The 576716-nt window shown below is 41.2% G+C and overlaps 1 protein-coding gene and 181 non-coding genes across 182 annotated transcripts; 1 reads left to right on the top strand and 181 right to left on the bottom strand.

The window, feature by feature from the left end:
- Positions 1 to 159568: 159568 nt before the first annotated feature.
- On the bottom strand, positions 159569 to 159641 carry TRNAV-AAC (transfer RNA valine (anticodon AAC)). The gene has a single exon. It is a non-coding gene; the product is annotated as a tRNA-Val (tRNA).
- A 9468-nt stretch (positions 159642 to 169109) lies between these two features.
- TRNAL-AAG (transfer RNA leucine (anticodon AAG)) lies at positions 169110 to 169182 on the bottom strand. Its single transcript has one exon. It is a non-coding gene; the product is annotated as a tRNA-Leu (tRNA).
- A 1262-nt stretch (positions 169183 to 170444) lies between these two features.
- On the bottom strand, positions 170445 to 170518 carry TRNAE-CUC (transfer RNA glutamic acid (anticodon CUC)). Its single transcript has one exon. It is a non-coding gene; the product is annotated as a tRNA-Glu (tRNA).
- Positions 170519 to 207529: 37011 nt separating this feature from the next.
- TRNAV-CAC (transfer RNA valine (anticodon CAC)) lies at positions 207530 to 207602 on the bottom strand. The gene has a single exon. It is a non-coding gene; the product is annotated as a tRNA-Val (tRNA).
- Positions 207603 to 208435: 833 nt separating this feature from the next.
- On the bottom strand, positions 208436 to 208508 carry TRNAV-AAC (transfer RNA valine (anticodon AAC)). The gene has a single exon. It is a non-coding gene; the product is annotated as a tRNA-Val (tRNA).
- Positions 208509 to 209439: 931 nt separating this feature from the next.
- TRNAV-CAC (transfer RNA valine (anticodon CAC)) lies at positions 209440 to 209512 on the bottom strand. The gene has a single exon. It is a non-coding gene; the product is annotated as a tRNA-Val (tRNA).
- Positions 209513 to 210825: 1313 nt separating this feature from the next.
- Positions 210826 to 210898, bottom strand: TRNAV-AAC (transfer RNA valine (anticodon AAC)). Its single transcript has one exon. It is a non-coding gene; the product is annotated as a tRNA-Val (tRNA).
- An 878-nt stretch (positions 210899 to 211776) lies between these two features.
- TRNAV-UAC (transfer RNA valine (anticodon UAC)) lies at positions 211777 to 211849 on the bottom strand. Its single transcript has one exon. It is a non-coding gene; the product is annotated as a tRNA-Val (tRNA).
- Positions 211850 to 213652: 1803 nt separating this feature from the next.
- On the bottom strand, positions 213653 to 213724 carry TRNAV-CAC (transfer RNA valine (anticodon CAC)). Its single transcript has one exon. It is a non-coding gene; the product is annotated as a tRNA-Val (tRNA).
- Positions 213725 to 215037: 1313 nt separating this feature from the next.
- TRNAV-AAC (transfer RNA valine (anticodon AAC)) lies at positions 215038 to 215110 on the bottom strand. Its single transcript has one exon. It is a non-coding gene; the product is annotated as a tRNA-Val (tRNA).
- Positions 215111 to 215988: 878 nt separating this feature from the next.
- On the bottom strand, positions 215989 to 216061 carry TRNAV-UAC (transfer RNA valine (anticodon UAC)). Its single transcript has one exon. It is a non-coding gene; the product is annotated as a tRNA-Val (tRNA).
- Positions 216062 to 217864: 1803 nt separating this feature from the next.
- On the bottom strand, positions 217865 to 217936 carry TRNAV-CAC (transfer RNA valine (anticodon CAC)). Its single transcript has one exon. It is a non-coding gene; the product is annotated as a tRNA-Val (tRNA).
- Positions 217937 to 218770: 834 nt separating this feature from the next.
- Positions 218771 to 218843, bottom strand: TRNAV-AAC (transfer RNA valine (anticodon AAC)). Its single transcript has one exon. It is a non-coding gene; the product is annotated as a tRNA-Val (tRNA).
- Positions 218844 to 220154: 1311 nt separating this feature from the next.
- TRNAV-UAC (transfer RNA valine (anticodon CAC)) lies at positions 220155 to 220227 on the bottom strand. The gene has a single exon. It is a non-coding gene; the product is annotated as a tRNA-Val (tRNA).
- An 834-nt stretch (positions 220228 to 221061) lies between these two features.
- TRNAV-AAC (transfer RNA valine (anticodon AAC)) lies at positions 221062 to 221134 on the bottom strand. The gene has a single exon. It is a non-coding gene; the product is annotated as a tRNA-Val (tRNA).
- A 1311-nt stretch (positions 221135 to 222445) lies between these two features.
- On the bottom strand, positions 222446 to 222518 carry TRNAV-UAC (transfer RNA valine (anticodon UAC)). Its single transcript has one exon. It is a non-coding gene; the product is annotated as a tRNA-Val (tRNA).
- Positions 222519 to 223352: 834 nt separating this feature from the next.
- TRNAV-AAC (transfer RNA valine (anticodon AAC)) lies at positions 223353 to 223425 on the bottom strand. Its single transcript has one exon. It is a non-coding gene; the product is annotated as a tRNA-Val (tRNA).
- An 8009-nt stretch (positions 223426 to 231434) lies between these two features.
- TRNAV-CAC (transfer RNA valine (anticodon CAC)) lies at positions 231435 to 231507 on the bottom strand. The gene has a single exon. It is a non-coding gene; the product is annotated as a tRNA-Val (tRNA).
- Positions 231508 to 233200: 1693 nt separating this feature from the next.
- Positions 233201 to 233273, bottom strand: TRNAV-AAC (transfer RNA valine (anticodon AAC)). The gene has a single exon. It is a non-coding gene; the product is annotated as a tRNA-Val (tRNA).
- Positions 233274 to 233685: 412 nt separating this feature from the next.
- On the bottom strand, positions 233686 to 233758 carry TRNAV-UAC (transfer RNA valine (anticodon UAC)). Its single transcript has one exon. It is a non-coding gene; the product is annotated as a tRNA-Val (tRNA).
- Positions 233759 to 234539: 781 nt separating this feature from the next.
- On the bottom strand, positions 234540 to 234612 carry TRNAV-CAC (transfer RNA valine (anticodon CAC)). The gene has a single exon. It is a non-coding gene; the product is annotated as a tRNA-Val (tRNA).
- An 836-nt stretch (positions 234613 to 235448) lies between these two features.
- Positions 235449 to 235521, bottom strand: TRNAV-AAC (transfer RNA valine (anticodon AAC)). The gene has a single exon. It is a non-coding gene; the product is annotated as a tRNA-Val (tRNA).
- A 410-nt stretch (positions 235522 to 235931) lies between these two features.
- TRNAV-UAC (transfer RNA valine (anticodon UAC)) lies at positions 235932 to 236004 on the bottom strand. The gene has a single exon. It is a non-coding gene; the product is annotated as a tRNA-Val (tRNA).
- Positions 236005 to 236838: 834 nt separating this feature from the next.
- On the bottom strand, positions 236839 to 236911 carry TRNAV-AAC (transfer RNA valine (anticodon AAC)). Its single transcript has one exon. It is a non-coding gene; the product is annotated as a tRNA-Val (tRNA).
- Positions 236912 to 237323: 412 nt separating this feature from the next.
- Positions 237324 to 237396, bottom strand: TRNAV-UAC (transfer RNA valine (anticodon UAC)). Its single transcript has one exon. It is a non-coding gene; the product is annotated as a tRNA-Val (tRNA).
- A 790-nt stretch (positions 237397 to 238186) lies between these two features.
- TRNAV-CAC (transfer RNA valine (anticodon CAC)) lies at positions 238187 to 238259 on the bottom strand. Its single transcript has one exon. It is a non-coding gene; the product is annotated as a tRNA-Val (tRNA).
- An 833-nt stretch (positions 238260 to 239092) lies between these two features.
- On the bottom strand, positions 239093 to 239165 carry TRNAV-AAC (transfer RNA valine (anticodon AAC)). Its single transcript has one exon. It is a non-coding gene; the product is annotated as a tRNA-Val (tRNA).
- A 412-nt stretch (positions 239166 to 239577) lies between these two features.
- Positions 239578 to 239650, bottom strand: TRNAV-UAC (transfer RNA valine (anticodon UAC)). The gene has a single exon. It is a non-coding gene; the product is annotated as a tRNA-Val (tRNA).
- An 861-nt stretch (positions 239651 to 240511) lies between these two features.
- On the bottom strand, positions 240512 to 240585 carry TRNAV-CAC (transfer RNA valine (anticodon CAC)). The gene has a single exon. It is a non-coding gene; the product is annotated as a tRNA-Val (tRNA).
- Positions 240586 to 241425: 840 nt separating this feature from the next.
- On the bottom strand, positions 241426 to 241498 carry TRNAV-AAC (transfer RNA valine (anticodon AAC)). Its single transcript has one exon. It is a non-coding gene; the product is annotated as a tRNA-Val (tRNA).
- A 6258-nt stretch (positions 241499 to 247756) lies between these two features.
- TRNAV-AAC (transfer RNA valine (anticodon AAC)) lies at positions 247757 to 247829 on the bottom strand. The gene has a single exon. It is a non-coding gene; the product is annotated as a tRNA-Val (tRNA).
- Positions 247830 to 248241: 412 nt separating this feature from the next.
- Positions 248242 to 248314, bottom strand: TRNAV-UAC (transfer RNA valine (anticodon UAC)). Its single transcript has one exon. It is a non-coding gene; the product is annotated as a tRNA-Val (tRNA).
- Positions 248315 to 249576: 1262 nt separating this feature from the next.
- Positions 249577 to 249650, bottom strand: TRNAV-CAC (transfer RNA valine (anticodon CAC)). Its single transcript has one exon. It is a non-coding gene; the product is annotated as a tRNA-Val (tRNA).
- Positions 249651 to 250936: 1286 nt separating this feature from the next.
- TRNAV-AAC (transfer RNA valine (anticodon AAC)) lies at positions 250937 to 251009 on the bottom strand. Its single transcript has one exon. It is a non-coding gene; the product is annotated as a tRNA-Val (tRNA).
- Positions 251010 to 251421: 412 nt separating this feature from the next.
- TRNAV-UAC (transfer RNA valine (anticodon UAC)) lies at positions 251422 to 251493 on the bottom strand. Its single transcript has one exon. It is a non-coding gene; the product is annotated as a tRNA-Val (tRNA).
- A 781-nt stretch (positions 251494 to 252274) lies between these two features.
- Positions 252275 to 252347, bottom strand: TRNAV-CAC (transfer RNA valine (anticodon CAC)). The gene has a single exon. It is a non-coding gene; the product is annotated as a tRNA-Val (tRNA).
- Positions 252348 to 253685: 1338 nt separating this feature from the next.
- TRNAV-AAC (transfer RNA valine (anticodon AAC)) lies at positions 253686 to 253758 on the bottom strand. The gene has a single exon. It is a non-coding gene; the product is annotated as a tRNA-Val (tRNA).
- Positions 253759 to 261612: 7854 nt separating this feature from the next.
- TRNAV-AAC (transfer RNA valine (anticodon UAC)) lies at positions 261613 to 261685 on the bottom strand. The gene has a single exon. It is a non-coding gene; the product is annotated as a tRNA-Val (tRNA).
- A 410-nt stretch (positions 261686 to 262095) lies between these two features.
- Positions 262096 to 262167, bottom strand: TRNAV-UAC (transfer RNA valine (anticodon CAC)). Its single transcript has one exon. It is a non-coding gene; the product is annotated as a tRNA-Val (tRNA).
- Positions 262168 to 263028: 861 nt separating this feature from the next.
- TRNAV-CAC (transfer RNA valine (anticodon UAC)) lies at positions 263029 to 263102 on the bottom strand. Its single transcript has one exon. It is a non-coding gene; the product is annotated as a tRNA-Val (tRNA).
- Positions 263103 to 263935: 833 nt separating this feature from the next.
- On the bottom strand, positions 263936 to 264008 carry TRNAV-AAC (transfer RNA valine (anticodon AAC)). Its single transcript has one exon. It is a non-coding gene; the product is annotated as a tRNA-Val (tRNA).
- Positions 264009 to 264419: 411 nt separating this feature from the next.
- On the bottom strand, positions 264420 to 264492 carry TRNAV-UAC (transfer RNA valine (anticodon AAC)). The gene has a single exon. It is a non-coding gene; the product is annotated as a tRNA-Val (tRNA).
- A 781-nt stretch (positions 264493 to 265273) lies between these two features.
- Positions 265274 to 265346, bottom strand: TRNAV-CAC (transfer RNA valine (anticodon CAC)). The gene has a single exon. It is a non-coding gene; the product is annotated as a tRNA-Val (tRNA).
- An 834-nt stretch (positions 265347 to 266180) lies between these two features.
- TRNAV-AAC (transfer RNA valine (anticodon AAC)) lies at positions 266181 to 266253 on the bottom strand. Its single transcript has one exon. It is a non-coding gene; the product is annotated as a tRNA-Val (tRNA).
- Positions 266254 to 266664: 411 nt separating this feature from the next.
- TRNAV-UAC (transfer RNA valine (anticodon UAC)) lies at positions 266665 to 266736 on the bottom strand. Its single transcript has one exon. It is a non-coding gene; the product is annotated as a tRNA-Val (tRNA).
- A 3104-nt stretch (positions 266737 to 269840) lies between these two features.
- On the bottom strand, positions 269841 to 269913 carry TRNAV-CAC (transfer RNA valine (anticodon CAC)). Its single transcript has one exon. It is a non-coding gene; the product is annotated as a tRNA-Val (tRNA).
- Positions 269914 to 270748: 835 nt separating this feature from the next.
- Positions 270749 to 270821, bottom strand: TRNAV-AAC (transfer RNA valine (anticodon AAC)). Its single transcript has one exon. It is a non-coding gene; the product is annotated as a tRNA-Val (tRNA).
- A 1346-nt stretch (positions 270822 to 272167) lies between these two features.
- TRNAV-CAC (transfer RNA valine (anticodon CAC)) lies at positions 272168 to 272240 on the bottom strand. The gene has a single exon. It is a non-coding gene; the product is annotated as a tRNA-Val (tRNA).
- Positions 272241 to 285127: 12887 nt separating this feature from the next.
- TRNAV-AAC (transfer RNA valine (anticodon AAC)) lies at positions 285128 to 285200 on the bottom strand. The gene has a single exon. It is a non-coding gene; the product is annotated as a tRNA-Val (tRNA).
- A 412-nt stretch (positions 285201 to 285612) lies between these two features.
- Positions 285613 to 285685, bottom strand: TRNAV-UAC (transfer RNA valine (anticodon AAC)). The gene has a single exon. It is a non-coding gene; the product is annotated as a tRNA-Val (tRNA).
- Positions 285686 to 286467: 782 nt separating this feature from the next.
- TRNAV-CAC (transfer RNA valine (anticodon CAC)) lies at positions 286468 to 286540 on the bottom strand. Its single transcript has one exon. It is a non-coding gene; the product is annotated as a tRNA-Val (tRNA).
- Positions 286541 to 288068: 1528 nt separating this feature from the next.
- On the bottom strand, positions 288069 to 288141 carry TRNAV-CAC (transfer RNA valine (anticodon CAC)). Its single transcript has one exon. It is a non-coding gene; the product is annotated as a tRNA-Val (tRNA).
- An 834-nt stretch (positions 288142 to 288975) lies between these two features.
- TRNAV-AAC (transfer RNA valine (anticodon AAC)) lies at positions 288976 to 289048 on the bottom strand. The gene has a single exon. It is a non-coding gene; the product is annotated as a tRNA-Val (tRNA).
- Positions 289049 to 289460: 412 nt separating this feature from the next.
- Positions 289461 to 289533, bottom strand: TRNAV-UAC (transfer RNA valine (anticodon UAC)). Its single transcript has one exon. It is a non-coding gene; the product is annotated as a tRNA-Val (tRNA).
- An 862-nt stretch (positions 289534 to 290395) lies between these two features.
- Positions 290396 to 290468, bottom strand: TRNAV-UAC (transfer RNA valine (anticodon UAC)). Its single transcript has one exon. It is a non-coding gene; the product is annotated as a tRNA-Val (tRNA).
- A 4097-nt stretch (positions 290469 to 294565) lies between these two features.
- Positions 294566 to 294638, bottom strand: TRNAV-AAC (transfer RNA valine (anticodon AAC)). The gene has a single exon. It is a non-coding gene; the product is annotated as a tRNA-Val (tRNA).
- A 411-nt stretch (positions 294639 to 295049) lies between these two features.
- Positions 295050 to 295122, bottom strand: TRNAV-UAC (transfer RNA valine (anticodon UAC)). The gene has a single exon. It is a non-coding gene; the product is annotated as a tRNA-Val (tRNA).
- Positions 295123 to 295985: 863 nt separating this feature from the next.
- On the bottom strand, positions 295986 to 296058 carry TRNAV-CAC (transfer RNA valine (anticodon CAC)). The gene has a single exon. It is a non-coding gene; the product is annotated as a tRNA-Val (tRNA).
- Positions 296059 to 296881: 823 nt separating this feature from the next.
- Positions 296882 to 296954, bottom strand: TRNAV-AAC (transfer RNA valine (anticodon AAC)). The gene has a single exon. It is a non-coding gene; the product is annotated as a tRNA-Val (tRNA).
- Positions 296955 to 297365: 411 nt separating this feature from the next.
- TRNAV-UAC (transfer RNA valine (anticodon UAC)) lies at positions 297366 to 297438 on the bottom strand. The gene has a single exon. It is a non-coding gene; the product is annotated as a tRNA-Val (tRNA).
- Positions 297439 to 298219: 781 nt separating this feature from the next.
- On the bottom strand, positions 298220 to 298292 carry TRNAV-CAC (transfer RNA valine (anticodon CAC)). The gene has a single exon. It is a non-coding gene; the product is annotated as a tRNA-Val (tRNA).
- Positions 298293 to 299114: 822 nt separating this feature from the next.
- TRNAV-AAC (transfer RNA valine (anticodon AAC)) lies at positions 299115 to 299187 on the bottom strand. Its single transcript has one exon. It is a non-coding gene; the product is annotated as a tRNA-Val (tRNA).
- A 411-nt stretch (positions 299188 to 299598) lies between these two features.
- On the bottom strand, positions 299599 to 299671 carry TRNAV-UAC (transfer RNA valine (anticodon UAC)). The gene has a single exon. It is a non-coding gene; the product is annotated as a tRNA-Val (tRNA).
- Positions 299672 to 300452: 781 nt separating this feature from the next.
- Positions 300453 to 300525, bottom strand: TRNAV-CAC (transfer RNA valine (anticodon CAC)). The gene has a single exon. It is a non-coding gene; the product is annotated as a tRNA-Val (tRNA).
- Positions 300526 to 301347: 822 nt separating this feature from the next.
- On the bottom strand, positions 301348 to 301420 carry TRNAV-AAC (transfer RNA valine (anticodon AAC)). Its single transcript has one exon. It is a non-coding gene; the product is annotated as a tRNA-Val (tRNA).
- A 411-nt stretch (positions 301421 to 301831) lies between these two features.
- On the bottom strand, positions 301832 to 301904 carry TRNAV-UAC (transfer RNA valine (anticodon UAC)). The gene has a single exon. It is a non-coding gene; the product is annotated as a tRNA-Val (tRNA).
- A 781-nt stretch (positions 301905 to 302685) lies between these two features.
- TRNAV-CAC (transfer RNA valine (anticodon CAC)) lies at positions 302686 to 302758 on the bottom strand. The gene has a single exon. It is a non-coding gene; the product is annotated as a tRNA-Val (tRNA).
- Positions 302759 to 303580: 822 nt separating this feature from the next.
- Positions 303581 to 303653, bottom strand: TRNAV-AAC (transfer RNA valine (anticodon AAC)). The gene has a single exon. It is a non-coding gene; the product is annotated as a tRNA-Val (tRNA).
- Positions 303654 to 304064: 411 nt separating this feature from the next.
- TRNAV-UAC (transfer RNA valine (anticodon UAC)) lies at positions 304065 to 304137 on the bottom strand. Its single transcript has one exon. It is a non-coding gene; the product is annotated as a tRNA-Val (tRNA).
- A 781-nt stretch (positions 304138 to 304918) lies between these two features.
- On the bottom strand, positions 304919 to 304991 carry TRNAV-CAC (transfer RNA valine (anticodon CAC)). Its single transcript has one exon. It is a non-coding gene; the product is annotated as a tRNA-Val (tRNA).
- An 824-nt stretch (positions 304992 to 305815) lies between these two features.
- Positions 305816 to 305888, bottom strand: TRNAV-AAC (transfer RNA valine (anticodon AAC)). The gene has a single exon. It is a non-coding gene; the product is annotated as a tRNA-Val (tRNA).
- A 412-nt stretch (positions 305889 to 306300) lies between these two features.
- On the bottom strand, positions 306301 to 306373 carry TRNAV-UAC (transfer RNA valine (anticodon UAC)). Its single transcript has one exon. It is a non-coding gene; the product is annotated as a tRNA-Val (tRNA).
- Positions 306374 to 307235: 862 nt separating this feature from the next.
- On the bottom strand, positions 307236 to 307308 carry TRNAV-CAC (transfer RNA valine (anticodon CAC)). The gene has a single exon. It is a non-coding gene; the product is annotated as a tRNA-Val (tRNA).
- Positions 307309 to 308630: 1322 nt separating this feature from the next.
- Positions 308631 to 308703, bottom strand: TRNAV-AAC (transfer RNA valine (anticodon AAC)). Its single transcript has one exon. It is a non-coding gene; the product is annotated as a tRNA-Val (tRNA).
- Positions 308704 to 309114: 411 nt separating this feature from the next.
- TRNAV-UAC (transfer RNA valine (anticodon CAC)) lies at positions 309115 to 309187 on the bottom strand. Its single transcript has one exon. It is a non-coding gene; the product is annotated as a tRNA-Val (tRNA).
- An 850-nt stretch (positions 309188 to 310037) lies between these two features.
- Positions 310038 to 310110, bottom strand: TRNAV-CAC (transfer RNA valine (anticodon CAC)). The gene has a single exon. It is a non-coding gene; the product is annotated as a tRNA-Val (tRNA).
- A 1320-nt stretch (positions 310111 to 311430) lies between these two features.
- On the bottom strand, positions 311431 to 311503 carry TRNAV-UAC (transfer RNA valine (anticodon UAC)). The gene has a single exon. It is a non-coding gene; the product is annotated as a tRNA-Val (tRNA).
- Positions 311504 to 312365: 862 nt separating this feature from the next.
- On the bottom strand, positions 312366 to 312438 carry TRNAV-CAC (transfer RNA valine (anticodon CAC)). The gene has a single exon. It is a non-coding gene; the product is annotated as a tRNA-Val (tRNA).
- Positions 312439 to 313269: 831 nt separating this feature from the next.
- Positions 313270 to 313342, bottom strand: TRNAV-UAC (transfer RNA valine (anticodon UAC)). Its single transcript has one exon. It is a non-coding gene; the product is annotated as a tRNA-Val (tRNA).
- Positions 313343 to 314204: 862 nt separating this feature from the next.
- Positions 314205 to 314277, bottom strand: TRNAV-CAC (transfer RNA valine (anticodon CAC)). Its single transcript has one exon. It is a non-coding gene; the product is annotated as a tRNA-Val (tRNA).
- An 834-nt stretch (positions 314278 to 315111) lies between these two features.
- On the bottom strand, positions 315112 to 315184 carry TRNAV-AAC (transfer RNA valine (anticodon AAC)). Its single transcript has one exon. It is a non-coding gene; the product is annotated as a tRNA-Val (tRNA).
- Positions 315185 to 316047: 863 nt separating this feature from the next.
- On the bottom strand, positions 316048 to 316120 carry TRNAV-CAC (transfer RNA valine (anticodon CAC)). The gene has a single exon. It is a non-coding gene; the product is annotated as a tRNA-Val (tRNA).
- Positions 316121 to 316955: 835 nt separating this feature from the next.
- TRNAV-AAC (transfer RNA valine (anticodon AAC)) lies at positions 316956 to 317028 on the bottom strand. Its single transcript has one exon. It is a non-coding gene; the product is annotated as a tRNA-Val (tRNA).
- A 1348-nt stretch (positions 317029 to 318376) lies between these two features.
- TRNAV-CAC (transfer RNA valine (anticodon CAC)) lies at positions 318377 to 318449 on the bottom strand. The gene has a single exon. It is a non-coding gene; the product is annotated as a tRNA-Val (tRNA).
- Positions 318450 to 319284: 835 nt separating this feature from the next.
- TRNAV-AAC (transfer RNA valine (anticodon AAC)) lies at positions 319285 to 319357 on the bottom strand. The gene has a single exon. It is a non-coding gene; the product is annotated as a tRNA-Val (tRNA).
- A 411-nt stretch (positions 319358 to 319768) lies between these two features.
- On the bottom strand, positions 319769 to 319841 carry TRNAV-UAC (transfer RNA valine (anticodon UAC)). Its single transcript has one exon. It is a non-coding gene; the product is annotated as a tRNA-Val (tRNA).
- A 1350-nt stretch (positions 319842 to 321191) lies between these two features.
- TRNAV-CAC (transfer RNA valine (anticodon CAC)) lies at positions 321192 to 321264 on the bottom strand. The gene has a single exon. It is a non-coding gene; the product is annotated as a tRNA-Val (tRNA).
- Positions 321265 to 322100: 836 nt separating this feature from the next.
- On the bottom strand, positions 322101 to 322173 carry TRNAV-AAC (transfer RNA valine (anticodon AAC)). The gene has a single exon. It is a non-coding gene; the product is annotated as a tRNA-Val (tRNA).
- Positions 322174 to 322585: 412 nt separating this feature from the next.
- On the bottom strand, positions 322586 to 322658 carry TRNAV-UAC (transfer RNA valine (anticodon UAC)). Its single transcript has one exon. It is a non-coding gene; the product is annotated as a tRNA-Val (tRNA).
- Positions 322659 to 323512: 854 nt separating this feature from the next.
- On the bottom strand, positions 323513 to 323585 carry TRNAV-CAC (transfer RNA valine (anticodon UAC)). Its single transcript has one exon. It is a non-coding gene; the product is annotated as a tRNA-Val (tRNA).
- An 834-nt stretch (positions 323586 to 324419) lies between these two features.
- On the bottom strand, positions 324420 to 324492 carry TRNAV-AAC (transfer RNA valine (anticodon AAC)). Its single transcript has one exon. It is a non-coding gene; the product is annotated as a tRNA-Val (tRNA).
- A 412-nt stretch (positions 324493 to 324904) lies between these two features.
- TRNAV-UAC (transfer RNA valine (anticodon CAC)) lies at positions 324905 to 324977 on the bottom strand. The gene has a single exon. It is a non-coding gene; the product is annotated as a tRNA-Val (tRNA).
- Positions 324978 to 325812: 835 nt separating this feature from the next.
- Positions 325813 to 325885, bottom strand: TRNAV-AAC (transfer RNA valine (anticodon AAC)). The gene has a single exon. It is a non-coding gene; the product is annotated as a tRNA-Val (tRNA).
- Positions 325886 to 326297: 412 nt separating this feature from the next.
- TRNAV-UAC (transfer RNA valine (anticodon UAC)) lies at positions 326298 to 326370 on the bottom strand. Its single transcript has one exon. It is a non-coding gene; the product is annotated as a tRNA-Val (tRNA).
- A 1359-nt stretch (positions 326371 to 327729) lies between these two features.
- Positions 327730 to 327802, bottom strand: TRNAV-CAC (transfer RNA valine (anticodon CAC)). Its single transcript has one exon. It is a non-coding gene; the product is annotated as a tRNA-Val (tRNA).
- An 836-nt stretch (positions 327803 to 328638) lies between these two features.
- TRNAV-UAC (transfer RNA valine (anticodon UAC)) lies at positions 328639 to 328711 on the bottom strand. Its single transcript has one exon. It is a non-coding gene; the product is annotated as a tRNA-Val (tRNA).
- Positions 328712 to 333731: 5020 nt separating this feature from the next.
- Positions 333732 to 333804, bottom strand: TRNAV-CAC (transfer RNA valine (anticodon CAC)). Its single transcript has one exon. It is a non-coding gene; the product is annotated as a tRNA-Val (tRNA).
- An 834-nt stretch (positions 333805 to 334638) lies between these two features.
- On the bottom strand, positions 334639 to 334711 carry TRNAV-AAC (transfer RNA valine (anticodon AAC)). Its single transcript has one exon. It is a non-coding gene; the product is annotated as a tRNA-Val (tRNA).
- Positions 334712 to 335121: 410 nt separating this feature from the next.
- TRNAV-UAC (transfer RNA valine (anticodon UAC)) lies at positions 335122 to 335194 on the bottom strand. Its single transcript has one exon. It is a non-coding gene; the product is annotated as a tRNA-Val (tRNA).
- Positions 335195 to 336022: 828 nt separating this feature from the next.
- TRNAV-CAC (transfer RNA valine (anticodon CAC)) lies at positions 336023 to 336095 on the bottom strand. Its single transcript has one exon. It is a non-coding gene; the product is annotated as a tRNA-Val (tRNA).
- Positions 336096 to 339254: 3159 nt separating this feature from the next.
- TRNAV-AAC (transfer RNA valine (anticodon AAC)) lies at positions 339255 to 339327 on the bottom strand. Its single transcript has one exon. It is a non-coding gene; the product is annotated as a tRNA-Val (tRNA).
- Positions 339328 to 339738: 411 nt separating this feature from the next.
- TRNAA-UGC (transfer RNA alanine (anticodon UGC)) lies at positions 339739 to 339811 on the bottom strand. Its single transcript has one exon. It is a non-coding gene; the product is annotated as a tRNA-Ala (tRNA).
- Positions 339812 to 342617: 2806 nt separating this feature from the next.
- On the bottom strand, positions 342618 to 342690 carry TRNAV-CAC (transfer RNA valine (anticodon CAC)). Its single transcript has one exon. It is a non-coding gene; the product is annotated as a tRNA-Val (tRNA).
- Positions 342691 to 343524: 834 nt separating this feature from the next.
- TRNAV-AAC (transfer RNA valine (anticodon AAC)) lies at positions 343525 to 343597 on the bottom strand. The gene has a single exon. It is a non-coding gene; the product is annotated as a tRNA-Val (tRNA).
- A 412-nt stretch (positions 343598 to 344009) lies between these two features.
- Positions 344010 to 344082, bottom strand: TRNAV-UAC (transfer RNA valine (anticodon UAC)). The gene has a single exon. It is a non-coding gene; the product is annotated as a tRNA-Val (tRNA).
- A 956-nt stretch (positions 344083 to 345038) lies between these two features.
- Positions 345039 to 345111, bottom strand: TRNAV-CAC (transfer RNA valine (anticodon CAC)). Its single transcript has one exon. It is a non-coding gene; the product is annotated as a tRNA-Val (tRNA).
- Positions 345112 to 346227: 1116 nt separating this feature from the next.
- Positions 346228 to 346300, bottom strand: TRNAV-AAC (transfer RNA valine (anticodon AAC)). The gene has a single exon. It is a non-coding gene; the product is annotated as a tRNA-Val (tRNA).
- Positions 346301 to 346712: 412 nt separating this feature from the next.
- TRNAV-UAC (transfer RNA valine (anticodon UAC)) lies at positions 346713 to 346785 on the bottom strand. Its single transcript has one exon. It is a non-coding gene; the product is annotated as a tRNA-Val (tRNA).
- Positions 346786 to 347647: 862 nt separating this feature from the next.
- Positions 347648 to 347720, bottom strand: TRNAV-CAC (transfer RNA valine (anticodon CAC)). Its single transcript has one exon. It is a non-coding gene; the product is annotated as a tRNA-Val (tRNA).
- Positions 347721 to 359644: 11924 nt separating this feature from the next.
- Positions 359645 to 359717, bottom strand: TRNAV-AAC (transfer RNA valine (anticodon AAC)). The gene has a single exon. It is a non-coding gene; the product is annotated as a tRNA-Val (tRNA).
- A 1347-nt stretch (positions 359718 to 361064) lies between these two features.
- Positions 361065 to 361137, bottom strand: TRNAV-CAC (transfer RNA glycine (anticodon CCC)). The gene has a single exon. It is a non-coding gene; the product is annotated as a tRNA-Val (tRNA).
- Positions 361138 to 361965: 828 nt separating this feature from the next.
- Positions 361966 to 362038, bottom strand: TRNAV-CAC (transfer RNA valine (anticodon CAC)). Its single transcript has one exon. It is a non-coding gene; the product is annotated as a tRNA-Val (tRNA).
- A 1362-nt stretch (positions 362039 to 363400) lies between these two features.
- TRNAV-CAC (transfer RNA valine (anticodon CAC)) lies at positions 363401 to 363473 on the bottom strand. Its single transcript has one exon. It is a non-coding gene; the product is annotated as a tRNA-Val (tRNA).
- A 1109-nt stretch (positions 363474 to 364582) lies between these two features.
- TRNAV-UAC (transfer RNA valine (anticodon UAC)) lies at positions 364583 to 364655 on the bottom strand. Its single transcript has one exon. It is a non-coding gene; the product is annotated as a tRNA-Val (tRNA).
- Positions 364656 to 365517: 862 nt separating this feature from the next.
- Positions 365518 to 365590, bottom strand: TRNAV-CAC (transfer RNA valine (anticodon UAC)). Its single transcript has one exon. It is a non-coding gene; the product is annotated as a tRNA-Val (tRNA).
- A 3436-nt stretch (positions 365591 to 369026) lies between these two features.
- TRNAV-AAC (transfer RNA valine (anticodon AAC)) lies at positions 369027 to 369099 on the bottom strand. The gene has a single exon. It is a non-coding gene; the product is annotated as a tRNA-Val (tRNA).
- A 412-nt stretch (positions 369100 to 369511) lies between these two features.
- On the bottom strand, positions 369512 to 369584 carry TRNAV-UAC (transfer RNA valine (anticodon UAC)). Its single transcript has one exon. It is a non-coding gene; the product is annotated as a tRNA-Val (tRNA).
- Positions 369585 to 370868: 1284 nt separating this feature from the next.
- Positions 370869 to 370941, bottom strand: TRNAV-CAC (transfer RNA glycine (anticodon CCC)). Its single transcript has one exon. It is a non-coding gene; the product is annotated as a tRNA-Val (tRNA).
- Positions 370942 to 371775: 834 nt separating this feature from the next.
- TRNAV-AAC (transfer RNA valine (anticodon AAC)) lies at positions 371776 to 371848 on the bottom strand. Its single transcript has one exon. It is a non-coding gene; the product is annotated as a tRNA-Val (tRNA).
- A 411-nt stretch (positions 371849 to 372259) lies between these two features.
- Positions 372260 to 372332, bottom strand: TRNAV-UAC (transfer RNA valine (anticodon CAC)). The gene has a single exon. It is a non-coding gene; the product is annotated as a tRNA-Val (tRNA).
- Positions 372333 to 373113: 781 nt separating this feature from the next.
- Positions 373114 to 373186, bottom strand: TRNAV-CAC (transfer RNA valine (anticodon CAC)). Its single transcript has one exon. It is a non-coding gene; the product is annotated as a tRNA-Val (tRNA).
- Positions 373187 to 374022: 836 nt separating this feature from the next.
- Positions 374023 to 374095, bottom strand: TRNAV-AAC (transfer RNA valine (anticodon AAC)). Its single transcript has one exon. It is a non-coding gene; the product is annotated as a tRNA-Val (tRNA).
- Positions 374096 to 374506: 411 nt separating this feature from the next.
- On the bottom strand, positions 374507 to 374579 carry TRNAV-UAC (transfer RNA valine (anticodon UAC)). The gene has a single exon. It is a non-coding gene; the product is annotated as a tRNA-Val (tRNA).
- An 862-nt stretch (positions 374580 to 375441) lies between these two features.
- On the bottom strand, positions 375442 to 375514 carry TRNAV-CAC (transfer RNA valine (anticodon CAC)). The gene has a single exon. It is a non-coding gene; the product is annotated as a tRNA-Val (tRNA).
- A 3436-nt stretch (positions 375515 to 378950) lies between these two features.
- TRNAV-AAC (transfer RNA valine (anticodon AAC)) lies at positions 378951 to 379023 on the bottom strand. The gene has a single exon. It is a non-coding gene; the product is annotated as a tRNA-Val (tRNA).
- A 412-nt stretch (positions 379024 to 379435) lies between these two features.
- Positions 379436 to 379508, bottom strand: TRNAV-UAC (transfer RNA valine (anticodon UAC)). The gene has a single exon. It is a non-coding gene; the product is annotated as a tRNA-Val (tRNA).
- Positions 379509 to 380795: 1287 nt separating this feature from the next.
- TRNAV-CAC (transfer RNA valine (anticodon CAC)) lies at positions 380796 to 380868 on the bottom strand. Its single transcript has one exon. It is a non-coding gene; the product is annotated as a tRNA-Val (tRNA).
- An 834-nt stretch (positions 380869 to 381702) lies between these two features.
- TRNAV-AAC (transfer RNA valine (anticodon AAC)) lies at positions 381703 to 381775 on the bottom strand. The gene has a single exon. It is a non-coding gene; the product is annotated as a tRNA-Val (tRNA).
- A 411-nt stretch (positions 381776 to 382186) lies between these two features.
- TRNAV-UAC (transfer RNA valine (anticodon UAC)) lies at positions 382187 to 382259 on the bottom strand. The gene has a single exon. It is a non-coding gene; the product is annotated as a tRNA-Val (tRNA).
- Positions 382260 to 383040: 781 nt separating this feature from the next.
- Positions 383041 to 383113, bottom strand: TRNAV-CAC (transfer RNA valine (anticodon CAC)). The gene has a single exon. It is a non-coding gene; the product is annotated as a tRNA-Val (tRNA).
- An 836-nt stretch (positions 383114 to 383949) lies between these two features.
- Positions 383950 to 384022, bottom strand: TRNAV-AAC (transfer RNA valine (anticodon AAC)). Its single transcript has one exon. It is a non-coding gene; the product is annotated as a tRNA-Val (tRNA).
- Positions 384023 to 384433: 411 nt separating this feature from the next.
- Positions 384434 to 384509, bottom strand: TRNAV-UAC (transfer RNA valine (anticodon UAC)). The gene has a single exon. It is a non-coding gene; the product is annotated as a tRNA-Val (tRNA).
- An 859-nt stretch (positions 384510 to 385368) lies between these two features.
- TRNAV-CAC (transfer RNA valine (anticodon CAC)) lies at positions 385369 to 385441 on the bottom strand. The gene has a single exon. It is a non-coding gene; the product is annotated as a tRNA-Val (tRNA).
- Positions 385442 to 388877: 3436 nt separating this feature from the next.
- Positions 388878 to 388950, bottom strand: TRNAV-AAC (transfer RNA valine (anticodon AAC)). The gene has a single exon. It is a non-coding gene; the product is annotated as a tRNA-Val (tRNA).
- Positions 388951 to 389362: 412 nt separating this feature from the next.
- On the bottom strand, positions 389363 to 389435 carry TRNAV-UAC (transfer RNA valine (anticodon UAC)). Its single transcript has one exon. It is a non-coding gene; the product is annotated as a tRNA-Val (tRNA).
- Positions 389436 to 390698: 1263 nt separating this feature from the next.
- TRNAV-CAC (transfer RNA valine (anticodon CAC)) lies at positions 390699 to 390771 on the bottom strand. The gene has a single exon. It is a non-coding gene; the product is annotated as a tRNA-Val (tRNA).
- An 834-nt stretch (positions 390772 to 391605) lies between these two features.
- TRNAV-AAC (transfer RNA valine (anticodon AAC)) lies at positions 391606 to 391678 on the bottom strand. Its single transcript has one exon. It is a non-coding gene; the product is annotated as a tRNA-Val (tRNA).
- Positions 391679 to 392089: 411 nt separating this feature from the next.
- TRNAV-UAC (transfer RNA valine (anticodon UAC)) lies at positions 392090 to 392162 on the bottom strand. Its single transcript has one exon. It is a non-coding gene; the product is annotated as a tRNA-Val (tRNA).
- A 781-nt stretch (positions 392163 to 392943) lies between these two features.
- Positions 392944 to 393016, bottom strand: TRNAV-CAC (transfer RNA valine (anticodon CAC)). The gene has a single exon. It is a non-coding gene; the product is annotated as a tRNA-Val (tRNA).
- Positions 393017 to 393853: 837 nt separating this feature from the next.
- Positions 393854 to 393926, bottom strand: TRNAV-AAC (transfer RNA valine (anticodon AAC)). Its single transcript has one exon. It is a non-coding gene; the product is annotated as a tRNA-Val (tRNA).
- A 411-nt stretch (positions 393927 to 394337) lies between these two features.
- On the bottom strand, positions 394338 to 394410 carry TRNAV-UAC (transfer RNA valine (anticodon UAC)). The gene has a single exon. It is a non-coding gene; the product is annotated as a tRNA-Val (tRNA).
- Positions 394411 to 395191: 781 nt separating this feature from the next.
- Positions 395192 to 395264, bottom strand: TRNAV-CAC (transfer RNA valine (anticodon CAC)). Its single transcript has one exon. It is a non-coding gene; the product is annotated as a tRNA-Val (tRNA).
- Positions 395265 to 396100: 836 nt separating this feature from the next.
- Positions 396101 to 396173, bottom strand: TRNAV-AAC (transfer RNA valine (anticodon AAC)). The gene has a single exon. It is a non-coding gene; the product is annotated as a tRNA-Val (tRNA).
- A 412-nt stretch (positions 396174 to 396585) lies between these two features.
- On the bottom strand, positions 396586 to 396658 carry TRNAV-UAC (transfer RNA valine (anticodon UAC)). The gene has a single exon. It is a non-coding gene; the product is annotated as a tRNA-Val (tRNA).
- Positions 396659 to 397439: 781 nt separating this feature from the next.
- TRNAV-CAC (transfer RNA valine (anticodon CAC)) lies at positions 397440 to 397512 on the bottom strand. Its single transcript has one exon. It is a non-coding gene; the product is annotated as a tRNA-Val (tRNA).
- Positions 397513 to 398346: 834 nt separating this feature from the next.
- On the bottom strand, positions 398347 to 398419 carry TRNAV-AAC (transfer RNA valine (anticodon AAC)). The gene has a single exon. It is a non-coding gene; the product is annotated as a tRNA-Val (tRNA).
- Positions 398420 to 398830: 411 nt separating this feature from the next.
- Positions 398831 to 398903, bottom strand: TRNAV-UAC (transfer RNA valine (anticodon UAC)). Its single transcript has one exon. It is a non-coding gene; the product is annotated as a tRNA-Val (tRNA).
- A 781-nt stretch (positions 398904 to 399684) lies between these two features.
- Positions 399685 to 399757, bottom strand: TRNAV-CAC (transfer RNA valine (anticodon CAC)). The gene has a single exon. It is a non-coding gene; the product is annotated as a tRNA-Val (tRNA).
- An 823-nt stretch (positions 399758 to 400580) lies between these two features.
- TRNAV-AAC (transfer RNA valine (anticodon AAC)) lies at positions 400581 to 400653 on the bottom strand. The gene has a single exon. It is a non-coding gene; the product is annotated as a tRNA-Val (tRNA).
- A 411-nt stretch (positions 400654 to 401064) lies between these two features.
- TRNAV-UAC (transfer RNA valine (anticodon CAC)) lies at positions 401065 to 401137 on the bottom strand. The gene has a single exon. It is a non-coding gene; the product is annotated as a tRNA-Val (tRNA).
- A 781-nt stretch (positions 401138 to 401918) lies between these two features.
- On the bottom strand, positions 401919 to 401991 carry TRNAV-CAC (transfer RNA valine (anticodon CAC)). The gene has a single exon. It is a non-coding gene; the product is annotated as a tRNA-Val (tRNA).
- An 836-nt stretch (positions 401992 to 402827) lies between these two features.
- TRNAV-AAC (transfer RNA valine (anticodon AAC)) lies at positions 402828 to 402900 on the bottom strand. Its single transcript has one exon. It is a non-coding gene; the product is annotated as a tRNA-Val (tRNA).
- A 411-nt stretch (positions 402901 to 403311) lies between these two features.
- TRNAV-UAC (transfer RNA valine (anticodon CAC)) lies at positions 403312 to 403384 on the bottom strand. Its single transcript has one exon. It is a non-coding gene; the product is annotated as a tRNA-Val (tRNA).
- Positions 403385 to 404165: 781 nt separating this feature from the next.
- On the bottom strand, positions 404166 to 404238 carry TRNAV-CAC (transfer RNA valine (anticodon CAC)). The gene has a single exon. It is a non-coding gene; the product is annotated as a tRNA-Val (tRNA).
- Positions 404239 to 405073: 835 nt separating this feature from the next.
- TRNAV-AAC (transfer RNA valine (anticodon AAC)) lies at positions 405074 to 405147 on the bottom strand. The gene has a single exon. It is a non-coding gene; the product is annotated as a tRNA-Val (tRNA).
- A 1808-nt stretch (positions 405148 to 406955) lies between these two features.
- On the bottom strand, positions 406956 to 407028 carry TRNAV-AAC (transfer RNA valine (anticodon AAC)). The gene has a single exon. It is a non-coding gene; the product is annotated as a tRNA-Val (tRNA).
- Positions 407029 to 408375: 1347 nt separating this feature from the next.
- Positions 408376 to 408448, bottom strand: TRNAV-CAC (transfer RNA valine (anticodon CAC)). Its single transcript has one exon. It is a non-coding gene; the product is annotated as a tRNA-Val (tRNA).
- A 2052-nt stretch (positions 408449 to 410500) lies between these two features.
- On the top strand, positions 410501 to 419477 carry LOC137499040 (uncharacterized). Its single transcript, XM_068227088.1, has 2 exons — positions 410501 to 410651; positions 417462 to 419477. The coding sequence occupies exon 2, from the start codon at positions 417466 to 417468 to the stop codon at positions 418744 to 418746; it is 1281 nt and encodes a 426-aa protein (XP_068083189.1). The 5' UTR covers positions 410501 to 410651; positions 417462 to 417465; the 3' UTR covers positions 418747 to 419477.
- A 2557-nt stretch (positions 419478 to 422034) lies between these two features.
- On the bottom strand, positions 422035 to 422107 carry TRNAV-AAC (transfer RNA valine (anticodon AAC)). Its single transcript has one exon. It is a non-coding gene; the product is annotated as a tRNA-Val (tRNA).
- A 411-nt stretch (positions 422108 to 422518) lies between these two features.
- TRNAV-UAC (transfer RNA valine (anticodon UAC)) lies at positions 422519 to 422591 on the bottom strand. Its single transcript has one exon. It is a non-coding gene; the product is annotated as a tRNA-Val (tRNA).
- A 781-nt stretch (positions 422592 to 423372) lies between these two features.
- TRNAV-CAC (transfer RNA valine (anticodon CAC)) lies at positions 423373 to 423445 on the bottom strand. The gene has a single exon. It is a non-coding gene; the product is annotated as a tRNA-Val (tRNA).
- An 836-nt stretch (positions 423446 to 424281) lies between these two features.
- TRNAV-AAC (transfer RNA valine (anticodon AAC)) lies at positions 424282 to 424354 on the bottom strand. Its single transcript has one exon. It is a non-coding gene; the product is annotated as a tRNA-Val (tRNA).
- A 411-nt stretch (positions 424355 to 424765) lies between these two features.
- TRNAV-UAC (transfer RNA valine (anticodon UAC)) lies at positions 424766 to 424838 on the bottom strand. The gene has a single exon. It is a non-coding gene; the product is annotated as a tRNA-Val (tRNA).
- An 837-nt stretch (positions 424839 to 425675) lies between these two features.
- On the bottom strand, positions 425676 to 425748 carry TRNAV-AAC (transfer RNA valine (anticodon AAC)). The gene has a single exon. It is a non-coding gene; the product is annotated as a tRNA-Val (tRNA).
- A 412-nt stretch (positions 425749 to 426160) lies between these two features.
- On the bottom strand, positions 426161 to 426233 carry TRNAV-UAC (transfer RNA valine (anticodon UAC)). Its single transcript has one exon. It is a non-coding gene; the product is annotated as a tRNA-Val (tRNA).
- Positions 426234 to 427012: 779 nt separating this feature from the next.
- On the bottom strand, positions 427013 to 427085 carry TRNAV-CAC (transfer RNA valine (anticodon CAC)). Its single transcript has one exon. It is a non-coding gene; the product is annotated as a tRNA-Val (tRNA).
- An 835-nt stretch (positions 427086 to 427920) lies between these two features.
- TRNAV-AAC (transfer RNA valine (anticodon AAC)) lies at positions 427921 to 427993 on the bottom strand. The gene has a single exon. It is a non-coding gene; the product is annotated as a tRNA-Val (tRNA).
- Positions 427994 to 428404: 411 nt separating this feature from the next.
- TRNAV-UAC (transfer RNA valine (anticodon UAC)) lies at positions 428405 to 428477 on the bottom strand. The gene has a single exon. It is a non-coding gene; the product is annotated as a tRNA-Val (tRNA).
- An 826-nt stretch (positions 428478 to 429303) lies between these two features.
- TRNAV-AAC (transfer RNA valine (anticodon AAC)) lies at positions 429304 to 429376 on the bottom strand. The gene has a single exon. It is a non-coding gene; the product is annotated as a tRNA-Val (tRNA).
- A 413-nt stretch (positions 429377 to 429789) lies between these two features.
- TRNAV-UAC (transfer RNA valine (anticodon UAC)) lies at positions 429790 to 429861 on the bottom strand. The gene has a single exon. It is a non-coding gene; the product is annotated as a tRNA-Val (tRNA).
- A 1341-nt stretch (positions 429862 to 431202) lies between these two features.
- TRNAV-CAC (transfer RNA valine (anticodon CAC)) lies at positions 431203 to 431274 on the bottom strand. The gene has a single exon. It is a non-coding gene; the product is annotated as a tRNA-Val (tRNA).
- Positions 431275 to 432592: 1318 nt separating this feature from the next.
- Positions 432593 to 432665, bottom strand: TRNAV-AAC (transfer RNA valine (anticodon AAC)). The gene has a single exon. It is a non-coding gene; the product is annotated as a tRNA-Val (tRNA).
- Positions 432666 to 433136: 471 nt separating this feature from the next.
- TRNAV-CAC (transfer RNA valine (anticodon CAC)) lies at positions 433137 to 433209 on the bottom strand. The gene has a single exon. It is a non-coding gene; the product is annotated as a tRNA-Val (tRNA).
- A 1225-nt stretch (positions 433210 to 434434) lies between these two features.
- On the bottom strand, positions 434435 to 434507 carry TRNAV-CAC (transfer RNA valine (anticodon CAC)). Its single transcript has one exon. It is a non-coding gene; the product is annotated as a tRNA-Val (tRNA).
- Positions 434508 to 434909: 402 nt separating this feature from the next.
- On the bottom strand, positions 434910 to 434982 carry TRNAV-UAC (transfer RNA valine (anticodon UAC)). Its single transcript has one exon. It is a non-coding gene; the product is annotated as a tRNA-Val (tRNA).
- Positions 434983 to 435844: 862 nt separating this feature from the next.
- TRNAV-CAC (transfer RNA valine (anticodon CAC)) lies at positions 435845 to 435917 on the bottom strand. The gene has a single exon. It is a non-coding gene; the product is annotated as a tRNA-Val (tRNA).
- Positions 435918 to 436754: 837 nt separating this feature from the next.
- Positions 436755 to 436827, bottom strand: TRNAV-AAC (transfer RNA valine (anticodon AAC)). The gene has a single exon. It is a non-coding gene; the product is annotated as a tRNA-Val (tRNA).
- Positions 436828 to 438138: 1311 nt separating this feature from the next.
- TRNAV-CAC (transfer RNA valine (anticodon CAC)) lies at positions 438139 to 438211 on the bottom strand. Its single transcript has one exon. It is a non-coding gene; the product is annotated as a tRNA-Val (tRNA).
- Positions 438212 to 445903: 7692 nt separating this feature from the next.
- TRNAV-AAC (transfer RNA valine (anticodon AAC)) lies at positions 445904 to 445976 on the bottom strand. Its single transcript has one exon. It is a non-coding gene; the product is annotated as a tRNA-Val (tRNA).
- A 1312-nt stretch (positions 445977 to 447288) lies between these two features.
- Positions 447289 to 447361, bottom strand: TRNAV-CAC (transfer RNA valine (anticodon AAC)). Its single transcript has one exon. It is a non-coding gene; the product is annotated as a tRNA-Val (tRNA).
- An 11785-nt stretch (positions 447362 to 459146) lies between these two features.
- TRNAV-CAC (transfer RNA valine (anticodon CAC)) lies at positions 459147 to 459219 on the bottom strand. The gene has a single exon. It is a non-coding gene; the product is annotated as a tRNA-Val (tRNA).
- Positions 459220 to 460209: 990 nt separating this feature from the next.
- TRNAV-AAC (transfer RNA valine (anticodon AAC)) lies at positions 460210 to 460282 on the bottom strand. Its single transcript has one exon. It is a non-coding gene; the product is annotated as a tRNA-Val (tRNA).
- Positions 460283 to 576716: the final 116434 nt, after the last annotated feature.

The following is a 576716-nucleotide window of genomic DNA, read 5'->3' as shown; positions in this document are numbered from 1 at the left end:
CGCGGCGATTCTGTTATAGTACCTTATTGCATCACCCGATGGGCCGATGACCTACATGGTAGGCAACTTGAACAAAACTCATCAACATCAATCAACAACCTACGACGTCGTACTGATGTCAGTCTCTTGTTTCTGGACACAATGGTCCTTCTGCTTTAGAACGAGGTGTTGAACAAAGTCGTCACATGCACCTCCAGCAAATATTTCGATTTTAAAACTTCCACGTTTTAGCATCACTCATCGACCAAACTACGGTTGAGAAAATATAAACCTATTCACATGGAAATGTACCTATTTGGAAGAATCTTAGGCCTGTTACACCATGTACTTCTTCAACCACTTGCTGGTTTCTCTCCTTTTTTGTTGTTTTCTGTATAGACGGCTTCATAAAATGAGAGAGATTGTCCCTTTCATACTACAGCAGTGTCGTCAATCAGTTTAATCTGACAAAGGCCTGACGGAATATGTACCGTACGCACATGAACGTTTATCGAGCATACTTCCATATGATGGTCATCAGAAAAAGAGATCTAGATGTTCGCGTTGTTGTTGATTTATCTTACATCGTTACTTTACGTCGCACCGACAGATACATATTCTGGCATTTGTCTGGTGTGAAAATGTGAAATCACGGAAAACCATTTTCAAGGCTTCCGACAGTAGGGTTCGGGCCCATTATATCTCGAATGCAAGCTCACAGCGTGCACAGTTCACCAGTAACGATGTGGAGTCGATTCTCCGTCACGACGTCGAAATGTCAAGAGACACGATTCTCGCTTCTCATAAAGATATTTAGCACTAAATATATAGAAAGAAACAAGAAAGAAGAACGTAACTTTCCTTACCTACTAGTTTGCTCATGGACTTTGGAATATCTTCTGGTTCTGTAGTGGTCTCCTCTGTAACACAGAACATTTTCTGTCACAATGAAAACAAAAATGATTTACACAGCGTATCCGTTATACGGTAGAGCAAATCAAGGTAAGAGAATGCTGGCTGTAAAGCAATACTAATATTAATATCTTTTTAGAGTGTTACGTAGGGTGCAGATTTAAAACTATTTTTGCTATTCGTTTTACGTCTCACCGACACAGATAGGCCTTCTGACGACGTGGGATAGGAGGCCTAGGAATGAGAAGTAAGCTGCCGTGTCCTTAATTGAGGTACAGCCCGAACATTTGTCTGGTATGAAAATGGGAATCAACGGAATACCCTCTTCAGCGCTGTCGACAGTGGGGTTCGAACCCACTACCTCCCGGATGCAAACTCACATCTGCGCGCTCCGAACCGCACAGCCAACTTTGCCGATAGAGTGAAAACTAATAATGAAGTGGCAACATCGCCCAGTGCCTAAACGAGGCTGTGTTTTAAACAGTCTGGGGAAATTAAACGCGGAGTTGCACATTGAGAGTCTTCTGCGGAATTTATCTGCTATACACAACGGACATGTGAGGTACTGGAGTCGCTGCTTGGCCGAGCACGTACCAAAATATTACCGTGCGACGTGCTGATCACGAGTATTGCCCTCTCCGCATTTTCACCATAATTTTGACTGGCTGCGTACATTCGAAACGCATCTGATAGGATTATTTATACTTTTGTTGCTTGTCCTTTTCAGAAGTGTGCAATGCCACTTCGACGTGCTCTACCATATAACGCACAACCTATGTACACATAAGCAGTTCTTCCACCAATTTCAACGACACACGATGGAACACAATAATTTATCCTCGAAAATGTTACCCAATGAAAGGACTATGTTAGAAAATATTACACCATTGGATGAGGTCTGGTAAGAAAAATGAATGAAAGTTGCCTGGAACAAAGTGAAATCACAGGCTCAGCAACAGCACCGTAATCATCACATAAGGAATTGTTGAACATTTTGTACTGGAAGAACTGATGACAAATTTTGTACAATATCCCTCTGCAGTTCAAATCTCCCAGAAGTCGTAAACATACTGAGGACGAAAGAATAAATAGAATAGAGCCGTGTTTCGGTCACTGACGTAGATTGCGTTGTGAGCGATACGTATATTAAAAATAAATTACTTTTTCTGTACTGGTTAGAAATATTGTTGCGGTCATTTTACTTGTTAATATTGATCAGATATACACATTTGGATGAAAAATTGGATATACAATGAGCCTGTGATGGCAAAAGTAGCATACATAAAGGGCACCACTGCGTCCAGTAACAGCGTAACAAAATTCTCGGACCGTGTTATTAATCTCAGGGTAAACCTTTGTCTAGATCCGCTTAAATGTGAGTTCCGAAGAGAGTTGCGACTGCATATAAATCGCTACTCAATGTATCGGATGAACGAACGTCTCCATTCCCTCGCACCTAACTCATCGCTTAAATCGCCATAGGTCACACTATCTCTACTTAACGTTACACAATTATACTGTATCAACCTATAAATTAATACTTCACACATGTTCAGCCTTAACCAACTAGTTTATTATCATTATATTACGCATAGGAAAGAGAAAAATAACATTGAGTTTTTGTTCCTTATTTTTGAAATAAAATAAAGACCATTAATTGATTTTATGTACAACTGCACTCATTAATAACGTTCATTTTCCGTCCTGATATCAGCTAACTTTCTATTCCCAATCATTAATTGATGTCTGCAATCATCCTTTCAATCAATACATGTTCAAAAAATATTATTAGGTTGAAATTCAATAAAATCATTGCTGAAAATGACACATATTTTCCGTCTTTTAGTTTTAAGCTTTGAATCAGATCCACTAAATTGTCATTGCTGATTCTCTTAATTACCATCGAATGTCTTGCTAATCTTACCATCACCTACAGCCATACAATATCTTGCCACCTACTATCCTAACTGCACTACTTTTAATCATCTGAATATCAACATATAATCTTCTGAAATTCATATCTAAAACTCATTTCTAACTATTCTAATTCTTAACTAATTGTCGCTTCGATATAATATTCCAAATTTAACGCTCAATGAAATGCCATTTTCTTTGAAAATTAAGTTACTCCTTTCAAAACTATAGGACAGCTCCATTACAATTTCAGATGTCAATATTATTCACCACAGCAATATGTATCATCTGGTATCTTGTGCAAAATCTCCATATAATATTTAGTAAGGTTATTCTCTAATAACGCAACCACATTTAAGTTATATATAGCAAGAATTACTTGACATATACGCTTGTGTTAGCAAAGCGTACCTTATATTGCTGTACCCCCTCGATGTGAATCCTAGCTATGAATATTCTTCATAAAAATATACGATACAGAAACTAAATATACGTATTCTGCGTTCTTCATTTTGTAACATCTGTATCTAATTCCATATCAACTATCTTCAAAGCTTATTTATTTCTTCATTACAATCTACGGTACATATCATTCAATTCATACATCCCAACTTCTTAACGTAGGTAACCCTTTTCTTAAATCTCATAACCTCTTCTTGTATTCAATATTTCCCACCACGCATTGTATCAATAATCGCTTCATGGGATCACATATCATCCCTCAGAATAACAGTTAACCATCTAGTATAGTGAGATACTTCTTCACGTTCTATATCGACAAGGAATGATTCATATTAGTTGCATTGCCCTTCTATATCATACCGTTACGATGACCAACAAACATGTTTCGTTTCCTAACCCATTTAAGATATCCACTACTCACATATGCTTTCAATTTGCTGTGTTAATCTCTACTCATTCCTGCTATAAATCAAGAAGTCTCCATAGCTTTCACATCACATACAATATATACGTTCACTTCTTCCAATCGAGATATATCGATTCTCATACAACTTAACCTTGAAAGCTATATTCTGAAATTGCCCCTCACTGAATCATTTGAGAACTTAAATACACCACTAAAACAATAATTTCATGATGAACTTATTTGCTAATTTAATTAAAAACAATAATTTAGTAAACTTAACTCGTCAGTCTCTGGCTCACGCCGATTCTGTAGCCCTGTAAGCTACAACTGCTGTCCTCGGCTGGCTGGAACCCACGGAACAGTTGATCTCTACTTCTACATCAGTTTGGTTGATCGGCCAGTGACACACTCATCTACAGGTCGGTCCAGTGCGGATTTAGCAGCACATATTAATATTCTTCTCTCTTGCGCTAGTCTTAAAAGAATAAAGTTTTGATTTGTAGATGTTCATATCAGCTCCTCGAGTAGTTTAAAATAGTTCTCAATGTTCTTCTTGTATGTTTGCTAATTAATCTGACTGTTTTCAAATATATAATACTGGGATTGGTATAGTTCCAGTCTCAATTTTGCCTTAATTTTTGTTTGAATTCAAATAATAATTTCGTTTTGTGACCTCTTCGTGTCTCTTAACTCTTTCTTCTTGAAATAATTCTCGTCTTATTTGACGATCTCTAATTCAATAGCATTGGATGTTACGGTCCTTGTCTGACCACTCGCCTCGATTATGTAAAAATAATCTTCTTATTTTCAGCTTAACTACTGTTTTTTCGTATAGATTATATAATATTCAGCTATATCTTCCTCCCTCAAGAGTTATTGTCAGTATCTTTTACGGATTCTTGCTAATTGCTTTACTAATCTATGCAGGTGACGTCTTCGTTTACCATCCAGTATAACGGCAATTTAGTTGTGTAATAATATATGAAATTTTATCCTGTTTCTTTTAAACACTCCACTTAGCATTTCAATGTTCTTTTATTCCACAGCCTTCGTGAATATATTCTCTTTATCCGATTTCGGCCCCCCAGTGAACTTCTGAATCATAGTTCGTTTTACATAATTCCGTTTGCGTTGGCTATGCATCTACTTTGACGCCATTTTGTAACGTGCCAGAAAATGCAATGCGTGAAACAGCAAAACAGTAAGAGATTTACGTCAATATAACGGATGAAATTTAAGTCTATATTTCTACCACTTCGTGCCGTGGAAGCTTCGATGGGCAGATAATCTAGAGTGAAGTGTGCTCTTGCAAAACTTACAGCGTGTACGTTCAGTATCCCACTAGTATGATGTTATTTGCCTCCAGAATAGCGGAACACTCCCCTAGGCACTCGGCTGCGTAAATTAGTGAAGCTCTAAATAAAACTTTTGATCGTCGACATTGGTGATGTCGGAAAATTTGCATTTCTGACAAGCCTCTATATTCCCTCAAATGAGTTTCTGATCATTCTGAAGCCGTTAATATCCCACATGTCGCGGCAGTTTGAGAGAGACTGAACATTTTCGAATTTTTACGCAACACAATTTTCTCAAATATTTTGTATTTCCAAGTATACTCATAAAACACAATGACATGAATTATACGTCGTGCCACCTGCACTAAGTGTTAATTCGCGGTAAAGCTGCTATAGAACCTTATTGCATCACCCGATGGGCCGATGACATAGATAGTAGGACCCTCTAACAAAAAGTATCATCATCAAGCATCACCTAACGACGTCGTACTGAGGTCAGTCTCTTGCTTCTGGATACAATGGTCCTTCCTTTTTAGAACGAGATGTTGAACAAAGTCGTGACACGTATTTCTAGCAATTGTTTCGATATTAAAATTCCACGTTTTTGCATCACTCATCGACCAAACTACGGTTGTGAAATTATAAGCTTATTCTACATGAGAATGTACTTATTTGGAAGAATCTTTGGCCCGTTAGACCATGAACTTTTTCATCTACTTGGTGGTTTCCCTCCCTCCCGTACGACTGACGGTAAAAATGTATATTTTTGTGGTTTCCGGTATAGACGGCTACCTCAAAGGATGATTGAATGTAACTTTCAATCTACAGCAGTATCGTAAATCAGTTTTACCTGATATAGGCCTGACGAAATATTGACAGTAACAACATGAACAAATATCGACCATACTTTAATTTTATGATCGTCTGACAATGATATCTAGATATTCACGTTGTTATTGATATTTTTTCAAGTTGTTCTATGTCGCACCGCCAGATAGATATTACGGCATATGTCTGGTGTGAAAATGGGAATTCACGGAATACCATTTTCAGAGATGCCGACAGTTGGGTACGAGCTCACTACCTCTTGAATGTAAGCTCACACATCGAGTGTGAAACCGCACGACCAACTCGTTCGGTAAGTGAGGGACTGATAGAGAGAAATGTGAACTGAGAACTTCTGAGGAGAGTTAGAGAGTTGCAACCCCTTCTTGCATTTGTTTAGGTGCTACCAAGCCAACGTGAGGAAAGCGTGCACAGTTGACCAGTAAGGATGTGGAATCGAATCTCCATCACGACGTCGAAATTTTAAAAACATGATTTTCGCTTGTCATAGAGATATTTAGCACAGAATAAACAATGAAAGAAGAACGTTACTGTCCTTACCTACTGGTTTGCTCGGCGATTTTGGAATATGTTCTTGTTCTGTAGTGGTCTCGTCTGTAACACAGAACATTATCTGTCACAATGAAAACAAAATTGAATTGTGCAGGATATTCATTATACGGCAGAACATTTCAAGGTAAGAGAATGCTGGCTGTAAAGCAATACTAACATTAATATTCTCTTAGATTGTTACGTGGTGTGCAGATTGAAAACAAATAATGAAGTGGCAACAGTTCCTAAACGAAGCCGTGTTTTAAACAGTCTGGGGAAACTAAACGCGCCCTTGCACTGTGTGAGTGGTCTGCGGAATTCCTCTACTATACACAACGGACAAATAAGTGTACTGGATCCACTGCTTGGCGGAATATGCACCAAACCGTTACTGTGCCACACGCTGATCACGAGGGTTGCCATCTCGGCACTTTCACCATAATTTTGACTGGCAGTATACATTCGAAGCACACCTCATATGATTTTTAAGATTTTTATTGCATGTCCTTTTCAGAAGTGTTGAATGCTCCTTCGACGTTCCCTACCATATAACGCACAACCTATGTACACATAGGTAAACATTGTGAGGAAGAAGGAATAAATAGAACAGAGCCGTGCTGAGGACACTGACGTAGAATTCGTACTGAGACATAAGTATTTAAAATAAATTATTTTTCGGTATTGGTTAGAAATGTTGTTGTGGATATTTTTCTTCTTAATTCTCATCAAATTTACAAATCTGTAAGAAAAAGTAGATATACATTGAGTCAGTGATGTCAAAAGTAGCATACATAGGTATATAGTAACAGATTTCCATCAATATTACTGGTGAAAGTTAAGTCTATATTTGTACCCCTTGGAGCTGTGGAAGTTTCGAAGGCAGATAATCTAGAGTGAAATGTGTTCTTACAAAACTTACAGTGCAAGTTCATTTTGGCTTTGATGTCGAAATATCTAACTAGTATGATGTTATGAGCCGCGATAAGCGCGTAACTCTCTTCTAGGCACTCGGCCACGTAACTGGGAGAAGCTCTTGATAAACCATTTGATCGTCGACCTTGGTGGTGTTGGACCTTTTGGATTTCTGACAAGCTTCAATATTCTCTAGAATGAGTTTTCAATCATTTTGAAGCCGTTAAAACCCATTATGTCGCGACGATTTGAGATATGTCGAAATTTTCGAAATTCTTTGCAACAAAATTTTCTCAACTATTTCCTGTTTCCAAGTATACTTACAAAACTCGTTGACATGAATCATTCGTCGTGCTAAATACACTAACTCTTAGCTCGTGGTAATGCTTTTATAGCACCTTATTGCATCACATGATGGGCCGATGACCTAGATAGTAGGCCCCTTTAAACAAAAAGAATCTTCATTATCAGCCATCACCCAAAGACGTCGTACTGAGGTCAGCCTCTTGTTTCTGGATACAATGGTTCTTCAGTTTTAAAACGAGGTGTTGAACAAGGTCGTCACATGTATTTCTAGCAGTTATATCGATTTTAAACTTCCACGTTTTTGTATCACACATCGACCAAACTACGGTTGTGAAAATATATTCCGCATGATAACTTAGAAACGTAGGCCTATTAGACCATGCTATTCTTCATCCACTTGGTGTTTTCTCTACCGTACGATTGACGGTATAACATTCAATTTTTTTTGTTTTCTGTATAGACGACTACCTAAAAGGAGAGCGAATGTCCCTTTCAATCTACAGCAGTGACGTCAATCAGTCTTATCTGATACAGGCCTGACGGAATATGCGCAGTGATGTCCCCTTCAAATTTGGCTATCTTTAGAATATTTACGACGAGCCGACATTAAAAGTTCTATTGTTCACCGGGAGCTGTACTATTCATCATTTGCAAAGCTGTGTGTGGGCACCGAACTGGTTTTTTCTATCATTCAGAAGGGCGAGGTATTGATCCGTGTTCGACTGAGTGCTGGGTAGATCACATGACGAGCCTGTGTTTCCAGCGTGCCACGCGCGGACGACCTGTGCTGCGAGCAATCTTCGAGATCAGTCACAGCCAATTATAAGAGACCCCGTGAACCAATGATCGTCCTTAAAAAGTACACGCCTCCCGAGCCAAGACTATAAAATGCCAGGTTCGAAGTAAATCGATCTCTACTCCGCTGCTGATATCTACTATCTCTGCTGTCACTCTGCTGTTACTCTGTTGCTGCTACTTTTCATCGTAACCACGTGGAAAGAGAACACTGCCGTGCAAGCAGACATCCGCTCTGCTAAAATTAGTGAAAGTTTATTACCAACTCTTATGGAGTGAATCTCAACATTGGAGATCCAAGTTAAGTTTATTTCTCCACGAGAACATTTAGTAATCCAGCGTGTGTGAACATATTTTAATATTTGTCGTCTAAGTTACAGCCTATACTTCTGGAACGTGACGGAATTCATCCCAGTGAATCGCTGTGTACATCAAGATGGATTATTCCTCTACAATGTGCATCTTAATTTCATCGCGGGACGTCTACTGCCGTGTCTCCATGACTTTCTAAGTATGTGAGGCGCATCTGCTCAGAGAGGGAGACTGACCGGGGAAATGCCGGAATGACTGACTGCAACCTGGAGTCGAACCTCATCTAAAACTTGAGTACCATTTAAATGTTTATTTTCTTTCTCATCTTTGTAAAGCTAGAGGATCTTTCTTCTCTAAATCGTAGCTATATTAGTTCTTGTTGTAGATATAATTATTTCATTTTCCATTTCTTGAGGTGTCATTGTAGTCGAGTTACATGTGTGTGACTGAAATTTGAAACCTATTAGATTAGCTGTGTAGTCTGTCTTTGAGTGAGTTCCCATACATAGGAGTAAGACGTATCTAAAAATCACTGACCACGCGATAAACTTCATATGTTTGCCTGTGATATTGGAATTAATCTGGATTGGAGTTACGGGTAAAATTTGTGAGATAGGATCGAACTTAGTGTCACTTTAAGATCACTTGTATTCTTTAGGATCGAGTCATCTAATTTCACGACATTTCATGAGGACTGGCAGATCTAATAATCACTTGAATAATAATAAAATCAAGTAAAGGTCAGGTTGAAAGATGGAATTAAACCGTCGTGAGCTATAAATTATCTTAGATTCCTTATATGTGAGATTTAATGTGCTCAGTTCATGATGTGCCTGGAATATGGCTGTCCTGCGGAATGTTAATTGAGTAATTTATTAATTGGAGAATTTATTATTGGTGAATGACTTGTTGTGTCTTTGGGACCACAATGTGACTTATTATAAGCGGAGCACACGTTGAATATATTTCATGAATAGGGAGTAATAATAATGCTATTAAGGCTCACGAACGCGATATTTGCGACTTGTAACCCATGTGTTCGTGATGATTATGGAACCTTATTGGAATCTTCAAATAAATTTCAGAAATTTAGATGAATCTCCATCGTTGTTTGAGGAATATTTCAATCCAAGTGATATCACGAATTTCGATCACTAGCCACTATTGAAGAAAGAGCATTTCCATACACGAATTCATCCTCCGGAATCTATTGATGTGACCATGGTAAAAATAATGAATAAATTTATAAGGGCAGGATTCGGTGTAAATAGTGTATATAAAAAGTACGTGTTACCTTGTGTGGATGTGGTGTGTGTGTGTTGTAATTATGAATATTTTCCATGTGTTCGATTGTTTAATATGATTTGATTTGGTCGTGCATCTATGGCAACGGCACAGATTGTGTACAACGTTGTTTGCCACCATGAGGACTTATTTAGCTCACCTTAAGGAAAAATTTGATAAGATTAGTGTCGAGTAAGACTAGACTAGGATTTAATTTGCAATTTCAAAAGATTTAGGTGAAAGATCGTCTCGTTATTTTTCCGCAAAGGCAAGCGATTTGTAAATTAATCTTCAATTAACTCACAGGTGGATGAGAAAATTTTCAATACATTTATATTCAAATTCCAAAATATTTTCAAACTGACTTGAACTTTGAATGCTATGCAAATATAAAAATTAAATGTTCACAAATGGCATAATCAACTTGAATTCAAGTGATAATGAGTAATAATAATAATAATAATAATAATAATAATAATAATAATAATAATAATAATAATAATAATAATAATAATAATAATAATAATTAGTTGGAAGGATAATTATTTAGAGAAATGTGAATTATAATTGCCATGAGAATTATTTAGTGAGATACACTAGTTGGTAAATACGATCGTGTGATGATAAAGTGAAATGCTACCCAGACAAGCTTACGGATTATTAATAATAACACTAATAATAATAATTGATTAATTATAAGATTTTGGAATTGATTTTGATTTTCCATCAAAGCTTCTACCGGTGTTATTGATGAATGTTATGCACTTTAAACACTGAAATTCATCAGAATTCAATATTGACCACGTGTTGAGATGACTATAAATTCATGGAACCTTAGGTTAATTTTTCTGTGGAATAATACGAGGGATAGCTGCCTACTAATTTTGTGCAAATATTTATTGAAGTCTCTGAACTCTTGCAGTTAAGTACTTTAATTTTTAAAAGCAGTAAGGCCTAATTGGTTTTGTTAATTTTCATTCCAGAACAGTAAAGCTGGAGGACGAGGATTACCTTGGTTATAAAGCGCTACATGAAGATCAGACATAATGAAAATTCATTGTAATAAATCCAGCAAGGATATTTTTGTGTTTTTGAACGCTTGTGGTAATAAATGTAAGAGTGTTGTTTTTAAAATTTATTTTATTTTGCTTGGTCGTCACCTCTTTTCCCTTAAATGCCTCTAAAAACGGAAAGCTAGGAACGAACGGTCCACCTCGGGATCTCCCGCTCACTGGCTGGGCTTAGCTCGGCAATAATCGGGGGCAGTACGAACTTAGAAATTTATCGAGGACCGGGTGAGTTGGCCGTGCTGTCAGAGTCGTGCAGCTGGGAGCTTGCATCCGGGAGATAATGGGATCGAATCCCACTGTCGGGAAACCTGAAGATGACATTTCGTGGTTTTCCATTTTCACACCAAGCAAATGATGGGGCTGTACCTTAATGAAGGCCACGACCAATACCTTCCACTCCCAGGCCTACTCTATCGAATCGTCGCCATAAGGTCTATCTGTGTCTGTGGGACGTAAAGCAAAAGATAAAAATATACTTTCATCGACGATGCTTCCATTTGATGATCACAGACAATGAGATCCAAATATTCACGCTGTTGTTGATTTTTTCAAGTTGCTTTTCGTCGCACCAGTAGATATACATTATGGAATTTGTCTGGTGTGAAAAGGGGAAAACTCGCAAAAATGTTTTCAGGTTTGCCCTCGGTGTGGTTCGAGCCCACTATATCTCGAATGCAAGCACACAGCTGCACGAGTGTAACCTCAAGACCAAATCATTTGGTACGTGAAGGACTGATAGAGAGAAATGTGAACCGAGAATTTCTGGGGAGAGTTGCAAAGTTGCTACGACTTCTCGCATTTTTAGATGCTACCAAGCCAAGGTGATGAAAGTGTGCACAGTTCACCAGTAACGATGTGGTTCGATTCTCCATCACGACATCGAAATGTTAAGAAACACGATTGCCGCTTCTCAAAGGAATATTTAGCACAGTATATATAGAAAAAAGTAGAAAGTAGAACGTTACTTTCCTTACCTGCTGGCTTGCTCGTGGACATTGGAATACCTTCTGGTTCTCTATTGGTCTCGTCTGTAACACAGAACATTTTCTGTAATAATGAAAACACAATTGAATTACACAGGGTATCAATTATACGGCAGAGAAGGTCAAGGTAAGAGAATGCTGACTGTAAAGCGATACTAACAATAATCTTCTTTTAGATTGTTAGGTGGAGTGCGGATTGAAAAACTAAAGAAATGGCAACATCGCGCAGTGCCTAAACGTGGCCGTGCTTTAAACAGTCCGGAGAAAGTAATCGCGCCCTTGCACTGCGTGAGTCATCTGCGGAATGCTGTGCACAACGGGCAAATGAGGGTACTGGGGTCACTGCATGGCCGCTCACGTACCAAACCATTAATGTGCTACGCGCTGATCACGAGGGTTGACATCTCCGCAATTTCACCATAACTATGACTGGCAATATACATTCGAAACGGACCTCATAGGACTTTTTTTGCGTGTCCTTTTCAGAAGTGTTCAATGCCTCTTCAACGTGCTCTAACATATAACGCACAACCTATGACACATAAGCAGGACTTCCAGCAGTTTCAACGACACACAATGGAACACAATAATTCATCCGGGAAACTGTTATCCAATGAAAAGTCTATGTTTGAAGATATTGTATAGTCAGATGAAGTCTGGCAAGAAATTGAATGACAACAACCTGTCCAAAAGAGAAATCACAGGCTCCACAAGGGCATCGTTATCATCGCATAAGGAATGGTTGAATAATTAACATTGGTAGAACTGATGACAAATTTCGTATAATATCTCTTTGCAATTCAAATCTCCCAGAAGGCGTAAACATACTGCGGACGAACTAATAATTAGAACAGAGCCGTTTTTGTTCATTGACATAGAATGCGTACTGTGCGATAGGTATTTATATAAATTATCCAGTCGGTATGGGTTAGAAAAGTTGTTGTGGACATTTTACTTCTTAATTCTCATCGAATGTGCACATCTGCAAGGAAAAATGATACACAATGAGTGTGCGATGTCAAAAGTAGCATACATAGGAATATAGTAAGAGATTTCCATCAACAACACGGATGAAAGTTAAGTCTATATTTGTACGCCTTGGAGCCGTGGAAGCTTCGATGGGCAGATAATCTAGAGCGAAGTGTGTTTTCGCAAACTTACAGCGTGAACTTGGAGAAGCTCTTGAAAAAACGATTTGAGAGAGTCAGAAAATATCCGATTTCCTCTGAAGCGCAATCTTCTCGAATATTTTCTATTTCCAAGTACACTTATGAAACTCACCGACATGAATCATACGTCGTGTTACCAACACTATATATTACGTAGCTGGCAGCTATGCTGTTGTAGTACCTTATTGCCGATGAGCTATATAGTAGGCCCTTTTAAACAAAGTCGTCATCATCAGGCAACACCCTACGACTTCGTAGTGATGTCAGTCACTTGTTCCTGGATGCAATGGTCCTTCCGCTTTAGATCGAGGTGTTGAACAAAGTCGTCACACGTATTTCTAGCAAATATTTCGATTTTAAAACTTCCACATTTTTCATCACTCATCGACCAAACTACGTTTGTGAGAATTTGAACGTATTCCGTACGAATGTTTACTTAGTTGGAAGAAAGTTAGGCCTGTTAGACCATGTAATTCTTCATACACTTGGTGGTTTTTTTCTCCCGTATGACTGACTGTATTAAAATTCTATTTTGGTGGTTTTCTGTATAGCCGGCTGCCTAAAATGTGAGCGATTGTCCCTTTCACACTCCTGCAGTGTCGTCAGTCAGTTTTATCTGATACAGGCCTGGCGGAATATGCACAGTACGAACATGAACATTATCGAACATACTTCCATTTGATGATCGTCAAAGAGATCTAGATATTCACGTTGTTGTTGATTTATTTTATACGTTACTTACGTCGCACCGATAGATATAAGTTATGGCGTTGGTCTGGTGTGAAAATGAGAAATCAGGAAAAACTATTTTCAGGGCTGCCGACATTGGGGTTCGGGCCCACTATACCTCAAATGCAAGCTCACGGCTGCGCGAGTGTAACCGCACGAACAACTCGTTCGGTAAGTGAAGGACTGATAGAGAGAAATGTGAACTGACAACTTCTGAGGAGAGTAGCAAAGTTGCAACGCCTTCTTGCATTTGTTTATATGTGACCAAGTCAAGGTGATGAAAGCGTGCACAGTTAACCAGTAAGGATGTGGGGTCGATTATCGGTCACGACGTCGAAATGTTAAAAAGGACGATTTTCGCTTCTCATGTGATATCTGGCATTGACTATATAAAAAGAAACAAGAAAGAAGAACGTTACTGTCCTTACCTACTGGTTTGCTCATCGACATTTGGATAACTTCTGGTACTGTAGTGGTCTCCTCTGGAATACAGAAATTTTCTCTCACAGTGAAAAGAAAATTGAATTATACAGGGTATCTATTATACGCCAGAGCAATTCAAGGTAAGAGAGTGCTGGCTGTAAAGCAAAACTAACTATAAACTCCTTTTAGACTCTTACGTGGAGTGCAGATTTATGAAACAAAATGAATAGGCTACATCGTCCAGTTTCTAAATATGGCCGTGCTTCAAACAGTGCGGGAAAAGGAAACGCGCCCTTGCTATCTGTGAGCCATCTACCGAATTCTTCGGCTATGCACAACGGGCAAAGGAGGGTACTGGGTTCGTTGCCTGGGCCAGCACGTACCAAACCATTAACGTGCCAAGCGCTGATCACGTGGGTTGCCGTCTCTGCACTTTCACCATAATTTGCTCTGGCAATATACATTCGAAACGCACCCCATATAATTTGTAAAATTGTTATAGCCTCTCCTGTTCAGAAATGCACAACATCCCTTCGACGTGGTCTACCATACAACGCACAACCTATGACACATAGGCAGTTCTTAAACCCATTTCAAAGATACACAATGGAACACAATAATTCATCCGGGAAAATGTTATCCAATGAAAGGACTATGTTAGAAAATATCGTATATTCGGATGAGATCTGGCAAGAAAAATGAATGAAATATGCCTGGCACAAAGAGAAGTCACAGGCTCCGCAACAGATCACATGAAGTCTGGCAAGAATTATGAATGAAAATTGCCTGTCAAAATGAGAAATCACAGACACACCAACGGCATCATAAATATCACGTAAGGAATTGTTGAAAATTTAGTACTGGAAGAACAGATGACAAATTTTTTACAATATAGTAGTATAATAGGACAGTTCGGCGGCCACCTCCTCCTCCGGCTCTCGGGAGAGGCCTCCACCTCCCGCGGGAAATTTGAATTTTGGCGGGAAATTTGAATTTTGGCGCGAGATTTGAATTTGTAAACAAAGCCACGTGCTGTTTGACAGCTGTCATCGACAACAACGCATCGCTAACCTCACTGCTGCCATCTTGACGGGCCTAAACCGCAGTGGTACCAACTTAACCTAACTAGCGCGAGATTTGAATTGGTAAACAAAGCCACGTGCTTTTTGACAGACAACAACGCATCGCTAACCTCAGTACTGATATCTTGACGGGCCTAAACCTCAGTGGTACCAACTTAACCTCACAAGCGCGAGATTTGAATTGGTAAACAAATCCACGTGTTTTCTGACAGCCACGTGCTTTTTGACAGACAACAACGCAGCGCTAACCTCAGTACTGCCATCCTGACGGGCCTAAACCTCAGTGCTACCAACTTAAACTAACTAGCGCGAGATTTGAATCGGTAAACAAATCCACGTGCTTTTTGACAGCTGTCATCCGCCATCTTTAAACTACAGAGCACCGTGCTGCCCTCTTTATCGCAGTAGCTGCAAATTCGTCACCTGTCATCCGCAGTGGTGCTATCTCAACAGGGCTAAACCTCAGTGCTACCAACTTAACCTCACTAGCGCCAGATTTGAATCGGTAAACAAATCCACGTGCTTTTTTGACAGCTGTCATCCACCATCTTTAATCTATAGAGCACAGTGCTGCCCGCCTTAGCTGCTTACCTTCGAAATGTGGTGGCGATAATTTGAAAAATGCTTTTTGACAGCAGCCATCTTTAATCCAGAGAGCACCGTGCTGCCCTCTTTAGCTAGATACCTTTGAAATGTGGTGGCAGGCAATTCCACGTGACAGCAGCCATCTTTAATCAAGAGAGCACCGTGCTGCCCTCTTTAGATAGATACCTTCGAAATGTGGTGGCGGCAAATTGAATAATTCCACGTGCTCTTGTTTGGAAACAAACTCACGTGCTTTTTTGACAGCTACCATCCGCCATCTTTAATCAAGGGAGCACCGTGCTGCACTCTCTAGTTGAAATGTGGTGGCGGCAATATGAAAAATTCCACGTGCTCTTGTTTGGAAACATACCTACGTGCTTTTTGACAGCTGTCATCCGCCATCTTTAATCAACACGGCACCGTGCTGCTATCATGCGGGCAATTTCGTCAGCTGTCATTCGCCATCTTTAATCTACAGAGCACCGTGCTGCCCTCTCTATAATATGTAGTAATGGGCAATTTGAAAAGTTCTCTTAGCTATCATCCGCCATCTTTAATCAAGAGAGCACCGTGCTGCCATCTTTAGCTAGATACCTTTGAAATGTGGAGGCGGCAAATTGAAAAATTCCACGTGCTCTTGTTTGGTAAACAAACTCACGCGTTTTTTGTCAGCTGTTATCCGCCATCCCACATCGCAAACCTCAGTGCTACACTCTTTAGGTACATACCTTTGAAATATGGTGGCGGATAATTTAAAAAGAAAAATTCTACAGCAGCCATCTCTCGACGCTAATTGCACCAGATGGTGGCTATACATGACTCCTTAAAGGTGCTTATGCAAGATGGCCGCTATACATAGGTCCTTATGAGACGCCCTTGGGATGCTTGGCAAGATGGCGGTTATACAAGGCTCCTTCTGAGACGGCCAAGGGATGCTTGAGCAAGATGGCGGTTGCTCTTATGAGACGGCTTAAGGGTCCTTGCACAAGATGGCTAGAGACGCCCTAAGGATGCTTGCGCAAGATGGCGGCTATACACGACTCCTTATGAGACGCTTTAAGGATGCTTGCGCAAGATGGCTGCCGCTCTTATGAATAAAGCTAGCTTAGAGGCTAACGTGTCGTGCTAGTTCGATTCATTAAATTTGTGGCTTAAGTGCAAAATGTTAAATATCTCGAAAATGGTACACCGTAGTGTGCCATATCATATATGCCCCAAATATTAATTATATAATATGGTCTAACATTGTGCATCTAATACAAGCAGGAGTCATGATGCGACCTAGAAGTTGCGTAATGCAGTATTCCGTCATCGCGTGACATCAGTAATAGCTTCTTATCTATGCATAGCGACAGTGAATAACTCGGGTATTCCGTATGAGTCAATCGGGGATGCACGAGAGTGTTTGAGAGCGGCCGATTATAAAAGGACCAATCACAGCCCTGGAAGTGATATGGCAGAATGAAGGGATTTACAAAACAAATTAAGTCAGTCTTACCAACTTCTAAATTTACAGTGCTGCACTACTCTTTATTTTATTAGGCAATTTGTTATAAAGCTAGACTCCACGGTTTTTATATGAAATAGAAGCCAGTTAAACATTAAAAGAACTACCTGTAGACAGTTGCAATACTTAATTTGAATTAATAAAGTAATTAACACATTTTTATTGAATCAGCGCTTTGCAGAGTAGTGGGTGAGCAGTAACGTCATCACGCCAGTGGAATCCCCTAAGATATGACTAATACCGGGAGCTTGGTGTATATAGTAGCCTCTGGAAATGGAAAGTCACTCTGCTTTTGAAGTGTGAACCGCGCGGGTTGGTGTTTTTGATATTAAGCCAGTGGTATAGGAAAGTAACTTTTTTTAGTGACCAGTTTGAACATATAAGTAGTCAATTTGTGAAGCTGAAACGTTTTCCTTTATGAAAATATGCATTACATGAATGCAAGTGATAGATTGCAGTTACGAGTGTGCATAGTATATTAACAGAGCAATTACCTTTGCTATATAAATAATATCAGGTATCACGTATGTCAAAGTGCGGTGGTGACACGGGATAATATCAATAAAACGATAGTTACTGTCGATATTTCCGTACCCGTGTATGCGTAATTTGCATACGGTTTGTGCAAATACCGTGTCCGGTACGCGTTCGGTTTCGCGAAGAACTTGTACGAACCGTCGTCATCGTATCGGTACAATTAAATGGTGTGTGCGAAGCACTATTACATAATGATGAAGAGAGAAGAAAAGACTTGCAGAGTATTTGATAACGCCATGCAGTTTGGTGCAATAATGGCGTAATTTGCTGGACGCTGTGGCTTGGAATCATGAAGAAACTGAGACGCTACCAGTTAAGTTCATTTTAATTATAGGCATGCTTATATAGAAGGAATTAGGCTAATTCGATCCCAGTGTAATGTAATGTAAATCTAAATGTCAGTCTTGTTGTGACTGAGCTATGTTGTATTTTTATAGATTAGTGTCATGTTTCAGGGAAATGCATGTTTGGAACCCTGATTTTTATATTTTACTTTATTTCCTTTTTATAAGATGGGAAAGAGGGAAATGATTAAGTGTAGATGAGGATATATATGTCTAAAGGTAACTGTGTATTCCATTTTGGTACAAGATGTAGACTCTTTTAGTATGAAGGCTACACAGCCTAAAGTTTGGTCTGGGAATAAAACTTAGCAAGGTATTTTTTCCTGCATGTAGCACGTTTATAGGAGTACATGGCAGTGATGACCAACGTAAAAGTGCACCGTCGAACTAATATCTTCTAGATCCGCAGAGAGAACTAGCTAATTGGTATTGAGTTATGTTTTTACGAGAAAAAGGCAAGATTAGCCTGAAACTGAGATTACAATGTGTGTTATTACAGGGCGGTCGTGCCTGGAAGTGAATATCGGAAAGATATAATGGTGTCAGCTGCATGAAAAGAGAGAGGTTTGATTTGCCTCAAGTGTTCATTATGATTGTGAGAATCGAACTCACGGACCCCAAAGTGTTAGGCCAGATGTGTTGAGTATCATATCTGTAAGCCGTGTTATATTGGAATATGTAGTTAAGGCCATAGGAATGTGTATGGGTGCCAAAGTGTGAGTTCGAGGCCCTGTGTTAATTAAATGAACAGAGAAGTGAATGGCAGCGTAATTTATGTTTTCAAATATATTAAAACTTCTCAGGCAAGATTTACCAAACCAATTAGTTAGAGTCTTTTTGGCGAAGTAAGGTGTTTCATAGCTGGCGCATTAGAAGTGTTCCGTGATTTATATTACAGCGTGCTTAGTGAAAGATCAACAGACGAATAGCTGAGCCTGGAGTTCGGTGTTCTTTTTATATGAAGGAGTCTAGTATCTTATTGTTTATATTTTAGATATTGAATACACAGATGATATTATTTTTTTTTATTGCATGTCATTACAGGTTTTCTCCGAGAGTGTATTTTGTATTAATTTGTGTTACTTGGATTGTTGTTGATTATGTCATGGCCAGCGTTGAAAAGGATTTATTCTTAAATATGAGTCCGAAACTCATTCTATTGGGAGGTAGGCTTTTAAGCCATCCAATTTATAACTGAACGGTCTGTTAAGTAAATTCAGTGTAGATGTAAGCTAAGGTCCCTGAAATATTGATTTGATGATAAGTGATGTACATATAGTTTTATTATGGATCGGATTTAGCATAATTTTATTCTGTCGCGGTATGTCCTGTAATTATAATTTGAATGATATCCGTCAGGATGCGTTAAAAATGAATTTAACTGCGTAAGTCGAAGCGAAGTGTGAATTTCTTCCCCAGGTCGTTGCGTTTATTTTGTAAATGTTTTCATTTTGAAACGGGACATTGCCCGTCCTTTGTAAATTGGTGTAAATTTATGTTAATTATGTGCCAAACCGAACACGCAGCTCTCCGATTGGCGCCGGTAGACTGTATTTCAGACGGGAACGGTACATATTTATCTCTGGCTTCCGTACGTGGGGCGGATTATCATGTTGATTGGGTAAGCTCCATAGCCAGGATAGCGCATTGTTGTCGCCCATTATCATTGTTATGTCCGGATATTATTATTCAGGAACGGAGTAGTATATTATTTAAATTTGTATTGCTAACCCTGAATGTGCGATTTAATGTTAAAGTAGGCAGACGTTATATATTTGTTAAGGCTATTATATGGAAACTGAAACCACAAATAGTGAAAAACGTCGCACCTATTTGGAGCCAACAGAATGATGCTCTTCGCACACATAGCAAGTGGTTATATAGGCTTTTATAGGATTTTGGAATTCGAAATTTTGGGAATGTCAATAATGGATGCCTGAGCTTTAATATTTATAAATTTAGATAGGTAGAGATAATTTCGAATGGGCGAATGATAGATGATGAAGTCTGAGATTCTTATTTGATACCCGGACGGAGTCATATTAAGTGGCAACCTAACGTAGTAGACAGTTGAGTCTAAGGTCCTGTGTTCAATATTACTAGTTGGTATGAGAATACAAGAAGTCAAAATATATTTAGAAAAAATTAGTAATTACTGAATATATTAAATTACGTTGGGAAAATATCGGCATTTATATTTTTTATATGGTAGATATCGTGCATAGAACATGTTAGCCGATGAGAAAGGCATGTCAAATATTGAATGATTCCATTGGAATTCGTGAACAATAAAATGATTTCACGTGAGGCAGATGCTGTTATATCCTTCAGATATAATTGATCGTAGACATAGCCTGAATAATTTGTTAGTATAGCAAATTTTAAATAGCCAGTGCGTTGGTAGTTTTGTTATTTAGATTCAGTTAGGGACACGAGATAGCCTCAATCTCGGATGGAAAGGATAACTATAGCGGCATTGTTATTGAAGGTTGAAGGTGTATGGACCATTGTATCGGGAAATATCATCCTGTAGCTGGAGATAATATGCAAAATATAGTTAGGCATTGTTGTCTAATGCATAGTTTTGAGCCCATATTAGGAAAAGCCTATATTTATTTAAAATATTTGGGGCTATGGATTACATTTTTTTTAAATACTTGAACACGCGGGGATTTTCTATTGATTGCGCGTGATGAAAACATTATTGACATTCGGTAGGTAGTTTCCGCATGGCGTATTGTAAAGCCATATTGTTTGTTTTCCTTGAGTAACGTAAATCGCTGAAACTGATGAAATTAATTTATAAAACCTGGGGAACACACTTAAAGATTTCGAAAGTGATTCTAGGCCGCGTAGTCGTATTTGATTTGGTATTATGGCAGTAACCTTAGCTGACCTGTTGGCTAAGATGGACTTGGCGGAGAAAGAGGCGAAGGAGCGTGAGCATGCAGCGGAAAGACGTGAACAGGAGCGTATGCAGCAGACTACGGAGAAAATGGACTTGGTGTCTGCGGAAGCGGAAAAACGTGAAAGGGAGCGTAATCAGGAAAACCTGGCTAATATCATGGAAACAATTGAGTTAGCAGCGGTTGAAGATGAAAAACGTGAACAGGAGCGTATGCGGCAGATTACGGAGAAAATAGACTTGGTGACTGTGGAAGCGATAAATCGCGAACTTAAAAACATTAATGAACTTTCTGGTAAAATTGTACAGGGGAATGTAAAACTGGAGGAAAAGATTGATACAGTTCAAAAGTGCTGTCAGGAAGGAATGATACGTTTAGAGAAGCGTATGGATGATATAGAGAATAGAAATGAGGAACAGGTAGACCGGATTAGAAAAACCGTTGAGGAGTTAACTGGCAAAATAACAGATGGAGCCGTAAAGACTGAAAAGCAATTGGAGGAAATGACAAATAGCTTAGAGGAGGCGCGAACTGAGATAGGCAGGAATCGAAGCGCGATCGACCACTTAAGCGAGGCTACAGAAGAAAGATTTTCCAATATTACGGAGGAAATTAGTGCCCAGATAGCCGAAGTACAACGGAAGAATGCGGATCAGTTGGAAGCGAAGTTAGGTGAAAAACAACGGGAAACTGAGTCGAAGATGAGGACGATGGAAAAGGAATTGAGAAAAGAGGTTGTAGGTCAAATTTCAGGCAAGGGTGAAGAGATCAAGAAGATGATTTTGGTAGATAGAGAGAATGCTAGAGTCAATATACAAGAAGTAGGTGCAAATATTGAGGCATGGGCTGAATATTCGCAGAAGAATACGAATAAGTTGATATCTGTGGAAAAGGAAGTACAGTATTTGAAGGATAAAATAGAATTACTTGATCTAAGAACAAATAAGGAGATGGATAAACTGAAGTGTTCAATGCAGAATGATAGTATTGAAAGAGAAGCGAGTCAAGCTAGTGAACCAGCTCTACTTAGCGATCTGTTAAATTTACCAAGACCGGAAGAAAAATCATCTACGCCAAGAGAGACGAATGGAGGCCAAATTTACAACATATTTCATACATCTTCAGAAGATAAACCCCGTAAATTTAGTGGGCTAGATGATAGAACTCCAAGGGCATTTCTTCGAGAGATAGAAGATTATGACAGATGCGAAGGTACCAGCTGATAGAAGATTACGTACAGTTAGCAAATTCTTATCTGATTCGGCTTTAGAATGGATGATGGCATTCCAATATACATTCAGTACGTATGAGGAATTTAAGGTAGCATTCTTAAAGAAGTTCTGGGATGTATATATACAGCAGTCATTACGTATGGAGCTTTATTCAAGAAAATATCCTACTACTATTCCAACAAGGCTTGCTAATTATTTTATTTCCCTAATTATCAAATTCAGAGATTTGGACACACCACCTTCCGAGTCCGAGATGATCGTAGCGATATCTAAACAATTACCGTTGGAAGTGCAGAGAACTCTAATAGCAGCAAATGTTAGAACAGCGACTGAGGCGGAAATGACTTTACGTCAGTTGGATTTAACTTCTACACAAAATCAACCAAGGATCAGACATTCGGAGGCTTTACATACGATTGATTTAACGGAAGATAGAAGTCCACCACCTAAGATTAGGAAGGGAGGTAGAGTGCAAAGTTCAGAAACGCAGACGATATCACAGCAAGCTAGACCAGTTGAAAATGAGCAATCACGGAGAGGTGAATGGAATTTCAATAATTATCCAGATGATAGGAGAGGACAAGGATATACCCACGATAGGAATGATAACGGAGGAAATAATTATTCATATGGAAGGAATGGACGAACATTTAGATATCGGCATAGAGGTTATGCAGGTCAGCGGCGACCTTATAATAGATGGGAAAATAGAAGGAATATGGATTTTCGGAATGATTTGAGACAAAGATCTGATTATCAAAAAAGGAATGCTGAGTCACAGAGGTACGTGACGGATTTGAGAAGTAAACGACAGGACGGAGATCAATGGCAACAGGCCATATAGGGAAACACGAGTGGCCAAAACCATGGTGCAGAGAGCAATGCTTACCGCGAATTCCGGGAAGCAGAACAAAATAAAGGATTGAATCCACATGCAGCAGATTACGATATGAGGAATACTGGAGCCATTAGAAAAATGACTAAATTATAGCAATTGATGAAGTACAAGAAGATGATGACTTAGGAGATGACGAAGATGATGATGACCCAGTAGAAGAAGAGGTGGATCAAGAAGACGAAGAAGAAGCTACCGAGGATGTAAACATGGCAAATATAGAAGACACAGACCCATTACCAGCAGAAATTTGTCATCAATGTGACGGAAATGAACGCAAGTTTCAAGCTCTTTTGGAAATATATTTTGAAGCTCGGAAAGAGAAGGAGAGATTGCTAGCTGAACGTGAACTATTATTATCCGGGAGAATAACTGAAGTGGAGCCATAGTAGTGAATCATAAAAATAAAAATAAAAACGTTTTCACATATTTTTTTACGGGGTATGGGGAGAATGTGCCATATCATATATGCCCCAAATATTAATTATATAATATGGTCTAACATTGTGCATCTAATACAAGCAGGAGTCATGATGCGACCTAGAAGTTGCGTAATGCAGTATTCCGTCATCGCGTGACATCAGTAATAGCTTCTTATCTATGCATAGCGACAGTGAATAACTCGGGTATTCCGTATGAGTCAATCGGGGATGCACGAGAGTGTTTGAGAGCGGCCGATTATAAAAGGACCAATCACAGCCCTGGAAGTGATATGGCAGAATGAAGGGATTTACAAAACAAATTAAGTCAGTCTTACCAACTTCTAAATTTACAGTGCTGCACTACTCTTTATTTTATTAGGCAATTTGTTATAAAGCTAGACTCCACGGTTTTTATATGAAATAGAAGCCAGTTAAACATTAAAAGAACTACCTGTAGACAGTTGCAATACTTAATTTGAATTAATAAAGTAATTAACACATTTTTATTGAATCAGCGCTTTGCAGAGTAGTGGGTGAGCAGTAACGTCATCACGCCAGTGGAATCCCCTAAGATATGACTAATACCGGGAGCTTGGTGTATATAGTAGCCTCTGGAAATGGAAAGTCACTCTGCTTTTGAAGTGTGAACCGCGCGGGTTGGTGTTTTTGATATTAAGCCAGTGGTATAGGAAAGTAACTTTTTTTAGTGACCAGTTTGAACATATAAGTAGTCAATTTGTGAAGCTGAAACGTTTTCCTTTATGAAAATATGCATTACATGAATGCAAGTGATAGATTGCAGTTACGAGTGTGCATAGTATATTAACAGAGCAATTACCTTTGCTATATAAATAATATCAGGTATCACGTATGTCAAAGTGCGGTGGTGACACGGGATAATATCAATAAAACGATAGTTACTGTCGATATTTCCGTACCCGTGTATGCGTAATTTGCATACTGTTTGTGCAAATACCATGTCCGGTACGCGTTCGGTTTCGCGAAGAACTTGTACGAACCGTCGTCATCGTATCGGTACAATTAAATGGTGTGTGCGAAGCACTATTACATAATGATGAAGAGAGAAGAAAAGACTTGCAGAGTATTTGATAACGCCATGCAGTTTGGTGCAATAATGGCGTAATTTGCTGGACGCTGTGGCCTGGAATCATGAAGAAACTGAGACGCTACCAGTTAAGTTCATTTTAATTATAGGCATGCATAGATAGAAGGAATTAGGCTAATTCGATCCCAGTGTAATGTAATGTAAATCTAAATGTCAGTCTTGTTGTGAATGAGCTATGTTGTATTTTTATAGATTAGTGTCATGTTTCAGGGAAATGCATGTTTGGAACCCTGATTTTTATATTTTACTTTATTTCCTTTTTATAAGTTGGGAAAGAGGGAAATGATTAGGTGTAGATGAGGATATATATGTCTAAAGGTAACTGTGTATTCCATTTTGGTACAAGATGTAGACTCTTTTAGTATGAAGGCTACACAGCCTAAAGTTTGGTCTGGGAATAAAACTTAGCAAGGTATTTTTTCCTGCATGTAGCACGTTTATAGGAGTACATGGCAGTGATGACCAACGTAAAAGTGCACCGTCGAACTAATATCTTCTAGATCCGCAGAGAGAACTAGCTAATTGGTATTGAGTTATGTTTTTACGAGAAAAAGGCAAGATTAGCCTGAAACTGAGATTACAATGTGTGTTATTACAGGACGGTCGTGCCTGGAAGTGAATATCGGAAAGATATAATGGTGTCAGCTGCATGAAAAGAGAGAGGTTTGATTTGCCTCAAGTGTTCATTATGATTGTGAGAATCGAACTCACGGACCCCAAAGTGTTAGGCCAGATGTGTTGAGTATCATATCTGTAAGCCGTGTTATATTGGAATATGTAGTTAAGGCCATAGGAATATGTATGGGTGCCAAAGTGTGAGTTCGAGGCCCTGTGTTAATTAAATGAACAGAGAAGTGAATGGCAGCGTAATTTATGTTTTCAAATATATTAAAATTTCTCAGGCAACATTTACCAAACCAATTAGTTAGAGTCTTTTCTGGCGAAGTAAGGTGTTTCATAGCTGGCGTATTAGAAGTGTTCCGTGATTTATATTACAGCGTGCTTAGTGAAAGATCAACAGACGAATAGCTGAGCCTGGAGTTCGGTGTTCTTTTTATATGAAGGAGTCTAGTATCTTATTGTTTATATTTTAGATATTGAATACACAGATGATATTATTTTTTTATTGCATGTCATTACAGGTTTTCTCCGAGAGTGTATTTTGTATTAATTTGTGTTACTTGGATTGTTGTTGATTATGTCATGGCCAGCGTTGAAAAGGATTTATTCTTAAATATGAGTCCGAAACTCATTCTATTGGGAGGTAGGCTTTTAAGCCATCCAATTTATAACTGAACGGTCTGTTAAGTAAATTCAGTGTAGATGTAAGCTAAGGTCCCTGAAATATTGATTTGATGATAAGTGATGTACATATAGTTTTATTATGGATCGGATTTAGCATAATTTTATTCTGTCGCGGTATGTCCTGTAATTATAATTTGAATGATATCCGTCAGGATGCGTTAAAAATGAATTTAACTGCGTAAGTCGAAGCGAAGTGTGAATTTCTTCCCCAGGTCGTTGCGTTTATTTTGTAAATGTTTTCATTTTGAAACGGGACATTGCCCGTCGTTTGTAGATTGGTGTAAATTTATGTTAATTATGTGCCCGGCACATATTAATTTTTTGGCATTTATTTGAGCCATATTTTAATTATTTTCAAATTTTTTTGTTTATCTCGAATTTCAATAATGTTTATTAGTCAATAAATCCATCTTACCCCTTTATTTTGTATTTTATTTCGGAAATATGGTACTGTTTCCCGTTCATATACCCATGGTATTTATTTTATCCTGAGATTTTTAATTTATTTTAGCCCGATGAATTTTTTTAAGAACCGAACACGCAGCTCTCCGATTGGCGCCGGTAGACTGTATTTCAGGCGGGAACGGTACAGTAGAGCAAAACGGACAAAAGGTTTCTGCCTAATACGTAGGTTCGCAGTATGAGGAACATGATAGCATAAGAAAAACATAGTCTAATGATGGGATCAACGGTTCGGTTCCTACTTAGGCCCTTTGGCATTTGCTCTGTTTTAGCTTGTATTGAAGCGAGTCTTCGTAACATGATCAGGTCTAGCTATGGTAGAGAGTATAACGTACCGTGCTGGTTCAATTTATTACATTTGGGGCTTAAATGCAAAATGTTAAATATCTCGAAAACGGTGCATCGTAAAGCAAAACGGACCAAAATTTTCCGCCTAATACGTTGGTTCGCAGTATCAGGAACAAGAAAAACATAGTCTAATGATGAGATCAACGGTTCGATTCCTACTTAAGCCCTTTGGCATTGGCAGCTATCTAATTCTACAAGATGGTGGCTGCTCTTATGAGATACAAGATGGCTTGAGACGTCCTAGGGATGCTTACGCAAGATGGCGGACACAAAATTGTGAGTATACATAGCTCCTTGTGAGACAGCCTAGGGGTGCTCGCACAAGATGGCGGCTACTCTTATGAAGAAAGCTAGCTTAGAGGCTACTGCGCAAGATAACGGCTGCTGTTATGCATGCAGTGGAGGGCAATTTGAAATTCTATGTGATTAATCAACAGAGCACCCTGCTGCCCTCTTTAGCTGAAATGTGGTGGCGGATAATTTGAAAAATTCTTTTGACAGCTGTCATCTTTAAACAATGGCGACTATACATAGGCTGTTAAGGCCTTATCATTCTCCTCCTCCTCCTCCTCCTCCTCCTCCTTCTCTACCTCCTCCTCCTCCTCCTCCTCCTCCTCCGCCTCTTATGTCAAGGCATAGCTTTATATCGAACAAGTTTAAACCTGCATCGCGAAGGCAAACGCGTGCAGCGATAACATTATTGAGCATGTTTAGACTTGCGGAACATAAGAAGAGTAGAATCAAACGCTGTACTCGATACAGCATGTGACCAGAACATTGATTGATGTGTTCAGAACACGAAATAAGTGATCAAGACTAGAATCGAACACTGTACTGAATACATCATGTGTTTAGAACATGTCAGGGGATACCCTTGTTCTATGAAGATCAGATTGAAACATAACAAGACTAGAATCGAACACTGTAATCGATGTTGTTAACTTCAACATGTGATCAGAACATTGATTGATGTGTTCATAACACAAAATAAGTGATCAATACTAGAATCGAACATTGTACTCAATACAACATGTGTTTAGAACATGTTAGGGGGTACCCTTGTTCTAAGAAGATCAGAATGAAACATAACAAAACTAGAATCGAACACTGTACTTGATACACCATGTGATCAGAACATTGTTTGATGTGTTCATAACACAAAATAAGTGATCAAGACTAGAATCGAACACTGTACTCAATACAACACGTGTTTAGAACATGTTAGGGGGTACCCTTGTTCCAAGAAGATCAGAATGAAACATAACAAGACAAGAATCGAACACTGTAATCGATGTTGTTAACTTCAACATATGATCAGAACATTGTTTGATGTGTTCAGAGCAAAAGCACAATTTTAATTATTTGCTTAGTGTAAAATCAAAAACTATGGAAACACACTGTGCACATATTGCGTAGCTAACTCGCTCAGTAAACGATATTGCAAAACTACAACTTCAATGATTTGCCTAGTGTGAAAATCAAAAACACACTGTACACATACTGCACAGCTAACTCGCTCGGTAAACGATATAGCAAAAGTACAACTTCAAATGATTTACCTTCCACCATTCGTCTTGTGTGAAAATCAGTCGAACAAGTTATCGCATAAACATGTAACATGAAATAACAGTCAATCTTTTGGCATGGGTTACAAGCATGTAGCTTATGCGGGAAGAAAAATTAAACAGAACGCTACTGCTATAAGAAATACTCTGCTTACTTTTAAGTCCCTAGCTGTTGAACAAGTTATTACATAAATATGTAACATGAAATATCAGTTCGGAAACATATTGTTTCAATCTGTTGACATGGGTCACAAGCATGTAGCTTGTGCAGGCGAGGGGTACTGTGCAAAATGCTGAGCCGAAAAAAGTAATTGTGATAGGGTATGGAACCCAGGGGTTACGTCTTATCAGAAGGGCAAAAAGATGAAAGGACTCTTCCCCCTCCTTACCGCACATTCCTTGTAGGGCTAATTGGCTAAAGGGCTAATGGGCAAAAGGGCTAATGGGCTAAAGGGCTAATAGGCAAAAGGGCTAAAGGGCTAAAGGAACAACAACCTCATCGATCGCTATCAGCAAGAACGCTTGTACTTTGTTAAGTGTAGAAAATTTCTCTTTATTGGTAAATGGTTTTATGTTCAGAACAAGGAATGGAACCTAGTGATTACGTCTTACCTAATAAAATCCGCGAGGAGCGATGAGTTACGTTTCTCTAACTAGTGTTTGGAACACTGAACTTTTCAAGGTGATAGCAGAGAGGTTAGCAATGTTCTATTGTTGGATTTTAAATTCCGCGTTACAACATGCATAAGGTGGCAGCCTTGAGGTTTACCGCCGTAAAGATGGCAAGAGTGAGGTTAGCGATGTTCTGTTGTTGGCTTTTAAATTCCGCGCTACAACATGCATAAGGTGGCAGCCTTGAGGTTTAGCACCGTGAAGATGGTAACAGCGAGGTTAGCGACGCTCTATTGTCCTTCAAAGTGAGGTTAGGGTGCGTCAAGAAGACAGCTGTCAAATAAAGCACGTGGCTTTGTTTACCAAACAAGAGCACGTGCCTGTGACGTCACGGTCACGTAATCATTCCTTAGCTCTACGTCGTTAAGAGCAGCATTAGGATTAGCTATGTTAAAAAAATCTTGGGAACAGAGCAGCAGTAAAAATAGCCATGTTTAAAAGCGTGTACACATCACGTATCGATTTTTTCATGCATCGACTGTCGCACTAAGCTTCTTCCGCTAGATTGTGCTGCTATCTTGGCATAACTTATACGCATGAACTTAAAGTACAAAGAATAGCCATGTTTCAAAGCGTGTACACATTACCTATCGATTTTTCATGCATCAACTATCGCACTAAACTTCTTCCGCTAGATTGTGCTGCTATCTCAACATAACCTATACGCATGAACTTAAAGTACAAAGAATAGCCATGTTCCAAAGCGTGTACACATCACCTATCGATTTTGCATGCATCAACTATCGTACTAAACTTCTTCCGCTAGATTGTGCTGCTATCGTAGCATAACCTATACACATGAACTTAAAGTACAAAGAATGGCCATGTTTCAAAGCGTGTACACATTACTTAAAGATTTTGCATCATCGACTATCATACTAAACTTCTTTCGCTAGATTGTGCTGCTATCTTAGCATAACCTATACGCATAAAATTAAAGTACAAAGAATAGCCATGTTTCAAAGCATGTACACATCACCTATCGATATTGTATGCATCGACTCTCATACTAAACTTATTCCGCTAGATTGTGCTGCTATCTTAGCATAACCTATGTGCATGAACTTAAAGTACAAAGAATAGCCATGTTTCTAAGCGTGTACACATCACCTATCGATTTTGCATGCATCAGATATCGTACTAAACGTCTTCTGCTAGATTGCACTCCTATCTTAGCATAACCTATACGCACGAACTTAAAGCACAAATAATAACGATGTTTAACAGCGTGTACACATCACCTATTGATTTTGCATGCATCGACTATTTTTTTTACCGCCAGAGTGTACAACGATCGCATATGTGTATTGCTAACGTATGAGTATAAAGTTAAAGCACAAAGAATAGCTAAGTTCCAAAGCGCGTACACATCACCTATTGATTTTGCATGCATCGACTATTGTACTAAACTTCTCCCGCTAGAGTGTACAACGATCGCAATTGTGTGCTACTACTTATCTACGTGAACATAAAGCACAAAGGATAGCGTGTACACATCACGTATCGATGATGCATGCGTCGACTATCGTACTAGGCTTCTTCCGCTAGAGCATGTAGCAATCGCATTTGTGTATTCCTAACCAATGTACACGAACTTAAAGCGCAAAGGATAGCCATGTTTAAAAGCGTGTACACATCACTTATCGATGATGTATACATCGACTATCGTACTAAATTCTTCCACAACTGCGTGTGACCATCGCTTGTGTGTGCTGCAATCTAAACATAACCTATGTGCACGAACTTAAAGCACAAAGAATAGCCAAGTTCAAAGCGTGTGCACATCACCTATCGATTTTGCATGCATCGACATTCGTACTAAACTTCTTCCACTAGAGCGTGCAACAATCTTATAAGTATGCTCCTAACTTAGCATAACCTATATGAAAGAACTTAAAGCACAAAGAATAGCGATGTATAAAAATCTTGTGAAAATAGCAGCAGTAGCAAGAATAGCAATTTTTAAAAGCGTGTACGCAATGCATATTGATTATACATGCATCAACTAGAGTACTAAACTTCTCCCGCTAGATTGTGCTGCTATCCTAGCATAACCTATGTAAGCGAACTTAAAGCATAAAGAATAGCAATGATTAAAAATCTTGTGAACATACCAGCAGTAAAAATAGCTAGGTTTAAAAGCGTATACACATCACCTATCGATGATGCATGTATCGACTATCGTACTAAATTTATTCCGCTAGAGTGTACAACGTTCGCATGTGTTTGTGCTGCTATCTTATCATAGCTTATGTGCACGAACTTAAAGCATAAAGAATAGTTATGTTTAAAAATCTTGTGAACACGGCAGCGGTAAGAATAGCAAGCTTTAAAAGCGTGTACACATCACCTTTTGATAATGCATGCATCTTCTAATCGAGCATGTGACTATCGCTTGTATCTACTGCTATCTTAACATAACCTATGTACACGAACTTAAAGCATAAAGAATAACTATGTGTAAAAAAACCTTGTAAACATAGCAGAGTGTTAACTTCGTAGGTGTAGGCATTGAACATTGCATGCTGACGCAGCATACCACGTGACCGTGACGTCACAGGCACGTGCTCTTGTTTGGTAAACAAAGCCACGTGCTTTTTTGACAGCTGTCTTCTTGACGCACCCTAACCTCACTTTGAAGGACAATAGAGCGTCGCTAACCTCACTGTTACCATCTTCACGGTGCTAAACCTCAAGGCTGCCACCTTATGCATGTTGAAGCGCGGAATTTAAAATCCAACAACAGAACATCGCTAACCTCACTCTTGCCATCTTTACGGCGGTAAACCTCAAGGCTGCCACCTTAAGCATGTTGTAATGCGGAATTTAAAATCCAACAATAGAACATTGCTAACCTCTCTGCTATCATCTTGTAAAGTTCAGTGCTCCAAACACTAGTTAGAAAAACGTAACTCATCGCACCTCGGGGATTTTATTAGGTAAGACGTAATCACTAGGTTCCATTCCTTGTTCTGAACATAAAACCATTTACCAATAAAAATAAATTTTCTACACTTAACAAAGTACAAGCGTTCTTGCTGATAGCGATCGATGAGGTTGTTGCTCCTTTAGCCCTTTAGCCCTTTTGCCCATTAGCCCTTTAGCCCATTAGCCCTTTTGCCCATTAGCCCTTTAGCCAATTAGCCCTACAAGGAATGTGCGGTAAGGAGGAGGAAGAGTCCTTTCATCCTTTTGGCCCTTCTGATAAGACGTAACCCCTGGGTTCCATACCCTATCACGATTATTTTTTTCGGCTCAGCATTTTGCATAGTAGCCCTCGCCTGCACAAGCTACATGCTTGTAACCCATGTCCACAGATTGAAACAATATGTTTCCGAACTGATATTTCATGTTACATATTTATGTAATAACTTGCTCAACAGCTAGGGACTTAAAGGTAAGCAGAGTATTTCTTATAGCACTAGCGTTCTGTTTAATTTTTCTTCCCGCATAAGTTACATGCTTGTAACCCATGCCAAAAGATTGACTGATGTTTCATGTTACATGTTTATGCGATAACTTGTTCGACTGATTTTCGCACAAGACGAATGGTGGAAGGTAAATCATTTGAAGTTGTACTTTTGCTATATCGTTTACCGAGCGAGTTAGCTGTGCAGTATGTGTACAGTGTGTTTTTGATTTTTACACTAGGCAAATCATTGAAGTTGTAGTTTTGCAATATCGTTTACTGAGCGAGTTAGCTACGCAATATGTGCACAGTGTGTTTCCATAGTTTTTGATTTTACACTAAGCAAAAAATTAAAATTGTGCTTTTGCTCTGAACATATCAAACAATGTTCTGATCATATGTTGAAGTTAGCAACATCGATTACAGTGTTCGATTCTAGTCTTGATCACTTATTTTGTGTTCTGAGTACATCAATCAATGTTCTGATCACATGTTGAAGTTAACAACATCGATTACAGTGTTCGATTCTAGTCTTGTTATGTTTCAATCTGATCTTCTTAGAACAAGGCTATCCCCTGACATGTTCTAAACACATGATGTATTCAGTACAGTGTTCGATTCTAGTCTTGATCACTTATTTCGTGTTCTGAACACATTAATCAATGTTCTGGTCACATGTTGTATCGAGTACAGCGTTTGATTCTACTCTTCTTATGTTCCGCAAGTCTAAACATGCACAATAATCTTATCGCTGCACGCGTTTGCCTTCGCGATGCAGGTTTAAACTTGTTCGATATAAAGCTATGCCTTGACATAAGAGGCGGAGGAGGAGGAGGAGGAGGAGGTAGAGGAGGAGGAGGAGGAGAATGATAAGGCCTTAACAGCCTATGTATAGTTGCCATTGTTTAAAGATGACAGCTGTCAAAAGAATTTCTCAAATTATCCGCCACCACATTTCAGCTAAAGAGGGCAGCAGGGTGCTCTGTTGATTAATCGCATAGAATTTCAAATTACCGTCCACTGCATGCATAACAGCAGCCGTTATCTTGCGCAGTAGCCTCTAAGCTAGCTTTCTTCATAAGAGTAGCCGCCATCTTGTGCGAGCACCCCTAGGCTGTCTCATAAGGAGCTATGTATAGTCACCATTTTCTGTCCGCCATCTTGCGTAAACATCCCTAGGACGTCTCAAGCCATCTTGTATCTCATAAGAGCAGCCACCATCTTGTAGAATTAGATAGCTGCCAATGCCAAAGGGCTTAAGTAGGAATCGAAACGTTGATCTCATCATTAGACTATGTTTTTCTTGTTTCTGGTACTGCGAACCAACGTATTAGGCGGAGAATTTTGGTCCGTTTTGCTCTACGATGCGCCGTTTTCGAGATATTTAACATTTTGCATTTAAGCCCCAAATGTAATGAATCGAACCAGCACGGTACGTTATACTCTCTACCATAGCTAGACCTGATCATGTTACGAAGACTCGCTTCAATACAAGCTAAAACAGAGCAAATGCCAAAGGGCCTAAGTAGGAACCGAACCGTTGATCCCATCATTAGACTATGATTTTCTTGTTCCTCATACTGCGAACCTAGGTATTAGGCAGAAAAATTTTGTCCGTTTTGCTCTACGGTGTACCGTTTTCGAGATATTTAACATTTTGCACTTAAGCCACAAATTTAATGAATCGAACTAGCACGACACGTTAGCCTCTAAGCTAGCTTTATTCATAAGAGCGACAGCCATCTTGCGCAAGCATCCTTAAAGCGTCTCATAAGGAGTCGTGTATAGCCGCCATCTTGCGCAAGCATCCTTAGGGTGTCTCTAGCCATCTTATGCAAGGACCCTTAAGCCGCCTCATAAGAGCAACCGCTATCTTGCGCAAGCATCCCTAGGGAGTCTCATAAGGAGCCTTGTATAACCGCCATCTTTCGCAAGCATCCCAAGGGAGTCTCATAAGAACCTATGTATAGCGGCCATCTTGCATAAGCACCTTTAAGGAGTCATGTATAGCCACCATCTGGTGCAATTAGCGTCGAGAGATGGCTGCTGTAGAATTTTTCTTTTTAAATTATCCGCCACCATATTTCAAAGGTATGTACCTAAAGAGTGTAGCACTGAGGTGTGCAATGTAAGGTGACGGATGACAGCTGACAAAAAGCGCGTGAGTTTGTTTACCAAACAAGAGCACGTGGAATTTTTCAATTTGCCGCCACCACATTTCAAAGGTATCTACCTAAAGATGGCAGCACGGTGCTCTCTTGATTAAAGATGGCGGATGATAGCTAACAGAACTTTTAATTGCCCACTACTACATGTCATAAAGAGGGCAGCACGGTGCTCTGTAGATTAAAGATGGCGGGTGACAGCTGTCGAAAAGCACGTAGGTATGTTTCCAAACAAGAGCACGTGAAATTTTTAAAATTGCCGCCACCACATTTCAACTAGAGAGTGCAGCACGGTGCTCTCTTGATTAAAGATGGCGGATGGTAGCTGTCAAAAAAGCACGTGAGTTTGTTTCCAAACAAGAGCACGTGGAATTTTTCAATTAACGTCACCACATTTCGAAGGTATCTATCTAAAGAGGGCAGCACGGTGCTCTCTTGATTAAAGATGGTTGCTGTCACATGGAATTACAAGCCACCACATTTTAAAGGTATCTAGCTAAAGAGGGCAGCACGGTGCTCTTTGGATTAAAGATGGCTTCTGTCAAAAAGCATTTTTCAAATTATCCGTCACCACATTTCAAAGGTAAGCAGCTAAAGAGGGCAGCACTGTGCTCTATAGATTAAAGATGGTGGATGACAGCTGTCAAAAAGGCACGTGGATTTGTTTACGATTCAAATCTGGCGCTAGTGAGGTTAAGTTGGTAGCACTGAGGTTTAGGCCCGTTAAGATAGCAGCACTGCGGATGACAGGTGACGAATTTGCAGCTACTGCGATAAAGAGGACAGCATGGTGCTCTGTAGTTTAAAGATGGCGGATTACAACTTTCAAAAAGCACGTGGATTCGTTTGCCGATTCATATCTCGCGCTAGTTAGGTTAAGTTGGTAGTACTGAGGTTTAGGCCCGTCAAGATGGCAGTACTGAGGTTAGCGATGCGTTGTTGTCTGTCAAAAAGCACGTGGCTGTCAAAAAGCACGTGGCTTTGTTTACCAATTCAAATCTCGCGCTAGTTAGGTTAAGTTGGTACCACTGAGGTTTAGGCCCGTCAAGGTGGCAGCAGAGAGGTTACCGATGCGTTGTTGTCGATGACAGCTGTCAAAAAGCACGTGGCTTTGTTTACAAATTCAAATCTCGCGCAAAAATTCAAATTTCCCGCCAAAATTGAAATTTCCCGCCAAAATTCAAATTTTTTGCGGGAGGTGGTATCTTCTCCCGAGAGTCGGAGGAGGATGTGGCCGCCAAACTGTCCTATTATACTACTCAATATCTCTCTGCAATTCCGATCTCGCAAGCGACGTAAACATACTGAGGACGAAATAATAATTAAAACAGAGCCGGACTGTGGTCACTGACGTAGAATGTGTACTGAGCGATTAGTATTTTGAAAATAAATTATCTTGTTATCGGTTAGAAATGTTGTTGTGAATATTTTTGTTCTTAATTCTCATCAAATGTACACATCCACATGAAAGGGTGGATAAAAATGATCTGTGATATCAAAAGTAGCATACATTCAAATATAGTAAGAGATTTCCATCAATATCACGGGTGAAAATTAAGTCTATATTTGTACCAATTGGGGACGTGGGAGCTTCGATGGGCAGACAATCTAGAGTGAAATGTGTTTTTTGCACGGTCAGTTTGGCTGTGTTATCGAAATATCTATCTAGTATGATGTTATGAGCCTCCAGAAGCGCGGAACTCTCCTCTAGGCACTCGGCCACGTAACTTGGAGGAACTTTTGATAAATGTTTTGATCGTCGACATTAGTGGTGTTGGACATTATGGTTTTCTGACGAGCCTCTGTATTCTCTCCAACGAGTTTTCGATCTTTTTTGAAGCCGTTAATATCCGCTGTGTCGCAACGATTTGAGAGAGTTCGAAAATTTTCGAATTTCTTCGCAACACAATTTTCTCAAATATTTCCTGTTTCAAAGTACACTTATGGAACTCGTTGACATTAATCATACGTCGTGCCACATACACCACCTGTTAGCTCGAGGTAATGCTGTTATAGTACCTTATTGAATCAGCCGATGGGCCGATGACTTACACGGTAGGCCCCTTTAAACGAAAGGTATCATCATCATCAAGCATCACCCAAAGACGTCGTACTGAGGTCAGCCTCGTGTTTCTGGATGCAATGGTTCTTCCGTTTTAGAACGAGGTGTTGATCAAAGTCGTCATACGTTTTCCTAGGAATTATATTGATTTTAAACATCCACGTTTTTGCATCACCCATCGACCTAACTACGGTTGTGAAAATATAAGCGTATTCTACATGAAAATGTACTTATATGGAAGAAAATTAGATCTGTTAGACCATGGACTTCTTCATTCTTTGGGTGTTTTCTCTCCCGTACGACTGACGGTGAAACTTCTATTTTTTTTTTGTTATTCTGTATAGACGGCTACCTAAAAGGAGAGCGAATGTCCCTTTCAATCTACAGCAGTGTCGTCAGTCAGTTCTATCTGGTACAGGCCTGACGGAATATGCTCAGTACCAACATGAACATTTATCATGCACCGGGCGAGTTGACCGTGCGGTTAGAGTCGTGCAGCTGTGAGCTTGCAACCGGGAGATAGTGGATTCGTATGCCACTGTTTGCAGCCCTGAAGATGGTTTTCTCTCGAATGAGTTTTCGATCATTTTGAAGCCGATAATATCCTATATGTCGCGACGATTTGAGAGAGTCAGAAAATTTTCGAATAACGTCGCAACACAATTTCCTGAAATATTTTCTATTCCATGTACACTTATTAAACTCACTGAATTGAATCATACGCCGTGCTGCCTACACTAAAGGTTAGCTCGCGGCTGTGCTGTTATAATACCTTATTGCATCACCCGATGGGCGGATGACTTAGATGGTAGGCCCCTTTAAACAAATAGCAACATCAAGCATCACCTAACGACGTCGTACTGATGTCAGACAATGAGATCTAGCTGTATACGTTGTTGCTGATTTTCTTTCAAGTTGCTTTAATTCGCAACGACAGATGGATTTTATGGCATATTAACGTGCCACGCGCTGATCACGAGGGTTGCCATCTCCGCAGTTTGTTTCTGGATACAATGGTCCTTCGGCTTTAGAACGTGTTGACCAAACTCGTCACACGTATTTCTAGCAATTATTTCGATTTTAAAACATCCATGTTTTTGCATCACTCATCGACCAAACTGCGGTTGTGAAAATATAAACGCAATCTACATGAAAATCTAATTTGGAAAAAAACCTATGCCCGTCAGACCATGTACTTCTTCATCCACTTAGTGGTTTCTTTCCCGTACGACTGACGGTATTAAAATACTATATTTGTGGTTTTCTGTTTAGACGGCTTCCTAAAAGGAGAGCGATTGTCCCTTTTACACTCTAGCAGTGTCGTCAGTCAGTTTCATCTAGTACAGGCCTGACGGAATGTGCACAGTACGAACGAACGTTTATCGACCATACTTCCATTTGATGATCTTCAGAACAATGAGATCAAGATATATACATTGTTCTTGATTTTCTTTCAAGTTGCTTTACGTCGCAACGACAGATTGGTGTGCTAATGGAAAATCACGGAATACCGTTTCCATGGCTGGTGACGGTGGGTTCGAGCCTACTATATCTGCAATGCAAGCTCACAGCTGCACGACTGTAACCGCACGACCAATTCGTTCGGTAAGAAAAGGACTGATAGAGAGAAATGTGGACTGTCAACTTCTGAGGAGAGTTGGAATGTTGCAACGCCTTCTTAGATTCTTAGATGATACCAAGTCGAGGTGATGAAAGCGAGTACAGTTCACCAATAAGGATGTGGGATCAGTTCTCCGTCACGTCGTCGAAATGATAAGAAACACGTTTTTCGCTCCTCATAGAGTTATTTAGCGCTGGAAATATAGAAAAAAAGAAAGACGGACCTTACTTTCCTTACCTACTGGTTTGCTCGTCGACATTGGAACATCTTCTGGTTCTGTAGTGGTGTCCTCTGTAACATAGAACTTTTCTGTCACATTGAAAACAAAAATGAATTATACAGAATGTCCATTATACGGCAGAGCAAGTCAACGTGAAAGAATGCTGGATGTAAAGCAATACTAACATTAATCATCTTTTAGACTGTTACGTGGAGTGCAGACTAAAAAGTAATGAAGCGTCAACATCGCCCAGTGTCTAAATGCGGCCATGTTTTGAACAGTCCGAGGAATGTAATCGCGCCCTTGCAATGTATGCGTCATCTGCGGAATTTATCTGCTATGCACAACGAGCAAATTAGGATACTGGTGACGCTGTTGCGTAGAGCACGTACCAAAATATTAACGCGCCACGCGCTGATCACGAGGGTTGCCATCTCCACACTTTCACCATAATTTTGACTGGCAATATACATTCGACACGCACCTCATAGAATTTATAAATTTTTATAGTGTGACCTTTTCCTAAGTGCTCAACATTCCCTCGACGTGCTCCACCATACAACGCACAACCTATGTACACATAAGCAGTACTTCCATCCATTTCAACGACACACGATGGAACACAATAATTCATCCGGGAAAAAGGTTTTCCATTGAAAGGACTATGTTAGAGAATTTTGGATATTCAGATGAGGTCTGGCAGGTTAATGAATGAAAAGTACCTGTCACAAAGAGAAGTCACTGGCTCAGTAACACATCACATGAAGTCTGTTAAGAAATGTGAATGAAAAGTGCCTGGCAAAGAGTGAAATCACAGGCACAGCAACAGTATCATAATCATCACATAAGGAATTGTTGAAAATTTAGTATTGGAAGAACAGATGACAAATTTTGTACAATACCTCTCTGCAGTTCAAATCTCGCAAGGGACGTAAACAAACTGAGGACGAAAGAATAAGTAGAACAGAGCCGTGCTGAGATCACTGACGTAGAATGTGTACTGAGCGATAGGTATTTTGAAAATAAATTATCCAGTCCTTATTGGGTAGAAATGTGGTTGTGGATATTTTACTTCCTAATTCTCATCAAATGTAGACGTCCGCAAGAAAGAGTGGATAAAAATTCCGTTTTAGAACGAGGTACTGAATAAATTCGTCACACGTATTTGTAGCAATTATTTCGATTAAAACTTCCACGTTTCAGCATCACTCATTGACCTAAGTACGGTTGTGAATGTATAATCGTATTCTACATAAAAATGTACTTTTCGAAGAAACTTAGGCCCGTTACAACATGTTCTTCTTTATTCACTTCATGCTTTCTCTCCCGTACGACTGAAGGTAAGATAATCTATTTTTGTGGTTTTCTGTGTAACGGCTACATAAAAGGAGAGCGAATCTCCATTTTCAATCTACAGCAGTGTCGTCATTCAGTTTTATTTGAGACAGGCCTGACGGAACATGCATATTTCGAACATGAACATTTATCCATCATACTTTCATTTGATGATTGTCAGACAATGAGATCTAGATATTCATGTTGTTGTTGTTGTTGTTGTTGTTGATTTTTTCCAGCTGATATACTTCGCAGCGAAAGATACATTTTATTGCATTTGTTTGGTGTGAAAATGGGAAATCACGGAATACAATTTTCAGGGCTGCAGACAGTGGGGTTCGAGCCCACTATCTCTCGAATGCAAGCTCACAGCTGCGCGAGTGTAACCGCACGGGCAAATCGTTCGGTAACTGAAGGACTGATATTAAAAAATTTGAACTAATAAATTTGAGGAGAGTTGCAGTTGCAAAAATTTATTTTTTGTGGTTTCCAGTGTAGAAGGCTACCTAAAAGGAGGAGCAAATGTAACTTTCTATTTACAGCAGTGTCGTCAGTCAGTTTTACCTGATACAGGCCTGACGGAATATGCACAGTACGAACATGAATATTTATCGAGCATACTTCCATTTGATGATCGTCAGGCAATGAGATCTAGATATTCACGTTGTTGTTGATATTTTTCATGTTGCTTTACGCCGGAAGGACAAATATATTTTATGGCATTTGTCTGGTGTGAAAATGGGAAATCGCGGAAAAAAGTTTTCAGTGCTGCAGACGGTGGGGATCGAGCCCACTATCTCTCGAATGCAAGCTCACAGCTGTGCGAGTGCGACCGCGCGACCGAATCGTTCGGCAAGGGAAGGACTGATAGAAAGAAATGTGTACTGAGAACTTCTGAGGAGAGTTGCAAAGTTGCAACGCCATCTATCATTTTTTAGATGCTACCAAGCCAAGGTAGGATGTGGGATCGATTCTCTCTCACGACGTCGAAATGTTAAGAAACGCGGTTCTTCTTCTCATAGAAAAATTTAGCACTGAAAATAAGGAAAAAACCAGAAAGAAGAACGTTACATTCCTTACCTACTGGTTTGCTCGTCGTCATTGGAATATCTTCGGGTTCTGTAGTGGTCTCCTCTGTAATACAGAACATTTTCTGTTACAATGTAAACAAAATTTATTTACACAGGCTATCCATTATACGGAAGAGCAAATCAAGGTAAGAGAAGGCTGGCTGTAAAGCAATACTAACATTAATCTTCTTTTAGACTGTTACGCACCAGGCGAGTTGGCCGTGCGTTTAGGAGATTGCAGCTGTGAGCTCGCATCCGGGAGATAGTGGGTTCGAGTCTTGCTGTCGGCAGCCCTGAAGATGGTTCTCCGTGGTTTCCCATTTTCACACCAGGTAAATGCCACAGCCGCTTCCTTCCGATTTATAGGTCTTTCCTGTCCCATCGTCGGCATAAGAGCTATCTGTGTCGGTGCGACGTAAGCAACTAGCAAAGGAAAAGACTATTACGCGGAGTGCAGATTGAAAAAAAGATAATGAATTGCAGCATGGCCCAGTTTCTAAACGCGGCCGTGCTTGAAACTGTCCGGAGAAATTAATCGCGCCCTTGCACTGTGAGAGTCATCTGCGGAATTCCTCTGCTACGCACAACGGGCAAATGAGGGTACTGGGGTCACTGCTTGGTCGAGCACGTACCAAACCATTAACGTGCCACGCGCTGTTCACGAGGGATGCCACCTCCACACTTTAACAATAATTTTCTCTGCCAATATACAAACGAAAAGCCCCTCATAGGTTTCTTAAAATTTCCATAGCCTCTCCTTTTCAGAAGTGTTAAATTCCCCTTCGACGTGCTCCACCATATAACGCACAACCTGTGTACACATAATCAGGTCTTCCACCAATTTCAACGACACACGATGGAACACAATAATTCATCCGGGAAAATTGTATCCAATAAAATGTCTATGTTAGAAAATATTGTATATTCAGATGAGGTCTGGCAATAAAATTAATAAAAAACTTGCTGGCACAAAGAGATAACGCAGACTGAACAACAGCATCGTAGTCATCTCATAAGGAATTATTGACAAATTTTGTAGAATATCTCTCGGCTACCAAATGTTCCAGAAGGCGTAAACATACTGAGGAAGAAATAATGAATGAAACAGGGCCTTGTTTCGGTCACTGACGTAGAAGTCGTAGTGAGCCATAGGTATTGATATAAATTATCCAGTCGGTATGAGTTAGAACTGTTGTTGTGGCTTTTTACTCCTTAATTATCATCAAATGCACACATATGAGAGAAAAAGTGGATATTCAATGAGTCTGTGATGTCAAAAGTAGCGTGCATAGTGTGACCGTTCGTGGACGCGCGTGGTTCGAAAATAATAGTAAATTTCTTAATATGCTCAGCTAGAATTCAGTGGTTTTCACAGACTCCACTCTAGGGCATGGCCCTCCGATGAGAAAGCGGTCACATCCTCTCAATAATTAATCAGATGATGATCCTACATCTTATTTCAATATACTAGATTCTCACTTAAATTAGGCAGGAAATAAAAAAACCGCAATAAGAAATTGGAAGGACAATAACTTTAATAAAACAATACTAACTTAATATAATTAAAACAAACTGAATAAGCAAACATATTTGAAAGATATTCTTATGCACTCCCTATCATGCTCTGTTAGAAATCAAGTCCTTCTTGAAAATTATCCACCATAAAATTCAAACATTATCATCACTCATAACTCTCCTTGATACTTCATTTAAATGATTATTAAACACATTGGAAAATCAGTAAATTAAGTCTTCATTTCCTCTTAACTTGTTTGTTCATTCATTATATCTCACTTGTTAACCGTATCTTGTCCTCCCTGCTCTACCTATTTCTATTTGTTTCATTTTGTAAACACCTAGTTAACTAACAATAACTTGAATTTCCTAACGGTCTTTCAATAAACATAAAACCGACTCAAATAAATAACAATAATATCATCATCCCATAATTGGGTGATCGCATGCCATCATCCATCCAACAGCTGCACCTGAAAATTAAGCACTAACTACTGACATATTAAATGACCTAATGCCAGAAGGTCTGCGTCGCGTCTGCACCTCTCCATCATGCTGAAAATAATGCTACTGCATGAAATTGCTACCTCAACCAATGCTACAAGTATTAACACACACTTACAGGTGACAATGATCTCAAAAATTCTAACTACCGTTCGAGTAACTTGTCGAAGATCCTACTTACATGTTCGCTTAACTATTCCGCTACTTATGTTATATCAGAACTGAAATCATGACAGTTCATATGCTCAACAGAAATCTCTTCGAAATGCATTCAATCAGCATTAAATACATCGCTCATTTATCTAACACTCAAAATACGCGGCGGATATACCGTTCAGTAACACCATCCTATCATCTTAATACGTAGACTTTCACGACCACTAAATGACATTATGATAATTATTTGGGGATATTAGGTCGTGTAATAATAAATAAATACCAGCTGACGCGTTTCAATCCTGCGACCAGGATCGTCTTCAGAGCAACAACAAAGCAAAAATGGCTACGGTCTCTCCATAGTAACCAGACTCAAGATAGAGAGACCCTGTTAGAAATATAGTTCATTCCAGGGCCTCCAGAGTCACGGAGAAAGATGTTGACGAGTTAACTATGGAGAGTAGCCATGATCTACTCAGTATATAGCCATCACCTTTGTTAAAATTATTCGGGCGTTTAGCAATTTTAACCAAGGTGATGGCTATATACTGAGTAGATCATGGCTACCCTCCATAGTTAATTCGTCAACATCTTTCTCCGTGACTCTGGAGGCCCTGGAATGAACTATATTTCTAACAGGGTCTCTCTATCTTGAGTCTGGTTACTATGGAGAGACCGTAGCCATTTTTGCTTTGTTGTTGCTCTGAAGACGATCCTGGTCGCAGGAGTGAAACGCGTCAGCTGGTATTTATTTATTATTACACGACCTAATATCCCCAAATAATAATCATAATACCATCCTATCATATTGATCATCTCGAAGAATCAACTTACCAACGCAATACACAATTCAATAAATCATTCACTAATTATGTCGTACCAAATTATAACTTCAGATGGCCCTACATACACCTTATGTCATCACAATATACACCGCATAAAAAAAACCAAATATCCTTTCCTAAATAAACAAGCAAAAGCAATTGAAGAGCTTCACTATTATACATACGAACATCACATAGATCGATTGAATGAACACATCACAACACTCCGCGGAATTACTTACATTAAAGGATCACCACATCGATTATATTTCACACACGGATATACTGAAAAACTTACCTGTAACACTCAAGATCACACATTCGCTTCACAATTATTCCATTGATACAGGAACAACACAGGAAAGATCGCGCCTAACCCCAATATTTACAGACGGCGAGCGAAATTCTAACATATGCGCGGTCGGACAATACAACATTAAATTAACACCATTAGCACGTTAGGTTATTCAAGTTATTCCCTTTACATCACCTGTGTGATATTAATATCTACATCTACCATAAGCAACTACAAGTAAAGCAAAAAGGACAAATGTACGTCTACTCATCATTAGAAGATCCAGTCTTCATTCCATCATGTGGGTAGCGGTGGTCAGGTCATTCGTTCATGCTATCTCGTCTATTTCAGCAGAGCTCGGATCCATCAAGGACCCTGCCAGTTTAAGCACACATTTCCTCCTTATTTATTTCTTGATTCATAACTGTGGATAGCATTACTGGCTTCAATCTTGAAACTTGTACAAGAAACAATTAAAAAGAGTTCACACAGATTTATAATCCCACTTTCATGAGTTGATACTCGCCTACACAAATCAATGCTATATGACGCTTATTAAGCTTATTTAATGCTATTTAGCCCTTCGATCTTAGCAAATTCTCTCAGTTTTCATGCACCAGAGCTATGCTCACTATTTTCTTCCTAACTGGTTTCTTCATGCAAGTATTGTCACAAAACAAAATTCTATCTTCATTATTTTTACAATAATAATAAGGTTGCTTTCCATGAACCACAGAGCCACTATATTAACTTCATTACATATGATTTTGACATTTGAGGAACTCGTCACTGCAATCACTCCTTCTTATCCACAGAGATTCACAAAGGAACACACGCTACGATTGTTTATTCTTCTGGACATGTGATACGTCACACCGTACGCCTACAAGATGGTCAACCGTGTATGATTCCAAGTTATTCCACGGCCTCCTTTGACGTCTTCCGGACTAAATATAATGTCTGACCTTTCTTCCTCTCAGCTGTTGATGTAATTATTTATTGATATCTGCTTGTAACTGAACTGTTCTTTATTCGGTCTGCTATATACCACGGGATTCTGAGCTTGAGCTTCCGATTACCATCCACAAGATCTACCGTAGATTTGCGAGTTGTATCGGCTTTCATATATTATGAACACATAAATTAGCTGTACGTCGACAATTTACATTACTTCCATGCTGTCCACATGCATCTGTTTAACTTATGACTTTCAATGACTCCTTGACATACGATTACACGTCATTGAAAGGTCATAATAGGAATATAGCAAGTGATTTCCATCAATCTATATTTGTACCACTTGGAGCCGTGGAAGCTTCGATGTACAGATAATCTAGAGTGAAATGGGTTCTTGCAAAATTTACAGAGTGTATGTTCAGTTTGGATTTGATATCGAAGTATCTCACTAGTATGGTGTTATGAGCTACCAGAAGCGCGGAACTCCCCTTAAGCACTCGGCCACGTAACTTGGAGTAGCTCTTGTTAAATATTTTGATCGTCGACATTGGTGGTGTAGGTCAATTTGGATTTCTGACAAGCCTCAATATTCTATCGAATGAGTTTTCGATCATTTGAAGCCGTTAATATCTCATATGTCGTAACGATTTGAGAGAAGTCGAAAACTTTCGAATTTCTTTGCAAAACATTTTTCACAAATATTTTCTATTTCGAAGTACACATTTGAAACTCATTGACATGAATCATACATCGTGCTACCTACACTAACACTTAGCTCGTGATAATGCTGGTATAGTTTCTTATTGCATCACCCGATGGGATGATGACTTAGATGGTAGGCCCCTTTAAACAAAAACCATGATCATCAAGCAGCACACAACGACGTCGTACTGAGGTCAGTCTCTTGTTTGTGGATACAATGGTCCTTCCGCCATTGACCGAGGTGATGAACAAAGTCGCCAGACGTATTTCTAGCAACAATATCGATTTTAAACTTACACGACAGGGACGAGTTGGCCGTGCGTTTAGGGACGCGCATGTGTGAGCTTGCAACAGGTAGATATTGGGTTCGAACCCCACTGTCGGCAGCCCTGAAGATTGTTTTCCGTGGTTTCCCATTTTCACACCAGGCAAATGCTGGGGATGTTCTTTAATTAAAGCCACGGCCGATAATTTTCCCATTTCCAAGCATTTCCTCCCCCATCGTCGCCATAAGACCTCTCTGTGTCGGTGCGACGTAAATCAAATAACAAAAATATTTATCGAACATACTTCCATTTGATGATCGTCAGACAATGAGATCTAGATACTCACACTGTTTTTGATTTTTTCAAGTTGCTTTACGCCGCACCGACGGACAGATTTTATGGCATTTGTCTGGTGTGAAAATGGGAAATCACGGAAAAACATTTTCAGGGCCCTGACGGTGAGGTTCGGCCCACTATCTCTCGAATGCAAGCTCAGAGCTGAGCGAGTGTAACCGCACGTCCAACTTGTTCGGTAAGTGATGGATTTTTTTTTTTTTTTTTGGCTATTTACTTTGCGTCGCACCGACACAGATATGTCTTTTGGCGACGATGGGATGGGAAGGAAGCGACCGTGGCCTTAATTAAGGTACAGCCCCAGCATTTGCCTGGTGTGAAAATGGGAAACCACGGAAAACCATCTTCAGGGCTGCCGACAGTGGGGTTCGAACCCACTATCTCCCGATTGCTGGATACTGGCCGCACTTAAGCGACTGCAGCTATCGAGCTCGGTAAGTGATGGAGTGGTAGAGAGAAGTGTGAACTGAGAAATTCTGAGGAGAGTTGCAAAGATGCAACCCCATCTTGCATTTTTTTTAATGCTACCAAGCCAGGTGATGAAGGCGTGCACAGTTGACCTGTAAGGATGTGGGATCGATTCTCTGTCACGACGTCGAAATGTTAAGAAACGCAGTTGTCCTTCTGATAGAAATATTTAGCACTGAAAATACGGAAAAAACCAGAAAGTAGAACGTTACTTCCCTTACCTACTGGTTTGCTCGTCGTTATTGGAATATCTTCTGGTTTTTTAGTGGTCTCCTCTGTAATACAAAACATTTTCTGTCACAATGAAAACAAAATTGAATTATACAGGATATCCATTATACGGCAGAGCATGTCAAGGTAAGAGAATTCTGGCTGTAAAGCAATATTAACAATAGTCTTCTTTTAGACTGTTACGTACCGGGCGAGTTGGCCGTGCGGTTAGGAGCGTGCAGTCGTGAGCTCGCACCCGGGAGATAGTGGGTTCGAGCCCCACTGTCGGCAGCCCTGAAGACGGTTATCCGTTGTTTCCCATTTTCACACCAGGCAAATGCTGGGGCTGTACCTTAATTAAGGCCACGGTCGCTTCCTTCCTATTCCTAGGCCTTACCTCACCCATCGTCACCATGAGACCTATCTGTGTCGGGGCGACATAAAGCAACTAGCAAAAAAAAAAAAAAAAAAAACAACTATTACGCGGAATGCAGATTGGAAAAATAATAATGAATTGCAACATCGCCCAGTTTCTAAACGCGGCCGTGCATTAAAGTCCGGAGAAATAAATCGCGCCCTTGCACTGTGTGAGTCATCTGCGGAATTCCTCTGCTACGCACAACGGGCAAACGAGGGAACTGGAGTCACTGCTTGACCGAGCACGTACCAAACCATTTACGTGCCACGCGCTGTTCACGAGGGATGCCACCCCCGCACTTTAATCATAATTTTGTCTGCCAATATACATTCGAAACGCACCTCACAGGATTCTTAAAATTTGAATAGCCTCTCCTTTTCAGATGTGTTCAATGCCCCTTCGACGTGCTCTACCATATAACGCACAACCTGTGTACACATAATCAGGTCTTCCACCAATTTCAACGACACACGCTGGAACACAATAATTCATCCGGGAAAATTGTATCCAATAAAAGGACTATGTTAGAAAATGTTGTATATTCAGATGAGGTCTGGCAATAAAATGAATAAAAACTGCCTGGCACAAAGAGATAACGCAGACTGAACAACAGCATCGTAATCACATAAGGAATTGTTGAAAATTTACCTTGGTTGAACTGTTGACAAATTCTGTAGAATATCTCTCGGCTATTCAAACCTTTCAGAAGGCGTAAATATGTTGAGGACGAAGGAATGAAATAAACAGGGCCTTGTTTCGGTCACTATCGTAGAATGCGTATTGAGCGATAGGTATTAATATAAATTATCCAGTCGGTATGGGCTTGAAATATTTTTGTGGCAACATAAGGAAATGAATGAACTGGATTAAAGCCTATATATATATATATATATATATATATATATATTTATATATTTAACAATAAAACCACGCTTTCAGCCAAATTTGGCAATTTCAGCAATTTGGCTGAAAGCTTGGCTTTATTATTATATATATATATATATATAGTGGCTGTAATCCTGTTCGTTTATTTCTTTTTGTTAATACAATGAGCCACGTAAAATTACGTTCATTAATGTTGTTATGGCATTTTACTTCTTAATTCTCATCAAATGCACACATATGCAAGAAGAAGTGGATATACAATGAGTCTTTGATGTCCAAAGTAGCATACATAGGAATATACCAAGAGATTTCCATCAATATCACGTGAAAATTAAGTCTATATTTGTACCACTTGGAGCCGTGGAAGCTTCGATGTGCAGACAATCTAGAAAGAAATGTGTTCCTAAAAATCTTAGCGTGTCCGTTCAGTCTGTCTTTGATATCGAAGTATCTCACTAGTATGATGTTATGAGCCTTCAGGAGCGCGTAACTCTCTTCTAGGCACTCGGCCACGTAACTTGGAGAAGCTCTTGATAAACCTTTTGATCGTCGACATTGGTGGTGTTGAAATTTTTGGATTTATGACGAGCCTCTATATTCTCTCGAATGAGTTTTCGATAATTTGGAGGCTGTTAATATTCCATATGTCACAACGATTTGAAAGAGTCCGAAAATTTTCGAATTTCTTCGCAACACAATTTTCTCAAATATTTTCTATCCCCAAGTATTCTTATGAAACTCATTGACATGGATCATACGTCGTGCTACCTACACTAACTGTTAGCTCGAGGCAATGCTGTTATAGTACCTTAATGCATCACCCGATGGGTCGATGACCTAGATGGTAGGACCTTTTAACAAAAATATAATTATCAAGCATCTCCCAACGACGTCGTACTGATGTCAGCCTCTTGTTCCTGGATATAATGTCCTTCCGTTTTAGAACGAGGTGTTTAACTAAGTCGACAGACGTACTTTTAGCAATTCTTGAAACTTAAAAGTTCCTCGTTTTTGCATCACTCATCGATCAATTTTATGTTGTGAAAATATAAACGTAATCTACATGAAAATGTACTTATTTGAAAAAATATTACACCCGTTAGGCCATGAACTTCTTCATCCACTTGGTGGTTCTCTCGCGTACGACTGACGATATTAACATTCGTGTTTTTCTCAATAGACCGCTACCTACAATGAGAGCGAATTTCACTTTCACACTCCAGCAGTGTAGTCAGTCAGTTTTATCTGATACAGGAATGACGGAATATGCACAGTACCAGCATGAACATTTATCAGCTAACTTCCATTGATGATTGTCAGACAGTGAGATCTAGGTATTCAAGGTCATGTTGATATTTTTTCAAGTTGCTTTACGTAGCACCGCCAGATAGATACACGTATTATGACATATGTCTGTGTGAAAATTGGTAATCAAGGAAACCCATTTTCACAGCTGCCAACAGTGGGGTTCGAGCCCACTATCCCTTGAATGCAAGCTCGCGGCTGCCCGAGTGTAACCGCACGAACAAGTAGTTCGGTTAGTGAAGGACTGACAGAGTGCAATGTGAACTGAGAACTTCTGAGGAGAGTTGCAAATTTGTAAGTCTTCTTGCAGTTGTGTAGATGCTACCAAGCCAAGGTGATGAAAGCGTGCACAGTTCACCAGTAAGAATGTGAGATCGATTCTCTGTCATGACGTCGAAATGTTAAGAAACATTATTTTCGCTTTTGATAGAAATATTTAGCAATGAAAATAGAAAGAAAGAATACATTAGAACGTTACTTTCCTTACCTACTGGTTTGCTTGTCGACATTGGAATATCTTGTGGTTCTGTAGTGATCTCCTCTGTAACACAGAACATTTTCTGTCACAATGATAACAAAACTGAATTATACAGGGTACCCATTATACGGCAGAACAAGTCAAGGTAAGAGAATGCTGGCTGTAATGCAATACTAACATTAATCATCATATAGATTGTTACGTGGATTGCAGATTTAAAACAAATAATGAAGTGACAACATCGCCCGGCGCCTAAATGCGGACGCGTTTAAGTCAGTGCGGGGAAATTACCGCGCCCTTGGACTGTGTGAGTTATCTGCGGAATTCCTCTGGTGTACACAAGGTACAAATGAGGGTACTGGAGTCACTGCTTGGCAGAACACGTATCAAACCATTAACGTGCCACGAGCTGATCACAAGTGTTGCCTTCTCCGCGCTTTCTCCAAAATTTTGACTTCCAATATACATTCTAAACGCACCTCATAATATATTTTAAAATGTTTGTTGTTTATCTTCTGCAGAAGTGTTCAATGCTCCTTCGACGTGCTCTACCATATAACGCACAACCTATGTCCACATAAGCAGTTCTTACACCCATTTGAACGAAGCACGATGGAACACAATAAGTCATCCAAGAAAATGTTATCCAATGAAAGGACTATGTCTGAAAATATTGGATATTCAGATGCGGTCTGGCAAGAAAAATGAATGTAAAATGCCTGGCACAAAGATAAATATCTGACTCAGCAACAGCATCGTAATTGTCACGTAAGAAATTGTTGAAAATTTAGCATTGGTAGAACTGATGGCAAATTTTCTACAATATCTCTCTGCAATTGAAACCTCCGAGAATACGTATACACACTGAGGACTTAGAATAAATAGAACAGAGAAGCTCTTGATACAATTTGACACAACTTTTAATCGTCTTCATCGGTGGTACTGGACAGTTATCATTTCTGAAAAGCCTCTATTGTACCGGAAACGGCGGTACGGAACTAAGTCCTCGCAATTAAAACTTAAACTTCGCGCTACGCTGCGGATCAGCAGCAGAAGACAGCCAGGGACAGCGACCAATCTGCATGTGTGACGTAGAGCGGATTGACGTCACGGCCTGCCTCCCCGTGACACAGATAGAGCCTACGTCAGCATCGAATTTTCAAAAGGTTCTTCGGTTAATAACATCCGGCAAGAGACAACGAACAGCCTCAAAATTATCGAAAGGACTTCATACAACAACTCGTCCGTGGAACCAATTCTCAGATTACTACGTTATCCCGATCTTCTGGACGTCGTATGTATATTCCAGAACTTCTAGAATTTCCATCGTGGGAGAAATCGTGGTTCCATGGTGCCGAGAGGAGACTGATGGTAGTACGAGGAGAGCAGCCGGATTTCGAGCACATCACCAGCCTCGATGAGGAAAGAACCATTTCCTGCATATCTGCTGTATGAAGGTGATATAATTTTGAACTTTGTTAATAAATTCATAATTTAAAAAATTCAGAATCATTTCAAGACACCCCTCTTCCTCTGTAAGCACTTCTATCAACGGTAGAAACGGTACACGCCCTGCATCTAATTCATGCTCTTCAAAGTACTGTATTTACTGTTACACTATATTCTCTCGAATGAGTATTCGATCATTTTGAAGCCGTTAATATCCCATATGTCACGGCGATATGAGAGAAACAGAAAATTTCGAATTCTTTCGCAACACAATTTTCTCAAATACCTTCTATATCCAAGTATACTTATTAAACTCATTGACGTGAATCATACGTCGTGCCACCTACACTGACTGTTAGCTCGCGGCAATGCTCTTATTAAAAAAAAAGATACCCGCCTCCCTTAATATCGGAAACCACAGATTAGGGAGAGGGTATTGTTTATTGTAACCGTTTCATAACTTTTGATACAAAATTAGAAAGAGTAACCTGAGATAACTAATGAAATTGTGTTAATAAATGGTAAATTCAATGAATATTAATATAAATACAGATGATTAGAAATTGAACAGAGAAAGAATAACCTGAACTGAATGTTGGAGTTACGTTGATAGATGGCGCTTTGAGAGAAAAACCGAAACATCTATGAATAATATCTTTCAGATTATAAACAACACCTCAAAGAATCTCAATATTGTCTTTACAGACTATTGAGAAAAGGGAAAAAATGAAAATTAGTATTCGGCAATACGGCAGACTAATAGAACTACTACGACAAGGTAGTTCCATACTATACCTTAAGCCTACGTACTTAGACTTCAGCGGAGTTATATTGTCTAGGTTACCTTAGGCACAATTCAGTTCCTGGCTGACATGTATCACATCATTTCCTTCCCTCATTTTCCTACAACATATTCCCCTAATGATGTTAAATAATTTTGCAATTCTCCCCGTGTGCATCCATTCTCTGTTCATTAACTTTACAATTGTATACAGCTGATTTTCGTTCTCAATTTTATTTACATCCTCCTCATCTATAAAGTTCTCTCGTATTTGCTTTGTCATTGAACAATCCTTTATAAGGTGTGCCCATCCCATTTCTTCAGAACATGGTAAACATTTATTTTCATCTCTGTTTTGTCTGTATGCTTTATTTTTATGTATCCCCATTAACCACCATATTATACCCCTCATTCCCTTTTATGTTATAATCTCTACATTTATACTCATTCTCCCACTTACATTACAAAATTCTTCTAATGACCGCTTACTTCTACATTGTGCAGCAATACATTGCCTTTCAATATCCTTAACCCTTAGGACTATATTTTTACATATTCTCTTCTCTATACAGTCCCTTTTCCAGTAATATCCCATTCCTATCGTTTCCAAAATGTCCCGTACCTCATCCACACAGTATCCTTGGTTCTGCCAATGCTCTTATAGTGCCTAATTGCATCACCCGCTGGGCCGATAACCTAAATGGTAGGCCCCATTAAGCAAAAAGTATCATCATCAAACATCATCCAGCAACGTCGTACTGAGGTCAACATCTTGATACAAAGGTCCTTCCACTTTAGATCGAGGTGTTGTACAAAGTCGTCACACGTATTTCTAGCAATTATTTCGGTTTTAAAACTTCCCACGTTTTTGCATCACTCATCGACCAAACAACGGTTCAGAAAATATATACGTGTTCCACATGAAACATACTTATTTGGAAGAATTTTAGGCCTCTTAGACCATGTATTTCTTCATCCACTTGGTGGTTTCTCTCCCGTACGATTGACGGTATTAAAATTCTATTTTTGTGGTTTTCTGTATACACGGCTTCCTAAAATGGGAGCGATGGTCCCTTTTACACTCCAGCAGCGTCGTCAATCAGTTTTTACTGATACAGGCCTGACGGAATATGCATAGTGCGAACATGAACATTTATCGAGCATTCTTCGGTTCGGTGAACGTCAGACAACGAGATCTAGATATTCACGCTATTGTTGATTTTTTTTACACGTTACCTTACGTCGCAGCGACACATAGATATTATGGCATTCGTCTGGTGTGAAAATGGGAAATCACAGAAAACCGTTTTCAGGGCTGCCGACAGTGGGGTTGGAACCCCTACCTCTCGAAGGCAAGCTCACAGCTGCGCGAGTGTAACTGCACGACCAACTCGTTCGGTAATTGAAGGCATGATAGAGAGAAATGTGAACTGAGAACTTCTGAGCAGAGTTGCAAAGTTGCAACGCCTTCTTGCATTTGTTTAGATGCTACCAGGCCAAGGTGATAAAAGCGTGCACAGTTCACCAGTAAGGATGTGGGATCGATTCTCCGTCACGACACCAAAATGTTAAGAAACAAGAAGTTCGCATCTTTTTTTTAAGATGGCGTCAGCGAAGGATGTAAGTGAAGATAGCTCCCAGTTCTCTTGCGAAATAATCGGGAATAAGTGTGGTGTCAATAATAAGCAAGTGAAGAATGGTATCCAGTGTGAAAAGTGTTTAATTTGGTACCATTTTGAGTGTATATGTAGTACTGGTTTTGCTAAAAATGAAGATACTTGGACCTGTGTGAGCTCTGGCGAGAGCAATTTGAATAGCGGTAACAAACCTAGGCCTACAACGGTCAACGAATCGCTGGCGTCTCATTCCTTGTAGGATGGAGGTAATGTTAATGTACTTGTAATTCTCTCTTTATTGCAACAGGATTTACAAGCATTAAAAGCGGAGAATGAGATTTTAAAGGAAAAGGTACGTTTACTGGAATCGAAAGTACCGGTACCAGTAAACACTCAGAACACAGGTGGCTCCGTGAATTCTAGCGCGTGGTGTCAAGTTGCTTCAGATTCTAGGAGGAAAAGTGTACAGTTAAATAAGGACAACTTTGTAATTGACACCAGAAATAGATTTTCAGCCCTGAGGGAAGTAAGCGATACGCAAGGACTTATCCATATGGGAAGCAGTCAAATGTATAGCGCAAAATCCGTTACGAGAAGCGGCAAAGTTAGGCCTAAAATCCCACACAGTGCACCGGCGAAAGTGTCGAACATTCTTATATTTGGTGATAGCCAGGCGAGGGGAATTGAGGAGAAAATGAACAATGAAGATATTGCAGCATCGGCCGTTATCTATCCTGGGGCCCCAATCAAGAAGGTATTGGAAAACACGGAACAAGGAGCAAGAAATCTCGGAAGTCGTGATGCAGTACTGATCATCGGCGGGATGAACGACGTAGCTCACGACGCTAAGAATGTCATTTCTCAACTTAAATGTACACTAGGTAAGCTGACTCACACTAACATCTTTGTAGTGAACGTGCCCCACAGGCATGATTTTATTAGAGACTCGTGTGTGAAGATTGAAGTGGACAAAGTTAATACAGATATGGTTAAAATGTGTAAACATTTTCGTAATACACAGGTACGGTAATTGATAGCAGCAGTTTCGAGAGACACTGTTACACAAAGCATGGCCTTCATCCAAACAATTCAGGTAAACGAAAGATAGCAAATATTGTTCTAGATTTTATTAATCTTCAGATATGTACCGGAAAAAAGGCAAATCACTTGAGTTATAATATTGACCAGGAAAACTAGTAGAAAGAGTCAGTGGTACTTCAAGCTGGCTCAGTCAACTAGAATATGAAACTCAGAAAAGTAAGGAATTTCAAGTTACCCAATTGCAACAGTCAAGTTTTAGGGAGAAAGGGGGTCTGAGATGGCTCCTGGTAAACTCTCAGAATGTAGTAAATAAACAATTAAAATTCGGTACATTGATGGAATCTTATGAGACTGATGTAGTGATAAGAGTGGAATCGTTGTTGAGAGAAGGGGTGGGTAATAGAGAAGTATTTCCAGAAAGGTACACAGTCTATCGTAGAGACAAAAAGGGAGGGGGTGTTTATTCTGGTGAAGGAAACTTATAGTTCACATGAATGGTTTACCGATGAAAGGGATGAAATATTAGGGGTAAAATTAGTTTGTGATAATATGAAGGAAGTGGCAATTATAGGAACATACAGGCCTGGTAGAGAGGAAAGAGACATGGAAATATTTGAGAAAATAATAGATTATACTCATAAAAACAATAATAATGATATGGTAATAATTAGGATAGATCTAAACTTGCCTGAAGTTGAATGGAATGGAGCTGCAAACTGGCAAATAAGTTAATATGGGAGGGAGGATTTACACAAGTAGTACAAGAACCGACTCGTCTCAATAACTTACTAGATGTATTCTTGGTTAAACCGTGGGAAATTGTTGGTAAAACTGAGGTAATTGAAGGAATAGGTGACCATAAGGCTGTAACAATGGATGTAGGACTGGTACCAAAAAGGCTTAATAAGAGGGTCACACAAGACAAGAAATTGTATAGGAAAACTAGAGTTGATGAATTTGGGACTTACCTTAAATCACAATTCAGTTGTTGGATAAGTGAAGGGAGTGATGTGGATACACTTTGGGCTAAATTTAAAGGAATCATTTGGGAAGGGGAGAAGAAGTGTAAAATGACCTCATACAAGGGAAATAAGAAAATTAAAAAGAAAATGTAGAATAGTAAACAGGAAAATCAAAGAGGGTAGGGAGAGTAGAGAAACTAGAAAACAGCTAATGAGGGAACTGAATAGAGTGAAAAAGGAAGCAAAAGAGAATTATATGAATGGCATACTTCAAGAGGGTAATGACCACAAAGGGAAATGGGAAAAGCTGTATTCATATATATCACGAATCAAAAAGGAAAAGGAATCCAATTACTTTTCTTAATATACGTAAATGATTTAGGGAATAATATAACATCAAAAGTAAGATTGTATGTAGATGACATAATTGTGTATAGGGAAATAAATAACATTGAGGATTGTTCAGAATTACAAAGGGACCTTGAGAGTATCCAACAATGGGTTGAAGAGAATAATATGAAGCTTAATGGAGGCAAATCAACTGTTAAAACATTTACAAACAGGAGTTTTAAAACTGAATTTGAATATACTTTGGATGAGGTAGTTATCCCAAAAGATGGCAAGTGCAAATACTTAGGTGTGAGATTTGAAAGTAATTTGCACTGGAAAGAACATGTGGATGACATTGGTGGGAAAGCATACAGATCGTTACATGTCATAATGAGGCTACATAAAGAATGCAACAAAGAATTAAAAGAGAAAAGTTACTTAAGTATGGTTCGTCCATTATTGGAATATGCAAGCAGTGTTTGGGATCCTCACCAAGAATACCTAATAAAAGAAATAGATAGTGTGCAGAGGAAAGCAGCAATATTTGTAACAGGGGATTTCAGGAGAAAGAGTAGTGTATCAGAAATCTTAAAGGAACTTGGGTGGGAAACTTTAAGTAAGAGAAGGGAGAAAACTAGACTTATATGATTATATAGAGCTTATACAGGAGAAGAATCATGGGGAGATATCCATGAGAGGCTTCAGTTGGAAAATAATTATATCGGCAGGACTGACGACAAATATAAAATTAGAAGGAATTTTAGCAGAAGCGATTGGGGTAAATTTTCTGGGAAGGGTGTGAAGGAGTGGATCAGTTTACCAGGGATAGTGTTTGATCCTTTTCCAAAATCTGTACAGATATTCAATAATAGAATAAACAGGAACAGAGAAAATAAATGAAATGTTAGAGGGCATTCGACCAGTGCAGGTTAATGTAAATAAAAAATGTGTGGGAATAAATTAATTCCATCCCCTGGTCTAAGGAGTTTGGACAGCCAAAGTAGGGGACTGCCTGTAGGGGTGAAGTACAGTGGGGACTTCAAGGGCCCTGGGACCGCTACGGTAGCTGTGAAGGCCCAAGGGAACTCTGAAAAGTGGTGGCAAAAGGGGCTCTGGTTAAGACGCAGCAGGTCGTTATACTGCTTAGGTTCCAGAATGGGTAAAAAAAGGTAAATAAATACAATGTAAATTTTAATCTTATACCTGTTGTATAGTATCATTTGAAGCAATTCCACATACTGTAAATCAGTTGACTATATTTGTAAGTAGTACAGGAGATATTATAAGTAGAATGTTAAATTTATTAAGGATGAGCTGTGTGTTTAATAGAAAATATTGTTAGCGTAAATTGTTTAATATGGTATTATAGGAAAAATTTCTTCTCTTGTTAATTTAATATTTAGTGCTTGACAATAATGTATTTTAGTGTACCATTTTGCCACCGAGGTAGACACCTCATTTGCAAATAAAGAGATTTTGAATTTGATTTGATATACAGCACTGAAAATATAGAAAGAAACAAGGAAGAAGAACGTTACTTTCCTTACCTACTGGTTCGCTCGTCGTCATTTGATTATCTTCTGGTTCTGTAGTGGTCTCCTCTGTAACATAGAATATTTTCTGTCACAATGAAAACAAAATTGAATTAAACAGGGTATCCATTATACGTCAGAGCAAGTCAAGGTAAAGGAATGCTGGCTGTAAAGCAATACTAACATTAATATTCCTTAGACTGTTACGTGGAGTGCAGATTGAAAACAAATAATGAAGTGGCAACATCGCCCAGCACCTAAACGAGGCCGTGTTTTAGACAGTCTGGGGAAAGCAAACGCGCCATTGCACTGTGTGAGAAATCCGCGGAATTCCTGTGCTATATACAACGTACAAATGAGGGTACTGGAGTCCCGGCTTAGCCGAGTACGCACCAAACAAATACCATGCCAGGTACTGATCGCGAGGGTTGCCATCTCCGAACATTCACAATAACCTTGCCTGGCAATATACATTCGAAACGCACCTTATAGTGTTTTTAGGATTTTTGTTGCGTGTTCTTTTCAGAAGTGTACAGTGCCCCTTCGACGTGCTCTACCATATAACGCACAACCTATGTACAAATAAGCAGTTCTTCCACCAATTTCAACGACGCACAATGGAACACAGTAATTTATCCAGGAAAATGTTATCGAATGAAAGGACTATATTAGAAAAAATATTATTATAAGATGAGATCTGGCGAGAAAAATAAGGAAAAGTGCCTGACACAAAGAGAAATCACAAGCACAGTAACATGTCACATGAGGTCTGGCAAGAAATATGAATGAAAAGTGCCTGGCAAGGTGAGAAATTACAGGCTAAGCAACAGCATCGCATACTTCACATAAGGAATTGTTGAAAATTTAGTATTGAAAGAACTGATGACAAACTTTGTAGAATATATGTCTGCAATTCAAATATATAATATATATATTATCCAGTCGGTACGGGTTAGAAATGTTGTTCTGGTCATTTTACTTTTTAATTCTGATCAAATATAAACATCTGCAAGAAAAAACCGATATACAGTGAGTCTGTGATGTCAAAAGTAACATACATAGGAATATAGTAAGAGACTTCCATGAGTATCACGGGTGAAAGTTAAGTCTATGTTTGTACCACATGGAGCCGTGGAAACAACGATGGGCAGATAACCTAAAGTGAAAAGTGTTCTTGCAAAACTTACAACGTGTACGTTCAGTTTGTCTTTGATATCTAAATTGTTGTATACAAGGAATCGGTATACAGAAACACAACATAAATTTATTGATTCATTAAGTTTTTACACACTGTGGGATGAGTAGAATACTGACATCGGGGCTCGACTTGGTTACAGGAAGCGGGAGGTGAGGCAGTGCCTAGAGGTGAGACCTCACAACCAGAATTCCGTCCACCTGTTCGATACACATGTTTAAGAGGGATAGCCTCCGTGTTCGACTTGCAGTGTAATCTGGCGTTAGACACTGAGGAGTCCTGGGAAGGAGCGGAATGCAGCTTCTTTTATAGCGCTGGCTGACGTCTCAAGCAAGCGCACTGCAGGAACCTCGTAGAGTCGAGAAAGATCAGGGCTGCGGCTTGTTGCGGGGCTATCAGGCGCAGAGCTGAGATAGCGAAGGACACAACGTAAATATCTTACAAGAATTTTGTTATGATTATGAGACTCCAGCAGCGCGGAACTCTCCTCTAGGCACTCGGCCACATAAATTGGACAAGATCTTGATAAACATTTTAGTCGTCGACATTGGTGGTGTTGGACATTATGGATTTCTGACAAGCCTATATATTCTCTCGAATGAGTTTTCGATCATTTCTAGGCCGATAATATCCCATATGTCACTGCGATTTTAGAAAGTCAGAAAATTTGCGAATTTCTTCGCAACAAAATTTTCTCAAGTATTTCCTATTTCCAAGTATACTTATGAAACTCATTGACATGAATCATACGTCGAGCCACCTGCACTAACTGTTAGCTCGCGGCAATGCTGTTATAGTACCTAATTGCATCACCCGATGGGTCGAAGACCTAGGTGGTAAGCCTCTTTAAAGAAAAAGTATCATCATCAAGCATCACCCAACGACGTCGAACTGGGGCCAGCCTCTTGTTTCTGCATACAATAGTCCTTCCGTTTTAGAAGCAGGTGTTGAACAAAGTCGTCACACGTATTTCTAGCAATTGTTTCGATTTTTTAACTTCCACGTTTTTGCATCAATCATCGACCAAACTACGGTTGTGAAAATATAAGCTTATTCTACTTTAAAATGTACATATTTGAAAAAAAAACCTATGCATGTTAGACCATGAACTTCTTCATCCACTTGGTGGTTTCTCTCCCGTACGACTGACTGTAAAGAAAATATTTTTTGTGGTTTCCTGTATAGACGGCTACCTAAAAGAGGAGCGAATGTAACTTTCAAGTTTCAGTAGTGTCGACAGTCAGTTTTAACTGACACAGGCCTGACGGAATATGCACAGTAAGAACATGAATATTTATCGAGCATATTTCCATTTCATGATCGTCAGACAATGAGATCTAGGTATTCATGTCGTCAGGGCTGCCGTCGGTGCGGATCGAGCCCACTATATCTCGAATGCAAGCTCACAGCTGAGCGAGTGTAATCGCTTGGCCAAATCGTTCAGTAGTGAAGGAATAATAGAGAGAAATGTGAACTGCCAACTTCTGAGGAGAGCGGCGAACTTGCATCACCTTATTGCATTTTTTAGGTGCTACAAGCCAAGGTGATGAATGCGTGCACAGTTCACCAGTAAGGATGTGGGATATTTTCTCCGTCACGACGTCGAAATGTTAAGAAAGACGATTTTCGCTTCTCATAGAGATATTTAGCATTTAGAATATAAGAAGAAACAAGAAGGAAGAACATTACTGTCCTTACCTACTGCTTTGATCATCGACATTTGGATAACTTGTGGTCCTGTAGAGGTCTCCTCTGAAACACAGAAATTTTCTCCCACAGTGAAAAAAAAATGATTTATACAGGGTATGTATTATACGGCAGAGTAAGTCAAGGTAAGAGAGTGCTGGCTGTAAAGCGATACTAATTATAAACTTCTTTTAGACTGTTACATGGGGTGCAGATTAAAAAGAAAATGAAGTTGCTACATCGTCCAGTATATAAACGTGGCCATGCTTCAAACGCGCCCTTGCACTCTGTGAGTCATCTGCGGAATTCTTAGGCTATGCACTACGGACAAATGAGGGTACTGGGGTCGCTGCCTGAGCCAGCACAACCAAACCATTAACGTGCCACGCGCTGATCACGAGGGTTGCCGTCTCCGCAATTTCACCATAATTTTCTCTGGCAATATACATTCAAAACGCACCCCAAATGATTTTGAAAATTTTCATAGCCTCTCCTTTTCAGAAGTGCACAACATCCCTTCGACGTGCTCTACCATACAACGCACAACTTATGACACATAAGCAGTTCTTCCACTCATTTCAAAGACACACAATGGAACACAATAATTCATCCGGGAAAATGTTATCCAATGAAAGGACTATGTTAGCAAAATATCGTATATTCATATGAGGTCTGGCAGGAAAAAATAATGAAATATGCCTGGCACAAAGAGAAGTCACAGGCTCCGCAACAAATCACATGAAGTCTGGTAAGAATTATGAATGAAAATTGCCTGGCAAAATGAGAAATCACAGACACACCAACGGCATCGTAAACATCACATAAGGCATTATGGAAAATTTAGCATTGGAAGAACAGATGACAAATTTTGTACAATATCTCTCTGCAATTCAAATCTCGCAAGGGATGTCAACATATTGAGGACGAAAGAACAAATAGAACAGAGCCGTTCTGAGGTCACTGAAGTAGAATGTGTACTGAGCGATTGTGTATATTTTACTTCTTAATTCTCATCAAATATACACATCCGCAAGAAGGAGTGGATATAAAATGAGTCTGTGATATCAAAAGTAGCATACATTCTAATATAGTAAGAGATTTCCATCAATGTCACGGGTGAAAATTAAGTCTATATTTGTACCACTTGGAGCCGTGAAGCTTCGGTGGGCAGACAATCTAGAGTGAAATGTGCTTTTTGAAAACTTACAGCCTGTACATTCAGTTCGGCTTTGATATCGAAATATCTAACCGGTATGATGTTATGGGCCTCCAGAAGCGCGGAACTCCCCTCTAGGCACTCGGCCACGTAACTTGGAGGAACTATCGATAAATGTTTGATCGACATTGGTGCCGTTGGATATTATGGTTTTCTGACGAGCCTCTGTATTCTATCCAATGATTTTTGGATCATTTTTGAAGCCGTCAATATCACGTATGTCGCAACGATTTGAGACAGTTCGAAATTTTTCGAGCTACTTCGCAACACAGTTTGCTCAAATATTTCCTGTTTCTAAGTACACTTATGAAACTCATTGACATAAATCATCCGTCGTGCCATATACACTAACTGTTAGCTCGCGGTAATGCTGTTATAGTGCCTTATTGCATCACCCCGATGGGCCGATGACTTACATGGTATGCCCCTTTAAACAAAAGGTATCATCATCATCTAGCATCACCCAAAGACGTCGTACTGAGGTCAGTCTCGTGTTTCTGGATAAAATGATCCTTGCGTTTTAGAACGAGGTGTTGATCAAAGTCGTCACACGTTTTTCTAGGAATTACATCGATTTTAAACATCCACGTTTTTGCATCACTCATCGACCAAACTACGGTTGCGAAAATATAAGCGTAATCTACAAGAAAATATACTTATATGGAAGAAAATTAGGCCTGTTAGACCATGGACTACTTAATTCACTTGGTGGTTTCCCTCCCGTACTACTGACGGCATTTTTTTTTTTTGTTTCTCTGTATAGACGGCTACCTAACAGCAGAGCGAATGTCCCTTTCAATCTACAGCAGTGTCGTCAGTCAGTTTTATCTGATGCAGGCCAGACGGAATATGCACAGTACCAACATGAACATTTACACGCACCGGGCGAGTTGACCGTGTGTTTAGAGTCGCGCAGCTATGAGCTTGCATCCGGGAGATAGTGGATACGAATCCCACTGTCTCCAGCCCTGAAGATGGTTTTCCGTGGTATCCCATTTTCACACCAGGCAAATGCTGGGGCTGCACCTAAATTAAGGCCACGGCTACTTCCTTCACACTTCTAAGCCTTACTTATCCCATCTTCGCCGTAAGACCTGTCTGTGTCAGCGCGACGTTAATTAAATAAAAAGAAATATTTATCAAACATAATTCCATTTGATAATCGCCAGACAATGAAATCTAGATACTCACGCTGTTGTTGATTTTTTTGAAGTAGAATTACGCCTGTTCGTCGCCATAAGACCTATCTGTGTCGGTGCGACGTAAAGCCCCTAGCAAAAAAAAAAAAAAAAAAAAGAATTACGCCTCGCCGACAGATAGCTTTTACGGTATTTGTCTGTTGATTAAATGGGAAATAAGGGAAAAACATCTTCAGGGCAGCCGACGGTGGGGTTTGAGCCCACTATCACTCGAACGCAAGCTCAGAGCTGTGCGGCTGCAACCGCACGACCAAATTGTCGGTAAGTGAAGGACTGATAGAGAGAAATGTGAACTGAGAACTTCTGAGGACAGTTGCAAGTTGCATCGCCATCTTGCATTTTGTCGATGCTACCAATCCGGTGTGATGAAAGCGTGCACAGTTCACCAGTATGGATGTGGGATCGATTTTCTGTCACGACGTCGAAATGATAAGAAACTCGATTGTCGCTTCTCATAGAAATATTAGCACTGAAAATATAGAAAAGACCAGAAAGAAGATCGTTACCTTCCTTACCTACTGGTTTGCTCGTCGACATTGGAATATCTTCTGGTTCTGTAGTGGTCTCCTCTGTAACACAGAAGATTTTCTATCACAATGAAAACAAAATTGAATTGTACAGGGTACCCATTATACGGCAGAGCATATCAACGTAAGAGAATGCTGGCTGTAAAGCAATACTAACATTAATCATCCTTTAGACTGTTACGTGGAGTGCAGATTGAATAAAGTAATGAAGTGGCAACATCGCCCAGTGGCTAAACGCGGCCGTGGTTTGAACAGTCCGCCCTTGCACTGTGTGAGTCATCTGCGGAAATCCTCTCCGATGCGCAACGGACAAATGAGCGTACAGGGTCTACTGCTTGGCCGAGCACGTACCAATCCATTAACATGCCACGTTCTGTTCACGAGGAATGCCACCTCCGCAATTTCACCATAATTTTCTCTGGCAATATCTATTCGAAACTAACCCCATAGGATTTTAAATATGTTTATATCCTCTCCTTTTCAGGAGTGTTCAATGCCCCTTCGACGTGCTCTACCATATAACCAACAACCTATGTCCACATAAGCAGTTCTTACACCCATTTCAACGAAGCACGATGGAACACAATAAGTCATCCAAGAAAATGTTATCCAATGAAAGGACTATGTCTGAAAATATTGTATATTCAGATCCGGTCTGGCAAGAAAAATGAACGTAAAGTGCCTGGCACAAAGAGAAATCTCAGACTCTGCAACAGCATCGTAATTATCACGTAAGAAATTGTAGAAAATTTAGCATTGGTAGAACTGATGACAAATTTTGTACAATATTTCTCTGCAATTGAAACCACCGAGAATACGTATAGATACTGAGGACTTAAGAATAAATAGAACAGAGAAGCTCTTGATAGAATTTGAACCGAGCTCGATAGCTGCAGTCGCTTAAGTGCGGCCAGTGTCCAGTATTCGGGAGATAGTGGTTCGAACCCCACTGTCGGCAGCCCTGAAGATGGTTCTCCGTGGTTTCCCATTTTCACACCAGGCTGGGGCTGTACCTTATTAAGGCCACTGCCGCTTCCTTCCCACTCCTATCCCTTCCCTGTCCCATCGTCGCCATAAGACCTATCTGTGCCGATGCGACGTAAAGCAACTAAAAAGAAAGATACAATTTGACACAACTTTTAATCGTCGACAACGGTGGTGTTGGATAATTATGATTTCTGGAAAGCCTCTATATTCTCTCGAGTGAGTATTCGATCATTTTGATGCCGTTAATATCCCATATGTCGCGGCGATATGAGAGAAAAAGAAAATTTCGTATCCTTTCGCAGCACAATTTTCTCAAATACTTTCAATGTACAAGTATAGCCTACTTATTAAACTCACTGACGTGAATCATACGTCGTGCCACCTACACTAACTGTTAGCTGGCGGCAATGCTCTTATAGTACCTAATTGCAACACCCGATGGGCCGATGACCTAAATAGTAGGCCCGATTAAGCAAAAAGTATCTTCATCAAACATCATCCAACGACGTCGTACTGAGGTCAACATCTTGTTTCTTGATACAATGGTCCTTCCACTTTAGATCGAGGTGTTGTACAAAGTTGTCACACGTATTTCTAGCAATTATTTCGGTTTTAAAACTTCCACCTTTTTGCATCACTCATCGACCAAACAACGGTTCTGAAAATATATACGAATTCCACACAAAAATTCACTTATTTTTAAGAAACTTAGGTTTTTTAGACAATGTACTTCTTCATCCACTTAGTGGTTTCTCTCCCGTACGACTGGCGGTATTAAAATCCTATTTTTGTGGTTTTCTGTATACACGACTTCCTAAAATGAGAGCGATAGTCCATTTCACATTCCAGCACCGACGTCATTCAATTTTGACTGATACAGGCCTGACGGAATATACATAGTGCGAACATGACCATTTATCGAGCATACTTCCGTCCGGTGATCGTCAGACAAAGAGATCTAGATATTCACGTTGTTGTGGATTTATTTTACACGTTACCTTACGTCGCAGCGACATGTATATTTTATTCGTCTGGTGTGAAAATCGGAAATCACGGAAAACCGTTTTCAGGGCAGCCGATAGTGGAGTTCGAGCCCACTATCTCCCGAAGGCAGCTCACAGTTGCGCGTGTGAAACCGCACGGCGTACTCGTTCGGTAATTGAAGGCATGATAGAGAGAAATGTGAAATGAAAACTTCTGAGGAGACTTGCATTGTTGCAACGCCTTCTTGCATTTGTTTAGATGCTACCAAGCGAAGGTGATGAATGCGTGCACAGTTCACCAGTAAGGATGTTGGATCGATTCTCCGTCACGACGTCCAAATGTTAAGAAACAGGATTTTTGCTTACTATGGAGATATATAGCACTTAAAATATAGAAAGAAACAAGAAAGAAGAACGTTACTTCCCTTACCTACTGGTTTGCTCGTCGTCATTGGAATATCTGCTGATGCTGTAGTGGTTTCCTCTGTAACACAGAACATTTTCTGTCACAATGAAAACAAAATTTAATTATATAGGATATCCATTATACAGCGGAGCAAGTCAAGGTAAGAGAATGCTGGCTGTAATGCAATAATAACAATAGTCTTCTTTTAGATTGTTACGTGGAGTGCAGATTGAAAACAATGAATGAAGTGCCAACATCGCCCAGTGCCTAAACGAGGCCGTGTTTTGAACAGTCTGGGGTACGAAAACGGGCCCTTGTACTGTGTGAGTCATTTGCGAAATTCCTCTGCTATACACAGTGGACAAATGAGGGTACTGGAGTCCCTGCTTAGCTGAGCACGTACCAAATAATTACCATGCCAGGCACTGATCACGAGGGTAGCCATCTCCGATCATTCACTATAATTTTGACTGGCAATATACATTCGAATCGCACATCATAGTGTTTTTAGGATTTTTGTTCCGTGTTCTTTTCAGAAGTGTTCAGTGACCCTTCGACGTGCTCTACCATATAACGCACAACCTATGTACACATAAGTAGTTCTTCCACCGATTTCAACGACACAATGGAACACTGTAATTTATCCGGGAAAATATTATCCAATGAAAGGACTGTATTAGAAAATATTGTATTATAAGGTGAGGTCTGGCAAGAAAAATGAATGAAAAGTGCCTGACACAAAGAGAAATCACAAGCACTGAAACAGATGTCATGAAGTCTCGCAAGAAATAGAATGAAAAGTGCCTGGTATAATGAGAAATTACAGACTCATCAACAGCATCGTATACATCACATAAGGAATTGTTGAAAACTTAAATTTGGAAGAACTGATGACAAACTTTGTACACTATATCTCTGCATTTCAAATATCCCAGGAGACGTAAACATACTGAAGACGTTAGACGTAGAAGGCCTACTGAGAGATATTTATTTATAATATTTATTATCCAGTAGGTACGGGTTAGAAACGTTGTTGTGGTCATTTTAATTCTGATCAAATATACACATCTGCAAGAAAATTGGATATACTGTGTGCCCATTGCATATTCTGACGTATTTCAAAATGGCGTCAAGTTAAGGTATGGACCACACAGGCCGGAATGGTATGGCAGAGAATCCCAAGATATAAGTCTATAGGAGGCCATGACTAAGTTGGAACAGACGATCTTAAAAGGCTGCGAGAAGAACAGTGCAGTATCAATTGAATTGCTTCGAAAAACAAATAAATATTATATGTAGACTGTTTTACTTATTATCATTCGCACAACGATAATAAGCAGTCTGTACTTTCCTTTCAGAACATCACCGTTAGTGCAGTACTCACATAAACAGGTGACTTATCCGTGTACAAAACTCTGCTATAATTCCTCATACAGACTGATTGTCTCAAGATGTAATAAGTGATTTGGGTGTCTTGTGATATTTTAGCATTGTTATTTAAAATATAAATTGATTTCCTCATACAATTAACAACTCAGGTCATTTACAACCCCAATAAAATCATCCCTAGCACCAAAAATCAAACATCTAGGTATTTTTAATAGTTCTGGAACAACATTATTTTTGTAATATATGCAAATATTGAAGAAAAACTTGTGTACTGATGATTTAGAAAAGAAAGTGTTGGATAAAAGGATATCTATAAGCCAAATGCGGAATAACATCCAAACTCCCATATGTGAAACAAAAGACAGCACTACCGCCAAATACTTTAATACACCGCTACCGCCCAGCGTGTCATATATGGCACGGGCCTTTTCTCGGAAGTTACATGTCGAATAAATAAAATTAAAGCTTTTCTTGGATCTTCACATGCACATTATCCAACGCTAAAAGATGCAAGATGATTTTTTTAAAAAAATCTTGGGCGGATCCAGGTTAAGCCAGCACTGACTTATGTGCGATATGTGTAAATATGACTGATTTTAAAACATCGTTGAAAATAATTTTAAGATAACTTGAGTTCTCTATTCTTTCACTCTTGAATAATTTAATTTCTTATTTTGATGTATTTTTTAATTGAATGAGTTATGATTTATAGATGTTAGCTGTAGATTGACTTAGTAATTAAGGTACTTTTGGTGCGGTTTACTTCGAATCTTGCTATGAATGATTGATTATTATGATGATGCGATATGATGGAGACGTTCATCTGTATTTGTCGCGTGCGGTACCCGTCTTCTCTTCGAACTCACGAAAATTTTAACCATTTTTGCGAGGAATAACCCTGAGATAACATCAGCTACCGGGAAATTTTTACTTGGGTCTTACCTGGACGCAGGATGGGCGCAACAGTGAGCCTGTGATGTCAAAAGTAACATACATAGGAATATAGTAAGAGACTTCCATCAATATCACGGGTGAGAGTTAAGTCTATATTTGTACCATTTGGGGCCGTGGAAGCTTCGAAGGGCAGGCAATCTGGAGTGAAATGTGTTCTTGCAAAACTTACAGTGTGTACGGTCAGTTTGAGTTTGATATCAAAATATCTGACTAGTGTGATGTTATGAGCCTCCAGAAGCGCGTAGCTCTCCTCTACGCACTCGGCCACGTAACTTGGAAGAGCTCTTGATAAAACTTTTAGTCGTCGACATTGGTGGTGTTGGACATTATGGATTTTTGACAAGCCTCCATATTCCCTGGAATGAGTTTTCGATCATTTCTATGCCGATAATATCCCATACGTCGCGGCGTTTTGAGAGAGTCCGAAAATTTTCGAATTTCTTAACAACAAAATTTTTCAAATATTTTCTATTTTCAAGTATACTTATGAAATTTATTGACATGAATCAAACGTCGTGCCACCTACACTAACTGTTAACTCGAGGCAATGCTGTTATAGTACCTTGTTACATCACCCAATGGACCGATGTCTAGGTGGTAGGCCCCTTTAAACAAAAATCATGATCATCAAGCATCACACAACGATGTCGTACTGAGGTCAGTCTCTTGTTTGTGGATACAATGGTCCTTCCGCTATAGAACGAGGTGTTGAACAAAGTCGTCACACTTATTCCTAGAAAATATTTCAATTTTAAAACTACATTTTTTCAGCGCTCATCGACAAAACTACGGTTGTGAAAATATAAACGCATTCTACATGAAAATGTACTTATTTTGAAGAAACTTAGGCCTGTTAGACAATGTAATTCTTCGTCCACTTGGTGGATTCTTAACCGTACGACTGACGGTATTAAAATGCTATTCTTGTGGATTTCCGTATAGACGAATTCCTAAATTGAGGGCGATTGTCCCTTTCACACTCCAGCAGTATCGTCATAAAGTTTTACCTGATACATGCCTGATGGAATATGTACAGTACCAACATGAACTTTTTATCGAGAATACTCCCATTTGATGATCGTCAGACAACCAGATCTATATATTCACGTTTTTGTTGATTTATTTTACACGTTCCTTTACGTCGCACCGACAGGTAGATATAATGGCATTTAACTGGTGTGAAAATGGGGAATCAAGGAAAACCATTTTCAGTGGGGTTCGAGCCCACTACCTCTCGAATGCAAGCTCACAGCTGCGCGACTGTAACCACACGACCAATTCGTTCGGTAGAGAGAAATGTAAACTGAGAACTTCTGAGGAGAGTTAAAAAGTTGCAGTTCTTTATATGCTACCATGCCAATGTAATGAAAGCGTGCACAGTTCACCAGTAAGGAAATTGGATCGATTATCGGCCACGAAGTCGAAATGTTAAGAGATATGATTGTCGCTACTCATAAAGATATCTACCACTGAATATTTAGAAAGAAACAAGAACGAAGTACGTTACTGTCCATACCAACTGGTTTGCTCGTCGTCACTGGAATATCTTCTGGTTCTGTAGTGGTCTCCTCTGTAACACAGGACATTTTCTGTCACAATGAAAACAAAATTGAATTATACAGAGTATCCATTATACGGCAGAGCAAGTCAAGGTAAGAGAATGCTGGCTTTAAAGCAATAGTAACATTAATATTATTTTAGATTGTTACGTGGAGTGCAGATTGAAGACGAATAATGAGGTAGTAACATCGCTCAGTGCCTAAACGAGGCCGTGTTTTAGACAGTCTGGAGAAAGCAAACGCGCCATTGCACTGTGCGAGTCATCTGCGGAATTCATCTGCTATACACGACGGACAAATGAGTCACTGCTTGACCGAGCATATACAAAACCATTAATGTGCCACGCGCTGATCACGTGGGTTGCCCTCTCCACATTTTCACCATGATTTTGACTGGCAATATACATTCGAAACGCACCTCATAGGATTTTTGAATTTTTTTTGCGTGTCCTTTTCAGAAGTGTTCAATACCCCTTCGACGTGCTCTATAATGTAACACATAACCGACTGTTCGTGAACAAAAGCAGTTCTTCCACCCATTTAAACGACATACGGTGGAACACAATAATTTATCCGGGAGAATGTTACACAATGAAAGGACTCTGTTAGATAATATGGTATGATCGAATGAGGTCTGGCAAGAAAAATGAATGAAAATTGCCTGGAACAAAGGAAAATCACAGGCTCAGCAACTGATCACTTGATTTCTGGCAAGAAATATGAATGAATAGTGCCTGGCAAAAGAGATATCACAGGCTCAGCAACAGCATCGTAATCATCACATAAGGAATATTTGAAAATACAGTACTGGAAGAACTGATGACAAATTTTGTAAAATATCTCTCCTCAACTCAAACCTCCCAGAAGACATAAACATACTGAGGACGAAAGAATAAATCGAACAGAGCCGTGTTTGGGTCACTAACGTAGAATGCGATCGATAGGTATTTATAAAATAAATTACCTTGTCTGTGTTGGCTAGATATGTTGTTGTCGTACTTTTACTTCTAATTCTGATCAAATGTGCAGATCTGCAGTAAAAAGTGGATATACAATCAGCCTTGATGACAAAAGTAGCATACATAGTGCGCCCCACTTCGTCCAGTAACAGTGTAACAAAATTCTCCTACCGTTCAATTTATCTCAGGCTAATTCTTTGTCTAGCTCTGCATAATATGGGTTCCGAAGGGAGGTGCGACTGCATATAATTCGCTACTCAATGTATCGGATAAATATCTCCATCCCCTCGCCCTAACTCAACGCTTAAAGGGACATAGATCGCTCTATCTCTATTTAACATTACACTATTCTACTGTATCAACCTATAAATTAAAGCTTCACACATGTCTTATCTTAACCAACTAGTTTATTATCATGATATTACGCATAGGAAAGAGAAAAATTAATTTAAGTTTTTTCCTTATCTTTGAATAAAATAAACGACATCCATTTATTTTATGTGCAACTGCACTCATTAATAGCGTTCATTTCCAGTCCTGATATGAGGTAACTTTATATTCTCAATCATTACTTGAAGTCTGTAATCATCCTTTAAATCTTTCCGTATTAAAATAGAAATTAAGTTAAGAATCAACAACATCACTGCATAAATAACACATACGTTTCGTTTTTGAATCTTAAACATTGAATCAGATCCACTAAATTGTTTATTTGTCATTGCTGCTTCTCTTAATTTCCATCGAATGACTTGCTAAGCTTACTATCACCTACTGACATACAAAATCGTGGCACCTACTCTCCTAACTGCACTATGTTTAATCATCTGAATATCAATATAACACCTTCTGCAATTCATGTCTGAAACTCATTTCTAACTACTCTAGTTCTTAATTAATTATCGCTTCAATATAATATTCCAAATTTAACTTTCAATGAAATTTCATTTTTCTTGAAAATTAAGTTACTCCTTTCAAAACAATAGGATAGCTCCATTACAATCTCAGATGCCAATATTATTCATCACAGCAATATATATATCATCGAGTATCTTGTGCACTATCTCCATAGAATATTTAATATTGGTATTCTCTAATAACGCAACCACATTTTAGTTACAGAAGAATTATCTATATTGACTTATATGATTGGGTTAGCTATGCCTACCTTATATTACTATACTCCCTCCATGTGAACACTTTCTATGCATATGTTTCATATATATTGCACGATCCAGAAACTAAATAAACGTATTCTACGTCTATCATTTTATAACATCTGTATCTAATTCCATATCAACTCTCTTCAACACTTTCTTATTTCTTCATTACAACCTACATATCATTCTGTTCATACATCCCAACTTCTTAATGTAACCATTTTCTTAAATCTCATAACCTCTTCTTGTATATAATATTTCTGACGTCTTATCATACTTCATTGAATCTATATTCGCTTCGCTGGATCACATTTCGTCCCTGCGAATAACATTTAACCATCTAGTATACTGAGTTAAATCTTCACGTTCTACATCGAAATGGAATAATTCATATTAGTTACACATCCCTTCTATATCATACTGTTATTATGACCAACAAATATGTTTGGTTTTCAAACCCATTTAAGATATCTACGACTCGCATATGCTTTCAATTTGCTGTGCTAATCTCTGCTCATTCCTGCTATAAATCATGAAGTCTCCATAGCCATCTCACTTCTTCCGATCGAGATATATCGATTATCATACAACTTAACCTTGAAAGCTATAATCTGAAATTACACTTCACTGAATCACTTGACAGCTTAAATACACCTCTAAAAACAATCATTTCATGATGTACTTATTTCCTAATTTAATTAGGAACTATCATTTAGTAAACTTAGCTCGTCATTCTCTGGCTTACGACGATTCTGTAGCCCTCTGAGCTACAATTGCTATCCTCGGCCGGCTGGAACGCATGGATCACCTGGTCTCCAATTCTACATCAGATTGGTTTGTCGGCCGGTGACCCAGTCATCTTCAGGTCGGTCCAGTGCGGATTTAGCAGCACATATCCTTCTCTTTGCGCTAAGCTTACCAGAATACAGTTTAGATATGTACAGGTTCATATTAATTCCTCCAGTAGTTTAAAATGGTCTATCAACGTTCGTCTTGTCTGTTTGCTAATTAATCTGACTATTTTCAAGTATATAATACTGGGATAAGTATAGTTCCAGTATCAGTTCATCCTTAGTTTTCAAGTGAATTCAAATAATAATTTAGTTTTCTGACGTCTTCGTGTCTTTTAATTCTTTTTTCTTGAAATAATTCTCGTCTTCTATTTATTTGACGATCTTTAATTCCAATAGCATTTGATGACATGGTCCTTGTCTGACCACTTGCCTCGCTTATCTATCTTAAACTTCTTATTTTCAGCTTAACTACTGTTCTTTCGTTTTGAACATCTAATATTCCGCTATACCTTCTTCTGGCAACAGTTATTTTCAGTATCTTCTACCGGAATCTTGCTAATTTCTTTACGATGCTACGCAGGTGACGTCTTCGTCTACTATTCGGTTTTACGGCAATTTAGTTGTGCAATAATATATTAAATTTTATCTTGTTTCTTTTAAACAATAGACTACACGTAGCATTTCAATGTTATTTTCTTCCAGAGCCTTCGTGATTATACTCCCGTTATTCGATTTCAGGCCCCTGTGAACTTATGAATCATAGTTCGTTTTATATAATTCCGTCTTGCGTGGGCTATGCATCTACTTTGACGCCATTTTATAATGTTCTAGAAAATGCAATGGGACAATAGGAAAATAGTAAAAGATATACACAATATAACGGATGAAATTTGAGTCTTTATTTCTACCACTTGGTGCCGTGGAAGCTTCGATGGGCAAAAAATCTAGAGTGAAATGTGTTCTGGCAAAACTTAGAGCGTGTACTTTCAGTTTGGATTTGATATCTAAGTATCACACTAGTATGAAGTTATGAGCCTCCAGAAGCATGGGACACTTCGCTAGGCACACAGCCACGTAAATGGAAAAGCTCTTGATAAAACCTTTCATCGTCTACATTGGTGGTGTTGGACATTTGGGATTTCTGAAGAGCCTCTATATTCCCTCGAATGAGTTTTCGATCATTTTGAAGCCATTAATATCCCACATGTCGCGGCGATTTGAGAGAGGCAGAAAATTTGCGAATTTCTTGGCAACAAAATTTTCTCAAGTATTTTCTATTTCCAAGTATACTTATGAAACTCATTGACATGAGTCGTACGTCGTGTCACCTGCACTAACTGTTAGCTCGCGGCAATGCTCTTATAGTACCTAATTGCATCACCCGATGGGCCGACGACCTATGGGGTAGGCCTCTCTAAAGAGAAAGTATCATAATCAAGCATCGCCCAATGACGTCGAACTGGGGTCAGCCTCTTGTTTATGCATACAATGGTCCTTCCGTTTTAGGAGGTGTTGAACAAAGTCGTCACACGTATTTCTAGCAATTGTTTCAATTTTTAAACTTCCACGCTTTTGCATCACTCATCGACCAAACGACGCTTGTGAAAATATAAGCTTATTCTACTTGAAAATATACATATTTGGAAAAACCTATGCGTGTTAGACCATGAACTTTCCCGTACGACTGACGGTAAAAAAATATTTTTTTGGTTTCCTGTATAGACGGCTACCTAAAAGGAGGAGCGAATGTAACTTTCAATTTACAGCAGTATCATCAGTCAGTTTTACCTGATACAGGCCTGACGGAATATGCACAGTACGAACATGAATATTTATCGAGCATACTTATATTTGATGATCGTCAGACAATGAGATCTATATATTCACGTTGTTGTTGATTCTTTCAAGTTACTTTACGCCGCACAGACAAATAGATTTTATGGAGTTTTTCTTGTGTGAAAATTGGAAATCACGGAAAACCATTTTCAGAGCTGCCGACGGTGGGGTTCGAGCCCACTATATCTCGAATGCAAGCTCACAGCTGCGTGAGTGTAACCGCTTGGCCAGATAGTTCGGTAGTGAAGGAATGATAGAGAGAAATGTGAACTGTGAACTTCTGAGGAGAGTTGATAAGTTGCAACACTTTCTTGCAATTTTTAGGTCCTACAAGCCAAGGTGATGAATGCGTGCACAGTTCATCAGTAAGGATGTGGGATATTTTCTCCGTCATGACGTCGAAATGTTTAGAAAGACGATTTTCGCTTCTCATAGAGATATTTAGCATTTAGAATATAAGAAGAAACAAGAAAGAAAAACATTACTGTCCTTACCTACTGCTTTGATCATCGACATTTGGATAACTTCTGGATCTGTATTGGTCTCCTCTGAAACACAGAAATTTTCTCTCACAGTGAAAAGAAAATAGAATTATACAGGGTATCTATTATACACCAGAGCAAGTCAAGGTAGGAGAGTGCTGGCTGTAAAGCAAAACTGAATATAAACTTCTTTCAGACTGCGACGTGGAGTGCAGATTAAAAAAAATAATTGAAGTGGCAACATCGTCCAGTTCCTCAACGTGGCCGTGCTTCAAACAGTGCTCGAAAATTAAACGCGTCCTTGCACTCTGTGAGTCATCTGCGGAATTCTTCGGCTATGCACAACGTAAAATGAGGGTACTGGGATCGCTGCCTTGGCCAGCACGTAACAAACCATTAACGTGCCACGCGCTGATCACGTGGGTTGCCGTCTCCTCACCTTTACCATAATTTTCTCTGACCCCCATATGATTTTTTAATTTTTTATAGCCTCTCCTTTTCAGAAGTGCACAACATCCCTTCGACGTGCTCTACCATACAGCGCACAACCTATGACACATATGCAGTTCTTCCACCCATTTCAAAGACACATAATGGAACACAATAATTCAACCGGGAAAATGTTATCCGATGAAAGGACTATGTTAGATAATATCGTATATTCACAAAGAGAAGTCAAAGTCTGCGCAACAGATCACATGAAATCTGGCAAGAATTTTGAATGAAAATTGCCTGGCAAAATGATAATCACAGACACACTAACAGCATCTGAAACATCACATAAGGAATTGTTGAAAATTTAGTATTGGAAGAACAGATGAGAAATTTTGTACAATGTCTCTCTGCAATTCAAATCTCGCAAGGGACGTAAACATACTGAGGACGAAAGAATAAATAGAACAGAGCCGGGCTGAGGTCACTGACGTAGAATGTGTACTGAGCGATAAGTATTTTGAAAATAAATTATCTTGTTATCGGTTAGAAACGTTGTTGTGACTATTTTACTTCTTAATTCTCATCAAATGTACACATCCGCAAGAAAGAGTGGATATAAAATGAGTCTGTGATGTCAAAAGTAGCATATATTCTAATATTGTAAAAGGTTTCCATCAATATCACGTGTGGCAAATAAGTCTATACTTGTAGCACTTGGAGCCGTGGAAGCTTCGATGGGCAGACAATCTAGAGTAAAATGTGTTTTTGCAAATCTTACAGCGTGTACGTTCAGTTTGGCTTTGATATCAAAATATCTAACTGGTATGATGTTATGGGCCTCCAGAAGCGCGGAACTCTCCTCTAGGCACTCAGCCACTAAAATTGGAGGAACTCTTGATAAAAGTTTTGATCGTCGACATTGGTGGTGTTGGACATTATGGTCTTTTGACGAGCCTCTGTATTCTCTCCAATGAGTTTTAGATCATTTTTGAAGCCGTCAATATCCCGTATGTCACAACGATTTGAGAGAGTTCGAAAATTTTCGAAATTCTTCACAACACAGTTTGCTCAAATATTTCCTATTTCCAAGTACACTTATGAAACTCATTGACATGAATCATAGGTCGTGCCACATACACTAACTGTTAGCTCGTGGTAATGCTGTTATAGTACCTTATTACATCACACGATGGGGCGATGAATTTAAACAAAAGGTATCATCATCATCATCATCAAGCATCACCCTAAGACGTCGTACTGAGGTCAGCCTCGTGTTTCTGGATGCAATGGTCCTTCCCTTTTAGAACGAGGTGTTGATCAAAGTCGTCACACGTTTTTCTAGAAATTACATCGATTTTAAACATCCACGTTTTTGCATCACTCATCGACCAAATTACGGTCGCGAAAATATAAGCGTATTCTGCATGAAAATCTATATATATAAAATAAGAGTTTTGTCTGTACATTGCTCAGAATTTGAAAAGAATGGTATTTCTGTATCGGTCATGTTCATAGTAACAAGGAAATGCACTTTTTACTTTTCCGTAATTTCTGTCTGTCTGTCTGTCTGTCTGTATGTATGTATGTATGTACACGCATCACGAGAAAACGGCTGAAGAGAATTTAATGAAAATCAGTATGTGAAGTCGGAGGATGAGCCACTATAATGTAGGCTATAAATAATTTAACTCACGCTGAGGGAAATGGTAGATTAGGGGAAGGCCTAAAATTTAATTCTCGAATATTTATATTATTAGTGGTCCTATTGATAAATACTGCGACCTGCGACAACGGTGTTTTTCTATTCATCTTGCCCCAAGTATGGGCGATAAATTTAATGCAACCTTTGGTGGTATCTCAGCCCTAATTCTTACCAAGTTCCACACTGGACTGATAAAAGTATAGGTATAACCATCGCGCTGTACTTCCATTCAACTCACCTCATGTTGTGGTACTAGATTAATATGATGTTGCCCGCGCAATATTCCTACTTAATTGATACTAATTAACTATCCGAAATTGGGGATGGATATACAGATCAAGCGCGGTGGTTGCAGGACAATATTAAGTCAATATCTCAGGGTAAAAACATCTATACATATTCAAAAATACTATTTACTTTCCCAAGTTCCGTTGAAGAGGGTGTATATTTCAATAAGTCACTCATTTTTCTCCAAACTCCTACCGTAGAATCAATATGAGCCTCTGAATATCATGATTTCCGAAATACCAGTCTAAACATATCCTTACAACTAATCTTCCTATCTCTACCTTTGAAAATAAACGCTTGAATAATCTTAAAACTAATTTATTAGCATGCCAATACTATAACTAACAAAATAATGACCATCTCTGGTAATAGAGGAAAATAAATTCGAATATCACATATTATCTTTCTTGACAGCTCAAATTAATGAATCAACATAATTAAAATTGGGCAGATATCTTTAATTCATTTGGGCAATTATTATTTTGCTGCGTGACCACATTTCATCATGGGACAATTAGGATTTACTCTTTATTAAAGGAGGGAGTGGTCTTTCTTTCCTTTAGGTCTATTTGCAGTATTCTTTGGGATTGGTTTGGGAATTGCGTCTTTGACTTGTTTATAGCATGAGATAAGTAACTCTTTCCAATCATGGCTTCAAAATGCCATCTTAAGTACCTAAAAGAAATTAATCCTAACCATTAATATTAATTCCAACATCCTTATATATTAAAAATATGTGCCAAAATAAAATCAAATATCTTCATTTACGAGTGCCATCTCCAGGTTCTTCAATCATCATAACCTGCCAGAATCGTACAGATCAATTAAATATTATGTGTATTTTCAATTAAAATGACTCTTTCTACTGCCTACCAATTTTACCATTTTCAGGTTAACGCGTGCTCCAATACTGTATATTCACTATGTGAGACAAATATATTACTAGGCGACTGTATTTCTTTCCCATATACACTTCAAATACATGTAAATTACGCTTAACCTATCTCCATATTTCATTTAAGTTCGACCAATCGACCATCTAACCTCTTTACTACACTTAATATTCACGTATCTAGGCTTTAATTCCACTGCTTGCCTCATTTTAAATCACAACATAACTGTGGCTAAGCATAAATTCGCACCTATTTCCCTCAATCATTTACTTACACAATACCTATTCAACATCTCAAATCTCCAACAACATATTATCATTCATGTTTCTAATTACTGCGATTCCTCCGCATTCAATCAATATCTCTACTCAACTTCTTCATAATGACTACTACGTCGCAGTAAAACACTTCTTTTACCTTAATATATTTTCATAACATCGCAAGCTGCTACTATTTATTCCAACTCATCGTAAATATGGACGATATTGGTCTAGTTATTCAATCTGGTCATTGGGTAGCCTAGGTTTATTATTATTATTACACTGCACTTTCATATCTTAGCCTTGCCTAGCTTAATATACGACGTACTCTTAAACATATTGGTTCAAAAACATCCTTATTCACTTCCCGATACTGCTCACATTAACCTCAGATCAAGCTTATGAGCACGGCAGTATATTACTACACATAAATAATACGTATCTGTGGTTATTTTCTCCGGCATATGCCTTAGAGTTCACATATTGGCACAAACAGGTCATATCTTTGGCACTTCAGCATTCCTACAATTATACTACACTAAATGAAATACTTTATAGTTAAATTTCTTAAAATGTTACTTATCTCAAGCCATTTTAGGTTTGACGTTGCTTTCTTCTTCCTCCTCACGGCATCTCGGAACGTCTAGCCTTTGCACTGGATTACGTCAAGCTGGATCTCTAGGTCGCCAAGCTTGAGCTTACGATGATCTGGTCAGCCTTCCTCCATCGCTTTACGCTCGCTCCATTTCGTACCCAATTTCCATGCAACGAAACGATATTATTAATTTAACAGAATACATCTTAATTCTCCGTATATATAGCTCTTCCAAGGACTTTGTCTAATTGCATTTATATTTCTTATCCTCTCTAGATAAAGCTCAGAATTAATTAAGTTATATTCTTATAAATTGGTTCTTTCTTGGTAAAATCTGTTGCCTGAATAATGTTTTTTGAATCTTATAGATGGGTTATACGGATTATTTGAGGAACTCTGGCCGTTTACTAAGTCAGTTTAGGCCTTATTTACGATTGCCGTATTCCGACACCTCTTCATCGGCACAGTATTTGAAATGTATTATACGTGCTTCCCTGCCGTTAAACGTATTTTTCAGTAGTTTGTTTCTAGATTCTTCCTTCGTATGGACTCTGATATGGTTGTATTGATTATAATAGTTGTTCTTCTGATTAGGTAATTGCAATTCACAGTTCGTTTCTGATGAAATCTTATTGCCAAGGTAGATAATAATAGAACGTTTTTCCAATTTTTTTTACGTACAATGGTTCATTTTTCATAGAGTTTCCTTTCCATCTCGCCAGGCACTGCCTCCTAGTTGCGGTCAACTTGTCACAAAAAGTTATTCCGTGCATTCTTAACGCTTGAATCTGATCTGCGCCATTTTTCTTCCGGTCTATCTTCATGTCAACTGACGTCAATTGTAACGTAATGGTACAATACTGTACAACGAAAGTTGTATAGAATTAAATTTCTGATCATTTATGTCATACATTGTTACCGTACCGGCTTAAATAACACAGATATTCATGAATTTGTATTTTTGTTGCCAAGTCCATATCAACGCCGAGCCACGAGAAAATGGGTGAACAGAATTTAATGAAAGTCGGTATACAGAGTTGGGGAGTAAGAAAGTACAGTCTAAGTTATAAACAATTGTATTCGCCCTGGATAAAATTGTAGTTTAGGGGAAGGCACCTAAAATTTAATTTTTAAATACCTATGTTATTGGTCCTATCGAAAAGTACTACATAACAAAAGTTATAGAGAATACAATTTCGACCATTTATGTTTCATTCAGTTTTACCGTACCGACTATAATAAGGGTGGTATTTCAGAGGCGAAAGGAAACTAAATATGAAGGCCTACAATACTGAAAGCTCATAACATTGATCAACAATAACATTATATTGACCATTGTTTGTTGTGATGTTCTTCGTCTCTTATGCTGCCGCTCAACTCAGATAAATGGGATTACTGCTGCGTAATAACAGCCTGACTGAATATTGGCGGGAAATAGCTGGGGAGATGTAAAACTTTCTCCTTTAACGTGCCATTCCTCTGGTTCACACATTTTCTGATACTGCCGGTACGTAACACACTGGTTCATCATAGTATTCCAGCTGTTCGATCCCTTCTCTGACGCGGTGGTTTGAATGAGCAGTGTGCATACTCAAGGCAGAGGCTCAGTTAGTAGTAGTAGTTGTTGTTGTTGTTGTTTTTGTTGTATGACCCGGTCTAGAATTACAATTTAGGCCTATTCCAAATTCTAGCGCCACAATTCACTAAATAACTCAAAATTCAACCCTGGAAAGAGCCGGTTCTTAAGAAAAGGTCCGTTCTCTTCACTTTTATTAAATTCTACATTCATTTTATTCTAAATTAGCAATGAAGATGGGGTTTCTCCTCTGGCTTGGAGGAAAAATTTACCTCCATGTCAGATAGATGTTTCCGCCACCTGTGCAGTGAACTGAGATTTCCCGACTCATCGGGTACTCCTAGGAAACAGATTAGTAAAAGGGCATATTTTTTGCCCTGGGAGTCTCTACAATTCGACACCCCCACCCGGCTGAAATAAGACGAAGTGTGTTCACGGCCTTCTGCGGCTTGGTCATTCCAGCTTTCGAACTTTGGACTGTTAGATCAGCAGCGTAGTACTGTTCGTTAAAAGTGAAAAAATATGTGGTGTTTCATTTGATCGAATATTTCATATGAAAGCATTGCTCTTAATCGGCCATTCCTACTGACGTCTTTGTAATGACCTATGTTCATTTCAGTTGGGAAATACTAAGACGGTCTTTCTGAGGATGTATAATGAAAACTCCTCAACCTGATTGTGACTAATGGTAGGCAAGAGGGCTTACCATTACAATGAAAATTCCCTAACCCAGTCTTCATGTGAGAAAAGATGTTTGGCGACTTCCCCGTCGGGTTTCTGGGGTAACGTTAAATGCTATGCAATTTAATACAATCTTGCTCACAACGTGTACACTATCTAATCTAGAGTTCGGTATACAATGTAGAATTCCGTAGCGAAGCACGGGTTCATCAGCTAGTGTACTTATATGGAAAAAAATTAGGCCGGATTAACCATGGACTTCTTCATTCACTTGGTGGTTTCTCTCCCGTACTACTGACGGTAAAAATTCTTTTTTTTTTTTTTGTTTCTCTGTATAGACGGCTACCAAAAAAGGAGAGCGAATGTCCCTTTCAATCTACAGCAGTGTCGTCAGTCAGTTTTATCTGATACAGGCCTGACGGAATATGCACAGTACCAACATGAACATTTATCACGCACCGGGCGAGTTGATCGTGCGGTTAGAGTCGCGCAGCTGTGAGCTTGCATCCGGGAGATATCGGAATCGAATCCCACTGTCTGCAGCCCTGAAGATGGTTTTCTGTGGTATCCCATTTTCACACCAAGCAAAAGCTGGGGCTCCGGCCGCTTCCTTCACACTGCTAGGCCTTCCCTATCCCATCTTCGCCGTGAGACCTATCTGTGTCGGTGCGACGTTAATAAAAAAGAAATATATATTTATCGAGCATAACTCCATTTGATGATCGCCAGACAATGAAATCTAGACACTCACGTTATTGTTGATTTTTTTAAGCACCGTAGCTTTACGCCGCGCCTACAGATAGATTTTATGGCATTTGTCTGTTGATAAAATGATAAATAAGAGAAAAACATTTTCAGGGCTGCCGACGGTGGGGTTCTAGGCCACTATATCTCGAACGCAAGCTCACAGCTGCGCAAGTGCAACCGCACGACCAAATCGTTCGGTAAGTGAAGGACTGATAGAGAGAAATGTGAACTGAGATCTTCTGAGGGCAGTTGCAAGTTGCAACGCCATCTTTCATTTTTTCGATGCTACCAAGCCGAGGTGATAGAAGCGTGCACAGTTCACCAGTAAGGATGTGGGATCGATTCTCTGTCACGACGTCGAAAATTACGAAACGCGATTGTCGCTTCTCATAGAAATATTAGCACTGAAAATAGAGAAGAAACCAGAAAGAAGAGCGTTACTTTCCTTACCTACTGGTTTGCTCGTCGACAGTGGAATATCTTCTGGATCTGTAATGGTCTCCTCTGTAACACAGAACATTTTCTGTCACAATTAAGGCAAATTTGAATTTTACAGAGTGTCCATTACACGGTAGAGCAAGTCAAAGTAAAGAGAATACTGGGTGTAAAGCAATACTAACATTATCCTTCACTACTTATGCCTACTAGGCTAATTCCTGGAGGCAAAGTTATCCGGTCACTTAGTGCCGAAGTTGAGGTATTCAAGGGTCGTCATAGCCTGTAAAGAAAAGAAAAAACCGAACCCCATTGCTCAACGGCTCCGAATAGGCATGGCCTACCGAGTGACTTCTGCTCTGCTGATCTCGACTGCCTGCAGATTATGAGGTGTCGTGCGGTCAGCACGGCGAATCCTCTCGGCCGTTATTCGTGTCTTCTTAGACGGAGGTCTCCATCTCACCGTCAGACTGTTCCTCAACTTTAATCACGTAGATTGAGTGGACCTCGTACCAGCTCACAGATACAAGTAAAAACCCTGTCCTGGCCGAAAATCGAACCCGGCTTTCCGAGTAAGAGGCAGGTCGTACACAGCGAGGCCGACTGTCATAGCCTCTAACGTAAGGAGATAGATTTGCTTACCTTTGGTTAGCTTTCTTGCATTCGTTTGAAATTGTATATCGTTGCTCGTATATCAAAGCTATTGGAGAATGTAAATGTACACCAGATTATTCAATAGCCATAGTCTTGCCTATGGACGGTATTAATTGGCCTAAACTTAATCAGAGATAGCTAAGAGATTAATTTTAATTAAAATGATCGTAGATTGGCTGAGATATTCCTTCAGCTCAATATATTCAATTTCTTCGAGACGTTGTGACGGAGAATCGATCCCACGTCCTTACCTGATGTGATTTGTTGCTGAGCCTGTAATTTCTCTTTTGGCCAGGCACTTTTTACTCATAATTCTTGCCAGACTCATGTGGTCTGATGTGGATCCTGTGATTTCTCTTTGTGCCAGGTACTTTTCATTCATTTTTCGTGCCATACCACATTTTCTAACATAGGCCCTTCATTGGATAATATTTTCCTGGATGAATTATTGTGTTCCATCGTGTGTCGTTGAAATGGGTGGAAGAAGGGCTTATGTGTACATAGGTTGTGCGTTTTGTGGTAGAGCACGTCGAAGGAGCATTGAACACTACTGAAAAGGACACGCACCAAAAGATTTAAAAAACTTATGAGGTGCGTTTCGAATGTATATTGCCAATCAAAATTATGGTGAAAGTGCCGAGATGGCAAACCTCGTGAACAGCACGTGGCAAGGTAATGGATTGGTATGCCTCGGCCAAGCAGGGACTCCAGACTTCTGTACTTTCAGCGCTAAATATCTCTATGAGGAGCGAAAATCGTGTCGACGGAAGGACGTGGGTTCGAATCCCCGTCAGGAAGTCGTAAAATTTAAGAAACGAGATTTCCACTTCCGGAGGTGAATATGACCTTAAGGTTCACTCAGCCTACACCAAAAATGAGTACCAGGTTATTTCCTGGGGGCAAAGGCGGCCGGGCGTAAGGCTAACCACTCTACCCCATCACGTGCCGAGATTAACAATGGTGGAAGCCTTTACCTTCCACTCCTCCGAGGGAGTTCGTGGCCTGTACGGAGGTGACTTTGCTTTGCTTTACCTTGTACCTTAGATGGTGAGTGAATGCAGTGGCGTACCCAGAAAACCATTTCAGTGGGTGGGGTATAAGTCCAGGTCAGTAGCGTGGATACAACTTTTCCTTGGAAGGGGTTGTGAAAAGATTTTTTTTAAGTTTTTTATTTCGAATTTGTTTTACGTCGCACCGTATGTCTTATGGCAACGATTGGAAAGGAAAGGGCTAGGAGTGGGAAGGAAGCGGCCGTGGCCTTAATTAAGGTACAGCCCCAGCATTTGCTGGTGTGAAAAAATGGAAACCACGCAAAACCATCTTTAGGGCTGCCGGTAGTAGGGCTCGAACCCACTATCTCCCGGATGCAAGCTCACAGCTGTGCGCCCCTGAGCGCACGGGCAACTCGACCAGTGGATATGAAAAGAGCGCCGGTCATACCGAGTGCGGTGAGGTATCTTCAGTAGATATTGATATTTTTGGTTGTTACAATGTAATTATATCCAACAATCGAAATCGTAGCTTCTGTACTCTTAACATAAACCGGCTGCACTATTGAAACTGTTCGTAAAATTGATAATATCGTTCTTCGTTTGTGAGGAAGTAGAATATTCATTTAATTTGTCTTCTTAAAAGAAAGGAACCACTTTGGTACTACGCCCCGTGATTGATGACTGAATGTTGCGTCCTTATCAAAAGCGCTAAGTCTACGTTTCAAACATCGGGTGAGTTTCTTGTAATCGAAATTTATAAGAGTTATGGTCAATAGTCAGCTGTAGTCTTTCGATGCGGCCTGTTTGGAACGAGTGCTATTACACCTTTTTTCATCCGATCGATGTTCCTTCCCGGTTCAAGAGTATTATTTAAAGCGTCAATGAGTTAATTCTTGATGACCGGCCACATCAGAGCATAGAATTATTTTCCCAATCCATCTATCCCAGGAGATCTATTTGACGCGCTTTTCATGACGGCCTGGTACACTTCTTCTTCTTCTGTTAACAGCATAATAAGTTGTGTGACTGAGAAGCCGTACTCGTCCTCGTCAAGAAAACTGGTCTTGGTGATCCCCGTACAAGTTTTCAAAGGAGCGTACAATGGTGTCTGAAATTTGTGAGTGCCCTTGGATCGTCCTTCCTCTTCAGAGTAAGTTTATGAATGCATTTCTAGGACATGCTCGTATTAGATGATAAACTGAAGGCTTTTCTTCACTATTACATTGATTGTCTCGGGCGCGTATTTTTAGTCATTCTTGGTACCTCCGGTACAATGTCAGCAACTGGGCCCTTACTTGTTTTATTCTGTTATAAATCATTGAGTTGGTAGGGTCTTCTGTATATAGCTGGCGTGAACATTGATAGTAAAAGTCAATTGTATGCCTATACATGCGATGGCGCTGGAAACTGTACGCCTTCATGAATTTTATAACTCGGGGTTTCGCCTGTAACAGCCACCACTCCAATGTGTCTTTATATAGGTTTATTTGTCGTCTCTACCGTTGCCATTCTGTGGAAAATTGTTATTGTAACTCTGTATCCAGTAATATAATTTGATTAATTTCCACGAGCCTCTTCCACGGGCTGGGTCTAGAGCTGGTTGCTATAACTTGCATATGTATGCACAATGATTAGAATATTTCGAAGGATATACATCCACCTCGCGTACTTATCCCTGCAAAATTTTGCTAACATAAATTATATCTAATCGGGAGGCTCCTGTGTTGTAGAAGTAAGAGTATCAGGCAGATTGCGGCCTTTTCAATTCCGAAGTATCAAGTATCTTTCAATTGTAGCCCTTGTAACAAAGCAGCCAAAGCTGGACAACTTTGATAAGAACCAGTTTTGTTTTTCGTTGACATGACGGCATTAAAATCGCCCCCAAGTATCATGATGCCTTGGAACTCCTTGAATAAGAGGAAGGATATCTATTGTAAGAAATTGTCGTCTTTCAGGTCTGGCCTGCAAATCTGAAGGTGCACAGACATTTTAACAATCAGTTGATCTCTAACACGTATGCTGATCCCTCGCGCGTTCAAGAGAAAGTTAGGGTCAGAGTATGGGATGCTGTCCTTAATGAATATAGCGGTACCTCGTTTATTCTCATTTACATTCACAAGAGTTTCTTAGCCAGGAATGGGTTGCAGATCGATTGATGCAACTTCCTGTGGTAGAGCAATATCAATGTCCTGGTCTCGGATGAATTGTTTTAGTAGAAGTTGCTTATTAACAGTTTGTATACAGTTTATATTCAGTGTAATTGTCGTACACGTTAATAACATTGCCGTAATAATAAAAGTGGTTAGTCTATGTTCCATGTTCAGCATCGATCACCTGAACAGCCTGAGGAATGTCTACTTTTTTAATCTTGGGTCCTTAGGGCTTGTGTATGGCTGCGTTGTCTTATGTGTGGCCTATTTTCAGGACCGTACTGTTTTTAGTTTAGACGGGTTCTTCACCGGAAGTGTAGTTTCGATAGAAGGCGAGTTACTGATCTCCCACCCAGTGTTTTGTGACTCTTTCTCTTCGACGTTGTTGTCTACATTCTGTAACCATCCATTCAGAGATGCCTTGCGTTCACCAGTCTCTCCTGTTGGTGAGTATTGTGGTATATCAAGGGGTGACTGGTTACGTGTCCTATCGGAGATATTCTGCATGGAATCTTCACTGGACTGAGTTGACATTTAACTTGTGTGCCTGTCATCTATCTGTGTGTTCTCAATATATTTTCTGTATGAATTTCCGCATCGATGTAAATAATGTCCTGTTGTCTCACATCAGAACTACTGAAGTTGATTATTTTGTTGTGATTCATGTTGTGATTCTTGCTCCCGGGACATGTTTGCCTGCATGAGCGGCCGCAGTGCCTCCGAGATTTGTTTATGTTCGTGCACCTGGGACTTGCTAACCGGCTCTGTGCTGTGTTGTGACTCTCTAGTGTCTGGGGTGTTGAATGCAACTTTCTCTTTCTTGTGGTTTATCTTGTAATGGCGTATTCGGTAACGGAGGGAAATCTGCATTATCTAGTTGTCTCTGCTCTTCGTCTTGGCTAATACTGGATGAAACCACCGATGGAGATAGTGGTTGACTAGCCGTACGAAGTTTTTCCAGTCGTATCATAGGGTATGAGTGCCATGGACATGCACAAGGAGGTGATCGGGGGCATTTACATATCGCGCACATCTTTTCTTATCCGTCGCAGATAACTTGACCTCGAAAGCCTTCTACTGTAATAAAGGATGGAATTTGTTGTTTTAATTCAATATGAATTTGTCTCATTCCTTTAGCAACAGGGAGTTTGTAGTGTTGGGACCAATATTCATCCATTATCCTTTTAACAATACCATACTTGGAGAAATGGGTGCAAATTGTTTTGTTAGGAATTCCTGGAGGAATGTTAAAATGTATGACTCTTGTAGCCTCTGTGCCGGCTTCAGTTATTTCCACTGGAACCCGTTCACCATTAAACAAGAAAACACTACTTTGTCCAGCACAGTTATTTAAAAATCGAACTATTATATTTCGTAAGATTACCTTTATATATACTGAGTTTGTGGTGGCGTCTAGTTGTAGACCTTCAATGTATCTGATACCCGTACTCAACCCTCTACCCTTCCTGCCCTTGAAATGTGGCACCGGCAAAAGAATCCCAGGGTCGCTGAATAGGTACTACCCACAGAGACATATTCGAATAGTATAACTAACCTTAAATTATTAAGCAGGAAGGATAAGACAGAAGATAAATAAAAAAATGTGAATGAGTAAAAACATAGATGTATTAAAATAAAAGAATAAACTTTGGCAAAGTAAAATTTCTACACAAATAAAAATCAATTCGGACTATACATGGATACGTCATTCATTACCACCGTCAACTCATATGTAAGATTGGTTTAATTTACACAATTATTTACTTTAAGTCATTCCCTAATATCACTATCTATTAAGAATTTGTCAACCTAAGTTATCAAATCAGTTTTTTTCCATGTCAATTATGACCATGAAAAACCAACAATCTTGTCCATGAATTCAAAGTTCATCCAAATGCATCTCACTTAATTGAGTTCTTATTACATCTCATTATCATTTACCAACAATTACTTTAATCAACTAATTCCTTTTACTTAATTCATCTCGGTTTTTATTATGTTTGGTTGACACCATATTTTAAAAACATAATGTAGTTAACCATCATTACATCCATTACTTTCGTCAGAGTGACCTTTGAGATAAAAAAATTCAAAATACATTCATCTATACAGGAACCCATTAATCCGTATCCACTTTCCCTTTTATCTATACATCATTGAGAAAATGTGAACATTTGAACTAGAGACAGAATCACTAGATCATTATATTTTCAAAATTATTCACTTATTAAGTTATAAAAATCGTGTTATTATTATTAAATTATTTAAATTATTTGAATAATTTCGATCATGGAATCGTGAAGGTGTTTGAGATTATTAAATCCTTACATTTGTTAAACCATTCATGAAATCCGCAATTTATTAAATTTAAATCATTAAATCATTAGTGATCATTAAGTCTGAGATCATTACATCATTAAAAAGAATTAAATCTGATATCATTAAAATTATTCATTCCTCAAACTTGTTAAATCATTCTTTTATATCGGATTCCTCCTCTCATCTATATACCGTTAACACGGAACGTGACCGAATCGATAATTACCCCTGACACGAATAAATTTAACTTACTATTCTATTTCACATACGCATAATCGGCTGTTTCACTAATACATAAAATAATCACAAACCCTGTAGCAAAGGGACCTAAACTAAATTGAAATTCCACCAAAACTTAATGTACACTGAATCTATGACAATAGGACAGAACCATATTGCCGCAAACACATCAACCACAATGAAATGAATTCACAACATCAAACAAAGGTTGTAACAGCAAACCAGAATTTTTAATTGCCAAATGCAAAGTAAAATACACATCACATATGCAAAATCACAAAATCAATCATATGCATAATTACCAGGGATATCATGTTCTTTGACCTGGCCGGGCTTCGAACTCCGATCACCTGGATCGCAACATTATAGTGACCTATAATGTTCTATCTTACAATGGACCGTCACGAAATATATTTAATATCCTAACTTTAATTTGCTGTTCTTAAATCACTCAATCAGAATTATATAATAAATGACATTTATTCTTTCATTTTATGACCCTAATCAACGCAGTTTGAATCTCCTTTAATATGCATGCCTAGCAGCAACGAACGTCTTATCTCTGAGCACAACTCATTCACTGTTTATATCACTGACACGGCAATCTTTCCGTCACCACAAAATGAATATCTCTCCGTTCTAATTAACTCCATGTGTTTCTCTTAAATCATCTTTCGTATAACTGAGCCTTCCGGGGCGACAATAACAATTATTTATAAGCATTCAACGCTTTCAATACACATTATTCATTCCATACTTCACATGTCTAATTTCGCACTCCTCACAGGATTCGTAACATATTAAGAAACACTTTACTTCACTTTGCCGGCGCTATATTCAAATATTACGCTCCACAATATCACCGGTTCATCTCATGCTACTAGCGTTCGTATCTGAAAGGACTTACTTCGAAGCTAATCTCAACTAAATCTCAGGTGAATTACATGACAGAATACCTATTCCCTCACGGCACATTTTCATCTACTGCTTAAAATATATGTTACTTATTGATGAAACAGACTCTAAAATCTCACTGTAATGTGCATGGCTGATCAACGGTTCGTATCTTCACGATGTCAATTAATTCTCTTTCGACGATCTTAACTTAACTTCATGCAGCATGCCACAACTATCCTAGCCTATCCCCATGACTATAAAACACATACTGATTGCCATCTATGCTACTTAAAATATTTACACACACGGATGTCATATTAGAAGATCACACATTATAAAAGATCATATTCCAACACCCGTTTCTTATTACCATAGAAGATCATATTCCAACACACGTTTCTTATTATTACAGAAGATCATATTCCAACACACGTTTATTATTTTACACAAATCACTCCCCCAAGGCATCAGTACTGGAAGTTATTCCCTATATCTTGATAACCCTTGCTACAATAAAAATATAAAAAATGAACTTTCCATGCAAGAAAATTATTTACAAGTTAAAATACAGCAGATAGTGCATAAGCGAAATATAATGAATCAGGAGGTACTTATCGAGTTCAGCGACGTTCCCCGTTCAGCCGCACAGCATATTTGACATCAGGTAGGTCCCATGATGTGGTTTATTCCATCATAATAGTAGCATTAACATGTGCACAAATGCCTTCATCGACATCCATGTTCTTCACTCTTGTTGGTTTTAACATTTCACAGGGCTTCACTCGCATTATTACACTAAAAATACACAGAAAAATATACATGAATTACATATAAGTACACATCACACTCTTATCACAACTAAATAATACTCCGTCTCTGCAAAACTTCGCGATTCCCGACACGTGGCACTGCAAAGCGTCCCGCGACTTGATAACGTTCCGGTCTTTACTGCCCAACAAAAAGTTGATAACGTGAGACTTTCTTCTCCCAATTTCTTGATTATTTACACTCTCCAGTATCTAATTGAAATAAAATCCATCGGATCCAGTTATACTTTATCAATGGTTAAAATTATTAGGCTGATAAATGCTCAAAATTCTGTTCTACAGCGAACACCATACACCTCCGTCCGAATCGTCCCGAACCACAAAGCAGAGTGCTTCTCCCGGACAGCGCGTGGCTTCCTCCTATACGCTTGCCTCATGGCATGGAGCTCAGGGAATCCCCTCATCAGTTGTGTAATATCCTGTCGTATACAGCTACATTTATAAATTGCAATAATTTATTAGGAAATATCGTCTTAATTTTCCATCTATATAAGAGCCTGAATTTTCTTCTAGATTATCTCCCGACAAAATTATGCCAATATTGGAGGGCTTTCATGTTGGCGTCCATATTTCTTTTCCCATACATCCTCGAGTGTGCTGCGCTCTGATTCGCTACTCAGAAGTCCTACCAACTTAAAATCTGAGCAGCACTGTCACAGTCCTTTCTCTCTCTAGCGTGGAATATTCCATTACTTCCATATTGTGAAATCAAATGAACCTGCCACGTGGACTCTCTGGCTACAAGCTTAAACAAGCGCAATTGCAACACATATCCGGCCTCTCATGTAACTTCACTCCATTCTTCCCGTAACTTTCTATCATTTTCAGTATTCTATGCCAATGATATGAGCCGTTTGGGTTCAATACAATCATAGTAAGAAGTATTCGCACACTTAATAATGAAACAAGAATACTTTACTTAGTACATTTATTGTCATGTACGTTGTATAACATCAATAGGTTAGCTTTCTGTACACTATTTAAATATATATACATTATTAAACATAAAATCGATAGACTTCTCTGTCTTTAACTTAATACATAAATGAAAATACAATGATTTCATAGTCATAAAACGTATTCGTTCAGTCCGATTTTACTGTCATTCCCCACAGATTTTAGTGCGCGTTTAGTATTTTTTTGCCAATCCTTTTGATTTTACAATGGCTTCAAGCCGGCTAGGCATTGAATGAATTACTGTAGCTTGGAGGTGAAGGTGGACTCAGTCTTACCCCATTCTTCCAAAAGAGCCATTTTCAAAGCTGGCTTTGATAACATATTTCTTGCGCTCACTCTCTCGTTAAGCACACACATGTTCAATCGGATTCATATCTGGGGATTGGCGGGATGTTACCATATATTTAGGTGTGTTGTATAAAATCCACAATCGTGCATAAAGGGCCGTATGTTTTGGATCATTATCCTGCATGAATACATTATTACCCAGAAGTACATTTTTTCGGCATTAGATGCTGGATGTTTCTTCAAAATGTCAATATAGTTTTTACGGTCAATCTTTCCATCTATGAATTCTAAGGAACCTGCTCCAGCTGAGATCGGTCATGCACCTTGAAACCATTAAACAACCCCCACCATACTTCATGGAAGGAAGAAGATCTTTTCTTCGAGGTCTGTGTTCGTATTCCTCCTCACCCTTTTGCCATGTTCTTGAAAAACAGTGAGTTTACTTTCATCCGTAAATATAACTCGATCCCAGAATTCTAGGGAAGCATGTTTATAGTCCGTAGCATATTGTAGTCTTTTCTTCTTATTTGCTGGGGTAATTAAAGGTTTTCGCCTGGCATTTCTACAATGATAACCATTCGTATGTAAAAACTATTGAATTGTGAAAGCACAGATTTTAAGTTTTAAATCATGTCATAGTTCAGACCTCAGTTTTGCAGCGCCGATTCTAGGATTTTTTTAACTTTACTAAGGATTAGTATTTTAGTTCGATCGCCTAGTTTGCATGGACGTCCATATCAACGTGCATTTTTGAAAGATTTTCTCTCACCATACCCGTCAATAATTCCCTGAATTGTAGATCTTGGTCTCTTCACAAGTTTAGATATTTCCGAGAGCAATTTACAGGAATTATGAGCCCGGATTATAATTCTTCTCTCTTCTTCTGTTGTTTCTTTCATTTTGCGGCCCATCTCACTGATTTACTGTATCACTTGTTGTTTAGAACGACTGAAGTACTTGATGATGATGATGTTTGTTGTTTAAAGGGGCCTAACATCTAAGGTCATCGGCCTGACTGAAGCACAACTGACTTGGTACAAGACGTGATCTTTACTAATTACCTGCGTTGCAAGGGATGTCCTCAAGGACTTCGATGTGATGATAAACCACCTGTACGAATACTTTTTACGCACCTATATTTCGAACTTATTGGATAGCGCGTTTGTTGAAATAAACATTTCTAAAGTACTATTGTTATTTCCGGTACTTATACATATTCATGTTAGGCGAAATACCTAAATATAGAAAAGTAGTGCAATTTCTAGCATCCAATGGAATATGCGTCAAATACAAACAACAACATTCCTTAATGTTTAAGATGTAGGCTACGTATACTTTTTCCCATGACTGTACATGAATCTCGGCTGCAGATGGACGAGTTTGATTCCGTTGAAAGGTACACTTAAGCGTATTCCTCCTGATTTGTTGCATTGTTTTCCTTACGGGTACTGTTTACATTTTCACTAGTTAAGTACTTTAAGTGTTCAAACGTCAGTAAATGGTACGATACTCCAACACTTCACTGTTATACTTCACATGGAGCGCAGTATAACCAGTCGATCTGCTCCGGCCACTGCTTGGACGGAATGCGATCACCTGGACGAAAACTACCGAAGCGTTTAAAGATAACTGTATGATGCGGTGTCCTTTGTAAGGGATCTCTTTCAGATGTGCCAATGACGTCGGATCATAAAGAAAGTGCTTCACATTAGGCAACTGAGAACAACACGTGATCTGAACGCCAGGCGTTTCATTGCACATATTGAATCACTATAACTTGTGCACGTTGAATATTATATGTGATTATGATTAATTCTTTGTCCCACGTTTCTTAATTATTAATATTTTTGGCTTTACTTCCCAGGAACTACTTTTACGCTATTCCGAGACGCCTATTACCGTTCTTTTCACAACGTGGTGGGTTCGCCGATATGAATTGTATCGCACATGTGGATCTGAACCTGTCTTACGGCCGAGTGATCTTACTGACGCCAACCCTATATGGAGAGATGTATTCACTATTGTATGTTCGATGATGGCTGCTAGTGTAATGTGATGTGTGTCTATGAAAATAATAATATTGGTATACATACAAACATTCAGTCCTCGAGTCCGTGGAAATAACCACACACGATTAAAATCCCCAAACATAACATGAATCAAACCCGGAACCCTCTGACGATTCAGCCTGGGAATCGGACGTGACTATAATGACTATGGTGTGAATTATTGCAGGTCATGTAGGACTGAAATAAATGCATAAAAGTATTTTAGTACTATCAGCCCTTCGGAGACATGACTCAATATCGGCCCGCTGATGTCCTCGATTATGCAGAAGGTGATTTTACCTGTTCTTATATTATAGCATTTCAGTGTCAACGAAAGTGTTAATAAACATTATGGTTCTATACATTGAAATTATGATATGAATTAAATTATTATCTATTAATTTATCATTCAACCTAGTCCACTGAAATTTGTTTGGTTCACCCCATTCAATTCTCTTGTCATAACGAATATTCATATGTTGTTCATTCGTTTATGAATTCATAATAAAATACTAATCAGATATACATATTCTTGTTCAAAGAGGTGCAAGTTTGAAATTAAAAGTCAAAAAATCAAAATTTTGGTCCTATCCGCGTCCATCTGCCCTTAAGAGTTATAAAAGATCACATTCGTCACCTTCTTCGTTACTGGTAACAAGCTTGTGTCGATGAACCTCCGTTTTCACAACTACGTAAAGTTGTTCAGTTATATTTATTGCTTTTGAGGTGGAGGAATAAAGAATTTCACACTGACAAGTGCAAGAAGTGCGATTTTGATGTCTTCCTAAATAACTCTCTCAACAAATACTTTGTCTGAAGGACAACATTAATCAATAACTTACTCTGTGTCTGTCCCCATGTGTTGGCTGCATAGAAATTCCTGGATTAAGATAAATTTTCCCGGTGAGCTTACAGGACTTAACCCGGCACCGGGCGCGTGGTGAAGGAATCCCTCATTCATTGGGTTCGTCATGTCCCACTGCCCATTGGTTTTTCGGACGTGTCTGTCTTTCAAGGTATTCCAAGTTCATTATTTTCCACATCAGTCTGCAACTGTTTCACGTTGGTGAAGATTCTTTACTTTCTTTTGCGGTGCATTGTTGTCATCCTTGCAGTTCAGTGAGATTTCCCCTCACCTTGCGCCTTGTAATGTTGGTATTTCTGGCATTATTAAATACTGACTCTATTTTGAATATATTGAACTAAGGGTGATGAAAATGTGCGGAAACTGTTATAATGGATAGATTAAGAGCAAAAGTAGATGAACAGAGGAGGAGAAGCAGGTGAAGATTTAGATGAAATTATTGACAATTCATAATGTTGAAATGAATTGAAAAAATAGCAAGTGAGTTTTCTGAAATTGAAACGAAACCTGTTGTTTCAGATTCTGGCCAAGTGGTACGAAATAGACCACTATACGCAGGGAAAGATGGATGAACCACGTGAGATGTAGGATCTCAAAATGGCACATACAACTTGGCATAGGAATCTCGTAAGACATCTACCAGTTGTCAGAGAACAAGAACGAAATGTAAATTCGGCAATGGAAGCATGGCATTTATTTTTCCCTGAAGAAAGTATAAAGTAAGTTGTACATTATACCTATCTCAAATTCTCATAAATGCGTGAAAGAGTCACCCGTGAAGGAAATATTCGTGATACTGATTGAAAAGGTAGAGTTCCCTACGTTTGTAAGTAAAATATTGTAAAGCTACAACAATTCTTACGAAAATATATACAGACAGCTTTACTTAACCGATTAAATCTAAAACTGTGCTATAAAGGCGGTTTATCCTCATTTTTTTCAAGGCTGAGGGAAAAATCTCACCATGCGCCCCCTTCCGTTTCTAGTAACCCCGCGCCATGTGTCGGGTTAATAAATGACCACCGTGGTATTGACAACGATTCTAACTTTAATGGAGACTTTTCCAATTTGTATAAGAAAACACTCTAAAGCCATACACATAATTATTACCTGGTTTTGGTGAATGTACAGTAGCAATGCCTACCAGTTGTACCATCTCCGAACCATTGTAGGAGCTAAGGCCTTGCACGAAGTCGACATCAATTTTAAACGTCTTTCCCTGCGGCGAGCTTGTTATTCTTTTGACCTGTAGAGTGAAATATATTCGTAAATTATATATTACCACAACTCCACGTTCTAAGTATTAAAAATAAATTATATGTGGCAAAACAAACAGTACTTAATTGGTAAGTTGTATGTTTTAATGACGTCATTGTAACGTGTATCTAACTGCATATGTTCAAAAGTTGCATCCTCACGTCTCATACGTTGTTCATAACTGTCCTGTAGATTGTGGAGCATGTTCATGAACAAAGGCTGCACAGAGGACACAAACATGACTGCATCTTCGCTCGTAATTCGGAGCATGCTGAAATAATTTGTTGTCCGTAAGATAACACACCTAGGATTGTTTCCGAATTACGAAAGAAGATATACCAGTTGGCATTTATTTTGTGGTAAAAGGTGTTTATGCATACTGCCATAGCTGGAATGTGGAATTAAAAACTTGCGTGGGTAGCAACGAACCGATTAGTCAATAGCATTACCACAAGGTAGCACTCATGATGAACTGGTGTGCCATCTGGTGAGGAATGAACGTACCATTTCCAGTCCTATTATAACGTCTAAATTCAAACCTCATTCTTTGAGAAGCCTTTCTCGTGATCAGTCGAGATTCTCTCCTGAAGACGCAGAGCAATGTTCTCCGCGAAACGTAAACAATATCACCTAATTTTCTCGACACGGGATAAGCCCAAAAGCCTATATTATGTCCATAAGAACGGGCCGTGAAAGCGCTAATGGCAACGAAGATTGTTTTGCTTGTCGCTCCCGAAGCTGACGAAACAAGACACGAGATACCCGCAAGTACGCTTTAGATAGCGTTCGGAGAATATTTAGCAGGGTACATTTTACGCAAAGAAAGGAAAAAACAGAAAAATGTAGTGTCTGGCCAAAAATAACTTTTCTTGTCTTCATTTTCAGAGGGAGCCAATATCCGTCATTTTTGAAACTTTGTCAGTCTGCCTGTCATTATGTTTAAGTTGAATAAACATAAAAAAAGTCCTAATTCGTTTTCCACGAAAATTGCCGGTATTAAAGTAGGGGCTGCAGAATTTCCCCGGAATTGTTCCTATGTGAGCCTGTTCACTAAGATCTTTAAAATTAATTTCCTTACTTTCGCACCTCGTTAAATATAGCACATATCCTTTAATTTTATATATGTATCATTTGAAGGTGCCAGTACTTGCGTTTCTTACCTACTGTGCAGTTATATGATTACTTTCAGTATTTTTCTATGGATTGATTGCATGTGCCACTTATAAATCGCTGTAATTCTTTTGCGCTTTAGCTTCTCATCCGTGGAAATCAAAGTTTACAGTGTTTACCAGTTCTATAAATACCCATACAAACTAATATTCACATGTGCAAAGTCTCAGGCAAAACCTAGTCCTTCATGTACGCCGAACGATGTGAATTACACGCCAGATCATAGTGCTCTTACGTGTTTCTAATCGTAGTGTACTATGCACAACGACGTAATGTACATAAAGAAGAGAAAGGAAAATAACAGTACTTAAATCGATGCTGCCAGGGAAAAGCAGTGCGTCAGAAAATGACTTATACACCTCTACCCTAGATAGATATTAACTTGTTTACTTGTACTTTTAGGACAAAATGAAATACTTGACACATAGTTTAATTCTGACTTATACCACTTAGACCAAAGATCGAAATCCCTCCCTCGGCTCACACCGTGTACTTATCTTACGTTAAACATTTTCTGACTTATACTCGTTTTCCTTGGCAGCCTAGAAATATAACAGAAATGGCGTTTAAACACCACAGTTTGTTTTCAAACTTCCTTTCTCCATCATCTCGTCATGTCGCTCACTTCGATGCTTATTTATTAAGGAGAGTGTTTTAAAAAATACACTAGTGAAAATGAAAATCGTAACAGCTCTAAGGAATGGAGCATTCGTCTTGGTATTGGAGTAATGGAATGATTGACCTCCCGTTCCTTGGGAGGTCTTGTTCTGTTTTAAATAAGTGTTTCTTTGTTGATAATAATCTTCAGTATTCGAGGAACATAATGCATTCAAGTGTCATTAGTTTTGAATTAAAAGAACAAATCATTATGATTTTATGTATGAAATTAATAAAATGACTTTATTGTAGCAAATAACTGTTTCGTACCGAACAACTTGCTGATACACAAACTTATATATTTTGTTCATGCAATAATAAACTCACTTTTGACATTTATTCATGGATGCAGTACTTTTCCATCCATCTCTTGGCACAGGCCAGAGCAAAACATAGCTTCCACTGAAATCCCAGTCCCATTCATGGTTGTGACAATATGGAAGCTGTTGATGTATGATTGGTGCTGAGTAATGATACTCGTGCATCTGATAGTTACGGTGTTCTTGATAGGGTCACTTGTGCTACAATAGCACTTTCTGGCCCAGTGAGGAAAGAAATGACAGACCACATCACTTCGCATCATGTCTAGTACGCCTCATTTTGGCGCTGTCCTTGTTTGTGGCGTTTTCCCTATAACCATTTAGCCTTTGGTGATGTTATTTGAGGATACAACCAACATTCGGGCTGATGAACTGACAAAGAAATAGACAGACATGCACAGACAGACAATAACAAAACTAGTTTTGTTTTGAAATATATTCCAGGAGAAATAGATGCAGGTCCATAGCATGACGTTCCTTTTAACAAATTTGCAACAATATTTATTTTGTAAGAAAGAAAATTAGGCCTAATGAGCCTTTCTTGCTTAAAACAAATGTTTAAGTAAAAATGTTATAGTTCTGAAATAAACTTCTCTGCGAGTCTTCGAAATTTGAATATGTTCTCCTGAAAATTTTCGTTATGTAATCCTTTCTTCCCTTGTACTCTTTACTTATGTTCAGTCATTCACTCGTCATTTATTGTCCTTTCCCCTTTCTTTGCTACTCGAATTAACTGTAAAAGAACTATAATGAATAAACTTCTTGAACTAGCTATATTGAACGTTCTGTAATAGAGAAAACCTGATCATTCTTCCTCCATTCGTTCTCTCTCACAGGAACATCTCGTGGCCGAACAGCACCTGTGAGAACAAGCCTCGTATTTTAAGGGAGTTACATATTTTTAAATAATGCAAAAACTGAATGCGAGTGAGGAGCTTACTATTGCCGGTGTAAGGATTTAAGTACAGTTCTCACCTTTGCTCGGTGTGAAAATTGTGAAACATACCCTCCTACATTCAAGCCTAACAACGTTGTTGTTTGAACTCACATTTACCGAATCAAGGTTACACTTACGTGGCTGGCACTATAGCACTATAGAGCCAACTTGTTGTCTCCTTCAGCTAGATCTTTCTTCCATGTAAAACGATGGGTAACATTTGGCGTTAGTACAGGACTGGATAATTTTATACCATAATGCGAGTGGGAGCTAACCCACAAATTGTTATAAAATGAGTTATTGACATATTTGAGTATTACTGTTATATATTTATTAGCCCAAAATATATGAATTATTAGTATCCACTTCTACTCTCCCACTGAACAAAATGAGATTTTGGAATATCTTTGAATGACAATCTTGCAGTGCGAGAGAGAGAGGTTTGCCAAGCGGTAGCATTACGCCAGCTAGTGGTAGCCAACAGCACACGCGTTGCAGTCACATGTTTTGTTGCAAGCAGCAACTTCAAAGCTAGCTAACCCTTTGTTACCCACACCTACCATATGACAACAGTTACTTTACAGAAACGATATTATACTGAACACCGTGCTATTTTAGCCCATATTAGCCATTTGGATATCTTTTCTTCGAAATAATTGTTTTTCTGAAGTTGGTAACACTGTTAGAGCTCCGTGTCTTCTGTTTAAGTCTCAACAGCTGTTTCAAACATGGAATGTGAATTACTATTAATACTTCGTTTTAAACTGTGAGTAAAAAGATTATTTGAAGCATGAGTCATTAAATGATATTAGAAACATGTCAGTAAAAGACTATAAATTATATTTTTACTATGAATGAAGTCATATCTCTAATGTATTTTACCGTAATTGGTTCCTAAATAATTATTGCCATATGGCAACTACAGTCATTGGAGGTTAGGTAATACACATTTGTTTACTTCTAGATTTTCATACCCTTATCTCATATAATTCAAGTTTCTTGACGAATGTACTGTGTACTGTAAAGTTTTATTATTTCTTTATAAGTACATATAGGTCATTCATATTAAAACTAAGGTTACGAGTTATTTTCTGACGTAGTCACATAACCTAACAAGAGATGTTTTCTTGGCAGGACCCCAACCTCCCACTGTCACATGAATGAGGCAGTAATTCCTGATGGGGAGTTATCAGATGTTGATATTGATGGTGATGACCCTGAAACAGTGGAACAGAATATTGTTCGCAGGAGCGTTACAACTGATGAACCACCAAATTCAGTAGATATGACTGCACTGACTCATAGGCCCAATCTCCTGCAGTTGATAATCTTGCTGTAATAGACATTTCTGGTACCAACTGTTCACCTACACAACTGCAGCAAACATCCAGAGATTCAACATCAATTGACAAAATTAAAGTTTATCCAAAGTGGAGAAAAGTCGATTTTGATTCTCATATTGCTCTTGGAAAGGTATGGTCCCCGGACCTCCACTTGAAGACCTTTCTCCTTTAGATTATTTTCGAAGTTTAACTTCCAGTAACATTGCATTTTTATTGCTGAACAGTCCAATTTATATTCTCATCAAAAGGATTGTGCCACACCTAACATAACATCAGAGGAAATTGAACAATTTTTCGGTATATTATTGTACATGGGTGTTGTATCAATGCCACAGTATCGCATGAACTGGTCATTTGAATGTGAATTTTCTGCTATATCTGATGTAATGAACAGAAATAGGTTTGAATCGATTTGTAGATATTTTCACATAGCTGACAAAGCAAAATCCAAACCTGCCAATGATCCTGAACCTGACAAATTTAAAGTAAAACCTTTGATTAATCATTTGAGAGACAATTTATTGACCATTCCACCTGAAGAAAATCAAGTTATCGATGAACAAATTATTCCTTTCCAGGGAAGGAGCCAATTAACGCAATACATAAGAAATAAACCTCAGAAGTGGGTGTATAAGGTTTTTACAAGGGTAAGTTCGAGTGGCATCGTGCACTTTTTTGAGATATATATAGGTTCAGGTACCTGTGAGGATTTTGGACTGGGTTTATTGGATAATATAGTGATGCAGCTGATTGAATATCTACCGGAGGGACAAAATTTCAAATTGTTTATTGACAATTGGTTCAATGCAGTCCCATTGTTAGTAACTTTGAAGCAGGCAGGAATATTTGGCTTAGGTACAATCAGATCAGATCGAACAATGAAGGGTCCACTAAATGATGAGGAGGTTTTGAAAGCTACAGGGCGTGGTGAATATGACTTCAGAGTCGATACATCTAATGACGTTGTGATTGTTAGATGGTATGACAACAAATGTGTTCAGCTAGCATCAGCATTTTGTGGTTCAGAACCTAGCGGCCATTGTATACGCTGGTCACAGAAAGACAAAAACTCTATCACGGTGAAATGTCCTGCGATTGTCAAAACTCTTAACATTTTTATATCCGGGATAGATTTAGCCAGTATGCTTACGGAGATTTATCGCATCTACCTAAGATCAAGGATATATGCGCATTGTATATTGGGTGCTGAATTCTGCAGTTGTCAATGAATGGCTACTGTACAGAAAGCACCGTTCACAGAAAAACATTACATCAGATGAAATGTCATTTTTGAAATTTCAGACTGTGATTGCGAAATCACTCACAATTGCAGGAAAGTCACAAATGAGGAAAAGAGGTCGACCGAACTAAGAGTTGCAGCCTACTGTGAAAAGAGGGCCAAAAGTAGCTATGCCGATTTCTGATGTGAGGTTTGATGGCTTGTGCCACTGGCCAGTTTATATTTTAAAAAACAGAAGTGTAGGAACTGTAAAGTGGGTTTCACCACGGTGATGTGTAAGAAGTGCAAGGTTGGCTTATGCTTGAAAGGGAATAATGACTGCTTCTTGCCTTTTCACAATCGTTAGTTACAATTCAGAAGAACTAGGACGACATCATATTTAGTATTCAACTGTAAATATAATTTTAATTTTTTTCAATGTTTTACTATAATAATTGATGTGCTTATTGCGATATATTCAAGTGTAATTTTAATTTTAACTTTTTCATTGTGTTCCTATATTTATTGATGTGTTTATTATGATGTGTACCAATTGTGATATAAGAATGTGGAATTTAGTGTGTGCCTATTATTTTGACACCATGCCCCAAAGCTGGGATATGGCTACAATAATTACAATGGGAATTCCTTCGAAATGGTCATACTATCTTATTTGAGAGCCAAGTAACACAATAAGAACAGTGAAAAATTTTTTTGTTAAGAAAAATAATTCAGGATAGAAAGGGCTAAGAAACTGACGTGCACATTTGTGCAGGACATGAAATTTTGCAAACTTTGTGTTATAATGATTATGTCAAAAACGATCAAATCCTGGCTTTGTCTAATTTAAAGAAAACTACTCTTCCGGAAGAAGTTAAGGTTTTGAACGAAAGTATAGGACGAATTTGGAAACACAGAACATCAACAGATTTCAACTCCACCACACCTTATTCACACTTACAAAATTCAGAGTGCTTCTATCCTGTTGACAGAAAGATTGCTGCTGCGAAACACAGGACATGATGTACCTTGAAACCATCATACCGTGTACCGTGCTCTTCAAACAGACACTCAAGGTGCAAACAGAGAGGAGGAGCAGGAGGATACAGACGGCAGAGAGTGAGCACAGTATAGGCTGCTAGAGTAGGTGTGACTTGAACACCGGACATTATTAGTAAACTATTAGTAAGCCAATTTTAAAACAAGTAATTATGAAAACTGGGCTTTTGTAAAAGTAACTCATTTTTTAATTTCAATTTTCAGGTTTGGCGAGAAGTAATGGATATTAGAATACGATTTCATTTTCCTATATTTGTTGGACTGTAAATAATTGTATGATACAAAAATATGACTGTTAATGAGCTCACCTTCACACCATAAGGACAAATGCAAAACTCAAAATATCTCAGTTCCACGTCTGTGTTGGTTAGCTACATAGCTCCCGCTATTAACTAATTGTATTATCATCTAGTACTTGCCGTCGATATCCAGTGACCCGCTATGTTACGTTCAGTGTGCACATACAGAGCGATCATTGGTGTGATACGGCTGACATCATCCCACACTTGAGTAGCGCTGTTAAAAACCGGAGATCCAAGTAGCAGCAGAAGTGACTACGGAAAAAGAACATTTGAAGTAATTACAACCAAATATAAGGTTTATTCAAATGAAACAGAGACAGAGCTGCAAACATAACAAATAATTGACGGGATTGTCAAAGAGGTGACAGCACTGCATGGTTTGGTGTTTTCAGCAACAGTTAACGAGGTCAGTCTGAGATAATCGTCCGCTAAGGAAAAGAAAATTTTAAATCAATATTCGTGTTTAATGGCGACGTCCAAATGAATATAGCGTGATATGATCCAATTCTTGTGCATAGAAGGTGCCTTGAATGGTAAAACTGTTACAAAGTGTACTTGTGTTCTACCCTAAAGAATATATACACGCCGTCAATGTAGCAATGGACAGTCGAGACTGTTTTCGCTGGGGTCTTACGGATCACCCTCCTTTCAGCCATGATCTCTCTCCTTGTGTCAGGTCACTTCCTTGTTATTCTGAAGAAATCACTGCATATTAAACGTTTTTCCACCGATACAGCGTATCTTGATTATGTGGATGAATGGTTGACCCAGCAGCCATCAACTTTCATTGTGGAGAACCATATTCAGCATTGGCGCAGATGCATTAACGGTGGGAGTCATTGTCCGCAGTCTCTCAACCTGTCATCAGTATGCTGCCGGTTTGATACAATGTGTGTTGTCTAATTCATACAGTGTAAGTTTCTAGACACCAGTCCAAGTTTCAACTGAACAATCTTGCAGCTACTGCAACCAAAGTGTTAGGGTGTCGGACGCACCTGTACTAAGTGTTCGTGCGAGTCTGATAACTCTGTTATTGAGGTGGCTCTATTAGTATTATACTGATTGTGGAGAAAGAATATATGTTGTACCAGAAATGCCGTACTTTGCAGCTTGAAGAGCATGAGATGAACTCAAGCGTGTACTGCACCCATCAGATGAGTCTGATTGGCGAATTAAATTAATTATACATAAAAGGAGTGGATAATAATTTCCATATGCGCTATGATAATTATATTATTGGGACATTCAAGAGGCTGAGTGCGTAAGAACAAAGCTTCAGTAGAAACCCACGCTTCTTTTCTTTCTAGAACAAATCGTTATCTTGGAAACACCTGGCGTTGCATCAGCTTTGTAACTACGCAGTAACAGTGGAAAAATGCCGTGAAAGAGTGAGACAGAAAATGACGAGCGGAACTACCAGATTTCCCTTGGTTTGAAATGGACTCGTCCATAAAATTGAACATCGTATGTATGCTCCGATCAGGTCACAGTATTTGAATATTTTTAAATGTAGCGGGACGAAATTGTGTGTAACTTATCTGCAGTCCAGACCAATAATTAAAGAAGATTTTGGTCACAGCAAGATGTCGGTATTTATGGAAATTTTTTTGGAACAAGCTAATAGCTTATTGAAAATAAACTGGAATAATTACGTATTGGATTGCTGGGTAGCTACGCGACTGTGAAGCCCCTGCCATCATGGATTGTGTTAGGCAGTGTACAAGGAGATGTAATCCAGCTGACGCCACCGATCTTACTAGAGAAATTACGAACAATTTCACGAGCACACTACTTTAATGTGTTGGCGAGCAGTTATTGAAATTTTGTGTGGAAGCCACTTCATTTATTAAGCAATTTTATTTGGGAGCTGTTCCAGTGCCGCCAGTGCGGATTTTTAGGTGTCAAAGTTTGTATCATTCCGCCAAGTAGTACGCCAACTTCTTTGAAGCTGCAGCTCTGAAGCCTCAGTCATCATCGGGAGTGTCGTTGTGTTAAGACGTGTTGGGGACACAGCTCCTCAGTTTAAGTAGTGTTCTAACGAACAAAGAGCTTTCACCAATATATTCAGGCAAAGTTAAGTTTATAAATACTAGTTGCTTATGAAAGTGTTTTATAAGAACATCATCGAACTAAACAACAGTTTAAGGTATTTTATGTCAGATTTACGTATTACTGAAGTAAGATTTGGAACTACGCAATAGTTGAGTCCTTTGTACGCGACTTTAGTATGCTAGTCCGTACGAGAAGTTCAACGTTAAAACAGTCAGAGAGACTACAGTAGATTTGGAACATTTTGTTTGCTACTGGCAATAGTTAGTCAGCTGTTAGAACGGTTCTCCAAAGGGGAATATACTTTCTCTCTCTCTACCCGTATTGAGGTCAGGGTCGGAGGCGAAACCCCACACACAGCCGTTTCTTTGCGAAGATACAAGGGGGTGTTGAATCTACAGAGTACTTTCACTGCGCGTGAGATAAACATGGAAGAATGTCTAGGATGATGAATTACATTTCCAATTTTATGCATTCGAGCACTGTATAGGCTGTATATATATACCAGAAGTGTTTCGTATTATAATAATTTTGTATCAGTGTTATTATAGAAAAAGGAAACCATGTGTAAATGTGTAAGTGACAGTGAGAGTTAGTAAGTAAGCGAATCTGGATATTGCAAGAATGAAGATGGAGATAAAATATTCTGTCATGAGTCTGTAAACTACCATGGCCGCTCTCTCTGACGGTGACAGCAGGTTGCTGATAATGTGAGTACTGTCCTCATGTTATTTGTAGAATCTAAAACCTTCCTTTAATATAATCTAGATGTAAGAATGCCCGAGTAGTTAGTGTAGGAGTCCCGGGAACACAGCCAAATAATTTAGGGTATTTTATCACCATGATGTGCTTAGATGGTATCTTTATTTTTATTATTATTATTATTGTTTGTAACGTATGTACGAAACACAATTTTAACCACTTACCTTGTCACAAACATATTTACTTCGAGTTATTTCAAGGGATCGTCGTTTGTAAAATAATAATAATAATTATTATTATTATTGGTAATTAAATATATATATTTTTTGTATGCAGATTAGCATATTGTGGTGCAAAGATGATAATATGGTTAATATTGAAAATCATGATTTATGCGGTCACTACCAAAAATTCACGATTGATGATAGTGATAGTTATTTCTTTCATATAAAATTAAATTCTTTTTTGTGTGCGCAGCAAGTACCGTGTAAAATAATTGGGTGAGCAATATTAATAAATAATTTCTGTTTGTGTAATTAAAGTGTTGTCGAGTAAATATGCACGATGTTGGGTGATGATAAAATGTAAGCGATTTTTGGTAAGGTCCGCATACAGGAGACATGACGTTATTTGTACAGGAAAAATGAGATATATTTATAGTGTAGCAAGTTGACTGAAATGAAAGAGGTCAGCGTGACAGCTGAGAGATATTACTGAAATGAAAGAGGTCAGCGTGACAGCTGAGAGATATTACCGGCAGAATGGAGCCGAAGGGATTTAATATGAGACAGTCAAGGATTATTATGTATGTGTAGGGACCTAATAATGTGCATACGAGTAAACTGGAACACAACATCGTTCGTTGATATATATATAAAAAATTTGGTACATTTGACTACTATTGAAATGTTATGTTATTGCATAGAGAACACCCAATTAATTTAGTATGTATGCTTGCTATAGCTCACTTTCTGGTACTACTTTTCTAGGACACCACGTAGTTATTATTATTGTTATTATTATTATTATTAATAATAATAATAATAATAATAATAATAAGTTATAGCTATTATTTTTTGTTGTTTACTACGATCCTTATTAACATAACGAGATGCATTTCAGATTGTCAGGATATTTTGTTATGTGTGAACCACAAGAACAATTGATCTGGGCTGTGGTCAATGGTTATTTCAGCGAATTAATATTTATTTGGACGCTGAAATAAACCAACAATTATTGAGACACGTCGTATAAATATGTGACAATAGGGTATTCTTTTGGAAGAATTTATGGAAGATGTTGAATCCTCATTGTATATTTTGTATATAATTAGCGTTAATTTACACGATAGGCTATTACTTTTGGCTGTGTTTTTCCTGCTTGGTGTAAATATTAGGATAAGTTAGGAGCTATTTTTATTCACATGGGAGAGTACATTTCTCTGACATTATATAATTAAGATAGGGAAAATGCTCGCGCATAGTGTAAAGCAAAGTTTTAGATTCTAAAGCAACAACAACAAATATACAAGGAAATTATGAGGTTACTGTACTCGAATATTTAATTTAACATTTTCGCATTTGTAGAAGAACATGTTATGTAACACGAATTGCATATGGGAAGTACAGTAACGATTTGATAAATGAATTTATTATTGTTATTATTATTAATTTTGGGATACATGTTTCAGGCAGCTAATGTTATCGTCTTTCCACAGTGAACAAAATTTATATTCTACTAATTGTAACAATGTCATGGTAAAAGAAAAATGGTTGTAAGCAAAGAAATGTAATCAGTTCTGTAAATGAAAGTAAAAGTATTAACCAGTGAAATGAATTGTTGAAATGTGAATGTTCTGAGTCAAAAGACTACACATACACAGTGGTATTGAGTTAGTTTGGACACAAGTGGCTACTTTTCTTTATTTTTAGAAATTATTATTATTATTATTATTATTATTATTATTATTATTATTATTATTAATAGTAATATTATTTTATTATTATTTCAGTATGTTACCAGTATATTTAACAGTTTGATTTGAAGGCCTAAATAATCATGATATCAAGTATTGATGATGGTCAGTTATGTATTAAATAGATTAATTAAATGGTAATTAAATTAATTAAATATTAATATTTGTATTTTTATCGTAACTTCAAAATGTTTGGTAATCAATTTTGTTGGATCCAGAGAAACATTATTAGAATTTCTGAGCATTGGTTTATGGATAGCTGTTACATTTTCAGTTATTATTATTATTATTATTATTATTATTATTATCATCATCATCATCATCATTATTACACTGACTGACAGAGCAAATGCAACACCAAGGAGGAGTGGTTCGAAAGGGATGAAAGTTGGGGAAAAAACGGAGACGGCACGGACGAATAATTGATGTTTATTTCAAACCGATATGCAGGTTACACAATGCGCACGGCATCGACTCAGTAGGATGTAGGACCACCGCGAGCGGCGATGCACGCAGAAACACGTCGAGGTACAGAGTCAATAAGAGTGCGGATGGTGTCCTGAGGGATGGTTCTCCATTCTCTGTCAACCATTTGCCACAGTTGGTCGTCCGTACGAGGCTGGGGCAGAGTTTGCAAACGGCGTCCAATGAGATCCCACACGTGTTCGATTGGTGAGAGATCCGGAGAGTACGCTGGCCACGAAAGCATCCGTACACCTCGTAGAGCCTGTTGGGAGATGCGAGCAGTGTGTGGGCGGGCATTATCCTGCTGAAACAGAGCATTGGGCAGCCCCTGAAGGTACGGGAGTGCCACCGGCCGCAGCACATACTGCACGTAGCGGTGGGCATTTAACGTGCCTTGAATACGCACTAGAGGTGACGTGGAATCATACGCAATAGCGCCCCAAACCATGATGCCGCGTTGTCTAGCGGTAGGGTGCTCCACAGTTACTGCCGGATTTGACCTTTCTCCACGCCGACGCCACACTCGTCTGCGGTGACTAACACTGACAGAACAGAAGCGTGACTCATCGGAGAACACGACGTTCCGCCATTCCCTCATCCAAGTCGCTCTAGCCCGGCACCATGCCATGCCTGTACGTCTATGCTGTGTCGATATTGGAACAGCCAGGGTGTCTTGCACATGCTGAAGAATGGCGGTTGACGTGGCGTGCGGGGCTGCCACCGCTTGGCGGCGGATGCGCCGATCCTCGCGTGCTGACGTCACTCGGGCTGCGCCTGGACCCCTCGCACGTGCCACATGTCCCTGCGCCAACCATCTTCGCCACAGGCGCTGCACCGTGGACACATCCCTATGGGTATCGGCTGCGATTTGACGAAGCGACCAACCTGCCCTTCTCAGCCCGATCACCATACCCCTCGTAAAGTCGTCTGTCTGCTGGAAATGCCTCCGTTGACGGCGGCCTGGCATTCTTAGCTATACACGTGTCCTGTGGCACACGACAACACGTTCTACAATGACTGTCGGCTGAGAAATCACGGTACGAAGTGGGCCATTCGCCAACGCCGTGTCCCATTTATCGTTCGCTACGTGCGCAGCACAGCGGCGCATTTCACATTATGAGCATACCTCAGTGACGTCAGTCTACCCTGCAATTGGCATAAAGTTCTGACCACTCCTTCTTGGTGTTGCACTTGCTCTGTCAGTCAGTGTATTATTATGATTATGATTATGATTATAATTGTTATTATTTTATCTGCCTTTTAATGAAGCTTTCCAATAAAAATATACAAATTTGAGATAGTGTGGAGGCATATTATCAATCTCTCAAGGTAATTAAGTATATATTTTATTAATATAATTATTTTTATTAATTAATCATTATTATGATACATGTGTTTATTTACATATTTTCTAAAATATTTTATTGCAGTCTACATTCAATATTATAGATGACTACTGATGTTTCAACGGTTGATTTGAGTTAGCCACTAAAATTTTTTTTATTCAGATAATATTTATTATTATTATTATTATTATTATTATTATTATTATTATTATTATTATTATTATTATTTTTATTATTGGGGTCCACCAATTTTTTTTATAGGAACACTGTCACTCTGTGAGTATGTACAAACACACTGGTATGTATGAATTTCATGAGCTAATCTGGTAATTAATATTCCATCAAAATTTTATAATTAATTAATTATTTATTTTGGAATTAATTAACGATATGGTCAGGTATTTATTTTGGTAATTATGATTTGGAACAATGTAATAATGTAACGACATGGTATTAATTTAAAATTTATTTCATATTAATGGATATTTAGGGAGTTTATCTTCATTTTCTTTGAGTTTGGTCAATAAATTTTCTTTTTATACACAAAATGAAAAATCAGTCTGTGTCATAATTTATATGTGTAGACTATCCTTTATGTGGTATCCCTATGTATCCTTATTTGACGACGGGGACTGATCGCGCCTGGGATGGAGACCTCGCATCTTCGGTGAGTATATTTTTTCTAGGGGCAGCCCTGGCAACGTTGGATATCAGGTAAACACCGAAGAAGCTCTGCAAGGGTACAGTACGGTACATTCAATTGGATCGGTTACAGAGAGTGAGATGGTTTTGCTACGAATGAAGTTTATGTCTATTTTAAACTGTTGATTTATTAAAGAAAGTCCAGATTATATCACTCAGGACAGTTGGAGATCAGTTATTCAGGATGTGCTTCCGTCCTACTGCGTGCGATGTCCCGCGTCCAACCGCTGCTCCTCCCCTCCTCACCATGGAACACCTCTCGGCACCATGAAACCATGTATGAATCCCTCGAGGGCTGTTCTGGACGGTCTTGAATTTCCAGATGTTCTGGAAGGTCTCGGAGTTCAATTTGTAAGGTTCGCTCGCGTGGAATAATAGAGTAAGTACATGTATAAGTCCCCTGGACTTGTAGAATGGACGGGTAGGGAGGTGTAGTTAACAATAGATATTCACTCTTGCCATGAAGGGATTAAAGAAATTGTGATATTCCGTGTTGAATGTCAATGGAATCACACACGAGACACTTCCTTAAGTGAACTGCACTAGTCTCTGACTTGAGACGAACTCAAATAAGATGTTTGCAGCCGAATATTAATGGAATCAAATTTGCCCACTTCCTAATATAACTTACACTTGTGGAACGAAGCACAAAAGAAACAAATGTAATTAGTGATCTAAATGTTTGGACAATTGAGGACACAAACACTCGTCAAATCCTCCAGGATTTCACGATCACTTTGATTCTATTTACAGTTATTTGGAGAGTTTATTCATTGAAATGAACACTTCTAGGTTCCATAGGCATATTATTTACAATGAGATTAATTACAATCACTCAACTGGGTGTTAGAAGTAAAATGCCTAACGTGTAAAATTAGTTCCGTTCACACGTACATATTTACAGTTATATACGATACTGTTAAAATGCAAGCTTTTGAGCGAAACTACTCCCCTTCATTCGCACGATTGTTTCTAAAGACGTAGAATAATATTCTTAACTCAATTTCTGAATAGGGAAAATTGGTTTCGTTCACACAATATCCTGCGTTCACAAATAATGTGAGACTAATTCACACGAGACTAGCTCTGTCAAGTCAAGAGAGTTACTAGTATTGGTATTAGTATTAGCGTTAGTATTTATTGAACAAAACAGGCCTTCGCCCCATACAGTGTTCAACATCTTAATAAGCATGAGAAAAATGTATAAATTCCCCCTTTTAAAAGCAATGACGGAGTAACCATATAGTATTTAGGAACAAAAGACCTACGGTCAACTAACTGCCGGAGAGCCGTTGGCCTTTGGAGTAAACCAGATCTACCTTTATAAATAATGGTAAGTGTAGTATAGTGGGCCTTGCACGCAATGATCATTGCCCAGTGAAGCCTATAGATGGCTATAGTAGGCTCCCCGTGCAACGATCATCCCGCATATGAGTCTGGTGGTTACCAGATGTTAAATGATGTCAAGTGGCGTGAGGTTTCTCACGTTACTATTATATAACAGGGATGATCAGTAGTGCTAACCGCTGGGTGGAATTTGATGCTAACCAGAGAAATTAAAAGTAAGAAAGGTTGCACATCCTGTTGAGGTTACGCAACTTGTAGCGGTAAACTACATTAATGAAAACTGCCATTGCCTGCCATACTTGACCCTGATCCACATTAACGTTGCCTCAGTTAGGTAGTCTGGTTTTCAATACCACTACCAGCTAACATAGACAGCCTCCTACTTTCTGCTAGGTGTATTATTTTTCTGCTGCCTCAGGTCCGTCCTCAATACAGTTTTAATTATTTCCACTAAAGTGTTTACATGTCCAATTCTTAAATCACTATCACATGCTGACTTCATTTTTCTTTCAGAAAGAAAGTTACTAATATTTTATTTATTCGTGAAAATTCTAAGTATCGATTCACAGTTTATGAACGTAAGAATTGTAGGTTCTGGTATATAAGATTTTTGTCACTTGAAAATGTTCAAAGCATCGCACTCGCTAACTGCACGGCTAGTCCGTAAACAGATAAATATAACAATTTTTTGCAGAGTATCTAAGTCTTCCACTTTATAACTTCGACGCTTCGCAGCACTGGCAATCACCAGCAACCAACAATACAGATTCGACTGTGGGACAAGACTGATTTGTGTGCAATTCTCGCGTTTCTTTTGTACTGAAGACGCGAATGGCATAGCTGTTTCATTCCTCTCAATAACTTTCTTAACTTTCTTAATCCGTGGGGGATTTTAATGAAACTAGGTACTATTGGAGGTTACAAAAAGTGATGTTACTCTCATATTCGTACTCTAATTAATATACGAGTTATTAAGGGTAGAATATATGGAATGTTCTATGAATGACGTAACTTAGCCATGGCGAGTTGGAGCTGGCTCCTACGTCACTCGCCACTTCACCGGTGTAGCCTGCTGCTTGGCGCGCGGCGCATATTTTACTGTTTGAAATAATTTAACCAATTCTAGACCAGCGTTTATGGTAAATCTCCCCCTCCTTAGGGTTAAAAGGAAATTCGACAAGGATTTTTTTTAAATTTTCCCTTTTGAAGTATTTCTTCAAGTTTGCCGAAATATAGATTCCATCGACGCTACAATCCAGCTCAGTAAATCTGTAAGCTCCGTTGTCGAGTATTTCAGCTATCTTGAAGGTTCGTATGTAAAGATGATAGAACATGACATAAATGCGGAGTTTACGACGCGAGACAGCAGGTTTTCTAATTAAAATCAAGTCACCAACTTGTAGAGGTTGTCTAAAAGTACGATTTGTCTTTCGAATCTCCCTTATTTATGCAGCGTGTAGAAGCCTTTCTTCAGTTGTTGTCACAAGAGACTGGTGGGTAATTGCTGCATTTTGAGGTGCTGGCAAAATCTGATAGTACGGTCTATCAAGTATAAGATTCTTATGCACCCTCATAGGGTTGTCTTGGATAGACTCGTGAGTAGTCGAGTTGACTATTCTCTGCATAACGGGGAGAGGCTCGACCCATTTCCAATGCTGTGATCCGCAGTGTAGTTGGCAAAACCGTGCAATTTCCCTCATTACCCGTTCTGCGGGATTTGCTTTCGGGTACCTAGTGGAGTTCATGATAAACTTGATTTCAAGCTCTTCTAAGACCACTTGGAATTCCACTGATGTAAATTGTATCCCATGATCGGTTAAGAGAATTTCCGGTCTTCCCATTTCCTGGATGATGTTCCTTGTGATTCTTCTGAGCATATCTCCAGCATTCGCCTTTTCAACAGGTAACAACATCGTATGCTTAGAAAAGACGTTAACAATGACGACGGTGTGCCAATTGCCACAGGCAGCTTTAGGTAGAGATCCATATTGGTCCAGAGCTAGAATCTCACCTGGTTTATCAGCGATCAAAGATCTTCGGAACTCTCTTAACAGCCTGTTGTTGGGTATGATACGCAGGAAAACATCACAGTTGCTAATGATGTTGCGTACGTCACGTGTCAGGTACTCCCAAATAAACCCTTCCGTAATAAGCAACATCACGTTATTTGTTCCAGCATGTCCGGAGATGGTGTGGCAGTGTTACACAATGTCTGACCTTATCTTCGGAGGAGCATAAATTCTATGTTAGGTCCCTGAATGACCGAAATATTTATGAAACAATTCATGATGTAACAAAATGATCGCTCTATGCGCGATATGCGAGGATAGTCATCATCGTGGACAGGAATCGAAGCCTTGAAAAAGCGAGTAAGTTCATGGGTCATCCTATCTCTTCCTTGCGCTTGAGGAAGATTTTTAATTTTCCTCAACATTTCTCCATCTTTTCCACTCATAACTTCTACTGTATGGGCTGTGATCACATCTACCGGATTGCGGCTTAACGCATCAGCCGAGATGTTTATCCTCCAGGGCCTGTGAACTACAGTAATATTAAATTGTTGTATGAACAGCGCCCAAAGGGTTACTCTCTCGCCGGTTCTGTCAGAGGACATAAAAAATGTAAGAGCCCTGTGATTAGTGTAGATGGTTGCAGGATAACCAAAGACGATCTTCTTCCAATAGAGCAAGGAATGGACAATAGCAAGTGCTTCCAGTTCGTTGATAGTGTAAGACCTTTCATGTGATCTCAGCTTTCGGCTCATGACAGATATAAATGTTCTCACATCGGGTTCTTCAGGATTCACGTGCTGCAAAGCCGCACTGTTCTCAAAAAGCTAGCATCGCTCTCTTACACAAAACGGCCACTCGACCATTCTCCTTGAACGTCCTCTTGGTCGCAATAAATGCCTTTTCGCAGTCCCTCGACGATTTCCATCGATTATTCTTTCTCAACAACTGTTGCAAATGTGCCACCGTCCTAGAAAATTTGGGGCAGTGATGAGCGAAGAACTGTCAGAGTCCTAGAAATTGTCTAATGTGTTTCATCTTAACGGGTTTCGCGAAATCTAAGGTGCATTGAATCTTAGCCGGATTAGGCTTAATCTCTTCTCCACTAATGAGGTGACCCAAACATAGTAATTCAGTTTTGAATAATTGGCTCTTTCGGGCGATTATCTTAAAAATATCTCGCCTTCAATTTACGTAACGTAACCCTTTGTGAATATCTTCGATGCGCTGATCTGTGGACTCAGAAGCGATGAGGATGACGTCTTCATACATCGCAGCGATGGCTTTGATTTCATCCGACGGTTGAGCTTCCAGAGCCCTATTAAGTACCGCTCCTGAATTCTTATTCCGAATGGAATTCTGTTAAAGGCATGGGTGATATTTTCAAACATAAATCCAGTTAACTTCCGGAATTCTGTTAAAGGCATGGGTGATATTTTCAAACATAAATCCAGTGAACTTCCGGCTTTCTTCGTCTAGCAAATTATGAAAATAACATGAAGTCATATCCATGGTTGAAAATAGTTTCATCCCATGAAGTTTCCTTATGACATCCCGAAGTAAAGGAGGGCGGTCATATTCTAAGACTAGCCTGTCATTTAATGCCCGAGCATCAAGGCATATGCATAGGCTGCCATTTTGTTACCTGTCAATTTCAAGGGGATTAATGAATGGAGTGACGTATTTGGAGATTATACCGTCGCTTTCCATTTGTTTAATTATTATCCTAGCTTCATTCGTATATTTTTCAGGAACTGAATGCGGTCGCTTTTTATAGGGAGAATTATCCTTAACATTCAGATGATATATGAAGTCCTTAACCGTTTGCCGTTCCCCTTTTAAATGTGGATGCCGGGCAGTTTTTACGGTGTTTTCTGACAGAGTCCTTTAAATCCCAATAGGCGAAGCAGCATAACTGCCAACATTTAAAAGAAAATAACTAGAAGTCAAACGAATAAATATAGAAATGTAATTTCTTTTGTATTTCGTTCCTAAATGATTAGTGGATATAAATGTGTACACACCCTAATTTTGAATATCCATATTTCGCTCCTGATGGTATTTCAAAAAGCCCCCCGTCCTGCACAGTGGTAGCTCGCACTGCTTACATTTGAATGTTGTTTGTTTGCCTCTCCCAGAACCCCTGGTTTATCGTTAAATACGTCTGGGTAACTCTTGAAAATTTCTCGTGTTGTCTCTGCCACTTCTGAGTCGAACTCTGGGCTTTCAGCCGCAATTGTGAGAAAAGTGAAGTAATCACGTCTTACGTTATAATCATCATGGATGATGGGCAATTCCAGGCCCTCGACGGCTCCTACCTCATATTGAGTATCTTCGATAGACGGAGCATCGCTCATCTTGCCTTCGGTTTCCTCTCCTGGGGTATCAAACCCCTGGTACCTCGCATTTTTATAATTAACTAACTGCAACTCTGCAGAGTTGACGTAAAAGAACCTTATCAAATCGGCAGCGTAATCAATTATTCCTTCATATTCTACAAGAAAATCACATCCCAAAATGACGTTGAACTTCATCTGAGTTAATACCAAAAGTATGTGTTGAAATTGGACACCTTCAATTTCAAACTCCACAAATTCCTGTAATTTGAATTTGATACTTTTATCTGGTGCAACTCCCTATGCTTTCACTTGAGCGACACTATTTTAAGTACATAATCTTTCCCCTTTACGTTCTCTATCATTTTGTCAGAAATTAGGGAAGTCTGTGCTACAGAATCTATCAAACAAATAACATTGATAAGGCTTATTTTAATGCTGATGACCGGAAAACTAAGCTGTATTTTTATTGTGCTGGTATGGAGTATTATAAAATAATATTATGTATCAGCTTGATACCAGGAATACCGGGCGAGTTGGCCGTGCGCGTAGAGGCGCGCGGCTGTGAGCTTGCATCCGGGAGATAGTAGGTTCGAATCCCACTATCGGCAGCCCTGAAGATGGTTTTCCGTGGTTTCCCATTTTCACACCAGGCAAATGCTGGGGCTGTACCTTAATTAAGGCCACGGCCGCTTCCTTCCAACTCCTAGACCTTTCCTATCCCATCGTCGCCATAAGACCTATCTGTGTCGGTGCGACGTAAAGCAAATAGCAAAAAAAAAGATACCAGGAATACATTACGAGGCGAAACGATACGTCTGAAAGAAATCCCATATCAAAGGGTGCAGTATAAGTAAAGCATCAATGACATAATAAAGAGATTGCCTAAAAACAGAAGTGGTGGACAAGTACTTGGACCACCTTGATTATATTATATTTCCTTTCCAACTGTATATAGCAATATGAAATGAAGACTGAAAGAATTTGGACTTGAAGGAAATGCAATCATACCTCTCATTTATACCGGTGGAACTGAATCAAACACGTGGCATACAATATTCTTGGACAATTAATTTACATTCCTGAAACTGCCTTCAAAGGAAATAAGAGCAACACGGACATTTTAAGAAAATCAGAAAAAGAAGTGCCCTCTTCAAAGAAAGGCGGGCAGGAAGAAGAAGAAGGATACAATACGACTGCAGGAGTTTTGGTGATGCATTTCAGGTGCGCTGGAATTACAACAATGTTGTCATTGCTGGTAGGAACAACAAACAGATGGAGATAAGCAGTGCATCAAGGTGGTCCAAGGCACCTCTCCACCCCTTCGGATTTTGGCAATCTATTGCACCTCGTCGACCGTCATACCCCGTGGTGACTTTCTCTATTTGCCACTCGCATGGGTGACAATTAATGCTCATAACGGGGTACATTATCCGTATCGTGCCTTTTCCCAATACTTTATCATAAACTCCGGCTAACAATCCATTATCTAATGTTAGGCGGCCAAATAAATATAATGAATTCCCGCACACTTCAAGTTATCATGCGGATGGGAATGAGACATGAGTGCATCATCCTAACTCTGTGACCTTATATGAATATAAGTATCCAGTCTTGTCCTAACATTTGAATATTTCATCCCATGCGATATAAATACTCCTTCGCCTCCATCGATTTTTTACTTATTTTGTGAAATATCACTTACTTTTCATGTTATGATATCAATTACATATATATTCGCTGCACGATACCTCTCAGCGATAAAAATTGTGGTAAAAAATATATATTCCCCTTTTTTTACGTGGACTAAACTGAAGGTAATGCACAGCCTCACCCCCAAGTTCATTCGCAAACCATCACAGCTCAATTGTAATCCATGACTAGAAAAACCCTAAGTTCATTTACCAATCAACTAGTTCGTATACCTCCAAATAGCTCTACGAATTATGAAATAAATAAATAGTACGAATTCCAATCAAAGTTCTTATCACCTAGTTTATTGAAAAATAAAATGATAGTACTTGGAAAATAGTAAAGAAAAATCATCTACATGCTCGTTTGTATTCACTGGATTCCGATCCCTAAACAAAATATTGTAAATATTTCTTAAAGTATTATCTGAATATCATTAATAATAATATTAATTACCATTTAAATATCTTTCAAATATCAATTATCGATGCTATAACATCTTGTATTACTGTAGAAATAACATCTAAGTATTATTCAAATTTAGGTTAAATATCAAGAATGATGTTTACATATCGTTCAACTGTCCTTTAGAATCATTATACCATATTAAAAAAACCGTAGAAATATTTTCAAAATATTATTTAAATCCCAACTAAGTGTCCTCAATTTTCTCAAATGAATTAAATATCTTTCCTCAAGAATTTCTGACATAGCGTAAGCAACATAAGCGAGTTCCAGAAATCATGGCTTAAAGATTGCCATTCATTATCATACTGTCGTAAATCACCTCAAAAATAAATATTATGTCTATTAAATAAACTTAAATATCCATAATTTTTCTTAAAAGTGTGTAGGAGTAACCTAATACAACATTAATGTGTCAACAAGCAAGTTATTCAACTGATAGTGTCATACCATGATTCAAAAAACAATCATCTATCTGCGAAAGATTTCGAATAAAATCGTAAATGAAGGTCATCTATTCACGGACGGTAGTTTTATAGATCATGAAGACATTTCCTAGTTCCAATCATGTCTTTGACGGGAAATCAACTTGAAGTTAGCCTAGCATGTGAAATATTTCTAGAAAAATACTAAGTTTCTCTCGTAAATACGTTACTTCTAGGATATACTCTCGATGATCGTACACCATAAACAGCCTGTAAGTTTAAAAACCTCATATGGTCGTATTCATATTCCATTTAACCCAACATGACATGCTACCGTATGTATCACGTGACAATAACAACAACATTAACCTAATATCGGCGTTACGCTGCATAAATTCCCCCAATTATTAATATATGCTCGTATTTTCGCCATATACGCAGCTTACGTCTCATAATTCCTCATACATCATCTATACTACCATAAATCCAACCTATATTCTTGTGCACAATATCCTCATTCCATTGTACATATCAACAATCTCATTCAATTACATCATTTACTGCTCTACGAGTGTCACGATGTACGTATATTCCACTAAACACAATATCATAACATGTCATAAGTTTACGATATTAAATAACACAAGTAACTACATTCCTCCTGCAATTAAAGGCATGTATTAATAATTCAGGCTATGTTACTCACGTTTTTATGACGATTAAACATTATGTCATTTCCTTCTGTCTTAGAGTACGATCTCATTTCGTTCAACATTGTATTAAGCTTGATTTGCATTATAAAAACGTATAATCCTGTCACAACGTTGTAATACTGATTTTCAAAGCTTTCCTCAAGTAAACAAACATTCCTATTCCGTTCTGTTCGTGAAGTTGATTTGGGCTCGTTATTTTACCCAGACACAATATTGTATTATATTTGTATTAGTTCTACACGCGCACACAATTAAACATTCCTATACATGGAGTATAAATTTTTGGTTTGTCAAAGACTACCTAGATCCGAGTTCTCAAACGATTACATGGATTATTTTTCAAAGACACTATTCATGGAGTTATAACTCGATGAACCAGATATTAACCTTGCTGTACAAATATTTCAACTTAAACACACACTATTATTCGCACAAATCTAATAATTTAACTACGTAAAATAACTATAAGGAACTCCACTTATCTTGCTTCCGCTATTCCGCTGGGCTGGATTTCATCCTGGGTCTTCTTTGGACAGCATCTCGCGTTCATGTGCTCGTCATTGCTGGTAACTGGACTCGGGCTTCGGGCATGCAGAACGGTTGGCTAGGGTTCCTCCTGATTTTGACCCCATATCCTTGAATTACTCAGCCATGATATCTCCGTCGATTACATGCAATAAAAACATATTGAAGGTCGTCATTAGATATATATTTCAATTATGAACTGAACAATCCCGGGTATATTCTCTATCTTTTTAGCAAACACTAAGAAGGTGTAATATTTTATATAGTAGTCAAAATGTTTTCTGCTTGACGCTGATTTTAAAATGTAAACTGGCGACTTCTCCTGCGAGATCAGATCTTCCTTCCTTACTCTTCTTCCGCGCCAGATATTAATAATTCGTATTTGAAATTTAGTGAAATTTTCTTTACGTTTCGCATATGGTCGTAACTGTATTAATAACAATTCTCTTCTCCAGCTTCAATCCCTTCTCTTTTTGTATATAATCTCGTTCGATACTTCGTTCCGAAATTGACTTCTTTAAGTTTTTTAAGTGACTCGTTTTTTTCAGCTCGGGATAACAATACAATTTTTTTCACGGCCGCATGGATTCGTTAGGTCTGTCCGTCTCAAGATTTATTCACGGCCTACTCGACTTGACATAGGGCCTATCTGCAGTTTTTTCTCGACGTGTTCACGGCCGCATGGACTTCTCAAGTCCGATCGTCACAACTGTATTCCGCGGCTTATTTGATTCTTTATGTATTTTTCTAGTAATATATTCTTTTTTTCATACAATTTTCATCATTCCATCGCGATGCATGGCAACTGTCAGCGATATAACTGCCGTTCATGACGCAAAGTGGGCAATGAAATGGTACACTATTGTGTCATTGATATTTTGATTCGGGATTCATTTCAGACGTATCGTTTCGCCTCCTAATGTTTTCCTGGTATTCCAAAGAAGTAGCGCCTGGTAACCCTTCATACTTATTTCGATTTTGAACGTACTAAATTGCCTCTCTCCATTTTTTTCAAGTTCCGCCCTTTGGGAATCTCTGTCACAGTTTTGGTGTATTTGTAAATTTCCTCCTTGACTGCCCACGTTCGTATGTTGTCCTTCCTTCATACAGACGTCTCCTGAACCTCCTATAACGATACGGTGTTATTCTCTCAAATTCCCTCACTTCTTGAGGTTCGAAGTTCGAGATTCGGTCTAACGTGTGCCTTAAGTTCTACAGGATAAGCTGTAACATATTTTGTCTTGCTTGGTTTCGGTAAAATCTGCGTATGGGCAGTATCATGCCTCCCCGGAACATCATCTACCTGTTCCAGATCTTGCCGCTACCAAGATTTCCTGCACATTCGATGGAAATTGCAATGTCACCACCTGTATTATTTCTGTTCTGATGGGGGAGGATCAATGGATTTCATCTTCTTTTAGAAATCAAAAAATCGGAATAATGTGAAGAATTTGCAACTGTATTATATTTCCGATAATATAATTAGTTTAATTAAATGTTGAGTTTGCGCATTCCAATATCTTTTGATTAGTACCTCTTTAAACACGTAGTAAGTCCTTATATTAAATTTAAACCTCGTTATTGCCCGTCCTTCTCATAAACTGGACGCTATACGTAACTGACGATCGGGACTTCTCTGCAATTTTGCTGGAAATATTCTTCCATATTAAGAAGGAACTCCTTTGACGTATATTCCTCCTTCCCGGAAAATTTCATTGGTTTATCTTCCGATAACCTGATCACTGAAGAAGTTAGGTATTTATTCACTAACTCCTTTGAAATTAGGTGATAATACGTCCTTTTCTATCTAAGTTACTTTGTTGTTAAACAATCCCCTTCTGGATTTGTGTAACAGTTTGTCAGTTGAGTGATACTAGTATTGCTTGCAGCAATGCGATTTTCATAGTTAATATCGAGTTGAGTCATACTAGCATTCATTGCAATGAGAAACTTAATTGCTCCTTGCAGTTCAAGTTTAATATCCTTGACTTGCCCTCGTATTTAATTTTCGACTTCCTTCACTTCCTTTTACTTCTGTTACATCGCGACCTACACGAGTAATTTTAGAATGGGCGCTATCTAACTGAGACTTTGAATGTTTATCAGCTTCTTCTTGCTGAGTTTTCAGTAGGTCGTTACTTAATCTATTGACATTGATTTTGATGGAATTATGGATAATGTCTTAAATGGACGCTATCTCAGCGTGTGCAAGTGACAACTTTTCATGAGACTTCATGAAGTCTGCCTTTAACCTTTCTACATCTTTCAGCATCTGTTGAGAAGTAGGAGAGGCAGCTTTCAAGACCTCCACCACTTGGGTTTTAATATTCTCCCTTATGGCTTCTAAGTCACGTGTAAGTCGTTTTATTAATTTCCGTGAAATTTGATTCCATTTTTTGTGTTGGACTCGGTAAATCGTTTTTCGATTTCGGTACCAGTTTGAGTAATCCTACGTTCTAGATTGACAATAACTTCTGCTAACTTAGAGTCAATCCCGTTTTGGACTTGTGTAACAGTTTGTTAGTTGCGTGGTATTTGTATTGCTTGCAGCAATACAATTATCTAAGCTGAGTCATTCTAGCATTATTGCAGCATTAGATTCCCTGAGCAGAGTGGTTCTATTTCCTAAATTGGCATTAGATTTATTGAGTTGAGCAATGCGACCTTCTAAGTTACCCTTAATGTCCAATGGTTTAAAGTTCAACTAGGAATGTTCACTCAAAATAATTAACACACTAGAAAAATCAAAGTTCAATATTGTCTCTGAATTACTAGCCTAGTATTGTGCCTCATATGAATGTATACTTGTACTTACTTTGAAATTTCTTGAAAACACTAAGTGTTTACTTGAAAGTTCACTCAATTATTGAATATTATTGTATGATTTCTCCAAGTAAATTGAGTCACTTTATGCTATTTGCTTCAAGTGAATGGAACCTTAAAGCCTTGGTCGCCACTTTATTACTCTTGCTCCAAGCCTACGGGGTCGGGTATGAGGTAAATGAGATGGAATGAATGACGCGATATATGACAGTAGCGAGGGAGAGGGTGTAATCCGGTGCCGGCACATACTATACTCCTGTCGAGTAGCATCAAAGGGTTCACTCAAGGCTTAACGTCACCATCCGACGGACGAATCACAATCAACAGCATCATATGCCGTCACTCTATATGAGCACTGTGCAGAGGTTTGGAATTTAATCCAGGCTTTTGGCACGCATTCTAATGATTAGAAATTGTATATCACACCTCCCTTACCCTGGCGGCCAACATTCAGATGGCGAATTTATTCTCGACCAGCGGGTCTTGAACCAGCTAACCGCGGCCTGTATAATAATAATAATAATAATAATAATAATAATAATAATAATAATAATAATAATAATAATAATAATAATAATAATAATAATAATAATAATAATAATAATAATAATAATAATAATAATAATAATAATAATAATAATAATAATAATAATAATAATAATAATAATAATAATAATAATAATAATAATAACTAGTTGCACCGTGCCGCTCCGCAGCATTTCATATAAATTTTGTAGGTCAGTTACCTCGTCTTGTTATGCCTGTCGCAGTCATATTGTTTTGGCGGCGCTTTCCATCACTTTTATGAACATTTAATAGGTACCGATAATGTGGTTTATAACAATTCTTTCCATACAATATTCTCTGTGCTTTGACCATTCGTTTTCAAACGATCTTGCCCGAAATTGTGCTGTGTCTGAATACTGGTAGGTAGACAGAAACCTTTTTCAGGAGTTTGTCCCTCCGCTTTATTAATCGTCATACAGAAAAGTAGTCGACTTGATCCTTCCCGTCTGTACGTACGTCGACTGTTTTGTCTTAGCAGCATGTAAGTTCTGCCATATGCGGTATATATGTAGAAGGTGGCGAACGTCAGAGATCATAGAGATCTAGCAGAGAATAGTATTCTTCCATGATCAGAGGAAGAGTATACCTTCTGGCTTGACAGGTAGTAATCAAACATGGCTGCATGTAATCACATTTCTAAGGATGATAATCACATATATCAGAATATTAATGAAGTGTTAGTCGCCTAGCAACCTGATAATTATATAATATATTGCGGGTTAGGGTAAGCCTTCGCCTGAAGTTATTGGAGTGACCATTTACTTATTTGATTTTGTGTTGGCTGAACTTAGAGACCTATCAATACTTCATGGTTCACCCGCAGGTAATTTCGGAGAGAATAAAACAAAAATGAAGCAAATAGGTGCAACAGAACTGTCAGACGGACTTGCCAGATCTGTTTTTAGTGAACTCTTTCAATATATACTAATATTATAAAGAGGAAAATTTTGTATATTTGTTTGTAACGGATAGGCTCAAAAACTACTGAAACGATTTTAAAAATTACTTCACATATAGAAAGCTACATTGCCAGTGAGTAACATGGGCTTTATTTTATTTTAAAAACAATTCTAGGGAGGGGGGGCATCGGGGGAGATATACAAACATAAAAATCATAGGTTAATATATTCGAAATTGAATTTGTCCTACAAGAACGAGAGAAAGCTCATTTTAAGCCCCTTGACGCAAAAATCAAAACCGGGTAAGCCCTATGGACCCGAAAACCATGTTTTAAGGCCCTAAAACCAACCGTTATGGAGATATGGGCACCACACTCTAGGAATCGCATAAAGAAATGAACTGCCAAAACCAAGGCAACGTCAGCTCCAGTATTCTTACAGCAGCGAGATTATCTACAATATATCACAAAAACCTAACATGTTACAAACATGAAAATCGGTATTTGGAATCCCCTTCAAAACTAAAGGAATACAAAGTCCTGTTTTCTGAAAATCCACCTAAGGGGCGAGGGGGGAGGGGGTGAAAAGAAGTGAGGAAGGAGTTGAATTCTTTATATGAGGATACATATATCACAGAAACTGAAGATGTTACAGGCTTTAAAACTGGTACTTGGAATCTCTTTTAAAAATAAATGACAAACTTTTTTTTTGGAAAATAAAAAAAGCGGGTGAATTTTAAAAGTGATTATCTTCTTCTTCTGCAGTTTTTCCCACACCTGTGCTGTTTCTGGTGAGAACTGTGTCTCACATGTGAATTTGACCCTGTTTTACGGCTGGATGCCTTTCCTCATGCCAACCATATGTGTAGGGATGTAATTACTATTGCGTGTTCCTGTTGTGGTTGGTAATGTGGTGTGTTGAGTGAATATGAAGAGGAGAGTGTTCGGACAAACACAAACAATCTGTCCCCGAGCCAGAAGAGTTAATCACATGCCATTTAATTCCCCGACTCAGCCCGCAATCGAACCCAGAACCCTGTAAACCGAAGGTCTCAACGTTGACCACTCAAGCAAGAAGTGGGGCAGTTTTAAAAATAAGTATATCTACAGTATTATCTCATAAGCTTAACATGTTACAGACGTGAAAGTGGTATTTATAATCTCCCTCAAAACAAAAAACACGTAACTTACTTATTTTTCGGAAAACCAACTTAAGCAGGAGATCGAAAAAAGTCAAGAGATTCAATTCTCTTTATGAGGTTACTTATATCTCAAAAACTAAGATGATACAGAAGTGAAAATTGGTATTTGAAATCTTCTTTAGAAATACAGAAACCCTTTCTTTTTTTCGACTTAAAAGGGGGTTGTTTCTCACATGTAGAGTTCCATGTCGCATGTTCCAGATTTAGCTCAGCCAGTAGCTTGGTCATCTTAGCCCCCAAAAGGCAACGCCAAAAAACATGGTTTACAGAGAGGTTCTGGAGTAAATGATATGCAATTTTACGGCGAGTTTTTATACTTTAGGAATTTTCAGAAGTTCAGTACCGAGGAACAATTGATCATGGAAACTATTTTTTTTTCGCACGAATGCAGGGTCTACCAGGCAAACAGGCAAACAGAACTATACATATGGGAAACGGGAGTGTAAGGTGCTGTGAAATACGTGGATAATGCCGTGTGGGTTTACCAAGTGTAGGATATAAAATGAGGAAACGGCCCCTGTGCTACATGATGCTCATTCTCAGAGAGTGAACCGTCAAAGCAGTCCACATCTGTCAACAAATCACTGCCAATGGTGCTGGAAACGTCCGATTCCAGTCACCTCACCATGTGTGAATTGTGCAATCTCATGTTTCACTACGTTGGGAATGTCCTATCGTGTCCCAAACCATCTCCCATGCAATAGTTCTTTCACTTTGGAGGATGAGGTCACAATCTCACAGAGACTTCCGCACGTGGTACCCACCGTGGTGCAATTTTCCGTAGATCTTCCCGTACAATTCTGTGGATGGTTCGTTCTTCAAGGCCTTTTTCGGCATATAACTCAAGTAGTGTCCATCTTTTGTCCACGTCCATGCACTGGATAACTACGGCACGTGACACAGCAGTCCGGACACTAGCAGGTCTTCCGGACGGTTGCACGTCGCTGCTTGTTTCACGTCCGTCACGGTTCTTCACGGAAAGGCATTACTTCTCTCAGCTTTTACAAGCTCTGTATGACATTATTAGGCATTGCGACCAGTCTGATGTACGCACGCTGTTATTTCCTTGTCACCTCGCTTTTTAAATGAAAAATCACGATCACTGTATTGAAAGGACGGAAGATCAATAATCGGCGAAATACATCGCATACGCATCAAAACCAAAGAGTAATGGTTCCAGGACATAAAAAAGAAAGTAGTTGTGAACCACCTATAACACCAATTTGAAAGCTAGTATTGTCTGGGGAACCGTTAGTTTTATGAAGCACACACAATCGAACTACATTATTTCTTAATTGTTTTAACATTCAAATGAATGTGAAATATTCAACAAAGTCGAGGCCTTTTACGCGAACTTTTTGAAATTATTTTCTGCCGCTTCTACGAAACTTATTTTAACTTGCAGTCGATTCAGTCTATTGCTGAATTGTTTGGATTAATGTTTAACATCCAAGTTCGTTTTACTGTAAGATGACGGGAAAACGATGATAAACCTATCATGCTCATCAGATTATAATAACATCTCCTAATACTTCACCATGCCTTTGCTGGTGGGACCTAGTGTTTACAGTGCACTATGTCTTCTGGTATGGGCTAGAGCAATTTTGTTACTTTCAGTGATCTGTCTCAGCTTTATCCTTGGCTTTGACAAAATGAAAGTGACTGAGGTATGAGTGATGCTAGTAATGCCATTCCTTCTGCAGCCAGTCCCTGCTATGAATGGTGTGAAAATATTGATCATAGGGTCAGTTGGTGCATGCATTTCAGTGGGCTTGGCAGACTGATATGTAATAGCAACTTCTGGCTCGGTGAGGAAAGCAACGGGAAACTACCTCACTCCTCATTTCCCTAGTACGCCTCTTCAGTGATGCCTAGGCCATCTATGACAGCTGATGGTGGAACTGTTGAGGATCCAGCCAGCCTTCGGGCTGAGGACTAAACTTACATACCACACTTCACCTGCATATGTGAGAACTAATATCCTAATATCGTGAGGTTGTGACCCTCTGACCTAGTTGGAGTCACAGACTAGGTCACCAATGTCCAGTGGATAGGACATTACAGTCACTAATTCTTACTACTACTGTAGTTTAGATCCAAACTGTTGTATATTCTTATCAGAAATCAGTCACCCACGTCAAGTAATTATGTGAGTTTAATGATATAATAATATGAATTTATCCATTTGTAGATACACCGTGTAATTCCTACGTTATCAATATTTACTAGCAAATGTACCCGCGCTTCGCTACGTTATTCTACATTGTATACGGACATCGAAGTAAATTACTATACATGCAGTGACTAATACTTTTTAAATTGCATGTCTCTTAGCGTTATCCAGAAACACCAGGGGAGCTTGCCATGCGATGTTTCCAATGTAAAGTGAGAGTTGCGGAGTTGTGATGACAACGGTAGGCTCACTTGCCTACTGCTATTTACAAACGGGTAGGTAAGTTTTCATTATAATGGGAGGCCCTATTACCTACTGCGTGGTCACAATAAATTTGGTGAATTTTCGTTACAATGGCACGCGACCTTTGCTACTTCTAGACAGAATACAGTTGAGGAAGTTTTATTATAATAGCAGGCACCTTCCCTGATGCCAGTCAAAATTAAGTTGTGCTGTTATCATTAAAATGACAGGCCCCTTATTTTAATTACAGTCATGCCGATTTGGTGAGTTTCCATAATAATAACAAGGCCAATATGCCTACTGCCAGTCACGTTTTAGATGGGTTAATTTTGTTTCTAATTTCAGGCATACTAGCCTACTCTAAAACACAACGTGTTAGGGGAGTTTAGAAAAAAATCATGCTCCCTTGACTTCTGCCAGTCAAATCGAGAAGGGAATTATTAATTACAATGATAGTCCCTCCTTACTATTGCTAGTTACAAAGGAGTTGGAAAAGGATCCCATTCCTATTGCCGGTCAAAGTCGATGTGGAGAGTAGTGATTACAATAGCAGACGCCCTCCTGCTGAGAGCCACTATCAATGTAAAATATTAATTATAACGGCAAACACACGCCTTCTACATCGTTACAAATTACTTCAATGAATATATATATTTTTGCATACGACGTATATGCATGTTTACATTATTGCAATCCTTCATTTACATATTAAATTCCTGCTAAACAATACATCATAACGACACACGGATTGTACCATAAGACGCCTCATTTATCGTTCTAAATGGCTGGTCTTAAGATATTTTCTCCTGTATGAACTATTTATGTGTAAAATTGAGTGAGGGACGTTGAATAGGGTGAAATTTCGGTAAGGATTTCCCACAGTAATAATATGACAGCTACAAATGTTGAATTCGGCTCACGTATGGATACTGCGTCTGCCGATGTTCATGTAGAATTAGATGATTCTATCTTTCGTATTAGTGATTCGAACTACGAATTATACAAGTACAAAGAGCAAAATATAGGTGTAATCGAGAATTAGAGACAAATCTAATATATAAGGGATAGAGGTACGACGAAACGTCATAGGACCAAAGTTGTAGATTACACCAAATTGAACTGAGATTGTGCCATCCGTTTTGTGATACGACTTACCGTTTAACCACGAAATACGAAGGTCTGCACCGACATTAAAATTGCCTCAATATTCTTATATGTTCGCCACATGCCATATTATTAGCATGCAGTGGGGTAGCAGTAACAACCAGTGTTAAATTTCTCTGTTACTATTAGATGTGACGAGAAAATGAACAAAATATACCGGATGTTACGTAAAATAAATTTCCGGTGTTTTGTCCTTCATGCGTTTTCACCGTGAGAGAAAGAGCACCGACATATTCGTGGTTATTATATTTTCACGAACTTGTTATTTCCGGGTATATTAGCTCTATCTAAGAAGTATACATTACAATTATTATAGCACACCTAAAGACAATCATTTACGTGTGATACTTTTCTTTTACAATCTGCTTTACGACGCACCGACGCAGATACGTCTTATGGCGATGATGGGGTAAGAAAAGACTAGGAGTGGGAAGAAAGGAGCCGTGGACCTAATTAGGGTACATCCCCAGCATTTGCCTGGTGTGCATATTGTTCATTTTTACTGTAAATTATAATTCTCTACCGGGAGGTACACCTCACCCCCGCTCATTCAAAAGAAGCGCCTTAATGAACTTTATCTATCCAACAAACGTGAAACTGTTATTACATGAAGTTGGGACATTAATCTGAAGGTGTCACTGATGAATAATTGAGAAGTTTATCATTTCTAAGTTTCCTAAACTGATCGGATTTATTTTGTTTTGTTTTGCTGTACATCAAGAAGTTTGGACATTTCTCCATAGATGCCATTACAAAACCGGAGGTCATGCACTCTGGTGCAAGGTAAAAGAAGTTGTTATTGAAAGAAATTTTGTGTTTATGGGTTTTCTCAAGTAAATTAACTTTCATTTATTTTTTATATATTTCGATGTTTGCAAAACTTCTTTCTCATTCCGCCAGTTTTGAATCTGGCCAATAAGAATTTTCTGTAATTATTGTTTAGCCTATCACAGGCTTCTTGTTGCTTTTTCGGTGTATCTTTTGAATTTGCCAATAAAATTGAGCGGGTGTGTCCGGACTATTCCAGAATCCTCTCGAACAATCCCCTCGGGTATATAAGCTGTGGCTTTTCGGGCTACCTTGTCTCATTGATCGTCGTCTTTCTGAGTGTTTGTGTTAAGACAGGAGGCGGGGCGCCTCACTCTTCGGCAAGCAGAACAACAGCCAGGTAATGGCCACCAATATTCTATCTTTCTGGCTGTCTCCGCAAACTTATCCGAGGGGAAAGTTCGAATTTCTAACTATGTAACCAACCTTTTCTAATGTGTAAATTTTCGTTCGGTCAATGTAAAATTCCATAAAGTCTTTAACTGTAAATCGGGGATAGAGAGTGCGTTACCCTCTCGAGTTTCCCTTCAACTTGGTTTGAGGTGACTACGATTTTGTAACTGTTCTTCTTTCCTGTAATGTATTAAATTAACACTCATTCGAGTCACCTCAGTAGCTTGGGATTAGCCCCTGTATCATTGGGCCGAGAGCCCCGTTAGGATTTTATTCTTCATTATCTAGGGGTGCAAGTATACGCCTCCATTCATTTTGTGTTCGGGCCATTAATGTAACCTGTTATTCTTTTTCCACAAAGGTCCAGTAGGTTGGGTAATAGATACCCCTGTGTAAAAGAAACTTAAATTGTAAATTGTGCCTAGAGAGACCAGAGATCGTAAGGTTTTGTGTAATGTTGCCTTAAGTGGGCTGTTGAAATTTGGTCAATGTTGGAAAGCATGTAAGCTCTTTCCTAAGTTTACTGTAATATTGAGAGGTGCCTTTGGAAAACCGTAAATTGTTACTGTTGGAGCCAAGTGTTCGTGAACACTGTGTATTGGGAGACATCATTCTTTATCTGAAATTTGTAAATTTGGAGACTGAAGCTCGATGCTTGTAATCTGAGGCTTGAAGCCCAAAATTGTTACGTTCCCTTTTCTGGGGGTTTCTATTTTACTATCCAAAGTTGTAATTGTTATTTCACTAAGTGAAAGATTATTAAGTTTGTTTTTTGAAAATAAATATAACCTTTCAAAGTTTTAATTCCATTTTTGATATTATAATAAGACCCATTCAACACCAGCAGTTTCTTTCACCTCTTTCTGCTCCACGGATAACCCGGGAACAATTTCATTGCCAATCCATCAATCAGTCACCAATTATCTATAGTTAGGTCTGTCGCCCACGTGGCAGATTACCTATCAGTTCTTTATCTAATCTGTTCTTAAATGGTTGATCAAACATCTCCTTTGATAAATGATTCCTATTCCTAATACCTTTTCTTATAAACGAAAATTTTCCCCAATTTCCCCCCTTGAATTCCAACTTTTATGATTATATGATCTTATTCTTTTTACTTTTAAGAACTCCACTCAAGCTAATGTCATTCCAAGCCATCTCTCCACTGACTATAGCAAATTCGGATATTGTCCATCATTTTAGGCGTTTCTGCATTGATAAAAACCATCAGCTATACCAATTACATGATCATATTAGAAGATCTGTATAATAACCCGCCTTATACTAAGCATATTATAAGACTTTCCAGCATTGAAGTCAGGATTATAAATCAGATCTGAACGCTGTCGGTAGCAGTAGTATAGAGTCCAAAATAACTCATCTCTGATAAAACTTTCTGTCACATTTCATCCATCTCCTTAACCCGTACGTCAATTAGCGTGTGAGTTTCCTAGCCATTACTTGTACTGCTGACAAATTAGACAGTGCATTCTATTTTGAGTGTCCCAGACATGCATTTCCTTTGACTTGCTTCACAATTTCTTTTATAGCTCCCTTTACAGCTTAACATTCTCTCACAGAATGAAGAAAAACATAAACATTGTTAGACTTGCGTCATTAATAGTTACAAATAACAACTTTTACCCAACGCTTAATATCGGCCGGAACGGGCCGGAATGGCACTACGTCACCTCTCAGGGTATTTTTTTCGCACTTCGTTTTTAAGGAGATTGTCAATACAATTTTTTAATATATATTTCACACTGTTTTTTCACAAGTTTTAAAATATCGAAACTTGTGGTATTATGGGCGGAGAGAGGGGAGACGTATGGTTGAAAAGGGAAAAAAATATGTGGGCATGTTTTCCGGCACTTAAGAGTTTAGAAATTAAGCCCTACTTTTGGTCTAATCCACTTGTTGTACCACTCGCTGGACGTGTGAACCTTCAGGGCCGAATGCTCGAAATGTTCGTTTAACACGTTAAAGCGTAATTATCTGGCAAATTGTTAAAGTTACGAAGAAAATGCATCCATTCTCTTTTGTAGGAAATTTAATTATAAGTCTTATATGCCTGCTCATTTTTTGATCTGACACTTTACCCTTTATTTCGATTTTCACCTGCTGGAATGTGCGTCAAAAACACATAGAGGTATTATTCCCTGGAAGAGTGTATGAATTTGCGGGAAAATGTATAGGAGTGTTTCTGATGAAATCTAATTAGACTTGATGGGCTCTATTTTAGTAGACGTAACAGTTCAGGCAGCACAATTTTTCCGACTTGCTCTGTGCATTTTAAAACGTCCTACTCTCCTGATAAGCAAAGCATACAGTGATTTATAGGAAATAAGCTTTAAATGATGAAATCATTGCTGAGATCGCTTGGATGAGTTCCTTGATCGTCCTTAACATACAAACAACAAACTCACAAACTTCCCTCGTTATAACTTTAGTATGGATTAGCAACAAAATATGATTCTATAGTGCTTGTTGGTAGAAATTGGGAGTAGTGATATTTATTTAAATTTTGTAACAAGTAATTCAGTTGGTCTTCAGTAAATTACGCTTTCTAGGTTAAGTAGGCTAGCTAGGTGTACCTTGTTTCGAATTTAGGTTTAGGAAATACTTTAGGTAATAATATAAACTTTAAAAATATTTGTAAATATCTGTAGGTTCGTTGGTTATACTTAACAAAGGCAGATTATCATAAGGAATAGTACCGTAACTTAAGCAGCAACTTCTCCGGTATTTCGTATAGATATCCGTTCAGACTATCGCGAAGGTAATAATTTGCTACATTAAAAAGCGCGATACGCCTGTAAACTTCCATTTAAAAAGAAGTTAAAGAGATTACACGGTATAGTTAACAGTCGTTGTATTGTTATTGATTATTGTCGCTCCTCATATTGAAATATTGCATTGTTGGCTTGAGTCGTGAACAAAGGGTGTAGTGTAGTCAAGTAAATATAAATAAAAATCAGCTGACCTTGTATTCCATTCATTTGTACTTCTGAGTAGGTAGTTAAAGTATCCGTAATTTATATTTCGCTCCCTCGATCTTTCAGTATTTATGAGCGGTTAGCTAATAATAATAAAGTTCATATATCCCAGTAATTGCAGTTCAAGTCCCTGGAGTAGTAGTAGTTTTGATAAAAATATTTGAGAAATTACTGTAGACAACCTCGTATTTTTCAGTAGGCCTAATTAAGGACACTTTTATTCTCCGTCCCGTGGAGTAGGGAAAATAATAGTAATCCACCAGCTGTAATAATCACATAACCACATTTCAGTAGAATTGTAGTGAAGATAAGGTATAATATATTAGATAGTATCTTGCCAGTTATATTCGTGTTTTTCTTCGTGTACGGCAATCCTTTCGATACTTAAGCATTTAACCAAACGCAGTGTAGTGTAGTGTAGATACATTGTAGTATAGATACAGTACATTTAGATAGTGCCGTATCCTGCCTGCTATATTCGTGTGTTATTTTTCGTGTGTATCTATTAGACCGTAATACTAATAATAATTTGTCTAAGCATTTAGCTTCGTTGGTAATCTTTGAGTACAGTAGTTCTTGCAAATTTCATTTCTGTTGTGCTTAGTTTAGTGACATACGGTTCGGTACCGGTATCGTAATTAGGATACGTCTGAATGTAGTTTAAAATTACTGTAGTGTACTGTACAGTAGTATACGAGTAATATCCTATTAGAATTTAGTGTGATTATTTTATTATTGTAAAATATTTGTGTAGTACTGGTGTAGTAGAGGTATCCGTAGAAACTCTTACTAAAATACTGTTGTAGTAATTGGAATAGGCTTAATTGCAGTTTGGAATAGTGTAGTTCTTGTGTAGGCTATTACTTTCGATATTCAGTAATTAACAGCAGTTTTTATCCTGTCAGGGGTTGTAGGATAAAAAAAATAGAGCACGACTAAGTAATATTATAGTGTAGTCGTAAATTAATTACCTTATTGTTGTGTACTATCCCAGACAATATATCCCTCCGTTCATTTATTTTTTGCAAATAAGTTATTTTATTTTTAATTTCATTTTTTCCCCGTAAAGAATGGCTAAGGAGCGCGAGTGTACTTACTGTGGGTGTAGCGAGGCATTGAGGGGTATGAGGGAGGAGTTGGAAAGTTTGAGGGAGATAATTTGGATTCTCACAGAAGACAGGAAGGAAGATAGGACACCCTCAAACAATGTACAGGTTACAGTAGGTGTACAAGAGGGAGGGGAAGGAAAGGGAGGAGTTGTAGAAGACAGGTGGTCTAATGTTCTAAGGGGAAGGAGATTGCAGGCTAAGGGCTCTATTCAGGATCACAATTCAGGACAGGTGTCTGTGCGAAATCGGTACGAGTCACTCCAGGTAGAACAACAGAGGGAAGATGAGGGAGAGGGAACTGTTGGTGAGATGTGTGGAAGTAGGAGGAAGGGAAAAGGTAGGAAAAGAAAACGTAGAGTAGAGGATAGGAAAAGACAGGTGGAACAGGGTCATGGGAAGGAGAAAAGGGAGGAGGAAGTAGCTTCTGCAGCTATCAGGAAAGATAGGTTTGACCAGGAGGGGAGGGCATCAAATGAGGTGGGTAGGGTTGAGGCTCTGGTCATGGGGGATTCCATCGTTAGACACGTGGGGAAAGTGTGTGGAGGAAAGGGTACCAGGGTAGAGTGGTTTTTTTTCTTGCTAGGGGCTTTACGTCGCACCGACACAGATAGGTCTTATGGCGACGATGGGATAGGAAAGGCTTAGGAGTTGGAGGGAAGCGGCCGTGGCCTTAATTAAGGTACAGCCCCAGCATTTGCCTGGTGTGAAAATGGGAAACCACGGAAACCATTTTCAGGGCTGCTGATAGTGGGATTCGAACCTACTATCTCCCGGATGCAAGCTCACAGCTGCGCGCCTCAGGGTAGAGTGTTATCCAGGAATTAGGTTGAGGCAGATGTTGAGGAAAGTAGAAGAGAGGGAGGAGGGGAAGGAGAAGGTGGTAGTGTTTCACGTTGGTACCAACAACGTAAGGCAAGCTGATATAAGTACCAACATAGTTGGAGATGTGTGGGATCTGGTAAATGCAGCACGGGTGAAGTTTAAGAAAGCGGAGATTGTTATTAGTGGAATACTGTGTAGAAGGGATACTGACAGGAGGGTGATTGGGGATTTAAATGAGACTATGGAGTGGGTATGTGGGAAACTGGGAGTGACATTTTTATATCCTAATGGGTGGGTAGGAGATAGGGATCTGCGCTCAGATGGCCTTCATTTAAACCGCAGTGGTACGTATAAGTTAGGAAATTTGTTTGGAAGGGTAATAGGGAGGTACATTCAGGGAAACGGGATGGCCTAGGGAGTGGTGATAAGGGAACACGGAACTGGAAATCAAGTAGGGATGACATAAAATTGTTAGTGTTGAACTGTAGAAGTATTGTAAGGAAAGGAATAGAATTAAGTAATTTAATAGATATATATTTACCAGATATTGTAATAGGAGTTGAATCATGGCTGAGAAATGATATAATGGATGCAGAAATTTTCTCACGACACTGAAGGATAGGAAGGGTGGGAGGGGGAGTGTTCATTCTGGTGAAAGAAGAATTTGTAAGCTACGAAAAAGTTAAAGATGAGACACATGAAATTCTAGGTGTAAGGCTCATTTCTAAAGATAATAGGCAACTTGATATATTTGGAGTGTACAGATCGGGAAAGGGTAGCACTGACGCGGATTCGGAATTATTTGATAGGATAGTCAGCTATGTGGGAAACGACATGGAAAGAAATGTGATTGTAGCGGGAGATCTGAATTTGCCAGATGTCAATTGGGAAGGAAATGCGAACGACAGGAAGCATGACCAACAAATGGCAAATAAGTTAATATGGGAAGGACAGCTGATTCAGAAAGTGATGGAACCAACCAGAGGGAAAAATATCCTGGATGTCGTGCTGATAAAACTAGATGAGCTCTATAGGGAAACTGAAATAATAGATGGTATTAGTGATCATGAAGCTGTTTTTGCGGTAGTTAAAAATAAATGTGATAGAAAGGAAGGTCTTAAAAGTAGGACTGTTAGGCAGTACCATATGGCTGATAAAGCAGGTATGAGGCAGTTTCTAAAAAGTAATTATGATCGGTGGAAAACGGTAAATAAAAATGTAAACAGACTCTTGGATGGGTTTAAAGAAATTGTTGAGGAATGCGAAAACAGGTTTGTACCATGAAGGGTGGTAAGGAATGGTAAAGACCCACCTTATTATAATAGAGAAATAAAGAGACTAAGAAGGAGGTGCAGACTGGAAAGAAATAGAGTTAGAAATGGCTGTGGAAGTAAGGAGAAATTGAAGGAACTTACTAGAAAATTGAATCTAGCAAAGAAGGCAGCTAAGGATAACATGATGTCAAGCATAATTGGCACTCATACGAATTTTAGTGAAAAATGGAAGGGTATGTATAGGTATTTTAAGGCAGAAACAGGTTCCAAGAAGGACATTCCAGGAATAATTAATGAACAAGGGGAGTGTGTATGTGAGGATCTTCAAAAGGCAGAAGTATTCAGTCAGCAGTATGTAAAGAGTGTTGGTTACAAGGAAAATGTCGAGATAGAGGAGGAGACTAAGGCCAAAGAAGTAATAAAATTTACATATGATAACAATGACATTTACAATAAGATACAAAAGTTGAAAACTAGAAAATCGGCTGGAATTGATCAGATTTCTGGGGATATACTAAAGACAATGGGTTGGGATATAGTACCATATCTGAAGTACTTATTTGATTATTGTTTGGTCAGAGGAGCTATACCAGATGAATGGAGAGTTGCTATAGTAGCCCATGTGTATAAAGGAAAGGGTGATAGACATAAAGCTAAAAATTACAGGCCAGTGAGTTTGACATGCAATGTATGTAAGCTTTGGGAAGGCATTCTTTCTGATTATATTAGACATGTTTGCGAAATTAATAACTGGTTCGATAGAAGGCAATTCGGTTTTAGGAAAGGTTATTCCACTGAAGCTCAACTTGTAGGATTCCAGCAAGATATAGCAGATATCTTGGATTCTGGAGGTCAAGTGGACTGTATCGCGATTGACCTGTCTAAAGCATTTGATAGGGTGGATCATGGGAGACTACTGGCAAAAATGAGTGCAATTGGATTAGACAAAAGAGTGACTGAATGGGTTGCTATATTTCTAGAAAATAGATCTCAGAGAATTAGGGTAGGTGAAGCTTTATCTGACCCTGTAATAATTAAGAGGGGAATTCCTCAAGGCAGTATTATCGGACCTTTATGTTTTCTTATATATATAAATGATATGAGTAAAGGAGTGGAATCGGAGGTAAGGATTTTTGCGGATGATGTTATTCTCTATAGAGTGATAAATAAGTTACAAGATTGTGAGCAACTGCAGCGTGACCTCGAAAATGTTGTGAGATGGACAGCAGGCAATGGTATGATGATAAACGGGGTTAAAAGTCAGGTTGTGAGTTTCACAAATAGGAAAAGTCCTCTCAGTTTCAATTACTGCGTTGATGGGGTGAAAGTTCCTTTTGGGGATCATTGTAAGTATCTAGGTGTTAATATAAGGAAAGATCTTCATTGGGGTAATCACATAAATGGGATTGTAAATAAAGGGTACAGATCTCTGCACATGGTTATGAGGGTGTTTAGGGGTTGTAGTAAGGATGTAAAGGAGAGGGCATATAAGTCTCTGGTAAGACCCCAACTAGAGTATGGTTCCAGTGTATGGGACCCTCACCAGGATTACCTGATTCAAGAACTGGAAAAAATCCAAAGAAAAGCAGCTCGATTTGTTCTGGGTGATTTCCGACAAAAGAGAAGCGTTACAAAAATGTTGCAGTGTTTGGGTTGGGAAGAATTGAGAGAAAGAAGAAGAGCTGCTCGACTAAGTGGTATGTTCCGAGATGTCAGAGGAGAGTTGGCGTCGAATGACATTAGTAGACGAATAAGTTTGAATGGCGTCTATAAAAGTAGGAAAGATCACAATATGAAGATAAAGTTGGAATTCAAGAGGACAAACTGGGGCAAATATTCATTTATAGGAAGGGGAGTTAGTGATTGGAATAACTTACCAAGGGAGACGTTCAATAAATTTCCAATTTCTTTGAAATCGTTTAGGAAAAGGCTAGGAAAGCAACAGATAGGGAATCTGCCCTAAATGCAGATCAGTATTGATTGATTGATTGATTGATTGATTGATTGATTGATTGATTTTGAAAAATTGAAATAAGCCAGTGTCGATCTTTATTATGCACTTCTCTCAAACGATATCTTATGGTGCTACAATGTACACAATATTTAACAATAAACTGCACATACTGCATGCAAAGAAAAAGCAAAGTAATCTCCTTACAGGCCATGATGGCCCTTGCCACTTGGTGCGGGAGAGCAGTTAGCTCTACGCCCGACCGACCTTTTGCCTAAGGATTAAACTGTTACTCGTTTCTGGTGTAGGCTGAGTGAACCTCAGGGCCGTGTACACCTCTGGAAGTGAAAATATTGTTTCTTAAATTTTTCGACTTCCTGACGAGTAATCGAACCTACGCGTTTTCTGGCGACCCGCCTCAGCCAGACAGCCCCTACACACATCCACACTAATAATACTAAAGTGTACATAGTTATTAAAACACATGAAAGGAAAATATGCATCCTAGGATGAAGAAAGTTGTCTTAATTTGTGAAAAAAAGAGAAAAGGAATAGGATGAAACTAAGCAACAATTCTTCTTCTTATTCTTTATAAGTTTACCTCCAGGGTCGGTTTTTCCCTCGGACTCAGCTAGAGATCCCACCCCTGCTGCCTCAAGGGCAGTGTCCTGGAGCTTCAGCCTCTGGGTCGGAGATACAACCGGGGAGGATGACCAGTACCTCACCCAAGAGGCCTCACCTGCTATGCTGAACAGGGGCCTTGCGGGTGGATTGGGAAGATTGGAAGGGATAGACAAGGAAGAGGGAAGGAAGCGGCCGTGGCCTTCAGTTAGGTATCATCCCGGTATTTGCCTGGAGAAGTGCGAAACCTTGGAATACCACTTCCAGGATGGCTGAGGTGGGAATCGAACCCACCTCTACTCAGTTGACCTCCTGAGGCTGAGTGAACCCCGTTCCAGCCATCGTACCACTTTTCCAATTTCGTGGCATAGCCAGGAATCGAACAATGGCGTCCGGAGGTGGCAGCTAATCACACTAACCACTACACCACAGAGGCGGATACTTAGGAGTACACGGAATGAAATAACAAAACAGTGGGAAAAGAATCCATTTACACTCACCATAATTCGTCCAAGTATTTCTTCCAACATTTCTACTTAAATACCTATTCGGATGCGGTGTCGAATATCTTCTGCGAATTGAACTAACAACAAAAGATATTGTAGAGTGTGAATCTGTGATTTGGTATTTTGAGGTTTGCGTTAGCTGCAGCTATGATCGGGATATATGAATGTACGGTACAAGAGAAGCTGGAATGAATCTCTGAGATAATAGCGTGTCTGCTTTTATGTTATTTTATGGAGGAGAAGCAAAGCGTAATAGCTATGACGCTGGATTAGTTCAAGATAATTTAGCTCATGGAATGCAAGAGTTATACGATAACATCTTCGAATGTTCATTATAAAATATAAATGCACTTCAGGTCCACCTGGTTCCTCGTCGCTCATATACGAGTACAACCACGATGTTTAAACAGTTTGCATGAAAGACATCACGCGTAGAATGTGTTTTTATAACAAGGAAATGACTCACAAATTTAAAAAATATTATTTATGTAAGTTTATTATCCGAATTTACTAATTCTTTTTAGAATCGTTCACTTATCGAAGTGTTAACTATCAAGGGATTAATCTCAGATGTTATCATTTTATTAATATTGCACAATTAATTACAATATGTACATAATTATTACTTGTATTAAGATTTGATGTCCGCCTCTGTGGTGTAGTGGTTAGCGTGATTAGCTGCCACCCCCGGAGGCCCGGGTTCGATTCCTGGCTCTGCCCCGAAATTAGAAAAGTTGTACGAGGGCTGGAACGGGGTTCCTCAGCCTCGGGAGGTCAACTGAGTAGAGGTGGGTTCGATTCCCATCTCAGCCATCCTAGAAGTGGTTTTCCGTGGTTTCCCACTTCTCCTCCAGGCGAATGCCGGGATGGTACCTAACTTAAGGCCACGGCCGCTTCCTTCCCTCGTCCTTGCCTATCCCTTCCAATCTTCCCATCCCTCCACAAGGCCCCTGTTCAGCATAGCAGGTGAGGCCGCCTGGGCGAGGTACTGGTCATACTCCCCAGTTGTATCCCCCGACCAAGAGTCTGAAGCTCCAGGACACTGCCCTTGAGGCGGTAGAGGTGGGATCTCTCGCTAAGTCCGAGGGAAAAACCGAACCTGGAGGGTAAACAGATGATGATGATGGTGATTAAGATTTTATTCTAATATGTAGTTTTTGTTTTTCCTAATAGCATTTAAAGTACAAAAAAAAATAACCAAAGATCAACGGAACATATAAAATTCAAAGAGTACTAGATAATAAAACGGAATTAATACACGAAAATTACAAGCAAAATTTAAAACTGGGAAGACGTGTAAATAAAATGGAGAAATATAACAAATACACTCTTGTTCTTATAACATGGAACACCTTTAAAGACTAGAGATACGAAGTTCATATTCACAGGAGACGTCCACGATAAACATTTCGGTCACCTAGGTTCAACATGTGGCCTGTTGCCTAGTATGCACTGGGTCCTCTATGGGTACTGATAACTTGTTCCACGCGTGATGGCACTGACGCGTATAAGGCACGAATGGCGCCCTGGGATATAGCCATCCATGCTGCATACACCTGGTTTCACAGTTCTTCTTTGGTGGTTGGCATCGGGTCACAGCGCTGCACGCGTCGTTTCACCATATCCCACATATTTTCGATTGTCGACAAGTCCGGTGATCGGGCGGGCCAGGGTAACGTCTGACATCCTGTGACAACAGGAAAGCACGTGTTCGTGCAGCATCATGTGGTCGCTCATTGTCGTGCTGAAATATGTCGTCTGGGATGTCGTGCAAGAAAGGGTATGGTTACGGGTGGCAGGATGTCATTCGCGTAGAATAAACTGGTCACAGTGCCCTGGACACACATGAGCTGTGATTTGTGGTTGTACCTAACAGCACCCCACACCATAAGGCTTTGATTTGGGGCTGTATGTATTGTAAGAATGCAGCCAATATGATGCCTCTGTCTGCGGCGAACCAAAATGCGGCCATCATTTTCAAACAAGCAGAACCTGAATTCGTCCTAAAACACGATCTGCTACCATTCCTGTCCCCAATGGCGTCGCTCCATACACCATTGCGTCTAGCATGTTTATGCACATTAACCAAAGGTAGGCGGAGAAGTGAACGACGTGTCGGTAACCCAGACCGTAATAAACGGTGACGAACCATCACTCCTGATAGCGTACGATATGTTACACTGTTCCACTGTTGCGTCAGAGCCGAGGAGGGCCCAGATCTGCCCTGCAATGCTATTCGGATGGTGGTCTGAGTGGTGCAACCAGATCCACCACGTCGTGTTCCACGGGCTTCTGTGAGCCATTCTGTACACACCCGTTGTACTCCCGACACACTTCGTCCCACACGAGCAGCAATTTCCCGGCCGGATGCATAAGGTTCCCTAATGCCAACAATTCACCCTCTTTCAAAATAACTCATTTGACGGTACGGTTCTAACGTACGCCTGCGAGGCATGCTGCACGTCTGTTCAAGGCACACTGATCTATTACCTTCGGTTTATAGCGACAGCAAGAGCCGCAGGCACATTTTACCAGTCGGTGGTGGTGCGCCGATATATCGATGGGGACCTTGAACCTGAGGGTCGACATTGTTCAAATGCTAATAATTTCTTCAGAACATACTAATGCACTTGTCCTGTGAATATGAACTTCCTATCCCTAGTCTTTCAAGATGTTGTGGTTTTTATGAACATGAGTGTATATTATAACACTTCAGAGCATTTTGTTGGAAGTAAATTGTGCTATCAGTCGCTATTCTGAGACCAAGTTGACGGATTTCATTCCACGTCAGTCTTGAGAGAAGAAAAACTACATCACCTTGGCGTACCCACAAGTAGTAAAATTTGTTACTGGGACATAAATATATTATTACTAGCAAATGTACCCGTGCTTCGCTACGGTATTACACACAGTAAACGGATATCGAAGAAAATTACTGTATGATTTTTTTAATTGCAAGTGTAGATAAGGAATCTACTTCACGTATAATACGTTTTGAACTACAGTATGTCCGCTGGACTTAGCCTTCAAAACATACCGTTCATCATATCTCCCTTATTAATCCTCCTATCGAAAAAATGCACATGAGAAAACATTATTTTAGAAATGGATTTCCATCAAGGTTGGTCGATTTCCAGTAAGGTTGGTCTTGTATATATTGTGGGAGAGTAAAATCACTCTTTCGGTTCCCTGTAAATCCCCAGTACATTCCGGGAATTTGGAATGGTATCGACCTTAAAACCTACCTGTGGAGAGGTGGATGCTAAATACGAAACCCTTCACTGCATACTGTTGCCCTCAGGCACCTGTATAAATGGATGCAGATTGTGGACAGAGGTAGTTTACGGCACACTTTCAACTGTACAGTCAATTAAACACATGTACAGACGTGCACATTAATGGTGTCCCGACATAAACAATCAACACTGCCCCACTCCAGTACTGAAAGAAGGGGAGAGAGTGAAGGGGTAGTGTCGAAGGCACAATGACTCACCTTCTCGCTTAACGCATTGCTGCATGGACTGCATGCAGACAGCCCGCTACAAGACTTCGTTGTGATCGAAATGGGCACAGTGGCGGATATATTGAAGTACAGCATTAGGTTACCTACTCGTCCGGCCCCGCGGTGTACGGGGCAACGCGTCCGGCCGCCCCGGGTTCGATTCCCGGCCGGGTCAGCGGGTTTTAATTGTAAATGATTAATATCCCTGGCCTGGGGACTGCGTCTTTGTGTCGTCCTTAACGTTCCTCACATTCAACACTCAACACTTCCGCAATTCCAATTACATGCAGGTTCATCTATTGTGCAAGTAGGTGCAAAAGAACTCTATAGGTCGACGCCCCGAACAAATAGCATTTTAACATAAACAATTAAAAAAGTAACCTACTCTGATAATTACAGTATTAAGAGGTAAAGGAGGTTTTTAACCGAAAAGTAGTTAGGAATATTTTGTAGCTGCGTTATATCGGGTCTACCAATCCTTCTTCACCTCGTTGCTGCCATATTTCTATCCGTCTCCAAACTGTCTTAAGACTGCATGGTATTGCTTGTGCTATTGCTTGGGGGACCATGTGAGCCTCCCACATGGCAATAATACGGCCTCGATTAACCTGTGATAGGATAGGAGCCATCTTATTACAATGTTACAGTATAACGCCGGAATACATACACTGTGTATTCAGCACTACCTGTTCACTCCCTTCCCCTCATCTTCAGTACTGGAGTGGCCTTCAACACTATCCCTTTACTCTCTCCCCTCCTTTTCAGTACTGGAGTGGGGCAGTGTTGATTGTTTATGTCGGGACACCATTAATGTGCGTGCGTGTACCAGTGACGCCTAGTTTTATTTTTTACATAACATATGACAATACAGCCCTAAACCAAAGGTACTCCTTCCACTCCGTCAACGTCCACGCGTACCAACCACCGTTTATTTTACGTGGGTCCTCCCCATCGCAAGCCACAGGCTTCAGAAGCATCTCTGTCTCAGCCTCAAAGACATTACCGACCTACGGTCGTGCACGTATACTTGCGCCTTGCAATACGTACCCATGGCCAGTAGGCATTGCAGTATAGCACTGGAATATGAACAAGAGGAGCAGTCGTAGAACAACTTGTTAAAAGAACTATTCTTATATAACGCCAAGTTCAAACGTTTTACGCCACTGTCGACAGCCGTGAAAGCAATTTTCCGTGGTTTTCCATTATCATACCAGTTGAATGCTGGGCTACGCTCACCTCCTTCAAACTCCTATCCTTTTTTCTCCCATTGTCGCCCATCTGTGTTTAAAAGAATAACAGTGATTTTCCAATAGAGTTAATCGGTTTCCGTCCGGGATCGAACCGGGGAACTCCCGCGTGTGAGGTGGATGTGATAACCACTACACCACGAAAACAACCGCGCGTCTGCTCATGTACAGGAAGTATTCAAGCTGTAAAGTAAAGCTACACTCTTGCATTCTTTGATGTTCAGTGTTAAGCAAACGTGTAAACTTTTTTGTTTGTGGAACATCTGTGTTCCATATTAAATTATAGCAAGAAATTTCCGGTGGCCGGGAAATTGATCCAGAGGAGATAGAAGGTCTAGGATCATTAGATATAACAGCAGGCGTAAAGCAACTTGTTTAAGAAACTATTCTTATAGAATTCCAACTCTTCAAAGTGTTTGAGTCCACCTCTGTGGTGTAGTGGTTAGCGTGATTAGCTGCCACCCCCGGAGGTCCGGGTTCGATTCCCGGCTCTGCCACGCAATTTGAAAAGTGAAACGAGGGCTGGAATGGGGTCCACTCAGCCTCGGCAGGTCAACTGAGTAGAGGTGGGTTCGATTCCCACCTCAGCCATCCTAGAAGTGGTTTTCCGTGGTTTCCCCACTTCTCCTCCAGGCAAATGCTGGGATGGTACATAACTTAAGGCCACGGCCGCTTCCTTCCCTCTTCCTTGCCTGTCCTATCAAATCTTTCCATCCCTCAACAAGGCCCCTGTTCCGCATAGCAGGTGAGGCCGCCTGGGCGAGGTTCTGGTCATTCTCCCCAGTTGTATCCCTCGACCCAATGTCTGAAGCTCCAGGATACTGCCCTTGAGGCGGTAGAGGTGGGATCCCTCGCTGAGTCGAGGGAAAAACCAAAACTGGAGGGTAAACAGATTAAGAAGAAGAAGAAAATTGTTTGAACGAAACTGTCGGCAGCCCTGACCATAATTTTCTGCGTTTTCCGAAATTCGCATCGCGCGAATGCTGGCCTGAACCTCTTCAGTGGCACATCCGAGAAACTCTCGTTTAGCTGCAGTGTTCATTTCACGATCGCCCAATAATTTCTCGGGTTCTGTAATCTCTTTGGAAAATGTTTTTCAGCATTATGAACAGATAGCGGGAGATAGCTGTATTGATGAAGCCTCAGGCCTAAAATATGCCATATCTTCTCTACTTTACATATACAATCTCTGACCAGCTGAGGAGGTAAACAGAAATGGCGAACGCGAAAATGAAGGGAAGTTTGTCTGAATGCGGTGTGTATGTGATTTAAGTGTCAGTTTTGGATAAGTATATAATTGTTTCATAAGATGTATGAATTTGAGAGGGAGACCTTTTAATGCAAGCTACGACATAGCGTGAGATCAACAGCGCTTGGAGGGGAGCCGGGAGGAGATAGTCTTGTGGGGAACCATCATTTAAAATAATAAGATCATGTTGTTGAGAGGCTGTGAGGAGATGAGTCCCCTTAGAGGTATCCATAATACTGTTGTTAAGGTCCCCGAGAAAAATAACATGTGACAAATAATCGAATTGGGTATAGAATTGAGATCATTGTGATTCGGAAATAAAAATATCAGGTGGGCAGTAGATATTAATAAATTGTAAGTTCTTGTATGTGATTCCTATTGCAAAAGTATTGGGGATGAAATAAGAGATTTGTAGTATACGATAAGGAAGGGTATGATGGGTGAAGATCGGTACACCTCCACAACCTTGACAATCCTGTCGTTCAATGTGATATCCTGAGATATGAACCGCACCCCTCCCTTACCGATAATATACGACATAATACAATACGCACATCGGGAGATTCAAGGCGTGAACCACGACTAGGAAAGGCAAAGACATAGCCCTGAACTGGAAACGTCCCTCATTAACAATGCACAACAGGGATGAAACTAACTACTAGCAATAACATTAAAATAAATTTAAATGAGGCTTTATTAATATATAATTTCTCAAGGAAAAAGAAAATGAAGCCGCCAATAGAAAAAATAATAAAGGGAAACATACTTGTGTTCATTTGGTTCAGTTGAAGTAGTAACATAAATGCGTGAGCACAGCATTTCTCAAACACCAAAATTAATATTTAATTTACGACGTGCTCTCCGTCTCAATTATAATTTCACTACATACTTAGTCAATCTGAAAACAATCCACACGGATTTGTTTGGTCGTTCTTTCCACGAGACAAATTACATTGTTTTACATACGCGTCCATCAAACTCCATCATCATCTCGACAACAAAAGCTATAGAAAGATAAGATACCCAAGCATCCCGGAGAAGAAACACAGAGCAAATATAATAGAGGAATGCAGGTATCGGGATGGCCGAGAGAGAAAACATCACTGGACCAAGGAACAATATTCAAATCCAAAGAGAAACGCAGGCATACGCATCACCTGAATTTAAGTAAACAAACATGACGGCCTCGTGAGCAAGCAAACGGTCAAACCAGAGACCAAGGCAAAATAATTAACACTGTACCGAAAAAACAAACACAAGGCACGGAAACAAAATCAAAAGAAAAAATTAAACTGATCGATACATCATCTTTTTACTCCCCACACTCACGAACACACACCCAAACATTCAGATATTGCCGGTATCTGCCAACAATGCGAGCAGTAGCTCCATTCAATAAGTTGGTCACAAACTCATGTAGTATCACTCTCATGGTCACAAACAAAGGTCTAACACATGTCAGAGTAACGTGCACGACGCAAATATTTCATCAGCAGGATAATAGGGACCCATTGGTTAAGCATAAGTCCGCCAGCTTACGCACTGCGTACGACACGAATGGATCTCCGCGTCGACACGCAGGGCATACATTCATTTGATGGCAAAATACATTAGAATGCAGTGCACATAAATAGAATTGATCAGAGACCCAGTTACCCACATCTCACCATCACAATAACATCAACAAACACCCGGTCCATTCACGCCGCAGAGCAGAAAGACGCATATCAATCAGCTATGATTAAATGCACAAGAAAAACACGAGATCATCATAGAACCAATATAAATGCAAGGATCACCATACCTGCAATATCAGCCGTCAAATTAAAAAGAAAGATGGCTGTATAGGGTAAGTTTAAATCGACTAAATACCCATCTATAGCTCAAAAAGGCCACTCCGATATGTGTGGAGTCCATTTTATATTCCTCTCTCATAACCACAACAAACATTCGAGTCAAGGAGATAAAGTTACAGACTCGCCGGAAAGAATGACCCTCCGTGTTCACAACTGAGGGTGCTGCCCTCTGTAGTACAACCTTGGAAATAGTTAAGTCAATCAAGCTAAAGCTGATACAAGCTCTTAGCAATACGGGAAACATCGCTTTTTACGAACACGCTATATTAGCATGTCTCAGATACGAAAATTGACATGGGGCGATAACCAGGTCTCTTGTATTGCGAGAATTTGCGGGGAGGTCTCTTGAATAATTAATTGCAATTCCTAGCGTTCCATTGTATGATGTTGACCATATACATTAATGATATGGGATATACAGTCACATTCCCAGTCGCCAATCATCACATGGGCTCCCTCAAGGGGATGTAATAAGTGGGCTAATTCTTGCTCCTTATATGAGTGACCTTGAACAAATTATCTTACAATCACCTAGATTATTAGTATATGCGGATGATATTGTTTTATATTTCTCGCATAATAGTATAGATGCGTGTAAAAACCGTTTATCTAGTGTCATGAGTAAAGTTTTCACCTGGCTCAACCTACATCATTTAAAACTTTCCAATACGAAAAGTGCGGCGATGCTTTTTACACCAAAACGCTCTTGTGACAGCTCCCCTACCACGATTGACGGATATGAAATTCCTTTCACCACCTATCATACCTACCTAGGCATTACAATTGATCATAAACTTAATTGAAAGATCCATATAAATAATTTACGACAAAAAGCTAACGGGTATATCAAAATATTGAAAACAGTTACACGACGTAATTGGGGATCAGATCCTATAACTGCTCTTTCCTTATATCGCGCGACCATAAGGGCATAATTTGATTATAGTGCAACTATAATTGACACTGCACCCATTTCCACTTTACAACACCTTGATACTTTACAGTATCAAGCTATACGTATCTGCTTAGTTGCCCTTCAATCTACACCCATTAACGCATTACTTGTAGAATCGGGCGAACATTCACTTTTAATTCGCGGTCAAATGATAGCCAAAAATTTCATCCTTAAAAAATTCGCCCTTTTGAATTCCCCACTCATTCTAAAACTACAACGTTTGAATGAATATTACAATACAAAACCTCCTACAAATGCGCGAGTGCCAGCACTATATTTTGCATACAAGGAATTACATATCTACCGCACTTCCTTATTAGAAACTTTTTTTTTTTGCTAGTTGCTTTACGTCGCACCGACACAGATAGGTCTTATGGCGACGATGGGAGAGGGAAGGGCTAGGAGTGGGAAGGAAGCGGCCGTGGCCTTAATTAAGTTACAGCCCCAGCATTTGCCTGGTGTGAAAATGGGAAACCACGGAAAACCATTTTCAGGGCTGCCGACAGTGGGGTTTCGAACCTACTATCTCCCGAATACTGGATACTGACCGCACTTAAGCGACTGCAGCTATCGAGCTCGGTTTATTAGGAACCCCTACTTTGCCTATGTATTACTTTTCCTATGATAGTCTTTGTTACAAACCTCACATTATAATACCCAGTGCGGAGAATTTTCCAGGACTTTCTCACTCGACGCAAAATATTACACCCAGGTATAAAAATACAAAGTACATCTTACGGATTGTGGTACTGACATTTACACTGATGGATCCAACACTAAACAGGGAGTAGGAGCTGCACCCTTTGTTTCCAACACCTTTGTTACCGAACGTTATCACTTACCTCAAACTTTCTCCAGCTACTCCGCTGATTATTCGCGATCCGTCAAGCGTTAATTTACATTAAAAACCACCCCTTTTCAAAGGCAACCTTATATACTGATGCATTAAGCGTGTTACAATCACTAACGTCCTGTAAATCATCATTTAATTGGTACTTGCTCAATGTCAAACATCTTATTTATCAACTGGAATAATCTGGAGTTTCCTTAACTTTAGTATGTACCCCTGGACATTTCGGAATCATAGGTAATGAACAAGCGGATTCTGCAGTAAAATACGCGACCCATCTTCAGACAGACCCTATTAATGTAGTCACCCCCCCCCCTCCACGGACTATTATAATCTTCTCAAGGACTCAGCCAACCATGCTTGGCAACAGGAACGATGTAACTCTGCCCGACATAAAGGAAAATGTTATTATCAACTTCAAACTCACATACCTACTAAGTCTTGGTATACACTAGGTTCATACACTAGACGAAACATTACCAACAATAACCCGGTTACGTTTTAATAATGCCCTTACCCCTGAATATAAATATCGCTTTCATCTCACCACACTATCACACTGCATATGTGGAGATCGAGATGGTGACATTAACCACCTACTTTTCCAGAGTCTTGTTTATTCTTCCGCACGGAGAATATTTTTTAGAACGATTAGCACGCATAAACACCCCCTTCCTAACCAGTGTTTCTAGTATATTGCTTGACCCCAACCCTGTAATGATTCAGATAATCAATAGTTTTCTTGATGACTCCCGCCTAACGTTGTAAACATTACAATATTGCATTGGTTTCCTTGTAAGCTATTCTGCTCCTGCTTCCACTTGTATTCTGTTTATATACACGTATCACTTGGATGGGATAACGATATACGACTATCTGATTCAATGACATGGATATGATTTCTGCCCTCGAGAAGTCTGTGTATGAATATCGGTCCTTCGATGTTTTTAGACCAAGTCGACCGTGTTATAATGTGTCTATTTTTTTAAAGTCGTGTTTCTGTGACTGGGCGACACGTCAAGAGTCCATAAACTTCCAGAAGAAGAAGTTTGTATGAAGACAAAATGAGGAACTAGATCAAAGAGGAATCTGTAAGTGACATTAGTATTTCTGATAGTAGCAATAATGAGTCTATTGATTTTTCAGATGATGACCTTCTTAGTAATTCTAGTGAAAGTGAAGAAGATATTACGTCAGAAGCTAAGATGATGATACATTCGTGTGGAAAAAGTGCAAGCCTGGGGATAATGTGAGAATTAATATAATTCCATTTCTGGGAAATCCTGGTGTGAACTGTGAGGTTTGGATTATTACCAGAGGTGAGTACGATTACTGTTTTGGTTCTAAAGGATGAACTTGTAAAATCGACAGTGACACAAAAAAATTGTTGTCCCTACGCTAAAAGTACATTGAAAAACTTGTAAATAATTCTCCGCATGCAAGGGCTCAGTTATAGGGGAAAAACTCTTGCAAAATTTGGCAGTTTATTGCGTTAGTGTTGTTGATGGGAATAATACAAAAGCCTGAAATGAAAATGTATTGCTCACAAGACAGTATTCTCAAAACACATTAAGAAACCTTATCACAGGCCTACTGTAAAAAAGTGTAAATAGAGTGTAAGGTAAGTTCTTATTAACCTTTAATATTATATATATATATATATATATTTACTCACTCCTTGTTTCCTAAAATTGAACAATTTCCTCTGAAAAATCCTCACTTTTATGGCATAGGAGGTCTGCCAAAACCCGCCATTAACGGGGTTAATAAGGGTCACGGGTGATTCCTTCCGAATCCTCGGCTTTTCCTATCCAATCGACACCAGATGATCTTTCTGTGTCGGTTCGAGTAAACCACATTTAAATAAAAGGGAATTCAAGCTGTAGTTTTCAAGTGAGGATAACCTGCTTCCGCCCGGGATCGAGCTGGGGATCGAGACGGACAAACACTACACCACGAAAACAATTGCTTCACTTTCTTCATCATCATCGCCATCTGTTTAACCTCCAGGGTCGGCTTTTCCCTCGGACTCAGCGTGGGATTCCACCTCTACCGCCTCAAGGGCAGTATCCTAGAGATTCAGACACTTGGTCGGGGATAAAACTGGGGAGAATGACAAGTACCTCAGCCAGGCGGCCTCACCTGCTATACTGAACAGGGGCCTTGTGGAGGGATGGGAAGATGGGATAGGCAAGGAAGAGGGAAGGAAGCGGCCGTGGCCTTAAGTTAGGAACCATCCCGGCATTTTCCTGGAGGAGAAGTGGGAAACCACGGAAAAGCACTTCCAGGATGGCTGAAGAGGGAATGGAACCCACCTATACTCAGTTGACCTTCCGAGGCTGAGTAGACCCCGTTCCAGCCCTCGTACCACTCTTCAAATTTCGTGGCAGAGCCGGGAATCAAACCAGGGCCTCTGGGGGTGGCAGCTAATCACACTAACCACTACACCACAAAGGCGGACAGCTTCATTTTTTCAAAGAATGTATGCAATGTGTAAGCAAAGACTGCTTTGTAGCATTCATTGATGTGGAATGTTAAGCACACGTGCAAACTTGTTAGTCTGAGGAAAATCTATTTGTTACACGTTCAAGTAGCGCGCAAAATGTCCTCTACCCTGGAAATTCAACAACCGGAACAAGTAAAGACCAGAGTCATCAGAAGTAACAGCAGCCGTAAAGCGATTTGTTAAAGGAACTAATCTTATAGAACGAGAATTTCAAAGTATTTGAACGCCAAAGTCGGAAGTCCTGATGATAATTTCCCGTGGTTTACTACTTTCTCGCCCACTTCATTCACACTCCTAGCCTTTTCACCTCCCATTGCCGCCATAAGACCTATCTGTGCTGCAGAATATATAATTTAAAATGCGATTTTTCTATTAAAAAAACAGTAGCTGTTGTAGCCCAGGATCGAACCGGGGACCTTTCACGTGTTAGGCGAATGTGATAACCACTACTGCACGGACACAACCGCTCGATTTCTCATTTACAGAATGTATTAGGCTGTAAACTAAAGCAACTTTGTAGCGTTCTTTGATATGCAGTCTATACGTGTAAACGTGTTTGTGTGAGGTACATGTATTTGTTACACTTTAAAGTAGGAAGCGATACTTCCAATGCCCTGGAATATGAACCAGATAAGTAATTAAATTCTTGGACTTTCAGATTATTTTTTTTGCTAGGGGCTTTACGTCGCACCGACACAGATAGGTCTTATGGCGACGATGGGATAGGAAAGGCCTAGGAGTTGGTAGGAAGCGGCCGTGGCCTTAATTAAGGTACAGCCCCAGCATTGCCTGGTGTGAAAATGGGAAACCACGGAAAACCATCTTCAGGGCTGCCAATAGTGGGATTCGAACCTACTATCTCCCGGATGCAAGCTCACAGCCGCGCGCCTCTACGCGCACGACCAACTCGCCCGGTAGACTTTCAGATATAACCGCAGTCGTAGAACAACTTGTTAAAGGATATATTCTTATACAACGCCAGTTTCAAACGTTTTACACCACTGTCGACAGCCGTGAAAGTAATTTTCCATGGTTTCTCATTATCATACCACCGAAATGCTGGGCCACGCTCGCCTCCTTCACACTCCTAGCCTTTTTTCTCCCATAGTCACCTATCTGTGTGCGAAAGAAATCAAACAGTGGTTTTCCAATAAAATTAAGCTGTTTCCGCCCGGGATCGAACCGAGGACATTCCGCGTGTTACGCGGATAGTTATAGCCACTACACCACGAAAACAACCGCGTGTGTTCTTATTTACTGAATGCATTCAAGCTGTAAACTAAAACTACTTTATAGGATTCTATGATGTGCAGACCTCCCGTAAGTCCAACCCCTCGTTCACGTCGTGTGGTGGGCAACGGCATGAACTAAGGGATTGTCTGCAGGGGTGATGTACTGCGGGGACTGTCTGTGCCCCATGACCGCTACGGTAGCTGTGAAGGCCCTACAGGAACCCTGAAAAGTGACGCTAACGGGCCTCTGTTGAAGTATCAATGGCAGATGCGGCGGAAGAAGAGACTTTTGGAACGGCAAATCTGGCAGACTAAGCAACCCTATTCCCGTGGGGTTTAATGAAACAAGGGGGACCACTGGCTTGTGGTGAAGAGCGATCTTCAAAGGCTAAGGGAGACAACCCCTACAGAAAGCAGCAGGCTTGGAGGCTTAGGTGGCAGTCCCACCACCAAGCTCGGGTTGCTGGGGGCTAATAACTCGCACAGCCTTAAATATAAACTATTAAAGAAACCTAAGTGAAACACAACCGGATGGATAAGTTGACGACTTTTGGCATGAAACGGAAAACGAGAATAGGTTTTTGGAATATCAGAACCCTGACAGAGAGCAGTAAATTGAAGCAAGTGGCTAAAGTGATGGAGGAATACAGGCTGGATATCCTTGGATTAAGTGAAGTACGGTGGCCAGACTTCGGAGAAATACAGACTCTTAATTGGTGCACATTCCTGTATTCTGGGCAAATGGGGGAGGATGCAAAACATGGAGAAGGTGTAGGATTTCTAATGAATGAAACTGCAAAGAGGAGCCTTCCTGATTGGAAACCCATCTCAGAAATACTGATGGCAGCTCGATTCAAGACCCAGGTTCGCAATGTGACTGTGATCCAGTGTTGTGCTCCCTTAGAAATATCATAGATTAAAAAAGGAGGAATTCTACTGCCAGCTAAATGAGACTATTAAGAGAGTGGTAAAGAGGGATATTATTCTTGTGATGGGGGATTTAAATGCAAATGCGCAGGAAACTCTTTAAGTCACTAGCTAACGATATCCCACAACCTCCACAGCCTGTAGTCACACGTTGGGGTACGTGGATCAATGCGTGCGAGTACTACAGCGACAAATTTTTAGCAGTGAAGCGAGTGATAAACTCTCTAGAAGCCCAAGACGCTAGGGCTATCGAAATCGCCCAAGATACACTGACTGACAGAGCAAATGCAACACCAAGAATGAGTGGTCAGAACTTTATGCCAATTGCAGGGTAGACTGACGTCACTGAGGTATGCTCATGATGTGAAATGCGCCGCTGTGCTGCGCACGTAGCGAACGATAAATGGGACACGGCGTTGGCGAATGGCCCACTTCGTACCGTGATTTCTCAGCCGACAGTCATTGTAGAACGTGTTGTCGTGTGCCACAGGACACGTGTATAGCTAAGAATGCCAGGCCGCCGTCAACGGAGGCATTTCCAGCAGACAGACGACTTTACGAGGGGTATGGTGATCGGGCTGAGAAGGGCAGGTTGGTCGCTTCGTCAAATCGCAGCCGATACCCATAGGGATGTGTCCACGGTGCAGCGCCTGTGGCGAAGATGGTTGGCGCAGGGACATGTGGCACGTGCGAGGGGTCCAGGCGCAGCCCGAGTGACGTCAGCACGCGAGGATCGGCGCATCCGCCGCCAAGCGGTGGCAGCCCCGCACGCCACGTCAACCGCCATTCTTCAGCATGTGCAAGACACCCTGGCTGTTCCAATTTCGACCAGAACAATTTCCCGTCGATTGGTTGAAGGAGGCCTGCACTCCCGGCGTCCGCTCAGAAGACTACCATTGACTCCACAGCATAGACGTGCACGCCTGGCATGGTGCCGGGCTACAGCGACTTGGATGAGGGAATGGCGGAACGTCGTGTTCTCCGATGAGTCACGCTTCTGTTCTGTCAGTGATAGTCACCGCAGACGAGTGTGGCGTCGGCATGGAGAAAGGTCAAATCCGGCAGTAACTGTGGAGCGCCCTACCGCTAGACAACGCGGCATCATGGTTTGGGGCGCTATTGCGTATGATTCCACGTCACCTCTAGTGCGTATTCAAGGCACGTTAAATGCCCACCGCTACGTGCAGCATGTGCTGCGGCCGGTGGCACTCCCGTACCTTCAGGGGCTGCCCAATGCTCTGTTTCAGCAGGATAATGCCCGCCCACACACTGCTCGCATCTCCCAACAGGCTCTACGAGGTGTACAGATGCTTCCGCGGCCAGCGTACTCTCCGGATCTCTCACCAATCGAACACGTGTGGGATCTCATTGGACGCCGTTTGCAAACTCTGCCCCAGCCTCGTACGGACGACCAACTGTGGCAAATGGTTGACAGAGAATGGAGAACCATCCCTCAGGACACCATCCGCACTCTTATTGACTCTGTACCTCGACGTGTTTCTGCGTGCATCGCCGCTCGCGGTGGTCCTACATCCTACTGAGTCGATGCCGTGCGCATTGTGTAACCTGCATATCGGTTTGAAATAAACATAAATTATTCATCCGTGCCGTCTCTGTTTTTTCCCCAACTTTCATCCCTTTCGAACCACTCCTCCTTGGTGTTGCATTGTCACTGTCAGTCAGTGTATGTATTCAGCTGACGATGTGCAGGGTAAGTTGGCATACATTAAGGCAAATTTAAGCTCCCTGCCTTCAGCTATTACACGACTTCAGGAGAGAGGTGTGACAATCGAACAAGCGACAGCTTTGGTGAGAGCAACGCAGGAAAATTTGGAAAATGTGCATGGTGCAGTTGGCGAGTCGGTATTGCGGAAACTAAAATCTGTTCTTGACAAAAACACAGGATACAAGGTTTTGTGCTCAGTCGTCCGGGTACTCACTGGGGAAGATTTCAGCGTAGTGGATATTGAAGAAGAGCTGTCACCATGTGATTTAGCGCACTTCAAGTGCGCACCCCTCGCATCTGTGGACGTCGAAAGGAGCTTTTCGAGGTACAAGAACGTATTGGCCGACAATCGACGTTCTTTTACCTTCGACAATCTACGGATGGTCACAGTTATCTGAGGTAAATATTAAAACCTACACATTATGGCATTACATATAGCTTTACAGTTAAATCTGCAACCGACGGCGATTACGATTATCTTTATAGGAACGTTGTTTTCCTTTTCAGATCATTTCTCTTTATGGAGTACCTGGTGTCAGAAGATCTTCGTACCGGTACATTTTATTTCTAAGGAAAACTGAGATTCAAAAACAAAGAACTGAATTGCTACGTAAAAATTAGAGAAGTCCGCCTCTGTGGTGTAGTGGTTAGCGTGATTAGCTGCCACCCCTGGAGGTTCGGGTTCGATTCCCGGCTCTGCCACGAAATTTGAAAAGTGGTACGAGGGCTGGAACGGGGTCCACTCAGCCTCGGGAGGTCAACTGAGTAGAAGTGGGTTCGATTCCCACCTCAGCCATCCTCGAAGTGGTTTTCCGTGGTTTCCCACTTCTCCTCCAGGCGAATGCCGGGATGGTACCTAACTTAAGGCCACGGCCGCTTCCTTCCCTCTTCCTTGTCTAGCCCTTCCAATCTTCCCCATCCCCCGCAAGGCCCCTGTTCAGCATAGCAGGTGAGGCCATCTGGGCGAGGTACTGGTCATTCTCCCCAGTTGTGTCCCCCGACCAAGAGTCTGAAGCTCCAGGACACTGCCCTTGAGTCGGTAGAGGTGGTATCCCTCGCTGAGTCCGAGGGAAAAACCGAACCTGGAGGGTAAACAGATGATGATGATGATGATGATGATCAATATTGTTCATATCTAGAAACGTTCATAATTTAGTTTCAGACAATAAATACTTGGGATTTTTAGGTCACGTTTTGTTCGTTTTTAGGACATTATTTGATAATTTTAAGGTCATTTTAAAGGTCATTTTTTAGCATTTTTAGGTCAACAAAATCCGGTCCGTGGTAGTCAGTGTGTAACAAAAGCTGCTTTGTAGCATTCATTGAAGTGGAATATAAACCCTTTACTGCATACTGTAGTTCTCAGGCAACGTATAACTTTTCACCTGTATAAATGGATACAGGTTGTGGACAGAGCTAGTTTTACGACACACCGGCAAATGTACAGTAAATTAAACACATATACCAGTCAAGATTTTTTTTTTTTTACATAACATATGACAAAACAGCCCCAAACCATAGGTACCCCTTTCACCAGGTCAAAAGTCCACGCGTACAACCACCGTTTATTTTACGTCGGCCCGCCCCATCACATAACCACAGGCTTCAGAAGAATCTCTGGCTCAACCTCAAAGAAGTTAGCGCCTATGGTCGTGCAAGTATGCTTACGCCTTGCAATTCGTACCCTTGGCCAGTAGGCTGTAAAGCACTGGAATATGAACCAGGGGAGCAATTAAATTCTAGAACCTCCAGATATAACAGCAGTCGTAGAACAACTTGTTAAAAGAACTATTCTTATAGAACGCCAATTTCAAACGTTTTACGCCACTGTCGAGAGCCCTGAAAGCAGTTTCCCATTATCACACCAAGTGAATGCTGGGCTACGCTCGCCTCCTTCAAACTTTTACCCGTTTTTCTCACAATTGCCGACTATCTGTGTTGCTAATAAATTCAAACATTGGTTTTCCAATAAAATTAAGCTGTTTCCGCCCTGGATCGAGCCGGAGACCATCCGGGTGAGAGGCGGATGTGAATAACCACTACACCACGGAAACAACCGCATTTTTTCGCATTTACAGAATATATTCAAGCTGCAAACTAAAGCCGCTTTGTAGCATTCTTTGATGTGCAGTGTTAAGCAAACCTGTAAACTTTTTTTTCTTTTTTTTTTCTTTGCTAGTTGCTTTACGTCGCACCGACACAGATAGGTCTTACGGCGACGATGGGACAGGGAAGGGCTAGGAGTGGAAAGGAAGCGCCCGTGGCTTTAATTAAGGTACAGCCCCAGCATTTGCCTGGTGTGAAAATGGGAAACCACGGAAAACCGTTTTCAAAGCTGCCGACAGTAGGGTTCGAACCTACTATCTCCCGAATACTGGATACTGGCCGCACTTAAGCGACTGCAGCTATCGAGCTCACTACTTTTTTTCCGTGGAACGTCTGTGTTCCACATTAAATTAAAGCGCGAAATTTCCGGTGGCCTGGAATTTGTACCAGGGGAGCTAGTAAGATCTAGAGTCAACACGTGTAACAGCAGTCGTATAACAACTCGTTAAAGGGGCTATTTGTATAGAAGTCCATCACATAACCATAGGCTTCAGGAGTACCTCTGGCTCAACGTCAAAGACATTAGCGACATATGGTCGTGTAAGTTGTACTTGCGCCTTGCAGTACGTACCCATGGCCAGTAGGCAGCAATTAAATTCTAGAAACTTCAGATACTACAACAGCAGCCGTAGAACGACTTGTTAAAGAACTATTGTTATACAACGCCTATTTCACACGTTTTACACAAATGTCGGCAGCCGTGAAAGCAATTTTCCGTGGTTTCCCATTATCATACCACGTGAATGCTAAACCACGCTCGCCTTCTTCACACTCCTAGCTTTTTCTCCCATTGTCGCATTTCAGTGATGCTCAAAAAATCAAGACAGTGGTTTTCCAATGTAACAAAACGGTTTCCGCCCGGTATTGAACAGGGGACCTTCCGCGTGTGAGGGGGATGTGATAACCAATTCAACACGGAAACAACCGCATGTCTTGGCATTTACAGAATATATTCAATTTGCAAGTCAAAGCCAGTTTTTAGTACTTTTTTGATGTACAGTGTTAAGCAAACCTTTACACCTTTTTGTCTGTGGAACGTTTGTATTCCACAATAAATTAATGCGCGAAATTTTCGGCGGCCTGGAATTTGAACCGGGGGAGCTAGTAAGACCTAGAGTCATCACATATAACAGCAGTCGTATAACAACTCGTTAAAGGGCCTATTTTTATAGAATTCCAACTAATTACAAGTGTAAACTAATTAGTTTGAGTAGGAATTATTTCTTACCTTAAGGTATTTGATCGCCAAAGTCAGAATCCCTGATGAAAAATTCGATTGGATTACTACATTCCCGCCTGCTTTATTCACAGTCCTAGCCTTTTAATCTCCCATTGCCGCCATAAGACCTATCTGTGTTGCAGAATATATAATTTAATATGTGACTTTCCAATATGAAATTAGTTGTTTCCGCCCGGGATCGAACCGGGGAACTTCCGCGTGTTAGGCGGATGTGATAACCATTACACCACGGAAAAAAAGGCTTCTTTTCCAATTTACAGATTGCATTCAAGTTGTCAACTAAAGCAACTTTGTAGCATTCATTGATGTGCCGTGCTAAGCACAAGTGTAAACGTGTTGGTCTGAGGAAAATGTATTTGTTACAGCTATTCTTTTTTTTTTTTTTAGGCTAGCTGCTTTACGTCGCACCAACGCAGATAGGTCTTATGGCGACGATGGAACAGGGAAGTGCTAGGAGTGGGAAGGAAGTGACCGTGGGCTTAATTAAGGTACAGCACCAGCATTTGCCTGGTGTGAAAATGGGAAACCACGGAAAACCACCTTCAGAGTTGCCGACAATGGGGTTTGAACCTACTATCTCCCGAATACTGGATACTGGCCGGACTTAAACGACTGCAGCTATCGAGCTCTGTGCTTAAAGTAGGGCGTGATACATCCAGTTCCCTGGAATGCGGACCAGAGGAGCAATTAAATTCTAGAACTTTCAGATACTATAACAGCAGACCAAAAACGACTTGTTAAAGGAACTATTCTTTTAGAACGCCAATTCCAAACGTTTTACACCACCGTCGGCAGCCGTGAAAGCAACTTTCCCTGGTTTCCCATTGTCATACCAGGTAAATGCTGGGCCACGCTCGCCTTCTTCACACTCCTAGCTTTCTTCTCCCATTGACGCATACAGTGTTGCACAAAAAGCAAACTGTGTTTTTCCAATGGAAATAGCGTTTTCCGCCAGCGATTGAACCGGGGACCTTCCGCGTTTTAGGCGGATGTGATAACCAATACACCACGGAAACAACCGCGGGTACTCTCATTTACAGAATATATTCAGGATGTAAATAAAAGTTACTTCGTAGCATTCGGTGATGTGCAGTGTTAAGCACATGTATTTGTTAGAAATTAAAGTAGGGCGCGATACTTCCAGTGCCCTGGAATATGGACCAGAGGAGCGATTATATCCTAACAGAATATTTCGTACGTAATCTGTTTACCCTCCAGGGTCGGTTTTTTCCCTCGGACTCAGCGAGGGATCCCACCTCTACCGCCTCAAGGGCACTGTCCTGGAGCTTCAGACTCTGGGTTAGGGGATACAACTGAGGAGGATGACCAGTACCTCACCCAGGCGGCCTCACATGCTGTGCTGAACAGGGGCCTTGTGGGGGACGGGAAGTTTGGAAGGGATAGACAAGAAAGAGGGAAGGATGCGACCGTGGCCTTAAGCTAGAGGTACCATCCCGGCATTTACCTGGAGGAGAAGATGGAAACCATGGAAAACCACTTCCAGGATGGCTGAGGAGGGAATCTAAACCCCCTCCACTCAGTTGACCTCCTGAGGGTGGGTAGACCCTGCCCCAGCCCTCGTACCACTTTTCAAATTTCGTAGCAGAGCCAGGATTCGATCCCGGGACTCCGGGGGTGACAGCTAATCACGCTAACCACTACACCAAAGAGGCGGACGTAAACTAATGTATGTTTTTATTTAATGCGCACTACAGGATTTCTAATCCCAATTACAGTGGCAGATGTTTACATGTGTTTCTTTTTAATGTTTCAATCAGTATAATAACCTAATAAGTCCGCCTGTGTGGTGTAGTGGTTAGCTGCCACCCCCGGAGGCCCGGGTTTGATTCCCGGCTCTGCCACGAAATTTGAAAAGTGGTATGAGGGCTGGAACGGGGTCCACTCAGCCTCGGGAGGTCAACTGAGTAGAGGTGGGTTCGATTCCCCCCTCAGCTATCCTCGAAGTGGTTTTCCGTGGTTTCCCACTTCTCCTCCTGGCGAATGCCGGGATGGTACCTAACATAAGGCCACGGCCGCTTCCTTCCCTCTTCCTTGCCCATCCCTTCCAATCTTCTCATCCCTCCACAAGGCCCCTGTGCAGCATAGCAGGTGAGGCCGCCTGGGCGAGGTACTGGTCATTCTCCCCAATTGTATCCCCGACCAAGAGTCTGAAGCTCCAGGACACTGCCCTTGAGCGGTAGAGGTGGGATTCCTCCCTGTGCCCGAGGGAAAAGCGACCCCGGAGGGTAAACAGATGATGATGATGATGATGATGATGATGATGATGATAACCTAATATCTAAACTACTCTAATATTATATTTACGTTGAGAAAGAAATAATGTTGACCGCCTCTGTGGTGTAGTGGTTAGTGTGATTAGCTGCCACCCCCGGAGGTCCGGGTTCGATTCCCGGCTCTGCCATGAAAATTTGAAAAGTGGTACGAGGGCTGGAACGGGGTCCACTCAGCCTCGGGAGGTCAACTGAGTAGAGGTGGGTTCGATTCCCACCTCAGCCATCCTGGAAGTGGTTTTCCGTGGTTTCCCACTTCTCCTCCAGGCGAATGCCGGGATGGTACCTAACTTAAGGCCACGGCCGCTTCCTTCCCTCTTCCTTGCCTATCCCTTCCAATGTTCCCATCCCTCTACAAGGCCGCTGTTCAGCATAGCAGGTGAGGCCGCCTGGGCGAGGTACTGGTCATACTCCCCAGTTGTATCCCCCGACCAAGAGTCTGAAGCTCCAGGACACTGCCCTTGAGGCGGTAGAGGTGGGATCCCTCGCTAAGTCCGAGGGAAAACCCGAACCTGGAGAGTAAACAGATGATGATGATGATGAAGAAATAATGTTACTTATCTAATCCTTACAAGAAACAAGTAGATAATAATCACAATTTCGTACCAAAACTATTCTAATATTATATTTATAATGAGAAAGGAACAGTAGTTCACAAATAATCTAATTTAATCTTTACCTGAAAGAGTAAAATAAAAAATAAAAATTGTAATCTCATATCTAAACTATTATTGTCTTCTAGTTCTAACACTTATAATTACGTTTATGGGCTAGGGCTTAATGTACAATGTTTATAATACATTTTGTGGTTCAAATCATCATTACAAATTAGAGAGTTTTCGCGGAGATGCTGAACTGTTGTAAAAACAGGTCTAGAGGTACACAGAAGTCTAAAGAATTATTTTTCTGAACTGCACTGTTGTAGACATTGCATAGCCTGTAGAGTGGGGAATTTTTGTGAGCGGTTGTTCTGACATTTTTGTTATGAAAAGTTACATTTGTCCTCGCATTAAAGCGGGGCACGTGGAAGCTCAAGAGGCATAAAAAGTCAGGGTTGTCAATAATAGAATTCACAATTTTGTATAGAAACTTCATGTCAACCTTTTGCCTCCTCATTTTCAAGCTTTCTATTTCAAAATTTAGAAGTTCTTTGTATGCTATGTGTGGATAATTACCGGTTTTTTTGAAATGTAATTATTTTAAATATCTCTTTTGGATTTTTTCGATCTGTGCAATATATATTTTGTTTGCCGGATTCCATATAACGCTTGCGTATTCTAATTTGTTCCTGACGAGAAAGCTGTAGAGGTGTATTCAGGTTTTTAGGAGTTTAAAGGGTTTGGCATTCCTCATCACAAATCCTAAAGTCCTGTATGACTCAGCAACTACCTTCTGTATATGTGGGGTGAAGGTGAGTTCTCGGTCTAATAATATCCCGAGGTCTTTAACCTCATTTACTGGTTTCAGGTCATCGTAACCTAGTTTATAGTTAAAGGAAACACACGTTTTATTTCGAGTGAACGACATGGATACACATTTATCTACATTTAGATATAATTGATTTTCAGTCGTCCATTGTATTAAATTACTTAAGTCAGCCTGGAGAAGTTCGCAGTCTTTAATGGCGAGAATGGATTTGAATACCTTAAAGTAATCGGCGTACAAGAGAGAGTCCGAGAATTTTATTCGTTCAGGTAAGTCATTGATTAGCACCAGGAACATCCGCGGCCCTAGATTCGAGCCCTGTACTATTCCTGAATGTACAGGGTATTCTCTGGATGAGTTTCTTTGATAAGTTACATACTGCTTTCTATCACTTAGGTAGGAGCTGAAAAGACATTGCAATGGGTAAGATAATCCAAGCATATTTAATTTTTTTTAGCAGTATGTCGTGTTCAATTTTGTCAAGGGCCTTTTCGAAATCAGTAAATATTGCATCTATCTGGCTACCACTATCGAGTTCTGTGGATAATGATTGTGTAAAATTTATGATATTTTTTACTGTAGATCGTCCTCAAATAAATCCATGTTGCTGTTCTGATATTAAAGGTCTTGTATAGACTGTGAGTCTACGACATAAAATAAATTCGAAAACCGTGCCTATAGCTGAAATAATTGATATTGGTCGGTAGTTTAACATTGGATTACCAGATTTAAACACAGGACACACTCGGGACAGTTTCCATACTGTGGGAAATACGGATGGGATGTTTTGAGAATTAAGTTATAAATGAAGAGGAGAAGATATTTCAGTACATCTTTGCAACCTTTTATAACATACGGCGGTATCTGATCTGGTCCCGCTGAAGACTTTGGCTTGAGCTTCTTTAACGCTAGTTCAACATCCTCTACAGTAATGCTGTCAATATGGATATTGCCAGTGGTTCCTGATGGAACGTTTGGAATATTATACTGAGCTCTATCTTGGGAATATACAGACCGAAAGTACGTTGCAAATCCTTCCGCAATGTTCCTATCATTCTCTAATACTTTAGAGTCGTATTCATAGGTATTGCGATTATTGTTGTTTTTTCTTTTATTCTTTACCCACGTCCAAAAGGTTTTGGTGTTCTCAGTGATAACCTGCTCTACAATTTTTAAATAATCGTTATATGAGGATTTAATTGCCGACTTAGTTTCGGACCTTAACGTTTTAAATTGCCTATTGTAATATTCTGAAAGGTGCTTCCGTTTTCGGTAGTATTCTTTCTCTTTCAGTTTTTGTTTTATGCTCTCTGTGAACCAAATTCGGTATGTCCTGACTTTCCACGAGCCGCTTTTAGGAACAGTCTCATTTAACACTGCGTAAATTTTAGAATAAAGACAGGCTACTGCTTTGTCTACATCAGTGCATTCGTACAGGTCTTTCCAAATAAGATCTCTTAGTCCTGTGAACAAGTGTTCAAATTTAGCTTTTTTGAAATTATAAGTATTTTGAGCTTCCCTTTTTCAAATCCACGGTTTGGAGTGATATGTACTCCTATTTCTAGGGCGGGGTGATGGGAGTCCTCAGGTAGCAGCGGATCAGTGTTCTTTTTACAGGTGACATTCGTTATTGTCTGACTGGCGAATACTAAATCCAACGTTTTACCGTTACTATTGGCAACGGAATTATAGGAATTCAAGTCGTGTAAACTGAGGAAGTATTTTAGTTCTTGGGTTTGTCTCGTTAAATTTAAGTCACTGTTTTCATTAATTACTGTTGGCATGTTAAAGTCCCCAGTAATGATTACATTACTATCCATTATTTCATAGTGAGATTCCATCCACCTAAATACCTCACAATGAACTTCTAGTTTTGCGCTTGGAGGAACGTACACGTTAGTTAGATACCAGACCTTTCTCCGAATATTCACTTTCAGAAATATCCCCTCGAAGTGTTCAGTTGTTTGCTCAACCTTGAGAACAGGTAATCCGCTACTAAGTGCAATGATTACCCCCATCTCCCCGCCCCGTTGAGCCCCTTACTCTGTCAGCACGGTATACTTTGTACTTATTAAACAGACCTCGCTATCATAGACACTAGCATCTAGCCAGGATTCAGTGAGCATTATAACATCGAAATTATTACTAAGAATATTTACATAGTTTAGTCTTAAGACCACGTACATTCTGGTAATAAATGGAAAGCCTACTCTTCTCCATCACAATTACAATTTAGATAGGTCATCCTGGTTATTTATAACAATGGCTCCAGACCCTTGGGTCTTGCGTATTTTAATTATGCCATTCCTTACCCAAATGTGAGCGTAATTCTTCTCCCTCCGGACTGCACGGGCCTGGAAGAGCAACTTCTTCTTCTGAGGAGACAGACTCTCGTTTACATATATGATGTTCTCACCAGGAAATCCTAACTGTTTGTTGGAGAGATTTTGCTTCACTCGCCTCAGCTCCATGAAGTGGTCCTTGTCCGTTCTTCTTACAAATTTCACTATGATCCCGCAGTGTTTCTGGTTTGGTGCCTTAGGGAGTCGATGGCAAGCATCCACCATTTCTTCTTTAAGTTCTATGCCCAACGCACGCCCGACTTTCTTTACCATGTCTAGACGGAATTCATTCGGTATATCCGGAATCCCATGTATTTCGATGGTATTCCTTCTCGTATACTGTTCAGCTTCCCCCACACGGATTTCTAAGGAATTTATTTTATCCTTCAGAACATGATTTTCCTGGGTGAGGTTTTCTATATCTTGAAAACACTGTTCCATATCTTTTTGTTGTTTCGAAATCAGAATTATGAACATCTCTTTATTGCCCACCTTAGTATCCACCAAGACAACAAAACACACAGAAACAAACAAAACTGTAAGCAAACAATATCTAATCTATGTCTCTTAAAACTACATAACCTAACTAATTTGGTGGCGTAGCCCAGGCGGATCCCCATACCATGGGCTGCGCCACCCTACCCTAAACTAACAAAATCTACTATATTTCTGTTAAAACTACTTAACTCTATAAAACAACTTATTCCATACTTAAACTAATTTCGTGGTGCTGCAGAGGCGGATAGCCGGACCATAAGCTGCACCACCCTTCACTAAAAATAAAAATTCTGCTCCCTACAACTAACTAACACAAGAAAAAAGAGACACCTGACTGATCGCGGTATCCCCTGGTAATGAGGGAACCCGTTCCCGCCATGATACCGCTCTCAGCCACACTCGTGGATTAGATGCCATCCCCACCTAAACCTCTATGACAATGTGTTTCCCTCCCATTCTTTGCGTGGCGAATCGCCGAGGCGGAAACCAGACCATCCAGCGATTCGTCAAGCTCTTATCTATTGTCCCGCCTACGAATCTGAGTCGTCTTGTTACACATTGCCTACTCTCATCTTGAACCTCCATTTTCTCTATGTGCGGACATGTTTGTTTATCACACCTTGGGATGGGTCTTTCACACCCCATCTTTCCCCTTATATTCCCCCCTCCCTCTCTTTTTCACATCTTTCAGACTCTCTTCTTCACTTACACCTAATCATTTACCTTATAATAACTTATCCACTATATTGTCAACACTATGTCTTAGAGTTTTTTTTTATACACCATTTAACAACACTGGGCTGTCAAAGTTTTACAGTTTACTTATTCCTCGCCGATCTTTCATCTTATTTATATCTCTTAGATTTTTAACCCACTAATTAATTATACATTTATTTAAATTGCCAATTTCAATACACCTGTTTACCCTGCTTAATTTTTTCTATCCACTATGATCTAATGTTAATCTATTTCACATTTTTTGCACCGAACTTGGCCACATATCAATAGTTCTCTTACTCATCATAGTTCTTCCCTCATATTTGCATCACTTAGTCTAAAAAAACACTCACTATTACACATTTCTATACATACCCATTTTAGTTAGCACACTTCTTTCTTATTTTCAAGCCTAAATATCATTCACAATTTGTACATTCTTCATATTTCCAACACTATAGTACAATCCTCTTCTTTGGCACTCATTATCTGGAACATAACACCTTCCTATTGTTTACTTAATTTTTTTACAAACCTAGCTCTAAACAAATTTAAATATTTTGATATATTTGTTCCTTTTTCCCATTCTCTGCATACCCATGCCGTCATCTTATGACACTTTTCTAATTTTTCTATCTCCTTCTTATTCAACACTTTCATTTTTAGCTCTTCTGATTCACTACATTTAGAAAATACATGCATATGCGACCATCCCTCCCCACATAAGATACATCTAACCATATTTTCTCGTCCTATCCATCCGATTTTTTTTGAATACCCATAACCCACCAGTATAATCCTCTTTTACCACTTCTACCCTGAAATTCGGTTCTTGGGTTCGTAATTTCTACTAATTTGTTTAATACTGATAATGAGTCTCTTTCCCTATATTCCATTATTAAATTCTGTCTTTCTATATCAGCCACGCTCTTTTCTACCATTCTCAATACCCAATCTTTCCTCTCTCCCCATATTTCCCACCTTTCTTCTAATCCTATCCTTCGTAACTTGTTTTTGCATTTATTTACCCAGTACTCTTCGTTCTCCATACTTTCCTTCTTCGTCTGGGGAACGTATGTATTCCACATTAAATTCATGCGCGAAATTTCCGGTGGGCTGGAATTTGAACCAGGGGAGCTAGCAAGATCTAGAGTCATCACATGTAACAGTAGTCGTAGAAAAATTGGTTAAAGAGGCTATTTTTATAGAATACCAACTAAGCACACGTGTAAATTAATTAGTCGGAGTAGGAAGTATTTCTTAATTTTAAGTATTTGATCACCAAAGTCGGAACCATGATGAAAATTTCGCATGGATTACTACTTTCTCGCATGCTTTATTCACACTCCTAGCCTTTTAATCTTCCATTGCCGCCATAGGACCTATCTGTGTTGCAGAATATATCTTTCAAAATGTGACTTTCAATTATAAAATTATTTGATTCCGCCCGGGACCGAACCGCGGACCTTCCACGTGTTAGGCGGATGCGACAACCATTACACCACGGAAAAAATGCTTGATTTCCGATTTACAGAATGCATTCATGTTGTCAACTAAAGCAACTTTGTAGCATTCACTGATGTGCAGTGTTAAGAACAAGTGTAAACGTGTTTGTCTGTGGAAAATGTCTTTTTTACAGCTTGAAGTAGGGCGCGACACATCCAGTGCCTAGAATATGGGCCAGAGGAGCAAATAAATTATAGAACTTTCAGATACTATAACAGCAGACGAAAACGACTTGTTAATGGAACTATTCTTATAGAACACCAATATCAAACGATTTACACCACCGTCGGCAGCCGTGAGAGCAACTCTCATTGTTTGCCCATTATCATACCAGGTGAATGCTGGGCCTCGCTCGCCTTCTTCACACTCCTAGCTTCATTCTCCCATTGACGCCTACAGTGTTGCACAAAAAGCAAAGAGTGTTTTTCCAATGAAAATAGCCTTTCCCGCCAGGGATTGAACCGGGGACCTTCCGCATGTTAGGCGGATGTTATAACCACTACACCACGGAAACGACCGCGTGTAGTCCCATTTACAGGATATATTCAAGTTTTAAACAAAAGCTACTTTGTAGCATTCGGTAACGTGCAGTGTTAAGCACATATATTTGTTAGAAATTAAAGTAGTGCACGAAACTTCCAGTGCCCTGGAATATGGACCACAGGAGCAATTATATTGTAGAACCTTCAGATACTCTAACAGAAGCCGCAGAACAACTTGTCGAAGGAACTATTCTTATAGAACACCAAATTCAAACGATTTACACCACCGTCGGCAGCCGAGAGAGCAACTCTCCGTGTTTGCCCATTATCATACCAGGTGAATGCTGGGCCTCGCTCGCCTTCTTCACACTCCTAGCTTCTTTCTCCCATTAACGCCTACAGTGTTGCACAAAAATTAAACAGTGTTTTCCAATGAAAATACCTGTTTCGGCCCGGGATTGAACCAGGGACCATCCGCGTCTTAGGCGGATGTGATAACCACTACACCACGGAAACGGCCGCGTGTAGTTTCATTTACAGGATATATTCAAGATTTAAACAAAAGCTACTTTGTTGCAATCGGTGATGTGCAGTGTTAAGCACATGTATTTGTTACAAATTAAAGTAAGACACGAAACTTCCAGTGCCCTGTAATATGGACCACAGGAGCAATTATATTCTATAACCTTCAGATACTCTAACAGAAGCCGTAGAACAACTGGTCGAAGGAACTATTGTTATAGAATGCCAATTTCATACGTTTTATACCGCCGTCGGCCGAAGTGAAAGAATATCGTGGATTCCCATTATCATAGCACGTGAACGATGGGCCCCGCTCGCCTTTTTCACACACATAACCTTTTTCTACCATTGTCACATATTAGTGTCGCACAAAAAAACCGGTGGCTTTCCTGTAAACTGAGCTGCTTCCGCCCTCGGTCGTACCGGGTTCCCTCCCCGTGTAAAGCAGATGCGATAACCACTACACCACGGAAACAACCGCACGTTGGGGCATTTACAGAACACATTCAAGCTGCAAACTAAAGCCAGTCTGTAGCATTCCTTGATGTGCAGAGTTAAGCAAAGGTGTAAAGTTTATGTCTGTGGAACGTCTGTGTTCCACACTAAATTAAAGCGCGAAATATCCGGTGGCCTGGAATTTGTACCAGAGGAGCTAGTAAGACCTAGATTAAACACATATAACGACAGTCGAAAAACAACTTCTTAACCCTCTACTGCATACTGTTTCCCTCAGGCAACAAATAACTTTTCACTTGTATAAATGGATAAATATTCTAGACAGAAGTAGCTTTATGGAAAATCCTCAACTTTACAGTCATTTAAAGACATATACCAGTGATGCCTACATTTTCATATGTACTGTACATGACATAAGCCAAAACAGCAATACAACCAAAGGTAGACCTTCCACATTGTCAACATCCACGCGTACCAACCACCGTTTATTTATCGTGGGCGCTCCCCATCACAAAACTACAGGCTTTAGGATAGTGGGCAGGAATTAAATTCCAGAAATTTCAGAAACTGTAACAGCGGCCGTAGAACAACTTGTTAAGAACTATTGTTATAGGACGCCAATTTCAAACGTTTTACTCCAATGTCGGGAGCCGTGATAGTAATTTCCCGCTTTTCCCCAGTATGATACCACGTGAATGCTACACCACGCTCGCCTTCTTCACACTCCTAGCATTTTTCTCCCATTGTCACCTATCAGTGATGCACAAAAATCAGACAGCGGTTTTCCTATGTAAATAAGCTTTTTCCGCCCGGTATCGAACCGGGGACCTTCCGCGTGAGAGGCGGATGTGATAACCACTACACCTCGGATAAAACCGCATGTCTTGGTATTTACAGAATATATTCAATCTGCAAATTAAAGCCACTTTGTAGCATTTATTGATGTGCAGCGTTAATAAACGTGCAAACTTTCTTGTCTGTGGAACGTATGTATTCCACATTAAATTAATGCGCGAAATTTCCGGCGGCCTGGAATTCGAAAAATGGGAGCTACTAAGATCTAGACAAAGACGGAACCCTGATGAAAATTTCGGGTGGATTATTACTTTACCTGCCGGGCTGAGTGGCTCAGACGGTTGAGGCGCTGGCCTTCTGACCCCAACTTGGCAGGCTCGATCCTGGCTCAGTCCGTTGGTATTTGAAGGTGCTCAAATACGTCAGCCTCGTGTCGGTAGATTTACTGGCACGTAAAAGAACTCCTGCGGGACTAAATTCCGGCACCTCGGCGTCTCCGAAAACCGTAAAAGTGTAGTTAGTGGGACGTAAAACAAATAACATTATTATTATTATTATTCTTACTACTTTACCGCCTGATTTATTCACACTCCTAGCCTTTTAATCTTCCATTGCCACCATAAGACCTATCTGTGTTGCAGAATATATAATTTAAAATGTGACATTCCAATATGAAGTTAGTTGCTTCCGCCCAGCATATAACCGCGGACCTTCCACGGGTTACACGGATGTCATAACCATTACACAACGCAAAAAACTGCTTGATTTGCAATTTACAGAATGCATTCATGTTGTCAACTAAAGCAACTTTGTTGCATTCGTTGATGTGCAGTGCTAAGCACAAGTGTAAATGTGTTTGTTTGTGGAAAATGTCCTTTTTACAGCTTGAAGTGTGTCGCGATATATCCAGTGCCATGGAATATGGACCAGAGGAGCAAAGAAATTATAGAATATTCAGATACTATAACAACAGACGAAAACGACTTGTTAATGGAACTATTCTTATAGAACACCAATATCAAACGATTTACACCACCGTCGGCAGCCGTGAGAGCAACTCTCCGTGTTTGCCCATTATATTCCAGAAATTTCAGAAACTATATCAGCGGCCGTAGAATGACTTGTTAAGAACTATTGTTATAGTACGCCAATTTCAAAAGTTTTACACCAATGTCGGGAGCCGTGAAAGGAATTTCCAGCTTTTTCCCAGTATGATACTGCACCCTTGCAGAGCTCCTTCGGTATTGACTGGATGTCAAATCTTGCCTCGGCTGCCCTAAAAAAAAAAAAAAAAATAAAAAAAAAAAAAAAATAAAAAAAAATACTTACCGAAGGTCTATGAGATCCTCTTCTCAGATCAGTCCCCCATCGTCAAATAGGGATGCATAGGGACAGTGCTTAAGTAAAAAATTACTCACTATATTAATTATAACACAGACTGATTTCAATTTAAGTGTGTATAAAAAATGTTATTGATAAAATCAAAAAAAGTGAAGATAACTTTATTAAAATGTGAAATAAATTTTGTTAATAGCATGTCATTACAGTATGAGACCGCACAAACAAAAAATTTTCTTAATAACACACATGAACACTTCATTTATTAACTTCAAAACAATATTTATAATTAATTATTTAATTTTTATATCAAATAATAATTACCCGATTTGTTTATCAAATTTTTTGATATTAGTGTAAGTGTACACATTACCAGAATAGTAGCGTTCATATAACATGTGGATCAATAAATAGCAATAATAATAATAATAATAATAATAATAATAATAATGGTAATAATAATAATAATAATAATAATAATTGTACCGGGCGGTACACCTCTACACCGTTTATTTAAAAGTTGCGCCAGTTGAAACTCCTCTTCTGGAGGAAGGTTGAACTTTATCTATTCTATTAATTCTCTACTTTCTCAGAAGATGTCACCACGTGGAAAATTTTGAGTTTTTGAACTGTGTCACTTTTGTTGTGTTTTTGTTTCGCTTGAAGTAAGAAGTGTGAACTTTCTCTTCTAGAGGACACTACTGAAGATCAACAATAGCGCACCCTAGTGCGGAGTCAAAGAACTATTTTGTTGGAGAAATTTTTATTTCAAAAGTTTGTTTCTTGTTAAATTTCTTTCTGTTATTGTTTAAGTTGGCTGTATACCCCTCTTTTTCCCCTTGTTTTAGATTTATCCAATCCCGAATTTCTTTTAGTAATTTCTGACCAATCTGGTGTATCTTCCCCCAACTTGTATCTGTTGCGGGGTCCTATCCAATAAAAACATTGTGGGCGGGTGTTTTCATTCCCCTAACGCCTAGAAACTTCCGCGAGAGTATATAAACTGCTGATTTTGGGGTCTCCGGGCCACTTCTGTTCCATCTTTCAGTGTATTAAGTACATAGCAGGAGGCGGGAAGCGCCTCTTTCTTCTTCAGCCGTTCAACACCAGGTAATGGCCTATTAATAACTTCTTTTCTTGCTAGGTCGGCAGTTTAACACTCGCGGCGGGTTCGAAGCATTTCCATCATGTAACCTTTTCCTAAAATGTAATTACTCTTTTCATCTTTTTCTTGTAAAGCTACATATTGGGATAGAGAGTGCTAACCCTCTCGAGCTCCCACTCACATTTGTTTTGAGGTGAACTTATTTTCTCAAACTATTCTTCGTTTATGTAATGTAAAGTGTTCTTCTCTAAGTCACCTCTGTAGTATGGGATTAGCCCTTGCGTTAGCGGCCCAGAGCCAGATTAGGTTTTAAAAACAAAGTGTATTAGGAGTGCAAGATCGCCTCCTCTCAAATTGTTATTTTAGAGGTCATGTAATCAACCTTCTTTTCATGTAATAGACCTCCGTAGGTTGGGTATTTTACCCCTGTGAATACGTCCTTAGAGGACAGCTTGAAGGTAGAGTTTGGTGTGGCCTTGTGATAGGCTTACAATTTTGAGAGCGGATCGCTCTTTGAAATTTGTTTCTGTATGCCTCGTGCAGGCTTTATGTGTAATGTTTGGAGCCAGTGCTCCTGGGCATGAATGGGGTTTTCTGCCCCTTGGCTAATTTTTTTTTTGGAGTAAGGCGGGGCTGATTGCCCAAGAGTTATGAAGTAAGGGCACTGAGCCCGAATCCAGTAATATTGTACCTACTTTTTTGCTACTCTGTACCTGTTATGATTGTTATCTCTTGTTTTTGAAAAGAAAATATAACCTAGTTAAATTTTAAATTAATTTTACATTGCACGTTAATTTCGTAGCTTGAAACCCATTCACACCCGCACCTTCTTTCACCTCTACCTACCACGGATATCTCCGTAACAAGTGGTAGCAGAGCGTGGTTGAATGGGTCTCAATTTAGCCCCTTTTGACGGCTAAACATTGCTTTGATTCGAACTCTAACAATTTTCTCAGTTGCTGGAATTTTTTGAGTTTTTCAAAATTGTTCTGTCATCATGCCCGGCCCTCGCGATGTTCTCCTCCTTAACTACTTGCGCAAAGAGGAGTTGATATACGAGTTAACTATCAGAAATGTGCAATCTGGAGGCACGGTTGCAATCGACACCAACAAGCTTAGAGAGTCCCTTGATTTGCCCATTTCCATCCCCAATTTGGGAGAGAAAGAAATTGATGACTCTCTTTCCACGATCGTCGAGAATATTACTGGGCTAGCATCTGTAGTCAGCTTTTTTGATGAAAACGATCCGTCTCCTAATCAAATTAAGCGTGTGCAAGGCAGGCTGTATCACTTTGCAAATAGAGTTAATGATCTGTTGTCTCTAAAGGTGAATGACGTTCAGAGGAAGGACGCTAATACGCTCCTTGAAACTATTTCTGAATTGTCTAATAAGGTCACTCAATTGCTAACCGGCGAAGTTCCTCCCAAAACTGATCAACCCGCCACGGTGAATGTAGGTAACGAGGAAGAGCCTCCTCAGGGAGAAGTCAATAGGATAACCGTTGCTGCTCAAACTATCTCTGCCCCATCGAACAACGAATCTGAACGCCGTGCGTCATTGGGTAACATCCGCTCTGAATTAACTTCTTTGCCATTGAAACCTTTAACGACTATGTCACCTGGGTTCAGTAGCTTGCCTCATCCATTGGCAATGTTGCTTAGAGGTATCTCTAAGTTTTCCGTCAACACCACCAGTGATGTAATTTCATTTCTAAGATTTCTAGTGGAATTTCAGGATCATGCTCTTGTTTTTTCTCTTTCGCCATGTCAAATTTTGCAAATTATCTATCCGTATGCTATTGGTATTCTCTCTGATAAAATCGTAAGAGCCATTGCCGAGCAATCATCTATTGAGGATTTCCATGCCCATTTGCTAGCTAACTTCATCCCGGCTAGGGCCAGGTCCTCCCTGATTCAGAAGTACTATTACCGTGTACAGCGCTTGGATGAAAACTTGGCTGATTTCATTCAAGATATCAAATTCTACACTAGGGTGTTTGCTCTGCACTTTCCTGAAGATCAGATTGTGCAGGCTATTGTAGAAGGTATTTCGCCATCCTACAGGTCATATTTGTGTTTCGCGGCGTGTCCGCAAACCTTCTCTGAACTTGAAGCATTGGCCGTCTCAGCGGAAGGAGTTAGATACGCCGATTCTTTGCGTGTCGCGAAAGAACCCCCGCCTTCCTTTAGTAACACTCGGCCTCCACCTCGCCGACCAGTCAATCCCCGTAAATGTTATGCTTGCGGGTCGCCTGACCATCTGCGGAATAAGTGTCCTCTGATCAAGTCAAGTGGGACAAGGAATGGAGCAGGGTCATCACAAGGCTGTTTTAAGTGTGGGGCCTTCTCACATATCGCCAAGAATTGCCCAAACTCAAATAGCACCCCCTCCTGCTCAACTTCTGGTGCAAATTCCAGCTATGCCAATAATAAAAAGTGACTAGTGGCGTCGGCTGAGCCGACTAATCCATCTTCCCGAGACTTAGCCCCTAGTAAACAGGTTGTAAATGCAGAGAACGACCAGCCTTCAAATTCATCTTTTGAATGCCCTAAAGAGTGTCTTAGGATTGCGGCGGATACCCCCGCACCTGTTCCTTTTCTTAAGATTGAGTTAAATAACGAGCCTATAACAGCTCTCTTAGATTCAGGCAGTGTTTGTTCCATTATTTCGGCTGATTGGTATTCTAAATTGAAATCTGTTTGTAAACTCCCTGACTATGACTCATCTCCTGTTAAATATGTTTCGGCTAATTCATCTCCATTAGAAATTCTAGGTTCCTTACATGTCAAAATTCGGGTTTTTAAATTTACATGGAAGATCAAATTGTTTGAGGCCAAGCGTTTGTCTTGCCCCATCATATTGGGAGCGGACTTCATTTCTCACACTGGTCTTGTGCTCGATCTCCAGAGTAGGTCGTGCACATTCAAATTTGCGTCCAATTGTAGAATTCCCTTGTTAAAGTGTAATTCTGTATCATGTTCATCTATTTCGCCTACCCAGGATGAGATGTTGTTAGACCTTAGACATCTACCTGAGGAGCAGGCTGATAGTATTCGCAAATTGTGTCAGTCGTTTCCCGAGGTGTTCTCTGATACTCTTGGTGTTACTGACCTTATTGAATACAAAATTGAGGTCACGGATTCGATTCCTGTCCGTTTTCCACCGTATAGGCTATCTCCACCTAAAATGAAGGCTCTGAAAGAAATCATCGATCAGATGTTGAAGGATGGTATTATTAGACCCTCTAAGTCAGCGTATTCTTCGCCTATTTTTCTAGTCCCGAAACCCCAAGGAGGCTTCAGGCCTGTCATTGATTACAGGGCTCTCAATCGGAAGGTGGTGTTGCAATCTGTGCCCCTTCCCGACCTTCATTCTTGTTTTTCATGGTTTCGTAAGGCCAAGTTCTTCACGATCTTGGATTTGAATCAGGCCTACAACCAAATTCCCCTTGCCGAAGAGTCTAAACATCTTACAGCGTTTGCCACGGACTGGAATTTATATGAATACAACCGCGTGCCTTTCGGGCTCCCCACGGGGGCAGCTGTGCTCACTAGGCTACTAGATAGGGTCTTTTCCGACATCAAATTTGAGTACTTATATCACTACTTGGATGATGTCGTCGTATTTTCCGAAACCTTTGAAGAACATCTAGATCATCTGCGAGAAGTTCTCAATCGCCTTCGTAAGGCTGGGTTAACTGTTAAGTTGTCCAAGGTTGCCTTTGCTAAGCCCTCTATGTCATTCCTAGGGCATATTGTGTCACCTGATGGCGTAGCAGTCGATCATTCTAGAACACAGACCATCCGTGATTTTAAACCTCCCAAGGACATTAAATGTATCGCCAGGTTCATTGGCATGGTGAATTTCTTCAGGAAGTTCATTCCTAATTTTGCTAATAGAGCGGCGCCCTTAAACCTTCTCCGTAGGAAAGGCATCAAATTCGAGTGGGGACCGTCTCAACAAGCCGCTTTTGAAGACCTTAAATTAGCTCTCTGTAATGCCCCTGTACTTGCTATGCCTGATTTCTCGAAGAAATTCATCGTCCAAACCGACGCGTCGTCGTCGGCGGTAGCTGCAGTCCTTCTTCAAGAGACTGAACTAGGGAGGCGCCCCATCGCCTATGCATCTAGGACTCTCTCGGCTCAAGAAGCAAAGTACTCCATATATGAGCTTGAAGGTTTGGCAGTTTTATTTGCCTTAGAAAAGTTCCGTCTCTATCTGGAACATGTCAAATTCGACTTGGAGACAGATAATCAAGCCTTAAGCTGGGTCTTAGGTAGGCCGCGTCGTACTGGTCGTATAGCCCGTTGGGCCATCCGTATTTCTGCCTTCCAATTCGATGTACGACATATCAGAGGTACTGAAAATGTTGTTGCTGATGGACTCAGCCGTATGTTTTCTAACGACGTCGAGACCCATGAACCTGTCGACAGTTCATCACCTTCCGAGTCCATACTATCTGAGGTTAATGCCATCCTAACAGATGCTCCCATGCTCTTTAGGGATATCGAGAAATACCAACGTGAAGATCCGACGCTGGGTCCGATAATGGAAACCCTTTCTTCTGGGGAACATGTCGTCCCTTATGTTCTGAGGAATGGTGTTTTATGTTGCCCATCGAGGCATGATAAGATGATGAAGGTTGTCGTGCCAGCGGTTCTTGTGCCTATGATCTTCAAGTATTATCATGAGACCCCATTAGGAGGGCATCTTGGAATCTTTAAAACCCGTGAAAAAATTCGTGAAATGTTCATTTGGAAAGGTATGGACGGTGAAATCCGTGAACTTGTAAAAGCTTGTAAATCTTGTTTGCTTAGTAAACCCACCATGTCCACCAAGGTAGGCCTTTTGTCTTCGCATCAAGCGTCGCGCCCCATGGAACGCCTGTATATCGATTATGTAGGACCCTTCCCCCAGTCAAAGGGTAATGCTAACAAGTTCATCTTTGTGTGCGTAGATGGCTTTACTAGATTTTCTTGGTTATTTCCGACTAAGCTGGCTACCGCTCAGTCCACCATTACTTGCCTAAATTCTATTTTTGCTTCTTTTGGTCCGTGCCAATACATTGTATCTGATAATGCTAAAGCTTTTACATCAAATCTGTTTCGTAAATTCTGTTTTGACTTGTCCATCTCTCATGTAACTACATCTGCTTATTACCCTCAACCATCTCTGGCTGAACGGGTTAACCGTAATCTCAGGTCCGCACTTATTGCCTATCATCATGAAGATCATTCTAGGTGGGACACGTCCCTGCATTGGTTAGCTTTTGCTTTGAATTCGGCGGTTCATGAATCACACAAATTTACTCCAGCTTCTTTGATGTTTAAGTTCGTTCCCAACACGCCGCTCTCTAACCTCTGGTCTCTGAATGACATTCTGCCCGAGACAATAGATCCGGACAACATTAAAGATCTTTGGAAGAAGGCTAAAGCTAATCTTAAAGTATCTCATGAAAAGGTTAGGGAAAGGTATGATCGTGGACGGAGACCCACCACTTTGAAGGTAGGTGACCAGGTTATGGTCAAAAATTTTGTTCCCGCGGGCAAGCTTGCCCCCAGATTTCATGGGCCTTGTATCATTCTCGATTTTCTTACGCCGGTTACCTTATTGCTAAGTAATCCAGCCACCGAGAGGATATTTAGAGTTCACCTGTCCCAGGTGAAACCGGTGTAATTTCTGTGTTAACTTGCTTCATATTATTTTGAAAGGATATGAAGGTTATATTTTTTTTTTGAGTTTCACTTTTAAGGCATTCTGCCCCTTCTGTAATATTTTGGTTTTAGATGTAAGCCTTGTGTAAAACCTGCCCCGACCCGTTAAACTGCCATCCTGTTCTTGCCACGGCCATTACCACGCTCCCGTCTCCTGCTCCACCTTACACTGTGGCTTCATAATAGTAAATGCCATGGATATCTACACGCCGCTGGCCCCTCAACCTCTCCACAAGCCTGTACCCTCAAAGAAGATGATTGTCCAACACAATTCTGCCGCCTAGCTTTAATGTTTCAGCGCCCCCGCAGCCGCGCAGCGCCGTGCAGCGACTGGGAAGGGGGATGGGCCCCCTCCTCTCCAGCGAGGACGACATGTGCACGGCGAGCCGGAGCTCTCCTCCCGGCCAAGGCTGATGTGCGGCGCACGACCTGCTACATGCCCGCAGCCTGTATCTGTTCACCGCGGGCGCGGCGTACTTCAACACCTCTGCTCCCCTCATAGTGCGGGCGAGCGGTATCTCAGGGTACTTGAGGGGTCCGAGCGGCCTCCGTTGGACGCAAGCTGCAACGGCCGGTCTGGCCATCCGACTCAATCTACATCAACTACATGGACAGTCACCATAAGCAATAACTACACTTGGGAATTCAACAACAATATTTGGTGGACATTGCAAAATTTTTCTTCACCTTTAAGTATTAAAAGTTTATCTTCAGAAATTCAAATTCTACAAACATAAAGACTTTCATTCACCTGCAACAACAACATTTTGAAACTGAATTAAGAAATCTTGTAAATGCTTCTGCTATCTATCTTCGTATCAACATCATTACTTGGACTTTGTTTCAAACTGATTTCATGTGTCACCCCTGGAGGAACTTTTGGGGGGGGAGGTCTGTACCGGGCGGTACACCTCTACACCGTTTATTTAAAAGTTGCGCCAGTTGAAACTCCTCTTCTGGAGGAAGGTTGAACTTTATCTATTCTATTAATTCTCTACTTTCTCAGAAGATGTCACCACGTGGAAAATTTTGAGTTTTTGAACTGTGTCACTTTTGATGTGTTTTTGTTTCGCTTGAAGTAAGAAGTGTGAACTTTCTCTTCTAGAGGACACTACTGAAGATCAACAATAGCGCACCCTAGTGCGGAGTCAAAGAACTATTTTGTTGGAGAAATTTTTATTTCAAAAGTTTGTTTCTTGTTAAATTTCTTTCTGTTATTGTTTAAGTTGGCTGTATACCCCTCTTTTTCCCCTTGTTTTAGATTTATCCAATCCCGAATTTCTTTTAGTAATTTCTGACCAATCTGGTGTATCTTACCCCAACTTGTATCTGTTGCGGGGTCCTATCCAATAAAAACATTGTGGGCGGGTGTTTTCATTCCCCTAACGCCTAGAAACTTCCGCGAGAGTATATAAACTGCTGATTTTGGGGTCTCCGGGCCACTTCTGTTCCATCTTTCAGTGTATTAAGTACATAGCAGGAGGCGGGAAGCGCCTCTTTCTTCTTCAGCCGTTCAACACCAGGTAATGGCCTATTAATAACTTCTTTTCTTGCTAGGTCGGCAGTTTAACACTCGCGGCGGGTTCGAAGCATTTCCATCATGTAACCTTTTCCTAAAATGTAATTACTCTTTTCATCTTTTTCTTGTAAAGCTACATATTGGGATAGAGAGTGCTAACCCTCTCGAGCTCCCACTCACATTTGTTTTGAGGTGAACTTATTTTCTCAAACTATTCTTCGTTTATGTAATGTAAAGTGTTCTTCTCTAAGTCACCTCTGTAGTATGGGATTAGCCCTTGCGTTAGCGGCCCATAGCCAGATTAGGTTTTAAAAACAAAGTGTATTAGGAGTGCAAGATCGCCTCCTCTCAAATTGTTATTTTAGAGGTCATGTAATCAACCTTCTTTTCATGTAATAGACCTCCGTAGGTTGGGTATTTTACCCCTGTGAATACGTCCTTAGAGGACAGCTTGAAGGTAGAGTTTGGTGTGGCCTTGTGATAGGCTTACAATTTTGAGAGCGGATCGCTCTTTGAAATTTGTTTCTGTATGCCTCGTGCAGGCTTTATGTGTAATGTTTGGAGCCAGTGCTCCTGGGCATGAATGGGGTTTTCTGCCCCTTGGCTAATTTTTTTTTTTGGAGTAAGGCGGGGCTGATTGCCCAAGAGTTATGAAGTAAGGGCACTGAGCCCGAATCCAGTAATATTGTACCTACTTTTTTGCTACTCTGTACCTGTTATGATTGTTATCTCTTGTTTTTGAAAAGAAAATATAACCTAGTTAAATTTTAAATTAATTTTACATTGCACGTTAATTTCGTAGCTTGAAACCCATTCACACCCGCACCTTCTTTCACCTCTACCTACCACGGATATCTCCGTAACAATAATAATAATAATAATAATAATAATAATAATAATAATGATAATTGCAATAATACTGATGTGAATGAAATTAATTGTGGCTAACACCAGTTAATCGTCGGATTACTATTTGTCATCTATGGAAATAACAAGATAATAACAAATATTTCTAAGATATGCAAATAAATAAACATGTTGGTAATAATTAACTAATAAACTTAATGATATTACTGAAATGCCTTATAACTGCTTAAAAGAACTCAAAAATGTCTCCACAATGTATCACAAATGCCTGTATAAAATTTTGGAAAGCCAAAATGAAAATGTGATAAAATAGTAATAATACTAATAATAATAATAACTAAAATAATATGATGATTCTCCGTAAATCATAGTCCAGAAATGTTATTAATAACTCCCCAAATAAAAAAATAAAAAAATTTACAACCAAACTTACTAGAAGTAACTGTAAAAATATATTTATTTTTAACTAATTAAATTGCAATCAAATTAATTAATTAATTATATAGCTGACCATTATAAATCATTTATATTATGACTCCAAATATTCCAACCCCACAATATTAAATGAATTGGTAACGCATTGAAATAATAATAATATTGCTATAATAATATTAATAATAATAATAATAATAATAATATTAATAATAATAATACTATAATTTAATGAATATTTTTAGTGGCTATCGTTAAATAAATCCTTAAGAATATTAATAATTGTACACCAAATTCAATACTGTTGATAACAAAATGTTAGATAAATTGGATAGAAAAAATATAAAAATGTTAATATTGAATTAATCATTAAATCCACAATTGACTGTCTCAAATGATTAATATTATACTCATAAGGCCTTACAAATAACCTGGAGACAAAGAATATTCAGAAATGTACCCCAGGTGGTAAACAATCCACCCCCACACAGTCTGGGGCAAGCAGGTCATCGGATTCTGGGGAACCTGCACCTTCATGCTTCCCACTTCTATCTAATTCTGCTAAACGACAACCAAAGAAAAACATTGAGTACTTTGCTACAATAAATATTAATTCTCTACTGAAGGTAGGTAAGCTCAAACAAACGCTTGACGTGCTGGAAAAGTACAAGGTTATGATAGCAGCGCTACAAGAGACTCGGTTTACCGACGAGGATACAATAGAGTCCGGAGTGTACAGAATCTACAAGGGGAAACCTGGTGAAAGAGTTATCAAGACACTTCCACAATTTGGTACTGGGTTCGCGGTACACCACAAGATGGTTGACCATATTTTAGATTTCACTTCACCTAACGGAAGGACCTCCGCGTTATCCTTCAGGTCTCGTAATAGAGCATACACAATCGTAAATTTCCACTCACCCACGAATGACACAGACCGTTCAAACCTGGAAAATGTAGAACAATGCTGGGCCACTTTAGAAGAAACTCTAGATATGATCCCTTCCCACCATTCCATCATACTCATGGGAGACTTCAATGCACAAGTCGATAAGGAGTGGAAGTACCGAAAGATAGTAGGCCATTATCCAGCCCATAAGAGAACAAACAGAAATGGAGAACGTCTCATTGAACTCTGTGACAAGTACAACTTAGTCCTGAAATCAACAGCCTTCAAACATCTACCTAGAAAGGCCAAACATGGAGGAGTCCAAATCCTATGCTTGGTGAATTCCAGTTAGACCATGTTGCTATAGCACGGCAACATCATACAGACATACAGAACGTCAAGGTATTACGAGGAACCAACATAGATTCTGATCACTACCTTTCACTTGTTAAGATTAATATGCAACCCTTTAGAAAAACACCAACTCTCCAAAGTACCCAGTTTCAACACTCTGCGACTGCACGATGAGGATTGTGATTTTCAGGATACCCTCAGGAAGAATACAGAGAAAGAAGGATGGCGTTGCTGGATGCCGCTCAAGAAACTATCCCTGCCTCATCAACCAAAGGCAAACACCCATGGTGGAGTTCAAAGTGTTTTGAGGCTATAGAAGAAAGGCGCAAAGCCTGGACTAGGTGGAACCAACATACAACTGAAGCCAATTATGAAGCCTTCCTCATGCAAAGAAAAGCCACAGCTAACACCATCCGCAGTGCCAAGAGAAATTACCTCAGGAGCCTAATGAAAGAGGCTGAAAATAATTTTCAGAGAAACAACTCAAGAGACCTGTACAAAGGACTTAAGAAGCAAACGACCCAGTACACAGCTCCTACCCTCATCCTCCACGGGCCAGATGGAAAACTTCAACTGAACAATAAAGACTGCACTAAAACTCTTGCAGATTATTTCCAGAAGCTACTAAACGCAGAGGAACCTAAAGAAAAGCTTATTTTCCATGAGCCTCCACACAGGAACCCTGATTCTCAACCACCTACAAGAGAAGAAATAAAGGACATCATCGCTGGTCTCAAGAACAACAAGGCTTCAGGTGAAGACGGCATAGTTGCCGAGATATGGAAACATGCAGATGACCAGTCTTTGGAGAGCATCCATCAAATTATAAAGGACATATGGACAACAGAGTCCCTACCCGAAGGATGGACGTCTGCCGTGATTCACCCCCTCCACAAGAAGGGAAGTAAGACAGATCTCAACAATTATAGAGGTATTTCCTTGTTACAAATTACCTACAAGGTCCTCTCTGTAGCCCTGCTTAATAGAGTCACCACACAGCTAGACTCACAGTTAGGTGAATACCAAGCTGGTTTCCGTAAGACTAGATCTTGTCCAGAACAGATACACAATCTTAAGACAGTTCTCAATTACAAAAGCCGAGGTGGACATCCCTGGGTGGTGGTCCTAGTAGATTTTCAGAAAGCTTATGACTCTGTGGACAGAGACACCCTTTTCTCCATACTATGGGAACTTGGTCTGGATGGGAAGACCCTACGATTGATTCAAGCCACTCTGAGGAACACGACGTCCAAGGTCAGGTTCAGAGGTGAACTATCTGAAAGCTTTCCAATCAGAACAGGAGTTAGACAGGGTGATGGTCTCTCCTGCATTCTCTTCAACTGTGTCCTGGAAAAGATCATTAGAGAATGGAGAACTATGCTACCACCGGGAGCTGGACTGAAGCTTGGGTACAAGAGAGACAACATCATTGTCCCGTGCCTAGCCTTTGCCGATGACCTCATTCTACTGGCAAACAATATAGAGGAGGCTACCTACAACTTACAGAGTCTTTATTGTGTAGCAGTTAAGACTGGTCTGAAAATCAGCATCCAGAAGACTGAATTTATGACCAATATCAAGGAGGCCCCTTCTACAATTCCTCTCACAGACGCTACCATACGAAAAGTACCTGCGGTTAAGTACTTGGGAGAATGGATCTCTGCGAATCAGAGCGAGAACCCAGCCATAGATGCCAGATGTACCAAGTTTGAAAGGGCTTATCACTCGTGTCGTAGTATCTATTCATCTAAGTGCCTCTCCAAGAACCTCAAGCTCAGACACTACAACTCGGTAGTCAAACCATCTGTTCTGTATGCTTCTGAGTGCCTTGTAATGGCTAGGAAGAGCCCACTCAAAAAGCTGGAGTTAAAAGAGAGGAAGATCCTGAGGAGGATATTAGGACCAATCAGAGAGGAAGGGGGCACTTACAGAATCCGCCATAATAATGAACTGTATGAACACCAGGAGGATATCGTCACGTCTATAAGGAAAAGGCGCCTGACCTTTTATGGACACTTGGCCCGTCTGGATTCCGAAAGACTCACCAAAAGGATATTCACAGTAACAGGAAGAGGCAAGGCTTCTAAGAACAAATGGATCACGTCAGTTAAGTCAGATATGGAACAACTAGATATCCCACCGGGACAAACTCATGACCGACTACTGTTCCGTCAAGCCATCCGACACGGAGCTTTCCCAACGTCCCTTACGAGTAAGAAGACTACAGGAACTAAGTGGACCGAGGAGAGAAAGCTGGCTCATAGTCAGCAAATGAAGGAGTATTGGAAGAAGAAGAAAGCAACAACTTTACCCAAGAGTAGATACGAGCTCCGTGGTCCTCAGTAGGCCTAAACGACAAAGAATAATAATAATAATAATAATAATAATAATAATAATAATAATAATAATAATAATAATAATAATAATAATAATAATAATAATAATAATAATAATAATAATAATAATAATATTTTAACCTGACATAGAAATACAGTTGCGCCGCCTCTGTGGTGTAGTGGTTAGCGTGATTAGTTGCCACCCCCGGAGGTCCGGGTTCGATTCCCGGCTCTGCCACGAAATTTGAAAAGCGGTACGAGGGCTGGAACGGGGTCCACTCAGCCTCGGGAGGTCAACTGAGTAGAGGTGGGTTCGATTCCCACCTCAGCCATCCTCGAAGTGGTTTTCCGTGGTTTCCCACTTCACCTCCAGGCGAATGCCGGGATGGTACCTAACTTAAGGCCACGGCCGCTTCCTTCCCTCATCCTTGCCTATCCCTTCCAATCTTCCCATCCCCCTACATAGCAGGTGAGGCCGCCTGGGCGAGGTACTGGTCATACTCCCCTGTTGTATCCCCCGACCAAGAGTCTGAAGCTCCAGGACACTGCCCTTGAGGCGGTAGAGGTGGGATCCCTCGCTGAGTCCGAGGGAAAAGCCGAACCTGGAGGGTAAATAGATGATGATGATGATGATAGAAATACAGTTACTATCAATCCACCATCCTAATAAACCATAATGTGTTCGTATCTGGTACCTTAGAACATTCATTTTACCATAATACATACCATTGGTAACGAAAATTTCATTAATAGAGCTTACTGAATTTTCTTCATTTATAAAACAATATTTGCCATGATAGATTATAATTCAACGAAATACCTGATTCACTGTGTAAAGGCGTAAACATCATTCTTCCAAAACAGATTTTGTGATATTAATAATAATAATAATAATAACATTGATCAGAAAGAAAGTGTTACTGACTTCTCATATGCAATTCATAATTTTAAATATCTTCTTTCCAAGTACACTAAACATTAATTTTAAACCTTAGAATTCAGTAACATGTAACTCAAGCGACGGACATGGGTTGTTGCTGTATGAGAATCTAAAGCTTTGTTTCACCATGTATGCGAGTGTATATCCTAATTAACTTAACTTAATCCGGAGAGAAATATACTCTCCCACTTGAAATAAAATATACTCTAAATTACTCTACTATGTACACCACGCGAGATACACGGCCAGAAACAATAACCTAGTGCATAAATTATTGCTAATATATACATAAAAGATACATTGACAAATCCTCATATCGTTATCCTCATACCAAATTATTGATTTATTTCAGCGTCCAAATGATTATATTTCGCTGAAAATTGACCACAACTCAGAACAATTATTACCGTGGTCCACACACAATAGAATACCCTGACAGTGTAATAAAAATGCACCTAATAATGCTAATAAGGATCGTGGCAAAAATAAAATAAAAATATTTTTGTAATAATAATAATAATAATAATAATAATAATAATAATAATAATAATAATAATAACCATTTGTGGTGATCAACGAAAGTAGTTCCTACTAGCAAGCCCTAGCAAGCATTCACAATAACTCAATTGGGTGTTCAGTGTTGCCAACGTAATATTAAAATTGCACTCAAACGTGTATGATAACTTCTATCTCTGTACGCGATATTGTGTCACAGTTAAAGTAGTATAAACATCATTTGGTCCTTTCGAATCATACATTATCTTTGACTGGCTTATTTTCCCACTACATTTCTCATTATGGAGTCATTTCCACTTCAATCTGCATGTATTCATTAACATCTCAGCTATCATGCTGGATACCTTTATTTCCAGTCAAACTACAGAATATGTTCACCATATTTCTTATTTTTCCTTAGCAAATAATGTCATGTATCAATATATGATCTTAAATATGGACCTTCCAACATCTGAACAGCACTTCAACTACTCGAACCAAAATTAATTATTAGTACTGTCCACCCAACTGTTTAATTATGGTACTTGCCACAACAAAACAAAAAAGAAATATATATGTATTCGTCACTGTCGACCAACCAGAAATTTTCGACAGTAACTCTCATAGATGTGGTTTCATCATTAATTCACTTCATCATTCATCTACCACGGTGTCTACGTCTGCATTTAACAAATAGAATATAAGTATATATATATATAAATTATTTATAATAATAATAATAATGCAAATATACAAAAACCGCCTATTTTAATTACCTCAAAATAAATATATTTTAGACGATACCAGAGGATGAAACTTACTTCCAGCCTATTGTTACAGATGATATTAATAATAATAATAATAATAATAATAATAGCTACACTGATCATGAAACGAATTACCCTAAATATCTGGCTATGTTCTCGGGCCTTCTTACTATATCACAGTCACTCGCATATTTTTTTACATCTAGATATTTTTATTAAAGAAAAGCTTTAGATTCTACTAGAAATATGAGATTGGTACTCACATTATCGGCACCTCAGCGTCACCCGGACTTGAAGCGGTCATGTTGTTTTATAGACTCATGACAGACATATTAACACCATTCGTCATTCTTCCAGTATCAATTATTTGCTTTTGTAGTAATTATCACCAGTATTAACACATTTGCACACGCTTTCTCTTGATGATAATACTGATATAACAACTTGTTATAACACTCAACACTAAACGTTTATAATATATGTACAACACACGCAGTGCTCAAATGCCTGGTAACTTAAGCATGATTTACCGTACTGTGCGCTAGTTCAAGTTTACTTCTGGTGCAGTGAAATCTTTCGCGGTATCTGCACTCCCTGTGTATTTACAAAGCAGCTGTGTAGGGTCTTGCCTCTCCTCGACCTAAACCCATGTAGATAGTCAAAGTGTGTCCTTTCCACACAACGTTCCAACCACCAACTGATTGCTCCTAGTAGCAGGCGCAAATATTCTCCACTCACTTACAGTTCCGTGCCTACTAGAATGTCAAGTTTCTTTTACAGACTACCATATTACAGTCATGTTGTACGTGATGTAATTACTGTGCAATTTCAAGTCTCACCTCAACAATATGTAGATTGAACATTATAAAATATGTTAATATGTTAATCAGCTCAATAATATGATTACAAACACTTTCCAATTCAGCTTATACTTATAAAACTTGATTTCACCTCAATATATTGGTGAATGCACTTAACTCAACGCAACATTACCCGAAGATGGAGCGAAGTTTTAAAACACGTCTGGTCACAAGGAGACTCCGTATGCTGACTGACTAGCGGAAAGCTGCTTCTCGGGGATGTTTGGCGCACTTATCGGCGTAAGAATACCAATTTTGACACATAAAATCCCAACTAAAATAGTGCTAGGGTAGCTCCGATATAAAGTTACTAAAAAATGAAATGCCTTGCACACAAAATTTCCATAATTGCTTGTTACCACCATGATGCATCGTGATTTTAGAACTGTTCGTAATTTCTCTCACAGTATAGTTGTCGTCAGCTGGACTATATCTCATCCTGCGCTACCGAACCAAGCTCCACGCTGGCAAGGGACTTCCACTCTTGTTGCCACCCAACATCTGAGTACGCAAATGTTTCAATCTATTTCCAACAAGCCATTAAGTTGGTCAAGAATTATTTCAGTAAATATTGACATCCTATTGTGACACAATCTTCATTAATTATTGGCCTGGATTATTAATGAGCTACATACAACTTAGTCGCGCTACTTTTGAAAAAATTTGAATTCAGTGATCTGATTGGAGCACACATTACGTTATTCAATTGTATGGACGGGTCTATTCCAAATCAAGGGAATTCAGGTAGTTAAGACCGCGATCTTTTGTCTCTCTCATTCCCAGTACTCTTCCATTACTGCTGCGTAATTTCCAAAGCTGATGCTAAAGCAGGTGTTCCAGAGATATCAATTTATTTTTAGAAAAGAAAGGAAGCGTGGGCTTCTGCTAAAGCTTTGTTCTCACGCACTGGCTACTAGAAAATTCTAATGACGTCCTTTGTCTTGACCTACCTGACTATTACTATTTGTTATTAAATATAATTAATAAAATCAACCAATCAGACTCATCTGATGGGTGCAACACTCTCCCACTTGAAATAAAATTTTTGAGTGTAGCGAGAAAATTTTTCTTCTCAATGATTATGGTGTAACTTTTGTTAATTACTTGCAACCATCATTGAGTCTGTACTCCTTATGATCCATTTGCCTTATGCATGTTACTTCGGATCTCTTGATTTTCCTGAATAAGTTGTATCTGTTCCTCAATTAAATAGTCTACAATACTCTGTAAAATTTTCTTCAGTTCCATTTGCTCTAGCAGGCATACTGGACAGGCATTTCTTCTCTCTTCTCCCTGGCGTTGGGCTGAATTGGAGATGTCTTCATCTTATAAATCTCATGTTTATTCCGTATTGGCTCAACACAACTAAGGTTAAGTTAAGAGTAAGTTCCCACCTTCCAATACTTAACAATTTCTATATAATAGACTTATTAATTACATAATATAATCCATATAACCTCTAGTACATGTTTCGTTCCGATATGGAACATCTTCAGCTAAAATTGGTAAAATGGCAAGACAATTAAAATACATTGATGTTAAGATGATACATAAGCTAAAAGATATGATAAAATGGCTCGAAAATTAAAACATATGATAAAGATGATGAGATAAAGTTCATTCATGTTGGTTAAAAACACAACAAGTCAGTTTTCAAGTGGCGAATTAAAAACAGCGATAAGGTTCTTCATGTTGGAGGCGTGTACATTTTGTCAATCTTGAAAATAAATTGAAGAATACAGGATTTTCTTATATGTGATTTATCGGGGAAATCTTGATAAAATAACCGTAGTTGAAGTTGAGTTTGGTAGGATTATTAAAATGTGTCTGAAACGAGAAAAGGAGAAGTGAAATAGAAAATATTTTGAGGAGAAAACCTTGTTAAAAATGTATGTTCGCGAGAAAGAAGGATAATAGAGTTGATTACCTTAAAGACAATCTTGTCGTATTTAACGTCCTCCCTTACGCCGTGTTGTTAACTGACTGAGTCCTGTGTACGTGTGTGAGGTGCTTGCGGTGGGCGGGGAGTATTGGAGGGAGAGGTAAGTGACGTGAGGAGAGCGGGTGAAGTGTTGCGTAGGGTGGAGCTTACTGAGGAGAGGTGTTGTGATAGGCTAGGGGAAACGGACGGAAAGGTAGGGGGACAATTATGTAAGGTGGAGCTGTTCGGAAGGAGGTGTGTTGGTTGTTAGTAACTTAGTAACCATGAAATAGAAGAATTTATGTTACTCCTAGAATTCACACTTAACAATAATTATTTTTCCTTCAATAACACAGTATACCAACAAAGTGGTCTTCCTATGGGATCTCCAGCGTCAGGTATCCTTGCTGAAATATACATGGATCACTTAGAAAAACATAAAATTTTAAATGATGAAAAAGGCATCATTATCTGGCTAAGGTTTGTCGACGACATCTTCGCAATTATAGATGAACAAATCAATAGTAGCACTAATTTATTAGACCAAATCAACAGTTTGGACCCTTTCATAAAATTTACATTAGAAACTGAGAACAATAAAAAACTAAATTTCCTTGATTTAACAATCGAAAGGAAAGAAGAAAAGTTGGCCTTTACAATCTTTAGAAAACCGACTCAAACTATAAATACCATACGAAAAGATTCATACCATCCTGAGGCACATAAAAAGAGTTCCTTTTTAAGCATGTTAAACAGAGCCTTCAACATTCCCTTATCTAAAAACGACCTCCAAAAAGAAATTAATCTCATTTATAAAATAGCGATAAGCAACGGATACACAAAACACTACATAGATAGATTAGTGAATAAAATGAAGAATAAACCTCAAACGCAGCTAGTAAAAGAACATAAAAAGAAGAACTTCGCCACCTTTACTTATAATAACGGGAATATTTACCAGATTACTAACATTTTTAAGAAATTTAATTTCAATATTGCTTTCCGCACCAATAACAACAATCAACGGCTAATTTTCAATCACCAAAGCATTGCAAGTAATAACAAATATTTAAATTCCGGGATATATAGGCTTAAATGCTCAAATTGTGCCACTTCTTATATCGGACAAACAGGCCGCAATTTCTCAGTAAGATACCAAGAACATATTAATGCCGAAAAACACAGGAAGTACTCGGCCATGAGTCTTCACATGACCGAATATAAACACAATTTTACATCGATAGAAAGGGACTTAACCATTCTACAAACGCTAAACAAAGGTAAATTAATGAATATCCTTGAAAATATCTATATTGAAATTGATCAGAAGCGAAATCCCAACCAGAATGTTAACGAAATTACGGAAAACATAAATATATTATTAGAAGAGGCTACTAATTTAGACTCGTCCAGAAAAACCATCAAAAAGAATCCCAACAAACAACCAACACACCTCCTTCCGAACAGCTCCACCTTACATAATTGTCCCCCTACCTTTCCGTCCGTTTCCCCTAGCCTATCACAACACCTCTCCTCAGTAAGCTCCACCCTACGCAACACTTCACCCGCTCTCCTCACGTCACTTACCTCTCCCTCCAATACTCCCCGCCCACCGCAAGCACCTCACACACGTACACAGGACTCAGTCAGTTAACAACACGGCGTAAGGGAGGACGTTAAATACGACAATATTGTCTTTAAGGTAATCAACTCTATTATCCTTCTTTCTCGCGAACATACATTTTTAACAAGGTTTTCTCCTCAAAATATTTTCTATTTCACTTCTCCTTTTCTCGTTTCAGACACATTTTAATAATCCTACCAAACTCAACTTCAACTACGGTTATTTTATCAAGATTTCCCCGATAAATCACATATAAGAAAATCCTGTATTCTTCAATTTATTTTCAAGATCGACAAAATGTACACGCCTCCAACATGAAGAACCTTATCGCTGTTTTTAATTCGCCACTTGAAAACTGACTTGTTGTGTTTTTAACCAACATGAATGAACTTTATCTCATCATCTTTATCATATGTTTTAATTTTCGAGCCATTTTATCATATCTTTTAGCTTATGTATCATCTTAACATCAATGTATTTTAATTGTCTTGCCATTTTACCAATTTTAGCTGAAGATGTTCCATATCGGAACGAAACATGTACTAGAGGTTATATGGATTATATTATGTAATTAATAAGTCTATTATATAGAAATTGTTAAGTATTGGAAGGTGGGAACTTACTCTTAACTTAACCTTAGTTGATGTCTTCATCTGCAGAAATAAGGGATGTCTTCTCTTCATCTGATGATGGATCTATTTCCTCCATATCTTCTTCTTCCTCTTCGGAATAGACGTCACCTGCTTCTGATGATTCCTCATAGTGTTCTGCAATGTTGACTTGCGGTGGAACTCCATTTCGCGGTGGTCTATAAAGTTTCAAATTTGAAGCATTGAAAATGACTTCGTTGTTCCTGTCCAGATCTGTTATCTTGTATGCATTGTTATTAAAAGTTTGAGTGACACGATATGGACCTATGTAGAGTGGTGAAAATTTAGCATAATATTTAGCTGCAGGTACAGAAGTAGCTGGACGTCGGATCAATACAAGTTCTCCCACTCTCAGCGGACGATGGGATCTTCTTCCCTGAACTCTCCTCAAGCGACGCTGCGCTTGTTGTCGCAGATGTTCGGCTACCTCCCGTATTCTTATTTCTGGAGCAGGTTGTGCATCCACTGGGCTATCCACGACAGCGTGCCAAGGCCTAACGGGGTATTGATTTAAATGGACCACTGATGGTATAGTTCCAGTTGCTTCATGGACTGTGTTGTTGATGCAGTCAGTAATTATTGGCAACAGTTTCACCCATTTAGCATGTTCATTAGGGATATAGATCCTACAAAATTTCGAAATAACCTTCATAACACTCTCGGATGGGTTACTCTGAGGATTTCTAATGGAACTCATGATATGCTTTATGTCTAGCTCCTGGAGAATAGCTTTAAATTGAGCTGAAGTAAATTGAGGCCCATGATCAGTTAATAAACTTAAAGGTTTTCCCATGCCAGGAATTATATTCCGAGTAAGGCATCTTGTAAGCAATTTAGTATTTGCCTTCTGCATGGGAAATAGGGTAGTAAATTTTGAAAATACGTCCATTGTCACTAAGATATACTGTTTCCCCTGGTGGACTTCGGAATTGGGCCAAAAATATCCATTGCGTACAATTCTTTTGGTTTACTTGGTAGCAATGGAATAGGCATTTGCCTAATAAGGTATGAATTTGCCTTAACCCTTTGACAAATGTCACAAGTAATGATGGCTTCTCTTACAGATTTTCTAAGATTTTTCCAAATAAAGTTCTCTTGAATGGTAGCCACTACTTTATCAATTCCACCATGTCCTGTAATCCGGTGAACGTGCCAAATGATATCTTCCTGGAGATGAGATGGAATTACTACCCTTAATTTTGTATGATCCCTGTCCAAATATCTGACCAAAAGATTATTTACGACTAGGTACTCCTCGACCTCTTTCTGAATTTCTATATAATTAGGTTCCCCTTGTCGAATTCTTCCCTGGAGAAAGTCAATTAATCTGCCCAAAGTAGCATCTGCCTGCTGATAGCTAGTTAACTGACTCAAATGAAGCAAGACTTCCTGATCTTCCTGTACGAGGTCAACATAATTTGCTTGCTCCTCTTCTTCATTAGGATTTCTGCTGAGAATATCTGCAATAATGTTTTCTTTACCAGGGCAGTGCTCTATTGTGAAATTAAACTGTTGCACATATAGAGACCAGCGTGAGACTCGTTGACTAGAAATAGCCGTTTTTAACATAAATGTAAGTGCCTTATAATCTGTCCTGATCTTTACTGGGAAACCATATACTATTTTCTGCCAGTGTTGCAGCGCCTGAACTATAGCCAACATCTCCAATTCCGTAGTGCTATAGTTGACTTCATATTTCCTCAATTTTCTACCGTAAAATGAAATATATCTTTTGACCTTTGGTGGCTACTCATCTTCTTGGAATAATACCGCACCAATTCCAACGTTGGAAGCATCCGTCTGCAGTACAAATGGTAACTCAAAGTCCGGGTAAGATAGCTTGATACTTCTGGAGAGCAACTCCTTTGTTCGCTGGAAAGACATCTCCGTGGCATCCGTCCATCGCCACTTATTGTTCTTGTGCAACAATTCCTGCAACGGAGCCACCACCTCAGTATAATTAGGACAATGGTCCGCGAAGAATTGGCACATACCCGGGAATTGCCTGATATGCTTAATCTTCCTGGGCCTCTGGAAGTTACTAATGGCCTCTAATTTAAGTGGGTTGGGTCGGATCCCCTCACCATCTATAATATGCCCTAGGAAAAGTATCTCTGTTTGGCAAAAGTGAGATTTCTTTAAACTGACCTTGAATCCCGTATCAATTAAATTTTGGAACAGCATGCTGACCCGGTGTAGATTTTCCTCAAACGATGTGCTTGGGATAATGATGTCATCGATGAACCTGGTTGTAAATTCTTTAACAACGTCAGTCACGTTTCTATCCAGGGCTCTTATAAATGCTGCGCTGCTATTCTTCAGGCCAAAGGGGAGACGTTCAAAGGTATACGTATGTTGGTCAAATATAAAGCCAGTGAGTAATTTTGATTTCTCCTCAAGTTGAATGTGATGAAAGGAAGAGGTCAGGTCTACACCCGTAACCATGCTCATGCCCTTGAAACGACGGATGATATCCTTAATTGGTGGCGCTTGATCATTTTCCGGAATTAGCTTTTCATTTAATTGTCGTGCATCCAAGCAAATGCGCAGCAACCCGTCTGGTTTAACAACTGTGACTAAATTGTTTACAAAAGGTGTGACTCTCTTAGCTATAATTCCATTTTCTTCCATTTCCTTTATGATCCTTTTTACCTCCTGGTAATGTGTTTCGGGGATTGGGTATGGTTTCCTCTTGTATGGACGCCAGTCTGTTACATTGAGAGCGTATGCAAAATTCGAAATTTTTCCCATCTTCGAATCAAAAACTTCCTGATACTTTATAAGCATATCCCTCAACTGTTGTTTTTGTTACCTTGTACCATTGAATTCAACCACCTTGATATCAATTAATTCTTCTAATTCTGATTGAATTTCACTATTAAAAATATGCTGAAAAATTTCCTCGTGATCCAAAATATGCTCTATCTCTTCAATGTCTGCACAAGCCTGATCTACACAGTTCATTTCCTCGCTCATGCCAATCTCTTGACTCATTTGTATATTGAACCCATGACCTTTGTGCCCTAAGAACATTATGCATAAATCGACAATCATTTAAAAGTTGGATTCTTGATAGCATGGATTTGACACGTGACGAGGGGGTGATTACCTTCGGTCCCACGCTCGAGGGTACGTGACGTCAGCCACACGTTTCAACGGCGGAAGAATCTCAAGTCATTTTTGTGAACTATTTCAAAGCGCGTGTATATGGCGTGACCAAGCCAAGTCAAAAAATATAGTGCCTATCAAAGGGGGTCAATCATCTCACAAATCGAACCCGTAAAAGTTTTAAATGTCCATGAACACTACCGCCAGAAATGTAGCAAGCATGTAGTCACTTTCAAAACTCTTGAAATTACAGTTTAGGTAAGTCAGAAAATTTATAGAAATTTTCTTGGCGGCAAAGAGAGAGATCCGAAGAGATGGGGTAATTGCTATAAATACGAAGGGACGCCATGACGAAGTCTCCTTCTCCGGCATTTGTGATACAAAGCGGACGGAAAATTGTTGAGCTGCTCTGCGAAATCAAACAACGAAAGTAGACTGAGTTCAACTGCAGATTTTAGCCATTGCGGCTAAGTCTTGACTCCATGAGGAGATAGTTTTCTTAAGTGAAATAATTGTACCAGATAGGACGGTCAAAGTACTGAATAAATTCTAATGTGATTAAGTAATTCGTGTGCGTAAATAATTATAGTCCATCGTGTGCACTCAGCAAACAAGTGAAGGGTATTTTTTATGCTTTATTCCAGGAAACCTGAAGATATTTAAAAATGGTTTGTAAAGCCATTAATGTAAAAATGGCTAAATAAAATGCCAGGGTCGCAGGTGAGCCCTATGACGAACACTGGCGTGACGACATGAGGTAGGTGACTTTCCACCTTACTACCTCTTATATCTTGTCTCATGATCTCAAAAGTGTATTTGAATGGGGATATACGACGCAGTGGTCACCCTACTAAGTTTGTAAATGTGAGAATACGACTAAAAGAGTCATTTGTTTTATTTTCCACTTGGATAAATTTTTGAAGTCTTGCGAGTGCCGTATAATGTTGTAAAAAGTTATTGAATAGGGTTCCGAAGTGATATCACGTCCAATGTAGATCGTCATCCGTGTGAAGTGTACTGCCTATATTTTGTGATGCCAAATTAAGATGTTTATTCGACGTAAAAATTTTCTGTCTGCAGTTTGACGTTAATAATAATAATCCATGGTCACTCATTTTCAATCGAGTGGAAGCGCGTTGTCAGGTGAGAACCTAGGGTGATGAATTTGGTCACGGAGAGAAACGTTTTTTTATGCCCATTTTAAACTGTGTCTGACTGACAATAAAAAGATCTAGTAGAATGTTTCAGTCATTTCTCGTAAAAATCAAGTTATTAAATACGATATCATTTATGCGAAGTTATTCATGATTAATGCATTGTGCGATATTAGACGTCGGGATTTCTAGTGAGGATTTTATTCCAGTTCTTTGTCGATGATAATTGTGGAGCTGGGAAACAGAGGTTAGTTTTGTTGATATGAGATTTGTGAATCAGGTTGGACCTGTCATTGAAGCCGGGACATGGAAGCCCGAGGAATGTTTTATATGAGTTGAGATGAGATGTGCGAATCAGGTTAGAGTCCTGTCATTATAATGTTGGGAATGGAAATAAATTCATAGAAATCCATAGCGGTATTAATTGGCGACGCGTATAATTAGTGTGGTTATCTTGAAGCTTAATCTGTGCATTTTGTTGGTTAGAATATCATATTTGTTTAATTATTTCGGCAGAGTTTAAAGAGAGCATTTTGAGAAGCCAGTCAACTGTGAGTAAACCAGGTGTTTCATGTAACTGCCAAGCGAACTTGGGGGATGAGAGGCCTCAGCTGTGATAATGGGACACGCGTGGAAATGAGATTGTATTTCTCGGCCAGGGAAAACGTTAAAATGCTGGATTTAGTTCAAATTCATAGCCGGTAATGATCTGAGTATTGTGAAATACTGTAATTGGGGACGTAATGAACATTTGAAATCACGAACTTTGAGTATAAGGAACAGAGTAACCAAATTCAGGGTTGTCCAAAATATAGAGCGATGGTTGTGATGATCGGTTTGTCTGTGAGGGGTGTGCAAAATTCATAATGGTATGACGAGAGATGGCATCGTAATTATATGGCGAGTTGTTTGATTTGTACGTAGATTCATAGGATATCCAAGTGTTAATAACGTTTAGGACTAGATTCCATTTTAAAGCGTGAAATCATGAGACAAGATATATAACTGGACATGAATTATGTAACAATTCTTTTCCAGCCAGACAAACATCACAATATTGAATTCACATCACAGCTGCGTAGGAATTTGTGAAGAAACCAGAGTCCGCGGAGATAAAATTTGTTGTTCGTTAACATTTCGTCAAATCATTTAAATTTATTTAATTATTAAATTCAGTGAAACCACATTTTGAAATAACTTTAATCAAGCGAATAACTTGGAGATGCATTCTGGAAATTTTAGTTTGTTTTCTGGGGAATATAAAAAATAAAGTAACTATTAGAGGGACATATCCGAAGGAAATGGATTTTACTGCCACAAAGTCTGTGAGCATTGCTATTGTTGTAATTATTGAACTTTGATTGATTGAGCAGTGAATGTGCTGGGATAGTAAAGTGGAAACTTTGGTCATCAACCGATGTAACTTAATTGTGTTCAGCCTTCAGCCTAGAAACTTGGATGGTCAGGGGGTCATCAACCTCAGTGACTTAGATTAGGGCCATATGCCATTGTAGCATCATTCTCCTTGCGGTCATCATCCACAATGACTTTAAAGTAACTTAGGAGATTAGATGTCGGTCCATGACATAGACGCAGGTCACATCGATTCAATTAAGGGTCCATGCCGTAGAACCACTGTGTGGCACACACCAATTGGACTGCCTTGATTTTACCCAGAGTCCAGAGTTCGTGTTACGAGGGCTGGACCATAACGAATCACTATGATGGTGCATGTGGTCTCACATGGAAGCCGAATTTAAGGATTTCCAGACTTTCCTTTCTTAAATAATTAATAATTGAGACAATGGTTTGTAGTATGAATGCCCGTCAGGCAGTTACGTTAAAGTCTCACACCAGTGTTCTGACGTTTATGTAAAAATGATTGTGGTGTCCAGTGGACACAATTGACTTCTATGATACCGGTGAAATATCAGAATGCTTCAGAATTTTCCTGAATAAATAGGAATCTTTTAAACAGACCTTTCATTCCAGTAGATAGATTAGAATTACTGAACCCTACCTTTACCTCAGCAAGTGACGAAGAACCCGATACGACCCAAGAGACAGATCTCATGAGCTTTACTGATAGGTAAGAAAGGTAGGTATCCCTCTATATGGACCTAAAGGGTTCAATATGTTCATTGCCATCTACTTTGCGAAATTTGATAATGTTGCGTGCCAAGTCTACCACAGCATTAGTTTCCCTTAAGAAGTCTGCTCCCAGGATGACGTTATAATTCATCCGCGACATAATGACAAACGGATGTGTGAAGGATGAGTTCCCAACCTGAATATCTAAAAGTGTTTGTGACTTGCAAGTTGTAGTTTTGTCTGGCACAATTCCTCTAATTTTTACGGCCGATACTGGTATTTCTGGTAGGTTATGCCTTTCTTTCAAATCATCAAATAACGTTCTAGAAATAATGCTAATAGTGGCGCCGGTATCAGCCAATGCCCTTGCCTGCATGCCATGTATCCGAAAATTAATAACAAGTAGTTTCCTAACTTGTGTTGCTTCCCTTTTGATTGCGTCTTCTAGCAGGTCGGATGGTTCAACAACCCAAGAGTCTACTTGTGCTACCACCCATTCATTTGCATTTTCATCAATCAAGCCAGTATCCTTCTGTTTAGATGGAGTTATCAATTCAAATTTGGCGGTTTTTTCTTGATTGTTACCCCCAGGTGGGTAAGATTGAGCCATTGGATTTAGTGACTGTTGACGTGGACCTTCCTGCTCCCTTGCTCGCTGAAACTCAATACTTTCCGCTCCAGTGAGATCGGGATTCAAATCTTGCCTATCCAAAGCTTGTTTCCATTTCTGTTGTTCTTGCTGCTGCTCTCGTAGTTCCTGCACATATCTCTTCTTTTCGTAGTTGCGCTATTCAGGATCCCTATAACCATATCTCTGCGTCTGATGATCATTCCACCTTTCTCTCTGATTATATCTCTGATATGGCCGACTTCTGTTTCTACTTTGATATCTACTTTGATCCTTATTCCAGTATCTTCTTGGATATGATCTTGGATAGTTATAATTTTGCTGATACTGTCGATGTTCATAGAATTCTCGACCACTTGATGTTTTCCTTTCATTTGGTAGTCGTCTTGGAATTGCACCAGTATCTTGTCCTTTATTATCCTGTTTACCGTTGGACTTCACAGCGTCGATTACAAATGCCCTGTGCTCTGTACCCTTAGCTTGCCTCGGCGTGCTCATGTTTATAGTATTATCCAGCTGTCGCAAAATTCCTTCAGCTTCCTCAGGACTTTGTACTTTGGCTGTGATCATCATTCGCTGTACATCCGGAGGAAACTGCTTCACTATAGCTTGTACCAACTCCTGCTGACACGGAGGGTTATCTAGCTCCTTCATCTTGACCAGCTGATGTAAAAATAGTCACTGTATCGCGTGGGCATGCTAGAATTGTACTTCCTTGAGTACAACTCAAGCCGTAAATTCTGCTGTGCGTCACTCCCCCAAAAGCGATTCAGAAATGCTTTTTCAAAATCTTCGAAAGTTTCAAATAAGAATCTGAAACCGATAAACCAGTTTTTGGGAGAACCCTCGAGATATCTTTCTGCGATTCTTAACCTCTTTTCTTCAGGTATTTGCATCTCCTTAAAGTAGGCCTTAAGATCTCGCAGAAACATCTTCGGAGTTAACGAGCCACTTCCGTTAAACTTTCGCTGTTGTTCATCTGTAATCTTAAGTACGTTGATAAGATTCGCCGGTGTGGCCACTGTCTGCCCACCTTCAACCGAAGTTAATGGAGTACTGGATTCTCTGTTTATCAACACATCCCGGAAAGGATTAGTATCTGCCATCTTCTGTGTTGTCGTGGTTTGAGCTAACTGTTTCTTGATTTCGGCTTGGTCCTCTGTTATGAATTTTACCAATGTTGCTAAGTTATCACTTTGTACTTGCAATTGGTGTACCTCATTATTCAGAACTTCTTTCATTTCTTCTCTAACCCCTTCTTCACTAGTGACCAAACCTTTATCTAACCGCTCCCATTTACTGTTCATGTCCACCTGCCATTCAACTATATCTTCTTTCATGCCAGCGAATTGCTGTGTCACCCTTTCCTGGTCTGCTACCCGGTTGGCCTCGACTGTTTTAAAGCCCTGGTCCAACCTTTGCATGGTTTCTTGCACTTTAGTACTAACCGCCGTAAGGTTATCACGTGTCTCCTCTCAACCTGATTGACCCTATCTTCGACCATAACGATCTTTTGTGACATCTTTTCACACTGAGCTTGCACCTCTTCTTTGGTCTCTTGTAAACTATTTGTAAATGAGATGCTTATATCGCCTATCTGTTTAATTAATTGCTTATGTGCAACGGCTAAATTATGCAACTCCTGCTTAGTGTGTGCCCTATTTGACTCACAGAGCTTTAACAAATTTTTTTGATTGTCTAGGAATTCCTTTCTCAGTTCGCCCTGACTACTAACAATTTTACCATCAAGTGTCTCCAACATAGCCCGCGTATCCTCTTGTTTTTCGGAAAAACTATTAGTAATTTCGTCCTTGAGCACTGTTTGACTACTCTCTAAGCTTTCTGTTAAGTTCCTAGTAATTTCGTCCTTGAGCACTGTTTGACTACTCTCTAAGCTTTCTGTTAAGTTCCTAGTAATTTCGTCCTTGAGCACTGTTTGACTACAACAACAACAACAACAAATGTCCCATTTTTTACATAAAAATAAATATTATTAGCATATACTCAATATGTAACACATATATGAAATTCTGCCTTTTACACAGTGTTCTAAGTTTCAGTCTGGTCATTTAAATAATCCTAACATTGACTTACCATTGTACCTGTAGACAACAGTCTGGCTCAGCGTTTGGGCCGCCATAAAAACTTTATTCTACTATCTACCTATGCACCCTTGCAGATCTCCTTCGGAATTGACGGGATGTCAATCTTGCCTCGTCTGCCCTAAAAAAAAAAATACTAACCGAAGGTGTATGAGAACCTCTTCTCAGGCGCGATCAGTCCCCCGTCGTCGAATAGGGATGCATAGGGACAGTGCTTAAGGAAAAAATTACTCACAATGTTAATTATGACACAGACTGATTTCAATTTAAGTGTGTATATAAAATTTTATTGATAAAATCAAAAAAGTGAAGATAATTTTATAAAAATGTGAAATAAATTTTGTTAATAGCATGTCATTACATTATGAGACTGTACAAATAAAAAAAATTCTTAATAACACACATGACCACTTCATTTATTAATTTCAAAATTTTTAATAATTCATTATTTAATTTTTATATCAAATAATAATTACCAGATTTGTTTATCAAATTTTTTGATATCAGTGTAACTGTACACATTACCAGAATAGTAGCGTTCATATAAGATGTGGATCAATAAATAACAACAACAATAATAATAATAATAATAATAATCTAATATTAATAATAATAATAATAATAATGGTAATAATATTAATAATAATGATAGTAATAATAAAAGTACTGATGTGAATGAAATTAATTGTGGCTAACACCAGTTAATCGTCGGATTACTATTTGTCATCTATGGAAATAACAAGATAATAACAAATATTTCTAAGATATGTAAATAAATAAACAGGTTGATAATAATTAACTAATAAACTTAATGATATTACTGAAATGCCTTATAACTGTTTAAAAGAACTCAAAAATGTCTCCACAATGTATCACAAATGCCTGTATAAAATTTTGGAAAGCCAAAATGAAAATGTGATAAAATAGTAATAATACTAACAATAATAATAACTGAAATAATATGATGATTCTCCGTAAAACATAGTCCAGAAATGTTATTAATAACTCCCCAAATAAAAAAATAAATTTTTTTTACAACCAATACTGTAAAATTTTAACTAATTAAATTGCAATCAAATTAATTAATTAATTATATAGCTGACCGTTATAGATCATTTATATTATGACTATAATTTTCCAACCCCACAATATTAAATGAATTGGTAACGCATTGAAATAATAATAATATTGCAATAATAATAATAATAAAATAATAATAATAATAATAATAATAATAATAATAATAATAATAATAATAATAATAATATAATTTAATGAATATTTTTAGTGGCTATCGTTAAATAAATCCTTAAGAATATTAATAATTGTACAACAAATTCAATACTGTTTATAACAAATCATTAGATAAATTGGATAGAAAAAATATAAAAATGTTAATATTGAATTAATCATTAAATCCACAATTGACTGTCTCAGATGATTAATATTATACTCATTAGGCCTTACAAATAACCTGTGAATTACACTGGTAAGATATTAAATAGTAAGAACCAATAATAATAATAATAATAACAATAATAATATTTTAACCTGACATAGAAATACAGTTACTATTAATCCACCATCCTAATAAACCATGATGTGTTCGTATCTGGTACCTTAGAACATTCATTTTACCATAATACATACCATTGGTAACGAAAATTTCATTAATAGAGCTTACTGAATTTTCTTCATTTATAAAACAATATTTGTCATGATAGATTATAATTCAACGAAATACCTGATTCACTGTGTAAAGACGTAAACATCATTCTTCCAAAACAGGTTTTGTGATGATAATAATAATAATAATAACATTGATCAGAAAGAAAGTGTTACTGACTTCTCATATGCAATTCATAATTTTAAATACCTTCTTTCCAAGTACACGAAACATTAATTTTAAACCTTAGAATTCAGTAACATGTAACTCAAGCGACGGACATGGGTTGTTGCTGTATGAGAATCTAAAGCTTGGCTTCACCATGTATGCGAGTGTATATCCTAATTAACTTAACTTAATCCGGAGAGAAATATACTCTCCCACTTGAAATAAAATATACTCTAAATTACTCTACTATGTACACCACGCGAGATACACGGCCAGAAACAATAACCTAGTGCATAAATTATTGCTAATCTATATATATAAAATAACTTGTCCTGACTGACTGACTGACTGACTGACTGATTCATCATCGCCGAGCCAAACCTACTGGACATAAAGAGATGAAATTTTGGGGATATATTCATATTAAGACGTAGGTGCTCGCTAAGAGAGGATTTTTGGATATTCCTTCGCTAAGGGGGTAAAAACGGGGGTGAAATTTTAAAATGAGTTGCTCTATATCTCAAAACTTTAAAAGTTTACAGATGTAAAAATTGGTATTTAGAATCTTCTTTAAAAATAAGGAAACAGGTATTTTTTTGTTTTCAGAAAATCCCAATAGGAGGGGTGAAAATGGGGAAAAATGGGTTGAATGCCTTTAATCAGGATACCGGTACCTATATCTCAGAAACTGAAGATATTACAGACCTGAAAATTGGTACTTTTGATCTCTTTTAAAAATAAAGAAACACGTATTTTTTTGTTTTTGGAAAATCCAATTAATGGGAGGGTGAAAAGGGGGTGAATTTTTAAAATGAGTGAATCTATATATCCAAACTTTTAAAGTTTGCAGATGTAAAAATTGGTATTTAGAACCTTCATTAAAAATAAAGGAACACGTATTTTTTTGTTTTAGGAAAATCGCAATAGGAGGAGTGAAAAGGGGCTAAAAAGTGGTTGAATGGCTTTAATGAGGCTACTTATATATCAGAAACTGAAGATATTACAGACCTGAAAATTGGTGTTTGGGATCTCTTTTAAAAATAAAGAAACACGTATTTTTTTGTTTTTGGAAAATCCAATTAATGGGAGGGTGAAAAGGGGGTGAATTTTAAAATGAGTGAATCTATATCTCCAAACTTTTAAAGTTTGCAGATGTAAAAATTGGTATTTGGAACCTTCATTAAAAATAAAGGAACATGTATTTTTTTGTTTTCGGAAAATCGCAATAGGAGGAGTGAAAAGGGGCTAAAAAGTGGTTGAATGCCTTTAATGAGGATACTTATATATCAGAAACTGAAGATATTACAGACCTGAAAATTGGTGTTTGGGATCTCCGTTAAAAACAAAGAAAGACGTATTTTTTTGTTTCTGGAAAATCCAATTTAGGGGGGGGGGTGAAAAGGGAGTAATATTTTAAAATGAGTGTATCTATCTCAAATTTTTTAAAGGTTATATATGTGAAAATTGGTATTTAGAATCTCCTTTAAAAATAAATAAACACACGTTTTTTTTCGTTTTTGGAAAATCCAAATATTGGGGGGTAAAAAGGGGGGAGGGTAAATTTTTAAATGAGTGTGTATACATCTTAAAACTTTAAAATTTACAGATGTAAAAATTGGTAGTTAGAATCTCCTCTAAAAATAAAGGAAAACGTATTTTTTGTTTCCTGTAAATCCCAATAGGAGGGATGTAAAAGGGTGAAAAATGGGTTGAATGCCTTTAATGAGGATACATATATCTCAGAAACGAAAGATATTACAGAGCTGAAAATTTGTATATGGGATCTCCTTTAAAAATAAAGAAACACGTATTTTTTAGTTTTGGAAAATCCAATTGATGGCGGTTAAACAGGAGTGACAAATTGGGTGAATTTTTGAAAGACTATATCTACAGAATATCTTGGAAACGTAAAATGTTACAGACGTAAAAAGTGGGTGTTTGTAATCTCCTGTAAATCTAAAGAAACATAGGTGATTTGTGTTTGGAAACTCCACTTAAGGGGAACTCAAAAGGGGTGAAATTTTAAAATGAGAATTTTTACAGTTTATCTCAAAAAACTTAACATGTTACAGAAGTGAAAAATGGTATTTTTTATCTCTATTAAACATAAAGAAACGTGTATTTTTAGCTTTCGGAAATACCACTTGGGTGGAGGGGGGGGGGGGTTAAAGTGACTGAAAATGGTGTTGAATTCTTTTAATTAGGCTACTGATATCTCAAAAATGAAGATGTTACAGACGTGAAATTTGATATTTGCAATCTGCTTTAAAAATAAAGAAACACGTATTCTCGGAAAATCCAATGAAGGGGGGGGGGTGAAAGAATTGAAAAATTAATTGAATTAATTGAATGAGAATACATACATCTAATAAAAACTAAAGTTGTTACAGACGTGAACATTCGTATTTGGATCTCCTTTAAAAACAAAGAAAAACGCGATTTGGGGGGAAACCATCTTGGAGGGCGGGAGTGTAAAGGAGTTGAATTCCTTTCATGAGGACACATAAATCAAAAACTGAAGAAGTTAGAGTCGTGATAATTGGTATTTAGAAGATCCTTTACTATTAAAGAAACAAGTATTTTTTGCGGGAAAATTCACTTGGGGGGGGGGGGGAGTAGTGTGAAATGAAGTGAAAAAGTAAATTAATTTTATGGGGATACCTATATCTTAAAACTGAAGGTAATAGACGTGAACATTGGTGTTTGAAATCTTCTTTAAACATAAGAAACAAGCCTTCTTTTAATATTTTTTTTTTGGGGGGGGGGGTTGCCGGTAAATAAACTTAACGGCGGTGGGGTGTAGAAGGAGGTGAGACCAATTGATTTTACTGTTCTCAATATACTTATAAGGATCCTCGGCAGCGCGCCGGCCTCTCACAGCTGGGTTCCGTGGTTCAAATCCCGTTCACTCCATGTGACATTCGTGCTGGACAAAACGGAGGCGGGACAGGTTTTTCTCCGGATACTCCGGTTTTCCTGTCATCATCCATTCCAGCAACACATAATAATAATAATAATAATAATAATAATAATAATAATAATAATAATAATAATGTTCCGGACCGTCGTCAAATGTGCGGACCGCGCTGGAAACGGCTCCTGGACGGGTAATGACTAAGAATGCAGTCCGGCCGCGGGTTCAGTGCCTTCTAGGCACCCAATATGACACCACACCGGATCTCCTGAAGGATTTATCCATATTAAAAATGATTATAGGAAAAGATGGCAAAGATTTACGGACCCAACTGACCGGGAGGAATACCTGAGCCTAGCTCGGAAGTACGAAATCGATTGCTGGAAAAGAAGATTGAAAAATGGGAGGAAACATGCCGTAATCTAATAGAAAACGAGTCAGATCGGGAATTTTGGTGGGTTCTCGCAGAAAACGAGTCAGACTGCGAATTTCGGCGGATTATATATCTAAAACAATAAGCATTCAATTCTTAATTTCAGTATAATACCGTAGCGAAGCACGGGTATCTTGCTAGTATATACATAAAAGATACATTGATAAATCCTCATATCGTTATCCTCATACCAAATTATCGGTTTATTTCAGCGTCCAAATGATTATATTTCGCTGAAAATTGACCACAACTCAGAACAAATATTACCGTTGTCCACACACAATAGAATACCCTGACAGTGTAATAGAAATGCACCTAATAATGCTAATAAGGATCGAGGCAAAAATAAAAAAGATATTTTTGAATAATAATAATAATAACCATTTGTGGTGATCAACGAAAGTAGTTCCTACTAGCAAGCCCTAGCAAGCATTCACAATAACTCAATTGGGCGTTCAGTGTTGCCAACATAATATTAAAATTGCACTCAAATGTGTATGTGTATCACGCTAACCACTACACCACACAGGCGGACATAAGACATAACATAAGACAAAACAGCAATACAACCAAAGGTAGACCGTCCACATAGTCAGCATCCACGCTTACCAACCACCGTTTATTTATCGTGGGCGCTCCCCATCACAAAACCACAGGCTTTAGGAGTACATCTGGCTCAACATCAAAAACATAGCGACTATGGTCGTGCAAGATGTACTTGCGCCTTGCAGTATGTACCCATGGATAGTAGGCAGGAATTAAATTCCAGAAATTTCAGAAACTGTAACAGCGGCCGTAGAACAACTTGTTAAGAACTATTGTTATAGTACGCCAATTTCAAACGTATTACGCCAATGTCGGGAGCCGTGAAAGTAATTTCCCGCTTTTCCCCAGTATGATACCACGTGAATGCTACACCACGCTCGCCTTCTTCACACTCCTAGCATTTTTCTCCCATTGTCGCCTATCAGTAATGCACAAAAATCAGACAGCGGTTTTCCAATGTAAATAAGCTGTTTCCGCCCGGTATCGAACCGGGGACCGTCCGCGTGTGAGGCGGATGTGATAACCACTACACCACGGAAACAACCGCATGTCTTGGCATTTACAGAATATATTCCATCTGCAAACTAAAGCCAGTTTTGAGCATTTTTTGATGTGCAGCGTTAAGCGAACGTGTAAACTTTCATGTCTGTGGAACGTATGTACTGCACATTAAATTAATGCTCGAAATTTCCGGCGGCCTGTAATTTTAAAAATGGGAGCTAGTGAGATCTAGACAATGTCGGAACCCTGATGAAAATTTCGCGTGGATTACTACTTTCCCGCCTGCTTTATTCACACTCCTAGCCTTTTAATCTTCCATTGCCGCCATAAGACCTATCTGTGTTTCAGAATATATAATTTAAAATGTGACTTTCCAATATGAAATTAGTTCACCCCGCCCAGCATATAACCGCGGACCTTCCACGGGTTACACGGATGTGCTAACCATTACACAATGCAAAAAACTGCTTGTTTTGCAATTTACAGAACGCATTCATGTTGTTCACTAAAGCAACTTTGTTGCATTCATTGATGTACAGTGCTAAGCACAAGTGTAAATGTGTTTGTCTGTCTAAAATGCCTTTTTTACAGCTTGAAGTAGGTCGCGTTATATCCAGTGCCATGGAATAAGGACCGGAGGAGCAAATACATTATAGAACATTCAGATACAAAAAAGCAGACGAAAACGACTTGTTAATGGAACTATTCTTATAGAACAAGAATATAACACGATTTACACCACCGTCGGCTGCCGTGAGAGCAACTCTCCGTGTTTGCCCATTATCATACCAGGTGAATGCTGGGCCTCGCTCGCCTTCTTCACACCTACAGTGTTGCACAAAAATTAGACAGTGTTTTTCCAATGAAAATTGCTGTTTCCGCCCGGGATTGAACCGGGGACCTTCCGCGTGTTAGGGGAATGTGATAACCACTACACCACGGAAACAACCGCGCATAGACTCATTTACAGGATATATTCAAGCTTTAAACAAAAGCTACTTTGTAGCATTCGGTGATGTGCAGTGTTAAGCACATGTATTTGGTAGAAATTAAAGTAGGGCGCGAAACTTCCAGTGCCCTGGAATATGGACCACAGGAGTAATGATATTGTAGAACCTTCAGATACTATAACAGAAGCAATAGAACAACTGGTCGAAGGAACTATTGTTATAGAACGCCAATTTCATTCGTTTTTCACCGCCGACGGCCGCCGTGCAGGAAACTTCCCGTGGATTCCCATTATCATAGCACGTGAACGATGAGCCCCGCTCGCCATTTTCACACATCTAATATTTTTCTGGCCGCCTCTGTGGTGTAGTGGTTAGAGTGATTAGCTGCCACACCCGGAGGTCCGGGTTCGATTCCCGGCTCTGCCACGAAATTTGAAAAGTGGTACGAGGGCTGGAACGGGGTTCACTCAGCCTCGGGAGGTCAACTGAGTAGAGGTGGGTTCCATTCCCACCTCAGCCATCCTGGAAGTGGTTTTCCGTGGTTTCCCACTTCTCCTCCAGGCGAATGCCGGGATGGTACCTAACATAAGGCCACGGCCGCTTCCTTCCCTCCAAACTTCCCATCCCCCTACAAGGCCATGTTCAGCATAGCAGGTGAGGCCGCCTGGGCGAGGTACTGGTCATACTCCCCAGTTGTATCCCCCGACCAAGAGTCTGAAGCTCCAGGACACTGCCCTTGCGGCGGTAGAGGTGGGATCCCTCGCTAAGTCCGAGGGAAAAACCAAACCTGGAGGGTAAACAGATGATGATGATACCACGTGAATGCTACACCACGCTCGCCTTCTTCACACTCCTAGCATTTTTCTCCCATTGTCACCTATCAGTGATGCACAAAAGTCAGACTGCGGTTTTCCAATGTAAATAAGCTGTTTCCGCCCGGTATCGAACCGGGGACATTCCGCGTGTGAGGCGGATGTGATAACCACTACACCACGGAAACAACCGCATGTCTTGGCATTTACAGAATATATTCAATCTGCAAACTAAAGCCAGTTTTGAGCATTGTTTGATGTGCAGCGTTAAGCGAACGTGTAAACTTTCATGTCTGTGGAACGTATGTACTGCACATTAAATTAATGCTCGAAATTTCCGGCGACCTAGAATTTAAAAAATGGGAGCTAGTGAGATCTAGACAATGTCGGAACCCTGATGAAAATTTCGCGTGGATTACTACTTTCCCGCCTGCTTTATTCACACTCCTAGCCTTTTAATCTTCCATTGCCGCCATAAGACCTATCTGTGTTTCAGAATATATAATTTAAAATGTGACTTTCCAACGTGATTAGCTGCCACCCCCGGAGGTCCGGGTTCGATTCCCGGCTCTGCCACGAAATTTGAAAAGTGGTACGAGGGCTGGAACGGGGTCCACTCAGCCTCGGGAGGTCAACTGAGTAGAGGTGGGTTCGATTCCCACCTCAGCCATCCTGGAAGTGGTTTTCCGTGGTTTCCCACTTCTCCTCCAGGCGAATGCCGGGATGGTACCTAACTTAAGGCCACGGCCGCTTCCTTCCCTCTTCCTTACCTATCCCTTCCAATCTTCCCATCCCTCCACAAGGCCCCTCTTCAGCATAGCAGGTGAGGCCGCCTGGGCGAGGTACTGGTCATACTCCCCAGTTGTATCCCCCGACCAAGAGTCTGAAGCTCCAGGACACTGCCCTTGAGGTGGTAGAGGTGGGATCCCTCGCTAAGTCCGAGGGAAAAACCGAACCTGGAGGGTAAACAGATGATGATGATGATGATGATGATGACTTTCCAATATGAAATTAGTTCACCCCGCCCAGCATATAACCGCGGACCTTCCACGGGTTACACGGATGTGCTAACCATTACACAATGCAAAAAACTGCTTGATTTGCAATTTACAGAATGCATTCATGTTGTTCACTAAAGCAACTTTGTTGCATTCATTGATGTGCAGTGCTAAGCACAAGTGTAAATGTGTTTGTCTGTCTAAAATGCCTTTTTTACAGCTTGAAGTAGGTCGCGTTATATCCAGTGCCATGGAATAAAGATCGGAGGAGCAAATACATTATAGAACATTCAGATACTAAAACAGCAGACGAAAACGACTTGTTAATGGAACTATTCTTATAGAACAAGAATATAACACGATTTACACCACCGTCGGCAGCCGTGAGAGCAACTCTCCGTGTTTGCCCATTATCATACCAGGTGAATGCTGGGCCTCGCTCGCCTTCTTCACACCTACAGTGCTGCACAAAAATTAGACAGTGTTTTTCCAATGAAAATAGCTGTTTCCGCCCGGGATTGAACCGGGGACCTTCCGCGTGTTAGGCGGACGTGATAACCACTACACCACGGAAACGACCGAGCACAGTTTCACTTTCAGGATATATTCAAGCTTTAAACAAAAGCTACTTCGTAGCATTCGGGGATGTGCAGTGTTAAGCACATGTATTTGTTGGAAATCCTCCTCTGTGGTGTAGTGGTTAGCGTGATTAGCTGCCACCCCCGGAGGCCCTGGTTCGATTCCCGGCTCTGCCACGAAATTTGAAAAGTGGTATGAGGGCTGGAACGGGGTCCACTCAGCCTCGGGAGGTCAACTGAGTAGAGGTGGGTTCGATTCCCACCTCAGCCATCCTGGACGTGGTTTTCCGTGGTTTCCCACTTCTCCTCCAGGCGAATGCCGGGATGGTACCTAACATAAGGCCACGGCCGCTTCCTTCCCTATTCCTTGCCTATCCCTTTAAATCTTCCCATCCCGCCAAAAGGCCCCTGTTCAGCATAGCAGGTGAGGCCGCCTGGGCGAGGTACTGGTCATTCTCCCCAGTTGTATCCCCGACCAAGAGTCTGAAGCTCCAGGACACTGCCCTTGAGGTGGTAGAGGTGGGATCCCTCGCTGTGTCCGAGGGAAAAGCCGAACCTGGAGGGTAAACAGATGATGATGATGATGATTTGTTAGAAATTAAAATAGGGCGCGAAACTTCCAGTGCCCTGGAATATGGACCACAGGAGCAATGATATTGTAGAACCTTCAGATACTATAACAGAAGCCCTAGAACGTCCATTTCATTCGTTTTTCACAGCCGACGATTGCCGTGCAGGAAACTTCCCCTTGATTCCCATTATCATAGCACGTGAACGATGGGCCCCGCTCGCCATTTCCACACATCTAGTATTTTCCTACCATTGTCACATATTATTGTTGCACAAAAAAGCAGTGGTTTTCCTGTAAAAAAGAACTGTTTCCGCCCGGGCTCGAACCGGGGACCTTCCGCGTGTAAAGCGGATGTGATAACCACTACACCACGGAAACAACCACATGTCTGGGCATTTACAGAATATATTCAAGCTGAAAACCAAAGCCAGTGTGTGGCATTCCTTGATGTGCTGTGTTAAGCAAAGGTGTAAACTTTATGTCTGTGGAACGTCTGTGCTCCACACTAAATTAAAGCGCGAAATTTCCGGTGGCCTGGAATTTGTACCAGAGGAGCTAGTAAGACCTAGATTAAACACTTATAACGACAGTCGAAAAACAACTTCATAACCCTCTACTGCAAACTGTTTCTCTCAGGCAACATATTACTTTTCACTTGTATGAATGGATAAGGGCCGCCTCTGTGGTGTAGTGGTTAGCGTGATTAGCTACCACCCCCGGAGGCCCGGGTTCGATTCCCGGCTCTGCCACGAAATTTGAAAAGTGGTACGAGGGCTGGAATGGGGTCCACTCAGCCTCGGGAGGTCACCTGAGTAGAGGTGGGTTCGATTCCCACCTCAGCCATCCTCGAAGGCGAATAACTGGATGGTACCTAACTTAAGGCCACGGCAGCTTCCTTCCCTCATCCTTGCCTATCCCTTCCAATCTTCCCATCCCCCTGCAAGGCCCCTGTTCACCATAGCAGGTGAGGCCGCCTGGGCGAAGTACTGGTCATACTCCCCAGTTGTATCCCCCGACCAAGAGTCTGAAGCTCCAGGACACTGCCCTTGAGGCGGTGGGATCCCTCGCTGAGTCCGAGGGAAAAGCCGAACAGATGATGATGATGATGATGATGATAAATGGATAAATAGTTTTATGGACAATCTTAACTTTACAAGCATTTAAAGACATATACCAGTGATGCCTACATTTTCATTTATACTGTACATAACATAAGCCAAAGGTAGACCTTCAACATTGTCGACATCCACGCGTACCAACCACCGTTTATTTATCGTGGGCGCTCCCCATCACAAAACCACAGGCTTTAGGAGTATTCCCCGACCAAGAGTCTGAAGCTCCAGTACATCTGGCTCAACATCAAAAACATAGCGACATATGGTCGTGCAAGTTCTACTTGCGCCTTGCAGTATGTACCCATGGATAGTAGGCAGGAATTAAATTCCAGAAATTTCAGGAACTGTAACAGCGGCCGTAGAACAAGTTGTTAAGAACTATTGTTATAGGACGCCAATTTCAAACGTTTTACGCCAATGTCGGGAGCCGTGAAAGTAATTTGCCGCTTTTCCCCAGTATGATACCACCTAGTCCGCCTCTGTGGTGTAGTGGTTAGCGTGATTATCTGCCACCCCCGGAGGTCCGGGTTCGATTCCCGGCTCTGCCACGAAATTTGAAAGTGGTACGAGGGCTGGAACGTGGTCCACTCATCCTCGGGAGGTCAACTGAGTAGAGGTGGGTTCGATTCCCATCTCAGCCATCCTGGAAGTGGTTTTCCGTGGTTTCCCACTTCTCCTCCAGGCGAATGCCGGGATGGTACCTATCTTAAGGCCACGGCCGCTTCCTTCCCTCTTCCTTGCCTATTCAGTCCAATCTTCCCATCCCTCCACAAGGCCCTGTTCAGCATAGCAGGTGAGGCCGCCTGGGCGAGGTACTGGTCATACTCCCCAGTTGTATCCCCCGACCAAGAGTCTGAAGCTCCAGGACACTGCCCTTGCGGCGGTAGAGGTGGGATCCCTCGCTAAGTCCGAGGGAAAAACCGAACCTGGAGGGTAAACAGATGATGATGATACCACGTGAATGCTACACCACGCTCGCCTTCTTCACACTCCTAGCATTTTTCTCCCATTGTCACCTATCAGTGATGCACAAAAGTCAGATTGCGGTTTTCCAATGTAAATAAGCTGTTTCCGCCGGTATCGAACCGGGGACCTTCCGCGTGTGAGGCGGATGTGATAACCACTACACCACGGAAACAACCGCATGTCTTGGCATTTACAGAATATATTCCATCTGCAAACTAAAGCCAGTATTGAGAATTTTTTGATGCGCAACGTTAAGCGAACGTGTCAACTTTCATGTCTGTGGAACGTATGTACTGTACATTAAATTAATGCTCGAAATTTCCGGCGACCTGGAATTTTAAAAATGGGAGCTGGTGAGATCTCGACAATGTCGGAACCCTGATGAAAATTTCGCGTGGATTACTACTTTCCCGCCTGCTTTATTCACACTCCTAGCCTTTTAATCTTCCATTGCCGCCATAAGACCTATCTGTGTTTCAGAATATATAATTTAAAATGTGACTTTCCAACGTGATTAGCTGCCACCCCCGGAGGTCCGGGTTCGATTCCCGGCTCTGCCACGAAATTTGAAAAGTGGTACGAGGGCTGGAACGGGGTCCACTCAGCCTCGGGAGGTCAACTGAGTAGAGGTGGGTTCGATTCCCACCTCAGCCATCCTGGAAGTGGTTTTCCGTGGTTTCCCACTTCTCCTCCAGGCGAATGCCGGGATGGTACCTAACTTAAGGCCACGGCCGCTTCCTTCCCTCTTCCTTACCTATCCCTTCCAATCTTCCCATCCCTCCACAAGGCCCCTCTTCAGCATAGCAGGTGAGGCCGCCTGGGCGAGGTACTGGTCATACTCCCCAGTTGTATCCCCCGACCAAGAGTCTGAAGCTCCAGGACACTGCCCTTGAGGTGGTAGAGGTGGGATCCCTCGCTAAGTCCGAGGGAAAAACCGAACCTGGAGGGTAAACAGATGATGATGATGATGATGATGATGACTTTCCAATATGAAATTAGTTCACCCCGCCCAGCATATAACCGCGGACCTTCCACGGGTTACACGGATGTGCTAACCATTACACAATGCAAAAAACTGCTTGATTTGCAATTTACAGAATGCATTCATGTTGTTCACTAAAGCAACTTTGTTGCATTCATTGATGTGCAGTGCTAAGCACAAGTGTAAATGTGTTTGTCTGTCTAAAATGCCTTTTTTACAGCTTGAAGTAGGTCGCGTTATATCCAGTGCCATGGAATAAAGATCGGAGGAGCAAATACATTATAGAACATTCAGATACTAAAACAGCAGACGAAAACGACTTGTTAATGGAACTATTCTTATAGAACAAGAATATAACACGATTTACACCACCGTCGGCAGCCGTGAGAGCAACTCTCCGTGTTTGCCCATTATCATACCAGGTGAATGCTGGGCCTCGCTCGCCTTCTTCACACCTACAGTGCTGCACAAAAATTAGACAGTGTTTTTCCAATGAAAATAGCTGTTTCCGCCCGGGATTGTACCGGGGACCTTCCGCGTGTTAGGCGGACGTGATAACCACTACACCACGGAAACGACCGAGCACAGTTTCACTTTCAGGATATATTCAAGCTTTAAACAAAAGCTACTTCGTAGCATTCGGGGATGTGCAGTGTTAAGCACATGTATTTGTTGGAAATCCTCCTCTGTGGTGTAGTGGTTAGCGTGATTAGCTGCCACCCCCGGAGGCCCTGGTTCGATTCCCGGCTCTGCCACGAAATTTGAAAAGTGGTATGAGGGCTGGAACGGGGTCCACTCAGCCTCGGGAGGTCAACTGAGTAGAGGTGGGTTCGATTCCCACCTCAGCCATCCTGGACGTGGTTTTCCGTGGTTTCCCACTTCTCCTCCAGGCGAATGCCGGGATGGTACCTAACATAAGGCCACGGCCGCTTCCTTCCCTATTCCTTGCCTATCCCTTTAAATCTTCCCATCCCGCCAAAAGGCCCCTGTTCAGCATAGCAGGTGAGGCCGCCTGGGCGAGGTACTGGTCATTCTCCCCAGTTGTATCCCCGACCAAGAGTCTGAAGCTCCAGGACACTGCCCTTGAGGTGGTAGAGGTGGGATCCCTCGCTGTGTCCGAGGGAAAAGCCGAACCTGGAGGGTAAACAGATGATGATGATGATGATTTGTTAGAAATTAAAATAGGGCGCGAAACTTCCAGTGCCCTGGAATATGGACCACAGGAGCAATGATATTGTAGAACCTTCAGATACTATAACAGAAGCCCTAGAACGTCCATTTCATTCGTTTTTCACAGCCGACGATTGCCGTGCAGGAAACTTCCCCTTGATTCCCATTATCATAGCACGTGAACGATGGGCCCCGCTCGCCATTTCCACACATCTAGTATTTTCCTACCATTGTCACATATTATTGTTGCACAAAAAAGCAGTGGTTTTCCTGTAAAAAAGAACTGTTTCCGCCCGGGCTCGAACCGGGGACCTTCCGCGTGTAAAGCGGATGTGATAACCACTACACCACGGAAACAACCACATGTCTGGGCATTTACAGAATATATTCAAGCTGAAAACCAAAGCCAGTGTGTGGCATTCCTTGATGTGCTGTGTTAAGCAAAGGTGTAAACTTTATGTCTGTGGAACGTCTGTGCTCCACACTAAATTAAAGCGCGAAATTTCCGGTGGCCTGGAATTTGTACCAGAGGAGCTAGTAAGACCTAGATTAAACACTTATAACGACAGTCGAAAAACAACTTCATAACCCTCTACTGCAAACTGTTTCTCTCAGGCAACATATTACTTTTCACTTGTATGAATGGATAAGGGCCGCCTCTGTGGTGTAGTGGTTAGCGTGATTAGCTACCACCCCCGGAGGCCCGGGTTCGATTCCCGGCTCTGCCACGAAATTTGAAAAGTGGTACGAGGGCTGGAATGGGGTCCACTCAGCCTCGGGAGGTCACCTGAGTAGAGGTGGGTTCGATTCCCACCTCAGCCATCCTCGAAGGCGAATAACTGGATGGTACCTAACTTAAGGCCACGGCAGCTTCCTTCCCTCATCCTTGCCTATCCCTTCCAATCTTCCCATCCCCCTGCAAGGCCCCTGTTCACCATAGCAGGTGAGGCCGCCTGGGCGAAGTACTGGTCATACTCCCCAGTTGTATCCCCCGACCAAGAGTCTGAAGCTCCAGGACACTGCCCTTGAGGCGGTGGGATCCCTCGCTGAGTCCGAGGGAAAAGCCGAACAGATGATGATGATGATGATGATGATAAATGGATAAATAGTTTTATGGACAATCTTAACTTTACAAGCATTTAAAGACATATACCAGTGATGCCTACATTTTCATTTATACTGTACATAACATAAGCCAAAGGTAGACCTTCAACATTGTCGACATCCACGCGTACCAACCACCGTTTATTTATCGTGGGCGCTCCCCATCACAAAACCACAGGCTTTAGGAGTATTCCCCGACCAAGAGTCTGAAGCTCCAGTACATCTGGCTCAACATCAAAAACATAGCGACATATGGTCGTGCAAGTTCTACTTGCGCCTTGCAGTATGTACCCATGGATAGTAGGCAGGAATTAAATTCCAGAAATTTCAGGAACTGTAACAGCGGCCGTAGAACAAGTTGTTAAGAACTATTGTTATAGGACGCCAATTTCAAACGTTTTACGCCAATGTCGGGAGCCGTGAAAGTAATTTGCCGCTTTTCCCCAGTATGATACCACCTAGTCCGCCTCTGTGGTGTAGTGGTTAGCGTGATTATCTGCCACCCCCGGAGGTCCGGGTTCGATTCCCGGCTCTGCCACGAAATTTGAAAGTGGTACGAGGGCTGGAACGTGGTCCACTCATCCTCGGGAGGTCAACTGAGTAGAGGTGGGTTCGATTCCCATCTCAGCCATCCTGGAAGTGGTTTTCCGTGGTTTCCCACTTCTCCTCCAGGCGAATGCCGGGATGGTACCTATCTTAAGGCCACGGCCGCTTCCTTCCCTCTTCCTTGCCTATTCAGTCCAATCTTCCCATCCCTCCACAAGGCCCTGTTCAGCATAGCAGGTGAGGCCGCCTGGGCGAGGTACTGGTCATACTCCCCAGTTGTATCCCCCGACCAAGAGTCTGAAGCTCCAGGACACTGCCCTTGCGGCGGTAGAGGTGGGATCCCTCGCTAAGTCCGAGGGAAAAACCGAACCTGGAGGGTAAACAGATGATGATGATACCACGTGAATGCTACACCACGCTCGCCTTCTTCACACTCCTAGCATTTTTCTCCCATTGTCACCTATCAGTGATGCACAAAAGTCAGATTGCGGTTTTCCAATGTAAATAAGCTGTTTCCGCCGGTATCGAACCGGGGACCTTCCGCGTGTGAGGCGGATGTGATAACCACTACACCACGGAAACAACCGCATGTCTTGGCATTTACAGAATATATTCCATCTGCAAACTAAAGCCAGTATTGAGAATTTTTTGATGCGCAACGTTAAGCGAACGTGTCAACTTTCATGTCTGTGGAACGTATGTACTGTACATTAAATTAATGCTCGAAATTTCCGGCGACCTGGAATTTTAAAAATGGGAGCTGGTGAGATCTCGACAATGTCGGAACCCTGATGAAAATTTCGCGTGGATTACTACTTTCCCGCCTGCTTTATTCACACTCCTAGCCTTTTAATCTTCCATTGCCGCCATAAGACCTATCTGTGTTTCAGAATATATAATTTAAAATGTGACTTTCCAATATGAAATTAGTTCACCCCGCCCAGCATATAACCGCGGACCTTCCACGGGTTACACGGATGTGCTAACCATTACACAATGCAAAAAACTGCTTGATTTGCAATTTACAGAATGCATTCATGTTGTTCACTAAAGCAACTTTGTTGCATTCATTGATTTGCAGTGCTAAGCACAAGTGTAAATGTGTTTGTCTGTCTAAAATGCCTTTTTTACAGCTTGAAGTAGGTCGCGTTATATCCAGTGCCATGGAATAAGGACCGGATGAGCAAATACATTATAGAACATTCAGATACTAAAACAGCAGACGAACACGACTTGTTAATGGAACTATTCTAATTGAACACGAATATAACACGATTTACACCACCGTCGGCAGCCGTGAGAGCAACTCTCCGTGTTTGCCCATTATCATACCAGGTGAATGCTGGGCCACTCTCGCCTTCTTCACACCTACAGTGTTGCACAAATATTAAACAGTGTTTTTCCAATGAAAATGGCTGTTCCCGCCCGGGATTGAACCGGGGACCTTCCGCGTGTTAGGCGGATGTGATAACCACTACACCACGGAAACGACCGAGCATAGTCTCACTTAGAGGATATATTCAAGATTTAAACAAAAGCTACTTTGTAGCATTCGGGGATGTGCAGTGTTAAGCACATGTATTTGTTAGAAATTAAAGTAGGGCGCGAAACTTCCAGTGCCCTGGAATATGGACCACAGGAGCAATGATATTGTAGAACCTTCAGATACTATAACAGAAGCCCTAGAACAACTGGTCGAAGGAACTATTGTTATAGAACGCCAATTTCATTCGTTTTTCACCGCCGACGGCCGCCGTGCAGGAAACTTCCCGTGGATTCCCATTATCATAGCACGTGAACGATGGGCCCCGCTCGCCATTTTCACACATCTAATATTTTTCTACCATTGTCACATATTAGTGTTGCACAAAAAAGCAGTGGTTTTCCTATAAAAAAGAGCTGCTTCCGCCCGGGATCGAACCGGGGATATTCCGCGTGTAAAGCATGTCTGGGCATTTACAGAATACATTCAATCTGAAAACCAAAGCCAGTGTGTTGCATTCCTTGATGTGCTGTGTTAACCAAAGGTGTAAACTTTATGTCTGTGGAACGTCTGTGCTCCACACTAAATTAAAGCGCGAAATTTCCGGTGGCCTGGAATTTGTACCAGAGGAGCTGGTAAGACCTAGATTAAACACATATAACGACAGTCGAGAAACAACTTCATAACCCTCTACTGCAAACTGTTTCCCTCAGGCAACAAATTACTTTTCACTTGTATAAATCGATAAATATTCTAGACAGAAGTAGTTTTAATGACAATCCTAAACTTTACAGTCATTTAAAGACATATACCAGTGATGCCTACAATTTCATATATACTGTACATAACATAAGCCAAAACAGCAATACAACCAAAGGTAGACCTTCCACATTGTCAACATCCACGCGTACCAACCACCATTTATTTATCGTGGGCGCTCCCCATCACAAAACCACAGGCTTTAGGAGTACATCTGGCTCAACATCAAAAACATAGCGACATATGGTCGTGCAAGTTGTACTTGTGCCTTGCAGTATGTACCCATGGATAGTAGGCAGGAATTAAATTCCAGAAATTTCAGAAACTGTAACAGCGGCCGTAGAACAACTTGTTAAGAACTATTGTTATAGGACGCCAATTTCAAACGTTTTACGCCAATGTCGGGAGCCGTGAAAGTAATTTCCCGCTTTTGACCAGTATGATACCACGTGAATGCTACACCACGCTCGCCTTCTTCACACTCCTAGCATTTTTCTCCCATTGTCGCCTATCAGTGATGCACAAAAGTCAGACTGCGGCTTTCCAATGTAAACAAGCTGTTTCCGCCAGGTATCGAACCGGGGACCTTCCGCGTGTAAGGCGGATGTGATAACCACTACACCACGGAAACAACCGCATGTCTTGGCATTTACAGAATATATTCCATCTGCAAACTAAAGCCAGTTTTTAGCATTTTTTGATGTGCAGCGTTAAGCGAACGTGTAAACTTTCATGTCTGTGGAACGTATGTACTGCACATTAAATTAATGCTCGAAATTTCCGGCGACCTGGAATTTTAAAAATGGGAGCTAGTGAGATCTAGACAATGTCGGAACCGTGATGAAAATTTCGCGTGGATTACTACTTTCGCGCCTGCTTTATTCACACTCCTAGCCTTTTAATCTCCCATTGCCGCCATAAGACCTAACTGTGTTTCAGAATATATAATTTAAAATGTGACTTTCCAATATGAAATTAGTTCACCCCGCCTAGCATATAACCGCGGACCTTCCACGGGTTACACGGATGTGCTAACCATTACACAATGCAAAAAACAGCTTGATTTGCAATTTACAGAATGCATTCATGTTGTTCACTAAAGCAACTTTGTTGCATTCATTGATGTGCAGTGCTAAGCACAAGTGTAAATGTGTTTGTCTGTCTAAAATACCTTTTTCACAGCTTGAAGTAGGTCGCGTTATATTCAGTGCCATGGAATAAGGACCGGAGGAGCAAATACATTATAGAACATTCAGATACTAAAACAGCAGACGAAAACGACTTGTTAATGGAACTATTCTTATAGAACAAGAATATAACACGATTCACACCACCGTCGGCGGCCGTGAGAGCAACTCTCCGTGTTTGCCCATTATCATACGAGGTGAATGCTGGGCCTCGCTCGCCTTCTTCACACCTACAGTGTTGCACAAAAATTAGACAGTGTTTTTCCAATGAAAATAGCTGTTTCCGCCCGGGATTGAACCGGGGACCTTCCGCGTGTTAGGCGGATGTGATAACCACTACACCACGGAAACGACCGAGCATAGTCTCACTTAGAGGATATATTCAAGATTTAAACAAAAGCTACTTTGTAGCATTCGGGGATGTGCAGTGTTAAGCACATGTATTTGTTAGAAATTAAAGTAGGGCGCGAAACTTCCAGTGCCCTGGAATATGGACCACAGGAGCAATGATATTGTAGAACCTTCAGATACTATAACAGAAGCCCTAGAACAACTGGTCGAAGGAACTATTGTTATAGAACGCCAATTTCATTCGTTTTTCACCGCCGACGGCCGCCGTGCAGGAAACTTCCCGTGGATTCCCATTATCATAGCACGTGAACGATGGGCCCCGCTCGCCATTTTCACACATCTAATATTTTTCTACCATTGTCACATATTAGTGTTGCACAAAAAAGCAGTGGTTTTCCTATAAAAAAGAGCTGCTTCCGCCCGGGATCGAACCGGGGATATTCCGCGTGTAAAGCATGTCTGGGCATTTACAGAATACATTCAATCTGAAAACCAAAGCCAGTGTGTTGCATTCCTTGATGTGCTGTGTTAACCAAAGGTGTAAACTTTATGTCTGTGGAACGTCTGTGCTCCACACTAAATTAAAGCGCGAAATTTCCGGTGGCCTGGAATTTGTACCAGAGGAGCTGGTAAGACCTAGATTAAACACATATAACGACAGTCGAGAAACAACTTCATAACCCTCTACTGCAAACTGTTTCCCTCAGGCAACAAATTACTTTTCACTTGTATAAATCGATAAATATTCTAGACAGAAGTAGTTTTAATGACAATCCTAAACTTTACAGTCATTTAAAGACATATACCAGTGATGCCTACAATTTCATATATACTGTACATAACATAAGCCAAAACAGCAATACAACCAAAGGTAGACCTTCCACATTGTCAACATCCACGCGTACCAACCACCATTTATTTATCGTGGGCGCTCCCCATCACAAAACCACAGGCTTTAGGAGTACATCTGGCTCAACATCAAAAACATAGCGACATATGGTCGTGCAAGTTGTACTTGTGCCTTGCAGTATGTACCCATGGATAGTAGGCAGGAATTAAATTCCAGAAATTTCAGAAACTGTAACAGCGGCCGTAGAACAACTTGTTAAGAACTATTGTTATAGGACGCCAATTTCAAACGTTTTACGCCAATGTCGGGAGCCGTGAAAGTAATTTCCCGCTTTTGACCAGTATGATACCACGTGAATGCTACACCACGCTCGCCTTCTTCACACTCCTAGCATTTTTCTCCCATTGTCGCCTATCAGTGATGCACAAAAGTCAGACTGCGGCTTTCCAATGTAAACAAGCTGTTTCCGCCAGGTATCGAACCGGGGACCTTCCGCGTGTAAGGCGGATGTGATAACCACTACACCACGGAAACAACCGCATGTCTTGGCATTTACAGAATATATTCCATCTGCAAACTAAAGCCAGTTTTTAGCATTTTTTGATGTGCAGCGTTAAGCGAACGTGTAAACTTTCATGTCTGTGGAACGTATGTACTGCACATTAAATTAATGCTCGAAATTTCCGGCGACCTGGAATTTTAAAAATGGGAGCTAGTGAGATCTAGACAATGTCGGAACCGTGATGAAAATTTCGCGTGGATTACTACTTTCGCGCCTGCTTTATTCACACTCCTAGCCTTTTAATCTCCCATTGCCGCCATAAGACCTAACTGTGTTTCAGAATATATAATTTAAAATGTGACTTTCCAATATGAAATTAGTTCACCCCGCCTAGCATATAACCGCGGACCTTCCACGGGTTACACGGATGTGCTAACCATTACACAATGCAAAAAACAGCTTGATTTGCAATTTACAGAATGCATTCATGTTGTTCACTAAAGCAACTTTGTTGCATTCATTGATGTGCAGTGCTAAGCACAAGTGTAAATGTGTTTGTCTGTCTAAAATACCTTTTTCACAGCTTGAAGTAGGTCGCGTTATATTCAGTGCCATGGAATAAGGACCGGAGGAGCAAATACATTATAGAACATTCAGATACTAAAACAGCAGACGAAAACGACTTGTTAATGGAACTATTCTTATAGAACAAGAATATAACACGATTCACACCACCGTCGGCGGCCGTGAGAGCAACTCTCCGTGTTTGCCCATTATCATACGAGGTGAATGCTGGGCCTCGCTCGCCTTCTTCACACCTACAGTGTTGCACAAAAATTAGACAGTGTTTTTCCAATGAAAATAGCTGTTTCCGCCCGGGATTGAACCGGGGACCTTCCGCGTGTTAGGCGGATGTGATAACCACTACACCACGGAAACGACCGCGCATAGTCTCACTTACAGGATATATTCAAGATTTAAACAAAAGCTACTTTGTAGCATTCCAGTCACGAGCGAGACATCGGGAAGTGCGGACGTGTGAATGAGCTGAGGTGCGCAATATGGGAATTACGATACAGCAATACAGGCTAAGAATTGGAAGATGGCATGTTGCAAAGCAGTGTTGGAAGGAAGGTGGAGTTGAGAGAGGAAGAGAAATTAGTGGTTATAAAGGACTGTTGGAGATTATGTTGTGTGCGACGGTTATTGCGACGCTGCTGGTGGTAGGATGTATAGAAAAGAATCCGGGTCCAAACCAGGGACCGTTCGGCTGGGAGGAGCTTGAAGAGATCAAGAGAGTGGTGAAGGAAGCAAGCAAAGGAGAAGACATTAAGGAAATGATGCAAGAACACTAGGCAACCCAAATGAAGGTGATGAAGGACTTAAAAAGTTTTATAAAAGAAGAAATTGGAGGTGTAAATGACAAGTTAGCGGAGTTAGAAGATGAGGTAGTGAGCTTGAAAAAGAAGGTGGTGGTACTGGAAGAGAAATTAACAGCAATGAAGAGAGAAGTGAGGTTAGCGAGGAACGAATCGGCAAGAAAAAATGTGTTTGTGTATGGTGTACCTGAGGAAGGAACAGAATCAAAAGTGGAATTAGTATTGAAAGTGGTGGACATAGTTTCGAACAAAATGAAGATAAACTTTTCTGAAGTTGATATAGATGATATATATAGAGTGGGAAGGAACAAGGGACATAGGCCGGTGAAGTTAAGATTAATATCAACCCTGATGGCTGATATACTTCTGAGGAATGCTGGAAATTTGAAAGGATCGAACATTTATTTGAAGCCTGAGATAGAGAAAGAAGATAGGATGCGGTTGGATGTCTATAAGCGGCATATGTGGCGTGCTAGAGCGGAGGGATTGCGAGTCAAGATAGTGGGGAGGTGTCTGGTTACTTCAGGCAGAAATTGGTCGCGATCGTGGACACAGGAGGAACTGCTGAGGATGGAAAAATGTGAGGAGGAAATGAGTTGCAGAAATCGAGAGCAGGGCGACATCAGTGCGGAGAAGGAAGAGGGAAGAGGGGAATGCGGTGTCAGCGGGCAGGTAGCGAAGACAGCAGAGTCCTTGGCGAGTTAGAACAGCCCAAGCAGGAGTGAATCAACAAGTAGGACTCTAGACCGAAGTGAAGTGGATACAGGTAGTGAAGAGGTGACGGGAAGGGAAAGGAGTCAGGGTAGTGACTTAACCTCCCCAAATAGGAATAATGCAGAAATAAACCTGGAGAGAAAGCAGGCGTTAAATAAGGCGAGATCCTTAAGTTTAAAAGATCTATGGGGTGGGAAAAAAGGCTCTGGCACGGAAAAGGGGAAGGATGGGGGTGAGAAGAAAGAGAGGGATGGGGTGGAGCCAAAAGGAAGAATCACGAGAAGTAAGGGGGGAAGTGGTGAAATGCAGAAGTATAGGGAGGGAGGGGGAGGAAATAAATAAATAGATATGGTGATAGGGATGCTGAATATTGAGGGGTTGATGGGGAAGTTAGGGAATAAAGAAATTGTGGATTTAGTGAAAGATTTTGAGATTATTGCTCTAGTAGAGACGTGGGTTGAAATTACATGGGACGGTTATAGAGTAGTTAACGTGTTAAGGAAAAAAATAGGGAAGAGGGGCCGAAACCCAGGGGGCATAGTAGTTTTAATAAGAAATGAGATAGCTGAATGGGTGGAGACGTTACAGACTAGGGTAGAAGGGGTAGTGTGGTTGAGAGTAAAAATGGGGAAGGGGGCAGCGGAAGCAATTTGTCTGGCACTGCTTTATAACCATCCGAGCGATTCAGTGTATGCAAATAAACATTTTTTTGACGAACTGATTGAAGAAATAAACACAATTAAAGGAATGTATGTAGAAGATGGGATGATTTTATTGGGGGATTGGAATGCGAGAGTGAGCAATAGAGTACCGGTATACGGGAAAGAAGTAAAAGTAGACGAGATACTGCAAAGGAAGAGTAAGGATCATCATCATCATCATCATCTGTTTACCCTCCAGGTTCGGTTTTTCCCTCGGACTTAGCGAGGGATCCCACCTCTACCGCCTCAAGGGCAGTGTCCTGGAGCTTCAGACTCTTGGTCGGGGATACAACTGGGGAGTATGACCAGTACCTCGCCCAGGCGGCCTCACCTGCTATGCTGAACAGGGGCCTTGTGGAGGGATGGGAAGATTGGAAGGGATAGGGAAGGAAGAGGGAAGGAAGCGGCCGTGGCCTTAAGTTAGGTACCATCCCGGCATTCGCCTGGAGAAGAAGTGGGAAACCACGGAAAACCACTTCCAGGATGGCTGAGGTGGGAATCGAACCCATCTCTACTCAGTTGACCTCCCGAGGCTGAGTGGACCCCGTTCCAGCCCTCGTACCACTTTTCAAATTTCGTGGCAGAGCCGGGAATCGAACCCGGACCTCCGGGGGTGGCAGCTAATCACGCTAACCACTACACCACAGAGGCGGCAAGAGTAAGGATAATGTTGTAAATAGTTATGGAGAAAGGTTATTAGAGTTATGTGCTCTAGAACATTTATTCATTTTAAATGGGTGGATGAAGGGGGATAGTGTGGGTGATTTGACGTATATTACAACAAATGGAGGGAGTGTGGTGGACATAGGAATAAGCTCAGAGATAGCGTTAAGGAGAATAATAAGTTTTGAGGTGTTAGAATATGGGTTGACAGAACATATGCCTATCAAAATAAAATTGAGAACTTTGGTTGCTGATGAGAAGGGAAAGATGGAGGAAAGTAAGGAGAGGTATAGGAATGGAGGATGGAAGTATGTATGGGATGATAATACTAAAGAGAAATTAAGACGGCATTTGAAAGAGGAGGGAGATATATTAAGGGTAGGAATTGAAAGGGCGGTAGAAGGGAATGATATGGATAACGTGTTAAAATTAATTGAACTCCCTGTATGGAGGTTGGGGAAGAAAGTGAGGAGAAGGGTAGAGGGAAAAAAGAATAAAATGAATGGATGGTTTGATGAAGACTGTAGGAGAAAACGTGAGGTTGTACTGAGAGCCCTAGCGGAGTTTAGGAAGGAGGGTATGCAAGAAAAAAGGAAGGAATATTGTAAATTGAGAAGGGAATATAAGGAGGTATTGAATGAGAAGAAAAGAGGATGGAAGGAGGCGGAAGCTGAAAAAATAAATATATATTGTAGAGAGAAGAAATTTGAGAGGATTTGGGAGTCAATAAACGAGATCAGAAGAACGAAACCAGAGGGGAAGGGGGATAAAATAGGAGAAAACGAGTGGGTTAGGCATTTTAAAAGGCTTTAGAAGGGGAGAGGAAATTGGGTAGAGAAATAGACAAGTCACAAATTGGAAGGGAACTGGAAGTAGGCATTACAATATTGGATGGGGAGATAACAAGGCAGGAGGTAATTACAGTATTAAAAAATGCTAGACCCAAGGCTGCAGGAGGTGTGAATGGTATTTCCAATAGTGTATGGAAAGAGGTAGGGGCAAATGAACCGATGTTGAGAGGGATTGTGAAATTCTTTAATAGGTTGCTGGAAACGGGGAAATTTCCTAGAGAATGGAGGATGGGGGTATTATGTCCTATTTATAAAAATAAAGGAGCTAGTAGTGATCCAAACAACTATAGAGGAATTACACTCCTAGACTCGCTGTCAAAGGTGTACACAGGGGTTTTGGCGAATAGGATAACAAATTGGGCGGAACAGTACGGTAGGATATCTGAGTTCCAAAATGGATTTAGGAAAGGATGTAATACAGTTGATAATGTTTGGATTCTGGACACTTTGATTACAAAGTATGTGAGGATAGCAGGGCGTAAATTATTTATAGCAGCGATTGACTTAGAAAAAGCCTTTGATACGGTCAGTAGGGAGGCGCTATTTTTGAGATTAGGAGAGGTTGGAATGTCGAAAAAAATGAGGGTGGCAATTGAAACTATTTATGAGGAAGTGTTTGTGATGATTAAATTGCAGGATGGAAGGTTGAGTAAGTGTTTTGAATCGAAAAGCGGGGTGAGACAGGGATGTAAGCTATCCCCGATATTATTTATATTATTTATAAATAATATTTTAGAGGGTCATGGTGGAGACGCATGGCATTGCCCTTGGGTAGGGAAAATGAAGATTCCGGGGTTGCTATTCGCGGATGACCTATTGATTTTGGCTTTGACGGCAAATGGTTTGCAAAAAGGGTTGGACAAGGTAGTTGAATATACTAGGAAATGGTCTCTCAGAGTAAATGTAAGAAAGACTCAGATATTGGTGTGTAGGAAAAGGGGTGGGAGAAAGAATAAGGAAGTTTGGAGGCTGGAGCAGGAAGAAATTAAACCAGGGGGAAAAATTGAGTACCTAGGTGTAATAATTAGTAAGAATGCTTCTTGGAAAAATCAGTGTAAGAAGGCAAAACTTAAAGGAAGAGGAGCGCTTGCGGTAGTAGGGGTATTAGAAAAGAAATTTCCAGACGTTAAATACAAAATTCAGAAAACGGTGTTTAAATCACTGGTAATGGGCAAAATGCTATTTGGGGCTGAAGTATGGGGAATGGAGGAAGACAGGAGTGAACTAAACCAGGTGGTGGCGAAATATAACAAGATCATGATGGACCTACCGAATTGTACAGCCAATGCCGGGGCCAGATTAGTCTGTAAAGAATCGATAGAGGTTGAAATAGCTAAGAGGGTGTTCAAGTACTGGATTAGATTGGAGGAAGGGAAGGGTGGGGCGTTAGTACAAGAAACGTTTAATTTTCAGAAAGGTATGACAAATGAAGGTTACTGGGTGAATAAGTGCAAAAAATGGTTACAAAAGATTGGATTGGGGGTATATGGAGAGGTCTGGGGGGATGGTAGGAATAAATGGGTATGGGAAAGGATAAAGGGAAGACTACTAGATATTGAAAGACAGAGCTTAATAGGGGAATGTAGAGAGAGAGTCTCTTTATCAGTATTAAATAAATTGGTGGAAGTAATAAACCCGAAAACGGAGTTTGAGGGTAGAAGGGATAAGAGAGGTTTGTATTGGTGGTTATTGGGTGTTCCGAGGAATAGGGGTTGGGTAGGTAGTGAGAATAGGGATAGATGTGTGTTATGTGGAGAGAAGTGGGAGGACCTGCATATTTTTAATCAATGCCGACCTTTGGCGGAGATAAAGATCAAACTACTAAGTAAGAAGGAGCTGCATATGGTAGGGGAAAGCTATAAGATAACATCTTGGTTATGTAGAGAGTGGGAGAAAGGAACGAATATAACGAAATTCTTAAATGTGGCCAGAGCTATATTTATAAAGAAATTGAGGGAGTAACAGGGGTTGTGCAGATAATGTGGTTCGTGCTGAGGGAGAAAGGGGGAAGGCATTTTGCTCAGAGGAATGGATATCCGCCCTGAGCAAATGCGGGAAGGGTATCATGGTAATCATGATATCAGAAGAGGGGGCTGTAGTGTTAGGGGAAAGGGGGAGAGCACCTTGCCCTATGGAAAGGTGATCCGCCTGGGGCAAAGGGAAAGCCCGAGAAAATTAGGTAAGCGTGGAGAAAATGGGAGGTTGAGTAGGTTTGAGGGTAGTGTAAAGCTGAGATGGAAGTAAAAAAAAAAAAAGCGAGTTGACTGAGTGAACTAATGGACTTGGAATGGAGTACTGTCTGTTGGTGTGTAAATGAGGAGTGAAAAAAATGGATTGTTTGTGAGGAGGAAGTATAAAGAAGGTATATGTGATAGAATTGAGAGAGGTTAAGTGGGAATGTAGTTAAGGAGAAAATGTTGGCAGTATGGAAATTATGAAAGTAGGTAAAAAAAAATTAAATGGTGTAGATGCCTTGATGAAGGGTGTAAAATAGAGGGATTCTTGATGTTTATGTATTAAGTTTAATGTGTAATAGTAATTTAGATAGATTAAGGGGGACAGTAGTTAAGGAGAAAATGTTGGAAGTATAAAAATTAAGTCTAACAGTTTGAGGCAAGTGTGGTGTTGTAGATTGTGAAGACTGAGTGAACTGATGGACTTGGAATGGAAACTGTCTGTTTTGTGTGTAAGTGAAAAAAAATAATAATTGTTGATGTTTAAGTCTTAAGTTCAAGAAGGTGAGATGTAGTGGGCGGGAATAGTGCGAGAGAGGAGAAGGTGGCGTATCAAGGGAAGAGGGAGGGTTTGGGGCTTGACCCAACCCAAAGAAGCTAGGCTTTAGCATGTCTGCACGGCAAGAAAAGAAAAAGAAGAGGGAAGGTAGTGAGCTGACAATGAACAGAGAAGGTGTGACGTATATAGCGGAAGTGTGTGACAAGCCATGTGATGGGTCTGGTTTCCGCCAAGCTGGCTTGGCACACATGGTAGGTAAGGAATACATTGTCAGCAGGTGTAGGTGAGAAATAAGATCAGTTCTCACGTGGCGAGGCTGGTCCCTGCGATCAACGGGTTGGTGGGCATGTATTCCATACCAGGGCTGACGCAGAGGCCAGTCTACAATTTTTTTTCTAGGTGGTTGGTAGGAATAGGGGAATAGGGAAATAGGGTAATTTGTATTGCGGTGCTTCCTGCACGTTTGCCGGCTATCCGCGTGCGTGTGGGAGGACACTGAGTAGATTTAGAGGTAAATAATTTAGCTAAGTAGTTTTAGGAGAGATGTAGTGCCTAGTGTTTGTTTGTTTGTTCTTTTTGTTTTTGGGTTTCGCTCTGTCTGTCTTTACTACCTGTAAAGCCGATGGTGTATTCTAGGGTGGGTAATAAAGATATGTATGTATGTATGTACTTTGTAGCATTCGGGGATGTGCAGTGTTAAGCACATGTATTTGTTAGAAATTAAAGTAGGGCGCGCAATTTCCAGTGCCCTGGAATATGGACCACAGGAGCAATGATATTGTAGAACCTTCAGATACTATAACAGAAGCCCTAGAACAACTGGTCGAAGGAACTATTGTTATAGAACGCCAATTTCATTCGTTTTTCACCGCCGACGGCCGCCGTGTAGGAAACTTCCCGTGGATTCCCATTATCATAGCACGTGAACGATGGGCCCCGCTCGCCATTTTCACACATCTAATATTTTTCTACCATTGTCACATATTAGTGTTGCACAAAAAAGCAGTGGTTTTCCGGTAAAGAAAAAGCTGCTTCCACCCGGGATCGAACCGGGGATATGCCGCGTGTAAAGCATGTCTGGGCATTTACAGAATACATTCAATCTGAAAACCAAAGCCAGTGTGTGGTATCCCTTGATGTGCTGTGTTAAGCAAAGGTGTAAACTTTATGTCTGTGGAACGTCTGTGCTCCACACTAAATTAAAGCGCGAAATTTCCGGTGGCCTGGAATTTGTACCAGAGGAGCTAGTAAGACCTAGATTAAACACATATAACGACAGTCGAAAAACAACTTCATAACCATCTACTGCAAACTGTTTCAATCAGGCAACAAATTACTGTTCACTTGTATAAATGGATAAATATTCTAGACAGAAGTAGTTTTATGGACAATCCTAAACTTTACAAGCATTTAAAGACATATACCAGTGATGCCTACATTTTCATATATACTGTACATAACATAAGCCAAAACAGCAATACAACCAAAGGTAGACCTTCCACATTGTCAACATCCACGCGTACCAACCACCGTTTATTTATCGTGGGCGCTCCCCATCACAAAAACCACAGGCTTTAGGAGAACATCTGGCTCAACATCAGAAACATAGCGACCTATGGTCGTGCAAGTTGTACTTGCGCCTTGCACTATGTACCCATGGATAGTAGGCAGGAATTAAATTCCAGAAATTTCAGAAACTGTAACAGAACTTTTGTTATAGGACGCCAATTTCAAACGTTTTACGCCAATGTCGGGAGCCGTGAAAGTAATTTGCCGCTTTTCCCCAGTATGATACCACGTGAATGCTACACCACGCTCGCCTTCTTCACACTCCTAGCATTTTTCTCCCATTGTCACCTATCAGTGATGCACAAAATTCAGACTGCCGTTTTCCAATGTAATTAAGCTGTTTCCGCCCGGTATCGAACCGGGGACCTTCCGCGTGTGAGGCGGATGTGATAACCACTACACCACGGAAACAACCGCATGTCTTGGCATTTACAGAATATATTCCATCTGCAAAGTAAAGCCAGTTTTGAGCATTTTTTGATGTGCAGCGTTAAGCGAACGTGTAAACTTTCATGTCTGTGGAACGTATGTACTGCACATTAAATTAATGCTCGAAATTTCCGGCGACCTGGAATTTTAAAAATGGGAGCTAGTGAGATCTAGACAATGTCGGAAACCTGATGAAAATTTCGCGTGGATTACTACTTTCCCGCCTGCTTTATTCACACTCCTAGCCTTTTAATCTTCCATTGCCGCCATAAGACCTATCTGTGTTTCAGAATATATAATTTAAAATGTGACTTTCCAATATGAAATTAGTTCACCCCGCCCAGCATATAACCGCGGACCTTCCACGGGTTACACGGATGTGCTAACCATTACACAATGCAAGAAAACTGCTTGATTTGCAATTTACAGAATGCATTCATGTTGTTCACTAAAGCAACTTTGTTGCATTCATTGATGTGCAGTGCTAAGCACAAGTGTAAATGTGTTTGTCTGTCTAAAATGCCTTTTTTAAACCTTGAAGTAGGTCGCTTTATATCCAGTGCCATGGAATAAGGACCGGAGGAGCAAATACATCATAGAACATTCAGATACTAAAACAGCAGACGAAAACGACTTGTTAATGGAACTATTCTTATAGAACAAAAATATAACACGATTTACACCACCGTCGGCTGCCGTGAGAGCAACTCTTTGTGTTTGCCCATTATCCTACCAGGTGAATGCTGGGACTCGCTCGCCTTGTTCACACCTACAGTGTTGCACAAAAATTAGACAGTGTTTTTCCAATGAAAATAGCTGTTTCCACTACACCACGGAAACAACCGCATGTCTTGGCATTTACAGAATATATTCCATCTGCAAACTAAAGCCAGCTTTTAGCATTTTTTTATGTGCAGCGTTAAGCGAACGTGTAAACTTTCATGTCTGTGGAACGTATGTACTGCACATTAAATTAATGCTCGAAATTTCCGGCGACCTGGAATTTTAAAAATGGGAGCTAGTGAGATCTCGACAATGTCGGAACCGTGATGAAAATTTCGCGTGGATTACTACTTTCCCGCCTGCTTTATTCACACTCCTAGCGTTTTAATCTTCCATTGCCGCCATAAGACCTATCTGTGTTTCAGAATATATAATTTAAAATGTGACTTTCCAATATGAAATTAGTTCACCCCGCCCAGCATATAACCGCGGACCTTCCACGGGTTACACGGATGTGCTAACCATTACACAATGCAAGAAAACTGCTTGATTTGCAATTTACAGAATGCATTCATGTTGTTCACTAAAGCAACTTTGTTGCATTCATTGATGTGCAGTGCTAAGCACAAGTGTAAATGTGTTTGTCTGTCTAAAATGCATTTTTTACAGCTTGAAGTAGGTCGCTTTATATCAAGTGCCATGGAATAAGGACCGGAGGAGCAAATACATCATAGAACATTCAGATACTAAAACAGCAGACGAAAACGAATTGTTAATGGAACTATTCTTATAGAACAAGAATATAACACGATTTACAACACCGTCGGCTGCCGTGAGAGCAACTCCCCGTGTTTGTCCATTATCATACCAGGTGAATGCTGGGCCTCGCTCCCCTTCTTCACACCTACAGTGTTGCACAAAAATTAGACAGTGTTTTTCCAATGAAAATTGCTGTTTCCGCCCGGGATTGAACCGGGGACCTTCCGCGTGTTAGGCGGATGTGATAACGACTACAACACGGAAACGACCGCGCATAGCCTCACTTACAGGGTATATTCAAGATTTAAACAAAAGCTACTTTGTAGCATTCGGGGATGTGCAGTGTTAAGCACATGTATTTGTTAGAAATTAAAGTAGGGCGCGAAACTTCCAGTGCCCTGGAATATGGACCACAGGAGCAATGATATTGTAGAACCTTCAGATACTATAACAGAAGCCCTAGAACAACTGGTCGAAGGAACTATTGTTATAGAACGCCAATTTCATTCGTTTTTCACCGCCGGCGGCCGCCGTGCAGGAACCTTCCCGTGAATTCCCATTATCATAGCACGTGGACGATGGGCCCCGTTCGCCATTTCCACACATCTAATATTTTTCTACCATTGTCACATATTATTGTTGCACAAAAAAGCAGTGGTTTTCCGGAAATGAAATAGCTGCTTCCGCCCGGGATCGAACCGGGGACCTTCCCCGTGTAAAGCGGATGTGATAACCACTACAACACGGAAACAACCGCATATCTGTGTATTTACAGAATACATTCAAGCTGAAAACCAAAGCCAGTGTGTGGCATTCCTTGATGTGCTGTGTAAAGCAAAGGTGTAAACTTTATGTCTGTGGAACGTCTTTGCTCCACACTAAATTAAAGCGCGAAATTTCTGGTGGCCTGGAATTTGTACCAGAGGAGCTAGTAAGACCTAGATTAAACACATATAACGACAGTCGAAAAACAACTTCATAACCCTCTACTGCAAACTGTTTCCCTCAGGCAACAAATTACTTTTCACTTGTATAAATGGATAAATATTCTAGACAGAAGTAGTTTTATGGACAATCCTAAACTTTACAGTCATTTAAAGACATATACCAGTGATGCCTACATTTTCATATATACTGTACATAACATAAGCCGAAACAGCAATACAACCAAAGGTAGACCTTCCACATTGTCAACATCCACGCGTACCAACCACCGTTTATTTATCGTGGGCGCTCCCCATCACAAAACTACAGACTTTAGGATAGTAGGCAGGAATTAAATTCCAGAAATTTCAGAATCTGTAACAGCGGCCGTAGAAAAACTTGTTATGAACTATTGTTATAGGACGCCAATTACAAACGTTTTACTCCAATGTCGGGAGCCGTGAAAGTAATTTGCCGCTTTTCCCCAGTATGATACCACGTGAATGATACACCACGCTCGCCTTCTTCACACTCCTAGCATTTTTCTCCCATTGTCGCCTATCAGTGATGCACAAAAATCAGACAGCGGTTTTCCAATGTAAATAAGCTGTTTCCGCCCGGTTTCGAACCGGGGACCTTCCGCGTGTGAGGCGGATGTGATAACCACTACACCACGGATACAACCGCATGGCTTGGCATTTACAGAATATATTCCATCTGCAAACTAAAGCCAGTTTTTAGCATTTTTTTTATGTGCAGCGTTAAGCGAACGTGTAAACTTTCATGTCTGTGGAACGTATGTACTGCACATTAAATTAATGCTCGAAATTTCCGGCGACCTGGAATTTTAAAAATGGGAGCTAGTGAGATCTAGACAATGTCGGAACCGTGATGAAAATTTCGCGTGGATTACTACTTTCCCGCCTGCTTTATTCACACTCCTAGCCTTTTAATCTTCCATCGCCGCCATAAGACCTATCTGTGTTTCAGAATATATAATTTAAAATGTGACTTTCCAATATGAAATTAGTTCACCCCGCCCAGCATATAACCGCGGACCTTCCACGGGTTACACGGATGTGCTAACCATTACACAATGCAAGAAAACTGCTTGATTTGCAATTTACAGAATGCATTCATGTTGTTCACTAAAGCAACTTTGTTGCATTCATTGATGTGCAGTGCTAAGCACAAGTGTAAATGTGTTTGTCTGTCTAAAATGCCTTTTTTACAGCTTGAAGTAGGTCGCTTTATATCCAGTGCCATGGAATAAGGACCGGAGGAGCAAATACATCATAGAACATTCAGATACTAAAACAGCAGACGAAAACGAATTGTTAATGTATCTATTCTTATAGAACAAGAATATAACACGATTTACACCACCGTCGGCTGCCGTGAGAGCAACTCTCCGTGTTTGCCCATTATCATACCAGGTGAATGCTGGGCCTCGCTCGCCTTGTTCACACCTACAGTGTTGCACAAAAATTAGACAGTGTTTTTCCGATGAAAATAGCTGTTTCCGCCCGGGATTGAACCGGGGACCTTCCGCGTGTTAGGCGGATGTGATAACGACTACACCACGGAAACGACCGCGCACAGCCTCACTTACAGGATATATTCAAGATTTAAACAAAAGCTACTTTGTAGCATTCGGGGATGTGCAGTGTTATGCACATGTATTTGTTAGAAATTAAAGTAGGGCGCGAAACTTCCAGTGCCCTGGAATATGGACCACAGGAGCAATGATATTGTTGAACCTTCAGATACTATAACAGAAGCCCTAGAACAACTGGTCGAAGGAACTATTGTTATAGAACGCCAATTTCATTCGTTTTTCACCGCCGGCGGCCGCCGTGCAGGAACCTTCCCGTGAATTCCCATTATCATAGCACGTGAACGATGGGCCCCGCTCGCCATTTCCACACATCTAATATTTTTCTACCATTGTCACATATTATTTTTGCACAAAAAGCCGTGGTTTTCCTGTAAAAAGTAGCTGCTTCCGCCCGGGATCGAACCGGGAACCTTCCGCGTGTAAAGCGGATGTGATAACCACCACACCACGGAAACAACCGCATGTCTTGGCATTTACAGAATATATTCCATCTGCAAACTAAAGCCAGTTTTTAGCATTTTTTTATGTGCAGCGTTAAGCGAACGTGTAAACTTTCATGTCTGTGGAACGTATGTTCTGCACATGAAATTAATGCTCGAAATTTCCGGCGACCTGGAATTTTAAATTTGAGAGCTAGTGAGATCTAGTCAATGTCGGAACCCTGATGAAAATTTCGCGTGGATTACTACTTTCCCGCCTGCTTTATTCACACTCCTAGCCTTTTAAATTTCCATTGCCGCCATAAGACCTATCTGTGTTTCAGAATATATAATTTAAAATGTGACTTTCCAATATGAAATTAGTTCAGCCCGCCCAGCATATAACCGCGGACCTTCCACGGGTTACACGGATGTGCTAACCATTACACAATGCAAAAAACTGCTTGATTTGCAATTTACAGAATGCATTCATGTTGTTCACTAAAGCAACTTTGTTGCATTCATTGATGTGCAGTGCTAAGCACAAGTGTAAATGTGTTTGTCTGTCTAAAATGCCTTTTTTACAGCTTGAAGTAGGTCGCGTTATATCCAGTGCCAGGGAATAAGGACCGGAGGAGCAAATACATTATAGAACATTCAGATGCTAAAACAGCAGACGAAAACGACTTGTTAATGGAACTATTCTTATAGAACAAGAATATAACACGATTTACACCACCGTCGGCTGCCGTGAGAGCAACTCTCCGTGTTTGCCCATTATCATACCAGGTGAATGCTGGGCCCCGCTCGCCTTGTTCACACCTACAGTGTTGCACAAAAATTAGACAGTGTTTTTCCAATGAAAATACCTGTTTCCGCCCGGGATTGAACCGGGGACCTTCCGCGTGTTAGGCGGATGTGATAACCACTACACCACCGAAACGACCGCGCATAGTCTCACTTACAGGATATATTCAAGATTTAAACAAAAGCTACTTTGTAGCATTCGGGGATGTGCAGTGTTAAGCACATGTATTTGTTAGAAATTAAAGTAGGGCGCCAAACTTCCTGTCCCCTGGAATATGGACCACAGGAGCAATGATATTGTAGAACCTTCAGATACTATAACAGAAGCCCTAGAACAACTGGTCGAAGGAACTATTGTTATAGAACGCCAATTTCATTCGTCTTTCACCGCCGACGGCCGCCGTGCAGGAAGCTACCCGTGGATCCCCATTATCATAGCACGTGAACGATGGGCCCCGCTCGCCATTTCCACACATCTAATATTTTTCTACCATTGTCACATATTATTGTTGCACAAAAAAGCAGTGGTTTTCCGGTAAAGAAAAAGCTGCTTCCGCCCGGGATCGAACCGGGGACCTTCCGCGTGTAAAGCGGATGTGATAACCACTACACCACGGAAACAACCGCATGTCTGTGTATTTACAGAATACATTCAAGCTGAAAACCAAAGCCAGTGTGTGGCATTCCTTGATGTGCTGTGTAAAGCAAAGGTGTAAACTTTATGTCTGTGGAACGTCTTTGCTCCACACTAAATTAAATCGCGAAATTTCCGGTGGCCTGGAATTTGTACCAGAGGAGCTAGTAAGACCTAGATTAAACACATATAACGACAGTCGAAAAACAACTTCATAACCCTCTACTGCAAACTGTTTCCCTCAGGCAACAAATTACTTTTCACTTGTATAAATGGATAAATATTCTAGACAGAAGTAGTTTTATGGACAATCCTAAACTTTACAGTCATTTAAAGACATATACCAGTGATGCCTACATTTTCATATATACTGTACATAACATAAGCCAAAACAGCAATACAACCAAAGGTTCCACATTGTCAACATCCACGCGTACCAACCACCGTTTATTTATCGTGGGCGCTCCCCATCACAAAACCACAGGCTTTCGGAGTACATCTGGCTCAACATCAAAAACATAGCAACATATGGTCGTGCAAGTTGTACTTGTGCCTTGCAGTATGTACCCATGGATAGTAGGCAGGAATTAAATTCCAGAAATTTCAGAAACTGTAACAGCGGCTGTAGAACAACTTGTTAAGAACTATTTTCAACAGTATGATACCACGTGAATGCTACACCACGCTCGCCTTCTTCACACTCCTAGCATTTTTCTCCCATTGTCGCCTATCATTGATGCACAAAAATCAGACAGCTGTTTTCCAATGTAAATAAGCTGTTTCCGCCCGGTTTCGAACCGGGGACCTTCCGCGTGTGAGGCGAATGTGATAACCACTACACCACCGAAACAACCGCATGTCTTGGCATTTACAGAATATATTCCATCTGCAAACTAAAGCCAGTTTTTAGCATTTTTTGATGTGCAGCGTTAAGCGAACGTGTAAACATTCATGTCTGTGGAACGTATGTTCTGCACATGAAATTAATGCTCGAAATTTCCGGCGACCTGGAATTTTAAATTTGAGAGCTAGTGAGATCTAGTCAATGTCGGAACCCTGATGAAAATTTCGCGTGGATTACTACTTTCCCGCCAGCTTTATTCACACTCCTAGCCTTTTAATCTTCCATTGCCGCCATAAGACCTATCTGTGTTTCAGAATATATAATTTAAAATGTGACTTTCCAATATGAAATTAGTCACCCCGCCCAGCATATAACCGCGGACCTTCCACGGGTTACACGGATGTGCTAACCATTACACAATGCAAAAAACTGCTTGATTTGCAATTTACAGAATGGATTCATGTTGTTCACTAAAGCAACTTTGTTGCATTCATTGATGTGCAGTGCTAAGCACAAGTGTAAATGTGTTTGTCTGTCTAAAATGCCTTTTTTACAGCTTGAAGTAGGTCGCGTTATGTTCAGTGCCATGGAATAAGGACCGGAGGAGCAAATACATTATAGAACATTCAGATACTAAAACAGCAGACGAAAGCGACTTGTTAATGGAACTATTCTTATAGAACAAGAATACAACATGATTTACACCACCGTCGGCTGCCGTGAGAGCAACTCTCCGTGTTTGCCCATTATCATACCAGGTGAATGCTGGGCCTCGCTCGCCTTCTTCACACCTACAGTGTTGCACAAAAATTAGACAGTGTTTTTCCAATGAAAATACCTGTTTCCGCCCGGGATTGAACCGGGGACCTTCCGCGTGTTAGGCGGATGTGATAACCACTACACCACGGAAACGACCGCGCATAGTCTCACTTACAGGATATATTCAAGATTTAAACAAAAGCTACTTTGTAGCATTCGGGGATGTGCAGTGTTAAGCACATGTATTTGTTAGAAATTAAAGTAGGGCGCGAAACTTCCAGTCCCCTGGAATATGGACCACAGGAGCAATGATATTGTAGAACCTTCAGATACTATAACAGAAGCCCTAGAACAACTGGTCGAAGGAACTATTGTTATAGAACGCCAATTTCATTCGTTTTTCACCGCCGACGGCCGCCGTGCAGGAAACTACCCGTGGATTCCCATTATCATAGCACGTGAACGATGGGCCCCGCTCGCCATTTCCACACATCTAATATTTTTCTACCATTGTCACATATTATTGTTGCACAAAAAAGCAGTGGTTTTCCGGTAATGAAAAAGCTGCTTCCGCCCGGGATCGAACCGCGGACCTTCCGCGTGTAAAGCGGATGTGATAACCACTACACCACGGAAACAACCACATGTCTGTGTATTTACAGAATACATTCAAGCTGAAAACCAAAGCCAGTGTGTGGCATTCCTTGATGTGCTGTGTAAAGCAAAGGTGTAAATTTTATGTCTGTGGAACGTCTTTGCTCCACACTAAATTAAAGCGCGAAATTTCCGGTGGCCTGGAATTTGTACCAGAGGAGCTAGTAAGACCTAGATTAAACACATATAACGACAGTCGAAAAACAACTTCATAACCCTCTACTGCAAACTGTTTCCCTCAGGCAACAAATTACTTTTCACTTGTATAAATGGATAAATATTCTAGACAGAAGTAGTTTTATGGACAATCCTAAACTTTACAGTCATTTAAAGATATATACCAGTGATGCCTACATTTTCATATATACTGTACATAACATAAGCCAAAACAGCAATACAACCAAAGGTAGACCTTCCACATTGTCAACATCCACGCGTACCAACCACCGTTTATTTATCGTGGGCGCTCCCCATCACAAAACCACAGGCTTTCGGAGTACATCTGGCTCAACATCAAAAACATAGCAACATATGGTCGTGCAAGTTGTACTTGTGCCTTGCTGTATGTACCCATGGATAGTAGGCAGGAATTAAATTCCAGAAATTTCAGAAACTGTAACAGCGGCTGTAGAACAACTTGTTAAGAACTATTGTTATAGTACGCCAATTTCAAACGTTTTACGCCAATGTCGGGAGACGTGAAAGTAATTTCCCGCTTTTCACCAGTATGATACCACGTGAATGCTACACCACGCTCGCCTTCTTCACACTCCTAGCATTTTTCTCCAATTGTCGCCTATCATTGATGCACAAAAATCAGACAGCGGTTTTCCAATGTAAATAAGCTGTTTCTCCCGGTATCGAACCGGGGACCTTCCGCGTGTGAGGCGGATGTGATAACCACTACACCACGGAAACAACCGCACGTCTTGGCATTTACAGAATATATTCCATCTGCAAACTAAGGCCAGTTTTTAGCATTTTTTTTATGTGCAGCGTTAAGCGAACGTGTAAACATTCATGTCTGTGGAACGTATGTTCTGCACATGAAATTAATGCTCGAAATTTCCGGCGACCTGGAATTTTAAATTTGAGAGCTAGTGAGATCTAGTCAATGTCGGAACCCTGATGAAAATTTCGCGTGGATTACTACTTTCCCGCCTGCTTTATTCACACTCCTAGCCTTTTAAATTTCCATTGCAGCCATAAGACCTATCTGTGTTTCAGAATATATAATTTAAAATGTGACTTTCCAATATGAAATTAGTTCACCCCGCCCAGCATATAACCGCGGACCTTCCACGGGTTACGTTACACGGATGTGCTAACCATTACACAATGCAAGAAAACTGCTTGATTTGCAATTTACAGATTGCATTCATGTTGTTCACTAAAGCAACTTTGTTGCATTCATTGATGTGCAGTGCTAAGCACAGGTGTAAATGTGTTTGTCTGTCTAAAATGCCTTTTTTACAGCTTGAAGTAGGTCGCTTTATATCCAGTGCCATGGAATAAGGACCGGAGGAGCAAATACATCATAGAACATTCAGATACTAAAACAGCAGACGAAAACGACTTGTTAATGGAACTATTCTTATAGAACAAGAATATAACACGATTTACACCACCGTCGGCTGCCGTGAGAGCAACTCTCCGTGTTTGCCCATTATCATACCAGGTGAATGCTGGGCCTCGCTCGCCTTCTTCACACCTACAGTGTTGCACAAAAATTAGACAGTGTTTTTCCAATGAAAATAGCTGTTTCCGCCCGGGATTGAACCGGGGACCTTCCGCGTGTTAGGCGGATGTGATAACCACTACACCACGGAAACGACCGCGCATAGTCTCACTTACAGGATATATTCAAGATTTAAACAAAAGCTACTTTGTAGCATTCGGGGATGTGCAGTGTTAAGCACAAGTGTAAATGTGTTTGTCTGTCTAAAATGCCTTTTTTACAGTGTTGTATGTCCGGCGCTCCCTTCTCGCTCCGCCAGCCAGCTACACGCGCGCCAAGTGTCATTCTTCTAGCCTCGACGCGCAGCCCTCAGTGCGCGTGCCTGAACCATGGTGTGTGTACTATAAAGAGGAACTCCCAGCCTGTCCAGATGCCCACTTGCCCCGGTGTCCAGCTCCAGAATACACCCTACGTCGAGCACGGAGGCTACTCCTCTTGAAAATGTGCTTCGGCTAGGTGGACTGAATTTCTGGCAGTACGAGGTCTCACCTCTTGTCACCGCTCCTCTTCCGCTGCCCATATCCAGTCATACTATTACATACCGTTATATTTTCCTAATTAATGCAAGCTCCCTTGGTTTCGCCAAGTAAGAATTCTTCCAACATTGAACTTGCTTTTATGAACTCAGCAAGGAAGGACTTTCCAAATATTTATGTCAGTACTTCTGATAGTTTTCGACTATCGACTTTTCATATCACGAGGACTATCTTTTCTAGATAGTAGTGGATGTAAATACTGCAAACTTGTATATAGTGTACAAAAGATAGACTCTTTCTCAAGATTCCTAATTCATTTTGCTTCAAGTTAAATTTCATTTTATTTGTGTAAATAGTGTATTTTGCATTTGAAGCGAATAATAAAGTTGTGTTTTGTAAATCTCAATCTTGGTTACAACACAACTCTATGGCGACGAGGTAAACAAACAGAACGCAACAGACACTCCAATTCATCGGCCCCAGTCACCAACTCTGTGGCGACAGGATAATAACTTGCAATTCATCCACTCCTTCACAACGAGGTACAGCAAACTCAGTGCCCTCATACACTTAGACATTGGCGACGAAGTCAATCAGTGCTCAGTGTGTCGCCCACTCAACAGACATTCCACAGCTCTCTGTCGTGCGCTCCACCTGTGTGGCACGCTCCAGCGTGTTTGCTTGCTCTCTCTCTCACTCTCAGCATATACCGGTCAAGGTCGCGCCTACAACCAGTTCTGACACACAGCTCTCCTTGCTCTTTATTGCACGCATATCGCAATGGCTACAGCTGAGCAACTCGCTACGGTATTCCAAGCCTTACAGCAGCAACAACAACAGTTTATGCAACAACAACAGGCAGCATTAATTCAGGCTATTCAAGCTATTTCTGTCTCTACACAGCCATCAGCTATTCCTCCGTTCTCTGCTTTTGATCCGGCTAAGGAAGAATGGTCAGTTTATTTAGCACGCTTACAACAGCATTTCATCAGCCATTCTGTCACAGATGATCAACGCCGCCGCGCACTATTTCTTAGTTCGGTTGGCAATGCTACGTGTAAATTACTACGTAAATTAGGTCCAGAAGAAAACCTTTCTGAGGTACCATTCGCACAGCTCCTGGCCTGTCTCACTGAACATTATGCCAAAGCTCCTCACATAGTGGCTGCTCGCTATAAATTTTTTCAGAGCAGAAAGCAACCCCATCAGACACATACTGAATGGATAACTGAATTGCGTGGTCTAGCTAAACCCTGCCAGTTCATATGCTCCAAGGACGGTTGTGGTTCACCCTATACTGATTCTCTCATTCGGGACATGGTAATTTTACATACTCCTGAGGACAAGATACGTTTTGACGCTGTCAAGCAGAGTAACCCTTCTTTAGAAGACGTCCAGCGTATTGCTACGGTTTATGAGCTTACTACCAAGACTGCCGCAGCCATAGCTTCTCCACACGAAGTTGCTCAAGTCTCGACTCAGGCCCGCAAGTCCTCTGCTGCAGTGAACCGTCCAGATAAGGCGCTCTCTACCAAGCATTCTCGCCCGGTTCCCTCTCGTAATGTTACAAGGAAGCCCAATTCTAAAAGCACCTCGAAACTCCTGCCTTCCTGCCGAGGCGGTTTCAAGCATCATGAACGTCGTGACTGTCGTTTTTTCAAAGCCACTTGTGAACGATGTAATAAACTTGGACACATTAAGACTGTATGTCGGAGTTCGCTCCGCCCTGCTAAGACTCCTGCAGCACGCCCGAAGCATACAGCCCCGCCAAGACATGGAAGTTGATCAGATCAATCTTATTCTTCCCACAAGGAATTCTCACAAGATCATCGTTCCTCTCTCATTCTCTACTCGATCTGTCGAATTTCAATTAGACACTGGATCACCTGTCTCTATTATTAATCTGGCTACCTACCATGACTTAGGTTCCCCTTCATGCTCTCCAGCTGACATCCAGCTTGTGACGTTTAACAAAAAGAAAATTGACATTAAAGGTCAAATCCAGTTTCAGGCTAGTTATAAAGGAATTCAGAAGGCCATTCCTCTTCTCGTAGTTAACAACTACACTGCATCCAACATTATGGGCATGGATCTATTTAACTTATTTGGTTTCCAGATACATGACAACATTAACGTTGTATCTACATTGCATCCTACTTCTGACGTTACCGATCTCCTAAAGCAGTTTCCTGAAGTCTTCGACTCTCAGCTCGGAACAGCAAAAGACTATACAGCTCACATACAGCTGAAATCCGGAGCTAAGCCTCGCTTCCTCAAAGCACGTCCAGTACCCCTAGCACTTCAAGACCCGGTCACGAAAGAATTAGAAAGATGGATACAAACTGGCATTGTGGTACCAGTTACTTCTAGTCAATGGGCTACTCCACTAGTGGTAATCAAGAAACCTGATGGTAATGTTCGACTTTGTGGCGATTTTCGATCTACAGTCAACGCACAACTCGACACAGATATCTTTCCTATTCCACGTCCAGAAGACTTATTCCGTCGTCTCGCTGGTGGACAATTCTTCTCTCGAGTTGATCTTAAAGAAGCATATCTCCAGCTACTTTTAGACGAAGACTCTAAGAAATTTCTAACACTCAACACTCCTCTCGGACTGCTCCAGCTCCAGCGGCTCCCATTCGGTGTTTCATCCTCAGCGGCTATTTTTCAGCGCTATTGAGCTCAACTCACTGCCTCCATTCCCGATTGTGCTAACTACCTGGATGATATTATTGTTACGGGAAAAGATCATCAGGAACATCTAAACAATCTACGCCTCCTTCTACAGAAATTGAAAGACAATGGCCTACGAGCGAATCTCGCTAAATGTACATTCTTTCAGCCTCAAGTTCACTACCTAGGACATATACTTGATAAAACTGGAATTCGCCCTAGTGCACAGAATGTCTCAGCTATCGTCAACATGCCAGCACCTCAGAACCTCAAGCAGCTCCAGTCCTTCATAGGCAAAGCAAACTACTATAATAAGTCATTCCCCGCTTCGCTACAGTGGCAGCTCCATTAAACGCTCTACGTAAAAAAGGTGTTAAATTTCAATGGACTCCGCACTGCCAACAGGCATGGAAAACCATCAACAACGCCTTAATTCAAGCTATACAACTCACTCTTTTTCAGCCCGACAAGCTCATCACGCTAGCTACTGACGCTTCAGACTACGGTGTCGGTGCCGTTCTCTCCCAGAAGGATCGTCATGGACGGGAACGCCCCATCGCTTTCGCTTCGAAAACACTTAATGACCATCAACGTCGATACTCACAGATAGAGAAAGAAGCTTTAGCCATCATCTTTGGTATTCGCCGTTTCAATGAATATCTCTATGGCAACCATTTCCTGATCATTACTGATCATAAGCCTCTCGTACACTTATTCCATCCTGGTAATAAGATCCCTGAAAATTCCCTCAGAAAGCTTCAAAGATGGTCCATGTTCCTTTCTGATTATTCCTATCAGATTGTCTATCGAGCCACATCCCAGCATTGTAATGCTGATGCCCTCTCACGCTTACCAGTTGGTCCTGATACTGCCTTCGATTCTCAAGAATCTGAATGTCTTCAGTTGGATATAGAACTTGAAGATACTGTCTCTAGTTTTCCTATTGATGCTACCTGCATAGCTAAAGCTACGGATACGGACAGTACACTTGCTACTGTGCGTACTTACATCCGCAACGGTTGGCCTCTTCAGAGCAATCTTCCCGCCCACCTTGCACCTTATCATCGTATGCAGCATCGTCTCACGACTCGTGCTGGAGTCGTACTCCTAGAAGCAGGCACCATCTTCCGAGTGGTTATCCCACTTAGCCTACAGAAACAAGTTCTCGAATTATTACACCAAAGCCATTGGGGTATATCCCGAACGAAGCAACTAGCACGTCAACACTGCTACTGGCCCGGTATTGATGCCGCCATCGAAAAGCTCATCCGTCATTGTGAACAATGTCAACTGAATCAGAACGCCCCGTCTTCTGATCTAGCTTCATGGCCTCCTGCTACTACTCCATGGGAACGAGTTCACATCGATTTCGCAGGTCCTTTCCTCAATTCCATGTGGTTAATAGTCATCGATTCACTATCGCACTTTCCATATGTAGTGGATATGCATTCGACTACTACGACCGAAGCTACCATTCGTGCTCTACAGAAAATATTTACTACAGAAGGCTTACCTTAAGTACTCATTTCGGACAACGGACCTCAATTTACAGCTACTGCTTTTAAGAAATTTTGTACATATAATGGCATTCGTCATATCCTAGCACCGCCTTTTCACCCCCAATCTAATGGTGAAGCTGAACGCTTTGTACAAACATTGAAGAGAAGTATGAAAAAAGCTGTCTCTTCAGGCTTAACTAAAGACCAAGCATTGCTCCAACTCTTAAGCAACTACAGAAATCTGCCCGGCGCTGATAATATCACTCCTGCACAGAAGCTCCATGGACGACCTCATAGAACTTTACTTTCTCTGTTGCAGCCTCTTCCGGCCCAGTCTCAGACCTCACCAACGAAGTTCTCAGTCAACGACAAGGTCTACACCCGGACATTCAGGTCAAACCCACTCTGGATACCTGGAGTCATCTGCAGATCTTTGGGTCATCGTCTCTACGCAATACAGACTACGGAGAAACGTATCTGCCGCCATCAAGACCAGATACGTCTGCGCTACCGCCCATGTCCAGCTATTGATTCTATGGCTCAGCCACATAAATCTATTGCTGAACGAGCTTTAGACCATTTAATAACCATGGGTTCCTTTCAGGACGAGACAGCGCCACTCCGCCCGGTCCCAGCTCCGGACAATCCAACAGAGACATCAGCAGCTCCGGCCCAGCATCGCAGCCGCCGCCAGCGCCGCCGGCGTTTCACGCCGTACCGGCGTATTTAGGAGGGGAGGGTGTTGTATGTCCGGCGCTCCCTTCTCGCTCCGCCAGCCAGCTACACGCGCGCCAAGTGTCATTCTTCTAGCCTCGACGCGCAGCCCTCAGTGCGCGTGCCTGAACCATGGTGTGTGTACTATAAAGAGGAACTCCCAGCCTGTCCAGATGCCCACTTGCCCCGGTGTCCAGCTCCAGAATACACCCTACGTCGAGCACGGAGGCTACTCCTCTTGAAAATGTGCTTCGGCCAGGTGGACTGAATTTCTGGCAGTACGAGGTCTCACCTCTGGTCACCGCTCCTCTTCCGCTGCCCATATCCAGTCATACTATTACATACCGTTATATTTTCCTAATTAATGCAAGCTCCCTTGGTTTCGCCAAGTAAGAATTCTTCCAACATTGAACTTGCTTTTATGAACTCAGCAAGGAAGGACTTTCCAAACATTTATGTCAGTACTTCTGATAGTTTTCGACTATCGACTTTTCATATCACGAGGACTATCTTTTCTAGATAGTAGTGGATGTAAATACTGCAAACTTGTATATAGTGTACAAAAGATAGACTCTTTCTCAAGATTCCTAATTCATTTTGCTTCAAGCTAAATTTCATTTTATTTGTGTAAATAGAGTATTTTGCATTTGAAGCGAATAATAAAGTTGTGTTTTGTAAATCTCAACCTTGGTTACAACATACAGCTTGAAGTAGGTCGCGTTATATCCAGTGCCATGGAATAAGGACCGGAGGAGCAAATACATTATAGAACATTCAGATACTAAAACAGCAGACGAAAACGACTTGTTAATGGAACTATTCTTATAGAACAAGAATATAACACGATTTACACCACCGTCGGCTGCCGTGAGAGTAACTCTCCGTGTTTGCCCATTATCATACCAGGTGAATGCTGGGCCTCGCTCGCCTTCTTCACACCTACAGTGTTGCACAAAAATTAGACAGTGTTTTTCCAATGAAAATACCTGTTTCCGCCCGGGATTGAACCGGGGACCTTCCGCGTGTTAGGCGGATGTGATAACCACTACACCACGGAAACGACCGCGCATAGTCTCACTTACAGGATATATTCAAGCTTTAAACAAAAGCTACTTTGTAGCATTCGGGGATGTGCAGTGTTAAGCACATGTATTTGTTAGAAATTAAAGTAGGGCGCCAAACTTCCAGTCCCCTGGAATATGGACCACAGGAGCAATGATTTTGTATAACCTTCAGATACTATAACAGAAGCCCTAGAACAACTGGTCGAAGGAACTATTGTTATAGAACGCCAATTTCATTCGTTTTTCACCGCCGACGGCCGCCGTGCAGGAAACTACCCGTGGATTCCCATTATCATAGCACGTGAACGATGGGCCCCGCTCGCCATTTCCACACATCTAATATTTTTCTACCATTGTCACATATTATTGTTGCACAAAAAAGCAGTGGTTTTCCGGTAAAGAAAAAGCTGCCTCCGTCCGGGATCGAACCGGGGACCTTCCGCGTGTAAAGCGGATGTGATAACCACTACACCACGGAAACAACCACATGTCTGGGTATTTACAGAATACATTCAAGCTGAAAACGAAAGCCAGTGTGTGGCATTCCTTGATGCGCTGTGTTAAGCAAAGGTGTAAACTTTATGTCTGTGGAACGTCTTTGCTCCACACTAAATTAAAGCGCGAAATTTCCGGTGGCCTGGAATTTGTACCAGAGGAGATAGTAAGACCTATATTAAACACATATAACGACAGTCGAAAAACAACTTCATAACCCTCTACTGCAAACTGTTTCCCTCAGGCAACAAATTACTTTTCACTTGTATAAATGGATAAAGTCCGCCTCTGTGGTGTAGTGGTTAGCGTGATTAGCTCCCACCCCCGGAGGTCCGGGTTCGATTCCCGGATCTGCCACGAAATTTGAAAAGTGGTACGAGGGCTGGTACGGGGTCCTCTCAGCCTCGGGAGGTCAACTGGGTAGAGGTGGGTTCGATTCCCACCTCAGCCATCCTGGAAGTGGTTTTCCGTGGTCTCCCACTTCACCTCCAGGCGAATGCCGGGATGGTACCTAACTTAAGGCCACGGCCGCTTCCTTCCCTTATCCCTGCAAATTCGTTCCAATCTTCCCATCCCCCTACAAGGCCCCTGTTCACCACAGCAGGTGAGGCCGCCTGGGCGAGGTACTGGTCATACTCCCCAGTTGTATCCCCCGACGAAGAGCCCTTGAGGCGGTAGAGGTGGGATCCCTCGCTGAGTCCGAGGGAAAAGGCGAACCTGGAGGGTAAACAGATGATGATAATGATGATGATAAATGGATAAATATTCTAGACAGAAGTAGTTTTATGGACAACCCTAAACTTTATAGTCATTTAAAGACATATACCAGTGATGCCTACATTTTCATATATACTGTACATAACATAAGCCAAAACAGCAATACAACCAAAGGTAGACCTTCCACATTGTCAACATCCACGCGTACCAACCACCGTTTATTTATCGTGGGCGCTCCCCATCACAAAACTACAGGCTTTAGGATAGTAGGCAGGAATTAAATTCCAGAATTTCAGAAACTGTAACAGCGGCCGTAGAACAACTTGTTAAGAACTATTGTTATAGGACGCCAATTTCAAACGTTTTACTCCAATGTCGGGAGCCGTGAAAGTAATTTGCCGCTTTTCCCCAGTATGATACCACGTGAATGCTACACCACGCTCGCCTTCTTCACACACCTAGCATTTTTCTCCCATTGTCGCCTATCAGTGATGCACAAAAATCACACAGCGGTTTTCCAATGTAAATAAGCTGTTTCCGCCCGGTATCGAACCGGGGACCTTCCGCGTGTGAGGCGGATGTGATAACCACTACACCACGAAACAACCGCATGTCTTGGCATTTACAGAATATATTCCATCTGCAAACTAAAGCCAGTTTTTAGCATTTTTTGATGTGCAGCGTTAAGCGAACGTGTAAACTTTCATGTCTGTGGAACGTATGTACTGCACATTAAATTAATGCTCGAAATTTTCGGCGACCTGGAATTTTAAAAATGGGTGCTAGTGAGATCTAGACAATGTCGGAACCCTGATGAAAATTTCGCGTTGATTACTACTTTCCCGCCTGCTTTATTCGCAGTCCTAGCCTTTTAATCTTCCATTGCCGCCATAAGACCTATCTGTGTTTCAGAATATATAATTTAAAATGTGACTTTCCAGCATATAACCGCGGACCTTTCACGGGTTACACGGATGTGCTAACCATTACACAATGCAAAAAACTGCTTGATTTGCAATTTACAGAATGCATTCATGTTGTTCACTAAAGCAACTTTGTTGCATTCATTGATGTGCAGTGCTAAGCACAAGTTTAAATGTGTTTTACAGCTTGAAGTAGGTCGCGTTATATCCAGTGCCACGGAATAAGGACCGGAGGAGCAAATACATTATAGAACATCATCATCATCATCATCTGTTTACCCTAAAGGTTCGGTTTTTCCCTCGGACTTAACGAGGGATCCCACCTCTACCGCCTCAAGGGCAGTGTCCTGGGGCTTCAGACTCTTGGTCTGGGGATACAACAGGGGAGTATGACCAGTACCTCGCCCAGGCAGCCTCACCTGCTATGAAGAACAGGGGCCTTGTGGAGGGATGGGAAGATTGGAAGGGATAGGCAAGGAAGAGGGAAGGAAGCGGCCGTGGCCTTAAGTTAGGTACCATCCGGGCATTCGCCTGGAGGAGAAGTGGGAAACCACGGAAAACCACTTCCAGGATGGCTGAGGTGGGAATCGAACCCACCTCTACTCAGTTGACCTCCCGAGGCTGAGTGAACCCCGTTCCAGCCCACGTACCACTTTTCAAATTTCGTGGCAGAGCCGGGAATCGAACCCGGGCCTCCGGGGGTGGCAGCTAATCACACTAACCACTACACCACAGAGGCGGACATTATAGAACATTCAGGTACTAAAATAGCAGACGAAAACGACTTGTTAATGGAACTATTCTTATAGAACAAGAATATAACACGATTTACACCACCGTCGGGTGCCGTGAGAGTAACTCTCCGTGTTTGCCCATTATCATACCAGGTGAACGCTGGGCCTCGCTCGACTTCTTCACACCTACAGTGTTGCACAATAATTAGACAGTGTTTTTCCAATGAAAATACCTGTTTCCGCCCGGGATTGAACCGGGGACCTTCCGCGTGTTAGGCGGATGTGATAACCACTACACCACGGAAACGACCGCGCATAGTCTCACTTACAGGTTATATTCAAGATTTAAACAAAAGCTACTTTGTAGCATTCGGGGATGTGCAGTGTTAAGCACATGTATTTGTTAGAAATTAAAGTAGGGCGCCAAACTTCCAGTCCCCTGGAATATGGACCACAGGAGCAATGATATTGTAGAACCTTCAGATACTATAACAGAAGCCCTAGAACAACTGGTCGAAGGAACTATTGTTATAGAACGCCAATTTCATTCGTTTTTCACCGCCGACGGCCGCCGTGCAGGAAACTTCCCGTGGATTCCCATTATCATAGCACGTGAACGATGGGCCCCGCTCGCCATTTCCACACATCTAATATTTTTCTACCATTGTCACATATTATTGTTGCACAAAAAAGCAGTGGTTTTCCGGTAAAGAAAAAGCTGCTTCCGCCCGGGTCGAACCGGGGACCTTCCGCGTGTAAAGCGGATGTGATAACCACTACACCACGGAAACAACCACATGTCTGGGTATTTACAGAATACATTCAAGCTGAAAACCAAAGCCAGTGTGTGGCATTCCTTGATGTGCTGTGTTAAGCAAAGGTGTAAACTTTATGTCTGTGGAACGTCTTTGCTCCACACTAAATTAAAGCGCGAAATTTCCGGTGGCCTGGAATTTGTACAAGAGGAGCTAGTAAGACCTATATTAAACACATATAACGACAGTCGAAAAACAACTTCATAACCCTCTACTGCAAACTGTTTATCTCAGGCAACAAATTACTTTTCACTTGTATAAATGGATAAATATTCTAGACAGAAGTAGTTTTATGGACAATCCTAAATTTTACAGTCATTTAAAGACATATACCAGTGATGCCTACATTTTCATATATACTGTACATAACATAAGCCAAAACAGCAATACAACCAAAGGTAGACCTTCCACATTGTCAACATCCACGCGTACCAACCACCGTTTATTTATCGTGGGTGCTCCCCATCACAAAACTACAGGCTTTAGGATAGTAGGCAGGAATTAAATTCTAGAAATGTCAGAAACTGTAACAGCGGCCGTAGAACAACTTGTTAAGAACTATTGTTATAGGACGCCAATTTCAAACGTTTTACTCCAATGTCGGGAGCCGTGAAGGTAATTTGCCGCTTTTCCCCAGTATGATACCACGTGAATGCTACACCACGCTCGCCTTCTTCACACTCCTAGCATTTTTCTCCCATTGTCGCCTATCAGTGATGCACAAAAATCAGACAGCGGTTTTCCAATGTAAATAAGCTGTTTCCGCCCGGTATCGAACAGGGGACCTTCCGCGGGTGAGGCGGATGTGATAACCACTACACCACGGAAACAACCGCATGTCTTGGCATTTACATAATATATTCCATCTGCAAACTAAAGCCAGTTTTTAGCATTCTTTTATGTGCAGCGTTAAGCGAACGTGTAACTTTCATGTCTGTGAAACGTATGTACTGCACATTAAATTAATGCTCGAAATTTCCGGCGACCTGGAATTTTAAAAATGGGAGCTAGTGAGATCTAGACAATGTCGGAACCCTGATGAAAATTTCGCGTGGATTACTACTTTCCCGCCTGCTTTATTCACACTCCTAGCCTTTTAATCTTCCATTGCCGCCATAAGACCTATCTGTGTTTCAGAATATATAATTTAAAATGTGACTTTCCAATATGAAATTAGTTCACCACGCCCAGCATATAACCGCGGACCTTCCACGGGTTACACGGATGTGCTAACCATTACACAATGCAAAAAACTGCTTGATTTGCAATTTACAGAATGCATTCATGTTGTTCACTAAAGCAACTTTGTTGCATTCATTGATGTGCAGTGCTAAGCACAAGTGTAAATGTGTTTGTCTGTCTAAAATGCCTTTTTTACAGCTTGATGTAGGACGCGTTATATCCAGTGCCATGGAATAAGGACCGGAGGAGCAAATACATTATAGAACATCATCATCATCATCATCATCATCTGTTTACCCTCCAGGTTCGGTGTTTCCCTCGGACTGAGCGAGGGATCCCACCTCTACCGCCTCAAGGGCAGTGTCCTGGAGCTTCAGACTCTTGGTCGGGGGATACAACTGGGGAGTATGACCAGTACCTCGCCCAGGCGGCCTCACCTGCTATGCTGAACAGGGGCCTTGTGGAGGGATGGGAAGATTGGAAGGGATAGGCAAAGAAGAGGGAAGGAAGCGGCCGTGGCCTTAAGTTAGGTACCATCCCGGCATTTGCCTGGAGGAGAAGTGGGAAACCACGGAAAACCACTTCCAGGATGGCTGAGGTGGGAATCGAACCCACCTCTACTCAGTTGACCTCCCGAGGCTGAGTGGACCCCGTTGCAGCCCTCGTACCACTTTTCAAATTTCGTGGCAGAGCCGGGAATCGAACCCGGACCTCCGGGGGTGGCAGCTAATCACGCTAACCACTACACCACAGAGGCGGCTCATTATAGAACATTCAGATACTAAAACAACAGACGAAAACGACTTGTTAATGGAACTATTCTTATAGAAAAGAATATAACACGATTTACACCACCGTCGGCTGCCGTGAGAGTAACTCTCCGTGTTTGCCCATTATCATACCAGGTGAATGCTGGGCCTCGCTCGCCTTCTTCACACCTACAGTGTTCACAAAAATTAGACAGTGTTTTTTCCAATGAAAATAGCTGTTTCCGCCCGGGATTGAAACGGGGACCTTCCGCGTGTTAGGCGGATGTGATAACCACTACACCACGGAAACGACCGCGCATAGTCTCACTTACAGGATATATTCAAGATTTAAACAAAAGCTACTTTGTAGCATTCGGGGATGTGCAGTGTTAAGCACATGTATTTGTTAGAAATTAAAGTAGGGCGCCAAACTTCCAGTGCCCTGGAATATGGACCACAGGAGCAATGATATTGTAGAACCTTCAGATACTATAACAGAAGCCCTAGAACAACTGGTCGAAGGAACTATTGTTATAGAACGCCAATTTCATTCGTTTTTCACCGCCGACGGCCGCTGTGCAGGAAACTTCCCGTGAATTCCCATTATCATAGCACGTAAACGATGGGCCCCGCTCGCCATTTCCACACATCTAATATTTTTCTACCATTGTCACATATTATTTTTGCACAAAAAAAGCAGTGGTTTTCCTGTAAAAAACAGCTGCTTCCGCCCGGGATCGCACCGGGGAACTTCCGCGTGTAAAGCGGATGTTATAACCACTACACCACGGAAACAACCACATACCTGGGCATTTACAGAATACATTCAAGGTGATAACCAAAGCCAGTGTGTGGCATTCCTTGATGTGCTGTGATAAGCAAAGGTGTAAACTTTATGTCTGTGGAACGTCTGTGCTCCACACTCAATTAAAGCGCGAAATTTCCGGTGGCCTGGAATTTGTACCAGAGGAGTTAGTAAGACCTAGATTAAACACATATAACGACAGTCGAAAAACAACTTCATAACCCTCTACTGCAAACTGTTTCCCTCAGGCAACAAATTACTTTTCACTTGTATAAATGGATAAATATTCTAGACAGAAGTAGTTTTATGGACAATCCTAAACTTTACAGTCATTTAAAGACATGTACCAGTGATGCCTACATTTTCATATATACTGTACATAACATAAGCCGAAACAGCAATACAACCAAAGGTAGACCTTCCACATTTTCAACATCCACGCGTACCATCATCATCATCATCATCTGTTTACCCTCCAGGTTCGGTTTTTCCCTCGGACTTAGCGAGGGATCCCACCTCTACCGCCTCAAGGGCAGTGTCCTTGTTGTATGTCCGGCGCTCCCTTTCTCGCTCCGTCAGCCAGCTGCACGCGCGCCTGTGTATCATTCTGCTAGCTTCGACGCGCAGCCCTCAGTGCGCGTGCCTGACCATCGAGTGTACTATAAATAGGAGCTCCCGGCCTGCTTACTAGCCCACTTGCCCGGTGTCCAGCTCCAGAATACACCCTACGTCGAGCACGGAGGCTACTCCTCTTGAAAATGTGCTTCGACCAGGTGGACTGAATTTCTGGCAGTACGAGGTTTCACCTCTGGTCACCGCTCCCTTACCTGTTTCCGCTGCCTATGTTCCGTAATTCTTTCACAAGCCATTTTCATTCCCTAAGTTATGCAAGCTCCCTTAGTTTCGCTAGGTGGAATTTCTTCAATCAATTGAACTTGCTTTTTAGGAATTCAGGCACTTCAACAAACAAGGACTCTCAAAGACATTTATGTTAGTGTGCCAGATAGTTCTCGACTATCAACGTGTCAATTCACAAAGACTATCTTTTCAAGATAGAAGTGTATATAAAGACTGTAAACCTGTACATATTGTATAAAGACAGACTTTTCTCAAGATTCAATATTCCTTTTTGCTTCAAAATAATTTTCAGTTATTTGTGTAAATATCATAAAGTGAAGCAATAAAAGTTGTGTTTTGTAAACTTCAACCTTGGTTACAACACAACTCTATGGCGACGAGGTAAAAAAAAGCAACAACCTACAATTCTTCGACCCCAGTTGCCAACTCTATAGCGACGAGGTAAAAAAGCAACAAACTACACGTCATCAGCCCCAATCGCCAACTCTATAGCGACGAGGTACACACGACACTACAATTCAACAGGCCCGGTTGTCAACTCTACGGCGACGTGCTAAAAAACAACGACACTCCAACCAGTTCTGACACGCTGCTTACCTTACTCTTTCTTGCACGCATCTCGCAATGGCTACTGCGGAACAACTCGCTACGGTCTTCCAAGCCTTACAGCAGCAACAACAACAGTTTATGCAACAACAACAGGCAGCATTAATTCAGGCTATTCAAGCTCTTTCTGTCTCTACACAGCCATCAGCTATTCCTCCGTTCTCTGCTTTTGATCCAGCTAAGGAAGAATGGTCAGTTTATTTAGCCCGTTTACAACAGCATTTCATCTGCCATTCTGTCACCGATGATCAACGCCGCCGCGCACTATTTCTTAGTTCGGTTGGCAATGCTACGTGTGAATTACTCCGTAAATTAAGTCCGGAAGAACACTTATCTGAGGTACCCTTCACGCAGCTATTGGCCCGTCTCACGGAACACTATGCCAAAGCTCCTCACATAGTGGCTGCTCGCTATAAATTTTTTCAGTGCAGAAAGCAACCCCATCAGACACATACTGAATGGATAACTGAATTGCGTGGTCTAGCTAAACCCTGCCAGTTCATCTGCTCCAAGGACGGTTGTGGTTCATCCTACACTGATTCTCTCATTCGGGACATGATAATTTTACATACTCCTGAAGACAAAATACGTTTTGACGCTGTCAAGCAGAGTAACCCTTCTTTAGAAGACGTCCAGCGTATTGCTACGGTTTATGAGCTTACTACCAAGACTGCCGCAGCCATAGCTTCTCCACACGAAGTTGCACAAGTCTCGCCTCAGGCCCGCAAGTCCTCTGCTACAGTGAACTGTACTGATAAGGCGCTCTCCACCAAGCATTCTCGCCAGGTTCCCTCTCGCAATGCTACACGGAAGCCCAATTCTAAAAGCACCTCGAAACTCCTGCCTTCCTGCCGAGGTTGTTTCAAGTATCATGAACGTCGTGACTGTCGTTTTTTCAAAGCTACTTGTGAACGATGTAATAAACTTGGACACATTAAGACTGTCTGTCAAAGTTCGCTTCGCCCTGCTAAGACTACTGCAGCACGCCGGAAGCATATACAGCCCCACCAAGACATGGAAGTTGATCAGATCAATCTTATTCTTCCCACAAAGGATTCTCACAAAATCATCATTCCTCTCTCATTCTCTGATCGATCTGTCGATTTTCAATTAGACACTGGATCACCTGTCTCTATTATTAACCTGACTACCTACCACGACTTAGGTTCACCTTCATGCTCTCCAGCTGACATCCAGCTCGTGACATTTAACAAGAAGAAAATTGACATCAAAGGTCAAATCAAGCTTCAGGCTAGTTATAAAGGAATTCAGAAGGCCATTCCTCTTCTCGTAGTCAACAACTACACTGCATCAAACATTATGGGCATGGATCTATTTAACTTATTTGGTTTCCAGATACATGACAACATTAACGTCGTATCTACATTGCATCCTACTTCTGACGTTACCGCTCTCCTAGCGCAGTTTCCTGAAGTCTTCGACTCTCAGCTCGGAACAGCCAAAGACTATACAGCTCACATACAGCTGAAGTCCGGAGCTAAGCCTCGCTTCTTCAAAGCACGTCCAGTACCCCTAGCACTTCAAGACCAGGTCACGAAAGAATTAGAAAGATGGATACAAACTGGAATTGTTGTACCAGTTACTTCTAGTCAATGGGCTACTCCACTCGTGGTAATCAAGAAACCTGATGGTAATGTTCGACTTTGTGGCGATTTTCGATCTACAGTCAACGCACAACTCGACACAGATATCTTTCCTATTCCACGTCCAGAAGACTTATTCCGTCGTCTCTCTGGTGGACAATTCTTCTCTCGAGTTGATCTTAAAGAAGCATATCTCCAGCTACTTTTAGACGAAGAATCTAAGAAATTTCTCACACTCAACACTCCTCTCGGACTGCTCCAGCTCCAGCGGCTCCCATTCGGTGTTTCATCCTCAGCGGCTATTTTTCAGCGCTATTTGGCTCAACTCACCGCCTCCATTCCCGGTTGTGCTAACTACCTGGATGATATTATTGTTACTGGAAAAGATCATCAGGAACATCTAACCAATCTACGCCTCCTTCTCCAGACATTGAAAGACAATGGCCTACGAGCGAATCTCGCTAAATGTACCTTCTTTCAGCCTCAAGTTCACTACCTTGGACATATACTTGATAAGAATGGAATTCGTCCTAGTACACAGAATGTCTCAGCGATAGTAAACATGCCAGCACCTCAGAACCTCAAGCAGCTTCAGTCCTTCATAGGCAAAGCGAACTATTATAATAAGTTCATTCCACGCTTCGCTACAGTGGCAGCTCCATTAAACGCTCTACGTAAAAAAGGTGTTAAGTTTCAGTGGACTCCGCAATGCCAACAGGCATGGAAAACAATCAACAACGCCTTAATTCAAGCTATACAACTCACTCATTTTCAGCCTGACAAGATCATCACGCTAGCTACTGACGCTTCAGACTACGGTGTCGGTGCCGTTCTCTCCCAGAAGGATCGTCATGGACATGAACGCCCCATCGCCTTCGCTTCGAAAACACTTAATGACCATCAACGTCGATACTCACAGATAGAGAAAGAAGCTTTAGCCATCATCTTTGGTATTCGCCGTTTCAATGAATATCTCTATGGCAACCATTTCCTGATCATTACCGATCATAAGCCTCTCGTACACTTATTCCATCCTGGTAATAAGATCCCAGAGAATTCCCTCAGAAAGCTTCAAAGATGGTCCATGTTCCTTTCTGATTATTCCTATCAGATTGTATATCGAGCCACATCCCAGCATTGTAATGCTGATGCCCTCTCCCGCTTACCCGTTGGTCCTGATACTGCCTTCGATTCTCAAGAATCTGAATGTCTTCAGTTGGACATAGAACTTGAAGATACTGTATCCAGTTTTCCTATTGATGCTACCTGCATAGCTAAAGCTACGGATAAGGACAGTACACTTGCTACTGTACGTACTTACATCCGCAACGGTTGGCCTCTTCAGAGCACACTTCCTGCCCACCTGGCACCTTATCATCGTATGCAGCATCGTCTCACGACTCGTGCCGGAGTTGTATTACTAGAAGCAGGCACCATCTTCCGAGTGGTTATCCCACTTAGCCTACAGAAACAAGTTCTCGAATTATTACACCAAAGCCATTGGGGTATCTCCAGAACAAAGCAACTCGCCCGTCAACACTGCTACTGGCCCGGTATTGATGCCGCCATCGAAAAGCTAATACGTCATTGTGAGCAATGTCAAACGAATCAGAACGCCCCGTCTTCTGATCTTGCTTCATGGCCTCCTGCTACTACTCCATGGGAACGAGTTCACATCGATTTCGCAGGTCCTTTCCTCAATTCCATCTGGTTAATAGTCATCGATTCACTGTCAAACTTTCCATATGTCGTGGATATGCATTCGACTACTACAACCGAAGCTACCATTCGTGCTCTCCAGAAAATATTTACTACAGAAGGTTTACCGCAAGTACTCATTTCAGACAACGGACCTCAATTTACAGCTACTGCTTTTCAGAACTTTTGTACACATAATGGCATTCGTCATATCCTAGCACCACCTTTTCACCCTCAATCTAATGGTGAAGCTGAACGCTTCGTACAAACATTTAAAAGAAGTATGAAGAAAGCGGTCTCTTCAGGCTTAACTAAAGACCAAGCCTTGCTCCAACTCTTAAATAACTACAGAACTCTACCCGGCGCTGATAATATCACTCCTGCACAGAAGCTTCATGGACGACCTCACAGAACTTTACTTTCTCTGTTACAGCCTCTTCCGGCCCAGCATAAGACCTCACCAACGAAGTTCTCCCTCAACGACAAGGTCTACACCAGGACATTCAAATCCAACCCACTCTGGATACCTGGAGTCATCTGCAGATCTTTGGGTCATCGTCTATACGAGATACAGACTACGGAGAAACGTATCTGCCGCCATCAAGATCAGATACGTCTGCGCTACCGCCCCTGTCCAGCTATTGATGCTATTGCTAAACCAGATAAATCTATTGCTGAACGCGCTTTAGATCATTTAATAACAATGGGTTCCTTTCAGGACGAGACAGCGCCACTCCGCCCAGTTCCAGCCCCGGACAATACAACAGAGTCATCAGCAGCTCCGCCCCAGCATCGCAGTCGCCGCCAGCGCCGCCGCCGTTTCACGCCGTACCGGCGTATTTAGGAGGGGAGGGTGTTGTATGTCCGGCGCTCCCTTTCTCGCTCCGTCAGCCAGCTGCACGCGCGCCTGTGTATCATTCTGCTAGCTTCGACGCGCAGCCCTCAGTGCGCGTGCCTGACCATCGAGTGTACTATAAATAGGAGCTCCCGGCCTGCTTACTAGCCCACTTGCCCGGTGTCCAGCTCCAGAATACACCCTACGTCGAGCACGGAGGCTACTCCTCTTGAAAATGTGCTTCGACCAGGTGGACTGAATTTCTGGCAGTACGAGGTTTCACCTCTGGTCACCGCTCCCTTACCTGTTTCCGCTGCCTATGTTCCGTAATTCTTTCACAAGCCATTTTCATTCCCTAAGTTATGCAAGCTCCCTTAGTTTCGCTAGGTGGAATTTCTTCAATCAATTGAACTTGCTTTTTAGGAATTCAGGCACTTCAACAAACAAGGACTCTCAAAGACATTTATGTTAGTGTGCCAGATAGTTCTCGACTATCAACGTGTCAATTCACAAAGACTATCTTTTCAAGATAGAAGTGTATATAAAGACTGTAAACCTGTACATATTGTATAAAGACAGACTTTTCTCAAGATTCAATATTCCTTTTTGCTTCAAAATAATTTTCAGTTATTTGTGTAAATATCATAAAGTGAAGCAATAAAAGTTGTGTTTTGTAAACTTCAACCTTGGTTACAACAGTCCTGGAGCTTCAGACTCTTGGTCGGGGGATACAACTGGGGAGTATGACCAGTACCTCGCCCAGGCGGCCTCACCTGCTATGCTGAACAGGGGCCTTGTGGAGGGATGGGAAGATTGGAAGGGATAGGCAAGGAAGAGGGAAGGAAGCGGCCGTGGCCTTAAGTTAGGTACCATCCCGGCATTCGCCTGGAGGAGAAGTGGGAAACCACGGAAAACCACTTCCAGGATGGTTGAGGTGGGAATCGAACCCACCTCTACTCAGTTGACCTCCCGAGGCTGAGTGGACCCCGTTCCAGCCCTCGTACCACTTTTCAAATTTCGTGGCAGAGCCGGGAATCGAACCCGGGCCTCCGGGGGTGGCAGCAAATCACGCTAACCACTACACCACAGAGACGGACCACGCGTACCAACCACCGTTTATTTATCGTGGGCGCTCCCCATCACAAAACCACAGGCTTTAGGAGTACATCTGGCTCAACATCAAAGACATAGCAACATATGGTCGTGCGAGTTGTACTTGCGCCTTGCAGTATGTACCCATGGATAGTAGGCAGGAATTAAATTCCAGAAATTTCAGAAACTGTAACAGCGGCTGTAGAACAACTTGTTAAGAACTATTGTTATAGTACGCCAATTTCAAACGTTTTACGCCAATGTCGGGAGACGTGAAAGTAATTTGCCGCTTTTCCCCAGTATGATACCACGTGAATGCTACACCACGCTCGCCTTCTTCACACTCCTAGCATTTTTCTCCTATTGTCGCCTATCAGTGATGCACAAAAATCAGACAGTGTTTTTCCAGTGCCATGGAATAAGGACCGGAGGAGCAAATACATTATAGAACATTCAGATACTAAAACAGCATACGAAAACGACTTGTTAATGGAACTATTCTTATAGAACAAGAATATAACACGATTTACACCACCGTCGGCTGCCGTGAGAGCAACTCTCTGTGTTTGCCCATTATCATACCAGGTGAATGCTGGGCCTCGCTCGCCTTCTTCACACCTACAGTGTTGCACAAAAATTAGACAGTGTTTTTCCAATGAAAATAGCTGTTTCCGCCCGGGATTGAACCGGGGACCTTCCGCGTGTTACGCGGATGTGATAACCACTACACCACGGAAACGACCGCGCATAGTCTCACTTACAGGATATATTCAAGATTTACACAAAAGCTACTTTGTAGCATTCGGGGATGTGCAGTGTTAAGCACATGTATTTGTTAGAAATTAAAGTGGGGCGCGAAACTTCCAGTGCCCTGGAATATGGACCACAGGAGCAATGATATTGTAGAACCTTCAGATACTATAACAGAAGCCCTAGAACAACTGGTCGAAGGAACTATTGTTATAGAACGCCAATTTCATTCGTTTTTCACCGCCGACGGCCGCCGTGCAGGAAACTTCCCGTGGATTCCCATTATCATAGCACGTGAACGATGGGCCCCGCTCGCCATTTCCACACATCTAATATTTTTCTACCTTTGTCACATATTATTGTTGCACAAAAAGCAGTGGTTTTCCTGTACAAAAGAACTGCTTCCGCCCGGGATCGAACCGGGGCCTTTCACGTGTAAAGCGGATGTGATAACCACTACACCACGGAAACAACCACATGTCTGAGCATTTACAGAATACATTCAAGCTGAAAACCAAAGCCAGTGTGTGGCATTCCTTGATGTGCTGTGTTAAGAAAAGGTGTAAACTTTATGTCTGTGGAACGTCTGTTCTCCACACTAAATTAAAGCGCGAAATTTCCGGTGGCCTGGAATTTGTACCAGGGGAGCTAGTAAGACCTAGATTAAACACATATAAAGACAGTCGAAAAACAACTTCATAACCCTCCACTGCAAACTGTTTCCCTCAGGCAACAAATTACTTTTCACTTGTATAAATGGATAAATATTCCAGACAAGAGTAGTTTTATGGACAATCCTAAACTTTACAGTCATTTAAAGACATATACCAGTAATGCCTACATTTTCATATATACTGTAAATAAGATAAGCCCAAACAGCAATACAAAAGAAAGGTAGACCTTCCACATTGTCAACATCCACGCGTACCAACCACCGTTTATTTATCGTGGGCGCTCCCCATCACAAAACCACAGGCTTTAGGAGTACATCTGGCTCAACATCAAAAACATAGCAACATATGGTCGTGCAAGTTGTACTTGTGCCTTGCTGTATGTACCCATGGGTAGTAGGCAGGAATTAAATTCCAGAATTTCAGAAACTGTAACAGCGGCCGTAGAACAACTTGTTAAGAACTATTGTTATAGGACGCCAATTTCAAACGTTTTACTCCAATGTCGGGAGCCGTGAAAGTAATTTGCCGCTTTTCCCCAGTATGATACCACGTGAATGCTACACCACGCTCGCCTTCTTCACACTCCTAGCATTTTTCTCCCATTGTCGCCTATCAGTGATGCACAAAAATCACACAGCGGTTTTCCAATGTAAATAAGCTGTTTCCGCCCGGTATCGAACCGGGGACCTTCCGCGTGTGAGGCGGATGTGATAACCACTACACCACGAAACAACCGCATGTCTTGGCATTTACAGAATATATTCCATCTGCAAACTAAAGCCAGTTTTTAGCATTTTTTGATGTGCAGCGTTAAGCGAACGTGTAAACTTTCATGTCTGTGGAACGTATGTACTGCACATTATTTTAATGCTCGAAATTTTCGGCGACCTGGAATTTTAAAAATGGGTGCTAGTGAGATCTAGACAATGTCGGAACCCTGATGAAAATTTCGCGTGCATTACTACTTTCCCGCCTGCTTTATTCACACTCCTAGCCTTTTAATCTTCCTTTGCCGCCATAAGACCTATCTGTGTTTCAGAATATATAATTTAAAATGTGACTTTCCAATATGAAATTAGTTCACCCCGCCCAGCATATAAACGCGGACCTTCCACGGGTTACACGGATGTGCTAACCATTACACAATGCAAAAAACTGCTTGATTTGCAATTTACAGAATGCATTCATGTTGTTCACTAAAGCAACTTTGTTGCATTCATTGATGTGCAGTGCTGAGCACAAGTGTAAATGTGTTTGTCTGTCTAAAATGCATTTTTTACGGCTTGAAGTAGGTCGCGTTATATCCAGAGCCATGGAATAAGGACCGGAGGAGCAAATACATTATAGAACATTCAGATACTAAAACAGCAGACGAAAACGACTTGTTAATGGAACTATTCTTATAGAACAAGAATATAACACGATTTACACCACCGTCGGCTGCCGTGAGAGTAACTCTCCTTGTTTGCCTATTATCATACCAGGTGAATGCTGGGCCTCGCTCGACTTCTTCACACCTACAGTGTTGCACAAAAATTAGACAGTGTTTTTCCAATGAAAATAGCTGTTTCCGCCCGGGATTGAACCGGGGACCTTCCGCGTGTTAGGCGGATGTGATAACCACTACACCACGGAAACGACCGCACATAGTCTTACTTACAGGATATATTCAAGATTTAAACAAAAGCTACTTTGTAGCATTCGGGGATGTGCAGTGTTAAGCACATGTATTTGTTAGAAATTAAAGTAGGGCGCCAAACTTCCAGTCCCCTGGAATATGGACCACAGGAGCAATGATATTGTAGAACCTTCAGATACTATAACAGAAGCCCTAGAACAACTGGTCGAAGGAACTATTGTTATAGAACGCCAATTTCATTCGTTTTTCACCGCCGACGGCCGCCGTGCAGGAAACTTCCCGTGGATTCCCATTATCATAGCACGTGAACGATGGCCCCGCTCGCCATTTCCACACATCTAATATTTTTCTACCATTGTCACATATAATTGTTGCACAAAAAAGCAGTGGTTTTCCGGTAAGGAAAAAGCTGCTTCCGCCCGGGACCGAACCGGGGACCTTCCGCGTGTAAAGCGGATGTGATAACCACTACACCACGGAAACAACCACATGTCTGGGTATTTACAGAATACATTCAAGCTGAAAACCAAAGCCAGTGTGTGGCATTCCTTGATGTGCTGTGATAAGCAAAGGTGTAAACTTTATGTCTGTGGAACGTCTGTGCTCCACACTAAATTAAAGCGCGAAATTTCCGGTGGCCTGGAATTTGTACCAGAGGAGCTAGTAAGACCTAGATTAAACACATATAACGACAGTCGAAAAACAACTTCATAACCCTCTACTGCAAACTGTTTCCCTCAGGCAACAAATTACTTTTCACTTGTATAAATGGATAAATATTCTAGACAGAAGTAGTTTTATGGACAATCCTAAACTTTACAGTCATTTAAAGACATATACCAGTGACGCCTACATTTTCATATATACTGTACATAACATAAGCCGAAACAGCAATACAACCAAAGGTAGACCTTCCACATTGTCAACATCCACGCGTACCAACCACCGTTTATTTATCGTGGGTGCTCCCCATCACAAAACTACAGGCTTTAGGATAGTAGGCAGGAATTAAATTCCAGAAATGTCAGAAACTGTAACAGCGGCCGTAGAACAACTTGTTAAGAACTATTGTTGTAGGACGCCAATTTCAAACGTTTTACTCCAATGTCGGGAGCCGTGAAAGTAATTTGCCGCTTTTCCACTGTATGATACCACGTGAATGCTACACCACGCTCGCCTTCTTCACACTCCTAGCATTTTTCTCCCATTGTCGCCTATCAGTGATGCACAAAAATCAGACAGCGGTTTTCCAATGTAAATAAGCTGTTTCCGCCCGGTATCGAACAGGGGACCTTCCGCGTGTGAGGCGGATGTGATAACCACTACACCACGGAAACTACCGCATGTCTTGGCATTTACATAATATATTCCATCTGCAAACTAAAGCCAGTTTTTAGCATTCTTTTATGTGCAGCGTTAAGCGAACGTGTACCTTTCATGTCTGTGAAACGTATGTACTGCACATTAAATTAATGCTCGAAATTTCCGGCGACCTGGAATTTTAAAAATGGGAGCTAGTGAGATCTAGACAATGTCGGAACCCTGATGAAAATTTCGCGTGGATTACTACTTTCCCGCCTGCTTTATTCACACTCCTAGCCTTTTAATCTTCCATTGCCGCCATAAGACCTATCTGTGTTTCAGAATATATAATTTAAAATGTGACTTTCCAATATGAAATTAGTTCACCACGCCCAGCATATAACCGCGGACCTTCCACGGGTTACACGGATGTGCTAACCATTACACAATGCAAAAAACAGCTTGATTTGCAATTTACAGAATGCATTCATGTTGTTCACTAAAGCAACTTTGTTGCATTCATTGATGTGCAGTGCTAAGCACAAGTGTAAATGTGTTTGTCTGTCTAAAATGCCTTTTTTACAGCTTGATGTAGGTCGCGTTATACCCAGTGCCATGGAATAAGGACCGGAGGAGCAAATACATTATAGAACATTCAGATACTAAAACAGCAGACGAAAACGACTTGTTAATGGAACTGTTCTTATAGAAAAAGAATATAACACGATTTACACCACCGTCGGGTGCCGTGAGAGTAACTCTCCGTGTTTGCCCATTATCATACCAGGTGAATGCTGGGCCTCGCTCGCCTTCTTCACACCTACAGTGTTGCACAAAAATTAGACGGTGTTTTTTCCAATGAAAATAGCTGTTTCCGCCCGGGATTTAAACGGGGACCTTCCGCGTGTTAGGCGGATGTGATAACCAGTACACCACGGAAACGACCGCGCATAGTCTCACTTACAGGATATATTCAAGATTTAAACAAAAGCTACTTTGTAGCATTCAGGGATGTGCAGTGTTAAGCACATGTATTTGTTAGAAATTAAAGTAGGGCGCCAAACTTCCAGTGCCCTGGAATATGGACCACAGGAGCAATGATATTGTAGAACTTTCAGATACTATAACAGAAGCCCTAGAACAACTGGTCGAAGGAACTATTGTTATAGAACGCCAATTTCATTCGTTTTTCACCGCCGACGGCCGCCGTGCAGGACACTTCCCGTGAATTCCCATTACCATAGCACGTGAACGATGGGCCCCGCTCGCTATTTCCACACATCTAATATTTTTCTACCATTGTCACATATTATTTTTGCACAAAAAAGCAGTGGTTTTCCTGTAAAAAAGAGCTGCTTCCACCCGGGATCGAACCGGGGACTTCCGCGTGTAAAGCGGATGTGATAACCACTACACCACGGAAACAAGCACATGTCTGGGCATTTACAGAATACATCTAAGCTGAAAACCAAAGCCAGTGTGTGGCATTCCTTGATGTGCTGTGATAAGCAAAGGTGTAAACTTTATGTCTGTGGAACGTCTGTGCTCCACACTCAATTAAAGCGCGAAATTTCCGGTGGCCTGGAATTTGTACCAGAGGAGCTAGTAAGACCTAGATTAAACACATATAACGACAGTCGAAAAACAACTTCATAACCCTCTACTGCAAACTGTTTCCCTCAGGCAACAAATTACTTTTCACTTGTATAAATGGATAAATATTCTAGACAGAAGTAGTTTTATGGACAATCCTAAACTTTACAGTCATTTAAAGACATATACCAGTGATGCCTACATTTTCATATATACTGTACATAACATAAGCCAAAACAGCAATACAACCAACGAGCTAGAATAACATAGAGGGGCTGTATGCCTGTCATCAGCGCTCCCAGCTTGAAGCAAGTTGATAAGGGGCAGCCATGTTAACGGTTGTCAAAACAAAGTGAATTGGCGCGAGAGCATATGTTGAGGTGACAGGGAGATCGTGCATGCCAATTTGATTCCCTAAGTTTTAAGAAGTGAAAACATAGATTCTCGCTTTCAAGAATGCCAGCCGTAAGCTCAGCGTATGGTTGTACTAATCGGAGTAATAAAACCAAGGATATATCGTACTTTAAGTAAGTATTACTGAATTATAGCCGAGATTCCTTTTTGTAATTTCTGTTTGTAATTAAATCCATTTTATTATCTACTTAGCGAAAGTACGGATAGCCACGGTAATTGTTTATCGAATTTTGCTTCAGATTTCGTTTAAAGAACGAGGAATTAACGGAACAATGCGTTGTGAGGGCGAAAAGACAAAAATGGTATCCCACTCAATTCAGTTGCTTATGCTCTGTACATTTCCAGCCCTATTTAATTTTCATTTACAAATAAAGGAAATGGAGCGCCCACCACCAAGAAAACGAAACCACAAAAAAAAAACAAAAAAAAAAAACCACTTATTTCGTTCAAAAGTACACCAAGTATGGTAAATACAGTATATTTTACTGCTATTTTTGAAATGTATACAGCCTTTATTGTAGATGTCTGTTGCCTTGGTTTTTAAAACTATGCCACACTTCATAATGGACAACTTTCAAGCTTACCTTTCAGCTAGTAATCCCAGTATGATATGGTAATGGGAAAACATGATATCCCCCCTATATTATAATAAATAATTACACTAAACGATTATTGTGGTAAAGTATTCATGGGCCGCCTCTGTGGTGTACTGGTTAGCGTGAGCAGCTGCCACCCCTGGAAGCCCGGGTTCGATTCCCGACTCCGCCACAAAATTTGAAAAGGGGCACGAGGGCTGGAACGGGATTCTATCAGCCTGAGGAGGTCAACTGAATAGAAGTGAGTTCGACTCCCACCTCAGCCATCCTCGAAGTGATTTTCCGTGGTTTCCCACTTCTCCTCCAGGCAAATGCCGGGATGGTACCCAACTTAAGGCCACGGCCGCTTCCTTCTCCCCCCCACAAGGCCCCTGTTCAGCATAGCAGGTACAGCCCTCCCTCACAGTTGTATCCCCCGACCCAATGTCTCACGCTCCAGAACACTGTCGTTGAGGTGGTAGAAGTGGGATCCGTCGCTGAGTCCGTAGGAAAAACCAAGGATAAACAGGGTAAACAGATTAAGAAAGGAACACAGTACTCATGAGGATGCAATAATTTTAAAAATATGAACAGAATGAGGTTGTAACCTATTGTAGATCCCTATGATTTTAAGGCTTCCTGTCATAAATATTTATGTCCATCGTTTTTATTCTAATTTACGCTTAACCACAACAGCCAAGCAGGGAAACGCTCTTGTTCCGATTTCGAGGCCTATTCGTATGTCACTGTGCGATGATTTCGAACTACCCTACAATCAACTGATCGTGATGTTGGCCTCGTGCCGCAATATGATGAAGTGGCGGTATTCGCTTTAATGCTTCCAGCTTTCGGCAACGGTATTTAATTCTCCCCCAGTGATTCTAAAATTCGTATTTTCTACACTTTTCGTCATTTAAAGGCCATGCCCCCTTGCTTCTGTGACAACAGGAAACATGGCGGACGTTCGTTCCATTAGCTTCACCCAGGCAGCGCTTCCGCCTCTCTATGTTATTCTAGCTCGTTGAATACAACCAAAGGTAGACCTTCCACATTGTCAACATCCACGCGTACCAACCACCGTTTATTTATCGTGGGCGCTCCCCATCACAAAACCACAGGCTTTAGGAGTACATCTGGCTCAACATCAAAGACATAGCAACATATGGTCGTGCGAGTTGTACTTGCGCCTTGCAGTATGTACCCATGGATAGTAGGCAGGAATTAAATTCCAGAAATTTCAGAAACTGGTCCGCCTCTGTGGTGTAGTGGTTAGCGTGATTAGCTGCCACCCCCGGAGGCCCGTGTTCGATTCCCGGCTCTGCCACGAAATTTGAAAAGTGGTATGAGGGCTGGAACGGGGTCCACTCAGCCTCGGGAGGTCAACTGAGTAGAGGTGGGTTCGATTCTCACCTCAGCCATCCTGGAAGTGGTTTTCCGTGGTTTCCCACTTCTCCTCCAGGCGAATGCCGGGATGGTACCTAACATAAGGCCACGGCCGCTTCCTTCCCATCCCTCCACAAGGCCCCTGTTCAGCATAGCAGGTGAGGCCGCCTGGGCGAGGTACTGGTCATTCTCCCCAGTTGTATCCCCGATCAAGAGTCTGAAGCTCCAGGACACTGCCCTTGAGGCGGTAGAGGTGGGATCCCTCGCTGTGTCCGAGGGAAAAGCCGACCCTGGAGGGTAAACAGATGATGATGATGATGAATTTCAGAAACTGTAACAGCGGCTGTAGAACAACTTGTTAAGAACTATTGTTATAGTACGCCAATTTCAAACGTTTTACGCCAATGTCGGGAGACGTGAAAGTAATTTCCCGCTTTTCACCAGTATGATACCACGGGAATGCTACACCACGCTCGCCTTCTTCACACTCCTAGCATTTTTCTCCCATTACCGCCTATCAGTGATGCATAAAAATCAGACAGCGGTTTTCCAATGTAAATAAGCTGTTTCCGCCCGGAATCGAACCGGGGACCTTCCGCATGTGAGGCGGATGTGATAACCACTACACCACCGAAACAACCGCATGTCTTGGCATTTACAGAATATATTCCATCTGCAAACTAAAGCCAGTTTTTAGCATTTTTTGATGTGCAGCGTTAAGCGAACGTGTAAACTTTCATGTCTGTGGAACGTATGTACTGCACATTAAATTAATGCTCGAAATTTCCGGCGACCTGGAATTTTAAAAATGGGAGCTAGTGAGATCTAGACAATGTCGGAACCCTGATGAAAATTTCGCGTGGATTACTACTTTCCCGCCTGCTTTATTCACACTCCTAGCCTTTTAATCTTCCATTGCCGCCATAAGACCTATCTGTGTTTCAGAATATATAATTTAAAATGTGACTTTCCAATATGAAATTAGTTCACCCCGCCCAGCATATAACCGCGGACCTTCCACGGGTTACACGGATGTGCTAACCATTACACAATGCAAAAAAACTGCTTGATTTCCAATTTACAGAATGCACTCATGTTGTTCACTAAAGCAACTTTGTTGCATTCATTGATGTGCAGTGCTAAGCACAAGTGTAAATGTGTTTGTCTGTCTAAAATGCCTTTTTTACAGCTTGAAGTAGGTCGCTTTATATCCAGTGCCATGGAATAAGGACCGGAGGAGCAAATACATTATAGAACATTCAGATACTAAAGCAGCAGACGAAAACGATTTGTTAATGGAACTATTCTTATAGAACAAGAATATAACACGATTTACACCACCGTCGGCTGCCGTGAGAGCAACTCTCCGTGTTTGCCCATTATCATACCAGGTGAACGCTGGGCCTCGCTCGCCTTCTTCACACCTACAGTGTTGCACAAAAATTAGAGAGTGTTTTTCCAATGAAAATAGCTGTTTCCGCCCGGGATTGAACCGGGGACCTTCCGCGTGTTAGGCGCATGTGATAACCACTACACCACGGAAACGACCGGGCGTAGTCTCACTTACAGGATATATTCAATATTTAAACAAAAGCTACTTTGTAGCATTCGGGGATGTGCAGTGTTAAGCACATGTATTTGTTAGAAATTAAAGTAGGGCGCCAAACTTCCAGTGCCCTGGAATATGGACCACAGGAGCAATGATATTGTAGAACCTTCAGATACTATAACAGAAGCCCTAGAACAAATGGTCGAAGGAACTATTGTTATAGAACGCCAATTTCATTCGTTTTTCACCGCCGACGGCCACTGTGCAGGAAACTTCCCTTGAACTCCCATTATCATAGCACGTAAACGATGGGCCCCGCTCGCCATTTCCACACATCTAATATTTTTCTACCATTGTCACATATTATTTTTGCACAAAAAAGCAGTGGTTTTCCTGTAAAAAAGAGCTGCTTCCGCCCGGGGTCGCACCGGGGACCATCCGCGTGTAAAGCGGATGTTATAACCACTACACCACGGAAACAACCACATATCTGGGCATTTACAGAATACATTCAAGCTGATAACCAAAGCCAGTGTGTGGCATTCCTTGATGTGCTGTGATAAGCAAAGGTGTAAACTTTATGTCTGTGGTACGTCTGTGCTCCACACTAAATTAAAGCGCGAAATTTCCGGTGGCCTGGAATTTGTACCAGAGGAGTTAGTAAGACCTAGATTAAACACATATAACGACAGTCGAAAAACAACTTCATAACCCTCTACTGCAAACTGTTTCCCTCAGGCAACAAATTACTTTTCACTTGTATAAATGGATAAATATTCTAGACAAAAGTAGTTTTATGGACAATCCTAAACTTTACAGTCATTTAAAGACATATACCAATGACGCCTACATTTTCATATATACTGTACATAACATAAGCCAAAACAGCAATACAACCAAAGGTAGACCTTCCACATTGTCAACATCCACGCGTACCAACCACCGTTTATTTATCGTGGGCGCTCCCCATCACAAAACCACAGGCTTTAGGAGTTCATCTGGCTCAACATCAAAAACATAGCAGCATATGGTCGTGCAAGTTGTACTTGCGCCTTGCAGTATGTACCCATGGATAGTAGGCAGAAATTAAATTCCAGAAATTTCAGAAACTGTAACAGCGGCTGTAGAACAACTTGTTAAGAACTATTGTTATAGTACGCCAATTTCAAACGTTTTACGCCAATGTCGGGAGCCGTGAAAGTAATTTCCCGTTTTTCACCAGTATGATACCACGTGAATGCTACACCACGCTCGCCTTCTTCACACTCCTAACAGTTTTCTCCCATTGTCGCCTGTCAGTGATGCACAAAAATCAGACAGCGGTTTTCCAATGTAAATAAGCTGTTTCCGCCCGGTATCGAACCGGGGACCTTCCGCGTGTGAGGCGGATGTGATAACCACTACACCACGGAAACAACCGCATATCTTGGCATTTACAGAATATATTCCATCTGCAAACTAAAGCCAGTTTTTAGCATTTTTTGATGTGCAGCGTTAAGCGAACGTGTAAACTTTCATGTCTGTGGAACGTATGTACTGCACATTAAATTAATGCTCGAAATTTCCGGCGACCTGGAATTTTAAAAATGGGAGCTAGTGAGATCTAGACAATGTCGGAACCCTGATGAAAATTTCGTGTTGATTACTACTTTTCCGCCTGCTTTATTCACAGTCCTAGCCTTTTAATCTTCCATTGACGCCATAAGACCTATCTGTGTTTCAGAATATATAATAGTAGTATAATTGGATGGTTCTGGCGCCTCCGCCGCATCCTCTGCCGCCCGCCTCCTCCGCCGCCGCCGCCGCCCGCGGGAAATTTGAATTTTGGCGGGAAATTTGAATTTTGGCGCGAGATTTGAATTTGTAAACAAAGCCACGTGCTTTTTGACAGCTGTCATCGACAACAACGCATCGCTAACCTCACTGCTGCCATCTTGACGGGCCTAAACCTCACTAGTACCAACTTAACCTAACTAGCGTGAGGTAAACAAAGCCACGTGTTTTTTGACAGCCACGTGCTTTTTGACAGACAACAACGCATCGCTAACCTCGGTACTGCCATCTTGACGGGCCTAAACCTCACTAGTGCCAACTTAACCTAACTAGCATGAGGTAAACAAAGCCACGTGTTTTTTGACAGCCACGTGCTTTTTGACAGACAACAACGCATCGCTAACCTCAGTACTGCCATCTTGACGGGCCTAAACCTCAGTAGTGCCAACTTAACCTAACTAGTGCGAGATAAACAAATCCACGTGCTTTTTGACAGCCACGTGCTTTTTGACAGATTTGTAAACAAAGCCACGTGCTTTTTGACAGCTGTCATCGACAACAACGCATCGCTAACCTCAGTACTGCCATCTTGACGGGCCTAAACCTCAGTAGTACCAACTTAACCTAACTAGCGTGTGGTAAACAAAGCCACGTGCTTTTTGACAGCCACGTGCTTTTTTGACAGCTGTCATCCGCCATCTTTAAACTACAGAGCACCGTGGTGCCCTCTTTCATCACCTGTCATCGGCAGTGCTGCCATCTTGACAGACCTAAACCTTAGTGCTACCAACTTAACCTCACTAGCTCGAGATAAACAAATCCACGTGCTTTTTGACAGCCACGTGCTTTTTTGATAGCTGTCATCCGCCATCTTTAATCTATAGAGCACAGTGCTGCCCTCTTTAGCTACTTACCTTTGAAATGTGGTGGCGGATAATTTGAAAAATGCTTTTCGACAAGCAGCCATCTTTAATCCAGAGAGAACAGTGCTGCCCTCTATGTGGTGGCGGCAAATTGAAAAATTCCACGTGCTCTTGTTTGAAAACAAACTGACGTGCTTTTTTGACAGCTGTCATCTGCCGTCTTTAATCTATAGAGCACAGTGCTGCCCTCTTTACTTTGAAATGTGGTGGTGGTAAATTCCACGTGCTCTTGTTTGGAAACAAAGCCACGTGCAGCTGTCATCCGCCATCTTTAATCAACAGAGCACTGTGCTACTATCATGCGGGCAATTTCATCACCTGTCATCCGCCATCTTTAATCCACAGAACACCGTGCTGCCCTCTTTATGGCTACTACCTTAAGCACGTAGTAGCGGACAATTTGAAAAGTTCTGTTAGCTATCATCCGCCATCTTTAATCAAGAGAGCACCGTGCTGCCATCTTTAGCTAGATACCTTTGAAATGTGGTGGCGGCAAATTGAAAAATTCCACGTGCTCTTGTTTGGAAACAAACTCACGTGCTTTTTCGACAGCTACCATCCGCCATCTTTAATCAACAGAGCATAGTCCTGCCCTCTTTAGTTTGAAATGTGATGGCGGCAAATTCCACGTGCTCTTGTTTGGTAAACATAGCCATGTGCTTTTTTGACAGCTGTCATCCGCCATCTTTAATACAGAGAGCACCGTGCTGCCCTCTTTATCGTAGTAGATGTAAATTCGTCACCTGTCATCCGCGGTGCTGCCATCTTTAGCTAGATACCTTTGAAAAGTGGTGGCGGATAATTTAAAAAGAAAAATTCTACAGCAGCCCTCTCTCGACGCTAATTGCATAAGATGGTGGCTATACATGACTCCTTAAGGGTGCTTACGCAAGATGGCTGCTATACACAGGTTCTTATGAGAAGCCCTTGGGATGCTTGCGCAAGATGGCAGTTATACATGGCTCCTTATGAGATACCCTAGGGATGCTTGCGCAAGATAGCGGCTGATCTTATGGGACGGCTTAAGGGTCCTTGCACAAGATGGCTTGAGACGCCCTAAGGATGCTTGCGCAAGATGGCGGACACAAGATGGCAGCTATACATAACTCCTTATGAGACGCTTTAAGGGTGCTTGCGCAAGATAGTTGCTACTCTTATGAAGAATGCTAGCTTAGAGGCTAACGTGTCGTGATAGTTCGATTCATTAAATTTAGGGCTTAAATGCAAAATGTTAAATATATCGAAAACGGTGCACCGTAGAGCAAAACGGACAAAATTTTTCTGCCTAATACCTAGCTTCGCAGTATGAGGAACAAGAAAATCATAGTCTAATGATGGGATCAACGGTTCGGTTCCTACTTAGGCCCTTTGGCATTTGCTCTGTTTTAGCTTGTATTGAAGCGAGTCTTCGTAACTTGATCAGGTCTAGCTATGGTAGAGAGTATAACGTACCGTGCAGGTTCGATTCATTAAATTTGGAGGCTTAAATGCAAAATGTTAAATATCTCGAAAACGATGCATCGTAGAGCAAAACGGACAAAATTTTTCCGCCTAATACGTAGGTTCGTAGTATCAGGAACAAGAAAAAACATAGTCTAATGATGAGATCAACGGTTCGATTCCTACTTAAGCCCTTTGGCATTCGCAGCTATCTATTTCTACAAGATGGTGGCTGCTCTTATGAGAAACAAGATGCCTTGAGACGTCCTAGGGATGCTTACGCAAGATGGCAGACACAAAATGGTGACTATACATAGCTCCTTATGAGACGGCCTAGGGGTGCTCGCACAAGATGGCGGCTACTCTTATGAAGAAAGCTAGCTTAGAGGCTACTGCGCAAGATAACAGCTGCTGTTATGCATGTGGTGGAGGGCAATTTGAAATTCTATGTGCTTAATCAACAGAGCACCCTGCTGCCCTCTTTAGCTGAAATGTGGTGGTGGATAATTTGAAAAATTCTTTTGACAGCTATCATCTTTAAAAACAATGGCGACTATACATAGGCTGTTAAGGTCTTATCATTCTCCTCCTCCTCCTCCTCCTCCCCCTCCTCCTTCTCTACCTCCTCCTCCGCCTCTTATGTCAAGGCATAGCTTTATATCGAACAAGTTTAAACCTGCATCGCGAAGGCAAGCGTGTGCAGCGATAACATTATTGTGCATGTTTAGACTTTCGAAACATAAGAAGAGTAGAATCAAACGCTGTACTCGATACGACATGTGATCAGAACATTGATTGATGCGTTCAGAAAAACAAAATAAGTGATCAAGACTAGAATCGAACAATGTACTCAATACATCATGTGTTTAGAATATGTCAGGGGATACGCTTGTTCTAAGAAGATCAGATTGAAACATAACAAAACTAGAATAGAACACTGTAATCGATGTTGTTAACTTCAACATGTAATCAGAACATTGATTGATGTGTTCAGAACACAAAATAAGTGATCATGACTAGAATCGAACACTGTACTCGATACAACATGTGATCAGAACATTGATCGATGTGTTCAGAACACGAAATAAGTGATCAAGACTAGAATCGAACACTGTACTCAATACAACATGTGTTTAGAACATGTTAGGGGGTACCCTTGTTCTAAGAAGATCAGAATGAAACATAACAAGACTAGAATCGAACACTGTAATCGATGTTGTTAACCTCAACATATGATCAGAACATTGTTTGATGTGTTCAGAGCAAAAGTACAATTTTGATGATTTGCTTAGTGTAAAATCAAAAACTATGGAAACACACTGTGCACATATCGCGTAGCTAACTCGCTCAGTAAGCAATATTGCAAAACTACAACTTCAATGATTTGCATAGTGTAAAAATCAAAAACACACTGTACCCATACTGCGCAGCTAACTCGCTCGGTAAACGATATAGCCAAAGTATAACTTCAAATTATTTACCTTCCATCATTCGTCTTGTGTGTAAAAATCAGTCGAACAAGTTATCGCATAAACATGGCTGAAAAAAAATCGTGATAGGGTATGGAACCCAGGGGTTACATCTTATCAGAAGGGCAAAAAGGATGAAAGGACTCTTCCTCCTCCTTACCGCACATTCCTTGAAGGGCTAATTGGCTGAAGGGCTAATGGGCTAAAGGGCTAAAGGGCTAATGGGCTAAAGGGCTAATGGGCTAAAGGGCTAAAGGAGCAACAACCTCGTCGATCGCTATCAGCAAGAACGCTTGTACTTTGTTAAGTGTAGAAAATTAATCTTTATTTGTAAATGGTTTCATGTTCAGAACAAGGAATGGAAAATCCCCGAGGTGCGATGAGTTACGTTTTTCGAACTAGTGTTTGGAACACTGAACTTTTCAAGATGATAGCAGAGAGTTTAGCAATGTTCTGTTGTTGGATTTTAAATTCCGCGCTACAACATGCATAAGGTGGTAGCCTTGAGGTTTACCGCCGTAAAGATGGCAAGAGTGAGGTTAACAATGTTCTGTTGTTGGATTTTAAATTCCGCGCTACAACATGCATAAGGTAGCAGCCTTGAGGTTTACCGCCGTAAAGATGGCAAGAGTGAGGTTAACAATGTTCTGCTGTTGGATTTTAAATTCCGCGCTATAACATGCATAAGGTGGCAGCCTTCAGGTTTACCGCCGTAAAGATGGCAGCAGTGAGGTTAGCGACGCTCTATTGTCCTTCAAAGTGAGGTTAGGGTTCGTCAAGAAGACAGCTGTCAAAAAAGCACGTGGCTATGTTTACCAAACAAGAGCACGTGGTCGTGACGTCACGGTCACGTAATCAATCCTTAGCTCGACGTCGTTAAGAGCAGTATTAGGGTTAGCTATGCTTAAAAGTCTTGGGAACAGAGCAGCAGTATGAATTGCTATGTTTCAAAGCGTGTACACATGACCTATCGATTTTACATGCATCGACCATCGAACTAAACTTCATCCGCTAGATCGTGCTGCTATCTTAGCACAACCTATACCCATAAAATCAAAGTACAATGAATAGCCATGTTTCAAAGCGTGTACACATCACCTATCGATTTTGCACACATCGACTCACGTACTAAACTTCTTCCGCTAGATTGTGCTGCTATCTTAGCATAACCTATACGCGTGACCTTAAGGTGCAAAGAATAGCCATGTTTCAAAGCGTGTACACATTACCTATCGACTTTGCATGCAACAAATATCGTACTAAACTTCTTCCGCTAGGTTGTGCTGCTATCTTAGCATAACTTATACACATGAACTTAAAGTACAAAGAATAGCCATGTTTCAAAGCGTGTACACATTACTTATTGATTTTGCATGCATCAAATATCGTACTAAATTTCTTCCGATAGATTGTGCTGCTATCTTAGCATAACCTATACCCATGAACTTAAAGTATAATGAATAGTCATGTTTTAAAGCGTGTACACATCAACTATCGAATTTGCATGTATCGACTCTCGTACTAAACTTCTGCAGGTAGATTGTGCTGCTATCTCAGCATAACTAAGACGCATGAACTTAAAGAACAAAGAAGAGCTATGTCTCAAAACGTGTACACATTACCTATCGATTTTGCAAGCATCGACTCTCGTACTAAACTTCTTCCGCTAGATTGTGCTGCTATCTTAGCGTAACCTATACGCATGACCTTAAGGTACAAAGAATAGCCATGTTTCAAAGCGTGTACACATTACCTATCGACTTTGCATGCAACAAATATCGTACTAAACTTCTTCCGCTAGGTTGTGCTGCTATCTTAGCATAACTTATACACATGAACTTAAAGTACGAAGAATAGCCATGTTTCAAAGCGTGTGCACATTACTCATTGATTTTGCATTCATCGAATCTCGTACTAAATTTCTTCCGCTAGATTGTGCTGCTATCTTAGCATAACCTATACCCATGAACTTAAAGTACAATGAATAGTCATGTTTTAAAGCGTGTACGCATCAACTATCGATTTTGCATGTATCGACTCTCGTGCAAAACTTCTTCAGGTAGATTGTGCTGCTATCTTAGCATAACTAAGACGCATGAACTTAAAGTACAAAGAATAGCCTTGTTTCAAAGCGTGTACACATTACCTAATGATTTTGCAAGCATCGACTCTCGTACTAAACTTCTTCCACTAGATTGTGCTAAAATCGTGAAAGTGTGCTGCTATCTTAGCATAACCTATCGATTTTACATGCATCGACTATCGCAAGCATAACTAAGACGCATGAACTTAAAGTACAAAGAATAGCCTTGTTTCAAAGCGTGTACAGATCACCCTGAACTTCTTCCGCCAGATTGTGCTGCTATCTTAGCATAACCTATACGTATGACTTTAAGGTACAAAGAATAGCCATGTTTCAAAGCGTGTACACATTACCTATCGACTTTGCATGTATCGACTCTCGTACAAAACTTCTTCCGCTAGGTTGTGCTGCTATCTTAGCATAACTCATACACATGAACTTAAAGTACAAAGAATAGCCTTGTTTCAAAGCGTTTACACATTACCTAATGATTTTGCACGAAACGACTATCATACTAAACTTTTTCCACTAGATTGTGCTAAAATCATGTAAGTGTGCTGCTATCTTAGCATAACCTATCGATTTTACATGCATCGACTATCGTACTAGACTTCTTCCGCTAGAGCATGTAGCAATCGCTTTTGTGTATCCCAAACCCCTGTGCACGAACTTAAAGCATAAAGATGAGCCATGTTCTAAAGCGTGTACACATCACCTATCGATAATGTATGTATCGAATATCGTACTAAACTTCTCCTGCTAGAGCGTACGAGTATCGCTTGTGCGTGCACGAACTTAAAGCATAAAGAATAGCAATGTATAAAAATCTTGTAAACAAAGCAGCAGCATTACGTATAGTCAAGATTAAATGCGTGCACACATCATGTATCCATGATGCACACAGTACTAAACTTATTCCATTAGAATGTACAAAGTTCGCATGTGTTTGTACTGCTATCTTAGCATAGCCTATGTGCATGAACTTAAAGCATAAAGAATAGTTATGTGTAAAAAATCTTGTGAACATAGCAGAGTGTTAACTACGTAGGTGTAGACATTGAACTTTACATGCTGAGGCAACATACTACGTGACCGTGACGTCACGACCACGTGCTCTTGTTTGGTAAACATAGCCACGTGCTTTTTTGACAGCTGTCTTCTTGACGAACCCTAACCTCACTTTGAAGGACAATAGAGCGTCGCTAACCTCACTGCTGCCATCTTTACGGCGGTAAACCTGAAGGCTGCCACCTTATGCATGTTATAGCGCGGAATTTAAAATCCAACAGCAGAACATTGTTAACCTCACTCTTGCCATCTTTACGGCGGTAAACCTCAAGGCCTCTACCTTATGCATGTTGTAGCGCGGAATTTAAAATCCAACAACAGAACATTGTTAACCTCACTCTTGCCATCTTTACGGCGGTAAACCTCAAGGCTACCACCTTATGCATGTTGTAGCGCGGAATTTAAAATCCAACAACAGAACATTGCTAAACTCTCTGCTATCATCTTGAAAAGTTCAGTGTTCCAAACACTAGTTCGAAAAACGTAACTCATCGCACCTCGGGGATTTTCCATTCCTTGTTCTGAACATGAAACCATTTACAAATAAAGATTAATTTTCTACACTTAACAAAGTACAAGCGTTCTTGCTGATAGCGATCGACGAGGTTGTTGCTCCTTTAGCCCTTTAGCCCATTAGCCCTTTAGCCCATTAGCCCTTTAGCCCTTTAGCCCATTAGCCCTTCAGCCAATTAGCCCTTCAAGGAATGTGCGGTAAGGAGGAGGAAGAGTCCTTTCATCCTTTTTGCCCTTCTGATAAGATGTAACCCCTGGGTTCCATACCCTATCACGATTTTTTTTCAGCCATGTTTATGCGATAACTTGTTCGACTGATTTTTACACACAAGACGAATGATGGAAGGTAAATAATTTGAAGTTATACTTTGGCTATATCGTTTACCGAGCGAGTTAGCTGCGCAGTATGGGTACAGTGTGTTTTTGATTTTTACACTATGCAAATCATTGAAGTTGTAGTTTTGCAATATTGCTTACTGAGCGAGTTAGCTACGCGATATGTGCACAGTGTGTTTCCATAGTTTTTGATTTTACACTAAGCAAATCATCAAAATTGTACTTTTGCTCTGAACACATCAAACAATGTTCTGATCATATGTTGAGGTTAACAACATCGATTACAGTGTTCGATTCTAGTCTTGTTATGTTTCATTCTGATCTTCTTAGAACAAGGGTACCCCCTAACATGTTCTAAACACATGTTGTATTGAGTACAGTGTTCGATTCTAGTCTTGATCACTTATTTCGTGTTCTGAACACATCGATCAATGTTCTGATCACATGTTGTATCGAGTACAGTGTTCGATTCTAGTCATGATCACTTATTTTGTGTTCTGAACACATCAATCAATGTTCTGATTACATGTTGAAGTTAACAACATCGATTACAGTGTTCTATTCTAGTTTTGTTATGTTTCAATCTGATCTTCTTAGAACAAGCGTATCCCCTGACATATTCTAAACACATGATGTATTGAGTACATTGTTCGATTCTAGTCTTGATCACTTATTTTGTTTTTCTGAACGCATCAATCAATGTTCTGATCACATGTCGTATCGAGTACAGCGTTTGATTCTACTCTTCTTATGTTTCGAAAGTCTAAACATGCACAATAATGTTATCGCTGCACACGCTTGCCTTCGCGATGCAGGTTTAAACTTGTTCGATATAAAGCTATGCCTTGACATAAGAGGCGGAGGAGGAGGTAGAGAAGGAGGAGGGGGAGGAGGAGGAGGAGGAGGAGAATGATAAGACCTTAACAGCCTATGTATAGTCGCCATTGTTTTTAAAGATGATAGCTGTCAAAAGAATTTTTCAAATTATCCACCACCACATTTCAGCTAAAGAGGGCAGCAGGGTGCTCTGTTGATTAAGCACATAGAATTTCAAATTGCCCTCCACCACATGCATAACAGCAGCTGTTATCTTGCGCAGTAGCCTCTAAGCTAGCTTTCTTCATAAGAGTAGCCGCCATCTTGTGCGAGCACCCCTAGGCCGTCTCATAAGGAGCTATGTATAGTCACCATTTTGTGTCTGCCATCTTGCGTAAGCATCCCTAGGACGTCTCAAGGCATCTTGTTTCTCATAAGAGCAGCCACCATCTTGTAGAAATAGATAGCTGCGAATGCCAAAGGGCTTAAGTAGGAATCGAACCGTTGATCTCATCATTAGACTATGTTTTTTCTTGTTCCTGATACTACGAACCTACGTATTAGGCGGAAAAATTTTGTCCGTTTTGCTCTACGATGCATCGTTTTCGAGATATTTAACATTTTGCATTTAAGCCTCCAAATTTAATGAATCGAACCTGCACGGTACGTTATACTCTCTACCATAGCTAGACCTGATCATGTTACGAAGACTCGCTTCAATACAAGCTAAAACAGAGCAAATGCCAAAGGGCCTAAGTAGGAACCGAACCGTTGATCCCATCATTAGACTATGATTTTCTTGTTCCTCATACTGCGAAGCTAGGTATTAGGCAGAAAAATTTTGTCCGTTTTGCTCTACGGTGCACCGTTTTCGATATATTTAACATTTTGCATTTAAGCCCTAAATTTAATGAATCGAACTATCACGACACGTTAGCCTCTAAGCTAGCATTCTTCATAAGAGTAGCAACTATCTTGCGCAAGCACCCTTAAAGCGTCTCATAAGGAGTTATGTATAGCTGCCATCTTGTGTCCGCCATCTTGCGCAAGCATCCTTAGGGCGTCTCAAGCCATCTTGTGCAAGGACCCTTAAGCCGTCCCATAAGATCAGCCGCTATCTTGCGCAAGCATCCCTAGGGTATCTCATAAGGAGCCATGTATAACTGCCATCTTGCGCAAGCATCCCAAGGGCGTCTCATAAGAACCTGTGTATAGCAGCCATCTTGCGTAAGCACCCTTAAGGAGTCATGTATAGCCACCATCTTATGCAATTAGCGTCGAGAGAGGGCTGCTGTAGAATTTTTCTTTTTAAATTATCCGCCACCACTTTTCAAAGGTATCTAGCTAAAGATGGCAGCACCGCGGATGACAGGTGACGAATTTACATCTACTACGATAAAGAGGGCAGCACGGTGCTCTCTGTATTAAAGATGGCGGATGACAGCTGTCAAAAAAGCACATGGCTATGTTTACCAAACAAGAGCACGTGGAATTTGCCGCCATCACATTTCAAACTAAAGAGGGCAGGACTATGCTCTGTTGATTAAAGATGGCGGATGGTAGCTGTCGAAAAAGCACGTGAGTTTGTTTCCAAACAAGAGCACGTGGAATTTTTCAATTTGCCGCCACCACATTTCAAAGGTATCTAGCTAAAGATGGCAGCACGGTGCTCTCTTGATTAAAGATGGCGGATGATAGCTAACAGAACTTTTCAAATTGTCCGCTACTACGTGCTTAAGGTAGTAGCCATAAAGAGGGCAGCACGGTGTTCTGTGGATTAAAGATGGCGGATGACAGGTGATGAAATTGCCCGCATGATAGTAGCACAGTGCTCTGTTGATTAAAGATGGCGGATGACAGCTGCACGTGGCTTTGTTTCCAAACAAGAGCACGTGGAATTTACCACCACCACATTTCAAAGTAAAGAGGGCAGCACTGTGCTCTATAGATTAAAGATGGCAGATGACAGCTGTCAAAAAAGCACGTGAGTTTGTTTTCAAACAAGAGCACGTGGAATTTTTCAATTTGCCGCCACCACACAGAGGGCAGCACTGTTCTCTCTGGATTAAAGTAGGCTGCTTGTCGAAAAGCATTTTTCAAATTATCCGCCACCACATTTAAAAGGTAAGTAGCTAAAGAGGGCAGCACTGTGCTCTATAGATTAAAGATGGCGGATGACAGCTATCAAAAAAGCACGTGGCTGTCAAAAAGCACGTGGATTTGTTTATCTCGAGCTAGTGAGGTTAAGTTGGTAGCACTAAGGTTTAGGTCTGTCAAGATGGCAGCACTGCCGATGACAGGTGATGAAAGAGGGCAGCACGGCGCTCTGTAGTTTAAAGATGGCGGATGACAGCTGTCAAAAAAGCAGGTGGCTTTGTTTACCACACGCTAGTTAGGTTAAGTTGGTACTACTGAGGTTTAGGCCCGTCAAGATGGCAGTACTGAGGTTAGCGATGCGTTGTTGTCGATGACAGCTGTCAAAAAGCACGTGGCTTTGTTTACAAATCTGTCAAAAAGCACGTGGCTGTCAAAAAGCACGTGGATTTGTTTATCTCGCACTAGTTAGGTTAAGTTGGCACTACTGAGGTTTGGGCCCGTCAAGATGGCAGTACTGAGGTTAGCGATGCGTTGTTGTCTGTCAAAAAGCACGTGGCTGTCAAAAAACACGTGGCTTTGTTTACCTCATGCTAGTTAGGTTAAGTTGGCACTAGTGAGGTTTAGGCCCGTCAAGATGGCAGCAGTGAGGTTAGCGTTGCGTTGTTGTCGATGACAGCTCTCAAAAAGCACGTGGCTTTGTTTACAAATTCAAATCTCGCGCCAAAATTAAAATTTCCCGCCAAAATTCAAATTTCCCGCGGGCGGCGGCGGCGACGGAGGAGGCGGCGGAGGAGGCGGGCGGCGGAGGAGGCGGCGGAGGCACCAGAACCATCCAATTATACTACTTATAATTTAAAATGTGACTTTCCAGCATATAACCGCGGACCTTTCACGGGTTACACGGATGTGCTAACCATTACACAATGCAAAAAACTGCTTGATTTGCAATTTACAGAATGCATTCATGTTGTTCACTAAAGCAACTTTGTTGCATTCATTGATGTGCAGTGCTAAGCACAAGTGTAAATGTGTTTGTCTGTCTAAAATGCCGTTTTTACAGCTTGAAGAACATCATCATCATCATCATCTGTTTACCCTCCAGGTTCGGTTTTTCCCTCGGACTTAACGTGGGATCCCACCTCTACCGCCGCAAGGGCAGTGTCCTGGAGCTTCAGACTCTTGGTCGGGGGATACAACTGGGGAGTATGACCAGTACCTCGCCCAGGCGGCCTCACCTGCTATGCTGAACAGGGGCCTTGTGGAGGGATGGGAAGATTGGAAGGGATAGGCAAGGAAGAGGGAAGGAAGCGGCCGTGGCCTTAAGTTAGGTACCATCCCGGCATTCGCCTGGAGGAGAAGTGGGAAACCACGGAAAACCACTTCCAGGATGGCTGAGGTGGGAATCGAACCCACCTCTACTCAGTTGACCTCCCGAGGCTGAGTGAACCCCGTTCCAGCCCTCGTACCACTTTTCAAATTTCGTGGCAGAGCCGGGAATCGAACCCGGGCCTCCGGGGGTGGCAGCTAATCACACTAACCACTACACCACAGAGGCGGACATTATAGAACATTCAGATACTAAAACAGCAGACGAAAACGACTTGTTAATGGAACTATTCTTATAGAACAAGAATATAACACGATTTACACCACCGTCGGCTGCCGTGAGAGTAACTCTCCGTGTTTGCCCATTATCATACCAGGTGAATGCTGGGCCTCGCTCGACTTCTTCACACCTACAGTGTTGCACAAAAATTAGACAGTGTTTTTCCAATGAAAATAGCTGTTTCCGCCCGGGATTGAACCGGGGACCTTCCGCGTGTTAGGCGGATGTGATAATCACTACACCACGGAAACGACCGCGCATAGTCTCACTTACAGGATATATTCAAGATTTAAACAAAAGCTACTTTGTAGCATTCGGGGATGTGCAGTGTTAAGCACATGTATTTGTTAGAAATTAAAGTAGGGCGCCAAACTTCCAGTCCCCTGGAATATGGACCACAGGAGCAATGATATTGTAGAACCTTCAGATACTATAACAGAAGCCCTAGAACAACTGGTCGAAGGAACTATTGTTATAGAACGCCAATTTCATTCGTTTTTCACCGCCGACGGCCGCCGTGCAGGAAACTTCCCGTGGATTCCCATTATCATAGCACGTGAACGATGGGCCCCGCTCGCCATTTCCACACATCTAATATTTTTCTACCATTGTCACATATTATTGTTGCACAAAAAAGCAGTGGTTTTCCGGTAAAGAAAAAGCTGCTTCCGACCGGGATCGAACCGGGGACCTTCCGCGTGTAAAGAGGATGTGATGACCACTACACCACGGAAACAACCACATGTCTGGGTATTTACAGAATACATTCAAGCTGAAAACCAAAGCCAGTGTGTGGCATTCCTTGATGTGCTGTGTTAAGAAAAAAGTGTAAACTTTATGTCTGTGGAACGTCTTTGCTCCACACTAAATTAAAGCGCGAAATTTCCGGTGGCCTGGAATTTGTACCAGAGGAGCTAGTAAGACCTAGATTAAACACATATAACGACAGTCGAAAAACAACTTCATAACCCTCTACTGCAAACTGTTTCCCTCAGGCAACAAATTACTTTTCACTTGTATAAATGGATAAATATTCTAGACAGAAGTAGTTTTATGGACAATCCTAAACTTTACAGTCATTTAAAGACATATACCAGTGATGCCTACATTTTCATATATACTGTACATAACATAAGCCAAAACAGCAATACAACCAAAGGTAGACCTTCCACATTGTCAACATCCACGCCTACCAACCACCGTTTATTTATCGTGGGTGCTCCCCATCACAAAACTACAGGCTTTAGGATAGTAGGCTGGAATTAAATTCCAGAAATTTCAGAAACTGTAACAGCGGCCGTAGAACAACTTGTTAAGAACTATTGTTATAGGACGCCAATTTCAAACGTTTTACTCCAATGTCGGGAGCCGTGAAAGTAATTTGCCGCTTTTCCCCAGTATGATAATACGTGAATGCTACACCACGCTCGCCTTCTTCACACTCCTAGCATTTTTCTCCCATTGTCGCCTATCAGTGATGCACAAAAATCAGACAGCTGTTTTCCAATGTAAATAAGCTGTTTCCGCCCGGTATCGAACAGGGGACCTTCCGCGGGTGAGGCGGATGTGATAACCACTACACCACGGAAACAACCACATGTCTTGGCATTTACATAATATATTCCATCTGCAAACCAAAGCCAGTTTTTAGCATTCTTTTATGTGCAGCGTTAAGCGAACGTGTAAACTTTCATGTCTGTGGAACGTATGTACTGCACATTAAATTAATGCTCGAAATTTCCGGCGACCTGGAATTTTAAAAATGGGAGCTAGTGAGATCTAGACAATGTCGGAACCCTGATGAAAATTTCGCGTGGATTACTACTTTCCCGCCTGCTTTATTCACACTCCTAGCCTTTTAATCTTCCATTGCCGCCATAAGACCTATCTGTGTTTCAGAATATATAATTTAAAATGTGACTTTCCAATATGAAATTAGTTCACCACGCCCAGCATATAACCGCGGACCTTCCACGGGTTACACGGATGTGCTAACCATTACACAATGCAAAAAACTGCTTGATTTGCAATTTACAGAATGCATTCATGTTGTTCACTAAAGCAACTTTGTTGCATTCATTGATGTGCAGTGCTAAGCACAAGTGTAAATGTGTTTGTCTGTCTAAAATGCCTTTTTTACAGCTTGATGTAGGTCGCGTTATATCCAGTGCCATGGAATAAGGACCGGAGGAGCAAATACATTATAGAACATCATCATCATCATCATCATCATCTGTTTACCCTCCAGGTTCGGTGTTTCCCTCGGACTGAGCGAGGGATCCCACCTCTACCGCCTCAAGGGCAGTGTCCTGGAGCTTCAGACTCTTGGTCGGGGGATACAACTGGGGAGTATGACCAGTACCTCGCCCAGGCGGCCTCACCTGCTATGCTGAACAGGGGCCTTGTGGAGGGATGGGAAGATTGGAAGGGATAGGCAAGGAAGAGGGAAGGAAGCGGCCGTGGCCTTAAGTTAGGTACCATCCCGGCATTCGCCTGGAGGAGAAGTGGGAAACCACGGAAAACCACTTCCAGGATGGTTGAGGTGGGAATCGAACCCACCTCTACTCAGTTGACCTCCCGCGGCTGAGTGGACCCCGTTCCAGCCCTCGTACCACTTTTCAAATTTCGTGGCAGAGCCGGGAATCGAACCCGGGCCTCCGGGGGTGGCAGCTAATCACGCTAACCACTACACCACAGAGGCGGACCACGCGTACCAACCACCGTTTATTTATCGTGGGCGCTCCCCATCACAAAACCACAGGCTTTAGGAGTACATCTGGCTCAACATCAAAAACATAGCAACATATGGTCGTGCAAGTTGTACTTGCGCCTTGCAGTATGTACCCATGGATAGTAGGCAGGAATTAAATTCCAGAAATTTCAGGACTGTAACAGCGGCTGTAGAACAACTTGTTAAGAACTATTGTAATAGTACGCCAATTTCAAACATTTTACGCCAATGTCGGGAGCCGTGAAAGTAATTTCCCGCTTTTCACCAGTATGATACCACGTGAATGCTACACCACGCTCGCCTTTTTCACACTCCTAGCATTTTCCTCCCATTGTCGCCTATCAGTGTTGCACAAAATTCAGACAGCCGTTTTCCAATGTAAATAAGCTGTTTCCGCCCGGTATCGAACCGGGGTCCTTCCGCGTGTGAGGCGGATGTGATAACCACTACACCACGGAAACAACCGCATGTCTTGGCATTTACAGAATATATTACAGCTGCAAACTAAAGCCAGTTTTTAGCATATTTTGATGTGCAGCGTTAAGCGAACGTGTAAACTTTCATGTCTGTGGAACGTATGTACTGCACATTAAATTAATGCTCGAAATTTCCGGCGACCTGGAATTTTAAAAATGGGAGCTAGTGAGATCTAGACAATGTCGGAACCCTGATGAAAATTTCGCGTGGATTACTACTTTCCCGCCTGCTTTATTCACACTCCTAGCCTTTTAATCTTCCATTGCCGCCATAACACCTATCTGTGTTTCAGAATATATAATTTAAAATGTGACTTTCCAATATGAAATTAGTTCACCCCGCCCAGCATATAACCGCGGACCTTCCACGGGTTACACGTATGTGCTAACCATTACACAATGCAAAAAACTGCTTGATTTGCAATTTACAGAATGCATTCATGTTGTTCACTAAAGCAACTTTGTTGCATTCATTGATGTGCAGTGCTAAGCACAAGTGTAAATGTGTTTGTCTGTCAAAAATGCCTTTTTTACAGCTTGAAGTAGGTCGCGTTATATCCAGTGCCATGGAATAAGGACCGGAGGAGCAAATACATTATAGAACATTCAGATACTAAAACAGCAGACGAAAACGACTTGTTAATGGAACTATTCTTATAGAACAAGAATATAACACGATTTACACCACCGTCGGCTGCCGTGAGAGTAACTCTCCGTGTTTGCCCATTATCATACCAGGTGAATGCTGGGCCTCGCTCGACTTCTTCACACCTACAGTGTTGCACAAAAATTAGACAGTTTTTTTCCAATGAAAATAGCTGTTTCCGCCCGGGATTGAACCGGGGACCTTCCGCGTGTTAGGCGGATGTGATAACGACTACACCACGGAAACGACCGCGCGTAGTCTCACTTACAGGTTATATTCAAGATTTAAACAAAAGCTACTTTGTAGCATTCGGGGATGTGCAGTGTTAAGCACATGTATTTGTTAGAAATTAAAGTAGGGCGCCAAACTTCCAGTCCCCTGGAATATGGACCACAGGAGCAATGATATTGTAGAACCTTCAGATACTGTAACAGAAGCCCTAGAACAACTGGTCGAAGGAACTATTGTTATAGAACGCCAATTTCATTCGTTTTTCACCGCCGACGGCCGCCGTGCAGGAAACTTCCCGTGGATACCCATTATCATAGCACGTGAACGATGGGCCCCGCTCGCCATTTCCACACATCTAATATTTTTCTACCATTGTCACATATTATTGTTGCACAAAAAAGCAGTGGTTTTCCGGTAAAGAAAAAGCCGCTTCCGCCCGGGATCGAACCGGGGACCTTTCGCGTGTAAAGCGGATGTGATAACCACTACACCACGGAAACAACCACATGTCTGGGCATTTACAGAATACATTCAAGCTGAAAACCAAAGCCAGTGTGTGGCATTCCTTGATGTGCTGTGATAAGCAAAGGTGTAAACTTTATGTCTGTGGAACGTCTGTGCTCCACACTAAATTAAAGCGCGAAATTTCCGGTGGCCTAGAATTTGTACCAGAGGAGCTAGTAAGACCTAAATTAAACACATATAACGACAGTCGAAAAACAACTTCATAACCCTCTACTGCAAACTGTTTCCCTCAGGCAACAAATTACTTTTTACTTGTATAAATGGATAAATATTCTAGACAGAAGTAGTTTTATGGACAATCCTAATCTTTACAGTCATTTAAAGACATATACCAGTGATGCCTACATTTTCATATATACTGTACATAACATAAGCCAAAACAGCAATACAACCAAAGGTAGACCTTCCACATTGTCAACATCCACGCGTACCAACCACCGTTTATTTATCGTGGGCGCTCCCCATCACAAAACCACAGGCTTTAGGAGTACATCTGGCTCAACATCAAAGACATGGCAACATATGGTCGTGCGAGTTGTACTTGCGCCTTGCAGTATGTACCCATGGATAGTAGGCAGGAATTAAATTCCAGAAATTTCAGAAACTGTAACAGCGGCTGTAGAACAACTTGTTAAGAACTATTGTTATAGTACGCCAATTTCAAACGTTTTACGCCAATGTCGGGAGACGTGAAAGTAATTTCCCGCTTTTCACCAGTATGATACCACGTGAATGCTACACCACGCTCGCCTTCTTCACACTCCTAGCATTTTTCTCCCATTGTCGCCTATCAGTGATGCATAAAAATCAGACAGCGGTTTTCCAATGTAAATAAGCTGTTTCCGCCAGGAATCGAACCGGGGAACTTCCGCGTGTAAAGCGGATGTGATAACCACTACACCACGGAAAAAAAACCACATGTCTGGATATCTACAGAATACGTTTAAGCTGATAACCAAAGCCAGTGTGTGGCATTCCTTGATGTGCTGTGTTAAGCACAGGTGTAAACTTTATGTCTGTGGAACGTCTTTGCTCCACACTAAATTAAAGCGCGAAATTTCCGGTGGCCTGGAATTTGTACCAGGGGAGCTAGTAAGACCTAGATTAAACACATATAAAGACAGTCGAAAAACAACTTCATAACCCTCCACTGCAATCTGTTTCCCTCAGGCAACAAATTACATTTCACTTGTATAAATGGATAAATAATCTAGACAAGAGTAGTTTTATGGACAATCCTAAACTTTACAGTCTTTTAAAGACATATACCAGTGATGCCTACATTTTCATATATACTGTAAATAAGATAAGCCAAAACAGCAATACAAAAGAAAGGTAGACCTTCCACATTGTCAACATCCACGCGTACCAACCACCGTTTATTTATCGTGGGCGCTCCCCATCACAAAACCACAGGCTTTAGGAGTACATCTGGCTCAACATCAAAAACATAGCAACATATGGTCGTGCAAGTTGTACTTGTGCCTTGCAGTATGTACCCATGGGTAGTAGGCAGGAATTAAATTCCAGAAATTTCAGAAAACGTAACAGCGGCTGTAGAACAACTTGTTAAGAACTATTGTTATAGTACGCCAATTTCAAACGTTTTACGCCAATGTCGGGAGCCGTGAAAGTAATTTGCCGCTTTTCAACAGTATGATACCACGTGAATGCTACACCACACTCGCCTTCTTCACACTCCTAGCATTTTTCTCCCATTGTCACCTATCAGTGATGCACAAAAGTCAGACTGCGGTTTTCCAATGTAAACAAGCTCTTTCCGCCCGGTATCGATCCGGGGATCTTCCGCGGTTGAGGCGGATGTGATAACCACTACACCACGGAAACAACCGCATGTCATGGCATTTACAGAATATATTCCATCTGCAAACTAAAGCCAGTTTTTAGCATTTTTTGATGTGCAGCGTTAAGCGAACGTGTAAACTTTCATGTCTGTGGAACGTATGTATTGCACAATAAATTAATGCTCGAAATTTCCGGCGACCTGGAATTTTAAAAATGGGAGCTAGTGAGATCCAGACAATGTCGGAACCCTGATGAAAATTTCGCGTGGATTACTACTTTCCCGCCTGCTTTATTCACACTCCTAGCCTTTTAATCTTCCATTGCCGCCATAACACCTATCTGTGTTTCAGAATATATAATTTAAAATGTGACTTTCCAATATGAAATTAGTTCACCCCGCCCAGCATATAACCGCGGACCTTCCACGGGTTACACGGATGTGGTAACCATTACACAATGCAAAAAACTCCTTGATTTGCAATTTACAGAATGCATTCATGTTGTTCACTAAAGCAACTTTGTTGCGTTCATTGATGTGCAGTGCTAAGCACAAGTGTAAATGTGTTTGTCTGTCTAAAATGCCTTTTTTACAGCTTGAAGTAGGTCGCGTTATATCCAGTGCCTCAATTCCACGACCCAGATGGAATCTGCAAAAAGCTGATTGGAACGCCTTCTCCGAAAGCCTTGATAAATGTCTAGGCTGGATCCCACCATCTGCTGATAACTATAACAGGTTTGTTGGAGCCGTTATCTGTACAGCAAAAAAGCACATACCCAGAGGATATCGTAAAGAATATATTCCAGGCTGGGATGAGAAATGCGAAGAACTCTATAACATTTTTCAAAGTAGCGGTGACAGAGAAATAGCAGATGATCTAATACATAACCTGGATGCTGCACGCCGACAGAAGTGGATAGACACTACTCAGAAAATCGATTTCAAAGTATCTAGCCGAAAAGCATGGTCTCTGCTACGAAAATTAGGAGGAGCTAATCGTATCGTACGAGAAGATAGTCTCGTAACAACCAACAACATTGCTTCACACATTGTTAAAACTTCTAAAGGAATAAATCATCGCGCGACTACAACCAGTATTAAGCAGGAACTAAAAAAACTGAAAGCTAGAGCTGGCTCTACGACAGAGTACTCATATGACATCACCCCCGAAGAGGTTGCAGCTGCAATAAAGGATGTAAAACCCGGTAAAGCTCCTGGCTTTGATGGCATGCTCCCCGAGTTTCTCATCAAATCTGGAAAATATATGAGGACATGGCTAGCAAAATTCTTCACCTCAATGCTAAAAACAGGAAACGTACCTCAAGAGCTTAAACGTGCCAAGATAAATGCTCTCCTTAAACCAGGAAAACGTGCAGATCTTGTGCAAAGCTACCGTCCAATTGCATTACTTAGTGTTATATATAAAAACTTGGAACGAGTACTGATTAATAGGATTGGCCAAACAATACTTTCGGCGATCCCTGCAGAACAAGCTGGCTTTCGTCCCAACCGAAGTTGCGCAGATCAAGTTTTGGCACTCACATCACATATTGAAGCAGGCTTTCAGAAGATGATGAAAACATCTGTGGCTTTCATTGATTTATCAGCAGCCTATGATACCGTCTGGCGGCAAGGCCTACTCTACAAGCTGATGAAGATGATTCCATGCCAACAAATTACGAAGCTTATTGATAACATGATTGGAAACAGAGGATTTCAGGTTATTATGGGAAACAAAACCAGTGGCCAGAAATTCCTCCAAAATGGTCTCCCCCAAGGTTCTGTTCTAGCCCCACTGCTCTTTAGCCTTTACATTGCTGATATGCCAGAAACTGTCAGCAAAAAGTTTGGATATGCTTATGATTGGGTCATTTCAACTAGGCACACTCACTTCGAACCCATGGAAGAAACTCTAACATGTGATTTGTGTGTGCTTGCAGAGTATTTTCGTAAATGGAGGCTTCGACCTAATGCATCAAAAACAGAGGTGACTTGCTTCCATCTCAACAACAGACAATCCAATAGGACTCTGGAAGTCTACTTTGATGGTACACAACTTACCCACAATAAGGAACCAACATATCTTGGAGTCACGCTAGACAGGACCCTGTCGTTTAAATCACATCTCACAAAAACTGCTGCGAAACTGAGAACAAGAAACAACATCATACAAAAGCTTTGTGGAACCACGTGGGGATCATCCGCCACAACTCTGCGGACGTCTGCGTTGAGCTTGGTATATTCTGCGGCGGAGTACTGCGCACCAGTATGGTTGAACAGCGCCCATACTAACAAAGTTGATGTCCAACTTAATAGTACTATGCGCATTATTACAGGAACAATCAGGTCTACACCCACAATCTGGCTGCCTGTCCTAAGTAACATACCACCTCCTAACCTGCGAAGGAAAGTAGCTTTGATCAGAGAATACAACAAGATCCTAGCAAACCCTGGACTACCGGTACATTCTGACATCTCAGACCTCAAAATCAAACGACTTCGTTCGAGACATCCACCTCTTGCAGCCGAGATCAATCACATCGGACTCAACATCACCGATTCCTGGAGGGAAGAATGGATGCAAAATGCTCCAACTATATGCCAGAAAATGCCATGCATCGATAAGACAGTTCCAGGGTTTGATCAACACCGCAAGGTATGGTCAATGCTCAACCGACTCAGGACGGGACACGGAAGATGTGGGGATTCACTTTTTAAATGGCGAATGCTCTCCTCGCCGCTATGCGACTGTGGTGCACCGCGACAAACTATTAAACACATCAGGGAGGAATGCAGCATCAGAGGATATGGAGTGCCATATGAAGACTTCTTGATGGCAACCCCAAAATGTATTGAGTACATACAAGATCTAGATATTTGTTTGTAGATTGGTTCATTGGTTATTTTTGTTCATTTGTAATAACGTATTTGTATGCCATACGCTAAATAATAAATAATAGGACCGGAGGAGCAAATATATTATAGAACTTTCAGATACTAAAACAGCAGACGAAAACGACTTGTTAATGGAACTATTCTTATAGAACAAGAATATAACACGATTTACACCACCGTCGGCTGCCGTGAGAGTAACTCTCCGTGTTTGCCCATTATCATACCAGGTGAATGCTGGGCCTCGCTCGCCTTCTTCACACCTACAGTGTTGCACAAAAATTAGACAGTGTTTTTCCAATGAAAATAGCTGTTTCCGCCCGGGATTGAACCGGGGACCTTCCGCGTGTTAGGCGGATGTGATAACCACTACACCACGGAAACGACCGCGCATAGTCTTACTTACAGGATATATTCAAGCTTTAAACAAAAGCTACTTTGTAGCATTCGGGGATGTGCAGTGTTAAGCAAATGTATTTGTTAGAAATTAAAGTAGGGCGCGAAACTTCCAGTCCCCTGGAATAAGGACCACAGGAGCAATGATATTGTAGAACCTTCAGATACTATAACAGAAGCCCTAGAACAACTGGTCGAAGGAACTATTGTTATAGAACGCCAATTTCATTCGTTTTTCACCGCCGACGGCCGCCGTGCAGGAAACTTCCCGTGGATTCCCATTATCATAGCACGTGAACGATGGGCCCCGCTCGCCATTTCCACACATCTAATATTTTTCTACCATTGTCACATATTATTTTTGCACAAAAAAGCAGTGGTTTTCCTGTAAAAAATAGCTGCTTCCGCCCGGGACCGAACCAGGGACCTTCCGCGTGTAAAGCGGATGTGATAACCACTACACCACGGAAACAACCACATGTCTCGGCATTTACAGAATACATTCAAGCTGAAAACCAAAGCCAGTGTGTGGCATTCCTTGATGTGCTGTGTTAAGAAAAGGTGTAAACTTTATGTCTGTGGAACGTCTGTTCTCCACACTAAATTAAAGCGCGAAATTTCCGGTGGCCTGGAATTTGTACCAGGGGAGCTAGTAAGACCTAGATTAAACACATATAAAGACAGTCGAAAAACAACTTCATAACCCTCTACTGCAAACTGTTTCCCTCAGGCAACAAATTACTTTTCACTTGTATAAATGGATAAATATACTAGACAGGAGTAGTTTTATGGACAATCCTAAACTTTACAGTCATTTAAAGACATATACCAGTGATGCCTACATTTTCATATATACTGTAAATAAGATAAGCCAAAACAGCAATACAAAAGAAAGGTAGACCTTGCACATTGACAACAACCACGCGTACCAACCATCGTTTATTTATCGTGGGCGCTCCCCATCACAAAACCACAGGCTTTAGGAGTACATCTGGCTCAACATCAAAAACATAGCAACATATGGTCGTGCAAGTTGTACTTGCGCCTTGCAGTATGTACCCATGGGTAGTAGGCAGGAATTAAATTCCAGAAATTTCAGAAAACGTAACAGCGGCTGTAGAACAACTTGTTAAGAACTATTGTTATAGTACGCCAATTTCAAACGTTTTACGCCAATGTCGGGAGCCGTGAAAGTAATTTCCCGCTTTTCAACAGTATGATACCACGTGAATGCTACACCACGCTCGCCTTCTTCACACTCCTAGCATTTTCCTCCCATTGTCGCCTATCAGTGATGCACAAAAATCAGACAGCGGTTTTCCAATGTAAATAGGCTCTTTCCGCCCGGTATCGAACCGGGGACCTTCCGCGTGTGAGGCGGATGTGATAACCACTACACCACGGAAACAACCGCACGTCTTGGCATTTACAGAATATATTACATCTGCAAACTAAAGCCAGTTTTTAGCATTTTTTGATGTGCAGCGTTAAGCGAACGTGTAAACTTTCATGTCTGTGGAACGTATGTACTGCACATTAAATTAATGCTCGAAATTTCCGGCGACCTGGAATTTTAAAAATGGGAGCTAGTGAGATCTAGACAATGTCGGAACCCTGATGAAAATTTCGCGTGGATTACTACTTTCCCGCCTGCTTTATTCACACTCCTAGCCTTTTAATCTTCCATTGCCGCCATAAGACCTATCTGTGTTTCAGAATATATAATTTAAAATGTGACTTTCCAATATGAAATTAGTTCACGCCGCCCAGCATATAACCGCGGACCTTCCACGGGTTACACGGATGTGCTAACCATTACACAATGCAAAAAACTGCTTGATTTGCAATTTACAGAATGCATTCATGTTGTTCACTAAAGCAACTTTGTTTCATTCATTGATGTGCAGTGCTAAGCACAAGTGTAAATGTGTTTGTCTGTCTAAAATGCCTTTTTTACAACTTGAAGTATATCCAGGGCCATGGAATAAGGACCGAAGGAGCAAATACATCATAGAACATTCAGATACTAAAACAGCAGACGAAAACGACTTGTAATGGGACTATTGTTATAGAACAAGAATATAACACGATTTACACCACCGTCGGCTGCCGTGAGAGCAACTCTCCGTGTTTGCCCATTATCATACCAGGTGAATGCTGGGCCTCGCTCGCCTTCTTCACACCTACAGTGTTGCACAAAAATTAGACAGTGTTTTTCCAATGAAAATAGATGTTTCCGCCCGGGATTGAACCGGGGACCTTCCGCGTGTTAGGCGGATGTGATAACCACTACACCACGGAAACGACCGCGCATAGTCTCACTTACAGGATATATTCAAGCTTTAAACAAAAGCTACTTTGTAGCATTCGGGGATGTGCAGTGTTAAGCAAATGTATTTGTTAGAAATTAAAGTAGGGCGCGAAACTTCCAGTCCCCTGGAATATGGACCACAGGAGCAATGATATTGTAGAACCTTCAGATACTATAACAGAAGCCCTAGAACAACTGGTCGAAGGAACTATTGTTATAGAACGCCAATTTCATTCGTCTTTCACCGCCGACGGCCGCCGTGCAGGAAACTTCCCGTGGATTCCCATTATCATAGCACGTGAACGATGGGCCCCGCTCGCCATTTCCACACATCTAATATTTTTCTACCATTGTCACATATTATTTTTGCACAAAAAAGCAGTGGTTTTCCTGTAAAAAATAGCTGCTTCCGCCCGGGACCGAACCGGGGACCTTCCGCGTGTAAAGCGGATGTGATAACCACTACACCACGGAAACAACCACATGTCTTGGCATTTACAGAATACATTCAAGCTGAAAACCAAAGCCAGTGTGTGGCATTCCTTGATGTGCTGTGTTAAGCAAAGGTGTAAACTTTATGTCTGTGGAACGTCTGTGCTCCACACTAAATTAAAACGCGAAATTTCCGGTGGCCTGGAATTTGTACCAGAGGAGCTAGTAAGACCTAGATTAAACACATATAACGACAGTCGAAAAACAACTTCATAACCCTCTACTGCAAACTGTTTCCCTCAGGCAACAAATTACTTTTCACTTGTATAAATGGATAAATATTCTAGACAGAAGTAGTTTTATGGACAATCCTAAACTTTACAGTAATTTAAAGACATATACCAGTGATGCCTACATTTTCATATATACTGTACATAACATAAGCCAAAACAGCAATACAACCAAAGGTAGACCTTCCACATTGTCAACATCCACGCGTACCAACCACCGTTTATTTATCGTGGGCGCTCCCCATCACAAAACTACAGGCTTTAGGATAGTAGGCAGGAATTAAATTCCAGAAATTTCAGAAACTGTAACAGCGGCCGTAGAACAACCTGCTAAGAACTATTGTTATAGGACGCCAATTTCAAACGTTTTACGCCAATGTCGGGAGCCGTGAAAGTAATTTGCCGCTTTTCCACAGTATGATACCACGTGAATGCTACACCACGCTCGCCTTCTTCACACTCCTAGCATTTTTCTCCCATTGTCGCCTATCAGTGATGCACAAAAGTCAGACTGCGGTTTTTCAATGTAAATAAGCTGTTTCCGCCAGGTATCGAACCGGGGACCTTCCGCGTGTGAGGCGGATGTGATAACCACTACACCACGGAAACAACCGCATGTCTTGGCATATACAGAATATATTCCATCTGCAAACTAAAGCCAGTTTTTAGCATTTTTTGATGTGCAACGTTAAGCGAACGAGTAACTTTCATGTCGTTGGAACGCATGTACTGCACATTAAATTAATGCTCGAAATTTCCGGCGACCTGGAATTTTAAAAATGGGAGCTAGTGAGATCTAGACAATGTCGGAACCCTGATGAAAATTTCGCGTGGATTACTACTTTCCCGCCTGCTTTATTCACACTCCTAGCCTTTTAATCTTCCATTGCCGCCATGAGACCTATCTGTGTTTCAGAATATATAATTTAAAATGTGACTTTCCAATATGAAATTAGTTCACCCCGCCCAGCATATAACCGCGGACCTTCCACGGGTTACACGGATGTGCTAACCATTACACAATGCAAAAAACTGCTTGATTTGCAATTTACAGAATGCATTCATGTTGTTCACTAAAGCAACTTTGTTTCATTCATTGATGTGCAGTGCTAAGCACAAGTGTAAATGTGTTTGTCTGTCTAAAATGCCTTTTTTACAGCTTGAAGTATATCCAGTGCCATGGAATAAGGACCGGAGGAGCAAATACATCATAGAACATTCAGATACTAAAACAGCAGACGAAAACGACTTGTAATGGAACTATTGTTATAGAACAAGAATATAACACGATTTACACCACCGTCGGCTGCCGTGAGAGCAACTCTCCGTGTTTGCCCATTATCATACCAGGTGAATGCTGGGCCTCGCTCGCCTTCTTCACACCTACAGTGTTGCACAAAAATTAGACAGTGTTTTTCCAATGAAAATAGATGTTTCCGCCCGGGATTGAACCGGGGACCTTCCGCGTGTTAGGCGGATGTGATAACGACTACACCACGGAAACGACCGCGCATAGTCGCACTTACAGGATATATTCAAGCTTTAAACAAAAGCTACTTTGTAGCATTCGGGGATGTGCAGTGTTAAGCAAATGTATTTGTTAGAAATTAAAGTAGGGCGCGAAACTTCCAGTCCCCTGGAATATGGACCACAGGAGCAATGATATTGTAGAACCTTCAGATACTATAACAGAAGCCCTAGAACAACTGGTCGAAGGAACTATTGTTATAGAACGCCAATTTCATTCGTTTTTCACCGCCGACGGCCGCCGTGCAGGAAACTTCCCGTGGATTCCCATTATCATAGCACGTGAACGATGGGCCCCGCTCGCCATTTCCACACATCTAATATTTTTCTACCATTGTCACATATTATTTTTGCACAAAAAAGCAGTGGTTTTCCTGTAAAAAATAGCTGCTTCCGCCCGGGACCGAACCGGGGACCTTCCGCGTGTAAAGCGGATGTGATAACCACTACACCACGGAAACAACCACATGTCTTGGCATTTACAGAATACATTCAAGCTGAAAACCAAAGCCAGTGTGTGGCATTCCTTGATGTGCTGTGTTAAACAAAGGTGTAAACTTTATGTCTGTGGAACGTCTGTGCTCCACACTAAATTAAAACGCGAAATTTCCGGTGGCCTGGAATTTGTACCAGAGGAGCTAGTAAGACCTAGATTAAACACATATAACGACAGTCGAAAAACAACTTCATAACCCTTTACTGCAAACTGTTTCCCTCAGGCAACAAATTACTTTTCACTTGTATAAATGGATAAATATTCTAGACAGAAGTAGTTTTATGGACAATCCTAAACTTTACAGTAATTTAAAGACATATACCAGTGATGCCTACATTTTCATATATACTGTACATAACATAAGCCAAAACAGCAATACAACCAAAGGTAGACCTTCCACATTGTCAACATCCACGCGTACCAACCACCGTTTATTTATCGTGGGCGCTCCCCATCACAAAACTACAGGCTTTAGGATAGTAGGCAGGAATTAAATTCCAGAAATTTCAGAAACTGTAACAGCGGCCGTAGAACAACCTGCTAAGAACTATTGTTATAGGACGCCAATTTCAAACGTTTTACGCCAATGTCGGGAGCCGTGAAAGTAATTTGCCGCTTTTCCACAGTATGATACCACGTGAATGCTACACCACGCTCGCCTTCTTCACACTCCTAGCATTTTTCTCCCATTGTCGCCTATCAGTGATGCACAAAAGTCAGACTGCGGTTTTTCAATGTAAATAAGCTGTTTCCGCCAGGTATCGAACCGGGGACCTTCCGCGTGTGAGGCGGATGTGATAACCACTACACCACGGAAACAACCGCATGTCTTGGCATATACAGAATATATTCCATCTGCAAACTAAAGCCAGTTTTTAGCATTTTTTGATGTGCAGCGTTAAGCGAACGAGTAACTTTCATGTCGTTGGAACGCATGTACTGCACATTAAATTAATGCTCGAAATTTCCGGCGACCTGGAATTTTAAAAATGGGAGCTAGTGAGATCTAGACAATGTCGGAACCCTGATGAAAATTTCGCGTGGATTACTACTTTCCCGCCTGCTTTATTCACACTCCTAGCCTTTTAATTTTCCTTTGCCGCCATAAGACCTATCTGTGTTTCAGAATATATAATTTAAAATGTGACTTTCCAATATGAAATTAGTTCACCCCGCCCAGCATATAACCGCGGACCTTCCACGGGTTACACGGATGTGCTAACCATTACACAATGCAAAAAACTGCTTGATTTGCAATTTACAGAATGCATTCATGTTGTTCACTAAAGCAACTTTGTTTCATTCATTGATGTGCAGTGCTAAGCACAAGTGTAAATGTGTTTGTCTGTCTAAAATGCCTTTTTTACAGCTTGAAGTATATCCAGTGCCATGGAATAAGTACCGGAGGAGCAAATACATCATAGAACATTCAGATACTAAAACAGCAGACGAAAACGACTTGTAATGGAACTATTGTTATAGAACAAGAATATAACACGATTTACACCACCGTCGGCTGCCGTGAGAGCAACTCTCCGTGTTTGCCCATTATCATACCAGGTGAATGCTGGGCCTCGCTCGCCTTCTTCACACCTACAGTGTTGCACAAAAATTAGACAGTGTTTTTCCAATGAAAATAGATGTTTCCGCCCGGGATTGAACCGGGGACCTTCCGCGTGTTAGGCGGATGTGATAACCACTACACCACGGAAACGACCGCGCATAGTCTCACTTACAGGATATATTCAAGCTTTAAACAAAAGCTACTTTGTAGCATTCGGGGATGAGCAGTGTTAAGCAAATGTATTTGTTAGAAATTAAAGTAGGGCGCGAAACTTCCAGTCCCCTGGAATATGGACCACAGGAGCAATGATATTGTAGAACCTTCAGATACTATAACAGAAGCCCTAGAACAACTGGTCGAAGGAACTATTGTTATAGAACGCCAATTTCATTCGTTTTTCACCGCCGACGGCCGCCGTGCAGGAAACTTCCCGTGGATTCCCATTATCATAGCACGTGAACGATGGGCCCCGCTCGCCATTTCCACACATCTAATATTTTTCTACCATTGTCACATATTATTTTTGCACAAAAAAGCAGTGGTTTTCCTGTAAAAAATAGCTGCTTCCGCCCGGGACCGAACCGGGGACCTTCCGCGTGTAAAGCGGATGTGATAACCACTACACCACGGAAACAACCACATGTCTTCGCATTTACAGAATACATTCAAGCTGAAAACCAAAGCCAGTGTGTGGCATTCCTTGATGTGCTGTGTTAAGCAAAGGTGTAAACTTTATGTCTGTGGAACGTCTGTGCTCCACACTAAATTAAAACGCGAAATTTCCGGTGGCCTGGAATTTGTACCAGAGGAGCTAGTAAGACCTAGATTAAACGCATATAACGACAGTCGAAAAACAACTTCATAACCCTTTACTGCAAACTGTTTCCCTCAGGCAACAAATTACTTTTCACTTGTATAAATGGATAAATATTCTAGACAGAAGTAGTTTTATGGACAATCCTAAACTTTACAGTAATTTAAAGACATATACCAGTGATGCCTACATTTTCATATATACTGTACATAACATAAGCCAAAACAGCAATACAACCAAAGGTAGACCTTCCACATTGTCAACATCCACGCGTACCAACCACCGTTTATTTATCGTGGGCGCTCCCCATCACAAAACTACAGGCTTTAGGATAGTAGGCAGGAATTAAATTCCAGAAATTTCAGAAACTGTAACAGCGGCCGTAGAACAACCTGCTAAGAACTATTGTTATAGGACGCCAATTTCAAACGTTTTACGCCAATGTCGGGAGCCGTGAAAGTAATTTGCCGCTTTTCCACAGTATGATACCACGTGAATGCTACACCACGCTCGCCTTCTTCACACTCCTAGCATTTTTCTCCCATTGTCGCCTATCAGTGATGAACAAAAGTGAGACTGCGGTTTTTCAATGTAAATAAGCTGTTTCCGCCAGGTATCGAACCGGGGACCTTCCGCGTGTGAGGCGGATGTGATAACCACTACACCACGGAAACAACCGCATGTCTTGGCATATACAGAATATATTCCATCTGCAAACTAAAGCCAGTTTTTAGCATTTTTTGATGTGCAGCGTTAAGCGAACGAGTAACTTTCATGTCGTTGGAACGCATGTACTGCACATTAAATTAATGCTCGAAATTTCCGGCGACCTGGAATTTTAAAAATGGGAGCTAGTGAGATCTAGACAATGTCGGAACCCTGATGAAAATTTCGCGTGGATTACTACTTTCCCGCCTGCTTTATTCACACTCCTAGCCTTTTAATTTTCCTTTGCCGCCATAAGATCTATCTGTGTTTCAGAATATATAATTTAAAATGTGACTTTCCAATATGAAATTAGTTCACCCCGCCCAGCATATAACCGCGGACCTTCCACGGGTTACACGGATGTGCTAACCATTACACAATGCAAAAAACTGCTTGATTTGCAATTTACAGAATGCATTCATGTTGTTCACTAAAGCAACTTTGTTTCATTCATTGATGTGCAGTGCTAAGCACAAGTGTAAATGTGTTTGTCTGTCTAAAATGCCTTTTTTACAGCTTGAAGTATATCCAGTGCCATGGAATAAGGACCGGAGGAGCAAATACATCATAGAACATTCAGATACTAAAACAGCAGACGAAAACGACTTGTAATGGAACTATTGTTATAGAACAAGAATATAACACGATTTACACCACCGTCGGCTGCCGTGAGAGCAACTCTCCGTGTTTGCCCATTATCATACCAGGTGAATGCTGGGCCTCGCTCGCCTTCTTCACACCTACAGTGTTGCACAAAAATTAGACAGTGTTTTTCCAATGAAAATAGATGTTTCCGCCCGGGATTGAACCGGGGACCTTCCGCGTGTTAGGCGGATGTGATAACCACTACACCACGGAAACGACCGCGCATAGTCTCACTTACAGGATATATTCAAGCTTTAAACAAAAGCTACTTTGTAGCATTCGGGGATGAGCAGTGTTAAGCAAATGTATTTGTTAGAAATTAAAGTAGGGCGCGAAACTTCCAGTCCCCTGGAATATGGACCACAGGAGCAATGATATTGTAGAACCTTCAGATGCTATAACAGAAGCCCTAGAACAACTGGTCGAAGGAACTATTGTTATAGAACGCCAATTTCATTCGTCTTTCACCGCCGACGGCCGCCGTGCAGGAAACTTCCCGTGGATTCCCATTATCATAGCACGTGAACGATGGGCCCCGCTCGCCATTTCCACACATCTAATATTTTTCTACCATTGTCACATATTATTTTTGCACAAAAAAGCAGTGGTTTTCCTGTAAAAAATAGCTGCTTCCGCCCGGAACCGAACCGGGGACCTTCCGCGTGTAAAGCGGATGTGATAACCACTACACCACGGAAACAACCACATGTCTTGGCATTTACAGAATACATTCAAGCTGAAAACCAAAGCCAGTGTGTGGCCTTCCTTGATGTGCTGTGTTAAGCAAAGGTGTAAACTTTATGTCTGTGGAACGTCTGTGCTCCACACTAAATTAAAACGCGAAATTTCCGGTGGCCTGGAATTTGTACCAGAGGAGCTAGTAAGACCTAGATTAAACACATATAACGACAGTCGAAAAACAACTTCATAACCCTCTACTGCAAACTGTTTCCCTCAGGCAACAAATTACTTTTCACTTGTATAAATGGATAAATATTCTAGACAGAAGTAGTTTTATGGACAATCCTAAACTTTACAGTAATTTAAAGACATATACCAGTGATGCCTACATTTTCATATATACTGTACATAACATAAGCCAAAACAGCAATACAACCAAAGGTAGACCTTCCACATTGTCAACATCCACGCGTACCAACCACCGTTTATTTATCGTGGGCGCTCCCCATCACAAAACTACAGGCTTTAGGATAGTAGGCAGGAATTAAATTCCAGAAATTTCAGAAACTGTAACAGCGGCCGTAGAACAACCTGCTAAGAACTATTGTTATAGGACGCCAATTTCAAACGTTTTACGCCAATGTCGGGAGCCGTGAAAGTAATTTGCCGCTTTTCCACAGTATGATACCACGTGAATGCTACACCACGCTCGCCTTCTTCACACTCCTAGCATTTTTCTCCCATTGTCGCCTATCAGTGATGCACAAAAGTCAGACTGCGGTTTTTCGATGTAAATAAGCTGTTTCCGCCAGGTATCGAACCGGGGACCTTCCGCGTGTGAGGCGGATGTGATAACCACTACACCACGGAAACAACCGCATGTCTTGGCATATACAGAATATATTCCATCTGCAAACTAAAGCCAGTTTTTAGCATTTTTTGATGTGCAGCGTTAAGCGAACGAGTAACTTTCATGTCGTTGGAACGCATGTACTGCACATTAAATTAATGCTCGAAATTTCCGGCGACCTGGAATTTTAAAAATGGGAGCTAGTGAGATCTAGACAATGTCGGAACCCTGATGAAAATTTCGCGTGGATTACTACTTTCCCGCCTGCTTTATTCACACTCCTAGCCTTTTAATTTTCCATTGCCGCCATAAGACCTATCTGTGTTTCAGAATATATAATTTAAAATGTGACTTTCCAATATGAAATTAGTTCACCCCGCCCAGCATATAACCGCGGACCTTCCACGGGTTACACGGATTCGCTAACCATTACACAACTGCTTGATTTGCAATTTACAGAATGCATTCATGTTGTTCACTAAAGCAACTTTGTTGCATTCATTGATGTGCAGTGCTAAGCACAAGTGTAAATGTGTTTGTCTGTCTAAAATGCCTTTTTTCCAGCTTGAAGTAGGTCGCGTTATATCCAGTGCCACGGAATAAGAACCGGAGGAGCAAATACATTATTGAACATTCAGATACTAAAACAGCAGACGAAAACGACTTGTTAATGGAACTATTCTTATAGAACAAGAATATAACACGATTTACACCACCGTCGGCTGCCGTGAGAGTAACTCTCCGTGTTTGCCCATTATCATACCAGGTGAATGCTGGGCCTCGCTCGCCTTCTTCACACCTACAGTGATGCACAAAAATTAGACAGTGTTTTTCCAATGAAAATAGCTGTTTCCGAACGGGATTGAACCGGGGACCTTCCGCGTGTTAGGCGGATGTGATAACCACTACACCACGGAAACGACCGCGCGTAGTGTCACTTACAGGATATATTCAGGATTTAAACAACAGCTACTTTGTAGCATTCGGAGGTGTGCAGTGTTAAGCACATGTATTTGTTAGAAATTAAAGTAGGGCGCCAAACTTCCAGTCCCCTGGAATATGGACCACAGGAGCAATGATATTGTAGAACCTTCAGATACTATAACAGAAGCCCTAGAACAACTGGTCGAAGGAACTATTGTTATAGAACGCCAATTTCATTCGTTTTTCACCCCCGACGGCCGCCGTGCAGGAAACTTCCCGTGGATTCCCATTATCATAGCATGTGAACGATGGGCCCCGCTCGCCTTTTCCACACATCTAATATTTTTCTACCATTGTCACATATTATTGTTGCACAAAAAAGCAGTGGTTTTCCGGTTAAGAAAAAGCTGCTTCCGCCCGGGATCGAACCGGGGACGTTCCGCGTGTAAAGCGGATGTGATAACCACTACACCACGGAAACAACCACATGTCTGGGTATTTACAGAATACATTCAAGTTGAAAACCGAAGCCAGTGTGTGGCATTCCTTGATGTGCTGTGTTAAGCAAAGGTGTAAACTTTATGTCTGTGGAACGTCTGTGCTCCACACTCAATTAAAGCGCGAAATTTCCGGTGGCCTGGAATTTGTACCAGAGGAGCTAGTAAGACCTAGATTAAACACATATAACGACAGTCGAAAAACAACTTCATAACCCTCTACTGCAAACTGTTTCCCTCAGGCAACAAATTACTTTTCACTTGTATAAATGGATAAATATTCTAGACAGAAGTAGTTTTATGGACAATCCTAAGCTTTACAGTAATTTAAAGACATATACCAGTGATGCCTACATTTTCATATATACTGTACATAACATAAGCCAAAACAGCAATACAACCAAAGGTAGACCTTCCACATTGTCAATATCCACGCGTACCAACCACCGTTTATTTATCGTGGTCGCTCCCCATCACAAAACCACAGGCTTTAGGAGTACATCTGGCTCAACATCAAAGACATAGCAACATATGGTCGTGCGAGTTGTACTTGCGCCTTGCAGTATGTACCCATGGATAGTAGGCAGGAATTAAATTCCAGAAATTTCAGAAACTGTAACAGCGGCTGTAGAACAACTTGTTAAGAACTATTGTTATAGTAAGCCAATTTCAAACGATTTACGCCAATGTCGGGAGACGTGAAAGTAATTTCCCGCTTTTCACCAGGATGATACCACGTGAATGCTACACCACGCTCGCCTTCTTCACACTCCTAGCATTTTTCTCCCATTGTCGCCTATCAGTGATGCACAAAAATCAGACAGCGGTTTTCCAATGTAAATAAGCTGTTTCCGCCCGGTATCGAACCGGGAACCTTGCGCGTGTGAGGCGGATGTGATAACCACTACACCACGGAAACAACCGCATGTCTCGGCATTTACAGAATATATTCCATCTGCAAACTAAAGCCAGTTTTTAGCATTTTTTGATGTGCAGCGTTAAGCGAACGTGTAAACTTTCATATCTGTGGAACGTATGTACTGCACATTAAATTCATCATCATCATCTGTTTACCCTCCAGGGTCGGCTTTTCCCTCGGACACAGCGAGGGATCCCACCTCTACCGCCTCAAGGGCAGTGTCCTGGAGCTTCAGACTCTTGGTCGGGGATACAACTGGGGAGAATGACCAGTACCTCGCCCAGGCGGCCTCACCTGCTATGCTGAACAGGGGCCTTGTGGAGGGATGGGAAGATTGGAAGGGATAGGCAAGGAGGAGGGAAGGAAGCGGCCGTGGCCTTAAGTTAGGTACCATCCCGGCATTCGCCTGGAGGAGAAGTGGGAAACCACGGAAAACCACTTCCAGGATGGCTGAGGTGGTAATCGAACCCACCTCTACTCAGTTGACCTCCCGAGGCTGAGTGGACCCCGCTCCAGCCCTCGTACCACTTTTCAAATTTCGTGGCAGAGCCGGGAATCGAACCCGGACCTCCGGGGGTGGCAGCTAATCACGCTAACCACTACACCACAGAGGCGGACACTGCACATTAAATTAATGCTCGAAATTTCCGGCGACCTGGAATTTTAAAAAAGGGAGCCAGTGAGATCTAGACAATGTCGGAACCCTGATGAAAACTTCGCGTGGATTACTACTTTCCCGCCTGCTTTATTCACACTCCTAGCCTTTTAATCTTCCATTGCCGCCATAACACCTATCTGTGTTTCAGAATATATAATTTAAAATGTGACTTTCCAATATGAAATTAGTTCACCCCGCCCAGCATATAACCGCGGACCTTCCACGGGTTACACGGATGTGGTAACCATTACACAATGCAAAAAACTGCTTGATTTGCAATTTACAGAATGCATTCATGTTGTTCACTAAAGCAACTTTGTTGCGTTCATTGATGTGCAGTGCTAAGCACAAGTGTAAATGTGTTTGTCTGTCTAAAATGCCTTTTTTACAGCTTGAAGTATATCCAGTGCCATGGAATAAGGACGGGAGGAGCAAATACATTATAGAACATTCAGATACTAAAACAGCAGACGAAAACGACTTGTTAATGGAACTATTCTTATAGAACAAGAATATAACACGATTTACACCACCGTCGGCTGCCGTGAGAGTTACTCTCCGTGTTTGCCCATTATCATACCAGGTGAATGCTGGGCCTCGCTCGCCTTCTTCACACCTACAGTGTTGCACAAAAATTAGACAGTGTTTTTCCAATGAAAATAGCTGTTTCCGCCCGGGATTGAACCGGGGACCTTCCGCGTGTTAGGCGGATGTGATAACCACTTCACCACGGAAACGACCGCGCATAGTCTCACTTACAGGATATATTCAAGATTTAAACAAAAGCTACTTTGTATCATTCGGAGATGTGCAGTGTTAAGCACATGTATTTGTTAGAAATTAAAGTAGGGCGCCAAACTTCCAGTCCCCTGGAATATGGACCACAGGAGCAATGATATTGTAGAACCTTCAGATACTATAACAGAAGCCCTAGAACAACTGGTCGAAGGAACTATTGTTATGGAACGCTAATTTCATTCGTTTTTCACCGCCGACGGCCGCCGTGCAGGAAACTTCCCGTGGATTCCTATTATCATAGCACGTGAACGATGGGCCCCGCTCGCCATTTCCACACATCTAATATTTTTCTACCATTGTCACATATTATTGTTGCACAAAAAGCAGTGGTTTTCCGGTTAAGAAAAAGCTGCTTCCGCCCGGGATCGAACCGGGGACCTTCCGTGTGTAAAGCGGATGTGATAACCACTACACCACGGAAACAACCGCATGTCTGGGTATTTACAGAATACATTCAAGCTGAAAACCAAAGCCAGTGTGTGGCATTCCTTGATGTGCTGTGTTAAGCAAAGGTGTAAACTTTATGTCTGTGGAACGTCTGTGCTCCACACTCAATTAAAGCGCGAAATTTCCGGTGGCCTGGAAGGAGCTAGTAAGACCTAGATTAAACACATATAACGACAGTCGAAAAACAACTTCATAACCCTCTACTGCAAACTGTTTCCCTCAGGCAACAAATTACTTTTCACTTGTATAAATGGATAAATATTCTAGACAGAAGTAGTTTTATGGACAATCCTAAACTTTACAGTCATTTAAAGACATATACCAGTGATGCCTACATTTTCATATATACTGTACATAACATAAGCCAAAACAGCAATACAACCAAAGGTAGACCTTCCCATTGTCAACATCCACGCGTACCATCCACCGTTTATTTATCGTGGGCTCTCCCCATCACAAAACCACAGGCTTTAGGAGTACATCTGGCTCAACATCAAAAACATAGCAACATATGGTCGTGCAAGTTGTACTTGCGCCTTGAAGTATGTACCCATGGATAGTAGGCAGGAATTAAATTCCAGAAATTTCAGAAAACGTAACAGCGGCTGTAGAACAACTTGTTAAGAACTATTGTTATAGTACGCCAATTTCAAACGTTTTACGCCAATGTCGGGAGCCGTGAAAGTAATTTCCCGCTTTTCACCAGTATGATACCACGTGAATGCTACACCACGCTCGCCTTCTTCACACTCCTAGCATTTTTCTCCCATTGTCGCCTAAAAGTGATGCACAAGAATCAGACTGCAGTTTTCCAATGTAAATAGGCTTTTTCCGCCCGGTATCGAACCGGGGACCTTCCGCGTGTGAGGCGGATTTGATAACCACTACACCACGGAAACAACCGCATGTCATGGCATTTACAGAATATATTCCATCTGCAAACTAAAGCCAGTTTTTAGCATTTTTTGATGTGCAGCGTTAAGCGAACGTGTAAACTTTCATGTCTGTGGAACGTATGTACTGCACATTAAATTGCTGCTCGAAATTTCCCCGCGACCTGGAATTTTAAAAATGGGAGCTGGTGAGATCTAGACAATGTCGGAACCCTGATGAAAATTTCACGTGGATTACTACTTTCCCGCCTGCTTTATTCACACTCCTAGCCTTTTAATCTTCCATTGCCGCCATATGACCTATCTGTGTTTCAGAATATATAATTTAAAATGTGACTTTCCAATATGAAATTAGTTCACCCCGCCCAGCATATAACCGCGGACCTTCCACGGGTTACACGGATGTGCTAACCATTACACAATGCAAAAAACTGCTTGATTTGCAATTTACAGAATACATTCATGTTGTTCACAAAAGCAACTTTGTTGCATTCATTGATGTGCAGTGCTAAGCACAAGTGTAAATGTGTTTGTCTGTCTAAAATGCCTTTTTTACAGCTTGAAGTAGGTCGCGTTATGTTCAGTGCCATGGAATAAGGACCGGAGGAGCAAATACATTATAGAACATTCAGATACTAAAACAGCAGACGAAAACGACTTGTTAATGGAACTATTCTTATAGAACAAGAATATAACACGATTTACACCACCGTCGGCAGCCGTGAGAGCAAGTCTCCGTGTTTGCCCATTATCATACCAGGTGAATGCTGGGCCTCGCTCGCCTTCTTCACACCTACAGTGTTGCACAAAAATTAGACAGTGTTTTTCCAATGAATATAGCTGTTTCCGCCCGGGATTGCACCTTGGACCTTCCGCGTGTTAGGCGGATGTGATAACCACTTCAACACGGAAACGACCGCGCATAGTGTCACTTACAGGATATATTCAAGATTTAAACAAAAGCTACTTCTTAGCATTCGGGGATGTGCAGTGTTAAGCACATGTATTTGTTAGAAATTAAAGTAGGGCGCGAAACTTCCAGTGCCCTGGAATATGGACCACAGGAGCAATGATATTGTAGAACCTTCAGATACTATAACAGAAGCCCTAGAACAACTGGTCGAAGGAACTATTGTTATAGAACGCTAATTTCATTCGTTTTTCACCGCCGACCGCCGCCGTGCAGGAAACTTACCGTGGATCCCCATTATCATAGCACGTGAACGATGGGCCGCGCTCGCCATTTGCACACATCTAATATTTTTCTACCATTGTCACATATTATTGTTGCACAAAAAAGCAGTGGTTTTCCGGTAAAGAAAAAGCTGCTTCCACCCGGGATCGAACCGGGGACCTTCCGCGTGTAATACGGATGTGATAACCACTACACCACGGAAACAACCATATGCCTGCGTATTTGCAGAATACATTCAAGCTGAAAACCAAAGCCAGTGTGTGGCATTCCTTGATGTGCTGTGTTAAGCAAAGGTGTAAACTTTATGTCTGTGGAACGTCTTTGCTCCACACTAAATTTAAGCGCGAAATTTCCGGTGGCCTGGAATTTGTACCAGAGGGGCTAGTAAGACCTAGATTAAACACATATAAAGACAGTCGAAAAACAATTTCATAACCCTCTACTGCAAACTGTTTCCCTCATGCAACATATTACTTTTCACTTGTATAAATGGATAAATATTCTAGACAGAAGTAGTTTTATGGACAATCCTAAACTTTACAGTCATTTAAAGACATATACCTGTGATGCCTACATTTTCATATATACTATACATAACATAAGCAAAAACAGCAATACAACCAAAGGTAGACCTTCCACATTGTCAACATCCACGCGTACCAACCACCGTTTATTTATCGTGGGCGCCCCCCATCACAAAACCACAGGCTTTAGGAGTACATCTGGCTCAACATCAAAAACATAGCAACATATGGTCGTGCAAGTTGTACTTGCGCCTTGCAGTATGTACCCATGGATAGTAGGCAGGAATTAAATTCCAGAAATTTCAGAAACTGTAACAGCGGCTGTAGAACAACTTGTTAAGGACTATTGTTATAATACGCCAATTTCAAAAGTTATACGCCAATGTCGGGAGCCGTGAAAGTAATTTCCCGCTTTTCACCAGTATGATACCACGTGAATGCTACACCACGCTCGCCTTCTTCACACTCCTATCATTTTTCTCGCATTGTCGCCTATCAGTGATGCACAAAAATCAGACAGCGGTTTTCCAATGTAAATAAGCTGTTTCCGCCCGGTATCGAACCGGGGACCTTCCGCGTGTGAGGCGGATGTGATAACCACTACACCACGGAAACAACCGCATTTGTTGGCATTTACAGAATATATTCCATCTGCAAACTAAAGCCAGTTTTTTTGCATTATTTGATGTGCAGCGTTAAGCGAACGTGTAAACTTTCATGTCTGTGGAACGTATGTACTGCACATTAAATTAATGCTCGAAATTTCCCCGCGACCTGGAATTTTAAAAATGGGAACTGGTGAGATCTAGACAATGTCGAAACCCTGGTGAAAATTTCGCGTGGATTACTACTTTCCCGCTTGCTATGTTCACATTCCTAGCCTCTTAATCTTCCATTGCCGCCATAAGACCTATCTGTGTTTCAGAATATATAATTTAAAATGTGACTTTCCAATATGAAATTAGTTCACCCCGCCCAGCATATAACCGCGGACCTTCCACGGGTTACACGGATGTGCTAACCATTACACAATGCAAAATACTGCTTGATTTGCAATTTACAGAATGCATTCATGTTGTTCACTAAAGCAACTTTGTTGCATTCATTGATTTGCAGTGCTAAGCACAAGTGTATATGTGTTTGTCTGTCTAAAATGCCTTTTTTACAGCTTGAAGTAGGTCGCGTTATATCCATGGAATAAGGACCGGAGGAGCAAATACATTATAGAACATTCAGATACTAAAACAGCAGACGAACACGACTTGTTAATGGTACTATTCTTATAGAACACGAATATAAAAATGATTTACACCAACGTCGCCAGCCGTGAGAGCAACTCTCCGTGTTTGCCCATTATCATACGAGGTGAATGCAGGGCCTCGCTCGCCTTCTTCACACCTACAGTGTTGCACAAAAATTAGACAGTGTTTTTCCAATGAAAATAGCTGTTTCCGCCCGGGATTGAACCGGGGACCTTCCGCGTGTAAAGCGGATGTGATAACCACTACACCACGGAAACAACCACATGTCTGGGCATTTACAGAATACATTCAAGCTGAAAACCAAAGCTAGTGTGTGGCATTCCTTGATGTGCTGTGATAAGCATAGGTGTAAACTTTATGTCTGTGGAACGTCTGTGCTCCACACTAAATTAAAGCGCGAAATGTCCGGTGGCCTGGAATTTGTACCAGAGGAGCTAGTAAGACCTAGATTAAACACATATAACGACAGTCGAAAAACAACTTCATAACCCTCTACTGCAAACTGTTTCCCTCAGGCAACAAATTAATTTTCACTTGTATAAATGGATAAATATTCTAGACAGAAGTAGTTTTATGGACAATCCTAAACTTTACAGTCATTTAAAGACATATACCAGTGATGCCTACATTTTCATATATACTGTACATAACATAAGCCAAAACAGCAACACAACCAAAGGTAGACCTTCCACACTGTCAACATCCACGCGTACCAACCACCGTTTATTTATCGTGGGCGCTCCCCATCACAAAACCACAGGCTTTAGGAGTACATCTGGCTCAACATCAAAAACATAGCAACATATGGTCGTGCAAGTTGTACTTGCGCCTTGCAGTATGCACCCATGGATAGTAGGCAGGAATTAAATTCCAGAAATTTCAGAAACTGTAACAGCGGCCGTAGAACAACTTGTTAAGAACTATTGTTATAATACGCCAATTTCAAACGTTATACGCCAATGTCGGGAGCCGTGAAAGTAATTTCCCGCTTTTCCCCAGTATGATACCACGTGAATGCTACACCACGCTCGCCTTCTTCACACTCCTAGCATTTTTCTCGCATTGTCGCCTATCAGTGATGCACAAAAATCAGACAGCGGTAGTCCAATGTAAATAAGCTGTTTCCGCCCGGTATCGAACCGGGGACCTTCCGTGTGTGAGGCGGATGTAATAACCACTACACCACGGAAACAACCGCATGTCTTGGCATTTACAGAATATATTCCATCTGAAAACTAAAGCCAGGTTTTAGCATTTTTTGATGTGCAGCGTTAAGCGGACGTGTAAACTTTCATGTCTGTGGAACGTATGTACTGCACATTAAATTAATGCTCGAAATTTCCGGCGACCTGGAATTTTAAAAATGGGAGCTAGTGAGATCTGGACAATGTCGGAACCCTGATGAAAATTACGCGTGGATTACTACTTTCCCGCCTGCTATATTCACACTCCTAGCCTTTTAATCTTCCATTGCCGCCATAAGACCTATCTGTGTTTCAGAATATATAATTTAAAATGTGACTTTCCAATATGAAATTAGTTCACCCCGCCCAGCATATAACCGCGGACCTTCCACGGGTTACACGAATGTGCTAACCATTACACAATGCAAAAAACTGCTTGATTTGCAATTTACAGAATGCATTCATGTTGTTCACTAAAGCAACTTTGTTGCATTCATTGATGTGCAGTGCTTAGCACGAGTGTAAATGTGTTTGTCTGTCTAAAATGACTTTTTTACAGCTTGAAGTAGGTCGCTTTATATCCAGTGCCATGGAATAAGGACCGGAGGAGCAAATACATTATAGAACATTCAGATACTAAAACAGCAGATGAAAACGACTTGTTAATGGAACTATTCTTATAGAACAAGAATATAACACGATTTACACCACCGTCGGCTGCCGTGAGAGCAACTCTCCGTGTTTGCCCATTATCATACCAGGTGAATGCTGGGCCTCGCTCGCCTTCTTCACACCTACAGTGTTGCACAAAAATTAGACAGTGTTTTTCCAGTGAAAATAGCTGTTTCCGCCCGGGATTGAACCGGGGACCTTCCGCGTGTTAGGCGGATGTGATAACCACTACACCACGGAAACAACCACATGTCTTGGCATTTACAGAATACATTCAAGCTGAAAACCAAAGCCAGTGTGTGGCATTCCTTGATGTGCTGTGATAAGCATAGGTGTAAACTTTATGTCTGTGGAACGTCTGTGCTCCACACTAAATTAAAGGGCGAAATTTCCGGTGGCCTGGAATTTGTACCAGAGGAGCTAGTAAGACCTAGATTAAACACATATAACGACAGTCGAAAAACAATTTCATAACCCTCTACTGCAAACTGATTCCCTCAGGCAACAAATTACTTTTCACTTGTATAAATGGATAAATATTCTAGACAGAAGTAGTTTTATGGACAATCCTAAACTTTACAGTCATTTAAAGACATATACCAGTGATGCCTACATTTTCATATATACTGTACATAACGTAAGCCAAAACAGCAATACAACCAAAGGTAGACCTTCCACATTGTCAACCTCCACGCGTACCAACCACCGTTTATTTATCGTGGACGCTCCCCATCACAAAAACACAGGCTTTAGGAGTACATCTGGCTCAACATCAAAAACATAGCGACATATGGTCGTGCAAGTTGTACTTGCGCCTTGCAGTATGTACCCATGGATAGTAGGCAGGAATTAAATTCCAGAAATTTCAGAAACTGTAACAGCGGCTGTAGAACAACTTGTTAAGAACTATTGTTATAGGACGCCAATTTCAAACGTTTTACCCCAATGTCGGGAGGCGTGAAAGTAATTTCCCGCTTTTCCCCAGTATGATACCACGTGAATGCTACACCACGCTCGACCTTCTTCACACTCCTAGCATTTTTCTCCCATTGTCGCCTATCAGTGATGCACAAAAATCAGACAGCGGTTTTCCAATGTAAATAAGCTGTTTCCGCCCGGTATCGAACCGGGGACCTTCCGCGTGTGAGGCGGATGTGATAACCACTACACCACGGAAACAACCGCATGTCTTGGCATTTACAGAATATATTCCATCTGCAAACTAAAGCCAGGTTTTAGCATTTTTTGATGTGCAGCGTTAAGCGAACGTGTAAACTTTCATGTCTGTGGAACGTATGTACTGCACATTAAATTAATGCTCCAAATTTCCGGCGACCTGGAATTTTAAAAATGGCAGCTAGTGAGATCTAGACAATATCGGAACCCTGATGAAAATTTCGCGTGGATTACTACTTTCCCGCCTGCTTTATTCACACTCCTAGCCTTTTAATCTTCCATTGCCGCCATAAGACCTATCTGTGTTTCAGAATATATAATTTAAAATGTGACTTTCCAATATGAAATTAGTTCACCCCGCCCAGCATATAACCGCGGACCTTCCACGGGTTACGCGGATGTGCTAACCATTACACAATGCAAAAAACTGCTTGATTTGCAATTTACAGAATGCATTTTTGTTGTTCACTAAAGCAACTTTGCTGCATTCATTGATGTGCAGTGCTAAGCACAAATGTCAATGTGTTTGTCTGTCTAAAATGCCTTTTTTTACAGCTTGAAGTAGGTCGCGTTATGTCCAGTGCCATGGAATAACGACCGGAGGAGCAAATACATTATAGAACATTCAGATACTAAAACAGCAGACGAAAACGTCTTGCTAATGGAACTATTCTTATAGAACAAGAATATAACACGATTTACACCACCGTCGGCAGCCGTGAGAGCAACTCTCCGTGTTTGCCCATTATCATACCAGGTGAATGCTGGGCCTCGCTCGCCTTCTTCACACCTACAGTGTTGCACAAATATTAGACAGTGCTTTTCCAATGAAAATAGCTGTTTCCGCCCGGGATTGAACCGGGGACCTTCCGCGTGTTAAGCGGATGTGATAACCACTACACCACGGAAACGACCGCGCATAGTCTCACTTACAGGATATATTCAAGATTTAAACAAACGCTACTTTGTAGCATTCGGGGATGTGCAGTGTTAAGCACATGTATTTGTTAGAAATTAAAGTAGGGCGCGAAACTTCCAGTGCCCTGGAATATGGACCACAGGAGCAATGATATTGTAGAACCTTCAGATACTATAACAGAAGCCCTAGAACAACTGGTCGAAGGAGCTATTGTTATAGAACGCCAATTTCGTTCGTTTTTCACCGCCGACGGCCGCCGTGCAGGAAACTTCCCGTGAATTCCCATTATCATAGCACGTGAACGATGGGCCCCGCTGGCCATTTCCACACACCTAATATTTTTCTACCATTGTCACATATTATTTTTGCACAAAAAAGCAGTGGTTTTCCTGTAAAAAAAGAGCTGCTTCCGCCCGCGATCGAACCGGGGACCTTCCGCGTGTAATGCGGATGTGATAACCACTACACAACGGAAACAACCACCTGTCTTGGCATTTACTGAATACATTCAAGCTGAGAAACCAAAGCCAGTGTGTGGCATTCCTTGATGTGCTGTGATAAGCATAGGTGTAAACTTTATGTCTGTGGAACGTCTGTGCTCCACACTAAATTAAAGCGCGAAATGTCCGGTGGCCTGGAATTTGTACCAGAGGAGCTAGTAAGACCTAGATTAAACACACATAACGACAGTCGAAAAACAACTTCATAACCCTCTACTGCAAACTGTTTCCCTCAGGCAACAAATTACTTTTCACTTGTATAAATGGATAAATATTCTAGACAGAAGTAGTTTTACGGACAATCCTAAACTTTACAGTCATTTAAAGACATATACCAGTGATGCCTACATTTTCATATATACTGTACATAACATAAGCGAAAACAGCAACACAACCAAAGGTAGACCTTCCACACTGTCAACATCCACGCGTACCAACCACCGTTTATTTATCGTGGGCGCTCCCCATCACAAAACCACAGGCTTTAGGAGTACATCTGGCTCAACATCAAAAACATAGCAACATATGGTCGTGCAAGTTGTACTTGCGCCTTGCAGTATGTACCCATGGATAGTAGGCAGGAATTAAATTCCAGAAATTTCAGAAACTGTAACAGCGGCCGTAGAACAACTTGTTAAGAACTATTGTTATAATACGCCAATTTCAAACGTTATACGCCAATGTCGGGAGCCGTGAAAGTAATTTCCCGCTTTTCCCCAGTATGATACCACATGAATGCTACACCACGCTCGCCTTCTTCACACTCCTAGCATTTTTCTCGCATTGTCGCCTATCAGTGATGCACAAAAATCAGACAGCGGTAGTCCAATGTAAATAAGCTGTTTCCGCCCGGTATCGAACCGGGGACCTTCCGCGTGTGAGGCGGATGTAATAACCACTACACCACGGAAACAACCGCATGTCTTGGCATTTACAGAATATATTCCATCTGCAAACTAAAGCCAGGTTTTAGCATTTTTTGATGTGCAGCGTTAAGCGAACGTGTAAACTTTCATGTCTGTGGAACGTATGTATTGCACATTAAATTAATGCTCCAAATTTCCGGCGACCTGGAATTTTGAAAATGGCAGCTAGTGAGATCTAGACAATATCGGAACCCTGATGAAAATTTCGCGTGGATTACTACTTTCCCGCCTGCTTTATTCACACTCCTAGCCTTTTAATCTTCCATTGCCGCCATAAGACCTATCTGTGTTTCAGAATATATAATTTAAAATGTGACTTTCCAATATGAAATTAGTTCACCCCGCCCAGCATATAACCGCGGACCTTCCACGGGTTACACGGATGTGCTAACCATTACACAATGCAAAAAACTGCTTGATTTGCAATTTACAGAATGCATTTTTGTTGTTCACTAAAGCAACTTTGCTGCATTCATTGATGTGCAGTGCTAAACACAAATGTCAATGTGTTTGTCTGTCTAAAATGCCTTTTTTTACAGCTTGAAGTAGGTCGCGTTATGTCCAGTGCCATGGAATAACGACCGGAGGAGCAAATACATTATAGAACATTCAGATACTAAAACAGCAGACGAAAACGACTTGCTAAAGGAACTATTCTTATAGAACAAGAATATAACATGATTTACACCACCGTCGGCAGCCGTGAGAGCAACTCTCCGTGTTTGCCCATTATCATACCAGGTGAATGCTGGGCCTCGCTCGCCTTCTTCACACCTACAGTGTTGCACAAATATTAGACAGTGCTTTTCCAATGAAAATAGCTGTTTCCGCCCGGGATTGAACCGGGGACCTTCCGCGTGTTAGGCGGATGTGATAACCACTACACCACGGAAACGACCGCGCATAGTCTCACTTACAGGATATATTCAAGATTTAAACAAACGCTACTTCTTAGCATTCGGGGATGTGCAGTGTTAAGCACATGTATTTGTTAGAAATTAAAGTAGGGCGCGAAACTTCCAGTGCCCTGGAATATGGACCACAGGAGCAATGATATTGTAGAACCTTCAGATACTATAACAGAAGCCCTAGAACAACTGGTCGAAGGAGCTATTGTTATAGAACGCCAATTTCGTTCGTTTTTCACCGCTGACGGCCGCCGTGCAGGAAACTTCCCGTGGATTCCCATTATCATAGCACGTGAACGGTGGGCCCCGCTCGCCATTTCCACACATCTAATATTTTTCTACCATTGTTACATATTATTTTTGCACAAAAAAGCAGTGGTTTTCCTGTAAAAAAGGTCTGTTTCCGCCCGGGACCGAACCGGGGACCTTCCGCGTGTAAAGCGGATGTAATAACCACTACACCACGGAAACCACCACATGTCTGGGCATTTACAGAATACATTCAAGCTGAAAACCAGAGCCAGTGTGTGGCATTCCTTGATGTGCTGTGTTAAGCAAAGGTGTAAACTTTATGTCTGTGGAACGTCTGTGCTCCACACTAAATTAAAGCGCGAAATTTCCGGTGGCCTGGAATTTGTACCAGAGGAGCAAGTAAGACCTAAATTAAACACATATAACGATAGTCGAAAAACAACTTCATAACCCTCTACAGCAAACTACTTCCCTCAGGCAACAAATTACTTTTCACTTGTATAAATGGATAAATATTCTAGACAGAAGTAGTTTTATGGACAATCCTAAACTTTACAGTCATTTAAAGACATATACAAGTGATGCCTACATTTTCATATATCATCATCATCATCAGTTTACCCTCCAGGTTCGGTTTTTCCCTCGGACTTATCGAGGGATCCCACCTCTACCGCCTCAAGTGCAGTGACCTGGAGCTTCAGACTCTTGGTCGGGGAATACAACTGGGGAGTATGACCAGTACCTCGCCCAGGCGGCCTCACCTGCTATGCTGAACAGGGGCCTTGTGGAGGGATGGGAAGATTGGAAGGGATAAGCAAGGAAGAGGGAAGGAAGCGGCCGTGGCCTTAAGTTAGGTACCATCCCGGCATTCGCCTGGAGGAGAAGTGGGAATCCGCGGAAAACCACTTCCAGGATGGCTGAGGTGGGAATCGAACACACCTCTACTCAGTTGACCTCCCGAGGCTGAGTGGACCCCGTTCCAGCACTCGTACCACTTTTCAAATTTCGTGGCAGAGCCGGGAATCGAACCCGGGCCTCCGGGGGTGGCAGCTAATCACGCTAACCACAGAGGTGGACATTTTCATATATACTGTACATAACATAAGCCAAAACAGCAATACAACCAAAGGTAGACCTTCCACATTGTCAACATCCACGCGTACCAACCACCGTTTATTTATCGTGGGCGCTCCCCATCACAAACCCACAGGCTTTAGGAGTACATCTGGCTCAACATCAAAAACATAGCGACATATGGTCGTGCATGTTGTACTTGCGCCTTGCAGTATGCACCCGTGGATAGTAGGCAGGAATTAAATTCCAGAAATTTCAGAAACTGTAACAGCGGCTGTAGAACAACTTGTTAAGAAGTATTGTTATAATACGCCAATTTCAAACGTTATACGCCAATGTCGGGAGCCGTGAAAGTAATTTCCCGCTTTTCACCAGTATGATACCACGTGAATACTACACCACGCTCGCCTTCTTCACACTCGTAGCATTTTTCTCGCATTGTCGCCTATCAGTGATGCACAAAAATCAGACAGCGGTTTTCCAATGTAAATAAGCTGTTTCCGCCCGGTATCGAACCGGGGACTTTACGCGTGTGAGACGGATGTGATAACCACTACACCACGGAAACAACCGCATGTCTTGGCATTTACAGAATATATTCCATCTGCAAACTAAAGCCAGTTTTTAGCATTTTTTGATGTGCAGCGTTAAGCGAACGTGTAAACTTTCATGTCTGTGGAACGTATGTACTGCACATTAAATTAATGCTCGAAATTTCCGGCGAACTGGAATTTTAAAAATGGGAGCTAGTGAGATCTAGACAATGTCGGAACCCTGATGAAAATTTCGCGTGGATTACTACTTTCCCGCCTGCTTTATTCACACTCCTAGCCTTTTAATCTCCCGTTGCCGCCATAAGACCTATCTGTGTTTCAGAATATATAATTTAAAATGTGACTTTCCAATATGAAATTAGTTCACCCCGCCCAGCATATAACCGCGGACCTTCCACGGGTTACACGGATGTGCTAACCATTACACAATGCGAAAAAACTGCTTGATTTGCAATATACAGAATGCATTCATGTTGTTTACTAAAGCAACTTTGTTGCATTCATTGATGTGCAGTGCTTAGCACAAGTGCAAATGTGTTTGTCTGTCTAAAATGCCTTTTTTACAGCTTGAAGTAGGTCGCTTTATATCCAGTGCCATGGAATAAGGACCGGAGGAGCAAATACATCATAGAACATTCAGAAACTAAAACAGCAGACGAAAACGACTTGTTAATTGAACTATTCTTATAGAACAAGAATATAACACGATTTACACCACCGTCGGCAGCCGTGAGAGCAACTCTCCGTGTTTGCCCATTATCATACCAGGTGAATGCTGGGCCTCGCTCGCCTTCTTCGCACCTACAGTGTTGCACAAAAATTAGACAGTGTTTTTTCCAATGAAAATAGCTGTTTCCGCCCGGGATTGCACCGGGGACCTTCCGCGTGTTAGGCGGATGTGACAACCACTACACCACGGAAACGACCGCGCGTAGTCTCACTTACAAGATATATTCAAGATTTAAACAAAAGCTACTTTGTAGCATTCGGGGATGTGCAGTGTTAAGCACATGTATTTGTTAGAAATTAAAGTAGGGCGCGAAAATTCCAGTCCCCTGGAATATGGACCACAGGAGCAATGATATTGTAGAACCTTCAGATACTATAACAGAAGCCCTAGAACAACTGGTCGAAGGAACTATTGTTATAGAACGCCAATTACATTCGTTTTTCACCGCTGACGGTCGCCGTGCAGGAAACTTCCCGTGGATCCCCATTATCATAGCACGTGAACTATCTGCCCCGCTCGCCATTTCCACACATCTAATATTTTCCTACCATTGTCACATATTATTGTTGCACAAAAAAGCAGTGGTTTTGCGGTAAAGAAAAAGCTGCTTCCGACCGGGATCGAACCGGGGACCTTCCGCGTGTAAAGCGGATGTGATAACCACTACACCACGGAAACAACCACATTACTGGGTATTTACAGATTACATTCAAGCTGAAAACCAAAGCCAGTGTGTGGCATTCCTTGCTGTGCTGTGTTAAGCAAAGGTGCAAACTATGTCTGTGGAACGTCTTTGCTCCACACTAAATTAAAGCGCGAAATTTCCGGTGGCCTGGAAATTGTACCAGAGGAGCTAGTAAGATTAAACACATATAACGACAGTCTAAAAACAATTTCATAACCCTCTACTGCAAACTGTTTCCCTCAGGCATCAAATTACTTTTCACTTGTATAAATGGATAAATATTCTAGACAGAAGTAGTTTTATGGACAATCCTAAACTTTACAGTCATTTAAAGACATATACCAGTGATGCCTACATTTTCATATATACTGTACATAACAAAAGCAAAAACAGCAATACAACCAAAGGTAGACCTTCCACATTGTCAACATCCACGCGTACGAACCACCGTTTATTTATCGTGGGCGCTCCCCATCACAAAACCACAGGCTTTAGGAGTACATCTGGCTCAACATCAAAAACATAGCAACATATGGTGGTGCAAGTTGTACTTGCGCCTTGCATTATGTACCCATGGATAGTAGGCAGGAATTAAATTCCAGAAATTTCAGAAACTGTAACAGCGGCTGTAGAACAACTTGTTAAGAACTATTGTGATAGTACGCCAATTTCAAACGTTTTACGCCAATGACGGGAGACGTGAAAGTAATTTCCCGCTTTTCACCAATATGATACCACGTGAATGCTGCACCACGCTCGCCTTCTTCACACTCCTAGCATTTTTCTCGCATTGTCGCCTATCAGTGATGCACAAAAATCAGACAGCGGTAGTCCAATGTAAATAAGCTGTTTCCGCCCGGTATCGAACCGGGGACCTTCCGCGTGTGAGGCGGATGTAATAACCACTACACCACGGAAACAACCGCATGTCTTGGCATTTACAGAATATATTCCATCTGCAAACTAAAGCCAGGTTTTAGCATTTTTTGATGTGCAGCGTTAAGCGAACGTGTAAACTTTCATGTCTGTGGAACGTATGTACTGCACATTAAATTAATGCTCGAAATTTCCGGCGACCTGGAATTTTAAAATTGGGAGCTAGTGAGATCTCGACAATGTCGGAACCCTGATGAAAATTTCGCGTGGATTACTACTTTCCCGCCTGCTTTATTCACTCTCCTAGCCTTTTGATCTTCCATTGCCGCCATAAGACCTATCTGTGTTTCAGAATATATAATTTAAAATGTGACTTTCCAATATGAAATTAGTTCACCCCGCCCAGCATACAACCGCGGAACTTCCACGGGTTACACGGATGTGCTAACCATTACACAATGCAAAAAACTGCTTGATTTGCAATTTACAGAATGCATTCATGTTGTTCACTAAAGCAACTTTGTTGCATTCATTGATGTGCATTGCTAAGCACAAGTGTAAATGTGTTTGTCTGTCTAAAATGCCTTTTTTACAGCTTGCAGTAGGTCGCGTTATATCCAGTGCCATGGAATAAGGACCGGAGGAGCAAATACATTATAGAACATTCAGATACTAAAACAGCAGACGAAAACGACTTGTTAATGGAACTATTCTTATAGAACAAGAATATAACACGATTTACACCACCGTCGGCAGCCGTGGGAGCAACTCTCCGTGTATGCCCATTATCATACCAGGTGAATGCTGGGCCTCGCTCGCCTTCTTCACACCTACAGTGTTGCACAAAAATTAGACTGAGATTTTCCAATGAAAATAGCTGTTTCCGCCCGGGATTGAACCGGGGACCTTCCGCGTGTTAGGCGGATGTGATAACCACTACACCACGGAAACGACCGCGCATAGTCGCACTTACAGGATATATTCAAGATTTAAACAAAAGCAACTTTGTAGCATTCGGGGATGTGCAGTGTTAAGCACATGTATTTGTTAGAAATTAAAGTAGGGCGCGAAACTTCCAGTGCCCTGGAATATGGACCACAGGAGCAATGATATTATAGAACCTTCAAATACTATAACAGAAGCCCTAGAACAACTGGTCGAAGGAACTATTGTTATAGAACGCCAATTTCATTCGTTTTTCACCGCCGACGGCCGCCGTGCAGGAAACTTCCCGTGGATTCCCATTATCATAGCACGTGAACGATGGGCCCAGCTTGCCATTTCCACACATCTAATATTTTTCTACCATTGTCACATATTATTGTTGCACAAAAAAGCAGTGGTTTTCCTGTAAAAAAAGAGCAGCTTCCGCCCGGGATCGAACCGGGGACCTTCCGCGTGTAAAGCGGATGTGATAACCACTACACCACGGAAACAACCGCATTTCATGGCATTTACAGAATATATTCCATCTGCAAACTAAAGCCAGGTTTTAGCATTTTTTGATGTGCAGCGTTAAGCGAACGTGTAAACTTTCATGTGTGTGGAACGTATGTACTGCACATTAAATTAATGCCCGAAATTTCCGGCGACCTGGAATTTTAAAAATGGGAGCTAGTGAGATCTAGACAATATCGGAACCCTGATGAAAATTTCGCGTGGATTACTACTTTCCCGCCTGCTTTATTCACACTCCTAGCCTTTTAATCTTCCATTGCGGCCATAAGGCCTATCTGTGTTTCAGAATATATAATTTAAAATGTGACTTTCCAATATGAAATTAGTTCACCCCGCCCAGCATATAACCGCGGACCTTCCACGGGTTACACGGATGTGCTAACCATTACACAATGCGAAAAAACTGCTTGATTTGCAATTTACAGAATGCATTCATGTTGTTCACTAAAGCAACTTTGTTGCATTCATTGATGTGCAGTGCTTAGCACAAGTGCAAATGTGTTTGTCTGTCTAAAATGCCTTTTTTACAGCTTGAAGTAGGTCGCTTTATATCCAGTGCCATGGAATAAGGACCGGAGGAGCAAATACATCATAGAACATTCAGATACTAAAACAGCAGACGAAAACGACTTGTTAATGGAACTATTCTTATAGAACAAGAATATAACACGATTTACACCACCGTCGGCAGCCGTGAGAGCAACTCTCCGTGTTTGCCCATTATCATACCAGGTGAATGCTGGGCCTCGCTCGCCTTCTTCACACCTACAGTGTTGCACAAAAATTAGACAGTGTTTTTCCAGTGAAAATAGCTGTTTCCGCCCGGGATTGAACCGGGGACCTTCCGCGTGTTAGGCGGATGTGACAACCACTACACCACGGAAACGACCGCGCGTAGTCTCACTTACAAGATATATTCAAGATTTAAACAAAAGCTACTTTGTAGCATTCGGGGATGTGCAGTGTTAAGCACATGTATTTGTTAGAAATTAAAGTAGGGCGCGAAACCTCCAGTCCCCTGGAATATGGACCACAGGAGCAATGATATTGTAGAACCTTCAGATACTATAACAGAAGCCCTAGAACAACTGGTCGAAGGAACTATTGTTATAGAACGCCAATTACATTCGTTTTTCACCGCTGACGGTCGCCGTGCAGGAAACTTCCCGTGGATCCCCATTATCATAGCACGTGAACTATCTGCCCCGCTCGCTATTTCCACACATCTAATATTTTCCTACCATTGTCACATATTATTGTTGCACAAAAAAGCAGTGGTTTTGCGGTAAAGAAAAGGCTGCTTCCGCCCGGGATCGAACCGGGGACCTTCCGCGTGTAAAGCGGATGTGATAACCACTGCACCACGGAAACAACCACATTCCTGGGTATTTACAGATTACATTCAAGCTGAAAACCAAAGCCAGTGTGTGGCATTCCTTGATGTGCTGTGTTAAGCAAAGGTGTAAACTTTATGTCTGTGGAACGTTTTTGCTCCACACTAAATTAAAGCGCGAAATTTCCGGTGGCCTGGAATTTGTACCAGAGGAGCTAGTAAGACCTAGATTAAACACATATAACGACAGTCGAAAAACAATTTCATAACCCTCTACTGCAAACTGTTTCCCTCAGGCAACAAATTACTTTTCGCTTGTATAAATGGATAAATATTCTAGACAGAAGTAGTTTTATGGACAATCCTAAACTTTACAGTCATTTAAAGGCATATACCAGTGATGCCTACATTTTCATATATCATCATCATCATCTGTTTACCCTCCAGGTTCGGCTTTTCCCTCGGACTCAGCGAGAGATCCCACCTCTACCGCCTCAAGGGCAGTGTCCCGGAGCTTCAGACTCTTGGTCGGGGGATACAACTGGGGAGAATGACCAGTACCTCGCCCAGGCGGCCTCACCTGCTGTGCTGAACAGGGGCCTTGTGGAGGGATGGGAAGATTGGAAGGGATAGGCAAGGAAGAGGGAAGGAAACGGCCGTGGCCTTAAGTTAGGTACCATCCCGGCATTCGCCTGGAGGAGAAGTGGGAAACCACGGAAAACCACTTCCAGGATGGCTGAGGTGGGAATCGAACCTACCTCTACTCAGTTGACCTCCCGAGGCTGAGTGGACCCCGTTCCAGCCCTCGTACCACTTTTCAAATTTCGTGGCAGAGCCGGGAATCGAACCCGGGCCTCCGGGGGTGGCAGCTAATCACGCTAACCACTACACCACAGAGGCGGACCATTTTCATATATACTGTACATAACATAAGCCAAAACAGCAATACAACCAAAGGTAGACCTTCCACATTGTCAACATCCACGCGTACCAACCACCGTTTATTTATCGTGGGCGCTCCCCATCACAAAACCACAGGCTTTAGGAGTACATCTGGCTCAACATCAAAAACATAGCGACATATGGTCGTGCAAGTTGTACTTGCGCCTTGCAGTATGTACCCATGGGTAGTAGGCAGGAATTAAATTCCAGAAATTTCAGAAACTGTAACAGCGGCTGTAGAACAACTTGTTAAGAACTATTGCTATAATACGCCAATTTCAAACGTTATACGCCAATGTCGGGAGCCGTGAGAGTAATTTCCCGCTTTTCACCAGTATGATACCACGTGAATGCTACACCACGCTCGCCTTCTTTACACTCCTAGTATTTTTCTCCCATTGTCGCCAATCAGTGATGCACAAAAATCAGACAGCGGTTTTCCAATGTAAATAAGCTGTTTCCTCCCGGTATCGAACCGGGGACCTTCCGCGTGTGAGGCGGATGTGATAACCACTACACCACGGAAACAACCGCATGTCTTGGCATTTACAGAATATATTCCATCTGCAAACTAAAGCCAGTTTTTAGCATTTTTTGATGTGCAGCGTTAAGCGGACGTGTAAACTTTCATGTCTGTGGAACGTATGTACTGCACATTAAATTAATGCTCGAAATTTCCGGCGACCTGGAATTTTAAAAATGGGAGCTAGTGAGATCTAGACAATGTCGGAACCCTGATGAAAAAATCGCGTGGATTACTACTTTCCCGCCTGCTTTATTCACACTCCTAGCCTTTTAATCTTCCATTGCCGCCATAAGACCTATCTGTGTTTCAGAATATATAATTTAAAATGTGACTTTCCAATATGAAATTAGTTCACCCCGCCCAGCATATAACCGCGGACCTTCCACGGGTTACACGGATGTGCTAACCATTACACAATGCGAAAAAACTGCTTGATTTGCAATTTACAGAACGCATTCATGTTGTTCACTAAAGCAACACTGTTGCATTCATTGATGTGCAGTGCTAAGCACAAGTGTAAATGTGTTTGTCTGTCTAAAATGCCTTTTTTACAGCTTGAAGTAGGTCGCGTTATATCCAGTGCCATGGAATAAGGACCGGAGGAGCAAATACATTATAGAACATTCAGATACTAAAACAGCAGACGAAAACGACTTGTTAATGGTACTATTCTTATAGAACACGAATATAAAAAGGATTTACACCAACGTCGCCAGCCGTGAGAGCAACTCTCCGTGTTTGACCATTATCATACCAGGTGAATGCTGGGCCTCGCTCGCCTTCTTCACACCTACAGTGTTGCACAAAAATTAGACAGTGTTTTTCCAATGAAAATAGCTGTTTCCGCCCGGGATTGAACCGGGGACCTTCCGCGTGTAAAGCGGATGTGGTAACCACTACACCACGGAAACAACCGCATGTCTGGGCATTTACAGAATACATTCAAGCTGAAAACCAAACCCAGTGTGTGGCATTCCTTGATGTGCTGTGTTAAGCAATGGTGTAAACTTTATGTCTGTGGTACGTCTGTTCTCCACACTAAATTAAAGCGCGAAATTTCCGGTGGCCTGGAATTTGTACCAGAGGAGCTAGTAAGACCTAGATTAAACACACCAGTCGTCTGTGAGACAGTGAGCTGAGCGGATGTGCTGAGTGAAGCGCGGAGCAATGGGTATCACGTTGACACAATATAGGATAGTGATCGGCAGATGGAACTGTATAAAGGGAAGCAGAATGGAAACAAGAATGGAGTTAAAGGGTGAAAAAAGGAAGATGGTGGCTACGTTACTGGTGGCGGCGGTGGTGATGGTGTTGCTGATAATAGGAGGAGTAGAGATTAATCCCGGCCCAGGTCCAGTAGGTTCCATTGGATGGGAAGAGTACGAGGCGATTAGAGAGATGATTAGAGAGGCTTGTCAGACGGAGCAAATAAAAGAAATGTTCCGAGAGTTATCCAGGGAATTTATGGACCTAAAATTGAGTATCAAAGAAGATGTAAAGAAGTTTGTGGAAGAGGAAGGGTGTAATAAAGATGAATTAGACCTATTGAAGCAGAAGGTAAGAAGCCTGGAGTGGGACCTGAGAGAAACTAAGAGAGCAGTCGAGAAGAGTCTACAAGACAACGTAAGAAAAAATATCTTCATATACGGTGTCCAAGAAGAAGAAAGAGAGTCTAAAGTCGAACTAGTGTACAAAGTGGTAGAAGTTATCCAGAACAGGATGAAGATCAACTTCAGTGAAGTTGATATTGACGATGTACAGCGTGTGAGGAGAGTGAAATTTAAGAGACCAATTAGAGTGAAATTACTATCGACACTGATGGCGGACATTGTAATAAGAAATTCGAGTAATCTGAAAGGAGAGAAAGTGTGGATAAAACGGGAGATGGACTGGGAAGCCATAGAGAAGAACAGAATTCTGTATAAACATTTAAGAGAGGCAAGAAAACAAGGTCTTAAGGCATATATTAGAGGGAAGCAGCTGGTGGTTGGAAACGGAAGGTGGAATCGAGTGTGGGGGGCGGGAAGGCTGAAAAAGCTTGATGAAGAACACCAACAGCAGCAGAACGTGTCCTTGGCAACAGTGGAAGTAGCAAGGAAGGTCAGTGAAAAGAGTGATATTACGGAAGTGAGCGAAGTCCACATCACATCAGGTGCGGGAAGTAGGGATGTGCTGAACAGCAGTGCCAGCAACCAGGTGGGCGGAAATGGAGAGTCCTTGAAGAGTCATCACAACACAGAGATGGAGGAAGCAAGTAATGTGCCACAACTGGTGAGGAGTACAGTGGAAATTGTGAATGAAGGTAACAGTAGGCAGGGTAAGAATGCATCCTCTCCGAGTAAAAGGATCACTGAAAATAAAATGGAAAAAAGACAGGCGCTAAATAAGGAATGATCATTAAGTTTGAAAGATCTCTGGGGAAAGAAAAAAGGCGTAGGTATGGAGAAAGGGAAGGATGACGGGAGAAAAGAGAACGAGGAGAGATCTGGAGAGGACTCACAGGGAAGAGTGACAAGGAGTAGAGGTGGAAATGGAGAAGCACAGGGGCAAAGAGTAGGAGGGAATAAATAACTAGAGATGGCGATAGGGTTGTGGAATATTGAGGGGTTGATGGGGAAAATAGGGAATAAAGAATTGGAGAAAACAGTAAAGGAGTATGAGATTATTGCCCTAGTAGAGACGTGGTTAGGAAAAGGGATAGAAATTGAATGGGATGGGTATAGAGTAGTCAACGTGATAAAAGAAAAAAGGGGGAGAATGGGAAGAAATCCGGGCGGGATAACAGTTTTAATGAGTTAGTAGAGAGAGTAGAGAGAATACAGAATGAGGTAGAAGGGGTGGTATGGCTGAGAATTAAAATGGGAAATGATGCGAAGGAGGCAATTTGCCTGGCTCTATTATACAACCACCCTAAAGACTCAACTTATGCTAATAAAACATTTTTTGAAGAACTGATTGAAGAAATAAACAAAATGAAAGGATTATATGTGGAAGATGGAATGATATTGTTAGGGGATTGGAATGCAAGAGTGAGTAATAGGGTACCCGATTATGGGAGAGAGGATAAGGAAGTGAGTGAGTACAGAAGAAATAGTAAAGACAAAGATATAAATAGCTATGGGGTAAGATTATTAGAGTTATGTGCTATAGAAAAATTATATATTTTAAATGGATGGATGAAGGGAGATAGTAATGGTGAGCTGACATTCATCTCATCGAAGGGCGGGAGTGTAGTAGATATAGGAGTTAGCACGGAAATAGCTCTAAAGAAGATAATAAGTTTTGAGGTGACAGAATGTGTGATAACAGAACATATGCCCATCAAGATAAAATTAAGGGGGGAGTATGATGGAGTGAAGAGAAGGGTAGGAAAAAGAGATAGGTATAAGGAGGGATGGAAGTACATTTGGAATGATACCACGATCGAGAGATTGAGAACAGAGTTAAAAGAGAGTGAAGAGAGAATAAGGGTTGAAAGTGAAAGGATGTTGGAAGGAGGGGATGTGGATGAAGTTTTAAAACTAATAGAACGCCCAGTATGGAAGGTGGGTAAGAAAGTGAGAATAAGGGAAGAGAAAGACAGAAACATAGGCGCGGGGTGGTTTGATGAAGAGTGTAAGAGGAAACGAATGGTAGTAATGACAGCTCTAGCGGACTTCAAGAAAGGAGGAGAACAAGGGAAAAGAGAGGATTATTGTAAAGTAAGAAGAGATTACAAGAAGTTACTAAATGAGAAAAAAAAGTGCTGGAAAGCAGCGGAAGCTGAGAGAGTAAACAGGTATTGCAAAGAGAAAAGATTTGATAGGGTTTGGGAAACTATAAATAAGATTAAGAGAACTAGATCGACAGGGGGAGGAACAATGATAACAGAAAATGAGTGGATAGGATATTTTGCAGAGCTTTTGGGTGGGAGGGGAGAAGGCCACGGGGGTATGGAAAAGACGTATATTGGAAAGGAAGTACAAACAGGAGTACAGTTACTAGATGAGGAGATAACAAGTCAGGAAATAGTTAGGGTGTTAAGTAAAGTAAAAACCAAAACAGCGGGTGGAGCAAATGGTATTACTAACAGGATATGGAAGGAAGTAGGAGCAAATGAAGTAATGTTGAAAGTGATGGTGAAATTTTTTAACAAGATATGGGAAACGAATAAATTCCCTAGCGAGTGGAGAAAAGGAGTACTTTGTCCTATATATAAGAACAAAGGAAGTCGAAGTGATCCAAACAACTATAGAGGAATAACACTCCTGGACTCGCTGTCGAAGGTATATACAGGTATTTTAGCTAATAGGATTATAAATTGGGCAGAGAAATATGGAAGGATTTCGGACTATCAAAATGGATTTCGTAAAGAGAAAAATACTGTGGATAATATTTGGATTTTGGATACTTTAATTACGAAGTATGTGAAAATAGCAGGGAAGAGATTATATGTAGCAGCAGTAGATTTAGAGAAAGCCTTCGATGCAGTGAATAGAGAGGCGTTATTTACTAGATTAAGAGAGGTTGGGTTATCGGTAAAAATGAGGATGGCAATAGAAGGAATATATGAGAAAGTATTGGTGATGATTAAACTAAAAGGGGGTGGGTTGAGTAAGTGTATGGAATCGAAAAGGGGTGTGAGGCAGGGTTGTAAGCTATCACCCATATTATTTCTACTGTTTATAAATAATATATTGGATAGACATGGAGGCGAGAGATGGCAATGCCCTTGGATTGGGAAGAGGGAGATACCGGGGCTGCTATTTGCAGACGATTTATTAATCTTGGCATTAACAGCAAAGGGGTTGCAGGAAGGACTAAATGAGGTAGTGGAATATACTAGAAGACGGGCACTCAAGATAAATGTACGGAAGACGCAGATAATGATATGTAGGAAGAGGAAAGCCAAAAAAGAAAATAAATTCTGGACAGTCGAGCAGCAAGAAATCAGACCAGAAAAAAAATGGAGTATTTAGGAGTTATAATTAGTAGTAACGGCACGTGGGAAAATCAGATTAGAAGAGCCAGATATAAAGGAAGGGGAGCACTGGCAGTAGTGGGGATATTAGAAAATAAATTTCCGGATATAAAGTACAAAATACAGAGATTGGTGTTCCAATCAATGGTCAAAGGAAAAATGTTATATGGGGTAGAAATATGGGGATTAGAGGAAAATAGAAAAGAACTAAACCAGGTGGTGGCGAAATTTAGTAAGATTATTATGGGAGTTCCAAACTGTACTGCAAATGTGGGGGCTAGATTAGTATGTAAAGAATCGATTAAACACATATAACGACAGTCGAAAAACAACTTCATAACACTCTACTGCAAACTGTTTCCCTCAGGCAACAAATTACTTTTCACTTGTATAAATGGATAAATATTCTAGACAGAAGTAGTTTTATGGACAATCCTAAACTTTACAGTCATTTAAAGACATATACCAGTGATGCCTACATTTTCATATATACTGTACATAACATAAGCCAAAACAGCAATACAACCAAAGGTAGACCTTCCACATTGTCAACATCCACGCGTACCAACCACCGTTTATTTATCGTGGGCGCTCCCCATCACAAAACCACAGGCTTTAGGAGTACATCTGGCTCAACATTAAAAACATAGCGACATATGGTCGTGCAAGTTGTACTTGCGCCTTGCAGTATGTGCCCATGGATAGTACGCAGGAATTAAATTCCAGAAATTTCAGAAACTGTAACAGCGGCCGTAGAACAACTTGTTAAGAACTATTGTTATAGGACGCCAATTTCAAACGTTTTACGCCAATGTCGGGAGCCGTGTAAGTAATTTGCCGCTTTTCCCCCGTATGATACCACGTGAATGCTACACCACGCTCGCCTTCTTCACACTCCTAGCGTTTTTCTCCCATTGTCGCCTATCAGTGATGCACAAAAGTCAGACTGCGGTTTTCCAATGTAAACAAGCTGTTTCCGCCCGGTATCGAACCGGGGACCTTCCGCGTGTGAGGCGGATGTGATAACCACTACACCACGGAAACAACCGCATGTCATGGCATTTACAGAATATACTCCATCTGCAAACTAAAGCCAGTTTTTAGCATTTTTTGATGTGCAGCGTTAAGCGAACGTGTAAACTTTCATGTCTGTGGAACGTATGTACTGCACATTAAATTAATGCTCGAAATTTCCGGCGACCTGGAATTTTAAAAATGGGAGCTAGTGAGATCTAGACAATGTCGGAACCCTGATGAAAATTTCGCGCGGATTACTACTTTCCCGCCTGCTTTATTCACACTCCTAGCCTTTTAATCTTCCATTGCCGCCATAAGACCTATCTGTGTTTCAGAATATATAATTTAAAATGTGACTTTCCAATATGAAATTAGTTCACCCCGCCCAGCATATAACCGCGGACCTTCCACGGGTTACACGGATGTGCTAACCATTACACAATGCAAAAAACTGCTTGATTTGCAATTTACAGAATACATTCATGTTGTTCACTAAAGCAACTTTGTAGCATTCATTGATGTGCAGTGCTAAGCACAAGTGTAAATGTGTTTGTCTGTCTAAAATGCCTTTTTTACAGCTTGAAGTAGGTCGCGTTATATCCAGTGCCATGGAATAAGGACCGGAGGAGCAAATACATTATAGAACATTCAGATACTAAAACAGCAGACGAAACCGACTTGTTAATGGAACTATTCTTATAGAACAAGAATATAACACGATTTACACCACCGTCGGCAGCCGTGAGATCAACTCTCCGTGTTTGCCCATTATCATACCAGGTGAATGCTGGGCCTCGCTCGCCTTCTTCACACCTACAGTGTTGCACAAAAATTAGACAGTGTTTCTCCACTGTAAATAGCTGTTTCCATCCGGGATTGAACCCGGGACCTTCCGCGTGTTAGGCGGATGTGATAACCACTACACCACGGAAACGACCTGTATGGTCTCACTTACAGGATATATTCAAGTTTTAAACAAAAGCTACTTTGTAGCATTCGGGGATGTGCAGTGTTAAGCACATGTATTTGTTAGAAATTAAAGTAGGGCGCGAAACTTCCAGTGCCCTGGAATATGGACCACAGGAGCAATGATATTGTAGAACCTTCAGATACTATAACAGAAGCCCTAGAACAACTGGACGAAGGAACTATTGTTATAGAACGCCAATTTCATTCGTTTTTCACCGCCGACGGCCGCCGTGCATGAAACTTCCCGTGAATTCCCATTATCGTAGCACGTGAACGATGGGCCCCGCTCGCCATTTCAACACATCTAATATTTTTCTACCATTGTCACATATTATTTTTGCACAAAAAAGCAGTGGTTTTCCTGTAAAAAAGGTCTGCTTCCGCCCGGGATCGAACCGGGGACCTTCCGCGTGTAAAGCGGATGTGATAATCACTACACCACGGAAACAACCACATGTCTTGGCATTTATAGAATACATTCAAGCTGAAAACCAAAAACATATAACGACAGTCGAAAAACAACTTCATAACCCTCTACAGCAAACTGTTTCCCTCAGGCAACAAATTACTTTTCACTTGTATAAATGGATAAATCCAGGACACTGCCCTTTTGGCGGTAGAGGTGGGATCCCTCGCTAAGTCCGGGGGAAAAACCGAACCTGGAGGGTAAACAGATGATGATGATGATGATGATGATAAATGGATAAATATTCTAGACAGAAGTAGTTTCATGGACAATCCTAAACTTTACAGTCATTTAAAGACATATACCAGTGATGCCTACATTTTCATATATACTGTACATAACATAAGCCAAAACAGCAATACAACCAAAGGTAGACCTTCCACATTGTCAACATCCACGCGTACCAACCACCGTTTATTTATCGTGGGCGCTCCCCATCACAAAACCACAGGCTTTAGGAGTACATCTGGCTCAACATCAAAAACATAGCGACATATGGTCGTGCAAGTTGTACTTGCGCCTTGCAGTATGTGCCCATGGATAGTACGCAGGAATTAAATTCCAGAAATTTCAGAAACTGTAACAGCGGCCGTAGAACAACTTGTTAAGAACTATTGTTATAGGACGCCAATTTCAAACGTTTTACGCCAATGTCGGGAGCCGTGAAAGTAATTTTCCGCTTTTCCCCCGTATGAAACCACGTGAATGCTACACCACGCTCGCCTTCTTCACACTCCTAGCATTTTTCTCCCATTGTCGCCTATCAGTGATGCACAAAAGTCAGACTGCGGTTTTCCAATGTAAACAAGCTGTTTCCGCCCGGTATCGAACCGGGGACCTTCCGCGTGTGAAGCGGATGTGATAACCACTACACCACGGAAACAACCGCATGTCGTGGCATTTACAGAATATATTCCATCTGCAAACTAAAGCCAGTTTTTAGCATTTTTTGACGTGCAGCGTTAAGCGAACGTGTAAACTTTCATGTCTGTGGAACGTATGTACTGCACATTAAATTAATGCTCGAAATTTCCGGCGACCTGGAATTTTAAAAATTGGAGCTAGTGAGATCTAGACAATGTCGGAACCCTGATGAAAATTTCGCGTGGATTACTACTTTCCCGCCTGCTTTATTCACACTCCTAGCCTTTTAATCTTCCATTGCCGCCATAAGACCTATCTGTGTTTCAGAATATATAATTTAAAATGTGACTTTCCAATATGAAATTAGTTCACCCCGCCCAGCATATAACCGCGGACCTTCCACGGGTTACACGGATGTGCTAACCATTACACAATGCAAAAAACTGCTTGATTTGCAATTTACAGAATACATTCATGTTGTTCACTAAAGCAACTTTGTTGCATTCATTGATGTGCAGTGCTTAGCACAAGTGCAAATGTGTTTGTCTGTCTAAAATGCCTTTTTTACAGCTTGAAGTAGGTCGCGTTATATCCAGTGCCTCAATTCCACGACCCAGATGGAATCTGCAAAAAGCTGATTGGAACGCCTTCTCCGAAAGCCTTGATAAATATCTAGGCTGGATCCCACCATCTGCTGATAACTATAACAGGTTAGTTGGAGCCGTTATCTGTACAGCAAAAAAGCTCATACCCAGAGGATATCGTAAAGAATATATTCCAGGCTGGGATGAGAAATGCGAAGAACTCTATAACATTTTTCAAAGTAGCTGTGACAGAGAAATAGCAGATGATCTAATACATAACCTGGATGCTGCACGCCGACAGAAGTGGATAGACACTACTCAGAAAATCGATTTCAAAGTCTCTAGCCGAAAAGCATGGTCTCTGCTACGAAAATTAGGAGGAGCTAATCGTATCGTACGAGAAGATAGTCTCGTAACAACCAACAACATTGCTTCACACATTGTTAAAACTTCTAAAGGAATAAATCATCGCGCGACTACAACCAGTATTAAACAGGAACTAAAAAAACTAAAAGCTAGAGCTGGCTCTACGACAGAGTACTCATATGACATCACCCCCGAAGAGGTTGCAGCTGCAATAAAGGATGTAAAACCCGGTAAAGCTCCTGGCTTTGATGGCATACTCCCCGAGTTTCTCATCAAATCTGGAAAATATATGAGGACATGGCTAGCAAAATTCTTCACCTCAATGCTAAAAACAGGAAACGTACCTCAAGAGCTTAAACGTGCCAAGATAATTGCTCTCCTTAAACCAGGAAAACGTGCAGATCTTGTGCAAAGCTACCGTCCAATTGCATTACTTAGTGTTATATATAAACTCTTGGAACGAGTACTGATTAATAGGATTGGCCAAACAATACTTTCGGCGATCCCTGCAGAACAAGCTGGCTTTCGTCCCAACCGAAGTTGCGCAGATCAAGTTTTGGCACTCACATCACATATTGAAGCAGGCTTTCAGAAGATGATGAAAACATCTGTGGCTTTCATTGATTTATCAGCAGCCTATGATACCGTCTGGCGGCAAGGCCTACTCTACAAGCTGATGAAGATGATTCCATGCCAACAAATTACGAAGCTTATTGATAACATGATTGGAAACAGAGGATTTCAGGTTATTATGGGAAACAAAACCAGTGGCCAGAAATTCCTCCAAAATGGTCTCCCCCAAGGTTCTGTTCTAGCCCCACTGCTCTTTAGCCTTTACATTGCTGATATGCCAGAAACTGTCAGCAAAAAGTTTGGATATGCTGATGATTGGGTCATTGCAACTAGGCACACTCACTTCGAACCCATGGAAGAAACTCTAACATGTGATTTGTCTGTGCTTGCAGAGTATTTTCGTAAATGGAGGCTTCGACCTAATGCATCAAAAACAGAGGTGACTTGCTTCCATCTCAACAACAGACAATCCAATAGGACTCTGGAAGTCTACTTTGATGGTACACAACTTACCCACAATAAGGAACCAACATATCTTGGAGTCACGCTAGACAGGACCCTGTCGTTTAAATCACATCTCACAAAAACTGCTGCGAAACTGAGAACAAGAAACAACATCATACAAAAGCTTTGTGGAACCACGTGGGGATCATCCGCCACAACTCTGCGGACGTCTGCGTTGAGCTTGGTATATTCTGCGGCGGAGTACTGCGCACCAGTATGGTTGAACAGCGCCCATACTAACAAAGTTGATGTCCAACTTAATAGTACTATGCGCATTATTACAGGAACAATCAGGTCTACTCCCACAATCTGGCTGCCTGTCCTAAGTAACATACCACCTCCTAACCTGCGAAGGAAAGTAGCTTTGATCAGAGAATACAACAAGATCCTAGCAAACCCTGGACTACCGGTACATGCTGACATCTCAGACCTCAAAATCAAACGACTTCGTTCGAGACATCCACCTCTTGCAGCCGAGATCAATCACATCGGATTCAACATCACCGCTTCCTGGAGGGAAGAATGGATGCAAAATGCTCCAGCTATATGCCAGAAAATGCCAAGCATCGATAAGACAGTTCCAGGGTTTGATCAACCCCGCAAGGTATGGTCAATGCTCAACCGCCTCAGGACGGGACACGGAAGATGTGGGGATTCACTTTTTAAATGGCGAATGCTCTCCTCGCCGCTATGCGACTGTGGTGCACCGCGACAAACTATTAAACACATCAGGGAGGAATGCAGCATCTGAGCATATGGAGTGCCATATGAAGACTTCTTGATGGCAACCCCAAAATGTATTGAGTACATACAAGATCTAGATATTTGTTTGTAGATTGTTTCATTGGTTATTTTTGTTCATTTGTAATAACGTATTTGTATGCCATACGCTAAATAATAAATAATAGGACCGGAGTAGCAAATATATTATAGAACATTCAGATACTAAAACAGCAGACGAAAACGACTTGTTAATGGAACTATTCTTATAGAACAAGAATATAACACGATTTACGCCACCGTCGGCTGCCGTGAGAGCAACTCTCCGTGTTTGCCCATTATCATACCAGGTGAATGCTGGGCCTCGCTCGCCTTCTTCACACCTACAGTGTTGCACAAAAATTAGACAGTGTTTTTCCAATGAAAATAGCTGTTTCCGCCCGGGATTGAACCGGGGACCTTCCGCGTGTTAGGCGGATGTGATAACCACTACACCACGGAAACGACGGCGCATAGTCTCACTTACAGGATATATTCAAGATTTAAACAAAAGCTACTTTGTAGCATTCGGGGATGTGCAGTGTTAAGCACATGTATTTGTTAGAAATTAAAGTAGGGCGCGAAACTTCCAGTGCCCTGGAATATGGACCACAGGAGCAATGATATTGTAGAACCTTCAGATACTATAACAGAAGCCCTAGAACAAATGGTCGAAGGAACTATTGTTATAGAACGCCAATTTCATTCGTTTTTCACCGCCGACGGCCGTCGTGCAGGAAACTTCCCGTGGATTCCCATTATCATAGCACGTGAACGATGGGCCCCGCTCGCCATTTCCACACATCTAATATTTTTCTACCATTGTCACATATTATTTTTGCACAAAAAAGCAGTGGTTTTCCTGTAAAAAAGAGCTGCTTCCGCCCGGGACCGAACCGGGGACCTTCCGCGTGCAAAGCGGATGTGATAACCACTACACCACGGAAACAACCACATGTCTGGGTATTTACAGAATACATTCAAGCTGAAACCCAAAGCCAGTGTGTGGCATTCCTTGATGTGCTGTGTTAAACAAAGGTGTAAACTTTATGTCTGTGGAACGTCTGTGCTCCACAATAAATTAAAGCGCGAAATTTCCGGTGGCCTGGAATTTGTACCAGAGGAGCTAGTAAGACCTAGATTAAACACATATAACGACAGTCGAAAAACAACTTCATAACACTCTACTGCAAACTGCTTCCCTCAGGCAACAAATTACTTTTCACTTGTATAAATGGGGGGACTCTCTCCTCTGATTTGGATTGCACCGAACTCCGTCGCACATTCAAATCATTTTTGCTCGGCCGGGTGGCTCACCATCTATAACTTAGCTTCCCGCCGATTCAATCAGCATATTAGGCCGACACCTAGTTGGTAGTCAGCCTCCCCAGCACCATGCCCAGCTGCGTGCTCCATGACATCGATCCCGCTCTCTCTGACCAGGACTTACTTGCCAAACTCCAAATGGCACACGTCCCAGCCCGAAGCGTCTCAAGGATACTGCAAGACTTCGTCCCTACACGTCGGGTCCTGCTACATCTCCACTCAGCTGACGCCGTTTCACATTTTCTCGCCAGCGGAATCTACTTGGACAGCCAGATCCACCGAGTGACATCTTGTCCTTCGTACTTTGCCAACGAAACACCACCACAGTGGACTCCGTCCCAACCATCTTCCTCTCATTTCTACACAACTCCCATCGCCACCACCACCAGCACCACCATCACCACTACCATCGCAACGACCAGCACGCCCTCCATCCCTCTCTATCCTTCTGTCCCGGTCACAACTGTTATAACATGCCATCCTTCTCCTCTCATGACTTCTTTCCTCCCTGTCTGCCCTAGCCCTGAAGGACCTCAACACCTGAACCAACCCACTGAGACATCTCCGTCTACAGCTGCAGCACTGCCTTCGTCACCACCATCTACGCACGCCGCCGACGCAGCAGCCTCCGCCGCACCACCATCCACGCAGTCCTCATCGACCTGTCACACCATGTACAGCTGTGTGATACGCGGAGTGGATCCTGCTCTATCAGCTCGAACGATTCTCCAGGAACTTCAAGCCGAAGGCGTCCCAGTTCGTCGCGTCTTTCGGATCAAGAACTCCTCCGGCCCGACGTATATGGTCCGCATACACCTTCCAACTGCCGAAGATGTCCAACGACTTATTGCCAATGGAGCTTACATCTATCGCCATCGTCATAAAGTTGAGCCCCCTCTCTCCCCACCTCAACCTATTCGCCAACGTTTCAACCCACCATATTGCCGCCCCCGGCCAATTCCTCCTTTCCAACCTCGTACACCCGTTTGCCCACGCCTTTCCCCACCTAATTTCTTCCCTCCACCACCTCCAACGCTAGATATCATCCGACTCCTCATCACTTCCCTTAACAATATCACAACAATTCTGCAACTCCTCACATTCCATTTCCACCCTGCTACATTCATTTCAACTTCACTCCTCGAGCACACTTCCTATCGTTCCCATCTCCCCAGCTAAGAAGACCCACCGTTACTTCCTCATGAATATTTACATCGCTATCCCCATCTTCCTCTTCTATCACACCTTCTACTTCTTTTCCCTTCTCCCGGCCCGAGAGATCGCGACACGATCTAGGGGGCCCGCCCCGTCCTTCGGGCGGGGAATGAAAGCATTTAAGCAGCAGCAGCAGTATAAATGGATAAGTCCGCCTCTGTGGTGTAGTGGTTAGCGTGATTAGCTGCCACCCCCGGAGGTCCGGGTTCGATTCCCGGCTCTGCCACGAAATTTGAAAAGTGGTACGAGGGCTGGAACGGGGTCCACTCAGCCTCGGGAGGTCAACTGAGTAGCGGTGGGTTCGATTCCCACCTCAGCCATCCTGGAAGTGGTTTTCCGTGGTTTCCCGCTTCTCCTCCAGGCGAATGCCGGGATGGTACCTAACTTAAGGCCCCGGACGCTTCCTTCCCTCTTCCTTGCCTATCCCTTCCAATCTTCCCATCCCTCCACAAGGCCCCTGTTCAGCATAGCAGGTGAGGCCGCCTGGGCGAGGTACTGGACATACTCACCAGTTGTATCCCCCGACCAAGAGTCTGAAGCTCCAGGACACTGCCCTGGCGGTAGAGGTGGGATCCCTCGCTAAGTCCGAGGGAAAAACCGAACCTGGAGGGTAAACAGATGATGATGATGATGATAAATGGATAAATATTCTAGACAGAAGTAGTTTTATGGACAATCCTAAACTTTACAGTCATTTAAAGACATATACCAGTGATGCCTACATTTTCATATATACTGTACATAACATAAGCCAAAACAGCAATACAACCAAAGGTAGACCTTCCACATTGTCAACAAACACGCGTACCAACCACCGTTTATTTATCGTGGGCGCTCCCCATCACAAAACCACAGGCTTTAGGAGTACATCTGGCTCAATATCAAAAAAATAGCGACATATGGTCGTGCAAGTTGTACTTGCGCCTTGCAGTATGTACCCATGGATAGTAGGCAGGAATTAAATTCCAGAAATTTCAGAAACTGTAACAGCGGCCGTAGAACAACTTGTTAAGAACTATTGTTATAGGACGCCAATTTCAAACGTTTTACGACAAAGTCGGGAGCCGTGAAAATAATTTCCCGCTTTTCCCCAGTATGATAGCACGTGAATGCTACACCACGCTCGCCTTCTTCACACTCCTAGCATTTTTCTCCCATTGCCGCCTATCAGTGATGCACAGAAGTCAGACTGCGGTTTTCCAATGTAAACAAGCTGTTTCCGCCCGGTATCGAACCGGGGACCTTCCGCGTGTGAGGCGGATGTGATAACCACTACACCACGGAAACAACCGCATGTCTTGGCATTTACAGAATATATCCCATCTGCAAACTAAAGCCAGTTTTTAGCATTTTTTGATGTGCAGCGTTAAGCGAACGTGTAAACTTTCATGTCTGTGGAACGTATGTACTGCACATTAAATTAATGCTCGAAATTTCCCCGCGACCTGGAATTTTAAAAATGGGAACTGGTGAGATCTAGACAATGTCGAAACCCTGGTGAAAATTTCGCGTGGATTACTACTTTCCCGCTTGCTATGTTCACATTCCTAGCCTCTTAATCTTCCATTGCCGCCATAAGACCTATCTGTGTTTCAGAATATATAATTTAAAATGTGACTTTCCAATATGAAATTAGTTCACCCCGCCCAGCATATAACCGCGGACCTTCCACGGGTTACACGGATGTGCTAACCATTACACAATGCAAAAAACTGCTTAATTTGCAATTTACAGAATGCATTCATGTTGTTCACTAAGCAACTTTGTTGCATTCATTGATGTGCAGTGCTTAGCACAAGTGTAAATGTGTTTGTCTGTCTAAAATGCCTTTTTTACAGCTTGAAGTAGGTCGCTTTATATCCAGTGCCATGGAATAAGGACCGGAGGAGCAAATACATTATAGAACATTCAGATACTAAAACAGCAGATAAAAACGACTTGTTAATGGAACTATTCTGATAGAACAAGAATATAACACGATTTACACCACCGTCGGCTGCCGTGAGAGCAACTCTCCGTGTTTGCCCATTATCATACCAGGTGAATGCTGGGCCTCGCTCGCCTTCTACACACCTACAGTGTTGCACAAAAATTAGACAGTGTATTTCCAATGAAAATAGCTGTTTCCGCCCGGGATTGAACCGGGGACCTTCCGCGTGTTAGGCGGATGTGATAACCACTACACCACGGAAACGACCGCGCATAGTCTCACTTACAGGATATATTCAAGATTTAAACAAAAGCTACTTTGTAGCATTCGGGGATGTGCAGTGTTAAGCACATGTATTTGTTAGAAATTAAAGTAGGGCGCGAAACTTCCAGTGCCCTGGAATATGGACCACAGGAGCAATGATATTGTAGAACCTTCAGATACTATAACAGAAGCCCTAGAACAACTTGTCAAAGGAACTATTGTTATAGAACGCCAATTTCATTCGTTTTTCACCGCCGACGGCCGCCGTGCAGGAAACTTACCGTGGATTCCCATTATCATAGCACGTGAACGATGGGCCACGCTCGCCATTTCCACACATCTAATATTTTTCTACCATTGTCACATATTATTGTTGCACAAAAAAGCAGTGGTTTTCCGGTAAAGAAAAAGCTGCCTCCGCCCGGGATCGAACCGGGGACCTTCCGCGTGTAATACGGATGTGATAACCACTACACCACGGAAACAACCACATGTCTGGGTATTTACAGAATACATTCAAGCTGAAAACCAAAGCCAGTGTGTGGCATTCCTTGATGTGCTGTGTTAAGCAAAGGTGTAAACTTTATGTCTGTGGAACGTCTTTGCTCCACACTAAATTAAAGCGCGAAATTTCCGGTGGCCTGGAATTTGTACCAGAGGAGTTAGTAAGACCTAGATTAAACACATATAACGACAGTCGAAAAACAATTTCATAACCCTCTACTGCAAACTGTTTCCCTCAGGCAACAGATTATTTTTCACTTGTGTAAATGGCCTGGCCAGAGAGAGGGCGACACCCTCTAGGTGGCCCGCCCCACCCCTTCAGGGTGGGGAATGAAAACTTCGAAAGCAAAGCAAGTATAAATGGATAAATATTCTAGACAGAAGTAGTTTTATGGACAATCCTAAACTTTACAGTCATTTAAAGACATATACCAGTGATGCCTACATTTTCATATATACTGTACATAACATAAGCAAAAACAGCAACACAACCAAAGGTAGACCTTCCACATTGTCAACATCCACGCGTACCAACCACCGTTTATTTATCGTGGGCGCTCCCCATCACAAAACCACAGGCTTTAGGAGTACATCTGGCTCAACATCAAAAACATAGCAACATATGGTCGTGCAAGTTGTACTTGCGCCTTGCAGTATGTACCCATGGATAGTAGGCAGGAATTAAATTCCAGAAATTTCAGAAACTGTAACAGCGGCTGTAGAACAACTTGTTAAGAACTATTGCTATAATACGCCAATTTCAAACGTTATACGCCAATGTCGGGAGCCGTGAAAGTAATTTCCCGCTTTTCACCAGTATGATACCACGTGAATGCTACACCACGCTCGCCTTCTTCACACTCGTAGCATTTTTCTCGCATTGTCGCCTATCAGTGATGCACAAAAATCAGACAGCGGTTTTCCAATGTAAATAAGCTGTTTCCGCCCGGTATCGAACCGGGGACCTTCCGCGTGTGAGGCGGATGTGATAACCACTACACCACGGAAACAACCGCATGTCTTGGCATTTACAGAATATATTCCATCTGCAAACTAAAGCCAGGTTTTAGCATTTTTTGATGTGCAGCGTTAAGCGAACGTGTAAACTTTCATGTCTGTGGAACGTATGTACTGCACATTAAATTATTGCTCGAAATTTCCGGCGACCTGGAATTTTTAAAATGGGAGCTAGTGAGATCTAGACAATGTCGGAACCCTGATGAAAATTTCGCGTGGATTACTACTTTCCCGCCTGCTTTATTCACACTCCTAGCCTTTTAATCTTCCATTGCCGCCATAAGACCTATCTGTGTTTCAGAATATATAAATTATAATGTGACTTTCCAATATGAAATTAGTTCACCCCGCCCAGCATATAACCGCGGACCTTCCACGGGTTACACGGATGTGCTAACCATTACACAATGCAAAAAACTGCTTGATTTGCAATTTACAGAATGCATTCATGTTGTTCACTAAAGCAACTTTGTTGCATTCATTGATGTGCAGTGCTTAGCACAAGTGTAAATGTGTTTGTCTGTCTAAAATGCCTTTTTTACAGCTTGAAGTAGGTCGCTTTATATCCAGTGCCATGGAATAAGGACCGGAGGAGCAAATACATTATAGAACATTCAGATACTAAAACAGCAGACGAAAACGACTTGTTAATGGAACTATTCTTATAGAACAAGAATATAACACGATTTACACCACCGTCGGCTGCCGTGAGAGCAACTCTCCGTGTTTGCCCATTATCATACCAGGTGTCCGACTGGTTTGCTGAACGGCCAGCGTACTGGCCTTCGGTTCAGAGGGTCCCGGGTTCGGTTCCCGGCTGGGTCGGGGATTTTAACCTTAATTGGTTAATTACTACGGCACGGGGACTGGGTGTATGTGTTGTCTTCATCATCATTTCATCCTCATTACGACGCGCAGGTCACCTACGGGTGTCAAGTAGAAAGACCTGCAACTCGCGAGCCGAACCCGTCCTGGGATATCCCGGCACTAAAAGCCATACGCCATTTCATTTCATTTCATCATACCAGGTGAATGCTGGGCCTCGCTCGCCTTCTTCACACCTACAGTGTTGCACAAAAATTACACAGTGTTTTTTCAATGAAAATAGCTGTTTCCGCCCGGGATTGAACCGGAGACCTTCCGCGTGTTAGGCGGATGTGTTTGCCCCTACACCACGGAAACGACCGCGCATAGTCTCACTTACAGGATATATTCAAGATTTAAACAAAAGCTACTTTGTAGCATTCGGGGATGTGCAGTGTTAAGCACATGTATTTGTTAGAAATTAAAGTAGGGCGCGAAACTTCCAGTGCCCTGGTATATGGACCACAGGAGCAATGATATTGTAGAACCTTCAGATACTATAACAGAAGCCCTAGAACAACTGGACGAAGGAACTATTGTTATAGAACGCCAATTTCATTCGTTTTTCACCGCCGACGGCCGCCGTGCAGGAAACTTCCCGTGAATTCCCATTATCATAGCACGTGAACGATGGGCCCCGCTCGCCATTTCCACACATCTAATATTTTTCTACCATTGTCACATATTATTTTTGCACAAAAAAAGCAGTGGTTTTCCTGTAAAAAAGAGCTGCTTCCGCCCGGGATCGAACCGGGGACCTTCCGCGTGTAAAGCGGATGTGATAACCACTACACCACGGAAACAACCACATGTCTTGGCATTTACAGAATACATTCAAGCTGAAAACCAAAGCCAGTGTGTGGCATTCCTTGATGTGCTGTGATAAGCATAGGTGTAAACTTTATGTCTGTGGAACGTCTGTGCTCCGCACTAAATTAAAGCGCGAAATGTCCGGTGGCCTTGAATTTGTACCAGAGGAGCTAGTAAGACCTAGATTAAAAACATATAACGACAGTCGAAAAACAACTTCATAACCCTCTACTGCAAACTGTTTCCCTCAGGCAACAAATTACTTTTCACTTGTATAAATGGATAAATATTCTAGACAGAAGTAGTTTTATGGACAATCCTAACCTTTACAGTCATTTAAAGACATATACCAGTGATGCCTACATTTTCATATATACTGTACATAACATAAACAAAAACAGCAATACAACCAAAGGTAGACCTTCTACATTGTCAACATCCACGCGTACCAACCACCGTTTATTTATCGTGGACGCTCCCCATCACAAAACCACACGCTTTAGGAGTACATTTGGCTCAACATCAAAAACATAGCGACATATGGTCGTGCAAGTTGTACTTGCGCCTTGCAGTATGTACCCATGGATAGTAGGCAGGAATTAAATTCCAGAATTTTCAGAAACTGTAACAGCGGCCGTAGAACAACTTGTTAAGCACTCTTGTTATAGGACGCCAATTTCAAACGTTTTACTCCAATGTCGGGAGCCGTGAAAGTAATTTTCCGCTTTTCCCCAGTATGATAGCACGTGAATGCTACACCACGCTCGCCTTCTTCACACTCCTAGCATTTTTCTCCCATTGTCGCCTATCAGTGATGCACAAAAATCAGACAGCGGTTTTCCAATGTAAATAAGCTGTTTCCGCCCGGTATCGAACCGGGGACCTTCCGCGTGTGAGGCGGATGTGATAACCACTACACCACGGAAACAACCGCATGTCTTGGCATTTACAGAATATATTCCATCTGCAAACTAAAGCCAGTTTTTAGCATTTTTAGATGTGCAGCGTTAAGCGAACGTGTAAACTATCATGTCTGTGGAACGTATGTACTGCACATTAAATTAATGCTCGAAATTTCCGGCGACCTGGAATTTTAAAAATGGGAGCTAGTGAGATCTAGACAATGTCGGAACCCTGATGAAAATTTCGCGTGGATTACTACTTTCCCGCCTGCTTTATTCACACTCCTAGCCTTTTAATCTTCCATTGCCGCCATAAGACCTATCTGTGTTTCAGAATATATAATTTAAAATGTGACTTTCCAATATGAAATTAGTTCACCAAACCCAGCATATAACCGTGGACCTTCCACGGGTTACACGTGTTGTGATTATTGGGATTTGATTATTTGGACTCGGAAGACGGCGATGAATTGTGTATGTAAAGTGTTTGTTCAATTGTTTTTGGTTTTTGTTGGTTTTGGTTTTCCTCAGTATGTGAATTTTGGAATTGTTTAATTTGTTTGAAGTCGATATGATTTTGAAATTATTTGATTGTCATGGTAATTCTGGTGCATCCTGTACCACACGTGCCACATCGGCGTGGGAGATTTCCGGTTTCGTAAAGTTGCACCAATTTCGTAATTTTTCTAGAGGCTTCCTAAATGTTCCTTGTCAGCACTATTTTTTCTGCGCTCCTATTGGAGAAAATAAAAGGAAATGTGATTGGTAGGTGAAGGAAAACATCGTACGCTCATTGGCCGTGGTAAGATTTCATAATTTCCGGGGAGAAGCGTTGTCGCTGGAGCCTTGCTCTGCGAGGGGGTCTTTTCTGTTTGCCCACTGAAGGGAGCGGTCACCTTCCAAGGTACGGGTCTTCTTGGCCCCGCCATCCGGTAAGCACCAATTATTTTCTTTTTAACTTTTCTGGTATTCAGTTTCAGATATAGTGTTTCATTTTATTTATCTTGCCGGAGCGTACCCGTGTTTCCTTCTGCTTCCAAATGTTATAATTATGACTTAGCCGTTTCGGTAAGTCGCTTCACTTTGTTAAGAGATAGTTCCCGTTTGTTGTTTTGTAAATTAATTGTTATACGCCTTTCGAAGTAATCCTTATCAGTAATATTTTTCTCGGGACTATCTCATTAATTCCGCTTCATCATGGAATATTCATCTTTAGGTCGGGTACCCTTTTGTCAGAAGTGTTTTTGAGGGGGCTACCCACTGAAGATGCTCTGCTCCATGATTATACGTAAATTATTTTTCCTCCTTAGATGTATCTCTTCACTTTAGTATTACGTTACCTTCCTTTATTTATTTCGAACTGTTTTGGGTTTTTAAAGGTAACGCCACGACAGTGGAACGTCATGTGTGATGTTCGGGTGTAAAATAAATTTGATTACTAAATGCTACCCTCATGTAAATTGTAATGGTTGTTGAAATTATGCCGTCATTATTTTAATTGTATCTTGGTTATTGCTTTATATATGAAATCGAATCTAACTTGTTAAGTAAAGTTTAGGATTACATTGACTTCGCATCTTCAGTGTTACCAATACCTTCCACCGCCTGGATATGGTTCCCAGCCGCTTCCCGGTTATCCTTTCTTAATAGTCATGTTGGTTAAACTGTTTGTTTATTTCCTGTGATTAATGTGCTTGCGAGAATGGGGGGGCTAAGATAGTCCCAAACCTGTGGGGGAACCTCCCAAATGAAGGTCGAGGAGACACCGGTTAGGTGCCTCCAAGCTCTTGTCTACCAGGGTGGCTTTAGCTTTATATTCCCTGTCTGCTGCTGGTAAATTTCTGTTGCAGTGGCCGGAGGGGGATACCATCCCCATTTCTGCTGTCGTGCCTAGTGGAGAGGTACGTTATGTCTTGGGCCCTGCCGTTCTGCACTGCATTCCAGTGACCTGAGGCACAGATGACAATTACTGTTCTTGCCTGACAACTTGACGTCCCTAATCCAAGAGGGAACCGTCTGCATGGTGGTGACCATCATCCCATGCCAAGATTCTGAATAATTACCAGACATACTCTGACGTGGCCATTAGTGGCACGTGATATCACCTATACTTGGACATGTCAATTTACAGCGCTGTAAACCGGATATACCAATGACGCCAGTCGTGCTAGGCTGTGCGCAGTCACCCAGTTTGAACTGTAATGTAGAGGCTGAAGACAGTGGCCGCGTCGTCAGTCACAACAGCAAGAACTCGTGGTGCTACAGTGTAAATAAAACAGAAAAACCAAGAACTCAATTCAAAAGATGTCTCTTATTTGTGTTAAATTTTTTTTCAGTGAACGTTTTTTTTTTAAAGAAAATAATTTCAGTGTGGTGTTTTATGAACTTAAGAACAAAAAAAAAAGATTTTTTTTAAAAATCTCTTTAGTGTATACTTTATGTGGTTTCTGTTTCAACGAACATTCTTATGTCCTTTGTTTCCAGTGACATTTTTCCTTCTTTTTTCAGAGTTTTATTTTTAAGGTGTTTTGTTATTTTCTAAACTATGCTGTAACTGAACTGCTAAAATTGTGATCAAAATTTTTATTTTTGGAGCGGTGCTCCAAATTAAAGGGGGGGAGTATGTTGTGATTATTGGGATTTGATTATTTGGACTCGGAAGACGGCGATGAATTGTGTATGTAAAGTGTTTGTTCAATTGTTTTTGGTTTTTGTTGGTTTTGGTTTTCCTCAGTATGTGAATTTTGGAATTGTTTAATTTGTTTGAAGTCGATATGATTTTGAAATTATTTGATTGTCATGGTAATTCTGGTGCATCCTGTACCACACGTGCCACATCGGCGTGGGAGATTTCCGGTTTCGTAAAGTTGCACCAATTTCGTAATTTTTCTAGAGGCTTCCTAAATGTTCCTTGTCAGCACTATTTTTTCTGCGCTCCTATTGGAGAAAATAAAAGGAAATGTGATTGGTAGGTGAAGGAAAACATCGTACGCTCATTGGCCGTGGTAAGATTTCATAATTTCCGGGGAGAAGCGTTGTCGCTGGAGCCTTGCTCTGCGAGGGGGTCTTTTCTGTTTGCCCACTGAAGGGAGCGGTCACCTTCCAAGGTACGGGTCTTCTTGGCCCCGCCATCCGGTAAGCACCAATTATTTTCTTTTTAACTTTTCTGGTATTCAGTTTCAGATGTAGTGTTTCATTTTATTTATCTTGCCGGAGCGTACCCGTGTTTCCTTCTGCTTCCAAATGTTATAATTATGACTTAGCCGTTTCGGTAAGTCGCTTCACTTTGTTAACCCTCTACTGCATGAATTATTTTTCGTTTTCGTTTGGTGAAGAAAATTTCATGCTTTAATGTTCAACATACGTTCAGTGTATTCGATGTACCAGAAATTCTTAACTGGGGCTAATAGCTTAACACTCATATGTGATGTGGATTGCCATAGTTGAATATATATACGATTTTTCACGATTTCACGCTAAGCACCGATTCTGCCTGGAAACCTCGGCGTGAGCACATCAAGCTGACGACTGTCCGAGCTTGCACCCTGTTGACCGCCAGCTCACCGTCGCCGCCCGCCAGGAGCCAGCTTGCCCACTCGCTCCCGCCGTCGCCACGAGCCCTTGCCCGCACTCTACGGCCAGCCAATCAGCGTCGAGTCTGCCAAGTTCCCTGCGCGGTCCGACTTCCTGGATATACCCTGGGTCCAGTCGTTCCGCGGTCTCTCATATTAGCACCAGCTCTTCGCCAGGCCACACACTCAGCCAAGCCACCCAGCCTTCGGGCTGCCCTGTATCATCAAGCAAATTTGTCCAGCGCTCAGTGGAACGCTTGCTCGTGTCTTGTCCCGGCGTGATCCGTATAACTATACCTGACACGACTGGTGCCCACTGAGCGCGCTATATTTGGTCCTCTTCGGAGTTTGACCCACCCAGTACTCCATCCTTACCTACCCCCCCCCCCCCCGTCAGGTCAATCCCGGTGGACTGAGTAGCTGGGACCCTGGCAACTCCATCATGACTTCCAACTCTAAAGCCTCACCTCTCCCTCGCTTACTCCACAGTGCTAAGAAATTTCAGACCATGTACTCACCCATCACCATTCCACTACCTCACACCATCTCACCCAATGACAAATCTGGTATTTCAACCCACCGTCACCGCATAAACCAAGTCACTGCTCCCATCCTTCACCATATTCAGCTCCTCCAAGAGCTCTTAAACGGCTTCATCATCGTCTTCGCCAAAGATGCTGAAAGCTTCTATGACATCACCGTCCATCTGGAGAATGAAAACGTTCGCTACTTTACCTGCAAGGAGCTAGTCGTGGTCGATGATGCAGCCGTCCAGGCCTCTCCTACCGTCAACCACACAGCCAACCAAACTCTTTTCTCCCGCCTTCCTCCCAAAATCTCCAGACCCTCCCAATCCGATATCACCATCCCTCCATCACACATCACATTCACCAACATCACACCACCTACCGAACCCGGAAGTGAGACCTCATTAGCCTCACGACCGGCCAAGGTACCCGTCTCCCCACCATCTACCGAGTCCGGAACCGAACCCGGAAGTGAGACCCCATTAGCCTCACAACCGGCCAAGGTCACTGACTCTCCACCTTCCACCGAGTCCGGAAGTGAGACCCCATTAATCTCTCAACCGGACAAGGTCACACTGCACAAGTACACTCAAACCGGGAGCAGGCGTAACAAACCTGCCTCCCGGTTAAATCCCACACCAACACCCAACTCCTACAGCACACCTACACGCCACCGCCCCTCCTCACTAATCACACAATGCTATAATTGCCTGCAAATGGGCCACTCTGCAGCTTCATGCTCAGAGGCTACCAGGTGCAACAGATGTGGTGGTGCTCACCGCCACACTGTCTGTACAATACCCAAAGCCAATCCGAGGTGCGCTAACTGCGAAGGCAGTCACGCAGCCTCCTATCCTGGCTGCCCGTACATAAAGCGGGCAATTAGAGCACATCACAAACACTCTCAACACCTACACTCACACACCTCCCCCACACCTCAGCCTCTCCACCGCCCTGCCACCACTTCGAACCCAACTCCTCTCCCCTCCCCAAACTCTGCCCTGCCAAGTCTTGACAATTCCACCCTCCTTAACTTACTCCTCATCCAAGTACTTTCGACCCTTAACCAGTCCATGCCAAGTCGTCAGCTAATTATTAGCTAATCCCCCCCCCCTGCCCACACACCGCCCTGCCCCAAGAAGTCAACTCCTCATCTTACCCCTGTTATAACTGCACCCTCTCGGACTACCCTAACTTTACCCTCCCACAATTAGGTACAATTTTCAAATTTGTTAAGAAGCAACATTGGGAATGGTCACCTGCTGGATGGGTGACCATCCACCTGATGTTGCCCCCCTCTCATCGTTGGACTCTAATTCACAGAGTGCCAACGACCCCCCCCCTACCCCTCCCCTATTAGGGCACCACCGGCCCCACCTGGGGCCCAGGCCATATCCTGGCCAGTTCGATCCCCTCACAACCATACCAGTTCACCTAAACCGTCATGTTCCCACAATAAGAACTTATGAAATAGCACTCAAGGCCTGAAACATTGGTCGACGGGCTAAAATCACTCATTGGTCCCTCGGGACCTCTGAGGAGGCTGGTTCTGCTAAGCTTTTAACATTCAAAGACCGAACATTACTACCTACTGGCCATGGGTACGTACTGCAAGGCGCAAGTACAACTTGCAGAACCGTAGGTCGGTAATGTCTTTGAGGTTGAGCCAGAGGTACTCCTGAAGCCTGTGGTAATGTGATGGGGAAGGCCCACGTAAAATAAACGGTGGTTGGTTCGCGTGGATGTTGACGGGGTGGAAGGAGTACCTTTGGTTGTAGGGCTGTTTTGACTTATGTTATGTGTTTAATTGATTGTACAGTTGAAGGTGTGCCATAAAACTACCTCTGCCTACAATATTTGTCCATTTAAACAGGTGAAAAGTTATTTGTTGCCAAAAGGCAACAGTATGCAGTAGAGGTTTAAGAGATAGTTCCCGTTTGTTGTTTTGTAAATTAATTGTTATACGCCTTTCGAAGTAATCCTTATCAGTAATATTTTTCTCGGGACTATCTCATTAATTCCGCTTCATCATGGAATATTCATCTTTAGGTCGGGTACCCTTTCTCAGAAGTGTTTTTGAGGGGGCTACCCACTGAAGATGCTCTGCTCCATGATTATACGTAAATTATTTTTCCTCCTTAGATGTATCTCTTCACTTTAGTATAACGTTACCTTCCTTTATTTATTTCGAACTGTTTTGGGTTTTTAAAGGTAACGCCACGACAGTGGAACGTCATGTGTGATGTTCCGCTGTAAAATAAATTTGATTACTAAATGCTACCCTCATGTAAATTGTAATGGTTGTTGAAATTATGCCGTCATTATTTTAATTGTATCTTGGTTATTGCTTTATATATGAAATCGAATCTAACTTGTTAAGTAAAGTTTAGGATTACATTGACTTCGCATCTTCAGTGTTACCAATACCTTCCACCGCCTGGATATGGTTCCCAGCCGCTTCCCGGTTATCCTTTCTTAATAGTCATGTTGGTTAAACTGTTTGTTTATTTCCTGTGATTAATGTGCTTGCAAATTTAATTTCGTACATGTTTACATGCCTAGTGTACAGTACTTTTGGTGAAAGCATTACGGTAGCAAACATTTTCTCTTCATTAAACTTATTAATTGTAACCTTACCCTTTGGAGAGGTTGCAGTATGGTAGCAGAGCGTGGTTGCTGAAGAAGCAAAGTTGACGGTAATTCGGTGGTTATAACCTAAAATTTAATTCAAGTATTATCTCGTAGTGTTTCCTTTTTTATCAACATGTCTCGCGCTATCCCAGGTCCGTTCCATTTGAGGAAGGAGGAATTAGCTTACGAACTTCGTATTCGTAAGTTGAATTCGACAGGAAAGGTTAAGGATGACACGAGCTTGTTGAAACAATCGCTAAATGAACCTGTTTTTGTCCCAGGGTTATCAACAGATGAAGTGTGCGCATCTTTGTCGATTGTCAGAGATAAAATTGTAGAATATAAAGCCATTATTATGTCATTTTGTTCTTCTAAACCGTCCGATGCACAGTTAACACGTGCGAAAGGCCAAGTGCAGCATTACGTGGACAGGATTCGCGATCTGTTGGCGCATAATTTATCTGAAGATGAGCGATGCGAGTGCGAATCGTTGTTATTGCAGTTTTGTGATATTTTTGATAAAATTGTTGGATTGTTGGAAGGTAATTCTTTGCCTAGCTCAAGTTCAATAGTTAATGTGCCCGTCCAATCTGAAACGTGTGACAGTGACACTGTATCTGTATCTACTGCTTCACCAGTTAGTGCAGTGGTCACTTTTAAAGATACTCCCGTGCAATCTTCTCCTGCTGTATTTACCAGTGCTTCTCTGCCCGTGAATAATGATAGTGGTGCTTCTTGTACGCAAGTTGCTATGTCAACTGTTCCTATGGGAACTGTTAATTCTACTGTGTCTTTATCTCATCCTCCGGTTGCGACCCAAGTTGTTTCTCTTCCTATTGTACAAAGATATCCCCATGTCCAAGCGTCACCTGTAGTAAATTCTTCAGGAGTGTCACAGATGTGTGAAAACGTGTCGCAAATGCGAATATATGTGCCGGTTTCTATGCAATCAAACCTCAGTTCTAACCTCACTTTTAGTACTCCTACCCTATCCCAGGAGCGTTCAAATCAATATTTCTTTACTACTGTATTGCCTTCTTGTAACCAATCCAGTGCTGTTCAGGTACCTACTACTCCTGCTGCTTCTCAAATTTTTTCAAACTTACCTCACCCATTAACTGCTATATTTAAGGGTGTATCTAAGTTCACCGCTAATTCGATTGACGAAGTCATAGTATTTCTACGTTTTTTGGTTGAATTTAAAGATCAGAGTATAGTGTATTCCTTAAGTCGTGACAATTTCTTCCAAGTCTTATATCCACATGTATCTGGAGCTCTTTCTGAGCATGTCATAAGAGCCATTTCAGAAAAGTGGACAGTTGACCAATTTCATGCACATGTGCTTGAGTTTTTTATTCCTTCCCGTGCTTTGTCTTCTTTGGTTCAGAAGCATTATTTTCGAGTACAGTATTTGAATGAAACATTGTCGGAATACATCCAGGACATTAAGTTCAATGCTCGGATCTTCATGCTAAACTATTCTGAGTCTCAAATGGTTGCTAGCATTATTGAGGGTCTTGCACCAAATTACCGGTCGTATCTTGCTCTGTCGCCTCGACCCGCTACGTTCGCTCAGTTGGAAGCTATTACTGTTTCTGCTGAAGGCATTAGGTATGCCGACCAGTTACGAGTCGCCTTGGCTCCTCCTCCTATGAGCATGTCTTCTCAGGTCACTAGTACCGTTTCTACTTTTTCCAAGCCACGTAATTCACGTGCATGTTATAGTTGTGGTTCTACGGATCACTTCCAGCGGAATTGTCCTAAGATTGGGCCCTTAGGCAATTCAAAACCTGTCATGGGTGGTCAACTTCAGAATTTCCAAAGGAATTGTCCTAAGATTGAGCCCTTAGGCAATTCAAATTCGAATGAGAATAGAGTTTCTCCCTCCACTAGTTCTTGCAGATATTGTGGGTCAAATAGACACTTTTCAAGACAGTGTCCTCGCAATTCTTCCGGTTCTGGGCGTTCTGGTAATAGTAATCCCAGATGACTAGCCGCCGATCCTGGTGCCAAAACTTATAGTGTACCTTCATGTTTCGTCTGTTATCGCTGTCAATTAGTTGATGATTTACCCGACCCTGTAGTCGATTATAAGCTTCAGTCTGACCCTGGTGTCAATTTTCCAAAATCTTGTGGTATTTCTGCTATTCCTCCATGTAAATTACCTTACATTTGCCTAGAAGTGAACAATGAACCAGTTCGTGCTCTAGTTGATTCGGGAAGTAGCCTCACCTTGATGAGTGAAAATTTGTATAACTCTGTGAAATCTGTTTGTAAGTTCCCTGCTTTAAAACCTGTCTTTAACCTGCCATACGGCTAATTCTAATTCCTTGAATTTGATTGGAAGTCTGAATCTCAAAATTAGGATACGTAATTTCACATGGAAAATGCCCGTGGTAGTGGTGAAAGATTTATCTTGTCCTTTCATTCTCGGTGCAAATTTTATTGCCAAAACTGGTATGGTTTTGGATCTTCAATATAATAAATTCCAGTTTAAGTTTTCTATGAGGATCTTTACATTGTGTAACCGTTCTCCTATCCTTCCTTATCATGTCAGTGCTGTGTCTGAGGACACAAGTGAACCAAAAGCTTTCGACTTTGATCATTTGCCTGATGATCAGGCCAACCAGCTTAGGAATCTTTGCGATAAATTTCCTGATGTGTTCACTGACAAGCTAGGTGTGACCAATGTTTTGGAATATAAAATTGAAGTAACTGACAATGTACCTGTTCGTTCTCCTCCGTACCGGTTGTCGCCTCCTAAGATGAAAGCCCTTAAGGCTATCATCGACCAAATGCTTGCTGATGGTGTAATACGTCCTTCTAAATCTGCGTACTCTTCTCCCATAATCCTAGTCCCTAAACCACAGGGTGGTTTTCGGCCTGTAATAGACTATCGAATGTTGAATAAGCGAGTTGTGCTTCAATCTGTTCCACTTCCTGACTTGCACTCTTGTTTCTCTTGGTTTGCTAATGCCAAAATTTTTACCACTTTTGATCTGAATCAGGCGTACTATCAGATACCTCTTGCTGAGGAATCCAAGCATCTCACAGCTTTTGCTACTGACTGGAACCTCTATGAATTTGAGCGCGTGCCGTTCGGACTGGCAACGGGAGCTGCTGTTTTGACCCGGCTGCTGGATAACGTGTTGTCAGACATTAAATTCAAATTCGTTTATAATTATCTTGATGATTTGGTAATTTTTAGCGAAACTTTTGAAGAACACCTTGCTCATATCAATGAAGTCCTTGAAAGACTCCGTAAAGCAGGACTAACCCTTAAGGCTAGCAAAGTGACTTTCGCACAGCCTCAGATGTCCTTCCTAGGCCATATCGTGTCCGAGAAAGGCGTTTCGGTTGACCAATCTCATACTGCAACCTCTCCAAAGGGTAAGGTTACAATTAATAGGTTTAATGAAGAGAAAATGTTTGCTACCGTAATGCTTTCACCAAAAGTACTGTACACTAGGCATGTAAACATGTACGAAATTAAATTTGCAAGCACATTAATCACAGGAAATAAACAAACAGTTTAACCAACATGACTATTAAGAAAGGATAACCGGGAAGCGGCTGGGAACCATATCCAGGCGGTGGAAGGTATTGGTAACACTGAAGATGCGAAGTCAATGTAATCCTAAACTTTACTTAACAAGTTAGATTCGATTTCATATATAAAGCAATAACCAAGATACAATTAAAATAATGACGGCATAATTTCAACAACCATTACAATTTACATGAGGGTAGCATTTAGTAATCAAATTTATTTTACACCGGAACATCACACATGACGTTCCACTGTCGTGGCGTTACCTTTAAAAACCCAAAACAGTTCGAAATAAATAAAGGAAGGTAACGTTATACTAAAGTGAAGATATACATCTAAGGAGGAAAAATAATTTACGTATAATCATGGAGCGGAGCATCTTCAGTGGGTAGCCCCCTCAAAAACACTTCTGACAAAAGGGTACCCGACCTAAAGATGAATATTCCATGATGAAGCGGAATTAATGAGATAGTCCCGAGAAAAATATTACTGATAAGGATTACTTCGAAAGGCGTATAACAATTAATTTACAAAACAACAAACGGGAACTATCTCTTAACAAAGTGAAGCGACTTACCGAAACGGCTAAGTCATAATTATAACATTTGGAAGCAGAAGGAAACACGGGTACGCTCCGGCAAGATAAATAAAATGAAACACTATATCTGAAACTGAATACCAGAAAAGTTAAAAAGAAAATAATTGGTGCTTACCGGATGGCGGGGCCAAGAAGACCCGTACCTTGGAAGGTGACCGCTCCCTTCAGTGGGCAAACAGAAAAGAACCCCTCGCAGAGCAAGGCTCCAGCGACAACGCTTCTCCCCGGAAATTATGAAATCTTACCACGGCAAATGAGCGTACGATGTTTTCCTTCACCTACCAATCACATTTCCTTTTATTTTCTCCAATAGGAGCGCAGAAAAAAATAGTGCTGACAAGGAACATTTAGGAAGCCTCTAGAAAAATTACGAAATTGGTGCAACTTTACGAAACCGGAAATCTCCCACGCCGATGTGGCACGTGTGGTACAGGATGCACCAGAATTACCATGACAATCAAATAATTTCAAAATCATATCGACTTCAAACAAATTAAACAATTCCAAAATTCACATACTGAGGAAAACCAAAACCAACAAAAACCAAAAACAATTGAACAAACACTTTACATACACAATTCATCGCCGTCTTCCGAGTCCAAATAATCAAATCCCAATAATCACAACACACGGATGTGCTAACCATTACACGATGCAAAAAACTGCTTGATTTGCAATTTACAGAATGCATTCATGTTGTTCACTAAAGCAACTTCGTTGCGTTCATTGATGTGCAGTGCTAAGCACAAGTGTAAATGTGTTTGTCTGTCTAAAATGCCTTTTTTTCGGCTTGAAGTAGGTCGCTTTATATCCAGTGCCATGGAATAAGGACCGGAGGAGCAAATACATTATAGAACATTCAGATACTAAAACAGCAGACGAAAACGACTTGTTAATGGAACTATTCTTATAGAATAAGAATATAACACGATTTACACCACCGTCGGCTGCCGTGAGAGCAACTCTCCGTGTTTGCCCATTATCATACCAGGTGAATGCTGGGCCTCGCTCGCCTTCTTCACACCTACAGCGTTGCACAAAAATTAGACAGTGTTTTTCCAATGAAAATAGCTGTTTCCGCCCGGGATTGCACCTTGGACCTTCCGCGTGTTAGGCGGATGTGATAACCACTACACCACGGAAACGACCGCGCATAGTCTCACTTACAGGATATATTAAAGATTTAAACAAAAGCTACTTTGTAGCATTCGGGGATGTGCAGTGTTAAGCACATGTATTTGTTAGAAATTAAAGTAGGGCGCGAAACTTCCAGTGCCCTGGAATATGGACCACAGGAGCAATGATATTGTAGAACCTTCAGATACTATAACAGAAGCCCTAGAACAACTGGTCGAAGGAACTATTGTTATAGAACGCCAATTTCAATCGTTTTTCACCGCCGACCGCCGCCGTGCAGGAAACTTACCGTGGATTCCCATTATCATAGCACGTGAACGATGGGCCGCGCTCGCCATTTCCACACATCTAATATTTTTCTACCATTGTCACATATTATTGTTGCACAAAAAAGCAGAGGTTTTCCAGTAAAGAAAAAGCTGCTGCCACCCGGGATCGAACCGGGGAACTTCCGCGTGTAATACGGATGTGATAACCACTACACCACGGAAACAACCACATGCCTGGGTATTTACAGAATACATTCAAGCTGAAAACCAAAGCCAGTGTGTGGCATTCCTTGATGTGCTGTGTTAAGCAAAGGTGTAAACTTTATGTCTGTGGAACGTCTTTGCTCCACACTAAATTAAAGCGCGAAATTTCCGGTGGCCTGGAATTTGTACCAGAGGAGCTAGTAAGACCTAGATTAAACACATATAACGACAGTCGAAAAACAATTTCATAACCCTCTACTGCAAACTGTTTCCCTCATGCAACAAATTACTTTTCACTTGTATAAATGGATAAATATTCTAGACAGAAGTAGTTTTATGGACAATCCTAAACTTTACAGTCATTTAAAGACATATACCAGTGATGCCTACATTTTCATATATACTGTACATAACATAAGCAAAAAAAGCAATACAACCAAAGGTAGACCTTCCACATTGTCAACATCCACGCGTACCAACCACCGTTTATTTATCGTGGGCGCCCCCCATCACAAAACCACAGGCTTTAGGAGTACATCTGGCTCAACATCAAAAACATAGCAACATATGGTCGTGCAAGTTGTACTTGCGCCTTGCAGTATGTACCCATGGATAGTAGGCAGGAATTAAATTCCAGAAATTTCAGAAACTGTAACAGCGGCCGTAGAACAACTTGTTAAGAACTATTGTTATAATACGCCAATTTCAAACGTTATACGCCAATGTCGGGAGCCGTGAAAGTAATTTCCCGCCTTTCACCAGTATGATACCACGTGAATGCTACACCACGCTCGCCTTCTTCACACTCCTAGCATTTTTCTCGCATTGTCGCCTATCAGTGATGCACAAAAATCAGACAGCGGTTTTCCAATGTAAATAAGCTGATTCCGCCCGGTATCGAACCGGGGTCCTTACGCGTGTGAGGCGGATGTGATAACCACTACACCACGGAAACAACAGCATGTCTCGGCATTTACAGAGTATATTCCATCTGCAAACTAAAGCCAGTTTTTGCATTTTTTGATGTGCAGCGTTAAGCGAACGTGTAAACTTTCATGTCTGTGGAACGTATGTACTGCACATTAAATTAATGCTCGAAATTTCCGGCGACCTGGAATTTTAAAAATGGGAGCTAGTGAGATCTAGACAATGTCGGAAACCTGATGAAAATTTCGCGTGGATTACTACTTCCCCGCCTGCTTTTTTCACACTCCTAGCCTTTTAATCTCCCATTGCCGCCATAAGACCCAACTGTGTTACAGAATATATAATTTAAAATGTGACTTTCCAATATGAAATTAATTCACACCGCCCAGCATATAACCGCGGACCTTCCACGGGTTACACGGATGTGCTAACCATTACACAATGCAAAAAACTGCTTGATTTGCAATTTACAGAATGCATTCATGTTGTTCACTAAAGCAACTTTGTTTCATTCATTGATTTGCAGTGCTAAGCACAAGTGTATTTGTGTTTGTCTGTCTAAAATTCCTTTTTTACAGCTTGATGTAGGTCGCGTTATATCCATGGAATAAAGACCGGAGGAGCAAATACATTATAGAACATTCAGATACTAAAACAGCAGACGAACACGACTTGTTAATGGTACTATTCTTATAGAACACGAATATAAAAATGATTTACACCAACGTCGCCAGCCGTGAGAGCAACTCTCCGTGTTTGCCCATTATCATACCAGGTGAATGCAGGGCCTCGCTCGCCTTCTTCACACCTACAGTGTTGCACAAAAATTAGACAGTGTTTTTCCAATGAAAATAGCTGTTTCCGCCCGGAATTGAACCGGGGCCCTTCCGCGTGTGGGGCGGATGTGATAACCACTACACCACGGAAACAACCATATGTCAGTGCATTTACAGAATACATTCAAGCTGAAAACCAAAGCCAGTGTGTGGCATTCCTTGACGTGCTGTGTTAAGCAAAGGTGTAAACTTTATGTCTGTGGAACGTCTGTGCCCCACACTAAATTAAAGCGCGAAATTTCCCGTAGCCTGGAATTTGTACCAGAGGAGCTAGTAAGACCTAGATTAAACACATATAACGACAGTCGAAAAACAACTTCTTAACCCTCTACTGCAAACTGTTTCCCTCAGGCAACAAATTACTTTTCACTTGTATAAATGAATAAATATTCTAGGCAGAAGTAGTTTTATGGACAATCCTAAACTTTACAGTCATTTAAAGACATATACCAGTGATGCCTACATTTTCATATATACTGTACATGACATAATCCAAAACAGCAATACAACCAAAGGTAGACATTCCACATTGTTAACATCCACGCGTACCATCATCATCATCATCATCTGTTTACCCTCCAGGTTCGGTTTTTTCCTCGGACTTAGCGAGCGATCCCACCTCTACCGCCTCAAGGGCAGTGTCCTGGAGCTTCAGACTCTTGGTCGGGGGATAAAACTGGGGAGTATGACCAGTACCTCGCCCAGGCGACCTCACCTGCTATGCTGAACAGGGGCCTTGTGGAGGGATGGGAAGAGTGTAAGGGATAGGCAAGGAAGAGGGAAGGAAGCGGCCGTGGCCTTAAGTTGGGTACCATCCCGGCATTCGCCTGTAGGAGAAGTGGAAACCACGGAAAACCACTTCCAGGATGGCTGAGGTGGGAATCGAACCCACCTCTACTCAGTTGACCTCCCGAGGCTGAGTGGACCCCGTTCAAGCCCACGTACCACTTTTCAAATTTCGTGGCAGAGCCGGGAATCGAACCCGGACCTCCGAAGGGTGGCAGCTGATCACGCTAACCACTACACCACATAGGCGACTCCACGCGTACCAACCACCGTTTATTTATCGTGGGCGCTCCCCATCACAAAACCACAGGCTTTAGGAGTACCTCTGGCTCAACGTCAAAAACATAGCGACATGTGGTCGTGCATGTTGTACTTGAGCCTTGCAGTATGTACCCCTGGATAGTAGGCAGGAATTAAATTCCAGAAATATCAGAAACTATAACAGCGGCCGTAGAACGACTTGTTAAGAACTATTGTTATAGTACGCCAATTTCAAACGTTTTACACCAATGTCCGGGGCCGTGAAAGAAATTTTCCGCTTTTTCCCAGTATGATACCACGTGAATGCTACACCACGCTCGTCTTTTTCACACTCCTAGCATTTTTCTCCCATTGTCGCCTACCAGTGATGCACAAAAATCAGACAGCGGTTTTCCAATATAAATAAGCTGTTTCCGCCCGGTATCGTACCGGGGACTTTCCGCGTGTGAGGCGGATGTGATAACCACTACACCACGGAAACAACCGCATGTCTTGGCATTTACAGAATATATTCCATCTGAAAACTAAAGCCAGTTTTTAGCATTTTTTGATGTGCAGCGTTAAGCGAACGAGTAAACTTTCATGTCTGTGGAACGTATGTACTGCACATTAAATTAATGCTCGAAATTTCCGGCGACCTGGAATTTTAAAAATGGGAGCTAGTGAGATCTAGACAATGTCGGAACCCTGATGAAAATTTCGCGTGGATTACTACTTTCCCGCCTGCTTTATTCACACTACTAGCCTTTTAATCTTCCATTGCCGCCATAAGACCTATCTGTGTTTCAGAATATATAATTTAAAATGTGACTTTCTAATATGAAATTAGTTCAACCCGCCCAGCATATAACCGCGGACCTTCCACGGGTTACACGGATGTGCTAACCATTACACAATGCAAAAAACTGCTTAATTTGCAATTTACAGAATGCATTCATGTTGTTCACTAAGCAACTTTGTTGCATTCATTGACGTGCAGTGCTTAGCACAAGAGTAAATGTGTTTGTCTGTCTAAAATGCCTTTTTTACAGCTTGAAGTAGGTCGCTTTATATCCAGTGCCATGGAATAAGGACCGGAGGAGCAAATACATTATAGAACATTCAGATACTAAAACAGAAGACGAAAACGACTTGTTAATGGTACTATTCTTATAGAACAGGAATATAACACGATTTACACCACCGTCGGCTGCCGTGAGAGCAACTCTCCGTGTTTGCCCATTATCATACCATGTGTCCGACTCGTTGGCTGAACGGCCAGCGTACTGGCCTTCGAATCAAAGTGTCCCGGGTTCGATTGTCGGCTGGGTCAGGGATTTTAACCTTAATTGGTTAATTCCTGCGGCACGGGGCTGGGTGTATGTGTTGTCTTCATCATCATTTCATCCTCATTACGACGCGCAGGTCACCTACGGGTGTCAAGTAGAAAGACCTGCAACTGGCGAGCCGAACCCGTCCTGGGATATCCCGGCACTAAAAGCCATACGCCATTTCATTTCATCATACCAGGTGAATGCTGGGCCTCGCTCGCCTTCTTTACACCTACAGTGTTGCACAAAAATTAGACAGTGTTTTTCCAAGGAAAATAGCTGTTTCCGCCCGGGATTGAACCGGGGACCTTCCGCGTGTAAAGCGGATGTGATAACCACTACACCACGGAAACAACCACATGTCTGGGCATTTACAGAATACATTCAAGCTGAAAACCAAAGCCAGTGTGTGGCATTCCTTGATGTGCTGTGATAAGCATAGGTGTAAACTTTATGTCTGTGGAACGTCTGTGCTCCACACTAAATTAAAGCGCGAAATGTCCGGTGGCCTGGAATTTGTACCAGAGGAGCTAGTAAGACCTAGATTAAACACTTATAACGACAGTCGAAAAACAATTTCATAACCCTCTACTGCAAACTGTTTCCCTCAGGCAACAAATTACTTTTCACTTGTATAAGTGTATAAATATTCTAGACAGAAGTAGTTTTATGGACAATCCTAAACTTTACAGTCATTTAAAAACATAAACCAGTGATGCCTACATTTTCATATAAACTGTACATAACATAAGCCAAAACAGCAATACAACCAAAGGTAGACCTTCCACATGGTCAACATCCACGCGTACCAACCACCGTTTATTTATCGTGGGCGCTCCCCATCACAAAACCACAGGCTTTAGGAGTACATCTGGCTCAACATCAAAAACATAGCAACATATGGTCGTGCAAGTCGTACTTGCGCCTTGCAGTATGTACCCATGGATAGTAGGAAGAAATTAAATTCCAGAATTTTCAGAAACTGTAACAGCGGCCGTAGAACAACTTGTTACGCACTCTTGTTATAGGACGCCAATTTCAAAAGTTTTACTCCAATGTCGGGAGCCGTGAAAGTAATTTGCCGCTTTTCCCCAGTATGATACCACGTGAATGCTACACCACGCTCGCCTTCTTCACACTCCTAGCATTTTTCTCCCATTGTCGCCTATCAGTGATGCACAAAAATCAGACAGCGGTTTTCCAATGTAAATAAGCTGTTTCCGCCCGGTATCGAACCGGGGACTTTACGCGTGTGAGACGGATGTGATAACCACTACACCACGGAAACAACCGCATGTCTTGGCATTTATAGAATATATTCCATCTGCAAACTAAAGCCAGTTTTTAACATTTTTTGATGTGCAGCGTTAAGCGAACGTGTAAACTTTCATGTCTGTGGAACGTATGTACTGCACATGAAATTAATGCTCGAAATTTCCGGCGACCTGGAATTTTAAATTTGAGAGCTAGTGAGATCTAGTCAATGTCGGAACCCTGATGAAAATTTCGCGTGGATTACTACTTTCCCGCCTGCTTTATTCACACTCCTAGCCTTTTAATCTTCCATTGCCGCCATAAGACCTATCTGTGTTTCAGAATATATCATTTAATATGTGACTTTCCAATATGAAATTAGTTCACCCCGCCCAGCATATAACCGCGGAACTTCCACGGGTTACACGGATGTGCTAACCATTACACAATGCAAAAAACTGCTCGAATTGCAATTTACAGAATGCATTCATGTTGTTCACTAAAGCAACTTTGTTGCATTCATTGATGTGCAGTGCTAAGCACAAGTGTAAATGTGTTTGTCTGTCTAAAATGCCTTTTTGACAGCTTGAAGTAGGTCGCGTTATATCCAGTGCCTCAATTCCACGACCCAGATGGAATCTACAAAAAGCTGATTGGAACGCCTTCTGCGAAAGCCTTGATAAATGTCTAGGCTGGATCCCACCATCTGCTGATAACTATAACAGGTTTGTTGGAGCCGTTATCTGTACAGCAAAAAAGCTCATACCCAGAGGATATCGTAAAGAATATATTCCAGGCTGGGATGAGAAATGCGAAGAACTCTATAACATTTTTCAAAGTAGCGGTGACAGAGAAATAGCAGATGATCTAATACATAACCTGGATGCTGCACGCCGACAGAAGTGGATAGACACTACTCAGAAAATCGATTTCAAAGTATCTAGCCGAAAAGCATGGTCTCTGCTACGAAAATTAGGAGGAGCTAATCGTATCGTACGAGAAGATAGTCTCGTAACAACCAACAACATTGCTTCACACATTGTTAAAACTTCTAAAGGAATAAATCATCGCGCGACTACAACCAGTATCAAACAGGAACTAAAAAAACTAAAAGCTAGAGCTGGCTCTACGACAGAGTACTCATATGACATCACCCCCGAAGAGGTTGCAGCTGCAATAAAGGATGTAAAACCCGGTAAAGCTCCTGGCTTTGATGGCATACTCCCCGAGTTTCTCATCAAATCTGGAAAATATATGAGGACATGGCTAGCAAAATTCTTCACCTCAATGCTAAAAACAGGAAACGTACCTCAAGAGCTTAAACGTGCCAAGATAATTGCTCTCCTTAAACCAGGAAAACGTGCAGATCTTGTGCAAAGCTACCGTCCAATTGCATTACTTAGTGTTATATATAAACTCTTGGAACGAGTACTGATTAATAGGATTGGCCAAACAATACTTTCGGCGATCCCTGCAGAACAAGCTGGCTTTCGTCCCAACCGAAGTTGCGCAGATCAAGTTTTGGCACTCACATCACATATTGAAGCAGGCTTTCAGAAGATGATGAAAACATCTGTGGCTTTCATTGATTTATCAGCAGCCTATGATACCGTCTGGCGGCAAGGCCTACTCTACAAGCTGATGAAGATAATTCCATGCCAACAAATTACGAAGCTTATTGATAACATGATTGGAAACAGAGGATTTCAGGTTATTATGGGAAACAAAACCAGTGGCCAGAAATTCCTCCAAAATGGTCTCCCCCAAGGTTCTGTTCTAGCCCCACTGCTCTTTAGCCTTTACATTGCTGATATGCCAGAAACTGTCAGCAAAAAGTTTGGATATGCTGATGATTGGGTCATTGCAACTAGGCACACTCACTTCGAACCCATGGAAGAAACTCTAACATGTGATTTGTCTGTGCTTGCAGAGTATTTTCGTAAATGGAGGCTTCGACCTAATGCATCAAAAACAGAGGTGACTTGCTTCCATCTCAACAACAGACAATCCAATAGGACTCTGGAAGTCTACTTTGATGGTACACAACTTACCCACAATAAGGAACCAACATATCTTGGAGTCACGCTAGACAGGACCCTGTCGTTTAAATCACATCTCACAAAAACTGCTTCGAAACTGAGAACAAGAAACAACATCATACAAAAGCTTTGTGGAACCACGTGGGGATCATCCGCCACAACTCTGCGGACGTCTGCGTTGAGCTTGGTATATTCTGCGGCGGAGTACTGCGCACCAGTATGGTTGAACAGCGCCCATACTAACAAAGTTGATGTCCAACTTAATAGTACTATGCGCATTATTACAGGAACAATCAGGTCTACTCCCACAATCTGGCTGCCTGTCCTAAGTAACATACCACCTCCTAACCTGCGAAGGAAAGTAGCTTTGATCAGAGAATACAACAAGATCCTAGCAAACCCTGGACTACCGGTACACTCTGACATCTCAGACCTCAAAATCAAACGACTTCGTTCGAGACATCCACCTCTTGCAGCCGAGATCAATCACATCGGATTCAACATCACCGATTCCTGGAGGGAAGAAAGGATGCAAAATGCTCCAGCTATATGCCAGAAAATGCCATGCATCGATAAGACAGTTCCAGGGTTTGATCAACCCCGCAAGGTATTGTCAATGCTCAACCGACTCAGGACGGGACACGGAAGATGTGGGGATTCACTTTTTAAATGGCGAATGCTCTCCTCGCCGCTATGCGACTGTGGTGCACCGCGACAAACTATTAAACACATCAGGGAGGAATGCAGCATCAGAGGATATGGAGTGCCATATGAAGACTTCTTGATGGCAACCCCAAAATGTATTGAGTACATACAAGATCTAGATATTTGTTTGTAGATTGGTTCATTGGTTATTTTTGTTCATTTGTAATAACGTATTTGTATGCCATACGCTAAATAATAAATAATAGGACCGGAGTAGCAAATATATTATAGAACATTCAGATACTAAAACAGCAGACGAAAACGACTTGTTAATGGAACTATTCTTATAGAACAAGAATATAACACGATTTACACCACCGTCGGCTGCCGTGAGAGCAACTCTCCGTGTTTGCCCATTATCATACCAGGTGTCCGACTCGTTGGCTGAACGGCCAGCGTACTGGCCTTCGGTTCAGAGGGTCCCGGGTTCGATTCCCGGCTGGGTCGTGGATTTTAACCTTAATTGGTTAATTCCTACGGCACGGGGACTGGGTGTATGTGTTGTCTTCATCATCATTTCATCCTCATTACGACGCGCAGGTCACCTACGGGTGTCAAGTAGAAAGACCTGCAACTGGCGAGCCGAACCCGTCCTGGGATATCCCGGCACTAAAAGCCATACGCCATTTCATTTCATCATACCAGGTGAATGCTGCGCCTCGCTCGCCTTCTTCACACCTACAGTGTTGCACAAGAATTAGACAGTGTTTTTCAAATGAAAATACCTGTTTCCGCCCGGGATTGAACCGGGGACCTTCCGCGTGTTAGGCGGATGTGATTGCCCCTACACCACGGAAACGACCGCGCATAGTCTCACTTACAGGATATATTCAACATTTAAACAAAAGCTACTTTGTAGCATTCGGGGATATGCAGTGTTAAGCACATGTATTTGTTAGAAATTAAAGTAGGGCGCGAAACTTCCAGTGCCCTGGAATATGGACCACAGGAGCAATGATATTGTAGAACCTTCAGATACTATAACAGAAGCCCTAGAACAACTGGACGAAGGAACTATTGTTATAGAACGCCAATTTCATTCGTTTTTCACCGCCGACGGCCGCCGTGCAGGAAACTTCCCGTGTATTCCCACTATCATAGCACGTGAACGATGGGCCCCGCTCGCCGTTTCCACACATCTAATATTTTTCTACCATTGTCACATATTATTTTTGCACAAAAAAGCAGTGGTTTTCCGGTAAAGAAAAAGCTGCTTCCGCCCGGGATCGAACCGGGGACCTTCCGCGTGTAAAGCGGATGTGATAACCACTACACCACGGAAACAACCACATGTCTGGGTATTTACAGAATACATTCAAGCTGAAAACCAAAGCCAGTGTGTGGCATTCCTTGATGTGCTGTGTTAAGCAAAGGTGTAAACTTTATGTCTGTGGAACGTCTTTGCTCCAGAATAAATTAAAGCGCGAAATTTCCGGTCGCCTGGAATTTGTACCAGAGGAGCTAGTAAGACCTAGATTAAACACATATAACGACAGTAGAAAAACAATTTCATAACCCTCTACTGCAAACATTTCCCTCAGGCAACAAATTACTTTTCACTTGTATAAATGGATAGCCGCCTCTGTGGTGTAGTGGTTAGCGTGATTAGCTGCCACCCCCGGAGGTCCGGGTTCGATTCCCGGCTCTGCCACGAAATTTGAAAAGTGGTACGAGGGCTGGAACGGGGTCCACTCAGCCTCGGGAGGTCAACTGAGTAGAGGTGGGTTCGATTCCCACCTCAGCCATCCTCGAAGTGGTTTTCCGTGGTTTCCCACTTCACCTCCAGGCGAATGCCGGGATGGTTCCTAACTTAAGGCCACGGCCGCTTCCTTCCCTCATCCTTGCCTATCCCTTCCAATCTTCCCATCCCCCTACAAGGCCCCTGTTCACCATAGCAGGGGCGAGGTACTGGTCATACTCCCCGACCAAGAGTCTGAAGCTCCAGGACACTGCCCTTGAGGCGGTAGAGGTGGGATCCCTCGCTGAGTCCGAGGGAAAAGCCGAACCTGGAGGGTAAACAGATGATGATGATGATGATGATGATAAATGGATAAATATTCTAGACAGAAGTAGTTTTATGGACAATCCTAAACTTTACAGTCATTTAAAGACATATACCAGTGATGCCTACATTTTCATATATACTGTACATAACATAAGCCAAAACAGCAATACAACCAAAGGTAGACCTTCCACATTGTCAACATCCACGTGTACCAACCACCGTTTATTTATCGTGGGCGCTCCCCATCACAAAACCACAGGCTTTAGGAGTACATCTGGCTCAACATCAAAAACATAGCAACATTGCATTATGTACCCATGGATAGTAGGCAGGAATTAAATTCCAGAAATTTCAGAAACTGTAACAGCGGCTGTAGTACGCCAATTTCAAAAGTTTTACGCCAATGACGGGAGACGTGAAAGTAATTTCCCGCTTTTCACCAATATGATACCACGTGAATGCTACACCACGCTCGCCTTCTTCACACTCCTAGCATTTTTCTCCCATTGTCGCCTATCAGTGATGCACAAAAATCAGACAGCTGTTTTCCAATGTAAATAAGCTGTTTCCGCCCGGTATCGAACCGGGGAACATCCGCGTGTGAGGCGGATGTGATAACCACTACCCCACGGAAACAACCGCATGTCTTGGCATTTACAGAATATATTCCATCTGCAAACTAAAGCCAGTTTTTAGTATTTTTTGATGTGCAGCGTTAAGCGAACGTGTAAACTTTCATGTCTGTGGAACGTATGTACTGCACATTAAATTAATGCTCGAAATTTCCGGCGACCTGGAATTTTAAAATTGGGAGCTAGTGAGATCTCGACAATGTCGGAACCCTGATGAAAATTTCGCGTGGATTACTACTTTCCCGTCTGCTTTATTCACTCTCCTAGCCTTTTAATCTTCCATTGCCGCCATAAGACCTATCTGTGTTTCAGAATATATAATTTAAAATGTGACTTTCCAATATGAAATTAGTTCACCCCGCCCAGCATACAACCGCGGAACTTCCACGGGTTACACGGATGTGCTAACCATTACACAATGCAAAAAACTGCTTGATTTGCAATTTACAGAATGCATTCATGTTGTTCACTAAAGCAACTTTGTTGCATTCATTGATGTGCAGTGCTAAGCACAAGTGTAAATGTGTTTGTCTGTCTAAAATGCCTTTTTTACAGCTTGCAGTAGGTCGCGTTATATCCAGTGCCATGGAATAAGGACCGGAGGAGCAAATACATCATAGAACATTCAGATACTAAAACAGCAGACGAAAACGACTTGTTAATGGAACTATTCTTATAGAACAAGAATATAACACGATTTACACCACCGTCGGCTGCCGTGAGAGCAACTCTCCGTGTTTGCCCATTATCATACCAGGTGAATGCTGGGCCTCGCTCGCCTTCTTCACACCTACAGTGTTGCACAAAAATTAGACTGAGATTTTCCAATGAAAATAGCTGTTTCCGCCCGGGATTGAACCGGGGACCTTCCGCGTGTTAGGCGGATGTGATAACCACTACACCACGGAAACGACCGCGCGTAGTCTCACTTACAGGATATATTCATGATTTAAACAAAAGCTACTTTGTAGCATTCGGGGATGTGCAGTGTTAAGCACATGTATTTGTTAGAAATTAAAGTAGGGCGCCAAACTTCCAGTCCCCTGGAATATGGACCACAGGAGCAATGATATTGTAGAACCTTCAGGTACTATAAAAGAAGCCCTAGAACAACTGGTCGAAGGAACTATTGTTATAGAACGCCAATTTCATTCGTTTTTCACCGCCGACGGCCGCCGTGCAGGAAGCTACCCGTGGATCCCCATTATCATAGCACGTGAACGATGGGCCCCGCTCGCCATTTCCACACATCTAATATTTTTTTACCATTGTCACATATTATTTTTGCACAAAAAAGCAGTGGTTTTCCCGTAAAAAATAGCAGCTTCCGCCCGGGATCGAACCGGGGACCTTCCGCGTGTAAAGCGGATGTGATAACCACTACACCACGGAAACAACCGCAAATCTGGGTTTTTACAGAATACATTCAAGCTGAAAACCAAAGCCAGTGTGGTGCATTCCTTGATGTGCTGTGATGAGCAAAGGTGTAAACTTTATGTCTGTGGAACGTCTGTGCTCCACACTAAATTAAAGCGCGAAATTTCCGGTGGCCTGGAATTTGTACCAGAGGAGCTAGTAAGACCTAGATTAAACACATATAACGACAGTCGAAAAACAACTTCATAACCCTCTACTGCAAACTGTTTCCCTCAGGCAACAGATTACTTTTCACTTGTATAAATGGATAAATATTCTAGACAGAAGTAGTTTTATGGACAATCCTAAACTTTACAGTCATTTAAAGACATATACCAGTGATGCCTACATTTTCATATATACTGTACATAACATAAGCCAAAACAGCAATACAACCAAAGGTAGACCTTCCACATTGTCAACATCCACGCGTACCAACCACCGTTTATTTATCGTGGGCGCTCCCCATCACAAAACTACAGGCTTTAGGATAGTAGGCAGGAATTAAATTCCAGAAATTTCAGAAACTGTAACAGCGGCCGTAGGACAACTTGTTAAGAACTATTGTTATAGGACGCCAATTTCAAACGTTTTACTCCAATGTCGGGAGCCGTGAAAGTAATTTCCCGCTTTTCCCCAGTATGATACCACGTGAATGCTACACCACGCTCGCCTTCTTCACACTCCTAGCATTTCTCTCCCATTGTCGCCTATCAGTGATGCACAAAAATCAGACAGCGGTTTTCCAATGTAAATAAGCTGTTTCCGCCCGGTATCGAACCGGGGACCTTCCGCGTGTGAGGCGGATGTGATAACCACTACACCACGGAAACAACCGCATGTCTTGGCATTTACAGAATATATTCCATCTGCAAACTAAAGCCAGTTTTTAGCATTTTTTTTATGTGCAGCGTTAAGCGAACGTGTAAACTTTCATGTCTGTGGAACGTATGTACTGCACATGAAATTAATGCTCGAAATTTCCGGCGACCTGGAATTTTAAATTTGAGAGCTAGTGAGATCTAGTCAATGTCGGAACCCTGATGAAAATTTCGCGTGGATTACTACTTTCCCGCCTGCTTTATTCACACTCCTAGCCTTTTAATCTTCCATTGCCGCCATAAGACCTATCTGTGTTTCAGAATATATAATTTAAAATGTGACTTTCCAATATGAAATTAGTTCACCCCGCCCAGCATATAACCCCGGACCTTCCACGGGTTACACGGATGTGCTAACCATTACACAATGCAAGAAAACTGCTTGATTTGCAATTTACAGAATGCAATCATGTTGTTCACTAAAGCAACTTTGTTGCATTCATTGATGTGCAGTGCTAAGCACAAGTGTAAATGTGTTTGTCTGTCTAAAATGCCTTTTTTACAGCTTGAAGTAGGTCGCTTTATATCCAGTGCCATGGAATAAGGACCGGAGGAGCAAATACATCATAGAACATTCAGATACTAAAACAGCAGACGAAAACGACTTGTTAATGGAACTATTCTTATAGAACAAAAATATAACACGATTTACACCACCGTCGGCTGCCGTGAGAGCAACTCTCCGTGTTTGCCCATTATCCTACCAGGTGAATGCTGGGCCTCGCTCGCCTTCTTCACACCTACAGTGTTGCACAAAAATTAGACAGTGTTTTTCCAATGAAAATAGCTGTTTCCGCCCGGGATTGAACCGGGGACCTTCCGCGTGTTAGGCGGATGTGATGACCACTACACCACGGAAACGACCGCGCATAGTCTCACTTACAGGATATATTCAAGATTTAAACAAAAGCTACTTTGTAGCATTCGGAGATGTGCAGTGTTAAGCACATGTATTTGTTAGAAATTAAAGTAGGGCGCCAAACTTCCAGTCCCCTGGAATATGGACCACAGGAGCAATGATATTGTAGAACCTTCAGGTACTATAAAAGAAGCCCTAGAACAACTGGTCGAAGGAACTATTGTTATAGAACGCCAATTTCATTCGTTTTTCACCGCCGACGGCCGCCGTGCAGGAAGCTACCCGTGGATCCCCATTATCATAGCACGTGAACGATGGGCCCCGCTCGCCATTTCCACACATCTAATATTTTTTTACCATTGTCACATATTACTTTTGCACAAAAAAGCAGTGGTTTTCCCGTAAAAAATAGCAGCTTCCGCCCGGGATCGAACCGGGGACCTTCCGCGTGTAAAGCGGATGTGATAACCACTACACCACGGAAACAACCACATGTCTGGGCATTTACAGAATACATTCAAGCTGAAAACCAAAGCCAGTGTGTGGCATTCCTTGATGTGCTGTGATAAGCATAGGTGTAAACTTTATGACTGTGGAACGTCTGTGCTCCACACTAAATTAAAGCGCGAAATGTCCGGTGGCCTGGAATTTGTACCAGAGGAGCTAGTAAGACCTAGATTAAACACTTATAACGACAGTCGAAAAACAATTTCATAACCCTCTACTGCAAACTGTTTCCCTCAGGCAACAAATTACTTTTCACTTGTATAAGTGTATAAATATTCTAGACAGAAGTAGTTTTATGGACAATCCTAAACTTTACAGTCATTTAAAAACATAAACCAGTGATGCCTACATTTTCATATAAACTGTACATAACATAAGCCAAAACAGCAATACAACCAAAGGTAGACCTTCCACATGGTCAACATCCACGCGTACCAACCACCGTTTATTTATCGTGGGCGCTCCCCATCACAAAACCACAGGCTTTAGGAGTACATCTGGCTCAACATCAAAAACATAGCAACATATGGTCGTGCAAGTCGTACTTGCGCCTTGCAGTATGTACCCATGGATAGTAGGAAGAAATTAAATTCCAGAATTTTCAGAAACTGTAACAGCGGCCGTAGAACAACTTGTTACGCACTCTTGTTATAGGACGCCAATTTCAAAAGTTTTACTCCAATGTCGGGAGCCGTGAAAGTAATTTGCCGCTTTTCCCCAGTATGATACCACGTGAATGCTACACCACGCTCGCCTTCTTCACACTCCTAGCATTTTTCTCCCATTGTCGCCTATCAGTGATGCACAAAAATCAGACAGCGGTTTTCCAATGTAAATAAGCTGTTTCCGCCCGGTATCGAACCGGGGACTTTACGCGTGTGAGACGGATGTGATAACCACTACACCACGGAAACAACCGCATGTCTTGGCATTTATAGAATATATTCCATCTGCAAACTAAAGCCAGTTTTTAACATTTTTTGATGTGCAGCGTTAAGCGAACGTGTAAACTTTCATGTCTGTGGAACGTATGTACTGCACATTAAATTAATGCTCGAAATTTCCGGCGAACTGGAATTTTAAAAATGGGAGCTAGTGAGATCTAGACAATGTCGGAACCCTGATGAAAATTTCGCGTGGATTACTACTTTCCCGCCTGCTTTATTCACACTCCTAGCCTTTTAATCTTCCATTGCCGCCATAAGACCTATCTGTGTTTCAGAATATATAATTTAATATGTGACTTTCCAATATGAAATTAGTTCACCCCGCCCAGCATATAACCGCGGAACTTCCACGGGTTACACGGATGTGCTAACCATTACACAATGCAAAAAACTGCTCGAATTGCAATTTACAGAATGCATTCATGTTGTTCACTAAAGCAACTTTGTTGCATTCATTGATGTGCAGTGCTAAGCACAAGTGAAAATGTGTTTGTCTGTCTAAAATGCCTTTTTGACAGCTTGAAGTAGGTCGCGTTATATCCAGTGCCTCAATTCCACGACCCAGATGGAATCTACAAAAAGCTGATTGGAACGCCTTCTGCGAAAGCCTTGATAAATGTCTAGGCTGGATCCCACCATCTGCTGATAACTATAACAGGTTTGTTGGAGCCGTTATCTGTACAGCAAAAAAGCTCATACCCAGAGGATATCGTAAAGAATATATTCCAGGCTGGGATGAGAAATGCGAAGAACTCTATAACATTTTTCAAAGTAGCGGTGACAGAGAAATAGCAGATGATCTAATACATAACCTGGATGCTGCACGCCGACAGAAGTGGATAGACACTACTCAGAAAATCGATTTCAAAGTATCTAGCCGAAAAGCATGGTCTCTGCTACGAAAATTAGGAGGAGCTAATCGTATCGTACGAGAAGATAGTCTCGTAACAACCAACAACATTGCTTCACACATTGTTAAAACTTCTAAAGGAATAAATCATCGCGCGACTACAACCAGTATCAAACAGGAACTAAAAAAACTAAAAGCTAGAGCTGGCTCTACGACAGAGTACTCATATGACATCACCCCCGAAGAGGTTGCAGCTGCAATAAAGGATGTAAAACCCGGTAAAGCTCCTGGCTTTGATGGCATACTCCCCGAGTTTCTCATCAAATCTGGAAAATATATGAGGACATGGCTAGCAAAATTCTTCACCTCAATGCTAAAAACAGGAAACGTACCTCAAGAGCTTAAACGTGCCAAGATAATTGCTCTCCTTAAACCAGGAAAACGTGCAGATCTTGTGCAAAGCTACCGTCCAATTGCATTACTTAGTGTTATATATAAACTCTTGGAACGAGTACTGATTAATAGGATTGGCCAAACAATACTTTCGGCGATCCCTGCAGAACAAGCTGGCTTTCGTCCCAACCGAAGTTGCGCAGATCAAGTTTTGGCACTCACATCACATATTGAAGCAGGCTTTCAGAAGATGATGAAAACATCTGTGGCTTTCATTGATTTATCAGCAGCCTATGATACCGTCTGGCGGCAAGGCCTACTCTACAAGCTGATGAAGATAATTCCATGCCAACAAATTACGAAGCTTATTGATAACATGATTGGAAACAGAGGATTTCAGGTTATTATGGGAAACAAAACCAGTGGCCAGAAATTCCTCCAAAATGGTCTCCCCCAAGGTTCTGTTCTATCCCCACTGCTCTTTAGCCTTTACATTGCTGATATGCCAGAAACTGTCAGCAAAAAGTTTGGATATGCTGATGATTGGGTCATTGCAACTAGGCACACTCACTTCGAACCCATGGAAGAAACTCTAACATGTGATTTGTCTGTGCTTGCAGAGTATTTTCGTAAATGGAGGCTTCGACCTAATGCATCAAAAACAGAGGTGACTTGCTTCCATCTCAACAACAGACAATCCAATAGGACTCTGGAAGTCTACTTTGATGGTACACAACTTACCCACAATAAGGAACCAACATATCTTGGAGTCACGCTAGACAGGACCCTGTCGTTTAAATCACATCTCACAAAAACTGCTTCGAAACTGAGAACAAGAAACAACATCATACAAAAGCTTTGTGGAACCACGTGGGGATCATCCGCCACAACTCTGCGGACGTCTGCGTTGAGCTTGGTATATTCTGCGGCGGAGTACTGCGCACCAGTATGGTTGAACAGCGCCCATACTAACAAAGTTGATGTCCAACTTAATAGTACTATGCGCATTATTACAGGAACAATCAGGTCTACTCCCACAATCTGGCTGCCTGTCCTAAGTAACATACCACCTCCTAACCTGCGAAGGAAAGTAGCTTTGATCAGAGAATACAACAAGATCCTAGCAAACCCTGGACTACCGGTACACTCTGACATCTCAGACCTCAAAATCAAACGACTTCGTTCGAGACATCCACCTCTTGCAGCCGAGATCAATCACATCGGATTCAACATCACCGATTCCTGGAGGGAAGAAAGGATGCAAAATGCTCCAGCTATATGCCAGAAAATGCCATGCATCGATAAGACAGTTCCAGGGTTTGATCAACCCCGCAAGGTATTGTCAATGCTCAACCGACTCAGGACGGGACACGGAAGATGTGGGGATTCACTTTTTAAATGGCGAATGCTCTCCTCGCCGCTATGCGACTGTGGTGCACCGCGACAAACTATTAAACACATCAGGGAGGAATGCAGCATCAGAGCATATGGAGTGCCATATGAAGACTTCTTGATGGCAACCCCAAAATGTATTGAGTACATACAAGATCTAGATATTTGTTTGTAGATTGGTTCATTGGTTATTTTTGTTCATTTGTAATAACGTATTTGTATGCCATACGCTAAATAATAAATAATAGGACCGGAGTAGCAAATATATTATAGAACATTCAGATACTAAAACAGCAGACGAAAACGACTTGTTAATGGAACTATTCTTATAGAACAAGAATATAACACGATTTACACCACCGTCGGCTGCCGTGAGAGCAACTCTCCGTGTTTGCCCATTATCATACCAGGTGTCCGACTCGTTGGCTGAACGGCCAGCGTACTGGCCTTCGGTTCAGAGGGTCCCGGGTTCGATTCCCGGCTGGGTCGTGGATTTTAACCTTAATTGGTTAATTCCTACGGCACGGGGACTGGGTGTATGTGTTGTCTTCATCATCATTTCATCCTCATTACGACGCGCAGGTCACCTACGGGTGTCAAGTAGAAAGACCTGCAACTGGCGAGCCGAACCCGTCCTGGGATATCCCGGCACTAAAAGCCATACGCCATTTCATTTCATCATACCAGGTGAATGCTGCGCCTCGCTCGCCTTCTTCACACCTACAGTGTTGCACAAGAATTAGACAGTGTTTTTCAAATGAAAATAGCTGTTTCCGCCCGGGATTGAACCGGGGACCTTCCGCGTGTTAGGCGGATGTGATTGCCCCTACACCACGGAAACGACCGCGCATAGTCTCACTTACAGGATATATTCAACATTTAAACAAAAGCTACTTTGTAGCATTCGGGGATATGCAGTGTTAAGCACATGTATTTGTTAGAAATTAAAGTAGGGCGCGAAACTTCCAGTGCCCTGGAATATGGACCACAGGAGCAATGATATTGTAGAACCTTCAGATACTATAACAGAAGCCCTAGAACAACTGGACGAAGGAACTATTGTTATAGAACGCCAATTTCATTCGTTTTTCACCGCCGACGGCCGCCGTGCAGGAAACTTCCCGTGTATTCCCACTATCATAGCACGTGAACGATGGGCCCCGCTCGCCGTTTCCACACATCTAATATTTTTCTACCATTGTCACATATTATTTTTGCACAAAAAAGCAGTGGTTTTCCGGTAAAGAAAAAGCTGCTTCCGCCCGGGATCGAACCGGGGACCTTCCGCGTGTAAAGCGGATGTGATAACCACTACACCACGGAAACAACCACATGTCTGGGTATTTACAGAATACATTCAAGCTGAAAACCAAAGCCAGTGTGTGGCATTCCTTGATGTGCTGTGTTAAGCAAAGGTGTAAACTTTATGTCTGTGGAACGTCTTTGCTCCAGAATAAATTAAAGCGCGAAATTTCCGGTCGCCTGGAATTTGTACCAGAGGAGCTAGTAAGACCTAGATTAAACACATATAACGACAGTAGAAAAACAATTTCATAACCCTCTACTGCAAACATTTCCCTCAGGCAACAAATTACTTTTCACTTGTATAAATGGATAGCCGCCTCTGTGGTGTAGTGGTTAGCGTGATTAGCTGCCACCCCCGGAGGTCCGGGTTCGATTCCCGGCTCTGCCACGAAATTTGAAAAGTGGTACGAGGGCTGGAACGGGGTCCACTCAGCCTCGGGAGGTCAACTGAGTAGAGGTGGGTTCGATTCCCACCTCAGCCATCCTCGAAGTGGTTTTCCGTGGTTTCCCACTTCACCTCCAGGCGAATGCCGGGATGGTTCCTAACTTAAGGCCACGGCCGCTTCCTTCCCTCATCCTTGCCTATCCCTTCCAATCTTCCCATCCCCCTACAAGGCCCCTGTTCACCATAGCAGGGGCGAGGTACTGGTCATACTCCCCGACCAAGAGTCTGAAGCTCCAGGACACTGCCCTTGAGGCGGTAGAGGTGGGATCCCTCGCTGAGTCCGAGGGAAAAGCCGAACCTGGAGGGTAAACAGATGATGATGATGATGATGATGATGATAAATGGATAAATATTCTAGACAGAAGTAGTTTTATGGACAATCCTAAACTTTACAGTCATTTAAAGACATATACCAGTGATGCCTACATTTTCATATATACTGTACATAACATAAGCCAAAACAGCAATACAACCAAAGGTAGACCTTCCACATTGTCAACATCCACGTGTACCAACCACCGTTTATTTATCGTGGGCGCTCCCCATCACAAAACCACAGGCTTTAGGAGTACATCTGGCTCAACATCAAAAACATAGCAACATTGCATTATGTACCCATGGATAGTAGGCAGGAATTAAATTCCAGAAATTTCAGAAACTGTAACAGCGGCTGTAGTACGCCAATTTCAAAAGTTTTACGCCAATGACGGGAGACGTGAAAGTAATTTCCCGCTTTTCACCAATATGATACCACGTGAATGCTGCACCACGCTCGCCTTCTTCACACTCCTAGCATTTTTCTCCCATTGTCGCCTATCAGTGATGCACAAAAATCAGACAGCTGTTTTCCAATGTAAATAAGCTGTTTCCGCCCGGTATCGAACCGGGGAACATCCGCGTGTGAGGCGGATGTGATAACCACTACCCCACGGAAACAACCGCATGTCTTGGCATTTACAGAATATATTCCATCTGCAAACTAAAGCCAGTTTTTAGTATTTTTTGATGTGCAGCGTTAAGCGAACGTGTAAACTTTCATGTCTGTGGAACGTATGTACTGCACATTAAATTAATGCTCGAAATTTCCGGCGACCTGGAATTTTAAAATTGGGAGCTAGTGAGATCTCGACAATGTCGGAACCCTGATGAAAATTTCGCGTGGATTACTACTTTCCCGCCTGCTTTATTCACTCTCCTAGCCTTTTAATCTTCCATTGCCGCCATAAGACCTATCTGTGTTTCAGAATATATAATTTAAAATGTGACTTTCCAATATGAAATTAGTTCACCCCGCCCAGCATACAACCGCGGAACTTCCACGGGTTACACGGATGTGCTAACCATTACACAATGCAAAAAACTGCTTGATTTGCAATTTACAGAATGCATTCATGTTGTTCACTAAAGCAACTTTGTTGCATTCATTGATGTGCAGTGCTAAGCACAAGTGTAAATGTGTTTGTCTGTCTAAAATGCCTTTTTTACAGCTTGCAGTAGGTCGCGTTATATCCAGTGCCATGGAATAAGGACCGGAGGAGCAAATACATTATAGAACATTCAGATACTAAAACAGCAGACGAAAACGACTTGTTAATGGAACTATTCTTATAGAACAAGAATATAACACGATTTACACCACCGTCGGCTGCCGTGAGAGCAACTCTCCGTGTTTGCCCATTATCATACCAGGTGAATGCTGGGCCTCGCTCGCCTTCTTCACACCTACAGTGTTGCACAAAAATTAGACTGAGATTTTCCAATGAAAATAGCTGTTTCCGCCCGGGATTGAACCGGGGACCTTCCGCGTGTTAGGCGGATGTGATAACCACTACACCACGGAAACGACCGCGCATAGTCTCACTTACAGGATATATTCATGATTTAAACAAAAGCTACTTTGTAGCATTCGGGGATGTGCAGTGTTAAGCACATGTATTTGTTAGAAATTAAAGTAGGGCGCCAAACTTCCAGTCCCCTGGAATATGGACCACAGGAGCAATGATATTGTAGAACCTTCAGGTACTATAAAAGAAGCCCTAGAACAACTGGTCGAAGGAACTATTGTTATAGAACGCCAATTTCATTCGTTTTTCACCGCCGACGGCCGCCGTGCAGGAAGCTACCCGTGGATCCCCATTATCATAGCACGTGAACGATGGGCCCCGCTCGCCATTTCCACACATCTAATATTTTTTTACCATTGTCATATATTATTTTTGCACAAAAAAGCAGTGGTTTTCCCGTAAAAAATAGCAGCTTCCGCCCGGGATCGAACCGGGGACCTTCCGCGTGTAAAGCGGATGTGATAACCACTACACCACGGAAACAACCACATGTCTGTGTATTTACAGAATACATTCAAGCTGAAAACCAAAGCCAGTGTGTGGCATTCCTTGATGTGCTGTGTAAAGCAAAGGTGTAAACTTTATGTCTGTGGAACGTCTTTGCTCCACACTAAATTAAAGCGCGAAATTTCCGGTGGCCTGGAATTTGTACCAGAGGAGCTAGTAAGACCTAGATTAAACACATATAACGACAGTCGAAAAACAACTTCATAACCCTCTACTGCAAACTGTTTCCCTCAGGCAACAAATTACTTTTCACTTGTATAAATGGATAAATATTCTAGACAGAAGTAGTTTTATGGACAATCCTAAACTTTACAGTCATTTAAAGACATATACCAGTGATGCCTACATTTTCATATATACTGTACATAACATAAGCCAAAACAGCAATACAACCAAAGGTAGACCTTCCACATTGTCAACATCCACGCGTACCAACCACCGTTTATTTATCGTGGGCGCTCCCCATCACAAAACTACAGGCTTTAGGATAGTAGGCAGGAATTAAATTCCAGAAATTTCAGAAACTGTAACAGCGGCCGTAGGACAACTTGTTAAGAACTATTGTTATAGGACGCCAATTTCAAACGTTTTACTCCAATGTCGGGAGCCGTGAAAGTAATTTCCCGCTTTTCCCCAGTATGATACCACGTGAATGCTACACCACGCTCGCCTTCTTCACACTCCTAGCATTTCTCTCCCATTGTCGCCTATCAGTGATGCACAAAAATCAGACAGCGGTTTTCCAATGTAAATAAGCTGTTTCCGCCCGGTATCGAACCGGGGACCTTCCGCGTGTGAGGCGGATGTGATAACCACTACACCACGGAAACAACCGCATGTCTTGGCATTTACAGAATATATTCCATCTGCAAACTAAAGCCAGTTTTTAGCATTTTTTTTATGTGCAGCGTTAAGCGAACGTGTAAACTTTCATGTCTGTGGAACGTATGTTCTGCACATGAAATTAATGCTCGAAATTTCCGGCGACCTGGAATTTTAAATTTGAGAGCTAGTGAGATCTAGTCAATGTCGGAACCCTGATGAAAATTTCGCGTGGATTACTACTTTCCCGCCTGCTTTATTCACACTCCTAGCCTTTTAATCTTCCATTGCCGCCATAAGACCTATCTGTGTTTCAGAATATATAATTTAAAATGTGACTTTCCAATATGAAATTAGTTCACCCCGCCCAGCATATAACCCCGGACCTTCCACGGGTTACACGGATGTGCTAACCATTACACAATGCAAGAAAACTGCTTGATTTGCAATTTACAGAATGCAATCATGTTGTTCACTAAAGCAACTTTGTTGCATTCATTGATGTGCAGTGCTAAGCACAAGTGTAAATGTGTTTGTCTGTCTAAAATGCCTTTTTTACAGCTTGAAGTAGGTCGCTTTATATCCAGTGCCATGGAATAAGGACCGGAGGAGCAAATACATCATAGAACATTCAGATACTAAAACAGCAGACGAAAACGACTTGTTAATGGAACTATTCTTATAGAACAAAAATATAACACGATTTACACCACCGTCGGCTGCCGTGAGAGCAACTCTCCGTGTTTGCCCATTATCCTACCAGGTGAATGCTGGGCCTCGCTCGCCTTCTTCACACCTACAGTGTTGCACAAAAATTAGACAGTGTTTTTCCAATGAAAATAGCTGTTTCCGCCCGGGATTGAACCGGGGACCTTCCGCGTGTTAGGCGGATGTGATAACCACTACACCACGGAAACGACCGCGCATAGTCTCACTTACAGGATATATTCAAGATTTAAACAAAAGCTACTTTGTAGCATTCGGAGATGTGCAGTGTTAAGCACATGTATTTGTTAGAAATTAAAGTAGGGCGCCAAACTTCCAGTCCCCTGGAATATGGACCACAGGAGCAATGATATTGTAGAACCTTCAGGTACTATAAAAGAAGCCCTAGAACAACTGGTCGAAGGAACTATTGTTATAGAACGCCAATTTCATTCGTTTTTCACCGCCGACGGCCGCCGTGCAGGAAGCTACCCGTGGATCCCCATTATCATAGCACGTGAACGATGGGCCCCGCTCGCCATTTCCACACATCTAATATTTTTTTACCATTGTCACATATTACTTTTGCACAAAAAAGCAGTGGTTTTCCCGTAAAAAATAGCAGCTTCCGCCCGGGATCGAACCGGGGACCTTCCGCGTGTAAAGCGGATGTGATAACCACTACACCACGGAAAAAACCACATGTCTGGGCATTTACAGAATACATTCAAGCTGAAAACCAAAGCCAGTGTGTGGCATTCCTTGATGTGCTGTGATAAGCATAGGTGTAAACTTTATGTCTGTGGAACGTCTGTGCTCCACACTAAATTAAAGCGCGAAATGTCCGGTGGCCTGGAATTTGTACCAGAGGAGCTAGTAAGACCTAGATTAAACACTTATAACGACAGTCGAAAAACAATTTCATAACCCTCTACTGCAAACTGTTTCCCTCAGGCAACAAATTACTTTTCACTTGTATAAGTGTATAAATATTCTAGACAGAAGTAGTTTTATGGACAATCCTAAACTTTACAGTCATTTAAAAACATAAACCAGTGATGCCTACATTTTCATATAAACTGTACATAACATAAGCCAAAACAGCAATACAACCAAAGGTAGACCTTCCACATGGTCAACATCCACGCGTACCAACCACCGTTTATTTATCGTGGGCGCTCCCCATCACAAAACCACAGGCTTTAGGAGTACATCTGGCTCAACATCAAAAACATAGCAACATATGGTCGTGCAAGTCGTACTTGCGCCTTGCAGTATGTACCCATGGATAGTAGGAAGAAATTAAATTCCAGAATTTTCAGAAACTGTAACAGCGGCCGTAGAACAACTTGTTACGCACTCTTGTTATAGGACGCCAATTTCAAAAGTTTTACTCCAATGTCGGGAGCCGTGAAAGTAATTTGCCGCTTTTCCCCAGTATGATACCACGTGAATGCTACACCACGCTCGCCTTCTTCACACTCCTAGCATTTTTCTCCCATTGTCGCCTATCAGTGATGCACAAAAATCAGACAGCGGTTTTCCAATGTAAATAAGCTGTTTCCGCCCGGTATCGAACCGGGGACTTTACGCGTGTGAGACGGATGTGATAACCACTACACCACGGAAACAACCGCATGTCTTGGCATTTATAGAATATATTCCATCTGCAAACTAAAGCCAGTTTTTAACATTTTTTGATGTGCAGCGTTAAGCGAACGTGTAAACTTTCATGTCTGTGGAACGTATGTACTGCACATTAAATTAATGCTCGAAATTTCCGGCGAACTGGAATTTTAAAAATGGGAGCTAGTGAGATCTAGACAATGTCGGAACCCTGATGAAAATTTCGCGTGGATTACTACTTTCCCGCCTGCTTTATTCACACTCCTAGCCTTTTAATCTTCCATTGCCGCCATAAGACCTATCTGTGTTTCAGAATATATAATTTAATATGTGACTTTCCAATATGAAATTAGTTCACCCCGCCCAGCATATAACCGCGGAACTTCCACGGGTTACACGGATGTGCTAACCATTACACAATGCAAAAAACTGCTCGAATTGCAATTTACAGAATGCATTCATGTTGTTCACTAAAGCAACTTTGTTGCATTCATTGATGTGCAGTGCTAAGCACAAGTGTAAATGTGTTTGTCTGTCTAAAATGCCTTTTTGACAGCTTGAAGTAGGTCGCGTTATATCCAGTGCCTCAATTCCACGACCCAGATGGAATCTACAAAAAGCTGATTGGAACGCCTTCTGCGAAAGCCTTGATAAATGTCTAGGCTGGATCCCACCATCTGCTGATAACTATAACAGGTTTGTTGGAGCCGTTATCTGTACAGCAAGAAAGCTCATACCCAGAGGATATCGTAAAGAATATATTCCAGGCTGGGATGAGAAATGCGAAGAACTCTATAACATTTTTCAAAGTAGCGGTGACAGAGAAATAGCAGATGATCTAATACATAACCTGGATGCTGCACGCCGACAGAAGTGGATAGACACTACTCAGAAAATCGATTTCAAAGTATCTAGCCGAAAAGCATGGTCTCTGCTACGAAAATTAGGAGGAGCTAATCGTATCGTACGAGAAGATAGTCTCGTAACAACCAACAACATTGCTTCACACATTGTTAAAACTTCTAAAGGAATAAATCATCGCGCGACTACAACCAGTATCAAACAGGAACTAAAAAAACTAAAAGCTAGAGCTGGCTCTACGACAGAGTACTCATATGACATCACCCCCGAAGAGGTTGCAGCTGCAATAAAGGATGTAAAACCCGGTAAAGCTCCTGGCTTTGATGGCATACTCCCCGAGTTTCTCATCAAATCTGGAAAATATATGAGGACATGGCTAGCAAAATTCTTCACCTCAATGCTAAAAACAGGAAACGTACCTCAAGAGCTTAAACGTGCCAAGATAATTGCTCTCCTTAAACCAGGAAAACGTGCAGATCTTGTGCAAAGCTACCGTCCAATTGCATTACTTAGTGTTATATATAAACTCTTGGAACGAGTACTGATTAATAGGATTGGCCAAACAATACTTTCGGCGATCCCTGCAGAACAAGCTGGCTTTCGTCCCAACCGAAGTTGCGCAGATCAAGTTTTGGCACTCACATCACATATTGAAGCAGGCTTTCAGAAGATGATGAAAACATCTGTGGCTTTCATTGATTTATCAGCAGCCTATGATACCGTCTGGCGGCAAGGCCTACTCTACAAGCTGATGAAGATAATTCCATGCCAACAAATTACGAAGCTTATTGATAACATGATTGGAAACAGAGGATTTCAGGTTATTATGGGAAACAAAACCAGTGGCCAGAAATTCCTCCAAAATGGTCTCCCCCAAGGTTCTGTTCTAGCCCCACTGCTCTTTAGCCTTTACATTGCTGATATGCCAGAAACTGTCAGCAAAAAGTTTGGATATGCTGATGATTGGGTCATTGCAACTAGGCACACTCACTTCGAACCCATGGAAGAAACTCTAACATGTGATTTGTCTGTGCTTGCAGAGTATTTTCGTAAATGGAGGCTTCGACCTAATGCATCAAAAACAGAGGTGACTTGCTTCCATCTCAACAACAGACAATCCAATAGGACTCTGGAAGTCTACTTTGATGGTACACAACTTACCCACAATAAGGAACCAACATATCTTGGAGTCACGCTAGACAGGACCCTGTCGTTTAAATCACATCTCACAAAAACTGCTTCGAAACTGAGAACAAGAAACAACATCATACAAAAGCTTTGTGGAACCACGTGGGGATCATCCGCCACAACTCTGTGGACGTCTGCGTTGAGCTTGGTATATTCTGCGGCGGAGTACTGCGCACCAGTATGGTTGAACAGCGCCCATACTAACAAAGTTGATGTCCAACTTAATAGTACTATGCGCATTATTACAGGAACAATCAGGTCTACTCCCACAATCTGGCTGCCTGTCCTAAGTAACATACCACCTCCTAACCTGCGAAGGAAATAAGCTTTGATCAGAGAATACAACAAGATCCTAGCAAACCCTGGACTACCGGTACACTCTGACATCTCAGACCTCAAAATCAAACGACTTCGTTCGAGACATCCACCTCTTGCAGCCGAGATCAATCACATCGGATTCAACATCACCGATTCCTGGAGGGAAGAAAGGATGCAAAATGCTCCAGCTATATGCCAGAAAATGCCATGCATCGATAAGACAGTTCCAGGGTTTGATCAACCCCGCAAGGTATTGTCAATGCTCAACCGACTCAGGACGGGACACGGAAGATGTGGGGATTCACTTTTTAAATGGCGAATGCTCTCCTCGCCGCTATGCGACTGTGGTGCACCGCGACAAACTATTAAACACATCAGGGAGGAATGCAGCATCAGAGCATATGGAGTGCCATATGAAGACTTCTTGATGGCAACCCCAAAATGTATTGAGTACATACAAGATCTAGATATTTGTTTGTAGATTGGTTCATTGGTTATTTTTGTTCATTTGTAATAACGTATTTGTATGCCATACGCTAAATAATAAATAATAGGACCGGAGTAGCAAATATATTATAGAACATTCAGATACTAAAACAGCAGACGAAAACGACTTGTTAATGGAACTATTCTTATAGAACAAGAATATAACACGATTTACACCACCGTCGGCTGCCGTGAGAGCAACTCTCCGTGTTTGCCCATTATCATACCAGGTGTCCGACTCGTTGGCTGAACGGCCAGCGTACTGGCCTTCGGTTCAGAGGGTCCCGGGTTCGATTCCCGGCTGGGTCGTGGATTTTAACCTTAATTGGTTAATTCCTACGGCACGGGGACTGGGTGTATGTGTTGTCTTCATCATCATTTCATCCTCATTACGACGCGCAGGTCACCTACGGGTGTCAAGTAGAAAGACCTGCAACTGGCGAGCCGAACCCGTCCTGGGATATCCCGGCACTAAAAGCCATACGCCATTTCATTTCATCATACCAGGTGAATGCTGCGCCTCGCTCGCCTTCTTCACACCTACAGTGTTGCACAAGAATTAGACAGTGTTTTTCAAATGAAAATAGCTGTTTCCGCCCGGGATTGAACCGGGGACCTTCCGCGTGTTAGGCGGATGTGATTGCCCCTACACCACGGAAACGACCGCGCATAGTCTCACTTACAGGATATATTCAACATTTAAACAAAAGCTACTTTGTAGCATTCGGGGATATGCAGTGTTAAGCACATGTATTTGTTAGAAATTAAAGTAGGGCGCGAAACTTCCAGTGCCCTGGAATATGGACCACAGGAGCAATGATATTGTAGAACCTTCAGATACTATAACAGAAGCCCTAGAACAACTGGACGAAGGAACTATTGTTATAGAACGCCAATTTCATTCGTTTTTCACCGCCGACGGCCGCCGTGCAGGAAACTTCCCGTGTATTCCCACTATCATAGCACGTGAACGATGGGCCCCGCTCGCCGTTTCCACACATCTAATATTTTTCTACCATTGTCACATATTATTTTTGCACAAAAAAGCAGTGGTTTTCCGGTAAAGAAAAAGCTGCTTCCGCCCGGGATCGAACCGGGGACCTTCCGCGTGTAAAGCGGATGTGATAACCACTACACCACGGAAACAACCACATGTCTGGGTATTTACAGAATACATTCAAGCTGAAAACCAAAGCCAGTGTGTGGCATTCCTTGATGTGCTGTGTTAAGCAAAGGTGTAAACTTTATGTCTGTGGAACGTCTTTGCTCCAGAATAAATTAAAGCGCGAAATTTCCGGTCGCCTGGAATTTGTACCAGAGGAGCTAGTAAGACCTAGATTAAACACATATAACGACAGTAGAAAAACAATTTCATAACCCTCTACTGCAAACATTTCCCTCAGGCAACAAATTACTTTTCACTTGTATAAATGGATAGCCGCCTCTGTGGTGTAGTGGTTAGCGTGATTAGCTGCCACCCCCGGAGGTCCGGGTTCGATTCCCGGCTCTGCCACGAAATTTGAAAAGTGGTACGAGGGCTGGAACGGGGTCCACTCAGCCTCGGGAGGTCAACTGAGTAGAGGTGGGTTCGATTCCCACCTCAGCCATCCTCGAAGTGGTTTTCCGTGGTTTCCCACTTCACCTCCAGGCGAATGCCGGGATGGTTCCTAACTTAAGGCCACGGCCGCTTCCTTCCCTCATCCTTGCCTATCCCTTCCAATCTTCCCATCCCCCTACAAGGCCCCTGTTCACCATAGCAGGGGCGAGGTACTGGTCATACTCCCCGACCAAGAGTCTGAAGCTCCAGGACACTGCCCTTGAGGCGGTAGAGGTGGGATCCCTCGCTGAGTCCGAGGGAAAAGCCGAACCTGGAGGGTAAACAGATGATGATGATGATGATGATGATAAATGGATAAATATTCTAGACAGAAGTAGTTTTATGGACAATCCTAAACTTTACAGTGATGCCTACATTTTCATATATACTGTACATAACATAAGCCAAAACAGCAATACAACCAAAGGTAGACCTTCCACATTGTCAACATCCACGTGTACCAACCACCGTTTATTTATCGTGGGCGCTCCCCATCACAAAACCACAGGCTTTAGGAGTACATCTGGCTCAACATCAAAAACATAGCAACATTGCATTATGTACCCATGGATAGTAGGCAGGAATTAAATTCCAGAAATTTCAGAAACTGTAACAGCGGCTGTAGTACGCCAATTTCAAAAGTTTTACGCCAATGACGGGAGACGTGAAAGTAATTTCCCGCTTTTCACCAATATGATACCACGTGAATGCTGCACCACGCTCGCCTTCTTCACACTCCTAGCATTTTTCTCCCATTGTCGCCTATCAGTGATGCACAAAAATCAGACAGCTGTTTTCCAATGTAAATAAGCTGTTTCCGCCCGGTATCGAACCGGGGAACATCCGCGTGTGAGGCGGATGTGATAACCACTACCCCACGGAAACAACCGCATGTCTTGGCATTTACAGAATATATTCCATCTGCAAACTAAAGCCAGTTTTTAGTATTTTTTGATGTGCAGCGTTAAGCGAACGTGTAAACTTTCATGTCTGTGGAACGTATGTACTGCACATTAAATTAATGCTCGAAATTTCCGGCGACCTGGAATTTTAAAATTGGGAGCTAGTGAGATCTCGACAATGTCGGAACCCTGATGAAAATTTCGCGTGGATTACTACTTTCCCGCCTGCTTTATTCACTCTCCTAGCCTTTTAATCTTCCATTGCCGCCATAAGACCTATCTGTGTTTCAGAATATATAATTTAAAATGTGACTTTCCAATATGAAATTAGTTCACCCCGCCCAGCATACAACCGCGGAACTTCCACGGGTTACACGGATGTGCTAACCATTACACAATGCAAAAAACTGCTTGATTTGCAATTTACAGAATGCATTCATGTTGTTCACTAAAGCAACTTTGTTGCATTCATTGATGTGCAGTGCTAAGCACAAGTGTAAATGTGTTTGTCTGTCTAAAATGCCTTTTTTACAGCTTGCAGTAGGTCGCGTTATATCCAGTGCCATGGAATAAGGACCGGAGGAGCAAATACATTATAGAACATTCAGATACTAAAACAGCAGACGAAAACGACTTGTTAATGGAACTATTCTTATAGAACAAGAATATAACACGATTTACACCACCGTCGGCTGCCGTGAGAGCAACTCTCCGTGTTTGCCCATTATCATACCAGGTGAATGCTGGGCCTCGCTCGCCTTCTTCACACCTACAGTGTTGCACAAAAATTAGACTGGGATTTTCCAATGAAAATAGCTGTTTCCGCCCGGGATTGAACCGGGGACCTTCCGCGTGTTAGGCGGATGTGATAACCACTACACCACGGAAACGACCGCGCATAGTCTCACTTACAGGATATATTCATGATTTAAACAAAAGCTACTTTGTAGCATTCGGGGATGTGCAGTGTTAAGCACATGTATTTGTTAGAAATTAAAGTAGGGCGCCAAACTTCCAGTCCCCTGGAATATGGACCACAGGAGCAATGATATTGTAGAACCTTCAGGTACTATAAAAGAAGCCCTAGAACAACTGGTCGAAGGAACTATTGTTATAGAACGCCAATTTCATTCGTTTTTCACCGCCGACGGCCGCCGTGCAGGAAGCTACCCGTGGATCCCCATTATCATAGCACGTGAACGATGGGCCCCGCTCGCCATTTCCACACATCTAATATTTTTTTACCATTGTCACATATTACTTTTGCACAAAAAAGCAGTGGTTTTCCCGTAAAAAATAGCAGCTTCCGCCCGGGATCGAACCGGGGACCTTCCGCGTGTAAAGCGGATGTGATAACCACTACACCACGGAAACAACCGCAAATCTGGGTTTTTACAGAATACATTCAAGCTGAAAACCAAAGCCAGTGTGGTGCATTCCTTGATGTGCTGTGATGAGCAAAGGTGTAAATTTTATGTCTGTGGAACGTCTGTGCTCCACACTGAATTAAAGCGCGAAATTTCCGGTGGCCTGGAATTTGTACCAGAGGAGCTAGTAAGACCTAGATTAAACACATATAACGACAGTCGAAAAACAACTTCATAACCCTCTACTGCAAACTGTTTCCCTCAGGCAACAGATTACTTTTCACTTGTATAAATGGATAAATATTCTAGTCAGAAGTAGTTTTATGGACAATCCTAAACTTTACAGTCATTTAAAGACATATACCAGTGATGCCTACATTTTCATATATACTGTACATAACATAAGCCAAAACAGCAATACAACCAAAGGTAGACCTTCCACATTGTCAACATCCACGCGTACCAACCACCGTTTATTTATCGTGGGCGCTCCCCATCACAAAACTACAGGCTTTAGGATAGTAGGCAGGAATTAAATTCCAGAAATTTCAGAAACTGTAACAGCGGCCGTAGGACAACTTGTTAAGAACTATTGTTATAGGACGCCAATTTCAAACGTTTTACTCCAATGTCGGGAGCCGTGAAAGTAATTTCCCGCTTTTCCCCAGTATGATACCACGTGAATGCTACACCACGCTCGCCTTCTTCACACTCCTAGCATTTCTCTCCCATTGTCGCCTATCAGTGATGCACAAAAATCAGACAGCGGTTTTCCAATGTAAATAAGCTGTTTCCGCCCGGTATCGAACCAGGGACCTTCCGCGTGTGAGGCGGATGTGATAACCACTACACCACGGAAACAACCGCATGTCTTGGCATTTACAGAATATATTCCATCTGCAAACTAAAGCCAGTTTTTAGCATTTTTTTTTATGTGCAGCGTTAAGCGAACGTGTAAACTTTCATGTCTGTGGAACGTATGTTCTGCACATGAAATTAATGCTCGAAATTTCCGGCGACCTGGAATTTTAAATTTGAGAGCTAGTGAGATCTAGTCAATGTCGGAACCCTGATGAAAATTTCGCGTGGATTACTACTTTCCCGCCTGCTTTATTCACACTCCTAGCCTTTTAATCTTCCATTGCCGCCATAAGACCTATCTGTGCTTCAGAATATATAATTTAAAATGTGACTTTCCAATATGAAATTAGTTCACCCCGCCCAGCATATAACCCCGGACCTTCCACTGGTTACACGGATGTGCTAACCATTACACAATGCAAGAAAACTGCTTGATTTGCAATTTACAGAATGCATTCATGTTGTTCACTAAAGCAACTTTGTTGCATTCATTGATGTGCAGTGCTAAGCACAAGTGTAAATGTGTTTGTCTGTCTAAAATGCCATTTTTACAGCTTGAAGTAGGTCGCTTTATATCCAGTGCCATGGAATAAGGACCGGAGGAGCAAATACATCATAGAACATTCAGATACTAAAACAGCAGACGAAAACGACTTGTTAATGGAACTATTCTTATAGAACAAAAATATAACACGATTTACACCACCGTCGGCTGCCGTGAGAGCAACTCTCCGTGTTTGCCCATTATCCTACCAGGTGAATGCTGGGCCTCGCTCGCCTTCTTCACACCTACAGTGTTGCACAAAAATTAGACAGTGTTTTTCCAATGAAAATAGCTGTTTCCGCCCGGGATTGAACCGGGGACCTTCCGCGTGTTAGGCGGATGTGATAACCACTACACCACGGAAACGACCGCGCATAGTCTCACTTACAGGATATATTCAAGATTTAAACAAAAGCTACTTTGTAGCATTCGGGGATGTGCAGTGTTAAGCACATGTATTTGTTAGAAATTAAAGTAGGGCGCCAAACTTCCAGTCCCCTGGAATATGGACCACAGGAGCAATGATATTGTAGAACCTTCAGGTACTATAAAAGAAGCCCTAGAACAACTGGTCGAAGGAACTATTGTTATAGAACGCCAATTACATTCGTTTTTCACCGCCGACGGCCGCCGTGCAGGAAACTTCCCGTGAATTCCCATTATCATAGCACGTGAACGATGGGCCCCGCTCGCCATTTCCACACATCTAATATTCTTCTACCATTGTCACATATTATTTTTGCACAAAAAAGCAGTGGTTTTCCTGTAAAAAATAGCAGCTTCCGCCCGGGATCGAACCGGGGACCTTCCGCGTGTAAAGCGGATGTGATAACCACTACACCACGGAAACAACCGCAAATCTGGGTTTTTACAGAATACATTCAAGCTGAAAACCAAAGCCAGTGTGGTGCATTCCTTGATGTGCTGTGATGAGCAAAGGTGTAAACTTTATGTCTGTGGAACGTCTGTGCTCCACACTAAATTGAAGCGCGAAATTTCCGGTGGCCTGGAATTTGTACCAGAGGAGCTAGTAAGACCTAGATTAAACACATATAACGACAGTCGAAAAACAACTTCATAACCCTCTACTGCAAACTGATTCCCTCAGGCAACAAATTACTTTTCACTTGTATAAATGGATAAATATTCTAGACAGAAGTAGTTTTATGGACAATCCTAAACTTTACAGTCATTTAAAGACATATACCAGTGATGCCTACATTTTCATATATACTGTACATAACATAAGCCAAAACAGCAATACAACCAAAGGTAGACCTTCCACATTGTCAACATCCACGCGTACCAACCACCGATTATTTATCGTGGGCGCTCCCCATCACAAAACTACAGACTTTAGGATAGTAGGCAGGAATTAAATTCCAGAAATTTCAGAAACTGTAACAGCGGCCGTAGAACAACTTGTTAAGAACTATTGTTATAGGACGCCAATTTCAAACGTTTTACTCCAATGTCGGGAGCCGTGAAAGTAATTTGCCGCTTTTCCCCAGTATGATACCACGTGAATGCTGCACCACGCTCGCCTTCTTCACACTCCTAGCATTTTTCTCCCATTGTCGCCTATCAGTGATGCACAAAAATCAGACAGCGGTTTTCCAATGTAAATAAACTGTTTCCGCCCGGTATCGAACCGGGGACCTTCCGCGTGTGAGGCAGATGTGATAACCACTACACCACGGAAACAACCGCATGTCTTGGCATTTACAGAATATATTCCATCTGCAAACTAAAGCCAGTTTTTAGCATTTTTTTTATGTGCAGCGTTAAGCGAACGTGTAAACTTTCATGTCTGTGGAACGTATGTTCTGCACATGAAATTAATGCTCGAAATTTCCGGCGACCTGGAATTTTAAATTTGAGAGCTAGTGAGATCTAGTCAATGTCGGAACCCTGATGAAAATTTCGCGTGGATTACTACTTTCCCGCCTGCTTTATTCACACTCCTAGCCTTTTAATCTTCCATTGCCGCCATAAGACCTATCTGTGCTTCAGAATATATAATATAAAATGTGACTTTCCAATATGAAATTAGTTCACCCCGCCCAGCATATAACCCCGGACCTTCCACTGGTTACACGGATGTGCTAACCATTACACAATGCAAGAAAACTGCTTGATTTGCAATTTACAGAATGCATTCATGTTGTTCACTAAAGCAACTTTGTTGCATTCATTGATGTGCAGTGCTAAGCACAAGTGTAAATGTGTTTGTCTGTCTAAAATGCCTTTTTTACAGCTTGAAGTAGGTCGTTTTATATCCAGTGCCTTGGAATAAGGACCGGAGGAGCAAATACATCATAGAACATTCAGATAATAAAACAGCAGCCGAAAACGACTTGTTAATGGAACTATTCTTATAGAACAAAAATATAACACGATTTACACCACCGTCGGCTGCCGTGAGAGCAACTCTCCGTGTTTGCCCATTATCCTACCAGGTGAATGCTGGGCCTCGCTCGCCTTCTTCACACCTACAGTGTTGCACAAAAATTAGACAGTGTTTTTCCAATGAAAATAGCTGTTTCCGCCCGGGATTGAACCGGGGACCTTCCGCGTGTTAGGCGGATGTGATAACCACTACACCACGGAAACGACCGCGCATAGTCTCACTTACAGGATATATTCAAGATTTAAACAAAAGCTACTTTGTAGCATTCGGGGATGTGCAGTGTTAAGCACATGTATTTGTTAGAAATTAAAGTAGGGCGCGAAACTTCCAGTGCCCTGTAATATGGACCACAGGAGCAATGATATTGTAGAACCTTCAGATACTATAACGGAAGCCCTAGAACAACTGGTCGAAGGAACTATTGTTATAGAACGCCAATTTCATTCGTTTTTCACCGCCGACGGCCGCCGTGCAGGAAACTTCCCGTGAATTCCCATTATCATAGCACGTGAACGATGGGCCCCGCTCGCCATTTCCACACATCTAATATTTTTCTACCATTGTCACATATTATTGTTGCACAAAAAAGCAGTGGTTTTCCGGTAATGAAAAAGCTGCTTCCGCCCGGGATCGAACCGGGGACCTTCCGCGTGTAAAGCGGATGTGATAACCACTACACCACGGAAACAACCGCAAACCTGGGTTTTTACAGAATACATTCAAGCTGAAAACCAAAGCCAGCGTGGTGCATTCCTTGGTGTGCTGTGATGAGCAAAGGTGTAAACTTTATGTCTGTGGAACGTCTGTGCTCCACACTAAATTAAAGCGCGAAATTTCCGGTGGCCTGGAATTTGTACCAGAGGAGCTAGTAAGACCTAGATTAAACACATATAACGGCAGTCGAAAAACAACTTCATAACCCTCTACTGCAAACTGTTTCCCTCAGGCAACAAATTACTTTTCACTTGTATAAATGGATAAATATTCTAGACAGAAGTAATTTTATGGACAATCCTAAACTTTACAGTCATTTAAAGACATATACCAGTGATGCCTACATTTTCATATATACTGTACATAACATAAGCCAAAACAGCAATACAACCAAAGGTAGACCTTCCACATTGTCAACAAACACGCGTACCAACCACCGTTTATTTATTGTGGGCGCCCCCCATCACAAAACTACAGACTTTAGGATAGTAGGCAGGAATTAAATTCCAGAAATTTCAGAAACTGTAACAGCGGCCGTAGAACAACTTGTTAAGAACTATTGTTATAGGACGCCAATTTCAAACGTTTTACTCCAATGTCGGGAGCCGTGAAAGTAATTTCCCGCTTTTCCCCAGTATGATACCACGTGAATGCTACACCACGCTCGCCTTCTTCACACTCCTAGCATTTTTCTCCCATTGTCGCCTATCAGTGATGCACAAAAATCAGACAGCGGTTTTCCAATGTAAATAGGCTGTTTCCGCCCGGTATCGAACCGGGGACCTTCCGCGTGTGAGGCGGATGTGATAACCACTACACCACGGAAACAACCGCATGGCTTGGCATTTACAGAATATATTCCATCTGCAAACTAAAGCCAGTTTTTAGCATTTTTTTATGTGCAGCGTTAAGCGAACGTGTAAACTTTCATGTCTGTGGAACGTATGTTCTGCACATGAAATTAATGCTCGAAATTTCCGGCGACTTGGAATTTTAAACTTGAGAGCTAGTGAGATCTAGTCAATGTCGGAACCCTGATGAAAATTTCGCGTGGATTACTACTTTCCCGCCTGCTTTATTCACACTCCTAGCCTTTTAATCTTCCATTGCCGCCATAAGACCTATCTGTGTTTCAGAATATATAATTTAAAATGTGACTTTCCAATATGAAATTAGTTCACCCCGCCCAGAATATAACCGCGGAACTCCCACGGGTTACACGGATGTGCTAACCATTACACAATGCAAAAAACTGCTTGATTTGCAATTTACAGAATGCATTCATGTTGTTCACTAAAGCGACTTTGTTGCATTCATTGATGTGCAGTGCTAAGCACAAGTGTAAATGTGTTTGTCTGTCTAAAATGCCTTTTTTACAGCTTGAAGTAGGTCGCGTTATATCCAGTGCCATGGAATAAGGACCGGAGGAGCAAATACATTATAGAACATTCAGATACTAAAACAGCAGACGAAAACGACTTGTTAATGCAACTATTCTTATAGAACAAGAACATAACACGATTTACACCACCGTCGGCTGCCGTGAGAGCAACTCTCCGTGTTTGCCCATTATCATACCAGGTGAATGCTGGGCCTCGCTCGCCTTCTTCACACCTACAGTGTTGCACAAAAATTAGACAGTGTTTTTCCAATGAAAATAGCTGTTTCCGCCCGGGATTGAACCGGGGACCTTCCGCGTGTTAGGCGGATGTGATAACCACTACACCACGGAAACGACCGCGCATAGTCTCACTTACAGGATATATTCAAGATTTAAACAAAAGCTACTTTGTAGCATTCGGGGATGTGCAGTGTTAAGCACATGTATTTGTTAGAAATTAAAGTAGGGCGCCAAACTTCCAGTCCCCTGGAATATGGACCACAGGAGCAATGATATTGTAGAACCTTCAGGTACTATTAAAGAAGCCCTAGAACAACTGGTCGAAGGAACTATTGTTATAGAACGCCAATTTCATTCGTTTTTCACCGCCGACGGCCGCCGTGCAGGAAGCTACCCGTGGATCCCCATTATCATAGCACGTGAACGATGGGCCCCGCTCGCCATTTCCACACATCTAATATTTTTTTACCATTGTCACATATTATTTTTGCACAAAAAAGCAGTGGTTTTCCCGTAAAAAATAGCAGCTTCCGCCCGGGATCGAACCGGGGACCTTCCGCGTGTAAAGCGGATGTGATAACCACTACACCACGGAAACAACCGCAAATCTGGGTTTTTACAGAATACATTCAAGCTGAAAACCAAAGCCAGTGTGGTACATTCCTTGATGTGCTCTGATGAGCAAAGGTGTAAACTTTATGTCTGTGGAACGTCTGTGCTCCACACTAAATTAAAGCGCGAAATTTCCGGTGGCCTGGAATTTGTACCAGAGGAGCTAGTAAGACCTAGATTAAACACATATAACGACAGTCGAAAAACAACTTCATAACCCTCTACTGCAAACTGTTTCCCTCAGGCAACAGATTACTTTTCACTTGTATAAATGGATAAATATTCTAGACAGAAGTAGTTTTATGGACAATCCTAAACTTTACAGTCATTTAAAGACATATACCAGTGATGCCTACATTTTCATATATACTGTACATAACATAAGCCAAAACAGCAATACAACCAAAGGTAGACCTTCCACATTGTCAACATCCACGCGTACCAACCACCGTTTATTTATTGTGGGCGCTCCCCATCACAAAACTACAGACTTTAGGATAGTAGGCAGGAATTAAATTCCAGAAATTTCAGAAACTGTAACAGCGGCCGTAGAACAACTTGTTAAGAACTATTGTTATAGGACGCCAATTTCAAACGTTTTACTCCAATGTCGGGAGCCGTGAAAGTAATTTCCCGCTTTTCCCCAGTATGATACCACGTGAATGCTACACCACGCTCGCCTTCTTCACACTCCTAGCATTTTTCTCCCATTGTCGCCTATCAGTGATGCACAAAAATCAGACAGCGGTTTTCCAATGTAAATAAGCTGTTTCCGCCCGGTATCGAACCGGGGACCTTCCGCGTGTGAGGCGGATGTGATAACCACTACACCACGGAAACAACCGCATGGCTTGGCATTTCCATCTGCAAACTAAAGCCAGTTTTTAGCATTTTTTTATGTGCAGCGTTAAGCGAACGTGTAAACTTTCATGTCTGTGGAACGTATGTTCTGCACATGAAATTAATGCTCGAAATTTCCGGCGACCTGGAATTTTAAACTTGAGAGCTAGTGAGATCTAGTCAATGTCGGAACCCTGATGAAAATTTCGCGTGGATTACTACTTTCCCGCCAGCTTTATTCACACTCCTAGCCTTTTAATCTTCCATTGCCGCCATAAGACCTATCTGTGTTTCAGAATATATAATTTAAAATGTGACTTTCCAATATGAAATTAGTTCACCCCGCCCAGCATATAACCCCGGACCTTCCACGGGTTACACGGATGTGCTAACCATTACACAATGCAAGAAAACTGCTTGATTTGCAATTTACAGAATGCAATCATTTTGTTCACTAAAGCAACTTTGTTGCATTCATTGATGTGCAGTGCTAAGCACAAGTGTAAATGTGTTTGTCTGTCTAAAATGCCTTTTTTACAGCTTGAAGTAGGTCGCTTTATATCCAGTGCCATGGAATAAGGACCGGAGGAGCAAATACATCATAGAACATTCAGATACTAAAACAGCAGACGAAAACGACTTGTTAATGGAACTATTCTTATAGAACAAAAATATAACACGATTTACACCACCGTCGGCTGCCGTGAGAGCAACTCTCCGTGTTTGCCCATTATCCTACCAGGTGAATGCTGGGCCTCGCTCGCCTTCTTCACACCTACAGTGTTGCACAAAAATTAGACAGTGTTTTTCCAATGAAAATAGCTGTTTCCGCCCGGGATTGAACCGGGGACCTTCCGCGTGTTAGGCGGATGTGATAACCACTACACCACGGAAACGACCGCGCATAGTCTCACTTACAGGATATATTCAAGATTTAAACAAAAGCTACTTTGTAGCATTCGGGGATGTGCAGTGTTAAGCACATGTATTTGTTAGAAATTAAAGTAGGGCGCCAAACTTCCAGTCCCCTGGAATATGGACCACAGGAGCAATGATATTGTAGAACCTTCAGGTACTATAAAAGAAGCCCTAGAACAACTGGTCGAAGGAACTATTGTTATAGAACGCCAATTTCATTCGTTTTTCACCGCCGACGGCCGCCGTGCAGGAAACTTCCCGTGAATTCCCATTATCATAGCACGTGAACGATGGGCCCCGCTCGCCATTTCCACACATCTAATATTTTTCTACCATTGTCACATATTATTTTTGCACAAAAAAGCAGTGGTTTTCCTGTAAAAAATAGCAGCTTCCGCCCGGGATCGAACCGGGGACCTTCCGCGTGTAAAGCGGATGTGATAACCACTACACCACGGAAACAACCGCAAATCTGGGTTTTTACAGAATACATTCAAGCTGAAAACCAAAGCCAGTGTGGTGCATTCCTTGATGTGCTGTGATGAGCAAAGGTGTAAACTTTATGTCTGTGGAACGTCTGTGCTCCACACTAAATTAAAGCGCGAAATTTCCGGTGGCCTGGAATTTGTACCAGAGGAGCTAGTAAGACCTAGATTAAACACATATAACGACAGTCGAAAAACAACTTCATAACCCTCTACTGCAAACTGTTTCCCTCAGGCAACAAATTACTTTTCACTTGTATAAATGGATAAATATTCTAGACAGAAGTAGTTTTATGGACAATCCTAAACTTTACAGTCATTTAAAGACATATACCAGTGATGCCTACATTTTCATATATACTGTACATAACATAAGCCAAAACAGCAATACAACCAAAGGTAGACCTTCCACATTGTCAACATCCACGCGTACCAACCACCGTTTATTTATCCTGGGCGCTCCCCATCACAAAACTACAGACTTTAGGATAGTAGGCAGGAATTAAATTCCAGAAATTTCAGAAACTGTAACAGCGGCCGTAGAACAACTTGTTAAGAACTATTGTTATAGGACGCCAATTTCAAACGTTTTACTCCAATGTCGGGAGCCGTGAAAGTAATTTCCCGCTTTTCCCCAGTATGATACCACGTGAATGCTACACCACGCTCGCCTTCTTCACACTCCTAGCATTTTTCTCCCATTGTCGCCTATCAGTGATGCACAAAAATCAGACAGCGGTTTTCCAATGTAAATAGGCTGTTTCCGCCCGGTATCGAACCGGGGACCTTCCGCGTGTGAGGCGGATGTGATAACCACTACACCACGGAAACAACCGCATGTCTTGGCATTTACAGAATATATTCCATCTGCAAACTAAAGCAAGTTTTTAGCATTTTTTTTATGTGCAGCGTTAAGCGAACGTGTAAACTTTCATGTCTGTGGAACGTATGTTCTGCACATGAAATTAATGCTCGAAATTTCCGGCGACCTGGAATTTTAAATTTGAGAGCTAGTGAGATCTAGTCAATGTCGGAACCCTGATGAAAATTTCGCGTGGATTACTACTTTCCCGCCTGCTTTATTCACACTCCTAGCCTTTTAATCTTCCATTGAAGCCATAAGACCTATCTGTGTTTCAAAATATATAATTTAAAATGTGACTTTCCAATATGAAATTAGTTCACCCCGCCCAGCATATAACCCCGGACCTTCCACGGGTTACACGGATGTGCTAACCATTACACAATGCAAGAAAACTGCTTGATTTGCAATTTACAGAATGCAATCATGTTGTTCACTAAAGCAACTTTGTTGCATTCATTGATGTGCAGTGCTAAGCACAAGTGTAAATGTGTTTGTCTGTCTAAAATTCCTTTTTTACAGCTTGAAGTACGTCGCTTTATATCCAGTGCCATGGAATAAGGACCGGAGGAGCAAATACATCATAGAACATTCAGATACTAAAACAGCAGACGAAAACGACTTGTTAATGGAACTATTCTTATAGAACAAAAATATAACACGATTTACACCACCGTCGGCTGCCGTGAGAGCAACTCTCCGTGTTTGCCCATTATCATACCAGGTGAATGCTGGGCCTCGCTCGCCTTCTTCACACCTACAGTGTTGCACAAAAATTAGACAGTGTTTTTCCAATGAAAATAGCTGTTTCCGCCCGGGATTGAACCGGGGACCTTCCGCGTGTTAGGCGGATGTGATAACCACTACACCACGGAAACGACCGCGCATAGTCTCACTTACAGGATATATTCAAGATTTAAACAAAAGCTTCTTTGTAGCATTCGGGGATGTGCAGTGTTAAGCACATGTATTTGTTAGAAATTAAAGTAGGGCGCCAAACTTCCAGTCCCCTGGAATATGGACCACAGGAGCAATGATATTGTAGAACCTTCAGGTACTATAAAAGAAGCCCTAGAACAACTGGTCGAAGGAACTATTGTTATAGAACGCCAATTTCATTCGTTTTTCACCGCCGACGGCCGCCGTGCAGGAAACTTCCCGTGAATTCCCATTATCATAGCACGTGAACGATGGGCCCCGCTCGCCATTTCCACACATCTAATATTTTTCTACCATTGTCACATATTATTTTTGCACAAAAAAGCAGTGGTTTTCCTGTAAAAAATAGCAGCTTCCGCCCGGGATCGAACCGGGGACCTTCCGCGTGTAAAGCGGATGTGATAACCACTACACCACGGAAACAACCGCAAATCTGGGTTTTTACAGAATACATTCAAGCTGAAAACCAAAGCCAGTGTGGTGCATTCCTTGATGTGCTGTGATGAGCAAAGGTGTAAACTTTATGTCTGTGGAACGTCTGTGCTCCACACTAAATTAAAGCGCGAAATTTCCGGTGGCCTGGAATTTGTACCAGAGGAGCTAGTAAGACCTAGATTAAACACATATAACGACAGTCGAAAAACAACTTCATAACCCTCTACTGCAAACTGTTTCCCTCAGGCAACAAATTACTTTTCACTTGTATAAATGGATAAATATTCTAGACCGAAGTAGTTTTATGGACAATCCTGAACTTTACAGTCATTTAAAGACATATACCAGTGATGCCTACATTTTCATATATACTGTACATAACATAAGCCAAAACAGCAATACAACCAAAGGTAGACCTTCCACATTGTCAACATCCACGCGTACCAACCACCGTTTATTTATCGTGGGCGCTCCCCATCACAAAACTACAGACTTTAGGATAGTAGGCAGGAATTAAATTCCAGAAATTTCAGAAACTGTAACAGCGGCCGTAGAACAACTTGTTAAGAACTATTGTTATAGGACGCCAATTTCAAACGTTTTACTCCAATGTCGGGAGCCGTGAAAGTAATTTGCCGCTTTTCCCCAGTATGATACCACGTGAATGCTGCACCACGCTCGCCTTCTTCACACTCTTAGCATTTTTCTCCCATTGTCGCCTATCAGTGATGCACAAAAATCAGACAGCGGTTTTCCAATGTAAATAAGCTGTTTCCGCCCGGTATCGAACCGGGGACCTTCCGCGTGTGAGGCGGATGTGATAACCACTACACCACGGAAACAATCGCATGTCTTGGCATTTACAGAATATATTCCATCTGCAAACTAAAGACAGTTTTTAGCATTTTTTTATGTGCAGCGTTAAGCGAACGTGTAAACTTTCATGTCTGTGGAACGTATGTACTGCACATTAAATTAATGCTCGAAATTTCCGGCGACCTGGAATTTTAAATTTGAGAGCTGGTGAGATCTAGTCAATGTCGGAACCCTGATGAAAATTTCGCGTGGATTACTACTTTCCCGCCTGCTTTATTCACACTCCTAGCCTTTTAATCTTCCATTGCCGCCATAAGACCTATCTGTGTTTCAGAATATATAATTTAAAATGTGACTTTCCAATATGAAATTAGTTCACCCCGCCCAGCATATAACCGCGGACCTTCCACGAGTTACACGGATGTGCTAACCATTACACAATGCAAGAAAACTGCTTGATTTGCAATTTACAGAATGCATTCATGTTGTTCACTAAAGCAACTTTGTTGCATTCATTGATGTGCAGTGCTAAGCACAAGTGTAAATGTGTTTGTCTGTCTAAAATGCCTTTTTTACAGCTTGAAGTAGGTCGCTTTATATCCAGTGCCATGGAATAAGGACCGGAGGAGCAAATACATCATAGAACATTCAGATACTAAAACAGCAGACGAAAACGACTTGTTAATGGAACTATTCTTATAGAACAAAAATATAACACGATTTACACCACCGTCGGCTGCCGTGAGAGCAACTCTCCGTGTTTGCCCATTATCCTACCAGCTGAATGCTGGGCCTCGCTCGCCTTGTTCGCACCTACAGTGTTGCACAAAAATTAGACAGTGTTTTTCCAATGAAAATAGCTGTTTCTTGCCCGGGATTGAACCGGGGACCTTCCGCGTGTTAGGCGGATGTGATAACCACTACACCACGGAAACGACCGCGCGTAGTCTCACTTACAGGATATATTCAAGATTTAAACAAAAGCTACTTTGTAGCATTCGGGGATGTGCAGTGTTAAGCACATGTATTTGTTAGAAATTAAAGTAGGGCGCGAAACTTCCAGTGCCCTGGAATATGGACCACAGGAGCAATGATATTGTAGAACGTTCAGATACCATAACAGAAGCCCTAGAACAACTGGTCGAAGGAACTATTGTTATAGATCGCCAATTTCAATCGTTTTTCACCGCCGACGGCCGCCGTGCAGGAAACTTCCCGTGAATTCCCATTATCATAGCACGTGAACGATGGGCCCCGCTCGCCATTTCATCACATCTAGTATTTTTCTACCATTGTCACATATTATTTTTGCACAAAAAAGCAGTGGTTTTCCAATGTAAATAAGCTGTTTCCGCCCGGTATCGAACCGGGGACCTATAGCGTGTGAAGCGGATGTGATAACCACTACACCACGGAAACAACCGCATGTTTTGGCATTTACAGAATATATTCCATCTGCAAAGTAAAGCGAGTTTTGAGCATTTTTTGATGTGCAGCGTTAAGCGAACGTGTAAACTTTCATGTCTGTGGAACGTATGTACTGCACATTAAATTAATGCTCGAAATTTCCGGCGACCTGGAATTTTAAAAATGGGAGCTAGTGAGATCTAGACAATGTCGGAACCCTGATGAAAATTTCGCGTGGATTACTACTTTCCCGCCTGCTTTATTCACACTCCTAGCCTTTTAATCTTCCATTGCCGCCATAAGACCTATCTGTGTTTCAGAATATATAATTTAAAATGTGACTTTCCAATATGAAATTAGTTCACCCCGCCCAGCATATAACCGCGGACCTTCCACGGGTTACACGGATGTGCTAACCATTACACAATGCAAAAAACTGCTTGATTTGCAATTTACAGAATGCATTCATGTTGTTTACTAAAGCAACTTTGTTGCATTCATTGATGTGCAGTGCTAAGCACAAGTGTAAATGTGTTTGTCTGTCTAAAATGCCTTTTTTACAGCTTGAAGTAGGTCGCGTTATATCCAGTGCCATGGAATAAGGACCGGAGGAGCAAATACATTATAGAACATTCAGATACTAAAACAGCAGACGAAAACGACTTGTTAATGGAACTATTCTTATAGACAACAACAACAACATCAACATCATCTGTTTACCCTCCAGGTTCGGTATTTTCCTCGGACTTAGCGAGGGATCCCACCTCTACCGCCTCAGGGGCAGTGTCTTGGAGCTTCAGACTCTTGGTCGGGGGATACAACTGGGGAGTATGACCAGTACCTCGCCCAGGCGGCCTCACCTGCTATGCTGAACAGGGGCCTTGTGGAGGGAAGGCAAGGAAGAGGGAAGGAAGCGGCCGTGGCCTTAAGTTAGGTACCATCCCGGCATTCGCCTGGAGGAGAAGTGGGAAACCACGGAAAACCACTTCCAGGATGGCTGAGGTGGGAATCGAACCCACCTCTACTCAGTTGACCTCCCGAGGCTGAGTGGACCCCGTTCCAGCCCTCGTACCACTTTTCAAATTTCGTGGCAGAGCCGGGAATCGAACCCGGACCTCCGGGGGTGGCAGCTAATCACGCTAACCACTACACCACAGAGGCGGACCTATTCTTATAGAACAAGAATATAACACGATTTACACCACCGTCGGCTGCCGTGAGAGCAACTCTCCGTGTTTGCCCATTATCATGCCAGGTGAATGCTGGGCCTCGCTCGCCTTGTTCACACCTACAGTGCTGCACAAAAATTAGACAGTGTTTTTCCAATGAAAATAGCTGTTTCCGCCCGGGATTGAACCGGGGACCTTCCGCGTGTTAGGCGGATGTGATAACCACTACACCACGGAAACGACCGCGCATAGTCTCACTTACAGGATATATTCAAGATTTAAACAAAAGCTACTTTGTAGCATTCGGGGATGTGCAGTGTTAAGCACATGTATTTGTTAGAAATTAAAGTAGGGCGCGAAACTTCCAGTGCCCTGGAATATGGACCACAGGAGCAATGATATTGTAGAACCTTCAGATACTATAACAGAAGCCCTAGAACAACTGGTCGAAGGAACTATTGTTATAGAACGCCAATTTCATTCGTTTTTCACCGCCGACGGCCGCCGTGCAGGAAGCTACCCGTGGATCCCCATTATCATAGCACGTGAACGATGGGCCCCGCTCGCCATTTCCACACATCTAATATTTTTCTACCATTGTCACATATTATTGTTGCACAAAAAAGCAGTGGTTTTCCGGTAAAGAAAAAGCTGCTTCCGCCAGGGATCGAACCGGGGACCTTCCGCGTGTAATTCGGATGTGATAACCACTACACCACGGAAACAACCACATGTCTGTGTATTTACAGAATACATTCAAGCTGAAAACCAAAGCCAGTGTGTGGCATTCCTTGATGTGCTGTGTAAAGCAAAGGTGTAAACTTTATGTCTGTGGAACGTCTTTGCTCCACACTAAATTAAAGCGCGAAATTTCCGGTGGCCTGGAATTTGTACCAGAGGAGCTAGTAAGACCTAGATTAAACACATATAACGACAGTCGAAAAACAACTTCATAACCCTCTACTGCAAACTGTTTCCCTCAGGCAACAAATTACTTTTCACTTGTATAAATGGATAAATATTCTAGACAGAAGTAGTTTTATGGACAATCCTAAACTTTACAGTCATTTAAAGACATATACCAGTGATGCCTACATTTTCATATATACTGTACATAACATAAGCCAAAACAGCAATACAACCAAAGGTAGACCTTCCACATTGTCAACATCCACGCGTACCAACCACCGTTTATTTATCGTGGGCGCTCCCCATCACAAAACCACAGGCTTTCGGAGTACATCTGGCTCAACATCAAAAACATAGCAACATATGGTCGTGCAAGTTGTACTTGTGCCTTGCAGTATGTACCCATGGATAGTAGGCAGGAATTAAATTCCAGAAATTTCAGAAACTGTAACAGCGGCTGTAGAACAACTTGTTAAGAACTATTGTTATAGTACGCCAATTTCAAACGTTTTACGCCAATGTCGGGAGCCGTGAAAGTAATTTCCCGCTTTTCACCAGTATGATACCACGTGAATGCTACACCACGCTCGCCTTCTTCACACTCCTAGCATTTTTCTCCCATTGTCGCCTATCATTGATGCACAAAAATCAGACAGCGGTTTTCCAATGTAAATAAGCTGTTTCCGCCCGGTATCGAACCGGGGACCTTCCGCGTGTGAGGCGGATGTGATAACCACTACACCACGGAAACAACCGCACGTCTTTGCATTTACAGAATATATTCCATCTGCAAACTAAAGCCAGTTTTTAGCATTTTTTTATGTGCAGCGTTAAGGGAACGTGTAAACTTTCATGTCTGTGGAACGTATGTTCTGCCCATGAAATTAATGCTCGAAATTTCCGGCGACCTGGAATTTTAAATTTGAGAGCTAGTGAGATCTAGTCAATGTCGGAACCCTGATGAAAATTTCGCGTGGATTACTACTTTCCCGCCTGCTTTATTCACACTCCTAGCCTTTTAAATTTCCATTGCCGCCATAAGACCTATCTGTGTTTCAGAATATATAATTTAAAATGTGACTTTCCAATATGAAATTAGTTCACCCCGCCCAGCATATAACCGCGGACCTTCCACGGGTTACACGGATGTGCTAACCATTACACAATGCAAGAAAACTGCTTGATTTGCAATTTACAGAATGCATTCATGTTGTTCACTAAAGCAACTTTGTTGCATTCATTGATGTGCAGTGCTAAGCACAAGTGTAAATGTGTTTGTCTGTCTAAAATGCCTTTTTTACAGCTTGAAGTAGGTCGCTTTATATCCAGTGCCATGGAATAAGGACCGGAGGAGCAAATACATCATAGAACATTCAGATACTAAAACAGCAGACGAAAACGAATTGTTAATGGAACTATTCTTATTGTCATGTCCAGGGACACGAACCTTCATCAAGTAGCAGCACATAAGTAATACATAGTGATTATTTTGGTAACTCAATCCACTGGCCTTGCTGTCGAAGCAGCCATGTGTTGGGGGTGATATAGAATGACAGTTAAAAACAGAGTTGTGTGAGGTCAAGAGGTCTCACGAGGAAGTCGATACGGACAAATCTAAAAAGTCACGTCCTGTCGTCTGGAGATGGCAAGAAAATGGGGGTAGTTTGAAGGATACCATACTTAAAATTAATGGGCGACCCAATTAAGTGAAACGGGACGCAGTGTCATGTTTATGATGACAAGTATTAGAAATGGGGAAGTTATTTTATGAGCATAGGTTTAAGGGCGAGAAGTCAAGTTCATGTTAATAAATATTGCCACGTGCATAGTGTGGGATTTGAGATACATGGGGGAAGTGGTAGCACCAATAGTAAGCCAGTAAGGCTTTATCTGAGAGGAGGGGAGACCCTCATATCATATTGCTAGTCCCTTTAAATACGTATGTAATTGAAGGAACAAGCGTTTTATTGCATTAGTCTTCGCTTTGGGAGCCTTGCCTTCCGCTCACGTTAGAGGGTTGCGATCAATTCTCCAAGCGGTCTCGCTACTTAGAATATTTCTTAGTAGATCAGGTTGAACGGTGGTGCTAACACTTGGTATTCACCATTCATACTTTGATTCTCGACTTAAGCCCGAGTTCTTCTGGGTTTTATCGTAGTTGGCAACTTAAAGCTTGAGGAATCTCTGTGAGATTTCACGATACTCTGTTTTTAACATCGCTTAGCATTTCAGTGGGACTCTAATGCTTTAGAGTCCACTTGCATTTACTTGGAGTAGCCGTTCTGAGGAAGGCTAGTTCCAGTACGTCACAATACGTGACCGACTTCAATTGTACGTGTATATTCTTTGTACATCATCTGTCAATATACGCACATATATAGGAAATCATATGAGTTTCAACTCTTAACAACCAACTTACCTTACGCCTATAAATTACCATCTTATATCCCTTTCGTTTTTAGTACTGTTGTTAGCCATCAGGTGATTCCACTCACCGCTCGGCGTCTCACCTGTTGGCCGGGATACGACAGGAGAAGAAAAACTGGTGTCAGTTTTGTGGGGTTGGTCCTGAGTTCGACGTCCATCCAGGGTTGTTTAACTCTTAACCAGGCGTTGGTGATTTCCTAAGCGGCTGTCTATCCTAGTAGACTGAGGGGCGGTCGGAAGAAAGAAGAAGAAGTCCGGAGGCTGTCTATCCTAGTAGACTGAGGGGCGGTCCGAAGGAGAAAGAAGAAGTCCAGCGGCTGTCTATCCTAGTAGACTGAGGGGCGGTCGGCAGGAGGAAGAAGAAGTCCGTAAGCAGACAGAGAGCAGAACCAAGAAGGCGCAAGGGCTGGCCCACGGAGTAGCAGAGGGATTCATAGGAGTCCAAGGAAGGAAGACGCAATCGACCCGGCGTACCTGCACGTCGTCAGCTCACCATCAGCACGCAGTAGAAGACCAAATATTGTAAGGTAAGCCAAACTCAAAATCGGTATGTCTAATTCTGAAGTGGGAAGTGCCAGTGATAATTCAGATAACAATTATATTAATATCAATCAAGCGTTCAAGTTAATCGGAGATCCTTTTGACGGGAGAAATCGGAGTAGGTTGAAAGAGTTCTGTGCAAATGTAGATTCAGCAATAGAATTTGTTCAACCAGATGAACATCCGCTGTTTTTTAAATATGTTCTTACCAGAATAACGGGTGAAGCTAGAAGCAAGTTATTAGTAAGACAGGATGTTACGAGCTGGCCAAAAGCGAAGGCAGCTTTGTTTGAAAATTATGGAGAGCGTAGGACTATTGATCATTACGCATGTAAAATGTTTAAAGCACAGCAAAATAAAGATGAATCTGTAATAGCTTGGGGTTCGAGAATGGATGCAATGGTAAGCGAACTTAAAGAAGTTGCCACGGCAAGAGTCGAACCGGAGGCAAAAGTTCACAGAGCGAATTTAATAGGAGAGTTAGGGATATCATGTTTTGTACAAGGATTAATTGATAAAAGCATTCAAACGATTGTCCGTAGTAGGAACATTACGGATGATTTCGGTTTAGCAGTTGAGGTAGCGGCCCAAGAAGAGTCGGCCGTACTCTCAAGTAAGGAAAAGCACGGTGAATCAGTTAGGAGAGATAAATATTGTAGTAATTGCAATAAGAAAGGACATTCGGCATCCTCATGTTTTCTTAAAATGCGACCAAAAGAAGTTAAGGCAATAACGTGTTACAATTGTAATAAGGAAGGGCACTATTCACGAGAGTGCAGAGTAATAGTTTGTAAACGTTGTAAGAGAACAGGGCATGTAGAGAAAAATTGTAAAAGTAGTAAACCGCAGCAATTCACTAATTACAAGGGTAAAGGTTACGAGAACAAGCAGGCGGAAAACTAGAACAGGATCATGACGCAAGGCCGGTTATAGGTCCTAAAAGTGTTCACATAGGCCAAGTACACAATAAGTGTAATAACAATGAAGGGACAGTTTTACTATCTATAAATGATGTACACGGACCTTTTCGATTTTTAATCGATACAGGCTCAGAAATAAGTGTAATAAAGAAACAATGCGTACCGAAGGAAATAAAGATAGATACAAGTGATAGATTAAAATTGCTAGGAGTTAGCAAAGGAACACTATTCACGTGTGGAACCGCGAAGATAACTTTGGGAACATCTCAATGCAAATTGCATGTAGTAGATAATGAATTTCAGCTGTCACAAGACGGATTGATAGGTAGAGATTTATTGAAAGATTCGGTAATTAATTTCACGGAGGAATTCATAGAAGTAAATGGTGATAAACATCAAATAGAAATTAGAGAAGCTAAAGTAATAAAAGTACGTCCGAGAACGGAAACTATGTATGACATAGGACAAGACGAAATTGCGCACGTAATGAAAGTAGAAAAAAGTGACGCACAGAAATGTTCACAATCGAGAACTCGAAGAGTAATCGAACTAATTAGGGCAGATCATATGTTAAATAGTGATAGAGAAAGGATATTTGAATTATGTCCAGAATTTAATGATAGATTTTATTTAGATAGAAAATTAAACGAGATTACGATCGGTAGCATGTACCCTATTGACGTCAGAAAAGTTGGATGGCGCAGCCACGCGGTAGAATTTTGAAGCTGCAACATAGTGACTGGTGAGATTTATTTACATGGCGAAGCATTGACGTCGTGATGGAAACAGAAAGAAAATTGTCGAATTTGAGGAGGTACTGCTCTGTATACGGTTGTAAATCGTATAAAACGGATGCGAAATCTGTTCACTACTTTCCTGTACAAAAGGTTCAGAGAGAAAGATGAGTTTCCGCGCTGTCAATTGGAAAACGCGTTACGCGATATATGACAGTGTGCAGTCTGCATTCTCGTGAGCTCTGTTCCCGCACCGGAGATACTTCTTCACTTCCACTCTGCCAGTACATGCAACTCTGTCCAAACTATCGGCGTGGTTATCCAGCGCAGACGTCATCGAGTATCGCCTGCCCCAGCAAACATCAGCGCTCAAACACCTGCTCCACCTGCCACTCGCTTGCCTCCTCCATATAATCCACCCCCACTTCCATCGCCTTCTTGTTGCCTCACTACCATTTCTCCCAACATTTCGCCTACCGTACCGGTCCCTACCACGACAACTCCCACTATCACTGTTACTTCTACGCAACTTTATCCCATCATTTCTATTACTACTACTACCTCGTCCCATCCATCTCCTCTCCTGACCTCTCTTCCTCTCCCTCCCAACTCTGAGCAGACAAGTCACCAGGAAACGTCTCAACCACCATCTACCGAGGGAACTTCTACCGATCCTTCTGAAAATGCGGCACATCCATCTTCGCCATTACCGCCATCTGATCGTACCTCAACTTACAGCTGTGTTCTGCGCGGTATGGACCCTAACGTACCGCCTGCTGCCATCACACGTGCACTTCGCCAGGCAGGAGTACCTGTCAAGCAAGCATCCCGTATTTATAACTCCGACGGTCCCACATTTCTGGTGAGACTCCAGCTGCCGACGCACGCCGACGTTCAGCGCCTCATCGATCAAGGAATCCACATCTATGGCCGCTATCATCGGGTTGAACCCTCCCATTCTTCTCCACTCCCTTCGCACCGTATGCCCACGCCACGCGGCCGTCCTCGGCCCGTTCCATCACCCCAATCTCCTCGTCCTCATCTCACCACTCCACCACCTCTCAACTACTTTACGCCTCCCTTACCCAACCCGGACCTTTTCACCCTTATCCTCACTTCCCTTCTTAACTTCTCCTCTTTTTACAATCTTCTAGCCCTCCATCTTTTCCGTCACACCGTCATGTAAAGCTCTGTATCTAATATATTGTATCTTTGTCAATAAAGCACAGCAAATGCAAATCTGCCAATAAAGCGCTAGAGAACCTACACTTCCTTTATCCCATCTCCTTTACTATTTCAAACCACCTTTTCCCCATCTCCCTCTTTTTTCACTCCTTCTCAACCCCGTCATCTCTCCTGGCCAGAGAGAGGGCGACACCCTCTAGGTGGCCCGCCCCACCCCTTCAGGGTGGGGAATGAAAACATTGAAGCAGCAGCAGCATTCTCGTGAAGACGACTTCTTTCCACAGCGTAGGTATCGGTACTGTCTCTAATTTGTATTCACAAAGATTTAGCTACATCAAAAATACTGATAAACTTGTAGCCTAATACTTCTGTGCCGCACATAGAATGTAATCCGCTCTTTGTAAACTTCTTCATATGTGTAACAGCAGACAGTAAATTAACTATCTACATGTGAGTAATATCTTTAACTGGTAGTAATTAAGCGCTGCATTTAAATTGCCTATAAAATACTTCTAACAATGAAAGAAAATATGTAGTATTTTTCCATCATAAATTAACTTTTTTTGCTATTTGTTTTACGTCACACCGACACAGATAGGTCTTATGGCGACGATGGGAAAGGAAAGGTCTAGGAATGGGAAGGAAGCGGCCGTGGCCTTAATTAAGGTACAGTCCCAGCATTTGCCTGGTGTGAAAATGGGAAACCACGGAAAACCACCTTCAGGGCTGCCGACAGTGGGGTTCGAACCCACTATCTCCCGGATGCGAGCTCACAGCTTCACGATCCTAACCGCACGGCCAACTCGCCCGGTCATCTTAAATTAGAAGCCATAACCTAATTATTTGGTAGAATTGGACAAACCAAGTATTCTTCAACCCCAAACAGCTGTGACTGTAGAGGTTATAGTACTCTTAAATTATAATTTTCCAACTTTGGTCTGCATATTCTGTAGGTAGTTATAATTTTTATACTTATTATTGTCGGTTCTAAGTTCTAAATTTTGTGCTGATGGTAAAAATGGAAGAACATTAAGTTAATGAGGGCTGTTCCAACACAAGCCTGTATAAAGCCTAGGATTTATTTGCTTTACAACATTTACTTAGTAGAATTATTATTTTCTTTCTTCCCCAAGATTACAGTTTACAAAACAGGTAACTCCCCCGTCACGTGGCTAAGGCTTTGGCATGGACCAAATCAACAAGAAATTACTCCATAACCTCTAATAGTGGAAAATTACAGTAGCTTAACTGTTAAGGTGAATCAGCGTGTCAACGGTAACATTTCTCTGACAAACCCGCTTTATATATACAGTTGCACTTCACATTTTCACCCCCTTGTTCAAGACAACATTAACTTTGTGCGGTTTTGAATCGATGTGGGATGATTGTAAACACAACGCTACAACACCAGTTTCATCTTCGGTTTCAAACTTTTTACCTACACGTATCAAGTAATTACGCTAGAATATTTCTTTCCCTTCCACCAATGGACGCGTGAAATCTCCGACAACTCTCAACAGTTGCGCATACGACACCAAAGACATTTTGAATACTTAATAAATCCTACAGACGCACACCCGATCACTGTCGTGTTTACTTTCCGTCACTATCTCGCCGCCATAATGGAAACAGCTGACCGTAAGCTCCTCCCCCGTTTCGGACGTCAATACCAGGTACTACGGAGTTAAGTAACTCAATAGGGAAAGCGAATTATTTCTCGACAATTGATTTAGCCAGTAGCTATTATCAAGCTGAAGCAGAGAAAAAGATATTGAAAAGATCACATTTTCGGTATTAGATAGGCATTTGATGTAAATTTATGCAAATGACGTTCATGAGATTAATTAGCGGAGTAAATGGAACTAAGTGTTTATGCTAATTATATTACAAGAAACAACGTATTTTCAGCATTAGATCGGAATTTTGAATATAAACGTATGTCAGTGACATTCATGAGATTAATGACAAATGTATTAGCGGAAGTAAAGTGAACTAAATGTTTATTAAATGAAATTAAATTATATAATTATTTTGGAGATTCAGTATAATAATAATAATAATAATAATAATAATAATAATAATAATAATAATAATAATAATAATGCCGGTAATAATAAAATTATCGACGTTTTGGGGAAGTTAAGAGAGATTTTTCTCAACCCATGACCACGAAACAACTTAAGGGATTTTTGGGATTATCGGGATATTACAGACGTTTTATACCAGATTATAGCAAAATTGCTAAACCACTGTATGAACTTTTAAAGAAAGAAGTAGACTATAAATGGGAAACTAAACAATAGGAAGCATTTCAGACTTTAAAGAATAAGTTGATAACGTATCCGATTTTACAATATCCAGATTTCGAGAAGCCGTTTATTGTAACAACCGATGCAAGCAATGAAGCGTTAGGCGCAGTATTGTCGCAAGGGAAGGTAGGAAGCGATTTGCCAGTAGCATACATATCTAGAGTATTGAATAAGGCAGAAAGAAATTATTCAACAACAGAAAAGGAAATGTTAGGAATTGTATTTGCAGTAAAGTATTTTAGACCGTATGTCTTAGGACGAAAGTTCACTGTAGTGACGGATCATAAACCACTTAAATGGGTATTTAATGTGCAAGATCCAACCTCAAGATTGCTAAAATTTAGATTGAAGTTAGCAGAATACGATTTCGATGTTGTTTATAAACAAGGAAAGTTAAATACAAATGCAGACGCACTGAGCAGAATACACAAATTAGATGAGGTTCAACAAGAAGAAGTTTCAGAAATGGAAACAGATGAGAAATTCACAGAGAAATTAACAGAGGATGAAAAGAAAGAGATTATGAAAGAATTTCATGCATCTTTAGTTGGAGGACACCAAGGCATTACACGCACGTATGCTAAGTTAAAAGATTATATTGAGTGGCCAGGAATGAAGAAAGATGTAGAGCAATACATTCGATCATGTCATTCATGTCAAACTAATAAGTTTACGAAGCCAGATACGAAGGCGAGTATGGTTATCACAGACACACCGCAGATTGTGTTTGAGAAAATAGCGTTAGATGTGGTTGGACCACTTCCACTTACACTCGACGGAAACAAATTTATTTTAACGTGTCAAGATCAGTTATCGAAGTACTTAGTAGCAGTGCCAATGAAAAATCAAGAAGCAGAGACAATTGCAAGGGCATTGATGGACAATGTAGTACGAACATTTGGAATACCAAGTGTAATATTAACTGACCAAGGTAGCAACTTTTTGAGCGAAGTTATGAAGAAATTATGTAGATTATTAAATATTAGGAAGATTCATACTGCCGCATTTAGGCCACAGTCAAACGGAAGTTTAGAGAGGTCTCATGCAGTATTAGCTGAATTTTTGAGACACTATGTATGTGGAACCCAAGACGATTGGGATAAGTTCATTTCAATGGCAACTTTTGTATACAATACAACGAAAAGTACGTCAACTAATTTCACACCATTTGAATTAGTATTTGGAAGAAAGGCGAATATACCAGGGACATTGGAGAGAAAACCAAACGAGAAGAATTATAATGAACACGAAAGCTATGTGGAGGAATTAGCTCGAAGGCTTAGAGAAAGTCACGAGGTGGCACGTAAAACTCTAATAGAAACCAAGTTGAAAAATAAAGTCCAGTATGATACAAGAATAAACGAAGTAACGTTTAAGATAGGAGACCAAGTTCTTTTAAGAAATGATTCAGTAAGGCGAGGTCGTAGCAAAAAATTAAGTCCAAACTTTGTTGGCCCGTACACAGTACAGGAAGTTTCAGGAGTGAACTGCGTTTTGAATATGAATAAGCGAGGGAAGCGCGTTACAGTACACAGTAACCGATTAAAGTTATATATTTAAATGAGAAGGAAAATTGTATGTAAATACATTGTGAACAACCAGTAATAAATTACAGGCAACGCAAGGTAACACAAATCTGTTACTTGCAGGTCAATGGCGCTGATAGCAGCGGCGATCGCAGTGATGGCGATATTTACGAAAGGAGGAAAGGCAATTGATTTCCAGCTCCAACCATATGAGTCCACCCCAGGGGTTTATTTCGACAAGCTAGGTGAAGTTCAACTCTATAACACTGAATGGAAGGTAGTAACTTATGTAAATTTAGAAGCGTTAAATGATGCGTATAATGTTGGTAAGAAATACATTCAGAGAACCATGAGATTGTGTTCAGAACTGGAAGTAAATTTAACATATACGTGTGAGAATGAGGTAAAGCTTTTAATTATGCAATTAAATAAAACTCAAAATTTGCGTGAATTAATAAGACAAACAACTAAGACTGAGGAGAAGGAAAATTCAGATCAGAATAGAATGAAGCGAGGAGTTCTTAATTTTGTAGGAAGTATTGCTAAAATTTTATTCGGAACCTTAGATTCGCAAGATGCAGCCTATTATCAAAGTCACATTAAGGATCTTGAATCAGAGAATTTGTCGATGTTAAAAGTCGCGAAAGAACAGATGATTGTAGTAAAAAGTACGTTACAATCAATGAATAGCTCATTGTATGACGTCGCTAAGAACGAAAAAGAATTAAGCGATAATATAGCAACAATACGGGGATATCTGAAGGATGAAACTGAGCAAATAGAAAGCGCATTTAGGAGAACGGAGATTGAAATCGCGGTCAATAGGCATTTAATTGACACGCAAGGATTCTTAGCGCAATTAAAAGATCATTATGAGATTCTGTTAAATGGAATAATGTTGGCTCAAAAGGGAGTCTTACAACCTCAGATTATAAGTCCTAGTGATATAATAAAGTCGTTTTCAAAGGCACAGAATAATTTCCCACCAGGAATGACATTACCTGTTGAGTTGAGACTGGCTTATGGCTATTTAATAACTAGAATAGCAGAGATTGAAGTGTTCATTACTAAAGAAATACTTGGTTACATTGTAAAGGTACCTTTGGTAGATAAGGTAAAATATGATCTTATTAAGGTTATACCATTCCCAACAAGAGTGAATGGTGAGGTAGATAACTTTGTTTTTATTAATAGTGAAAATGAATTTATTCTTTTGGACCAGAACAGGCAAAATTATGTAATGTTAACTGAAAATCAAATTAATAATTGTAAGAGGTTGAATGATAAACTTAAGGTATGCAAACAAGAGTTTGCTATCAAACTAGCTCATTCACATGAGGAATGTGTAGTAAAATTGTTGACAGGGGCACAGGTTATGCCACAAGATTGTCAAAAAAAATGTAATTAGAGTACAAGAAGTAATGCGGTTTCCCTTAAGAGAAAATAAATGGATTTATATCGCTCCACAGGAGGTAAAAATAACAGTAGTATGTCAAGAGTTGCACACAAGTGATGCTACGTTAACAGGTACAGGAATAATAACAATGTTTAATAGATGTACGGCCTTTGGGCCAAAATCAAAAATTCAATCTTCAAATGTAATTAAAACAAATAGTACCAAAGATCAAGGGTTTGTACCTGATCTATTGTTACAGTATGACTGTTGCGATCATTTAGGAATTAACACTAAATTGAGTCAATTGCAGGATGAAGGAAAGATACCGTTGGTAAATGTACTTCACCATGCAGAGGAATTAAAATTAGCAAGTCATAAAGTAGAGGCAGTTGAAAAATTAATACTTGAACAGGAGGATGAATTAAAGCAAAATCATAAATTGGATAAGTTGAATTTTCTGTCTTATATAGGTGGAGGAACAATTGCTGTTATTTTGTTATTATTATGTTCCTGCTGTTTTTGGAAAAGATGTTGCAAAAGATTTAGACTTGCTCATAAACTGTCAGAGCTAGGAGATGAGTGTTGCGGAAAGGTATGTATCCGCCAAACTATAATTAATGGTCCTAACTCACATTGTTCAGACGAGGACGTTACAGTGCACTTTGATAGACAGGAGTATGTAAGAGGTAAGCGCGTAAATGAGCGCAGGGGTAGAAGTATGACAGATCTTACTACTTCCAGTACAGAGCTTAATGAAAGGTCTCTCATCAGAGAGCCAAGGAGGCAATAAAGAGGGAACATAACCACATTAGTAAAGTAAAAATTTCAATGACCATTGTATAAGTAATGAATCACTAGTAAGACAGTGTTAAGGCTGTAATGTAACAAATGTAACTTTAAAATTGTTAAAGTACGAAAAAAAAAAAGACTTGCCAAGGGGCAGAGTCGAACAGGCAAACTTATGTTAAGGTAAAATTTCATGAGACTGGCCTAAGGAGGCACAGTTCGGGCTTGTCGAGGGAGGCAAGACCCAAGCGTCCATTCCTATGAGTTTGGTACGGGTAATGTCAGTATTAGCTGCACAAGAATTTGTGAGACTGGCCTAAGGAGGCACAGTTCGGGCTTGTCGAGGGAGGCAAGACCCAAGCGTCCATTCCTATGAGTTTGGTACGGGTTAATGTGTCAGTAATGACTGCACAAAAATTTGTGAGACTGGCCTAAGGAGGCACAGTTCGGACGTGTCGAGAGAGGCACGGTCCAAGCGTCCATTCCTATGAGTTTGGTACGGAAAATGTGTCAGCAGTGACTGCACAACTATATAAGACTTACTCAAGAAGTATAGTCAGGGGAACCCAGTTGCTATTGCAATCTCGAAGCCGGCCATTCCAAGAGTTTGGTACGGAAGTAAAAACCGACCAGAGAAGGCTGGAAGGTAAAGTTGTATGTACTGTGAAGCATATAAATTGATATGTGTTAATTACTGTGAAATGTGAAATGTAAATGAGTGATATTAAGTACTGTAAAATGAAAAAAATGAAGTGTTATATGTACTGTGACATATATAAGTTGATATGTATTAATCACTGTAAAATGTGAAATGAAAAATGTGAAATGTAAAATGTAAATGAGTTATATCAGTACTGTGAAATAAAAAAATGAAATGTTATATGTACTGTGAAACATATAAATTGATATGTATTAGATGTTAAATCTAAACTGTGTTATATTAAGTACTACATGTACTGTGGAATATATGAATTGAAATGTATTAATGCAATATGGTTTACTGTGAAAGAATATGTTAATTGTAATGTGAAATGTATTATGAACATTAATTGTATGAAGGGTAAAGAGAATTGTATTAATGTCAAAATGTAATAAGTTGAAGTGTATCTATGAAATGTAATGTAATATTGCTAAAATGTAATGTGCCATGTAAGGTACATGCGGTAATTAAACCTGTATGTACGTGTACTCAGGTGGAAACCAGTTGCATGTGTGGCAACTAGTTTCTTTCCTAAGGGGGGAGGTGTCATGTCCAGGGACACGAACCTTCATCAAGTAGCAGCACATAAGTAATACATAGTGATTATTTTGGTAACTCAATCCACTGGCCTTGCTGTCGAAGCAGCCATGTGTTGGGGGTGATATAGAATGACAGTTAAAAACAGAGTTGTGTGAGGTCAAGAGGTCTCACGAGGAAGTCGATACGGACAAATCTAAAAAGTCACGTCCTGTCGTCTGGAGATGGCAAGAAAATGGGGGTAGTTTGAAGGATACCATACTTAAAATTAATGGGCGACCCAATTAAGTGAAACGGGACGCAGTGTCATGTTTATGATGACAAGTATTAGAAATGGGGAAGTTATTTTATGAGCATAGGTTTAAGGGCGAGAAGTCAAGTTCATGTTAATAAATATTGCCACGTGCATAGTGTGGGATTTGAGATACATGGGGGAAGTGGTAGCACCAATAGTAAGCCAGTAAGGCTTTATCTGAGAGGAGGGGAGACCCTCATATCATATTGCTAGTCCCTTTAAATACGTATGTAATTGAAGGAACAAGCGTCTTATTGCATTAGTCTTCGCTTTGGGAGCCTTGCCTTCCGCTCACGTTAGAGGGTTGCGATCAATTCTCCAAGCGGTCTCGCTACTTAGAATATTTCTTAGTAGATCAGGTTGAACGGTGGTGCTAACACTTGGTATTCACCATTCATACTTTGATTCTCGACTTAAGCCCGAGTTCTTCTGGGTTTTATCGTAGTTGGCAACTTAAAGCTTGAGGAATCTCTGTGAGATTTCACGATACTCTGTTTTTAACATCGCTTAGCATTTCAGTGGGACTCTAATGCTTTAGAGTCCACTTGCATTTACTTGGAGTAGCCGTTCTGAGGAAGGCTAGTTCCAGTACGTCACAATACGTGACCGACTTCAATTGTACGTGTATATTCTTTGTACATCATCTGTCAATATACGCACATATATAGGAAATCATATGAGTTTCAACTCTTAACAACCAACTTACCTTACGCCTATAAATTACCATCTTATATCCCTTTCGTTTTTAGTACTGTTGTTAGCCATCAGGTGATTCCACTCACCGCTCGGCGTGTCACCTGTTGGCCGGGATACGACATTATAGAACAAGAATATAACACGATTTACACCACCGTCGGCTGCCGTGAGAGCAACTCTCCGTGTTTGCCCATTATCATACCAGGTGAATGCTGGGCCTCGCTCGCCTTCTTCACACCTACAGTGTTGCACAAAAATTAGACAGTGTTTTTCCAATGAAAATAGCTGTTTCCGCCCGGGATTGAACCGGGGACCTTCCGCGTGTTAGGCGGATGTGATAACCACTACACCACGGAAACGACCGCGCATAGTCTCACTTACAGGATATATTCAAGCTTTAAACAAAAGCTACTTTGTAGCATTCGGGGATGTGCAGTGTTAAGCACATGTATTTGTTAGAAATTAAAGTAGGGCGCGAAACTTCCAGTGCCCTGGAATATGGACCACAGGAGCAATGATATTGTAGAACCTTCAGATACTATAACAGAAGCCCTAGAACAACTGGTCGAAGGAACTATTGTTATAGAACGCCAATTTCATTCGTTTTTCACCGCCGACGGCCGCCGTGCAGGAAACTTCCCGTGAATTCCCATTATCATAGCACGTGAACGATGGGCCCCGCTCGCCATTTCCACACATCTAATATTTTTCTACCATTGTCACATATTATTTTTGCACAAAAAAGCAGTGGTTTTCCTGTAAAAAATAGCAGTTTCCGCCCGGGATCGAACCGGGGACCTTCCGCGTGTAAAGCGGATGTGATAACCACTACACCACGGAAACAACCGAAAATCTGGGTTTTTACAGAATACATTCAAGCTGAAAACCAAAGCCAGTGTGGTGCATTCCTTGATGTGCTGTGATGAGCAAAGGTGTAAACTTTATGTCTGTGGAACGTCTGTGCTCCACACTAAATTAAAGCGCGAAATTTCCGGTGGCCTGGAATTTGTACCAGAGGAGCTAGTAAGACCTAGATTAAACACATATAACGACAGTCGAAAAACAACTTCATAACCCTCTACTGCAAACTGTTTCCCTCAGGCAAGAAATTAATTTTAACTTGTATAAATGGATAAATATTCTAGACAGAAGTAGTTTTATGGACAATCCTAAACTTTACAGTCATTTAAAGACATATACCAGTGATGCCTACATTTTCATATATACTGTACATAACATAAGCCAAAACAGCAATACAACCAAAGGTAGACCTTCCACATTGTCAACATCCACGCGTACCAACTGCCGTTTATTTATCGTGGGCGCTCCCCATCACAAAACTACAGACTTTAGGATAGTAGGCAGGAATTAAATTCCAGAAATTTCAGAAACTGTAACAGCGGCCGCAGAACAACTTGTTAAAAACTATTGTTATAGGACGCCAATTTCAAACGTTTTACTCCAATGTCGGGAGCCGTGAAAGTAATTTGCCGCTTTTCCCCAGTATGATACCACGTGAATGCTGCACCACGCTCGCCTTCTTCACACTCCTAGCATTTTTCTCCCATTGCCGCCTATCAGTGATGCACAAAAATCAGACAGCGGTTTTCCAATGTAAATAAGCTGTTTCCGCCCGGTATCGAACCGGGGACCTTCCGCGTGTGAGGCGGATGTGATAACCACTACACCACGGAAACAACCGCATGTCTTGGCATTTACAGAATATATTCCATCTGCAAACTAAAGCCAGTTTTTAGCATTTTTTTATGTGCAGCGTTAAGCGAACGTGTAAACTTTCATGTCTGTGGAACGTATGTACTGCACATTAAATTAATGCTCGAAATTTCCGGCGACCTGGAATTTTAAAAATGGGAACTAGTGAGATCTAGACAATGTCGGAACCGTGATGAAAATTTCGCGTGGATTACTACTTTCCCGCCTGCTTTATTCACACTCCTAGCCTTTTAATTCATCCATTGCCGCCATAAGACCTATCTGTGTTTCAGAATATATAATTTAAAATGTGACTTTCCAATATGAAATTAGTTCACCCCGCCCAGCATATAACCGCGGACCTTCCGCGGGTTACACGGATGTGCTAACCATTACACAATGCAAGAAAACTGCTTGATTTGCAATTTACAGAATGCATTCATGTTGTTCACTAAAGCAACTTTGTTGCATTCATTGATGTGCAGTGCTAAGCACAAGTGTAAATGTGTTTGTCTGTATAAAATGCCTTTTTTACAGCTTGAAGTAGGTCGCTTTATATCCAGTGCCATGGAATAAGGACCGGAGGAGCAAATCCATCATAGAACATTCAGATACTAAAACAGCAGACGAAAACGAATTGTTAATGTATCTAATCTTATAGAACAAGAATATAACACGATTTACACCACCGTCGGCTGCCGTGAGAGCAACTCTCCGTGTTTGCCCATTATCATACCAGGTGAATGCTGGGCCTCGCTCGCCTTCTTCACACCTACAGTGTTGCACAAAAATTAGACAGTGTTTTTCCAATGAAAATAGCTGTTTCCGCCCGGGATTGAACCGGGGACCTTCCGCGTGTTAGGCGGATGTGATAACCACTACACCACGGAAACGACCGCGCACAGCCTCACTTACAGGATATATTCAAGCTTTAAACAAAAGCTACTTTGTAGCATTCGGGGATGTGCAGTGTTAAGCACATGTATTTGTTAGAAATTAAAGTAGGGCGCGAAACTTCCAGTGCCCTGGAATATGGACCACAGGAGCAATGATATTGTAGAACCTTCAGATACTATAACAGAAGCCCTAGAACAACTGGTCGAAGGAACTATTGTTATAGAACGCCAATTTCATTCGTTTTTCACCGCCGGCGGCCGCCGTGCAGGAACCTTCCCGTGAATTTCCATTATCATAGCACGTGAACGATGGGCCGCGCTCGCCATTTCCACACATCTAATATTTTTCTACCATTGTCACATATTATTTTTGCACAAAAAAGCAGTGGTTTTCCTGTAAAAAGTAGCTGCTTCCGCCCGGGATCGAACCGGGGACCTTCCGCGTGTAAAGCGGATGTGATAACCACCACACCACGGAAACAACCGCATGTCTTGGCATTTACAGAATATATTCCATCTGCAAACTAAAGCCAGTTTTTTAGCATTTTTTGATGTGCAGCGTTAAGCGAACGTGTAAACTTTCATGTCTGTGGAACGTATGTTCTGCACATGAAATTAATGCTCGAAATTTCCGGCGACCTGGAATTTTAAATTTGAGAGCTAGTGAGATCTAGTTAATGTCGGAACCCTGATGCAAATTTCGCGTGGATTACTACTTTCCCGCCTGCTTTATTCACACTCCTAGCCTTTTAAATTTCCATTGCCGCCATAAGACCTATCTGTGTTTCAGAATATATAATTTAAAATGTGACTTTCCAATATGAAATTAGTTCACCCCGCCCAGCATATAACCGCGGACCTTCCAGGGGTTACACGGATGTGCTAACCATTACACAATGCAAAAAACTGCCTGATTTGCAATTTACAGAATGCATTCATGTTGTTCACTAAAGACATTGTTGCATTCATTGATGTGCAGTGCTAAGCACAAGTGTAAATGTGTTTGTTTGTCTGTCTAAAATGCCTTTTTTACAGCTTGAAGTAGGTCGCGTTATATCCAGTGCCATGGAATAAGGACCGGAGGAGCAAATACATTATAGAACATTCAGATACTAAAACAGCAGACGAAAACGAATTGTTAATGGAACTATTCTTATAGAACAAGAATATAACACGATTTACACCACCGTCGGCTGCCGTGAGAGCAACTCTCCGTGTTTGCCCATTATCATACCAGGTGAATGCTGGGCCTCGCTTGCCTTGTTCACACCTACAGTGTTGCACAAAAATTAGACAGTGTTTTTCCAATGAAAATAGCTGTTTCAGCCCGGGATTGAACCGGGGACCTTCCGCGTGTTAGGCGGATGTGATAACCTCTACACCACGGAAACGACCGCGCATAGTCTCACTTACAGGATATATTCAAGATTTAAACAAAAGCTACTTTGTAGCATTCGGGGATGTGCAGTGTTAAGCACATGTATTTGTTAGAAATTAAAGTAGGGCGCCAAACTTCCAGTCCCCTGGAATATGGACCACAGGAGCAATGATATTGTAGAACCTTCAGATACTATAACAGAAGCCCTAGAACAACTGGACGAAGGAACTATTGTTATAGAACGCCAATTTCATTCGTTTTTCACCGCCGACGGCCGCCGTGCAGGAAGCTACCCGTGGATCCCCATTATCATAGCACGTGAACGATGGGCCCCGCTCGCCATTTACACACATCTAATATTTTTCTACCATTGTCACATATTATTGTTGCACAAAAAAGCAGTGGTTTTCCGGTAATGAAAAAGCTGCTTCCGCCCGGGATCGAACCGGGGACCTTCCGCGTGTAAAGCGGATGTGATAACCACTACACCACGGAAACACCCACATATCTGTGTATTTACAGAATACATTCAAGCGGAAAACCAAAGCCAGTGTGTGGCATTACTTGATGTGCTGTGTAAAGCAAAGGTGTAAACTTTATGTCTGTGGAACGTCTTTGCTCCACACTAAATTAAAGCGCGAAATTTCCGGTGGCCTGGAATTTGTCAGAGGAGCTAGTAAGACCTAGATTAAACACATATAAGGACAGTCGAAAAACAACTTCATAACCCTCTACTGCAAACTGTTTCCCTCAGGCAACAAATTACTTTTCACTTGTATAAATGGATAAATATTCTAGACAGAAGTAGTTTTATGGACAATCCTAAACTTTACAGTCATTTAAAGACATATACCAGTGATGCCTACATTTTCATATATACTGTACATAACATAAGCCAAAACAGCAATACAACCAAAGGTAGACCTTCCACATTGTCAACATCCACGCGTACCAACCACCGTTTATTTATCGTGGGCGCTCCCCATCACAAAACTACAGACTTTAGGATAGTAGGCAGGAATTAAATTCCAGAAATTTCAGAAACTGTAACAGCGGCCGTAGAACAACTTGTTAAGAACTATTGTTATAGGACGCCAATTTCAAACGTTTTACTCCAATGTCGGGAGCCGTGAAAGTAATTTCCCGCTTTTCCCCAGTATGATACCACGTGAATGCTACACCACGCTCGCCTTCTTCACACTCCTAGCATTTTTCTCCCATTGTCGCCTATCAGTGATGCACAAAAATCAGACAGCGGTTTTCCAATGTAAATAAGCTGTTTCCGCCCGGTATCGAACCGGGGACCTTCCGCGTGTGAGGCGGATGTGATAACCACTACACCACGGAAACAACCGCATGGCTTGGCATTTACAGAATATATTCCATCTGAAAACTAAAGCCAGTTTTTAGCATTTTTTGATGTGCAGCGTTAAGCGAACGTGTAAACTTTCATGTCTATGGAACGTATGTACTGCACATTAAATTAATGCTCGAAATTTCCGGCGACCTGGAATTTTAAAAATGGTAGCTAGTGAGATCTGGACAATGTCGGAACCGTGATGAAAATTTCGCGTGGATTACTACTTTCCCGCCTGCTTTATTCACACTCCTAGCCTTTTAATCTTCCATTGCCGCCATAAGACCTATCTGTGTTTCAGAATATATAATTTAAAATGTGACTTTCCAATATGAAATTAGTTCACCCCGCCCAGCATATAACCGCGGACCTTCCACGGGTTACACGGATGTGCTAACCATTACACAATGCAAGAAAACTGCTTGATTTGCAATTTACAGAATGCATTCATGTTGTTCACTAAAGCAACTTTGTTGCATTCATTGATGTGCAGTGCTAAGCACAAGTGTAAATGTGTTTGTCTGTCTAAAATGCCTTTTTTACAGCTTGAAGTAGGTCGCTTTATATCCAGTGCCATGGAATAAGGACCGGAGGAGCAAATACATCATAGAACATTCAGATACTAAAACAGCAGACGAAAACGAATTGTTAATGTATCTATTCTTATAGAACAAGAATATAACACGATTTACACCACCGTCGGCTGCCGTGAGAGCAACTCTCCGTGTTTGCCCATTATCATACCAGGTGAATGCTGGGCCTCGCTCGCCTTCTTCACACCTACAGTGTTGCACAAAAATTAGACAGTGTTTTTCCAATGAAAATAGCTGTTTCCGCCCGGGATTGAACCGGGGACCTTCCGCGTGTTAGGCGGATGTGATAACCACTACACCACGGAAACGACCGCGCACAGCCTCACTTACAGGATATATTCAAGATTTAAACAAAAGCTACTTTGTAGCATTCGGGGATGTGCAGTGTTAGGCACATGTATTTGTTAGAAATTAAAGTAGGGCGCGAAACTTCCAGTGCCCTGGAATATGGACCACAGGAGCAATGATATTGTAGAACCTTCAGATACTATAACAGAAGCCCTAGAACAACTGGTCGAAGGAACTATTGTTATAGAACGCCAATTTCATTCGTTTTTCACCGCCGGCGGCCGCCGTGCAGGAACCTTCCCGTGAATTCCCATTATCATAGCACGTGAACGATGGGCCCCGCTCGCCATTTCCACACATCTAATATTTTTCTACCATTGTCACATATTACTTTTTGCACAAAAAGCAGTGGTTTTCCTGTAAAAAGTAGCTGCTTCCGCCCGGGATCGAACCGGGGACCTTCCGCGTGTAAAGCGGATGTGATAACCACCACACCACGGAAACAACCCCATGTCTTGGCATTTACAGAATATATTCCATCTGCAAACTAAAGCCAGTTTTTAGCATTCTTTTATGTGCAGCGTTAAGCGAACGTGTAAACTTTCATTTCTGTGGAACGTATGTTCTGCACATGAAATTAATGCTCGAAATTTCCGGCGACCTGGAATTTTAAATTTGAGAGCTAGTGAGATCTAGTCAATGTCGGAACCCTGATGAAAATTTCGCGTGGATTACTACTTTCCCGCCTGCTTTATTCACACTCCTAGCCTTTTAAATTTCCATTGCCGCCATAAGACCTATCTGTGTTTCAGAATATATAATTTAAAATGTGACTTTCCAATATGAAATTAGTTCACCCCGCCCAGCATATAACCGCGGACCTTCCACGGGTTACACGGATGTGCTAACCATTACACAATGCAAAAAACTGCTTGATTTGCAATTTACAGAATGCATTCATGTTGTTCACTAAAGCAACTTTGTTGCATTCATTGATGTGCAGTGCTAAGCGCAAGTGTAAATGTGTTTGTCTGTCTAAAATGCCTTTTTTACAGCTTGAAGTAGGTCGCGTTATATCCAGTGCCATGGAATAAGGACCGGAGGAGAAAATACATTATAGAACATTCAGATACTAAAACAGCAGACGAAAACGACTTGTTAATGGAACTATTCTTATAGAACAAGAATATAACACGATTTACACCACCGTCGGCTGCCGTGAGAGCAACTCTCCGTGTTTGCCCATTATCATACCAGGGGGCCTCGCTCGCCTTCTTCACACCTACAGTGTTGCACAAAAATTAGACAGGGTTTTCCCAATGAAAATAGCTGTTTCCGCCCGGGATTGAACCGGGGACCTTCCGCGTGTTAGGCGGATGTGATAACCACTACACCACGGAAACGACCGCGCATAGTCTCACATACAGGATATATTCAAGATTTAAACAAAAGCTACTTTGTAGCATTCGGGGATGTGCAGTGTTAAGCACATGTATTTGTTAGAAATTAAAGTAGGGCGCGAAACTTCCAGTCCCCTGGAATATGGACCACAGGAGCAATGATATTGTAGAACCTTCAGATACTATAACAGAAGCCCTAGAACAACTGGTCGAAGGAACTATTGTTATAGAACGCCAATTTCATTCGTTTTTCACCGCCGACGGCCGCCGTGCAGGAAGCTACCCGTGGATCCCCATTATCATAGCACGTGAACGATGGGCCCCGCTCGCCATTTCCACACATCTAATATTTTTTCTACCATTGTCACATATTATTGTTGCACAAAAAAGCAGTGGTTTTCCGGTAATGAAAAAGCTGCTTCCGCCCGGGATCGAACCGGGGACCTTCCGCGTGTAAAGCGGATGTGATAACCACTACACCACGGATCAACCACATGTCTGTGTATTTACAGAATACATTCAAGCTGAAAACCAAAGCCAGTGTGTGGCATTCCTTGATGTGCTGTGTAAAGCAACGGTGTAAACTTTATGTCTGTGGAACGTCTGTGCTCCACACTAAATTAATGCGCGAAATTTCCGGTGGCCTGGAATTTGTACCAGAGGAGCTAGTAAGACCTAGATTAAACACATATAACGACAGTCGAAAAACAACTTCATAACCCTCTACTGCAAACTGTTTCCCTCAGGCAACAAATTACTTTTCACTTGTATAAATGGATGTCCGCCTCCGTGGTGTAGTGGTTAGCGTGATTAGCTGCCACCCCCGATTCCCGGCTCTGCCACGAAATTTGAAAAGTGGTACGAGGGCTGGAACGGGGTCCACTCAGCCTCGGGAGGTCAACTGAGTAGGGGTGGGTTCGATTCCCACCTCAGCCATCCTGGAAGTGGTTTTCCGTGGTTTCCCACTTCTCCTCCAGGCGAATGCCGGGATGGTACCTAACTTAAGGCCACGGCCGCTTCTTTCCCTCTTCCTTGCCTATCCCTTCCAATCTTCCCATCCCTCCACAAGGCCCCTGTTCAGCATAGCAGGTGAGGCCGCCTGGGCGAGGTAGTGGTCATACTCCCCAGTTGTATCCCCCGACCAAGAGTCTGAAGCTCCAGGACACTGCCCTTGAGGCGGTAGAGGTGGGATCCCTCGCTAAGTCCGAGGGAAAAACCGAACCTGGAGGGTAAACAGATGATGATGATGATGATAAATGGATAAATATTCTAGACAGAAGTAGTTTTATGGACAATCCTAAACTTTACAGTCATTTAAAGACATATACCAGTGATGCCTACATTTTCATATATACTGTACATAACATAAGCCAAAACAGCAAACCAAAGGTAGACCTTCCACATTGTCAACATCCACGCGTACCAACCACCGTTTATTTATCGTGGGCGTTCCCCATCACAAAACCACAGGCTTTCGGAGTACATCTGGCTCAACATCAAAAACATAGCAACATATGGTCGTGCAAGTTGTACTTGTGCCTTGCAGTATGTAACCATGGATAGTAGGCAGGAATTAAATTCCAGAAATTTCAGAAACTGTAACAGCGGCTGTAGAACAACTTGTTAAGAACTATTGTTATAGTACGCCAATTTCAAACGTTTTACGCCAATGTCGGGAGACGTGAAAGTAATTTCCCGCTTTTCACCAGTATGATACCACGTGAATGCTACACCACGCTCGCCTTCTTCACACTCCTAGCATTTTTCTCCCATTGTCGCCTATCATTGATGCACAAAAATCAGACAGCGGGTTTCCAATGTAAATAAGCTGTTTCCGCCCGGTATCGAACCGGAGACCTTCCGCGTGTGAGGCGGATGTGATAACACTACACCACGGAAACGACCGCGCATAGTCTCACTTACAGGATATATTCAAGATTTAAACAAAAGCTACTTTGTAGCATTCGGGGATGTGCAGTGTTAAGCACATGTATTTGTTAGAAATTAAAGTAGGGCGCCAAACTTCCAGTGCCCTGGAATATGGACCACAGGAGCAATGATATTGTAGAACCTTCAGATACTATAACAGAAGCCCTAGAACAACTGGTCGAAGGAACTATTGTTATAGAACGCCAATTTCATTCGTTTTTCACCGCCGACGGCCGCCGTGCAGGAAACTTCCCGTGGATTCCTATTATCATAGCACGTGAACCATGGGCCCCGCTCGCCATTTCCACACATCTAATATTTTTCTACCATTGTCACATATTATTGTTGCACAAAAAAGCTGTGGTTTTCCTGTAAAAAGTAGCTGCGTCCGCCCGGGATCGAACCGGTGACCGTCCGCGTGTGAGGCGGATGTGATAACCACTACACCATGGAAACAACCGCATGTCTCGGCATTTACATAATATATTCCATCTGCAAACTAAAGACAGTTTTTAGCATTTTTTGATGCGCAGCGTTAAGCGAACGTGTAAACTTTCATGTCTGTGGAACGTATGTACTGCACATTAAATTAATGCTCGAAATTTCCGGCGACCTGCAATTTTAAAAATGGGAGCTAGTGAGATCTAGACAATGTCGTAACCCTGATGAAAATTTCGCGTGGATTACTACTTTCCCGCCTGCTTTATTCACACTCCTAGGTTTTTAGTCTTCCATTGCCGCCATAAGACCTATCTGTGTTTCAGAATATATAATTTAAAATGTGACTTTCCAATATGAAGTTCGTTCACCCGGCCCAGCATATAACCGCGGACCTTCCACGGGTTACACAGATGTGCTAACCATTACACAATGCAAAAAACTGCTTGATTTGCAATTTACAGAATACATTCATGTTGTTCACTAAAGCAACTTTGTTGCATTCATTGATGTGCAGTGCTAAGCACAAGTGTAAATGTGTTTGTCTGTCTAAAATGCCTTTTTTACAGCTTGAAGTAGGTCGCGTTATATCCAGTGCCATGGAATAAGGACCGGAGGGGCAAATACATTATAGAACATTCAGATACTAAAACAGCAGACGAAAACGACTAGTTAATGGAACTATTCTTATAGAACAAGAATATAACACGATTTACACCACCGTCGGCTGCCGTGAGAGCAACTCTCCGTGTTTGCCCATTATCATACCAGGTGAATGCTGGGCCACGCTCGCCTTCTTCACACCTACAGTGTTGCACAGAAATTAGACAGTGTTTTTCCAATAAAAATAGCTGTTTCCGCCCGGGATTGAACCGGGGACCTTCCGCGTGTTAGGCGGATGTGATAACCACTACACCACGGAAACGAGCGCGCATAGTCTCACTCACAGGATATATTCAAGATTTAAACAAAAGCTACTTTGTAGCATTCGGGGATGTGCAGTGTTAAGCACATGTATTTGTTAGAAATTAAAGTAGGGCGCGAAACTTCCAGTGCCCTGGAATATGGACCACAAGAGCATATGGTCGTGCAAGTTGTACTTGCGCCTTGCAGTATGTACCCATGGATAGTAGGCAGGAATTAAATTCCAGAAATTTCAGAAACTGTAACAGCGGCTATAGAGCAACTTGTTAAGAACTATTGTTATAGTACGCCAATTTCAAACGTTTTACGCCAATGTCGGGAGCTGTGAAAGTAATTTCCCGCTTTTCCCCAGTATGATACCACGTGAATGCTACACCACGCTCGCCTTCTTCACACTCCTAGCATTTTTCTCCCATTGTCGCCTATCAGTGATGCACAAAAATCAGACAGCGGTTTTCCAATATAAATAAGCTGTTTCCGCCCGGTATCGAACCGGGGACCTTCCGCGTGTGAGGCGGATGTGATAACCACTACACCACGGAAATAACGGCATGTTTTAGCACTTACAGAATATATTCCATCTGCAAACTAAAGCCAGTTTTTAGCATTTTTTGATGTGCAGCGTTAAGCGAACGTGTAAACTTTCATATCTGTGGAACGTATGTACTGCACATTAAATTAATGCTCGAAATTTCCGGCGACCTGAAATTTTAAAAATGGGAGCTTGTGAGATCTAGACAATGCCGGAACCCTGATGAAAATTTCGCGTGGATTACTACTTTCCCGCCTGCTTTATTCACACTCCTAGCCTTTTAATCTTCCATTGCCGCCATAAGACCTATCTGTGTTTCAGAATATATAATTTAAAATGTGACTTTCCAATATGAAATTAGTTCACCCCGCCCAGCATATAACCGCAGACCTTCCACGGGTTACACGGATGTGCTAACCATTACACAATGCAATGTCTGTCTAAAATGCCTTTTTTTACAGCTTGAAGAAGGTCGCGTTATATCCAGTGCCATGGAATAAGGACCGGAGGAGCAAATACATTATAGAACATTCAGCAGACGAAAACGACTTGTTAATGGAACTATTCTTATAGAACAAGAATATAACACGATTTACACCACCGTCGGCAGCCGTGAGAGCAACTCTCCGTGTTTGCCCATTATCATCATCATCATCATCATCATCATCTGTTTACCCTCCAGGTTCGGTTTTTCCCTCGGACTTAGCGAGGGATCCCACCTCTACCGCCTCAAGGGCAGTGTCCTGGAGCTTCAGACTCTTGGTCGGGGATACAACTGGGGAGTATGACCAGTACCTCGCCCAGGCGGCCTCACCTGCTATGCTGAACAGGGGCCTTGTGGAGGGATGGGAAGATTGGAAGGGATAGGCAAGGAAGAGGGAAGGAAGAGGGCGTGGCCTTAAGGTAGGTACCATCCCGGCATTTGCCTGGAGGAGAAGTGGGAAACCACGGAAAACCACTTCCAGGATGGCTGAGGAGGGAATCGAACCCACCTCTACTCAGTTGACCTCCCGAGGCTGAGTGGACCCCGTTCCAGCCCTCGTACCACTTTTCAAATTTCGTGGCAGAGCCGGGAATCGAACCCGGACCTCCGGGGGTGGCAGCTAATCACGCTAACCACTACACCACAGAGGCGGACATGCCCATTTTCATACCAGGTGAAAACTGGGCCTAGCTCGCCTTCTTCACACCTACAGCGTTGCACAAAAATTAGACGGTGTTTTTCCAATGAAAATAGCTGTTTCCGCCCGGGATTGAAGCGGGGACCTTCCGCGTGTGAGGCGGATGTGATAACCACTACACCACGGAAACGACCGCGCATAGTCTCACTTACAGGACATATTCAAGATTTAAACAAATGCTACTTTGTAGCATTCGGGGATGTGCAGTGTTAAGCACATGTATTTGTTAGAAATTAAAGTAGGGCGCGAAACTTCCAGTGGACCACAGGAGCAATGATATTGTAGAACCTTCAGATACTATAACAGAAGCCCTAGAACAACTGGTCGAAGGAACTATTGTTATAGAACGCCAATTTCATTCGTTTTTCACCGCCGACGGCCGCCGTGCAGGAAACTTCCCATGGATTCCCATTATCATAGCGCGTGAACGATGGGCCCCGCTCGCCATTTCCACACATCTAATATATTTCTACCATTGTCACATATTATTGTTGCACAAAAAAGCAGTTGTTTTCCTGTAAAAAAAAAGAGCTGCTTGCGCCCGGGATCGAACCGGGGACCTTCCGCGTGTAAAGCGGATGTGATAACCACTACACCACGGAAACAACCACATGTCTGGGCATTTACAGAATACATTCAAGCTGAAAACCAAAGCCAGTGTGTGGCATTCCTTGATGTGCTGTGTTAAGCAAAGGTGTAAACTTTATGTCTGTGGAACGTCTGTGCTCCACACTAAATTAAAGCGCGAAATTTCCGGTGGCCTGGAATTTATACAAGAGGAGCTAGTAAGACCTAGATTAAACACATATAACGACAGTCGAAAAACAACTTCATAACCCTCTACTGCAAACTGTTTCCCTCAGGCAACAAATTACTTTTCACTTGTATAAATGGATAAATATTCTAGACAGAAGTAGTTTTATGGACAATCCTAAACTTTACAGTCATTTAAAGACATATACCAGTGATGCCTACATTTTCATATATACTGTACATAACATAAGCCAAAACAGCCATACAACCAAAGGTAGACCTTCCACATTGTACACATCCACGCGTACCAACCACCGTTTATTTATCGTGGGCGCTCCCCATCACAAAACCACAGGCTTTAGGAGTACATCTGGCTCAACATCAAAAACATAGCAACATATGGTCGTGCAAGTTGTACTTGCGCCTTGCAGTATGTACCCATGGATAGTAGGCAGGAATTAAATTCCAGAAATTTCAGAATACGTAACAGCGGCTGTAGAACAACTTGTTAAGAACTATTGTTATAGTACGCCAATTTCAAACGTTTTACTCCAATGTCGGGAGCCGTGAAAGTAAATTCCCGCTTTTCACCAGTATGATACCACGTGAATGCTACACCACGCTCGCCTTCTTCACACTCCTAGGATTTTTCTCCCATTGTCGCCTATCAGTGATGCACAAAAATCAGACAGCGGTTTTCCAATGTAAATAAGCTGTTTCCGCCCGGTTTCGAACCGGGGACCTTACGCGTGTGAGGCGGATGTGATAACCACTACACCACGGAAACAACCGCATGTCTTGGCATTTACAGAATATATTCCATCTGCAAACTAAAGCCAGTTTTTAGCATTTTTTGATGTGCAGCGTTAAGCGAACGTGTAAACTTTCATGTCTGTGGAACGTACGTACTGCACATTAAATTAATGCTTGAAATTTCCGGCGACCTGAAATTTTAAAAATGGGAGCTACTGGGATCTAGACAATGTCGGAACCCTGATGGAAATTTCGCGTGGATTACTACTTTCCCGCCTGCTTTATTCACACTCCTAGCCTTTTAATCTTCCATTGCCGCCATAAGACCTATCTGTGTTTCAGAATATATAATTTAAAATGTGACTTTCCAATATGAAATTAGTTCACCCCGCCCAGCATATAACCGCGGACCTTCCACGGGTTACACGGATGTGCTAACCATTACACAATGCAAAAAACTGCTTGATTTGCAATTTACAGAATGCATTCATGTTGTTCACTAAAGCAACTTTGTCGCATTCATTCATGTGCAGTGCTAAGCACAAGTGTAAATGTGTTTGTCTGTCTAAAATGCCTTTTTTACAGCTTGAAGTAGGTCGCGTTATATCCAGTGCCATGGAATAAGGACCGGAGGAGCAAATACATTATAGAACATTCAGATACTAAAATAGCAGACGAAAACGACTTGTTAATGGAACTATTCTTATAGAACAAGAATATAACACGATTTACAACACCGTCGTGCTGCCGTGAGAGCAACTAGCTCCGTGTTTGCCCATTATCATACCAGGTGAATGCTGGGCCTCGCTCGCCTTCTTCACACCTACAGTGTTACACAAAAATTAGACAGTGTTTTTCCAACGAAAATACTTGTTTCCGCCCGGGATTGAACCGGGGACCTTCCGCGCGTTAGGCGGATGTGATAACCACTACACCACGGAAACGACCGCGCATAGTCTCACTTACAGGATATATTCTAGATTTAAACAAAAGCTACTTTGTAGCATTCGGGTATGTGCAGTGTTAAGCACATGTATTTGTTAGAAATTAAAGTAGGGCGCGAAACTTCCAGTGCCCTGGAATATGGACCACAGGAGCAATGATATTGTAGAACTTTCAGATACTATAATAGAAGCCCTAGAACAACTGGTCGAAGGAACTATTGTTATAGAACGCCAATTTCATTCGTTTTTCACCGCCGACGGCCGCCGTGTAGGAAACTTCCCGTGGATTCCCATTGTCATAGCACGTGAACGATGGGCCCCGCTCGCCATTTTCACACATCTAATATTTTTCTACCATTGTCACATATTAGTGTTGCACAAAAAAGCAGTGGTTTTCCTATAAAAAAGAGCTGCTTCCGCCCGGGATCGAACCGGGGATATTCCGCGTGTAGAGCATGGTGGGGCATTTACAGAATACATTCAAGCTGAAAACCAAAGCCAGTGTGTTGCATTCCTTGATGTGCTGTGTTAAGCAAAGGTGTAAACTTTATGTCTGTGGAACGTCTGTGCTCCACACTGAATTAAAGCGCGAAATTTCCGGTGGCCTGGAATTTGTACCAGAGGAGCTAGTAAGACTTAGATTAAACACATATAACGACAGTCGAAAAACAACTTCTTAACCTTCTACTGCAAACTGTTTCCCTCAGGCAACAAATTACTTTCCACTTGTATAAATGGATAAATATTCTAGACAGAAGTAGTTTTATGGACAATCCTAAACTTTACAGTCATTTAAAGACATATACCAGTGATGCCTACATTTTCATATATACTGTACATAACATAAGCCAAAACAGCAATACAACCAAAGGTAGACCTTCCACATTGTCAACATCCACGCGTACCAACCACCGTTTATTTATCGTGGGCGCTCCCCATCACAAAACCACAGGCTTTAGGAGTACATCTGGCTCAACATCAAAAACATAGCGACATATGGTCGTGCAAGTTGAACTTGCGCCTTGCAGTATGTACCCATGGATAGTAGGCAGGAATTAAATTCCAGAAATTTCAGAAACTGTAACAGCGGCCGTAGAACAACTTGTTAAGAACTATTGTTATAGGACGCCAATTTCAAACGTTTTACTCCAATGTCGGGAGCCGTGAAAGTAATTTGCCGCTTTTCACCAGTATGATACCTCGTGAATGCTACACCACGCTCGCCTTCTTCACACTCCTAGCATTTTTCTCCCATTGTCGCCTATCAGTGATGCACAAAAGTCAGACTGCGGTTTTCCAATGTAAACTAGTTGTTTCCGCCCGGTATCGAACCGGGGACCTTCCGCGTGTGAGGCTGATGTGATAACCACTACACCACGGAAACAACCGCATGTCTTGGCATTTACAGAATATATTCCATCTGAAAACTAAAGCCAGTTTTTAGCATTTTTTGATGTGCAGCGTTAAGCGAACGTGTAAACTTTCATGTCTGTGGAACGTATGTACTGCACACTAAATTAATGCTCGAAATTTCCGGCGACCTGGAATTTTAACAATGGGAGCTAGTGAGATCTAGACAATGTCGGAACCCTGATGAAAATTTCGCGTGGAATACTACTTTCCCGCCTGCTTTATTCACACTCCTAGCCTTTTAATATTCCATTGCTGCCATAAGACCTATCTGTGTTTCAGAATATATAATTTAAAATGTGACTTTCCAATATGAAATTAGTTCACCCCGCCCAGCATATAACCGTGGACCTTCCACGGGTTACACGGATGTGCTAAGCATTACACAATGCAAAAAACTGCTTGATTTGCAATTTACAGAATGCATTCATGTTGTTCACTAAAGCTGTGACTTCCCTTCTCGGAGAACAATCATCGAACGAGAAATGCAACCAAGCAAGCAAAGGGCGCCAATCTTTAAGTTGAGGACTTAAAGATAAAAATTTATAATCGAGCTTGGACGGACTCTTATCACAGGGGTGGGGTGATAGTACACTAATCATTAAGCAGGAGAATTAGAAATCAAAAGGCTAATTAAGGCAGATTTATTAAATTGAACTAGAAAAATACTATTTATTATATTGAATATAAATGACGACGGTTTAACGAAAACTGAATTTAAAATAGAAAATGAATTTAATAAAAAATTGAATGACTCTACTTCGCGAAAACTTGCAATATCTTTAACTCGCTTGCTCACCATGTAGTCTTGTTCTGCTGGTCCTTGGAAAGCTTCCATCCTTGTAGCTGGAACATCACCGGTCGTCTTTGAGATCTCTTCATCTGCTGCTAAGTACCATTCCTGCCTTGCAAATTGCACCCACCACTAATTGGAAGATGACTTCAAAACTAACACTCCCTATTATGCTTTATTCCATATATTGGAGATAAGCCCTAAGTCATAGTTAGAAGAACCACCTTGGGTTATATGGAGAGGATACTCAATTAAAAATCCTTCCAACTTTACTGAAAATGTGCTCTGAAGTTTCATTTCTATCTGGTTTAATACTACCTATTGACTTAGACTGGTTCAAACCGGTCTCGTAGCCGAGCTGTACGTACTTCCTGATGAGAGTGGCTATACACCCCTCATTTCGAATTTCTAAGTATCGAGACGAAGAATCAAGTAGAGAATCAAGTAGAATAATGTAGAATAATATCGATCAGAATCACGTAGAAGTCTCGTAGAAGATCCGTAGAAGATGAAGCCAAGAGCTCCAACACGCCCTTTTATAACCTTCTCTGGCTCTAATTACAGGTCGCTACACGTGGTCCAATCAGATGACACGTCTCTCCCCACTCCAGATATTAGAGTTGACGGGTCTTAACCATGATATCAACTGTTCTTCTATTAGTCCTTTCACTCAGTATCCATGGCAACATGACGCTCCTTTGAAAATATAGGCGGTGATCAGTTTGAATAATTCTGGTCGAAATACGGTAGCTTACGTTAGAACGCTTGAACACGTGCTCGCTTTTCCCAGAACTTGGTGTCTAAATTTGTCCTTCCTTCTACCTCGGTGATGTGGCAAGATAGAGGAAATCTACTGCAAGTTAATTTTAAACTAATGTCGCAAGAATCTAAGTGAATATTAGGATATTCAGCCCTCGTTTACAAGTCGTAGTTACAAAGTAATGAAATGATAGTGAGCAAATGATTAAAAATGAATTATAATACAATTACATACCAAAATAAATATCATGACGTCAAATTCCTGAATTAATTACACATAATAAAATTAACATAATTACACTGTAACGTCTGGAACGTTACATACGCCCCCATGAGTTCTTAACAAATATCACATGAGTTGAGAACTCACACACTTACTCCCACATTGGCTTGAAATACCTCTATTACCTGCCCATAACGAGCGACATTATTTTCATACAATTAATTATATCTCACTGTTTCCATATCTCTCTTAGACTGCTTACCATTGCGAATGTCTGTTATTTCAGTCCATCTTGAGGTTTAGATGCTAAATTATGCCCAACACAAGCAACTTTCCATTTTTGTAAAAAACAAGATTATCCTAGAGAATATAACATAATATATATACAATTCAGATTACAGACTCTGCCGAGTGTCTATTTGTCCTTTTACTCCCCATCTTTCCGACATTCTTTGCTAGATAGCAGTAACACGTTCTCTTCCAATCTTTTACATTAAAACCATGGAAAACTAATGATACAAACAATTTATACTTTTATCACTCTTTCGAATGTTTCAACCTTATCTTGAAGCATGATGCAATACACTTCACATGAATACACACGCGATTTAAGCTCACGGTAAAATTATTGCAAGTTAGAAATGCACATACGGGAAAATTAATTATTTGCCGTCGTCAGCTTTAATTAGCCTTCTGTAACATCTCAGAAAACAAATATATAAAATTTCATGGCCTCACATACGGAAAACAGATGATCTGTCGTCAATGAACGAGCGTAACTCTACCGCTACACACAAACACCTCCCTTGTTTACAAACACAACTAGGAAATACCACCACAATTGAGACGTAAACTCATTCCGCTCGTAGTCTGACATAACAGGTAGCAACTTCCCCGCGTTACTGACCTATATCTCACAATCCGGTTCAGCCACCTCACACGACAGGTATCTCCGTAAACTACTAATGTTATATGAACCATTCATTACGGTCTCGCCATCCGCTAACTTGTAAGCACAGGGTCCTAGTTTTCTATGTACTTTATAAGGGCCTTGATATAAAAGAAAAAATTTCTTTGTTACCTTATCCTCACTATTTGACAACATGGGAACTCTCACCAAAACCATATCACCTACCTCAAAGTTATCCAGTACCTTACGTTTCTGCTGCCTTTTACGTTTATCTCCAGATTTAATCAGGTTCTCCCGTGCCAGTCGGACGTAAAATTCAGCATTACGAGGTGGTTCCTCAGGCAAACCTGACACTCTCACTACGCTCTCGCATTCAATACACAGACGTATTGATCCATCAGACTTAGGCACGACAATTAAGGGATTAACATATTGACTGTTTGATAATTCAATCACATCGTCTGCTAACATAGCTTGAATTTGATCCTCTACGGCTTTGGCATATTTGTGTGGTATCGGATACCGCGGTCCGCTGAATGGACTCTTATCCAGCACAGAAAAAGAATGTTCATACAGATGGGTAACACCAGGTTTCTCGGAGAAAATCTCCACGTGTTCACATAACACTTCAAATAACTTGTCCTTCTGGATTTCATTTAACTGATTTCTACTTACGGCTTCTTTCAAGCCACATATTTTATCCTCATTAATCCACAACTGGCACAACTTCAGGCCCTCACTAGCCTCTTCATTTACTTTAGAAACCTCTCTCATTCTCCACACTGTACTAACTTCCGTTTTCCTCTGAATTTCCTCCTCAAACTTGACCTTGATATCCTCATTATTCCACCTCAAATTTAGCACTAGATCATTGTAATTTAACTGAGCCAATTTTAACGTTAACCAGTCAGATCCCAAGATAAGATCAAATATCAAATGCGGAATTACCAAACATATCTGAACGCTAATAAAATTATTAATGCAGATCGGGACAGCTACTTGTTTACAAATTTGCTTAGACTTCTTTCCTACAGCCGTAATGATGAAAGTAGACTTAACAGGCATTTCCTCCAACTGAATACCCTGTTTCACTAATGACTCATACCACTGAGAACTAATACATGATATTTGGCTACCAGAATCAATCAAAACTTTAACCCACGCCCCCCAGACTTTCAATTTAACAACGGGATTGACTACTTTATTACTTGAATCTCCATTATTCTGCTCGGGTTCATACAACAAATCGTCTCTAACATCTAGGTCATATGGTAACACTTTCATGACAAGACACTTCGCTACCTTCGTACTAGGCTGGAATTCTGACCTAACATTACAGCCTCTAGTTAGTTTAAAGGTTCCCTTTGTGTATTGACGTTGGACTCATTAGTACATTGCTCTGGCCTCCGTTGGGAATTTCCTGTCCTATATTCAGGTGCTCCGCTCCTGCTGTTCTGCTGAGGTCTGAACTGATTGCGAGCTTCGTGATTCTGTATTCTACCGTTATGTCTCATTCCGTTGTGATGACTAAAGTTCTGAATATTCTCCGTTCTACTCCTAAGGTTACCTAACGCATCAAAACTGCCTAGTAGGTTCTCCATCTCCTGAATAGTTCCAACTTTTTGCATGCAGGCCGCTTCTCTCACCCTGTCCGGAAAATGTCTTAAAAGTAGTGTTACTACATCAGACCCCTCGGTTATACCATCTAAGTTCTGACAAATCATGATATGTGCCAGGAAGTACTCGGTCATAGTAACTCCTTCATGCTGTTTGTACCTCCCAAATACCACCCTTTCTCTCTCCCGAGCTTGTATCGCTTCATTCCAGAATTTCTCTCTAAACTTATTTCTGAATTCTTTCAGGTTCGTCATCGTCTGCCTATATACCATGAACCAAGACCGAGTTTCTCCTACAAAAGCATGGTCAATATTTTCCATAACGTCTTCCCAGTCCATAGACCCTTCCTCTAGACGCTTTTCAAATCGTTTTTCTATCATCTTAAGGAAATCTAGCGGGTTCGTTTGTTTCCCATTAAATTTAGGTAGTTCAATTTCCCTAATGTAGCTATTTCCTAGACATTGCCTTCCCGTGAAAACCTGTTTATCCTTTGCCACCTGTTTTAACTTATTTTCTGCTTTCTCCATCCGGCATTCTACATCTCTGTCTCTCCTATCAATTTCTCTCTCCAAATTAACCTGCTTCTCTTTCAATGTCCTAATTTCAATCTTATTCTCTTCAGCTATCGCAAACCTTTCTTCACTTGCCCGGGTCTCATCTTCTATTCTAAGCTTTACCGTGTCAATCTCTTGTTGGACGTGGTCTTTAAATATCCGTATTTCCCCTCTTTGAGTCTCAACTCTCTTATCAATACTAGTGACCTGCCTCATTACTTCCTCCCTAGTAGAGTTGTTTTCCTTCCCCATTAATTCCAGGAATTCACTTCTCTGCTCCGCAAACTTTTCTTCTACCTCTTTCCCTTGCCGTACATATTCATTTTTCTGGTCCTCTAATCGCTTATTAAAATGTTCATTTTTTACCACCAGATCGCGTAACTGCCTACTGTGTTCGTCCATTCTCCGATTCGCTTCCTCCTTATTTTCCCTCATCTCCCTGCTTAATTCAGCTTTAGTTTGCTCTAACTGTTCTTTAAGTTCATATTTAATATTCTCAATTTTAGTGTTAGTTTGTTCTACATCTGTTTTAATTTGTTCCAATTCATTTTTAAGCTCAGATTTAGTTTGTTCCAATTCATTTTTTATTTCAGTTTTACTGTCCTCTATCTTACTTAACATTAACTGCATCATTCCCATTAACTGATCATTATTATTACTTTCATTGTTAGTGTTTACTTCCGCTTCGCCCCCCATCCTACTATCATCTGACTCCATACTGACTTCTTTCTGCTTGCCTTCACTCTCCATACTACTTACACTTCTATCTTCAATTTCCTCTACTAGACTACACAACTCTTCGTCTGAACTCAATACGTTATTGCCTTTTATCGCCCGTCCACTGCGCAACATCCTCTCCTCTTTCGTTTGATCAGCCATGACCCTTCCCACAATCAAACACTCCTAATGCAACGTGGATATCCAAATTTTGCCCATAATACGAATACTGATATCGTTACTGTCATTAACTGCTCCGTACTTAATGATTTTCTTGAGACACGTTGGAGCGGCATTTATGTGACTTCCCTTCTCGGAGAACAATCATCGAACGAGAAATGCAACCAAGCAAGCAAAGGGCGCCAATCTTTAAGTTGAGGACTTAAAGATAAAAATTTATAATCGAGCTTGGACGGACTCTTATCACAGGGGTGGGGTGATAGTACACTAATCATTAAGCAGGAGAATTAGAAATCAAAAGGCTAATTAAGGCAGATTGATTAAATTGAACTAGAAAAATACTATTTATTATATTGAATATAAATGACGACGGTTTAACGAAAACTGAATTTAAAATAGAAAATGAATTTAATAAAAAATTGAATGACTCTACTTCGCGAAAACTTGCAATATCTTTAACTCGCTTGCTCACCATGTAGTCTTGTTCTGCTGGTCCTTGGAAAGCTTCCATCCTTGTAGCTGGAACATCACCGGTCGTCTTTGAGATCTCTTCATCTGCTGCTAAGTACCATTCCTGCCTTGCAAATTGCACCCACCACTAATTGGAAGATGACTTCAAAACTAACACTCCCTATTATGCTTTATCCCATATATTGGAGATAAGCCCTAAGTCATAGTTAGAAGAACCACCTTGGGTTATATGGAGAGGATACTCAATTAAGAATCCTTCCAACTTTACTGAAAATGTGCTCTGAAGTTTCATTTCTATCTGGTTTAATACTACCCATTGACTTAGACTGGTTCAAACCGGTCTCGTAGCCGAGCTGTACGTACTTCCTGATGAGAGTGGCTATACACCCCTCATTCAGAATTTCTAAGTATCGAGACGAAGAATCAAGTAGAGAATCAAGTAGAATAATGTAGAATAATATCGATCAGAATCACGTAGAAGTCTCGTAGAAGATCCGTAGAAGATGAAGCCAAGAGCTCCAACACGCCCTTTTATAACCTTCTCTGGCTCTAATTACAGGTCGCTACACGTGGTCCAATCAGATGACACGTCTCTCCCCACTCCAGATATTAGAGTTGACGGGTCTTAACCATGATATCAACTGTTCTTCTATTAGTCCTTTCACTCAGTATCCATGGCAACATGACGCTCCTTTGAAAATATAGGCGGTGATCAGTTTGAATAATTCTGGTCGAAATACGGTAGCTTACGTTAGAACGCTTGAACACGTGCTCGCTTTTCCCAGAACTTGGTGTCTAAATTTGTCCTTCCTTCTACCTCGGTGATGTGGCAAGATAGAGGAAATCTACTGCAAGTTAATTTTAAACTAATGTCGCAAGAATCTAAGTGAATATTAGGATATTCAGCCCTCGTTTACAAGTCGTAGTTACAAAGTAATGAAATGATAGTGAGCAAATGATTAAACATGAACTATAATGCAATTACATACCAAAATAAATATCATGACGTTAAATTCCTGAATTAATTACACATAATAAAATTAACATAATTACACTGTAACGTCTGGAACGTTACAATGCTACTTTGTTGCATTCATTGATGTGCAGTGCTAAGCACAAGTGTAAATGTGTTTGTCTGTCTAAAATGCCTTTTTTACAGCTTGAAGTAGGTCGCGTTATATCCAGTGCCATGGAATAAGGACCGGAGGAGCAAATACATTATAAAACATTCAGATACTAAAACAGCAGACGAACACGACTTGTTAATGGAACTATTCTTATAGAACACGAATATAACACGATTTACACCACCGTCGGCTGCCGTGAGAGCAACTCTCCGTGTTTGCCCATTATCATACCAGGTGAATGCTGGGCCTCGCTCGCCTCCTTCACACCTACAGTGTTGCACAAAAATTAGACAGTGTTTTTCCAATGAAAAAAGCTGTTTCCGCCCAGGATTGAACCGGGGACCTTCCGCGTGTTAGGCGGATGAGATAACCACTACACCACGGAAACGACCGCGCATAGTCTCACTTACAGGATATATTCAAGATTTAAACAAAAGCTACTTTGTAGCATTCGGGGATGTGCAGTGTTAAGCACATGTATTTGTTAGAAATTAAAGTAGGGCGCGAAACTTCCAGTGCCCTGGAATATGGACCACAGGAGCAATGATATTGTAGAACCTTCAGATACTATAATAGAAGCCCTAGAACAACTGGTCGAAGGAACTATTGTTATAGAACGCCAATTTCATTCGTTTTTCACCGCCGACGGCCGCCGTGTAGGAAACTTCCCGTGGATTCCCATTATCATAGCACGTGAAAGATGGGCTCCGCTCGCCACTTTCACACATCTAATATTTTTCTACCATTGTCACATATTAGTGTTGCACAAAAAAGCAGTGGTTTTCCTATAAAAAAGAGCTGCTTCCGCCCGGGATCGAACCGGAGATATTCCGCGTGTGAAGCATGTCTGGGCATTTACAGAATACATTCAAGCTGAAAACCAAAGCCAGTGTGTGGCATTCCTTGATGTGCTGTGTTAAGCAAAGGTGTAAACTTTATGTCTGTGGAACGTCTGTGCTCCACACTAAATTAAAGCGCGAAATTTCCGGTGGCCCGGAATTTGTACCAGAGGTGCTAGTAAGACCTAGATTAAACACATATAACGACAGTCGAAAAACAACTTCATAACCCTCTACTGCAAACTGTTTCCCTCAGGCAACAAATTATTTTTCATTTGTATAACTGGATAAATATTCTAGACAGAAGTAGTTTTTATGGACAATCCTAAACTTTACAGTCATTTAAAGACATATACCAGTGATGCCTACATTTTCATATATACTGTACATAACATAAGCCAAAACAGCAATACAACCAAAGGTAGACCTTCCACATTGTCAACATCCACGCGTACCAACCACCGTTTATTTATCGTGGGCGCTCCCCATCACAAAACCACAGGCTTTAGGAGTACATCTGGCTCAACATCAAAAACATAGCGACATATGGTCGTGCAAGTTGTACTTGCGCTTTGCAGTATGTACCCATGGATAGTAGGCAGGAATTAAATTCCAGACATTTCAGAAACTGTAACAGCGGCCGTAGAACAACTTGTTAAGAACTATTGTTATAGGACGCCAATTTCAAACGTTTTACACCAATGTCCGGGGCCGTGAAAGAAATTTTCCGCTTTTTCCCAGTATGATACCACGTGAATGCTACACCACGCTCGTCTTTTTCACACTCCTAGCATTTTTCTCCCATTGTCACCTATCAGTGATGCACAAAAATCAGACAGCGGTTTTCCAATGTAAATAAGCTGTTTCTGCCCGATATCGAACCGGGGACCTTCCGCGTGTGAGGCGGATGTGATAACCACTACACCACGGAAACAACCGCATGTCTTGGCATTTACAGAATATATTCCATCTGCAAACTAAAGCCAGTTTTTAGCATTTTTTGATGTGCAGCGTTAAGCGAACGTGTAAACTTTCTTGTCTGTGGAACGTATGTTGTTGTTGTTGTTTGAGTCATCAGTCCATAGACTGGTTTGATGCAGCTCTCCATGCCACTCTATCCCGCGCTAACCTTTTCATTTCTACGTAACTGTTGCATCCTAAATCTGCTCTAATCTGCTTGTCATATTCATACCTTGGTCTGCCCCTACCGTTCTTACCACCTACAATTCCTTCAAAAACCAACTGAACAAGTCCTGGGTGTTTTAAGATGTGTCCTATCATTCTATATCTTCTTCTCGTTAAATTTAGCAAAATCGATCTCCTCTCACCAATTCGATTCAGTATCTCTTCATTCGTGATTCGATCTATCCATCTCACCTTCAGCATTCTTCTGTAACACCACATTTCCAAAGCTTCTATTCTCTTTCTTTCTGAGCTAGTTATCGTCCATGTTTCACTTCCATACAATGCCACGCTCCACACGAAAGTCTTCAAAAACATCTTTCTAATTCCGATATCAATGTTTGAAGTGAGCAAATTTCTTTTCTTAAGAAAGATATTCCTTGCTTGTGCTAGTCTGCATTTTATATCCTCCTTTCTTCTGCCATCGTTAGTTATTTTACTACCCAAGTAACAATATTCATCTACTTCCTTTAAGACTTCATTTCCTAATCTAATATTTCCTACATAACTTGCCTTCGTTCGACTGCACTCCATTACTTTTGTTTTGGACTTATTTATTTTCATCTTGTACTCCTTACCCAAGACTTCATCCATACCATTCAGCAACTTCTCGAGATCTTCTGCAGTCTCAGATAAAATAACAATATCATCGGCAAATCTCAAGATTTTGAATTCCTCTCCTTGGACTGTGATTCCATTTCCAAATCTCTCTTTGATTTCCTTTACTGCCTGTTCTATGTAAACATTGAAAAGGAGAGGGGACAAACTGCAGTCTTGCCTCACTCCTTTCTGGATTGCTGCTTCTTTTTCAAACCCCTCGATTCTTATCACTGCAGACTGATTTTTATACAGATTGTAGATAATTCTTCGTTCTCGGTATCTGATCCCTATCATCTTCAGAATCATAAATAGCTTGACCATAACTTGTTGGTCATGAAATGCCTTTTCTAGATCTACAAATGCCATGTACGTGGGCTTGTCCTTCTTGATTCGATCCTCTAAGATCAGACGTAAAGTCAGTATTGCTTCACGTGTGCCTACATCTCTTCTGAAGCCAAATTGATCTTCTCCCAACTCAGCTTCTACTTGTTTTTCCATTCTTCCGTAAATAATACGTGTTAAAATTTTGCAGGCATGAGATACTAAACTAATGGTGCAGTAGTTTTCACACCTGTCAGCACCGGCTTTCTTGGGAATAGGTATAACAACATTCTTCCGAATGGGACTTCTCCAGTCTCATACATCTTGCACACTAAATGAAATAACCTTGCCATGCTGGTTTCTCCTAAGGCAGTCAGTAATTCAGAGGGAATGTCATCAATTCCAGGTGCCTTGTTCCTATTGAGGTCACTCACAGCTCTGTCAAACTCTGACCTCAAAATTGGGTCTCCCATTTCATCAGCATCAACAGCCCCTTCATGTTCCAGAACCAAATTATCTAAATCTTTACCTTGATACAACTGTTGGATATGCTCCTGCCATCTTTCTGCTTTGCCTTCTTTCCCTAGAAGTGGCTTTCCATCTGAGTTCTTAATATTCATATACCTAGATTTCCTTTCTCCAAAGGTTTCCTTGATTTTCCTGTATGCAGCATCTACCTTACCCAGGACCATACAGCCTTCGACATCCTTGCACTTCTCCTTCAGCCATTCTTCTTTAGCTACCTTGCACTTTCTATCCACTTGATTCTTTAATCGCCTGTATTCTTTTCTGCCCTGTTCATTTCTAGCATTCTTGTAGTTTCGTCGTTCATCAATCAGGTCTAGTATCTCCTGAGTTATCCACTGATTCTTAGTTGATCATTTCTTCCTTGCTAACATTTCTTCAGCAGCCCTACTGACTTCATTCTTCATGACTCTCCACTCTTCCTCTATAGTGTTTCCTTCAGCCTTTTCATTTAGTCCTTGTGCAACATGTTCCTTGAAACAATCCCTCACACTCTTTTCTTTCAACTTGTCTAGATCCCATCTTTTTGCATTCTTTCCTTTCTTCAATTTCTTCAACTTCAGATGGCATTTCATGACCAACAAGTTATTGTCAGAGTCCACGTCTGCTCCTGGGAAAGTTTTGCAATCCAACACCTGGTTTCTGAATCTCTGCCTAATCATAATGAAGTCTATTTGATACCTTCCGGTGTCTCCAGGTCTCGTCCATGTATACAGCCACCGTTTTTGGTGTTTGAACCAAGTATTGGCAAGGACTAAATTATGATCAGTGCAGAATTCAACCAGCCGACTTCCTCTTTCGTTCCTTTGTCCCAATCCAAATCCTACTGTATTACCTTCTCTTCCTTGGCCTACCACTGCATTCCAGTCTCCCATCACAATTAGATTCTCGTCACCTTTTACATATTGTATTAAATCATCTATCTCCTCAGATATTCTTTCGATTTCTTCATCATCCGCTGAACTAGTAGGCATATAGACCTGCACCATTGTGGTGGGCATTGGTTTGGTGTCTATCTTGACGACAATAATTCTTTCACTATGCTGGTCGTAGTAGCTTATCCGCTGCCCTATTTTCTTATTCATTATTAAACCAACTCCTGCATTTCCCCTGTTTGATTTTGTGTTGATAATTCGGTAGTCGCCTGACCAAAAATCTTGTTCTTCCTGCCAACGTACTTCACTTATACCAACTAACTTTAGCCTATCCATCTCCCTTTTCAGGTCCTCTAACCTACCACAACGATTCAAACTTCTAACATTCCACGCTCCGACTCGCAGAATGTCAGTATCCACCTTCCTGATGATCGCCCCCTCTCGTGTAATCCCCACCCGGAGATACGAATGGGGGACTAGTTTACCTCCGGAATATTTTACCCGGGAGGAAGCCATCATCAGTAAATCATTCATACAGAGAGAGCTGCATGTCCTCGGGAGTTAGTACGGCTGTAGTTTCCCGTTGCTTTCAGCCGTGTAGCAGTATCAACACAGCTAAGCCATGTTATGTACTGCACATTAAATTAATGCTCGAAATTTCCGGCGGCCTGGAATTTGAAAAATGGGAACTAGTAAGATCTAGAAAAAGTCGGAACCCTGATGAAAATTTCGCGTGGATTACTACTTTCCTGCCTGCTTTTTTTTACACTCCTAGCCTTTTATTCCTCCATTGCCGCCATAAGACCTATCTGTGTTGCAGAATGTATAAATAAAATGTGACATTCCAATATGAAATAGTTGCTTCCGCCCAGCATATAACCGCGGACCTTCCACGGGTTACACGGATGTAATAACCATTACACAACGCAAAAAACTGCTTGATTTGCAATTTACAGAATGCATTCATCTTGTTACTAAAGCAAATTTGTTGCATTCATTGATGTGCAATGCTAAGCACAAGTGTAAACGTGTTTGTCTGTGGAAAATGGATTTTTTACAGCTTGAAGTAGGTCGCGATACATCCTGTGCCGTGGAATATGGAGCAGAGGAGCAAATACATTATAGAACATTCAGATACTATAACAGCAGACGAAAACGACTTGTTAATGGAACTATTCTTATAGAACACCAATATCAAGCGATTTACACCACCGTCGGCAGCCGTGAGGCAACTCTCCGTGTTTGCACATTATCATACCACGTGAATGCTGGGCCTCGCTCGCCTTCTTCACACTCCTAGCTTCTTTCTCCCATTGACGCCTACAGTGTTGCACAAAAATTAAACAGTATTTTTCCAATGAACACAGATAGACCTTATGGCGACGATGGAACAGGAAAGGCCTAGGAATGGGAAGGAAGCGGCCGTGGCCTTAACTAAGGCCTGGTGTGAAAGTGGGAAACCACGGAAAATAATCTTCGGAGCTGCCGACAGCGGGGTTCGAACCCTCTATCTACCGGATACGAGCTCACAGATATGCGCCCCTAACCACACGGCCAACTCGCTCGATGTGACATTCTTTTAGTTCTTCTAAGGGAACTTTCTTTTTTTTCTTTTTCGATGGGTTTTACGTCACACCGACACACAGATAGGTCTTATGGCGACGATGAGATAGGAAAGGCCTAGGAGTTGGAAGGAAGCAGCCGTGGCCTTAATTAAGGTACAGCCCCAGCATTTGCCTGATGTGAAAATGGGAAACCACGGAAACCCATTTTCAGGGCTGCCGGTAGTGGGATTCGAACCTACTATCTCCCGGATGCAAGCTCACAGCGCACGGCCAACTCACCCGGTAAGAGAGAGAACTTTCCTGCTGGACAGTGTCCTCAAGAAAAGGTTTCCTTAAGCTAGCTCCAACAAGGTGGAACTATTCCAGCCGATTAGTGCAGACCATCGCGGAATATTGTGCTCCTCTCCAAGAGCTTCACGACAGTATTTTGGAGGAACCTGGGAACTATACTAGACTTAACTAAAGTTGACGTCTGACAGGTAAGGTTGGAGGGAGGAGCACTGCACGTGCCATTTCACGATGTTGCCACATTCCAGCATTCCTTTCTACATGCTCTTACCCCTCGCTTCCGGCTCACTTGTTCCCTCCTTCATTCTGACCGCTGTGATCTGCTGTAGACTACCTGACCAGGCGGTGTCGTCCCATTTGCGATCACTCTTATACAAACAATCAGGTTCTTATCAGTGACAGTGACAGGTTTGGCAACTCCCAGCAAGACGAGCTGCCCTGAAGTTTTATCTCCATGGCAACCGCAGTCGCCCCACCCTCGTTTCCATGGCAACCACTCCCTTTATCCCGCCTCGGCAGGCAGTAAACGGACCTCCCTCTAAGAAATGTCAGACGCCAACTCTTATTATTAGCAGTATAGGATAACATTACAATCAATGAGGCAAGCGGGTTTCTTGCGAAGTTAACGAAATTTCAGTTCAATTTTCTGTATATTTTTAGTGAAATGTTTTCATTGATTGATGTCACATATAAGCCAAACATCCTTCAACCTGAGACCCTAGATCACGCATTTCACACCAGCGAAGTGAATTCATTAGAAATTAAGTGTCAATAATGCGAAACAGTGGATTTGCTAGTGTCTGGGACAGAACAGAAGATACATTTGTGCAACCTTACCAACAGAACACTAAACATCAAAATGAAAACAGCACAAACAACAAGAAGAAAACAAGCACAATACTTACCGTAAGGGCAGTATCAATCAATCAATCAATACTGATCTGCATTTAGGGCAGTCGCCCAGGTGGCAGATTCCCTATTTGTTGTTTTCCTAACCTTTTCCTAAATGATTTCAAAGAAATTGGAAATTTATTGAACATCTCTCTTGGTAATTTATTCCAATCCCTAACTCCCCTTCCTATAAATGAATATTTGCCCCAGTTTGTCCTCTTGAATTCCAACTTTATCTTCATATTGTGATCTTTCCTACTTTTATAAACGCCATTCAAACTTATTCGTCTACTAATGTCATTCCACGCCATCTCTCCGCTGACAGCCCGGAACATACCACTTAGTCGAGCAGCTCTTCTTCTTTCTCTCAATTCTTCCCAACCCAAACATTGTAACATTTTTGTAACGCTACTCTTTTGTCGGAAATCGCCCAGAACAAATCGAGCTGCTTTTCTTTGGATTTTTTCCAGTTCTTGAATCAGGTAATATTGGTGAAGGTCCCATACATTGGAACCATACTCTAGTTGGGGTCTTACCAGAGACTTATATGCCCTCTCCTTTACATCCTTACTACAACCCCTAAACACCCTCATAACCATGTGCAATGATCTGTACTCTTTATTTACAATCCCATTTATGTGATTACCCCAGTGAAGATCTTTCCTTATATTAACACCTAGATACTTACAATGATCCCCAAAAGGAACTTTCACCCCATCAACGCAGTAATTAAAACTGAGAGGACTTTTCCTACTTGTAAAACTCACAACCTGACTTTTAACCCCGTTTATCAACATACCATTGCCTGCTGTCCATCTCACAACATTATCGATGTCACGTTGCAGTTGCTCACAATCGTGTAACTTATTTATCACTCTATAGAGAATAACATCATCCGCAAAAAGCCTTACCTCCGATTCCACTCCTTTACTCACATCATTTATATATATAAGAAAACATAAAGGTCCGATAATACTGCCTTGAGGAATTCCCCTCTTAATTATTACAGGGTCAGATAAAGCTTCACCTACTCTAACTCTCTGAGATCTATTTTCTAGAAATATAGCAACCCATTCAGTCACTCTTTTTTCTAGTCCAATTGCACTCATTTTTGCCAGTAGTCTCCCATGACCCACCCTATCAAATGCTTTAGACAGGTCAATCGCGATACAGTCCATTTGACCTCCAGAATCCAAGATATCTGCTATATCTTGCTGTAATCCTACAAGTTGAACTTCAGTGGAATAACATTTTCTAAAACCGAATTGCCTTCTATCGAACCAGTTATTAATTTCACAAACATGTCTAATATAATCAGAAAGAATGCCTTCCCAAAGCTTACATACATTGCATGTCAAACTTACTGGCCTGTAATTTTCAGCTTTATGTCTATCACCCTTTCCTTTATACACAGGGGCTACTATAGCAACTCTCCATTCATCTGGTATAGCTCCTCCGACCAAACAATAATCAAATAAGTACTTCAGATATGGTACTATATCCCAACCCATTGTCTTTAGTATATCCCCAGAAATCTGATCAATTCCAGTCGCTTTTCTAGTTTTTAACTTTTGTATCTTATTGTAAATGTCATTGTTATCATACGTAAATTTTATTACTTCTTTGGCCTTAGTCTCCTCCTCTATCTCGACGTTATCCTTGTAACCAACAATCTTTACATACTGCTGACTGAATACTTCTGCCTTTTGAAGATCCTCACATACACACTCCCCTTGTTCATTAATTATTCCTGGAATGTCCTTCTTGGAACCTGTTTCTGCCTTAAAATACCTATACATACCCTTCCATTTTTCACTAAAATTTGTATGACTGCCAATTATGCTTGCCATCATATTATCCTTAGCTGCCTTCTTTGCTAGATTCAATTTTATAGTAAGTTCCTTCAATTTCTCCTTCCACAGCCATTTCTAACTCTATTTCTTTCCAGTCTGCACCTCCTTCTTAGTCTCTTTATTTCTCTATTATAATAAGGTGGGTCTTTACCATTCCTTACCACCCTTAATGGTACAAACCTGTTTTCGCATTCCTCAACAATTTCTTTAAACCCATCCCAGAGTCTGTTTACATTTATATTTACCGTTTTCCACCGATAATAGTTACTTTTTTGAAACTGCCTCATGCCTGCTTCATCAGCCATATGGTACTGCCTAACTGTCCTACTTTTAAGACCTTCCTTTCTATCACATTTATTTTTAACTACCACAAAAACAGCTTCATGATCACTAATACCATCTATTACTTCAGTTTCCCTACAGAGCTCATCTGGTTTTATCAGCACGACATCCAGGATACTTTTCCCCCTGGTGGGTTCCATCACTTTCTGAATCAGCTGTCCTTCCCATATTAACTTATTTGCCATTTGTTGGTCATGCTTCCTGTCGTTCGCATTTCCTTCCCAATTGACATCTGGCAAATTCAGATCTCCCGCTACAATCACATTTCTTTCCATGTCGTTTCCCACATAGCTGACTATCCTATCAAATAATTCCGAATCCGCGTCAGTGCTACCCTTTCCCGATCTGTACACTCCAAATATATCAAGTTGCCTATTATCTTTAGAAATGAGCCTTACACCTAGAATTTCATGTGTCTCATCTTTAACTTTTTCGTAGCTTACAAATTCTTCTTTCACCAGAATGAACACTACGCCACCCACCCTTCCTATCCTATCTCTACGATACACACTCCAGTTCCGTGAGAAAATTTCTGCATCCATTATATCATTTCTCAGCCATGATTCAACTCCTATTACAATATCTGGTGAATATATATCTAGCACAAAATATGAAGCGTGGAGGGCATAGCATGAATGAAAGGGCGGGATATTATTACGGTTGACAGGTTAATATTGCTAACTACCAAATGAGAGACCAGATTAAATTGGAAATGAAGAAATTTTAATAAATAAATAAATAAATAGAAATGAAAATTTAAAATAGGTTTTAAACAATTAAAATTACATATATTCTTCTCTTTAAAAAAAATCATAACGCAATTAAAATTCAAAGGTGAAACACCATTGTATAACGAATTTTAAATTAAGGTACCATGAACCTGCTAGCAAAATAGGCTTCCTCAAATAAATACTGAATTACCGTACTCAAACAGACATCACTGAATAAAATTCTCAATAAGATTTACTTAGAATATGGGAGGAAAATATTAAAATAGATTGCAACCTTTTCAAATAAAATAAAATAAAAGATTAACACTAGGAAATGAGTGTATAGAAATTCATCGTTATTTTTAGAGTGATGATCATCAGTATACGGGCCCGCAATTACAAATATAGCTTATAATTGAAATTTGCTACACTACAAAGTAGTTCATTACAAGTCACACACAAGAACACACGAAAAGAGAAAAATAGTGGCTCCAACCGCGAATAAAAATTACATAAAATAACCGAACAAGATGAAAACACAATGAAATTAAAGTCGACAGCAGTCTCAACTAAATGAAGTACAGAATATCAAAGGAAAATTACAATGAGCGTTCCTCACAAAAAATAATAGAACACGGAAGCACACCCAAGGAGCTACCAGTACCGACGCCAAGCCATAATCCAGTAATAGTCATCAAAGCCACCAAAATTAGAGGTGTCCATCAGATAAGAAGGGATAATTACGTAATCAAAACAAAGGCAGGGAGCCCAAAACAATAAGCAGAAGGTGACAGGAAAACGTTAAGAAATCGGCATATTTTAAGTTAAATGTCAACCAGCAAATTTCAATTTTAAGATTAGACGCAATTAAAATTTATAATAATAATTTATGCAAGAGGTACCAATTTACATTAGCTTTAGCTAATCAGTTTGCCTACGGCTTACATATACATACTTTAGAACTGAGGGGGCCTTGGATTGCGCTACAATGCGTACATGAGGTGTCATTAATTAACGCCCCGAATAATGCAAATCACGGTCACATACAAATAATCAGCCACGAAGGCAATAGGAACACAATCAGACACCAAATGCAGCAGCGAAGGAAAATAAGGGAGAAAAACACACCTCAACATAAGTATCAAAATAATAATAATAATAATCCACATCATGAAGTGCAGTAGGCAATAATGCACAACGACAAAACAATAAGATAAAACAACCTAGACCAAATACCACCTCATAAACATTACATTACATTTGTTTTGTTTTTTCCAGCTGATTCAGTCCAAAGATGATACCAGATTTTGTTTACAAAAGTTACGCGATACCGAAAGGGTTCATTTATGATGTTGGTCAAATCCACGATGAAATTACTCACTTTTAATGTCTGGTCGTACGAAATCCCTTCAATAAATTATAATTTCCAGTACTTACTTGGAGTTAGGGTATCCAACTTACAAATCATTTAAAACTTTTCATACCGGTAACGGTTAACTCACAACACCAAGTTCACATGTTAAATTAAGAAAATATTAAGGTTGGAGCACACTCGAAAACTTTCAAAAGAATAAAAGGGCATAGCCCCAACATCTTCACTTAACCACCGGAGTCAGGCTCCATTGCAATTGCCTTCCCTTTATGCCAAGCAGTCTTCTTGGGAGCTACCCTTAACACAGCCATCTTGGATCGTAGCGGCCAACACACTGTTCGAGCTCACACTCAGCAAGCAGGGAGAAGCTATTTCCCATGATTCAAAGCGCGCGCGGCGTGATGCGCGCACCACTCATACGATAATCCCGCGAATCAAGTTGATCCACCAAATACGTAACAATTGGGAAAAGTTATTTGAATTAAATTTGCCTGGTAATTTCCACAGTTAGGCAACAGTTCCAACAATCGCCGATAATGTAGACAATGTCCCCACACACAAGTATATATGCCCAACGAATGAGGGTATCGTAAATTATTGTCTCAATTTGATCTACCAATAAAAAAAAGAAAAGGAAGAAACTTAATTTTCGGTTAAAGATTAGTATAGGAGCGTTTACCTGGAAATGCATGATATTATTCTAGCACAGTTAAAATATCGTTTCCGGTCATTAGGAGATTTGTCCTTCACTGAAATGCTTGAATGTAAGAAATTTCTTTTGGCGATTTCCTAAAGAGCACTAGAGTAAACTGATTGAAGTCTATGGAAAATATTATGATATAGCACGAGTTAAATCCGAATTGAGGGCAATGTTTTCTTCTGAACAGTTCAAAGATAAGACTGTAGCTCAAATCCAGAAATTCCTATTGACCAGTGGTCTCTACAGTGATCTTCTCGAACTTTGTAAGTCAGAGTTCTCTCTCTGCATTAGGAATGGTATCTATAGAAAATGATCTTTTTGTTGAAATGAAATCACGTGAGGACTTCTTCAATGACGTTACTAAGGAATTCTACAAAGAGAATCGCAGGGTCGAGTTCGCCTACATGTAATTAGGGTGAGTGGAATTGGAATTTACCTACGGTACTACATTGTGCTACTGCATCGTTACTAGATTCCTGCCTCGGTGGCGAATCCAGGATACGCCACTGATAACATAACAAAAGACAAAACAACCCTACAACCAAACGTACATCTTCCACCCCGTCAACATCCACGCGTACTAACCACCGTTTAGATTACGTGGGCCCTCCCCATCACATTACCACAGGCTTCAGGACTACCTCTGGCTCCACGTAAAAGACATTACCGACATAATTATGGTCGTGCAAGTTGTACTTCGCCTTGCAGTTCGTACCCATGGCCAGTAGGCAGCAATTAAATTCTTGAACCTTCAGATACTATAACAGCAGCCGCAGAACGACTTGTTAAAAGAACGATTCTTATAGAACGCCAATTTCAAACGTTTTACACCACCATCGGCAGCCGTGAAGGCATTTTCCCGTGGTTTACCATTATCATACAACGTGAATGCTACACCACGCCCGCCTTCTTCACACTCCTAGCTTTTTTCTCCCATTGTCGCCTATCAGTGATGCACAAAAGTCAAGCAGTGGTTTTCCAATGTAAATAAGCTGTTCCCGCCCGGTTTCGAACCGGGGTCCTGCCGCGTGTGAGCCGAATGTGATAACCACTGCACTACGGAAACAACACCGTGTACTTTCATTCACGGAATATATTCAAGTTATAAACAAAAGCTACTTTGCAGCATTCATTGGTGTGCAGTGCTAAGCACACTGTAAACGTGTTTGTCTCAGGAACATGTATTTCTTAGAAATTAAAGTAGGGCCCGAAACTTCCAGTGCCCTGGAATATGGATCACAGGAGCAATGAAATTCTAGAACCTTCGGATAGTATAATATCAGCCGTAGAACGACTTGTTAAAGAACTATTCTATAGAACGCCAATTTCAAACGTTTTACACCAATGTCGGCAGCCGTGAAAGCAATTTCCCGTGGTTTCACATTATCATACCACGCGAAGGCTACGCCACGCTCGCCTTCTTCACACTCCTAGCTTTCTTCGCCTATCAGTGATGCACAAAAAATCAGACAGTGGTTCTTCAATGCAAATAAGCTGTTTCCGCCCGGTATCGAACCGGGGACCTTCCGCGTGTGAGGCGGATGTGATAATCACTACACCACGGAAACAACCGCATGTTTTTATATTTACAGAATGTATTCAAGCTGCAAACCAAAGCCAGTCTGTAGCATTCTTTGATGTGCAGTGTTAAGCAAACGTGTAAACTTTTTTGTCTGTGGAACGTATGTATTCCACATTAAGTTCATCATCATCATCATCATCATCATCATCTGTTTACCCTCCAGGTTCGGTTTTCCCTCGGACTTAGCGAGGGATCCCACCTCTACCGCCTCAAGGGCAGTGTCCTGGAGCTTCAGACTCTTGGTCGGGGGATACAACTGGGGAGTATGACCAGTACCTCGCCCAGGCGGCCTCACCTGCTATGCTGAACGGGGGCCTTGTGGAGGGATGGGAATATTGGAAGGGATAGGCAAGGAAGAGGGAAGGAAGCGGCCGTGGCCTTAAGTTAGGTACCATTCCGGCATTCGCCTGGAGGAGAAGTGGGAAACCACGGAAAACCACTTCCAGGATGGCTGAGGTGCGAATCGAACCCACCTCCACTCAGTTGACCTCCCGAGGCTGAGTGGACCCCGTTCCAGCCCTCATACCACTTTTCACATTTTTTGGCATAGCCGGGAATCGAACCCGGGCCTTCGGGGTTGGCAGCTAATGACGCTAACCACTACACCAGAGAGGCGGACCCACATTAAGTTAATGCGCGAAATTTCCGGTGGCCTGGAATTTGAACCAGGGGAGCTTGTTAGATCTAGAGTCATCACATATAACAGCAGTCGAAAAACAAATTGTTAAAGAGGCTGTTTTTATAGAATATCAGCTAAGCACACGTGTAAACAAAATAGTCGGAGTAGGAAGTATTTCTTACCTTAAAGTATTTGATCGCCAAAGTCGGAAGCCCGGATGAACATTTCGCGTGAATTATTACTTTCCCGCCTGCTTTATTAACACTCCTAGCCTTTCAATCTCTCATTGCAGCCATAAGACCTATCTGTGTTACAGTATATATAATTTAATATGTGACTTTCCAATAAAATATTAGTTGTTTCCGTCCGGAATCGAACCGAGAACCTTCCGCGTGTTAGGTGGATGTGATAACCATTACACCACGGAAGCAACTGCTTGAATTCGAATGAACAGATTGCAATCAAGTTGTCAAGTAAAGCAACTTTGTAATAATAATAATAATAATAATCATAATAATAATAATAATAATAATAAAATAATAATAATAATAATAATAATAATGTCCGCCTCTGTGGTGTAGTGGTTAGCGTGATTAGCTAACGCCGGAGGTCCGGGTTCGATTCCCGGCTCTGCCACGAAATTTGAAAAGTGGTACGAGGGCTGGAACGGGGTCCACTCAGCCTCGGGAGGACAACTGAGTAGAGGTGGGCTCGATTCCCACCTCAGCCATCCTCGAAGTGGTTTTCCGTGGTTTCCCACTGAGTAGAGGTGGGTTCGATTCCCACCTCAGCCATCCTCGAAGTGGTTTTCCGTGGTTTCCCACTTCTCCTCCAGGCGAATGCCGGGATGATACCGAACTTAAGGCCGCGGCCGCTTCCTTCCCTCTTCCTTGTCTATCCCTTCCAATCTTCCCATCCCTCCACAAGGCCCCTGATCAGCATAGCAGGTGAGGCCGCCTGGGCGAGGTACTGGTCATTCTCCCCAGTTGTATCCCCGACCAAGAGTCTGAAGCTCCAGGACACTGCCCTTGAGGCGGTAGAGGTGGGATCCCTCGCTGAGTCCGAGGGAAAAGCCGAACCTGGAGGGTAAACAGATGATGAAGATGATGATGATAATAATAATAATAATAATAATAATAATAATAATAATAATAATGTGTTTGTCTGAGGAACAAGTATTTGTTACACATTAAACTTCGGGTGCGAAACTTCCAGTAACCTGCAATATGGTCCCGAGGAGCAATTGAATTCTAGAACGTTCAGATACTTTTCTTATTGAAGGCAAATTTTTAACGTTTTACCCTACTTTCGACAGCCTTGAAGCAACTTCCCGTGGTTTCCCATTTTTATACCAGATGAATGATAGGCAACGTTCGCCTTCTTCACACTCCTAGCTTTTTTCTCCCATTGTCGTTTATCAGTGTTGCACAAAAAGTGGCAAAATGATTTGCCAATGAAATTAACTTGTTTCAGGTCGGGATTGAACCGGGGACCTTCCGCATGTGACGCGGATGTGTAAACTACTACACCACGGTAACAACCGCACGTTTCTGCATTTAAAGAATTTATTCAAGCTGTAAAGCAAAGTTACCAGTAGTATTCTTTGATGTGCAGTTTTAAGCAAATGTATAAACTTTTTTGTCTGTGGAACGTCTGCGTTCCACATTTAAATTCATCATCATCATCATCATCTGTTTACCCTCCAGGTTCGGTTTTTCGTTCGGACTTAGCGAGGGATCCCACCTCTACCGCCTCAAGGGCAGTGTCCTGGAACTTCAGACCCTTGGTCGGGGGATACAACTGGGGAGTATGACCAGTACCTCGCCCAGGCGGCCTCACCTGCTATGCTGAACAGGGGCCTTGTGGAGGGATGCGAAGATTGGAAGGGATAGGCAAGGAAGAGGGTCCACATTAAGTTACAGCGCGAAATCTCCGGTGGCCTGGAATTTGAACCAGAGTAGCTAGTAAGATATGGAGTCATCACATATAACAGCAGGCGTAGAACAACTTGTTAAAGAAGCTGTACTGATTGATTTCCAATTAAGAACACGTTAACTTAATTAGGTCCGCCTTTGTGGTGTAGTGGTTAGTATGATTAGCTGCCACCCCCGGAGGCCCGGGTTCGATTCCTGGCTCGGCCACGAAATTTGTAAAGTTTTACGAGGGCTGGAACGCGGTCCACTCAGCCTCGGGAGGTTAAATGAGTAGAGGTGGGTTCGATTCCCACCTCAGCCATCCTGGAAGTGGTTTTCCGTGGTTTCCCTCTTCTCCAGGCAAATGCCGGGATAGTACCTAACTGAATGCCACGGCCGCTTCCTTCCCTCTTCCTTGTCTATCTGTTCCAATTTTCCCATCCCCCCGCATGGCCCCTGTTCTGCATAGCAGATTCGGCCTCCTAGGTGAGGTACTGGTCATCCTCCCCAGTTGTATCCTCCGACCCAGTGTCTGAAGCTCGAAGACACTGCCCTTGAGGCGGTAGAGGTGGGATCCCTCTCTGAGTCGGAAGGAAAAGCCAACCTTGGAAGTTAAACAGTTTAGGTAAGTAAACAAATTAGTCTGAGGAAGAAGTATTTGTTACACCTGAAAGTATTTGAACGCCAAAGTTGGAAGCTCTGATAAAAATTTCCCATGGTTTACTACTTTCCCGCCCGCTTCATTCATCCCCCTAGCCTTTCCATCTCCCATTGCGGTATAAGACCTATCTGTTTTTCGGAAAATATAATTTAACATGTGGTGAGGGCCGATGACCTTCGATGTTAGGCCCCTTTAAACAACAAGCAAGCAAAATGTGGTTAACGAATGAAGAATTAGCAGTCTCCACTCGTGATCGAACCGGGGACCAACCGCTTGTGTGCCGGATGTGATAACCACTACACCACGGTAGCACCCCCGGGTCTCCTCATTTGCAGGAAGTATTCAATCTGTAATCTAATGCTACTTTGTGGCATTCTTTGAAGTTCAGTGTTAAGCAAACGTGTAAACATTTTTGTTTGTGGAACATCTGTGTTCCATATTAAATTATTACGCGAAATTTCCGGTGGTTTGGAATTTGATCCAGAGGAGCTAGTAAGATCTAGAGTCATCACTCATCACATATAACAGCAGTCGTAAAACAACTTGTTAAAGAAACTATTTTTATAGAATTCCAACTTTAAAAAGAGTTTGACGAAACTGTCGGCAGCCCTGACCATAGTTTTCCGCGTTTTCGAAAATTCGCGTCGGGCGAAAGTTGGCGCTGAACATTAATAACGGCCACGGGTGATTCTTTCCGATTCCTAGGCTTTTCCTATCCAATCGACACCGGAAGTTCTTTCTGTACGTAAATCAATTATATAAAAAGGGAATTCAAGCTGTAGTTTTCAAGTAAGCATAACCTGTTTCCGCCCGGGATCGAGCTGGGGATCCAGACGGACAACTACTACACCACGGAAGAATTGCTTCATTTTATCATCATCATCATCATCATCATCATCATCTGTTTACCCTCCAGGGACAGCTTTTCCTTCGGACTCAGCGAGGGATCCCACCTCTACTGGCTCAAGCGTAGTGTCCTGGAGATTCAGACTGGGGAGAATGACCAGTACCTCGCCCAGGCGGCCTCAATTGTTATGCTGAACCGGGGCATTGTGGAGGGGTGGGAAGATTGGATGGGACAGGCAAGGAAGTGGTAAGCAAGCGGCCGTGGCCTTAAGTTTGGTACCATCCAGGAATTTGCCTGGAGGAGAAGTGGGAAAACACGGAAAACCAATTAGAATGCTTGGGGTGGGAATCGAACACACCTCCACTCAGTTGACCTCCCGAGGCTGAGTGCCCCCTGTTCCAGCGATCTTACATTTGTTCAAATTTCGTGGCAGAGCCGGGAATCGGACCCGAGCCTCCGGGGGTGGCAGCTAATCAGTAATCACACTAATCACTACACCACAGAGGAGGACTGCTTCATATTTTAAAGAATGTATTCAACGTGTAAGCAAAGACTGCTTTGTAAACATTTATTCTGAGGAAAATGTACTTGTAAAACCTTAAAGTATGGTGGGAAATGTCCTATGCCCCGGAAATTGAACAAGCGGAACACGTAAGGACCAGTGTCATCAGAAGTAACAGCAGCCGTAAAGCGATTTGTTAAAGGAACTAATCATATAGAACAGGAATTTCGAAGTTTTTGATCGCCAAAGTCAGGAGCCCTGATGATAATTGTACCGGGCGGTACACCTCCACGCCGCTTATTTAAAATTTGCGCCAATTGAAACTCCTCTGCTGGAGGAAGTCTGAACTTTATCTACGGTATTAATTTTCAAGTTTCTCAGAAGATGTCACTACTGGGAAATGTTGTAGTTTCTGAACTGGGTCGTTTTCGACGCATTTTTTTTCCCTATTGTAAGAAGTGTGAACTTTCTCTTCTAGAGGACACTACTGAAGATCAACAATAGTGCACCCTAGTGCGAAGTGAAAGAACTGTTTTTTTTGAGAAATTTTTATTTCAAAAGTTTGTTTCTTGTTAAATTTCTTTCTGTTATTGTTTAAGTTGGCTGTATACCCCTTTCATTCCCCTTGTTTTGTATTTAGCCAATCCCGAATTTTTAAAATTAATTTCTAACCAATCAGGCGTATCTTCTCCAAAGGGGATATGTTGCTGTACCCTAGCCAATAAAGTGATTGTGGGCGGGTGTTTTCTTCCCTGAAACGCCTCGAACTTTCCGCGAGAGTATATAAACTGCTGATTTTGGGGTCTCTGGGCCACTTCTGTTCCATCTTTCAGTGTGTAAAGTACATAGCAGGGGGCGGGAAGCGCCTCTTTCTTCGGGCAGCAGTTCAACAATAAGGTAATGGCCGTATAATAACTTCTTTTCTTGCTAGCTCAGCAGTTTAACTCTCGGGGCGGGTCCGAAGCGTTTCCACCATGTAACTTTCCCTAAAATGTAAAGACACTCTGTATTTATTCTATCTTTTAAACTACATATTGGGATAGAGAGTGCTTAACCCTCTCGAGCTCCCACTCATATTGTTCTGAGGTGAACTTATTTTTCTCAACCGATTCTTCCGTAACAGTAATGTAAATTGTTTCTTTCTTAAGTCACCTCTTTAGTATGGGATTAGCCCTTGTATTAACGGCCTAGTGCCAAGTAGGTTTTAAACAAAGTGTATTAGGAGCGCAAGTTCGCCTCTCTGTATTTATTCTATCTTTTAAACTACATATTGGGATAGAGAGTGCTTAACCCTGTCGAGCTCCCACTCATATTGTTCTGAGGTGAACTTATTTTTCTCAACCGATTCTTCCGTAACAGTAATGTAAATTGTTTCTTCCTTAAGTCACCTCTTTAGTATGGGATTAGCCCTTGTATTAACGGCTTAGTGCCAAGTAGGTTTTAAATAAAGTGTATTAGGAGCGCAAGTTCGCCTCCTCTCAAATTGTTATTTTAGAGGTCATGTAATTAATCTTTTTCTCACTTAATAGACCTCAGTAGGTTGGGTATTTTACCCCTGTGTCTATGTCCTGAGAGGACAACTTGAAGGTGGAGTTTGGTGTGGCCTTTGAGAGGCTTAAAGTTTGAGAGCGAGTGGCTCTTTCTTGAAAATTGAGTGTTGTATGCCTCGAGGAGGCTTTTCTGTGTAATTTGGAGCAAGTGCTCCTGAGCATGAATGGGGTTTTCTGCCCCTCTGTTAAAACTTATTTTGGAGTAAGTTTGGGCTGATTGCCCAAGAATTGTGAAGTCGGGGCGCGAAGCCCAAATCCGGTAAATATTGTAACTATACTTTGTTGCCTTACTACTCTGTACCTGCCATGCTTGTTATTTCTTAATTTTGAAAAGAAAATATAACCTGGTTAAATTTTACATTAACCTTAATTTCGTAGTTTGAGACCCGTTCACGCCCGCACCTTCTTTCACCTCTACCTACCGCAAAAACACGGTAACAATAATATCCCGTGATTTACTACTTGCCGCCTCTGTGGTGTAGTGGTTAGCGTGATTAGCTGCCACCCCCGGAGGTCCGGGTTCGATTCCCGGCTCTGCCACGAAAATTTGAAAAGTGGTACGAGGGCTGGAACGGGGTCCACTCAGCCTCGGGAGGTCAACTGAGTAGAGGTGGGTTCGATTCCCACCTCAGCCATCCTGGAAGTGGTTTTCCGTGGTTTCCCACTTCTCCTCCAGGCTAAGGCCACGGCCGCTTCCTTCCCTCTTCCTTGCCTATCCCTTCCCATCTTCCCATCCCTCCACAAGGCCCCTGTTCAATATAGCAGGTGAGGCCGCCTGGGCGAGGTACTGGTCATACTCGCCAGTTGTATCCCCCGACCAAGAGTCTGAAGCTCCAGGACACTGCCCTTGAGGCGGTAGAGGTGGGATCCCTCGCTAAGTCCGAGGGAAAAATCGAACCTGGAGGGTAAGCAGATGATGATGATGATGATGATGTAAACAAAAGGTGCTTTGTAGCATTCATTGATGTGGAATGTAGAGCACACACGTAAACTTCTTAGTCTGAGGAAAATGTATTTGTTACACCTTAAAGTAGGGCGCGAAATGTCCTCTACTCTGGAAATAGAAAAAGCGGAACAAGTAAAGACCAGAGTCATCAGAAGTCGTAAAGCGATTTGTTAAAGAAACCCAGCATAGAGAACGAGAATTTCAAAGTATTTGAAAGCTAAATTCGCAACCCCTGATGATAATTTCCCGTGGTTTACTACTTTTCCGCACTTTAAAGGATGCCTCTAAGTAGTTCTCGTAGTATCCACCCGCAGCAGCACAGTGCTATACACTAAATCCTGGACACTAAATCCTTTGTAGAAAAACTGACTGCAGGCCTTAGAAAACTGGTTGTACTTCAGATTCCGTTAGTAGACCACGTCACCAACGAGGAAGTACTACGTTGAGCCAGGAAATCATTTCTTTCTTTCTTTCTTTCTTTCTTTCTTTCTTAATCCCTTTACCGTCCAAGGTTGGTTTCTTTCTCTGACTTAGCGAGGGATCCCACCTCTACCACCTGAACGGCAATGTCCTGTAGCGAAAGACATTTGGTTGGGGATACAACTGGGATGGAGGACTAGCACCTCACCCAGGCGGCCTTACCTGCTATGCTGAACAGCGGCCTTGTGAGGGGATGGGAAGTTTGGAAGGGATAGACAAGAAAGAGGGAAGCATGCGGCCGTGGCCTTAAGTTAGGTACCATCCAGACAAATGCCGGGAAACAAGTGGAAAATCAGGGAAAGTCACTTCGAACATGGCAGAGGTGGAAATCCAAACTCGTCTACTTAGTTGACCTCCCGAGGCTGAGTAGACCCCGTTCCAGTCCTCGTACCACTTTTCAAAATTTCGTGGCAGGGTCTGGAATCGAACTCTGGCCTCCGAAGGTGGCAGCTAATCACACTTGCCATTGTACAACAGAGACCAGGAGGACCACAACAATATTGCTGAATGTTATGGACAAAGTCTTGGAGAAGGAATACAAGATCAGAATAAGTAAATCCAAAATAAATGTAGTGGAGTGTAGTCGAATGAAGTCAGGTGACGCAGGAAATATTAGATTAGGAAATGAAGTCTTAGAGGAAGTAGATGAATATTGTTAATTGGGTATTTGAATAAATAACGACTGCAGAAGTAAGGAGGGCATAAAATGCAGACTAGCACAAGCAAGGAAGGCCTTTCCGAACAGAAGAAATTTAATGTATGAATTGGAAAGATATGTTTGGAGAATTTCGTCCTGAGTGTGGCATTGTATGGAAGTGAAACATGGACGATATCTAGCTCAGGAAGAAAGAGAATAGAAGATTTTGAAAAATAGTGTTACGGACGAATGCTGAAGCTGAGATAGGTAGATGGAATCACGAATGTAGAAGTACTAAATCGAACTGGTGTGATGAGATAGATTTGGCTAAATTTGACCAGAACAAGAGATAGAATTATAGGACACATCTTAAGACACCCATGACTTTTCAGTGAAACCTGTCAATCAAGATTACGGAAAGATCGCTCGCTCCAGGCAAATACCAGCCAGGCGAGACCCGCTGTGAGGGCAAGATACTTTCGTGAATGGTCACTGATTAATGAAGTGTCACTGTAGGGAAATGGGTTAAAGTCATCCAAAAGTAGCAGTCCGTATTTTCGATTTGAACCCTGATAGGAATAAGGGAAAGCAATTGCCTAGTTCCCAGTTCGATGCTTGGTGGGTGTCATACATAGCTCACTTGTTTATGAATCCTGTGTGAGAATATGGTCCCACGTGCCTTTCCTGTGTACCCAGTTTACATGTGTGCCAAAGTAGGTTCCTGCTGCGTCATGATACAGGAAGGCCATTGTTGGTATTTCCTGCCTTGATATGGCTGGTGTTGTGCTGAGCGAATGTTGTTCCATAACGAGAATACTGCAGTGTTAACCACAGCTGAAGCCCGTCATCCAGTTTCTCAGTCTGATGCTTCTTACTGGAGGCAGCACCAACATGAGAATCAGCATAAGATTAGAGCAGTGGTGACAATTGTTATTTTTTGAGGTTAAACAACGGAAGTATTAGTCGTTCGTAAAACAAACTGTTTTGAAATACAAATACTTGACGCCCTAGGTGACGGCTCCAGTGGCAGCCCTTCCCACATAAAACATAAACAAATAGTTTAATAGCGATTGTATTGTATTTTGTATAAAGTATGGAAAAATTGTTCGTTTTAAGTATTTTTTTTCCTTTCTTAATCCGTTTTCCCTCCAAGGTTGGTTTTTCTCGGTAACTCAGTGAGGGATCCCACCTCTGTCGCCTCAAGGGCAGTGTCCTGGAGCGCGAGAGATTTGGTCCGAGATACAACTGGGAAAGACGACCAGTACCTCGACCAGACGGCCTCAACTGGTATGCTGAACAGAGGCGTTTGAAGGGATGAGAATATTGGAAGGAACAGACGAGAAAGAGGGAAGGAATCGGCCGTGGCCCAGTATTTGCCTGGAGGAGAAGTGGGAAACCACGGAAAACCACTTCGAGGATGTCTGAGGTGGGAAGCTAACCCCCTAACCCCCCAACCCTATACTCTGTTGGCCTTCCGAGGCTGAGTGGACCAAGTTCCACCTCTCGTACGACATTTCAAATTTCGTGGTAGAGCCGGGAGTCGAACCTGGGCCTCTCTGGGTGGCCGCTAATTATTCTAACCACTACACCACAGAGGCGGCCATAATAGATAATAGATAATTGCTGATGAATATTCATATACAGAGTGGTCGGAAACACCTTCAACAGGGTATTCGAGCGTAAGAATGTTGGTCCAGCTGGAAAGTAATTTGAAAAAAAAAAAGTCATATCCCGCGCCGTTTTCACTTTCTCAGTTGCTGAAATTAGCCAATCAAATCGCTTCCCGGGCGAGTTCAAATGTGCCTGGGGTGAGATTTGAACACGGCCCTGCGTTTTAACTGTGTCTCGCCGTAGCAAGTACGCTACTGTGACTACGTCGTGTTTGTGTTTGATGCTGATTTATCCACGGTTACTAGACTACGCGGTAGGAGTCACGTGCAGGCTCGCTTTGGCTGGTAACGTCATCTGGTCCCTACTGCCGGGTTTGCAGTGAACACGACCCATAGTAATTGTGCGTTTCTGTTAATGATTCGCTTGTTTTTATTTAACCACTTGTTCAATATTTTTCAGTTGTTATGTGTAGATAATTATGTAATTTATTTCCGTATTTTTGAGAACATTACAAGTAAGTTAGTAACACTATGCTTAACACGAACTATTCCAGTAGCTTTCTTTCTTTCTTTCTTTCTTTCTTTCTTTCTTTCTTTCTTTCTTAATCTGTTTACCCTCCAGGATCGGTTTTTCCCTCGGACTCAGCGAGGGATCCACCTCTACCGCCTCAAGGGCAGTGTCCTGGAGCTTCAGACTCTGGGTCGGGGATACAACTGGGGAGGATGACCAGTACAGCGCCCAGGCGGCCTCACCTGCTATGCTGAACAGGGGCCTTGCGGGGGATGGGAAGATTGGAAGGGATAGACAAGGAAGAGGGAAGGAAGCGGCCGTGGCCTTAAGTTAGATACCGTCCCAGCATTTGCCTGGAGGAGAAGTGGGAAACCACAGAAAACCACTTCCATGATGGCTGAGGTGAGAATCGAACCCACCTCTACTCAGTTGACCCCCCGAGGCTGAGTGGACCCCGTTCCAGCCCTCGTACCACTTTTTCAAATTTCGTGGCAGAGCCGGGAATCGAACCCGGGCCTCCGGGGGTGGCAGCTAATCACAATAACCACTACACCACAGAGGCGGACCATCTAGAATTTACTTGGTTGTTTTACATTACTTTAAAATCAGTCTATTCAACAACTTTCTTAATTATTTTCACACTTTTTCCGTCTTACCTGCGCAGTTCTGAGATGACAGGTAAGACGGATCGTGTGTGGTAGAATTTTCATCCCTGTACCGTCTTAGGCTTGGCTCGAAGTAAATCTGGCAGCGCCTGATTTTTCTGTGCGTGTACAGGTAAGTCGGCGAGCAAGTTGGAGCGTGTGTGGCGTCTTCAGACTTAGCGTCAGTTTTAACCAATTGCTCCTACAGAACAGTTCGCTCGTAGGACATAATGTCGGATTTAAGAATCATGCCTCGAGCATTTCTAATGGAGTTCATACAGCTATACCGTTGTAATCCGTGCTTGTGGAAAATTAAAAGTAAAGAGTACACGGTACAGGGTTATTTTTACATGTTTTCCATCAACCGCACCCAGACAATTTGGAAAATTCCATTTTCTTTCAAACTGCTGTCCAATACATATCCATTCATCTTCTTTTGTTGGAAACTGAAACAAAATAAAATTATTATTATTGTTATTATTATTAAATCATGCAACTAAAATATAATTTAACCCAATGTAATTAATTATATTTTTGTTTTTAGGTTGGTTGGACGAAGACTGTTAATTTTCACACTCCGTTATATAATTGTTTCTTATTGTACTCTAAGCATACATTATACCTTGTTTTATAAATTAACATGAAATACATTTCCTTTTACCTTGTGCAAGAAACTTATAAATAAATTTTACTTACTTTGAGATACTGATTCTTGCGCACCTTATATATTGCAGAGCAAGTCTCAGGAATTATTACTCCCAAAGACTGGACTGAAATTGCAGCGGAAAATTTCAGATCTTCGTAACTTCTACCGGTTGCTAGGAAAGGAAGTGTGACGTTGAGTCGTTCATGAGGTGTTTTTGCCCGTCTCATTGCACTGTCACTCTTTCTGATATGGGGCGCTAAAAGTGAAGAAGGTATTAATACGTTTCACTGTCCATCCTCAAATAATTGTACCAGTCACCTGTTTCAAGAGTTAAATCTTTCATTAAATTTATATCCGACAGTGTATCTCGTTTAACTAACCAAGCTTTTGCCCATTTTGATCAAGTCCTTTTCTTTTTAGCTTTTGATCTCAAAGCTAATGCTAGAGCGGTGTAAAATTAGAAGTTCCTCTAGCATGTTATCCGTGCACGAGTAGCGAAAACTGATCGCAAGTCTGACAGCAAAACGGAGCGTCTGTGTCCTCTTCCGTGTTCCGTCTTACCTCTCATCTTAGAACTGCGCAGGCAAGACGGACAGTAAGACGGGCCCTTTAGGAGTTCGTTTCCTACTCTTGTAAGAATCCACGTGCCTACGTTTGTTTATGTTTTTCATCCTGATTAACAGTCTGGTTCTAACAAAACATACAACAACAAACTCTTCAAGGTCAGGATATTTTTTCTTAATTTTTCCTTTAACAACCTAAAAACTCCTGGACATTTCTTAATGTAGTTTCCATGGAACGCACTAAATTCATTTTCCATTTTAATAATATAATTAATGCACTCATCCGTGGGTTTCATTAAGCACCCTCTTGAAATGTTTAATAGTCAATTCCTAGGTGAAGGAGAAATATTAACGGTTTGGATTCCGTACATACTGGCTTTCCGGGTGTACTTTCCCTTCACCCTATAAGCTACATAGCCAGCAATTATTTCTAGTAGCTCGGTCTTCTCTCGAACTACTTCGACAGACGCGTTTGCATTATTTTCATCTTGAAAATGTTCTACAAGTCCATTGCCAGCTGAAGTGAAATCATCATCATCCTCATCCTCATCCTCATCATCAACATTACCATTTTTGTCACAAGCTTCTCCATTTTGGTTGGACACTGCTTGGCAATGTTTGTCATTAACAAGTATGAAGTTTTGAGGCACCTCATCGCTCAGAGATTGGACATTTTTTTCATCTGGACACTTTTTTCTGTTTAGCACTTCACCTGCACTCCGGCTAAAAATTTATGATTTCATTCGCTGGGATACAATGGTAGGGAGAGGATGATCATAAGAGCGACTAGCTCGGCTATGAGCTTGCATCCGAGAGATTAGTGGGCTCAAATCCCACTGTCGGCAGCCCTGAAGATGGTTTTCCGTGGTTTCCTATTTTCACACCAGGCAAATGCTGGGGCTGTACCTTAATTAAGGCCACGGCCGCTTCCTTCCAACTTCTAGGCCTTTCCTATCCCATCGTCACCATAAGACCTATCTGTGTCGGTGCGACGTAAAACAACTAACAAAAAAAAAAAGCGACTAAGTCCTCGGATCTTGGAAAAGTAGCTCTCAATTATGTATGTATAGCCTTCTCATTTTAAATCCTTAAATTAACCACGAAGGCTATTTATAGACAATAGAAACCTTCTCGAAAAGGAAGAAGTTTGTTTTTGCCAATTATTCTCATGGTGAAAATGAATTCGAATAATATGTCAAGAGTATGATTTTGTTGCTTTATACAATTCCCATAGGCACCTTTTAAGCTGATTGTACCACACACGGGAACGCGGGAGTTTAGGGCGTCAAATCCAATATTAATCGTGATTACAGCTTCTCTGGGAAGTTATAGCATATTGCTGTACCCACAGTCAGTGATAACTGTTCAGTGGCTTTCTGTACATTTTTCCTCTCCGTTTCAGTCACAAAAATATGATTCATTGAAAGCTTATGCGAATATTGCAGGTCTTCGCCCTCACTTTGCATTTCAATTATTTTTTTAAATGTTTCTTCTGTAAATCATTGCCCACTTTCGAGTTGATATCCTTCGTCAAGATTCCGTTGTAATTTAAGTATATGAGGTAAATCACAAACAAAAAAAACATATGTTACGTCCGTTACTTGATGGGTTTTCTAGCGACGGTTTGTCCCACGAAATATTCATATCAGTCATACATTTCTTCTTTGAAGGTACCATGTCACATACGACTGCTCTAACATTAAATCCGGTGCTTTCTGCGACATGAATTACTTCTACTAACAGTTTTCTTGACATCGCTGTATCAAAGTTGTAGTAGATAGGTTGCATCCACTTTTGAGCTAAACCTCTTATTACAATGACTTGGACATTATCATGGGACCCTTTAATCATTTCTTCATTTTTATCAAAGCACACGTCGTTATTAACCTTCATTTCATCAAAGCTGAGTACATCATCTCTTTCAAAATTAAAAAAAAGAGACTTGATTGTGTTTTGAAGATATTAATTCTCAACTCAATGACTTCAGGAGAAGTAGAAAACTGTCTTAGCCGTCGTTTGATTGTAACTTCGCCAGGAAGAGGGTAATTAATCACGCCTCTAACAGAACACAATGCTTTATGTGATATAGACCGTAAGGTGACCGCCTTAGCAATGTCCTCAGATGACCAGCTTTAGCAGGTGCCTTTTACTAAAGCTTGCTGTTGACTTTTAGAAAAAGTACCCTCAAAAACTTAAACATTATTTTTTAATTTTATTATCTCGGTATTAGCTGCACAAAGACGGTACTGAAGATCCTTATTTTTCTGTTTTAAGTCATAATTTTCTAGTATAATTAACTCCAAATATGCAGTCACTTCAGCAATTTTCTTGTCACAGAAACATTGATGTTTACTTTTGTTATCTAATTCCTTCCTCAAGATAGCATTATTAACATTTTCTGCTTCAATTGGTGCCTGCGAATGTAAAATTTGCCGTATCTCCTTACGATGATTCCTTCGCTTTTGTGCCCTTATTTAACGATCTTTGCAGGACTGACTCGTTAAATCATTGGTAAAAATAAATGTGTTATTGCATCCGGCCTTATATCACGACTAATTGGAAGGTTTAATAACTCACCCTTCAAGTCCCTTACGTAGTCCGATTCGTCGAAGTGTACAGAGTACACACGAATATTCAGTCAGTCATTACTGATCTGCATTTACGGCAGTCGCCCAGGTGGCAGATTCCCTATCTGTTGTTTTCTTAGCCTTTTCTTAAATGATTGCAAAGACATTTGAAATTTATTGAACATTTTCCTTTGTAAGTTATTCCAATCCCTAACTTCTCTTCTTATAAATGAATGAATGAAATCCACAGCCTGTTTCCAGTCATTCGACCGTCAGGAATGGAATGAATGCAGCCCCCATCTAGCGGCGAGGATAGGAATGTTGCCGGCTGCCGAAGCCTGTCGCACTCCTCTGGGGTAGTGTTATAAATGAATATTTGCCTAAATTGGTCCTCTTGAATTCCAACTCTATCTTCATATTGTGATGTTTCCTACTTTTAAAGACACCATTAAAACTTACTCATCTACTAATGTCATTCCACGCCGTCTCCCCACTAACATTTCGGAAAATACCACTTATATCACTAAGTTTACACAAGGAGCACTCCATTATACCACCCATTCAATACTGAATATTCAATATTGAATAGGTGGTATAATAAAACACTCCTTGTGTAAATTTAGTGATATAGCTGTTTCCAATACGGAACAATGACGAGAATAATGGTTTGAAAAATGCTACTTAGTCGAGTAACTCGTCACCTTTCTCCCAGTTCTTCCCAGCCCAATTTTGCAATATTTTTGTAACCCTACTATTTTGTCGGAAATCACCCAGAACAAATCGAGGTGCTTTCCTTTGGATTTTTCCAGTTCTTGAATCAAGTAATCCTGGTGAGGATCCCATACACTGGAACCATACTCTAGTTGGGGTCTTACAAGAAACTTATATGCCCTCTCCTTTATATCCTTACTAAACCCTAAATAACCTGATAACCATGCGCAGAGATCTGTACCCTTGATTTACAATCCCATTTAAATGATTACCCCTGTTCCGGGGATACCCGTGGAACAGAAAGAGGTTAAGGAAGGTGCCGGGGTGAATGGGTCTATCTACAATATCAAATTAATTTTAAAACTTAAACTGAAGGCTATATGTTTAGAACTTGAAACTTAACAAGTTTTCATAACAATGAAACATCAGGTACAATGACAATCTTGAAACAAGTCAAAGAAAATACAAGGTTAAAGAACTTTACAAATCCTGGGCTTCAAGCCCCTCGCTTTACAATTCCTGAGCTCCCAGCTCAAATTTACAAAAGAGCACAAATTTATTCAAGGGCAGAAATCCCCTAATTCCCAGAGCACTCGCTCCCCAAAATACAATTTCTAGTCTTCCAGAGGCACTCGTTAATCTTACAAAAACTTTGAAAAAGAGCAAACAGGGTCTCAGTTCCTTACTGCCTACTCAAGGCAACCTTACATCAATCTCTTGCCTCCCAAACCACCATTTAAAAATTGAACTTACTTTACAGGGGTGTTTAATACCCAACCTACTGGGCCTTCATGGAAAAAGAATAGGTTAGATAACTGGCCCAAACACCAAACGAATGGAGGCGCACACTGCGTTCCAAGATAATGAACACTTAAAGTCCTAAAGGGCTCTAGGCCGAGAAACAGGGGCTATTCCCAAACTACTGAGGTGACTCGTTTAGAAATTACTTTAACACATTGCAGAAACGAAAGGTTACAAAACCGTCGGCACCTCACACCAAGATGAAGGGGAGCTCGAGAGGGTAATTCACTCTCTATCCTCGATTTACAATTAAAGGGTTTACGAAGTTTTTACATTACCGAAAGATGATTACACTTTAGAAAAGTAGGTTACATAGTTAATGATTCGGACCTTTCCCTCGGATTAAACTGCGGAGGTAGCAAGAAAGAATAAAGTTATGTGGCCATTACCTTGTAGATGTTCTAGCTGCCGACGAAAGAGGCCGTCCGCCTCCTGCTTAACACATACGCACTCAGACAGACGTTAATCAATTGGCCAAGAAACGTGAAAAGCCGCAGTTCATAAACCCTCACGGAAGGTTCGAGATCATTCAAGACTAATCAGGACACACCCTCTTAATTTTATTGGTTAAGTTCAAAAGTAACACTCAAAATCGAACAAGAAACCTGCGATAGGTTGAAAATCAATTACAGAAATTAGTGTTTGGCTAGATTCAAATCTGGCGGAAAGAAAAAGGAAATGTTGCTAACCCAAAAATAAATGAACATGAATCAGTTAAAAAACCTAGAAATACAAAACTTCTTTAAATAATTTCTTTCACTTTGCACCAGGGTGCATGATCATAGTTTTTTGGGAGTGTCATCTATGGAAGAATGTCCAAACGTCTTGATGAATGACAAACAAAACAAGGAGAAATTCACTCAGTTTAGGAAACTGTACAATAACAAAATTACATAATATTTCGGTGGTGACATCTTCTGATTAAAGTTCCAATTTGTTGTGTTATTAGTTCCACTTTTGATTGATAGAGGAGTTCATTTAGGCGCTAATTTAGAAAGCGTGGCGTTGAGGTGTACCTCCCGGTACAACCCCAATGAAGATCTTTCCTTATATTAACACGTAGATACTTACAGTGATCCCCATAAGGAACTTTCACCTCATCAAAGCAGTAATTAAAACTCAGAGGACTTTTCCTGCTTGTAAAGCTCACAACCTGACTTTTAACCCCATTTATTATCATACCATTGCCTACTGTCCATCTCACAATATTATCAAGCTCATTTTTCAGTATTTTACAATCTTGTAACTTATTTATTACATTATATAGAATAACAGCATCTGCAAAAAGCCTTGTCTCTGATTCAACTTCTTTATTCCTATCATTGTCTTTAGCATATGCCCCGAAATCTTAACAATTCCACTGATTCTTAGAAGTGAAGCTTCCACGGTGTGAAGAATTATTTAATTTATTTTCCGGGTTGAACCGTGTTGTGCTTGTAGGCATATCACGTACAGTTTGCCGACGTTTCGAATACATTGCAGTATTCTTTGTCAAGGCGACTGAGATACCCCTACTCGATCCGCGGTAATCAGTCTCCCAGGCAGAAATTTCGGTGGTGACATCTTATGATTAAAGTTCCAGAAATTTCTGCCTGGGAGACTGATTACCTCGGATCGAGTAGGGGTATCTCAGTCGCCTTGACAAAGAATACTGCAATGTATTCGAAACGTCGGCAAACTGTACGTGATATGCGTACAAGCACAACACGGTTCAACCCGAAAAATAAATTAAATAATTCCACTGATGTTATAGTTTTTAATTTTTGTATCTTATTGTAAAGGTTGTTGTTGTTGCATACATACCTATATTATCATTAAAGACTGTTATGCCTTTCAGCGTTCAGTTTGCCAGCCTCTGTGAATTTACTAAACGTCGCCACAATCCTCTGTTTGCAACTAGTGCTGAGGCCTCATTTAGTTCTATACCTCTTATCTTTAAATCTTTAGAAACTGAGTCTACATTCATTTTTAAGTATGAAAAAACTGCTTCGTGTTGACTAAAACCATCTACTTCGGTTTCTCTATAGAGCTCATATGGTTTTACCAGCAGTGCGCGCTCTGGACTCAAACACAACAGTAATTTGCACAAGCATTAAATATGTCTCAAGAAACAATCAGCAGGCGTTTAGGAGCAATGGGGAACATCGATAAACTCGGTAAATTGGTCCCACACGATTTGAATGAACGGCAAATGGAAAATCGCAAAGTCACTTGTGAAATGCTGCTTCAACGAATTGTGACAGGTGACGAAAAATGGATTTATTCTGAAAACCGAAGCCGAAAAAGTCGTGGCTCTCACCTGGCGATGCCGGTCCTTCTACACCAGTGCCAAATCGCTTCGGCAAAAAGACCATGCTTTGTGTCTGGTGGGACCAGAGCGGTATTGTGTAATGTGAACTCTTGAAAAAACCAAACCCTATGGCACTATAGTCCATGAAGGGCCTTGGCCTACCAAGCGACCACTGCTCATCCCGAAGGCCTGAAGCCTCTTGAAGCCCGGCGAAACCGTTAATGCACAACGCTATCGCCAACAAATGATTAATTTTAAATCACGCATTGATCGAAAGACGACCGGAATGGGCCAGAAAACATGGCAAAGTGATTTTGTTACACGACAATGCGCCGTCTCACTCAGCAAAACCAGTGAAGGGCACCTTGAAATCGCTTGGATGGGACCCGCCATACTCTCCCTACTGGAGGAGGATAATATTAATCCAACGGTTATGGAGATAATACATGTTTGTATCACCTCTTCGCATCTATGGGGCACGGACTAGCAGAGAAGAGGAAGTTGGAAAATGGCTCAAATAATGTTTTGCCTCAAAAGACAAGGAGTTTTTCTGGCATGGTATTCATAACTTATCTGAAAGATGGGCGATGTGTGTAGACGCCGATGGCCAATATTTTGAATAAACAAAAAAAATCCGTTGAAAATTATGTGTTTTCTTTATCAAAAAACCCGGGAAAAACATACGCATACACCTAGTACGCCGCAGTTGAAAATAGATGACCAGGCAACTGATGCATATTCCAAACTTACTACGTGCAAGACTTAAAATTAAAACTAACGCATTTATATCGTCCAGATCTTTAGAATTACGAATTCAAAAAGCCACTAATGTTCGTAATAATTAATTCTTCATTATATTCAGGGTTGCAGTGGTAACAGAAATAGGTTTCAAACCCTGTCATGAAATCTATCTATATATATATATTGTGACAGTTTCGATAGGCCTGATGGCACGATGTAAGGGACCGAGTGGTATATCTTGGAGTTTGTTTGGTCATAATTTAAGCCATAAGACTTTATGCTGGTTTCGGCGGTTTAGGAATAAACCTGTTTGAGAAAGAAAGAAAGAAAGAAAGAAGGAAAGAAATAAAGAAAGAAAGAAAGGAAAAAGAAAGAAATAGAATCGTGCCTCTCGAATCTATATATATATAAGCAAGTCGAGCTGGAGCGATGTATATATAAATATTTAAATTTAAAAATGAAAAAAGTCGTGAATTAATGAGGAACTTCCAGAAATCTCAGAAATTTGAAACTTGGTACGGGAGGAGCTGATGACCCCAGAATCCCTAGAAAAATCGGAAATTCTCAAAATTCCCTGAAGGGGGCACTGGGGGGCTCAAATTTTGGGCTCAGCATAAGAACGCAGTCGTATAATATATCCGAAACGACAACCTATAGGTTTCGTGGTCTTAAACATTTTCAGGAATTTCCTAATTTTTATCCCCCGTCCCCCCAAATGAAGATGGCGGCACAGCCTGCCAGACGAGGTAGACAATTGAAATTTGGTGAAATGATAGCTTTTGGTCCCTAACCGACGGGAAAATTCCAAGATGTTCAAATTTTTCACTTTTTACCCCCAAAGATATCGAAATATGGAGGCAATTTTAATGACTGTGCAGACATTCCTTTTGAGCTATTTTTTGGCTAAACGGTAAGTCGTATCACAAAACGGATGGCACACTGTCCCTTCAATTCGGAGTGATCTACAACTTTGGCCCGGTGACATTTTGTCGTATCACTCTCCCTTATACGTTAAACTTGGCCGTATTTCTGGACTGTTCTTAAATTTGGTGATTTTTACAAGTATATTTCATTGACACACTTATAAGAATGATAGGATCATCACGTTGGGTGCGCACATTGGCACGATTAAGGGCCATATGTGGACCAAATATCATGATTCTAGCTTATACATAAGTAGGCAAAAAGTAATGTAAAATGTTAAAAATGTACCCAAATTTCACCCTATTCAAAATGTGAACTCAATTTACCCCCTTAATATGGGAGATACGAGGAAATGGTGCAGAAACAAACATGTAGAGCGATAAATGAGGCGTCTGATGGCGCAAACCGTTTCTTCATATCATGCACCGTTTAGGAGATATGAATCTCGAAGTGGAAGTCTGCACTTTTCAACGTGTTCATGCTTATCCGCCATGTATATATATAAAAACAAGTCGTGCTGGAGCGATGTATATATATTTAAAAATGAAAAAAGACGTGAATTAATGAGGCACTACGCGAAATCTCAGGAATTTGAAACTTGTACGGGAGTAGCTGATGACCCCAAGATATGGCCAGAAAGTGCGTCTTATCGTACAATCCGTTTATCGATTTAATGTACCGTTTAGCCGCAGTTATTCTGTAAATGATGGTTAACATCCTTATACTTCCGTATGACGACTATATTCTTTCATTGACGTCGATTTGTAGCAATCTAGAAAGGGTTAGTCTGCCATTGGTATTAAATACATTGCAAATCGATAGTGACTGTCAGAAGGAGGGCTTCTGCTATTGTTTTCAGTCCTCCTCACATTGACTTTGACAGGCAGTAAGAATGGGGTCGTCCTCCATCTCTTGTGCACTATTTTAATGCATAATTCCCTTCTCGAGTCGACTAGCAGAACTCTAGGGAGCGTGCAATTTTTTTTTTCAAAACTATTTTTCCCGATCCTGTTTGTCAGTAGGCAAGGGTGTCTTCCATTATAAACAAATTGACCCATCTAAAATGTGACTGACGATAGGCATAGTGGCCTGCTATTATAATGGAATCTCACCAACTCGGTGTGACTGGCAGGAAGCTGACTGACATTAGAAAATGCGTCTGCCATTATAAAGATAAGAACGCAACTCACTTTTGACTGGCAGTAAGGAAGGTCATTGCAAATATAATAAAAGTTCCTCAACTGTAATCCATCTGAAAGTAGGAATTGGGGTCTGCCATTGTAATTAAACCTCCCCAAATCGATTTTGGCCGTGCACTAGGCAATGGGGTCTGCCGTTAAATGAAAATTACCTTCTTCGTTGTGAATTGCAGTAAACAAGTGGACTTGCCGTTATCATCGCAATTCCGCAAATCACACTTTCATTGGAAACAACGTCTGTGGATTTCACAATACTGATTCTCGGATAAAACCAAGACAAACCCAATTTAAAAATCTTATTCAATTCATGTGCACTAATTTACTTCGATATCCGTATACAATGTAGAGTACCGTAGCGAAGCACGGGTACATTTGCTAGTATACGATAAACCTGAAGACTGTCACCGGCTGTGTCCAACCTAGTAAACGACTAGTGATATTATTAAATCGCGTGCTACCGAGCTCGATAGCTGCAGTCGCTTAAGTGCGGCCAGTATCCAGTATTCGGGAGATAGTAGGTTCGAACCCCACTGTCGGCAGCTCTGAAGATGGTTTTCCGTGGTTTCCCATTTTCACACCAGGCAAATGCTGGGGCTGTACCTTAATTAAGGCCACGGCCGCTTCCTTTCAACTCCTAGCCCTTCCCTGTCCCATCGTCGCCATAAAACCTATCTGTGTCGGTGCGACGTAAAGCAACTAGCGAAAAAAATCGCGTGCTGGAAAGGCAATGTGTATTCCAATAATAATAATTATATTTTTGATTATTATCTTACAAGTAAATCAAATATTGGATATTATTAACATAGCTGTGAATTTGATAAGGCTTCCGGCCCGAGCAAGCGCGTGCGCAATGCTTCATGGACTCTCGCTCGCCAGCTGTTGTTGGAAGTAGGTTACTGGGTCAATGAGTGGCCGGCCAGACGTCAGTCTTTCTCTACACGTCGTTCAGGCGAAGGACTTCGTTCGCTAGCAGACAGTCATTCTTTCTGCGGAATCTGGAGAAGTAAATGATTTCAAGTAACTGTGTGCCCCGCAAACATATCACTTGGGCTATTCTGGTTGACAAAGTGCATAAAATAACAGACGTCAAGTCGAGTTTCCTTCAGTACGTATTCTTTGGAGCATATTTCCAGGAATTGGTGGCGTGACAAATTTATTAATTCTTATTGTGCAAGTTTCAGCTTGAAATCTAAGAAGAAGCCAGCTACAAATTCGACATGGTGATGTTACCTAGCACTGTGTGTGCTAGTGCTGATATGGAGGCTTGAACCCTGAGACCATAGCTGACAGAGATGGGTTGAGGGGAAGTCACATATAATTATACTATTGAGGATGACCAGCCGTCCAGCATCATGAAGAGATCGGAAAGCTAAGTCGACGCAATAGTATAATAAATATCTGTTCAGTAGTGGGATAGTTAAGTAGTTAAAATTGGTAAATGGTCTTGTATTTTGGCATAGCTGTGTAGTTGTATCACGTTACCATATAGCAGTATCAGTTTATGGTCATCACATACTTTCTTTCCGTCAGATAGGCTTGATATGATATTGGATGGTATATGTGATTTTTGAATTATGTTTGGCGAATCAATTGGTAATAATTCTTATGATTCCATTTTTTAAATTCAATATAGGAATAACTGGTGGAGAATTGTGTCAGGATCTTCGACTACGTAAATTAGATTTTCTCGGATGTGCAGTCGTCCCACTGGATCGGATTATAATTTCAAATGGTATCTGTTGGAATATAATTGTAATTTATAAATTTATAAATTAATATAAATTTATAAATTTATATATAAAATATATAAAATATATAAAATATATAAAATATAAAATTGTATATGTATATAAAATATAATTGATCTTTAAACTTAAGTCTTGAAAATGATTCCATTACTTTGAATCAGAACCCGTTAACGTGAATGCAGAGTAGAGACAATTAAATCGAGACACGAGAACCGGTAGATGGATTGGATCTTCGAGAATTCAAATATAATTGTATACGCGTAGGACTTGTTGCGTGATGCTATAGTGATGAATTTGTGATATCCCGGGGCGGATCACAAATGTATCGTTGTGTGATATCGGACATTACAGTAGATTTCACGATTATTAACGTGGTCATTTTGTGCCTTGGAGAGAGATTGAATTATAGTGCATAATGGATTTCTTCGAGAGTAAAGTCATGCCATGGTTATAGGAGATGTTTATTGATGCAAATGACAGTTCGGTATTGTAATATTTTGAATATTTGCGTGATTCTGGATAATTAGAGTCTGCGTATATTTGATTTTGACTACGTCTTCGGTGAATTGTGTCTAATTAGGTTATATCCCGAATTCTCCGTAATTTGTAACTTTAATATTTGCGTTGATTCGCAGTGGTTCTGGAACAGTCTTCGAGACCTTTCCCGAATTCGAGACCTTTCCCGAATGTTCGAGGACTTCATCCGGGTCATCTACCTGAATATTAGAGACTCTGAGGTACATTTAACAATGCTAGGAATATTCGACAGTATTCGGACGTTATGATCATCTTCCGTGTTGCCAAATGTGTAAATGTAGATCTTATGGTAACGTAATATTATAATCGTGGTTACGGTAGTTTGAGTGCATCTTGTATTTTATTGTCTCAGATGTTATGTTGCCATGTGGGCAGTGTTACTTTCTTTTATATTTCCATCCAAGATTTATGATGTGGCGTTTCTGGAGTTAGAATTTGAGTTAGGCAGACCATTTGAAAGGATTAAAAATATATTTCCAGACTTTAATTTATTTGTTTAATTTCGCTAATCTAGTAAGGAATTGGTAACTGAACAGATAATTATTTCGTTGTGCCTATTAAGTTTAGGGGAAAATTATTGCATCAAATTATGTAACAATAAATGTAAACTTTGGGTAAATAATTGATAAGTTGATATAATTATCGTACAGAATTTAATTTTTCTTTATCTTTTATAATATTTCAGATTGGATCATTAGAACCCAGATCTTTTAGTTAAATGAACACTGTTTACATGAATAAAATTATCGAAATCAATCTGTGACTTTGATTTGTTAGGGCAAGATAGGGCGAAGATTCATGTCCCACTCCATTTTGACTTATTTTGTTTGTACGTCAAGAACAGCATTTTAATTTTTATTAGCGATCATTTCCACAATCATAGTTATTATAGGATGACAATATGAGACTTTTGATGTTAATAAACCATGCCATATGTGACGTTACTCTGTATTTTCTTTATTACATGCCACAATATCAATTATTTTCCTATGCATGCCACATCCTTGGTTATGTTACTTAGGCGTCCTATTTGCGAACTGAGCACCCCTGAGGTGTCTCAGTGTTCTCCGGCTGTTGACAAGATTAACGGGTACAATATGTAAAGCAGAATGTCTGTTTGTCTGTCTGTACCTTATACAAATCCATACCGTTCCACGAATTTGAACCACATTTTGTATACTTAACTTTTAGGACCCTGCCGGTAACACCATGTACAAGAAATTTTAACATCCCTCTCCATTACCTAGATTTAGGCCCTTTGACACATTAACATAAGCTAATCTAGGCTAAATATTCAATTTGCCGTACACGGACGGGATAAAACTCATTTTGAACCTCACGAAGTGTAGAGCAAAATTCGGTAGGCCCTGCGGGCCCCGGAAACCATGTTTTAAGGGCCTAAAACCAACCGTTTTGGAAATATTGGCATCAAATTTCCCCGCTCTAGGAATTGGATGAAGAAATGACCAGCAATAATTATGGCAACGTTAGTTCAAGGATTCTACAGTAGAATTCAGGCCTGCGGTCGAAGTAGGCACGTGTGTAAATTTAGGCTAAGCAAAGGAGAGATTCTGCTACACATATGACTGTCTCGAAAAAAGCACTGTGGGATAATCCACCCCGAGAGATTGCGGTTGGGAGGGGGTGACATATCTATATATAAAAATGAATGTATGTTTGTATGTAAATGACACATCTCCTCCTAAACCACTGGAGCAATTTCAATCAAATTTTGTACACTTATTCTTTGCTATCCGGAGACCAGCACTGTGAGGGTAAGCCACCTCTAGCCCCCTTAGGAGTGGGGGGTTAGGGGGGTCAGGTAAAAAATAATCGAAAATAGTGTCGAATCCGTAGTTTTTGGGGGCGCTGAGGTGAATAGTGACACTCCCGATTTTTTGAAAGTCAAATTTCTGATAAAATGTGGGTGGGGGGCGAGGGGGGACTGATGATGGATGTATGTGTGTAAATGACACATCTCCTCCTAAATCACTGGAGCAATTTCAATCAAATTTTGAACACATATTATTTGCTATCTGGAGACGAGCGCTGTGGGGGTAAGCCACCACTAGCCCCCTTAGGGGGGTTAGGGGGTCAGGTAAAAACATAATCGAAAATAGTGTCGAATCCATAGTTTTTGGGGTCGCTGAGGTGAATAGTGACACTCCCGATTTTTTTAAAAGTCAAATTTCTGCTCCCTTTTGGGTGGGGGGCGAAGGGGGACTGAAGATGGATGAATGTGTGTAAATGACACATCTCCTCCTAAACCACTGGAGCAATTTCAATCAAATTTTTAACACATATTATTTTCTATCTGGAGACGAGCACTGTGGGGGTAAGCCACCACTTAGGGGTGGGGGTTAAGGGGGTCAGGTAAAAAAATAATCGAAAATAGTGTCGAATCCATAGTTTTTGGGGTCGCTGAGGTGAATAGTGACAATCCCGATTTTTAAAAGTCAAATTTCTGCTCCCATTTAGGTGGGGGGCGAGGGGGGACTGATATATAAAATTAAAACGAAAATAGTGTCGAATACATAGTTTTCGGGGTCGTCGAGGTGAATTGTACACTCCGGATTTTTAGTATCAGGAGACAAACCACGTGGGGATAACACAGCCAAGGAAACCTTAGAGGCGGGGGGGGGGCAAGGGGTCAGATATTCAAATTAACGAAAATAGTGTCGAATCCATACTTTTCGGGGTCGCTGAGATGAATAGTGACACTGCGGGCTTTTAAAGTCCAAGTTCAGCCCCCTTTGGGGTGGGGGTGAGGGGGGTGATATATAAAAATAAACGAAAAAGGTGTCGAATACATAGTTTTCGGGGTCGCCGAGGTGAATTGTACACTTCGGATTTTTAGTATCAGGAGATAAACTACGCGGGGGTAAGAGAGCACAGGAACCCTTCGGGGCGGGGGGTGAGAGGGGTCAGATACACAAATTAACGAAAATAGTGTCGAATCCATACTTTTCGGGGTCGCTTGGATGAATAGTGACACTCTGGATTTTTTTAAAGTCCAAGTTCAGCCCCCTTTCGGATGGGGGTGAGAGGGGAATAATATATACAATTAAACGAAAATAGTGTCGAATATATAGTTTTCGGGGTCGCCGAGGTGAATTGTACAGTCCGGATTTTTAGTATCAGGAGACAAACCACGTGGGGGTAAGACAGCCCAGGAAACCTTAGGGGCAGGGTGGCAAGGGGGCTCAGATACAAAAATCATCAAAAGTAGTGTTGAATCCATACTTTTCGTGGTCGCTGAGATGAATAGTCACACTCTGGAATTTTTCTACGTCCAAGTTCAGCCCCCTTCGTGGTAGGGGGCGATGGGAGAGTGATATATAAAAATAATCGAAAAGAGTGTCGAATCCATAGTTGTCGGGGTCGCTGAGATGAATAGTGAGACTCCGGATATTTTATAAGTCTAAGTTTATCCCCCTTTGGTGTGGGAGGCGAGGGCGGGGGTGATATATAAAATTAATCGAAAATAGTGTCGAATACATAGTTTTCGGGGTCGCCGAGGTGAATGGTACGCTTCGGAATTTTAGTATCAGGTGACAAACCACGTGGGGGTAGGACACCCGAGGAACGCTTAGGGGCGAGGGGGGGCGACAGGGTGAGACATATATATCATCGAAAGTAGTGTCGAATCAATACTTTTCGGGCTCCCTGAAATGAATAGCAACACTCCGGAATTTCTTTATGTCCAAGTTCAGTCCTCTTCGTTGGGGGGGATGGGGGAGTGATATATAGAAATAATAGAAAATACTGTCGAATACGTAGTGTTCGGGGTCGCTAAGATGAATAGTGACACTCCGGAATTTTAGTATCAGGAGACAAACCACGTGGGGGTAATACACCCCAGGACCGGGCGAGTTGGCCGTGCGCGTAGAGGCGCGCGGCTGTGAGCTTGCATCCGGGAGATAGTAGGTTCGAATCCCACTATCGGCAGCCCTGAAAATGGTTTTCCGTGGTTTCCCATTCTCACACCAGGCAAATGCTGGGGCTGTACCTTAATTAAGGCCACGGCCGCTTCCTTCCAACTCCTAGTCATTTCCTATCCCTTCGTCGCCATAAGACCTATCTGTGTCGGTGCGACGTAAAGCCCCTAGCAAAAAAAAAAAAAAAAAAAAATACACCCCAGGAAACATTAGGGGCGAGGCATGAGGGGCTGAGATATACAAATCATCGAGTGTAGTGTCGAATCCATATTTTTGGGGGTCGCTGAGATGAATAGTGACACAACGGAATTTTTTTAAAGTCCAATTTGAGCCCCCATCGTGGTGGGGGAGATGGAAGAATGATATATATAAAAATAATCGAAAATAGTGTCGAATCCATAGTTGTCGGGCTCGCTGAGATGAATAGTGAGACTCCGGTTATTTTATAAGTCCAAGTTTATCCCCCTTTGGGATCGGGGGCGAGGGGGGAGTGATATATAAAATTAATCGAAAATAGTGTCGAATACATAGTTTTAGGGGTCGCCGAGGTGAATTGTACACTTAAATTTTAATATCAGGTGATAAACCACGTGGGGGTAGGACACCCCAGGAACCCTTAGGGGCGGGGGTCTGGGATATAAAAATCATCGAAAGTAGTGTCCAATCCATACTTTTCGGACATGCTGAGATGAATAATGGCAGTCCGGAATTTTTTTAAGTTCAGCCCCCTTCGTGGTGGGTGGCAATTGGAGAGTGATATATAAAAATGAACGAAAATAATGTTGAATCCATAGTTGTCGGGGTCGCTGAGATGAATGGTGAGACCCCGGGGGGTGAGGGGGATTCAGATTTAAAAATAATCGAAAATAGTGTCGAAGCCATACTTTTCGGTGTCGCTGAGATGAATAGTAACACTCCCGATATTTTAAAACTCAATGTTTAATCCCCCTTAGTGGGGAGGCGGTGTGAGATATAATAATAATCGAATATACTGCCTAATCCATAGTTTTCCCGGTCACTGAGGTGAATAGTAACATTCCGGATTTTTTAAGTCCAGCTCAGCCCCCTTTGGCATAGAGGGTGAGAAAGGGTGAAACAATAAATTGTCAAAAATGCCCCCCTTTGGCATAGAGGGTGAGAAATGGTGTAAAAATAAATTTTCAAATATGCCCAAGGTAATAGACGTGTGTATGTTCCAGTATGACTTTCAAGTATGACTTACTACCTGGAAAACATACGGTGGGAGTAAGACACCCCTAGAACCGCTTCGGAAGCGGGTGAAATATATAATCCATATTAATAAATAGAAGTTAAGTAGTATAATACAGGGATTCGGCGGCCTCCTCCTCCCGCGGGAAATTTGAATTTTGGCGGGAGATTTGAATTTTGGCGGGAGATTTGAATTTGTAAACAAAGCCACTTGCTTTTTGACAGCTGTCATCGACAACAACGCATCGCTAACCTCACTGCTGCCATCTTGACGGGCCTAAACCTCAGTGGTACCAACTTAACCTAACTAGCGCGAGGTAAACAAAGCCACGTGTTTTTTGACAGCCACGTGCTTTTTGACAGACAACAACGCATCGCTAACCTCAGTACTGCCATCTTGACGGGCCTAAACCTCAGTAGTACCAACTTAACCTAACTAGCGCGAGATAAACAAATCCACGTGTTTTTTGACAGCCACGTGCTTTTTGACAGACAACAACGCATCGCTAACCTCAGTACTGCCATCTTGACGGGCCTAAACCTTAGTGGTACCAACTTAACCTAACTAGCGTGTGGTAAACAAAGCCACGTGCTTTTTGACAGCCACGTGCTTTTTTGACAGCTGTCAACCGCCATCTTTAATCACCGTGCTGCCCTCTTTAGCTACTTACCTTTGAAATGTGGTGGCGGTAAATTCCACGTGCTTTACAAACCTATACGCTTTTCTGACAGCTGTCATCCGCCATCTTTAATCCAGAGAGAACAGTGCTGCCCTCTATGTAGTAGCGGCAAATTCCACGTGCTCTTGTTTGGAAACAAATCAACATGCTTTTTTTGACAGCTGTCAACCGCCATCTTTAATCACCGTGCTGCCCTCTTTAGCTACTTACCTTTGAAATGTGGTGGCGGTAAATTCCACGTGCTTTACAAACCCATGTGATTTTCTGACAGCTGTCATCCACCATCTTTAATCCAGAGAGAACAGTGCTGCCCTCTATGTGGTGGCGGCAAATTCCACGTGCTCTTGTTTGGAAGCAAATCAACATGCTTTTTAAATTGTACGCGCTCTTGTTTGGAAACAAACCAGCAATTTCGTTAGCTGTCATCCGCCATCTTTAATGAACAGAGCACCGTGCTGCCCTCATGCGGAGTAATTTCTTCAGCTGTCATCCGCTCGCATACCCGCAGTGACGCATGTTTAGACTTGAACACACACATACCACTGTTCAAAACTTATTACAACTTGAACTGCATACTAGTGTTCGATGTTGTTGAACACTGCATTGTATAACTAGAATCGAGCACTGTTTAGAAAGAAAAACAAAATATCTTCTCAACATACTTACTAACTGCCCTTCTTCCTCTATCAAGCTACATCTCTATCGAACGTGCATTGCAAAAGCAAGAGTATTGCAAGTTTAGACTTGAACACATACTACCGTTTATAGTTCGATGTTGTTGAACACTGCATTGCAATCAAACACTGTTTAGAAAAAAGAAAAAAAATTCTCTTCTCAAAATGAGCTAGACAATAACATACTTACGAATCTGCTCATCACCTTCTTTCTTGCTTTTCTTCTTTGAGTAATAAACAAAAAATCTATCTTGCAAATAAGGAGCGGGTGGAAGGTAATACCTAACCTAAAATAAAAGAATATGCCAATTCTACATTATTTATTTACATCTTGTATGTACAAGTTTTATCTCGAAACATTTTACCCTAGTGATGTTTGCGTACTTCTCGATGCAATTCTTGTATGTACAAGTTTAAACTTGCCGTACTACGCTCTCAGCGTACCTCTCCCTACAATATGTACAGTGAATTGTGATGTAAGACAGCGTAACGTAAGTACACACCTCTAGCATAATGTTTACACACACACATCTGCTTTATGTAAAGTAGTACCTATCAATACTACTAAGCCCCCAGGCTAGAGTGTTGGTAGAATTTGGAATGACAAACCGTTTACAATCATCGATATTAAGGGCTACCTTACTAATTAAATGAGTGTACAACTGGTGCTTCTTGCTTCTAATGACAGACATTTGCTTATGCAAAACAGGTGGATTACTTTTAATGCAATTGTTATAGTTTTCAAAACTTAGCTGATTCTGAACGACATTCTTTTTAACCCCCTTCAATCTCTTTATTTGTAATTCATTTAAGAGTTTTATGCAATATGACTTGGATTTAATACCTACAAATGAATCGATAATATTCCCAGCACATTCATCTTTCATTTTACCTAGAACCTTTTTGTTCACTAGTGGAAGATGATATTGATTATTTGCAGGATAGTTACTTGTATAAACCTACCCAAGTCTGGCTTTATATCATTGTAATAGTCATCAGTTTTGATTTGATAAATAAACGAATCGGTATCTGTGTAGCGCAATTGCGCATTATGCGCGTACTTCTTCATCATATAATCGTAATGGAATTCATACATGAGTGTTTTAGCCAATTCAAGTACTGCAAAGCCGACGTAGGTAGGTTTGTCATACTTAAACTTAACACGATTCATCTGTATAATAACTAAATTCTCATGTATGATGGTGCAGCTGTGGAAATTTGGTTTACTTATTAAATAGTTAGCACCATACCTTTTCTTAATATTCTCCCAGTTTGTAATAAGTTTTTACATCAACGCGTTTGTCAACATTTTCCATAGTCTTACCAAACACACTGTTATTCATGAGCTTGTAGAAATCTTTTTCAAACTCGTTAACCGTATTCGTTCTTAAATTATTGTTCAGATCGATATATGGCTTTAGCCACGGTGACTGATTAAATTCTAGTACGCGGTGAATTTTGGATAACTTCAAACCATGCTGCAAACACTGTTTTTAATTTCGGTAATGAATGATATACTTAGATTTATCGCATAAATTAGCAATGAGCATTTTCGTCGTTGATGCGATGTACGGGGGCTTCATATTTTCAGGGCAGAACGGTAAGTCATTATGAGAAGTGTGTAACTCTTTAGGATACTGTAAGTCAACTTCGAGGAAATAGCCTTTATCAGCTTCATCGCCTAGGGCGTGCAGCTGTAAAGCATCAATTTCGCACTGCGTTAGCCAGCGGAAACCACTCACCGGTAGATGCTGACTCATCGCCCACCCATACTGATTATTAGCATCGAGATAAACGATATACTGAGATTCCTGACTAGAATCGAAACGCGGCATGTACTTGTTATTTGCCTTGGAATACCGCCCGCTGCACTGACTTAGACCACCTCGAATATATGATTTTATAAAGTGCACCATATCAATATCAGTTAGCAGTTCCAAATTCACCTGCGTGTATTTTAAAATCGCGTCCCAACTTAACCCAGGCGCAGTAAAATACTGACATGGGTCAAGGCTGTAGGTTTTCTTGCAAACACAGCGAAAATTTTCAAAAACATCAGCTAACAAATCTACATCTGTCTTTAAATATAAATCGGAGTATTCACCCAGCGTTTGAATGTGGAACTGCTCCCAGATATGTTGTGCATGTAAATAGTCATCATCACTAATATCTGCTGAATTCAGCGAGCTGTAAAAGGATTGTTTCGATGGTAAGGCACGTTCTTCGAGGCGTTCTAAGCAGTCGAGATATTCATAACAAAAAACACCCTTACGCCGAAGTAAATTAAACTGCGCTTCTTCGGGAAAAACTCGTCGAATTTCCGTAAATTGTTCAGGCTGTAAATGACTAGAAAGTTTATCGAGGCTACTCGCCATAAAGCGAAACGAGTTAAGGAATCTCAGTTTTATAGAATGCTCAGCATCTACTTTTACAGACTTTGCAAACGCAATGTATCGCTCTTTATTCTGAGGGATTATATCTACTTTTTCATCTGTAGCTCCAAATTGTGAAATGATGAAATGAGAGTCGTAACCAGATAAGTTATGAAAAATTACAGGGATAAATTTAGGAACTCTATACTTAAGATTACAGCTATAATGAGCGGCACATCTGTAGAAACCAGTTAAATGATCATGATCAAAAACTTTAGGGGCATTTTCGGAAAATCCCCCATCACAAATGCTACACTTTGTAGCACGTTCATGATCATTTAACTGAATTTCGGTGAGTGGCTTCATAGGAATATTACTATTTAGAATATGACCAAGACGAACTGCATCACTTTCAAGTTTTTCTAAAAATACTTTAGCAGCATCATGTCCTCGATACAGCTCTAACTTGTTAAGCGTACTATCGTAACTACACTTGATGTAATACGCGAAGCTATACGGGACATGCATGTGCGTAGTATTAGTGAAAGAGTTGTCAGGATTAGGTGAGCATGTGTTGCATGGCGTGAGGATGGCTTCAAAGTCTGCATAAATCACGAACGGTACCCACATCTGCTTGTGAAAATTTGTAAATTTTAAAACATTATTGCATGTAGTAGGTATCTCTGTACTTACATGATTGCAGTCATTCTTGGAATGCTTCGTTAACTGATCTTCAGTTCTAAAATACTGCAAGCATCCATCACATAGCCACTTTTTACAATTTCTTTGGATAACTGACTACCAACAAGTCTACTCAGAATTTTAATCCAGCAAAAGTGGTTATTTTCACTGTTTTCAATATAGAGTAAGTTAACATGAGTACTCTTCTTATGACATGTATAATACAGAGGACCTACTACAGACTTTTTCTCTACACCATACACATTAATGCTAATGCTATTTAGTTCCTCAAAGCGCTTAATATCTTTTTACTGCACAGGAAATTCTATACTATCGAAATTTAGTTGCGTTGAATAGTGTGGATATGATGATGTTCTCTTAGCTACGTCTGATTTCGCAGGATTTAAAGCCGACATCACCGCCCATGCAAAACATGCTTCATCATTGTTTTGGATGTTTACAACAGCTTCTTTTCGCTGAATCCATGTCGGCAGCTCGATGTACGATGAACCTCGCATGGGATTGTACTTATTGATGTTAACTTCTAGATACATTATTTCAACTAAAGCCCACCCTGATTCCTTTTCCTGAAATTCCTCGCTCTTAGTTGAAATAATGTTAGAGACATCCCTAAGTACATCACCAAAATTAGTCGACTCACTTATGACAAAATTCTTCGTATTAAATGATTTAATGTCCGTTATTTCGGATTCATCCGTGCTTTTCATGTACAAGGCGAAAAGTTCAAAATTAACTTTAAATAAATTATGATTGGACAAAGATTTAGCAAGAAGCTGTTGTACATCCGGTTGAACGCAATTTAAAAAGTTTGAAGTGCTCTGAAACTTTTGACTAGTGCGAATTCTGTAACTAGCAATCCTACTTTTAAATGCTGTATTAATTTCCTCGATGTTTGCGTTACTACCACTTCTACATGCATTAATTTTATGTGCATTACTCCGTAAGTGTCCCTGAAAATGCGAAGATGGTACATCAGTGTTACAGTGCTCGCAGTGAATAGTTTGAAGTTCATGATTTTTTCTAGGTTTTTTACTACTAGTACTTTCTACAGCTACATCAGTAGCTGCACGCTTTTTCCCTCCTACTACCTGAGGGCAAGTAGATATTTGATGTACCTCTACTAAGTGAGCCTCGTATCGCTCTACGTTAGCGAAATACACACTACAAACTTTACATAAAGCAGATGTTATGCTAGGGTATTTTGATTTCATATGGCGCATGAAGTTATCTCGCCTTGTAAACGTTACATTACATTCCTCGCAGCAGGGGAACATCTGAAAAGAGAACGACCGATAGAGATTAGGCGAAAGTTACGATGTTCGGAAGAAACCAAGTTTCAACGTATAGAGGTCGGACATGGCTGTGAGTTTGAAATTATAAGATTAACCTCTTCTATAGCATGAGGATTGAAGAGAACGACTATTTATGAATAGACTAAAGTTACGATGTTTTAGAAGAAACCAAGTTTCAGCCTCTTGAGGTCAGACATAGCTACGTGTGTTTGAAATTATAAAATTAACCTAGCCTATAGCATGAGGATTGAAGAGAACGACTATTTATCAATAGACTAAAGTTACGATGTTCGGAAGAAACCATGTTTCAATGTATAGAGGTCGGGCATTGCTGTGAGTTTGAAATTATAAGATTAACCTCATCTATAGCATGAGGATTGAAGAGAACAACTATTTATGATTAGCTTAAAGTTAAGATGTTCGGAAGAAACCAAGTTTTAACGTATAGAGGTCGGACATTGCTGTGAGTTTGAAATTATAAGATTAACCTCTTCTATGACATGTAGATTAAAGAAAATATATATTTATCAATAGACTAAAGTTACGATGTTTTAGAAGAAACCAAGTTTCAGCCTGTTGAGGTCAGACATAGCTATATGTGTGTTTGAAATTATAAAATTAACCTCGTCTATAGCATGAGGATTGAAGAGAACAACTATTTATGATTAGCTTAAAGTTACGATGTTCGGAAGAAACCATTTTCGGCCTTTTGAGAACAGACATAGCTATGTGTGTGTTTTAAATTATAAAATTAACCTCGTCTATAGTATGAGGATTGAAGAGAACGACTATTTATCAATAGTCTAAAGTTACGATGTTTTAGAAGAAACCAAGTTTCAGCCTGTTGAGGACAGACATAGCTATGTGTGCGTGTTTGAAATTATAAGATTAACCTCGTCTATAGCATGAGGATTGAAGAGAACAACTATTTATGATTAGCTTAAAGTTACGATGTTCGGAAGAAACCAAGTTTCGGCCTGTTGAGGACAGACATAGCTATGTGTGTGTTTGAAATTATAAAATTAACCTCGTCTATAGTATGAGGATTGAAGAGAACGACTATTTATCAATAGTCTAAAGTTACGATGTTTCAGAAGAAACCAAGTTTCAGCCTGTTGAGGTCAGACATAGCTATGTGTGCGTGTTTGAAATTATAAGATTAACCTCGTCAATAGCATGAGGATTGAAGAGAACAACTATTTATGATTAGCTTAAAGTTACGATGTTTTAGAAGAAACCAAGTTTCAGCCTGTTGAGGACAGACATAGCTATGTGTGCGTGTTTGAAATTATAAGATTAACCTCGTCTATAGCATGAGGATTGAAGAGAACAACTATTTATGATTATCTTAAAGTTACGATGTTCGAAAGAAACCGAGTTTCAACGAATAGAGGTCAGACATACCTTAAAATCTTCGCACTGCAGACTGTTACTCGGATGAATAAAATGCGTACGTTCAAGCCTGAAACTCGAATGATAATATTCTGGTCGAATCTAAAAAGAAAAGAACAAACATATATGAATGTAGTGTAGGGTACATCAGTTAACCTAGCTATCTTTACAACTCAAAGTTCGAAAACATACCTTAAAAATACATGTGCTGCGGACGGTTACTCGGATGAATAAAATGCGTACTTTCAAGCCTGTAACTCGAACGGTACCTAAAAAAGAAAAGAACAAACATATATGAATGTAGATGTCTATTAGCTAGCGTAGAAGTTGCTTTGCAAACAGTAACTAACAGTTCTAGCTTACCTTAAGATAAAGGCTGAAGAATAATATTCACAGCAGACAGTACTTAGGCGGGAGATGTGTACGTAATAAATGCATACAGAGAACTGTGAGCGCTTCACGCAGACTGCAGCGAGTAAATATGCTGCTTGTTACCAAGCAGATGTGAAAATCGCTGACAACTGCAGTACAGTCGGAACGAAGCGTTTATGCAACAAGAGCTCTCCTGAGGCTCTTACACTGAGTCCCGCAGGCTGACGTATTTAAGCTGGAATCGAACCTCCTGTTGATGCCGAGGTGTTAGAATTCAAGAGTTCTGCAGCGGATCGAGCCTTGGAAAGTTAGCGCGCGATCCTCGACTTCTGGACTTAAACGGGAGGGTACTAAGCTACATCCGCGGTATTCCTTACCTGTAGGCACTTAAAGGTATTGAGCTAAAACTACATTGAGCTAGATCATGTAATTACACGTTATGACGATCGCGCAGGCCCCTCGCCTAGCATTTGCTATTTTTTACGACTTCCAACAGTAGGAGTTCGAACCCGCTATCTTCCCAAGTAGCGAGAATGATTGAAGAGTGTTGAGGGTGATTCATTTGTCGGATGGAGGCGTTAAGCTGTGTGCAGGCTTCTTCGGTAGGAGTAGGTTATGTACCGGTACCGGGACATCTAGTTATAAAACCCGCTACAACAAATTTATCGCGTATACTGCGATTTAAAATCCTAGTCAGGAAGGGTAACCGGTCGTAAAACTATGGTGTATGATCTAAGAGGCGGGGTGTGCAAAAAAGCCTGCATTAAGTAAGGGCTGTTGATGGGGGCGTTAAACCTTATGCAGACTCCTTCGAAAATGATTGTGAGTACAAGAGTGTTGAGGGTGATTCATTTGTCGGATGGAGGCGTTAAGGTGTGTGCCGGCTTCTTCGGTAGGAGTAGGCAATGTACCAGCACTGTGTTTTACCCTCTCCCTACGGTAGTATATTACATTCTTAGGTAGTTTCGAGGGTGTGCAAAAAAAGCCAGCATTAAGTAAGGGCTGTTGATAGAGGGATGTTAAACCTTGTACAGGCTCCTTCAACAGGAGTAGCCTACATCTGTCGGATGGCGGCAATAAGCCTTGTGCATGCTTCTTCAGTAGGAGTAGGCTATGTGCCGGTACCGGGATATCTAGTTATAAAACCCGCTATAACAAATTTATCGCGTATACTGCGATTTAAAATCCTAGTCAGGAAGGGTAACCGGTCGTAAAACTATGGTGTATGATCTAAGAGGCGGGGTGTGCAAAAAAGCTAGCATTAAGTAAGGGTTGTTGATGGGGGCGTTAAACCTTATGCAGACTCCTTCGAAAATGATTGTGAGTACAAGAGTGTTGAGGGTGATTCATTTGTCGGATGGAGGCGTTAAGCTGTGTGCAGGCTTCTTCGGTAGGAGTAGGCTATGTACCAGCACTGTGTTTTACCCTCTCCCTACGGTAGTATATTACATTCTTAGGCAGTTTCGAGGGTGTGCAAAAAAAAGCCAGTATTAAGTAAGGGCTGTTGATGGCGGGTGTTAAGCCTTGTACAGGCTCCTTCAACAGGAGAAGCCTACATGCCGGCGCCGTGCAGGCTCTTTCGATAGGAGTGGGCTATATGCTGGCACTGTGATATTTTATGTTAGGAACTTACATGGGCTAAATGCTACACATTCCGTGGCAGAGCCGAGAATCGAACTCGGGCCTCCGGGGGTGGCAGCTAATCACACTAACTACTACACCACAGAGGAGGACTATTTCAGTTTTACAGAACAGAATATTTTACAACCTTAATACGCTTATAATCTAGCAATAAGACGTTCTATGAGTTACAAGTCGCTTATCAGCATGCAGTGTCTTCGTTCAAGGTTAGTGCAGCCGGAAGCCGAGTGTACAATTTCAGCTAACACATGCATTCCGCACCTCACTCTGAATGACTGCGCCGATACAACTTCAAAGATAGTGTTCTATGTAGTAGAACAGAAAATGTAACCCATAACCCGTTCCTAAAGCTTAAAACTGTAAATGTTTGAAGCTCCTGTTTTTACAGCTAGATGTGGTTCCTAACGTAGCAGGGCCGGGATTAAAAATATGTTTTAAAGCCGAGTGTCTCCTCCTGACGCAGTAGTTTAAAACGCAAGAATTTGTTTTACGACCGGTTGCCCTTCCTGACGCGAGATTTTATATCACAAGAATCCGTTTTACAACAGGATGCCCCTCTAGGATTTTAAAAAGCAGTATCTAGCCTCTTACATCATACACTATTGTTTTCGACCGGTTGCCCTTCCTGACGCGAGATTTTAAATCACAAGAATCTGTCTTACAACTGGACACCCTCCTAGGATTTTAAATAGCAGTATCTAGCCTCTTACATCATACACTATTTGTTTTCGACCGGTTGCCCTTCCTGACGTCAAAGAACTGGGATTAAGAATCTGTTTTACAACTTGATGTTCTTTTTAACACGAGAATCGGGGTTTTACAGCTAGATGCACTTCTTAGATTTTAAATCGCTGTATCACGAACTATTGTTTTACAGCCGGATGCCCTTCCTGACCCAAAACTAAGATTTTAAATCGCAAGAATTTGTTTTAAGACTAGTTGCCCTTCCTGACGCAAAACTGGCAGTATCTAACCTCTTACATCATACACTATTGTTTTCGACCGGTTGCCCTTCCTGACGTCAAAGAACTCGGATTAAGAATCTGTTTTACATCTAGATGCTCTTTTTAACACGAGAATCGGGGTTTTACAGCTAGATGCTCAAAGCAGTATCTAGCCTCTTACATCATACACTATTGTTTCACGGTATGGCTGGTTGCCCTTCCTGACGCTGAAAGACCGGGATTTAGCCAGTTACCCTTCCTGATACAACAAGACTAGGATTTATTTTTTTAGACTGCACTTGGCTAGAAATAGCCACACGAAATTATTATATAGAAAGAGAATTGCTGGGCGGATGACAGCTGTCAGAAAAGCATATAGGTTTGTAAAGCACGTGGAATTTACCGCCACCACATTTCAAACTTAAGTAGCTAAAGAGGGCGGCACGGTGATTAAAGATCGCGGTTGACAGCTGTCAAAAAAGCATGTTGATTTGCTTCCAAACAAGAGCACGTGGAATTTGCCGCCACCACATAGAGGCAGCACTGTTCTCTCTGGATTAAAGATGGTGGATGACAGCTGTCAGAAAATCACATGGGTTTGTAAAGCACGTGGAATTTACCGCTACCACATTTCAAAGGTAAGTAGCTAAAGAGGGCAGCACGGTGATTAAAGATGGCGGTTGACAGCTGTCAAAAAAAGCATGTTGATTTGTTTCCAAACAAGAGCACGTGGAATTTGCCGCTACTACATAGAGGGCAGCACTGTTCTCTCTGGATTAAAGATGGCGGATGACAGCTGTCAGAAAAGCGTATAGGTTTGTAAAGCACGTGGAATTTACCGCCACCACATTTCAAAGGTAAGTAGCTAAAGAGGGCAGCACGGTGATTAAAGATGGCGGTTGACAGCTGTCAAAAAAGCACGTGGCTGTCAAAAAGCACGTGGCTTTGTTTACCACACGCTGGTTAGGTTAAGTTGGTACCACTAAGGTTTAGGCCCGTCAAGATGGCAGTACTGAGGTTAGCGATGCGTTGTTGTCTGTCAAAAAGCACGTGGCTGTCAAAAAACACGTGGATTTGTTTATCTCGCGCTAGTTAGGTTAAGTTGGTACTACTGAGGTTTAGGCCCGTCAAGATGGCAGTACTGAGGTTAGCGATGCGTTGTTGTCTGTCAAAAAGCACGTGGCTGTCAAAAAACACGTGGCTTTGTTTACCTCGCGCTAGTTAGGTTAAGTTGGTACCACTGAGGTTTAGGCCCGTCAAGATGGCAGCAGTGAGGTTAGCGATGCGTTGTTGTCGATGACAGCTGTCAAAAAGCACGTGGCTTTGTTTACAAATTCAAATCTCGCGCCAAAATTCAAATCTCCCGCCAAAATTCAAATTTCCCGCGGGAGGAGGAGGAGGCCGCCGAATCCCTGTATTATACAACTATGTTAGTTTGGCGCGATCTATATATACTGTACTATACATATATAAATTAAGGCATAAAAATGAAAACAGGCGTGAATTAATGTGACCATTCTAGGCATCCTAGAAACTTAAAACTTGGTACCAGACAACCTGATGACTTCAGGATCCCTAGAAAAAATCTAAAATTCTCAGAATTCTCTGAGAGGGACACGTTGGGAGTTTCAAATCTGCATAAGAACACAGTCGGTGATATTTATCCTGAACGATGACCTATAGGTTTCATGGGCTTAAAAGTTTCCTGAAAGTCCTAATTTTTAATCCCCTCCTCCATATCAAGATGGCAGCACAATCTCCTAGACGAGTTAGAAAATATAAATTTGGCAAAAATATACCTTTTTGCCTGTAACCGATGGAAGATGTACGAGATTTTTTAAAAATAATTTTTTACAGCCCAAAAATATCGAAATATGGAGGCAATTTTAATGACAGTGTAGACCTTCCTTTCGAGGTATTTAGTGGCTAAACGGTAAGTTGTATCACAAAACGGATGGCACAATCTCTGTTCAATTTGGAGTGATCTACAACTTTGATCCTATGACTTTTTGTCGTATCTCTATCCCTTATGTTAAATTAGGCTCTATTTCTGGATTTACCTAAATTTTGCACTTTGTACACGTATAATTGATGGTTTCATTCACGTATAAATAAGATGGGATCATCAAATTCTACACGAATATTGGCCCATCCAGCCAAGTTCTACGTCTGAAGCTGTCGCATAAGTATCTGAAAAGTAATTCACTGTGTGAAAATCTTACACAAATTTCACCCTATTCAACGGTTCTAAAATAATCTTGCCTTTAAATAGATGAGATACGAGGAAATATTAAGGAGCCAGCCATTTATATAGCTAAATGAGGCCAGAGTCGTCTTTTTATACAATCCGTTTTTCAATATGAATTATTTTTATTCACTTCATGTACAGCAATTTACTTCGATATCCGTATATATTGTAGAATACCGTAGCGAAGCACGGGTACATTTGCTAGTATAAAAATAATCGAAAATATTTCGAAACTATAGGTTTCGGGGTTACTGAGATGAACAGTGACACTTCGCATGTCGTATAAGTCCAAGTTCAGCCCTATCGGCATGGGGGTGAAAAGGGCTGAAAAAGTCCAAAATGGTCCAGTTTATGTATTTATGGGTGTGCACCCCTCTGAGCAGGAGTGGAAATGGGATGAAGTAAGAAAGTAATATAAAAGGACCAATATTAAAAGTAGAATCCATAGTTTTCGGCGTCGCTGAGATGAATATTGACACTCCAGATGTCGTTTAAGTCCAAGTTCACCCGCATCGGCACGGGGGTGCGAAGGGATGAAAAAGAAAATAACCAGAATAACCAAGATTAAGGGTGAATGTATGTTCCAGCATAGCTTTCAAACAAAAAATTACTGTGGGGGCAGGACTCCCTCAACGCCCTGACACTTTGGATGCCGTTTAAGTTATAGTTCAAGCTCAGTCGGAATGGAGGTTGAGAAGGGTTGAAGAAAGGAATGTTCTGTCCGGCTCCATGGTTAAATGGTTAGCGTGCTGGCCTTTGGTGACAGAGTTCCCGGGTTCTATTCCCGATATGGTCGGGAATTTCAGCCATCATTGGTTAATTTCTCTGGCACGGAGGCTGGGTGTTTGTGTCGTCTTCATCATCATTTCATCCTCATCACGACGAGTAGGTCACCTACGGGAGTCAAATCGAAAGATTTGCACCTGGCGAGCCTCCCGGCACTAAACAGCCATACGCCATTTCGAGGAATGTTCAAAATGACCGAGACTATTGATGTACGTGTTATATTCAAGAACAGTTCTCAACCAAATTTGGTGCACACATGACTTGCTGTATTATTTGGAAAAAACTTACGTTTGGTAAGACACCCCTAGCACCTCTGGCGGAGGGGAAGATACTAAAAAAATAATCGAAATCGACGAATATTACTGCGGAATCCATAGTTTTCGGGGTCACTTAGATAAATACTGACACTCCGGATGCCCTTAAGTTGAAGGTCAAACCCCATCACAGTTCTCAACCAAACTCTATACGGATATGAATTACTATCTAGATAAGATACCGTAGGGGTAGGACACCGCTGGGGAAGGGTGTAAAATAATCGAAAACAGCCGATATTGGTGTCGAATCCATAGTTTCTGGGGTCACTGAGAGGAATAGTGGCACTCCGGATGTCGTTTAAGAAATGACCAGCAATAATTATGGCAACTTTAGTTCAAGGATTCTACAGTAGAATTCAGTCCTGCGGTCGAAGTAGGCACGTGTGTAAATGTAGGTGACTCAGAAGGGATGATAAAGGAAATGTCCAAGTTCTTTTACACAGTTTTCGGTGTCGATCGGCTGATTGGTGACAGTCCTAGTGACAGTTGGAATCGTGTACATCATATCTATAATGCGACGCGTAAATACATTTCGTAATTGTTACCGGTTTTTTGTGGATCACAGAGAGATGAAAGAAGGTGCGGGCTGAATGGGTCTATCTACTATATCAAAGATTAACTTAAAACTTTAAATAAAGGTTATATTTCTTTTAAAATCACAAACTTAACAAACTTTTCACTTAGTGAAATAAAAAGTTTACAGGTATAAATAGCAGTTTGGAAATTACAACTGCTGAGCTTCCTGCTCCAAATTTTCAAGCTTACGATATTGCAAATGTTGCATTTAGTTGGACAAGGAGAGAATCTCCCAATTTAAGAGTACTTTGCTCCAAAGGTTACGCAATATTACACAAAAACCAAAAAGAGCTTACAATATCTCCGAATTCAACAAAGAAGACTGGCTCCCAATTTCTTACAGCCTATTCAATGCAACATTGCACAAAATTCTTACAATTTCTGCCCTCTCTAGGCCCAACCTACAATTTACCATTCTTTTACACAGGGGTATCTATTACCCAAACTACTGGGCCTTCGTGGAAAAAAGAACAGGTTAAATTACTGGTCCGAACACAAAATGTATGGAGGCGTACACTTGCGCTCCTAGAAAAATTAAGTATAAAACCCTAATTGGGCTCGCGGCCCGATGATGCAGAGGCTAATCCCAAGCTACTGAGGTGACTAGAATGAAGGTTAATTTAATGCTTTACATAAAATAGAAACAGTTACAAAATCGTAGTCACCTCGAGATAAATTGAAGGGGGACTCGAGAGGGTAACGCACTCCCTATCCCCGTTTTACAACTTAAGTCTTTATGAAATTTTATATTAACCGAAAGAAGGATGTTACATTTCAGAAATCAGATGGATACATAGTTAAAGTTTAGGACCTTCCCCTCGGATAAGTTGGCGGAGATAGCTACAGAGAGAGAAAACTGGTGACCATTACCTGGGCTGCTGAACTGCCTGGCGAAGAATGAGGCTCCCCGCTTCCTGTCTTAACACACACACTCAGTAAGACGACGATCAATAAGACAAGGTAGCTTGAAAAAGCCGCAGTTTATATACCCGAGGGGATGGGTCGAGAAGGTTCTGGACTAAATCCGGACACACCCTCTCATTTTTATTGGCCGAATAAAAAGGTATAAGAAGCCTATTATTGGCTGAAAAATAATTGCAGAAAATTTGTGATTGGCCAGATTCAAAAGCTGTCGGGATGAGAAGGAAATGTTGAAAATCTTGAAATATAGAAATAAATTAAAGTTAGTTCAGTTGTGAAAACCTATAAACACAAAACTTCTTTAAATCGCTGATTCTTCTGCCTTGCACCTCAGTTTTTGTAGTGACACCTATGGAGAAAATTTCGAACTTCTTGACGTAAACCAAAACAAAACGAATAAATCCAGTCAGTTTAGGTAACTACAAAGTATCGCATTACTCAATAATTCAACGGTGACATCTTCTGGACAATGTCCCAACCTCATGCATTTATTGTTTCACGTTTCTTTTTTTATATATAGAGTTCCTTTAAGGCGCTTCTTTTAAATGTGCGGGATTGAAGTGTACCTCCCGGTACAGTAATAACTTATTTTTGATTTCTCTCTGAATGACACCTGGTTGAATTTGCGTTCTGGCTGTATAGCCGTAATGCGATCGAAAGACAACCACAATTCCTGTGAGAGAGAATGTTGTTTAGCAACAGATGTAAATGAAACAACTCTCGGAAGACTGAGTCCAGTACCTTACGAGTGTAATGCACTCTCTCGATCACAAGAACCTCTAGCGCAGGGTCAGCCAACTGCGTGTACGTGTGATGTCAGGTAACACGTCACACACTCTGCTCGGGCAGCGAAACGAAGTACTTAATACTGTAACTGAGAAGTGAAGGCTAGAGGGGCGAGGGGAAACGCAACTTCATTCGTAGAGGGAGGCCCAAGGGCTGCAGGTAGTACAATGCGGTATGTGTAGTACATATTTCTCTCCACATAATTTATTGTAACGTAACTTTGTTATGAATTAACATATAAGTTATAAAGCAACTTTATTTCTACATATACAAACTAAACTAGCCTTTTCCGGTGAATCTTCGGAACTGATACTGAACACAAAATTGCTGTGTTTTACAATATCACCCACTGTAAAAATAGTGCTAATAGTAACAAACAGCACAGTTTTACAACGCAAATAGTACAGAGAGTAATCTGTAAACTCAAAATATAGTTTTATCTCATGATATCGATACTCAGTTGCCACTCGTGGGTTTCTTTGATCTTCGTAGTCTTGTTTCGTTTACTAGTTTTGCAATATTTTGAGTTAATGTTTGAGGAAACACTAAGTTTAAGAGCACTCTTCAAATCGTGATCTGACAACTGGCTTCAATGTTTTGGTTTTGTTGATTTAAAATAGAAAAGATTCGTTCCCAGGCATTCGTGGAACCGAAAATACTCAACATTCTCGCTGCAAACGTATGCAATCGGGGAAACCTTTTTTTTAATATTATGAGCCCAACTACTCCAGAATTGCGCCCTACCATAGAAGGCGCACCATCTGTTGCTATTGAAACTAGTTTGTTTCATGGCAAAGAAGAATTTTCAACAACACTTACAATTCAGTTGAAAATGTCGATGCCTTTCGTCGTATTCTTCATAGGCACTGAATCCAGTATTTCCTCCCAAATTGTAAAGTTTTTGTCAACCCCTCGTATGAAAACGACTAGCTGGGCCGTGTCAGAAATATCTGTGCCCTCGTCAATTGCTAAGGAGTATGCCCGGAAGCTTTTTGTCAATTCTAATAATTGTAGGTGGACATCATCAGATAGGTCTTGAATTTTTGTCGACACTGTGTGCGTGGACAAGCTGGTAGCTTCGAACTCATGAATGATATTTAGACAAGACTCCTCACCTGCTAGAATTAAATATTCCTTTACGAATTCACCACCACTGAACGATTTAAGTTTCTTTGCAATTAAATATGAAATTTTATAACTCAGTCGAACTGCTGACTCACTGATCGAATGCTCGACATGGTTATTTAATTTACCTTTTAGTTCTGTAATTACACGTACCCTTTCCTCGCCTTGATACTGATCATAATCTGCAGCGTTATACAAACTGTAGTGGCGTTGTAAATTATATATTTTTACATACTGTAGTTCTTTTCTACAAACTAAACATTTAGCTGTAGCAATCCTATCATTTTCAACAAATAAATATAGATCTTCCCGTAAAGATAAAAAGATCGGAGGCGTAGATAGCTTCTCGCACCGTGATGTGCCCGGTTCGTCCATACTTATGTACTGTACTGTACCATTAACACCATACGGCTGAGGATGTTAATAGGTATGTCAAAATCATAAAAAAACCTTTATTCGGAATTTGATCCTAGATTTAACACTTTGGAGTGTCTGGAAACTTATATTCAACTTTTAACCACGCCATTTTCAGTTGTTGCAGATAGCGTTGATCTAGACCTACAGTTAGAGTTATTAGATTTACAGTGTGATAGAGAACTAAGAGATAATTTTTTTAATAAGGATTTATGTGGCTTTTTGTGAAAAGTGTCTATAAAAGCCGTAGCCACCAGCATGTATGACACTTCACGTGTTTACTACAAAGCGAGGCTGTCTCTTCGTCTCCAGTCTACGACAGCGGCTTTCCACCTTCTGCGCTCTTACGTCACATGTTCTCTCCGACGTCACACGGTCTCTCTTACATCACACGCCAGCCAGTTGGCCGACCCTGTTCTAGCGCTTTCATATATTCTCCTGGCCTTCGGAGTATTTAACGTGTGCTTCAGATTCACACAGTTGGGAATGATATTATAGTCCCGGCATCTCAGTAGAAAGCATAGAGAGGAAATAATAGATTTCTTTCTCCTTAATTTGCTATATTTTGAAGCCTTCTTAAAAGTATCCTCCCCATAGAGGTTTTCAATGTTGCCATTGATGCTTTCACGGCTCGTACTTATAGACACGATATAGGCCCTCGGGCCTACGCTGTGTCAAGAAATAGGGTGAAATTCTTTAAGTTTCGCAGATAACATTGCTCTGAGTCAAGGAAAGAAAATCTTAACTGTTCACGAGAAATAATTTCACCCTACCATCCTGACATGGCACAAGCCCAAAAGCCTATATGATGTCTATTTTATGTAGCTATGTAAGGAAGTATGTATTCAGATTTTATGGGACATGCATGTGGAATCGCGGGTCGATGAAAGCCCCGATAGGGCTAGTATATCACGAAGGAAGTGCTCTGAATAACTGAAAATAATATTACGGTTCAGTTTCTGGAAGCTTGACATGTCGGACATGTTTCTAAGGAAACGTATAAATTTGTTATTGCAACAAAAACGTATTGTATGAGAAATTGGCAGCTTGTAATACATGGCATACATAGTAATCACAGATCATTGAGCGTGATGCATCATCTCCAGAAGTGAGGTAGAAACACTACTACTGTATTTGATATCCTTAATGGAATGTGTGTCCAGAACACAATGCGAGGGCAGGAGTTTCACAGCCCAATTCAACAATCCTCCGGTAGGAAACAATGTAATGTACGAGAGAAACTCAGTTCTTTTTCTTACGACCTTAATTCTTAATTTTAATTTTAATCTTAATCATAATTTTAAGATCTGGTAGAAAATTATGGGATTGGGAGAAGCCTTCATTCTGCTCTATATTCGCAACCCATTCGGTGCTCAGTCAACAATAAGACACGACAGAAACTTACTATTGTTGAACAAGTCGCTTACTGTGCAGTCCGCATTCAGTTTATATAAGAAGGGTAAGAAAGGTTTCGCTATTCCCCGTTTACCCAGCACGCGTCCGTAAGGATTCCGGGGGCAATCAAGCGTGCTGACTCTCTGGATGGTTGCCACGGGTGATGGCGGGGAGGGGCCATCACTACGGGGAAGCCTGTTGCGATCGCAGCTGGTACTCCCCCGCTGTACTTGTTAATATTGTCGGGGTGACAGTCGACCTCGACACGAGGTACTGCTCCTTAGAACAGGGGTTTTCTCTGTTTGGGGATTCAGTCCCGAGTGTCGGACACGACTGAAACTTCCGAGATATTAACAAATACGCGGGATGAGGTGCGCGTCCGAAAGGATTCCGGGGGCGACAAAGCGCATCGACTTACTGGATGGTCGCCACGGGTGGTGGCGGGGAGGGGCCATCACCTCTACGAAAGCTTCCTGGGTTGAGTCAAGGAGACAAGACAACCTCGTCGTATTGGGTGATATGGACTTAGGAGAAGTTCTACCCACTATCTGACAAGAAAGAAGAAACGTGCGGTGAATCGACAAAATGACGCGCGTTCAGTTGATGTGAAGAGCTTCAATTGTAAAATGTTGGTATCAATGGATGGTAATAAAATCTGTGTATGAATAATTTTGTCTATCTCTATGATATTCGCTAAATAAAATTCAATATCACTGTTCTTAACTTCAGTATTCTTTAATGTTCAGTCAAATAAATAAGGCTAAATGTATTTACACTGATAGGTTATTGAAAAGCTCACAATCATGGTGTTAACAGGAGATTTAAGATAAGATAATATCCATCTCACATAATTTCGGAGACCATAGATCCGAGAAAGGGTATTAATGATTTTAATCTTAATTTTCGACACATGTAGTTTACAAAACTGAATATAGTATAATTGAAAAACGTGGAGTAAAATCACAAATAAAGAATAACGTGTCTGGAAAATATCATGAAACAAAATTTAATATTTGTAAGTAATTTAGAAATTAAACAGAGAAAGACTGGCCTGAAAAGTGTGTTAGAAATATTACTCTAAGAAATGAAACTTCTCGGACATGCTTTCGAGGAAGCATGACACCCGCCCCAAGGAGGTCATCACAGTAGTTATCCTTAGTCCCTCCAAATGTCCGACTCCTGAAATGAATATTAATATTGACTATCGAAAGGAAAACAAAAAACGTGCAGACTTATAGAACTACGACGATAAACTAATTATATGCCTGCTATATCTATAATCTACGCACCTAACTGCTCTACTCTTCAAAGGAGCTATATTTTCTAGTTGCCTTAGGTACAATTCTGTTAGTAACAAGCATATATAACTTCGCTTCCTTCCACCAGTTTACTACTCCACATTCCCCTAATAATGATGAATAATTTTTCAGTTCTTCGCGGATGCATTCACTCTCTGTTCAATAACTTTACAATCGTATACAGCTGAAATAGTTACCAATTTTTCACATATCCTTCTCATAACTTCCCTTGTCTCTAAACAATCTTTTATGAGGTGTGCCCATCCCATTTCTTCAGAACATACAAAACATTTTTTCATCTCTATTTTGTCTGTATGCTTTATTTTTGTATAACCCATTAACCACCATATTTTGCCCCTCATTTCCTTATTTGTTATATTATCTATATTTATCCTCTTTATCCCAATTAAATTACAAAATTCCCCTAGTGACTTCTTATTTTTACACTGTGAAGCAATTTGTTGCTCTTCAGTATCATTACATCTTAGAACTATTCTTTTACATATTCTTAGCTGCTCTATACAATCAATTTCTCAGTAGTATCCAATTTCTATCGTTTACAAAATGTTCCGTACCCCATCCACCCAGTGTCTTTGTTTATGATATTTAATTTAGTGTTGGTAGGCCTTCTGTAACACTTCACCACCTGATCCCAACTTCAGTTTCAGCCAATATTTGATTATCTTTTTAACAATATACTGGAGGGACCGTGTTGCATCGCAGCATTCGTTATGAATATCAGATAACACGTCTTAATACGATTGTCGTAGTCATTTTGTTTTACTTGTTCTTTTCAATGGTTTAATGAACATTTAATAAGAAGCGCGTTATGGTATGCCGCAGTTCGCAGTTAGAATTAATCTCTTCTTACGTCATCATGCCGTCGGTTTGGTAAAACTCTCTCCATATATTCGCTTTTTTCCCCCCTGCAGTTCTTGATGCTTGGTATTATGTCGTAGGATAATCGCAGTTCTTCTATATAGAACGGTTGTCTTGTGAGCTCATAGGTTAATGTCGAAGGAGCGTTTTTTGCCACGCAGAGAACTTTTTTAAGATACATAGGTTATCCTTGGATAGGTGTTCCCAGATAATGTCTCAGGCGTATGTCATGATGGGGTCTGTTTGTACGAAGACTTTTTTCTCTTAGCAGCATTTCTCAACAGTAAACAAGTCAGCCCGTTTATAGGCATTAATCCACTTTAATGTCACTGGAAAACGATGGAATTTAATGTCTAAGATGCCTTTGCTGGCAGGACCTAGTGTTTACAGTGCACTATGTCTTCTGATATAGGCTAGAGTAATTTTCTTACTTTCATAGAGCTGTTTCTGTTTTATCCTTAGCTTTGACAATATGAATGTGACTGAGGTATGAGCGATGCTAGTAATGCCAATCCTTATGCAGCCAGTCCCTGCTATGAATGGTGTGAAAATGTTGCTCATAGGGTCGGTTGGTGTATGCATTTCAATGGGCTTGGCAGACTGATAGGTAATAGTAACTATGGCTCGGTGAGGAAAGCAACGGGAAACTACCTTACTCCTCATTTCCCTAGTACGCCTCTTTAGTGATGCCTAGGCCATCTATGACAGCTGATGGCAGAGCTGTTGAGGATCCCACCAGCGGCATCGCTGACAGACTGAACGTACATACATAATGTCTAAGCCCTTCTGATGTCTATCGTGGTTAGAGCAACCGGCGACAGCACAACACACTATGGCACCGCACAGCACAGAAAAATTAAACTCTTAGGCCCTCTGCACACGGAGCTACTCATTAGGAACGTGACTGGTTTGTAACCGGGGTCACACACTGGTTAGTAACTGAATAGTGTCTCGGCTTCACACACGAAGCTACTGTACGGTGACGGATACTTCCTGATTAGGCATTTGTAAAGTTTGGTGCGCACTCGCTAGAATGTCAACCACTGACTCAAGTGACGAAGAAGACATGATTGTGTTTCATTATTTCAGGAAAGAAAAAAATAGAAGAAGATATTGGGTTCACCCATATCTTGAAAAGAACATCCACTGCAGATTATTCATAACAGTAAAGGAGTTCAAACAAACGGATGCTAAATTTATTTCTTTTTATCGTATGACCAAACACAGTTATATGAACTTGGTGCAGCTTATTGCGCCTGCCATTTGACAGCGAAATACAAATATGAGGGAACGTGTGAGTGCTGAGGAAAGAGTGCTAATAACTCTCAGGTAGGATAAGTGAACATTTTTTTGCTAGTTGCTTTACGTCGCACCGACACAGATATGTCTTATGGCGACGATGGGACAGGGAAGGGCTAGGGGTGGGAGGGAAGCGTCCGTGGCCTTAATTAAGGTACAGCTCCAGCATTTGCCTGGTGTGAAAATAGGAAACAGGGAAACCATTTTCAGGGCTGCCGACAGTGGGGTTCGAACGTACTGTCTCCCGAATACTGGATACCGGCCGCACTTAAGCGGCTGCAACTATCGAGCTCAAAACGTGAACTTTATTTTTACCAAAAAAATTAAAAGCTTAGAAAATAATTCCATGCTTTCTCCGTAATGTCCTTTCTTGCGTAATCCTTCAGCGTACAATTGTACAGTACGGTTTTTTTTTTAAATTTCTCCCACTAACTTTATGTTGAAAACGTGTTCGCCCGCCATCGTAAAAAGGCACCTGATCACTGGGAACTGAGAAACTAAACTCGCTGGTAACTGGCTCCGCGAGTCACCTGGAACTGATTACAAACTAGTTACTAACAGATTACTAACTGGTAGCGCCGTGTGTGGCTTTCCATTGAAATACACAGGAAGTGACACTCAGGTAATCGGCCGAAAATTTCAGTTACCAATCAATTACTAATGAGTAGCTCCGTGTGTAGATGGCCTTACACTGCTGCGAAGGTGAACACCGTCACTAGCTCTGTATGGTTTATCGTAACGTAAGGAGGCGTGGCTTGCTATTGCGCATCCAACTGATGACACCTATCGTCTAGTCTAGGGACCGTGGATTGAACGGCTTCGGTAGCTGCTAGGCTAACGGTCATTTACGGAATTACGGCATGCGTACAGAAGACTACAACTCAGGCTTAGTCAGTGTCGACATCGACATGCAATGGTTATCTCATGCAGAGTTTGCCGGTAAGCATTTAGTTTTTGACGCTGCTCAGCACAAGGGAGCAGGGACACGGAGGATTTACAGTGAAAGACTTCCTCGTCCAACTCTGTGGTGTACTGGTTAGTATGGTTAGTTGCTATCCCCGGAGGACTGGGCTCGATTCCCGGCTCAGTCACGAAATTTGAAAAGTGGTACGAGCGCTGGAAAAGGGTTCACTCAGCCTCGGAAGGTCAACTGAGTAGAGGGTGGGTTCGATTTCCACCTCAGCCATCACCGAAGTGGTCTCCCACTTCTCGTCCAGGAAAATGCTGGGATTTTATCTAATTCATTTTATTTTTTATTTATTGACTTGTTTTATATGGCGTGGCTCAGGCTATGAAGCCTGCTGTTATGCCAAACCATCTTATATGTACTACATTGTACAAACTACAGAGTATTAAGATTTCTAATTACATATAATTAATTATAAATTTAAACTTAAATAATAGTTATAAACAAAAGGTAAATTTCTGAGAGTCACTATTAAAAAAAAACCATTAAATACTAATTTCTTAAGTCTATGTACCATTTATAAGATATTTCTTTAAATACATTTCTACTATGTATGTCTCTAATTACAGCCGGAAGGGAATTCCAAGAGCGTATGGTTGCAGGTATGAATGAGTTGTGGCAGGTTCGATCCTGGCTCAGTCCGGTGGTATTTGAAGGTGCTCAAATACGTCAGCCTCGTGTCGGTAGATTTACTGGCACGTAAATGTACTCTTGCGGGACTAAATTCCGGCACCTTGGCGTCTCCGAAAACCATGGAAGAGTAGTTAGTGGGACGTAAAACAAATAAGATTATTATTATAAATGAGTTGCCGTAACCGGTCGTGCGGTAAATTGGGAAGTTCAGCAGGGAAGAGGTTTCTGACCTTGTAGGTATACTGTTTGGAGATGACAAGTATTTAAGATCCATTCTCAGATAACTTGGCGTGTATGTACGGAGAATGTTGTGAACAAGCGAAACAGAGTGAAGGTTTCTTCTCTCCGCCAAATATAACCACGACAGGTGATATATGACAATGACTGGGCATATTTAATATAAAACGGATGCATGTATTATAAGCCCGCTGAAGTTTAGCATTAAGTGTGGTGTTTAGGCTGTTGTATATTACGTCACCATAATCGAAGATGGGTAGAATTAAGCTTTGAACAAGTAACTTTCTCGTATTTAGTGGAAAGAGATCCCGTAAACGTTTAAGAGAGTGCAAAGAAAAGAATACTCGTTGGCATATTTTGGTCCTGTGCTCCGTCCAGTTTAAGTACTTATCAAAAATGAGGCCAAGGTTTCTTTACAGTTTCGTTTATTTGTATTGGTGTTGCGTGGACTAGGATTGGGGGAATTTTAACACTTTTCAGTTTGGTATGATTATTTTTGGATCCTATTATGATTGCTTGCGATTTGAATGGATTGACTTTAAGATAATTATTTTCAGTCCAGTCTTTTATATTTTCCAGGTCATCGTTTAGTTTGTTAATCTCTAGTTGGATGCCTTTCGGATTTGTTTGTATATAAAGTTGAATGTCGTCTGCGTAGAAATTGTATTTACACGTTTTTATGTGTTCTGGTAGGTCATTTAAGTACAGTGAAAATAGCAGTGGCGCTAGAACACTGCCCTGAAGTACGCCAACTTCAGTTTGTTGCCAGTGTGATACTTTCGTACCTGCTAACACGCACTGTTGCCGCCCAATTAAATAAGAGTGCAGCCACGTCAGTGCGCTTGAAGAAAATTTTTGTGCTTGCAGCTTAGCTAATGATATTTCCCTGTTCACACAGTCAAATGCTTTACTTAGGTCTAAAAGCACAAGGATGGTCATTTGTCCGTTGTCCATGCCTGCTTAAATGTCATTTGTAACTTTTAGTAGTGCTGTGGTTGTGCTGTGGTTAGGTCTAAATCCTGACTGGTATTTGTCGAGTGAATTGTGTTTGTTAAGGTAATTTATTATCTGCTTGTGAGCGACCTTTTCTAATATTTTACTAAGACAAGGAAGTATGCAAATTGGTCGAAAGTCTTCGGGTTTTGTTGGATTATCGATTTTTTTTATCGGTTGTATTATGGCACTTTTCCATATATTGGGAAAGATTGCTGTCATGAGTGAGGTATTTATTATGTGTGTAATTGTCCCTCGTACCACTTTTCAAATTTCGTGGCAGAGCCGGAAATCGAACCCGGGGCTACGGGGTTGGCAGCTAATCACACTAACCACTACACCACAGAGGCAGACATCTATCATTTTATTAGTCGAAAGGTATGGCGTAGTGATTGGAGTGATTAGCCGCCAACCCAGGAGGCCAGAGTTCGATTTCCTGCTCTACCACGAAATTTGGAATGTGGTACGATGGCTGTAACAAGGTCGACTCAGCCTCGGGAGGTCAACTGAGTAGAGTAGGGTGCGATTACCACCTCAGCCGTTCTCGAAGTGGTTTTCCGTGGTTTCCCACTTCTCCTCCAGGCAATTGCCGGTATGGTAACTAACTTCAGGTCACAGCCACTTCCTTCCCTCTGCCTCACAAGGCACCCGTTCAGCATAGCAGGTGAGGCCGTCTGGGCGAAGTACTGGTCCTCCTTCCCTGTTTCATCCCCCGACCGAAGGTCTCACGCTCTAGGACACGCAGGGGTGGGATCCCTCGCTGGGACCGTGGGAGAAACCAACCCTGGATGGTTAAGAAAGAAAGAGGGAAAGCAAAATAATGCCGGAAACTACTGCACTTCTATGGCAGAAGTCATATTTTGATTATGAATTTAAACAAAGGAAAGTATGCTTCGATAAACGTAGGATCTCCTGAAGCCACCGTAGTGATACAAAATTAAACAAATACAAACACACACTAACAAAGTGCTGTACCAATCCTTATACCAGTGCCTATGTTGCTGTATGTTTCGACCATTACTTGTAGACCAAAACAGGTAACTGGAGCCTGGCACGTGCAGGTGTGCACAGCCCTGACTCCCTGAGACCCTCGACCCTCAGGTTAAAAGCGAAATGCTCTACTCACTGAGCTATCTGGGCTCACGATATTGAGCTGCTATACATTTCTATACAACTATTGCCAGGGTGCTCAAGCGGTCTTATAGAAATACATTTTGTTATCTGTTAAAGAGTATCCAGCTACACAGTGATTTGAACCCTGGACCCTCAGGTTAGAAGCGTAATACTCTTCCAACTGAGATATCCGGAATCACGTTGTTGAGCTGCTCTACATTTCTATATAAATATTACCAGCATGCTCAAGCAGTCTAATAGAAATACATTTTGTTTTTCTTCTTCTTAATCTGCTTAACCTCCAGGGTTGGTTTTTCCCTCGGACTCAGCGAGGGATCCCACCTCTATCGCCTGAAGGACAGTGTCCTGGAGCGTGAGACATTGGGACGGAGATACAACTGGGGAGAATGACCAGAATGGAAATTAAATTTTATGAGAATAATTATGAAGAAGTTGAAGGCAGTGTAAGCTTGTATTTTAAGAGTGATGTAGAATAAGCAGGATTCCGAGGATAAGAGGCCCTGCAGTTCAATGGAGAGCAATTTTTGTGACATGGTGTATATGTCGATGGGTAATGCTTCTGAGACAGGCTTTATAAAATGAGCGAGGTCCGGTAGCCATCCGGAAATATTGAAAAATGTAAGTGCTGTCAAGTCTACGTGGGTGCGTCGTAACGCCTATTTTAAGTAAAAGCTGGTGTTCTCCCATGATTATTATTTTATGTAAGTCCGTAGGTGAGGATTCTGTTTGATACCAGCGAAGTTCATTATTTGATAGCCGACCTCACGAATAAAATGCATTGTTACACACGGTCAAGATAATACATATTATAATTGGATTTTTATTCTATATATTTACGAGAGGAAAACATCGCGGACTGGAAGTATTGCGGGTGAGAGGATGAATTTTATTAGACTGAGAGTTTAGTCGGTGTACATTGATGAGAAGTTACTTCACTGCACAGTTCATAATGATACGTGTTTGGAGTGTTGACATTGCAGGTCATTTGGAGCTCATACTCGAGTTATGCCGTGAATATCGTGATTGTTGTGATTATTGTTTTCAGTGATATTACGTAATATCACACGAGATTTGAGTTTAATTTTTTAGCGAACTTCACCGCATGTGTTAAATTGTAATGGGTAATATATTAAACTATTCAAACCTGTTTTTCAACATCCATTTCACGCTTTATCGTAGGAAATAGACACAGTAATATTTCAAGATTTGAGTTCATTTCTGTAGCGATTTTTACTTCATGTTTTAGAATTTCAGTGAGGATCAGATTTAAATATCCGGACATTGTACTAAAGTCTAGATTTCGCCCGGCATTATGAGTGATGTGTAAATACCACAGCGTTGGCTCAACGATAGATTTAGAATGTCGTGTGTATTATAATTGTCGTTAGAGGTGAGTAGACACTGTATCGTTGACAGGATTAGGACGCCGTCTGTACATAGCCAAGTCATAGGTTAGGCATTTTGCGAACCGACTTGAACGATGTTAGTGTCTGCAGTAGTGGTTACAGATACAGAAGATATTAGCAGGTACTATGTAGTTCATGTTCCGGCATAATATTTACTAGACGGAAGGTGCTCACATAATAGCGTTGCGTCAGTAGCGGTAAGGGATGTCCCACGTTGAACCCTGGCTAATTGAGACTGATCCCTAATACAACCTGTGACAATGAAGTTCGGTGAATGAAGTCAGAACGGTCGAACCGGCAACACTGGCAAAACACAACGATGCACCTGCATAGCATCAGGTTTTGACCACCTGTTCCCCACTTTGTTCAGTTAGCATCGTTTGTGTTCCGTGTAAGACCTGTTTGACATAGTGCGTGTTTAGTACGTTCTTTCTGAACTGCGAACAGGAATATGAACGACCAAAAATCAATGTACAGTTTGTTTTAAGCTTGGCAAGACACTGAGAGAAACCCATGCGATGCTGGTACGTGTTTATGAAAATCAATCACTGTTTTGGAAGTGTGTGTTCGCCCGTTTTCGAGGAGGCCGGGAAAATGCTTCTGAAAACCCTCGTAGCGGAAGACCGGCGACCGCCATCAGTGACGAAAACACTGAGAAGGTAAGGACATTAATCATGAACGATCGGCGATTAACCTTGCGCATGATAGCGGATGAACTGCAGATTAACCGTGAATCCATGCGACAAATCGTTACCCAGAAGTTAGGGAAGAGAAAAACGTGTTCTCGTCTCGTGCCACATCACTTGACTGACGATCAGAAGCAGGCACGTTTAGAGGCTTCACAGATATTTGTCGAAACGGCGGATGCGACACCAAATTTCTTGAACTGTATTGTCACTGAGGTTGAAACCTGGTGTCTCGGGTACGACCCTGAAAAGAAAGGTCAAAGGATGGAGTGGCGTTCTCCGGGATCCCCTCGTCGGAAAAAAGGTCAGAGCCGAAAAGTCACGCATCAAAACGATGCTCATCACCTTTTTCAATAGTCAAGGTATTATCCACAAGGAATTTCTGCCTGAGGGAACGACGTTGAATGCTGCGCGGTACAATGAAATTTTGACCCGTTTCATGAAACGTCGACGAAGTGTACGACCCCAATACGCAGAACAAGGTTCTTGGGTTTTGTCCATGACAACGCTCGCACACACACAGCCAATATCGTCAAACAGTTCATGGCAAAAAAGGGGGGGGTGCAACTTGAACATCCCCCACACTCGCCAGATCTCAATTCTCTAGACTTCTTGCTATTCCCACGACTCAAACTCGCTTTCAAAGGTAAGAGATTTGACGATATTCCTGACATCTAACGAAACGTGACGAGGCTTTTGAACACCATCCCAAAGGAAGACTACTTGCAAAGTTTCCAGGACATGCATCGCCGAACTCAACAGTGCATAGTTATGGGAGGGGACTATTTCGAAGGCCAGTAAGGTCACTGTCGTGCTTTGTTCATCTATGTTGATAGTGCAGGACTGTTCACCGATCCACAGCCCGTTTCCAGTCATTCGACCGGGTCAGGAATGGAACGAATGACGCCCCCATCTAGCGGCGAATATAGAAAGTGTGCCGGCTGCCGAAGCCTGTCGCACTCCTCTGGGGCAATGATAAATGACTGACAGATGAAATGAAATGTTAATGGAGAGTGTTGCTGGAATGAAAGAAGACAGGGAAAACCGGAGCACCCGGAGAAAAACCTGCCATGCCTCCGCTTTGTCCAGCACAAATCTCACATGGAGTGATCTGGATTTGAACCGCGGTATCCAGCGGTGAGATGGCGGTGCAATGCCATCTGAGCCACGGAGGCTGTTCGTCAGCTGTTATTATATTTTATTTTCATTTTACGTTATTCAAATTATTCAGGTGAGATATTGATCTACCGATCACTTGTAGCTTACTTCAAGGGGACACATGTAGGTAGACAGATTTGTAATTGTAGTTGTAGTTACGCAGAAAAGGGAATATTTCATGTTCTTTCTTTTATATTGTGGACTTGTATTTTAACGAATTTAACGGCGTAAGTATTTCACAACCTGAAAGTTGGTTTAGTAAGAAAACTTTTCGAGTGAATTATCAATTTTATATAACCTCAGTGTTTGGCGTTTCTTCTAAATGCATAATTAATTAATGTTTTCCTGCATTTCGCAGTGTTGTTCCTTCAGAACGATGTAACTTAAGATCCCCTCGGATCAAGTGTTGTTGGTTCATTATGAACTTCTGTTTGGAGTGATGCATGTTTCAACATCGGGATTCCTCTGTAACTTAAGGGTGTCACGAGATGACAATACATGGTGGAATTTTGTTTTGTTTGACTGTGATATTTGCTGTTAACGTGTAACAAGCACCATGCTTTCAAGAAATATTTCTCAACCTCTCCAAAGCAACCGATAGTCGATTTGGTACGATTAAGGATCCATTCGTGGGATGTTCCAATATCCAAGAGGATAGTCGATTGCTGGATAATCTTAATTAAATGTAAATCTAGAATTCTACTTACTGAAGATCAGATTTCCCACGGATTGTGTTGGTTAACTCTCAGTTATCGTTTGGCTAAATGTTGCCCGATTTTCAGGTTTTCTATACTTTTCTGATTTTGCTGTCCACAAGTCTTACATTGCGTTTTCATTCTTTGGAAGACAATAATATTAACAATTTCAAGATACTTTACCCACTCACGTTATGCATTGTTACTGCGTGATAACGTGTCGTGACAAATTTAACTGATTTGCCTTGCCTATTTTGTAAAATTAATTATCGTGATTAAATTTAATAACATTTTAATAAGCACATTTTTGCTCCACATTTGAAGTAGACATCCTCTTCTCTGAACCAGTAACGACCCCAAGACACGAGAAACGACAATGCTCTACCGAAGAAGCCGAGGCACACGACCAACGATGGAACGGTAAGTTAAAGGGTTCAAGCCTAATTATTAATTTACAAGAAGGGACCCATGTTTGGAAATTCATGGTTTGGGCGCCACATCGGACACCAGATCCTATACCTCTCGATATTTTCGTTCGGGTTACCTTCAAGAGTATGGCGTTTGAGACTCCTATATCATGAAAGGTAGACTTAATCGTACGAATCCACGCAGTAACTGAAATACTGAACACATGGCAGCACTTGCTTGACATGTGTATTAATTTCCACACCGCCGATGTAGGTTCTGTTATCAAATTGGAAGTCGGCAACCCAAAATCCACCTTTTTCCTTTCCTTTCCTTTTTGCTTTTCCTTCGTCATTTGTTTTACGTCGCACTGACACCTTACGGAGACGAGAGGATAGGGAACGTCTAGGACTGGGAAAGAAGCAACCGTCAAGTTAATTAAGGGATAGCACCAGCATTTAGCTGGTGTGAAAATCGACAACCTCTAAAAATCATCTTCAAGACTGCCGACAGTGATATTTTTTTTCTAGGGGCTTTACGTCTCACCGACACAGGTAGGTCTTATTGCGACGACGGGATTGGAAAGGCCTAGGAGTTGGAAGAAAGCGGCCGTGGCCTTAATTAAGGTACAGCCCCAGCATTTGCCTGGTGTGAAAATGGGAAACCACGGAAAACCATCTTCAGGGTAGTGGGATTCGAACCTACTATCTCCCGGATGCGACAGTGACGTTCAAACCTACCGTCTCCCGAATGCATCCACACAGTTACGTGATCCAAACTGCGTTTGCCAACTTGCTCGGTCGAAATCCCGATTATAATTTAATGCACGATCTGACGCCCTTATTGGGTTGGTGTAGGCTTCTTCACACCAAATGCGGAATGCAAGCGCGTCACTATACGCGAAGCGTTGAAAAAATGTTGACACCTCACAGTGTTCAGACCATACATTTCCGAAAATTGGGAACATGCATCATTTTCAAAAATATTTTTTTTTGAAAAGTACACCAATGAAATACTACGTAAACGTATTACATTGTGGTATGTTGCCTTGTTTTCTACCATTAAAAAAATATTTAATAATGCCTTTCCGCAAGGCGAGTGAAACGGCCTCTGACGTAAGCGGCGCGCGGTGACGTCACGATCCAGTACCGCATGGAGCTCTACCAGCCGTTGTGCATCAGCCGTTGCTAAAAGCCGATTGTTTATTATTCATGATCGCGAATCACTTCAAAACGACAGAAGAAAGGTTCAAAACAGCACAATCAGACAATCTATCTTGAAAATTGTGCCTTTTGTGGCCGCAGAAATTCGCGGATAACAAGCAAGTTTGTAAGTGGCGTCTTTTATATACGTGCAATGTACTGTAACCCATAGTATTAGGATAACAACGAACCTGGATAGGTATCACATCACTTTCAACATTTCCTTCTAGACTGATTCCCCTATTAAAGAATAACATTACATTTTCGGGCTTTCAGCATTAGTAAAGTAATAAATCGGATTTCAGCACTAACATAAACATATAGGTTGTATTATAGTACTAGTCCGCTTCTGTGGTGTAGTGGTTAATGTGTGCCACTCCCGGAGGCCCGGTTTCGATTCCCGGCTCTGCCATGAAAGTTGAAAACAAATAGTACGAGGGCTGGAACGGGGTCTATTCAGCCTCGGGAGGTCAACTGAGTAGAAGGGTTTCGAATCCCACCTCAGCCATCCTCGAAGTGGTTTTTCGTATTTTCCTACTTCTCCTCCAGGCACCTAAGGCCACGGCCGTTTCCTTCCCTCTTCCTTGTCTATCCCTTCCGATCCTCCCATCCTCCAACAAGGCCCCTGTTGAGCATAACAGGTGAGGCCGCCTGGGCGAGGTAATGGCCCTCCTCACCAGTTTCATCACCATACTCAAAATCTCACGTTCCAGGACACTGCCCTTGAAGTGGTAGAGGTGAAATCCCCCGCTGAGTCCGAGAGAAAACCAACCCTGAAGGATAAACTGGTTAAGAAAGAAGGAAAGAAAGAAAGATCATAGTACTATAGGGCTATAATCTATCATTCCCCAAAAATATATATTTATGGTTGGGGCAACTGGCCTACCGTCTTCCAGGGCCCATGAAAGAGAATTAAATATCTTTGTGGAGGGAAAAAGTTAAACATGATAAAGATAAATATGACTTCATCTAGTTTTCACAAGTCGGGCTGAGTGGTTCAGACTGTTGAGGTGCTGGCCTTCTGACCCCAACTTGGCAGGTTCGATCCTGCTTCAGTCCGGTGGTAGTTGAAGGTGCTCAAATACGTCAGCCTCGTGTCGGTAGATTTACTGGCACGTAAAATAATTCCTGTAGGACTAAATTCCTGCACATCGGCGTCTCCGAAAATCGTAGAAGTAGTTAGCGGGGTGTGAAGCCAATAACATTAATTACATTTGGCTTTTAACAAGCTGAGCATATCAGGAAAGAAAAGTGTCCTGGTGACATTTTAGTCGCTCAATACAGGAATGTCTTTGAGTGCTGTGACTTTAACTTTTTTTTTGCTTTACGTCACACCGTCACATATAGGTCTTATGGCGACGATGGGACAGGAAAGGCCTAGGAATGGGAACAAAGCGGCCGTGGCCTTAGGTACAGCCTCAGCATTTGCCTGGTGTGAAAATGGGAAACCACGGAAAACCATCTTCAGGGCTGCCGGCAGTGGGGTTCAAAATCCACTATCTCCCGGATGCGAGCTCACAGCTGCGCGCTCCTAACCGCACGGCCAACTCGCGCGGTATTTTTACCCTTCGGTTTATGACTTGGCTTGTATAACCTAAAACAGGCTAAGTTGGATAATATTTTAAACACCTACATCACTATTTTCACCTGTGTGCAATTATGTTATTTATTTCATTAATATTATGATAATTATTATAATTGAGCATTGTTAACTTATAAGGCCCCAACAGACAAGCATTGGTTTTGTGTAGAGTTATACATTTGTTAAATTCACGTTGTTTCCTTTCATGATGTACACGCCTATTCTTTGTTATATTATAGAGTATTTAGATATAGCCTAAATTTCTTTACCAATCAAGCTCTTCAATAAAGACATACACAACTGTCCCATGCCAAGATATATTGGTAGAATTAGAGCTGTCAAATGGTTCATAACCCCTTTGATTTATTATCTTGATATGGATCACCCAAAACATAGCTTAGGTTTGGAGAATACTTTAATAATCAGCATTATTTAATGCACTGTTTGTTACTTTCATATTCCAAGATGTAATTGAAGCATTTAAATAAAGCATCATACATTAAAATTTAAAGTTTTACCACTAGAACAGCTGACATAGAAAAGTGGTTTGAAAATTCAAACAAATTCATCTTACGTTAAAATCTTCAAAAAAATAAACTGTAGACTTTTCCGATATATCACCAGCATTTCTCCAGCTCGCCAAAATCCATTTCTCCCTAGTTTTAGCGTCTTTGGAACGTTTATAAACAATTTGTTTATGGTATGCGATGTGCTATTGCACATCGGAACTCTACACCATTTATAAGTTTTCTGCCTCACTGTCTGCTCAGGAGTCATTTTAAGTCTAAAATATACCACTCAGATTATTATCCAATGTATAGACCTCGAATTTAACCATACTAGACACTAACGTAAAGTAGAAATACGCGAAGTGTATCCTGCTTCTCACAGCACACTATGTGTTATTTCGTCTGCTAATTCAGCCAACCTGTACGATGACGTCAGGCCAATGAGATCGCGTACTTGCGTGACGTGACATTTTCGTAGATTTTTATTATGTTTGGAGTTATTATTTGTACATTCTGATCACATTTTTGAATTCTGCATGCAATTTTGAATCAGATTAGCATATTTTTAATTAAAACCCTGGATCATGCATGTTCCCTATTGGCCTCCCCTTAAAAGATGATCGTTATGCAGTGCCGCACGACATTCTAAGCGTTGTCACTATTATTTCGAATCACCCTATGCTTTGGGTATGTTAGGCGATTATTAGCGGTAGATTTTAAGATAATAAGATATACAGGTAACTTTGAAATGAATAACGATCGCTCTGGACTGGAATCTGATTTAGTTGGCGCCGTAGCTCCGTCCATGCATCTGGAAGTCATATCCTGGCAGTCAATCTGTTCTCACCTGTTTAAAATTCCCCGTACTATTACGATGGAGCAGAACTATAACTAATATTCTGGTGGGCATTCCATAACTCACTTTCATTCATTTGTTTATTGCAGAAGCAGATGCTCATTTACACCATGAACACGGTGGAACATCAAAAGCGGCCATACATCATGGAAACAATATATCACGTTTATATTCAGCTGAATATGATATTCATAACTCATTTACAGTAGTTAAAAGCTGAGTTAATTGCATTTTCGATAAATGATAAGAATGAGTCGGTTACCTATGTATGAATCTGTCATTAATGAAAACTGCATTAGCTTGGTTATTTTGTCTACATAGGTAAATGTACCATTCAGCATCGTATTTCCATTGCTGCAATGCGGATTGTTAAGAACAGGACATTTATGCAGGATGTGCTTAGAATAATATGTTAGAGGAAGACAGCGAGGCCACTAAAATGTTGAACAAGTGCCCTAATAAAAATAATATAGAAACTGCAGGTCAGCATCCAGTGCCTATCTGAAAAACAAGACAGTGAAAATCGTTATGACGATGGGGAAGTTGACTTTTCACACCAGGTGGAAAAATGGAAAATGGGCTGGATGAAAATTTGCTGGGACTCAGCATCCAAAAGACAGAATATCTAAAATGTGGTCTCCAAACCTCTGACACCATAACTATTGGTGGTAATACCGAACAAAACAGCACCCATTTTAAATATCATGGCCTCTCAAGGAAGGTACTGTAATTAGAATACGTGCAATGACTATACATATTATGTGCCATTTCACTGTTCTCAATGAGATCCAACCGGAACAAAAATGGAGTCTCAGTTATCAGGACGACGATATTAAAACGTCAGACACTACTACAAGCCGAAGTAGTAATGTTTCCGTCGAGCGCTAGGCGAAAAAGAAACATAGAAGGCGGTGATAAAAGAATGACGTATGAATATTGTTAAGAGTTATTATTAGAAGAAAATATTAACATTCATTCAATTTGCTTATGAGAAGAAGCACGTCACAGTCGATCACAAGAGGAAGAAAATATCAAATACACCGGAATTCTATTCCTAAGACAGAAAGAAGTCTTCGTTCACAGCTATTCTCTGCAGCATTAGCGCTACAAATTATTTCGCACCGCGAAATTAAATCGCTTTTAAAATATAAAAATATTCCAAAGTGATACGTCACGTCACATACCTAAGACGACGTCTTAGCCGATACCACCAATTCGGAGCGGCTAAAGAACTGTAACATCGGCAAGAAGATAGAGAAAAGGAAATATATAAAAACGCACAATCTCAATAATTTGAATGAATAATCACCTTTGCATATTCCATACTGTTAGAATATTTCTAAGATCAACTCTTCCAAGAGCAATCTTTATTTATCACAGGCAAATAGTAGAAAAATACAGCCATAAGATGACGACATTGCCTAAATTGATGTCTTATTCTGTTCCATTTGCTCGAGCTACTACCATGATGCACTAAGGAAATGAAGGCGAGACTGCCCAGATGAAAGCAGCGCAGGATGACGTTTCGGCCCATGAAGACCAGTAACCAGATGAGACTGTCCCAAATGTTCCCAAACACCTAAGGGAAATGCAAAGAGCTGTGCCCACATGTCCATCCACCGGACATGAGACGACAACGGGAAATGCAAAGCAAAGATAAGTTTTCTTTAAGTCAAATATACAAGTAAGAATTTATTCATTCTTTCTGTTAAAGTGCTACTCTAGTTGGTGTTAGTGTGATAAATATATACGAGAAGACGGTCACCAAAGTTAGGTTAAAGGATGTTAGGTATTCATCAAACCTAAACGTCAAGACCACATGTAAGGTATAGTCAACCAGTGATAATAAAGCATCCGTTCGTAATGCTGTCAATGTAATATGAGAGGAGGTTAATTTTTAATCTATTGGTGAATTTCATACGACGTTGAGATAAGTGTTAGGCATATGTGAGAACTTATGACACCGAGTATCAGTAGAAATGAGATCGTATGTAGGAAATGCTTACTATATAGAAGGATGTGGTAATATCTTTTGGAATTATGAAAGGATGGAAACTATGACAGAGTAGTTAAGTTCACGGTCCATGGTGACAGTGAGAAATACGTCGAGTTGGAATGAGATAATGCATATACTATGAAGTGAAATGTGATATTTATATGAAATGTGAAATGATGGTTCTTAAATATGAATAATGATATAAGGTAATGGTAATTAATGTTGGTGATAGTTATTGTTCTACGTGAGTATGGTCATAGTTGTGTGTTAAGGAGAATAATATTCCAAGTAAGGTATTTTTGAGGTAGTTAACGAATATAATGTGTCTTCAGTTGACCATTTATCCATGAGTAAGCCATGAGTAGAATAGGATACGATCTCAATCCCGTCCGTATGTTGATATTTCTATTAAAGATCACCAAATAATTCATAATGAGGAGGATGATGTTGAATTAGCCTACATCCGTGTATTTCTTCTAATTGCAAGATTTTTCTCATATGTTAGGGAAGCTTTGAAGTGTATTCCAATGCATTACCCAATATCACTGGTGACTTAACTTCACGAATAAGAGTTGTTAGTCGAAGGTGAAGTCTTCTCACAAGGTAGACCACCCAATTACCGTATATTTTGATGGAATGACGGTCAGATACACCTAATAGCACAGTGTTATGACACAGATAGGCACTTGAATTAATTAATGATCTCGAATTAAGAGAATAATTTGCATAATTTTCTAGATGTGATGTTTGATCATAATATTTTAAGAGTATACATTGACTTAAAGGGGAGTTGTCGATGCTTATGCAGGAAGATATGCCAGGAAACATGAACATGTTTTGAAAATACGATATCTGTCAAGTGTTTTAAATATTATGAAGATATTTTCCCAGGTTAATTTGGTTGTATCTGGACACAAATAGTTAGAATCAAGAAAAGCTCATGTATTCCCATGAATTAACGAAAATGAGACGAAAGAAAATAGTATATTCAGATTAATTTTTCAAGAATTTACTTAGGGAAAAATATGATTCCAATTCTTAGTTGATTCATAGCCAAATATGAAACTGCGTCCTACATTTTCAAGAAAATCTCTCAATCCTCGACAGTGTACATAGTATGCTATGATGTAATTTTTCATTTTTATTAGATGCATCTAATACTTTTATTTAACTTATATTCTTTTCAATTAGATATTTCCAGATATGTCTTTCAATTAAGATCGTTTAAGGTCGTCTTTGTTTTATTTTTAAACATCCTAACTGGATATTTTATTTCTACCCAAAGACTTTAACTTAATATTCCCAAAAATGAACTTCAAGACATATGTATAGTTCAACATTCATTACCTTTTATCTCAAAGAGAGAATATGATAATCTTTTACTCCTTATTGGACTTAATTTATAATAAATGAAGCGTGATAAAAATCAATCTTTCTTTTAATGACTTTTAGAGTAATTGCCTAGTTGTAAGTGCTAATGTCTTGGTAATTTCACAATCTACAAGTAGTTACTAGCTAGGAATACGTGTAGGAGACGTCCTTCTGCGTAGGTTAGATATTTCCACGAGTATAAATAGGTGTTCTTTTTCTCCTTCGGAACCCATAGCCCATAATCCATGAACGGCGACAGTTATAATTGTATTTGAGCTAGTCTGGATCTTGTGCGCCCTTACCTGGACGCGGGAAAGGCGCAATTAATTGATTAAAACATTTCACTTAAGTCTCCCCATTTACACCTCTGGTCTGATGTGGTATCGCCTAGTGTAATTGAAATTTGAAATTACTGACCTGTTCGGTCTTATATTTCAATTTGACATGGGACTCTTGGAGGATGGACATTTTTTTCTTTTTGGTATTCAGGAAGGGGTTTTAATATTTTAAATTTAATACTAATGGCGTTAGAACTCGGAAGACCATGTGGGCAGCATTTACAGTGTGAGCAAACATTTATGGTACATACATTTCGTGGTTGAAAATAAAAAGTCGTATCTTATAACTTAAAATTACAGTCTAATAAATACTGGCAAATTACACCACATAATTGTGAAGTTAGGTTTGATAACAGGATGGCAACTGAATTTGGCGGTGGGGTACTTAGCTTCACCAAAGAAGATTAAAGATGGTTCTGTTGTTGGGAGTACTTCTTACATGATAGTATGATGCCGTTCAAGTCGGTTATTTCTCCAGAGTCTTCTGGGCAGTGAGGGTTGTCGAAGACCTTGATCCTGTGTAGATGACTCGGATAGCGTCCATGCCCCAGACGCATTCTTATTGAAGATGAAAGGTGTCTGCAAGTTAGTTTCATTTTCTTGAACCATGTTTTCGTTGGTATGGTGGGCTGAATTTTATCATAGTGCTTTCCTCTTGTAATCTGTGACATTTTCCAGTACTCAGACCATTCCCTTTACACCCGTTGTTTGATTATGGGCAGGAAATAAGAATGTGGTAACTGATTGTAAAGGCGGAGTTCACAAGTTGTGGCTTCTTTCGCTAGCTGTGTAGTGTGTTGAATTATTTCTACATGGGTTCTGAGGAGTGCATTTCGATAAAAATAAATGGGACGTATTAATACTCGATACAGTACTAGCAATGTTGTAGTGTCCACACCACACCAAATTTCAGAAACAGCTCGTATGATATTCAAAACTCGATCAACTTTTACTAGGTTACTAGGTGCTCCTTACCTCAAGAGACGTCTATTGTTACTGCATAAATTTTACCTATCCACTCAGCCATTAGCTATGGAAATAGTCACTTCCGCAAAATTCTAATACTTTTTGATTCACAATGTGCCCTTCAAAAGCTACAAAATTCTCGTCGAGACCCGTCTGCATATCAGTATATATATTCGATATTTTGAACTTAATCTATCCCGACCAGAAAGTCGCTCAAGAAGACTACAATAGCTCAGTACAATCAACAGGGATTGAGGCTGCATGGTTTCCAAGACAATATGCGCACTTCGCATAGTTCCGAGGCAGTGTGCAATTAGTGTGACTGCGCTTTCTACAAAATCTGTTGCGTCTGGTGGAAGATATAATAAGCAGCTGAGTTCTTCAACCTTAGGGAGTTGAAACATAGAATGGCTAGGGTAGAATTTGGTCTTCGTGGGCGTGATTTAGGGCGTGTTTGCGGTGTGGAGGTAACTGTTTCTGTAGTCTTTGAACTTGAGGCCTCGGAATTTATTGTCCCAGGTTCGTTTGGATCGAGACGTTAGTCGTGGAGACCTTTACGCAGGGTGATTTTCCTTCGCTTGTGATTGTTTCCTGTGCTGTTTGAGTAAGTTTTGATAATGTTATTGGGGGTCCCGTGTTTGGATATTTCTGCGAAGTCTGGTATCGTTATGAGGATCGTGAATTACTGTGAAGAGAAGGAATGCCTATGTAAATGCTTGAGTGAATTATGGAATGTATTGGTGATTTTAGTGGGAAGGAGAATGGAACGAGGCATATCGTGTGTGAAGTATATGGAGTAATTTTTCGAATAAAAATAACAGCAGTTAATTTCTCAGCTGGTAAGGTGAGTCCTGTTTGCGCTGTCATTTTCGCTAGGCCTGAAGCTGCCGTGTCTAGCCACATACATGGCAACCGGAAGCTAGTAGAGGCGGTCTAAACACCATCCACATATTGAAGCACTTACACCATAGGACCAAACATTTATCCAGAGCTTCCGTGTAGGTAGCTTGTAATAAAAGACTGAGAATATTACCACGAGGAAATCCATTCGTGACAACACGAGGGCCATATAGTGTATTGTCATGAGGATGGATATACACTGTTCTTTTGATCAGAAGATTATTGAACCCAGAAATATATACACTGACTGACAGAGCAAATGCAACACCAAGAAGGAGTGGTCAGAACTTTATGCCAATTGCAGGGTAGACTGACGTCACTGAGGTATGCTCATGATGTGAAATGCGCCGCTGTGCTGCGCACGTAGCGAACGATAAATGGGACACGGCGTTGGCAAATGGCCCACTTCGTACCGTGATTTCTCAGCCGACAGTCATTGTAGAACGTGTTGTCGTGTGCCACAGGACACGTGTATAGCTAAGAATGCCAGGCCGCCGTCAACGGAGGCATTTCCAGCAGACAGACGACTTTACGAGGGGTATGGTGATCGGGCTGAGAAGAGCAGGTTGGTCGCTTCGTCAAATCGCAGCCGATACCCATAGGGATGCGTCCACGGTGCAGCGCCTGTGGCGAAGATGGTTGGCGCAGGGACATGTGGCACGTGCGAGGGCTCCAGGCGCAGCCCGAGTGACGTCAGCACGCGAGGATTGGCGCATCCGCCGCCAAGCGGTGGCAGCCCCGCACGCCACGTCAACCGCCATTCTTCAGCATGTGCAAGACACCCTGGCTGTTCCAATATCGACCAGAACAATTTCCCGTCGATTGGTTGAAGGAGGCCTGCACTCCCGGCGTCCGCTCAGAAGACTACCATTGACTCCACAGCATAGACGTGCACGCCTGGCATGGTGCCTGGCTAGAGCGACTTGGATGAGGGAATGGCGGAACGTCGTGTTCTCCGATGAGTCACGCTTCTGTTCTGTCAGTGATAGTCACCGCAGACGAGTGTGGTGTCGGCGTGGAGAAGGGTCAAATCCGGCAGTAACTGTGGAGCACCCTACCGCTAGACAACGCGGCATCATGGTTTGGGGCGCTATTGCGTATGATTCCACGTCACCTCTAGTGTGTATTCAAGGCACGTTAAATGCCCACCGCTACGTGCAGCATGTGCTGCGGCCGGTGGCACTCCCGTACCTTCAGGGGCTGCCCAATGCTCTGTTTCAGCAGGATAATACCCACCCACACACTGCTCGCATCTCCCAACAGGCTCTACGAGGTGTACAGATGCTTCCGTGGCCAGCGTACTCTCCGGATCTCTCACCAATCGAACACGTGTGGGATCTCATTGGACGCCGTTTGCAAACTCTGCCCCAGCCTCGTACTGACGACCAACTGTGGCAAATGGTTGACAGAGAATGGAGAACCATCCCTCAGGACACCATCCGCACTCTTATTGACTCTGTACCTCGACGTGTTTCTGCGTGCATCGCCGCTCGCGGTGGTCCTACATCCTACTGAGTCGATGCCGTGCGCATTGTGTAACCTGCATATCGGTTTGAAATAAACATCAATTATTCGTCCGTGCCGTCTCTGTTTTTCCCCCAACTTTCATCCCTTTCGAACCACTCCTCCTTGGTGTTGCATTGTCACTGTCAGTCAGTGTATATTGGGGAGGCGTAAAAGACTGACTTTTGATACTTGTACAGGGATTATCACGCTATCATATGTCTTACAAATATCCAAAAGTATAGCAAATAAATCAGCTTTGTTCAAGAAACTCCCTTCTATATTAGTGGTTAGTAGGCTGAGGTTGTCAAATGTGCTTTTGGCTTTCCAGTATCCAAAATGCGTCGTTAAATGGAATGGATGATGTCCCACCCACTATTCAAGCCGAAGTTTCAAGATCTTTCATATGTCTTAAGCCGCATATACACTTGAGCATTCGCCCCGAATGAGCATGCGTTGCCGATGCGGGAGCGAAAAGCACGACTCGCATGCCAATCTGTTGAGGAAGTTTCCACTGTGTTCGGACCTCGTGCGGACCGAGAACACCGTCTGTGTTTGGGTGTAGTATAGTGTTTTGCTTGACCTGAGGCTACAATGGTGAATCGAAAATTGATCGTCGCCAGTTATTGTGATATGTATATATTGCATTCCTTGAAAACAAAAGGAGAAAGCGATGGCGGCAAAGAAAACTGTATGAAGAGAGATGATTTTAAGGTATTGTAATAGAGCTCGTCCTTGGGGTTCCACAGAACGGGATACTTGTGGTAGTGCCCCAGGAGGATAAGAGAATTATACTGGGACAATTCCATTTCAACTTGAAATTACTTTCACACTCTTCCTTCACTTCACTTGCACGAGCGAGATGGCATATGCATAGGCGGAAGCAGTCGCTCATACTGTTCGGGCTACCACACTCGTCAACAACCGTCCACACTGAGCGCGAACAGAGCACGTGCTCACTTTGAGGTACCGACAACATTCGGATCGGGTAGAGGCATGCAGATCCATTCGGTTCGCCCTGTACTTAGCTGAGCAAAACTGGGCAAACGCATGCTATTTCGGGGCGTATGCTCAAGTGTATACGCGGCTTTAGCGATGCAGGATGATAGTACTAAAGGCGATAGGATGATGGATCGTTGGGATCCTTTCCTGGTTTCAATACTGGAACAATTATTTGAGTAGTCCAATCTGTTGGAAAGTTACTTTCCTTCCTTATGTCATTGAAGAGCTGAAGAAAGATATCTTTGACGCACCGAGGGTGGTTAGATATCATCAAGTATTGTATTTGATTATACCCTGGAGCTGAGTTGGATGATGACTTCAAGACAAATAAATTCTAATTCGCGGAATATGAACGGTGATGTAGGAGGGCACCTGATTAGAAGGTGGTGAATGTAAGCTTTCGAACGATGTGGTCGGTGGAGCGATCAAATTCGCGAAGTCGCGGAGAGCTATTACCTGTGGAGACTTCCTCATTTTATTAATTGTTGACCATACCTGCGATAACGTGGTATCATTAAACAACTTTTTACAGTAAGTTTTCACGCCGATTTCTTCCGATTCTTTAGGAAACATTTAACTTGGGCATCTGTGTTCTTGTACATTAGATAGTTGTTCTATGTTATTTCACGTTTCAGTCGGCTGAATGATTGTTTCCTCTTAGCAATCATACGGAAGAATTCCTGATTCCAAAATGGATTAGGCTGATTGTTTGTATTATCTCTACGTCTTCCCTGTGGTATCACTACTGAGGCTGCTCCGTTAATAATGTTTAGAAAAATCTGGAATCTGATATGAACTGTTTCGTGTTTGGGTACTTTATGAATGATAGTTGTTCCATGTTATTAAACGTTTCAGTGAGATGAAGGCTTTTTTCGTCGTAGGAATCGTACGGGAACATTTCTGATTCCACTGGTTCTTTGTATGATCTCATCTCTCTTTTTCTATAATTCAACCAGTCAGCTTTTGTAACATTTCATTTATTGTACATCCCCACGCTGTATTGTGAGCGTTGAAATCACTGCAGAAGAGATACGGAGGCTCTAGATTGCGAGTAAGGTAAAACCATTGTCGTACAGTGATGACTATCTTTGGAGGGCAATATGTAGAGACGATTTTAATGTTTTGGTTACGTATGCGAAGCGTAGCTGCCACTACTTGATGATGATGATGATGATGATGCTTGTTGTTTTAAGGGCCTAACATCGAAGGTCATCGGCCCCGCCACTGCTTGAAAACAATCTATTTGTGTATTGTACACTTAATGGATAATTCTGATCCACCGAATCCATCTTCGCGGTTATGGCAAAGTACATCGTAGCCTGGGAATGTAACTGTTGTTCGTTGTGAAAACCATGTATTTGAGATAACTGCGATTGAGATATTTTCATTTTGTAAGATCAGTTGTAATGATTCTTTACTCGCACTAGCTGACAGGAAGTTCCACTGAAAAATTTTAAATTCCATCATTAGGTGTGAAAAGACTCGCAATCATATCAAGAATAACAGTCGGACTGAAGGCTGCTGGTAAGGACTGAACCTGGGTGATCAAGAGCATGATGAGTTTAAAAATCTTACCTATGATTGTATTGTTTCTAAGACCCTGTTATGCGGTTGAGGAGGATATGGATTAAGAGATGAAGGACTATGCGGCGTATGTTGAGTAATAAATAATCGATCTGTGACCGGAGGAAGTTGAGGTTGATGAAGTGGACGTGGGGTAGGTCTCGGTGACTTGTACTGATTGACAGCGTGGGCTGTTGGGTATCTAACACTGGAATTTTGTGGCTGAATAAGTTGAAGAGGTGGTTGTTGTTGTTGCTGCTGCTGCTGCTGCTGCTGCTGCTGCTGCTGCTGTATTTGTTGCATCTGAAGATCTTTTGCATTCTGATGAGAAATATCCTCTTGGGGTAGTTGAAAATGAAGAATGTTGGTCCCTCGAGGCTTTCACGGGTAACTGTTCCAATGGTTCATACAGAGCTGGTGGTAGTAGTGGGGTTATTATGTGCTGTTCTGAGAGGGAAGGGAATTTTCGGTGGCGTAGCCAGTTAACTGTGGGCGTATTTACAGCCGTCGGGTATCATCGGTTATTATATAAACTTTGTGCACTTTCTTGTGAAATGTTATTTTGAGCCATTCGACGTTTGATTTCGACCCACTTTTTATATGCTGGACATTCCCGGTCGGTAGACAGATGAGGTCCTTGACAGCGAACCCAGACGGAGCTATAGTTTCGGGACACGACTACAGCGACTGCAACATTGATTACTACAACATTGTGACGTAGGACGTAGAATCGTTGAACCGTGAAGACCGTTCGCATTGTAATACTGAGAGAACGTAAGGTTGAATGATTCAGCGTGTGCCGAGAATGTAAGGATATGGTGATAGACACTGTGCTCGGAACGTGATTAAGCAGACCGGTGTTGGGCGGAAATCCTCAGAAGATGCTTTCCTTGTAAAGCGTTTAATGTTCACGATAGGGACATCGCATTCAGCTTCTTGTAAAACTTTTTTTCACTGATTGAAATATCTACAGCCTTAATAATTTCAAGCCTATGTATAACACCTTGAGGGATATATACATCAAGATATTTATCTTTAAAAATGGGAGATTCTACTAGGTGATTAGCTATTGAACATTATACAGTTTCCGCACGTAATTTATGGCGTCCTGTTTTTGAAAGGTTTATTATGTTTTCTTTGTAACAAATACTTTCTTGGAATATTAGCCTACCAATTGCCATTGGGTGCAAATTACCCACAGATTTTCTATTCCGTCCTTTTATAATTACAAAAAGAGGTCCATTATCAGTGTTAGAATAACGGTTATTTTGACTACGACGGGGTTCCAACTGGCTATGCACATGATGAACCTCACCTGACTGAATATTATTCCCACATTCCATTCGGTCCGTATTGCCAGATTCCAAACTACCCATCTGAAGTGTTCCATCAGGGACTATCCCTGAATATGCTAATGATTTGTTGGCACGACCAAGTTTAGGTTGATGGCACATTTGATCACATACATCGGATGGACAAAGCACGTTACCAGGTATTAATGGTCGTTGTATAAGTCCGGTATTAGCTGTGTTGGTTGTTATATTTCCTTGTGGTTGTTGAACTTCTTTTGACGGTTCCATTGGGGCGGATGCTTCTTAATTCATAGGATGTTGCACTTCCATTAGAGGCATATGTTCAGGTTGGGCTTCATCATAAAGCGTCTGAGGGTCAGAATGCACTACCTGCCCGATATCGGGAGAATCATTCATACTCTTTCTTACGCTACCTTCTGTTGAACTAAACTGCTTTAAGCTATGGTGTGAGTAAAGACGTTACATTGCATTAAGTTCACACTTGGAGAGTGACTACGATAAACACGACAATCTGCTTGGCCGGCTGTAAGCTGTAGACTGCCGGCGTCAATGTTAAACATGACAAGCGCATCTCTGCGCGCCTCTTCTGTCGTTTTTATCGAAACGTGAATCGTCAGTTACGGTCAGTAGAGCTGTGAAGTTGCATTTCACAGGCTTCGTATTTAAAACGCCGGGCAAAAGAAAGAATATGTGCATGTCGAAGGAAAGAAGCGTTTACCAAAGTCGTATTGTTTTAAACAAAGCTAGAAGTTTTGGATCGCTATGAGAAAGGTGAGCGTATTGTTGATGTTCAGCGTGCTTTGAGACTTAGTGAATCCACTGTGAGAACTATCCGTGACAATGCGGAATCAATTCGAAAAACTGCTCAATCTTCTACTAACCAAATCTCGCTCGGAAGCGATGGAAAGAATGGAGTGGATTGAGCATCACAACGAGCAACACATGTCCCTCTCTGGAGCTGCTATTCAAGGTAAAGCCAAGATCTTGTATGCAGAGTTTAGTTTAGTATTGTGTGTTTCAGTTTTAAAATTGTAAGTGTATAAAGTTTGCATTAAAATGCGTTTCAGAAGCATGACAGTGGTTAAAATAAGAATAAATGAACAAATACATAAATAAATAAATAAATAAATAAATAAATAAATAAATAAATAAATAAATAAATAAATAAATAAATAAATAAATAAATAAATAAATAAATAAATAAATAAATAAATAATTAAATACACAAGAAATGTGAAAAATCCGATGTAAATAACTACAGCGGGATTTCTCTTGTTCAAGTCACCTACAAGATTATCTCCGCGTGTCTTCTTCAAAGAATACAAGAACAGCTTGAACTCAAAATTGGAGAATATCAGGCCGGTCTCCGACCTGGGCGGTCCTGTGTTGAACAAATTTTTAACTTGAAGACGATATTGAAATATAAAGCAACCCGAAGCTCTCCGAATATTTGTAGTTTCGTCGACTTCAAGAAAGTGTACGATTCGGTCGATCAACAGTCTCTCTTTAGCACCTTAGAAGAACAAGGGCTTGACCCAAAGACATTAAGACTCATCAAGGAAACACTCACGGACACGAAATCAAAAGTGAAATTCATGGTTGAAGTGTCGGAGCCCTTTGCCATTAAGATCGGCGTGCGACAGGATGACGGATTGTCACTGTTTTTCAACCTTGCTCTAGAAAAAGTTATTCGAAAATGGGAGAAAGAATTGAAAGTTCACAAGCACTGGAAACCCATTTAACTTGGCCGAAAGAACGATGACATAAAGGTCAGTTGTTTAGCTTTCACAGACGACCTAGCAATACTAACAGACAGTGATATTTCAGCGATCAAACAGTTGAAGTCTTCAAGGAATGCGCTGAGAAAACTGAACTACAAATCTCATTCGAGAAGACCAAGTTTATTTGCACTAAATTCCACATTCAGGAATTACAAAAAAAATATGGGCAGATCAAACGAGTTCCATACTTTAAATATCTCGGTGAGATCCTAGAACAAACAGGGTTGGAAAAGGAAACACAGAAAGTTCGATTACAAAAACTCAAAAGAGCATATTGGAGAACCCGTGACATCTACAACAAGAAATGCATGTCCATACTGAACCCATGACCTTTGTGCCCTAAGAATGTTTTGTTCGAATGTTATTACATGAGGCCCCACGTCAATTGTGATGAGGAGCCTGAACATTTCTTGATATCACAGAGGAGACACGTGGCAAGAAGGTGGCTATCTTGATTCTCACGCGATGATACGTGCCGTCATCCGCACGTGTCGACAGTGGAAGAATACAGAAGAAAGTTTATGTTGAATAAATATATTTAAATGAAAGAGTTAGTGGTGAACTCAGTATAATGAGGGTCCTGTATTTATCTATAAGACAATTGGTCTTTAGTAATACGGATTTGAGACTGCTAAGCCATTTCTGTGGGTTATTTCAGAAGGACGCGCGTGTCTAGTTTACGCACGCTAAGTCGACAGAAAATAGTGCCTATCAAATGAGGTCATTTAACCAGTTAATTTAATAAGAATAAATTTTAAATGTTCATGAACACTATCGCTAGCGAAGTAACAAGTGTGTGGTTACATCAAAAACTCTTTTAAATGCAGTTCATTTAAGTCGAAAAAGTTACGCAAATTTTCTTGGCGGCAAAGGGAAAATGCCTGGAGAGAGGGGGTAGTACCTATAAATAAGAAGTTACGCCATGTTGAAACCCCTGCATTTGCATCATTGAGGATTGAGACAGAGGGTTGAACTGTTTTGTTAATCGATCGACAAGAAATAGACTAAGTCCAACAAACAGATTTTTGGCCGATGTGGCTGGGGTCTTGAATCCAAGTGGAGATAGTTTTTAGAGCATAAGTAATTTGATAAAAAGGACGGTCAAGATACCGAAGAAGTATTTATAAAGTTGTTTTGGTGTTGTAAAGAAAGTAATTCGTGTGCGGGTAATAAATAAAATCAGTCGAGTGCGATCAACGAAGACGCCGAGTGAAAGGGTATTTTTAATGCTTTATTTCCAGGAAACATGAAGAACTATGTATAGCCAGAAATGTAAAAATGGCTAAATAAATGACAGAGGGTCAGAGGTGAGCCCAAAGATGGACGGTGACGTAATACAAGGTAGGTGACATACCATCTTACCGCCTACTATATCTTGTTTTATAATATCAAACTTATATGTACTTGTGATGGGTATTTATGATGCAGTTGCTCACCCATATGTTCTTGTGAATGTTAGAAATATGACGAAAGGTTTTATTTTCTGCTTGGATAAATTTTTAAAGTATTGCGAGTGCCGTGTAATGTAAAAAGTTATTACTGAGGGTTTGGAAGTGATATCACGTCCAAAGTATATCGTCATTTCCGTGAATTTATTGCCTATATTTTATGATGTCAAATTAAGATGTTTATTCGACGTAAAAATTTTCTGTTGGAATTCTGATGGAAATGGTGCAAAAGGATCCGTGGTTACCCATTTTCAGTCGGGTGGATGGGCTGTATGTCGTGTTGAGTAATGCAGATCGGTGATTTTGTCACCAAGTGTAACGTTATTCAATGTCCGTTTAAAGTGGGTCTATGTGACAATAAATAACAGTAAAATTTGTCAGTCGTTTTTGTGAAATCCAAGTTTTAAAATACGAGGTCATTTTATGCGAAGTTGTTCATTATTAAAGTATTCGTGCGTTATTATGCGTCGTGGATTCTAAGGATTTTTATTCCAGTTCTTTCGTCAGCGAGAGTCGTCGAATTGAAGGCAAGAGGTTAGATTTGTCGTATGAGTTGAGATAGGATTTGTGAATCAGGTGATTGGAAGCCTGTTAATGGTGCCGGGATTTGTGTGAGCCCGAGGAAGATTTGTATAATGTTTGGGATGGAAAGTAGAGTGAGAGAATCCACGCAGGTATTAATTTGCGACGTGTACAATTATTGTAGGACACTTAAAAGTAAAATCTGTGTGCATATTTGTTTGATCAGAATATCGTATTTCATTCTATTTTGCGAAGTCGAAGGTTTCATTCTTAGAGGTCATTCAAGCCTGACGAAAGACATGTGTTTCATGTCGAAACTGATGGCAGGAGGGTCGTTTGTTTCAATGCCGCCAGCTGATCGATAGGGGACAGATTAACGGAAGTTGTGTAGTGTTATGTGTTGAATTGAGATAGCATTTCTTGGCAACAGAGATCATTATTTGCGAGATCTAGTTGAAAATATCACCCGGAAATAACGTGTAGGTTATTAGATACTGTGAATTTTATTTAATCGAGATCAAAATATATATTTGAAATCACGAAGTTAGAGTATAATGAGCGAGGTCAGACATTTTCAGGGTTGTCCAAAATATAGAGCGATGGTAACGATGATTGTTTGTTGTGAGGGGTGCATAAAACTTTATGGAATGTTATGACAAGATATGACATCGTAATCGGCTTACATTGTACGGCGAGTTACTTATGGTTTTGTACTTAATTGTTAGGGTTATCCAAGTATTAATAATGGTTAGTATTAGATTAGATTAAAGTGTGATGTCATGAAACAAGATATAATACTGGAAATAAATGACGTAAATTTTTCCAGCTGCACGATAGCAACAGACGATAAACATGAGTGAATTAAAATTTAATTCCATCAACATTTGAGTAGGGACTTGTGAAAGAAACCATTCGACCGTGGAGATAGAATTTGTTGTTCAATAAGATTTCTTAAATCATTTCAATTTATTTAATTATTAAATTCAGTGGAAACCGTATTTATGAAATAACTTTAAGCCAAGCGAATAACTTGAAGATGCATTCTGGAAATCGTAGTTTATTTTTCTGGGAATATTTAAATGTTAACGTAACGATTAAAGGAACATATCCGTAGGTAATGAATTTTACTGCCACAAAGTATTGTGAGCGTTGTTGTTGTCGCATTATTTGCCTTTGATTGATTGAGCAGCAAATGTGCTGGTGTTAGTAAAGTGGAAACTTTGGTTATCAACCGATGTAACTTATTTGTGTTTAACCTTTAGCTTAGAAACTTGGATGGTCAAGGGTTCATCAACCTCAGGGACTTAGATTACGGCCATATGCCACTGTAGCATCATTTTCCTTGCGGTCATCATCCGCAATGACTTTAAAGTAACTTAGAAGTTTAGAGGTCGGTCCATGACATAGTCGCAGGTCACATCGATTCAGTTAAGGGTCCATGCCCTACAACCACTGTGTGGCACACACCGATTGGACTGCCTTAATTATACCCAATGTCCAGAGTTCGTGTTACGAGGACTGGACCATCAAGAATCATTATGATGGACATGTAGTCTCACATGGAAGCCGAATTTAAGGATTTCCAGACTTTCCTTTCTTTAATTGAGACAATGGTTTCTAGTAAGGATGCCCATCAGGCAGTTAAGTCAAAGACTCAAACCAGCGTTCGGCCCATGCGTGTAAAAATGATTGTGGTGTCAAGTGGACAAGATTTAAGTCCAAATTATATTGATTATAAATTATTATTCCTTCAGAAATTACATGAATAAATAGGAATATTTTTAAACGGACCTTTCATTTGAGTAGATAGATTAGGATTACTGAGCCTTACCTTTTACCTCAGCAAGTGACGAAAAACCCGAAACGACCCAAGAGACAGATCTCATGAAATTTGCTGATAGGTAAGGAAGCTAGGTATCCTTCAGAGTCGACCAAAGGGTTCAATACATACAAAACTCAAACATTATAATACCGTGATTAAAGCTGAAGTGCTGTATGCAAGTGAAATATTGGTACTTAATAATAAAACTGATCTGGAAAATATCTTGAAGGAGGAAAGGAAGATCTTGAGAAAAATTTTGGGCCCAGAAAGAGAAAAAGAAGAAGGGTATAGACTCAAATCACGCAAAGCTACGGAAGGACTGCCCAACCTTGCTGCAGACGTCAGGAAACGAAGATTGAAATTCTATGGACACGTTCTCAGACTACCGTATTCAAGGCTAACCCTCAAGATTTTGACATATACTGAAAACTGAAGGACCTACCATGGTTACAGGTCGTAAAAAAGGATCTGGAAAAGGCCCAGATAGATCCATCAGAAATACTAGATAGGAACATATAACGTGACAATATAAATAGATGGGCAGTAAAGCCAGAAAATGAAGTCCCTAAAATATCGGGGACTAAGTGGTCAGAAGAAAGAAAACAGGCACACAGCGAAAGAATGAAAGCAATATGGTCTGTTAGAAAGGCGAGTCATAAATGTAATGCGTGATCCAACAGGGTCAATACGCAAATAATAATAATAATAATAATAATAATAATAATAATAATAATAATAATAATAATAATAAATAAGAAACTAAGGCGGACTTCCAAGAAATAAATATTTCAGACGACATCATGGAAAATCGTGGAGATTTTAGAACCAAAGTAGCCAATCATAAATTTAGGGAGAAACCAAAAAAAGACAACTGGTAGGAAGTGGTCGACAGAACGCAAGATGCAACACAGTGCATTCATGAAGAGATTTTGGGAGGATAAGAATGCACAAACCATCAAACCAACTAACAAGTTCAAACGCGCTCTATGAATGGGCATAACGAAGAAAGAAAGAATAATAATAATAAATGAATGATAAATAAATAAGTATAGAAATAAATAAATAAATAAATAAACAGCCGTGTGAATCCCCTAAGGGCTATGGCCTCCTACAATTCAGGGACAGTGCTCAGTTTAACTTATCAGGTGAGCAGGTCCTGAAAAGCAATATATTGTGTTATATTATATTGGTCATTTCCTAGTTTCGAAACGTATTACTGCATATTGTACACTTGCGTAATCTCACCTCCAAGTGGATGCAATTGTGATTTTCGATATCAACAATTCGCGAAAACGCACTGTTACATTTTGACACTTGTACACTTTTCTCCAGGGAGGATTGAGATTCCTTCCTGGTGAAAGCGTACCCTTGCATAGCTTCTCCTATGAGTGTACCAGACCTTTCTTTTAAGTTCTTGAGCTTATACTCCGTTGGAAATTGTCTATGACATACTTTACATACGCATGTCCTCCTATCACTATGTGTTCCGTGATGAGCTATCAGATCATTACTTCATGCAAACGTCTTAATGTCTGTTTAACAACAGTCTTGCTACTTTCCCGAGTGATCAGAAGGTGACTATCATGGTGTCCTCGCCTTTGTCCTAAGAACGTACTTCAACACGGCACGGTTTCTTTCCTCAGTGTACGTGAGGATGATAATTTTTATATTCACCACTTCATAACAACCTCTTTTCGTATTCTTGGCACTGTTACTGTTTTTCCCCGGAGTGATCAGACAGGTGACTTTAAGGTTTCCCTCTTTGTGGAAGCGCACTGTTGCTAAGTTTATATGTGTCTTCATCGACCTAGCTTATCACCGGGCTTGAACCATATGTGTGTCCCGTAAGGTTATTGATCTCAGCACACAAATTGTCCTAGGTCTTTCCTCTCAAGGCTTATCTTTGCTGTTCTTGTCCATTGTTTTCCTCCACACCTTGCAAACTAGTCTGACCATCTAGTTCTTTGCCTTCTCACGTTCCGTCTGCCTTCTGTCCTATCCCACATTATCATCTTGTGAGTCCATCGATTTTGGTCAAGTCTCGCTACGTGTCCCCCTTTTCCATTTTAGGTGATCGGCTGTCGTCAAAGCGTCTTTCATGCCGGTTCTCCTTCGTGTATCTTCGTTCCGTATTCTGTCTCTCAATGAGACCTGGAGTATTTTTCTTTCCATTTTACGCTGGCATATCTGGATCATTATGGTTTAATTTTGTTAAAATACTAAGACTTTCTGCTATTTTTAACCTACACCAATACGTGAGTTCTTCTGTTCGGCTGAATAGCCCTTATGTTAAGAATATTGATGTTGTTCTGAATCAGACGATGCGCATTGTCAGCGGCGCAGCCACATCTACTACTCTTTTCTGGTTGCCAGTCTTTAGCCACATAACACTTCCAAGGATTCGCAGACAAAACAACCTAATTCGCGAGTTCAGGAAGATAACAATGAATCCAAGTCTTCCCATTCATGAAGACATGGTTGTAAGGTATGGACGTCTGAAGTCAAGATCTCCGCCCATTCAGACTGCAAGGGAACTCATCAATAGGAACTTTAACGGTTCTGATGAATGGCAATTTGAGTGGACCAACACAGCTCCAGATGAATGGTAGACCCTCATTAGTCGCCAACACCCAGCACCTGGTTTTAATCTCCCCAGAAGAACTTGGGTTCTTCTCAACAGAGTCCGTACCAGTTATGGACAATGTGGGTTATTGTTGCATATGTGGGGTGTGCGCTCCTCCCACGAATGCGACTGTGGTGAGAAGAAACAGACCATCCGTCATATTGTCACCGAATGTCCTACGAGGTCATACTCCGGTCAGATGAAGGAGTTTGTGTGTGCTTCTGACGGGGTTGTACAATGGTTGGACAGCTTAGATTTGAGTTTATGAACTGTTTTAGATATTGGTTGATTGTTTAAGGTGTTATATTGTTTGTTATATTTTTGAATATTTGTATGTAGAATTATGGACTAGCCGTAAGCTAAATAATAAAATACGTGAGTATTTTACATATGAAATGACTCTCGATTTACGCGAATTCGGTATGCGCGGCAATTCCGCGGAACGTAACTACGGCGTATAACGAGGTCTACCTGTACGTAGGGGAATGGCTCCCTGCAAATGGCAATGAAAATAAATCAGTAGCTTCAAGAATTCAGAAAATAGGAGTTGCTTTTCAACACACAAAATTTTTTTATTAAAAAATGCTTGTCCTAGAACAGTAAAATTCGTAATTACTTAACAGTGATCAAACCTGGAGCTCTTTATGCTTCAGAAACGCTCAAATTGTACCATAAAGTTTAACGGAATAGTTCGAGATTAAAGAAACGAAAATAATGAGAAAAATCTTATGACCAAGAATTAGGAATGGAAAGCATTACCCGAAACCCAACACGGAGGTATATTTAAAAATATATAATATTATCGATACAATGAGACTGAAATAATTCAATTTATGAGCCACTTGGAAAGAAAGCATAACAACAGATTTACATATCAAATTCACAAAATTTTGCAAATCAAACGTACAAGATCTAAGGGGTATAAGCAAGTGGAGAACGACGTTACTGAATTAGGATCACCAAATCTGAAGGATCGAAATATAATCAGAAAAATGTTTCACACAAGAGAATTTGAGGAAGATTAGAAGAAACCAACGCGACGTACTTGGTCGGAGGAACAAAAATTACAACAATCGATGAAAATGAAAAACTATTGGGCAAAGAGGAAAACTCAACAAATTTGATTCCGCGTGGTCCTAAATGATCCATTTGCGCAGAAGAAGAATATTATATTATATTATATTATATTATATTATATTATATTATATTATATTATATTATATTATATTATATTATATTATATTATATTATATTATATTATATTATATTATATTTGTACCGGTTGGTACACCCCGACCCCGCAATTTAAATATTGCGCCAGTTAAAAACTCCTCTACAGGAGAAAGCCTGAACTTTAACAAACTGTATTAACTCAACGGTTTCTCGGAAGATGTCACTATTGTAAATTTGGTAAATTTTGAAGAGTTCTGAACTGTGTCTATTTCGATTTGTGTTTGTTTATTCCGTATCAAGAAGTGTGGACATTCTCTTCTAGATGTCTCTACAGAGAAAAGACTACGATTGTGCACTCTGGTGCGAAGTGGTGGAACTGGTTTTTGAAGAAACCTTGTATCCATAAGTTTGTTCTTTGCTAAATTTCTTTCTTTCAGGTTTTGGGTTGGCAATATTGATCTCTGTTTCCGCCAGTTTTGAATTCAGCCAATCCCGAATTTTCTAAATTAATTTTCCTCCAATCCTAGGTTTCTTGTTCATGTTGTGTGTAACTTTCGATGTTAGCCAATAAAACGAAAGGGTGTGTCTACTCATTCCTGAAAGGTCTCGAATGTTCCACGAAGGTATATAAACTGCTAATTTTCTTGTCTCGGTGCCACTTCAGTAACATCTCTCTTAGTGTGTGAATATGTAGCAGGGGGCGGGAAGCGCCTCTTTCTTCAAGCAGAAGTTCTTCAACAAGGTAATGGCCTGTTAACATCTTTATTTTTAGCTATCTCAGCAGTTTAACTCTCGGGGAGGGTTCGAAGCCTTTAATATGTAACCTATTCCTTTAAAGTGTAAATTTCCTTTCTGTGTATGTAAAAACTTCTAATCTCTTTTACTATAAAGCGGGGATAGAGAGTGCTTCACCCTCTCGAACTCCCCTTCATTTTGAATTTGAGGTGACTATGTTTTCGTAACCGTTTTTCTCTTCCTTCTTGAAGTCTTAAACTTATTTTGCCGACTAGTCACCTCCATAGATTGGGATTAGCCCCTGTATCATCGGCCTAGCGCCACGTAGGTTTTTAGACAAAAACGTTGGGTAGGAGTGCAAGTTATCGCCTCCATTCTATTTTGCATTATGGGCCAGTAACTTAACCTGATGTTTGTTTTTCCTCATGTAAAGGCCCTGTAGGTTGGGTATCTAATACCCCTGTTTCTTGGTGTGTCTTGAGGGCAGTCTAAAGTTAAAGTTGTTGTGGCCTTTGAGAGGCTTGTCAAATTGAGAGCGGGTCTGCTCTTTTCCTTAACATTGTAATTAGGAGCAAGTGCTCCTTGTACTTAGGGGTTTTCTGCCCTTTAGCAATTGTGATCATGAGCTGAGAGCTCAGAAAGTAAACTTGGGGGTCGAAGCCCAAAATTTGTAATGAGCTGTAATTTGTTAATTGTTGATCTGCTACTTGGTACCTGTTATACTCTGTTATTTGTTGATTTTGAAAAGAAAATATAACCTTTGTTAAAGTTTTAAATTAACTTTAATTTTATAGTTGAGACCTATTCCAGCCCGCACCTTCTTTCACCTCTAACTACCACGGAGACCTCCGTAACAATATTATATTATATTATATTATATTATATTATATTATATTATATTATATTATATTATATTATATTATATTATATTATATTATATTATATTATATTATATTATATTATATTATATTATATTATATTATATTATATTATATTATATTATATTATATTATATTATTAATAGAGGACCCGCAGCGTTCGTTATAAATATGTCAGAAATAATATCATGATATGAAACTGCTCGATGCGTTGCCCGGATAATTTCTGAATGTCTAATTTCAGAATTTTTTAATTGTGATGCTGATTTGAATATTGTGTAGTTTTAGGCCCTGTTGCATCAAAACATGTTAAATATATACTAACAAGCAGTTAGTTAATACGGAGTTAAAAATTTAACATCTTGTTAGGTTTCTTGCGTTTCATCAAACTTTTATTGTGAAACGTTAACTAATAGACTGTTAACTCTCCCAGTATTGCGAACTGGTGCGAATCAAGGAGGCAGTGGTACGAATATGCTGTTTTACAGCGCGCTCCGATGTGCTTTTGTTTGAGTACAGCTGTAAAATATGGCACGTGAAGTGAAACGGAATCGTAGTTCTAATTTTTCCTCCTTTGAAAGAGAGTTGTTAAATGAATTAGTTTGTAAATATGTATAAGTTATTGAGTGCAAACGCACAGATGGCTTGACGATAAAAGAAAAGGACGAGGCGTGGGAGAAAGTCTGCGAGGGGTTCAATGGCGTTAACAGATAATTTCTTAGCAGGTATCCACTGTCATCTAACAAAATCACTTCGTTAATTGTCCCCACTTCAAACTGGGCTCCGAAATGGAAGTTATGTATTGTCGTGTACAGAACCAGACCACCTAACAACTATATCCCTGATTTGGAGGTTAGGCTCGCTAATCACCTGAACATTAACATTAACAGAGAAATATCCCTACCGATTACGATATATTTCGGCCCAATTGCCTCCAGGTGATTGGATTCTTACATGTGTGCAATCTATTGTACCTATAACAAACTCCAGAAAAACGGCTTATTTCATAGAAGTCGCGGATAATTTGCTGAAGCTCTTCTACTGAAGGGAATGTTATATACCACCTTCTCATGGATGCTATTGCTGCAGACATTCGACAAACAACTCTACCAACAGTGGCTTTAGAAATTCCAACATTGTCTCCGACCATTATGTGAAAACAACCAGTAGCAAAAATTCGTAATATTATCAGTACCTGCAACATTGGAGAAGGAGGTCAGTTTCTCTTCGTAGGATATTCCAATCACACCCGAATTTCGTCAACAACCTTAGCAACGACTATTTTCGATAACCTGTATCTATGAAGATATTCTGAACCCGTCAAATTATCAGAGTCATTACGTCGCTGAACTCTTCTTCGATCAGGATTATTGTGTAAGAGATCTAAATAGAGCAATTCTGCATCTAAAGGGAGATTCACAGCAGCCATTTTGAACAGGTTGCTAAATGCTAATGTTAGCTTTTCAACATGGGAAATGGCTGATGTTATCTTTAATACGTAGTTTAACATATGTTAACGTTAACAGTTGTTTTCTTAAATCGTATGTTAAAATGATTTAACACCTCGTTAAGTACTAACATGTGTTGATGAAGCCGGGCCTTATAGTTATTCTTGCTAAATTTAGGGTTTTAAGTTATTTTGCTTCGCGAGGAACTTTGGTCCTGTTACAGCACAGTTTACCTGGGAAGTAGTTGATCATTTCAAATAAAACTTAAAAACAAGTGATAACTATATATCACGCTATACATGATTCCAACTCTCTCCATCAGCTTAGCGTACGGAAAAACTGTGGATTCCACGCCAATATCGATCATTTTGTAAATTTTCTTCTTAACCGGCCTGATGCTCGCACCGGTGGAGACTGAACTTGATCTTAAACGGCTTCCGGAGTGTCACAATTCATCTCAGCAACCCCAGAAGCTAGAGACTCGACAATGATATTTTTGATGATTTTTATATATCACTCCCTCACCACCTCCAACCGTAGGGGTACTAGGGATGTCTTGCCCCCACAGTATGTATTTCCTCCATAATCTCTATCATTTTGAACATTTTCCTTTTCACCCCTATGCTAATGGAAACTTAAACGGCATCCGGAGTGTCACTATTCATCTCAGTGACCCCAACCAGTACGTATTTGACACTTATAGGGGCCGGTTTTTTGTAGTTTTTCATATCACTTCCTCCCAATCCTCAACCGTAGGACTGCTAGGGGTGTCTTACCCCCACAGTACTCTCCCCAGGTAGTGAGTCATATGTGTACCAAGTTTGACTGAGAGGTATACTGGAACGAACGTACATACATACATACATACATACATACATACATACATACATACATACATACATACATACATACATACATACATACAGTGATCGTATGCTGTGTGTCAGCTGGTTGAATATGGGGCAGTATGTCACGAGTCTAGTTCTCTGCCGGCATGGCACGCGCTTGTCCTTGAGCGAGGCGGTGAACTGTTTCCAACCTGAAGGGGGAGTTCTAGCTGGATCGGGAAATAAAAATAGAAATATAGAAGGAAGAGAGAAGAAAATAGCTAGAATATATTCGCGTGCAGTGGTACTTGGTTAAAAGTAAAGGAAATATTTTTAATATCTTCGACGGCGTGATATGTGTAATTATGAAGGTGTATAAAAGTGAACTGACTGGACAGTGTTAATGATATCACGTGTGAATTGTAATAATTAGTAACTGAATTTATATTCAATTTGAATGGTATACTGGCAGAAAGTAATGTGAATTTAATTAAAGAAACTGATAAGAATTCAGTACTCGAACTGACTCGTACTTACTACGATGAGTGGAGTACTACGTTACTTAAAGCGAGTCATACGCACGCACACACTCACTCACCTCACTTCGCCTCACTTCTAACTGCTGCTCACTTCAGCTTACTTCATAGCAGTTATTTTCCAGTGACACCTGGGACATTGATCTACGGAGATACAGCCAACGCCGGGGATAGAGGACGCATTTCCAGCGTTCAGCTCTACTTAAATTGTGCCAGCCTACGACTGCAATTAGTGTTCAACAGACGTCGAAAGATCAGATAAGTAATTAAAGTACGTGTTTTTCTATAACAACTTGCAGGATTGTGCTCAGGATTTTTTCTAATTTATTCTGTAAAGTTTCAGTAAAATCGCCGGGAAGTGTAAAGTGGAAGAAGACCTCTACAGTATTCATCGCCAGAAGATGGAAGTTCGTGCCAGATACTACACAAATATTCCATCATGAATTTCTAAGTCAACGGACCGGTGCCAACAGCGGATAAATGCAAGGATTTCAATCCTAGAATGTTCGACTGAGGACGCCAGGAGCTCAAAATGAAGACTACAGTATAAGTTAAGTCGACTACGTCTTATTTATATCTGTTCTTTTTAGCACTTTATTTCTAGTTCTTTCTTTGGTGTGGTCTTCTAGTTTGCAGTTGATTTATTTTTCACGATATTTCATTGATTGTTCCCTAATATGTGAGATAGGACTTGGAGTTTAATTCGTGTACTTGTTCGGATTCCTAACCACGTGTTATTGAGTTCTGAAATGATAGATCAGTTGAAGTTATCCCTGTGTTATCGTAACCATCCTTTCTTATTTTACGAATTTCATTGTATTAGTGAGTTAATCTGTGTGTATGTTGTAATTATATCTGTATAACAACATTATTATTGTTCTGAATAGGTGGACATTAAAAAGTTTATTTATTGTTAATCTGTATCGTAGGAATTTATCGAAGTTATATTTTCCCAATAATTTTCTATTTTCCGTGATTTTTGGACTTACATTCATGCCTCGTGGTGATTGTAGCATGGAATCAGAATATTAATTTCGGATTGAGATTATGGATTTATGAGGAGTACATGTGCAGTGATATATAATTCTTAATGGTTTATTTAGTCATTGAGACGAATTTAATGGGATTAACACTTGTTTATGGAAGATAACACGTTCTTACATAATTTTCTGACTACACATTGTGTGGTATGCGGTCGTGATGAATATTAGTCGTCATTATAATGTTGTTATTGTACGTGGAAATTATGTGTTATTAGTACATGCGATATGAGTCTTTGAAATTGAATTGTCACGTGTTAGTGTGACGGTAATTTTTATACATGATGTTGATCATGGTAGGAAATAGATAATGGTTCTTCGAGATTATACGAGGTGTAGTCACTTTGATAAAATCTTCCGATGATGATAATAATAAGTATATGCCGATCGATGTACTCCAGAATTCTGTCTTAATGTTTAGGAATAAGCTTATCCTGATATAACTCATGGAGGTCATTCATTCAAAGCTTCTAATGTATATGTGAATCTTTGTGGAAAGGCATTAAATTTGGAAAGTGGATTCTCCAATAAATGCCCTGATAAGATTGTAGTTCGATACCGGCCAAGGTCACTTTTTATCGCCATAATTCGTACTCACGTGGAAACTTCACATTTTCAATGACAATTCTAAATGGACCTAATTGAGAGTGATGATGTCAATTTGTACATGGACACGACATGTAAACATTGTAAATATCTCTTCTTTAGAGATTTTCCTGTAGTTATTTTGTAGAATTAGTGAGATTTTCTAGTGATAAGATTTTTTTGTGCATTTCAGACGTGATGTGTTTACAGAGGGGATAATCTATGACACTTTAGTGGCATTTAATTTATCATTTTGGACAGTATTCCTAGGTCGATGAATTATTTTGATTTAGTGATTTTTTGTAGAGTAATAGCTTCAATTTCTTAAGGATGATCACATAATAGTAACGTTAGATGTTAGTTCTCACGAGGAGATAAGTGGGAAAGACTTTGAGTAGATATACTCGACGTCTCGAATTAACTTTTACGTAACATAAAGCACGTTCACGATACACTTAATAATAATAAATATTTAATTACCATAACTTCACCAATATTTTGATACGAGTTGAAGTAATCTTTGTAAATTTTGAACCATTTTTATTTCATACACTTCATTAAAATTTAATGTGTTTTCCAGATTGTTCGAGGAGTTTGATACACCACCCTTATTTTTCAAGATTCCAAAAGTTTCAAATTATTAAATTAATATTAACAAACGAAATGTGTAAAATACTGAAAATTACCCTGTTAGAATTGTAGGTCATAAAGAGTCACGTGTACCACCCCATTTGTTCGAATTACTTTTATGTCACGTCAAGAATCAGCAGTAATTTAAGTTAACGTAGCGATCATTTCCCATAATCATAGATATCAGGATGGCAAAAGTTTATTTTATTTTGAATAAATTATGTATAATATTGATTGAACATCAAATATTCTTATTTTCGAACCTCATGTTAAATCCTACCACTTGTATTTATTCAGTCAGTAATCCTGTCGAAATGACCACCCCTGAGGTGTCTCTTGTTCACCGGCTAGACCTACGAGTAGTTACGGGTACAATACATACATACATACATACATACATACATACATACATATGTTCGATCATTTTGGATATTTTCTTTTTCACCAATTCTCGTCCTCTGCCCCACCTCACTCCCATGCCAATTTTGGCTAAACTTGGACTTACATGTCATCTGGAGTGTCCCTATTCATCTCAGTGACCCCAAAAGTTATGGATTCAGTAGTAATATTTTCGATTATTTTTACATGTTAATCCCTCTCCATTCCACTCCTAGGGGTGCTAAAGGTGTGTCGCCCAGTGGCGTATGCTGGGATTAAGACGTGGGCTACCACTAGACTTAGGTTACCTCTCTTCGATGGTTAGGTTAGTGAACGTCAAGCCTTCAGCGTTTTGAGCTGCAGCCAACGGAGAAACCTGCTGTGTTGTCAAGGCTGCTTTACAGGCTACTGCCTCGGCCTCTGCTACTGCCAATGTTCAACCGCTGATCAGTGGAGATGCTAGCCTAAGGTTTAGCAAATGAAAGTCCGGCTTTGTGGCTAAATGGATAGAACGTTAGCCTTTGGTCCGATGGCTCCGGTTCAGTTTCCAGAATCAACTCCCTCATACTGTTCATTTCCCTGGCCTAGGGGACTGGGATTTATGACGTCTTCACCATTCATTTTATTCCCATTAGGTCAACTCCAAGCCTATATAGATGCCATGCCACATTATTATTATTATTATTATTATTATTATTATTATTATTATTATTATTATTATTATTATTATTATTATTATTATTATTATTATTATTATTATTTTACAGTGGTCGTACCCATCGTCCACTGGTTAATTAGCTTCCTCGGGTGAACAGTGGTGATGTCCGACCCATGATCACGGGTTCGATTCCAACCAACACAAGAAAACACTAAACCTGAAGGATGGCATTTCATTTTAGCAGATCTACCAATGAAAGTAAAATTATATTGCTCCTCTAACTACAGCCGTGCAGTCTCTTCCTACAAGGAAGTAGAAGTAGACGGGAGTGAGGAATACCCGCACTCTCTTATCTGTATCATTAAGACAGAAGTATGAGGTGAGGAAGTATATACGATGAGAAACACATGGTTGACAGTTAGCAGTGGCGATCTGACGGACCGAAGCCTAGCACAGCTATCCTCCGCCGGTCCTCGCTCCTAACCGATATACAGCAGCAATCCGCGTGTGCGAGTCGAGGGGAGAGGGGCGAGAGTCTGGGCTGCAATATCAGTCTCCGATGCCTTGTTCTCAGAAATATGTGCGACGTTTTTTTTTTTCCTCACTGCTTTCAAGTTTTGTAAATGGAACAATGTTTCAGGTGCTTACATTGTAATGTGCTTTATACTTCATTCATTCTCAGCTGAGATTTGGGCTTCACTGATAGCCTTGGTAGCCCTCAGTATACGCCACTGGTGTCGCCCCACAGTATTTCTCTCTAGACAGCATATTAAGTCATATGTGTTTGACTGAAATCCCAGGTTTGCGTGTAGTCACCTCTTCACCGATATCGTTACAAAACTGTGTGTAATCCGCTAAATAAATAATGCATTCCGTCTGCAATTACTGGAGTGGTCTGATATTAAGATTACTCGAAGTGGAAGTTGCCTGAATTTAGGGACTTATTAGTGCCTGACATTTCACCCAGCAAGTAATTCCGGAGAGAAAATTTAAAAATGAAACAAATCTGTACATTTGAACGGCCTTGCGATCTAAAATATCTGGTTTTAGTATTGTTTTTACTATACAGGTGTTAGTAGAATGTAGAAATTACCTGTAAAACGTGATTAGGTACTTTGTGGTAATGAGACAGAATTTGTGTCATTAAAATGCACTATCTTATTTATAATGACCTGAGTTCGTTCAGATATCAATCAATGTTTCGCTATGCCTGGCAAGCAGTAGGTGTTTATCCCGTGTTCGATATTCAAATGTTCTAGACATTAACTTTCATCTATCAGGAAGCAGCAGTGAAGATACCAGTGATGAAAACGCTGTCATGGTGTTTTCCTGCTGTGATGATGAACTGTGCACTGAATATGGTGTTCTTCAGCCAAATTACCGTGAAGTGCCTCATCGCATTACATTTCGAAACCCGGGTTTCAGAGTAAGTGACAGGCTCGCTGTAAGGGTGTGTATGAGTTTGTTTGTTTGTTTGTTTGTTTGTTTGTTTGTTTGTTTGTTTGTTTGTTTGTTTGTTTGTTTGTTTGTTTGTTTATTTGTTTGTTTGTTTGTTTGTTTGATTCGTTGTTTGTTTGGTTGTTTTTCATGAAATTTGTATAACCTGATAATGATAATTTTTATATAGTTGATTCCTGATATTGATCTAGACTTTGCTGTTAGATACAATTATTATGTAAAATTATTGAAGAAGCACACAGTTAAAGTAATGGTCGCACTATGCTGGGCACTTTAAGTTCAGTTCACTATTTCTGAAGGTTTACCCTATAGGTGTATATATGTACTATACTATATTTATACTTATTTCTTGGTTAATTTGTGTTTCATTTTAGTGTTTCATTTTATTTAAATTTATATGATTTAAAGATAGATAAAGAAAATGTAGGGAAAACTGAAATCTTTTTATATGTCAGTTGCTTTAACGGGTGTCAGTCTAAGATTGGAGTTATTTCTTTTGTAGATACTAATTCCTTATTTATTTTAATTTTCTGTATTTCTACTTTTTAATTCATTTTTAGATATTAAGTATTTTAGGTCATAAGTCCACTTCGAACCTGAAAAAGTCTACTTTTTTAATTAATTTTTAGATATTAAGTATATTCAAACTTGAAAAAGTATTAATGTGTTGTAAATTCCGTTTGCTACTCTACTTGTTAATAATGTTGTATATTTTTATTTTTAGATATTAAGTTCTTTCTGACACTTGTTATTTTTAATAATTAATGCATAGTGACTAAGCCACCTGTAATTGGAGAAACATCTCTGTTGGTGGTATGAAATAAATAAATAAATAAATAAATAAATATAAAGGTAACAAGAAATTGAAATCTGAAAATATAAGAGAAAGTAGTCCTAAAAGTACATCAAATAAAACGTATATTTCATTTACAAATATCATTCTATTAATTATAATCCCATCAAGATACATATTTGGTTAAAAAGATTATAATAATTTGTTTTATGGATAGGTCCCGGAATCTTAACAAGTTCACATTTCCATTTGTTTGTGTCGTTTTACTTTGCAAACTATTCTTTGTACAATTCCTCTCTTTTTTCGTACAGGCGCCTAGGTAAATAACCAGCAAGTCCTTAATCAATAAAATGACAAAATCTGTATCAGTGCCCTTGTTTCTCAATACTCGTCATCACTTCTTGAATGTAGCAAAGATGTGCAGACATCGTCAGGGATGGTAGGTCGATGTGAACACCGGTACCTGCTTGCTGAAGGAACAGTGAATTTTCTTCCACGTTCTGTAACGGACAAGTTGTTCCGTAACGCTTTCACATGTCAACAGGGGTCGAATAATGTTGGTATATGAGAGTCACAAATGTATCACGCATGCAATACCATGCTAAGTGGAGACTGTTTGAAGACGAATAGAATGCGGTTTACATTGCTTTAAATAATATTGATTATTATTTATTAAGATGACAGTCTTCTTTACCTCCGTAGCGTAACGGTTAGTATCCGGCCTCGGTGGCCTGGGTTCGATTCCCGGTACTGCCAGAATTTTAAGAATGTTTAAAATAGTACGTGAAGCTCACCTTCAATAGGGGTATGCCTGAAAAGAGCTACTCCAACTCTGGACGAGGACTTTCAACAAAATACAGAGCTGGTGCACTTGGTTAAATAATATTGCTTATAATGTGATTACGGAATCTAAAAGAAACGCACTGAAAACAGTATTGCTATTATTATTATAATCAATCCGCTTAACCTCCATGGTTAGTTTTTCTCCTGGATGAGTGAGGGTTCCCAACTCGACCGCCTCGAGCGTAGTGTCCTGGAGCGTGAGACGTTTGGTTGGGGAACAACTGCGACGGAGGACCAGTAACGCACCCAGGCGGCCTTAGTTCCTATGCTGGACAGAGGTCTTGTGGGGCATGGAAAGTTTGGAATAGATAGGCAAGTAAGGGGGAAGGAAGCGGCGTGACCTTACGTTAGGTACCATCTCGGCATTCGCCTGAAGAAGTGGGAAACGACAGAAAAGTACTTCGAGGATGGTTGCGGTCGGAATCGAAGCCCCCTCTACTTATTTGACCTCCCGAGGTTGAGCGAACCCCATTCCAGGCCTCGTACCACTTTACAAATTTAGTGGCAGACCCGAGAATTGAAACCGGAACTCCCGAGATGGCAGCTAACCACTGCACCACAGAGGTGGACGAAAACAGTATTTAAAATTCATTTTTTATCTAATTGAAAATATTTAAGTTGAGCTAGGCTATTTTTTAGGCAATATTCCAATTTATTGCAAGGAAGTTAAGTAGTTAATTTATTTTCAATTGAATTGCAGCTCACACAAATGACAACGGCGTAGTCGAGATTTAATGTTGGGCTGGCCCAAGAATAACACGTTACATGGAATGTATACATTGGCTACTCAATCACACTAATATTTCGGCTGAAAAAGAATAATGGCAAAGACCTCGTACATGTGCCTTTAATGATAAACAAGCGACCAATGTTAAACCTCAAATAACCTAGCCATCAACGTCAATACACCTGTTTACCCTTCGAACTGACGCATTGGGCAGAACAAGCCGAACTTTTGCTGTGATTACATCGATTTACCATAGCCGACAATGCCTGCACCTCACTCTAGAGAGTACTCTCCCACTCGCAGATCACCAATGACTTTGCCCAGTGGTGACAGTCGATAGTGTACAATTGAGCATTGGAATCTGCCTTCACGCAGTTCTTCTGTCTTCCTCCAAGCGGCTGACCATATCCCCAGTTTGTAAGGGTTGATGTGTATAGAGGATCACCTGAAAAATACGTAATTTCCTCATCAGTATGTGTGCAAATCACTCACACGGGAAGTGGCAATCCAAATTGTACTCAATTTCAGAAGAATCCGGGAGTAGGAATCTATTTATCCCTGAAAGTGGCACTATCTCCTTTGTCTTGTTTGGCGCTTGTTTAAAGAGGCCTAACATCTAGGTCATCGGCCCAATCTCCTTAGACATAACGTTGACACTATACTGTACTGATCTAAGATTCGGAGTTCACCATTTCGGTACTGATCGTTCTGAATCGTTCTCAAGGCCAATGACCTATATGTTAGGCCCCTTTAAACAACGATCACGAATCGTTTTCTCAAGTCTGATTGGTCACATCTTTATACTCTCATAAGGGTATGTGTAAATCTTCCAGAAATTGAGCGAGGCTAATAACTTATGAGATAAAGAGTTATTTCTAAAAATGTACAACGCCAGTGGTACTTTACTCCAAGCTCTTGCCAAGCGGCAATGGAACGTTGGAGGCATTGACTGAGAAATCGATAACATATAAACGCTCTCCTTGGCTTCAACTAGAACTGAGTCAGAATTACAGCATTCAGTGTGTGCCATGCAGATGTCCAACATGCTATGTAAAAATGGGAAGAAGTTCCTAGTGATAAACTGATATACTTTCAAATTGAATTATGCAGCAAAAATGAAATTAAGGGCTAGGAAATGTGTAAATAAGTGAAAATCCAAGATACGATAGTTATGTAATAAAAACGAGACAGTTGATATCAAATTAATAGAACTAAAACCACGAACAAGACCTGGCCGTCAACAGGCAAGTACTATACGCGCACTTTATCTTGAGCCCGTATCTCCATAGTAACGAATGGGAACTAGGGCTCAACAAAAAGTGCGCGTACTATAGTTAATAATAATCTGAAAAGAAAATTAATGCAGGACAGAATGCATCTGAAAGTTTTGAATGGCAAAATGAATTTGACATCAGTTGACGTATCCTGAGTAAGACGAGAACTCCACGAAACAAAACACTTAGTACTTTAACTACTCCTTCAAGATGGTACTGAGATGAATACAACCATAAATGCTAAGAAAATTGAGATTAATAAGCTTGAAGAGTAAACTTTGCTATTTCAGTGCAGTGTAACCCACAAAATTCCACGATGTTTACGTAGTAGTAATTGCGGAATAGGAGTTTGCATTGTCCCTTAAAGTTCAGAATATAAACTGTTCTAGTTATTTCGCAAGGCTTTAAAAAATCTATACAAGTTTATCAACCTCATCTCAAAACAGTCTTCAATTACTGTCAGATCTGAGGGTCGAGACTGGGAGCTCAACGTGGACAGTAATTTACGAATCAAACTCCCTGACTTTAGCTCTACTCAAAGGACAGAATATAAATGTTTTTGCTAGACTGGTATGAAGTTATACGGTCTTAAGGGCAACTGCTAAACTAATCTAGAGGAAAACAAACGGCTATTCTACGGAATCATTACTCCAGCTCAGGATGACTGTCAGTGTACCACTCATGAACGAACATGAAAATCGGTGATGGAGATAGCATTTCTATGTGACAAAATATGAGATTATCAGTCTCTCTTAACAAAATAAATATTAACATGATAGAACGTAAACATGAAGCGATATTAATTTAGAACAGTGAAAAACAGTAATAATTAATAAATCTACGTATAGAAAACATCTAAAGAGAACTCATGTTTATTGAGTAACGAAACTCTTGGAATTTAAATGTACATGTTACTGCATCCACTTTCTCCAATAAAACGAATGACGAGTTGAGCAGTTTTCACGTCTTCGGCTAATATGAGATTCAGTCTAAGGGTTTAGAGTGCGTAGATATGCCATGATTTATACCCAGCCTACAAGAAACTAAGAACGCGATGAAGTAGGCCTATTCTTCGATACTACGTACATCACTAAAAACTATTTTCATCGTATTTACCGCTGTAAAGGGAAATCTTGGTCTTACAGCACCATTCGTTTTGAACTGAGGCTTCTGTCACATTCTGAACGTCTTTTTCGTAATTTGGTTCGCCTGGAATCACTTCAAAATCACTTTATGGATCACTTTTACTGTCCTCTTCTTTAGTATATATCCACTAATCATCAACTGATCAGGAAAATACCTCATCATCGCCCACCGCTTTTAGAACAGTCAAAGTACCCGCACAATCATGTTGAACTACTTTACGTTTGGAAGTCTTGCTCCTCAACATAAACGGCTGCAAAGTGCCAAAACAAACACATTTTAGAAGGATGTGACAACTATATAAAGCAATACGTGGCCTGATATCGTGGAAAAGATATCAACTAATACGGTAGACTACATGGCAACGTCATATGTCGTCACCAAGAAATGCGCGAAGAAATTTATGGTCGTCATGCCGTCATACCCACCAAAGAAGCCAAGTGCGAAAGTTTCTAAAGACGTCATACTCATTTAAGGGGTACGATAGGTAAATCGAGTTTGTTCTACTGACCTAATAGTGCTACTCTTAGTCTTGAACGTGCAGATGTGGAATTTCAATGAACTGGTTCAAGTGAAGTGTAGGAGAACAATATGCACATCTCACTAAAGATACATTTTTTACATTCAAGGTTACTTTCGCATTCACGCAGTCCAATATCAAAAGCCACACATTTTCAAACGATAATATGGGTATGTCAATGTCATAAACTCCATTTTGCCAAGAATATTGTAACATACGCTTGTATTTTGGTTCAGAAAGTTCATTGTATATCACAGAGTGAAATTCTAATGTTGAAATTCCGATGAAGTAACTCTGTGGTTTTTGACATTGAAGTTCCACAAACTCAGCAATAATTCTCATATACTGTAACGCTTAATGCCGAAAGAAATACATACAACGAGTTGGAAATATTTTGTTGTATTCGGAGGCAATATCTTAATTATAATACCTTTGTTTGAAAACTTGCATCTAAAAGGGAATGATTTGCTTGATTGGACCAGAAGTTACACAGCGATAGGATGAAAATCACTTACCTGTTCACCAATGACTGAATCATTTTTCTATTATTTCGTGCTTCTAAATGAAGGCGGGTGAGTTGCCTCATGTTCCTTTGAAATGTTTATGCCAAAATTTCCTTGTATCTCTTGGAAACAGTTATATAGCTTGCTAACTAAACAGCCAGTCATTGATGAGGCCACATCAATTGTATAACTTTTAAGTAGAACTATGTACAGACTGTAATACAAAAATTGCAGTTCTCTCTCCTCTGTCAGATAGTTTTGACAATGAAGGCACTTCATACTGAAATTAACCATGGTCACTATTTCAAGCGTGGCCTCCATTTTAAATCTGTTCACTTCCTCCAGAAACTTTTGATTCTTTCGAAGTACACTAGTATCTTCCTCTGTGTCCTTACGGTGACGAATGTGGCAATATTCCTAGATGAAATACTATATTCAGCCCTACGATTGTCGATAAACGTAATCGAAGCTTTTAAACTGTCCAGGCCAACCATTTTAGACGCTCCTAGTACCACATTTGCAGATGTCAATTGTGAACTGTAGATCCATACGACCTTGATCTATCAAATCACGACCTCACGTTTTCTTTTGCTTATAATTGAGGCAGCCTGTTTCCTTTAAAGTGAGCTCCTTATCTTTGTTTACTTATTACATAATTAAACATTTAACTAGCAATTTTCTTTTCAAAAGGACTTAAAGCCTCTCATTTGTTTGCTATTGAAGCTGAAGCTACAGCTGTAACAGTCTTCTTAAACGTTCTCCAATATGCTGTCATAAATATCTTCTAATTGACACGTTTCGGTGGGAATAGTTCATAGTCACTTTGACTTGAGTGTTCTTGTTTGTCCATAGATAAAAGTCTTTAGGTGCAGGGTCTTGCTCTCCTCCAATATCAGTATATATATCCAGCGTAAAGACATGCGTATCTGTGTCGTCTCCATCATGAAACCAAATCAAACTCCATGGTGCCGAAGCCCAGAAGGTCCATGCACTACCAAGCGACCGCTGTTCAGACCGAAGGCCGGCCGATTATGAGGTGTCGTGTGGTCAGCACGACGAATCCTCTCAGTCGTTATTCTTGGTTTTCTACACAAAGGCCAACGTCTCACTGCCAGATAGCTTCTCAGTTAATTGTAACCGCCTAGGCAGAGTGGACCTCGAACCATTCCTCAGATCTAGGTACAAAACACTGACCTGGCCGGGAACGAAACCGGAGGCTCCGGATAAGAAGCAAGCACGCTAACCCTACACCACTGAGTTGGCCGTCTCCATTATCATCCTGCATTATTATATTAAGTAACATATTCTCAAACTCTGAATGAGTTTTCATACTCAGCACGTCGCAACTTCGTCTCCAATATTTTGACAGCATTCATGGGAGGAATTCTCCTCATGATGCCTAGGTACGGTATTTACACTCTAACCCGCAATGAAACACTCCAAGAGACGCGCATCTACTGCAGTCACAGACCACCGTTTTATATAATAAACGATTTATATTCACAGCATGTTTTCCTGCTGTATAAAGCGTTCGAAGTCAAGGGTGTCCCATGTTAGCCGTATTGCTTTGCCTGATATTATTACCCTTATCAGTGAACTATGTTCAAAATATACCTTACGAAATGAATATTTAATGAAGATACTCCGTTGACTTTCTGGGAAATTTTAATATTCATAAGTCAATTGAGTTTGTTGATCTCGGTGAATACTTTCAGTTTCTTTAACTACTCACCCTTAAAATATTGGGTGTATGCTATGTATTTTAATTTTATATGCTATCCCAAGAGTGTTGAGTAACCTGTAAAGTATAGAACAGGTGCCGTGTGAGAAATAATAAATGTTTTAACGATATTTCCTCAGATATCTAGATTCGTTGATCTAGAAATGGCATTCGATAACGTTGATTGGACCAAGCTATTTGAGACTATGAGGGTTATCGTGATCAGATACCGAGAAAGGAGAGCTATCTACAATCTGTACGAAAATCGCCTGCACTGATAAGAATCGAGGACTTTGAAAAACAAGCACCAATCCAGAAAGAAGTGAGGTAAGGCTGCAGTTGTCCCCTCTCCTTTTCAATGTTTACACAGAACAGGCGATAAAGGAAATCAAAGAGGAATTTGGAAAGGGAAACACAATCCAAGCAAAGGGAATCAAAACTCTGAGTTTTGTTGTTTTAACTGACTCTGCAAAAGATCTGGAGAAATTGCTGCAGGATATGAACAGAGTCTCGGAGAAGAATTACAAGACGAAAATAAATAAGAGCAAAGCAAAGATAATTGAGCGCAGTCGAACAAAGTCAGGTGATGCAAGAAATATTAGATTAGGAAATTAAGTTTTAAAGGAAGTAGATGAGTAATAACTAGAGTCCGGATTATTAGGTACTGACAGGTTAGAATGCAAACTTACTTAAGCCAGTAACAAGTATACCCTACACTGTACAACGGTTATGCTATGAGATTTGCATAGATATTAGGGGTACAGCCTATAGAACTCCTTGAATTTATGTTACTCTTCCTACATTGTGGTACAACGGGTTGCATCACACTTCCTACAAACCAAATTACTTTGCATTCTAACCTATTATCACCTAAAAATCCGAGGTATAGTAATAACTAACGATGGCAGAAGAAAGGAGGACAAACAATGCAGACTAGCACAAGCAAGCAATGCCTTTCTCAGGAAAACAAATTTGTTAACCTCGGACATTGATATAGGAATTAGAAAGATGTTTCTGAATACTTTTGTCTCCAATGCGGTATTGTATGGAAGTGAAACATGGACGATAACTAACTCAGAAAGAAAATAGAAGCTTTTGACATGTGGTGTCATAGAGGAATGCCGAAGGTGAGATGGATAGATCTAATCATGAATGAAGAGATGCTGAATCGGATTGGTGAGAAGAGATCGTTGCGTCTTAATTTGATGAGAATGTTAGGACACATCTTAAGACACCCAGGACTTGTGAAGTTGGTTTTTGAGGGAAGTGTAGGGGGTCGGAACGGCAGGCGTATACCAAGGTATGAATATGACAAGCAGATTAGAGCAAATGTAGGATGCAGTAGTTAGGTAGAAATGAAAAGGTTAGCACGGGGTAGGGAGGTATGGAGGGCTGTATTAAACCAATCTATGCACGGATGACTGAAATTGTATACTGAAATTACAGTATGAACTGGGATATTGCGTCCTGTTTAGGTTATATTAAATTATAGAAGTTTCTAGTTATAAGTCTACTCAAATACCCTCCGGAGATGATACAGAATTCCCAGATGGAAGGTTTTATAAATTTTAAATAATATTAGTCCTATGGGACAGAGAGGAGTGGCCTCGCTACGGATATGGAGCCAAGCTCTGCATTTGGGAAATGAGTTGATTCGAACCACACCTTCCTGAAAATGGTTTTATGTGGTTTCCCATTTTTACATTCAAGCAGTTCTCATTCATAGGCCACCTTCCACCTTCTTACCCGATTTCGTTCACTGTCTTGATTAGATCGTCAAGTGAGGTTGGTGTCAGTAGCTGGAGCTGGTATCAAGAAACGGGACTAAGAGTGGACACATGGGCACATTACTGTAGGTCACGTAAACCAATAGTTAGCATTTACCTAATTTTTCTCCAACATTGCGAGACACTTGTACTGTATAATATTCTTACCAAGGACGGAAACAAAGCGCCCTTCAACTTCTCTATCGGTGACTCCAAGAAGAACAGAATGTTCTTTCCTTTCACCAAAATGTGCTGCCTTCCTTACAACCAATTTCTTGAAGAATTGTACTTCTTCGTCTGAGTTAAACACAATAAGATGTGCTCCTTCACTTGCGCATTCTTTACAAGCAGCGTCCCAATTCAGCCAAACTGGACAAAATTTGTAGAAGTTGATGCCGTCCGTTTCGTTGTAACCAGCAGGAGGGCCTGGAACAAAACACTTCATTAATGCCGTACATGGTATTATTTCCTTTCAAAATTGGGTCCTTTATGGTTATATAACGTTTGTGCACTTGAAACACGGACAGATCTGGAAGCACTGCAAATAACTAAAAGAACTGCGTAGTTTGGTGTCTGTATTAACAGCCCAGAACGTGGTCACCCTGAGACAGGCGTCCGGGGAAAATGTTGAAGCAACACTCGTGTTTAATGAACGTTCAATGGAATACATTGTGGGATGATTCAGTTCTTGTGCAAAGAAGGTGTTTTGATCGGGAAAACTCTCGCTAAGTGTTCTTTTTTTTGCTATTTGCTTTACGTCGCACCGACACAGATAGGTATTATGGCGACGATGGGATAGGAAAGGCCTAGGAATAGGAAGGAAGCGGCCGTGGCCTTAATTAAGGAACAGCCCCAGCATTTGTCTGGTGTGAAAATGGGAAACCACCGAAAACCATCTTCAGGGCTGCCTACAGTTGGAATCGAACCCACTATCTCCCGGATGCGAGCTCACAGCTGCGCGCTCCTAACCGCACGGCCAACTCGCCCGGTGAATATAAAAACATAAAGAACAATTAATCGGTTATTAGGACTTATAGGGAATATACAGAAAACTACTTTGAATATCGATGTGGTCTTAAAATTGATAAATACGGTCAAGTAAACACGGTTAAGTTAAGTTTCAAAGAAAAATACAACATAAATTGAACTAAATCTACTATGTGGACACCCGCATGACCGAAAAACCAAGCCACATGTAAGCGCCACCCTTATAACTACCTTGTTCCCGTTACAAAGAAAAAAATACAAAATAAAAATAAACTAAGTCTACTATGTGGACGCTCACACGGGCGGAAAACCTATCTATATGTAAGCGCCACCCTTATAACTACCTTACTGACTGGCCGTGCCGTCCTCCCTTGGTGAAGAAAAAAGGAGCCGCCCTCCCTGGAACGACACGTCCGGCCCTCTACACAGTTGACAAAACTATATCCTCACCATTCCGTTTGATTACAGGCCACACGCGAGCTGGAATCCAGCACCGCATGCGCCCCTTTCTCCCTCTCCCCCTCTCGACCTTCATCTATTAATCTTTGCCAACAACATTTGGGATAGGTCGGCCATATCACTCCCTCTTATGTCCTTCCCTCCCTCCTCCACTTCCTACAAAAAAATAAGGAAATAAAATATACAAAGTCTACTATGCCGACGCTCACATGGGCGGAAACCAAGCCTCATTTAAGCGCCACCCGTATAACTAACTTATTCTAAACTCCTCTACCTTAACTCTTACAAACTCTTCTTTACTCAAGATCTCCAGACCTGCCCTTTCTTACTCAATCCTCTTAAAATCAACATTTCGTCCTCAGCAGCACACTGTTTCCCAGCTCGGCTTACTTAGTATTACGCCAGCAGCAGAGCATGCGCCTTCATTCTTATAACCTAATCGCCCTATTTACCTACTGACTTAGCAGTTCTTAATAATACATATGCACTAACCTACTTCCATGTAAATTCCAGTTCACTTGTGAGTCAACAGTTGAGTCATGAGTTCCATTATCTAACCCACTTACCACTACTATTTCAATAATACGTCCATGTCTTGCCATATCAATATATACATGACCTATCTTTATCACTTGCACCTTCCAAATTACAATATCTTACCACTTTCCTACTCTTCATTACACTTCACAAACCTTTCACATTTATCATGTAACTCCATGTTCTACAATCATATATAACAGAACCTACTAACTTTTTGTCCTAATCTCAACTATCTTTGACTCACTCTTCACATATATTTGTAACCATACTTTTCCTACTTAACCGCACTAATCAACCCTACTTTCTACAAATTCTAACATCTGAATATTTTGCTTTTCACTGTAATTCATTCTCATTTTACATCCTTAGCCCTTTAAACCTTCTTTCTATGAACTTACGTCTTTTAGCTTTATTTCAAAAACTCTCCTTACCGCACATAAATACCTGTATAATTATCCTCCATTCTCCCATGCTTTGATAATCCAGCCTGCGACTATTTGCTCATCCCCTCTTTCTAATAATTTCCGATTATTGGCACTCAAAAGTTTATTTCTTACATTTTCCGCATCTTTACAATTACCTATTAAGTGTAGATTATTGTTTGATATACCACATAATACGCATAATGACTTATCTTTACCCTTTGTACATCCATTACTCTTGTATAATCCCATCAGCCAACTTAGTAATCCTCCTCTGTTCAACATATCTACATTCCTAATATTTAACACTTTCACTTCCATTACTTTATTAAAAACACTAAGCGATCCTCTGTTCCTGTACTTTTCTATCAATTTCTGCCTTTGGATATTTGTAATTCTCCTCGAAAGCACCCCCTGACCCCTAGTTTCTTCCTTATTCCAAACCTCTTCCCACATTTACCCCAATCCCACCTTCTCCAAGTATAGCTTAATCTTTTCTAGCCAGCACCCCTCATACACTACATACTTTTCTCTTATTGTTCGTACGCAGCCTGGAGCACGATCCCTCCTTCCCCTCTTTTCAACCCCATCCAGTATTTGACTACTCTTTTCACAAACTCAACCTCTATTTCTTCCCCTATATTAATTCAACAGCAGCATTCGCTGTGCACTGAGGGAGCCCCATCACTGCCTTACCAAATTTATTAACAATTTGTCTTAAGTATACTCTCTTTTACTCCAGCCCCCATATTTCTGCCCCATAGAATATCCTACCGAATACTACTGATCTTAAGACTAACCTCAATGTTTTATAGCTAATTCCCGGATATTTATCCACTAAAATTTTGACTAAAGCTAAGGCTGCACACCCTTACTCGTCCTCTTAATTTGATCCCCCAATGTTCCTCTTCTATTTAAAATTACTCCCACATATTTTAACTTATTTACTTGTTCCAACCTCTCTCCCTATACCATACACATCCTCTTTTTTTCTCCCTTTATGTTTCTGCGTTACTAACACTTTAGATTTATTCCCGTTAATTTTCAGGACCCATTCCTTTGCATATTCTTCCACTCCATTTAAACTTTGCTGCATTCCACCAGCAGTAAATGTCAGCAAAACCACGTCGTCTGCTAAAATCAGTCCCGGTATCTCAAACCCATTAAGCCCATTTATTCCCGCCGTGTCCATCCAAAACGTCATTAATAAGTAAAATAAAAATATCGGGGATAATTTACATCCTTGTTTAAACCGAACTTACACTCTAATGGTCTACTCAACCTGTTTTCCTCCAGCTTAACACAGCACCTGACCTCTTTACATACCGCCTCCACTGCACGTACCATCTTCCCCGAAATCCCCAACCGACCCAATTTTCCTATTAACGCACTTATGTTAACCTTATCAAACGCTTTTTTAAAATCAATTGCCGCCACAAACACGTTGCCTCTTCCCATACTCAGGTATTTATCTAAAATCATCTTCACTATCATTATATTGTCTACGATTCATTTTCCTTTCCTAAAGCCCCCTTGATAAGCTGATAAAACCGAGTTCTTTTCAGCCCAGTCACAACATCTGCTTGCTAAAACTCCTGTATAAATTTTACTTAGAGAATCTAACAGAGTTATACCCCTGTAATTATTCGTGTAGTTTTTGTTACTTTACTATTCCTGTTTCCCATTCTTTAGGGTACTTACCCCGTCAAAAATCTTGTTAAATAACTTCACTATCATCAGCCCAATTATGCATAATTTTTTCCAAAACCCATTGTTAATACCATTGCATCCTCTCGCAGACCTACCCCTGATTTTACCTATCACTCCCATGACTTGTTTTGAAATTTCTTTGACCAGTTCAAATATCGATACCCCCTGTCTCTGCAGAAAAAATCTTCCCCCTTCGCTCTATACCATTCCTCCTCCTCCAAGTAATTCACTGCACACTCTTAGTTCTTAGTTTCTGAAATCTTCTTCCACCCTTGACGATTATGTTTATTCTCTCCAAAATTCTTTCCATTTTCTTCCTCCTACATTCTTTATTTATCGCTTCAGTTTGTTCTTTTCCTTTCACTGATTTTCCTTTTTGAGTCTTTCCTTAAATTACAGAAAACTTCTCTTTCTGTACTCCCACCTTTTATCTATACTCTCTTAACGCACCCATAACCCTATTTCGCAATTCCTTACACTCCTTAATGTAACAGTCTTCCACCTCTCTCTTTCTTCTCCTCCTGACTCTGTCCATCTGTGCTATCCTCTTGATTGGGCATAAAATCAGTTCCACAGTTCCATCTATGTTGTTTTTCTCCAACGCAACCTCCCATCTATACCTTACTAATTGTAATTCCGCTTTTATTATCGTATCCATTTCTTGTTCTGCTGTCTCTGTCCATTTATATTTAATATACCATCTCCCTAGTTTCTCGTTCTTCTTAACCTCTCTCTTCTCGTCCCTCCCTTCCCTCATTTTTATCAATACCCACACTAGAAAATGACGTGATTCGATTCAACTTCCTACCTCCATCCTTAAAATTTCCTCCAACATATCTTCTGAGCTTATTACTGTCAATCACGCTTCCTCACTGTTCTGTAACATAAGTCAGTTTCCGATCCTGTTGCCCACCTTCCATTCGTTTAGAATATATAAATTTCCTGCTGCACACATTTCTAAGAGTTTATCTCCATAACTGTTTATGCCTTTATCTTCACTTCTTCTACTTTTCCTCATTACCCTTCTTTTTTCTCTATTGTACACTGGGCTCTGCTCCCCTATTCTCGCATTCCAGTCGCCAAATAACAACATACCATCTTCTTCTGTAAACTTCCCTCTTATCATACTAATATCCATCAATAACTCTTCAAAAAATATTTGTGTATAACGGACTCCTAGGGTTGCAATATGCAAATGCCCTACTTACCGTTTTAACCCTTCCTTCTTCCCTCCCCATATTAAATCTAATCCATATCACTTCTTGCATATCTGTCTCAATATCCTCTAGTAGTCCACTAATTTCTTCCTTTATTAGAACCACCATTCCTCCTGGGGTCCTTCCCTCATTCCTTTCCTTTCTTTTGTATTTATATTTAACCACAATCCCTTCCCATGTTATCTCCTTCCCTATTTCAAGCCATGTATCCAAGAGTGTCACAATATCGTAACTTTCCACTACTTCTTTAACCTTTTGATTACCTAATTTGCCTAATAGCCCCTCAATATACACAAATCCTATTTTTCAATTTTTTATAACTTACCTCCCCCTTCCGGATTACCTCACCTATTCTTACTTCTTGTTACCATAGCTGTCTCGCTCTCTAACTCGATATCTCCTTTTCTTAACATTTTGTCGTTCTATTCACTCTTTATCCTCCAAACCTTTAAACCTTTAACCCCCAAGCCTTTTGGACTCATACTTCATCCTTTGTTCACACCTCCTTTTCCTTTCTGTTCGTCACGCATCTCACCGGCTTTATTGTTCCTTGTCCATTGCACTCTGCTCTTAGAGATTCTTGAGACTCTCCCTCGCTCATCACTTCCAGACTGCCTTCTCCCACATCCGCACTGCGCTGCCCACTTCCTCCTGGGTTGCTCTCCTAACTTACCTCCACTCATTCCATAACTCGTTCTCAGTCCTTCCTTCCATCTTGCATTGCCATCACTTCCACCTCCGTTCTGTCATAATCGTCCATCGCTTTCAATTTTGACGCCGACCACTCTCTAAACCATTTTCCATTTGACGCCATTAGCCGCTGCCCCCTTATGTGTGCCTTCAGACCTTGTTGCCTCTCCCTACATAGATGCCTCTTCAAAGTTTTCATATTTTACTTCCTTCTTTACACATATCTCCCTTTACCCAGAATTTATGTCCTTGTAAGTTGCTGGAGTTTCTTAACACTATTTATTCCATTAATGCAGATAATAAATTTATTCTAATTAGGCTTCGAAGTTTAGCTTTCCCCACTCTTTCAACATCGTCTATATCCAGTTCATTAAAGTTTATTTTCATCTTGTTCTGTATGACCTCCTCCCCCTTAAAATTATGTCAAACTTACCTTCCTTCTCATCTTCCTGAACACCATACACAAATATGGATTTATTCATCCTCTCCTGGTTGCACACTTCTGCTTCTTTCTTCATCTTCAACACCTCCTCTTCTAAATATTTCACTTTTCCCCTTAACAGCTATACTTCTTTCTCATTACTACACGTTTAGTTCATCATTTCTTCTGTCTTTACTTCTATCTATTTCTTCATATTCCCTATCTCCTTTGATTGCTCTTTCATCATAACCTTTATTTCTTTCATCTAGTCCCAAGGACATGTTTCCTGTATGACTTTCCTCACTATCTCCTTAATTGCTGCCAAATCTTCCCAGCTAAATTTGCCACTGGTATTCCGGCCGGGGTTTATTTCACCCCCCCCCCACCATAACCACAAGCACAGCTATCAAAGCTGTTACCAGTACCTCCTCAACCATCTTTACCAGCACTTAATTTTTTCTCCAAACCATTCTTACAAATCTTCCCCTGCTTCCACTGCCACCTCCAAATCGCGTCCCGGTACTGTTTCACTCCCACCATACTTCACGGTACGCACTACGCAACACGTCCGCTCTCACCGCTTGCTCAAGCTAGAATGTGTTAAAATAGATAAATATCCTCGTAAAGTGGCGATTACCAAAATATTGAGTCTGGACTTCTGTAATACGAACCTGATCCAGAAATTCATGAAAAGACTACTTACAGTGTCACGAGCCCCTATCATTAAACGCAATACTTCTAGCTCTTCGAAATGATACTTTCCCTTGCAAAATTCGATTGTAGGTGTGTAGACGTTCCTCTTTTCAACGTTAACCTCCTCAGGATGGCCGGTGCGATGCTCCATGCTTACTGTCGGATGGATTGTATAACCATTCTTGCTGTACTGTTTAAAGCCATCATGTCAATTCTTCTGGAGCTCCCGTTTATGCACACGCCGTGAGTGGTATAACACTTTTCACGAAGCTGTTTGGCAATGAATGATCTAATTTTGTGATGGCAGGCATTTCTTAATAAATCACCATAAGGTCAGTTTCCCAAGACTATTGTCGCTTCAGAGACGGATTAATAGGCAAACGCTCCGGAGTCCCGATATCTCTAATCATCAGGGGGCCTTCTAAAATATTAATATTTATGAGATTTATGAGATTAAGTATTATTTCATTTATTTATAATATCCATAAGATACCTTGGAATTATAAACACTGTGACTATTGGTCGAAAATGCGTTCTTCAGGCCCTGGGTTCGATTTCCAACCGGGCCGCGAAATATAGCATTAAGAAGTGCATTCCTATAGCTCGAGAACCGGATGTATTTGTCGTCTCCAAAACTTGTACGCAACACACAATAAGGCACGACACTCATCACCACCACCACAATCACTATCCCCACCACCACATTAATATGTAGCATTTATTTTCAAATGGTTAGCGCCAAGAAGGGCATCCGGCCGTAAAACTCGGCCAAATCTCCCACAATAACCGGTACTACTGTAGAAACGCCATACCATGGGGTGTAATGGGAACAATCCCGGTGGCATCGCCGCTTATTTCTCATGAAGGCAGTCTGGGTTTGATTTCCGGCCATTATATATTGGATTTACGAAATAAAATGTCACGTCCTATGAGGTATCTTCCACATAAGAAGGGTGGCCTAGTGGCTTATGATCACAAAAGCAAAGGTCACGTAAATCTCTAACTGTAGTTTACTTTTCAGTAGAAAAAAAGAGAACCAAACAGCAAGCGTTTATGTACCTTTTAGAAAGTCACATACTCGACCACACTGGTCGTAGGAAATGGTGCAAATTGTTAGAGTAAGTGTCCACCATTGGTGGTAATACGTGCTCAGTACTTTCGGAGAAAATTCCCTTGAACTCGCCTAAGTACGTCACGGTTTAGAATGATGTCCTGAGCTGATTTAAAGAACATTCCCTGAGCTTTCCGCTCCTCTGCGATACACCATAGATTACATACACCCCAAAAGTACTAATACAAGGGGTTTCGATCGGGGCCTTTTGCCGGCAAGCCGATAGGGCCGATAGGGCCCAAACGCCCAATCCATGGCTGCGGATAGGTTGCGTTCAGGTGGCGGTGCACTGCGTTAGTAATGTGCGGGGGTGCTCCATCATGTTGGAACCACATGTGCCGTAGGGTAAGGTGTGATCATCCTCTAGTAGGGGTGGTACAGTGTCTTGCAGAAACTGTAGGTAAGGTACGCGGTCACTCTATGAGGTAATACCACAGGTCCTATGATAATGCTTCCCAACTTCCCTGTCCGAACATCAATGGAAAACCGAACCTTGTGGTGAGAACATGGGATATGTTCACCTCCAACACAATCATGAGTGTTGTGTTGAAGATGCCACTCTTCCTAAACGGCGCCTCTTCTCTGAACAAAATTTGATTCACGAAGTCTTTGGGTTGATGATGGACCCATTCACAAAAGGCCACGCGCGGTACATATCTCCAGGACAGGTGCTGAGCACGCTGCAGATGGTACGGATGTTCCCGGCCTTCTGATAACTTTCGAAGGACGGTCTATACTTTCTGTCCTACGTACAATTACTATACCCTTCATGGAAGGATTTCAAGATTGATGGGTGTCGGAGTGAATCAAAAGCGCTGGGCAATCTCGGGACGAGGATACGAATATAGTTTTACGAAAATATTGGAGTCTTCGGGCTGGGAGGACCTGGGAGTGAGCAGACGAGCTGCTCGACTAAGCGGTATGATCAGAGCAGTTAGTAGAGGGATGACGTGGAATGGCGTTAGTAGAAGAATGTAAATATATTTATAGTTTTGAAGTGAGGACATTCATAAAATAAAGATAAAATTGGAATTCAAAAGAACAGATTGGGATAAATTTTCGTTCATAGGAAGGTGAATTAGGGACTTACCAAAGGAGATATTCGATAAGTTTCCAACATCACTGAAGTAATTTAAGAAATGAATAGGTAAATAATTCATGAAGTATATTTTTTGGGTTTATGCCGCGAAATTAATTTTAAACACACACTATGCGTTTCAAAAGGAACCTTGCCTTTCTTCATCAGGAGACAACAGAGAAATGAAACGACGTATTAAAGGTTGCTAGGAGAAAGTAACAATGAACATGAAATGGTGCCCTAAGATATAGAAGGGGCGCCATTTTAGCACCATGCTAGGGACAGCGAATGAGGTTGTAGCCTGTATCTCTGTTGAAATTACAGTATCTGGGTGTTTACGTATTTCAACCGCCTCCCTGATAATTCTTGGGCGATATTGCTTTATACGGGCAAGAACATCCACTTCTTGGAACAAGATATCGTAACCAGGTGTAAAGGCATGATCAGCAACAGCTGATTTATCAGTTTGGTTGAGTCTGATACATCTGGTATGTTCTTTGATAAGAATACATACCGTTCTCGAAGTCTGCCCAATATAAACCTTACCACATGTTCAGGGAACTCTGTAGATACCAGGTTGTTGCAATTTAGACAAACTATCCTTAGTTGGTCGCAGGAATTGCCTAATCTTAATTGATGTTCAAAGAACAGTTCGTACATGGTACCTACGTAAGATTTTATCAATACGACCCGTCGTGTTATGTATGTAAGATAGGTAAGCAGTTCCTTTTACATCTTTTTCCTTAACAGACGTCCGATTATGCTTCGATTTCAGAACCGTTGAGATCAAAGCTCTGCTATAACCGTTGCACTCAAAGGTGGTTCTCAAGGTGTTAATTTTATCTTGTAGAGATGGCATAACAAAGTACATATCACAACCCATCCAAAACAAAATGCTTTATTGCTGGACGAATACGGAGTACAGGTCAAAATTACAAACCCAAACGTATACCTTGTAAAGTAGTGTACATTAAAAACCACAAAATACACTGAAAGTAAATAACAGTACATGGCAAAGCAACAAATGCGTACTCCATGACACTACTTGTCTGGGCATAAGTATTCATACCTTACGTGTAAAAATGGGGTTATCGTCGCCATAAGACCTATCTGTGTCGGTGCGACGTAAAGCAACTAGCAAAAAAAATGGGTTTGAACCAGTAAACAGAAACCTGTGTTGTTCCGCACCATTTTTGTTGTGTAATAGATGCAGACAGAGACGGACTGATCAGCTGGTCAGAGACGGTAATAATCCAATGGCGAGAAAAACTAGGGACACATCTGCTGAAGAGAGACGACTTATTCTACGCCTTCACCAACAAGGAAAATCGTATTCCTAGATCGGAAACATCATTGAAAGAAGTAAGCTAACTGTGCAAAACATCATACAAAGGTTAAAAGGACAGGGTGTTCTTACAAGCAAGACAAGAACTGGACGTCCGAAGAAACGGACCGCACGAGACGAAAGGTCCATAGTAACCACAAATGTAAAACACCCGCACATTACGTCTTTGGCAATAGCATCGCAGCTGGAAGAAAATTTCCATCATCCAGTGTCACACGAAACAGTAAGGAATGCCCTTCATCGTGCTGGGTATCGATCTAGGGTCCCAAGAAAGAAACCGCACATAACGAAAGTGAATCGACGGAAGAGACTACAATTTGATAAAAGAATATGTGGCGAAAGATAATGCTTTTGGTCGACAATGATGTTTACAGATGAGAGTAAATTTAATATTTTTTCGAAGTGATGGACGCATTTTAGTGTGGAGACGCCCTAACACAGAGCTCGATGAACATGACCTCGTTACCACTGTGAAGCACGGCAGGGGTGGAGTTATGGTGTGGGACTCAATGGCCGTTTCAGGTGTCTGGGAGTTGGTATTTATCGAGGAGATTGCAGACAGATTTCAATATTTGAACATCCTGAAAGAAAACGTTCGCAAAAGCAACGGAAAGCTTAGCATTGCTAATGAGTTTTACTTCCAACACGACAATGACCCCAAATATACGACTGAATTGTTCGTTTGAAATCGCCGGATACCAACCCCGTCGAACATCTATGGAGTGAATTGGAGTCCAGACTAAGAAAATTCCACATAACAAGTAAAGCACACTTGAAACAGTTACTACAACAATAATGGGGAAACATATCATCTAACTTAACACGGAAACTGGTGTACTCAATGCCCAGCAGGTTAAAAGAAATAATATACAGGAAAAGCAAACAAACGCGCTACTGATCGAGTTGGTAATATCTGTTTCTTCATTGAGTTGTGAACTCTTCTGGGATACGGTATGAATACTTATGTCCGGACAAGTAGTGTCATGGAGTACGAATTTGTTGCTTTGTTATGTTCAGTTATTTACTTCCAGTTTATTTTGTGCTTTTTAATGTAAACTGCTGTGCAAGGTATACGTTTGTGTTTGTAACTTTAACCTGTACTCTGTATTGGTCCAGCAATAAAGCATTTTGTTTGCATGGGTTGTGATTCGAAACGCACCTCATAGGATTTTTGCTGCGTGTCCGTTTCAGAAGTATTCAGTGGCTCTTCAACGTACTCTGCCATATAACGCACAACCTATATAGAGATAAGCAGTTCTTCCACCCATTTCAACGACACACGATGGAACACAATAATTTATCCGGCAAAATGTTATCCAATGAAAGGACTATATTAGAAAATATTGTATGATCATACGAGGTCTGGTGAAATATGAGTGCAAAGTGCCTGGCCAAAAGAGATATCACAGGCTCTGAAACAGCATCGTAATCTTCGCATAAAGAATTGTTGAAAATTTAGTATTGGAAGAACTGTTGACAAATTTTGTACAATATCTCTCTGCAAATCAAGTCTCCCAGAAGACGTAAACATACGGAGGACAAAGGAATAAACTGACTTAGAGTGCGTACTGAACGGTAGGTGGTTTTAAAATAAATTATCTTGTCGGAACGGGTTAGAAATGTTGTTGTGTACATTTTACTTATTCATTCTGAACAAATGTACACATCTGCAAGAAAATTTGGATATACAGTGAGTCTGTGATGTCAAAACTAACATACATAGGAATACAGTAAGAGATTTCCATCAATATCACGGGTACACTAACTGTTAGCTCGCGGCAATGCTGTTATAGTACTTTATTGCATCACCCGATAGGCCGATTACCTAGATAGTAGGCCCCTTCAAACGAAAACATCATCATCAAAAAGCATCATCCAACGAGGGCGTACTGAGGTCAGCCTCTTGTTTCTGGATACAACGGTCCATCCGTTTCAGAACGAGGTGTTTAACAAAGCCGTCACAAATATTTCTAGCAATTATTTCGATTTTTATAAATTCCACGTTTTTTCATCACTCTTCGACCAAACTACGGTTGTTAGAATATAAACGTATTCTACACGAAAATGTACTTATTTGGAAAAAATCTATGCCAGTTAGGCTACGAACTTCTTCATATATTTGGTGGTCTCTCGCACATGACATTCTATTTTTGTGGTTTTCTGTATAGTATTAGTATTAGTATTTATTTATGAACAAACAGGCTCTCCGCCCCATTACATGTTCACAAAGCAATAAGACACAATATTAATAATTATAATTAAAAAAAAATATATATAATAATAATAAAAATAATAATAAAATAATGATAATAATAATATAATACATAAAAATAAAATAATGATAATAGAGATAATAGGAATAAATAATAACAAAAATGATAACAATTCTGTAGCAGTCCTCGGCTCGAGGATCCAGCAAACTCATCACTTGTCCTTATGCCTACAGCAACTTTCGTCACATTCCTTTTCCCTGACCTACTCCCGATCAATACCAAAACATCGACAGTCAGCACTTACATTCTAACCAGCCATAACACAAACAAAAGTCCTCCACGTTCACAACAATAAATAACACAATCCTAACCCAGCAGAAAATCACAATAACTTACAATCAAATTTCAACACTGGTCTCCCTCCACACTTACCTTAAATACCACTTTTATTTCAATGCATTACTACCTCTCATGTTGCAACTTGACCATTATTTAGCCATGCTTGATCTCATTTTAAAACCCAAGCCATGCTCAGCATTACATTTGCTATCGCAACCACCACTCATTCCGTGTCCTTGTGGATTCAGCACATACGTCATCTTCATTGTCCTCTAACTTACTCTCTGTCCAAACCATAACCACCAACATTCCGCAATTGCCCTTCAATCCATCATACACTACATTTACCAACCCGCACTTAATACAATCATCTCTCCAACTCCAAAAGTTTCAGCAATAAATTAAACCATCTCATTACCAAACCATCTTCGCCTATACCAACACTTCTCCCACACCACATTTTTTTTTTCCGATAAATCTAAACTAATTCAGCAATAAATAAACCATCTACATACCAACTCCCGGATTCAGATACCACCTCTTATCCACAATTTCCATTCCAGATCCACCTCATATACCTTCCACAATACACCACTAAATCTAAATTTACAACATCTCAGATTTACAAAATAACACCACTTAACACCGCTTCTCACCATATTTCAACCATAGTCCTCAATAACTGCGACCATTTTATACCACCACTTCTCCAACACCTCATTTCAGCAATATGACACATCTTACCTTAATCTTATCTAGATACCAGGCCATCTTCACCTTAAAATACCAAACACTCATATACCATCTCTTCACCAACACCACATTTCAATCTCTACCATCCAAAACTCTTGTCCCTCTTCACACTCACTTAGTTAGCATTAAATAAACCTCCTACCCAACCAAAAGCTAATACAGCTACCCTTCAATACCAACACATCGCTTCATATACCACCTCTCAATCTCATACCACACTATCATGCTATCCTCTCTCTTATATACATCAACAATAAATATACCCCTTCACCATTGCCACATTTCGGCCTTCACAAACAATTACCATCATAACCTAGTGAATTTACAGTGAATAACAATTACTGACATATCGTAAGACTTACCAATCAGCGTCAACTCCAAATATCACAATAAATATATCACTTCACCCTTACCACGTCTCAGCCTTCACAAATTATTTACCATATTTCAGCCTTCACAAATAGTTACCATCCTAGCCTAATAAAATTACAATGAATAACAATTACTGACATATCATAAAACAAACAGACCATGCCATCCTGTCCTCTTACCCAACTCCCCTAACTAAATACTCAGTCCCTATATACACTAATCCATTAAAATTTTAACCTACTATCTCCTTCCCTTATACAGATAACTATTCTACCCCCCTATTCCCCTGCCCACCCTCTAACTCACTCTCCTTCATTTTACTCTCGCAGGCCTTTTTTGTCGCACAAAAATACCTGTTCAATTCACCCCCTTTTTCCCATTGTTTAAGAATCCATCTCAGTATTGCGTTCTCATCCCCTCTCCCCAGTACTTCCCGATTCTCGGCACTCAATAATCTATGTCTTAACCCCCTCGTTCCCTCACAGTCTCTTAGCAAGTGAAACTCATCATTCACATCTCCACAAAGTACACACCTTGTCTTATCCCTGCCCTGTAACCAGCCCTTATTCCTTGGCAGACCTAAAAGCCACCACATCATCCCATATCGATTTGACCTATCAACGTATCTAATATTCAACCCTGCTATCTCCTCTATTTTCGTCAAAACAATCAGCGAATTTCTTAGTCTGCTTTCCCCCAATAATTTCTGCCTATGGATATCCCTAATTCTCCTTTCTAGTATTTTTATCCCTCTCACTTCTGTCTTTGACCAAACCTCCCCCCACAGGTGCCCTAATCCTATCCTCTCTAAATATCCTTTTATTTTTTCTAACCATCCCCCCTTATACATGCTCTTAAATTGCTGTACATATGCAGCCTGTAAAACTCTCCCACCTTCCTGTCTTTTTAAATTCATCCAATATCTAACTATTCTTTTCACACCCTCTGATTCCAAATCCTCCCCACACATTAATTCCGCCCCT

The sequence above is a fragment of the Anabrus simplex genome, chromosome 3 (genome assembly GCF_040414725.1).
Source record: "Anabrus simplex isolate iqAnaSimp1 chromosome 3, ASM4041472v1, whole genome shotgun sequence".
Taxonomy (NCBI): domain Eukaryota; kingdom Metazoa; phylum Arthropoda; class Insecta; order Orthoptera; family Tettigoniidae; genus Anabrus; species Anabrus simplex.
This window is presented reverse-complemented; position numbering and strand designations above follow the sequence as displayed.

Coding starts and splice junctions, on each gene's coding strand:
- LOC137499040 (XM_068227088.1), top strand. CDS start 417,466: ATGGCGCTGATAGCAGCGGCGATCGCAGTGATGGCGATATTTACGAAA.